The following is a 533,854-nucleotide window of genomic DNA, read 5'->3' on the forward strand; positions in this document are numbered from 1 at the left end:
TAGTAGTAAAGATTTTATGGGGAAGTTATAATGCATCTCCTCTAGAGCCCTTACTGGACACTAGCCAGTTACCTTCTTTGAAAGTTTTTACTCCCCTTTTAGCCTTATTCTCGAGGTGCGTTATTAAAGTTTACTTACTTTTACTATTTGCTGATAAGGACAATAAATATCGTGAACGCCCCGACATTGAATAATGTAAAAAATATATAACTGATTGCAGTTAACTTTTAAAAGTACGAACTTTATTTCATACTACTAAATTCAAATCATATTCGAACCCTATGGATTCAAATGTCCATTTTCAAAATATCCGAAAATATTAAAATCTGTTTAAAAAATACTTCCCAGTATTTTGCCAACACAGATAAATTTCAAATTTAGAAAATGCTTTGATTTAGATGAAACTTGCTATCTTTCGCGTAGACTGGCTTGAAGAGTTTTACCACCACCTATTTCTTACTGCAGGGTGGAAAGAGGTAGCATCAGTTGCTATTGAAACAATTTTAAGACGCCATCACAAAGGGGGACAATCGAAGGAAATATAAAATTTTCATAAATCACCTAGCCAATCTGCCGGAAAATCAATAGTTTCGCAAAGGACAACCAATCTTTCATCCGCACATGAGTAACTTTGAACAAAATATCAAGCCATACTTGCAATCAAATATTCTTCATTTAATCAGTCATTCAATAATGAAAGTACTTTTTCTAAATTGATTGCCAACTCTTGGTGTAATGCACAATAAAATCTTAAAGGACTAAATATAATTATTGCCATCAGAGTGGAAACCTACTAGGTTGCGAATTATTTGGGAGCGGCAATATTCTTAATCTAGTTCTTCTAGCTCTTGTTTTCGACTCACATATTGATGAATATGATGGTAAGCTGGGGCCAAGTAGGGAAGGAGAAAGTTTCGGAAACTTCAAAGTCTTTGCCCATTGCTCTCTTTTTCGTTTTCTGCTAAGTGTAATGTTATCTGCTTTTTCCATTTCGTTGTTATTATCATCATCATCATCCACCTCTTCGACTTCGATTGCATCAGTTGAAAAAAGCTCAAGAGCTTCAAAATCTACAGGCGTTTCAGGCCGTTGTTCAGTTTTGTCTGCTTCAGCTTCTGATATGTCGTCCACAGGAACTTCCTTTGAGGGTAAGTCACCCGGAGGAACTACTTCTGAGGATATGACGCCTGCAGGAACTTCCTTTGAGGATATGACGTCCGCAGGAACTTCCTTTGAGGATATGACGTCCGCCGGAACTTCCTTTGAGGATATGTCGCCTGCAGGAACTTCCTTTGAGGATATGTCGTCCGCAGGAACCTCCTTTGAAGATATGTCAACCGCAGGAACTTCCTGTGACGATATGTCGCCCGCAGGAACTTTTGTAGACTCATCATTCTTCTCTGCTGTCGTTTCTTTTGACAAGTTTTCCTCAATCGGAAGCTCATTAGTTCCATCACGAGCAACTGGCTCAACTTCTGCTAGTTGATTTATTCCGGAGCTGTATCCCAAAGCTTGTGCTAATTTCCATCGCACCCGCTCATACTTCATTCTTGGTACCAAAGTGTCCACCTGCGGCCTATAGTAAATTTGGTAAGTTTTCGAATCTCCCGAATTTTCTGGACAATTTTCGCTTAGAACGGTCGGGTTTTCACCTTCACAACCACTAGAATCGTCGAACAGCCTATGATGTTCCACTGGAAATCCTCCCATGTTCAGATGTGACTTCTCCGCGATATGACTTTCGAGCTCAGTCTCTTTCAGAAAAGATCGGGGACAGAAAGGGCACTTATGTGACCTTATGGCATGAAGCTCCAAATGATATTTCAGCTCGTGAATATATTCAAATGTGTTGTTACATAAATGGCACGGATGATGCTTGGCGGGGTGGTCCATTTTGTGACACTGAAGGTAGTTTCTGGACGAAAAAAAATTATTAGCTTAAAACACATTAGATAATATTGATTATACTGACGGTCGTGTAAATCGAAGCGAGCATTCTGTACAGCGATACAAAGGAAGCTGCAAATGCACCTCTATATCATGGTCCATAATACCTAATAGCGACTCATGGAAGAAATAGCATTTTGAATATTGACAGTAGTATATCGGCCTTGATTCTCCTTCTTTGTTTGCTTTTGCTAGAAAACAAAAAAGAAAAGAAAACGAGATTAGTTTTGTAAAGAAAACCGAATTTTCACTAAGCAGTGATAATACTTGCTTCTTAATTATGTAAGTATGTTAAGGAAAATGTAAGTTTTGATTCAAATGCGTGAGTCGCGCTGCACAAATACTCGATCGTCGAATTTTTATCCCTTCTTTCTATCCGTAGGGTATGTCATGACATACTTTGCATATTATAATTCTTTAGACAGTAGATGTAAGAAGGCATTAAATTTTTAATACAAAATTTATTCATGCATATGAAGATTTTGTGGAAAACTTTGCATTTGTAGTCATCCAAAAAATTGTGTTTGACATATTTTGTAGTAGATAGAATTTTTTTTCAAAGTATATGATTAGATAATAATATAAAGAAAGGAACAAATCTCTCAAACATGCCACAAAAATCAGTGGATAAAATTGGAAAACTTTTCTCTCTATCGAAAAGGAAATAGAGGGATATTACTCTTTACAACGATTGGACTAGTAGGCTTTGTAACTTATACACTGTATCACGCCACGACTTGGTCATGTTTCACTAGTGCGGCACCAACTGAAATTGAGCGTAGTCTAGTAAATGCACAGAGTTGTCTTGGATTTCTACTGACCGCCCAGCGTACGAGCAATCAAATTGACCATATTGCGATTAGCAGTAGATTTAGGTGTTGTCACCTGGATATGCGTAAAAAGGTAGACACTAATATCGCCCCCGAAAGGCATCGTCATCTAATGGTCGCATGTTTTCACTTGTGTGTTGTATAAGGCACTTCTCGCAGGGTTGGAGAGTTGCGACGAGCCCAAGTTCAAGATCAGCCGCTTATATGATTCAGTTGCTAATCGACAGTGGAAGAGCTATCTTTCTGATCAGACGACAGATACTATGAATAATCCGCCTGAGAATATTGATGAGCATTGAGCACACTCTTTTTCGGGCGCTAACCAGGTCGCCGGATACGTATCGAAGGGGCGTCAGAAGATCTGACTGACTGCCAAATCATGGAAGCGGATCGATCAATAGGGATTGAAGAGTCTACTGTTTGCTGCGAGTGTTGGCGTAAAGTGGTCGTGCTCCGATACTATGTAAAAACTCTCACGTGTGCTGTGCCTGTGCGGATACGCCACGCTCACTGCTTGTAAACGTGAATACTCATTTAGTCAATATGTGAGCGAATACTTTTGTGTCTTATATGCTACATGCTATTAAATACGAATACTTTTGTCTGTGCTGTTTCTAACACATTACGTGTAGGATACGCTACGCTTACTGCTTCTAAATATGAACACTCGCATAGTAAATATATATATCTGGCACGATACGTGCTGGAGTAAGTATGAGTAGAATTTGACTCGAAAACTTCAGATCTTCGCCAACCCTTGATTGCGACGTTTCATTGAGATACACTGGCCTGATACAATTTCGAAAGAAAAACTTCTTCGGGGCGCAGATCGTTACCTATGAACGACTTGATCAGGAGGCGGAAGTGGCAGTGGATAGGTTACACATCAAAGAACGGCGACAACTCCACTGCTGGTTACCCCATACACTGAAACTTCTATCCCAAAGATTATTACCGCCGAGTGGGTAACCCCAGGGACACAGGGCACATACCATCTCGCGTCTCAGGAAGTTCTGGATTGAGCTGAAGTTCATTTTATGAACAGTACACGGCAGCACCGATAATGAAACGATGAAAATTGCTAGAGTCTGAAACCCTTTCGCCTTTGTTGTTACGGTCACTAAGGCAACACCCCCTCATCAGTGCACGAACAAGGTGCTGTCAGGACCCACCTTGAATCTTTTATCTAACATGGTGCTGAACAATTGTCATTGATAGGGAGGATCCATAAACGAAAATGCTTTCAAAAACATCCTGGATATCCATCCATCAATAAAAGGATACAATCCTCAAGCAATGACCTGTTTTTTTAAGATGATTCTGGGTCCTGTCATCTCCGCAAACTAGTTCGAGTTTTCAATTTAAAGCTATTTAAATAATTTCAACTGATTCTTATGTAATTTGATACGATGAAAACCAATATGATATCAGAATATCAAGTTTTGGCCATTTTCTCTTGCCTAAGCCAAGAGATTTTGGCAGATATTGTAGTAGTTTCGTCATATGAAACGCATTTTTTGAATGAACTCTAACCATAAATAAATAAGAACGGGGAAATACTAAGAGGAGAAATGTTAGTCAATTTTTCTAATTTGATATTATGATATAGACGCAAGAAATCGAATCCAGCAACAGGTAAAGACATGAGTTTTCATGTACAGCTCAGCTATTCGTCCTCTTTTTCATGATGCAGAAGTACCGGTGACAAAGCATCCCACTACGTTAGAAGAGGTATCAAACTTAGATGAAAATGAACTACAACCTCAAGACCATCAGGACTGAAGTTCTGATTTTGAAAATGACAGCAGACCAAAAATTATCCTCCCTAGAAGAGATAAACCATTTGTGAAGAGATCTGGATCTTCCCAAAATTGCCTACGTAACGACTTAAGAGTAAATATTGTGGTCTCTTTATCAAATCATCGATGTTCAAATTAGAATCCAGTTTTACTGGTTTCTATGCTTCCTTTTGGACATTCTCTGTTTTTGAAAGAGACCTATGAGAACTTTGAAGAGATTTTTCAAAAATTCAAACATGAAGATCGCAGTTGACAAAACTACGGCGATTTAAAGATCATGTATATGTTGCTTGTGCAACAAAATGGTTATACCAAATTTTCTTGTTTTTTATGTCTATAGGACAGTCGACTCCGAAAAAAATTACTGGTCGATCGAGAGTTGGGACCCAAGGGCGCTTATGGTTGGACAATACTCTGCGAAAAACTTGGTACCTCTAGAAAAAAATCCTCTTTCCTCCTCTTCATATTAAGCTAGGCTATATAAAACAGTTTGTCAAAACTCTCCCAAAAAATGGAGAATGTTTCAAATACGCAACTTCCAAGTTTCCAAGCCTCTCGGAGGCGAAATCGAAGGAAGGTATATTTGTTGGGTCAGATATCAGAAGACTTCCATATAATATAGTTGAAGAACGGTAAGGTCTTTTCAAGTCTGGTAAATTTTCTCCAATCTTTGAATTATTTTTCTGAGTGAAGGTTATCAAGAAGATGGAAAAAATATGAAGGAAATTGGAGCATAACAATGATAGCAGATTTCTGCTGGATGGCCATTCCAGACGTTATTCACAATATGTACCAAGAGGAGTTTTACAGTGAAGAAACGCGAATCAGCGTCCAGGCAGATTCAAATAATATATAGAAGGCGTTGCATAATTTCTAACATGTTTTTTTTTAATTTTCACATGAAAATATACATAATAATTAACACTTTCTCATTAATTTTCGAATTTTGCATGTCAGGAAATACTTCTTAAAATTAATTCAAATCCAATTTCACGAAAGCGATTTCATTGGCACCGGCAACATTCTCATTGGGCAGCATGGAACAATCGATTTTGAAGGGATTTTTATCGCAAAAAAGTAAGGTCAGTTGAGCATAAAATGATGAAAGTTGAAAGACAGTATTTAGACATTTGAAAAAAGTGAATGTGAATATGATGTATAACTTATTGTTGGCCGACGAGAAGTAGACACAACACACAGGCAATCCAAACCTTCGAAGTAAAAATTTCCAATCAGCATAATATTAGAAATGTATAAAATTACCGATCGTCGAGAGGTAGCTACAGAGACTACAATAGTATCCGCTATCAGGTCATTGCACTGATCGTACTTATTTAATGATTTATTTTATTTACCCAAAAAATTAAATAAATCACTGACCATAAGGAAAAATTTATTTTTTATTTTCAAATACATAATTGAATTCTACAATGGGTTTGCGTCCCTCAAAAGTAACATTGGGAACTTTGGATGCACAATCAGAGAAAAAAAAATTGCCCTGAACATCGAAAACACCGAACCGAAGTTTTCGCCTTTTTTCTTTAAATGATACATAAATAACATTCCCTGAGATAATTTTCCGTATCGTTTTGCAATTTGGCGCATAACACGAATGTGATTTGCTTACTTCTACCACTTGCACTCAATTTCTATATTGAGAAATTTGTTTCACTCAGCTTTGTCATACCAATGTGTCCAATGTGATTTTTGACCATCACACAGCTTGTCGAATCTTTCCCTTCAAACCAGGCTGTCCTTAATTTATTGTTCTTGGAAACCTCTAATTAGAAATACACCCGAAGAAAAGCACATGAGTTGACAGAATTTGAGAAGAGCGAATCTATCGGAAATAATAACTTCTGCTGGTGAGGCGGTCAAGAAAGATCGGTTAATTTTTTACTGGTACATATTTTTGTTTCTTGAAAAAAAAACACCATTTTAATTATATGAAATACTTGTTGGTAAGACGTTAAAAAATAATCGAGATTTTGAAGATTATAGATTCGACATCATAGGAAGAACGACCGGAGACGTAAAAACTGCTTTCATTCAGATCGAGCAGGCGGTGCGAGATCTTGGGCTGCATAGAGCGGCAACAGCAGCACCCATAACCAACCAACCAACAACATCAAACCGTACTGGTAAAATGGGAAGAATAAAGATAGGAGACTACAACTTTGAGATCGTTGATAATTTCTCGTATTTAGGGTCGAAAATCACAACCGATAACCGCTATTACGATGAAATCCGCAAACGGTTGTTGCCTATTTCATCTTGCAAAAACTGTTCCGTTCGGAATGTCTCACCATAGGATCAAAGCTCTTACTGTACAAGACAATGATCCTGCCAGTCTTTATGTATTCCTCGGAGATTTTAGGAATATCGAACCTCGGACCTCGATGCAAAACCGGGATGTCTGGAGTTCCTTATTAACGCAGGCCTAGACCGGATACCGGTTGTTGCGCCCTTGATGATGATGGTAGACTAGCACTACGTGAATGTCATTCTTTAAAGTTTTTTTCATGTTTCAATTGCATAGACAAATTTCTGACTGATTCTCTCACTTTGTCAATATCCTCAGGGACACTGGTGCCTTTTAGAATTGTACGTCATTCAACGACTAATAGGGCCAGCTAGAAACATGGAATCATACACGGGCAAAGTAAAATCTTACCGAGAAGCACGTCGGACACCTACGAAATAATCTCTAATTTTGTATTACATTTTTTTATACGAACTAATACAGGGATAAAAGTCCAGAATTACGCTGATGGTATAGAATCAGCCTGGCGATAAAATTCAACTAGGACTGAAAGTTACTAGTAACTAGTGCAGGAAGGAGGAGCGTCAATCCAAACAAGATCTACGTAGCACCATTTACTACTACACCACCTGGAAGTTAAACAGGAAACAGAGGTAAAATATTTGGAATTACACTAATCCAAAAGCTACTCTGATAAGACGCACGTCAAAGAAAATCATAGGAAAGTTACAAGAGCTTTGATAGTTTTCAGGCTAATATCTGGAAAGAAATGGAGAATGTGAGGAGGCTCCCCATAAATGTGAAAGTACATTTTTTTTCTCAGAATATGGTCATGTGCGGTATTAATTAGTACTTTTCGAAACTGATCTTATTTTTTATATCGGGTGCATCCAAGTTGCTGGTTGCAGCAAATTTCGGTTACTCGCTCAGGTTGCGGCAACGATTGCCAAAATATCAGAGCCTCTGATTGTGAACAGTTTGCGAACGGGTTCGATGTGTGCGTATTTGATGTCGAAGCCAGTGTAAATAAGAAATAATAAGGCAGGATAACTTGAAATATTGTAATTAGTTTGGGTTTTTTATGGAACCAGATAAGATGGGATACCTTTTCCGATATATATGTGGGGGTATAGCTCCTTAGTTCATCGTTCTTCATATATTTTATATTATTGTACATAAATATTTGACATGCATAGTGTTACCTTTATTTTCCCGTTTTGCACGGTTCCGTATCCGTTGCCAGTTGGGTGTACTATACTCATTATCACTTTGACTATTCAAAAAATTATCTAAAAGTTCCAATTGCTCAGCACGATTCACTTCGTTTCGCGTCCTTTTTGCACCACCATAAACACTTGACTTTGTCGAGAGCAATTTTTTATTGAACTTTGGCTTTTCATATGTTACACGTTCTTCAACACGAGCACTTATCATTGATGATCGTTCCGTATCAGTATAACTAGTTCCAGTCGCGGCGGTAGATGCTCGCGAAAATGCACTTACAAACGAAAAAGCACGTGAAGATACGGACATGTTATCATCATCGTGTCTAGTGTTAATCGTTATATTATCGGGATCGTAATTAACATCGACATTTTCAACCCAATCGTCGACATTGCGCATTCGTTCCTTGTATAACGTGTCACAGTCCGAGCTTTCATTTTCAGATTCAACTAGTGAAGTTCGCGGCTTCGTCCGTGACCGAGTGTAATATGTTCGAACGCTAACCGCGTCATCCTTAGCACTTATTTCTCCGTAGCATTTCGCTTCATGAAGATCCAAATCATGGCGAAGATAAAATTCAGCTGTACAATATGAGCATTTGATGCGGTGTCGATGAGATAATTGATGATTTTTCAAAAGGACTTTCGACTCGAAAACATCATGGCAACGTTCACATCTGAAAGTATGGCTTAATGCCACTGACCGAGTCGAATCTTTACGTAACAATTGAGCCCGATGCTTACGCTCATGTTTCTTTAAGTAATACACCCTCTTATAAGTTTTTGTACAAAATTGGCACTTATAATTATATTTGCTATCATTTAAGTTATTATAATTCTTGTACTTGCTGTCGCCCCGACGCATCCCACCATTATTTGCGTCTGCGAATTCCGTTTCAAACATTGGTTCAAGAAGCCGCGATTGCGTGTTCAGTGCATTCTCATCGCGATCCTGCGTATAGTGCAGTGAATACATGTCAGGATCATTGAAGCAGTCGAAAAGAAAATCAGCAGTTCTTTCTGGCTCGCGTTCAGATCGTACATCAGTTATAAGCAGATTCAAACAGTCGCTGGAGGCGCTGTTCACTGTGTTTGAAATATTTGCGTCATTGGACACAAGAAACTTTCGACACATGTCCTTATTGCCTAGGGCATAGTAATAATTTGCACGGGTTTTATTAATGTTACGTTCCAGCAACCGGCGGAAATCGATGATAACGTTTATCCTGTAGACGCATTTATAGCAAGCGTAGTCCATGACGCCAGGTATGGATTCGTACTGAAATCAAAACAGAAAATACGGTAAAGTATGGATCTACAATATAAGAATATATAATTATTGAATAAGATAAATGCTCTGCTGAAAATAAGTTTTTCATTATTCAGTTTCGTATCAGTAATGATGGTTTTTTGTGTATCGAAAGAAATACGACTTCCACACTTTCTAAATTAGAAATTTTCTGAGGAGTTCCAAGCATCTCGCTTTCACGAATAACCCAATTTCAAAATAAAGGAGCAAAAAAGAAAATGATTAATAATATTCCATGCAGCAAGTAACCAGAAAAACAAATTTGGTCGACCCGACTAAATTTAATGCATACCACAGACGACTCAGCAACTCAGCAACACATATCCGCTTAAATCATTTCAATTTGACAGTTATGCAGTTAATATGCTTATGAAGTTAACGATCAATTGCGGTATTGTACTGCCGAATGTCATAACAAATTAGTCAACAATGCTAAAGAATACACGTTTGGCAAGTCTTATGTAAAGGGCAACCGACTTAATTGAGCACAAAAAAAAAATATTTGATCATAAAACAGCATTACTCGCGACCCAATCTTTCATCCAATCTACGTCGTCTAAGATAGCCTCCACCCCATCTCCATAAATTGAGTTAAATAAGGTACAGTATCCATGGCCGAATGATAATGATAGATACATGTTCAGTATTGCAGAAATTAATTTGCAACCTATAGAATTATTTCATCTATTTGATTGTATAATCATCATCATCAACGGCGCAACACCGACGTCTGGTTTAGACTTGCCTTGAATTTTAAATACACCTCAAAGGCTTGATCGACAGAAAGCACGTTCGTTTCCGATCTAGATTCTCCTGCACTGACTGCAAAACTTAAGAGGAATTTGAAATTCAAAAGGATTCCGTGTTTTCACCGCTGTTATTTGTTCCCTTGACATTTTTCCCAAACACCTCGACTGCTCTGATGACATCTCCTTACCCTCTCACCTTGGGCAAATGGCTCTGGATATCTATAATGGGCAGAAAATCGAAAGCGTTGACTAATTTCTATATCTAAGAAGTACTGTTTCTGTTAAGGGTGGTACCGTATGCCTTCGCTGCTTAGCCTACAGCAGATAGCGTATCCAGCACGGCAAAAATATTCTTTGGGACAATTGTGACGTGTGCTGCGCAGTGTCTGTGTGGATATGTCACGCTTATTGCTTGTAAATGTAAATATTCGCATAGTAAATATGTGAAACGAGCCGGCAAGTATGAATAAAGTTTGACTCAAAAGCTCCAAGCCTTCGTCAACACTTGTGTGGGAGGTGCCATTGAAGTACACTGTCTTGATATAAAGTCGAACAAAAAACTTCGCTGGCACACGGATCGCTATCCGTGGACTCGACGATCAGAAAGTGAAAGTACCAGTGAATAGATCACACAATAAGGGAGCGCGGCATTGCTAATCATTCTATTTAATGCAATCCACTATCTCAAGATGACCGACGGGTGGGTTGCCTCAAAATGACATGGGGCAGAACTGTTGGGGAATACAAGCATCTCGACAAATCCTAAAGAGCTGAAACACAGTTCACCATACCGCCAGAAATAGCACATTAGCGTAGTTTGGCAGCCATGTAAAACGACTTAACGTCGACTTTCTTTTAATGGATATACAATTGGTCACAAAACATGGCAAGCAAAAAGCAACCCTTTCTGCACAAAATAATGACATATGACGAAAGGTGGCTATTGTACAGTTACCGTCACAAGTCAGCACAACGGCTAGATGTCGATAATGCAAAAAACTGAACCTTCACCTGACGAAGGTAATACTGACTGTTTCATGATCTCCAAGCTGCAGCTATCCACTATTCGTTTTTGCAACGCCAAGAAACCATTAATACAGAAAAGTACTGTGGCCAGCTCGATGAAATGCATGGGAAATTGTGTAATCGCATTGCATTTATGACAATGCCCGCCCTAAAAATAATTTTCCCAAAATTTAACGAATTGGAGGATGCGACTCCTAGCACGATCGAAAGAGACCCGGAAGAAGGTTGACGAGGTAGCAAAGAAGTTAGCCCAAAAATAAATGAAAAGACCAAAACCAGAAGAAACACGTCAATCAGGGAACAAGTCGGGAAACCGGATGCTGGACGCTTCAGGTAAGAAAGGTCTTGTGTGTTTCTTTTATAAAGATATTTTAGTGTGCATTTGTCCCATTAGTATGTCGCCTGTAATATATGCATATACGAATATTATGTGAATTTGCAAAGAATCGACAACTTTGACCTATTATAACTATGTTGATAATAGTGGCCTTTCCATCAAACTTGGTAGGATCGTGCTATATGTTATACTTTATATTGTTGGAATTACGTAGTGCTAAAATTTAATAATAATAATAATCGTTGGCGCAACATTCCATGTTGGATCTGGGCCTTGAAGTGTGTTAGAGCACTTCATTCAAGACCTTAACGGTACACTGGGAGGGAATATGGTCAGCACTGCGCTCGCCCGAGATTATTACCCTGATTTGACTCAGGTACTCATTCACAGCTGAGTCGACTGGTGTCCGATGTCAAATCTACTATAGGCAGTACCCTTACAAAAATGACCCCAATTGCAAATGTGCTTGCAGAAGCTTATCTGTACACATCAGAGACGCTAAACAAGGAAAAGGCATAATCTTCGTCAAATCGTATTGGTAAGAGAGAGATCGGTGAGCTTTTGCTATTCTGGTACTACGGCGTGCTCACCCATATAGCAAAAAGTTGTTTCACGTATTCACTTATACATAAGCAAAAACTTGCCAATCTCACCAATACATTGGCAAGTCCGGGCGGTATGTCAAACACAGCTGATCGGGTTTTCGGTACATCTCACTCATGCTCAAGGGCAAAACAATTTGAAATCGTGTGTACTCGCACTAATTTCCCCCCTTGAGGGGCAAGGGGGAGTGAGGTAGCTGTCTAGTATCTAACTGTGGTCCAGCCGTTAACTTATGTCTTCAAAGACGATGACTGCACATTAAATTGTTTAGCTCATCAAGAAACCTACTCCGTACAGATGGTTTGCTGGTATACAATATGGTACAGTCGCCCCGGTCAAAGAAATTGATCCCTGTGTAGCATAGAAGTGATATAATGCTTCCTATTTCAGCGTTTCCAAGTCAGTTTTTACCAACATTGTCATGCAGCAGAATCACTTTGTTCTGCCTTTCTTTGAGGACGATTTTTCTTCAGTGCCCGTCTCACACGCATCAAATGAATTCGATTCTCTCGGCTGGTCCCACCAAATACAAAGCATAACCTTGAAGCTGGATCTGGCTGTCGATGTGGCAGCATGGCCGGACAAACCTCACGATTTTCTGCGTTTGAGATTATCGTAGTAAATCCATTTTTCATCCCCAGTCACGACACGGTGCAGAAATCCCTTCCGTTGTTGCCTCTGAAGCAGCTGTTTACAAGCAAACAAACGCCATTCATCGTCCCTCGGCTTTAACCCGTACGGCACCTAATTTCCTTGCTTCTGAACCAGTCCCCAGGCTTTGAACCGCTTGGAGTTTGACACGAGTCTTCGTCGAGTTAAGTCCTCAACTCGTCATCTGCAAACATTTTTTCCCTTCCACCGCCATGCCGGTTTCGTCGAAATCACGGTTCTTGAACCGTTGAGACCATTCACAAATCGTTCTTTCACTAATAGCTGCCTTGCCAAATGGATCCAAAAGCATTCAATTGGCTTCAGCCACAGATTTCTTTGGATTGAACGCCTAAACTAAAACTTCCCGCAAATGACGAGAATTCTGGTAGTAAACTGACGTTTTAAAGCGATTAAAAATATATGAAGCGAGTACAAAATCACTTATGTTTGCAAGCGATGCTTTGGACAGATATATAGAGCTGCCAAATGGCTGCCATATGTTGAAAAATAGCCGAAGGAAAGGTATACACCCAATATTATGTACTATCTTTCTGTCGAAACTAAAAATCGTAAAATGCGGCCTAAAAGATCTATTTTTGGGGAAGACCTAATTAGAATGCAAATGCGTATTTTAGTCTACTTGGACACTTTGTAGAACATTTAACTGACCTGCATCCAGTAGTTTGGGAAATAATGAGAAATTTTCAGATGTGCTATCTTTTTGTGGCGCACTGAACAATGCAAAAGCGATACACTTCGATCTCTTCTGGTGGAATCCTCTGAAAATCAGGAAATCGTTATTTCAAACATTTTCATTTCGACTGCGGAGTAAACGAAAAATTTCTTCGAGTGATTAACCACCACTCAACTATATCCTCATCAAATATCGCAACTTCCACCCATGACTTTCAAGCCTATCGTACCTCAAAATCAACCATTGATCAATGTTTTGCGCATAGAACCAAAGTTAAAGAACATCATAAAAAGTGGCTATTCCATGAGAAAACAGACCAAGTATCTTACGCGGTCGCCGACTATTATAACATAGAATCGACCATAAAACCCAAACCACAAACCGACTTGACCAGCTCTCAGGATCGCCAAGCCTGACGTGCTGATACGACCATGAATGAAAAAAAGTATCTCATCCTGCAGTTCCTCTACGGCTAAAATCTGGCCGTGGTACATGCAAAAATACCAAATGTAGGGCGAAGATTACTATTTGCCTGAATAGCCCACTGCAAAACAGAAACTAATCAACGATGATTCTGGAGCATCATACATTATCGTGACTATCCTTGTGGCCGGCCCCCCACAATATCATGGTTGATATATCAGCGCTAAAACACTGAATCCAATCATTACACATTGTAGAGATAAAGTTCACGCAATGTTTATGTTTCAAGCGATATCAGATTCAAAATAAACCAGTAAAGCTTTTCCATCCGGGACTTTACACTCTCCGTAATATAATCAAACTTGAAACTATTGTTTATGGCATTCTCTCGAATCAATTATGACTCAATATTTCCATGAAACCGACCACTGCAAGTAGAATAAAATTCAAATTATTGTTGCCAAAATAGCAGCAAAATCGCCTCAGGGGATACTCATCAGCCCATTTTTAAGGCAAGACCAGGAAGGGAGTGATCTGAATTTCAACACTTCTCAGATATATGGGAATCACATTATACATCTAGAAATGACCATGCGAGCACAATCACTAACCGACCGAAGCGAAATTTGTTTTTTTTTTAACGATTTACGAGTTGTTCATATCAATTCGTCCCAATCCCATCACAAAATCAGGAGTAAATTCTTTGCGGAATTTTCGTCAATTTCACACTGGGACCCATAAGCGTCTTGTGCAAGTATCAAATTACTTGGCTGGTCACTGAAAAACTAGCACCGGACGCACCGCCTGCATGTTCTTGACACTTCACTCCATAAACGAGATTTTTTTCACTTCCAAAACAGCACTCAGACTGGAAAAAACATGAACCTGGACGCCTGCCACTGAGAGAATATTGCACCGAGTAACTGCGTAAACAAATGATGGGTCGACTACGTGAGCAAGCACACCACATAGCTGCATGTTCGACACGTGAGCCCCGCTCCAATTTGAAATTAGTCCTGAGCTGCCTGGCGCTTCTAGGAACCCCGGGGTTTGAGATGATTCCTTTCCGAAACTTTTGGAGTAAAGCAATCACTGCACTTGAAGCATTCAATCACTGTGCCAACTAGACACCGGCATTCAAACACAAGCCGCTTGGGAGGTTCACTTTTAGCACCGTCAGCCATTCGAAGCCTCCGCCTTGCTGAGGCCTACAAACTCCATAATTCACACCAGGAAACACAAACTACTGCTTCGCCAGAACCGACGTCCTTACCTTGACACCAAGCGCGTCTAGCGCTCCCAAAATATCTTTCTTATCGTTGATAATCGTCAGCCGACTTTCCCACAATTTCTTGCAGAAAATGCACGGTATCTCCTTGCTAGACAGCCTAGACGCCGCCTCAGCCAGACGAGGCTTGACATCATGTGCACTTTCCATTTTAGTTGCATTAGCAGTTAGTTGTCCCGCGAAACGAATTTTATCAACATAGAAATAACAAATCACAGAATACCGAAAACACTTCGAAGTACAGGCAGCGGGAAAATACAAATATGGCCGCTTGACAAGTAACAAACCAGTCAGCTGTTATGGGAAATTTTCCTGATGAATGTTGCACCGCTGCAAAGAAAATGTAGCTGAAAATCTTGTTAGAAAACAGAAAATGCTCGTTAGAAAAGGAATAGTTAATTTGAAAATGGAAACGAGTAGAGTAGGTACTGACTAGTTGTTGTCGAAAGTTGTATATCGGCTGCTGAGGTAATGAATGAGATATGAATCACCGAATTAAGGTGCTTACAAGTCTACTTTTCCTTGCTTATAGTGTTACATTCTAGAATTTTCTTCTCCATTAAAAATTGCTGATACTTTCATATTGTGACACGGGGATTTCATCAAGCATTTATTCTTCGTTACTCTCAGGAGCATTATAGACAGGAACTATGGAAATCAGCAGATAGGTGACTTGAATAAAAGGCTAACCCGTCTCTCACTACATATATTGCCCTTATCGACATTCCGGGCAGAGTGTTATTAATTCATTCGGATCAAGTTAGCGCCCACTTTCTGCCCTGTTTATCAATAACTGTACAATCACGACATCGCTTATAGATTTCGGCTGTACACGGACATTGTAATTTTCATCCATATATCAAGGACCAGGTGTTCTCCATATGATTTTTCTCTTTGCTGACTGACCTTTCCTCTTTTTCACAGTTCTACAGTCCGTTTCGGAACTTAGCATCCTTCGACGTTTGGTTCCAACTGCCTCACTTCAGTGACTACACTCTCCAACCTCTAACATCTAATAGTATTTCACTGTCAACGTCTACTGCGTCTTCATCTTTTCCTCGGTTTTTCAATTCCCGTCAAATTTCAACTTGTATACTCTTTTGGGTATTCTTGACTCAAGAATCCGTGACCGGTTAGAGCACGAGGCTGTCATATGGAACATCGTTTTGCAAATCTCATTGGTACCTGTGGGATTTTGTATCGTGATTTGATATCGGGTCGACTGGTGTCGATTCAGCTGTGAATGAGTCAAATCAGCGTAATAATCTCGGGCGAGCGCAATGCTGACCACATTGCCTATCCTATAGGGTACTGTAATCCTGTAGTGTGCCGTTTCGGTCTTGAATGAAGTGCTCTAACACACTTCAAGGCCCTGATCCAATTGGATTGTTGTGCCAACGATTATTCTTATTATTGAGTCATCTCCATACGCTATAGATGACCTCCCCAATAGAGACCTTGCAATCGTAGCATGGTCGGAACTTTTGGCTCGCTATAAACTTCATACAACTCGTCATTGTATTTGATGTGCTACTCATCTCCCAAGCAAACTGCTCCCAATATTTTGCATGGAATCTTCCTTTGGTGTCCGGATAGCTGAGTGATTAGAGCGCAAGGCTGTCGTACGGAAGGTCGCGGTTCAAATCTCACTGGTGGCAGTGGAATTTGTATCGTGATTTGACGTCGGATACCAGTCGACTCAGCTGTGAATGAGTACCTGAGTCAAATCAGGGTAATAATCTCGGGCGAGCGCAATGCTGACCACATTGCCTCCTAGTGTACCGTTACGGTCTTGAATGAAGTGCTCTAACACACTTCAAGGCCCTGATCCAACATGGTTTGTTGCGCCAACGATTATTATTATTATTATTAATCTTCCTTTGAAAGACATTCAAGGTTTTATTGTTGCCTGAGTTAACGTCCATGCTGCAATAAAGTAGTTTTATTTCCCAGATGCAATCTTGTCTTTATTCCTCATTAGCCTTTTTGATAGCTTCATAGCTACATGGAGGATGGACGATTCCATCGCTTATATAACGACGAAATTTATGAGCTAGATCACGACCGTCTGGTTGTGGATAAAATCAGGCTCAATAGGTTGCGACGGACGTGTCATTTAATCCGTATGAATGAGAATAATCCACTATGATTGAGCAGTCGACCCTTAATGTCCCTCACAGGACCATCGAAAGATTTCCGACCTCTTGCAAGTTCTTTCGTAATGCGGTATGCAATAGCGAAATTATATGCTGCAACTTCTGCCCCTGACCTCTCTTTCGTCACTGCATAAGTTACATTGTACTTCTCGGGATTCGCAGTAACGAAGCTCAAATGCATCACGTTGGCCTTCACTTGTAGCGACAGTAAGAGCTGTTCATTCATTCCGTTGGTGCGCAGCACTGCGCTATTGAGATATTCTTCATTCTGAACCGGAATCTTGCGTTAATATCCTATTTCACACCACTTCCCAGAACATAAGGCCGGACCTAGCAGATGCGATAAGCATTAACCCGATACCAGTTTCCCTCCTACCTTCAGCAGGTTTACCAGAGTATAACACAGTGCCGATGGATGGAGAGGAGTGCTCCCCATAGTCCCACCATCGCTGAAATTGTTGCGTAGAAGCAAGCCAGCATTCTGGGGAGTCTCAGTAACACTGTCCAGAAGCGTTCGCAAATTCCAGAATCCAATCATAAACTACTGCCGAAAGTGAAAGGTCAGTTAGCGAGGCATGGTAGCTGTATAATGAAATTCCAAAAGTGTACGTAGCTAGTCACACAAATCTTCTCCTTTTAGTCACTGTTATGGCAATCAGGGAATACTTTGAGTGAGTTCTTAACCTCCCACAACGGAGTCACTACCTTAGCGGGCACATTCAAGAAGATATGAATTTAGTTTGGAAAGTATGGGTTTGACTGAAATAAGCGGAAGATAGTGAGATGAAATGCCGAAGAGACATGCATTAATGCCATTTTTTTTTCAGAAAATAGTTCAATGGTTCGTTGGTAACAACCTTATTCTTAAGGAATATACTTTTAGTAGGCAAGGTAGTGAGTTTTTATATCGCATTTTAGAATGGAACATTAAGCTTATTGTGAACAGATTTTCATTGGAGGTTCACTATCCTCTTTCGGGAACCCCCTACTGCTGAATTCCTTGATCAAAACCAAATACTGTTTGTGGTTATTCAATGCCGATTTAAATCAGTATGGTTTCAAAAGTAAGTTCTTATTAAGCATGATTGTAAACTTTACCCGCTTCTTGGTAGAGGAAACCTACACCACACTTTTAATTATGTATTTGATACTATCAAATTGATTCTAGGCAGCGGCGAACATATCTTTTCTGATATTTCAAGTGAATATTGAAGTCACCTTTTCGCTTCGCCGCCACATTTTGTCGTCTGATCTATGTGCCTAGTTGACTCGCCCAATTACTTAATCGGCATTTAAGGGACAAGAAATTTTAATTGTGACATCTGATTCCGAAACCTGCGATCTGTTAAAATTCTGTGAAATAACAGAGCAGCTGGCAAGTACGAATGCCATATTGTGTTTACAACCTACATTTCACACGTTGCCTGAAGACTGCCAAGCGCGGAAGTGCCTTGCAATATTCAGAATATTCCCTCGATAAAAGTATAAATTAAAACTTCACATCGCTGAACATTTCCAAGAAGGTATGGCCAAGTCTAAGCAAATTACTTTACATTTTCTATTTTTAATCATTTGTTTCGAACATTTGCAGCTAATTATCTCTGGCGCCGCAACAAAGGAGATTCTCAAAACATGACTAAATCCTATAGAAATGTGACACTGGCCGACGTTAGGGCGATGACGCGAGCGCGCTGTGAAATCAAAAACGGGGATCTTGTGGTTAAAATGATCAATGACATGATTTGTGCCGGTGCCAGCAAGCTTCAAGTCCTTTCAGACTTCGATTACACCATAACAAAGCAATGCTTGGAAGACGGATCTTCGCCGCCGACCAGCTTCAAAATGTTCAACAAATGCAAATCTGTGCCTCCGACTTTTCTTGAAGAGGATGGAAAGCTTCGGGAGGTGTACCGTCCCTTGGAAATAGATCCCAATATTTCCACAGAAGAGAAAGCTGAAAAAATGCAAGAATGGTGGGAAAAGTCAGCAGACATTTTCAAGTAAGCAATTTTCCTTTGTGTTGCAAATGGGAATGAGTTTCCCGTTTAGTATTTGTTTATTTTTATTTCCTAATGATTAGCAGTTTTACAAACCGGGTCATGTTGACCGAGCAATTTTACTTGATGTGTTGCATGCTATCCAAAGTTCGAAGCATATTAGGGCATCGGATCAGTTGATAAATTATTAACATTTCATGATAATTTGGATTGAATATTTTTCGCAACGACTGATTTCGTTGACCTCTAAGAGTTGAAAGACATCTTTTAATTGCGGCTGAGGTCATTGTTCGCAAGAAACGGTCTTAACTCATGACCACAATAAAGTGTTGATTCCAAAGTAGTTTTGCTCTTGTGCTAGTTCCACTGTTCCGCCTGCATGTATACTTTGTTAAAATTTTCCATTGCTTCGTCTATTGCAGTGCACGTAGGAGGATTTTTTTGCAACTTTTCATAAGCTCGAGTTTATAGCATGCTTGCCTACATAATTACGTGAACTTTAATTTCTGATCGCGTAAACAACGGCGATAGAATTCTTTTGCAAACATCTTCCATTTCATATTCCTGTTTCGCATTATTTCTATTGTGTATGGTATGCTCCATTTAATATTCGATAGAATTTATTTGATAATACAGATACATAAAAAGCTATTTATGAGCTACATCGACAGTCTAGATGGGGTTTTTCCTTTGCTTTATCACTAGAGTGTACCAAATACTGAAAATTTGTCGCAAAAGACCGTGAAGATGCAGAAAAGGCAGATTTTCCGATTACTAAACTTGTCCCCCTTATGCGGATTAATATCGATTTTTCAAACTTTTTTTTGCTCAGGCACCGGTTTGGGATCTTCGAAAGACATCAGCGCAAGCCGCTAACATGAACGATTCATGGACCAAAAATCCGCACCTTCGTGCTAAATTACACCCTGCACTATTCCCGCCGCTTGTATGTGTGAGTGTATTTGAAGTGGGGGAGAGGCAAAGCCTCTGAGCACTCAGACCTTAGTGGTCCATTGTAATCGATTCCCCCGTCTAACGGAATATCCCGGATTCATTTATGTATCGCAGGATTTCCGTTAGTGGATGTGATGCTATCCGCTGCAGTTGAAGCACATCAGCACCAAAAACCTGATGTCGGATGCCTCCGTAAGCGGGGCATTCACATAGAAAACGTTCCGCTTCCTCATTGCAGGATGGACACGTATTATCTTGGATAATTCCTATTCTGAACATATGCCCAGCTAGTAAATTATGGCCAGTCAGAATGCCCACAATACTTCTGCAAGTCTTCCTGCTTTTCGACGGGATAAACTTTTCAGTATGTTTGTTTCGTTTTGACAGGAAGAGTTTGGTCTGTCTAGCAGCATTTAAGGCTTCGTCACCTGTCACTATGGGAAGCTTGCTCCCAGTTTTTGATATCAGCATGAACCAATGCTACCAGCACCCTAATTGCTGCTTCCGGTCCGGGCATGGTGAAAGTTGAAGCCTCTTTTGCTAAGGCATCCGAGATTTCATTTCCCGCTATACCACAATGACCAGGTACCCAGAGTAAATCGACCGTACTGAATCTAGAAACAGAATTCAATCGGTTTCTACATTCCTGACCGATTTTTGAAGTGATCAAAATACTACTCAACGCCCTCAATGCAGCTTGACTATCGCTACAGATTGTGATGCGCCTGCCCTTCAACCACTCGTCAATCATCCAGTCGCCGCCCTTAGGATCGTATACACTTTAGACCGTTGTGTATTGTCCCAAAGGAAAAGCCAACTTCTCCTTTTTATTCGAGAGGTAGACTCCTGCTCCGGAAACATTTTCTATCTTTGAGCCATCGGTGTAGAAGATGTCAGTATATCCTGGCAAGCATTCTTCTGGTTCGTCCCAGTTTTCTCTTCGTTTCAAGATAATATAATATCTTCTTTCTGGGGCATCAAATGAAAAGAATGATGCTTTTCGAAATGGGTATAAGTTTTGAACTGAATTGTAAGGGGGACCAGCACGAGGGCTGAAGACTAATCAGTTATTTGACGGGGTCATTCACAGAAAAAATCAAGAACCCTGTACGATGCCTAAGGTCCAAATGATCCCCCCATATATGTAAATAAGGTCAATAATAATATACTACTATATTCCTGAGAAATCTAGCGGAAATATCCCTTAAGTTCATCCTAGAATCATCAAATTTTGCAGTAATATTGGCTATGATGTATAGCATTTGAAAATCCCACTGTTATATTAGGTCAAGGCGGTGGAAAAATGGAAAAGTTCTAAAGTGAAATCTTCTTACATAAAGATTACACTTAACCTTTCATACCTGAAGCGCCGAACCTCTGATTTTCCACTTAATTGTGATCCACCAGGAAAAGTACGTTCGGAATGTTGCTCCTACACGTCATGTTGCGTCTCCGAAGAATATTGTCCGCTCTGCGTCTTCTTCTTGGTCAGGACAAGTTAGACACACTGGAAATTCGTTATGGCCTAACCTGTATAGGCACTTACGGTAGCTACCGTGACCAGATTGTAATTACGTTAACTAGTAACCACAGTCTCCATGGCGACGACTATCCCACCTATCGATGGTGAGAATCAACTTATATATCCATCGGCCTTTCATTGAGGTATTCCATCGGATCTGCCATTTGATCATTGATATTGCCCTTCATGTTTTCCTAGTGTTTTATAGCGGAACTGATCTCAAGCAACTTGTTCAAAAATGGAATGATCGCCTCAATCCGAATAAAACAGAATTTTTGACGACCGCCCCAATGCAAACGGCACTATCACTGTCAGTGGAAGTAAGCTACCCAGAACGGAAAGAAATACTTGGAGTCAATGGTAAACCCCGTTACGAAATTGCTTCACACATTAGCGCAATTTGAATAAAACAGCGCTCCAGAACTGGTGTTCTTTATGGTCGACGTATCACGTCCCAAATGGAAAATTTACCGCAGTGTTGTCCACCCTGTCGCCATCTATGGTGCTGAGTGTTGAACAATGCCCCGCGATAATGTAGGCGAAGAGGTTACGTTAGACGTTAGACCAGTCTTGTAATACGCCATGATCATATTCGAAATGACATCCACGATCGCTATTGGATGGCATCGGCTTGCAATGCTGGATGGTGGTTTGAGAGCCTCGCTGCTTCATTTAGATCTGGCGTTTGACCAAGTAAAAAGACTGAAGAAGAAAGAGGTATGATCTAAGAAGATGTGACACAGAATATTCATGATAAATCTTTCGGTCATACTTTTTTCCCTAGCCGTTTCCCCGTTCAGTCGAGAGTCTTTTAAATCACCGTCCATCGTATCAAGCCGTAGTTAGTTCGGTCAGCTTTTCGGTGGTTTGCCACTTTATCCAAGTTGTGCGTATGCCTGAAGCAATCTCATTGCTCAATTTATCGTTGGTTGATACCATTGATCCGAGATACTGAAATTGCCGTTTTTGGCAGGTAACTGTTTTATTAGGGTCACCGTATTTTATTCAGGTTTGGTCGGAGAGCTCATGCGTGAGGTGGGTAGCCCATTTTTCGACAAATTACTTGAGATCAGCTTGGACGTAAAGCGTTGAGAAAACTTTATCTGCATGCAGCAGTGGTTGGAGCACTGGATATTGTGCATGACAAGACTAAAGAGAAATACCAAGAGGGTGCTTCTTTGATGAACACCGATGGAGATACGGCACCTACCACACTTCCAACTTTACTGTTCGGATCACAGTAGAGCAATTTAACCCAATGCACGAGTTCCTCTAGCAATAGGCGTTGCCGCATACTGGATGGGTTCTTCATAGATAATGGTCTGAGAACATGTAGTGCATTAAAAGCATTAAATAGACACTTTTCAATACTTTTTAACAGAAATCCAATCCAAGTTAATGTTTGCCAATATTACATTATGCTGAATGACAAAATGACCGAAAAGTTGAACTAGTAGCGTTACGGGAAAAGAAAGCGGTCCTTTCGGCAAATGTAGTCCATGACATCATAAAGGGCTTATGCCTTATAATACACTAAGTTTGATGTGAAGTGGGACGACCCTCTGTACATGCTGGCAGTTCGAAAACAATGCCATATGCGATATGTAACAGAGAGCATACGCAGAATACTGTGGATAGCAACGCTTCATAGTCGCCCGGGAAGAAAGGCGTTTACATGCGAATAATCGAGAAATATTTAGTTTTATGGTCTCGTAAAAGTAAATATAACGTATTTGGGCTTTGTAGGTAAGCTAATGCCGAGCTTAAAACTTGTGACATACATGCAACTTTGAAGAATGGTTCCAGGAGTCAATTAAATTGGGCCTTCAAAGCGACTAGAGTGAATAGATTGGTGTTATTGACTAGAACACGAAAAGGAAATAGACTTTAATGTGCTGTGTTTTAATTTGATACATAATTCTACCTTAGGAATGTAACCACGCTTTGCCTACCCGCAGGATAACAACATCAAGTACACTTCCTCCGGCAACAGAATGGTTATTGTACAATGCCACACGCCGCTGCTATATGCCTCTCCGATCGGTAAATCTTAACCTGGTTGAAAATCTGTAGCATTTGCTTAAATTCCATCCACAACACATCTCAAAACATGATTTCCGAAAGGCATTTTCAAGCTAGGAATGAAATTCCCCCGATGTGATTCAATGCCTTTCCAGTCTGTTTCATCGTTGCTTTATAGCTGCAATTGCATACATAATTTTAAAAAATTCAAATGAAAGTTCAAATTTCGTTGATTTTCCTCCAGTCATTTCATTTCTCTTGCTGTACCAATACTTTTGTTGCACTCGATTATGTTTATTTTCTTTGCCTTCCCTTGATCTTTTCATTGTACCGTCTCATAAGTATTTAGATGTGCGCTCATCAACCTCCTATCTCTTAAAACTATTTTTCACGACAATGTTGGTAAACACATTACACGATATAGATCAGTATGCCACAAAATACAACAGAAGAGATGACAATCTTTTCTTTTTGTTTGAACCTAAGTACACCATCTTAAAACCTGTAGAGACTTTTTAGTACCATAACTTTCCCGCTTCCAGAAATACTGTAATGGACAACAACGGGGTCGTACGGTAATCCAAGCATTCAAGCATTCTTGCTGGACTGCTTTCCTGTTCCTATATTCGAACAGCCGTGCTTTGTTGCCAGCCAGAGCGTGGTCTATTCTCCTCAATAATTCGATTGAAGCACTCGCTGAGCCCCAGATCCGTGCTTTTCACAGCTCAACTACGATGTCGTCCTAATTTTTTTCATTCATTTGATTCTCATCAACTTTTGGAAAGAACTTAAGACAAATCAGGTTAATATAATTCTCGCTGAAAGTTCTGGAGATACAGGTTGAGCATCACATTCGTGAGAAGGTGCTAGCACCTTGTTCTAATTGTATCTAATCGATGCTATGCTAACGTAGAAATCACTGTGTGCTAAAGTAAGAGTTTATGGCTACCTGAGACTGATTGGGCTAATGTTCCTCTATGCCTCCGTAGTGTGCTGGGTTAAGGTCTGACAAAAGAGTTTTCGTTGGAATCTAGCCTCATCATAAAGAATTGTATGATGAGTACTACTGGAAAAAGTACACCCCCTTGGAAAGAAATATAAAGTTGGCTTCAAGTGCAAAGAAATCTAGGATAGACTAGAAAAACGTATGGCAGAGTGTACTTAGGGCTTCTAGACCGATGCCTCAAAAAATGAAAAGATTCTGGGACAGGAGTCTTATTTCTCAGATAAAAACGGGAGGAGAGCTTTTCCTCTAAGATAGTATTCAGCGAATGGAGTATACAAAACCGATCCTAAGAGCGACAACTTGGATAATAGTCGAGCGATTAAAAGACAAGCACATCGTAATCTGCAGCGATAACTAAGTAGCCTTGAGCAGCCTCTTAATCGATATACTTTCTGAATGCGAAGAGGAATATGAGCAAAGCTTCATAATAAGTTGGATTAGCATTATCAGCTTCTAAGTTTCTTCTAACTACTGGGTTGCTGGGGCGCTTTACTTTGGCTCAGCCCTACTGAAAAATGACTCTGTACCGAGCTATGGTAGCATTCCATGAAAAACTTCGATTGGGGTATAATCTTCGTACCTCTGGGATTCCAATAAAAGTATTTACTTGAACCCCCTCAAATTTTTCTCACGAGTAACGGAGAATTTGCCAGTCCTACAACACCAACCTATTTTCCAGTGCTGGTTGCTCCCAAAAGTACAGAAAATATCAGGAGGGGACTCGCTGAACTGTGAATGCCACTGCAATTCGTTTCATGTGCGCGTGATTTTTCCATTTCAAATTACGGACGTTTACTCACTTGTTAGGTAATATCATTATTTATTTATTTGAACTGTGCAATAAACAGAAACGACGAGTGAAGATCGTCTCATGAGCGACTGTTGAGCAACCGGAACTTACCCATAGTCGTATAGTTTCGCTGCAATTTCGTTGCTCATCTTTGCTTGGTCCCACAGTGTTGCGAGCACTGTGAAGCCAATTGTAGACTCACTGCAGCGCCGTTCACCAACGGCTTTAGAGAGAAAATGCGTTATATCTAAGCACATGTGGAAAGGGAGATCCTTGGAAAAAATGTAACTTGGATTGGATGGAAAACGAAGGGTAATCCAAAAATCAGCCGATACTTTAAACATTATCAGAATAAATTTATTGACAAAATACACATTTAAAGTCTTACATTATTTGAGATCCTTAAATTAAGAAATGTTGTTCAATACTCACTAAAATTCGACCTTTCCTAAGAACCTCCTCTTAAAGAATTGATGTCTTTCCCGTTTTATTTGTCCTTTGATAGTCTTCCCCTTAAAGAATTTGGTAATCTGCTCACCCTCATATTCCTGCTTCGTGTCATCAATATCATCGAATTCAACATCGTAGGCATGTCCATTGAGGGCCGTCTCAGCCGTTGACCAACTGAATCGCACTAAGTTTGGATATCCAAACACCAGATCAGCATTTTCAGAGAGAAATCGTTTCGTGTCTGGATCACCAGGATAGCCGCTACCGTATGTCTCGTGAGATAATTTCAATCCTTCGGGGAAGCGCCAGAGTTTGAGTGCATGATCTCTAGTCACTTTCGCGCAAATACTTGCAGCCGACACAATGGGGTACGTGGAATCAGCTTTTTTGGCAACGGTTATTTTGTAATATGGGAAGATGTTACTCAATTTCGCCTGGTACTTTTCCGGCGGACCAACTGTGTCCACGTAGACTTCGGCGATGTTTACTCCTTCGTCAGCTGCACGCTTTATCAGTCCTATTGCCGAATCCATGGAGATCTCGTTCAATGAATATTTCGTCCTTCTAAGCATATTGGCACTTATCACACTTGGGGAAATCACCTCAACTGACCAACCAATGCAAGAATTCGAACTTTCTTTTGTGTTCATGTTTGCAAATATAATATCTCGTTTTTCTTCTGTTAACTCTTTCGAATCGGCACATCCCAAATCGACGAGTTCTTTGTTGCTTTCAATTGGGCAAAATGCAATGCCGTACACCATTGGACCTAGGACCGGACCGCGACCAGCTTCATCTACCCCGAGCACGCAAGGCTCGTCTTTACACACTTGCGGGATGCTCGATGATATAAATGCATTTTTGAAATTTTCATGTGCAGATAGAAATTTACTCACTTCACCGAGTGGAGAAACTTTTAATTGACTTTGATCTAGTTCCGGCATTTTGCTTTGTTTAGAATGTTGGGTGAAGTCTGATCACTTTTTTAGTCCCGAAATGATATTTTATCGAATGTACCGAGAACTCATGAATAACAAGACAGCCACCGGCAACAATCCTAAACTTGTTTGGCTTGCCGACCAGCTTGACAATGACTTTTCAAATGGCGGGAAATTCACTAAATTGCTTTGGCAGTGTAGTCTTCTAATTGGAAATTTTGCTTGTCTCATGTGACAGCCGGGACTGTAATATCAGCTGTTAGGCAGCAGTTGTTTAGCAGCAGCTTGATGTGGTGTTGTTTTTCGCGGTGTTTCTTCCAACTCATATCGCGATAAAAGTTGTTTGAGGCCTCTTGGCGTATACCGAACCGAATTATTGAATATTAAACATTGAAAACTGTTTCGCGCATTAAAAATGACAAAACCATTCAAGATTATCACAATAGCGCAAGTGAAGGCCATGTCGAAGGCAAGATGTGAGATCAAAGACGGTGATCGAGTTGTCAACGTAATAAATGAGTTGATTTGCGGAGGCTTAAAGAAGCTGCAGGTGCTATCTGACTTCGATTTCACTATAACGAAGCAACATATGCCCGATGAGAGGATTCCGCCAACTAGTTTTGGACTTTTCAATAGTTGCAAGTCAATACCGCGACATGTTCTTGAGGAGACTGACCGGTTATATCGGATTTATCGCCCCATAGAAATCGATCCTCACATTACCATTCAAGAAAAGACTGAGAAAATGGTGGAATGGTGGGAAAAGTCCGCAGAAGTTTTTAAGTGAGTATCCAAATGTGTCTTTTATTTGATCACATCAGACGAAAATAGAAAGAAAGCACATTTAGGCATGCAGTGAATCTAGTCCGTATATCAAAAAATGTTGTTTTTGTGATATTTTCGCTTTTGCTCATTCAAGGTGCCTGTTTCCACTTTTACCAGTCTTTCAGGGGCGGGCTGTTCATGGAGCTAACATACTATCAGGTACCATTCCAGAGGCGGAGGACTTTCGGGCTCCTTCAGAGCTACAGGAGCAATTTATCGCCAATGATTAGGCGGAGGAAATTGAAGCAACTCACAAACCTCTCAGCATTATCTTTGTGGTCATCAAGACAATGCTTCCCCATCACCTACGTGAGCAGGCTATTGTCAGACCTCACTTAGGCTTAGTGTTCATCAACATTCTCCGGCGAGCTGTTCAAGATATCTGCCCTCCGGCCAGCAAGATATTCTGGGTGCCGTAAGACAACCATGTTGAGCATAGGACTCTCCTGAAGTGGCTCTTGCCACGAAGTCTCACCGAAGGTTAGCTGGTACCATAAGAACAGTGATGAGCTTCTAAAAGTATATACGTTTTCTTTTAAAAATTTTAGTCGGCTTTTTATTTACAACGTTGTTTTCTCCCGAGATAATTCTATTGTTTGATTTCGTTGCTTTAGGCTTTCTCAAAGTAAAACAAAACAATTCAGCCAAAAAAACTGTGATTCAAAACATTGTTGCTTATAATCTGTTACCTTTAGCTGCAGGCAAATGCACCGTTGAATCTCGAATGTCGAAAATGTGCCTCCGGAGCTCCAAGACTCCACTTGAATTTGTCCCTGCCGTGGGAAAATCTGCGTTTTCTTCGCTTGTGGGCGTCGTTACAATTTCACTGCCGCTAGACTCTATATATATTTGGTTGACATTTACTCTTTGGTGGGGGTTAGCGTGTCAACCAAACCTACGCCCTACCGTTTGCGATGACTTGCACTCCTTCTCTCCTATTCTGAGCCAAGACGCACTCGTTGGCGTAGTCAGCAATGTAATTGTCATCCCTCCTTAATGCGCGATTCATCCGCTGCCATTTCTACCTGCCGATCAAAGTGCGTACGATTGCCAGGCCTTTGCACCGGGCAATTTCTTCATTTGTGGTAGTATCAGACAGCGTACTTCGATGATATAGACAGGTGTTTGCGAAGGCTTGGTGTTTTTGAATAACAGTGGCGTTCACTTTCCATGTACAATACAGAACGCACACTACCACAGAACAGTACTCTGGTGTTGAGATAATGGCATTTCCAGATTTTAGACAAGGTAGCGAAAGCGGTGCCATCTTCGGCAGAAACGGCGCTTCTTAGATATGCAAATTGGACCATGCTGAGCAATTGATCGACGCCTTCGATGCTCTGCCCATTAATGCAGATAGGGAGAGTGAGATGACCCGTCAGATTGAGAACTTTTTTGTTGGTGTATATTTTTGGTCCAACTCTACTTTCCTCTCTTTTCAAATCCATTTGGCTCCATAGCCCGGTGAGAGAGTGAACAGATGTCATCAGCATAGTCGAAGTATTTGTCATAGTCCATTGAACTCGTCCGATAACAAGAAGAAAAAATATCGGCGACAAGGTGCATTTCTGGCGGACTCCGTTTTGGACCTCGACATCCTCCGAGGTTTTACCCCGGTGCAGCATGTGACATTTTGTGCTATTATATGTCGCTCTGATAATAGCTATTAGTTTGCCCGGAATAAGCATTTTAGAGAAACAATTTCAATACACTCACTTTGATTAAATAAATTGTGAGTTTCTGGTCAAAAGTTCAGGTAGGCGTGTTGCATACCAAGAATGAATTTATAACCTCAAAAGGGTGATGGAATATCTTTTTGAAATCTTTTATTTTTAAGCACATTGGGCCTGCAAACCCCTCCACATCACTCCTGTTGCCTTTGACCTTAAAAAACAGGACAAAAGAATGGGAGAAGAAAATCCGCGTGACCAACGCCCTCCAAAGAAATTGCAAAAATTGCGAGAATATGGTGCTCTCTGCGATGCCTTGTTTGCTATCAAGCAAAATCCCCCAAGAATCTCAAAAAAGATTCTTTTTGAATGATTATGGGTTTCGCATTTCTTCAAAATATCGACGTAAAGTTGTACCAATCTGATAAACCAGAAATTCGGAATCCACATCCAGGTTGTTGAATGTTGTTGAATCTGGTGAATTGGAGGATTAACAATTGTGGAATCCAACGTTCTCAGTTTTTTATACATCATTATAAACAAGCATTTATTAACCCGCTGTTTTTTTAAGGTTTTGTGTGAAACCAAACCTTATTAAAATCGATTCGATGTCTGTTTGTCACATCCGATTTATTCGAAAAAGGCTTAAACGATTACCACGAAATTTGTTGAGAACGTGTTGTCTGTAAATCCCTTTACATATAGCAAGAGGCGCCATTTTCTGTTGAGTATAAGCGGGGTTTCTTCCCTCAAAAACAGGTCTCGTAATCAGAATCTATCCAACCGCTATGCTGCCTCACCAACCGGGACACTATTAATCGGCTTTTTGCTGCCGATGCTTAACCGACCGGTAGCCATATTAATCGGCTTTTTATCACTAATGCTTACGCATAGCCTATTATTAATCGGTTGCCATGGCGATACATGATTTACTATTATATGAGGAATAATTTGTTTTTTAGTATTGTCTCTCTCGATCTCACATTCTCATATGGTTTCAAAAAATTACCCCTCGCAAGCGAAACAGAGCCAGCGCCACAAAGAATCTGCTAATGAGCGGCCGGTCGACAAAGTGTTAAGAAATTTTTTAATATATCGTCATCTCTGGGCTGTGTCTCCCTTCAATCAAACCCAGACACTCTGGTTCGCTGGTGCTCTGCTAATGGGTTAGCGTCACTTCCTCTTGTTAAAAAAACTTTCCTCGTGTGGACTACTCCCGCCTCCGCTCTCTTAACCTCTCCTTCCTACAACAACGTAGAACCTATATTGACTTATGTATACTTTTCAAACTTTCCACGGGTCTGATGGATTGTATCGCATCTAATGACATCATTTGTCACGTCGCCTTCTATAATACGATATATAATCGTGGTCGTTTGAAGATTGTTCTTTACAACTCCGCTATTTTCTTGCTTAGTAAAGTAAAATTATCTTGGTTCGGGCGATAGAGGCAAGTATACAAAATATGAAAACTTTTGAATTTTTGGTTTCGAATAATTACAAACCACCACCACAACAACTCACCCTTTTTAGAGACAGATAGAAATAGAAACAATTATCAAATTTGTTAATTGAAAATTTCGTATTATAATTTAAGGTCCCAATAATAACATCAAAAAATTGAAAAGATTACATTTATTTTTATTGCTAAAAAAATCGAAAAAAAAGGTTGAAATATCGAGCGTTGTATGTATAGGAAAACCACTTGAATGTTTCTTCTTTCAGTAGTTCTAAGCATAGGTTAATTATTTTTAAATAATTAGAGTTCATTTTGTTAACTCTTAACGGACAAGTAAATTATATAGTCTACTCGTTTATGAGAATACATATTTTAAAAGCTGACTGCAAAGTTCTTATTTTGAATTTTAAAAGGATAGACTTTCGTAGACATAGGTATATTAAAATTTAGGTAAAATTTACTTGAGTAGCAGCAATTGAAAATTCTTTTAACATTTTCTTTTTCAGAGGCTTTCCATTCAATCCTGACGAAATTGACGAAGTGGCAGCTGAATCTTCTGACTACTTACGCGATGGAGTGCATGAACTTTTCAATGATCTCAACAATAATAATGTGCCTCTTTTGGTATTCTCCGCTGGATTGGGAGACTGCGTCGTATCCATATTAAAGCAATTCAACGTACTACTGCCAAACGTTAAGGTTGTATCGAACTTTTTAAAGTATAAGGATGGACATTTGGATGGTTTTATCCCACCAATAATTCATATTTTTAACAAGAACGAACAAGTTCTAAAAGGTACCGAGTATTATGACTCGGTACATAATCGTGATCATATTATTTTAATGGGCGATTCTTTGGGTGATGCTGAGATGGCAACAGGAGTACCATCGTCGTCGCATGTCTTAAAAATCGGCTTTTTATATGACCATGTAAGTGTTTCATGACAAAAATATGTTTTTTTTTTTTTAACTCGTGGAGCTTGATTTTCTAATGAATTATTTTTGAATTGACAGGTCGAGCTTAATCTCCAAAGATACATGGATGCATTTGACATTGTACTCATAAATGATCAGACTATGGACTTACCAAAAGCCTTGGTATCTTTAATCCAAAGCAATGAATCCTGATTAGCACAAATTGTTTAAGATTAAAAGACTTTTGCACAGTTCTCCCTGACATTGCGCAACCATGATTAAGTTTTTGATATTATTTTTCCTATGACTTGGATTATTATTTAAAGTATTTGCTGGTATATAACGAAAGTGGAAATCATTATTTATGGATATGTTTTACATTGAATGAATGCAATAAATGATTGGACAGGAAGCATAGTAATTTTTCTATTATCCTATTTTTCTGTGAATTTAGCTTAACGCGGATTTTTACTGAATTTGATTTTGGGGTTGAACTTTCGACTTTTCCCGGGTATATGAAAAAAGAGAAAATCATTTTTTAAATAGAGACAACGCTAATATATTTATTGTATTATAGACATCGTTATTTCAGGAGCCAGTTGCCCCTCAGTGCCTAAAATCTAAATTGAAAAAGTGTTAACCTATGTTTTTATTTGACAATTATCCGGATACCTAACTTGCCGAGTAATTAGCTGGCCACTCAAGTATCTGTAATTCTTGACTGGATTGTTTTTAGACTGAAGAGAATGGAGCGTCCTCAAGGTCGCTATTCGTACTTTTCCCTTCTGTCTGGAGGTTTCTAAACTTTCCAGGATGGCAAATGTCCATGTTCCCTGATGTTACCGAAGAGGAACTTTGGGAAATTTGCAGACGTATTGGGGACAGCAAGGCTCCGGGATTGGACGGAATTCCGAACAGGGCTCTGAAGGTGGCAGTCAAGGCCAGACCAAGGTGGTTCGCAAGCACATTCGAATCGTGCATGGCGGAAGGAGTGTTTCCCGCCCAGTGGAAGAGGCAGAAACTGGTCTTGCTACCGAAGCCTCGAAAACCACCCGGCGTGCCCTCTTCATATCGCCCTATTTGTCTCTTAGACACCATGGGGAAGATGTTGGAGAGGGTGATATACAACAGGCTGCTCCCGTTCATCGAGCTTGCGGGTGGTCTTTCAGAGCGGCAATATGGGTTTCGGCAAGCCCGTTCTACGGTCGATGCAGTAGCAAAGGTCGTGGAATTGGCTCGAAATGCGATGGCCATGGGCAAATGCTGTGCTCTGGTGACGCTGGACGTTAAAAATGCTTTTAACTCAGCCAACTGGGGCTGGATTAAGGGCGTTTTGGCCAAACTGGGTGTTCCTAGCTACTTGGCTCGGCTCATCGAGAGTTACTTTTCGGATAGACTTCTCTGGTACGAGACGGACGACGGGCCGAAGGAGTACATTGTGACAGCAGGTGTGCCTCAAGGTTCTGTATTGGGACCGCTGCTGTGGAACATAATGTACGACGGAGTGCTTGGCCTTCGCGTGCCGGAGGAGACAACGCTGATTGGTTTTGCGGACGACTTGGCGGTAATTGCAATTGCAAAGCATCCCGAGGAGGTGGAGCTTTATGCAAATGAAGCCATTCATATCATCAAGTCATGGTTACGAATGGCCAAGCTGGACCTGGCGGACGAAAAGATGGAGGCGGTCCTCATTACCAACCGTAGGAAGAACAACACGGTTACCATCCGGGTTGGTAATCGTGAGGTCGTCTCAAAATCGGTTGTCAAATACCTGGGGGTGATGATCGATGCCAAGCTGAGTTTCAAGGGACACTTGGATTATGCGCGAGAAAAGGCAGCAAATGCCAGCTCATCCCTTGCAAGGATGATGCCTAACGTGGGAGGGCCTAAGTATAGTCGCAGGCTACTCATCGCGGGAGTGGTGAGGTCGATCCTGCTATACGCGGCCCCTGTCTGGGCGGGAGCGTTGAACCACGCGGTCAACCGGAGGAAGATATGTTCGGCATGCCGGCCAATTGCGCTAAGGGTGTGCAGCGCATTTAGGACGGCGTCGACGGAGGCAGTGTGTGTTATCGCAGGAATGATCCCTATAGATCTTCTAGCGAGCGAGGCACACTGGCTCTACGAAAAACGGAAGGCAAATCCAGCCGAGGTGAATGCGGATTTCCGAAAAGCCATCAGGAGAGAGTTGTGTGGCAAGTGGCAACACCGATGGGATAACTCCGACAAGGGCAGGTGGACCCATACATTGATCCCGTGCATCGAGAAATGGGTCAACCGAAAGCACGGAGAATTGAATTACCACCTGACACAGTTCCTTACGGGACACGGTGGCTATAGGAAGTACTTGCATCGCTTCGAGTTGGACGAGTCTCCCGACTGTCCTGAATGCGGTGCTACACTCGAGGACCCGGAGCACGTTATGTTCTATTGTCCCAGATTTCTACAACAGAAAAGGAGGTTGAACAGCATCTTAGGGGCGGACATCGAGCCCTCCAACCTGGTGGAAGAGATGTTGAAGTCGGAGGAAAATTGGATGGCGGTAAATGAGGCAGTAGCCGTGGTGCAGACAAAACTCCTGGAGTTGGATCAAGCTCGGAAGGCGGCGCGACGGAGACGTGACATGGATGAGCTGGTATAGCGAACCAGAGCCTCCCCCGCGAAGTAATACTTCACGGTGGTCCCGCGGGGAGGGGCGGAAGAGTGGGAGTGGTTTTAGTGGGTGTGAATCCCACACACTGCTGCAACCTGGCGCAGCAGCGTCTTTCTAAGATTTCCACCTCCATCCATAAAAAAAAAAAAATGTCCATGTTCCTCGTAGGGTGTATAGCATCTCGTGGGTCTCAATGATGATGTTGTGGATGTTTTTTACCATGTGCTTGGCTAGTGATGATTTTATTTCACTTGTTGATTCCCCTCTTTTCCGTTTGCTTTACCTCGTCATTTGGGGAAACCAGTTTTTCTTTCAGTAGCTGTTTCCTGCTTGTCGGCATCGGATTCGGAGTATGGGATTTGTCTTCACCATTGATTCTTCGATGCTGCGTGTTGTCCTTGGGTAAATACAGGGCAATCTGTTTTTGTTCTCAGGTTTTTCCTGCTGCACGCTTAGTTGCGTTAGTTTCCTCCTTTCTCCTCTCCTTCTCTCCAAACATTTTGTCGAGCTGTTTGAGGAAAGATGAGCCCCTCCATGTCCTCCGGACAAAGGAGCGTGACAACGATAGCAAGAAAAAATATCGGAAACCAGCCTGCTCTCGGTCGATTAAGCTTTCAAAATATTCTTTAATGGTTTCTAGGATTATTTTAGCTTTTGTCTTTGCAACGGCAATGAGGACGCAGATACCCCTTCAATTTTCACACTCAAAACAGGTACTCTTCTTTGGAATCTTAAATATAAATAAATCTGCGGGAAACTGACAAGCCCAGCGCCTTTACTCCGTTTGAATGCATTGATGGCCAAAATGATTTCTCTTCTGCTTGGAGGAGCAGTCGGTATCTGCATATTAGGGTGTCTAGCCATTCAACTAACAAGAGGAGGAACGTCACCGGTTGTGATATAGTTAAGAACCATGGTGAAGTGGCCTTTTCACCTCTTCACTTGCTCGTCATTGTGAATGAAGAGTCGACCGTTAACGTCCTTCACCGAAAGATTTGCGACAACATGGAAACTCTTTTGTGATGTGGTATACACTTCAGAAATCATTGTCTTCTGCGGCATCTACCGGCTTCTTGATCAACGCAATAGCAAATTCCCCCTTGTCACGGCGCACACTATGCTGCATTTCTCGGTATTGGAGTTCGAGCGCGTCACGTCGGTCATTACTCGCAGCGGTCAATAGAGTTTTCAACCCCTTCCGTTCATCGATCCGTTTCTACGATTTCGCAGGTCTTAGCACCCGAAAAAAGAAAATTTTTATGGTGGCCCAATTCTCATCGATATTCTTAGCAAGTTAGCTCCCACTGTCGACTGACAGCTGGATCATACTAGCGGTCGATGTTGAACCTGGGTGGTCGCAGCTCTCAAACTATACGGGAAGTGGTGATCTTTTTTGAGGCCGATGTCTGCCCCTCTCTTGTTATGTACATCGAGAAGAGAATTTCTAAATGCTCGTGCGGAGAGTTTCAACTGACCTTATGGCGGTGAGTTTCAACTGGAAGGTGCAGAAATTCACAAACGTTCCACTATTATCGTTATAATCGCCAAAACCGGGCTTCCTCACCACATGTCACAGTTGAGATTTTATTGTTAATAATCACATTTAAATTTTTAAATGCGTTTTTCTCGAAACTGTATGTTGAAAAGCGTGTACCATCATAGCTCAAAATCTATGCAACGAAATTCTTTGAAATTTATGGCTCGCAAACTAAAAAAATTGCGCAAAAAAACAATATTTCTCGTTTGGAATCCGTGAACTGAATGAGGATGAACCATTGCAGATAAAATAGACACAGTCCATGTCGACTGCTTCCATATTTCCGTCAATATTTTATATTCATTTTATTTTAATGAAGAAGAAAGAATATAAAAAATTTCAAATGGTTAAACGAAAAGATTGTCATTACATACACAAGTATGGAACGGCACTCCTCAGAAGCTCGGGAGGGAACACTTTTCAGCATATAGCCACAAAAGCCCATATTTTCATGCTTTTGAATCGAAATGATAAGCCCCAATGCGAATATAAAAATTCAATTTTTCATGCTATTTTATCGAAGGAAAGGTGAGATTGCAATGGGAACAGCTGGAAACAAAGTTGAGAGTAGTTGAAGTTACCAGATTATCGTTAATCTCAAGTTAAATGAAATAATAAACAAAATGAGGAGAGTATTTCCTTTTATTGGCTAAAAGTGTATTGTGGAAAGTCACATATTTTCTCAAGGATGCACATTATTTCCGTTTGAATCCTATCCTTGTTCAGCGGTCATCTTGTGATGATAATCGTGATTAGAGATGTATGGTATGGTTCGCGTGTTTCGTTTGATTTCCTGCAAATATCGAATCAAAATATCCTTTCCGGATTTCTTTGAAATTTAGGAAAGACCTATTCCATTGAGACTTAGAGGAATGCAGAAAAAAGGGCCACAATCGATCACATCTTCTAGAGGAGTCGTCCTCTTCGGTTAAATTACACAGAAGTTTTCGCCCTGGGACTGACCGTCTTATGCTGTGAAGATCAAAAAAACTAACAATCGCCGCTTGATAAACTCCATTTCTTGTTATATTCATATTTTCGTCAATAAGATATGGTAAAAAATATAAGTGTATGGTTCTTCTTCTTAATGCAATATATAGCGAAAACTTATCTGATAATTCCCCTCATCATCAACGGTTTAACAGCCGGTATCCGGTTTAGCCCTGCGCCGATTATATCTATGATCAAATGACCATGGTATCGTTTATGCATTTTATCGTTATGGAGGCTACGGAATCTTTGGAGAATTCCTCTCTCGAACGTAGTTAAGGATTCACAATTCTTCTTGCTAAGAATCCAACTCTCCGAGCAATTCGTCCGGACTGGCAAGATCATTATCATGTACAATAATAGTTTTAAGCCTATCTTATGGTGAGACGTTTCGAGCTGTTGACTGCCAACAATCATGTACGGATTTCATCGTCATCGCTTGTTATTTCGAGAGAAGAAATATTCAACGGTTTCATAGCAGTTCATGTATTTCTTATCTTATCTGTCTTATCTTCATAAATGTGCAGCCCATTATGTCTATGTTAATCTCAGAGGAACAATCGTTTACAAATCCACGGAACTTCTGCTCTATACTGGCGATTCACCTGCAACGGTGCGTATGATAGCAGCAGTGCGACTGAAGAGTCATATTCCAACAATTTTCCATCGTTGAGCAAGGAAATCTGACCTGTTGCTGATTTGTCTGGAGTGAAACTTCTTCAGAATGGGTCGATGATGTTCTGGGAGCATGGGACTGTCCCTATAATAGTACTCAGTAACAGAATACCTTTATAATTATTGCATTGAGTGATAGTTCCTTCTTTATGTATGGATAGGTAATGCACCGTGGCAAGCATTTATATTATTTTCTGCATATAATTTTTTTATTTATTTTACCATAAGAGTTCGTAAGATATGTCTGCCATAATTTTAAACATAATTTAGTAGTTTGAATTGGATTATGATTCGAGTATAGAGAACCGAAAAAATAATAAAGATCACAAGTAGAAATATCAAGGGAGGCGGTGATCTGGTGCTTATTTAGATATCGTACGGTGCGGGGGTTCACTTTCCGAGCCCTTGTTATTAACAACAGACGACTCCAAACATAAAAAACAAACAAACTTTGAATACGATAAGATGTTATTCATCGTTTGGAAAAGTTTATTACAATAGTTAGAAATTAAAGTAATCAGTGAACTAATAAACTAGGTGAGTTTATGCATAACAATGTTCTAAATCACAGACTGTCTTTATAAATTAATTTCGTTTTCGCTCGTCTAGTCATCAATCAATATGACCTCAGATGACAAATTCTGTAGACGCTGCGTACTGGTAGTTACACGTGCCAATTGCGTTGGATTTACTTTCGTTATCACTGGTCTAGCTTGCACCGTTTGAGATTTTATATCTCTCGCACGATTTGAACTTGAACTTATCTTCGTTTGGACCTGGAAAATTACTATTTAATTTTTTTGGCTCTCGTAAACAACAAGTTTTTATACCGATTTTATTTCTGCTGCTCCATTTAAAACGGTAACCGGTATAATATCCGATGCGGAACTGAAGAATTTATCTTTTTGAAATGCTTTAATGATGTCTGCTCTTTCCAAACTAAATAAATCATATTTCCTCTCCTCTTCACTATTTGATCGAATAAAACGCCATTTGAGCATGAAAGTACGTGAAATAAGGTAGTTGCCTTCGATGACCTGCAATATTAGACTAAGAAAACAGCAATTGTTATATTTTATTCTTTGTGAGGATGTGAATTGGGTTGTTCCAATTCTTTTAAATGATTGATAGACCACTAGCTTACTCCAAACTACAATTTTATTTTATAGTATATATATATATTTCGGGAGCAACTTACCCCCTTCATCAGTACAAAGCTACTCAAAACAATTGCGATTATACGGTTCTATTTATACTAAAACACTAATTACCTAAAGTACTTTTTTAACAAAAAAAAAAAAAAAACAACATTAAATTATTAACCTAATTACCTGTTAATTACCGCAGCGAGTCTTACTAATTATCAGGGGCAATTACCGGAATTTGTGTTTAATAACCGCGTCTTCTCTCAAAATTTTTAGACTTTCCCAAGAGTACAAGGTTGTCGTTCGGTTTGTATGACGCAAGAGTTCAAGATTTTCGCGTTAAATGGTATGGGCTTCCTCGACTATGTGCGCTGCCATTGATGATTTTATGCACGACTGTTGTTTTCGAACATTACTTACCGCTTCCTTGATGTGTTCAGCGCATCGAGAGGATGGGTGATGACGAGGGGATGGTGTCGTTCGATATGAAGGCATTGTTTCCCAACACGCCCGTGAAAGAGTCAATTTTCGAACTCGAGAGATGGCTGAGCCAGTTTGGATCTTTCCCAGAATGGAGAAGAAAAGTTCGTATCTACGCAAACCTTGCCAGGCTCTGCATGAACGAAAACTATTTTACATTTCGGGAGTAGCGATGGGGAACCCCCTCTCTCCGTTACTCCCTGAAAGGTTCATATCATCAATCGAAGAAGAAATTGAATCGACGGGAATGCCTAAAGTATGGTTTAGATATGTATACGACGTGTTTACGATTGTTAGAAGAGACAGTCATCTCCTCTATAAACAAGATTCATCATAAAATCGAGTTTACACTAGAGGAAGAAAAGGATGGGGCTCTACCCTTCCTGGATCTCAATATCATCAACTCTAGCGGTAAGCTTAAGTTCAAGATATACCGTAAGCTTACAGCAACGATACCAGCAACTTCATACCACACATTTTTCCAAAAAATGGCAGCCTATAATTGCATGATTCACCGACTGATCACATACCCTCTTTCAGAATACGGTTTCAATAAGGAGCGACAGTATATTATTGGCACCGCTATTAAAAATGGGTATAATCCTCAGACTATTGAGAAATTGATTAGAAGGAAAATCAAGCAACACATTAAGAATGCCTATACAACACTATTTTCGCAGCAGAAGGAGGTAACCACCACAAGAATAAGTATCCCGTATTCCTACCTATTTAACAACATCAGGAATTGGGTAAACAAGTACCAACCGTCGTAGGTTCGAGTCGATCTTTACTGGGCAGCGTTAAGGATCCTTTAGCAATTATACAGGTCTACGACAAGGGGATGCCCTATCATGCGTCCTCTTTAACCTGGCCCTCGAGAAAGTGATCCGGGATGCTGAGGTAAATGCAAGAGGACCGATCCTCTTTACGTCCACCCAACTACTGGCCTATGCTGACGATATCGACATCATGGGAAGAACCACCCGAGACGTACCAACTGCCTTCAACCAGATCGAGCAGGCGGTGCGAGATCTTGGGCTGCATATCAATGAAGGCAAGACAAAGTATATGGTGGCAACGTCAGCATCGAAAACCAACCAACCAACAATATCAAACCGCACTGGTCAAACAGGAAGAATAAGGATAGGAGAATACAACTTTGAGACCGTTGATAATTTCTCCTATCTAGGGTCGAAAATCACAACCGATAACAGCTACAATGAGGAAATCCGCGCACGGTTGTTGTCAGCCAACAGAGCCTATTTCAGCTTACAAAAACTGTTCCGCTCGAAACGTCTCACCATAGGGTTAAAGCTTTTACTGTACAAGACTATGATCTTGCCAGTCCTCATGTATTCCTCGGATACTTGGGTTCTTAGCAAGAAGAATTGCGAACTCTTGGCCGCGTTCGAGAGAAGAATCTTCCGAAGAATTTTTGGCCCCCTACATGAGCATGGACGATTCCGTAGCCTACATAACGACGAAATCTATGAGCGATACCATGACCGTCCGGTTGTGGATAAAATCCGGCTCAATAGGTTACGGTGGGCGGATCACTTAATCCGTATGAACGAGGATGATCCCACCCGGAAAGTCTATAAGGGCAATATCTGTGGTAGAAAAAGAAGACGAAGCAGACTCTGCCTAAGATGGAGCGATGGTGTAGGTCAGGACGCCAGAGAACTTTTAGGGATATCGAATTGGTGGACCTCGGCGCAAAACCGGGAGTCTGGAGTTCCTTATTAAGGCAGGCCTAGACGGAATACCGGTTGTTGCGCCGTTGATGATGATGATGATGGTTTAAGAGTTTTTTTGGCAGCGGAGGAAAAAAGCGGGATCTACCGAAGAACGTCCAGCAACTGCAATAAAATATACATAGGACAGACTAAACGCCTGATAACGACTAGATTTAATGAACACTTCAAGGAAGCGGTAAGTATTGTTCGAAAACAAAAGTTGTGCATAAGATCATCAGTGGCAGCGCATATAATAATAAATACATATATACTAATAAATAAAATTGTAGTTTGGAGTAAGCTACTGGTCTATCAATTTGAGACTTAACTACAAATAGAAGACAATATATAACCTCTTTCAAATGATGTTTTGATATCTATTAATAGATCTGTGCAAATTTATTCGCAACTTTTCACCAAACTTTGGCCTTTTTTTAAAATAATCGATTTCAATTAAGGAGATTTTCTAATGTGACAATTCCCATAAATCGATTTTTTCGTTTATATATATTTTGAATTTAGAATATTTAGAATGTTTTGGCAGTATACTGCAAAACTTTCAGAATGAAATTAAAAAACAATTCGAGAAACCGGAAGCTGGACGCTTCAGGTACGAAAGGTTTTGTGTATTTCTTAGTACGTAGCACGTAATATATTCATATATTATGTGAGAGTATCCACTTTCGGGTGATATTGACATTCATAGTCTTCAATTTTCGATAAAGCAGCAAATTTGAGGTATTATAACTTTGTTAGTAATAGTGCGATTTCCACCAAACTTAGTAAGATCATGCTCTATATTATAGCCTATATCACTGCAGAATTTCATGATACTAGGATGAACTTAAGGGGGGTTTCTAACCAATTACAAAAAATTGTAGTAATATATTATTATTAACTTTATTTAAACAGATATCGGCATGGAAGGTATTTCGGAGCTCAGGCACCATACAGTGGCAGCCTCCTGATTTTTTTCAGATTTTTCGGTTTGGTAGTTTCTGAGAATGGCCCCTTTAAAGAAGTGATCACTTTCAACCCCCCACGCTCCCCACCCTTCCAACGAATGTCAAAACTAAGATCGGCTTTGAAAAGTACTAATCGAGACCTTTAATTTGATACCCCATATGACTATATTTGATGAAAAAAAATTTTACACCCCCCTTTTGCATGTATGGGGGCCCCCCTTAAATTCGACGTAAAAGGATGTAATTCACTGTATGCGTGAGCGTTCACAGTTCCCACCTTTCTACCAATAATAAAGCATCGAATTACTACATTCCATAGGATTGAACACACAGGGAAATAAAATTGGTGAAATTTTGTTAAAACTTTGGATACGATCAAAATACGTTATGCAGAATGTTATGTATAAAGTCACAGCCAAAAGCATCCTATAGGATGCTAATGTGATTAATGCAAGAAGAGAGTGAATTCACCTTTTGGCACTAGCACCTTCATATATACGGCGATCAATCTTCATGAGCTCATAAACACTGGCGAAACTATGCTGGGAAAAATTAGCACCAAAGTGTCATTTGCTTTAATGATAAGAAAAGTTGCAAACTGTGCTGCATAACTATGAAGGGATAGACTGACGCGAAATATAACTCCCGGAGGCCAACCTATCTCTCTTCAAGGGTGATATGTGGCTTCCCAGGAGCCAAGCCTCTCGTCTACCAAAACCTTCAGTGAGTGATGACAGCCAAAGTCTGTATGAGTTGGCCCTACTATTAACAAAACGCTACTGATCTAGACTGGAAATCGCAAAACACGTCCTCCAATCCAGGGTGTCATGCGAACCGTACACATTGGATAGGTTGCAGTCGGGGATAACTGACTTTATTCGAACGGAGCCTCACTGATACCTGGTTGCCTCAGTGAGTAAGTTTGACGTGACGGAGACATCTCCGAAACACTGAAAGCCAAGTGATTACACACAAAAAGGGAGAAGTTGGGACGTCAACCAGTGGATCCAAAGTCAACATTGGCACACGGCGAGGATTACAAAAAACCACTGCTCAAAAAGAAAGGACAAGAAAAAGCACGTCTGAGATCAGTATATTAGACGTCTGGAAGGTACCTGCGGTACCTGCGGGATAGACGGCATTTTCTCAGCACTACTCCAGAGAGGCCTAGAAATCATCTTAGAGTCTCTTTCAAGGGTGATAAGGGGCAGCATAGCCTTGGTATATATCCCGAGGGCATGGAGACGGGTAAAATTTGTTTTTATTCCGAAAGCGGGTAAAAAGGATTTTCGCCTTAAATCTTTCAGACCAATTTGCATAACTTCGTTCGTACTTCAAACGATGGAGAAGATCGCAGACAACTATATTAGAACTAACGTTCTAATGCATAATACGTTACAACAGTGTCAACACGTTCACCGGATAGGACGGTCCATCGAAACTGCTCTGTATCAATTGACCGATGCATTACGAGTTTCCATAGACACAAGAGAAATAGCTTTATGCGCGCTTTCGATAACACCTCGCACACATGATGCCCTGATCCGCAAGGGAGTAGGAAATACCCTGGCTTTCGGGATGGGCAGAATGTTAGGAAGTAGACAAATAATAGTACTGATAGGTACAAATTCTATTGTCATGAATACCACTCATGGTTTCACACAGGGCAAGGTATTATCACCGCTTATGTGGAGTATGGTAATGGATGAGGGATCATTGGTGCAAAGGAAATGTACGTGGAACCAATGGGTAAGCACATTAGCATATTCCATGCCGAAATAGACAGATGCGCCTCCTGTAATCTCCAAAGAAACTACAGATAATAGAACATTGCTATTCGGACTGACAGCCAAGCCGCGATCAAGGCACTTAGGTCCAACCAGGTGAACTCTAAATTCATATGGGAATGCTTTGAAGACTAAATACGATCAGCTCGCAAAATAAGACCTGGATACTCTGGTCTCCAGGCCATGAGGCAGCAGAAGCCAAGAAGGGAGCAGGGACGCCTCTTTACGGACCAGAACCCTTCTGTGGAATCGGAAACGGATTCATGGCTATAAAATTAAAAAAAAAAAAAAACGATTGAGGAAACAATACTGGGCGGGTCTATCAGGAATGGAATAGTCCAGGGTGTTTATGGAAGCAACCCAAGTGAAGGACTGTTTAAACCTCACGAAGAACCTCCGAATTATAGTGGCTACTGTCGACCAAACTTTAACCTAGGGAGCTAGGGATATCTAGAGAATACTTAATACCAAATGCAAAGTTCAAATACTTGGAAGTAGGGAATATGTTGAAATTCGTAACGGTTATAGGCTTGCTTGACATACTATAGTTAATAGTTACTAATCGAAAATACCTTCTAAAAAGTCGACAGTTTTGTGTACTTTGGCACAATTCTTACAAAGGTGACATGGTGGCAACATCAGCGCCAAAACCAAAACTGAAAGAACGAACAACATTGAATCGCACAGACGAAAACAATGAAGATAGGAAACTACTCCTATCTAGGGTCGAAAATCACAACCGATAACAGCTAGGACGATGAAATCCGCGGATGATTGTTGGCTGCCGAGCTTACAAAAACTGTTTCGCTCGAAACGTCTCGCCATAGGTTCAAAGCTCTTACGGTACAAGACTGTGATCTTGCCAGTCCTTATCTATTTCTCCTAACTCTTGGCCGCGTTCGAGACAAGAATTTTTGGCCGCCTACATGAAGATGGACGATTCCGTAGCCTACATAACGACGAAATCTATTAGCGATACCGCGACCGTCTGATTGTGGATAAAATCCGGCTCAACAGGTTGCGATAGGCGGGTCACTTAATCCGTATGGATGAGGATGATCCAGCCCGGAAAGTCTAAAAGGGCAATATCTATGGTAGAAAAAGAAGACGAGGCAGACCCTGGCTGAGATAGAGCGATGGCGTAGGTCAGGACGCCACACAGCTTTTAGGGATATCGAATTGGTGGACCTCGGCGCAAAACCGGGGTGTCTGGAGTTCCTTATTAAGGCAGGCCTAGACCGGATACCCGTTGTTGCGCCGTTGATGATGATTGTATTTATCCTAAACAAACATTGCCTGCATCGCACACTGATGCATACATATGCATCGCAATTGATCAAGAGCATCTCAATATTTCCTCTTTACTAACCTAAATACATATTCATCTTAATTGGATACTATCTGCAAACTTCATTACAATATAGAAATATATATGTCTGTTTGGAGTAGCTGAACCTGATAAATAAATAACTAAAAAATGTTAGAAAAGGAAAACTAAGATGTTTCCCTGTGACTTGCCGCTCACATGAGTTCACTTTACTTGATGATGGCATCATACACGTTTTAGAATACAATAAATGCACGTGAAATATCAAACTTTGACCATCTATAACTTTGTTAATAATAGTTGGATTTAATGCACACTTTTCAGAATGATGTCACATCTTATCACGTATACTGATGCCACATTTTCTAGGATGAACTTAAGGGGGTTTTAGGCTAAATCCCTAAAATATGGTGATATGCTACTATTAACTTTATTTGAGCAGGTATCGGAATGGGATGTATTGAGGCCTAGATTTTGCATAAATGCACCATTGTGATTTTTTCAAATTTTTCGGTTGTTCTGAGAACGAGACCTGTTACACATTTCGGGCATACATATTGGACCCTCATTCCCCTATATTTTACCCGATTTTATAAATGAAATAAGTTTAAAAAAAATACTAACCGAACCCTTTCATTTGATACCCCCCATGACCATATTCCCACGTTTTAAAAAAGTTCAGTCTAGATTTCCAACTCACCAAAATGCATTTACTGGCCTGTCACAAGAATATTACCTTTCTCCGTGAAAATTGTATTATTCTTCCGAATCTGATGAAGAACGAGAGCATAAGGACTGATATGAACAGAGCCGTATACTCAGTAGCACAGATAGCAGAGTCGACGAATTTAGAAACTCATTCATAATATTTGACTCGATGGTTCAAGTGGTTAGAGCGCTGGGCTGTCATAGCAGAAGGTCTCACTGGTGGCAGAAGGATTTGTTATCGTAACTGGATGTCGGATACCAGTCGCCTCAGCTCTGAATGAGTACCTGAGTCAAATCAGGGTAATAATCTCGAACGAGCGCAGTGCTCATCACAGTGTACTGCATGTACCGTTATGGAATGCTCTAACACACTTCAAGACCCCCGGGGGATTCAGAGTCCTAACTGGATACAGAAACATTCGTACACATTATCTGCATCTCTTGGGAATAGGTAATTTCTAGAATTGCATTAGATGTTGTAGCACATAAACAGATTCAGGACACGGAGAAGAGGATATTGAATCGAGCACTGAATGTGAACGTATATAATTTGGGAGCTGCTCAAGTCAGAGATAGTAGAGCTGGTGAAGAAATTAAAACAAGGAAAATTCAATGAGATCAAATCATAAAAGCTTAACTACAAATCAACCGCATGAACTAGTGTGTAAGTGGCGATCCTTTGGAGGCCCGGACGGAGAGACCAAGAATGATTTTAGTCGGTGTAAATTCCAACCAGTCTTGCCTTAACTCAAGCGCTTCTCTTAAACCACCGAGTTGAAGTGGACGATTTCTTAAAGATTTTTTCATCTCCCCAAATAGAGAAACTCCTGTTCCTGCAATACGATTCCACCTAATGATTAATTAGCAAAAGGCCCCTGACTGAAAGGTCTACTGAACCGACTGTTGAATTTTTAAGCTAGTTTTTAGCCAAAAATAGTTTTTTTATCCGAAACAAATAGTTGCTACCCCTTGGCATCGTCATTTTTTTACCTTCTAGCTTCTTATCATGCAATTGCCTAATCCATTATAAACTGTTTTGTATAATTGTTTTACAGTCGCTTCCATAACTGTATTTATTACCTTCTAGACAGGGGAAACATACACATTGTTCTACCCTTGTAGGAGCTTGCAGATTCAACGTCTAGGCGCCAGCTACAACTGCTTTACCAGGATCTATGAGCCCACTTCCAACCGGTTCACTTAGGTATCGGATGAAATGGACTGATGTCTTGAACTTCTTTTTCATTCGCTCCTACTTCGAAATCACAAAGATAGGGGCAGATATCAAATATCGAAAGAATTTTTGTTGCAGCAAGGATTCGTCAAGTAATGATAGCAATTTATCCCCGTGATTATGCAACTTGTTTACCGTTTTATTATTAAGGAACAAGCATGAAGCAGCAACACAACAAACAGACAACACATTACGGGCAATAACCTCAATATACACCGAAGCATTCTTCTCCACAGTTAGGCTGAAGTCTTTGCTGAGATTTAGGGACGAGTTCTAAAAAGCATGAACGGAATTTCCGGAAATGGATCCATTTTATAATATAAGCTAGGCATTCCTAGAATCTATGAATTTGTAGTTACTTCAAAAATTGTGTCTCAAATCAATGAATGAGATTTCTTCTCGATTGTACCCTAGCTATTGCCACTACAAATATATTTGTATAGTGATGTAATCACGATTGCTAAGTCGCACGACCAACAGGTATGGTTTCACTTTGTTTGACTGATTGAAAATATCAACCAAGGAAAATTGGTTCGCAATGTTGACGCGACTCATTAGAGCAGGATATTGTTTTGCTAGAGTCAACAGTATTGAGAATACCAGCAGACGAATGAAAATTAGAGTAGCGGGGGTTTCCTGAAACTACTCCCAAGCATTTAAAGAATCTCAACAAACCGTCCAAACAATACAGTTTTCTCTAGCAGAAGTAAAAAAATATTGGGATGGACTTTGGGAGACACGTGCCCGGTACGCTGTTGAATAGATTGCCGCCAGAAGCATTCGCCACACCGCAAGTTATCGAAGAAAAGTTTCGAGGAGCCGTAAATTACCCATAAATTAAGCCCTGGCTTAGCTCGGATGTAAAGCTTTTGGTACAAAAACTTTCCACAGACACCCCGAGATAAAAAGATAAAAACTGCAGAGCAAACTATTATCGACGTTGTAGTTACAGAGCACACAATTAGAAGCAAAGAAGTTTGTTTAATTGCAAAATCGATCACGACAAGGCTTTTGGCAGTGGCCTGGATATATATTTAATAAATATCCAATTTCTGTCCCGTATAGATCCGACTTTAATAAAGTTTTTGACAATAACGGGACCACTCGGTCACCATTTTCACCTGAGGATAAAAAGATCTTCCACCGTGGGAAATTTGGTAATGGGATCTATTGAGTCCCCTTTAGCATTGCGCTCAATCTCCTTCCTTGACCATTGAATGTCATTAGAATGAAATATCGCGTGCGTACTAAGTATTTCATACATTGTCTAGAAGTATATTAGGCGTATATTAAACCAGTTTTCGACAAATTGACCTACGAAACGTCGTTTGGGAAAGAACACTCAAAATAACAAAGAGTTTTGTAACAAAACGCTTTGGGCGATTATTCGCAAAAAACATTTGCCAGGCCAGGTTCAATCAAGAACGGATAACTCTGTTAAAAATTCTGAACATAATTGGTTGACCAATTGACTTTAAATCCGATCGTAATGGCCGGAATTATGACGAAGGAAATGCGTCCGTTCAAAAAAGTAGCGCAGCAAGGAGGAGTGTTTGTATGGTATAAGAATAACAAATGGATCAATTGTAGATGTCAATACTTAATTTCTTTTACCTAAATAAATAGGGAAAAAAATATTAAATGCGTTTTTCTCGATTTCAAATTTTTTCAAACTACGTACAGTTATTTTCAGGATTCACTGACCGATTTTATTGCGATAATTTACCAAAATATCACCAACAAATAAAAAACTAAAAATTTAACTTAATTTAATTTAAAATGCCGATTTTTTCGAGTTTTTTTCAAGGTTATGTATAAAACAAAACCTTATTAAAATCGATTCGGTGTCTGTCTGTCTGTCACTCACACACACTTTTCTCCGAAATAGCTAAACCGATCCGAACGAAATTTGGAGTTGATATGGGAATTATGAAATCCAACGCATACAGTAAGTAACATAAATTTACGCGGAGTTTGAAGCGGGTTCCCCATATATGCGAAGGGCGGATGCAAAAATTTTTTTCACCGAATATAGTCATGTGGGGAAAATATTAATTAAACCCTGTTAGTTGAGGTCTTGATTAGTACTTTTCGAAACTGTTATTAGTTGCGACGTGGTTTATAAAGTACGAGAGTAAGAAGTCAAAATGTGCACACTTAAAGTGAGACAGGACTCATTTTCAGAAACTACCAAACCCAAAAATCTGAAAAAAACATGAAGCTGCACTTAAATGAAATATAGGGTTCAACATATGCCCCTTTGCGAAATTTGCTCAAATAAACTTACTAATACTATTACCAACTTATAGAAATGGACTCAACTCCCCGCCTTTTAAGATCATTCTAGGAGGGCTAAAGTTTGCACCAGCATAGAGGACAATATCGCGCATACGCAAGTTTCATGCAAATCTGGCTATTAGTGTCAAAATTATAGTAGTTCAAATTTATCAATTTCGCGAGGATTTACTGCATCTTAAGCCATGCAAATAGAATGCTGACGTCACAATTAACGAGAATAATTGACATTCGGATGAAATATTACACATTTGCTAATAGCATTGAACTCCTAGTGTGAAGCGTATGAGGTTGAATATTATCAATACAGTACTTTCCAGATCAAATTATTTGTGTAAATGGCTTTTTAAAAAATAAATTTTTAACTATTTACAAATGGAACTATTATGAAGTCATCGTTCCTCACAAAGAGAAACACCAAACCTCTTATGCCTGAAGCGTCTAGCTTCTGGTTTCTCAACTTGTTTATATTTTATTGATTTTTTTAGAAAAAGTGGTAAATTTTCATGTAAGAACCCGTGATTTTTAACATTCTCATTGATTTTTTTGCAGCACATGTGCCATTTCTGATATGAACTGTCCACAAAGGGACGACGCCTTTCTGGAGTGTCTAACTTCCAGCGGACTCTATGTTTTGAAAAACAATAAAATTAGTTATAATTTATTGTTTTTCAAAACATAGAGATAGATAGATTTAAGTTTCATTGTCATATGTAATAAAATAGCTGAGAAACGGTAGGCACTTCACTAGACTTTTCATAACGTTTGAATCGTGGGTCCCGTCTTACGTTAGGTAATTTATATTAAATGAGTAAAATGGATGAATTTGTAATTATACTCACTTTGTCAAGTATTTATTTACAACTTTTTCGTTGGCAAGCTTAAGCTGTTCCTCAATGTTTGGCAGTTTGATGAGATAACAATTATGAAATCGCTCAGCACGAATTTTCCCTAATGATATTGCATCTGTAACAAAATAGCCAGATATTTTGTTTACAGGCTCAGGCGAAGAGGGAAGACTTCCTTTTTGAGATATAAATTTCTTCAAGTTAATATTTTTAACATATTTCTCTGAAACCCGTTGATTTGAAAGGGTCCCATGGTGCTTAACTCCTGGCGACGACTTCCGGGGTAGATAGTTTCTTTTAAGGAGTGAGATTTGCGTAGGTTTTGATTGACTCCCCTTACTTGAAGATGCAGAAGGCAATTCACATCGTATATTTTTCGTTCGGTTAGTTATATTCTCCGATTCTTTCGATTCTTCTTGACAAATCAATGTAGAATTTTTTATCTGAAGCCAATAACCAACAGTTCGTCTTGAGCGATTAATATTTTGACTTTTTTCAAAATCTTCTCGTAATAGAATTTTTTCATCTACATTTTGACACAGAACTAAATTAACATTAGCCTTTTCGAAATATGGACCAATATAAAGTCGATTATAACAATCAGGCGTAGCATAAATATCTGCTTTCCCGGCGAGTTTAGCCAATTTCACAGTTTTCTTGCTTTTCGCAGCAATTTCAAACGATCTTTTAATACGCGAATACGTTAAGAAATCCTTCCATTCAGGAACATAAATATGCGAGAAATCATCTACAAGATCGACCATAAGCCATAAATGATCTTGTTTATTCGGCAACGGGATAACTAGCGATTTAGCAGCCATTTCAGATATTGGCATAATCTCCAGATTGCTTTTAACTTTTATGGAATGTGGTTGCGATTTTTTTAATGTTAAATTTGATATGGACACGGAACCAGCACTTTTAGGCTTGTCTGAAGCATTCTTGGTGGTTGTTTGCTTTGGTTCCATTACCTGCGTTTCAAGACGTCTAGGTTCAGGTGGATGTGATGCGTTCTTAGCTATTGCTTGTTTCTGTTTCATTACTTGAATTTCACGCAGGAATAACATCTTGTAAAGTTCATTTACCTTCATTGTTACCTGCGGGTGGCTTTCAGGCGTGGGCCTAACAAGTGACACATTATTAGGTGCAGCTAAATAATTTGTCTGACTATTTATGAAACCAATTATATGCCAACAGCTTTCTTCGCCAGACATTAAAACCGACAGCTTTTGCGTATGCTCCCCGGATAGACGATCCAGAAGCATCTTCCCAATCATAGGCAATTTTTCACGTGGAACAACTTTGATATTTGCTGCACTTGTTGCTCCGTGAATTTGAGGCATGATGTTCATTTTCGTTGCTATCAGGATATTTCTGTTTCTAACGCAAACCTCCCAAACGAAAACCAACTCTTCGACGAAAGCCTCTAAGAAATACCGCCATTGCAGACTACTTAATGTTCGCGGCGCCGGCAGTGGAATGTGCTTAGAGTTTTGTTTTTGTATATGACAAATGCTCTGCATTGTTCTTGTAACGGCTACATTCAGCTTTCCTATCGCACTTTTGTGAAATTCCGAAAGGGATATTTCCCCGTGTCGACATTTCACTGACGGAAGCTCTATGGGAATATTGCGCATATAATGAATCGGGTTCCGTTCATTATTTACGTTGAGTGACATTACGGACGTTATAATAGGCATGGTAGTATCAGAATCGATTATTGGACAACTTCTGTCAATCTGCTTTGATTTTGATTCTTGTTGTAAATTATGTTTGTCAACGATGGACTTCTTATCTGGAGCTGACCCTAAGTCAGTTGCAGTCAATTGTGAAAGAAGCGTTTTCGGAATATCAGTTTTGGGGTATTCATGATCCTTTGTTATGCTTTTCGAATTGTTTCTTTTAACGGACGTTGATTCGAAATTCTTAAAATCACGCGATTGGGCTAGTCGCTGTTTTAATAACATTCGTTTCTCAACATTATCATCAGCCATTACTTTCAACTTGATACTTTTCGCTTTTTCACGGTTTAAACTTTTATAAATTGACGCAGGTACGGCAGAAACGCGACTTCCGGAAACATACCCTGCTGAATAGTATTTGCGCTTTATAGCAACATAAGGTGGTTCCTTCTCTTCTTTATCAAAAGAGTATCGACGCTTTCTTGGGTATATAATTTCTTCTTCCTCGACAGAATCTCCTTCAGCAAATTTGAATGGTTCACCTTCAGTCGATTTGCCCTCGCAGAAACATTTGTATAGACAATGAATCATGCACCACGGTTCGATATTCTGCAAGCCTTCTAAACGACTTAAACTCACATTGCAATGCTTCAAGGTTGTCAGTAAGAAATTCATATTGCTAGCAAGATTTGACTTCTGTGGTGACTCACAGTTAACGATATTATTGCGATTATTGGTAGGCAGTATATCATCCTGGACAAAGTCAATAAAACGTTTTGGTACCCGTTTTATACGTCTTTTCTCTGATTGTGATTCATTCAATAAATATGTCTTATGATCCGTTAAAACGACAGTCGCACAAAAGTCTTTCTCAATTTTAGCCAGGCGAGCTGTGGCTTTTTCGCGAATAAGTAATGCATCCTCCTCTGACAGAACTCGATTCTAAAGAAATAAGATGAATTAAAACCCTATAAGCCAATGAGCTAAATCCTTTTACATTGCGATCGGTGCGACAACTTGTTTGTATCTATTTAACTAATACGATATGATACATCCCGACACGACAGATTATTTTGTATTTATATTGTCGCCAACACGAGCGGTCACTGACAGAATATTATCTTCACAATACACATTAAACGCTTAGATCTGCTGGATATGTATCCAGGTTAGGTCTCATGTGAGACCTAACAAACTAGAAATACGTGTAAAATGTCGATCGGCTAAGGTTGGTCCGTTTCGGAACCAGATCTACAACCTCCTTTTCTTATTTGAAACAGCAAGCGTAAAGGTTTAATGTTATTTTCTTACAATGAAGATAATAATTGTCTCTTCAACACATCTTGTATTTTGCATAAATGCGGAATTTTGTCGTTGCTGGTGATATTGGTGCAAAATAAATACAAAATAATTTTTTTATGTTGTATCGATGATATAAATAAGAAAACGGATACCGCAATGTAAAACCGCTTTTATTCTTACACTTACCGTACAATTAAATTGTTCAATCGTGCTATTTTTGCAGGTGCATTTAAACATACAGGCACTTTGTTTGCAATGGGTTTTCGGTGAAGTTATCCCCATGAAACTCTGACAAACACAACCCAGCCTGCAAAACTCTTTGTTGCATTTGACGACAGCCGCTGGAAAAATACAGGGATTGCGTTAACAAATGTTAGACGGTACTTTCATTGAATATACAAGCAAAACAATTATACGAAAGCGAGAATATAGTCTAATATACACAATTATGAATTCCGAGTAAGAGGCATATTGCACCTTCCTTAAACTAGAATTGTTGGTTATTCATATTGAAAGAATATGCATACAGTGCCGGTAGGTTGGTAAAAGGGTGAGACTCTTTATATTTTTACCTTGTTAACATAGAATTTAGCAATGAAATGTTTATATTTTAATATGTTATTGACCATCCTTCCCCTTTTCTTTCTTTCTAGAGACCTTGCTGGGAAATCGAGAGCTTCAATTTGTTGTTGCTGAAAGTACTGCTTAACAATATTTTCAAATTAAAAACCGAATTTCCGATTGTTCGTTACATTCTACGACAAACCATTAAACCTCCACCTTCACCTAAACCATGTCTTCTGCTCGAAATTTGTGTTTTATTCTTTAGATTATGGAAATAATAACTGAACGTCGAAATCGGATTGGTCTATCTTCATACAAATTACACGACACCATTTTTTCCGATAAGGCCATTTTTGAAATTTAGCGCTCTTCTGTAAAGGGCAGCTTCCTCTGCAATTTACGGAGCTTGAGATGCTTTACTTGTGCGATAAAGTTTTGAGTATTTCTAATCTTAGAACCAATTCCTGTTTTGACAGCAATTTTTCATGCAATTAGTTTACATTTGATTCTAGAGAAATAATTCTGTCTCTCCTTTCCTTGACCTTGGAAATTATGCCAAGGGTTAAATTCTTGGCGTAATTTCCAAGGTCCCGTTACAGTTGCAGATCCCTCCTCTTCCCTTTATAGACTTTCGTCCGTCATGTACTTTTTTTTTATAATTTGCAATTCCTTGGCAGGTAATAGCTTTAGTCCTACCCATTATTATCATGAATTCATTAATACCCTTCAAATATTGAAAAACAATTGTAAACTTTTCATCTTCTTATAGGACAATAACTAGAGAATTTTTTTCTTTGTTGTCTCTTATTATTTTTCAAATTTTTCAAATCGACTTTGACTACTTGATATGTTGTATCGAAAAACCTACATTAATTACTCAGGAGAATGGAACATTATGCGATCATCTCAAATATATATGCAGCTTCTGGGGTCGTTTCGTTGATTTGCATTTTCTCAATCATCAATCATCAAATCCTACATCGTTCACTCAATCGGCATGAAAATTGGTGTATATATATATATTTTTCCATGGAAAATATTTTGGCCCCATCTACGTTGTAGCTCGTCACTAGGCGCTACAGATAAACTTCTACACCATTCAACCGATCATCATGAAAATTGAGGTAAAGATTGACTTTTTAACCGATTCTCGTAAGGGGTGAGGACGTTATGCATTTTCATGTCAATCACGCCAGGCGCAAAGGAGAGTATGAATGACCAAGCGGAAGATCTTTTCTCTCAAAGCCTGTTGAAAAATCGCAGCCGTCAGATGGCTTGTAGTGTGATATCATCATAGTGAACTTTAGTTTGCCAACGCCAGTCCCGAGAGGGAAATAATAAAGAGGCTACGCACCCATTGGAAAGTTATGGCGTTATTTCCGTAACAGTAGTAAGCTTATTGATGAGGAATCATCGTCGCGATCGATAAGGGATGTTACAGAGGGGAGCCGCCCTGTGCTCCTCCACCTTTTTCTCATTTGCGTGGGTGCGGAATGGGGTCTCTGCAATCCCCCCGCGACGATAATTTCCCTACCCACAAGCTTATTAATGTTACGAAAATAGCCGTTTTTTCAGAGCACCGTAACTTTTTAAGAAGCGACCATTATGATATTTTACCAGGGGTAGAAAGGGGGTGCTTTCTTATTCCTTCTCCCCTTCCGATGGCACTTTGAAGTTTCAATAAGAAATGCTTGCTATGTATCATTTCACTGGCAAGGTCAATTGAGCAAAACTAACTGAGGGGTCAGCCGGGTTCAGCTAACATATAGGTTAAACGCCCTCTCTAGATCCAGAAATGCAAAGTATAGAAGGCAATTCCCCTCACGGTGTTTCTGCATAAGTAATCACGGAGCGTGTGTTACGTTCAAATATGTTCTGCTGAATCGTCTTTCTTTTTCCATATTTTAACGGTTTTGCTTTCTTGCCGAGCAGATCGTATTCTACTCTCCTCAATTACGGAATTAAAGAACTCATTAAGCTAGATAATGAACAAATTCTACCGTTGTTGAAATCTACCCCTAACTTTGGCAAAGACGGCTCCAAGCTTATTTGAGATATGAGAATTTATGAATCAATATAATCTATCGCGAAACACCCAGGGAATAGGTAGATTTTTAATAGTATCTACTACGGGGGTAGTGAGTCCCCTTTGAGTTGGAGGAATTTACTCAAAGATTCCCTGCTTGCCGTGAAAGCCAACTAAAGTGAAGTTTGTGGGCTAACAACTTGCAAATTTCGATTTTTCTTCTTGTTAACGAAACATTATGTATGCCTTGGATAAGAACGGACCTATTGGGTACGATCTTTGGCTATCATACAATGATACAAATTGCTTTTTGGGATATACGTACGCTCCCAGAATACTAGCTTTCTTCAATTCCAACGAGAGCTTCACAGCTACATGCTGAAAATTCTTTAATGAAATGTGATTAAATTATGGGACTATAGAAAATGAATGAGTACCTGAGTCAAATCAGGGTAATAATCTCGGGCGAGCGCAATGCTGACCACATTGCCTCCTAGTGTACCGTTAGGGTCTTGAATGAAGTGCTCTAACACACTTCAAGGCCCTGATCCAACATGGATTGTTGCGCCAACGATTATTATTATAGAAATAATAAGGAGGGTGCTTGTGTACTGCGCATTTGTACTCCAGAAAGCCTGACGAAAGTAAGCGTGAACCCATTGCTAGATTAATGCTAACGGCAACTGCTAGCGTGTTGCTTAGGTTGCTTCTCACAGGATTGGAGAGCTTTGATCTCCTAAACTCTAGCTATCATTCGACAACGAGAGAATTACTTTAATAATAATAATAATAATAATCGTTGGCACAACAATCCATATTGGATCAGGGCCTTGAAGTGTGTTAGAGCACTTCATTCAAGACCGTAACGGTACACTACAGTAGACTGTAGGAATTACTTTGCGGTCGGAAAACAGATGTTTTAACGTAACGTTCACGAGCCTCGTAAAGCCCACGACGACGAGCGACAATTACCGTTTCGTTTGTTTAAGAGCGTTTAACTGTCGAAACGGAATCTCAAGGAGGTAACTTTTTAGGAAATGCTCTATGTAATTGAATGTAATGTGAGTTAGTGAAAAATTTTGTTTCTCAGCTGATTTTACATTTCGTCTCAATGTTTTGAAGTAACGACAGGATCGTTGCGGGCGAAGTGCGATCGAAAACTGACGTAACGAATAACAATCGAGGATAGACCCAAACGTCTAATGGAACACTTCGCGAGACTCGCCAGTGCTAAACGGAACGCAGGTAATATGGACAAAAAATGGAGCGTCATTGAAAATGTTCTTTCCTCGAACATTATTCATACATTCAGGGCCGCCACAAGACCTGGCTAACTGCGGGATTGTAGATACGGATCAATTAGCGTCTAAAACTGAAGTTATTGATTGCTGCCTGTGATGGCGCTCAAGCTCTTATACAGTGAGAAGTCTCGGGAAGTGCTGTGACAAATAGAAATTTACCATTGCACTAATCGCGGAGAAGCAAATAATAACGATATCAGAAAAGTATACCACATCACAAAAAGTCGTATAGGTGGTCGAACATCTTTCGATGACCTGGTCAAGGATGTTAATGGCCTGTTCCACATTCACGACGAAGGAAGGTCTTAGTAAAATTATCAGCTTAATTAATCTTGGAGCGTACCAGAGAACACCTCAAAAGTATAATCGACAGAGAGCAGACTGGTTTCCATTACGAATCCTTGCTGCTGCTTTGGATTTGAAGGAGACAATCAAACACCAGAAAAATCAAGGTTCTCAGTCTCACTGATTATTGCACTCTTCATATTTGCATTAATGAGCAGACATTAATCAATTTGCATATCCAGAAAACTTGGTTTTTGCCGATCGTGCTACCGAATTTTACGTTAAAAGTCCTGAATCCCCCATGCCAGTTTTGCGCAAATTAAAATGCAGCCATTTCAACACTAACATCAAATTGAGACTGATCTGCGCCAATGTTCTCTCGGTGCTGCTATATAGAACATACGAAATTTCGACGAGGATTCCACTTCACAAAGTGATAATATTGTCATAAAATGGGAGTATTCACCCCACTAGGAGTTTGAGCGTTCCGTTTTATTCGCACTTTAAATGAGAAGCAGCCCGTAAACTGCTGCTTCGACTGTTTGAGTCTATGCGCTTAGACTAAGACAATGTTTTCTGATATTATCGAATGTGTAATTTTTTATTTTCGATATTTCGAGCGCCAGTTGTCCTCTTCATCAATAAATTTTAGTCCATGTTCCAAGTCCTCTTCATCAATGAATCTTAGTCTAAATTTGGGACGACAAATGGTCCTCGGAATATCAATATTTGAAAAAATAAAATGTTCTTTCCAGCAATATATGCAGTTTCTAATTTCAACTATTTTACCTACCTGAAATGCAATCATTTTGCGCTTCAACTATCGTCGCATTTAGCCTCTTTAACTCCAATCTGCAGAGAGACACAGACGCTTTTAATATTATTTGATTTTCCTAAGTTTTGCAAACAAACTTACAACAATCTCTTTTTTGGTTTGCTTTTATTCGTATCTGCTTTAGGAAATACCTCAGTTAACTGCTCATTCGCTACTCTTGACCGCCCAGAATCATCTTTTATCTCATTTCGAAGGTAGTCAATGTCAGGATCATTTTTAACCATTGAATCCTCACTTAAACTTAGAGCAACACTATCAATCATTTCACTCAGTATCTTGCCACATGTCACTTCCACCTCGTTTGCAGGATCTATATTTTGCCGGAAAGTTAAATCAGAACTATCATTCTCAATATTATGGTATTTCTCATTGCGTTTGTAGACTTTCCGCACAAGCACAGTTTTCTGATTATTTAAGTACGGAATATCGAATGTAAACGATTTCTTGTAATTTGCTTCTTTTTCTTCGCAGTTTTTATTATTTCTTGTGACTAGCGTCGAAACGGCGAACTCAGCCCACTCACGACTTATTTTTTCTGAAGGTAAGACAAGCTTTAAATAAGGCTTTATCCGTTCATCAAGGGGTTGATTCACTTTTGGGAACACTTCTATTTGTATTGTTGGCATTTTGTACACTTCCACTTCGCCAGCATCAATTTCTTTCTTACAACTTCTAAGTGCCTTCCTTGATAGTGGACCAGGCTTGTGTTTTATGGTGTTTTCTAATGATTCTAGGAGTTTTGGAATCTGTCGTTTGTGTTCTGAACCTTCTTCTTTTCTACAGCTTGCATGTATATCATTTACTTCTAAATTAGGTTGGCACAATTTTATACCTTTCATTTCTAATGGCTGTGTACAACTTTTCGGACAACCAGATCTAATTTTTTTACAAATTGGAGAATCATTGTAATTGCCCAACACTTTATGACGATGGTTCCCCCGTGTACCAATTAACTTATAGCTCTTGCCATTTACATTCAGAGTTTGAAAACAAAATTTTCCATTCGAAGTACGTAGCCACGAAGCCGCTTTCCAACAGTCTCGCCTGAATGGAATACCCGCCGCTTGCAATCTGGTAATCAGAACATCATTGCACTGATTATATTTAGATCGCCTTTTCAACTCTCGGTACACAGTGTTTTCATTTTCAATAATGAAATACTTCAAGCTCCTTTTCCTTTCTAGAAGCATACGTTTTTCCGCTACAGTTCTTGCTTTTGCCAACTCGTCAGGAACTTTCTGCATTTGAATTTTAGGTGGTTGAGCTCCTTCACACACCATCCCTTCTTCGATTTGTTTTATTTTTGGTAACTCGATTCGCGTTCGATTCTCTAATGAATTTTCCCGGAGAAATGTATCTAATTTTTCACTAATAAATGGGGATTTATCTGACTGCATCTGAGTTGGTACTTTTGGCGTAGGGAGTAAACCGTAAGGATCATCTTCACTGAAGCCAAGAAAATCAGAGGAAGCATCACTGTCATCATGAATTGCGGGCTCATTAGTTTGCTTTGATATAAATTTACACAACACATTATTTTGCTCTTCTTGTTGCGGTTTTCTGATAAACGAATTCGTTACATCATTTTTCTTCAATTTATCGATCAAAGAATCTAAGAAATTGGTTCCTTTAAGCTCTGCTTTCTGCTCGAAGTTTGAAATATTCGGTTGCAAATGAAAGTTGTGCGTTTCAGTAAGATCAATTTGTATAGGTTCTGAAGCAGTGTTAGCTTCTCCGGCTTCATCCTGGAAGATATTGTTAGCTGCTTTGTTGGTACTGTTCTTATAATGCTCTATACGCTCATTTAATTTTTTTAAGTCATCAGGTTGCAAAAGTATCTCTTCCTTACTTTCCCTATTTGTGAGTTTTAACAATGCTCTTCGCTGCTTTAAATGTAGGACAACACGTCTTGACCAACTCAATGCTAATTCAATGTTTCTCTTTTTCAATTTCTTAGTTTTACTCCCCAATTCTGATTTGTACTTTAGGCAATTATGCCGCAAAATAACCGCGTTTCTTCTCTTCAACAATCGTCTTCTAATTACAGCGTGATGACGATTCATGAAAAGAAGACATCTAATATTCTTTCTAAAATATTGACATAAATCTCGATCGGTTATTTCTTGCTTTTCAGCAAGCCTTCGGAGGTGCAAAATGAGCTCCTTTGCTAACCGCGTTATATTATTGGTAATCATTGGAGCTCCTTTCTCAACACTGAAATGAAAAAAAAATTGTTGTTATTGATATATTTGTTTCACTTCTTAGAAATGATATGAACTGGAACAAAAAAGCTATGTTGACTTGAATATGCGTTTTTTAAATCGATTTTCTTCATCAATAAAATCAGCGGGCATCAGCGTATAATACACGGAAGTAGAGGAAAAAAACTGAATATCGTCAAGATACTTCGTTATATTTCATGTCTTTTGAATTCATTAGCTTATGCAGGTCGCGAGTACAAGTTAGCGGAAAAGGAAGGACAATTTATTGGCATTAACGAATGCAAATGTTGCAAAATTGCAGTTGCTTTGTTTATGTTATCATGCAAATCTGTTTTGATTGATTTCGCTGTAAAATGACTTTCCAGTTTGATGATGGATTTTTGATATTATTATTTGATCGTGATTATCTCGTAGTTACATATTTCCTAAAAGAGCGTATTCGACATGGTCACAATTGTTTTTTTGACATATTTTAGAATGTTGGAGATGTCAGCATAGTTTACGATTGATGGAGCGTCAATAAACCGTGCTTTGCAAAAGACATCATTGTTGGTTTGTTGAGGAAAAGTGTAGAAAACAAAATAATTCTTGCATACACAAGCATTCTCAAAAGCTAACCAACCCTAAAATCTGAAAAAATCACACAAATCTCTCCATACCGATAACTACTTATATAAAGTTAACAATAGTAGATTACGTTTATTCTTTACTGTAGAGCATGATACTACCAAGTTTGGTAGAAATTGCACTATTACTAATAAAATTACAATAGGTCCAAATTGTCTCTTTTGTGAAAATTTATTGCTTTCTAAGACTTTGAATGCCAGTATCATTCTGAAGTGAATAGTCTGATAAGCTAAATGCATAAACATTTTGAGTTATCTGAGTGAAACTATGCGGTGTTTCCAACGATTAATTATTTGAAATAATAAACACTTGTTGTTTCATTTTCGTTGGTGTGAATATTTATTCTTGCAAATACCGATATTTCGGGAACCACTTGTTCCCTTCATCAGGGCTAACAATATTCACACCAACGAAAAAGAAACAACAAGTTTTTTATATTTCAAATTATGAGTTAGGTACAAGAAATACACAAAACCTTCCATAAATGAAGCGTCCAGCTCTGGTGTCCCAGTTCATTTGAAGACGAGGAATTTAGTGCAACATTTTGCCAGTGGAGTTTCAAGAGAATGAACGTTTGGACAGGAATTTAATCCGAACATCTGATTTAAGATACTCAGTTATAAAACAAGGGAAAATCGTTTGAATGTCCGACGAATTTAGAAACAAACTGCTTCTTAAAACGAAAACGATTTTCTTACGCAGATCTGTTGTTTCAATTTTTTCAAGCAAATTACCCCAATTAACTTTCTTCTGTTAGGTCAAGTAATATGAAGAAATTTTAGGGAGTTAGCCCCTATCATAGCTTCCAAACGGTTTAGAAGTCAGTCTTAACACGCCGTTACAGGCATTATTAAGCATTACAATTGAAAGAAATCATTTACTTGACTTGATGCAATATACTTCCGTCAGAACTAATTCTATGAAAGCATGCATTCTCGACTATAAAGCGTTCTGAAGGCAAATGACAGTTACATCCGTTATTAAACAAAGTAAGAATCTCTGTAATAGGAACTGAAGTCAACTTGAAACAAAAAATAAATTTCGAAAAAAAAAAAACAATTTCCACATTGTGTAAAACAAAACCTTATTAAAATCGGTTTACTGTCTGTCCGTCGCAAGCATTTTTCTCGAAAATGGTTATAGCGACTGACACAAAATTTGGTGGAAAGGTGGGAACTGTGAACACTCACGCATGCAATGAGTCACATCGTTCTACATCGAGGGGGTCCCCTATACGTGCAAAAGGAGAGTGCAATTTTTTTTCACTAAATATAGTCATGTGGGGTATCAAATGAAAGGTCTCTGTTAGTACTTTCCGAAGCCGGTCAACTTTTGTTGGAAAGGTGGAGAGTGCGGAGGGTCGAAAGTGATCATTTCTTCAACGGACCCATTCTCAGAAACTACCCATCCGAAAAATCTGAAAAAAATCAGGAGGCTGCCACCATATGGTGCCTAGTCTCCGAAATACCCTCCATACCGATATCTGTTCAAATAAAGTTAATAATAGTATATTACTATAATTTTTAGTAATTGGCTGCAGAATCCCCCATAAAGTTATCCGAGAACCACGAAATTTTTCAGCGATGTAGGCTATAATATAGAGCATGATCTTACCAATTTTGGTGGAAATCGTACTATTACTAACAAAATTATATTGGTAAAAGTTGTCACTTCTTTGCAAATTCAAGACTTTAAATATAAATATCACGCGAAAGTGGATATTCTCACATAATATATACATATGTTACGTACTAGTTGCTAAAGGTACAAATGCACACTCAAATGTCTTTATAAAAGAAATACACAAAACCCTTCATACCTGAAGCGTCCAGCTTCTGGTTTCCCGACTTGTTTAACGTTACCTACTTCCTTGTTTACTTCAGTTTTTATTCATTACAAAAATTCTTATTTTGTTTAATATCGGCTGTGGCCGCCACATGCAGAACGTTTTGTAATCGAGAAAACATGCTTTCAAATAAGTTTTAAATTTAATTTATAACGCCGTATTTCTCGCTATATAATAACCCAAACCTTCTTAAAACACCATTGATGAGTTTTTTTTGTGTTAGCATTCGCTGTCTTCTCTTTTACGTTATTTTTTTAATTTAAATCTAATCAGAGAAGAATCAGAAGAAACTAGTTCGTGGTCATTGTAAATTTAGAAAGGCAGTTATTAATTTCTTTTTTATCGAGACTTCTTTCAGGTCAACTCTTTTCTTGTGATTAAATTGATAAAAATACCAATGTCGGAAAGTTCTGCATCATGAATGGATAACGAAAATAATAATCTGAGTGGGGTGAAGTCGGACCAAGAGCGGATCGAGGAATGGAAGTCGAAGGCAATGCACGGTAAGCACGTGAATTGTCTTTGGCAGCCATTTGTCGATTTGCACCTGTCGAACAGATGGCTGTGTGCTGGGGAGCTCTTTGCTGAGACGGAGGGGTTCATGTGTGCCATTCAGGATGGCGTGGTCGCCACCCGAGCTTATAAAAAGCTCATCATGAAAGAACGGGTGGAGAACGACCAGTGCAGAATGTGTGGTTCGGCGTTAGAGACGTTGGACCATCTCATTTCTGGCTGTACTGTTATGGCACCGGTGCAGTACATCACCAGGCATAATGCTGTATGTAAGGTTATCCATCAAAACCTTGCATACAAGCATGGGCTGATCACGGGGACATGTCCGGTTTACCGATACGAGCCGCAAGCAGTACTTGATAGTTCTGCTTACAGCATGTATTGGGACCGGCAAGTTCTGACTGATCGCCATACCGCACACAACAAGCCTGACGTACTGTTAGTTGACAAGACAGGTCGCTCCGCGTATATTATTGATGTTGCTATCCCCCATAATAGCAACATTGAACGGAAATACGTGGAGAAGAAGGTGAACTATGAGCCATTGGCTCGTGAAATCAAAGAAATTTGGCGTCTCGAGCGGGTGGTTGTAGTTCCCATAATATTGTCAGCTACAGGTATTGTACCTAAATCCCTCACGGCTTCCCTTGATGTCCTGGGACTTTCGCACAGTCTGGTTCAAACCATGCAGAAGTACACCATTCTGCATACGTGCTCGATGTTGCGGGGAGTACTCGACGGATTCTCCCACTGACCTACCACCGGCCACCACCACCAGTGCCCCTTTAGTTTTTAAGTAGGTAGGATCGTCCGAGCCTAAATGCTTGGCACTTAGTGCTAGTATTAGGTAAAATCCGGCATCTGCCGAGATTGTGATAACTCGGAAATAATAATTTTGGACTGAAATCGCTGTATCAGATTAATGTTGAATGATTTGGCAGTTCCATAGTTGAATTTCATATGCCAAAACTTATAGACGACAGACAGTAAAGCCTATGAACTTAAGGGGGGAAACCATATTAGGAGATTTTCAGACTTTCTTTTTATTGCATAGATCGTTAGACTAGCTATCCTAGAATATGCTGCACAAAATTCAAAGCGAATTTCGTGGTCCTTCAAATTTTATAGGAGTAGAAACCAGCGATTATTGGATACAGGTTTAGGGTCCGTCGTGAAAAAAGGCCTTCTAATCTGGTTTCTCCCCTTAAGTTTGAGTTGCTAATCGTGCTTCATTTTTTGCTCCTTTGGCACTCTAATTAAAAGTATATATATGCACCTGAATTGAACACTATAAATACATACATGTATATATGCCGCTCACTTCATAAGTATTCTTCTTCCAACTATATTTGCGAGATTGATTTACAAATAGTTAAAGCTAAAAAGGAAATATGCTCACAAGCGCTTTCCCGTATATATAAGCTTTTAGTTTCTCAGATTGTTCTCTTTATTGGGATATTGATATTCTATGAAGTCTAAGCTGTAATAAATTCCCTCGTACAGGAAAGTTTTGATCTACTTTAAATATGTTGATAATGATAGAATTTTCACCAAACTTTCCAATATTGTTGTTTAAACTTCACCCTTCACCCCTTCGCCCTTCATGCCCTTGGATACAAATTTAAGTCTGGTCTTCTGATAAATTTCTAAAACATGGTACTTATCACTATTAACTTTATTTAGGCAAACATCGAAATGAGTTATATTTTAGGGCCCAGGATTTGTACGTGTACACTACTCCCATTCTACGGGTAACTTCAAATTGAACGATATAGACCTGAGAGATAAAAAAAACGACAGAGAAATAAACAAATATACAAAATGTTAAAAACATGGGACCATAAATGGAAAACTTTATTATTAAAAAAATGAATCATTTTCTTAATTTGAATGGATATTTTATAATTCAATAGGCGAATAATATAGACTGTAGTAAATCTGTACACTAGCAAAAATCGAACTGATCGATTCGACAAATCTAAGGAACACCCCATTTACAGGGTGCCACAAACGTTTCTAGACCTTTTCTTTTTCATGTAAAATACATTCTAATGTTATAAGGACACATATTGGGTTACATAATGTAGAATTAGTAAGCCGTGCTCTGAAACTTTCGCACAATTTCAGGAAATTATCATTATTCTGAAAAGCTATAGCCCAAGCCTTACATCGGATTCCGGACACTGGATTGTGTGAGAATCTGCAGTATAGCTCGTTCTCACTGTTGTGTTAATTGAGCATTGTATACAGTTGTCTGCAAACCGGACGTTCGAACGGTGCACCCGACCATTCATCAGACAAGAAGAGGTTTTGGAGCTTCTGGCGATCGCGAATGTTTGCACAAAGTTAGGGCTTCACGCGTTGTTTATAAGAATGTCTCACCCCATTTGATTGATCGAATGAACCGTTATGTAATTTTTCTCCGCACTACTCTCACTTGGTCTCACGAATGGATTCAACTATTTTGTCCTTGTTCCCGTGCTCACTTATACCAATATTTGCATCTTTCTTTTTGTTTCAGCGGACAGCGCTGATAGTCAACTACTTCTCTTCTTATCGTTCACAATTCCTCCCTCTGAGAAAGTCCATTTTTCACGTTTTTGTTGGCATGTTACCAACTATAAACAAAATTACAGAGAGTCACGAGATTCGCTAAGTTATTTTTTTCCTGGTATATCCTTGCAAGATATTCTGTATATTACAGGATTTTTTGGAGCAAAACATGATAATAATACCGGAAAACATCGACATGTCTAAACTTTAAGGTCTGTCAGTCATTTTCTGAGCCATCACATGTGTTCTCGGGCAATTCGTAAACGAGCGTCTTTATATATCGCCTTCTCATCAACTCGTCCACGAATAACTGGCCTGCGCGCCGACAAATTGTTAGTATCATTGCCAGTGTACCTTATGACACGTTGCAGATAAATGTTAACAAAGGCTTGGAGTTATTGAGTGACAGTGGTGGTCACTACTTTCTATAGCAACATAAAAACAATATAAATACAGAACAGCCTCAACTTGATCTTATTATTGAGATATCTGCATTGTCAAATTTCAGCAGCATCCAAATGTGTTGCCACCGTCGATGTACAAACTGATCAACGCCTTCGACGCTCTGCCCATTAATACAGATAGGAAGAGTAAGATGATCTGTTAGACTGATAACCTTCATTTTGTTGGTGTTTGTCTTCAGTTCGAGTCTACTTACCGTTCTTTTCAAATCCAGAGTCAATTGGTCAAGAACAATAACCCTGTGAGAGGAGCGAAGTCGAGATGTTTGAGGAAAGATATCATGGTCGATTAAAGTCCTCTACGTCGTCTGGACAAGACGGCATGAAGAATGTCAGCGATAACAAAATTTTCCCCGAACATAGTGGTGTAGGATATCAAATGAAAGGTTTCGACTATGATACATCGATACTAAACTTGACATCGGTAGCAAAGTAGGGGAGTGAAGGGCGAAAAAGTACAAATTTGGAATGAAAGAGGGTTCATTCTCATACCCAACCGAAAAATCTGAAAAAATTATAAAGATGCTTCTATGTCAAATCTAGGCCTTCAAATACATCTCATACAGACCCTATTCAAAGAAAGCTAGCAATAATAAACATATTAATATATTATCGGATTTTACTGGAAAATTCTTCCCAGGATTATATTGCAGAATCGTTAAAAAATAATAAAATACTAATAAAATTATAGTCAATCAAAAATTTAGAATAGAAAACCAGTATCTCATTAAACTGAATACTCTGACAAATTGAATTCGTATACATTAAGTCATACTAATTAAGTACAAATGGAATCCTATTCTTACAGATGCCAGACAAAGCTTGTCACACCTGAAGCGGCGAGTTTCCGGTTCCCGACTTGTTTAATTGTGAATCTATAACTTATATAGTATATAAATACGACCAAATACACATGACAAAAATCGTATTTCGTCCCAATATCAACAAGGTTTCAACATTAATTAATTTTGAAGTTTTACTACATAGAGACCCCATTTAACGCATTCGACACTTTCCCATCAACAATTTATTTGAAATGAATTGATGTTTGTCGGCCATGGGAAGCTTCAATTTATGCAATTTATGGGAACCAGTTGCTCTATTTCGCAGTTTACCTTTCATATTAAGAAGCAATCATTTCCGACAATTTCCTACTTTGCTGTTGATAGAGGCAGCGTCTCGTTCCTCGTAACTTCCAATGGCAACTTGCCCGGCAAATACTAACTTTATACTTTGTTGTTTGGACACTTTACTTTTTTTGTTTTATTTTTTATTTATGTGGTACTGAATTATTAGCTATATCAAGCGACACATGAACCCAGCATGTACACGACCATGTGCTAAATCCTCTAACGCATTTGCCGGTCAAACGAATTTCAATAAATGTAACACAATCGAGCCCATGTCTTTACATTGGTGCCACGTTATTATAGATGAACTCTACATACGCCCTAGTGAATCGGCATATTATTTTATAGTTTTAACATAAAAATTACTGCGGTAACTTTTAGCAATTACATTTAATCTAGAACTAGAAAGTAACAAATTATTTCCTTACAAAACTAACATTAACAAACGGTATCCAGATGAATTTTTCATTTAAAACATGAATATCTTGAAACATATACTTATCTTCCATCTTTGAAAAATAATTAAGGAGGCTATGTGGCACGAAACTAAATGAAAAGGACCCACCGCTTTAATGACCGATAATAACTCCGTAATACCAAATTATTGAATACTATTTTTGCGTAGCTACCGTGAGCTCTGACTATTTTTTACTTGTTTATTTCTATGTATTTGGCTTAACAAAATAACGGTCTTTGCTGAATAAAAAAATTCGAACTTAATTTTCCCCGCCTAGATTGATTATTCGACCCACTGTGAGAAGGTGTGATCTAGTTCACTATTCTGTTGAAAAAATATAAGTTTTATTCACAATTTTTGCAGTGTAGCGTGCTAGCTTATCGGGAGTTATATAATGTAAGGACAATCTATTCAATTCCTGCTCAGATCAATCCACCGTCGTCAATTTATAGTTTGCTTAAAATTGGGGGTTGTTTACGGAAATCGTGATAATGCCGAAAATCATCGAAGTAGTCTAAATTGGTTTGTTACCGGTGTTTTTTTGTTCTCATCATGCAATAGAACTCTAAAAAATCTCGGCTTCCACACGTCTCTTGTGCAAATCAGCGCCGTAGCCTAATAAGGCACATTGGTAGCGACTTTTGCATTTTTGATAGGTTCCTAAAGCGCTCCTTCACTGTGAATTTCCGGAACTTACAACGGCAACTACCGTAGGTCAACCGTATTTTACATTGACCTCAGCTCTTTTGAGCTAATGAATTTGAATTTTTTCCAGTTTTCATGTCACAGATTACGTTATTTTCGTGGGTCGTATAATTTCAGCGAAATCTGGACACTGTCGTACGAAATACATTAATGTTTAGAAAGGGGGTAAAAGGTGTTGCATTTGTTTTAATTTTTTAACAAGAACGTAACGCGTAGTCTGTTATATACAATGCAAAGAAAATTAATGAAAAAAAAACAAAATAAAATAAAACTCTCGTTGAGAGCGAATAACAAAAGAAACTATTTTCTTAGGCAAAATTGAAATCCGGACAGAGCTAAAAAATCATGATATTAAAAACTCAAAGAAATAACTAGGAAATAATCCGTATGGAGACTTTTAGCTCTTATACATCCTTCACTGGCTAGTGACATGGATTCAACCAAACGTTGTACATATTCGGCTACAATTTTTCTTCATTATTCGAGAAAACGTTTCATCAAATATTTGTCGCTCGAAATGGGATCCCCGCGAATCCAATCGTCAACATAATCCCGCAGTTTCTCACCAATATTACATTCTGAGTATTGTGGAGAGGGTTTGAGTGGCTCCGGACAATTTAACACAACCACATGGGATTTTTTATCGTTTTATGTTTCGGATCACTCTTTGGGTATATCTTGAGTTTTTAATGTCATTATTATGATTTTTTAACTCTCTCCAGATTTCAACTTGGTCTACGAAAATAGAATTTCTATTGTTATTCGCTATCAGCAAGGGTTTTTTTTTAATTAGTTTTCGTTAATTTTCTTTTCATCAAATCCAACGATACGATACGTTTTTGTAAGACAAATGCAACTCCTTTCACTCCCTTTTTGAAAACTTATGTACAGTAGCCGACATAATTCATCGTACCATACAATAATCGAAAACTTTTTACCTCATTTTTTTATTTTGTTTATATATTATTTATTCCATTATATATTATTACTTCTATTGCAAGTGTTATGACCATGCCTGTCTGCAATGTTTTGCCTGGTATCCTTTCTGAGTAATAGCAAAAATATAAATATGCATCTTATTTCAAACGACGGAAGTTATTGTACAATTACTTCAGTTGTTCCGCATTTCCTTTATTTTGATAAACTGCACAGAAATGCGATCAGTTATAGCACAGTGATCGTGGAGGAATATCCACAAGGAGTTTGTAATGTAAATGTGCAATGCCGCCTACAAAGAGGAAAAGAAAACAAACATCGACCGATTTTGGACAAGTTGTGGTTAATTTGTGGGCTTGTAAAAGGAGAGCAATATCCGAAATAACTAAAATCACAAAAAACTGAAGTCAACAATGTAACATATCGTAGAAAGAAACGGCAACAGTGAAATATAAACAAAAGACAGGGCGTGCTTGTAAGTTATCTGAAAAGGAAGAGAAAGGGTGATAGTGAGTGCAACTCGTCTGGTACGGGAGTGGCTACTGTATAATGTAATGTAAATCCAATCGAGCATTTATGAAAAACAATTACACAAACACCACGTTCCTTCAAAGAGTTCTCTAAAGAAAGCTCCACCGGGATGAATGGAATATTATACCTCAAAGTATTACGTAAAAACTACACCATCACGGATGCAAGCAGCCCTGAAAGCCAAAGGAGACCCAAACAAGTACAAATATTTAACCAATAGACAAACTGTAAGGAACTGTAAATGAATACAAAGTTTATTTGAGTTGTCTAATTGTTATGTTTCTCTTTTCGTACTGTTTATTCTGAGTTATCCAAATAAATGCAGTTTTTAATGTTTTAAAATGCCGTACGATGAATTATGTCGCCTAGTGTATTTCGGACGTCGGTGTCCAGATTTGAATTTTGCTCACTGTATATACCGCCACTAATCAACAAATGAAATTCCTCGAGCAGTATACAAGTAAGAAAAATGCTTACACACAGTGTATTGCTTATCATACATCACTGAAATGCAACGAAAAACTTTCCATCGCCAAGTTTAACAATTCTTACTTGCAAATAACCATCAATTCTCATACAACCCCAACCACGTGACTAACGAAGAAATGCCCACGCCCGATAAAAAATTTCCCTATGGCAACACCTATATATCCGCTAGCGGAAGCAGCAAAAATTCATTTGAACATTTCAAATATATTATCCGAGAATGACTTAACCTATTAGAACTTTATACAAATTTCTTCTTTACAACAAACGCTCAATACTGACCACACATTTGATCTAAATTCACCCTTAAATCTCCAGAAAAAAGTACGTTTATATCGGTAACAAAATGGCGCCCTCGCTACAATCAAAATGGCCGAAATACCTTTGCATTGACTACCAATAAGAAGCACAAAGAAATTCCAGTGGCGTTCACAGTACCCCAGTCCTCGAAGATCAGAGAAATCACAGCGGCATCGATTTAGGCGGAACCCGGATCATATTCATTACTTCACCGTTAGGCTGAACCGGCACGTTTTCTAGTAAGCACTTACGCAAAACTCGATATGCAATTGAACGACTTTTAACAGTAAAAACAAACTTGAACGAATTGGATTGCGATATCGGATGTCTAGCTCGCCATCGCTATTTCCCAGCTGTCACAAGATGGCCGCTTTATTTACATCCAATTTTTGACAATGCTCACAATATGGCGACGGAAGTGCGCGCAAAAGGAATCGCGTAAATTTCCCATAGAACTGTTGAGGGAAATTTTCAATTTGAAAGCCGGTATACAGGTGGACCGAGCTTTTCGCGGTAATGATCGGATTTTGAGACATTTCTACAACTTTAACCGAATGTAGGTAGTCTTATTTGCGTCGAGGGAATAACTTTCTACTTGCTAAATGACTGGGAGCAAGAAGCGTCGCGCCATGTTGACATGGCAGTTGGGAGAGTTTTTCAAAAATGTCCCGTTACAATGTGGGTCAACTGTATAACATGCAACGGTGGAACAAGGCTACGCGGTCTGCGGCTGGGAGATTTCGCTATTTTTACTCAGTGTACGCATCGTGCAGGAAGAATGTGTATAAATTTTCGGATTGGCATTTGACGCAAGGCAGCCGGGAGTACACGTTATTTGTATGCAGACGGTACTTCCCCACTATCCCCTCACCCGCGCAACGTTCTACACGTACATCATGTTGCGTCTGGTGGCTGACTCGGCGGCAGCGTCTGATCGCCAGCAACGCAGGCACCACCTGGGTGCGATTACTCATACGTGAGGCATGAGGAATGTTTCGCGGAGCAAATTGCAATTGTGCTTGTGTCATTCGCAGAACGTCATGTCGGCACAGATTAATTCACATTTCATGAGCACCGCACGGGGGGCCGACGGGGCAGCCAACTTGTGGCCATTTGCCGTTCACGGTGTCTGGCTAGGCGCTCTCGCGGCTAAGCTAGCTGAGCTTCTCCGTTTAATCCACTACAGCGCTAAAAATAAAGATGTAAATAGTGCCCGCCGGGAATAGTGAATTGGCTGGAAACGGCAGAGTTACATCTGCGATGGAGAATTTTGGCGATACTCGGCAGTCTTCTGAGCGAGCAGCGTTGGGCAACAGTCTAGAAAGCAGATTAGCGTGTCCGTAGTTGTAGGGTGCGACTCGACTTCCTCCTGTGTCTGAAATGCGTCCGGATGCGCCCTTTCGCCCGTGTCCTGTTGCGTAGTTCCAACCGTCTGTCGTGTGGGTCCGTTCCTGTGTTCGTTGCCGCCGCGGAGTGTTTATTTACACGCCCGAGTCGCAGCCCGCTAACTCCCATCACTCATCCATTGTCGGCGGCCACGGCACTGATTTGCTTATCAACCGATAAAGCGCTTTGTGTGTCAACGTGAGTAGCTTTTACAATAGTCGCCTCAAAGGTGGAAAAGAAGAAGAAGCAAAACAGCGATTTTCTGTGTTCGTGCGGAAGATAAGAAAATGGCTTTTTATCAAATTTCACTTACGTTCACTGATTACGTTCTGCTGACTCCGCAGCCGCAGCTCGGACTCGTCGCGGAGTTTGTTTCGTGAACTTCAGTTGGCGGCTCGTTACTTGGCCTCTTGGCACGTCCACTCATCAAAGTGGTCAATATTTGTTTCCTTTCGCGTGCATTGTCCGACAATAGTAACCAGTTAGATAGTTTTTGATATCTAGGGAAAATGGAACTGAGTGAGGTGAATGTCAGTAGGCATAATCGCAGTATTTCGCAGCTGATTGGTGGCAGTACGGGTAAAGTTTCGAGATTTCGCCTTATTTTGTGCTTTTTCCTCCGCGAGTGGTCTATTGTCTGTTTCTGTTTCGAAACAGCGCAACCGTGTCCGCATTCAATTCCAATTGGAAGCATAAAGAAAAAGTGGTTGCGTGAGTGCTGAAACGGCTGAAACATTGCCAAAAGTTGCCATGGAGCATAAATAACATGACGTCATCAAGTCTGAAGAAATGGTAAAATAGTGGGAGTTCGGAGGTTCTGTGAGTTTCTAGCGCCGGTTTGGATTGCGATGGGTTTGGTGCTCAGCCACGGGCCGCTGCAAGTGCAATTGAGATGTGATTGTTTTAGCGAGGCGGAGTGTGGCGCCTGAGTTTAGCGCGAGACCTTGACTGTTTTATGTGTGTGTAACGTCATCAATAAAGCCAGGGCTTTCCCACTGAGCCACATAATTAATTTTAAATTTCAATGGAAAACTAGTGCATGCGAGAGCAGTTGCAATATCTTCTAGCCAGAAAAGTGTGGAAACTAACTAACGGCACTTTAACCCACGGTCGCCGTTGACTTCAAACTGCCAGAGATATTTTTAACTATTGTTATCTGCGAATGGTGTTCTATTTGTCATCAAAACTTACCGCAAGCGATAAAAATTTCATTACTTTATTTGATTTCTTAATTAAAGCACATAATTTTTTCGTGCTTTTTGAAATGGATTTATGGATTACAGCCAATTGCTTTCTGTGGAATGGATCATGTTAAGGATAGTAGGTGACAAAGTAAATTGGCAATGAGTAGTAGAACTTGTTGGGTAAAGTGGTGTTTTAGTGGCTTTGCAAAAAAGGGGGAACTTTTTTTTTCCATATTAAAAATATACAGTGGTCCAAACGCATGATCGGATAAACAGTGGTTCATGTTTTGGACATGGTTTTTTGTTCTCAAACTCCATTTTTTTTATTAAATTTATATGCATCTTTTAGATAATGAACAGAGAAGTATATAATATAATATACTTTTATTAAATATCCCTATAAAAAACGTAACAAGGCATAAGCAAAAAGTAAATTTAAACAAAAAATCGGACGAACTCTTCAAAAGCGGAGTTTCAATATTTTGGAACATTTCCTTTTACTTTTATCACTTCTTCTAAACGTCAGGGTAACGAGATTTACATCAAATTTTGGAGAAATATGCCACTCCTGTTTAATAACCCCCTTACACTTTTCTACATTTTCAAGTCTTAATTTCTTTAATTTTCGTAACAATTCTTTCTAACCGTGTCCAATAATGTTCAGATATGGTGACTGCGAAGGTGTTTTCAGAAATTTCGGGCAGTTATAGATGAACCACATTTCAGCAACATAGGAAACATGCTTGGAGTCATTGTCCTGATAGAAGGCGAATTCATCCAATATATTCAGCTCCTCGGCATTTCGCCTTACATTTTGCTTCAAGATGTGTAAATATTGGAATCTATCCATTTTACCCTCTATAAAATAAGTGTTCATATCCCTGCGTTGGAAAAATGCCTCCATTTTATCACTGACTGAAATTATACTTGATACTAATATAAATTAAACTCTGTATAAGATGTATGCATATTTTACCATCAGAGCTATGTAGATTAACTTGTATGAATAATATCTGCTTTTTCTCAGAAAAGGTTAAAAATGATTTGAATGATAAGTTTTGAGTATTTGCCTTTTTCCAAAAATGAACATCCTTTTTCAAATATTTCTTACAGAGCGAAAGCCGTGAAACTTATTTTTTACTTACGGTGTATTGTTTTTGTCTAGCTATTTTGCCGTATCATATTTCTAACGAAAATTTCCAACCGTTCGGCACAAACATCCTTTTTCAAATCCTTTTGGACTATCTTCTTCAATTCATGTGCTGTCAAACAATATTTTCTTTTAGAATACGCCGCAGATCATGATCGACGAGTCTTTTCCCCTGACCAATCCTGCTCAATTCCATCTAGGCCTGCCTTAATAAGGAGTTTCGCATCTGTTTTACGCAGAGGCCCACCAATTTGATATTCCTAGAAGTTGTTGTTGTTGTCCTGACCTACGCTATCGCTCCATCTCAGGCAGGATCTGCCTCGTCTTGTTTTTCTACCTTAGATATTGTCCTTATAGACTTTCCGGTCTGGATCATCCACATCCATACGGATTAAGTAACCCGCCCACCGCAACCTGTTGAGCCAGATTTTATCCATAAGACGGTCGTGGTGTCGCTCATTGAGTTCGTTATGTAGGGTACGGAATCGTCCATCCTCATGTAGGGGGCCAAAAATTCTTCGGAGGTTTCTTCCCTCGAACGCGGTCAAGAGTTCCCAATTTTTCTTGCTAAGAACCCAGGGCTCCGAAGAATACATAAGGACTGGTAAGATCATTGTCCTGTACAGTATGTGCGTTGACCCTATGGTGAGACGTTTCGCACGAAACAGTTTTCATAAGCTGAAATAGGCTTTGTTGGCAATCAACAACCGTGCGCGAATTTCATTATGATAGCTGGTATCGGCTTTGATTTTCGATCTTAGATAGGAGAAATTTTCAACCGTCTCAAAGTTGTAGTCTCCTATCTTTATTGTTTTCGCTTGAACTGCGCGATTCGATGTTGTTGGTTCTTTGGCTTTTGGTACTGACGTTGCCACTTCGTCTCCTCTTAAGGTGCAGCCCGAGGCCTGGTGCCGCCTGCTCGATCGGATAAAGGCTGCATAGGCCAGTAGTTAAGTGGACTTTAAGAGGATGGTTCCAGGGCCACGTTAAAGAGGACACATGATAGGGCATCTCCTTGTCTTAGACCGTTGTTCATGTTGAATGGTTTCGAGAGTGATCCTGCTGCTTTTATCTGGCCTCACACATTTGTCAGGGTCAGACTATCAATTTCGTCGGGATACCGAACTCTCTAGCGGCCGCATACAGTTTTACCCTGGTTATGCGTTCACAGGCGGTTTCAAAGTCGATGAAAAGATAGTGCAATTGCTGGCCATATTCCAGCAGTTTTTCCATCGCTTGCCGTAGAGAGAAAATCTGATCTGTTGCTGATTTGCCTGGAGTGGAGCCCCTTTCGTATAGGCCGATGATGTTCTGGGCGTATGGAACTATCCGATCTAGCAAGATAGCAGAGAATATCTTACAGATGGTACTCAGCAACGTGATACCCCTATCAACTGTTGCACTGTGTGATATCCCCCTTTTTATGTATGGCACATATAATGCCTCCTTGCCAGTCGTCAGACATTGAATCGCTATCCCATACCTTGAGAATCACTTGGTGTAAATCAAAATTTGACTGACGGTTTCGTCCAGGGCAGAGGCAGCGTCTGATGATGATGAGTGGAAAGACGCTCCACCTGTTGGCACTTTCGGTCATGCTGCTCCCAGGGCAGAGGTGAGGCAGCGTCTGATGAGTTGCCTCTGCCCTGGACGAAACCGTCAGTCTAATTTTGATTTTTTCGATTTTTAAATGCTTGGGGTGCTACGCTCCAAACTAGGGATCCATGGACTAAAAAAACGTGGGAGTAAGTTGCTCCTCATTTAGTCCGGTCCACCATCACATGGATGTGGACTTAGGATCCCGCAGATCCTAAACAACAACCTACACTTGGTGTAATTGGTCGCCTCCATATTTAACCAATTCGGCTATAATTCCATTGGCTCCTGGCGACTTCTTGCATGGTGGTGGCAGCATTTGTCCGTCGTGTTCAGTCGGCGGGACCTCCAACTTGCCGATATTTTGGTTGTTGAACAGTTCATCAAAATACTCAACCCTTCGCAACAATATGCCCATTCGGATTTCCCTCTTTGTCTCGGCAGGATGGACATCGAGGTGTATAAAACTTTACCCTACTGACTTGTTGCTAAAACTTGCGCGCCTGGTGCGATTGCTTCCTATACTGCGTATGCCCGCGTTCGTTGATAATGCAGCATTACTTGATATGCGCCATTCAACCATTCCGTCGCTAGTTACATTCATCGTCGAGCCAGCCGTTCCGACTTTTCATGCAATAGTATGTTTGTGGCCGTATTAATGATAACGTTCTTCAGGTGGTTGTGAAGATCATTTGTTGATGCTTCATCTCCAGGACACTGTTACCCGCTGTTATTGCAGCATCCATTTCACCCTTATAGGTGTTGCGGAGGGCTGTGTTGTGAATGGCTTCAGTATTCACTCTCACCTGATTGTCAGGGAGGATTTTAGGTGGTGTCGTAATTCAAGCTCGGAGCACTATGCCAACAAGATAGATTGGCTTATGTAAGTTTGTGGACCGCTTTCCGCGCAAACCAAATACTTTCAACAACCATTTCCTGCCATACTGCTAACTGAATAATCCGCAATCCGTTATCATTGGTATTCTTATGTAAGCTATGTGAGCCGCCTGAATACGGGCTCCGTCCCTACTTGACTCTTAAAAACTTCTAGTATGATTTTGATATCAAACTTGGGACAGACTTCGAGGGTCCGCTCACCTGCCTCGTAAAAGGTATCCTTCTTCGACTCTGCAGAGTGCATAGCCTTTCGGTTACATTTTCAAAGCCGATAACAGCAAGCTTGGCGTGAATTTTTGCCTATTCCTTGTTGTTTTGATTTTTCATAATAATGTTAAATAAAAATGTATTATGTGATATACATCTATGGAAAGGTAAGTTTATTAAGCTAAAAGCTCCATAAAAATTGTGAGAAAAAAGCTTATAATTTGATACAAATAAACATGTTCAAAAACATGGAGCACACGCTATCCGATTATGTGTTTGACCCACTGTATGTGTTTATGGTGCATAAATTGACAAGTGACAGTATCGCAAAAGGGAAAACTTAATACGGTAAAATTAGTTTTTTGCGGTAATCATTAATAAAATCGATTCAACGTCTGTCTGCCTATTTGTTTATACAGGATGCCCCGTTTATATTGGTAGAAATTCTAATGGTGGATAGTACCACTTGTTTGAGGAAAATGGGATGGGACATTCCATCTTTTACCATTACAGAGTTATAGCATTTTTCGTAAATAATCAAAAAGTGGACATCCCAAAAAAATCACCATTTCCCATTCCTTCAATCATTTAATCACAGATACCCTTTTCAGAAACTAGACTAAAATTTCTTATAAATGGATATTTTTCAATTGCAAAGGTCATCGTCAATTCGAAGATATAACTTTAAATTATACAGAAATTTCAAATTGGTTTCTTATCTAAATTTCAATATGCGTTATTGTAACAGTATTTTAGACTTAGAAACCTGCAAACTTGATGAAAGTTGCCCCATTATCTTAGTTTTCAATTAACATGTAAAAATGGTAGGCTTAATTAAGGAAAATCTAGGAATGTTACACATTAACACATTAAATGGGAAATGGACAAATTCACTTGAATATGATAGTTTTAGTGTTCTGGCGCATTTAAGTGAATTTGGTCCATATCGAGTGCAAGCAAAAAACTCATGATTTTCCCAAAAATTCTCTTTTTTAAGGTTTTGCTTGCATAACAAAACCTCATTAAAAACAGTTGGATGTTTGTCTGTCTGTTTGTCACACGCACTTTTCTCAGAAACGGCTATACCGATTGATACGAAATTTAGTGAAAATGTGGGGACTATGAACGTTCAGACATAAACTGAGTTACATCTTTCTACTTTAGCGAAAGAGGGGTCAATCTCTCCTATGCCGGGACCGAAACCAGCAATTGGAGTATCAGTAGCATTGGCTATGTCTATTTTCAAAAACTGGGAACAAGCTTCCGACAATGACAGGTGGCAGAGCCTAAATGCTGCTCGATACACCAAACTTTTCCTGCCAGAATCGAACAAGCGTACCGCGAAGTTTATGCTGTTGAAAAGCAGGAGGACTTGCAGGTGTGTTGCGGGCATTCTGACAGGCCATAATTCACTAGCTGGGCATATGTTCAGAATAGGAATTACTCAAGATGATACGTGTCCCTCCTGTAATGAGGAAGCGGAATCCACGGAGCATTTCCTATGTGAATGCCCCGCCTATGGACGTATCAGGCATCAGAACTTTGGTGCCGATGTTCTCCAATTGCGACGGGTAGCATCACATCCACTAACGGAAATCCTGCGATGCGTTAACGAATCCGGAATATTCCGTTAGACGGGAGTGGCGAGTACAATGGGCCAACACGTCCTGAGTGCTCAGAAGCTGTAGCTTCTCCCCCACCATACACACACACACATATCCATCTTTCTACGTTGAGATTAAAGGGGGTCCTGCAAAAGAGGTGTGTAATTTTTTTTCAAAGAATATAGTCATGTTGGGTATCAAATGAAAGGTCTCCATTAGTATTTTTCGATGCCAGTCTTAGTTTTGACATTCCTTGGAAAGGCGGGGAATGCGGGGGTAGAAATTGAAGAATTCTTTAACGGATCTATTCGCGGAAACTACCCAACCAAAAAGTTTGAAAAAAAATCGTGAAGCGGCCTCTGTACGGTGCCCAGGCCTCAAAATACTCTCCATATCCATATATGCTCGCATTAAGTTAATCATATTATATTACTATTTTTTGGGGAAATTGACTAGAAGCCCTCTTAACTTTATTCTAGAGTTATAAAAATGCAGTAATGTATATTATAGTATGAATCATGTTATCCCCAAGTTTGATTAACGTACCATTACTAACAAAGTTACATTAGGTCAAAGTTGCCTTGTCTGCAACCCAAAGTACTAAATATAAATATCACACTAAAGTGAGTAGCCTGACATGCTAAATGCATGTACATTACGGGCTACGTACAAATGGGGTAGTTCTGCACTCAAATATGTTTACATAAGAAGCAAACAAAATCATACTTGAAGCGCGAGCTTTCGGTTTCCCGACTTGTTTAAATAAAAAAAATAAGTTGTAATTGAGAAAAAATAAATCCTTCGCTTAGAATCAAGTATTTTGTATGTAAAATAAGCGTGCAAAGTTTAAACGAAATCGGCTACGCGCTTAAACAAGTCGGAATATCGGAAGCTGGCGCTGGAGGTATAAAGGTTTTGTGTTCATCTTATGTGAAAAACTATACGCACATTTTTCCATTCGTGTATGGCTGTGATCGTCGGGCCCAGCGGCTTTACTTCGTTTCATTACATTGATGGCGGAAATGATTTCTCTTCTGCTTGCAGGAACAGGTCATATCCGCATGTTACGGTAACCAGCCATTTCCCCCAGAAGAAAAGAAATTTCACTGGATTTGATAGGGTTAAGAGCCATGGTGAAGTGTTTTTTCACTTACTCAGTTACTGGTCATCGTGGATCGAATCGAAAGATTTGCGACCACATGCAAGCTCTTTTGTGTTGCGGTATTCACTGCTGAAATTATAGTGTTCTATGACGTTTTCCGCTTCCCTGACCAAATTCTCTATTGTCACGGTACAGATTACGTTGAACTTCACACAACATAGTAGTTTGAGCGCGTCACACCCGCTATCACTCGCGTAGTCAACAGAGCCGTGCCTGATGATCTGCGTAGCACCCGAGAAAAGAGTATTTTTGATGGCGGCTTAATGCTTATTGATATTATTAGGTGGCGCGACAACTGAATCATATAAGTGATCAATGTTGAACTTGGTGGGGTCGCAGCTCTCCAACCGTGTGAGAAGTGGTGGACGCAGCACTCAAGGGAACGTAACCGACCATCAGACGGTGATCCCTTTAGGCGATGTCGAGGCGAGCTTTAGGAAGCATCTGCTGAACTGTGAATTATTGGTCGTAGAAAGCATACTTCTCCCATATATCGGAAGTCTCCATTGGTCTATAGAACTGTATAATTGTGATGCACCTTAACCTGGATCGGAATCTTGCAATTATAAGCCCGTCAGAAACCAGCTTGCAGTTCAAGAGAGCGCGCATTGCGGTAGCCATCAGAAAAAACCCGATACCGGGTATGCGTCTGTTACCACTTGGCTTTCCTCAGTACAAAAGCACATTGCTGCAAGAGGGAGTCGAGTACTCCCCAGAGCCTCATCATCTTACTTCGCTTAGGCTCAGCTTATATCGTTGGAATTCCCGCTCAAATTAGAGAATGCAAGCATTCTGAACACCCCCGCTTCCGTTATTGAGGAGCGTGTACACATTCCAGAAACCAATCAACGTCCTTTTTCAATATCCAAAGGTCTTCGACGGTCAGTCCCTATCCGAGGGGTTGTTGGCGTTTCGGTAGTAGTAAAGTTTCAAAATTTGTAGGTTGCTAGCCGACAGATTTAGATCCCTTCACCTTTTACGATAAGCAAGGAATACTTTGAGTGTATTGTTAAGCCCTAACTCACAGGAATAGCGTCTATTTGGTTGCAACACCCTATTTAATCGAAAACGAGCCGATCTATCGTCACAAAAGTTGCCGAGAATAGAGTCTTTTAAAACTAAGACAAACTGTATGCCAGGTATGCAATTCTAAGCAAAAAATACTAAATGATTTTTTTTCGATTTCTTAACTTTTTCGCCTGTATTGTTATTTGTAAGTAAGTTGAAAAAGGAGAACCAGGTTTTTTTCCTTATCCTGTAAATATTTTTATTTTTTCCCCGCATCAAGATTAATTAGGTACTAGCACTAAAGAAGGAGGCACGTGGTCTCCGAAACGATCGTAAAAAATACAAATATTTGCAGGATAAGGAAAAAAACCTAGTTCTGATTTTTCAACTTATATACCAACTGTAAAAAAAAACATGGACACTAATTTCAACCTATTTGTAAGTGTAAAGTCGCCGCCTTTACACTACTCAAATCATAATAACTCAAAGCGATTGCTAGAGCATTGGAATAAACATTGAGTCGAAGCTAAGACATCACTTATAATAGAAAAGTTTATGTGTAAAAAAGAGGCTAACTCTCTAGTTTGACTCTCCCAATTCTCTATTTTTTTTACAATTTTAACATACATTGCAAATTTTCTATAAAAAACTAATCTTTCTTTCACTTTTGATAAAATTTTGCTAACATCATTTTATCCTAGAATCGTGAGTATATTATTAAAACCAATGAAGTTTGTAGGCTTTAATAGGAATTTTTGGACTAACTTAGAGGGCTTTATATTCTCCTAAATTGATTGGCAGGTGAAAGATATAAATCTTTTTTGCAGAAAGCTGTGCTCGATTTATTAGAAAATGAGCCACTTAACATATGGATGAGAATGTGGTTTTACCAGGATGGGTCACCTGGACATATTTTAAGGACGTTACATCTTTTCTTAAGGAAAATGATCGTGAATGGTGGATGCTCGTATACCGTTATGAGTCAGTATGATGTCCTGCAAGATGGCCCAATTTAAATCCAGTAAAGAATTTCCTGTGAGGGTATTTGAAAGAAATGGTTTATAAGGACATCCTAAGGTCTTTAGAAAGTCTTTTTTCTGAGTTATCACGATTTTACTGGTGTAAAGGTGGTAATTTCCTCAGAATACACCCCATTTGTTCGAAAACGCCCGGCAAGTTCTTTCTAGGAGGGCAGGCGGCATAAATGTAAATAATGGTATAGGGGACAATGCTGGAAATGATTATTAACAAAGTTATAGTAGGCCAAAGTTCTCTTTTTCATGTAAATGACTAACTTTTCTCTTTGAAGTATGTTGTAAATTTAATCATAAAATGATTATTTTGATAGTAAGGTGGTACTTATGACACGCGCCTTATGTATGATATTTTGATTCAAGAAATACATATAAAGAAATACTTGGGTAAATTTATCTTTTATAACGTGGGGAAAAATGTTCTGATCAGAAGGGAGGTGTCCATTCCTTTCACCGAGTATAGTGATATTAGCTATCAAATGAAAGGTCTTGATTGATCAGTTGTAAAGAGGGGAAGTGCCGGAGCAAAAAGGTGATCAGTTATTTCATGGACTCATTCTCAGAAACTAACCAATCTAAAACTTTGCAAGAAATCATGGAGCTGCCCCTATATGAAATCTAGGCCTGAAAATAATATCCACGCCGATTTTTGCTCAAATAAAGTTAATAAAGCCTCCATCGACCTCGATATTCAGACCAATTTCAGTGAATTCTCGTTAGTGCAGATTACATGCCCATACTATCGAAGGTGCCTTTCTTACAACTTTTTCTTCACTGGTTCAACTTTGTCTCCATTGCCGTAAAGAGCTGTTTATTGTCTGTAATAGTCGGCCATCACCATATATAGTAGATAAAAACAGTAGAAGAAGATAATTCGTATGGTCAAAGGACTGACGATTTGGTACGAAATATTGGGATTACGAATTATTGGGAGTGTAAAATAAAAAATATTATCTCTGGGGACCGACAATTTTTTGCAGATTATCCGATAATACTAATAATTGATGTACGTATTATCGGGAATCCACTGTAATAAATAAATTTTTGGATTTGAGACGTTGGTTGATGCAACCATCACAGATAGGGCCAGTTATGGAACACCACTTGACTCAAGTTGCGTTGATACTTGAAGCAATTTCATAACCTTACTCACCATTGACTGAGAGTATTGATCCTAGATCCGAGCATTTAAATCGATCAATTCACGGCAGGTGGCTCTTGCTGATAGTGATAGTGCCTGTTGTACCTGGGTAAGCGTGACCGAAAGCGACGATCGATGGAAAATGCTCCACTTAAATATAATCGCAAACACGTAATGAGTACGAATTATATTTAAGTGAAATCCGTCACAGTGTGAGTCACACTGTGGGCACAGGGCAGAGGTGAGGCAGCGTCTGATGAGTTGCCTCTGCCCTGGACGAAACCGTCTGTCAACTTTTTTTTTTGTAAACTTGGGTTTTACTCAAAAAAAAGGAGTCCGAGAACTGCAAAAGAGGGAGTAAGTTGCTCCCCAAGTGGTTCGGTCCGTCACTACGTGGGTGCGGACCTAGGACTCCCAGCATCTTCAACAAAAAATATTATTTAAACAGTTATATCTTCGAAGTTATGATAACCTTTGCAAGTGAAAAAATATCCTTCTATAAGAGATTTTATGTAGTTTCCGAAAATGGTATCAAATCTGGGATTTAATGATTGAGAGCGTGGGAAATCGTGATTTTTTTTAGGAAAATTTTGACAGTATTCTCGAAAATCTCCTTGGACCAATTTTCCTCAAACAAGTAGTACTACCCACTATTTGTACCATCATAAACGAGACCCCCTTTATATATTATATACATAGAAAATACAAAATCCGACCAAGTTTGAACGGATAAACTCGATCAATATTTCACTTTATCATGTCCATTTTAGAACTGATCAGAATAATGAACGAAATCGGCGGTTGGCGTTGATTCATTTTGAAGTTTAATCTATACTCCATAGTTCACATTGATAGCAGATATTTTCAGTATTTAACCAAGCTTAATGTAATCTCGGACTACTTATCATTTTTTTATCGGGGCATTATTGTGTTAATAAGTCAGGAGATTGTTGCAGTGTTTTCGAAACTTACTATTACTAAAATGTTTTATCAGAATAATAGGAGCCGATTCAAGAGATTAAAGAAAATATTTTTTCACTATGATCGTAGGTCCAGGGGATCGATATTCAAAGCATTTGATATGCTCAGCTAATTTTGTTTTGAAAAGGTATCCCATCAATCCGAAGTAATCCTTTTGAAAGGGTTTTTCTAATGAAAGGTTCCAAGCCAAACCACTAGTTATTATATGTCTGTCTTTCAAAACGAAAAATAAGGTATATATATGAAACCAGCATTTTCGCCTTAAGGTACTAGTATTGTGAAAAGTAGTAAAAAATACCGGAAATTCTTTTTTTTTCTCAGCTATGTCATGTCCGGATAGCTGAGTGGTTAGTGCACAAGGAGTTATGGAACCGTCCACACCGTCGGCATCTTTTAACGACCAGCATAAATCCTGGTCTTAAATAATAATAAACGAAGATGCATCTGCGCGTCTTCTTTCTTATGTATGATCCTTATAAATATTTCGGTCTTTATAATTTTCCATATCTCGTCATACTCGACTAAGGTCAAATGTTTTCTTTCACAACATGTCCTGTTGATGAATAATAAACGAAGATGCATTTGCGCATCTTCGCTGCTCAGAATGACCCTAATAAAAGGATAGGATTTTACGTAGATAAGAAGGATTTTACGTAGATAAGAACCATATGTGTTATGTATTAGATAGTTTCATAGAAGATAAGGAACATATGTATATTATGTAAATAATTTTAAGGAAATATATATACGAGGTGACCGAGAAGGAACCTCAGTCTTGTTTCGATATTACAATAGTCTTGTTCCTATATCGCAGTACGGAAGTACTAAAAGAAACAAATGTGTAACAAATACACACTAAGTGTTGTTACTTAACTCAAGGCTCTCGTACGGAAGGTCGCAGTTTAAACCTCACTGGTGGCAGTGGAATTTGCATCGTGATTTGACGTCGGATACCGGTGGACTCAGCTGTGAATGAGTACCTGAGTCAAATTAGGGTAATAATCTCGGTCGAGCGCAGTGCTGACCACATTGCCTCCTACAGTATACTGTAGTATACCGTTACGGTCTTGAATGAAGTACTCTAACACACTTTAAGGCCCTGATTCAATATGGATTGTTGTGCCAACCATTATTACTATTATTATGTCATTATATACGACAATGAAACTTTTTGCCAAACATTATTTAAACTTTCCTGAGTGCCAAAAAGATTGCTTTCTCGTTTTATCATTGTTCAAAAAAATGGCAGAGGGCATTAAGTACTCCAAAAAGTCCTCGTTTCATTGGGGACAGTTAATCTCAGAAATGGACTGTCTAAGCATATAAAAGGAAGGTTTCTTATATGACAATTTACTAATTTTTGTTAAAAATCAATGAAATAATGTGCCTTCGAAAGACGAGCCTAGATGTTGTTTTGAAAAAAATATGTAAAAATTTAGATTCTTATAGGTTTCCTATTTTTATACAAAATACGGCTCTTAACAATTATATCTGAAAAGTGACAACATTTAAATGTTCACCATGAGTACGCCTAGAGACTGTCATACGAGAATTAAGATTTTCAAGGACTCGCTCACCCATTATCGCATTAGGAAGTTAGATCGCATGATCTACATGATCAGTTTATGTCGCCATTACGTGAAATCGTGAGTACAAACACCACACCAAACAGTACATTTTTGTGGATGTAATGATTTTTCGGAAATTACTCGACAGTTTTCTTCTCCCCAGATCCGGCAATTTTGTTTGTTGACAAATCGATCCATTACGAAATGAACTTCATCATTAACATTGATTTTGCTTGCAAAACCAGCTTCATGTTCACAGAACCAATTCAGCAAATTTCTGTGTTGATAATTTTGGTATTAACTCTTGTGTAAATTGAATTTTATAAGGATGAAAGTTGCACTTTGCCTTATGTAAAATCCGCCAAGCGGTTGATTCATGAATGCCTAATTGTTGAGGGGGATATATTGACATTGATTGAAGGTTGTTCAGCAACACTTTCCGCTACAGCAGCAATATTCTCAACAGAATGTCCAGTTTTTGGTTTGCCAGTCCTTTCTAAGGTTTTGTATAAAACAAAACCATATTAAAATCGGTTTGCTGTCTGTCTATCTGTCCGTCACATGCATTTTTCACGGAGACGGTTATAGCAATTGACACTGAATTTGGTGGGAACTGTGAACGCTCACGCACACAGTGAATTACATCGTTTTACGTTGAATTTAAGGAGGGTCCTCATAGATTTGGTGTCAATCGCTAAACCCTCTTCGCGGTTCAAGGTGTTTCACACAAAACCATATTTTTGAAATCGGCGAGCAGTAGAACTCGGAGAGTTTTCATCCGATTTACTTGACAATTTAACTGGAACTTCCTCATTTCATTATCTAGTGAATACATAAGATTTTGATAATTGATGAAAAGAGTTTTTTAAATAAGTAATTCGAATTTATTTTCTTACTTTCGTCATTCTGGAAAAAAATTCTAAAATTATAATCTTGGATACTTTTTTAGCGAAACCCATGTGGTTCATGAAAAAAAACAATCCTTACCGTTTACTAAGCGAAATGTTTCATTGTTTCTAACTTTGAAAAGCTTTGGTGGGCGGAACATGTAAGAAAATGCGATAACTTAAGGCCTTTTCAAAGATGAGATAAAAGATGAACTACTTTGCAGGTCTTACGGGTAACTGTAAAATAGATAGAAGAATTAAAAGCTAACTTTACTACTTTGCAGGTCTTACGGGTAACTGTAAAATAGATAGAAGGATTAAAAGCTAGCTCTACTCAATTCGGGTTCACCAATGGGAGGCAAAGTACTTCTGAAATCAAGTCTTAATATGGGAGTGTAGGGCTAATCGGTAGCTGGTTGAACATTAAAAAAAATACACTTTTAAATGAAGTACATTCTCTTTTGTAAGAAACATAATCGTAATAATGGGAGAAAAAAATATTCATTGCTGAAAATAAAAACATTGAAAAATAAGAATTTCGTCTGGAAAATATCGATGACCCAATGCAAAAACTTTTGCGATGTCATATTTTGTCATTCTCTCCTTTAAATTTTTTGTGACTGCTACTTTTGTCACCGCTATTCGTACTCTGCCATTATATCTTTTAAATTTCAATACAGACGACCATATCCTAATAATACAATTTAATATTAATTTGGCGATTGGATTTTTCTTGCAAAATAATCTTGTGTCGTTCGATTGTTGAATTGCCTACCTTCAATTAACACTTAAGCCATAGACGAGCAGCGATGACTTGATGGATTAGATGGTAATTTTCTAAAAAGCCCCCTCCCCTGTGGTCGATAAAAGTGCCCACAACTGCCGAAGAAGGAAAAGAATTAACATTTAAGCTGTATTGAAAATCTTTAAAAGTAATTTCTTTTTAAATTTTACTAACAACGGGTAAAAGTAAATTAATGTTGTCCCACATTAATGAAGGTATTTAATTACTTGGAATAAAAGTGCCGAATTGGTGAGGAAAATATGAAATATAATTGTTTGGAAAAAAAAACTAAGTTGGTTAGAAAAAGTGTAAATTTGCTTGAAAAAGTACTTAATTGGTTGAGTCAAATACTAATTTGACTGAAATAAAGTAAATCAGCTTTATAAGTTGAAGGTTAATTACCCTCATGTTTTCCAACAGGGCTTTTAGGAAGAGCGGCTATTTTTTAAAGAGAGAGAGAGAGTCAACGATTTCGTCTACTTAAGGTTCTTTTTACTTTAATTCTTTGTAAATTCATATTTCTGCTTTCATAATTACTGATATGTAAGTTAAGCTTATTGCTAGGGAAAAGCTATGAAATTTTGTAACATTGATTCGAATAACTCGACAACCTTTTTTAACCTTATCTTCATTTGAACCTTATAATGAACTAAATGAACTATCTTTTTGATAAGTTTTGGCCATCTTAGAAGATTCTGTGACTGAACCGAAGCGTTATCATTCCGGGGCGAAAAATAAAAAAATATTTTACAATAGGTTTATCACTTGCACAGCTTTAACTATAATGATAATTCCACACGAAAAATTATAATGATAAGACTCTGTAAATGTAATATCCTACAAAGTAGTGTTATATAAAAACACATCTATGGTACAGATTCAAATGCAGAAGACGTCGGCATAGAAATCAGTGCCAATAGACGTTTTGTTAAGGGACAGAATACGTTAGATCACATCTTTAAAAACAGAAAAAAGTATATTATATACATAATCATATATGACGCAAAATACAATTGTGGCTGCAATTATTTACATAAAGCAAATCACACTGATAAATTGGGATAAAATCCAAGTAACTCCTTTAACTTTTACTATACTTAATTAAATTTCAAACAGATGTTCTTTGAATTGTGAACTATTTTTCAACAATAATTTACATAACTAATTTACCCTGGAAACTACTCTATCGAGAATAGTCCTCTTTCGCTAGTATCTGACTAGACAGCGAGACTTTATGTATGGGTCATTAGTACTAAATGCCAACTATTTCCATTAATTAATTATGACGTTCACATCCCGGTTTAAGATGCAGTAATTTTGTACAAACTTGATAGCTTTGAACTTTGGCAGTAATGGCAGGATTTACGCTACAGTATTTGTTGAATAGATTACTTCCTTCATTAAGGGGGGCACCCCATTATAAGGCTTATTTTCACGTACTTCTTTGGGATTATTTTAGTGGGAAGAATTAATTAGAATTCAATCAAATTTGAACATGCCAAAACTAACAAAATTACGCGGCATTAATCAGTTTAAGATCACAACTAGCGTTCTCTAAATGCGGGGCGTGTAGCAACTCCAGGGGTATTAATTTTAGTTTATTAGCCTTTCTTTTCTAAGAATATGAACACCCAATGCAAAGAAAAATTAATGTCACCATTTTTTTCACAGTACAGAAAAAAACACTCTTAGTATCTCAAATGTTGGTTCATATGCTTGGTAATTTCATAATGATCGATTCATTACCTTTTGAGCTGGAATTCCAGCAAATGTGAAAACCGTCATTTTAAGAAAAACGCGTTTAAAAAAATGTTTGAAAATTAGCCGTTACAACAAATACAATCGCACTCGTAGAAAACACTGATGCCAAGTAATCATAAATATGCTATTTACATAGTGTTGCATGATTACGTAAGGAAATGACGCGACCACCTTCTGGGAGTCCGGGTTTGAGCCTGTACCTGATAATCGCTCGGTTCGACGCTCATAAATTCTAAAGCAACACGAATGTTGCTTTGAAATTTCCACAGCGTATTCTGGAATAGCTAAGCTAACGATCTATGCAATGGAAGAAAGGTCGATTTTATAAACCTTCTAATGTGGTTTTCTCCCTTGATATCATTGCCGGATACTGACTACCAAACCAATCCAAAAAGGCAAATATGACTAAAATTAATATTGTTTAAATACTTTTTTGAGGTTTTGTGCAAATCAAAATTCACTGCTTGTCTTTGGTCTCGATGGAAGGTGAAAACATTCAAAAGCTACCGTTTGCTCCTGCCAGACGGACTCTTACTCACTAAAATCACCTCCATCTTCTTCCACTCTCCCCGTCGGATCCCCATATGATATAACGTCGCGAGGCTGGGTCAGAATTTATTCTGTACTCGCATTCGTGTTCGTCGCTTTTTACTAAGCTCTTTATGGATGCCTGCCATCACCTCTTCGACTGCAGTCCATATCCTCCTGGATTTAAGCATGTGCTACATGAGGTTATCGGGTGTAATGTTTTCCCCAGTTGTAGGTTACAAAGCAGTTCTTTGAACTGCGAATCTCTCTTTGAAATAAGGCGTATTTTGCGTCCTCTGCAATTTTGGGCAATACCGCGAATCGTCATGCCTTAGTCAATAAAGGTATGTTCGATAACCTCCATGTCCGCTCAGAAGTTGTGTTTCTTCCCCGTGGAGTCGGTCGAACCATCTCTGAATATCTCTTAAGATTCTATAGGTCCAGTGGCTTTTTTTCCCTGTCCTGCCTCTCCTGCCATTCTGCGACAGTTTTACATGGTGCAAACGGCCGCCGATGGGGAGGAAATTCTTCGGTGAGATATCATAATCATCAACGGCGCAACAACCGGTATCCGGTCCAGGACTGCCTTAATGAGGAACTTCAGACATCCCGGTTTTGTGCCGAGGTCCACCAATTCGATATCCCAAAAAGCTGTCTGGCGTAGTCGCCTACGCTATCGCTACATCTCAGGCTTTGTCTTCTTTTTCTAATAATTGTTTATATTGAATTATAAGAGATTATTTTTTTCGGCTTTTATGTATAAAAATGACAAACAGCTGATTACGTTTTCTTTTTATGTTGTTATGAGCTTGAAATACCTAGAACAGTATGTACAGAATGTTAAAAATATTATTAACTAGTAATTTTTTAGAAAATTTCATAAAAAATTTTCTAGGAAACAAAAAATTTCCAATTAATCGGGAATACCGTATGTAATTCTCTGCGAAATGCTATAAGAAAGATGATATTAAAATTTCTGGCAACCGAATAAAAACTGTTCAAGTTATTTGTCATGCCAGTTTAGAAAAACTGTTTTGAGATCTTCCAAGCTAAGATTACACATATAGCGAGCAATTATGTACATACATTTGAGTATATAAGACAATTAAGTTGTTCACCAGTGCGAAGTTGGTTACATGAAAAAAATCCTATACCAGCCCTGCGGACTTTGCAGCAAATTTCTCGCGATTGAGTGCGACCAAGAAGAGTCGTCTTCAGTTAATATAGCTATTTCAGCGTCCCGCGCCATCTTCCAACCACCCATTTGGCTGGGGCAGTATGCGGTTTTCTGATGGCGTTTGAAGCCGAGGAGCTTACCTAACTCCGATAAAACGGAGGACTCCGTTGTCCAGATGTCTGGGTGTATTAAATCGTGAACGGCGCGAAATACTTACGTGAAATCAGTCGGAATATATAGCCTTGATCCTTTTTCTGAGCTCGTAGCATGTCTTCAATCTGCGGTTGAAGGTTTCCCGGCAGTGTGGATGAATCTCTCAAACTTCTGCGCCGCATTGCACAGTCTAAAGGGCATCCTAGTGCACTCCAAAAGTCCGATAGGTATAATATTGGTGAATATTGTCTATGTCTATAGCTATATGAATTTGGTTATATGCTTTCACTAAGTCTGCGAGTTTCTGCAGCCTTTCCCGTGAACTTCCGGCAAAGCAAATCTAGAACGTGATGTAGTCCTACTTCCCGAACACAAAGGACAAAATGCCTCCGGTAACTTAGAAACTGGGGCAGTTGACGCTGCCACCGTCTGGTGCAACGAGTCCACCTAGTTTGTTGTATCACGTGAAACTTCGCTAACCACGGGTCGCCTGTAGATCTTATCGGCGGTGGCCACCAACGTGTCCGGAGACTCCGAATCCGCACAGACCTGTGTGCTCTCCAGCAGTCTCTGCAGCCACAAAGAGTCTAGCAGCTCGGTGCCCACTCTGTTTGCAAGAGCTTAGCCGTTTCATTTGCTGACAGGCATTTAACGAGCTGCTCCTGTAGCCGTATGTAAATCGTGCGTAGTTAAACTGCATCCGTCATGACGCCCACCAATGAAAATTTGTTCTTAAGCTAGTAGAACCATGTTGGGTTCCTTCATCAAAATACTTCGGAGTAGAAGTCGTCAAGAAATAAAACATTCCGTCTCTTGAATATTGACATGGTGCCATCGAAGAGATTGCACCAAATCAAAACCAAGATCTTCTAAAAGCAAATTAAAACATGACAGAATGTACAAAGTAACGTGCCCAGATTGTGAAAAAAACTATATGGTACAAAGCAAAAAACTGTTTTTCGTACGTTGGGGAGAGCACGGAAATGGTCAGGAAAAATAACAGCAAAAAACTAGTTGAAGCAGAGAGCTTACGGGAACCAGAGGGTAACAAAGTAAACCAGAACACGGACAGCACATAATAGAAGCTGGCAAGACAGGTGCCAAATGAAACACCAGGCAATATCCTTTATTATCTTCCAATCCCCGACTTCCTGAGTTAACCTAATTTAAGTGTCACATAATGATTAGAATATCACTTTGAAAAATGTAATATTTAAATAGCATACCAGTAAAAATGACATATAACCCGTTTTTAAAAGACTAGAGTATTTTTTGAACATAAATGAACGAACTGCTTGGTTTATTTTCCTTCTTTATACATATTTAACCTACCATTTAAGTGTTTCTACCACGCCTACGCGCCATCAGTCGCGATTAATCAAAATGCATTTCAGTTTCTCTCAGGACTTCCTGAGACGCTTGCATTTCTTCTCTACTGTTCTGCGCTAATTACTCTTGAGGTGACCCACTTGTCGGCTATCTTGGGAGATTGAATTCTAGCGCATGGCATAGCCAACAATGTAATTGTCGTTCCATCTTAATGTGTAGCCTACCCACTGTCACTTCCACATCCCGATCGCATCGCGTACGGGTGACAGGTCTGTTTGGCCGACCAAGTTGTTCGTTCGAAATAGTATCAGGCCAACATACTCCTATGATAGGTTGCAGACATTTGTTGAGAAAGGCTTGGAGCCTTCCGTTGTGCTACTCCTATCTAGCAACACAAAAAAAACTGGCACAGAAGAACTTGATCTTGGTGTTGACATAACTGCATTTCCAGATCTTAGAGAAGGCAGCGAAGCAGCGGAGAGGAAACCAGCCTGCTCTCGGCCAATCAGGGTTTTCAGATGTTCTTGAATGCATTCCAGAATTATTTTGGCTATTATCTTTGCGACGGCAGGGAGCACGTAGATACCCTTCCAATTGTCACACTCAAAATATGTGCCCTTCTTGGAAATCTTAACAATCATCCTTTCACCCTCTGGGAAAGGTCTCGAATTCCCAAGATTTCCGTACTAGTGGAAGTAGCAGCAGTAACTGCAGGTGCAGCGATAAATAATTCTGCGGGAAATCGTCGAGCCCAGTGGCTCTACTCCGTTTGAGTGCATCGGCGGCCGAAATGGTTTATCTTCTACTTGGAGGAACCGTCCGTATCCGCATGTTTCGGTGACTGGCCATTTCATACACAAAAGGAGGAAATTCATAGGATGTAATACTGTTGGGAACCGTGGTGGGTGCCCTTTCCACTTCTTCAGCTGTTCGTCAGAGTGGACCGTCCAAAAATTTGTGACCACATATAAGTTCTTTTCCTTCGGAACCTGTACAGTACCTGAGAAAAGAGAATTTTTTATGGTGCCTCAATACTCATTGACATTCTCAGGCATATTACCCAGTGTATTTACCGTCCGATCAGCAAGATAGCTCTTCCAATATCGAGCGACAACTGAACTAGACGAGCGGTCGATATTGAACTTGAAGGGATGGCAGCTTTCCTCTGCGGGAAGTGGCGTCCGCAACCCGCATGGTGATCCCTTGCGAAGTCTAACAGCTCTTAAATCTACTGCTGATCGCAAAGTGAAATCCAACTGATCTTATGGCAGACTCTGTGCTACCAATGACGAAGAGGTGGTAGTTGCAAAAAACCATAAACCTCCCAACATTAAGGTCGCCAAGACCGTGCTTCCCCATCACATATCTGGGCAAGGTATTGTATATAATGTGGTATATATTCTTATAGATAGGTCAGTAACACACAGTATGATCTTTACTATACAACTACATTTAGCTAAAGAAACTAGTATAATGGCTAACAACAAAAGAGAAAAATTGAATGTCTGCTTGTTCACTGATGATCTGCCTGGTACAATTTTCCCTTTCCTCGTTAATGAAAAAAGGTTTGAAATCGTTTTATAGTTCACAATTCAAACACTATTTGTTTATATGACTTAGGATGATATTTCACTTATCTCACACAGCAGTAAATCCAGCACTTTGCCACAAAACAACACAACCAACAAAATGCCTTCAAATACTTTAGAACGTATCTTTCTTTTGATTGTGCTGTGGATATCGTCAAGAAGAGAAAGTCTAATTTGTTAGCAGAATTGTGTCCGGAAATGCTTCAACTACTTAGAGAAATACATATATAGTATTCGTAAGAAAAGTGTGTTACTTGAATTCGTATCACTTTCAATAGAATTGACGTCAAAATATTCCAGCTTTATATTCGGGGGAAATCGATACTTACTCGAATTAATGCAGAAAGCTACCAAAAACAGAATCTTTTAGCTAATCTAGAAATCATGGATTTCAGAAACAATCTATCTTTGCGATTATCTTGGATCTAGTACTAGTAGTCCATTTAGTTTCATACCTATAGTTCTTATCGTGCAATGACTCACTATAGCCAGTTGTGTAATTGAGCAGTTGGTTAATATAGATATCAAGTCGGAAGATTATAAAGAGAAAAATCATCATGATTAATTAATTTCGAATGGAAAAGTAAGTTGATCCAGAAATATCAGAAAATGGCCACATGCTGGATGAGTAGATATGTGTGCGGAAACATTAAACAGTTGTTCAGTATGAAATTACTTAATGGGTCGTAATTGGGCCAAGGGCATTGAATTGGCCCACAATCTTCTATCCCGAGAATTCGAAGCGTTACGAAGACATGTCATTTGAAAAAGATAAATTAGATTCTGCCCGTCGAATCCCAATCTTCTAGCGCATGATTTTTTCTCCTCCATCGTAAAAAGTTTTACAGCAACAGGCATTATACAAGTTATGTAAATAGAATGGCGTTCTTCCACTCCATATTAACTTTTAAACTAACACCGTTGTATAGAACATGTGCAACCTATTCTCGCTCTTTCATTACTTAGGCCCTGACGAATTATGTTGCACATATGTACACGATACAGCCACAGCAAATTTTCCATTCACTTAACCATAAATTTCTTTAAATTAATTTTGTTATATGTTATTGGTCAGTTCCAGTTCCAATGCAGCATGGAGCGCAGCATTCCAGTCCATATATTTTTTGGAATTGCATGTCATTGCCGCTAAGCGCTTCCTTTATGCTTCTTTCGAAGCGTCTATGGAATGCTTGTCGGGTGACAAGCTTTTAGTGGTTTTGGCACTTAGTTCAAATTCAGGACCAAGAATGCAACGCAGCTTGAATTTTAAACCGCCGAGTTTTTTTTGTCTGTTCCTCTAGTTTTCCTGAAAAAAACAAGTCGGGAAACCGGAAGCTGGACGCTTCAGGTCTGAAAGGTTTTGTGTACTTGTGGCGCGGCAAGATTCGCAGCATTCGAAATTTATTTCGAATGTTGCGAGTGCGCGCGAATAGATGGCGCGGATCTATCCACTTTGCGTAGCACGCCACGAGAGTGGAAGATCGCAGAAAAGTGTGCCATGAGTTGTTGTCTAAAACGAGTAGACACAAAAAATTAATCTAATGCAGTAATTATGTTTTTCGTAAATGTCTCTGATTTGTAATATTAAGTTCGAATATATGAATAAATACTGAAGTTCTTTGAATTAAAAATAGGAAAACGGAAGTTGAGTCCGCCGACTAAGATTAGGTCAAATAACATGTATAACTAATTTAATAATAAATGTTAACTTAAATATTATAATAAATATAAGTAATGTTAAATACTTAATTGGTGACCCCGTTATTTAAAAAACGACAAATTATCCGACATCGCCGCCATTGGTGAAGCTCTATTGACGACAAAATTCGTCCGAGCAACACGGCAGAAATAGAACTTCCAAACACCGAGAAATCTATCAAAAACATCAGTAGACCGTACGGCAAGTGATTTTCACGCGTTCGCATCTACAGTTGAGTGTGGAGTGCCGTTGTAAACATCACGAAAACGTGTCGCATCTCCACATCCCGAGTCGGAGCAGAGGCAAGAAAAAACGCGAGAAAACCTTCTCTACACAGTGTACTGCGCGACACACGTCGGACCCTCTCCAGAAGTAGATTTTCACGCGACTTCCCGTACGCACGCCCTCCTGCACAACACCTTTCACGCACCGGACTAGTCATCATTGTCACAACGATCAACAACAGCAGCAAACGGCTGTCCCCGTCGCCGCCACCGCTGCCGTCCACAGTCGCCGCAACCACCACCGCTGCCATCACAGACGCAGCAGCTGTCACCGGTGCTGCCACAGACGCCATCAACGCAGCCACAGCCACCATCATTGCCGCAGCCACTTCCGCCGCCGGAATCGTCTCCACCATCGCCGCAGAGGTCGAAGCCGCCGCCGTCACTGCAGCCCTCGCCGTCAAGATCAGCGCAGCTGACCGACACCAGCATCACCGCTATCAGGCAGACACCGAAGACCCCGCCACCATCGCTTCAGCAGAAGCCGCCACCACCGCCGCCGCCTTCACATCAACGCCGTCTTCACCAAAGAGGCCGCAGCAGCGAAGCATTATTGTAATTTATTATTGTTCAATACATTAGAAGTTTTAAAAAAAATAGTAATAAAAGATTGAAATCGCTGCAAGAGACGGCGAAGAGGTGTTTAGCATCGCGAGTTCACCATTTTCATTGGTGGTGTTTTCGGTCTGCGCTGGAGAGCGTCCGCTTCCCTCATCATTTTTTTTTCTCGTTTCGTGCGTGCATTTGTGGGTGCGGCCTGCCGTGTCGGTGTAAAGTTCAACGCGTTTCAGTATAAACTCACCGCGTTTACATCTTAATCTCGTACTTCTCTGTAAGAAAAATGTCTTTTGACAATAAAGACGCGGCAGGCCCATCGGACCCGCAAGTGACCGCCCTCGCCGTACGCGTTCCTCCGTTTTGGCGGCGGAACCCCGAGCTGTGGTTCGTGCATTTGGAAGCACAATTCCAAATGTCCGGCATCACATCGGACGCGACCCGCTTCAACTACGCGGTAGTCGGCCTGGACGAAGAGTCCATACTTCTGGTGTCCGACGTGGTGAAGTCGACATCGTACGTGCAGCTCAAGAGCGAGTTGATCAGGCGCCTGTCGGCAAGCGAGTCGGCAAAATTAGACCACTTGCTGGCGGGTTTAACGTTGGGTGATCGAACTCCCAGCCAATTGCTTCGTGAAATGAGGCAATTGGGTGGGAGCAAGATCGGCGACGACCTCATCAAGTCGCTCTGGCTGCGTCGGCTCCCGGAGGGCACCCAGGCGATCCTCGCTTGCGTCTCCGGTTTCTTGGAGGAACTGGCAGCGACGGCCGACCAGGTCCAGGAGGTGTACGTACGCCCAACCTTGGCGGCCGTTCAACCACCGTCGGATGAGGTGGGTGAATTGAGGCGCGAGATTGCTGCTTTAACAGCCAGTATGGCCGAGATGCGGGCGACGTTGGACGCTCAGCGTTCGGGCGCCAGATCGCGAGCACGCTCACGGTCTGCCACCCGAAAAGGGCGATCAGGTAGCAGGTCGTCAAGACAGTCCACGGACCAAGGGATTTGCTGGTACCACCGCAGATTCGGGGATAAAGCGACAAGATGTACGCTACCGTGTAGATTCTCTCCTACCGCAAAAAACTAGGTCCGCGGGGGGTCTTGGCGGCGGCCACCCAGAACGCAGCGCCACGTCGCCTAACTATTTTCGACCCCCTCAGCGGGCGCAGCTACCTCATCGATACTGGTGCGGAGGTTTCGGTTCTTCCCGTACCTCGGCAACATCAACTTTTCCCTCAACCGCTCAAACTTGCGGCAGCAAATTCCTCCCGCATAAACACGTACGGGTATAGGCAAGTGGACGTGAGTCTTGGCTTGCGTAGGACGTTTTCGTGGCGTTTCATCCTGGCGGATGTCAGCTTCCCCATACTAGGCGCAGACTTCCTGTGTCACTATGGATTGCTGGTGGACTTGCAAAACAAGTCTCTTATAGATTCCACGACCAACCTTAATTCGTCGGGACATATGGTATCTCACCCAGGCAATAATCTTTCCGTTCTTTTAGAAGACATTACCGACTCTCGTGTTCGGGCACTTCTCCAAAAGTTCAGCCAGATTACTACCAACTGTGGTCTCTCCAAACCAGTGAAGCACAATGTGCAGCACCACATTATCACTACTGGTTCCCCGATCTTCTCGAAGGTGCGTCCTCTACCATCTCAGAAACTGGCAATTGCACGGAAAGAGTTTGAACAACTCGTTCAACAGGGTATCTGCAGGCCCTCAAACAGCTGTTGGTCTTCCCCACTGCATATGGTCCCTAAGCCAAACGGCGAATGGCGCCCATGTGGGGATTACAGAAGGCTAAATGCACAGACTGTTCCTGACCGATATCCAATTCCACTCATCCACGACTTTGCGCATCACCTCGCGAATTGCCGCATCTTTTCGACCTTGGACTTAACCAAGGCTTATCACCAAATCCCAGTAGCTCCTGAAGACATTCCAAAGACGGCAATATGCACACCCTTTGGACTCTTCGAGTTCACCCGGATGACTTTCGGATTGTGCAATGCGGCGCAAACCTTTCAAAGGTTCATTCACTCAGTCCTGCGAAACCTCGAATTCTGTTTCGTATATTTGGATGATGTTTTGGTCGCTTCTTCCACTGAGTCTGAGCACTTAGCCCATCTCGAGTGCATTTTTCAACGTCTCCTTGAGGCCGGTTTAGTCCTAAACGTTGAGAAATGCAAATTCCTTCAACAACAGGTGAGATTCCTCGGCCATTTCATTTCCCCTGAAGGAATACAGCCCGACCCAGACAAGGTGCAAGCGATAACAAGCTTCCCGCGTCCAAAGACAGTGAGGGAGTTGAGGAGGTTCTTGGGCATGCTAAACTTCTACCGTCGTTTCCTGCCCAAGGCCGCCCATCTCCAGTCCATTTTGAACGCGTACTTGTCTGGCCCCAAAACTAAGGACACACGAGAGATCGTGTGGTCTGAAGAGGCTATCTGCGCGTTTGACAAATCCCGTCAACAACTAGCCGACGCTACACTCTTGGCATTTCCTCTGCAAGATGCACCCCTAGCCGTTTTTGTTGATGCCTCTGACATCGCAGTAGGTGCTGCCCTTCACCAAAAGGTGGACCAAGTTTGGCAGCCGTTGAGCTTCTTCTCGAAGCAGTTGAATCCCGCTCAACGGAACTACAGCACCTACGATCGCGAACTGCTCGCCGCATACCTGTCCATCAAATACTTCCGTTTCTCCCTAGAAGGCCGGCCGTTCACAGTGTTCACGGACCATAAGCCTCTCACGTTCGCTTTGAAACAGAAGCCCGACAAAGCGTCCCCTCGTCAGCTTCGACACCTGAGCTTCATAAGCCAGTTCACGTCAGACATCCAGCACGTGTCCGGGAAGGACAACATTGTTGCTGACGCTTTGTCTCGTGTCTCCGAAGTTAACATCCCCGCCTCACTCGATTTCTCGGCTATTGCCAAGGCGCAAGTGGAGCAGCACTTCAGAGCCTCAAGTCCAACCCCAAATACAAATTTCGGGAGTTGCCCATCTTCGGCTCAAACCTCTCGCTCTGCTGCGAAGACTCGGAAAAGGGACCTCGGCCATACATTCCGGCCACATTTCGCAAGGAAGTGTTCCACGCAGTTCACGACTTGGCGCACCCCGGCATCAGGACAACAAACCGGTTAGTCACCGGAAAATACTTCTGGCCCTCCATGAACAAGGATATCAATTCCTGGGCCAGAGAGTGCATCGCATGCCAAAAGTGTAAAGTCTCCAGACATGTAAGGAAAGAAGTGGGCTCATTCCCCCGCACTACCAAGCGTTTCCACACCATACACCTCGACATAATAGGGCCTTTGCGAGACTCGCACGGTTATAAGTATTGCCTCACAATCATCGACAGGTTCACGCGGTGGCCTGAGGCAATACCTCTGAAAGACATTACGGCGCAATCATGTGCTGAAGCCCTCTGTCGAGAGTGGATACCTCGCTTTGGCGTCCCTGCAGTGGTCATCACTGACCAGGGAATGCAATTTGAGTCCACCCTTTTCTCCGAGTTAGGCAAACTCCTTGGTTTTAAACGCCAGCGGACTACGGCATACCACCCACAATCCAATGGGATGCTGGAACGTTGGCACCGGACGCTGAAAGCCGCCATTATGGCACGCGACGACCCGTCCTGGACGCAAGTCTTGCCTCTCGTCCTACTCGGCTTTCGTACAACCCGCCGAGAGGAATTTGCTGCCAGCCCCGCGGAGCTGGTTTACGGGGAGAACCCAAGACTCCCAAGCGATCCGGTCTTCGACAAGAGATCGGGTCTCACGGAGTCGGGGTTGGTGCGTCTGCTGAGGGACAATCTCCGACGCATCAAGGCGCCACCACCCACTCGACACTCGTCCATACCTGCCAGTTCGCCCAAGGAGCTGGACACTTGCACGCACGTGCTGATCAGGACGGATGCCGTCCGGAAACCGCTGCAGCCTCCATATGAGGGCCCGTACCGCGTTCTCGAGCGGGGAGAACATTTCTTCCAGCTCGAGATCGGTGGTCACAAAAAGGCGGTCTCTTTGTCCAGGCTGAAACCCGCGTGCGCCCCGAAGCAACGTCGTGTCCGCTTTGTGGATTAACGGCGAACGAAGTTCGGGGATCAGTCGCCGAAACCCCTAGGTTTCATCTGGGGGCGGAGTGATGTGGCGCGGCAGGATTCGCAGCATTCGAAATTTATTTCGAATGTTGCGAGTGCGAGCGAATAGATGGCGCGGATCTATCCACTTTGCGTAGCACGCCACGAGAGTGGAAGATCGCAGAAAAGTGTGCCATGAGTTGTTGTCTAAAACGAGTAGACACAAAAAATTAATCTAATGCAGTAATTATGTTTTTCGTAAATGTCTCTGATTTGTAATATTAAGTTCGAATATATGAATAAATACTGAAGTTCTTTGAATTAAAAATAGGAAAACGGAAGTTGAGTCCGCCGACTAAGATTAGGTCAAATAACATGTATAACTAATTTAATAATAAATGTTAACTTAAATATTATAATAAATATAAGTAATGTTAAATACTTAATACTTCTTATATAAAGATATTTGAGTGTGCATTCGCCCCATTAGTATATAGCACGTAATATATGCATATATAATATTATATGAGAGTATCCACTTTCGGGTGATATTGACATTCAAAGTCTTGAATTTGCAAAGAAGCGACAAATTTGACCTATTATAACTTTGTTAGTAATAGTGCGATTTCTACCAAACTTGGTAGGGTCATGCTCTATATTGGAGCCTCCATTATTGCATTTGGTGGTGCTAGGATGAACTTAAGGGGTTAGATATTGTCTTCAATTTGTAGTTAAGTCTAAAATTGATAGACCAGTAGCTTACTCCAAACTACAATTTTATTTTATAGTGTATATATGTATATTTCGGGAGCAACCCCCCTTCATCAGTACAAAGTTGTGGGTGTTTTACAGCCAATTATTAAAAATTATAGAAATATACTACTATTGACTTTATTTAACCAAATATCGGTATGGAAGATATTTCGGAGTCTAGGCACCATACAGTTGCAGTCTCTTGATTTTTTTCAGATTTTTCGATTTGGTAGTTTCTGAGAATGGGTCCGTTAAAGAAATGTTCACTTTCGACCCTCCCACTCCCCACCTTTCCAACAAATGTCAAAACTAAGACCGAGATCAAAAAGTACTAATCAAAACCTTTCATTTGATACGCCAAATGACTGTATTTGGTGAAAAAAAAAATGTACACCCCCCTTTTGCATGTACCGAAATTTATTTCGAATGTTGTTAATTCGATTGACAGTTGCCACCACCGGTGTTCTCCGTGGCCTGGATTAGGTCGCAAAAATAATGGAAGTTGGGAAATTAGATTTGACATAAGATTTTTCAATGAACAAATTTTAATTTTGATGCAATGTTAAAAATAAAAGTGTATTTCTAGTGCGATGCATTTTTGGTTTCTTCTAACATTCTCGCTGTACTTCAGCATTCGAAAGTACTTTCATTAATTACCGCGTAAAGAGTATCTAGAATAATCAGGTCGTATCTGACCAAAATAATATTCTGTGCGATATCATAGATTCTACTATGATTTTACTTTTTAAGTAAGAAAAATCATAGACTTCACTTTAAATTCAAGGTCAAGACTTACCATTATTTTATATATTCAGAAACAATTTTGATCATTTGAATATTTTATTTTCCACTAGATAGCAGCTGAGAAATACTAAATGAGCAGAAAACGAGACCATTCGCGTGACATCAATATTAAAACAGCGCTACTATTACTCATCTTCTTTGGAAAACATGTCACAAAATGCCCATTAGAATCATTAGATTAGATCAGAATTCTTGAAAAACCTACCTCACGAATAATTACATAATCGTCTACTTGCTAATTTTGTGACAGATGGCGGAGATGGAAAGATATTAATATTTATTTTCAGATCTTATTTTAGTAAACTATAAATGAAGGAAATAAATTTAGAAATATATAGTTTTATGAGGAAACTATACTCTGCAAAGGTTTTTGTCCTGCTTTCCCTTTAAATCATTCCTTATGGCCGCGGCTCACGAAATCAGTGAAGGTAATCATACATATTACTTAACTTGTACTCCATCACAAATGTTTCGTGTGTAGTTACGGAATTGCAAATTTATGCTACTATACATCCGCATGTTGTAAAAAGGCCAAAATTCACTTTGTTTTGGGGTTTTGTGGGTTATATTTTTCTTTTGATTTCGTAGCTTTGATGTTCACTTTGAAAATTCTGAATAATTTCTTATAGTAAATTTTTAAGCTTGAAATTCTTCAACGATTACCTTGGGTAGTACTAAATTATAATTTACTGGTTAAAATAATAAAAAAATCTGAGCAAAATCTACTTGATTTTATAATAATCCAAGAATTGTTATACAAGGTGGCTCAAAATAAATGATTATGACTAAACTGCAACGAAAATCACATTTTTTTCCAAATGTGATTAGTGTTGTTCTAGTTACCATTTTGAGCCGTTTTTTGGCAAATTCCATTTGCAATACTTCTGACGAAGTTTTGGATTTCTTAACGGATAAGTATTTCCAGAGTCTGGGGTTTTTCATTTAAATGCTTGATTGCAAAAAAAACCACAGAAAGAAGCCACGGACGGTCAAATCTCGTTTTCTTGACGGCCAGTAAATACGGGAAAACGTGATGTCAAACGGCTTGGAAACGCCGGCCTCAGGATGCGCATTGGGAGTCGTCTTGTGTGTTCTCAGGCTCTAATTTATCCAATAATGGTATCAAGGAGCTCATTAAAGAGCGTTTCAATTGGGAATGCGACATAATACGATAGTTCTTCTCACGCGCCCTGGGAACGGGACAACAGATCTGACTAGCGCACGCTAGCAAAGACAGAATATTTAAAATAGTATTTTCACGTTATGTCTGGTTTAAGTAAATGTCTATGACTGTTTCGAACATCAGGCAGGCAAATAGCAGACACAGCGTGTCTGTATCAGATGAAGATTCGTCTCGGATAAATATTTGTTTGTGGCAAACGTCTGTCATAGAAACATATGTGTTTGTGTCAGACATCAGACTGCCAAATGCCTGTGTTTGCTTCAGCCTATGCCAGACAAAAGTCTGTGTCGGAGCATCTAATCCTTTGATGTGTGATCATGTCAGATCAATGCTGTGATTGGCGTAAACAACAAACAGGCAAATACCTACGTTTCAGATAAATTCTGTGTCTGTGTTCGCCTCAGACATCAATCAGACAAATTTCTGCGTCGGTCTCAGACAACGAGCAGACAAATGTCTGTTTTTGGGTCAGGCAAATGTCTGTCTCAGGTAAAGTTTCATCATCATCAACGGCGGAACAACCGGTATCCGGTCTAGGCCCGTCTTAATAAGGAACTCCAGACATCCCGGTTTTGCGCCGAGGTCCACCAATTCGATATCCCTAAAAGCTGTCTGGCAAAGTTTGAATCTGTTTAAGATAATTGTCTGTGTCTGACTCAGATAACATCATCAATTGGGCCAATTATAGTATAGTATAAGTCACATGCCAGATTTATGTCGATCGCCGTAATAAAGCTCGTATTTATCGGTCTGAATGACGTTCGAATGACTTCGCTAAAAGGACAAGAATTGGAGCCAAGGCTGTACATGTGCTTCTTCCAGAAATCTAAGGTTTATGGACTAGGTATAACAGATTAATGGCCAGTTAAGTTGTTATGGCTAAAAATCGCATTCTACTTTTGCGCGTTTTTCTCGAAACCGCATGTTGAAAATCGGCTGCCAGCATAGTCCAAAATCTATCTTAACGAAATTCTTTGAAATTTTCACGACTTATTCAGAGCATATTTCTACAGTCCGCAAGCTAGATTGATTGCGATTCATTCAGTAGTTTTTTTTTTTCATTGAAAAAGCCGTGAAAAAACACCAAAATTCACAAAAAAAATTTAACATGGTACCAAAAATGTAGCTTTTAATATTTTTTAATAATCCTAGTTTACGGACTGCAGTTAAGTCTTTACGTTAAAATGGTGTTTACTTTTTTACTTTAAGATGATCACAGCGCTTTCTAGTAGGAAAACACATTTTTTAGAGATGGGTGTATAAATTACTCTGTATTTCAATAACGAACTATGCGACCGTGCTAGAAATTACTATGCACGCTCAAGATGTTAATAAATCTATGGCGAAAAATTCGTATTTGTATCTTTATCCAGGTCTTCACAAAGAATTTCTCTTCACGCGGGATGACCCCCTTAAGAAAATATCCATTTATATGAAAATTTATGTAGTTTTCGAAAACGGTGTCAAATCTGGGATTAGATGATGGGGGAGTGAACAATTACGATTTTTTGGGCAGGTCAAGCTTTTTGACACTATTTACGAAAAACGCGACAGTGATTTTTCCGAAACTACTAAACCAATCTTTCTGGAATTTTTACCACCTATCGTATGGTTATCATATATAACTATAACTATGTATAGTAATAAATTCTCAAAAGGATCTCTTTTATGGATGTATAAAGCTGATGAATTCCGTATCAATATTTTTGGCTTGGACAGTATTTCTTCAGTCATCTACTTTTTTCCGCAGTAAATTTTTCGTGACGCTAATTCATTTCCTTATTTCCTTGACGTTTATTTTTCCTCTGCCTATGTTTCTTGAATTTCAGTTGATCTTCTACGCGTTCTCTAATATGTGATGGAACTTCTAGAAGAGGAATTATGCCCAAGTTGCCATGTACACGTACGTCCTGATACCGCACGTTCTATTTTGCATCTTACGATGCGCTTCATAAAACTGACGGGCATCTGCCTGGGATGTGGTAAATTTTATGGAAGGTCCCTTTCAAAAGAGGTCCACGACTTAATCTCAACACCACCTAGGGAAATCAAAGCATTATACCATTTACTTGTGTTGCTTGTGACAAGCTGCGGTAGACCCTTTTCTTCCCTCTAGACTTTCCCAGTATACCTCTCCGTTACTTGTTCGATAGCAGGCATTTTAGTCCAACGAGGCGGCCACCTCGTCGACTCCAAAAGTGTCTCCATCATTGGTAAAGTTCAACTTTTCCGCAAGCGATGAGAAATACCTTCGCAACTTATGAGAAATACGCTCGTAACTTTCTACTACAGAAATGCTAGCCTTTTCCGAACTGAAAGCGCGTCTGGAAAATGCACTATTGGCGGGTCGGCATGTCATTCAGGCCTAGAATGTAAAGTTGTCTGGGTCTTCATATACTATTTCTGTCGCGGGAACATTCTTCAGGTGGGAATGCTTGCTCAATTCGCTTTGAAAGGTGATTTTTACCTATTATGTGTCGGTGCAGAAAGCTCTGGATTGATATTGGATATATTGTCGGTTCGTCGGTAGCTTTTACTGGGAGGACCTCAAAGCAGCTTTCAACATTTCCGCGACCCAGTGTTGATCTTACACATTTGGAAAACTATCTGACGGAGAAAACATGTACCTGTACTTTGAGGAGTTTTATGAAGGGGTGCAAAAAATTGCGGTGGGTTCTTGAGGAGACAACTAAAGTGACGTTGCGGCGGTTACCAGACCGGAGAGCCGTGCTCCAAGCAATCCATAAATACTTTATCTCCTAAACTGCTCTTTGCATTGAGGCTGTTTGAAAATTCGGTTATGACTAACATAAACTTCACCACCTAATATTGCCAGGAAATCGATGTTCACAACACCATTCACATTTATTACTGACGCAATTCATTTCTCGAGGGAGTTGTTTCAATTAATGCAACACCAGAAATTCCAATGTATTGATTCATATTTTACGGTTACTAGCTAAGTTGATGTAATAACCTACGAGAAAATAATTATCTAAAGCTGATTAATAAGAATAGTTAGCTGATTAAATAAGAAAGCCAAAAATTAGGGGAGGAATTCTAATGTGATTGTTATTTTCTTGATACTTCTGGAGAAATAAGATAAATTATTTGTCATGGATAATAATAATAATGCGTTGGCGCAAAAATCCATATTAAATCAGGGCCTTGAAGTGTGTTAGACTATTTCATTCAATGCTGTAACAGTACACTACTGTACACTGTAGGAGACAATGCGGTCAGCATTGCGCTCCCACGAGATTATTACCATGATTTGATTCAGGTATTTATTCACAGCTGAGTCGACATCTAGTCACGATCACAAATCCCCCTGCCACCAGTGAGATTTGAACAGCCTAGCGCACTATACACTTGAGTCATTCGGAGACATTTGTAACATAACACAATCTGAGTGTTAGTTTTCGATTGTTTCCAAAATGTATACATTATCCGTTTTGTTTAGGGATCAAACCAAAAGTAGAGGTGGAAACTAGTGGTTGACAGCTACTAGGCAAAAATGAAGATACACCACATTAATAATAAAGAAGAAAGAAACTGTATCTAGGGTGGAGCTCCCACAAGGAGTAAAGAGTGATGATAGTCACTCTTAAACGTGTAGCCCTCTTTTGTTATGGTTTATCAGGTAAGATTGACCGTTCTTTGTGGAACGTAATAGATTAGGCCTTCACTAGTTAATCATCTTTTATGCCCGACTATTTTGTGTATTTTTTAGCATTATACATGATAGTATAATATATTAAGTGTGTATACAGTAAGTATAGTCAAAGACCTCTTCCAAGTTTGAATACGCTTACCCGTTCCAAGCTTTCCATTTATGATAGTAGCTACGCTCAACAGCGAACTCAACACTTTTACCATTTTTAAGGGCTTGTGTGAAACAAAATCTTATTAAAATCGGTCGGTCACACGCACTTTTCTCAATAACGTACTTATTGACACGGAAGTTGATGAGAATTGTGAACATCCACATATGCAAGAGGATCATCCTTGTACCTTGAGGTTAAGGGAAGGGAGGTCCTCATTATGTTCAAAAGGGGGGTATACATTTTTTTCACCCAATATAGTTGTGTGTCCGGATAGCTGAGTGGTTTGAGCACAAGGCCGTCGTACGCTTAACTTCGAGCAAACACTCGCCAATTCTTTAACAAGTCGGAATATCGGAAACTCGCGCTTCGGGTGTAAAGGTTTTGTGTTCATCTTAAAATATGTGAGAAACTTCTATGCACATTCTTCCATCCGTATATAGCTACAAATCCAACATATTCCTTCATATTTTTCCAAACTACAAGATATGCGTACATATTACAGACATAGATTTTATTTTCACCCTAAACAAGGAAACTGCCTATTACCGAATACTTCACATAACCATGCACGTATATAAATTGATCGTATTTATATTTCCGGTTTACTTCATGCACAAAAGTATATATATGTACATATGTAGTACGTATATTGAATATATCTGTCTGGATTAACTACCTGATATATTGATATTGATATACAAATGACGAAAAAGCTTAAAATAAAATGTCTCTTTGTGACTCCCTATTCATATCAGCTGATTTTGTTGTGGTATTGACGAATTGATATGGAATGATGACGTCATACAGGTTATAAAATGCACGAAATTCACAAAAATGGCAAAGTTTGGCCCCCTATAACTTTGTTAATAATAGTTGGATTTCTTCTGGATCTTGAAACTTGACCAAATTCTGCTTTATGTCGTCCTTTACACAAAAACCAAAATTTTGTAGTTCTGGCTAAACTTCTAAAATATGCTAATATACTATTATTAACTTTATTTATGCAGATATCAGAACCGAAAGCCTAGATTTCGTAGAGATGCACTATTGTGATTTTTTTTCAGAATTTTCGATTGGATAGGTTCTGAGAACGAGACCTGTTACACTTTTTGATGGTCATATTTTGAGTCCTGACTCCCCTATGTTCCACCCGATATCTAATATGGAACCAGTTTTGAAAAGTACTAATTGAGCCATTTTATTTGATAAATAAAAAAATGTTGTGCCCTCCATTCACATGTATGGGGAGCCCCCCTTAAACTTAACACAAATTGCGCGACTTGCTGCATGTAAAGGAAAAACAGATCACAGGCTCTCACCAATTTTCGTGACAATCGGTTTAGCCGTTTCCGAATAAATCTCTAGCTACGCTGATGTTGCTTAAAACAATTTTTCTAGCTCTAAATTGGGACTAATTATACTGCGTGCCGCAGAGCATCTCAAATTCGATAGACTTCGGGAAAATCGCTGCGTTTTCGTCAATTTTGTACAAATCTTTTCAAAAATTAACTGAAATATACTTAAGTATATGCGAAATAATTACCCCACGTGTATTCCCCTGCGGTCTTTTCTTCTCCCGCAAAAAAAAAATTGTCAAAACACCGCTTTTTTAGTCCTTTACAGTGGGCTTACCTTAACTTAACTTTAAAACTACAGAACCCATTAAGGCCAAAATAAGTTTCTTACTACTTACACATGTACTTTCCCTTACCGACATTTTGCAAGTCTTTCTTGTTAATTAATTAATTTTTCCACTAGGATCACGCGATTGTTTTCCGTACAGTCTTTCCTAGTTTTGCTGTAAAATAGTTCAATTCCATAATTTTATGTGACATGAGTGCGAAGTCATCTCATTATCGTGGAGTTCAATTAACACGTTTTGGAAGTAGCAATCAAACTTTGTGCATTTATCCATGATAATAATTTTAGTCAGTTGGTTTAAGTAAATTGTGTGCTATTATAATGTGTATACAGTTTGTAATAGTTGGACCCGATAATTAAATCAGATTGTGTTGTGGAAAAACAATAAATGCACGTTGAACGGCTCCAAACACCAACAACTACGTCTCTCATTAAATGTCGTAACTATCATTGACGACTATAATTTAACTTAAATGGTTTTGTTAAAACACATATTAACAAACTAAGTGTTCAAATAAAGAAAACATGATCGCGCGGAAAAAAAAATCACGACTGTTTACATATTAGTAATGAATTGATGCGACTCAGTAAAGTAAACCTTGAGAAATGTAATTGCTAATGAGCGTACTAATGTTGAAAAATAAAAGAAATCTTTTCTCTCTCATCTATCAAGATGTTTAGCCAATAAGGATATGCGTACATACATATGTATGTATATGGTTCATTTAGCATTTTATTTCTACCCATAGTTAGTACCGTGGTCCTTTATATGTAGACTGCCTGAATGGAGATTAAAATTGAATGAATATGTTATATATGTACAAAATGCTTCATATAAAAATGCTTTCCTATCAAAATGCTTTCCTATTAAAATTTATCCTTTTGCTTTGTTGTTGTTTCTACGTTGAGAATTTTAATAATATATGTACATATATATGAACATATTCGAGCATATATATGTCTGAAGTGTAATAGGATCGTACGGGAAGCACGACTTCTATTTACTATAACTCTGTTAATTATCAAAAGGTTTGCACGGAACAGTGACAGTGTCGTGACTTATAAAATGACTAATATTTCTGCGTTAGTACTCCTAGGTTTAACTTCAATAGTGCTTTCCAGTACCAAGAGTAGTACTATTGCAGCAATTATTATTTTTATTTGATGTATTTTAGGGTCTAAAGCTGCATCACATTTTTCAATTAGGTATTATACTGTTACGTAGTTGCTACTTATTATATACATATATCCACTTGGATACCGGGACTTTCGCACTTGGGCTGGTTTACGTAAGAAGGTGGGACTTCTAAAGTCCCCTTTACTTGAAAACTCGATACTTCCGTAAATGTAACCCTGACACATAGCGTAGCGGACTGGATGTTTCGCGGAGCATTAACATCCGCTTTCGCTGCCTTCTCTAAAATTTGGAAATGCAGTTATCTCAACACCAAGATTAAATTGAGACTGTTATGTGTTAGTGTTCTTTTTGTGTTGCTATATGGGAGTCATACATCGAAAGTGAACTCCACTGTTACTGAGAAGCGTCAAGCCTTTGTGAACACCTGTTTGCGTCGTATTATCGGAGTACGCTGGTCTGAAACTATCTTAAACGAAGAAATTGATCGGCGCACAGGCCTGCTACTCATACACACGGAAGACTGAAGTGGCAGTGGATAGATCACACCTTGGTGGAATGAAATTCACTCTCCCAAGATGTCCGACGAGTGGGTTGCCCCAAGAGCACTGAACAGCAGAGAAGGAAGGAGTGCGGGCATCTCAGGAAGTTCTGGGGGGAGTTGAAGGGCGTCTCAGATAACCTTGGTGTGTAGATCTGGTTGATGCGTTATACCCCGCTAATGGGTAAATGATAACCATATGTACATGTACACTTTTACTATGGCTATGCTATTATATTATTGACGACAAGATGATGCAATTGATGGCCACGTTTGTTTCTGGACCTCTTTTCATGCAAATTAGGTGCTCCCAGCGACCATTTGCACACTGCTGGTTGAATAGTCCGGTCATTCTTAATTTTATGCAAGCTGTGTCAAATAATGCAGGCTACTATCGCCTGAATAATCTGCAGTTTACTTTGTTGTCCACAAACTACTAACATGAAGCTTATATTTTTCAATTTTCTTCGCAAGTATATGTTTCATTTTTTGGCTGACTAGAAACCTTACTCGGGGTTCACCGTTATAAAATCAATCTAATTTAAAGCTACCTTTGTAATTCCACATCATGTAGTTATTCCGGGTGGAGTTGTAAGCCCTACCCAACCCCCGCCCTAGGGGACCAGTTGGTTCAATTTATCCCGTTTTGAGGCGCAAGTAAAAACCATCATTCGTCAAGTAAAAACCGTCAACCGTCATCCTTCTCGGCCTGCAGTTTTTCACTAAGGAAGAACTCCCAGCGATCGTCACGTGTAGACGGAGATAGCGTTTGGTAATAGATCTGTTGGTATTGGTTTAGCAGGCGTCGCTGTTGGTATGCGCTTCGTACATGACGTGAGGGGAACTGCAGTGTCCAAAAATACCCTCTAACATTTCCGAGCCTGACTAGCACAGAGGCATGCAAGCGTGTGTACTCGGTAACTGTTGGCGGAGTTGCGCGGTCAACTTTCGTTACTTTTCTTTTTTTTCTTTAGTGAATTTCTGAAGCATACGTGATAGTGTTAAGGCTTAGGAATTATATTCGGCCTTGAACGATGCAGGAGTCCAAGAAAATTTATTGCAGGAACAATGTATACATTTCGGCACATGTAAGCTTATATTGAAGTGAATAACGAGCTGGCCGCGTTCGCATATTCTGAGAACTTCACCGAATGTTATACGATTGAGTATCAAGCAAAAAGCTCCGTCAACCTTTTAGCATATCATTGTTATTATTGTGGATGAGAAACTTTTATTTGTGGCAATTGCTGCTTTCCCGAGCATTGTAAAGGTAAATTCCTTTTTGCTGGGTTGTACACCGCGATGCACTTCTGCTCCGGTATCGTAACTCTGGTGTATTGCGCTTGCATTCCTTATAGCGATCATCAGAGCTATCAGGTCTTTATGCTCGTCAATTCGCTTCCAGATTTGTGGTAATGGCTAGGTTTTAAGGCTTTTTTGCGATCGGGATGACAACTCGAGTTTCTCTAGAGATGAAAGTGCTTTTAGTAGTAGTCCAGTTCTCACCAACATTCCCTGATGTTTTCTTTAACGATTGAGGGGTCCTAAGTTCGCATCCACTTGATGTTGGACTTTAAACAAAATATTTTCAGCTCTGGCCAAGCTTTGGCTCAAAGTATGGGCGAATTTGCGCTCAATATAATTCGCAGCCATATGGTCTTCCGCGAAGCTTGTAACATCTGCGAGCCGTTTCGGTCACGCTGCTCCCAGAGCAGAGGTGAGGCCTGCCCTGTTAAGAAATCCTAAAGCCGTCTTCGTTTACTATTTTTTTTTTATTCTGTGACGAGTTTTTCGAGATGCCATTTGCCCAGCAAGAAGGGTTCCCTACTCCTGAACAACAACCGGACTGTGAAAGTGGGGTACTTGATTTTAGGGGGCACTCTAACTTTTGCAAACCGAAGTAAATAAACACCAAATTATGATCTCTTTTAGGAAACATATCTTTAATGTATTGCCGACCGGTCAATTTTTAATTCAATGTTCGTTGCTGGTCCTACGCTCAAACAGTGTACTGCCGATGACAAGGCGGTGGAAATAGTAGATGCCCACTAACCTTTCACCCTTGTTGTAACGCTCACCAACAACCTGTTTGCCCACAAATTTCTATCCTTTTTAGTTCCAGGGAATATTTTAAGTGAAGTTTTAATCCTCAGCTTAAAAAATTCCCAAGAAGTCTGGATATTGTAGGGTTGTTCAGTCTATAATGACTCTTCCCCCTTGTTTTTCAACGTGGGTTTAGGGCCATTTTTGCGGAGACGCCTTTCACCTAATTTTAATGTGTAAATAGTGACAATAAAAATATTTCAAAGAGAAAGTTACATTCTTTCTAGAAATTGTTTTTGGCGCACGTTGCAAATAGATGAAATAGGGGTAGTGCTATAGTTAAAATTTTGGAGATGCGGTTATGGAGGGCGTTATTCGTAAAGGGCGGTGGATGACCATGGATATATTTGTTCAGATTATAGAATAAATCCATGATTCAAGATAGTTGCGGAGGGAATCCGTAGCCTGTTTCTGATAAGATTTTGACTATGAATCCCGGTTCAGGATAAGAAGCACCACAATTATATCGTTCTACGCACCAGTGGAAAACTCTGACGTAAAGGAAAAAAAACTTTCTAGGAGCAACTGTATGCGGTTTATTTGAAGCTTCTTAAAACAGATATTTTGACGATGCTGGGTGATTTACATTTCGTGGTGGGATCTAATAACACCTTGCTCGGGTTCGTGATAGGGAGGCATGGTTTTGGTGCCCGTGAAAACAGCGGTGAAAGGTTTTTAGATTTCTGCAAATTTTATCGTCTCGTCACCGTAAATAATTGTTACTAAAATAGAAAACTGATATCATATCAAATCGCATCCTTCGATTTAAAATGAATACTGATACTTACATTCTAGTTGTTTGCGTGACACCTTCATCGTAAAAAAATCGTTTTCAATCATTTCTAATCAATACAATTATAGTGATATAGATAACGCAAACACTTGATATCTCATGACTCAGGTGTTTTTTTCAGTCTTGAATTTTATTATTGTTGTTTAACCCTTTTATTTGTTGTGTGTAACCTATTACACTCGAAAGGTAAATGTTTATGAGCCGAGCCCACCATATTTTTTTTTGCCGAATGTGTACAAAAATGAATAATAAAATTAAATTCAAATATTCACATAAGAATATCTTATCTCAGATTTAATTTGCTAAAAGGAAATGCAGGGTCTAGGGTTAAACAATAACCATTTGTTATTAATTGTACGCTCATTATCTATCGCATTATATTCCATCTTTTGTCAGAATGACTTGATAAAGAGTGAAAATTACTTATTGTGCTGACAGCTAGTGATTCTGAAAACTTGGCGGTGATTTCTAGATGTTTTTAGTTAGTAGAATCTTTTCCATTCAAGCGAATTTAAATCTGCATCTGTAAACATCTCCAAAGAAAGTGTAGTGATCGTCATGTCCACAGTTTCTTATTTTATTATTCGCAATATTTATAAATGAAAAACCGCAATTTTTCAATTGTTTAATCAAGTTCATTTGAAGATTGAATTGAGTTGAAAAGTGCTGTATTGTGACGATCTCTTACTATAAATATTATTACCCTAAACGTTTACTGTATATGTGCTGTTTGTGGTTACTTTGTAAATTCTGAACTATTTTCTTTTCTATTTTTTCGGTTCCCTTTAGATCAAATGTCCATAGAAATGGGTATTTCTAATCCAGCATTGCACCAGAATAATGAAATTGAAGATGACGACGAAGAAGAAAATAAAGATGGATCTGATCGTAAGAACTCATTAAGCTGTTTACCAGATGGGCCTTTCTCTGCCGATTCAGAATACGATGAAACACTTGCATTTCCTGATTCTGTAACCATACTATCGATGGGCGGTGATAATCCTGTGTTAGTTGAACGAACGGAAGGCGATGACGAACACGACACAAATGTACCTGAAATCGAAATTAAATTTACAAGCGTTTATAATACGCCTGTGAAGTTTAAGTCTTTCCAACGGAAAATATTCATTCCTGGAATGGAAGTGAATGTTCGGATAATACACAATGATCGAAGCATAACTACGCATTTGTTGAATCCAAATTTGTGAGTATTGTTTAAATCGTCAATTTATATTTATTTATATTTTATATTTAATAATGTAGTTGGAAGAAAAATCTGGTTAAAATTGAAGAATTTCAAATCCCGGTCACGCGAACATTTTAGGCAGCGACGTGGAAGGTCGAGCCAAGTTTTGAAATTGAATACAGTTCAAATTGAAAATAGAGCCCGTTATGCTGGACTGTCACCGAAGAGGACTATTCACACTATTGCACAAGTCGCATAGAAAATCTACTATCTTCAGTACTTTATGTATGCCTCTCGGATTTTACCCCGTCACTAAAATGACAAGTTTGCTTCTTGTCGTCCACTAAAGAACCATAATTCTGGATCTTTATATACGTAGTATAGCCGTGAGTTGTGTCAGTCTCTGCATATCGAAAGAAATTGTAGACCACACAAAATGGTAACACTGCGGAACAAGAGTACCTACACATCCCTCACTGTCAGCAGCACAGTTAGATACTAGACAGCTACCACACTCCCCCTTGCCCCTCAAGGGGGGAAATCAGTGCGAGACGCACGATTTCAAATTGTTTTGCCCTTGAGCATGAGCGAGATGTAACGAAAATCCGATCGGCTGTGTTTGACATACCGCCCGGACTTGCCAATGTATTGGTGAGATCGTCAAGTTTTTGCTTATGATAAGTGAATACGTGAAAAAACTTTTTGCTATATGGGTGAACACGGGAGTAGTACCAGAATAGCAAAAGCTTACCGATCTCTCTCTTAACAATACGATTTGACGAAGATTATGCCTTTTCCTTGTTTAGCGTCTCTGATGTGTACAGATAAGCTTCTGCAGCACATGCCTATAGTAGATCTACTGTGGTCAGCAGCAATATCACGCAAAAGTGGATATTCTCACATAATATTTTCATATATTACGTGCTAGATACTAATGGGACAAATGTCCACTCAAATGTTTTTATAAAAGCCATACACAAATCTTTTCATACCTGATGCGTTCAGCTTCCGGCTTCCCGACTTGTTTGTTGATTGATATTTCTTATGGCTACACTAGTATACAGGGGTGGCACGTAATTAGCACACCCTGGTACGTACGCCTAAGGACATACAAAACAGAATAAATACATATTGCAAATAATTATTGATTTTGTTGAAAATTTGCACATCTTTTTATTGAAATATTCTTTATAAAAATAAAGGTGGAAAAAGCTGCATCAAGCTGAAAGAAAAAGGGAAAAATATATAATAAATTTTAAAAAATCGTGGAAATAGATGAAAGTGTAAATTGTTTACTTACTTGACATTTGGTTGGATATCCTTTTTGTGAAATTACCACAAAACGTCGTTGTTATATAGAGACCACAAATTTTTCACATACGATGACGGCCCAAAATTGTTGCACAGTAGTTGATTTCAGTGTCATAAGTCCCTACTGCTCATAAACTTCCTGGCTTTATGCAAGCCAATACCTGGTTGAAATGGCCTCATCCTTGAACCCTTGCTGTACAAATCGCAGCTTGTGATATGGCGCGTTGTTTTGGCGGAAAGTTGCCTTTGAATAAACTGACAACGGGAGGTTTTCCAGGAATGGTAGAAGGTGCTCTGATAGCAAATTTGAGTAGGCTAAAGCTTTAAGTTTCCCCTTGACCTTGACAATAAGCTCGGCTCCATGTTCGCTGAAACAACTCCACATCATAAAACTAGCGTCACCGAATTTCACCGACTTCCTAGTGTACCTAGGATCCAACTTCTTATTGGTAGAACGTCGCACCCAAATTCTGCTATCAGGACCGCATAAGTTGAACTTTAATTCATCACTGTAAATCATTGAATCCCAAAAGGAAGGAAGAAGTCTAGCCGTTTTTCCCGGTTACTATGTGTAACTTCTGGTTTTTTCAGTCTTTGTCATCCTCTGAGGTTGTTCTTCAAAATGTATTGTCGGATGGTTCTGGCAGATATATTTACACCATAACTTCTTGCATTGCGACTCTTATTTGCCTGGAAATAGCGAAAGGGTCATACAATGGTTATCAAACCATTAGAGAGTATTCGCTTTCAGTGGTGTTTCTTGGCAACGAGTCCATGTCGCTATTATTTTTTATCAAACAAACGAAAACCGAAAATGAGAAATTTTTGAGTGGTTTACATTGTTTAAATATGTGACTTCTATACTACATAACCAACAAAATGTGTTACATTTGCAAAAAATGCAGCATATTAAATAGTAACGAAGATGGGCTAATTAGTGAGCCAGCGCTATATAGTATATATCGCTTATGATGTTTTTTAGAAAATAGGTCCATTGTGGGTAGTTTTGCGGTCGGTGATAATGATGTGATCACACAGCAGTTTGACTCATTCTTCAAGAATCCCTGCGGAGTATAGTTATTGTAGGAATGGTAGTTTCCCAATTAGTTATACTTCAGTACACGATTTTGATGGAAAATCTCACAGTTAGTGTTGTGACGGCTGGTGTACTCGGTGCTGTTCGGTATCCTGCGCGCATAGCATGTGTTATATGTTGGATGGTTTTAGTCTACAACTGGGGTTGGTAATTAAGAAATCCCATATAAATTGCAGTTTGTGATTTGGTGCGCAAAAAAATAGAAAACTGCGCAGCTATTTGTTGGCTTCAATGTCAATGCCTATCATCAATAAGTTCGTATGAACTTTCCGTGAATGGGTTTCTTTTTCCACTTGCCGATCTTTCGACCTAAAATTTCGATTGGCATGAGATGGAAGTTTAGCAGAAACAATTTAATATCTCGTAGAAAGAGCAATTATTTGTAGTACAATGTTTTGGCATGAAGCACACCTCTATCAATACCGATAACTCCGTGCTCCAACTCGACGTCACTGTTTCTAGCATAAGTATCACGTTAGATTAATTTTGTACAAACATGTTAACACAATAACTAATTATAAACATGATATGATGATTTGACGGCGGGATGATTAAGGGGTAGAGCGCCCTCCAATCTCGCCGCTCTGGGTTTGAATCCCAGTGGTCATGAGTGTCCGTGTTCGTCTTGTGTTTGTCTTGCTGCTGTGAGCTTATCACTTGCACAGCGTTAAGTGTGATCATAGTGAAGCTGAAGCACAATCTGACTGTGTGGATGCCCTATACTCCCCCAAGGAGTGAATAGGAAACACTAACTATAAATATGATATGGAGTTAAAGACTCATTTCCGTCCATTTCTTTCCAACCTGCTTTTAAATTTTTGTGTCAGAGTATTTGAGCAGTCCGAATTCTAGAATTACTCCGACAGATTGGACGACGATTGGTAAAGGGTATTGAGTATCTTTCCGCCACAGCACTCCGTCTCCAGCTGAAACCAAGTTTTTTCGTCGAGAAAACCCGGGAAGTGATTACTCGGCCGCAAACTGACGTGGCGCTCATTTTTCAATTTGGAAATGCCCGAGCGCCGAGAAGACAGTAGAATTGAACGGAAAGCGGCCTCAATATCTCACAGGAGAGATAGAAGTAGATGGGCTGAAAATAGAGAACTCCTTGATCGTTTATTGAAACAATTGCTTCAAGAAAAACTCAAACTACTGCGATATCTGAGCCACCGACAAACACGACTAGTATTACTTCTTGTTGGCGGAATGCCAAAAGTGTAGCATCTGCCACTTGTTGCTTAGTAATTTTAATTACCTGGATGACTTTTGGAGATAACCGAACCTCTCGTCATTCCTTGGCTTTACGCCTAGATAGGAAGGCGTCAAGGAAAACCATTGGTGAGCGGCTTCGGCTAGGAAGTAACGGTAATAGTTTACTATGCCCAATAACTTTCCGAGGACTTTTACCGTTTTAGGCAATGCAAAGCTCGCGATCCCTTGTACCTAGTTTGGGTTTATGGAGTTAGGGATGTTGAAATGGTCTAGAAATTTCACCTGTGGTTGGAGGCAAGGAAGCGTTTAAAAATGCACTCAAGATTTGCCAAATGCTCGGGCTCTGTAAAGTAGGCGAATAGAAATCAAAGTTCCGTAATGACGCTTACTAAGGCAAACTGTGCCTCCATTTGGAGGAACCAAGCTCCAGAATGGTGGGACTCTTACTGCCATTGTAGTTACGGGTGCAGAAGGTCCATCCTTCCTATCGCGCGATATTTTTATTTTTTAAACCAAACCAAAAAAACCCTAGCTCTGAGTGGAGCGCCGTGGCAGAACGAAACCACCCCCAGTTGTAATTGCAACTACATTGCCGTATCTTTGTAATTATCATGTGGGTGTAATTTTTAACTATGCGCAAAACAATAAATCTTACATGTGTACTTAGAATAATACAACATGATGAAGAATTTTGGCTTGATTACGAATCTCGATGTTCTTAACCATGTATGTTCCTCTTCTGTATAAATTCTCAACCACAACGTGGGTACGAATTATATTTAGAGCGCTGATTGCGTTCTGCTCAACAATGTAATTCAGTTTCGGCAAACGAATGATTAATGCATAATGGAGTCTATTTCTACATTCTGCAGGGTCCCGCTTTAAATCTATGATACCATAATCAACTGTGACGATGAATTCATCCAGTTAATTTCTCTAAAGTTTGTGGTGACGCATAGGTCTTCCATTTTTTAGATTAACGTCATCACAACCAAAGCAGGCAAGGGTTTTTTTGCCTTCGGGGCTATAGGACTAGTAGGTCAATGGGTGCAGTAGTCAGCATGCATATAAAAAAGCGACCGTATTCGTAAAAATGCAAATATCTATCGCTTCAGACATATATGTAATATTCGTCTTATAGCAACACATTTTTTCGTATTTCCTTTCTTATTGATTTTCTTTCGTGGATGTTGAGTTTGTTAATGTTGTTATTTGTCAAAACATATTTTTGTTCTCAGTTTCATTTTCAATGCCTTCGTCTCAATGTGTTTTCTTAACGTTAATCATCTCTTCAGGTGTAAATCCAGGTACTTTACCTCATTCTATCGAGGGATCATTACACCATTGATAGATGTCTTTACCGAAGTTTCATCGATTCCAGGTGAAAGTGACGTGACACCTCACGCACTTTTCCATTTTGTAAGCCTCTTTGCAACCTGAGGATTGTTTGGATACTCAAAATGGCATATCATCTGCGAATGTTGAGCCTTTTAGATTAGGATCAGTTGGTAGATCCGAGGCATAAATGCGGTAGAGTGTCGGTTGAAGAACCCTGTCTTGAGAGACTCCAACTTAGATTTTGTAATCGCGACATGTGAAAATTTTGTATTTAATTTGCGTTCCAAAAGAAAAGATTCCAAAATTCCATGAAATTGCATTGGAAGGAACTTTTTCATTTTAAAAATCAGACCTTCTTACCAGACTTTGTCGAAGGCTTGCACCACTAAAGACCGCTGAATAATACTTTCTATTTTCCAGAGCAGACGATCCTATGAACTGTGCACTTGTACTATCCTTCTCTAGAAAACTAAACTTTGCTCTCCACTAGGTGCGGTGAAATTTTTGAAAGTAGTAGTTTTTCGAAAATCTTCGAGAGCATGGGTAATAGTCTTATGGGCCTGTATGATGCAACTTTCGTTAGGGCCTTGCCACATTTAGGAATGATTTCTGAAATATTTCAATCCCTTCGGAAATAGGTGAGACGTAAAATTCCGTTGAATATGTGAGTCACGTAAGTGATTACGATCCCTGGAAATTCTTTCAGTGTTTTTCCCTTGATTTGATCATGTCCTGCAGCTTTCCTTGGATTCACTTGTTCTTTAAAGGGTTGTGTAACTTGTTTGACTTTGAATGAGAAGTTTCCCTTCGGCCTAGCCATGGATATTTTTGTAAGTCTTGACTCCATTTGCGGTAAATGCTCAGTTGCCATCAGCTGATCTCAGTGGCGATTCGCATTGAGGTCTCTGCTTCCCGCAAGCTGTACTAGTAAATAACTAAAAAAAGGCAAAAAATGAAAACTGAATCGTCCCCATATAAATCCACTTTATATGATTATGACGTGGTGCAATAAATTTACCTGAAATGCGGAACTTTGATCTTTAATAACTTTGTTAAAAATAGTTAGATCGAGTTTAAACTTTCCAGAATTGTGTCCTATATTATCTCTTATGCTGATATCAATTTTTATACTTCTGGGATGAACTTATTGGGGTTTTCTGGTAAATTTCTAAAATATGGTAATATACTATTATTAACTTTATTTTAGCAGATAATCGAACGGGTTGTGTTTTGAGGCCTAGATTTCATATAGATGTTTGTGGTAAGGGAGAAGCTGCAGCTTCTGAGCACTCAGGCGGTGTTGGGCCATTGGGGTCGCCAGATAGATATAGTTGCAATACTGTGATTTTTTCAAATTTTTCGGTTAGGGAGGTTCTGAAAATGAAACCTGTTTCATTTTTTGGGACGCACATTTTGAGCCCTACCTCCCCTATAGTTCATCTAATATTAGAAATAAGATCAGTTTCGAAAAGTACTAATTGAACCCTTTCATTTGATACCATTGATTATCATATTCTGTGAAAAAATGTATAGTCCACTTTCGCATATATAGCTCCTCTTCAAACTCAACACAACATATGCGCCACTCGCTGCATGTAAAGGAAGACACACCACATGCTCTCAACAAATTTCGTGATAATCCGTTTAGCTGTTTCTAAGTAAATCGGGTGTGACAGACAGACAGACATTGAATCGATTTTAATAACATTTTGTTTCATACAAAACCTTAAAAAGAAACTTATTATGGAAACCACTGATATTAGTACCTCATAAATATACTTAACATTAGGTCTTTAAGGGAAGAATTTTTAAAATTTTAAGGTTCTATTTCTCTCTCATATGCATAGAACGAGTTTCGATTATCCCCTTAAAAAATGAAGTTAGAGTCTGTGTTTGGCAGTTTGCTGGCTAAAGAGGCAGTGAAAGTTGTGTCAATTCGGCGATCCAATATTAAGGGAAGAAACACAACGATATATGGAACTCTAAGTTCAGGTATAATTTATATTGAGCTGTTATGCCGGAGCATTGATTTCGATACCTTTTCAAAATATTCGGATCGACGACAAGTATACACGCAATGCAAGAGAAAAAAAACAACCCTAAAATACCAGTAATTTTTACAAAAACAACTGCTGCTGGCAGATATAGAACACTCTACGCCGATGGACTAAAGTTGGCTGTTTTCAATTTTTCAGCGACAAAGGCGGCCAAGTAAACAAGAAAATTGGGAGGCCAGAATTACAGTGCTACAAAACGGGGAAGGATACGTTTGACGTTTACTGTAATAATTATATAATAAACTGAATTACCAAGAGATGGCTCATGCACCTCTTTTTTGGAATTGAAAGAAGCCATGCCGGCCTTGAATCGTCGTGCACTTTAAAGAAATCAATTCACAGTGTGAAAAGCTGCATTTAGAAAAGAGTCAGCGAAAGGCCGCCTTACGGAGAAACAGGAGAACCCACATTGCCGGAATTCTCTGGTTTCAGATTTTACATCGTTTACAAAGTAAGGGATTAACGGGATAAAAAGCATAAATTTAAAGTCAGAGAAGACTCATTCTCAGAAACTACCCAACCGAAAAATCTCAAAAAAAAAATAATGAAGAGTCGACTCTACGTAAAATTTAGGCCTCAAAATACATCCCAGGTCAATTCCTTAAAATGAAGTCAGTAGTGTTTCTTATACAGTCCTTATTTTCGAATTTTACTGGAAAAATCCACTTGAATTCCTCTTATGATAGTTTGAAGGGAATCATACTATTATGAGCCAAGTTATGGTTGGTTTTGTCTATTGGATATGAATTTACTGCATCCTAAGGGAGCATACACTCGGGGAGTAGGATTAATACCGGGTAGCCTGAAATGCATTCCTGAATGTTGTTCTAAAAGTGAAGTCAGTTTGTAGGAATATAGCACCAATGCATGTATGTTTACCACATTGGGATCATTTCTCCAAATATATACCCACAATGGGAGAGAATGTAGAAGGAACTGTGAAATCTTTATTTAAACGGTATTTCAGCAAGTAGATAGCAATTTTAAAGTTGCCAATATGTGTGGCTGTCGTTTAGATAATGGTCTTTGTCTTGGGTTCGTTCTATTTTTGACGGGTGACCCTCAGGAATTTAAAATCAAACTTCAAGATTTCACTTAGTTGGGCTTTTGTCATTACTCTTTCAAAGATACTGTCGAGACAGATTAACCGCGTTATCCGCTACCCGCGATGGATTTTAAAATGAACCAGCAAACTTGCAGCTAGTACATCTGGAGGATTTATCAGCCTTATTTTATACCTACCTATTGTATTAAATTAGCAATGTTATCTTGGTCAGTTGCAATTAGCAGACCCTCGTGGATTTTCGGATTCTCCCCATACCATGGAGGGGTTATTATTAAGTTACACTAGGTGGATCATTCTTTGAAGACTTCAGGAATCGAACAAGTCAGTCAGCAATCTTCAAACTATCTTCTTTTAAGTAATTAAATTCCGCACTAATTGACTCCTAGTATATTACACTGTGGGGCTATCTTATTTAACTTACTTTAAATGTCAAATAAATCACACACAAATCTCACAACTAATCACGATTTCTTTCTTTTCTTGTTCTTATTCCCTGCAGAAGATTCTTCAAAAATTCAAATTCCCTAAAGCCGTCCTATGCCGGCGACAGCTCTTCAACAAACTCTCCCGAGTCCAGCTGTTCACTGGTCCACTTTCCTCTGCTGGTCCGAGTCATGCTAATTTTTGCTATCGGTGACCCCGACTTCGATCTTCAAAGTTGGCGGCAGCAAAAGCAAAAATTTCTCCCAATTACGACAAATCCCCATTCGCCCCAGCCAGAAGTAAACATAGCATGTACCCAATAATATATAGGATAGGCAAGTCTGTGTGGAAGTAAAAGATCGACAATTCTTTCGCAATGTTAGAAAATTGCGGGGAAAAATTTTAAAGATTTAAATGGAAATGAGTTTTAGAGATTTGGGGAAATGAACATTAAATTGATGATTTAAAAATTAAATGTTTCATGTAAATGAATGTCGTGAAGCGAATTAGGAAATTGGAAGGAGTATATTGAAGAAATTAAAGGGTGCTGAAACATAAGAAACAAGTCGGGAAACTGGAAGGTAGACACTTCAGGCATGAAAAGTTTTGTATATTTCTTTTGTAAAGAGATTTGAGTGTGCATTTGTCCCATTAGTATGTAGCACGTAATATATGCATATATTATGTGAAAATATTCACTTGATATTGATATTCATTCATTCATTTCGCGATTCTAGGATGAACTTAACTTGCTATCTATTACTAAAAATTATAATAATATACCATTATTAACTTTATTTGAACAGATATCGGTATGGAAGATATTTCGGAGCCCAGGCACCATATAGTGGCAGCCTTCTGATTTCAGATTTTTCGGTTTGGTAGTTTCTGAGAATGGCCCCCTTAAAGAAATGGTCACTTTCAACCCCTCTCACTCCCCACCCTTCCAACGAATGTAAAAACTAAGACCGGCTTCGAAAAGTAATAATCGAGACCTTTAATTTGATACCCCACATGACTATATTTGATGAAAAAAAATGTTACACCCCCCTTTTGCATGTATGGGGACCCCCCCCCCCCCCTTAAATTCAATGTAAAAGGATGTAACTCACTATATGTGTGAGCGTTCACAGTTCCCACATTTGTACCAAATTTGATGTCAATCGCTATAACCGTCTCCGAGAAAAATGCGTGTGACGGACAGACAGACAGACAAACAGTAAACCGATTTTAATAAGGTTTTGTGTTTACACAAAACCTTCAAAATGAAGAAATGCTGCATATTAGCAAGTGCACGCCGTCGTCAGATTGTCATTGGCCAAGGTGAATGAAATGCCGCACATGTCGCAAAGCAGCGGGAACTACAAGGCCTGCCGTGTCATATTTTTCTGATGGATATTACTCTGTTTGAGCAAATTTCTGACAAAACGCCAGTGTGCACATTCTAAGAGATCATTTGACTTTGTGTCTTAATCGCAGTTTTATTATTGCATAACAAACTATTGGAACTTGCGCTGGTGTGAGAATAGCAAATTGAGAATATATTTTTCTGCCTTTTCAACGATTCTTCTGCAATTGATAAGAAATCAGATGAAGCTTTAGTCATAAACGCCAACTACAGCTAGAAAAAAATAATTCTTAAACTTCTCGATTGAAACTAATTATTCACTGTTTGATTTCTACTTTACAGATACACAATAGAACTGACCCATGGCCAATTTACTTGGACAATAAAAAAACGTTATAAACATTTTAATGCGCTGCATCAGCAACTTAGAGTTTTTAAAGCATCGTTGAATTTCCCGTTCCCGTCCCGTAGTCATAAGGAAAAACGCGCAAGCTTCAGGGATTGCTACCAAGTACAACCTACTTCAAACACTCCAGCTACTAATGATAAGAAAAAGAGGAAGGCCCTCCCACGTTTCCCAAACCGTCCTGAATCCTTAGTGACAGTGGAATCACTGCCAAATCGTATTCAACAACTAGAACAGTATTTGTATAATCTGTTGAACATCAGTCTTTATCGGAACCACTACGAAACGGTTAGTTTGTTAATTGCACAAAGGATTTGCTTTTTTTATCTATTCTATTTTTTATTTTCTTACTTGTAAAACAATTAACGTGATAGTCCTGGCTTAATTTTGTTCACAATATTAATCGCAAAACCATTCAGTAAAATCTCTGTCGGAATTTTATGTGGAACTAATTGTATTTATGTCATCTTTTAAATAAATAGACAAATTTTCTAGAAGTCTCAAACATATCCTTCATTCCGGCACTGGGGGAGAAGGGTACTGAAGGACCTGTTATGAAAAGAACAGGATCAACTCGACCTGGCCAAGCTGGATGTAATTGTTTCGGTATTCTGCAGCACAACTGTTGTGTGCGTTGTAATTATTTTTGTTCCGATGTTTTATGCGGAAAATGGAGGAATCGATGGTTCTTCGTAAAAGAAACATTTTTTGGCTACATGCGACCATCAGATGGCGCTGTAAGGTACATGATGTTAAACTTACCTTTAGTCACTCTTCTTTTATAATTACCTTATTCCTCGTTTCCAGGGCGGTTGTGCTATTTGACCAAGGATTCGATGTGTCAACTGGGATGTATAGTACTGGTATGCGTAATGGTATGCAAATTATAACAAATAATCGTCATATGATTTTAAAATGCTGGACAAGAAGAAAATCGAAAGAATGGATGAACCACTTGAAGGACGCTGCAAACGGTTCAGGTAAATATTGATTCTTGAAACTGTTTGGGAGGACACAATTACAACAATTATTTTTGGATTTTGACCAGCTCGAGACTTCACCCATCGAAATTTACATATGTCATTTGCACCTGTAAGATCTTCAATGCAAGCAGGTTGGTTTGTAGATGGATCAAGCTATATGAGTGCGGTGGCTGATGCGTTAGAGGCTGCAACAGAGGAAATCTATATTGCTGACTGGTGGCTGAGTCCGGAGATTTATATGAAGCGACCCGCAATTGACGGAGACTATTGGAGGTTGGATAAAATATTACAACGAAAAGCGGTAATTGCATATTTTGCTTGATTCTAATTAGTTATATTAAATTCAAATTATTTTTCTTACAGTCGCAGGGAGTTCGAGTTTTTGTGCTACTCTACAAAGAAGTCGAAATGGCCTTAGGTATTAACAGTTATTATAGTAAGCAACGGCTTGTAGATGCTCATGAGAATATTAAGGTAAGCCTAAAAATGTTTATGGAAGTAATTGTTTGCTAAGTTTTTCTTTTTTGAAATCTTATTTGGGCTCTCCCCATAATCGGTTGAGAAGGGGAGATGGAATATTTCTAATGACCGAGAAACATTCTCATGTTTCGGAGGATAGGAGTGGTTTGCCTAGCTAGCGGTAGCATCTTACAAAAAAGAAAACAAAAATTCCTAATAAAACTACAAAAAATGTTTATCATAATGTTATCAAGCGAAGTAAAACCCTCGTCAGATGAAGGAGTACAGCTGTGTTGTTTAAATTCTGAAAAAAATTCAATCGCGACAATTAGAAGGATAAATTATAGCCGCAAAGATAATAATATTGGAATGTTCGAACAAACATTTTGATAGTTTGGTCTGCAATGAATGTGTTGATCTTGGCTCTAGAGTTTCATACTTCAATGGTATTTTAGTCACTTCAAGATCTTGTTCTGTGCATTAAGGAATTTCCAAACAAAGACGTAGCCATTATTAGAGCGTAATATAAAATTGGAAAATATCACATGACATATCGAGGAGAAATATCAGACGGGTCCCATAATCAAGTTAGCTATTAATGATTTTTCTTCTCGTGCTGGACTGTTTTCAAGGTTTTGTGTAAAAGAAAACAAAACGATTGTTCTCTTGCTGGTTAGCGCTATTTTTGTTTTATTTTAGCAAGTAGTAGGCCGAGTTTTTTTAGCCAGGAATTTTATTTTAATAAAATATAGTCGTGTGGATATCAAATGACAGGTCTCGCTTAGTGTTTTTCGAAACTGACGAGCAACTAAAGAGGTGGAAAGAACACTTCACCACGGTTCTTAACAGTATCATATCCGGTAAAGTTATTTCTCTTGTGGACGAAATGGTTAGTCATGCGGATACGAATTGTTCCTCTAAGCAGAAGAGAATCATTTTGGCCGTTAATCCACTCAAAGGGAGTAAAGCCGGTGGGTTTGACAGTCTCGCCGCAGCACCGCCAGTTACTGCAAATTTGCTACTTCTATTCGTACGGAAATCTTGGGAATCCGAAACATTTCCCCGAGAGTGGAAGAAGGGGATGATCGTTGAAACTCCAAAGAAGGACACCCGTTTTGGGTGTGAAAAATTGGAGGGGTATCTTCGTGCTCCCTGTCGTTGCGAAAATAATAGTTAAAATAATCCCGGAGGCATTAAAGATCTTGAAAGTTTAATCGATGGAGAGCAGGCTAATTTCCGCTTTAGATCCGCTTGAATTGACCACATCATCACACTACGGATAATTTTGGAACCGTGGGCGAAGTTTAGGTCTTCGTTTCACCTGCTCTTCATCGATTTCGAGAAAGCTTTAGTGTGAACAGGCAGAGTATCTCTGCTTACTTAGGAGGGGCATTCTGGAAAAACTAATAACTCATATCAGAGCGACATATAATGGCACAAAATGTCACTTGTTGCACCGAGCTAAAATCTCGGAGGATTTTAAGGTACGAAGCGGAGTCCGCCAGGATTGCATCTTGCCACCGATATTATTTCTTCTTGTTATCGATGGCGTTCTCCATGCTGCCTTGTCCGAAGGACGTAGAAGAGTTCAATGGACTATGACATTTTTCCTCAAACACTTTAACTACGGTAATGACATCTGTTTACTCTCTCACCAGGTCATGAACCTTGGCCAAATGACTCTGACTTTAGAAAGAGAGGTAAGTAGAGTTGAACTGAAGATAAACACGAACAAAACCAAGGTTTTTAGTCTGGCGGGCCATCGCGCTCTCCTTATCTGCACTAATGGGAAGAACATCGGCGTCAATCAATTCATATATTTAGGAAACGTGGTTGCTGCCGTCGATGGGACTGAACTGGATGTTGCCAGACATAATAACAGCGCTAGATCCGCTTTCGCTGTCTTGTTTAACAGCTGGAAATGTAGTTATCTCAACACCAAGATCAAGTTGAAACTGTTCTGTGTTTGTGTTCTTCCCATGTTCCTATGTGGAAAGTGACCCCAACTATCGCTCAAAGGCTGAAAGCCTTCGCGAACACCTGTCTGCGACGTAGTATAGGAGTACGCTGACCTGACATTATTGCAAACGTAGACCTTAGTCGGCGTGCCATCAGTGCAACAATCCTGATATGGATACCAGGCCAATCGTGCCCATACGCTGTTTTTTATTTAAAAGTGATATACTTATTACGAAGAGAAGCGAAAATATCAAAATATTTTCCATCTGCAGGCCTCGCATTTTTCCTATTTTTTATTTAGGTTATGCATCATCATCATCAACGGCGCAACAACCGGTATCCGGTCTAGGCCTGCCTTAATAAGGAACTTCAGATATCCCGGTTTTGAGCCGAGGTCCACCAATTCGATATCCCTAAAAGCTGTCTGGCGTCCTGACCTACGCCACCGCTCCATCTTAGGCATGGTCTGCCTCATCTTCTTTTTCTACCATAGATATTGTCCTTATAAACTTTCCGGGCTGAATCATCCTCATCTATACGGATTAAGTGACCCGCCCACAGTAACATATTGAGCCGGATTTTATCCATAACCTGACGGTCATGGTAGCGCTCATAGATTTCATCGTTATGTAGGCTACAGAATCTTTCATCCTCATGTTGGGGGTCAAAGATTCTTCGGAGGATTCTTCTCTCGAACGCGGCCAAGAGTTCGCAATTATTCTTGCTAAGAACCCAAGTCTCCGAGGAATACATGAAGACTGGCAAGATCATTGTCTTGTAAAGTAAGAGCTTTGACCCTATGGTGAGATGTTTCGGGCGAAACAGTTTTTGTAACTTGAAATAGGCTCTGTTGGCTGCCAATAACTGTACGCGGATTTTATCATCGTAGCTGTTATCGGTTACCATTTTCGACCCTAGATAGGAGAAATTATCAACGGTCTCAAAGTTATAGTCTCCTATTTTTATTCTTTCCGTTTGACCAGTGCGGTTTGATGTTGTTGGTTGGTTGGTTTTTGGTGCTGACGTTGCCACCATATATTTTGTCTTGCCTCCATTAATGTGCAGCCCAATATCTCGCACCAATCGCCGCCTGCTCGATTTGGATGAAGACAGTTTATACTTCTCGGGTCGTTCTTCCCATGATGTCGATATCGTCAGCATAGGGCCCTCGCATTTACCTCAGCATCACGGATCACTTTCTCGGGGGCCCGGTTAAAGAGGACGCATGATAGGGCATCCCCTTGTCGTAGACCGTAGATGTCGAATGGTCTTGAGAGTGATCCTGCTGCTTTTATCTGGCCTCGCACATTGGCCAGAGTCAGCCTAGTCAGTCTTATTAATTTCGTCGGGATACCAAATTCTCTCATGGCCGTATATAGTTTTACCCTGGCTATGCTATCACAGGCGGCTTTAAAGTTTATGAAAAGATGGTGCAGCTGATGTCCATATTCCAACAGTTTTTCCATCGCTTGCCACTACAAAAAACGTTTCGTTCTTTTAGATCAAACCATTCAGCAAGTCAATTTTCAACTTCCTCGTAATTTTCGATGTGATTGATTGTCAGACTGATAGAGAGGGGTGTGGGGTAATACTTCCCAATCGTGTGTGGTGGTGCCAGAATTAGTTTTCCACCTCTTATTATCCATTCTGGCCAAAGTTTGGTTCAAGTTGAACATTTGTTGTTGGTCATACATAATTAGCATTTACTGTTTCGTCAGGCTTTAGTGGTTTACGCAAAACTACTTCTGTTGGGTCCCAGCACATGGCATAACTTTGCTCCAGATGTTGCTGACTGTCCACGATCGACCCATCACAATTGTCTCACTTCCGAGCGACAGCGTGTCGTGCTCACCGAAAGCGAACTTTGTTGAGTTTCGGAGGTCGAAGCTCCCCACCCTAGGATAATATGCGAACGCAATACGCAAGCAACCATCAAGTGATGATTTCGCTCAAACCCAATTCTAAATCTCGATCTGATTTAGATATACGTTGGCGGTTAGCTGAAACCCAACTGATTTTATGGAATGATGAGTCTGATTATAATGCGTCTAGCCGTTTCCGAAGCATAAGGAGTCCTAAAATTTTAGTTTGCTAGCCCACAAGTCCTTATCCCTTTTAGTCGCCTTTTACGACAATCAGTAGTAGTACCTTCTAAACACTCCAGCTCCCAGGAGGGTTACTAGCTCAGCGTGGGACCGACTTCCTATCGTACTAGTAAGTATAATTAGTCCGAGCGGAGTTTTTATCGAAGTCGTCCAGGTTCTGTGCCTTTTTTTGTGGGTTTACTTTATTGGCTACGATTATTTTTCTAATTTTAGCTAGATTTATAGCCCTATCGGTGTGTGATGCATGATGGAATCGTACCCTTTCTTTGAAATATCCTATACTTCACCATATCTGTCTCAAATCAATTGATTATTTTTCGAATCTTTCTCATACAGGTTATGAGACATCCAGATCATGCACGTGTGGGTGTTTTTTTCTGGGCTCATCATGAAAAAATTGTAGTTGTGGATCAGACCTACGCCTTTCTTGGTGGAATTGATTTGTGCTATGGACGTTGGGATGATTTCAGACATCGCCTTACAGATTTAGGTAGCATTTCTACATCTAGTGCATCTGGAAGCATTCAACGACGGTAACATTAATCCAAAGCACATCTAAGAAACGCTACACATCCCTTTTCTAATTTGCAGCTCAAACCTTTTCTTCAACGATACAGACTCCGCAATTGGATCTCAAAAATCTTCTTCACACCATGTAACAATTCAAGAGGATCAGACGGACAAGCCTGTGCTGGAACCTGGAGATCATTTACTGATGCCTAGTTATGGCCAAGACCAGTCGTCTATAGAGGAACACATGAAGCAGAATACACCCGAGATGGAGCGAAGGAGAGTTCTAGAAAAATTCAAAGATAATGTTCGAAGGGGGAAGGACCTTATGCATCGTTTAACTTCAATAGATGGATCAAATGAACACAAGAGTTTGGAGCAAACGAAAGACAAAAATTTGTTCTTCTCAGGAAGTGAAATTGAAGAAGGTCGTAAAGCAGGGTATGAAGATCCAACGCCATTTCAAACTCAGGTCCTCAACACATACAGTGGACAAGCCAAGTTCTGGTTCGGCAAAGACTATACAAATTTCATTATTAAGGATTTCGTTAACTTGGATGCACCTTATGCTGGTAAGTACAAGTTTCATTTATTTCTTTGAATAGGCGTTTCTATGGGTCGAACTGAATCTATGAAATAATGAAACTTCCAGATTTAGTGGATAGGACAACCACACCAAGAATGCCTTGGCATGATGTTGGTGTTGTAGTTTGCGGGAGTGCAGCTAGAGACGTAGCCCGCCACTTCATTCAACGATGGAATGCTACAAAACTGGAGAAGACTCGAGAAAATATGGTAAATTACATCAATTGCTTCTTACGCTAAAGATAAGAATATCTCTATTTTCAGTCCTTCCCATATTTAATGCCAAAATCCTACAATAACATACAAACGGCCGATAAATTACCAAAAGTAATTCTGCACCGTGTAACATGTCAGGTAATTATTTCTTAAAAATAAATTTATGTGTATACATAAACCTGGGATAATACTCACATCTTTCAGGTGCTGCGAAGCGTTTCAAGTTGGAGCTGTGGATTTATAGAAAGTGATCTCGTTGAGCAAAGTATCCATGACGCATACATTCAAACAATTACAACAGCTCAACATTATATTTATATCGAAAATCAGTTTTTCATAACATTACAAATGGGCAATGGGTTTGTGAAAAACCAAGTGGGCGAAACGTTATTCAAACGAATTATTCGAGCGCATAAGTAAGTTGTCTCAATTAGAATGAAGTGCAGTGATGAACAATTTCCATTTCAGAGAAGGCAAGGTATTCCGCGTGTATGTGGTTATGCCACTTTTGCCTGGATTCGAAGGTGATGTTGGCGGCACATCAGGAAATGCTTTGAGAGCCATTACGCATTGGAACTATGCTTCAATCTCTCGGTAAGTCTCACAGGAGTTTTTCACAATGAATAGTAAATTCAGCAAATTTATGCAATCGTTTCTTGACGAAATTTATAAAACCCTACTTGATTATGGAGTCATTGTTCTTGTTTTGCAGAGGAAAAGGTTCTATTTTGCATCGCTTAAAGGAGGCAGGCATAGAAGATCCCAGTGAATATATTTCATTCCACAGTTTACGCACAAATTCTGTTCTCAATAATTACCCCGTAACGGAGTTAATTTACGTTCATTCGAAACTTTTGATCGCTGACGATAAAGTGGTAATATGCGGTTCAGCAAACATCAATGACAGATCATTGATAGGCAAACGTGATTCTGAAATAGCAGTTATCATCGAGGTAACTGTCAATTATTATTTATATTTTCGCTGATATTTGAATGAACCTTTTTTGATAGGATGAGGAATTTGAACAAGGTCGTATGAACGGGGCTACGCATCCTTGTGGAGTATATGCCGGTCGATTACGGAAATATTTGTTCCGAGAACATTTAGGTTTATTAGAGCCTGATGCTGAGCGAATGCCCATTGATGTTACGGACCCAGTTATAGATACCTTTTGGAATGGAATTTGGAAACGTACTTCGCAACGAAATACAGAAATCTACGATGAAGTATTTAAATGCATTCCAACGGATAATGTAAAAAGTTTTCTGGCTCTGAAAAAGTACCAGGAAGAGCCAGCATTATGTAAAACTGATCCAGAAAGGGCGATGCGTCGAATCAATAATATTCAGGTAATTTATACGGTGGATACACTACTGTAGTTTCCACAAACAAAAGAGTTTGTCACTTTGAAATTGATGGTAACTGTTTTGAGCACTCAGACCCTAGTGGTCCATTGTACTCGATTCCCCCTCCTAACGATGGATTTTCGCTAGTGTATGTGATGTTACCCTCGGCTCAGCTGGAGCACATCAGCATCAATAGTCTGATGCAGCCGTAGGTAGGCACTCACGTAGAAAATGCTCTGTGGACCCCACTTTTTCATTACAGAATGAGCACGTATCATCTTGAAGAAACCCTTGAACAGATGTCCAGTTAGTGAATTATGACCAGTCAGAATGTCCACAATACTTTTGCGAGTCTTCTGCTTTTCGATAGGATAAACTTTGCAGTATATTTGTTTCATTCGGACAAGTTTGGAGTGTCCAGCAGTGTTAAGGCTCTGACACCTGCCATCATAGGAAGTTTGTTCCCCGTTTTTGATAGTAGCATTAGGCACTGCTTTTGACACTCCAATTGCTGATTCCGGTTCAGACATGGGGGAAATTGAACTTCCTTTTGCCAAGACTTTCGACATTTCATTTCCCTCTACACCACAGTGACCAGCTACCCAGAGCAGTTTCACCGCATTGAATCTAGAAATAGAGTTCAATCAAAGAATTGCACAACACCCTCAACACAGCTTGACCATCACTGGCGGTTGCGATGTGTCTGACCTTCAACTCGTCAATCACATAGGCTGCTGCTCTTGCGATCGCATACACTTCAGCTTGAAAAATTGCTGCATATTGTCCCAAGGGAAAAGCCCACTTGTCGCTTTTATTCGAAAGCAAATGAGTATATCCTGCGTTAACTTATCGTAGATCCACTTAATTAAAGTTTCATCGACACCATGCTCTGGTGGCATCATAAAGTTGTTGGATAGATTGACTGTGCAAACGCTCCTTCAATGTCTACGCAATGTCTAATCGCGTACTCCCCTTTCACCAAAGTGTAAAGAACACTCACTTGGACTTTCCTCGCTGGCAAGCATGTTGGTTTTCATTTAGTGGGAGCGATCTTGGCGCCTTCTCACGAATGTGATGATCAACCAGGCTCTCCAGATGATATTATGCTGATTTGCCTGAAATTATTTGGATTTGAATAGTCATATTTCCCAGGTCTAGTGATAAAGACCACCTTAACCTTCTGCGAAGAGGTAGGTACGTCGCCCAGAGCAAGACATCCTCGAAAAAAAATTTCCTAGAAGTCGTTCTAAGTGTTCTATACCCTCCTTTAGTGAAGTATTCAAAGGACAGTACACCAACGTTCACTTCTTTATTGGTAATCAACGCTCTCGCAGTGTCGCAATTTCGCTTGTCACACTTCCGGCTTGAATGGTTTGAAGAAACCGCCGATCTGAGAGACTCGTCTAGAATCAATTCTAAACTCTCGTCTCTAATCAACTCTAAAAACTTTGAAGTACAGTCCTGCAACTTTGGCAACCTTGCTGCTTGTAGATAGGAACCAACTTTGGCATGCTGCAGGTTAATTTGATTAACCATTATGTTTGTAGACATAAGCGTAATCTAAAGTGAAAAGTGCCGCTAACAGAAGAGTCTTTTGCGTCCAGTGAGGGTCTTCCTAGGATTAAGTCTGTGACTCTTTACCACTTGTCGAATCATATCTAACATATAGTGCGATGGTCAGATCAGTGTAGTCAGATCATGTACGGCAAATTTTTCCAACTAAATCGCACAGGGCTTGTGTTTCGACACTCTGAATTTGATGATCCTTTAGCTTCTCTAGAGCATTTGTTTTTGGTTACTCAAATTTGGCGATATATATGTATAGCGATTTGGCATGCAAAATATAAAAATGGCCAAGTCGATCAGGTACCGAAATTCGGCAAAATTACCCTTAGTTTTTATGTGGCTTATTATGAACATTCTGTAGTATCGCGCTTGTAGTTTTGCAAAGTTGTCGAAGTTCTCATTGGATTAATGGAATAGCGTGATTGGAACTTCATCATTATCTTTAACGACGGTGCAGTACCTCCACGCACTCCGGTTTTGCGCTGAGGTTCATTAATTCGATATCTATAACAACTGCCTGGTGGTCTGGCATACACCTTCGCTTCAACTGAGGCAGGATCTGCATTTTCCTTCTGCCGTAGCGATTGCCTTTATAGATTTTCTGGCTTGGGTTGTCGTCACCTAAATGGATTTTACCCACAACCAAACTGCTGTGGTATCGCTCACATATTTCATGGTTGTAGAGGAATTTCAATTGTCAGACTAGGGCGAGCAGAATCTTCACTGACGGGCCATGCAAGCAGGGTGGATCGAGTTTTTCGAAAAACCTGATTATGGAATGTCCTAGGCATCTCTCAAAAATTAGATTCAGATTCCAGCCCAAAATATCCGATATTTGGGAGTAGAAGAATGTCTGCAAAAGAAAAGGCCTGATTCCACCCTTCAAATTCGTTTGTTGCTTAATTATTTGAGTCCAAGACCTCAACACCACTTTGAGCAGATTGGTGTGGATGGTGTGGGACGAAAAGTTCCTGATGTGGGTTCTACTCTAAAATAAAAAAATTCAAGGAATCGCGGAGCGAAATGAATCAAATTAACTTCTGCTGATCAGCGAAAATGTTTAACAGAATGCCTCTAGAACGGCATTTTTGTTGTCCCTTAAAAAGGTGGGCATGGAAATCCTAGTAGAGACTCTTCAGAGTACCCAATGGAAAAAATCGGGCTGCAATTAAGACCTAAATTGATATGATATTGAATGGACTAATCAATAAAAGAAAAAACAACAAATTATTAGTTTCACCATTTGTTTAACAATTGGAGTTGCTGAGTTCACCTTGCAAACTAAAGTTGAATTACGTCCCCCGCTACTACACATCATTTGGATTTGAGAGTTCTCCCATCCTAGGGTGACCTAGGAAGGGGTTTTGGTGTACGGGAACATTTTCTCTAGAATTTAGGCCCGTCTAAGTAATGCATGCTTACTTTCTGATAAGGCTTGGGCATTGACAAAGAGATTAGAGAGCCAGAAGGTCAGATCTGTCTTAAAAGAGGCTTAAATGCAGGGATCCTCAAATGGTAGATGTATCAGTCTCACTTCGACGGTATACGATTGCTGCTGGAGATGTAACCATGGCAGTGGCGAAGGGTCACAGAAACCAGCATGTTGTCTTCTTTGCTGCGGAAGCTTGCTAAGTTTAACAAAGTGGGCATCTCATGTGGTGACTTAGTTCCAATTAGTATTCTCTGACGGGTTGTTGAAAATTTCTGTCGTCTGCGCATCAAGGCAAGTTGTTGTTGTTAAATGATAAACAGCTCACGTACTGAATTTTGAGAAGCCGAATTTTGCCGTTCTTGCGAGCAGATCATCAAATGTGAGCATATGGTTTGTTAAACGCATCCAGCAACAATATAATGCTGATTGTGGGACTACGGACAGACTCTTCTCTCTTTTGTGACAATGTACTATAAAGCGGAATCCGATGTGGGACTGACGACTGCCGATTTGCTGACAGGACTCGGTTCCTGACAAGATCTTCACTAAAAGATTTTAGTCCAGGTTAAGAACATCAGAATTGTGTAGTGCTACTCGCGGACGGGAATGAGCGCGGCGCGCTAGAATTCCGTCAACGGAAAAAAGTACGGGAAATGCGGTGGTGATGAAATTAAAGGCTGCCGCAAATAACAACGATTTCATTACCGTATACCGTATTTGGCCCTGTGAGTTAGGGCTTAAGAATATACTCGCTTATCGTAAAAAGCGACTAAAAGGATTACAATTTTGCAGACTAGTAACCAACAAACTTCGAAACTTTACTGCTAGGCGCGCTCTTTTGACTTGGACTTTGGTTTCTGACAGGAATTTGACTGCACGATTGCGATCCAGGCTAAGGAGCATCACAATTGTACAGTGGTATGCATCAACGCAAATTTCCGATATAGTGGAGAAGGATGCTTTCGACGAGCAATTACACGCAATTTTGGAGAGGCTTCCTAAAGATGACATTTCGATCATAGTGGGTGATCTTTATGCCATAGTGGGCTCTGGCAACACCTTGCTCGGACATGTGATGAAGAAATACAGTCTTGCTGACCGTAATGATAATGGTGATAGGATTATGGAGCTCTGCAGCTTCTACCGTCTAATTAGTGGACATTGACAACAGATACATTGAGTAATCCGCCTGAGTATATTGATAAGCATTGGGTCGTCAAATACGACCCGGGGGGCCGTTATAAGATCTGTATCACTGCGGAATTGTGAAGATGTCGCATAACGCAATAATCTCAAGGGTGTACATCATATCACGAAAAAACTTACATATGGTAACACAACTTTCGATGGGCCTGTGAAAAAAGTTAACGGTCAACTCCTATTCATAAGGACGAGTAGCTGAATAGGTGGAAGGAACACCTTACCACGGTTCTTAATCATATCACATCCGGTGAAGTTCCGCTTCTTGTGGATGAAATGGCTAGTCAACATAACATACGGACATGGATTGTTCCTCCAACCAGAAGAGAAAGCGTTTCGGCAATGAATGCATTCAAACAAAGTAAGACCGCTAGACTCGACGGTCTCCCCGCAGAGTTATTTGTCGTTGCATCTGCAGTTTCTGCAGATCTATTACTTCCGCTCGTGCAGAAATGCCATGAATCTGAAACCATTCCCAGAGAGTGAAAAAGGGAAATGAAAGTCATCAATGTCACCCACATTATCTGTTCTTGTTATCGGTGAAGTTGAGGACGTGGAGGAGTTCAATGAACTATAACATCTTCCGCTAAACACCTCGACTACGTCGATAACATCTGTTTGCTCTCTCACTGGGTTATGGATCTTGGTCAAATGGCTCTGGGTTTGGAAAGAGAGGCAACTAGAGTTGGACTGAATATAACCACCAACAAAACAAAGTCTGAGCGTATTTGCATTAATAAGCAGCACATCGAAGGCATCGACCAATTTGGATATTTAGGAAGCATGGTTTCTGCCGACGGTGACACCGAATTGGATATTACCCGACGCATTAACAGCGCTAGATCCTCTTTCGTTGCCTTGTCTAAAATCTGTAACTACAGTTATCTGAAGAACAAGTATTCTTTCGGTGCTCCTATATGTAAAGTGACCCACATTGTCACTTGAAAGCTCCAAGCCTTTGTCAACAACTGTCTGGGCCGTATAATCAAAGTACGCTCTCCTAATATTATTTTAAACGAAGAACTTTGTCGGCGAACAGACCCACTCTCCGAAGATAGCCGACGAGTGGATCGTCCTAAAAGCACTTTGGCGCAGAATAGTAGAGGAGGAGTGTGAGCAACTCGGGAAATCATAGTGGGAGCTGAAGCGCATTCAGGTAACCGCGAATCATATATTAACGCACTCAAATGGAGTAAACCCGCCTTGACAGCCGTGTTGCGGAAATTTTCCGTGCAGCTCCTGCAGTTTCTGCGGAGTTCATATTTCCACTCATTCGAAAATGCTGGCAAGCTGAGATCTTTTGCAATGAGAGGAAAATTCAAATTTTGAGGAATGACACACGTCTTAGGTGCGATGAGGGGAATTTCGGAGTTGCTAATGCTATCGGAAAATTTAACTCAAAAAAAGTATGGATGATGACTTGGTTCAAATGCAATCTCTGATGTCCGCTCTCAACAAAGTCGGTGGCGTTTTGGCGGTTTTCTTCCAATTGGGCAGTTCATATTCTTCGGCTTCAGGTGTTTCTCAAGAGTCGTAATGTCTTGGCCTTCGGTCAAACCGAGGGGAAAAAATTTCTGCTTAGATTGAATCCAAAAGAAATTTACCTATGCGTCATCACAAATGCACTTAACATTTTCAAAAATCCTTGTCAACGATTTCACGAATTTCGTCAAGTGGAGAAGTGACTTCGCAGACAGGAAAAGGAAGCCTGGGAGAACCATCAGGTATTAGTCATCAGGATGAAGCCTTATATAACTCGATGTTCATCCTGCTGAGACAAAGAGGAAAATCTGATTTCCGACCGTATGGGCATCAACAACTAAAATATCGGCGAGTTGGAGGTCCCACCAAATGAACATGTATAGAAGAAACAGTTCGTCCAATTCATCGGCTTAAAAGCCATAAGTTGCCTTGAGTCGATGGAATTACAGCCGAATTGGTTAGATATGGTGGTGACCAACTATATCGAGCGGTTCATCAATTGATGCTTATGGTGTGGTACGGCGAATCGATGCCTGATGACTGTCAACGGAGCATAATCTTTCCCATACATAAAAAGGAGAATATCACGCAGTGCAGCAATTATAGAGGTATCGCGTTGCTCAGTATCATCTATAAGATTTTTCTGACTATTTTGCTAGGCGGGATAGCCCCATACCCTCAGAACATCATCGGCTCATACCAGAGATACTTCACTCCAGCAAATCAGCAACTGATAACATTTTCTGCATACGATATCCATCGCTTACCGTAGACTAGAATATGGCTTCCAGTTGTAGTTCAAGGCCACCTATCATAGTATAGCCAAGATAAAACTAGACGGCCATGGAAGCATTTAGTATCCCAGCTAAATTGGCTAGACTGACTAACCTGATCCTGATTAATGTGCGACACCAGATAAAAACGGCAGGATCACTCTCGAGACCATTCACCATCATCAATGGCCTAAGGCAAAAGAATGCCATATCGTGCATCCTTTTTAACCTGATCTTGGAAAAAGTGATCCTTAATGTTTATTTATTTATTTATTTGGCCTATGCTGACGATATCGACATCATGGGAAGAACAACCAGAGATGCCCAAACTGCCTTCTTCCAGATCGACGAGGCGCAGGTGGCGGGAAATCTTGGATTTGCACATTAATGAAGGCAAATATAGGGTCAAAGCTCTTACTGTACACGACAATGATCTTGCCAGTCTTCATGTATTGGGTTCTTAGCAAGGAAAATTAGGAAGTCTTGGTCGCGTTCGAGAGAAGTATCTTCCGAAGAATTTTTGCCCCGTACAAGAGAATAGACGATTCCGTAGCCTATGTAATAAGGCAATCTATGAACGACACCATGAACGTCTGCTTGTGAATAGAATGCGGCTCAATAGGTCGCGGCAGGCAGGTCCCATAATCCATATGAATGAGGATGGTCCAGCAGCAAGAAAGCCTATAAGGGTAATATCTATGGTAGAAAAAGAAGACGTGGCAGACTCTGTTGGACTTCGGATTTAAGTATTACTATTGAGAGCTGAGAGCTTCTGACAGGTTAATCCGAAAACAGTGTTAATAATGCAGTTTATTATTAAAAACGGTGATGACTCTACAATTTAGATTCATTTAGGAATCTTTTGATCCCAAAGTTGTGTGCACAATGTTTCTTTAAATATTTTAATGGAAACTACTGTATATATATATTGCTAATCTAATAATCATAATAATAATCATTTGATAATTTATTTTCAATCCTTTCCAGGGTCATTTAGTACACTTACCTCTAGAATTTTTAAATACAGAGACTCTAACACCCCCGGGGACAAGTAAGGAGGGACTAATTCCAACTTCTGTATGGACATAGTATTTTTTTACAATTTTAGTATTTCCAATTGTTTGCTTTTATTGTTATGTGCATCTCGCAGAAATGTTTCTTTTTAAAGTGTGAATGAATCGTTTAACCGTTGACCGGATACTTGTTATTAATATCCGGAAGTAACCACATACCAACCAGTACTTTATCGTTTATAGCATTTTTACCAGAAAAATTGTTTTACAGAATAGTGATACATATGCATATATGGCTTTTTTGTTTCAGTATTTATGAGGAGAAAGATTAGAAATAACCAAGATATGTTTTTAGCAGTACTGTGCAAAATATTAATAAATTATATTTTTGAAATAAAACAGAGTGTGTTTGTTTTATTTCCATATGATGATAACGACAATGGCTACTGTTTTCTAGAGACACTTGATTTTATTAATGGTAGTATTTCAATAATGAGGGTCATTTGGAATGAGTGTCGAAATTATTAAATCATAATGGAAGCTCAAGTGAAAAGTTTTCGTTTATATTTTTGAAAAGAGGAGTCTTCAAAATAAAAGTATTTCTTTTTCTTCTTTAGCGCTACAGTTTGCTGTCTCTTCTTCTTTTTTTGAAGCCTTCGTCTCGGTTGAGAAACCGCTTCCTTCAATTAGTGTGTAGAGGTTTGTCCCATCTATTTAAATTGCAATATCTAATCAATCGTTGACTCTGTACGTTGGAATCCCCCCTGATATTCTCCAACCATTATTCTTGAGAAGGATCCGAGTCTTCTTTTAATTATTTTTCACACATGAACAATACGATGATATCCCACTATAATTCTCGAAGCAGGGTTTACCACCATTTTTATAAACAGGGCAAATAATACGTCGGTCAAAGGGTAGTATAGGTCCCAGGGCGAAACGTGGATTGGTACCCACGATAGAGCATAAAACCTGGGAAACGCCTGCTGAACCAACACCAGCAGCTCTACTACCAAACCCTATCTCCACCTCCACGTGGTGATCGCTGGGAGTTCTGTCTTTATGAAAAACTGCAGACGGAGAAGGATGAAGGCGAGTCTCCCGCGCCTAAAAACGGGACAAAATGTACCAACTGGTCCTCCAGGTTGGGGGTTGGGTAGGACTGACAACCCTACACGGAAAACCGATGTTACAGGATGGATTTTACAACGACGAACCCGGTAACGACAACGGATTAACGATTTGCGCATTTTCACATGGAACGTGCGCTCCCTGTACAGACCGAATGCTGCTGAGCAGCTAGCCGATACCCTGTCCTAATATTAGGCTGATGTAACAGCGTTACAAGAGATGCGATGGGCAAGGACCGGTTTCCTGGAGAAGAGCCGCTACACCATATATTATAGCGGCCATCCAGTAAACCGTGTGTTGGGAGTAGGTTTTTTAGTCAGTCAAAAGATGAAACTTGCTGTTATCGGCTTTGAAAACGTAAGCGAAAGGCTATGCACTCTGCGTTTGCGAGGCAAGTTTAGAAATATAAGCCTCATAAACGTTCACGCCCCTACAGAGGAGACTGCAGAGTCGGAGAAGGATACCTTCTACGAGGCAGTTGAGCAGACCCTCGAAGCCTGTCCCAAGTATGATATCAAAATCATACTTGGAGATTTCAATAGTCAAGTAGGGACGGAGCTCGTATTCAGGCGATACGTTGGCTCCCATAGCTTACATAGGGATACCAATGATAACGGATTACGCATTATCCAGTTAGCAGTATCACACGAAATGGTTGTTGGAAGTATCTGGTTTGGGCGGAAAGCGGTTCACAAGCATACGTGGGCCTCTCCTGAGAGGACCACTTTCAACCAAATTGACCACGTGCTGATTGAACGCCGCCACCTCTCAGCCTTGATGAATGTCAGAACATATAGAGGGGCCAATATAGACTTGGACCACTATCTCGTTGGCATAGTGCTGCGAGCTCGAATTACGACATCACCTACAATCCCCTCTGACAATTAGGTGAGAGTGAATACTGAAGCCATCCACCACACAGCCCTCCGCGACACCTATAAGAGGGGTACATGAGGATGGACGATTCCGTAGCCTACATAACGATGAAATCTATGAGCTATGACCGTCCGGTTGTGGATAAAATCCGGCTCAATAGGTTACGGTGGGCGAGTCACTTAATCACACGACGCTGATGACATCTGCTTGCTTTCTCACCGGGTTATGGACATTGGCCAAATGGCTCCGGGATTGGAATGCCTCTCTTGAAATTGAAGTGAAGATAGACACTAGGAAAAACAAGGTTCTCAGTCTGGCGAGTCATCGTATTTTCCCTAACTCTACTAATGGGCAGAGCATCGATGGCGTCGATCAATTTTGCCGACGGCACCGAACTTGATGTCGCCCGACAGATCAACAGTGCTAGATCCGTATTCGCTGTCTCGTCTATAATTTGGAAATGCATTGTCTCAACATCAAGGTCAATTTAGAACTGTTCTGTGCTAATGTTTTTTCTATGCCGCTGTATAGGAGTAACATATGGAAAGTTACCACAACTACCACTTGAAAGCTCCATCGGTCTGCGACGTATCATCGGAAGATTCGGCCTGATAATATTTTGAACAGAGAACTTGGTCGGTTACCCGTGCATAATGTAATGCGGAGGTGGGAAAAGACAAATTAAGGGGGTGGGTTACAAATTAAGGAGAGGCAACAATGCCATTGCTCGGTATGCCATTCAGTGGAATCCATTATTCCTAGATGGCCGATGAGTGGGTCAAGGGAACTTAACGCATAACCGCAGAGAAGAAGTTTGGGCGTCTCGTAGAGACGTGAAGAGTGTGAGGAATTGAAGCCCATTCTAGGGGACCGGATACGATGGCGTGTAGCTATGGCTGACGCGCTACATTGCACCAAGGGGTGAATAGCAACCATAGATGTAAATTAAGGATTTTATCAGATAAGTAGAAACTTGAATTGAAATAAATTGTTAATGTTGTTCAAGTAACAGAAGACTAACTTTATTTTTAAAACTTGGGCGTTTTGATTTTGTGAACCATATAACACAATTAAACACCAAAGCTTAAGGCTTTAGAGTATTCGAGGCCTTTCGTTAATTGTGCGTGTAATAGTTCCTTGCTGTGTCTTGTCTGTTAAGTAAAACCTTTATATTGGTTTCGAATTGGATCTGGGGAAAACCTGAATATACAAACTTGGTCGAATAACGGTCTTATGTCTCTCCCAGGATTAGTGCTGATACTTCAATTGCTGATTCCGATCCGGCATGGGGGAAATTGGAACCCTTTTTGGTAAGTCATACGGGATTCCATTTGCCTCTACATTACAGTGACTAGGTATCCAGAGTATTCAACGCCTTCTGGCTATCACTGCAGATTGCGATGTTCTTCAATCGCTCATCAATTGCCCAGGTTGTCGCCCTTAGGAGCGTATATACTTCAGCTTGAAAAACCGCTGCATATTGCTTCAAGGGTAGTATAGGTCCCAGGGCGAAATGTGGATTGGTTGGTTGGTGATGATGATGATATTGCTCCAAAGGAAAGGCTTACTTCTCGCCCAATTCTCCCAAGGTGGGCCTCTCCATGCCAAGACATTATCTTCCAGAGTATCGATCTACCTGTGGGCTGCAAGATGCGGACTCAGCATAAACCCAACCAAAACGCAACTAATGCTATTTACCACCAAGACAAGGATGCCTGAGTTCCATTTACCACGGCTGAATGAATAAAGATTGGTTCTTTCCTCTAATGTAAAGTATCTAGGTGTAATCCTGGATCCAAAACTAAATTGGTGATTGAACGTAGAACTGAGGGTTAAAAAGGCCTGTATGGCCTTCTATGCCTGCAAGAGAACCTTTGCAAAGAAATGGGGTCTCCGGCCGAGGATGGTTCTCTGGATGCACACCGCCGCAGTGCGTCCAATCCTAACGTACGGCTCTATTGTATGGTGGCAAGCTTTGAAGAAAAACTACAATAGGACGAAGCTTAATAGGATTCAAAGAACCGCGTGTGCAGGCGCTACTGGGGCTCTGCAGTCCTGCCTGGCAGATGCTCTCAATGTACTCCTGCATTTCTCCCCCTAGACCTCCACATTAAATATGTTGCAGCGTGCAGTGCCGTCAGACTACGTGAGTCCGGATGCTGGGCAGCGAAGTCCGACGGCCACAGAAACATCCTAGATGGGGCATTCATTACGGACTATGCCACACGCAAACTGAACTTCACGAGAAACTTTGCTGTAGACTTTCCAACCAGGGCGAAGTGGAAGATCGGCGGCGTGTTGCAAGATTATGATACAGTATTTTTACGGACGGATCAAAGATGACCTGTGGAGTCGGCGCGGGGGGTTTCTGGAATACACACAATGTATCCAAGTCGTATGGTCTCCCAGGTTTCGCCAGTGTATTCCAGGCGGAAGTACTGGCGATATTGGAAGTCTGTCGATGGCTGGGGCGAGATTTAAGCCCCAAGCGTAACATAGCCATTCTGACCGACAGCCAAACGGCCATCAAGGCCTTGTACTCAGCGACGACATCTTCCAGGCTGGTGGCAGTGCAGAGACGCACTGAACCGTCTGGGCGGCACGCTCAAGGTCGCTCTCCTCTGGCTTCCCGGGCATAGGAACATAGAGGGGAATGAGCGAGCTGACGAATTTGCCAGGCAAGGCTTTCCTCTTGGCAGTCCTTCGGCGAATGCAGTCGGTGTTCCGCTGGTGGCTGTCGGGGGCCGAGTCTACCCGCACTTGTCTCGTTCCTAATTCCGAGTCAAACAAAGTGTATCGTTTTATTCCAAACCCTATTTATTAAACAATTGATGAATCGTGAACGACACTCTGAATTGTATCTTTTCACAAGTCGTCGCAGGTACAGCACTCTGTCCGCAGGCAAGGTTGGAGGCATAAGAGACCGGTTGTCCTCCATGCGGTCTCTCTGCCTCCAACCAACGGCATTTTTTCACCGCTGGCTCCCTACTCCTGCGGCGAGTTCTAAAACGCGTGGAGAGCGCCGGTGGCGTCATCTAACCGCTCGCATTCGCAACATTCGAAATAAATTTCGAATGCTGCCAATCCTGCTGCGCCACCCACTACCTAGCAACCGCGGGCCTAAGATGGCGAAGGCTTACGAGCTGTGCCAAGTCAAGAAGAATTTGGCCCGCTTATAATATAGCCCGATCACGAGAGCTCCGGTGCCAGACACGTGCAAATGCATTCACCATGCTGCTAGACTCGGCATGCCGAAGCTGCGGAGAAGGAAGGGAAACCCTCATGCACTTTCTTTGCGAGTGCCCAGCTCTAGCTAGGGTCAGGCTGCGGACACTGGGTAAACCATTCTTTGGGGACCCCAGAGAGTTGCAAGGTGGGAGAGCTGCTTTCTTTCGTGAATGCTACGGGCTGACTCTGAAGATCCGAGCCGGCTGGACTCTACCTCCCTGCTCTCACAACAAAAGTTACGGTCTTAGGAGTTTGTGGTATCAAAACGGCGCACCAAAGTGCTAATTGGGCTCCTCGGAGCGGCCGCGGATACCTACCTACCCCATCGATCTTGCAGTGAGAGTACAGAATCCTCTAACTCAGTATTAAACAGACATTGAAAAACATCATCATCATCAACGGCGCAATAACCGGTATCCGGTCTAGGCCTGCCTTAAGAAGGAACTCCAGACATCCCGGTTTTGCGCCGAGGTCCACCAATTAGATATCGCTAAAAGCTGTCTGGCGTCCTGACCTAATCCATCGCTCCATCTTAGGCAGGGCCTGCCTCGTCTCTTCTTTTTCTACCATAGATATTGCCCTTATAGACTTTCCCGGTGGGATCATCCTCATCCATACGGATTAAGTGACACGCCCATCGTAACATATTGAGCCGGATTTTATCCACAACCTGGATGAAGGCAGTTTGTACGTCTCGGGTGGTTCTTCCCATGATGTCGATATCGTCAGCATAGGCCAGTAGTTGGGTGGACTTAAAAAGGATCGTACCTCTTGCATTTACCTCAGCATCACGGATCACTTTCTCGAGGCTCAGGTTAAAGAGGACGCATGGTAGGGCATCCCCTTGTCGTAGACCGTTGTTGATGTCGAAAGGTCTTGAGAGTGATCCTGCTGCTTTTATCTGGCCTCGCACATTGGTCAGGGTCAGCCTAATAAGTCTTATCAATTTCGTCGGGATACCGAATTCTCTCATGGCCGTGTACAGTTTTACCATGGCTTTGCTATCATAGGCGGCTTTAAAGTCGATGAATAGATGGTGCAACTGTTGTCCAAATTCCAACAGTTTTTCCATCGCTTGCCGCAGAGGGAAAATCTGATCTGTTGCTGATTTGTATGGAGTGAAGCCTCTTTGGTATGGGCCAATGATGTTCTGGGCGTATGGGGCTATCCGGCCTAGCAAGATAGAGGAGAATATCTTATAGATGGTACTCAGCAAGGTGTTACCTCTATAATTGGTGCACTGTGTGATATCTCCCTTTTTATGTATGAGACAGATAATGCTTCGTTGCCAATCGTCAGGCATTGATTCGCTGTCCCATACCTTGAGCATCAGTTGATGAACCACTTGGTGTAATTGGTCGCCTCCATATTTAACCAATTCGGCTGTAATTCCATCGGCTCCTGGCGACTTATGATTTTTTAGCCGATGAATTGCACGGACTGTTTCTTCTATACTTGGGGGTGGTAGTATTTGTCCGTCGGCTTCAGTTGGCGGGACCTCCAACTCACCGATGTTCTGGTTGTTCAGTAGCTCATCAAAGTACTCAACCCATCGCTCCAATATGCCCATTCTGTCGGAAATCAGATTCCCCTGTTTGTTTCGGCAGAATGAGCATCGAGGTGTATGAGGCTCCATCTGGCTGACTTGTTGGTACTCGTAAAACTTCCGCGCGTGGTGCGGTTACTTCCTGTACTTTTCGAGTTCACAGACCTGTTGGTTCTCCCAGGCTTCCTTTTTCCATCTGTGAAGTTTGATGCTCCATCTTCAGGTCCTTTGTTGACTGCGGTTATTGCGGCATCCATTTCCCTCTTATAGTTATTGCGGAAGGCTGTGTTGTGGATGGCTTTAGTGTTAACTCTCACCTGATTGTCAGAGGGGATTCTAGCTGGTGTCGTTATTGGCCCTCCTATATGTTCTGACATTTATCAAGGCTGAGAGGTGGCGGCGTTCGGTCAACACGTGGTGAATTTGGTTGAAAGTGGTCCCGTCTGGAGAGGCCCATGTATGTTTGTGGACTGCTTTCCGCGCAAATCAGGTATTTCCAACAACCATTTCGTGTGACCCTGCTAATTAAATAATCCGCAGTCCGTTATCATTATTCCTATATTAGCTATGGGAGCCAACGTATCGCCTGAATACGGACTCCTTCCCTACTTGGCTGTTAAATTCCCCAAGTATGATTTTGATATCATATCTGGGACAGGCTTCGAGGGTTCGTTCTACTGCCTCGTAGAAGGTATCCTTCCCCGACTCTGCAGTCTCCTCTGTAGGGGCGTGAAGGTTAATGAGGCTTATATTTCTAAATTTGCCTCGCAAGCGCAGATTGTATAGCCGTTCGCTTACGTTTTCAAAGCCGATAACAGCAGGTTTAATTTTTTGGCTAACTAAGAAACCTACTCCGAGCACATGGTTTAATGGATGACCACTATAATATATGGTGTAGCGGCTCTTCTCCAGGAAACCGGTCCCTGTCCAACGCATCTCCTGTAACGCTGTTACATCAGCCCTATATTGGGGCAGGGTATCGGCTAGCTGCTCACCAGCTTCATCTCTGTACAGCGAGCGCACGTTCTATGGGAAAATGCGGAAATCGTTCTTCTTTTGTCGTTGCCGGGTTCGTCGTTGTGTAATCCGTCTAGTCCGAGGCTCCTGTTGTGGCTTCGTAACAAGTTGTTTTCTGTGTAGGGTTGTCAGTCCTACCCAACCCCCAACCTGGAGGACCAGTTGGTACAATTTGTCCCCTTCATTCTTCTTCGTCTGCAGCTTTTCGTTAAGAAAAAGCTCCTAGCGGTCACCACGTGGAGGTGGAGATAGGATTTGATAGTAGAGCTGTTGGTGTTGGTTCAGCAGGCATTTCCCAGGTTTTATGCTCCATCGTGGGTACCAATCCACGTTTCGCCCTGGGACCTACACTACCCTTTGACCACGTTGAAAAACGTTATCCCTAAAAACCGAATTCAGACAAAGCCATCTTCTTGGCCCTGAACCCGAGTCCGAACTTGGGTAAGATTCCGAATCCAGCTGGCAGCGATACCTGACAAATCGACATGCCATGAGGTTAGGTATTTTGTTCAGGCGCTAGGTCATTTGTTGTGTCCGCAGCGAACTGCACTAGAAAGTCGTCCCCGTAGAGACCGTAGCTCTCCTTTCCATTGGAAGTCTTCTCTTCATGACCTACCTGCCCGAATCTACGGCATGCCCTTCCATCAGATCCCTGGTTTTGGATTTAGGCAAATGGTATTCTATCGATTCGGCGGGTTGTTTGCGTTTGTTCTTTTTTTGTGGCCTGAGATTTACCTGGATGAAGCCTCGTTCAGACTTGTCTTTCCTAATAAGCCTTTTCTCTTCAAATGTGATAAGGGCCATAGACTGCGACGAGTGAGGCATTTTCGTACGGCGTCCAAAAGCAACTAGTTCTTCCTCCTTCCCTACCACGTCCTCGGTTTTGTTTTTTTTTTTTGATGTAATCTGCACCAGCGCATCGTGTGCTAGGCAACGAGTCACAATAGTTACGAACGGGTGTTCGGGAGCAAATTTGTTCAAGGCCTGACCTACGTTTAGTTAATCCCAGAGCTTCCAAACCGAATCAGCGCTCACTCGGAGCGACGCGGTTTACCAATTCCCGTTCAATTCACATTACCCGACCCCGAAAATGTTGGTTCATGATATACTCCATGCCAACAACTTTGGTTGACTGCTTGCTTTCAAAGTTTCTTGAAATCCATTGAATGAAGTGCTTGTCCATTAAAATTGTAGTTTACTGTTGGTAGGCTTTGTTTCCCTACTCTGCATACCGCCTTCAATTCATAAATGTCGCACTAACGCCCCTACGTTCTGATAGATGACACTGGGAGCGCTGAGGAGTATTCACCATTTATCGAAAGTGGTTCGAACATTGGCTGCGTGGTTGGCAGTGTATGCTTAGAAGATTTGTAAGTTGTTTTGCATAAATTCGTTGTCATAATCATTAGAACTTGATCAAGTGACATTTAAATGTTTACATTCTTTCCGTTCGTTCGATGGGTAAAAGGTGGGCCCATCTCGGCGTGACTTGCTCTGCCGCCAGAGGCGAAACGGGCAAAAGTGAAAATAAAAGAACGTTCGCTCTCGACGAGAATTCCCACCTTGGGTTCCCCCTTTTGCCAGTGCAAGTGTTGTCGGTTTCATTCTTGTAACGGCCAACGACTGTCTTGCAGTAAATGCGCTCAGTCGGAGCCGAATTCGCCGTCACTTTGGAAGTGGACTTGAATGAGGACAGACGATTTGTGCGGGTGGACTCGTCGCTGCGGTAAACAAAAATGCTCAGAACGGAATGAATGGATGAGTGCAGTGCGACGCAAAGTGCCTGGACTTTCGTTTTCCACCATTGCCTGGCCGTCCCAATTGGACCAGAGTTTCGCGCGGACCGCCTGCATTCGGACCCGCCGCAAGTTTGGCGGACGAAAACGTGATTTTGTTTAGACCGTGAGCTGGCCAGCCCGCGCCAGTGAGCATCGTGTTCCCGGAATCCGACTAAAGGTGCGTCCAGAGTCGGCGACGGGGCGAGGAAAAAACAATCAAAACAGAGCCGCGGAAGAGTTCATTAGCCACGGGAGCCGCGCGCCGCCCGCCCCGCAAGTGCATTCGCGTCGCGGAGAACGGCTGCCACCGTCTCCATCGCTACAGCCGCCGACGGCCGTCGCTCTTAATTGTTTTATGTACTTTTTTGTTGGCGCTGCCCGTCGCGCCGCCCGCCCCGGGCCTACTCACACGTGCGCACAGCTTTGTTTATACAACGAGCGCGGCGGTTCTTATTGGAATACATAATCGTAGTGTGCTTACATACTGGAAGCTGGAAAGCGTGTAATGGGAATGGCAATGTGCGGCTGTGACAGCCGTCGTGGTGGCTGTCGTCAGTGTTCGTGCCCTTCCGCAGCCGTCGCAACGTGTGTGCAGTGATCCGCGCGCCCGGGATTCTCGGTCCTCCGTCGAAGTCAGTGCAGAGACGAAAGTGTGGCGAGTGTGGCGTAAACAAACAGAATTTGGGCCGCTCCTGCTCGTGTGAGCTTTTCCTGCTTCCTTGCGACGACTGTGCGCTACGTGCGGTTTCGTGGCTTGGTCCGTGCGAGCCGTCGTGGACGGTCGTGAGCAGTGAGCGCCGCGCGAGCCGCGCCGCCGCCGTCCGTGATCAAATGCTTGTGTTTCCCCCCTTGCAGCGCAGCCGAGGACGAGGAAAACGGACAACGACGACCGCGACGACTAGCCGAACCCGCGCGACAGCCGCCGATTGCTCGGCCCGAGTGGCAACGACAAGATGGCAGACGGTTTGTGTTCGGAATCGGATCGAAAACAATTTGTCGCGACTTTAATCAATGAAAATGTCCTAAGTGGAAGTGAAAAATCGGGAAAATGTGTGAATTCGTTGCTGCAGAGTCGAGTGCAAAGTGCGTCGGGCGAATCGGATCGTGCTGAGACTGTGAAAACGCGCGTGAGTCGAGAACAGCAAAACATGACGGCTACGGGCCAGCAGCAGCAACAATCCAAGAAACTTTTGGACGCGAAATCGTTGAAGAACAAAAGTGCATTGACGATGTCGAGCGTAGGGTCCCAGGGGATGACAGAGCCCCAGGGCGGAGCGGGCACGGCCGCGTCGAGTGCTGGGCCCGCGGCCGCGGCCGTGACGGCTGCTGCTGGCGGTAGTGAAGGTGTCGGAGTCGCGGTCGCGGGCAAACCGAACAATGCACCTCGCGCTCTTGAAAGTGAGAAGATTGTTCCGCAGAAAGTGAAGAGCGTTGCGCTGCAAACAACAATTGGTGCGGGTGCAGCCAACGGGCCGAAACTGCAACAGAAGAAGGATTCGAAAAGTGCATCCGCCGCCAATGTGGATATGGCAGTGGCGAACTGTGCCTCGGAGCCTGGACAGCAGAAACAGCAACAGCAGCAGGGCCAGGACACGGATGACGGCCCCAGCGCCAAGAAGAAAAGATGCTCGGATCGATATGACTCCTCGGAGTCGTCTGACAGGTAGGTGACAACCGAAGTCAACATATTGCAGGCCCGCGGGATCATCCCAAATGGGATAGTTCGCGTTCCATTAGCGCGTCCAGTTACGCCAATTTTGGGCTAGTATTCAGGGAAAAGGGGGCAAGACAAGGAGCGCAAAGCTCCCGTTCTGTAAGCTTATTCTGGAGTAAGCCAGCATGGATCCTTGCAAACAGCTTGGAATATTCCAACGTTACGTGGGAAAGAAGGAAGAGGGACTGGTCTGCGAATTAAGTGTGTCCCCTGAGCTGCACGGGAAAATTGAAGTATATCCTCAGGAGACTTGGCTTTGTTTGCATTCACGTTTAGAACAAAATCATTTTTCTTCCGAGTTGCACAGGGACACGCTGGAAGGATGCGAAAACGAAAGACGAAGCGATTAGAGCTATCATTGGTGGGGCCCCAAGACCACAGCCACCTACTAGGGAGGGGTTTCCTCCCATTGTTTATCTCCAGAAGCCCATTTTCAGAAATCTTACTTAATTAGTTTTGGCGAGCACTTCCAGGGTAGCCTAATAAGTTCTGTTCTGTCTCCTCGTTAGAAAAAGGACGCGTTCTGTGATCAATATTGTAATCGAAAATTCTCTGATGTGAGAGACTCAACAGTGCAGGAAATAAACTAAGAACTAGAAAGATTCAAATTTCATCTAATTTCGATTTTCAACTTGGTGGGATAACATTTAACCTTTCTGATTCAAGAGGGAAGGTTCTAAGAAGCTCATTTTGGTCGAGTTTATGAGGCCCAAGCCTTATTTCTCGCCAGCAGTGAATGGGGTTTAGCTTCAAAGTGGCTCTGCCTTGCTACACACCTCTTTACAGATGCTATTGAAGCCTTTCAAGAGGAAATCGTGGATGGAGTTGACTAAAAGTGGGAGTGCATCAAAGGCAAGCTGAAAGAAATAGCTTGAAATATAATCGGACAGAAAGCGGAAAGCCACTCGTAAAAAGTCGTTTCCGTGGCACGATTTCAATATCCTTTTATGACAGATTCTGTTAAATGGCAATGGAAATAAGACGTAAACATTTTTTCGATACATTGCTTAGTTTTCTACAGCGTTAATAAAAATCATGATTTTTCTGTTTCTGACTGATTTTTTTTATTTAAAATTTTTGACTTTTTTCATTAGAAAAAAAAAAATTATATTTAAAAAAAGAAATTAATTTTAAAAAAAACCAAACAAATCGGGGTTTTGTTTATTTATTTGCATATAACTAATTAAGGTAAATGACAGATTGTAACTGTTAACTCTCAGAAAACTAATATCGTTTACACTCGGAACACTAAAGTTGACGTTGTACGAGGGGGGACCCAAAAAAAAACGGGAATTTCGTCATAACTTCTTTATTTCTCAATATTTTTACACCAAATTTTGATCGCCTTCAAAGTATTCGCCTTTGACTACAACGCACTTTTCCAAACGGTTCTTCCATTGTTTAAAACATTTTTTAAATTCACTCATCGGGATGTCCTTTAAGCCTTCCAGCGATTTTTGTTTCACCTCCTCTACAGTGGCAAAACGCTTTCCTTTCATATTCCTTTTGAGTTTGGTAAACAAAAAGAAGTCACAAGAGGCTAGATCCGGTGAGTATGAGGGGTGGACAATCGGTGTCATGACGTTTTTGGTCAAAAATTGCTTCACAGAAACTATGGACTATGTGGGCCGGCCGGCGCGTTGTCACGATGGAAGAACCAGTCGCCTGTGCGCCAAAGATCTGCACTTTTCTTCCAGATACTCTCCCTCAATCTTTTCAAAACCTCCAAGTAGAACTTCTGGTTCTGGAACAACACCTCTGCAATCGAAGAAACAAATGAGCATTGTCTTGATGTTTGACTTCACTTGGTGAGCTTTTTTGGGACGAGCAGAGCCAGTTGTCTTAGACTGGCTTGATTGCTGCTTTGTTTCGGGGTCGTATCCTTAGCACCACGATTCATCACCAGTAGTCACCTTGGAAAAAAATTCAGGGTCCTCTTCGAGCTGATTTTTAAGCTCGAAACATGCCTGAAGTCGACGCTCCCTTTGCTCGTCTGTGAGAAGGCGCTGGACGAATCTGGCTGCAACCCTTCTCATGTGCAAATCTTCGGATAAAATTCTCTGAATTGAACTTCATTACATTCCTGACATCTCACAGAGTTGATCAACGGTTCGGCGACGGTCTTCACGAACGAGGGCATTGTTTTTGTCGACGTTTTCATCAGTTCTTGACGTTAAGGGGCGTCCTGAACGAAGTTGTTCTTCAATAGATATTTCTCCTTTTTTAAAACGTGAAAACCAATCGTAAACTCTGGTTTTACTTAAAGCAGCATCCCCATAAGCAGTCTTAAGCGTCACAGTAGTCTCCGCGGCGGATTTCCCCAACAGGAAACAAAGTTTCACAGCCGCGCGTTGTTTTCGACAATCTGCCATTACGTTTTCGCCAAAATGTAAAAAACTATTTTACTAAAAAAAATCTCACAGGCGAATCGATGCACTCACAGGGACACAACTTCGCACACTGACGCAGGTGGCGTAACACTAACGGCGATGTGGTCAAACAATAGGTTCCCCCACTCTCCCTCACCACCACAGCGTAATTCCCGGAATTTATGGGTCTCCCCTCGTACGCAATGCTGTCGCAGCGGGGTGGGAAAGTTGTTGTATGGAATGATGTATAAAATCACACGGACCCACTCTCGCGGATTACCAATAAGAGTCTGGTTTTGATCATGATTCTGCGTGGCAACTTTTCTGTTCCGCCCCGAACGCATTGGGGATTCCTCTAAAATCGTTTGACAAATCTCCAAGGAAAATTCTTGTATTTCCGAAATTATCTTAAATTGTCGTTTAAGATCGTTTGTCGGACGAATATTGCGTCGTACATATGATCTTGTGCAATTAATTATAGTCAGGTCTTGGTTTGCACTTGGAAAAAGGATTTTTTTCTAATTTCGTCTGGTCCAGGATAATGAAAGGCGGTTAAATTGGTATTTGTTTTTAAATAATACGACCTTAATTTTAAACGATTGTCTGAAAAAAATGTAACAGGGTTTCTTTAATCGCTTTCGTAACATGTAGCCTAGGGTTGTCATGCAGCAAAAGTACTTTTCGCCGATTGAATGCAATTGCTGGATGTTTTTACATCAGATTCTGGTTCAAATGCTCTAATTGTTGTTTGTAATGATGATGTTTTATTCGGTTTCAGAAGCTCATAGTTCACGACCCCTACCTGATCCCACCAAATACGGAAAAGAACCTTGTCTCCATGCACGTTACGTTTTGATATCAATGTTGATGGCTGACCGAGATTTACTCACAATTTTTTACGCTTAGGATTGTTGTAATAAATCGACTTTTCGCCACAAGAGATGTTTTTCTGCCTTGGAAACAAAGAAGTGTTTTTGAGAAGTTCAAAAACCATTTTAGTATCTGAAGGTCGTAACAATAAAGTCAGTTTCTGGCCGAGGCGTGGTTCGAAATTTGCAGATTGCTAGCCCCCAAATTTCCATCCTGACAAGCAGGAAATGATTTGAATTTATTCGATAAAAAGTGAATGGACTACGTACGATATTCCTAAACATAGAAGATCAACATGCTTTATAAACTGCTTACGGGACCCATTTAGTGTCCAGATAGCTCAAGTGGTTAGAGCGCTCGGCTGTCGTAGCATAAGGTCGCGGGTCAAATCTCACTGGTGGCAGAGGGATTTGTTATCGTAACTGGATGTCGGACACCAGTCGACTTAGCTGTGAATGAGTACCTGAGTCAAATCAGGGTAATAATCTCGGGCGAGCGTAATACTGACCACATTGACGAGGTCTGAAAATTAACTTTCAAATTTCATTATTTTTTTCGTTAATTTTGTTTCGGAAAAAAGAACTGAATGGTTTTGCTTCATTCTACAAGTGCACATGTGCTGAATCTACGATCAAAATTTCAGAGCAATCGGTCGAACCCTATATCGTGGAGAAAAGTTATAAAACACAGTTTTGAGGAAACGCTCCACCGCTTAACTAAGCGCTCTAAAAATCTGTTCCCCTAACAGCTATAACTAGGTGAACTAGGCAAAAATGTCCACCTAATCATCAATGGCATAAAGTAACCCGCTAAGTTCGACATAAATTGAAACGGAAGCGGAAGCTGGCAATTCGAAAGGTGTAACGTAATTCGCAACCAGACAAAAAAGTTCGTTTGAAAACGCAACGACATTTGGGGCAAGATGTCGCGACATCCACGGGCGGACAGATTCACTTCAGCATTATGTGGATAAGTAAGCCAACAAGCAGTTTAAAACTAGTGACATATGCAACTGTCAAGCATGGTGAGGGGAATAAGTTAACTTGGTGCTTCAAAGCGCCAGAGTGAGTGCATTGGTTTTTATTGGCTAGAAAATGAAAATAGTGTATTGTGACATTTTTCAGTGGGAAGTCTTTCCCCATTCGCCGTATTTACTGTGGATCAATGATACATGTCTTCCCAGGCCTGGAGTGACTCTTACATTTCCTTAAATGAGGCGTTGTTTGTCCAATTGCATTGTTGGAATTGTAACGTTGTCAGAAAGTTGGGAGAAAGTATCGGCTAGCGATAGACCACTTGAAAGATAATACGGTTGTACCTGTAGCAGATGACTTGTCATCAAAAGCAACGGTTAGCCGCTTTACTGGCCCGAGATTGTGGCCGTGTGTTAAAGGGGAAAATCAACAGGTGTATCGTAGTGTTATTCTAGGCAGAAGGAAATTTGAACATGGGATTCATAACTGACTGCTCGCTTCGAGTTTTCTCAAAGGAAAAATTAAAGCTAAACCGGGTCGAAGTATAATTATCAAAGACTCATTTGAGCAATTCTAGGTGACCAGATTTCGATGCAGTTAGAATGCAGCATGGGATGGAACTCTACAGTCCGCAAACTAGGATTATTAAAAAATATTAAAAATTAAATTTTTGCCAAACTTCATTATTCTTGCAACAATGTATATAGAAATTCGTATGTGTCACAGTGTTATCAATCACCTAGAAAGAAAAAAATAAAATGAAGTAGTTCTTTGGCAAGCAGGTCGATTTGGGTTTTGTAGTCCAATAGAGTTTCGTCATCCTTAGTTATATATCACCTGCCAGCATCGTCATCTTCAAAGTTTCTATTAACCAATGGTTGACCAGAGTCAGATGACGGGCCTTCCTTCTCGATATCCTCAGCTTCATAGTCAATGTTGGTTTCATCCGATTCCTGGTGAATTCATCTTCTTCAGGAACATCCAAAGGAAGAAGCGTGGAGACACGTTTAGATCTGGAAAAAGGGGAAATATATTACAGAATCTATCCTCAAATTTTCCAGATAATATTAAGACAAATGAAAATACGAAGAGGATTATTTGGCCGTCAATTCATGAGGCTGGATTCCAAATACTGATTTCTAGGAGCATTTTCCAATCTCGATTTTTTTCTCACTGCGTGGCTAATAATCAACAATACCCGGTGTCTGTCAGCGTTGCTTGTCATGTACGAAAAGTGCACGTGTTTTTTTAACCATCCCCGTCCGCGCGTGTCCTTTAAGGTTAAGTGACCAAAAAATGAGCCGTTCCTTTTAAAAAGGGATTTTTAGGTGCCTTATGTTAATCTGAATCATTGGCTTGAGTGTTCAGGGGAATGCATTTGTGAGTAAAATGCATGAAAAGTCATATCAAAAGTGCAACCCCAAAAGCTAGGAATTGACGAAACTGCATCCCAAGGTTGATCAGCCTCTAATGTTTAATAAAGGCATCACGATCCGCCGATTTCTTTGATACGTGATTGCTATGCAGCTTTCGTTGCCTATACTCCCTATTATTTGAATTTTGATTGCTGCCAACTTGTTTTCTTATTCCGAAAGAACCCATCAGTGCTCATTAACTTTTTGTACCGAAGATTTCCTCAACTTGAACTATTCCCTCGTGAACAGGACTGACTACGTGCTTGTGCGTAGAGTAAATTTATTCAACATTGGAGCTGGCTTCGGTTCTGCACTGCACACGTACTGTTCCACCGTCTCCTCTTCGCATATTTCACGTACACCATCTTGGGTTTCCAGGCTACTCGAGGCGTTCTTACTCGCGCATTCTGAAACTCCACTTTACAGCTCCGTTTCATTTCATTTTCAATCTAGGTTCTTTTTCTTTACAAAAGACAGAAAAAACCAAACGAGAATGACTCGGCACTCATCCCATAAATTCTTCTAGCGACGCATGCATACACACATGAAAAACGCTCAAGAGTTTCGTGAACCTGGCGCTGTCGATAGAACATCTGATGGTGTGCGAGGCACTTGGGGCTGGGGCTAGAACTGGTGGAGTTGGTGCCATTTGATTCTCCTTTGAAGCTCCACGGTACCCATCCGTCGAGCCATGCACACACTTGCACCACTCCTGGGTTGCTTCGGAACTTCCATGGACCCGCTCCACTGGGGAGAATACCTGCCGTGAAGTGAATTAGTTAGAGTTTAATAGTGCGTTGCCGTTCAAGGAACAAGTTTCAATCTGAACTTCTTGGGATGCTGGCCGGGTGATGCTGCGGATGAAAGGAATTTGGAAAGTTATGCCGTGAGATTGGTGGAGCCGTCGGATTAGTTTTTAGTCGGGCCCATCATCTCAGATAATGCTTAATGTATTCTACCACATTATCCCATCAGATTTATGGCGGGCGATGCATGGTTGATTGGCCGGCCTTCAAAAACCTGGGGGAAGAGTGCTTGGCCGAAGGAATTTTCGGTTGAAAGGTGTTGGAATTAGTTTTTGAGGTGGCGGTGGAGTTTGTAAAAGATGCTTCGCTAGAGGTGTTGGGATCGATTTGGGTGGAAATTGAAATTCACATAGCTGATTCGTCTCCATCAACTATTTTGTTCCGCATTCTCCGGAACCCGAATCTAGCAACCGAGGACTGTCATAGACATAATCATTATTGAAGCGAAATTTGTGTCCAAATCTTCAGATAATTTTCAGCAAGAAAAGTGTTTTGAGTCTCGAATAAAACATTTCTATAAATATTAGCAAATGATGAATCTGTTTTCCCATCGACGTGAACAAAAGCGCACCCAAAAAATACCTGAATCAGACAAAGTGCAACCTAAAAGTGAACGAATGCCCGAACACTGCTTGGCCAAATGGAATCTGCGCCTCACTCGCAGACCCACTCTGCACAAAGAGACCACTGACTAAGGAAAAAGACGCACACCCGACCCGATATAATTTGCTGGCATTACATCCAAATATAAACTTTTACAATGACTCGAATGAATTATACAAACGTTCTCATGATGAATGAAAATTTATTCCTTCAATAACTTTCATGTTTTTGTTTGCTTTGCGCAAAGCGAGTAATAAAAAAGCTGACGGGGAAAATGTAGAAACAGTCTCAGCCCACACGGTCGATATGCTTGATTTGTGCACTGAGAGGTGATATCACGTTGATGCGGTTCTAAATAAGGAAAATAAAAATATATTTATTTTATTTTTATTCAGTTGATAAGGTCATTGTGCAAGTTTTGCTGAAATAACTTAGTGATTCACATTGGTGTGACGAACTGATAGGAATTAGTAATACGCACTATACAACTTTGGGGAACTTAGTCTGCGTTATTCACTTCCTTGAAGTGGTTTCATTCGCGAGCTATTATAGTAACCATGACATAACGAAGTTTCCCGGCATTTTAATAATTGAATGCAACGTACGAGAAAACAAGTTATACAAGAGGTGGAAACAGAACAGAATCTCCCAGACATTTAGGTCTCGCAATTAATTCGAATAAATAGTGGATTTTATTCTAATTGGTCAGTTGAGTAATAATTGATCTCTTGTGGCAGACATAAAACAAATACCTGGGAATTTTTTCCTATGTAAAGTGGGAATCGATGATTTAATGACGTCCAAAGTGGGCTCGAACTATCAAAAATATAGAAACAGGTCGGAAACTGGAAGCCCGACAGTTCCATTTGTACGCAGTTATTAATATATACGCATATAGTACGTCACACCATTCACTTCGTATCTAGAGTTATAGTAAATTTGTCGAAACAGACAACTTTGCCAACAATAGTAGGATTTCAATGAAGCTTCTTGTATCATTCCCCATATTATGATCTATTACTGCAAAATGTTACGATTCTAGGATGAACTCAAGGGGGTTCCCAGTCAAATTTCAAAAAGTATAAACATGCTTTGTGAGAACAGGCTCTGCATTTAACAGGGTCATATATATCTCTCCCATTTCCCTCGTTCAAAATTAATGTCAAAACTTGTTCTACAGTCTTTGTTCCGGCCAGAAGTGAGGTCCGTTCGTCTTGATCGGTTGCGCCATTTTATTCGGTCATGTGCCTGATCTGGTTGAGTCGAGAGGCTCCCAAATCACCATCTAGTGTCTAGCCAATGTCGTTTCGGCCGACTTTTCTCAGCGACTTCGATGCTCAGACCAACCTTGGCAAGTGCGTTTACATTAGCGCGAATTACATGTCCATACAATTAAAGACACCTCTGTCGCAAATTCTCTACAATAAGTGCAAACCCATATCGACCGCGGATGTCCTCATTTCTCGTGTCAAAACTAAATCTTGAAAAGGTACTTGTTGAGAACTTTCGTTGGATACTCCACTAGGATATATTCGATAGAATAAATTTTTGAATCCGCTCTTTTAAATTTCAAAATGTGTTTGTCAGACAGACGAACAGACAGACAACGAGTTTAACACTTTGGTTGGAAACTATTTCTGGTAGTGACGACCGGATATACTCTTGCTGCGTATCAAATGAAAGATCTCGAACAGTACTTTCCGAATTGCAAAGTGCGCGAGTAAGGGGTCAAAATGTACCCACTTAAAGTGAGACAGGATTAATTTTTGGAAACTACCCAACCCAAAAATCCGAAAAAAAATCAGAAAAGTGCGTTTAGGCCTCAAAATATGTCCCATTCCGATATCTGCTCAAATAAACTTACTAATGGTATATTACCAACTTTCGAGTCAATGCTCTCAGCCAATGGAGAACTGCGTTATGCTCCTCACATAGGGAAACACAAAACCCTTTATACCTGAAGCGTCAAGCTTCCGGTTTCCCGACTTGTTTGTTGGAACACCCAAAAAAGCTTTCTGCGGGGTTTTTGTGGAGTTATTTGTGAAGCAAAGCACGAAACAACATTTTACCGTCCTTCTTGGTATTTCACGCGGGAAATTAATTTTGACAGTCCTATATTTTTATGGATAACTGTCAGTTATCTACTGAAGTTTCTTGGCGCGACTTATGACATCACACAACATGGCACTGGTTTTCCAATGCGTTTGAATTTGGTTGAAATTAAAATTGCTGATAATTTCAAACAAACGTTTTTTTAAAAAAAAGGTCTTTGAGAGCTTTGTTAGAATGCACTATAGAAGTAATTTCCGCCATTAGTGAAAATAAAGCAAAAATTCTGCCTCGAGCAAAGTAAATATGATCCACAAAGCAGAAAGCGAAACTGAAGCGGGAGATAGTAGAACGACCAGACACTAACACGGTGATATATCCAAACAGGTGGTAATTCGATGAAAATGGAGATGTTTATCAAGTTGGGCGCACTAATTATACAGATGATGGAATACGTCAAGTTGAACAGTAATTTGCATCATGCTGTCAAAAATCAGATGGAGCTTTTCCTAAAACTGATCCTACGAAGAATTTGGTAAGGGTGGTGAAATACCATCAAAGGGGACACCGATGGAGAGAGCAACACACACATTCACATTATGCGCTGAAAGAGCTTAGCGTTATACGCAAACATAGAGGAGAGCTTCTCTTCGAGCCATTCAGAAAAAATAGTGAGCAGGATGACCTGCCAAAGAACATCCAGTCATTACTCGGTGAACAAGATACCGCCAGCGTAAGTCGACCACTAGCACAGTAGAATGTAAAGATCTTAACGAGATCACCAGTAGGGAGTAAATTTGCACAGTTCTAAAGGATCAACTGAAGTGAGAGGACGTACAAGCTACCGATATGAAAAGCCTAAAAATAGCATACTGCGGAATGCAGGTAGTGACCATTGCTAAGTTCATCGCGACATCTAGAAAAGCATTCTGCAGGTAAAGTTTGCATCGGTCGCATGGGTCGTCTGCAGGCCACCTGAGCAAATATTACTGTGATGTGGAAAAGAGAATCATTGGAAAAAAAACTAAACTACTAGATAAGGAAGTCGGGTGAGAAATCCGAATAAACCAGAAATACTTCCGAACTTCGTGGTTAATAAATCGAAACAAGCCTTCACTAACGACCAGGAAGAACTATTGATCATGGTTTTAAACTTTGCACTCTAACAACCGCGTCTGCCGAAGGAACATGAAGGAAATGTAGCGAACATCCTCTTCCCGTCTAATAAACCGGCCCTCAAGGAACTACGGATAGCACGAAAGCAAGGAAGAAGAATTATAAAGGAACGGAAGGAAAAACCGATGTTGTATTTAAAAACGGGCAAACGGAATGCGGTAGTGGAAAAACTGGATTACAACGCGGCAATTGTGGAAAAACTTCGGACGGGAGGTTATTTTGAATTGAGGAAAGACCCTTTGTCGGATTCAATCAAACAGTTTTGCTGTTCTCTGTGAACAATATAAGCATCTCCATCAAGAATGTGGGGAAGCTATGAAACAAATGAAAGAGGAAGGATATTATTCGAAGTTTGTTTTTCTGTCTAAATATTGTTCCGTCGAAAATGTAAATACGTTTAGACGTGCAGAACTAGATTCGATCATTAATCTTATTTTCGCAAGTGACTCGCTGGTGCAGCATCTACAATGGCATGCCAACGAAGAGTATATATTGTATAATGATCATGAGTTGATATATATCAACTCAGCGACTCAGAAGTCCTAATTTGAAGAGACTGAAAACAGGTTTGTCGTTAAAATCATTTGATGAGGACACTTTTCTGGAGGTATTTTTTTGGAATAGCGAATTTGCTGTAACAGCTACAGAGAAGGCGTTGCAGGTGGATAAATAAAAATATATCAAGCGCGTTCCATGTGTACATAGCACATACTGTTTATACGTTATATGTTTCCGAGATCCAATTCGATGTGGTACTGACACTTTATTTCCTAGAGAGTAGTGATGTAACGTGAAAGTGGCAACTTCGACCTACTATAGCTTTGTTAATAATGGTAGGATTTCCACCGCCCAGTATGATCTTCATATTGAAATCTATATTATTAAATTTTCAAAATATAAAAATATATCATTATTGATTTTATTTGAAGAGATATCGCAATGGAGATAATTTTGAGGCCTAGATAAGATGTACATGGACTACCATAATTTTTGAGTTGGGTAGCTTCTGAGAATGTGTCCGTAAAGTAATTGACCCCCTTCGGACCTCCTCACTCCTTCCCTTTGCATTCAATATTAAAACTAATATTTACATCGAAAAGAACACCTTTCATTGTATGGGAGCCCTTAGTTTAACCTGCAACAATATAATTACCACATGTGGGGTGCTCACAGTTCTAACCTTTCTACCAAATTTCGTGACTATTTGTACTGAATGTAATTATGCGGCGTTTCCAACGATTAATTATTGGAAATAATAAATAACTTGTTTCTTTTTCGTTGGTGTAGATATTTATTCTTGCAAATACCGATATTTCGGAAACCACCTGTTCTCTTCATCAGTGCTAACAATTGTAGATATTTATTTGTGCAACAATTGTTAGCACTGATGAAAGGAACAAGTGGTTCCCGAAATATCGGTATTTGCAAGAATAAATATCCAAGTTTTTTATTATTTCAAATATTTGTACTGTTTCTAAGATGGACAGACAGTGAATCGTGTGCCAGACGGAGGTTTTGTTTCCAACAAAATCTTAAAAATGTTTTCTTTAGTAAATGTAATGGACAACGCACAATTAACTACAACGGAGGCTCAGTCTGTGCTCAAAAGAAGCAAAAGTCGCATTCACAACGACTTCTACGCGCCGAGGCAAATATAGTAGTACTTCTGCAATTGCGAACATAATCCAGCAAGTCGTGAGTTTATACTTGCGTTTTTCATGTCGCACCTCAAAGCTAAGCAAATATAAGTCTATTTGCATTAATTCAAACAATAAACTATGGTCCTGATGCAAGAAATAATGGGTAATCAAACCCCAGATCTTACAGGTGTGCTACTGGAATACAAACGTATGTAACATCTTTTTTGACAAAGAAATCGGCATAGTGCTCGTATCCCAAACTCATCTTATCCATAAAAGTAATTGCTTCTACAACACTAAGTATCCGGAACGGAGAGCCCATGGTGGTACTGAAATATTTAGTACATCCTGCATTAAATATTATCCTTTAGAAGAGTACTACAAAGGCTATCTCCAAGCAACGTCAATTCAATTAACGGAGTGGATCAGCGAGATAACCATCGCGGCGATGTATTGTCCTCCAAAGTTTAAGCGGATTGGACTTTCGAAGAATTGTTAAAGATACAAGGGAGCCAATTTCCTGTTGCGGGGGGCTTTACAGACAGTTGTGGGATACGCTAGACACCTGACTAGGCATAGCCTTTTCTGAACACCCACATATTGGCCAACAGAACGACGGAAAATTCTGGACCTGGCCGATTTTGGTGTTACTGAACTAATAACGAGTGGGCAACGCTAAGTTATTTCCAGACCACTCATCCATCATTATGAAGTCTGGAAGCGTATTTATAACAAGAAGAAATAGGAAAATCAGAGCTAAATTAATCAATTGACTGAATCTCCGGAGTTGCATAAGCGCTCATCCTCAAATTAATAATTCCTGGAAAAGCTAAAGTGAAGTAGACAACGTCAGCAGGAGTTACGAAACTACTTAGGAACCTCATCACCTACCGCATTGACTTTCGGCAGGAAGAGAAGGAGTGCCGAAAAAAGGGGCGGAATTTGCAAAACATCTGGACAAGATGGGGCCAAAATCCTATTGTTATGCTAAAGTACCTTCTCATTTAGAGTCAAAAGTTGCTCGAGTCATTAAAGAGCAAGTGGACGCAAGCAAAGCTCTAGGGCTGTTGTTGTTCAGGGGATCGCAATCATCCTCTCGTGACATATATATTCAACGCAATTGTTTCGCCTATTACCCCAAGGCTTCGAAGATTTCAGAGATTACATGATCATGATGTGGAAAGGATCAGGCCAGGTAATATTCTCCAGGTTTGCTCTTCATTGTCTGTCTTGTTTGAAAAACTACTAATTTCAAAAATGACACGTCGCACACTGGGGCCTTTACAAGGCGCTCGTGCTCAAAACTTCAAAACCATTTTTTTCGTGTTAGAATCTTATTATAAGTAATGAATAACGGGGTAAGGGCATGGATAAACTATAAAAAGACGTAATTTGCCATAATATATGCGTGTTTAATATAATACGCAAAAATTAGAACAATAAAAGTGGAAACAAAAACATTTAACATATTTTCAAAACTTGGTTCAGTTGTTATGTACAGTAAGTAGAGTAAAATATTCAATACTGAATAAAATATGATTATAATTGAAAAAAAATGGAACGTATATTTATTTGCGCTTAATTCAGTTTAGAGCCAGTAATAAATTTTGAATGTGATTAGGTGGAATCATCAGAATCCGTAATTTGAAGGTCTTGTAATGACGTTGAAGCTGAATTATCCAAGTCCACCGTTAACATATCACAAACCTCTCTATCGAATGATTTTCTCTTTAGAGTTGGTAGTTTTCGTAGGTTAGTAATCAAGGGATCAGAAGAAATCAAAAGTCTATTGAAAATGTCTGTAATATTGTGAAGTCTTGAAGTCTTTCGGCTAAAATGTTCCCTGTAGGCCTTAAAATCTTTGTTTCGGGCTTCTTGCGCTTCCTCGCTAAGTTGTCCGATTGGTAACAATGAGTGCGAAATAATTTCTGGGCCATGAATTAAAATCTTATGTACGGTCGGACTCATATAGTTCCATGGATATAATTGTATGTGTAATTTGGCCGTCTCCAAACAATAAATTTTGAATTTTTCTTTATTTATATCGAAACCACTTGAAATTGTTTGTAGAATCATGTAAAATCATCTAATAAGTTCTTTATCAACTCCAGAAATAGTTGCGGATTTATGGTTAGTTAGTTCTTTTCATTCCCCTCTTTGATAAATTTGTATAAAGTGCGTTGAACAACTAATTGAACGTTTCAATGATATCTATTAGAAATTTAAAGCTCTTTACTAATTTAGATAGGAAGTTAATTTTTGAGTAAATAAATTACAGAATCAAAATATTTTCTGCTATAAATTGCAGATAAAGATCAAGAATGCTCAACATTCCTTGAATATTTCCCCTAATTGTCCCTGTGAGTACACAAATGCACGACATATAGTTCAGGTGAAATCGATACAGACGTGACTTTCTGTAGAGTCATATTAGATAAGATTTCGTTATCTTTCAATGGGCAATTTTATCAAAACGAGAATTATGTTCTCAGAATTGGTTGTGTGGTATGAATTAAAGATTTTTTATGAAATCGAGGGGATAATTTCTGTGGAATCCTTAAACAAATCCTGTCTTGACGGTCAGCAGTTTGTTTTGTCAGAAAACAGGCTGAATCTACGGAATCCAAACCGTGGTCATCAATATCGTTGCCAGTCATATGATTGAGTAAGAGACCCTTTTGCATTCGTCGAAATTATCTTTTTGGAAGGTAACGGCTGAATAATTTCTATCAATCGCAATCAATTTATCGAAATGATTGCCTCATAAATGAGTGCCTTTTCATCCATTTCCAACTGTCAATCGAATTTGAATCAAGTCCCCGTTTGATGTTTGAAAGAAGAAAGGCATCATGAGGCTTCCTTACCTCCCATTCTAGAATAGCACGAAGGGCGAACGTCTATCAATCCTCAAGTCGGTCGATCTATACATACATACGCACACAATCGTACAAAAAAACGTCCGTAATCTAGTTTCATTTTGTTGGAAAAGGAAAAACGTAAAGAATTTTCGTATTATCACGAACGACGGCAAAAAGGGGCTCGAATTCCGGTTACTTGGAAAGAATTCATTTTATAAGTTTGTGTAGGGATTCTCGGCTGGCATAAGCGATGGTGGCGGCGGTTAAGCCTGACGTCGTCCAAGTATATATGCCCACATATTTAACGACATTCATGTAGCATACAAACAACAATGCATCCAAGAATCACCACTATCCATCAAATGTTGTCGTCTGGGCATCTGCCTGGCTGCGTGGAGAATGGATGCCCGCAATAAACAATACAAAAGAGGGCGGTAGGTGTGTAGGATGCGGAAGAGAAGACGAAATAGAACTTGTCGGGAGTAGTACTCGTGAACGTACGTTGAGTCGAGCACAAGCAAACCCAAGAGGAACTGACTGAACCGAAGTCTAATGGCACCATGAACGAAAGGTATTCCCTTTTGGTCTCGATGTTTCTGTTGCTTTTTTGGGATCTTCCTGAAAGGGAACCTGAATTTTTCTAAACGATAGCGGTTAGGTTGTTTCCATTCCTCCTTGTCGTACTGCTCGTTTTGTCTATTCATGAACAGGTTTTCAACATAGTTTTTATTACCAACTGAAAAAAGTATTCAGGATTGCCGATTGGGTTGAATGTGAAACTTAAAAGGTTTGTAATTGATGATTCCTTGAATTGTTCTTAAACATAGATCAAAACGTCATTCATGCATTAAAAAAATGAATTGATGACACCATGAATTTTGAGGACATGTACAGAGTATGGTATATGCTCAGCGATGAAAACTTCTTCAAAGTATTTTCTAATGTCTTATTGTGGGTTCCTAATTCTCTATTATGATTGCACTGTCCCCTTGTATAGCAAGCATGTTTCTTCCTATTTGCTGAAGTATTTTGGGGGCGATACCTTCTGAGGCTTCCGCTGTCGATGGTCACCGCAGAATACTTAATTTCGTCATGTAACTATCCGTTACGGTACCGGATTGACTCTTTTGATTGTCGAAAAGGGAAAGTGATTTCTATGTGCCGAATTATATTGATTTGAATCAAATTCTTGGGAAAATGAAGTTTGTATTAAATTTTCTCTGTTTTGATTGCTGGTTTCTAGATTAATTCTTATTTGGGAACAAAAGCTGTCACACCCCCCGGTTCACTTTGCAATAAATTCAGGATAGTTCCCGAGCAATCAGGCGAGCGACTCTTGGTACTGCTTTTAGAGATGGAGGTCTTAAAAAACGCTGCTGCGATATGTCTACTATACGCTTGCTATATGCGGTCCCTGTCTGGGCAGAAGCATTGGAAAATGCTGTGAACCGAATATGGCCAATCGCAGCCTTGAGAACAGTATCGTTACGAGAATGATTCCTTTAGTTGAGGATGAAACGCACTATCTTTGCCAGAATAAAGGGTCTAATTTGATTGCGGACTTCCAAAAAGCTCCTAGGAATAAATTGCACCGAAGATGAGACGATTCCGTGTATTGATAAATGGATCGACCGAAGGCCCCACGGGGCATGGTAGGGGTTCTAGTGTCCGAAGTTCATGGGAGAGAGTGAGAAGTTGAGCGGCACCTTCAACGTTGAAATCAGAACCTACAATTTTGTAAAGGAGATGCTGAGGTCAGAGCCAAATTGGGTCGTTTTCTCGCGCGTAATCCAAGTGCCCTAGAAGCTCAGTTTGACATCATCAACCCTAAATAATTATTCATTGATTTTGAGTCGAAATCTTGATCGCCAACTCGGGTGTTGGCAATATTGTTTTGCTTGTGAGTGGTAATGAGGACTTTTTTTCGTTGGGTCCAGTTTGATCATTTGTAACCAACCAAGATTTCACTATAGTTCCACGTCATCGGGTTGTTTTCAAATACAATCACGGCACAGTGGTGTCCGCCATAGGTCGAAAACGAAAAATGTTAGCTATGTTCTACATAGTCCAAATAAAGTGAATCCAAAACAGAGGATAGATTTTAAAAGTTTTCCATGCAAGCATGTAGTTCCGCACGTTTGTTCACCGTTTCAATGCCGTACATTTGATGGTTTAAACTAAAGCTAAATGATTCTGTACAGTTTTTTGCTTATTGTGGAGATTAATCGACAAGATAAGCACTCCGCCCCTTTGCATCAAATGTCAGAATTGAGGCAGCTTTGGAAAGTACTAATCGAAATTTTCACTTGATAGACAAATAAATTCAATGGAGAAAATGCACACTCCCCTTCCGTATGTATGGGGATTCTCCCTTGAACTTAACGCAAAACGATATTAGTCACTACATGCAATGGGACTCATAGTTTCCAGGTGGAATTATTTCTCTCTAATTTAAGAAAATTGCCCAAACATATACGATATCTCTGAATGAACGAAAGCAGACTGTTTTATGTCACCCTTTCTAACATCTTCCCCGTAATGTCTAAATTACAGGTTTATACCAAATTGAATTCGAGGTGTCGGAAAAATAAACAATTACAAGAAAACCGAGTATATGGAAAAAGGAAAGAGGAAGAGGGGATGATTTCTTCCGGGCCCGGATACAAAATGATTTTTACTGCAATTGCAGAAAGGGCTCGCATGATTTTCATCCTGGATTCAAATTTTGTCCCTACGACTCTGGTTAATGCCATTTGGTCGATAAATCTGGAGACCCCTGTTATGGACGTTATACCTTGTGACCGACATGGCGCCGACCCAAAATGTCTTTAAACGATATCATGTTGGCTTCTTTTCTTAATCTTACCACGTGTTAGTTTACCAATTCGATCACTACAGTATTACTGTGATTTGCATAAGAATTTTTTGTACATTATTGTCAGCCAATTCACCCCTGAAGCTATTTTTGGGCGCATTTGTCGATTCGTAAGAATCCATGCTTAAAAGTATTTCTGTTGTAAGTGGATTTTGCCATGGATTATAAGCAACAAAGAACAGTTCGTGGACTTCTTTTATTGAAAAAAGGGAAGCATTTCCCGAAATACCAACAGCTGACCTCAGCCGGTCAAATGAAAAACTACCTGCAGTTTTACATCATCTAAAACTCCCGGTCGAGCAAAATATATTTTCCAATTGATCGGATCGCGCATCTAATGTCGGCCGTTCTGCCGCTCAGAGTGTTGGCTGACTATAAACGACAATGAACGGCATCTTGCAGTAATGGAAGCGAAGATGTTGCGTCGGACTAGTAATGTGACGCGTTTTGATCATATCCGCGATCGATATGGAGTTGCACCGATCGTGTTAAAATTTCGAAAGAGGCATCTTCGGTGGTATGGTCACGTAATTCGCGCTGACGAGAATTCACTTGCCAAGATTGGTCTGAACATCAAAGTCGATGGTAAGCGGCCAAAAGGCCGGCCGGTGGTTTGATATGCTAGATTCCGGATTTGAACATCTTGCCCAAGTGGCGAAACCGATCACGACGTTTCGACCCCGCTTGTGAACAGGAGAAAGGTTGAAGAAAAAGAAGAGACTCATTCCGACACTAATTTTGATAATCCGCAGATAAGACTCGTTATGATGTGTAGGGGCATGAAGAGTCAATGATCCTGACGTCTTTCCCGAACTAATTAGCAAAGCAGTTCACAAACTTGTCACGACAAACATTTGAGTGGTGAACTTAAACAGCCATGAGTCGGGGTATAGTTTTGTCCTTGTGGTTGATAATAGCCATTTCGGTTGATCAATTGATTACTTCCGCAACATTTACGTCCATTACAAGTGTTAACGTCGCAAATACCTGCAGATCACATCGAGTAGACTTCCTTCGTAACCAGTTTTTCTGATAGCTTACTGGGGGACGGTGCAATGGCCGAGTCGGTTGAGGTGCAAACGTGGCGGTCCCGGTATCATGTCCAAGATGCAAACCTCGGTAGCGATCATGGATATTTGTAATTGGCTAAAGATAGTAGTACAGTGGGCCTACTAAAGGTGTGCGCAATCTCTCCTGAATATAACGGGTTTGGTGAGGCAGAGTCTCAATTGTATGTTTAGTAGAAAAAGCAACAGACGAGAGTGGTACCCAATAATAATCGGAATAACATTGCCGTGGGCGCAACATGTGTAGTACGCATTTCTGCCGCTCATTACCATCTCAGTGCCACCTATATTGTCGACCTGGGTTGTTCTATTTTGTTCTTATTTCGTTTTCCATAACTGCAGGTTTAAATGAGCAATGTGGCGCTGTGAAATTTTGTTTTCTATTCGATAAAAATGCTGCTGAAACGGATTTACTGTTGAAAATAACTTACAAAGATGACGCTATGGGAAAACTCAAGTGGTTTGCTCGGTTTAAAACTGACGACATGTCGAGTGATGACAAACCTCGTTCCGAAAGTGCTGAAGAAATTCAAAAGTTTGGTCTCACAGACCATCGACTTACAATTAATACATTGTCAGTCTTGCAACTCGATTCAGAGAAATTTAACGGAAAGTTTGCGAATAAAAAGCGTTGCCGCCAAGTGTATTCTTTGGGTTCTGACTGATAATCAAAAAGTTTGCACCTTATCGCCTGATCTCGCTCCCTTTTCTTAGTGGAATTGTCAGATGATTAAGTACGATTCTGAGTGAGAAAAGAATGGGGAAAATTGATCCTGAAGGTCCGAAGTTTAGTATTTGTGGATGGACCTTCAGAATGAATTTCGCCAAACTTGTTTAAGTTTTTGGGATAGCTCTCCCCTCTTGATCGTCTCCGGCGACTCATTAATTTTCTGACCATTGGCAAATTCGTCTATTCATTACAAATGACCCCCAACATGGGTCCTCAGCGAAGTGCTCCGTCAAACTCCGCTTGTTTGCCTCTCTGCTAGCTAGGCTCAGGAATATAGAGGGAGTCCTTCAAACACCTCGATCCCTCACGTGTCATTTAACAAAATTTTATATGTCGTTATACCGATGCGCGGGTCCGCACCAAAACCTGAAAAACGAACCAACATCGGGATATTGCGCATACCTAATGGAAGTAAACACGTGAGCTAAAGTTGGAAGTGAAAGACAAAAAATGGCTCTTCCGCACGCGTGGAGCAGTAAAACGTTGGGCCCGAGTTGTGCGATCGGGAGGGAACGTCCACGACGACTCCAATTCTCAATCGATACTTCTTCGGCCCCAGATGTTTATTAGGCGCTCCTTTTTGCGGTTCCCGCCCCACTTGACATAATTGCATCTGGTCCTTGAAGTGTTTAACTATAGGATTCTAGTACACAGCAGGAGGCATTGTGGTTAGCATTGCACTCGCCCATGATTATTACCCTGGTCTGACTCAGGTTGGCGATCACGACTAGTAGTTATCCAGGGACGATTCAAATCCCCACCTTTCATACCACTGAGCCATCCGGACACACGCTTTCTATTAACAATGGGAAATGATGAACTGCCCGATTACTTTTCTTCAAATTCAACAGTTTTGAACAACCGGGCACATAACCCACCTCACCTCCGTCAGCGCCAAATCCTCGGAGTAACTCCCCCAATGTAAAAGGATTCCTTAAAACCTTAGTAATGCATTTTATAATGTGCAACATGATTGAATCTATGTGCAAATAACAAATAAATAAAAAGGTTAATGATCGGTTTCGAAAGCTGCAAAATTTCTATATTAACCTTGAATTATTTAAATGAATTTTATGATTTTAAAATAAGCGGATCTCGAATGGAATGGGAAATAGGAAGTCGAAAGTAGAGTAATTGAGGTTTCGGAGGGAGTTAAGTAGGAGAAAAGGAAATATACTAAATGCCAGGAAATGAATCTCCCATCTCCTCGTCAGAAGTCACGAACACTAGACAATTACGCGAAAGTGAACGATCTAAGATACTAAAAGCTTTTATACAATGTCACAATTACTGCTGGTATTTTAAAACCTGTACAATATGAAGTTTACATAAGAAAATCACAAACCCCTAATAAATGATACTGCCAGGTTCAAAAGTAGATTCATTTCTCTACAAAAATTGTTAAGCCAAGTATGGTGCATAAATCATGCGTTCAATTCAGCAGTTCTTTTTGAGAAAGAAAGTTTGCTCAAATTTGAACGAATCCAGTATCATCAAAAGATACGAACGAGGGAAGATACTTTCAAGTATTTCGAAGGCTATTCAAGTAGCAAACATCATGATTTTTAAAGATAATTGCTTTCGCGACCAGAAAGCATAATATGAGCATATGTGCGGCAGATATCTAAGGTGAATAATCGAGATGGAGACGATCAGCTGCTCTATACGTAGAGGGTTGTACTGGACACAACTAGAAGCGTTAAAATCAATGATTCATGAATAAATGCGTACCGCATACAAATTTTGCAAAACTATCAAATATAATGTAGACGGGCTGGATTTTCCATCAATTCAACACGTAAAAGTCAAGCTTTGGATTAGGTACAATTTTTCGCAGTCCCACGCTGCTCGCTATCGTATTGAGGTTGTAAAAAACAAGGATGTAGTGAGGATTCTATATTTGGCTCATGGATGTGGAGAAGCTCTGTGAATAAAGATGATTTCAAATCAGAGATCAGTAGCCCAAAAATATTTGAGTATTTTAGGCTGAATTTTAAAATTTCCGCAAAAACTTCCATTTATTCTGAAGAATGTAGTAGGTGTCGACCTCCTTACAAAATGGCAACTCCATTGTCGTCTGCTTCCTATGTTTGTATCAACATTAAAGCGAAAATTTTGTACAGCACAAAAAACGATACAATGAAAGCCACCCAAACAACTCGGAGAAGCGATAAAGAGATGAAAAGCAAGGGGTTATGAGAACATCGACCCACCTTATCCCTGAAGGGATCGTTTTGTCTACGTCATGTACTTGGCTGAATGCAAAGGAGTGGCATCCTGATATCTGCAGATTTTGTCATGTAATGTTCTTTCCGGCTGTCCTCCGTGCTTACGAAACCTTATCATTTCTTAGAGCTAACTTTCTGCGAGTGCTTTGGGTTCGTATTTATTCTGAATCTTACCAAAATCTATCTTACACGACATTCCTACGTAAACTCATCTCGCAAAACATCCCAAGCTTCTGTGGACTTATTTTGTCATGTCTACGGTATCTCTTTAATTTTTTTCTGTGGAAGTCAAAGTGTGTGAAAATTATTTTTCTTATCAGCAAATATGTGTCGTTCATGACTGAATTGGAGGGCGGTTTGCGGGAAGCGGTGCCCGGTTTACACACGTTTACAATTTCATAGCGCGTAACTCTGTATTCTGATGAATGTGCACTTGAAACAGCTCACGACATGGAGTTAGCTGCCAAGAAAATGGGTGTGGGAAAAAAGCTGGGACCTCCAATTCCGCTCGAATGGGAGAATTCGCATTGCTGTGGTCAGTCCGGTCAAACATTTCGCAACAGAAATAGAACACGCCGCCTTGTGCACTACGCGGACGAATGGCAGCGATAGAGTTAAGTGTGATAATGGTAATTTTCCCAACGCTCACTCATGTGCACACGCTAAAGCGGATAATAGAGTGTCATATGCTTGGCGCGAGTTATTATCGCATCGCTGAACTAATCCATATGTTGGCGTATCTCACGTCACATGCACTAGTATTACTTCATACTTTCCTATCGTGCCGTAGATTACAGGTAGCGGCGAGACCTGTCGCCACCTGCACGTAGTAGTGACTAGATGCTGACTGTTGTTTGTGCTATTGGAAGCGGCAAACCTAGATACTTACTTGACGCTTTGTAACTTTATACGTTTTTCCCCATAATTTGTTCTGCATTTATTTCCTGGGCATGATTATTATATTAGTAAATAGCATAATGATTAGATTAGCGGTACTTACATATATAATAGCATTTTATAACTCAATTTCAAAATTTGACGTGATGATCACGAATCTAATTAAAGATACTTTTCTTTTTCGTTGCAGGTAATGGATACGAACTTAAAGTTATTTCGAAAAAGGATCTGGGCTAGTATTATCAAATTTAACGCAGAACTATAATCTAATTGATGGCATCAGGTCTACCAATGTCATCCATCCATTTAAATCATTTAAAAGATATAGAAATTAAACCATTAAATACTCTAATGCGGAAAGCTTTATGCTACATCAGAGATACACCTTACCAAATACCGCCACATCTGTTACATATGTTGCACTTTAAGTTTTAAATCTTACTTCAGTCATAGTCGTTGAGGCTCTTCACCCCATTTCGGATCTTGGTCTTCAGGATGTCCTCCCTCCAATCATTTCGATCCATGGATCGCGTCCTCCAATTTCGAAATCCGGCCAGTGATTAATGGTCAGTTAAGGTTTTATGGCTCAAAATCGCATTCTACCTTTTAAATGCGTTTTTCTCGAAACCGCATGTTGAAAATCGGCTGCCAGCATAGCCCAAAATCTATCTAACGAAATTCTTTGAAATTTGCACGGCTTATTCAGAACATATTTGTACGGTCCGCAAACTAGGATAATTGCGATTCATTAAGTAGTTTTTTTTATTCATTGAAGAAGCCGTAAAAAAACACCAAAATTAAAAAAAAAAAGTTTAACACCGCACCAAAAATTTAGTTTTTAATATTGTGTAATAATCCTAGTTTGCGGTTAGTTCCTAGTTTTCCTAGTTTCCTAGTTTGTAGTTAAGTCTGTACATTAAAATGTCGTTTACTTTTATTCTCTAAGATGATCGGAACGCCCTCTAACGTGGCGGCAGAAAAAACACCTTTTTTTGGAGATGGGTGTAGAAATTGCTCTGTATTTCAATAATGAACTATGTGATCGCTCTGGAAAACTATGCACGCTCAAGATATTAATAAATCTATGGTGAAAAATTCGTATTTACATCTTCATCCGGCTCTTCACAAAAAATTTCTAAAAAAAGGCAAAAAAAACGGCTTTCACACGGGGTGACCCCCTTAACAGAATATGTCCAGCGCTTTCGGGAGTTTTCCACCAGTCTTCGTTTTTTTATTGTTCATTCATACCCTTTTAGGTATCCGAGTGTGTCCATATGTTGAACGGCGTCATAGCAGCCTTCAAGGTTGTCAAACATTTGATACAACTCATGGTCGTATCTGATTCGTCAATGTTCAGTGCGTATTCACTCGTTCTTTTGCGTGGTCGTTTTCGTGTTATCAATCCTGTCCGAGGTTGTTCGTTCTGCCTCTGTAGCTGATGTTTAGTTTTTTTGGTGGATGACAGGTTGTCAGCCCATTGCCCCGAATCTCCAACCTGGGAGACCAGGTCAATTGCTTTACGCCTCCCTGGCGAAGGGTGGAGTTATCCCAACTAAACAAAACCTTATTAGAATTGTTTCAATGTTTGTCTGTCTGTCACACTCGATTTATTTGGAAACGCTAAGACTATTGCCTCGGAATTTGGTGAGAACATGTGGCCTTTAAATTCCTTTACTTCAAACAAGTGACCCCACTTTGTGTTGAGTTTGAGGGGAGGAGGCTCCCCATACATGCGGAAGGCGGGTGCACAATTTTTTTCACATTTAGTTCTGACAATGGGTAAAACATAGGGGAGTGAGGGCTATGCCACGAAAAGTGTGACAGGTCTCGTTCTCACAACCTATTCAACCGAAAAATCTGAAAAAAATCACAATGGTGCCTGTACTAAATCTAGGCCTCAAAATACATCCCATTCCGATACCTCCTCAAATAAAGTTAAAAATAGCATTATACATTATTTTAGAAATTCACGCAATTCATTGCGTCGTGAAAAATTATTTGGAAGGATACCGAATTGAGAGAAGGGAGATAGGTTAAATGTTTGAATCGTGAAGGATAAGTTAAAATGTCTTTCTTATCACCTAGTTTCATCTCAGAAACAAGACACGTTATTAATGCACTATTGGGCTAAACATGTACACAAGTGTTCATAGTGCTCATCATTAAATAGTTCTAATTGGTCATCTATTTTTTTGGTTGCCACGATGTTGGATAAGTGATCTAGTGCAATATCGTAATAAAATAATACGCTTTCTATTGTTGAATGATAGTTGGTATTCATTTTTCTAGAAGGTCCACAAGTTTTATATCCTTCACAAAACACACCCGTGATATTTGGAACAGGTTGGCTTCGGACCAGGTGCTTTAATGTTCACTTGATCTCAGTCATAATAATAACTCTACAGGAAATTTGCCTTTATCACAGATCATGAATAACCCCGGTAGACAGTCTCGGAAAATTTTATTCTTGCTCTATGCAAATGGCAAAATCAAAATTTATCAATCAATTTGAATTTGCGCAAGGCGTTGTTTGAAGGATGGTTGTATGTCATGACAATGCCAACATTCTCGAGTAACATCACCTGTTTTATTGATTGATTATTGTTTGAGTCACTATTATGTATGCAGTTCTCAGGGCATTTAGATTGGTTGGACTGGGTTGATGAATTAAGTAGGGCTGTAATTCCAAATACTCGGGTTTCATATGTTTCGACTGCTGTTATCCAATGAAAAGTTTATTCAAATTTCTACATTCGGGTGCGTCAAAATTTTGGAATGCCCGCTTATCGGTATACGAAGCTATTAGGTTCTGGTAAATAAGCTCTCCACCCTCTAAGATATCCTTGTGAAACGTGACCAGTAAAATAATTGCAATAGGCTCGCATTTGTTTTATAAGGTCCTGTTAGGGTGTTATGCATCGTTGGCTTCCAGAAGGAAGGAGGATGCGTTTGAGAGGATATTATCCACTAGGCGGAAGATATCAAATTGACTCCACTTGCCTGATTTTACAGATGTTTGATGATATGCGCGGAAAAGTCGCAATTGGCCATTCTATATTAATTAAATAAATAGTTTTCTCAAATTAAATAGTTGTTTCTAAGATAACAATTCCGAAAAAATGTTTTCATTGCAACCTAATATTTACAGGTGATCGTTCATTTTTTAGGAGTGTTTGAGAGTTTTCTTGCATGTCTTAAGAAAATCCCCGGAAAAATCCTCTCATCAATCGCTCGAAGTGCCAAAAGTTGAAACTTTATTTCGAGCTACTACAAAGAGTTTGGTAGCATTGTTGGCTTCAGTGATCTTGCATCATTCAATTATTCTTTTTGTCTCTATTGGGACCTTTGCTTGATTTTTTTTGTGTTCGCAATATCTCATATATTTCTCTGTCAGGAAACATTTAAATATAAACAGGTTTAATCCCGCGATTGTCAATATTGTATTTTTTGTTGTGGATAATAGGAGCGCTGAGCCCACAATCATTTGACATTTTCTGACTTTCGCGGATCTGCTATTTAGGACATCTCTGGGATGATAGTAAATATCTTATGTGCTACTAGGATATGGCGTATATTCTCCCGAGCAGCTAAATGCTCTCTATCTGTAATCGATCCGTTGCATGCGAGTTTTATAAATATATTAGTTTAGTTTTAATTATTTTTATTCAAAAAATTTCCAGATAGACCTTAGATTCCTGATACGATGTTCCTCACTGCATGTGTGGGAGTTCACAGTTCCCACCTCCCCACCAAACTTCGTGTCAATATGTTTCTGAGAAAATGACAGTAAACCGATTTCTATGAGGTTTGGTTTTACACAAAACCTTGAAGAGGAGCGCGGTCGCGTATGTGAAGCCGAATCTTTCACAAACCCGGGAACATCTTTAAACTCAAAATGTGAAGATCGAAAGTGCGAAAATTCTCGACGGGCAGAGAAGCACGGCCTTTAGGGATGTCTTTCTTTCCTTGAGATCGCCTGACCTAGTTATGTATGTGGAGATGTCCCTTTTCAAGGAGACTTTTTACACTTAGCTTTTTTTGTTTTCAATTTTGTATCGTTTACTGATTTGGTTGAATGTAGTACCAAATCAGGAAATTTCATACAAATGACATCACATTTTGCATATGAATTGTATTAACCTTTTTTTGTGATACAACGTTTTTCTGGATACTTTTTGAGATTGCTCGGTCATTTGTTATACGATTGGCTTGATCCTTTTTTTTATTCTCTAGTCTGAATTGTATTTAAACTTCTAAAACTTTGAAATTAGAATTTCGAGATTCATTAACATTAAGTCCCTTTTTCGATTTTGAAACTTAATTTTTCAAAAGTAGTCAACATTTTATTTTTTACCCATCCTGTTAGTTCTTGTTCGGGCCATAACTACATGTGGTCTAAACAAAACTGTATTTACACTTTCTTTTTTGTGTTCATAGTTTGATAAAAAAAACGCAGGCGATGTTGGGATCAAGTTTCAAAAAATTGACGGTTTCAACACAATACAACATCCGATACATTTTTACTTTGATTTCATTCTCTATCATTTAAATAAAAAAAACCAAATTATTAAGCTACTTCGTTTCCAAAAAAATCACAGTTTTCAAAACGCTACTAATTGCGCTCTGAGTGTGAAAAGTATACTTAAGGAGGATTTACACTCTCTAAATCCAATCCTACTTGCTGTCCGTTTCCACATTCCTGAGGCCACCGTTAGGAGGTACCTGACTCAGACCAACCATTCCATGTTTACCGTCCTTATCGCTATCCGAGCGTATTTTATTTACAGCTTATTTTGTATAGTAACAACCGTTGTCCAATTCAACTTGATTTCAGCGTTTCATCAAGCAGATTGCGGGGTCATAATTTAGCACTCCTCAACTTTTTCCCTTCTGTTATAAACTTCGCACAATAGATCATTATGTGCTTCGGATCCTTGAGGGTAGTGATGCATTCAGGGCAGTCGAGAGACTTATCGAAAGCAATGCAACTGTTACTTATCACTACCGTGCGCCATAAGAAATTCTTTCACGATACATTTTTCAGTACAGGGGATGAGCATATGAATTTGACGATCCTTTTCAGAGTTGTTCTACCCTTTCTGCCATCTTCTGCACAATTCCTTCTCGGAGGCACCTAGTCATATCAGATGGATTTGTTCTTTCCAAAAGAAGGTGGACTTTATCCATTGGAACATCTATAAGGATTATCTTCGTGATGTGGTGTGCCCCATGTTGTCCTAAATATACTGCACGGTCTCATCACAATTAGACGCTACGTCTAACTTTCTTCTTTGGATTACTTCGCAAAGCAATTTCCCTGCTTAGACAGCAGTTGCATATAGCATGAATCGTGTCTGGCCACGAATATCCCTTGCATTTCGCTTCTCGGATGTTAGGCATCATCCTTGTTAAGCAGACATAATCACCCTGGCATCGATTATCCCATTTTATGTAGATACTTAATCTCTGATTTCGAGATGACTTTGAGGTCACCAATGCAGATATTGGTGGAAGTCCTGCATGACCATATCGTGGCTTTATTTCTCACTCAAGTATCATCTCCATATTGCAAATTATGACCATGCCAGTATTCATCTCTCGAATGTACGGCAAAAGTAGGTCGCACTTCATCTCGCCTAGTTAAGGTTGACATTTATAGCCTTTTGTCAGCATCTATTTTTCCAAGCAATTTCATAATGCAATGCTGACCACATTGCCTCCTAGTGTACCGTTACGGTCTTGAATGAAGTGCTCTAACACACTGCAAGGCCCTGATCCAATATGGATTGTTGCGCCAACGATTATTATTATTATTATTAATTTCATAATTTTCCGATTGAATTTTTTAATTTCTTCAATGTGGGACGCAGCGTCAAAATAACGCTTTGAGGAAAACCACTCAGCTAAATTTTTATTTAAAGTTATGGTTAGGAGACGTAAATTTAGTCGTTTACGTTTACGTTTAAGTTTAAATTAGATACAAATAGTATTCATCTTTTTAATAAAAGATGTCAAATAACACAAATCTGGCGAAAATTCTGTTAATTAATTTGTTGTCAGAAAGATTCTTGTCTATGTGCTTTATCGACAATTTTTTTTTAATGTTGAGACGAAACCAAACATCCATGACGAACTAGAATTTGAACCCGGGGCATCGGGACGCTGACACTTCACTATCTCGACTACCGCAACAGCAACAGTACATGAGTGCTTGGCCGAAATAAATTTTGGTTAAAATTTGAGGGAACTCTGAGTCTGCATTCAGTTGATGACTGACAGAATAAATCGAACATATAGTATTTTCCCGCGATATGACTCCGTATAGGTCATTGCATTTCATTGTTATATTCTGCCATCAATCTTGGGTTGCTGGCTCAACACCTCTACTTCACCACGAAAACCTTCTATTCTTTTGTTGGCCTTATTCAATCCTAACATCATGTTCCTTTCTTATGACTGACACTACATATCTTATAAGTCCTTTCATCAACGTAGACCATACCCTTATTCGGATATAATTTTTTCTTTTTCTCGTATGGTCCAGTGTTTGGGATTTCGATTGCCTACCTTGGCAAGGACCTTTCCAGCTTTCATTGTCAATTTCATTTGTGTTCTTCCTAAGCATGTAGACACCTCTCTGTTGCCCATTTTTTATTGAATGGTTTCCCCACAAGTTTTTATTATCATTATCTTGACGAATTTGTGGCGAAAGCTTCCACGACCCTGGTGGCAGTAGCTCCACTTCTAAACATTCTTTCGCCCCTGTGTTTACTCTCAGAAGCAGTCATATAATAGCTAACCTGCCACGAAGCCTTTGCTCCGTCTGATGCCGCATACTATGACTATCTCTACAGTGCGAGGAAAATTCTAGTAGACGGTCCAATTCTGCTCATCATCATTACACATTTGTTTTCACCAAGTCTCCGTGGACTGTCTTATACGCCACCCGCAAAATATCTAAGGGTCAAGTTCGTTATAATTAAAGTTATTTAAAACACACGCACAGTTATCACTTGACCACGATTTGATTAAATACGAATAATTACCAAATCCGGTCGCTGATAATGTTTGCGCTACTAAAAAATTAGCAACAATGCCAGGGTCGTGCATAGGTTGATAGGCAACCGGTGATAACCATGCTGAGATAACGACGCTACCCGTCAAAATCATCTGACAATAGAATTTTTATTTGTGCAAAATCAAAACAATAACAAGAGCATTTGGCAAATCTATGTACGTATGCTTTCACGTAATGCTAATGTAAATTTACGAACGTTTGACGATTAGTGTGCGCGCGATTCACGCAGTGATTACGTAATCATTTTCGCGTTTTGCCGCCGTCGGCTTGATTCAAGGTAAGGGGATGCTGGGGGCCTAAAATGATTTCAGCCGGCATTCACGTCAATTGGCGTCACTATGATAACGTGGAGCGATGCTACGTAGCGTGATGGGAGCATCATCTGGGGAAGAGAGGAATGCGGTCGGATGATTCCGCGAATGTTGGCAGTTGGAGATGCTTTAGGATACTCGCGTGATGTGAAGAACAATTGGATATGCCCACCGTGTACGACAGTCGAGGGATTATATCTTTTTGTTCAGAGAGAAAACTTAACAGATTTTTTCACAAAGCCCTGAGCCGATAAAACTCGATTCTTATCATCCCTTGTAATATTCCCGAATCCGGCGTAGCCTCCCACTGGATGGAACTCATTCGGTCGTAGTTCTCATACAGACTTAGTTCTTGCAATCCACATCCTAAACGGTCAGACACTTCACATTACGCCATTGATGGTGGTCAACCGTAATTCTGCAAACAATGACCTTTGGCACAGACAAATCGGCCCCCCAAATTGGTCCTCGTCATCGCTGTTAGCATCACACGCAAACTAGATTTTTTCACATTCCATCCGTCGAACGTTCACAGAAAGCGCAGCCCCCACAAAGTGCTGCTAACTTTTCGCAACTGAGACCGGGTCCGGGACGATTAGATGGCGGCAACGAAACTTAGAACTATGTAAGTGCCGCTGGTAGACCGCGAAAAAAACTGCAAACTTGACTAGTTTTCGTTGAATAACTAACTTCCACTCATTGAGCCGAGCATATTCACTTGGACCGCATGGTATGGCAGGCGGACTGGTGGCTCTGCCCATTTTCCCCTTTCGTTGGAAAGAAAGCGGCAACGGAAAAAACGAACGAGTCAACCGTCAGGCATGTGCGATGACAGGCTTTTCACTTTCGCTGAAATGCTTTGATTTGAGCGAATTGAATAGAAACGAGCGAATGACGGGCAGTTGTGTGATTTTCGCGAATTTTTGCAATTATTATGCAATAATTATTCGTGATGTAAAGCATGTGGGGTATGCATTTACAGTGGCGGAATGAAGTATTTTGATGGGATTTTCTGGAATTTCAGTCATTCTTAATTATATTTGGAATGTGAAATGTATTCAGAATTTAGAATCTGGGAATTCACTTTGTGAAAAGTGGCGCGTTCAGAGCGATTTAATATTTACATCTAATAAACGAGGATGACATTAACTCTGGTTCATATTGGTAAGAGTTGAATCCCCATCACCTGAGGGGGTTGCAAAGAGTGTGAAGCCGGAGGTCCTCACTCATCAGTCGATGAAAACAGGTTGGTTACAGAAAAGGCCTTAACGGGCTAAAATTCAGATCGTACCATGATGATATGAAAAAATCTCACTTGAGGAGCCATAACTTTTTAAAGGGGAGTGACCACCACGAGTTTTCATCGGGGTTGATGAGTGAGAACTATCTCTCGCCCTCCAGAGATGGTGCTGAGAATGCAACCCTTACCTCCATGTTTTCATAGATCACACATGCTAAGAAGCATCATTGCCCCGACAGTAAAATAAATTGCTGCTTTTATTTCGGTTAAAAAATGAAAGATACCGTAGCAAAATTAGTTTGAATTCATAGGTCGTGTAATTTGGGGTGATAGTTCTTATCCTCAAATGGCTTGGCCAAAAAGTTTGCTTGGTTAAGTATCGGAACTTGTCTTGACGCCAATCAAGCCTTCTGATAACGTAAAATGATAGATCATGGAATGCAAACTCCAACAACTTATTCATGCGCTTCGGATGACTTGCAGCTGTATTAATGAGCGAGCAAGCCATGTTCAACTTTCGGATGGTCGTAGTAAAACACTTCAATTTTGTCAACTGGACCAATCTTCAGAGGTAAGTCTCGTCCGCTTGTAGTCATTATCCTGTTGGGAATCCAAAACGTCATAGATCCGAAGCATCATACTATTCTAATCAAAAACAGTGGTACCAGCCTCTAATAAGCAAACACTCGCCTCCATGTATTTTAAGGGGGTCATCCCGTGTGTCGGGTTGGAGAAATCGATTTTTTTTTTTGCATGAATTGTATCTATATATAGTGGAGAATATGTGGGCAAAGGGATTTTCCGATATTCCGAGTCCTTGAGAAATTACAGGGTTAAACAGGTAAGGAGTTTGCAGCCGCGGCTAGAATACTCGATGAGAAAGAGCATCGAATCTTTTTTTACCTGTTAGTTTTTTACCTGAGCCTTATAAATTTGAACACAGGTATAAATATAAAAAGATAAAAAACCAATCAATTGTCTAAACTTATTTGCTGTTTGGAATAAAAAGGATAATCCAGTCTAGAGTGACCACTAAAAGGCGTTCAAGTTATACTCAGTTATATTTTGTTGTAAGTATTGTGCTGTTTGTGTGTTCAGTGATTTTTTTAAATGGATCATGCGAAGGGAGATCGCTTTAACGTTCAACGTCATGCTCGCACTAAAAAAAATTTCATGGGAATCGATACTTATCAGAGAAGAAAAAGGACTTCGCATCAACATCAGCAAAGAAACTTTTAGCAAGCATGAACATGGATGTTCCAATTGCGACAAGTTTTGTATATTGTATATTGGATTTTGCTGAAGTTTCCTTCGGTATTTCTGCGAATTTCTGCAAATAATAAAATATACGTAGTAGTAAAAAAGGAATGCGTAGGACATGTCGAGAAAAGAATGGGAACGCGGCTTAGAAATGCAAGGAAGAATCACAAAGGCATTGGTGGAAAGGGGACTGGACAACTTACTGATACGGTTATTAACGACCTCACTACATTTTTTGGGCTAGCTATTCGCCGACACGCAAATTCGATAGAAGGAGTGAAGCAAGAAATTTGGGCAACTTTCTTTCATAAATGTTCTACAGACGAAAATCCTCAGCATCAAAATTGTCCAGCAGGCGAGGACAGTTGGTGCAAATGGCGCAAAGCGGAAGCTAAAGGAGAACTGGATAGTTTCCACCACGAGAAGGCACCTTTGACAGAAGAAGTTCAAACAGTCATCAAATCAATCTACAAAGATTTGTTACGAGATGATCTCTTGAACAGATGTTTAGGAGCAGAGACCCAGGATAACAATGAGTCACTAAATGCATTGATCTGGACTTTCGCTCTTAAACACCTTCATTCTGGGACCAAGGTCGTAGAAATAGCCACTTTTCTGACTGTAATTATATTCAATGAAGGATTCAATGGTATTCTCAAAATCCTAGTGACAATGGGATGTCAAGTTGGTCACATATGTCAGGTTTATGTTGACCGCCGTAATGAAGCGCGAATTTGACGGTCCGAACGACGGTCGACTGACCTCGCTAAAAGAGCCATAATTGAAACCAGGGAGCAACAATCGGCCTTACAAGACTTTTTTAAAGAAACGGAGGGTGCTCTCTATGGACCAGGTACAGCAGATTAATAGTGAGTTAAAATTTTACTGTTGATAGTCACATTTAAATTTTCAAATGCGTTTTTCTTGAAACTGCATCTTGAAAATCGGCTGCCACCATAGCTCAAAATCTATCCAACCAAATTCTTTGAAATTTTCACGACTTCTTTAATACATGTTTCTACGGTCCGCAAACTAGGATAATTGCAATCGGACAGGTCGTTTTTTTTTATTCATAAAAAAAGCCGTAAAAAAACACCAAAATTCAAAAAATTAAGTTTAAAAACCCACCAAAAATTTACCTTTTAATATTTTCTATTTATCCTAGTTTGCGGACCGTGGAATATTGTCCACATTAAAATGCCACTTAGTTTTTTTTCCTCAGATGAACACAGCGCCCTCCAGCGTGGCAGCATAAAAACACCTTTTTTTGGAGATGGGTGCATAAATTGACACGTATTCCAAAAACTAGCTAAGATATCAAGCTGAAAAATTTATCACGTATACTACAGATATCAATAAACATATGGTGGTTTCTATCTTTATCCAGTTCTTCACAATAATTTTTCAAAAAAAGGCAAAAAAAACGGCCTTCACACGGGATGACCGCCTTAAGGTAGGAATCCCATTCTTTGGGGTTTGTCTAACGCATTGATGCCGTCCATCGTAGTGACTCCCATTCAACCGGAACCAACTAGACTCATCGCCAAAAGAGATACTACTCCACAGATGACCACATTACCTGTTCGCAGGACCAAGTAATTCAAAAACGTTTGTCCTTTTCAATCTCTGTAGACCACAAAATGCACCTTATTGTGACTGCTATTGGATCGTCTAAATCGATAAACTTGTATAAGAATTTCGACGCAAATTGGTTGGAATGTCGTTCGAATTAAGACTCGGGTTATACTTTGGCATTCTAAAAATGGCTTAGACATCTTATTTCTTGCTGTAACACTAGTAATCATCTTGTATCATTAAAATGGCTTCTCCGCTTCAATTCGATGCAAATTTATAGTGGTTGTTACCTTCTGACCTGGTCGATTTTAATTTGTTAAAAATTGCTTTCTAAAAAATGGCAGTGTAAGCTTTGTTTTGCGTTGGGCACATTCAGGGCTATAGAAAAACCATTATCACTTAATATCCAAATACAATTTCCTTGAATTAAATCTACTGAGCTTAAAATGCGGAATCCTAATCCTGCTTGCTGTTTTCGACAAACCAGCTTGTGTTCACCAATATTCATTGATCGTAGTGCCTCAGGGCGAACATTGGCTATTTTGACATATGAAGTCGCAAAAGCTCATGTGATAGTGGAAATTAAATTCCATCCATTCAATTAGAGTTCGGTGTTCATGATGTTAGTAGACTATGAGAACGGTGCCTGTATGTTAGTAATCACGATTCATGGAAAGAGTTAAAGTCGATAGTTCCCAGGTTAACATCGGGCACACAACACTTGGGGTGGTAGCATAACAAGGTAACCACATCTATGCGCCATCGTTGATGGTTTGTGGCGATGTACTTGTACTCCCCCATGACTTTCCAAGAAGCCTGCAGTCTAACTCTCCTGTTCTACGTTATGTAGCTCTTAAGCGATCTACTCATTGGACCGTCCAAAAAGTTGAGGGTTTTTCTAAATAAAAAATTTAGTATATCTAAAACAAGATGCCTTCAAGTTCCAGAATAGAACTCGTTCGATCCTACATTTTGAAGGAAGGATTTGTAAGTCGGCTGATTCTGAGTGGATACCATTCATTTTCTTGAGAAGCGAAAAACTCGCGGCTTCTGATTATAGTTTTCTTTTTGAAAAATCACCGCGAAATATTTTCGGGATGCCTTCAAATACATCTTATCCAACTGGTCGTACTAGATTTTCCGTCAGGGCTTCAATCATTAACAACGAGCTCCAAAGCTTCAAATTTCACCAGGTGGACTGGAACATCTTTTTCGGAAATCAGCAACATCGAGTTCCTGTCATTGTCGTTAATATTTCGAGTCTATCTATTATTTTTGCTGAAATAAATCCACACCTCATCTCAATTTCGAATTAAATAAATGCAATATTCATCACGTGAATTTTACAGTATCTTTTGTCATATATAATCAATAAAAATAGGGAGTTTCCACGTCCAATTATATTTGTAATTAATGATTTATATACTGGGGTCCTCTGGGATCGACTCATCATATCCAAAGTCTACCGTAACTTCGCTCGCTCTCTTTGGATTCGAATTCTGGGCAACCACCAAGAACAATGAGTGCTGCTTCGCGGTTATGAAGGCAAGAAAGGGCATGAAGATTGCCATTAATAATAAACAAAAGAAATTAACAATAACAGATCGAATTGGACTGTTGCGCCAACGAATAAATGGTGCCGATCTCGTCTTTGAACAGAACAAAGGCTGCAGAAGTAATGCTGGATTAAATCTGAATAGCCAAGGTAGTCATGCCGATGCTGGCTCTTTAATTCCCTGGGATTTTCAGTGAGGCCTTTGGTTTTTCGTCGCCGTTTCCTTTTTCAAGATTTACACATCGGTGGATGTCACGTTATTACTTTCTTCCGTCATATATTTGGCCACTGTTGATTTGGGAACTTCCTCATCACGGTTTTTGTTTAGCAGAGTTTAGGTTTTTGGGTAGTGTGTTTGGAGTGGCCTGACTATTAATTTCTTTTGGCTTTCTGGTAAAATAACTATAGATTTCACGTTTATCCGTGTGCTTTTTTTGTCTTTAACCGCTCCGAACAACTTTTTAGTTAGAAGAAGCGTTTGTTCTGTGAAATATCCCTGATCCTCCCGAAATACCCTTTTTTTTGGCGTCTCCAAGAGTAAGAGGCTTTAACCAGTCGGTGAAGCAATTTGTTTCAAGAAGTTATTTCAGGTGTTTGTGGGGGACAAGTTATTAATATTGTGATGCCCAGTGATCCCCTTTATTGTTGATCCATTCGGCTTAGTTTGATAGTTTCCCTTTACCGCTATACCGAAACGAGAACCTTTACGTTGTTTCTGTGTTCGGCACCTCCGTTTTATGATCAGTTTTCCGCACGGACAACGTTTTTATAAAAATTGATAGTTAACCAAATCACTTGGCATCAAAAAGTCTCACTTATTTAGACAGTTTCAAGCCTTTGGCTGACGGTGCTTTGGCCGCAACAGTTACTAATTTAAATCATTTTTGTAGCTATTTTATGCCTTCTTACGAAGAGAATAATTGACGGATCACCATTGACAGAAATAGGAAATCGTCTTAGTATACTTCAGGTCACATTTACTTTTGAGATTCATCCTCCTCATGGTGCTATTGTGCTGTGTCTCAAACCACCGCAACAAACAAGAGCAGGTATACATCCTGGTTGAGCTTTATAGCATTGACAGCCTTTTTTCAGCTAATCACTATTTCCAAGATATATTTAAGGAGCTTTCAACTCAATTTTCAAAATATAGTGCGGTAAACATATATTAGTCTCCTGGTAGTATGATAGGTTTGAGACAATTCTAAAAACAAGGAGGGAACTGGTGTCTCGACACCAGCCAGGGCAGCCTTTACCGTTGTTGTGATGTCAGCATCAAGGGTAATGTTGCATTGATACCGGTCCCTTTGTCAGAGGCGTACGCTACACGAGTGGAAAGGTCCCACTTTTTATAAAAGAACAAGGCGAGTATGAAAACTACTATCGTCAAATTTCTATCAATAATTATCAGCCAGAGCATGTCGCGATAACACTCGAAACGCCAAAGAGCAATGACTACATGGGGTTGATGAGAAGGTGCGTCAAAAAGCCAAGGCCGCGTCTATGTATTCTTGTCAGTGCGATCCGTTCAACGGTTGACGATGCGCAATTAGAACCTTTTAAGTTTATCTTAGATTCTCTCGGAGCTTATCTTCCAGTCATCGTTCAGGCCAGCTTGGCCTGGTATTTACTATGTCAGAATATATATCCGAACCGTAAATGTATCTTCTAAATGGAACTTTTTTATTAACTGAAACGGATCAAATATAATAATGTCATGCACCACTCTTTGCTGGCATCATATCACAATTCCCATTATCGAATTCCCCCTGCGTTGATTCTTGCTTCGCATAGTCACAATTATTCCTAATATAGCGGGGGCTGTCCAAATAAAGACGCTCGCTATGTTCTTTGTTTGTCGCGTGTGCCCGTATCGATTTTTAGCGCGTAATTTTCGAGATGGAAATGAGAACCACCTTCACCTTGAACCCCATCGGATTTATGAAAGCTCCATTCTGTCCGATTGCAGGTGATATTTTCACATTTGCACTTGACTGTGCTGTGTGTACCCAATTGAGGTTGCCGACCGACAACAACCGGGACGGCCGAATTATTGAATTCCGCGACACAGTTGCCGATTTACAGTGGCGGCCGGAAAATTCGGCTTTGTGCGAATCGGAGCCCCCGGGAGTTGCCTGAGACTGGGGCCGTTGGTTGGGGCCGTTTCAGTTCTCACCTGGCCTTTGTGCGATATTTTTGGCAATGGCATTGGAATGGGACTGAAGCGGTGCCGGGCAGCATTCGAGACGCGCTAAGTGCTGCGAACGACTAGCTGTATGGCGTGGTGTGTACCAGCGAATGGGGAGTGGAGCGCCGCCAGATAGGTGGGAGCAATGAGGAAAAATGCGGGGAGATAGCAGGTTGTTGGCGATGCCAGTTGATTCTCGGGCAAGGTTACGGTTACGACCGTATTACGTCAAACCGTTTTTGATTTGGCTTTTCACTTTTTTTGGCTTATTTTGGCGAATTTCTTTTCGATGAACTTGACCATAAACTGATTTATTCATTTGGCTGGTGCAAGTTGTAGATGAAGATAGCAGTGAGGGATTTGGCTACCAACTTAATTACTTTTTAAATATTTTGTCTGTCGCTGATGATCGGATGTGTACATAGAACTCAGCGGGATATTGGCATGAAATTATCTTTGTGTTAACTATTTTTATATTCTGTTTGCTTTGTTGCAGATTGTTGATATTTCGAGGTGACTGCTTGGTTCCGGTCTTTCCATACGAGCAGTAATTATCTTGAATGTGTTTTCAACCTTACCAACAAATGCTTTATTAAAATCGTATAAAAGTCTATCAACTCTTTTGTCACTTGTTATTTGTAATTGCTAATTTTTTGTTCATTTGTCATTGGGCATTCCATGTAATATTTAGGATTATAATCATTGTATTATGGGTAGAGAGTTAATATCTTTGAACCTTTGAAGGGTTGTTCTAGTATTATATTATTTTTTTCGATTTCTTTCTTTTTCTATATTTTGATAGATAATTAGTTCAAGAATAACTGCAAAACATTATCATCATCATCAACGGCGCAACAACCGGTATCCGGTCTAGGCCTGTCTTAATAAGGAACTCCAGACATCCCGGCTTCGTGCCGAGGTCCACTAATTTGATATCCCTAAAAGTTGTCTGGCGTCCTGGCCTACGCCATCGCTCCATCTTAGGCAGGGTCTGCCTCGTCTTCATCATCATCCTCATCCATACGCATTAAGTGACCCGCCCACCGTAACCTATTGAGCCGAATTTTATCCAGAATCGGAGGGTCATGGATTCGCCCATAGATTTAATCGTTATATAGGCTACGGAATCGTCCATCCTCATGCAGGGGACCAAACATTCTTCGGAGGATTCTTCTCTTGAACGCGGCCAAGAGTTCGCAATTCTTCTTGCTAAGAACCCAAATCTCCGAGGAATACATGAGGACTGGCAAGATCATTGTCTTGTACAGTAAGAGTTTTGACCCTATGGTGAGACGTTTCGAGCGGAAGAGTTTTTGTAAGCTGAAATAGGCCTGTTGGCTGACAACAACCGTGTGTGGATTTCAACATTATGTTAACGTTTACTTTCATTTGAATTTTATTAGCATATTTAAAACACTCGACGAACGATCCCATACAGGAGAAATCAGTAATCTTTTTCTTAAAACATGCACAGCCAAAATCTAATGAGCCGGTCTAATTCAATTTTTTTACGAACTTATGGCATACTTGACGACTGCACGCCCTAAACGAAAAACAAGTCGGGAAACCGGAAGCTGGGCGCTTCAGGTATGAAAGGTTTTGTGCATTTCTTTAATAAAGACATTTTATGCATATGTTCTGTGAAAATATCCACTTTCAAGTGATATTGACATTGAACTGACAACTTTGACCTATTATAACTTTGTTAGTAACTGTGCGATTTCTACCAAACTTGGTAGGATCAAGCTCTATAGTGTAGCCTACATTGCTGCAATTTCGTGGTGCTAGGATGAATTTAAGGGTGCTGTAGCCAATTATTGAAAATTATAGTAATATATTATTATTAACTTTATTTGAAAGGATAGCAGTATGGGAGATATTTCGGAGCTTAGCCACCATATAGTGGCAGCCTCTTGATTTTTTTCAGATTTCTCGGTTGGGAAATTTCTGCGAATGGCGTTAAGTAAATGATCACTTTCGACCCCACGAACTCCCCGCCTTGCCAACAAATGTCAAAAATAAAATCAGCTTGCGAAATTCGACGTAAAAGGATGGAACTCACTGTCTGCGTGAGCGTTTACAATTCGGGTATGTTGAAAATCTTGCCAAATTGCCAAAATTTATGGCCAAAGTTAGATGTATGTAGCAGATTTTCATCAATTCTAAAGAAATATTTTTGTTGACTTCGCCGCAAATCACTTGGGAAATATGGGTACTACCTCTCGCGATTCGCGCGAATAATCCTTAAGGGGCGTTTATAGTTGACTGGGATAAAATTGTGAGGAAGAAAATATCTGTTAACAAAATTATATATACATATGTATGTGTGAGATACGGGTTTTTTAATTTTTTGTAAAAATATTTTTTCGTTAATTTAGGGGAAAATTTTAATTCAAATTTTCATTTCCAATGCTATTTTATGCAAAAAATAAAAGAGGTTCTCCTAAATATTTTGTCGCTGAAGATTTTTACCAATTATTTGGACAACAATTTCACTTCGAGGAAATAGAAACTCGCTTGTTTTTTTTCTATTTACTGATTTTTTTAATGCAAACTTTTAAATATTTGCCAGAAACCGTATTGGCCGAGTTAAATTCATAGCTTCTGAAGAATTCTATCGCGTTCACCTCACTCGATGTGGCAGGATGGGCCTCGGTTCTGTCGAAAAATGGCAAGAGTTCTTGACGCATGGACAGGCGAATCAAATACGTGTCTGCGCGTTAAATATTGTTACCCTTCCTGGAAAGACATTAACCTGCAAGAGCGGTTCGGAAAAGGCGCATTGATATTTGCGCTCTATAAGAAACTCCATGGTACGACGTTAAAAGCTGCGACATAGAATGGGAATACGGTAAAAATGGCTATAAACTTCTCTACTTTAGTACCCTATTGGCATTGTCACCTGTTGATGATCTGTTTGAAGACCAGTCGATGGAACTCCTCCTCGCCTGATCATACGATTTTTCACCGCAGACACGCCAACCTGATGCCGGGAAAGATGCCTTCTGGTAACTTCTCGTTACAAAGACCTGCAACGTGCTGATAATTATGTCGTCATTGTAGGTGTAGGTGAAAAGGCAGATGGCAACAGGTGCCATGGGAGAAAAGGGTTCAGGACGCGCAATGAGGGTGGCGAGCATATAGTCGATTTGGAGGACACTAAAGACTTTGTACTTGTGTATATATGGCTTATCGAACGATTGTCTTATCTTTCCACATTTTATAGTGGGACCAGTAAAACACAAATTGATTGTACCCTCGTAAGACGCTGACATTTGATCATCGTCACTACTTCAAAGCCGTTTCCTATCAGACCACTACACTTGGACATCGGTCGTTGATTGCTATCTTGCGTATCAAGCCACCGATAAAATAATGTAAGGAACGCATTGGGTCGCCCCGTGCGATTTCGTGAAAAAAAAGAAAATACGATCTCCCTTATGCGACTGTCAATGTCGAAAAATCGTAGAACCAAGTTAAAAGTGCAAGCCACAATTGGCAAATTTATAAAAGCAAAGAAAGCGATCGCTGTCATCCGACCAAAACGATAAACTGGACATTTGGGATGGAGAGAGAGATCTGTATCGACTTGTCAAAAGCTGACAGCGCGCTGTGAGCTTGTGGAGCTGGAGAGCTGTGGAGAGCGAAGAGCTATGACCAAACACTGTGGCTTAGTGTGTTCTTCTTCTTTTTCTATTGAGGAAGAATACCATGTGATTAGCAAGAAAGCTCGCCAGATCCAACATCAAATTACCGTCCGATCCGGTTACTGTTCCATACCATGAAGATTCTTGAACGCATTCGCGACATCGTTCAAATAACCGTGAATTAAGCCGGGTTTGTCAAAAACTACGGAACTACTGACGGAATACATGCTGGACGATGCATGGAGAAATACCGTGAGGAGCATCGCTCTCTTTACATTGCATTTCTGGATCCACAGAAGGCATTTGACTGTATACTACGCGAACTCTATCTGGTATGCTCTGCGCCATCACCTCGCTATAGACTAAATTGCTCTACCACCATTTAAAAGAGTCACGTGTATAGCAAAATTGCTTCCTATCTATGTCGGTGTGCATCAAGGAAGCGCTCTTACACCACTCCTCTTTGTTCTTGTTATGGACACTATCATGCGAGACAAACATCAAGCGATATTTTCCTAGCAATTTGGTGTAGCGCCTATCCTGGAATGTTATAGGTCCTGTTTGCTGCATAAGTAATAAAATGATTGAAACAGATTATAAGGCCATCATGAAAAAAATAATACTTCAATATTCCGAGTGAATATGCCATTGTGAACCCCCAGTTTGATAATGACGCAAAACTCACTCCAAAGCTGTTCGAAAAATTTTTGAAGATAAAGAAGTCAACCCGGTAAAGTGGATAAGTCAAAGCTAAGTTTCCAGATCTAAATCCGATTGAGAATCTATGGGCTGACTCACGGGAGGGTAACATTAACTCGTGCAAAACAAGGCACAATTTGAATCTTCGATGCTAGGTCCATAAAGGCTGTTGCTATCATCCATGATATCTAAAGTACAATTTTGCTCCTGTCTACGATGTATCCGGCCTTCTTTAGACTGTTTTTCAGCTACCGCTTGGTCTGCTACTGATTCTTACGCAATTCATCAAGGTTAGTAAAGCAATGAACCTTTATTGAAGACAAAAGCTGGCACATAAGCTGCAATCTCAACGATGAGAGAGCACGGACAGGATATATGATATAACGGCGATATATGACGGCAGCTAGGGAAGTTATGATTATTTTAGGTTTTTATAGTTTTATGCGTTCTTCTATCGAATATATTGAGCTTATCAATTCTGGTCCTTTTCAGCAGATAATCTACTAGGTTTTCGGGGTGAGTTGCAGCTCCAGATATGCATTGATCCTGCATAAACCTATTCTAATGGATGTTTTCTGGAAACTGATTGTTGTCAAAATTTTCAATTCTGCACATTTCAATAGTTCTATATTGGATATTCTGGCCAACGCGGACGATTGTACGCACTTGTTCCTTCGTACCATATTCTTTGAAGAAGAAGAAAGAAGGACATCAAGGAGCAGATAAAAGAATCGCTTCTCGCCCAATTTCCATTACGAAGTCTTAATAATTTAAAACTGGACGTAGAGTTGTTCGAGGTTACTATGTAATCACATGAAAACTTTGTCATTCATTGATGAGTTTGAAGCTTTACCGCAGTATTGGATCTGATCCTGAGTGACGTACTTTTGATAATATACAAATTTCAGGTAATAATTCTGTTTTTTTTTATTGTTTTCATTATTTCTGCATAAGTACAATTTCACAAGTGATGCCTTCGGTATTGACTCCCGGCCAATGTTATGTTGATTATATTTATTCCCTTCACTAAGAACGCTGAACGCAACCGATGTACGACACCTACTTCATCGGGGGCACAGTACATCTAATAAGTAGTACCCACACTCAATGGACCAGACTTGCGAATGTATTGGGGAAGCTTATTCATACACATCATAGGCACAAAACCACATGCTGATACTGCCTGGTGTTGAGGGCCTATGATGTGTATGGAGAAGCTCCTCCAATACATTCGCAACTCCGCCCCATTGAGTGTGGATACTGCCTATTAAATATATTGTGATGGGGCGCAGATAGTCAAATATTTTGAGCTGAGTGCATCTTCGTTTCAAACTTACAAGAAAGCACTATGTTCAGCAGTAATTTCAAGGATCTTCAGATTGTTTTAGTTATGCAGCGCTAGGATAAGCAAGAGGAGGGACAAGCTTTCAATAAGGATCAATAAAAGTAAATAATGTTCCTAAGTTGCAAGTTACTCTGGTGACTTAACGGGCTCGCTCGCTAGATGCTAGATATTAATTATAGAGCTTACTTTGATGCATGTATGCTTTTTTGGTGGCCGACGGTAAAATACGCTAACAGCAAGAAGTCTGTCGGTTGTCTAAGAAGACTGTGGACACTCGAAGCTATACCAGTTCTTGATTTTCGAAAAGGCAAGGAATCATACAGCGTTGATCTGTTTGAAAATCTTTTGACTAATATCGAATGGGATGCGGATCATATATTAAGAAGATGACCCTATCTTAATGGCCGATAAAGAAAAATGGTCACCAAATAGTCACAAGTCGTTTACCATTATGGACATAATAATCTTCAGTGATGGGGTAGATTCCCTTTTATGGTTGTTTTGGGAAAAAGCAATTGTGGAATTGATACAGCATCTGGAAAAATTAAATTTACAGGCAGATATATAAATCGTTCTATTGACATTAGAAAATTGGAATTGTCGCACCAGTTAAGAATGTTCCGACAGCCAATCATCGTTGTTAGAATGAATGGCAATGTCATATCAAGCTCCTTGAGATTAGTCACTTTGTTCCTTCGTTTATGTGATATTTCCAGAATATCAATCCAGTCCTGGGTTTTTCTCTATTGCTGTCTATATATATTGAGTTGAGCTTTTGTGGATGACGGGTAGACCTCTCGCTCTGAGATTTCCAACAGTCAATCATTGTTTCCGTTTTGAGGCGCAGAACTCTCGGCTTTCATTCTTATACATTGGCAGCTCGTAACGGTAAACGGTTACAGAACTATAAATATTTGTTGACAGACGGTCTTTCTCGGGATTTACAATGCTCTATCGGGAATCGGCCACCGATCTGAACCCAAGGCATATAGTACTTTGATGACACTTCATAAGGAGGCCTGAAGAACAATGCAAAACTGTTGTTGAGCGGCGTTGATGTCCCCTTCCATTTTAAGGAAGCACTGAAGTCACCTATTACAATCCAGATGTCTCCCTTCTTCTAGGCTGAGATATGATGTCAGAGTTTGACTTTGGTTATTGAATCTCCGCCTCTTTGACGGTGTATCTTGTCTGTTTATACCGGCATCAATATGTAGTATTGTTATTGCCGATAGCATTGTTCAAAAAGAATTGTTGCATGTTGATGATCTCATTAAGAAATTGCGCAATTTCCTTCCAACTGACCGGGGTAGTAGGCTAGCTAGTTTGCTAAGTGTGCAGCCCAGAGTTAATTTTTGATTTTCGATTGGTTTAAAAAAAATCAATTCAATGGCTAATTTGAAAGGTCTATGCAAACCCGCTTTCATTTTTAAATTTGTTCTGATTAAATGAACAATCTTTCAGGTGCGAATGAGGTGCTGAGAGACTAAGAAGTTGCATCGAAACATCGTCCTAACATACATTTTTTGGAAAGTTATCCGAAGCACATTTAACAGCGATCGATAAACCTCTTGCTTCCTCCCAGATCAACCTTATGACGGAGAGAAGTAAATAAAGAATAATGTTCTAACCACAATATATAGAATATGCAGTTGATGTTCTTTGTTCTGACTCTGTTGTGTGATGGCAAAAAGAGGTTTTGTTTTATTGTACATTTCTGAGCTCATTCCGACACAAGTTTATTGTTTGTAATAGACGGCTGATGTCATTTGGACAGGTCTATTTAATTTCCTTCGCAGAACTATCCTCTCCCTCATAACCCACTTTCTCGTGGTCATAATACCCAAAAAAGACACATGCAACAATTGTTGTGCATTGACATCTCAGAGTGACAACTTCATACCTTTTCCTCCTCCCATTTCGTAATGCAATTGGCATTGGCTTCTCACTTTTTAATAAATTGTATGTTTTTCGTCTTTACACCAAGGAATCCATTAAAGTGCCAGTGTCGATTTCATGTTTGTCTGGTAGCTGCTGTTAAGTCGTGTGAATGGAGACGTGTCGGGAGGACAGGCAAAGTAAAATTCGTTTTGGTGACCGCAAAAGACATAAAACTTTAAAAAGTGATGCGATATTGGCCGCGGCTAATATGTGGCGGTGAAAAAAGAACTCCGTCTTACACATTTCGTATCTGAATCTGAATGTAGAGTACATATTGCCCATTGTGTTATGAGTACGCGTATCTTTAACCGCGCTACCAATTGTGATGCAAGTATGCATGCAGTGTAAAATAATGGGAAGCAATTTCGTACATCCAAATGACGTATACATATTTTATTTACTTTATTTACTGCCAAAACCTGAGGATTGGATTTAGTCCACTTAAACACTTAACTTCTACTAGCGTCAGATACAAATGCATTTCGTATTTTAAATGAGATTTTAAGATGCTTTCAACCCATCGTCGACCTCTACTTCGTCTTCTGGCGTTATTATTGTAGGACATTAAACCTTTGGGCGACAAAACAATCTAAATGCATCGTAACTTTTTATCGTATCTATTTGCCGGGAAAAAACTTGAAATTTCCTTTCTGAAAACTGAAAACGCAGAAGACAAAAGCCAGACAATGACGCTTTCAGCTATCATGATCTCAAATTCAAATATTTTGTCTGCTGGAAGCGTGTCGCATGTATTGATTTCTATTAAATTGGTTTTCGACTAGCATTTGTATATCATTGGATGGTCTAATGAACTTTAGTTGTTTTTCGATACCGGTATTATAGTGTCCACGTGATAAAATGAATGGGAAAAGAAAGAACAGGTCAGGAGCTGTAGCAACAATCTTGTGAGGTTTGGGAAGATTATAGAAAATTAATATTATGCTGGAGGCAGTTTTTCTTGACTCCGTAATCAACGATGATTTTTGAGGATATTTGAGCCTTCTGTCAAATGACTAGTCACGACTGATAACAGAAAAGAGTCCCACTTAACAATGACGAATATCCTTAACGCTGAGTAATAAGTACTATAGTTTCTTTTTTTTTACTTTTATTGAGTTTTTTTTCTGAAACGAAATTGTATCTTATAATAAATTTTTGAATTATTATGTACGACACAATATACGATATACGTCGACATGGGGCGACTATGGCAAATATTTTTTCCGAGCTTCGATACACGAACAATGCAGAAAATAATTAAGGGGTTAGTCCCTCGGAATCTGATGCATATCTACTGAGAATTTGATACTCGAACCCGGCCGGGTTTATAACTCGAAAAGATCTTGACCATTTTCCATTTTCTGTCACACGCACTTTTCTCAGAAACGGCTGTACTGATTCACACGAAATTTGGTGAGAAGATGGGAATTGTGAACGCCCAGACATGCAATGAGTGATATCCTTCTAGGTTGAGATTAAGGGGGGGGGGATCCCCATCCATTCAAAAGGGGACTGTAAATTTTTTTATCACCGAATATAGTCATGTTTGGTGTCAAATGAAAGGTCTCTATTAGTACTTTTCGAAGTTGTGCCATTTGTTAGAAAGGCGAAGAGCGGGAGGGCTGGAAAGTGATGATTTTTTTAACGGACCCATTCTCAGAAACTACCCAACCGAAAAATCTGAAAAAAATCATGAAGCTGCCTCTATATGGTGTCCAGGCCTCAAAATACTCTCCATATCGATATCGGTTCAGATTAAGTTAATAATAGTATGTTACTATATTTTGGGGGAAATTGAGTAAAAAAATCTCCTTAAGTTTATCCTAGAGTTATAAAAGTTGGTAAGTTTGATCAAAATCATACTATTACTAACAAATTTACAGTAGTTTAAAATTGACTTTACCGTGTAAATTTACTGCAACTAAATATCATGGTTCGGATGGCTCAAGTGGTTAGAGCGTTGGGCTGCCGTATCGGAAGGTTAAGTCTCACTGGCGATAGAGGGATTTGTTATCGTGACTGGATGTCGGACACCAGTCGACTCAACTGTGAATCAGTACCTGAATCAAATCAGGGTAATAATCTCGGTCGAGCGCAATGATCACCACATTGCGTCCTACAATGTACTGTAGTGTATCGTTACGATTTTGAATGAAGTGCTCTAACACACTTCAAGGTCCTGATCCAATATGGATTGTTGCACTAACGATTATTAGTATTATATAAATATCAATATCACACTAAAATGAGTAGTATGACATGCTAAATGCGTATACATAACGGGCTACGTGCAAATGGGATAGTTCTGCTCCCAAATATACTCACAGAAGAGCAAACAAAATCTTTGATACCTGAAGCGCCGAGCTTTCGGTTTCCCGACTTGCTTAGTTTTTTGATAGTTTATTCCGGACGATGTAAATAATCATAATAGGATTAGAGACTACATACACTCATATGTATGAACAGTAATAATGTGAGGAATTTTTCGCAAATTTTTTTGTGTTTGTGAAATGAGGGATCCTAAGTCCCCATCTACTTGATGTTGGACCAGGCCATATCGTGAGCAACTTATTCTCATCTTTCGGCTCCACGAACTCCTCGTTCTGGGCATGGCATCCAAGTATTCAAAAAATAAAAAGAGTGGCTTGCAGTTTCGTTCAATGCAGAGGAAAATCATTAGACATTGCCTCACAAAAAATTTAGCTTTAGCCTGACTGGCTTAAAGTTCGCGCCCTTGTCGTGTTTGTGATTATATAAAAAGGAGAGATTTTCATTTGTTACCACTTTCGGTTACGTTGCTTCCAGGGCAGAGGTGAGGCAGCGTCTGATGAGTTGTCTCTCCTCTGGGCGAAGCCGTTCTTCTATTTTTTCTCATATTGTTTATATTATATTTGTCGACCATGAAATCGCGTTTTTCTCAAAATGGCATTTTTCGTATTTCATGTAGTTCTAATTCGATAACAAGTTGTAGAAAACAAAACCTTATTAAAATGGGTGCACTGTCTGTCGGTTCGTCTGTCAAACGCACTTTTTCAGAAACGACTAACAATTGACACGACATTTGGTCGGAACTGTAAACTCCCATACTCTCATCATTGAACATAAGGCCCTTCTAAAAGAGAGGGGCACACTTTTTTCATCGAATATAGTCATGTGGGGTATCAAATGAAAGGTTTTGATTAGTACTTTTCGAAGCAGATACTAGTTTCGACATTATTTGCAAATGAGAGGAGTGCGAGGGTCCGAAAAGGACAACTACTTGCATCCCCCGTTTTCAGAGACTCCCTAAGCGAAAAATCTGAAAAAAAGTGATGGTGATCCGCGCACTTGGTATCTGGGCCCCAAAATACCCTTCATTATATTTTTATTTTTCGAAAATTTATTGCATAAGTTCATCCTGGATCCGTAGTAAGGTAGGCTTGAATAGGAAGCGTCATACTGGAAAGTTTGGTTGAAACCCTACTATTATTAGCAAAGTTAGGTCGAAGTTGTTTCTTTCGCATCAAATAACTACTCGCGTATCAAAAAGAATGAAATTTTATGGCAAAGCTTTAATTTTTTTTAAACTCTGTTACTTTGTTAAATTTTTTTTTCAAAATTGTGGGTCATTGTACAGCAATACTTTCCAGTTTAACGAACTTTTTTATTTTTTTGATTTCATACACTGTAAAAGTTACAACCACTGCAGCAGTGGGGGAACTTTTCTTTGAGCCTCGGGAGATCACGGATAGTTTGCTGGGGGTCGAATATTTTCTTTCCAAAATTTCAATATGTAAACATTAATTATTTATACCATTAGTTGTTTTTTTTAAAACTTTATTTTTTTAGGCAAACACACTAGTTGAGCCCCTTAAACATTTTCCCATTTTCTCTTTACTATTTTCGACTCTTTCGATCGGCACAGAGTTAGGCTCTTTGAATAGGAATTTCAATAAAACAGATGAATGGGTTCATATTATTAATTGGAATGTCATCTATCGAATAACATTTTGTTTAAAAGTGCGAAATTTTATGTTGAAATTCAAATAGATGTGACTAACAGCTTCCGAATTGACTCCAGGTTTAACAAAAGACTGATAAAAATGAAGTATTAGGTCGACAGCATGTCATCAGGGAAATACGCTTGGGGATGCGCTGGTATTGTAAAGGAAATATTTTCACGTCCGAAGTCAAAGTGGAAAAATATAGATTTAAGGGAGAAATCAACTAAAGTAAGTTGAAATTCACGAACTAAACAAGAAAGTATAGCACAATCTTTTTTTAATGAGGGAATCCTGATTCTGCGTCCCATTGATAAAAGTTTGTAGCCAATGGGAGGAAAGTGCTCCCCCGCGTTTGAGGTGCTAGGATTATTCTTGCTGGGCAAAATTCACGTAACTATGATTTCATCCGGGGTATAGACAACACATCAGACGAAACCTAGTCAAATTTTGACACCAAACGTACACAAAAGCCGAAGAGATACTACTATTCCAATTGTTTGAGTCCTTCGTCAACTTATCTACGAAAACCAAAAGACTCTGTTTGAATCAGCTTAGCCCAAAACATAGGTCTTTGTTCTGATATCTTGACAATCATCAAGACGCAACCGTAGTAAATATGGAGCAGAAGTTGACTTTTGGAAATTATGATTTCGATAATACTGGTAGTATCATGTACCTGAGAGCTTGATAAGAGCGAGAACAAAGAGGATGAACTACTATAAGGGAACACCATTTAGTCTCTTTTACGATCAATATAAGGTTCGAGAATCGTATGAAATTCAGGGGTATCTCCTCCTCTTCCTCACTTTGCTACATATCGCCGAAACGCCGAAAAAGTGAATATCTCGGTATTTACGCAAGTGAATATGAATACGGCTGTATTCTTACAGCTACGACAATGAAATCCGCGCACGGTTGTTGTCAGCCAACAGAGCCTATTTCAGCTTACAAAAACTGTTCCGCTCGAAACGTCTCACCATAGGGTCAAAGCTCAAGACAATGATCTTGCCAGTCCTCATGTATTCCTCAGAAACTTGGGTTCTTAGCAAGAAAAATTGCGAACTCTTAGCCGCGTTCGAGAGAAGAATCCTCCCAAGAATTTTTGGCCCCCCTACATGAGGATGGCCGATTCCGTAGTCTATACAATGACGAAATCTATGAGCGATACCATGACTGTCCGGTTGTGGATAAAATCCGGCTCAATAGGTTACGTTGGGCGGGTCACTTAATCCGTATGTATGAGGATGATCCCACCCGGAAAGTCTATAAGGGCAATATCTACGGTAAAAAAAGAACACGAGGCAGACCCTGCCTAAGATGGAGCGATGGCGTAGGCCAGGATGCCGGACAGCTTTTAGGGATATCGAATTGGTGGTCCTCGGCGCAAAACCGGGATGTCTGGAGTTCCTTATTAAGGCAGGCCTAGACCGGATACCACTTGTTGCGCCGTTGATGATGATGATGATGATGTATTCGTACGTCCGAAAGAGAATACAAACGTATTCGTATTTACGAGTATGAATACGATCTCTGTTGGATTAATACGAAAATTTCCAAGTGCGAATAGGAGTTTTTCGTATTGGAATGTAAGCATTCACCTGGGTGGCGAATATTAGAGCCTTAGTCATCCGATTAGGTTGTACGTATGCACGGTGGAGTCGGACTTAATCTCCAAAAAGAAAATTAAAAGGCGTTGCAGGTGTAGACGCAGCTGTAAACCATATAAACACATACATATATGTATAAACTCGAAAGATATTTTCAAACTTTGGGAAGAGAAAGCACTTGAAAGCAAAGGCATAACATATTCTTCTTTTTCTGTGCTTTTGTCAGGTAAATGTCTGTGCCTGTATCAGACATCATACAGACAAATGTATGTGTCAGAGAAATGTCTGTTTCAGATAAATGTATGTTTCAGACAAATGTCTGTTTCTGATAAATGTTTGCTTCTGTTTCAGACAAATGTCTAAGGCTGCCTCAGACAAAGGCCTGAGTCTGCCTCCAGTGTATGCCATTCCACCTTGGCTTGGGACTCTGTTAGATTATGGTGCAAGACAGGCCGTCCTCGAGTTGTTACGTCAGTTAATCCATCTAAAGGTTCCTCGTGTCATAAATCCTGACCAACAACCGAGTGGATCCGCTTCAGTCAAATGAACTTAGTCCTAGCGCACTCTTATCCAGCGGCCATCACGGGAAGATTGTATAAGGAATTGTGCGTTTTTATAACCAAAGTCTAAAACGAGACCTGATGGGATGATCATCGATAATAACTTTATAAAAATTATTTCCGCAGATGAGTTTTCTTCTTGGCTATCTACCTAACTGGTTTGAAATATCTTTAGAAGTCCCATGTTTATGGGTGCCCATTGGCATAAGATTTTAGCTTTGCTTAACCAACATTTTGAACGCTAAATTCTACTGGAAAATTTTTTAGGCAAAAACAATCGAGATTAGATTCGTGAGGAAGACAATGATTTCAATCATCAAATCTGACTCTACGTGCAATAGAGAGAATGGGATCAGTACAGTGACCTAGTCATCTTAGTTATCAGATACAAACCGAAAATCTTTGGTTTTTTTAAGAGAAAATGAAAAGGATTCATTTTGGAAGTGATTGCTTTATTCATTTGATGGTTTCACAAACTGCAAGTTGCGAGCATACTCTCCACGTAATCACCGCGGGGTTGTTTTACGCTTGATCAAAATTTATCTATTTTTCTATCCATCTTATGAAGTAATAAAAAACTCATCTGTGTATATAAATTTCTGAGATTATAGTCCCTGTAGAATCGTAAAATGTACTGAACGCTCTTTATCTCTATTTGGGGCAATGGTTATCGGGATCAATTGAGAATATTTCCATTCGGTTATCGCTTCCCTCTGAAACTCCCTAGTCTGGCTTAGATTTGTTTTGAATATTGGAATCATTCCAATGGCAAACGAATCAAGGCATAAACACGACAACCCATTCTTATGCGTTGCAAGTCTTTCTCTCTTACTTGATCACGGACTTCATCGAGTGCGCAACGTGTGAAAAAATCTCACACATCATTTGTCCAGGTGATCTGAGAATTCGATGGAACATGTCAGCTGCAATTATCGATGACAAATTTCATGAATGCGTAGTACGTCTGTAATTCGACTCCGCAACTCGGTTATGCAGTATTCGCGGCGGCGGCGTTGATGCATGCAATTTCTTCAAGGTGTGACAATTTTTAAGACATATTCCGCAAGAAAAATACACGAATATTTCCTCGCCAATCTTGTGCTAAACAAGAAAATTTCCTGAATATTATGGGTGGGACGAGTATGGGTTGCAGCAGCTCGAGTGGCTGTAATTGGAATTTGTAAGGTTTTGGTCATTGACCCTAGATGATTGCGTGTTGAAATGCAATGGGATGACTCGCCGGAGAAGTTAAGGTATCTGTAATTACAGCGGGGAGAGGAGGGACGTGTGGAAGGCGGTGAGGAAATCTAGCTTTCTGCAGCCATGAGGGAATAGCGCAGCGTTTCATGCATGGAAGCATTCGTGCTCATTCGCCTTACACGAGAAAGCGACTGCACATTTCAGCTTGTTCTTACGGTCACATTAGCTGGTTGTTGGTCAATGCAATTTGCCTCGTTCTTTCCGCTTCCAAGGGGGCAATGTTTTACTATCTTGTTATTGTGTGACGGTTCTTAATCGGAAAATGTCTCGCAGTATGTGGAAATGTGGAAACTTCTATTACGATTATCTTGAATTATAGTTTTTTCTCCCTTTAATTTTATACGAAATGAGCCATATTTACAGAGCCTTTCAGAATTATTACTGACGAACGCAGAAAACTAATCCATGTTCTGTGTCGACATTGAAAACTTTTCAGCAACTAGGTCTCTGAACATCGAACTAATTGCTCCGTTGTGCAGGGCCTTTCATTTTGGGACTTGATTTCTGTATGCGATACCTATCAGTAGTCCAGAACTGAATACCCAACAAATGTTTAGATGCCGCCATCCACAAAAATATGTTGTATCTTCCACGTCGGAAATTATATTTACGGCCCAAGAGTCGTCCGAAGATTCCGAGACAGACAAAATGGGCAGATAGAGGTGAACGTGCAGAGCGACGATAACAAGCCATAAAGGGCCACTTCAAATTTCATTTTTTCGATGAGGCTTGGGACGTAAATAGATGATGCTTAGCCTTTTTCTGGGTAAATTTCTAAGAATTTCTAGGGAGTAGAGACTGTAATGGTGCGGAAAAATGAAATTTGGATGAAATGTAAACCCGTCTCGGATATTTAATCAAGAGATGTAGGGAGACGAGGAGAACAATTTGTGTTGGATTGAGATGCAGCTTCTAAGAAGTTTGGATCAATAATGACTGCACATTATAAACTCATTTTTTTCATAATTGAAAAAGCATTTGCTTCTTTACGAAATTCAAATGGAATTTTTACATGAAAGTGCTTAAGAAATCATTAATATTTCGAAGCACTGGGGATCCATTAACCTGAAACACTGGCCACTGTCTACCCGCCCTGCTACAGTAAATAAAATTTAATCCTGTAACTAATATTTATAATCCATCACGAGAAGAGCATCTAGACACCGATGAAATTCGCCTGAATTTCACTGTTCTGTGTTCAGACAAAAGCTCGGAAACTGGTTCTAAGTCTTCTACAATCATTCTCTCTCCTCTGATTCGCTCGCAAATTTTTTCCTCAGCTGGTCGGTCGTCTGGACGCTGGATATAATCATCTTTGTGTGAATTTCAAGAGTTAACAGCAAATAATCAACAAAAGCAAAAGAACAACCACAACAAAACGAAGAAAAATGTTTAATATTAAAACCTGGAAAAATAAATGGAGATTGGGGAAAGAAGTGGATTTGCTGCTTACCCGCTGGCTGGTTGGCCAAAGAGTTGGAAAAAAAATACCGGCAAGAATAAAACAAATCACGGCAAGGAAGAAAAAATACCAACTGACCACTTGCTTTTCATCTGGCCCAGGGTTGGTGTCCGGACCAATGGGTCCAATGGATCAGAGGTAATAGTGTGAGCGCCTTTATTCGGGTTGTTTTGCTTTGTTTTCATGTGAATTTGCAATTTTGATTATTTTCGGAATTAGGGATGCTCAGTTCAACAATTTTGATTAATTTTCAGAACAAATTATACCTTCAATTATTCACTGGGGAATAATATTCTTGCCAAATACATTTGGCGGTCTCAATAATTTAGCACAATTGACACAATAGTCCAATTATAATTAATACCAATATTTCGTTTTATTATTATTAAACAGTACCCAATTAGCGCCCTTGACTAGTCATTTATTCATTGACGAACTTATAAGTTGGTAAATACGATTCCGTGTGCCCGTGATGATTTCGGAAAGAACGGTGGAGAGTTTTATAATTTGTAAATTTTGCCTCAATGTTATTTGAAATAAATAGGGCCTTAACCTAGCACGAAGTTACTAACAAGGAGAGTTGCTGCCTTAAAAACTCCCAGAAATCCAAGACTATTTCAAAGACCAGTGGTACATCTTTCGAAGTGAGTGATTGCATGGATGCATCCATTATTGATATATAGACATTTTTCCTCTTTTTTTTACATGCCATCTGAAAGCAGAGTGCCACCAGCTATTCCCATGCTTATCCGTTGCTTGGTAGGGTTTCTCATTGACAAACTTGACATCAATTCTGGATCTGGGAAGGATGGGCTTCCTAGCCTCTTTATACAAACGTCAAAGAGCAAATTTTATTCCCTCCAAGAGTAAGTTTTAACAAGTGCCTCGAGGAGTGTTACTTTACAATCTTGCGGAGGGAGGGCCTTTTTATTCCTCTTCACAAAGGAAGAGATTGTACTTGCGTAATTGTCATCCTATTTCAATCCTCTCTTTTTGTTCTGAAATCCTCGAAAAATATGCTAACGGCTGGTTGACTGCGCTCTTAGGTATACTTCATAACAAAAGGGCAACGTGACTTCGTAAGAACCGATCTTTTGTTTCACTTACTTTCTTGTTAATGTCGTTATTCACGGTATAAGGAGCACATAATTTACATTGGCTTACCAAAACCTTTTCAGAGTATTTTGTAATGGTTTCACATTCTGGTCCTTCTTTTTGGAGTTCCTCAGGGCTCCTATTTTTAAGGTTTTGTGTGAAACAAAACCTTATTAGAATCGATTCGATGTCTGTCTGTCCGTCTGTCTGTCTGTCTGTCTGTCTGTCTGTCTGTCTGTCTGTCTGTCTGTCTGTCTGTCCGTCTGTCTGTCTGTCTGTCTGTCTGTCACGGCCGATTTATTCGGAAACGGCTGAACCGATTGTCACGAAAATTGGTAGGAGTATGTGATCTGCCGTTCCCTTTACATGCAGCAACTGACGCCAGTTTGTGTTAAGTTTAAGGGGGGCTCCCCATACATGTGAAAGGAGGGTGCAAAATTTTTTTTCATAAAATGTGGCCATGTGGGGTATCAAATGAAAGGTCTCAATTAGTACTTTTCGAAACTGGTTCAATATTTGATATTGGGTGAAACATAGGGGAGTGAGGGCTCAAAATATGACCCCCAAAAAGTGTAACAGGTCTCGTTCTCAGAACCTATCCAACCGAAAAATCAGAAAAAAATCTCAATAGTGCATCTCTACGAAATCTAGGCCTCAAAATATATCCGGTTCCGATATCTGCACAAATAAAGTTAATAATAGTATATTTCCACATTTTAGAAATTTACCCGGCACCGCCCTTATGTTCGTCCAAGAAGTACAGAATTTGGCATGGGTATAATGAAGAATATAATGCACAATTTGGTCAAGTTTGAAGAAAATCCAACTATTATTAACAAAGTTATAGGGGGTAAAACTTTACAAATTTTTGTAAATTTCGTGCACTCTAAAACCTGATGACGTCATCATCAGATATCAATTCGTTAATACCACACGAAGTAAGTTCTTATGAATTGGTTGGAAAAGAATTATTTTGTTTTAGTTCTTTAATCATTTGTATATGAATATCAATTTTTCCAACGAAACATGTGTGTATGTAGGTATATAGTATATGCGTGCTAATGAACTTTGCGGGTAGAGCCTAATTCAGATAGATATAAGAAGTAAATCGGAAATATAGGTACGATCAAATATAAATATACGTGCATATATGTGTACAGTATTCGAAAATAGGCAGTTTGTTTGTTTAGGGTGAGCGTAACATCTACGGCTGTAATATGTACGTATGTCTCGTAGTTTTGTAGCTGTATACGGATAGAAAAATGTGCGTTGAAATTTCTTAGATAAGATGAACACAAAACCTTTATACCCGAAGCACGAGCTTCCGGTATTCCGACTTGTTTGTTAATGGCCCTACTTTCCTCATCTGCCTGCTTTTACTTGACGCATGCTAATGGGCTTGAGGAATGAATCTCTTCTCAATTAATTTACCTTTTGAAAGCACAAAACAAATTTTTTTTTTAATTACTCATCATTTAGCTACTTTATAGAGGGCCGCAGACAGCTTTTAGGGATATAGAATTGGTGGACCTCGGTCGATCATTTCTTTCACGGACACAGAAACTACCCAACCTAAAAATCTAAAAAAAAAATCAAGATACTTTCACTATATAGTGCCTAGGCTCCGAAATACCTTCTATACTGATATCTGTTCAAATAAAATTAATATAATAATAATAATCGTTGGCGCAACAATCCATATTGGATCAGGGCCTTGAAGTGTGTTAGAGCACTTCATTCAAGACCGAAACGGTACACCACAGTACACTGTGGGAGGCAATGTGGTCAGCATTGCGCTCGCCCGAGATTATTACCCTGATTTGACTCAGGTACTCATTCACAGCTGAGTCGACTGGTGTCCGACATCCAGTCACGATAACAAATTCCTCTGCCCCCAGCGAGATTTGAACCGCGACCTTCCGCTACGACAGCCCAGCGCTCTAACCACTTGAGCCATCCGGACACAAATAAAATTAATAATATATACTAAATTACTATTAGGTTGTTGCAAATGAAATGGCCGCTTTGGTACCAAAATTTGAAACGACTGTAAAGCTTACAAAAATTTATTTATTTAATCAAAATAGGTGCCAGTCGATTCAAAACACTTCTCCCAGCGAGATTCAAGAGCATGTATGCCAGTTTCGTAGAAGTCAAACTGTCGGGTGTTGATAAATTCGTCGAAGGCAATTTCGACAGCCTCTTCGTTACTAAATTGTTTTTACGTCAAAAAATGATCCAAATGCTTAAAAAAGTGGTAGTCGGTTGGCGAAAGGTCCGGTGAATATGGTGTATGAGGCAGAGTCTCATACTGCAATTCGTTCAACTTTTGAACTGTTGTTCTGGATACATGATGCATTGTCGTGGAGGAGTATCACACCATCTCTGTTGACCAATCTCGGCCATTGAATACTCTCCACTACTGGTGCATTTACTCGAGTTGGGCACAATATTTCTGTGCATTTATCGTTTCTCCAGGTGCCAAAAAAGAATAGTAGATAACTCCAACTGTAGACCACCAAACAGTCACCATTACCTTCTTCGGATGGAGGCTCGGTTTCGGCATACGCTTCGGTGGCTCATCAGCATCTAGCCATTGTGCTGATCGGCGACGAGTGTCGAAAAATATCCACTTTTCGTGACATGTCACTATTCTGTGCAAAAAGAGATCGCTTCTGCTGCGGGTGAGTAAAAAACTGCAAATTTCCATTCGAAGCGCCGTGTTTTGCTCCGTAAGGGCATGCGGAATCTATTTGTCGAGCTTTTTCACTTTTCCAAGTGTTGCAAGTGCCGGGAAACTGTCGAATAGTGTACGCCCAGTTTCTCTGCAATATCTCTCACAGACTGACGTGTGTCGGATCCGACTAGCAAACGCAGCTCGTCGTTGTCAATCGATGGTCCTGAATGTCCACGTGGCTAACTTTGAAGGTTTACGTCGCCTGGCAGGGATTTTTAACCACCACCGTGTGGTTCGTTCGCTTACCGTATCAGCTCCAAATCCGCCGTTAATGTTCTTGGTCGCCTCCGCTGCTTTATGACCGAGTCTGAACTCATACAGAAAAAGTTCTTGGCTATTTTCCATCCTTTTTTCCTTTCTATTCACTGTTTTCAGAACGATGGTCAAAACTGAAATGGCTCCTTGATTAAATATAGGAGTGTTTATACTTCATGATCCGACACCAATAGCGCCAACTGGTAATGGTTTGATACAGCCGGCCATTTCATGTGCAACAACCTAATATAATTTTTAGTAATTGACTGTAAAACCCCCCTTAAGTTTATCCAAGAATCATGAAATTTTGCAGCATGTAGGCTCTAAAATGGAACATGATTCTACCAAGTTTGGTATGCCACTATAATTAACAAAGTTATAATAGGTCAAAGTTGTCGTTTCTGTGCAAATTTAGGACTTTGAATGTCAGTATCGCGTGTTTCCGCATAGTCCAGTGGTTATATTTTAGCTTAGCTGTTACCAAAGATTGGGAAATGCCACTCAATTCCTACTTTCCCGTTCGACAACTTCTATCATCTCATTGCATATTTGAATATCTGGGTGTAAATTTCGATGATAAACTTAATTTCATTTATTGCTCTTTCTATGTCTTCAATCCTGTTTCCAAAATTGTTGGTTTCAGCCTCTGTTCCTCTTGTTACTTTACTTGGATTACTTTTCTATCCTTTCATTGGAAACATCCCTGAATATTGTTCTGTGATTTGGTCTATTCCAAAATTGTAGCTGTCCTGCGCTAATAAAGGATTAGTAATTTATTTTCTCCTTCTATGGAGAAAATGTAATGCGATTTGTCTCTACTCTTTATTGTTTCCCACAAATAAGGAACATTTTTGGGAGAAACTGTTTCATATAATTCACAGCCAAATCTGGTTTTTTTTTGGGTAATCCAACAAAAATCAGAAATCAACTGCTTACGATCGTGTTCCTCGCAGAAGTATGAGGTGATAGGACAATAAACTCTAGAGGAAAGTGGCGAATGGTGGTAGTGAATCTTCACGGCATATAAATGCAGCCTTCGAAGAACTGCCTCTTGGCAGTTGTTTGCATGTCGCTATACGAACTATGTAGTGAAGCCCATAGTGTTTTACGTAGGCACCTGTCGTGAGACTTAATCCTACGGTCCTCTTCAGACACGGATTGATTTTGTGACCACAATCAGAGCCCCGCTGAGACAAGTCACAACGGTACCAGTCTATACCAAGTGCATGGCTTAGCATTCATACTGGTGGATGCAAGAATTACCTAAATCTCTACCGAACTATGGAGTACGGCACCCGTGTTGATACGCAACACCACGTCGAGGCCCGAAGGTCTCTTCTCGCTTGAGCACAACCACAACCACCATGAAACTCCCACTAGGGGGGCCAACCGCAAATAACCGAGCTGTCCCCACATACAACAGGAGTTCACCCGAAGTATGTGGGTCCAGGGGCTTTCCCGGTTCCCATGGTACCAGTATACCTCTGGTAAGGTTTCGTGACCAATTTATCACTTCAGATGAGTCCCCGTGCAGACTCGGGTCTGATCGCCCTAATTAGGTCTTTGGAGCATTCGCCTACTGAATCACGGCCGGCAAGCCAAAGTAATTACAGCGTATCCCGGTGCCACCACATGGAGGTTCTCCTCGACCACTTGGTTTTGGTTTGGCCGATAGGGTTGCCGCCCCATCTTCCTCGCCGCCACCTCTGAGCACCACGAACTATGTAGTGTCAGATCTCGGCATAATTGTTGACTTTTGCCCCTTAACGTCGTTTTAATAGAAATATACGTGTCTACTCTTTGTAATTATGTAGGCCTTCTTACTAGAAATGAGTAGGTGATGTAAGAGTGGTATTACCTCAAAGTGTAATATATTACCATCACTGAGCGCAATTCAAACATTACAACATTATCTAACATCACCGTATTGCCAAAGTAATGGCGATACAGTGGAATTCCGATACTTTGTATATCGATTATTTGTATTTCAGGCTAATTCGTACAAATTTGCTGGTGCCCGGAGTTAATTTTCTTTATTTTGCACTCCTGATATTTGGTAATCTCAATATTTCGTATCGAATCGTTCCGTGATGACTTTGGGCTGGCTTTGTATTTGTAATGTTACCGCTTAGTAATGCCTGTTGGCTCCTGACTAATGAATGCATGGCGTTGGTCTACGTAATACTTCCTATCAAAGAGAGGCGTCTTCGATGCCATGGGTATGTAATGCGCGCTAAGAACAATTCACTTGCCAAGATCGAACATAGAAGTCGATGGTAAGCGACCAAAAGGCGGCCCAAAACAACGGTGGCTTGATATTTTGGATGCGGATTTTAGAGCCTTGCCATTGCATCCAGATCAGACTTCTATACAATAATAACCGTTGGCGCAACAACCCAATTGGATCACGGCCTTGAAGTGTGTTAGAGATGAGGCTTTTGATAATGACGAGCCGACCCCGCCTGTGAACTCGACAAAGGCTGAAGTAAAAGAAGAAGATATATTAGTGAACAGACACACCACACACGGCGCTTCTTGACTTGCACTATCACGAGAAGGCAGCAGAGCTTAACATACCGTCTCCTTGACCGCTTCTTTGTTGTAGAAAAAGGAGCGAGAGAGAAAGAATACGACAAAGCAAGAGGTTGCACATAAGAATCTTAATGTTAACTCACGAATTTTCGTCCCAAAAAAGGAACACATCATGGCAGAAACAAATACTTGATTTCCAAGGATCTTGCCGCGTGCTATATTATGGATCACTTCTTTGGGTGTTTTGTCTCTGTTGTAATACTTCATATCAGTTGACTAGTGGGTTTCTCTGGTGATTCAATTTCCATGTTCGAGTTATCAACTGGCTCTACCCTAAAATTGTTTTTGGACGATTATAATTGATTACAAGCTGCTCTAAAGGTTTAGTTAGCGGTTTTATATAATCATTACAGGAGAAACACTCATTGAAATGAATCGCCAATGCCTTAAAAACAGGGAAATTTGAGCGTCGACACTGTAGACTAGGTTGCCAGCTTTTGTAGAACGTTGTACGTGCCTTAGCGAATAAAGAAAAGATCAAACTGGTTTTGGGTATTCTTGTTTTGATTGTTTTCTATCCATGCTCACATGAAGTTAGCGCCAAAAATAAAATATTCCGGGGTGCACCAGCAAACATGAAACTGGTTGTCCGGCTTAGGGTTCCTTTTAAATACTTAATGCAGTTGGGTAGAAGCGAAAACCACAGCTAACTTGATTACTAGTGGATAAGAGATAAGGCTGAATAGACAGGCCAATTTGTTATCAGATTATTAGAGACGTCAGCTTTGCTCTATAAAACTAAGCCCCCATAAGATTCTTCTAAATTTTGATGGTACGCTGTGTTCCAGCAAAATGAAAACATCCTTGCCTGCGTCCATAAATGCTAAATCATTCATATTTATTCATTGATAAAAATTCATGGAATCACCTTCCGTGTGAATATTTGCAAATTACAACATGCATAACTTCCCACTATCTTTCATAATCGAGCAATGTGTGAGCCGTCATAATTTTTGCGGTCACCACACTTTCTTTATCATCGTCATATCAGAAAAATCCAAATCCGATAAATGCTAGCGTTTTATCTGGGAACTCAGAGGCAAGCGCGAATGTGTGATTAAAATGGGAGGGAGAAGAGTAGGAATGAAGGGAGCCAGTTTTAATTTCGTGGTAATCTGGCAGGTATTATAATCTCCGGGTCTATGGTGTATATTTGTCATATACACTTCCACACAATAGCTTGATGGTGCGTCTTATTGCGTTACCTGACGGAGAGCATGTTTTTTTCGGTAGTTTTTTATACGTGTAGATGCCAAATGTGCGAGCATTATGTTGATGAGCAATATCACCGCGAATAGATCTGAGATTTGAGATAATTTTCAAGTTGTCAAGTTCAATGTCCAATTTTACAGCTTTTTTTTGGAATTCTGTATCAAAATTATCACCGCGCAATGTCAAGTTGAGAAAATTTACGGTTTATAGTGAATTTCGAAATTACACACCTCTTTTAGAGGAATAGGAAGAAAATAACTGTTATTTCTATTTTTAAATTCTTTTATTTAATTAGGGAAGGTGGCAAAATGAGTTTGTAAGGATTTTTGTGCTAGGATTAAACAAGTCTGGGAACCAAAAATTAACGCGCCAAGTATTCGAAGAGAACACCAAAAATTTAAAAAAAGACAGGAACGAAAACATCCTTCGGATTTTTTTTCTTTTTGTTGAATCACTGGCTTGGTTAAGTTTTAACTATGATAATCCGTATAGTTTTGGTTTTAAGTTTCAAACATGCCATTTCTACCTTCGAAATTTGGTTGGACGTTAATATACCCCCGAGCTCTCCGAAGGGTACTTCACTTTCCGCTCCGACAGGGACCGGGATGCATCACGTAAGAAAAGATTCACTCCGCGCCGAACTCATCTTCTGATCCTTTGATTGATGATTCTGTTGTCCCACGTGTCTCCGCGACCAACTCTTCCACTCATCATATCTTGTGTCCCCGGTGCTTGCTTCTTTCAACTGAACGAATAATTGTTTAACAGTTTGTTGGAACTCCTTACTGTCAAATTTCCTTCCTTACAATAAGATGTACAACTCTTCCTTTCTCTCTTCTGAGTTTCAAAACCACCAAAAGCTCCTTGGGCCGTACTCTCGATCTCTTCCTTTCCAACCTCTCGTCTTTGCAGGCGGTGACTTTAAACCGTTTTGGTGCCACAATCTCTTTTCCGTAACCCCACCCAATCCTTCCCTTCTTCCATTCATTTTGGTGGCTCTACTGTCAATTGTCTACAACAATCCTGCGTATCCTGGTAATCTTGGCACCAGTGTCGGACCTGGCCCTGACGGGCTTCCTTGTTAATTGTAAACAATATATTTATCTCTCTCTGTGTATAATCTTAAACAAAAGCCTCGAGGATTACTTTCTTGATCTTTGGAAAGAAGCGCTTATCATCCCTATCCTCAAGAACGAACACCCTTCCCTGCTGTGGACTATCGTCCCATCTCTTTTATCTCATCTTCCTCCAAAATCCTCGAGAGATACGTCAAAGAGTGGCTTACCACGCACTTCGGTCACCCCATTTTGAAAGAACAGTATGGTTTCGAGAAACATCGATTTACTGCTTCTAACCTTTTTGGTGCAAAAGTCTGGCTTTCGCCGACGTTGGTGCCCTGACTTCACTTCAGAGAATAATCCTTGAATATTGCGTCTCTTCCGCAACCGTGACTGTCGCGCTCTTGAAGCTATACAACTACATATATCAGCCTCGAGCGAATCCTCTTTTTAAAAAAGAAGCTCCCCCGTGTGGACTATTCTTCATGGCTCCGCGCCCTTAATCTCTCTTCCCTGCAATAACCCCGCATCTTTCTTAATTATATACCCTTTTCAAACGGTGTAATTGCCTAATGGACGGCTCTACCAACTACGATATTATTTCCGTATCTTCTCTCGTAGTCCTTTTCACAGAGCTCGACATATATTTCTACTCCCTGATCCTGAGACTACTTCGATCCTACAACGCTCTTCAACTTGGGCTCTTTGGCTCTGCCTGCTTTCTTAGTATTGTTCATTAAAATAAAATAAATTAAATGTGAACTAGATATTATCGCATACTTCGTATATGCATATATGTATGTACTATAACCTTATTAATAATAATAAGATTTCCATTAAGCTTTCCAGTATTGCGTCCGATAATATCGCCTACATTCATTGTATACTTCTAGAATGAACGCAAAATGGGTTCCCTGGTGAATTTCTAAATTATAGTAATAAACCACCACCACCAAATCGGATTTGTTTTAAAGTCTAAATTTTTTGGGAATTATGATTTTTTTTAAGAACTCTTGGTTGGATAAGTTCTTTCTTCTTTACGGGACACTTATTTTCCAAACAATGTTGAAAATAACACGTTTCGAAAAGTACAAAATAAATCCTTTCATTTGATACCCCACAGGGATATAATCTGATAAAAAAAAATGGTACAACCCTCTTTCTCATGTATAGGAAGTAAATAGAATGTAAGACACAGTACAACAGTATTGAAAAATTTGGCGCGGAACCTAAGATTGTTAACAAAGTTACGGTAGGACCCTGCGATATTTCATGAAAGGATATATAACTCTAATAAATTGACAAAATCACTCTAGGGTATTTGGCTGTGAAATAGTGTTTCTTATGACATGATTACCAAAAAGAGGTTTCAACTCGTCTTACAAAGTTTCAAAAACTGGCGATTTTATCAAATCTAATCGTAACTATTTGTTATCCTTCAGAACCATTTCACACAGGTCACAAATCAATATTTATTGCTTATGACGCGAAAAACACGTCTTCCCATCATTAATACTTTCATTTTATTGGATCTGTTGAAATTACGATGCCATAAATTTATTTTGTAATATGAAAGACTGTGCGTAAATATTGTCAAGTGTTATCGTAAATGAAGGGAACGTTTTTCCTTAAGTAAATATAAGATAACTTTTCTATCAAAAGAAAAAAATTTATATTTAGAAACAATTCTTGGCGTATTAAGTCTTTATCAGTGAACATAAAATATAAATGTATACGCATCCACGTATGTAGTTAAATTCAATTATTTATAGGATAGCAAAAAGTATCGATTTTACTTCAATTTATAAAATTTTACGTGGGACTGATTCACTCCCCTTTAAAGGCTGATGACGGTGCGGAATTTTTGGGGGTATTATTTGTAATAAATTTCACAATACCCTTTAAACATTATTGATGGTAAAAAGACTGTATTAATGTGTATTTTCGGTGTTTATAACGAAGCGTAAAGAAATTCCATTAGAGATGACTGGGTCCCTTGCACTGAGGGAAGGGAATAAGTTGTTCTCGAAATACTAGATAAGAACATGTAATAATAAAAAAACATTACTAGCGACGGAAATGGGTTCTATAATCGTAGACTGAATTGTCTTGTCTGGATTATTTTAAAAAGAAAGTAAATCAAGCATTTCTGCTTAACCAAGACTCAAATAAATATAAATATGATAAATTTTGGAGTTTAATTGTCGCCAATGGCGCAACAACGGGCGAGATCTGCCTCAGTAAAGAACTCCAAAAATCCCGGTTTTGCGCGGAGGTCCGCCAATTCAATATCAATAAAAGTTGTCTGGCTTCCTGGTCTGGATTTTATTATTTTTGGCTTCCAACAACCGTGCCCGGATTTCATTGTTGTAGCTGTTATCGGTTGTTATAGGAAAAATTATCAACGGTCTCAAACTTCTAGTCTCCAATCTTTATTGTTCTCATTTGACGAGTGTCATTGATGTTGTTGGTTCTTTGGTTTTTGGAGCTGACTTTGTCACGCCTGTTCGAATTGGATATAGACAGTAATCTCAGATTATTCTTCCCAAAACGTCAATATCGTGAACATAGGCCAGTAATATAGTGCACTTGCTGAGAATGCTGCCGCTCGCGTTATCATTTGCATTACGGACCGCTTTTTCCAGGACTAGGTTGAAAAGGATGCATGATGGGGTCTCCCTTTATCCTAAACCGTTGTTGATGGTGAAAGATCTCGCCAGTTATCCTTCTGCTTTTATCTAGCCTCGCACATTGGTTACGGTCAGTCTAATCAATTTCGTCAGGATACTGAATTCTCTTATGATCGTGCACAGTTTTACCCATGCTATCATAGGCAACCTTGAAGTTGATGGAAAGACCGTGAATCTGATGGCCATATTTTAGCAGTTTTTCCCTCGCTTGTCGTAGAGTGAAAATCTGATTTACCTGGGATAAAGCCTCTTCGGTATGGACCGATGACTTTCTGGGCGTAGGGGGTTATCCGGTTTAGTAAGAAAGCAGAGAATATCCTATAGATAGTTATCAGCAGGCTCTATTTATAAGTTTGCTACATAAAAAAGTGCTCCTCCTCTTTCAGTTATACTTTTTCCCGACTGAGAACTACGGACTTTTAATTGTAATTTTTGTGAACTTTTTAGTTACTTTATTTTAAGGGGGAAATATGCTTTATTTTATTGTCCATACATATCTAAATTTCGAAAGCCAGATGTTTTCCATCTTCAGTGGGTTTGACAATATAGTATACTGGGGGAATTATATTTTCAGAGATAAAAACGTGAATAAATAAATTGAAAAAGTCAACACCATTTTGACATATTTCTTTTTCTTTCAGGTAAGCTTACTTTTATGTATAAAACAAAAGTATCAGTGGAAATTTTGCTGTAAGTAGATTTTCTCAAATATATAAATTATTATTTTCAAATATTTGGGTGGTTATATTAATTTGCTATGTAAAAGGAATCAAGAAGCGGTAAATCTGACAGGTACTGAGGACGACTGCAATAGAAAAAAAGTGATCTATCCTCGAATCTGCCGTTAGCCAATAAATTCTAAATTCAAGAGATATTGGAAGAATACAGTGATGGAAGGCAACAATGTTGATTCAGGGATTCGACTCAATTCCCTGTTTTGATATAATGTAACCATTTGGTGTTGGCTATAAAGACAAAGACGATAAACCGGAAAAGATTGAAAGAAATTTCATTGTTGTTTAGAATCAGGACATATATGGTTCTAGATATGTTACTGCTGTCATCAACAGAATAAAAATCAGGGAGCTACCGTCATAGTACGTCTATAAATAGTATGCACACGAGAGAAATGTGGTGCTCAAGGGCATTGTTGAAGATGTCAGTTCAAAGATTTCATCAATATATTCCCAAATCTTTCAGTTTATGGGACACAAGTGAAGAATGTGGAAGGAATGAAGTTCAGATTTGGTCATCATTCAGTGTTGTTTCAAAGAATCTACTAAAAACGATCATAAAAGCTTGCACTTGTTTCTTTCCTTAGAATAGAAATTTATCTTGCAATCATCGCCGTTTGAAATTGATAGCGTACGGGCAATAAAGAAAAAAGAACTTTAAATCTAAATACATCTCAGTCATGTTATTAATGTTACTTTGCAGATTGTCTTCGCTTCAAGTGATGAAAAAATAATAATCCGAGAATGTGGGAAAGGATAGCCCTAAAGCCGTCCAGATCGATAAATGGGTTTCACCTCCGAGATGTTAGAAAATTGTTGTCAGTTGCTCAGTAGATATGACAAAATAGCAGACCATCGGCCTAGTGGAGAAAGTTTACCAAAATACAAAATGTTGGCTTAGATTTTCCGATTAAGAGGAGAACTGTTCCCCGAAAAATCAGTCACCTTTTCAGTTGTCTCTAGAAACTTGATATCATATTAAGCTTGGTGAAAGATGCCTGGGAGAACAGAAGGATTTCACCACTGAAGTAGATTTTGTTGCCTTTTTTTGCGCAAAGTCCACGTGCGTTGAAGTTCAAGTTGCTAGGTATCTGATGATCGATTTTGAAACTACTAATGATCAATTTTGAATCTATCTCGTGATTAATAACTCGGATTTTGACACCATTGTTTTTCCTGCGATTGATAATAAGGGCCGGCTCCGCCTTTTCGTCCGCCACGTCCAGTTTTCCCATTCATACCCATGCTTTGATGGTATGAATGGTTTCACCTTCATAAAGTTACACGTCCTCCGAGTGCTTAGCAACTACCATCAACGCCAGGTCATCTGCAAAGTCAATCAACCTTAACTTGTTTGACACCTGAAGGCCGAGTGTTCCAATATACATTGCGTTCCACAACCGGGGTCTAAATACGGAACCTTGAAGAACACCTGCTGTTACCACATATTCCATCTCCTATCAAAGAAGTCTAAGAACTAACTAACTAGGGACATTCAATTTAATCAGGGTACCTTTAATCTAATCCCAGTTGGCCGAATTAAAGGCATTTCCAGCATCCATCGTCACCACTGCGCAGCACTTGCCAACGACCGGCTCCTTCCGAGACAAATCCACGACCGTCGCTATCGCATCGACCGTTGAACGAGCACTAAGAAACGCATACTACTGCTCCGATAGACCATCCGCTAGTTGGACGAACGGAAACAGTTTTCTGCATATCACCCTCCCAACATTTTCGCCATAATATCTAAAAGACAGATAGAGTTATATGAAAAGGGTGCGCTAGGTGGTGTTTGAAGTTTCAGTAGCACCACCAATTATGCCTCTTTCGCTGGACGGGAAACACTCCTGCGCAATTCAAGTTTGCTTATGAGTCATGTGTGCTTCCTTTTGGCAGGAAACTTCAGAGCTTTGTTCGGAATCTCTTCCACTCACGGAGTCTTGTTGTAGCCGTTGATGATCTCTCAAGTGGATCGTGAAGACGTCCTATTGAACCTTTGGCTGAGGTCCACTTTTTTTTCCTGTGGTGGGAAAAGAATTGCGATTACTTTGAATAAGAATCGTGGGCACATCAAATGGCGGAGTTTTTACCAACGGCTCTTGTTCATTACAACCCAGGGATTCGTGTTTGTCTCAAAACACATTTGCCTGCAGCAATTCCGCTTACTTTCCCGCATGGCCTTTTTAACGTTACGTCGTATTGTTCTGGCTTCCCTCTTGTCCTTCGGCAAAGTGTGCTCGCTTCAAAAAATGATGATCTTAATTGCAAGATTTCCTAATTGCACGAATAGTAGTGACAACTTCGTCGGAGCACTGAAGTCGCATGTCTCAGTTACACATTGACATAGCTGACTCATCTTTTCCAACGTTTCATGCGAATCGTAATCTTCTTCTAAGGCTGCTAGGAATGTCTCCCCCTCGAAAGTCCCAGTGGACCAACCAGCTAAATTAGTTTTCACACTTCTGTTGCGCATTCGTTGCTTCCTCTGTTTCTAATGTCGAGAAAGGCCACCAGGCCCGTCACTGTGGGCGTAGTGTTCACTCACTTGCCAGATCATCCCTACTGGGCTAAGTGAGATCGACGATCGAGCCTAACCGCTTGCCTCAGCAGGTGAGCACACATCCAACGTGGGCTAGTACGGTGTCCAGCTCCGCGAAGTTTTCAAGCAAAATTTAGCGCCTGATATTCACCGCTCAGTTTCTCCAGTTCAATCCCAACGCGTTGAAATCGCCAGCCACAATTTTAATGCTTTGATTTTTTGTTTCCAACACCAAGCTGTCACGCTAATTACGATGGGGCGTAACAGCTGCTATTATGAAGCAGCCTCCAGGGAATGCCACTGTTTCCTGTATATTAACTTTCATAGTCTTGTATTGTCGCATTTCCAGATGTGTCTTTCATCCACATAGGACAACCGTAATTTCAATAAGGTTCGCACATTATCACTACGTTCACATTCGACTCTCGAATGGTTTACAAGATTGATTTGTTTCAACCTCATTTAGTGTGCTGGTCACGCATGGTGGCATATTTTTGATATTGTGTATTTCTAAAGGTACTCAGCTCTTCTTATTTCCACAAAGCTCGGTATCCGCGTTGATATCCGGAAAAAATGGTAGCACCGTCCCTTTGTAATACTTCATTACTTCATCGACTTGTCCGATGATATCCAGGTGTCGCAGGTGGGTTCCCAGTGGAATTTTGGTAGCAACGATGATAAAAATGTGACAATCACTTGATGTTAACTCTGGACTGGTGGTTGGGGCAAAGCTTCCCATTCAAGTTCTCGCAGCTACTGGTGTGCCGGAGATTTGTACGGCGGGTTTATTGATGCAACACAGCATCCTTTTTACTCTGGTCGCTTGTGGTCGATCGCCTGCTTTAGTCTAGTCAGTCGTTAACAGTAAAGGTCACAACTGAGTAATTGGCCAAATGGGAGAAACTGAACTCCATAGAAGGTTTATATTTTTACATTTTATATTTTATTTTAAATCGGATATTTTACTGTAAATCTGCTTCATTTTCAGGAAGTTTTTTAAATTTTAATATATTTCGCATTTACTAAATTAAAACACGGGAGAGTTAAAATCACTTTGCACCTCGCCTTAACCTAGCCTTAATCACAGATTCCAACCGCTCTGACATCGATTCGTAAAGAAAATCTAGCGTATCAGTCGATAAGTTTTCATGCCAGATTTTTTCGATTTATTGCTTTAATTCTGGAAAAATTGTTGGCTTTTTCTTCTGTGGTTTTGGGGAGATTATCCCCAGACGTTCTCAATCAAGTGAAGGCCTGCGCTGTTCGCTTGCCAGGTTAAGGATTCTACGCTGAAATGGTCTTTAAAAGTCACCATCTGTGAAAAGAAAACCATTGGACTATCCTTAATTGGTGATCTATCGCTGCAACGTTTGGTCCAATCAAATTGAATTTGGCTGGTCCGCGGTTCAGTTTTGTTTCAATTTCGCCCGCTCGGTTCTTCTTTTCTTCAAGATTTTTATCAGAGGACAAAATCCAAGCTCATTCAGGCGAGGCTCAATAGTTTGCACGCTCACCTTGCATGAATGCAGTGCCTCTAGTTCTATTTTAACTCATGGACCCGTCTTAAATCTGTTTCGGAGGCAGCTCTGCCTAATTTCCTTGTAATCGCGATCTGTTTCAATTTTTTTTTTCTCGCATTCCTGTCTAAACATCCTGAATATTCATAAAGTCTACGGAAATGTTGCATAGTCGACCCATTTCTCTTTAGTCTGTGAGCTATCTCTCCCACAGGTAAAAATTCTTCTTTCCAAACTTGAGTCCATGACATTTAAGAAAGGAAATATCAGATATTTAAAAAAAAATAGTTTCGATAGTTCCGGTAAAGCTAGAAGCTGGAAAACGATTTGAAAGAAACCGAAAACAAGTTTATAACAGGTTTTTTTACTAATTCCTTTTATTAATGAATCTTTCATTTACAGAAAATGAAACTCACATTAAGTAATCAAATCTTAAAACTAGGATACTTGACATGGCTCTTTTCAAAGATCGAGGTGTTTATGATTTTAGAAGCTAGTAGAACGTTATGTTTTCATCAAATGTTATTATCATTGGATTCTTCTTTCAAATATTTGAAGCCTCTTGAGGAATTTGCTTGTTTAAAAGCCAGCGTAGACTCCTTGCTTCTTGACTTCAATATGCCTTTTCCGCGTAAGCCGTCTGTCCAAGTGCAATCCGAAGTATTTGACATCACACGAATGGAAAACTTGGGTTCCATTTAAGTTGATTGGAGGACAGGTTTCCCGACGGAGTCTAAATGTTATATGAATGCATCTCTGGTCATTGACATTATCTTCCAGGTTTAAATTTAAAAATTTAAATTTAATCGAGATTCGACATTTATGGCCAAAAGCGAAGTATCATCCGCAAATGTAGATGTGACAACATTACTGCTAGTTGGCATGTCTGATGTGTAAATTAGGTACAGCACCGGTCCTAGTACGCTTCCTCACGGTACGCCAGCATTGACGCCGTGTTCACGCGCGGTAAAACTTGTACTTTGTACCGAGTTCTAAACTTCCGTTCAATTAAATAGGATTTAAGAACCTTGTGAACATTAGCAGAAAGCAGTTTCTTAATTTTTTGCATCGGACCTTCATGCCATACTCTATCTGGCATCTCTATCTCTATTCTATCTATAGAAGCCTGTGCAAAACAACGCAGAACAATACTTCCTTTCTTCTGATGCTCGGCTAATTTCCACCACAATTCTATGAACTTACTCCATAGTGTTACGCTTTTTGCGGAAGCCAAATTGATGTTGAGGAATTATTTTTTCTTCGGCAAGAAAAGGTGAGATTTTTACTAGGAGCAAGCTCTCGAAAAGCTTTCACACTGGAGATAGCAAACTGATTGGCTGATGTGAGTCTGACTTTCTGCAGTACGCAATTGAGGACTTCGCCAGCAGGGGGTAATTTGGGTAGAAGTGGATCACTGCCCGAGGAATTTGGTTGAAAAACACCCTGCAGATAAGTTGCAAACACTGCTCCTTTATCGGTATCGCTCCTCATTCAGTTTCCATTAGCAAGCCTTAATGGGAGCTCATTCTGTACCGGTCGCTTCAGCTTTTTCGTTGCCCTACATAGAGAGGCTGCCCGTGAAGTGCACTTTCCGTTTCTGGTTTTAAAGCATTTCTTAGCTTCTTGGTGGTTTTTCCGAGCTCCTGCTTCAGTGTGTTCGATGTTCCTCCATTCCCGCCTCAAATTTTGTTTACTCCTTATCAGCTGTTGGAGTTCTGTTGACGTTGTGCTAAATTTTTGCCCGTTTCGTCCTGGCAGTTCTTTAGTCAGCACCATTCAAATGTCATTTTTGGAAAATACCTATACAATTTTTCAAGATGAAATTTTTGCATGGCATAGCTGCTTAATTCTATTCATTCACTCCATTAGTGTTTTGAGCTCCTCTCCAATGCCAGGGTTTTATATCTCTCCTCTGACATGGCAGCCGTCTCTGATTCGTTGTCCGTTCTGAGCTTTGGGGGATACGTGTCGTAACCGCTTGGCCTTACATCTTCAACAGGCATCCGATCTACCCTTTTGTACTTCTTGCCTTTCGACTTCTATAATCTGCAGAATTTTGTCGAAGATCTTGGTAGATTTTCGATCGTACGTATTCTCCAAAGTATTCATCGATTTCCCCACTCTCCGCAGCCATATATGGAGACACCCATTTTGGACCATCATGATGATTAGAACTTCCACTGTCTCTTTCGTTGCAACTTGGGGAAATTACTTTCATTATGATTGTCTCCGGCATATCGACTCCACGATTCGCCTCCCTTCCAGCTTTTTAATGAGGTACAATTCATTTTACTGTGTCTTCCATTGGGCAGTTTGAGACCTGGTCAAAGGCAGATGCTGCCACATAAAAGCTTCGTACCCCATTCTTAGTGTATTTTCTCGACGACAATGTCCTGAATTTTTTCCTTCTTTTGATGAGTCACATTACCTCCGGACTTGGGTAGTATAGTCAGTCTAATACCGTTGATCACGCCAAGATAGCTAACGCTAGGTCTCGAGGCTCTTAATTTCACACTGAACCCACTCGAGGCTTCCTCCTCCTACTTGGAATCGGACTAACGTTAGTCGAGAATATTCTCCTCTTGTGGGCTCATCTCCCCTCCTCGATTTTCCTTCCGTTCTACTTTTGAACGATGAGATCTACTCTGAGTTTTTTTCAAGCTCTTTTCCTGTTCTAAGCCTTCCTTCCTTGCGCTGCTGAGACTTGTTCTTTTTCCAATCGTCTGATATATCAACCTTATATGTACGTACTTTTATTGGTCCTTACTTTCTGATCACTAATCCTTACCAGTAGTGATCTTCGAGGCAGTACAATGTTGAGCTTGACTACTCTACCTGCCCTTCTTGGATGTTGTCATCTTACTATCAGTGTTTCGAAGATGGGCTTCCCCCTAATGCACCAGTTTGCAGGCGACAAAGAATTCTGATTGTTTTTTGCTTTTATTGTTATTATTTTTTGTATTTTTGCATGCACTTGATTCTTCTAAGTGTATGGGTCATGTGGTTCGCGGAGTGGTAGCTTTCAGTAGCACGATAAGGTCAGGCTTACTCACGTTCGAATACAATCATTTACTTTCGATTACAAACTATATACTGGGCACGGTGGATTGGGAGACAGACATTTTCCAATTCCCCAGTCTAGATCCGTTGTGTGTTTTATTACTAGTAGAGTCATTTGATAATGGATCTGGGGGATCGCCTCGTATTAACAGCCTTCTTTAGCTTGAAATTATTCGTAAATTCCTCAGGTTCATTCAGCACCAGACTGCACCGATAGAATTAAACTGATATTTTTTTTTTAATGAGGAGCGTGACGAATAGGAGTAGTTAGAGTCAAATATGTAAGTAAGTACTATACTCCGATCTAAGCTATACATTCATTTTTGACTAGCTTTTTGCCGTCGTACATAAGTTCTACATTTCTTGATGTCCGATGATGATCTTTAGGTAGATATCTCTTTAACAAGACTGCTTTGGCCAATGATTCAAATGATTAAAAGCACAGAGAAAGCCACCCAATCTGCTTTTTAAATTTTGTACATGATATGAAGCCCGACTTTCATGTGTCCTAAAATATCAAATGAATATTCAGATGAGTCAGTTCTTGGTTTTGTGAGGTTCTATACTATCCTCTTTCCAAATTCCCCTAATCCAAGATTTATGGTGGACCAACCTCGTTGAGCTTGGTTACTTCTCCCTGCTAACCTCAACCGACTCCTACACAAGCTTACACATCTACATAACAACCATCGAGGAGAAACTGCCTACGCATCTTTATTTTGATTCCACAACATTTTCCGGAGAGTCTCCCACGCAGTTTTACAAATAAATACTTGTAGATACTGGAATGCATTTAGGTTAATCTTGTTATCGCTTACTAGTTCTTTTAACATAAAATTCACAGTGCTTTGTGCGAAAGCGTGGCGAGGTCTCATATTTCGCTGTTTTGGCCATAGAACAATGTTAGAGCATCGATTCAAGATTCCGCTTAATATTGTGCTTTCCCATTATTTTTGGATTCGATTGGCGAATGTTTGAATTAGTTCGATAGGAGGCCCAGCGCGATTGTTAAATGTTCCAAGATAAACTTCGATAATTGCTTACTATACAGGTAGATACGAATATGTAGAACTTTGGCAACTTCAGATTTTCTTGATTTCTACAATCCGAGAAACTATCCTCTACTCAGGACTGATATTTACTAGATAAAGTTCTATTATCAGTGGGTTTGTAATTATTTTGGGAAGTATCAGGACTCAATGGTTATTAAAGAAATTTCACTTATAATTGACTATTGCTGGGGGCTAACATTCGATGGCGTACTAGTACTGGAAAATTTTTATCGAAAATTGATTTTTCAGTTTAGGTTGATTGCGTTATCTATATATTATATCCCCATGTCTGCTGAATTTTACCTTGTAATTGCAGCATTGTTGCAAAAAATGACTTAAAAGCAAAATACTGTTCGCCATCTCATCCGCATCAACACCAATGCTCGACTAAAATGCATAGAATGCACCACTACTCACAGCAGCATACTAACACAGATATTGCATTCTAAATATAGTGGCTTGCATTGCCTCTAATCGAAGTCATATTGCTTCCTAAAAGCCGCAAGTCTAGAGGCCAGCCTGCCTTACCGCATTCACTATTTCAGCCACTACAGCTAACTAACTGCTGAGCTGTGGAAATTTCAAGGAGACATATCTATCGCATTTGGCCAAGTTACCTTGCGTTTACGCCATGTTTACATGAGACGAAACTCGAAAACTACGAGACTTTGAACAGCGATTGGATGTTTATGGAATGGAATAATGTTTGTCTATCTATGAGTGTTCGCTAGCACCGGACGAATATTGCTCCTTGAAGCTGAGAAACCGAGAAATGTTGCACAGTTTTCACATGTACCATATTTTATCGCTTTATTTGTCAGCACTTGGAAAATGTCTGTAACCTGTAATGGATAATTACATTAAATGTGACTTTGAGACGTTGAATGCGAAATGGATTGAATGTTTGTTTGGAATGAATTTATTAGATAGGAAAAACATTAATGACTCCCATATGATGTGAATTGTGCTTGATCGTAATTAATTATTTGAACATTGTCTGTTAAGTATCTTAGAATATTTCAATGAAACATCAATCAGGGGAGGTCGGCATAGTGGATTATTTAATTTGATTGATCTTGCATTCAAAACACAGTCTTCCTTTTAGTAGTGTTAATAAATAATACGCCGAGAACCTGAGGGGATCATCCCTTTGAATTAAGTGAACTAAACTCATTCGCCTATTGGTTATTATTCTTGGATATAAAAAGGCAGGCTGTGCCAGAAAAGGATTATTGAATCCTCAAGGCTTGTCATTATTATCATGAAGTTGATAGAGTCGCGATGCTTGACAGGAAGGAAAGGAAGGTCCCAATACTGTTAAGTCGGTGAGCTATCCGCGCCGGTTTATCTTCATGTACTAGAGAAATGTGCTCCGATGTTCAGCTGGGGTACAAGGGTAGGAATCAGTGATCGCTCCTAAGAGCACAATTAGAACTTTATGCCAAAAAACCTTAGAACCATATCTGCTGTGGTAAGAGCAAGGAAGGCAGAGTCTAGTCGACTCATATCTTCATAGCCACCCCGTAGCATTCACGATGGAAAACAGCCCCCTCACGCTGCAACTAGAGCAGTTCCTAAGTTCGACAAAGAATGGTTTTTCTAGTGTCTACAGCCTGTCTCTAGCTAGAGCTGAGCAATGACAAACGGATGCGGTGCATGAGGATTTCTCCCTTCTTTCCGCAGCTTCGGCAATGCCAATTGTTGGATATGCTGGGTCTGGCGGAATGGTCCCCTATAGGTCAGTGTTTCGTGTATGCCACCGTAATCCTGTATGCATTTTCACGAATTTGGCAAAGAGATCTTTCGATCGTTTCTTGTTATATGCAGGACAAATCCTCCTTGATTTGCGACAGGTGGTGAGCCGTCACCATCTGAAGTCAACATTTGCTAAGTAGTACGAGTACCAAGGAACTGCCCACGAGCTCGGTCAGCCCGCACTTTCTCCTACATGTTCCTCTGATCGGGGACCCAGAGGAGGGTGACTTAGAGCGTGCAGCCCAGACTGTTCAGAGCGTCCCCAGTCAGCCCAGAAGATGTGGCCACTGAGTTCAAAGCCTTAATGGTCGCTTGGCTGTCAGTCACAATGGGCTATGGTTCTCTTCGGGATTGGATCATGCCTCAGTCATCGACAGGTTTCCAGTATCGCTGGTATTTCCGTTTGAAACACACTAGCGAATTCTGGGAGGTTACACTTTGTTTGTCCGAAAAACTGCCGCATGGACCCCACAGACCATCTTTGATTCGTCGGCGAACAATGATGTGTCATACCTTTGCAACATATCGCTGGTACTCCATTCTGCCTTGGTTGGAAGTACAGCAAAGTTCCTCGTGAAGCTCCCCATGTATTTCGTTTAGAATGTAGCTAGGGCCCTAGGGCGTCGCTGTCCAACATCCGGACTCAGGTGTCTGACAGAACTGCACGCTACAACGTATATAATGTGGAGTTCCAAGGAAGAAGATGTAGGAGTACATTAAGGTCATCGGTCAGGTAGGATTGCGACACTTTAACAGCAGCGGCGCACGCAGTTTTTTGAATACTATTAAGATATGGAGCGGTTGCGAAAGTTCCCCCAGATCTTTGGATTCTTTAAATACGCTAATAAAAACACAATGAGCGTTGGATAATTGGTATTTGTAAGAATAAATATCTACACCAGCGAAAAAGAAAAAACCAGTTTTTTATTATTTCAAATAATTAATCGCTGGAAACACGGCATCATTACACTAAGGCAGTGATACGCCTGTATCCTCGTGGTCGCGCAACGCTTGCATCCCTCAACCATGTGTCTTTTTGCCTGGGAAAGACATCATTTACTTTGAATCCTAGAAGCTCCGTATCTCCTAGTCTCCAGAGGATTGAAGTAAATTACCCACTTTAACATTAGAAGCTAAATGCATTTGAGCTTACATGCCTCTATGTTAGCCAGGCTTGGGAACGTGGTATTGTCTTTGGGATACTTCAATCCTTTTTACATAACTGTAAACAAAAATCGTACGTCTACGTCACTGGTGTAGTTGAAGAGGAGGAAGACCACGCAACGTTGTCTGCATGGCAGAACGTTAAATGGGAAACACAAAAAAAAAACTGATTGACTGCACACGGAGCGGAAGACCTGGACTCAGCGGCGAACGAAGGATTGAAGATCCACAACAAATCTCTTCCTCATGGAAGTCATTCTCTTACCTTAATATTCCGAGGCCTAAATTATATCGAAAAGAGTTGGAAGAAAAGTACTCCTAACCAGCGACGAAAGCAGTGCAAAAACTACCATCGACCAACTATATGAAACTAGTAAAACATTTGGCACGACGTTCGCAGGAATGAATTCTATATGAATTCTATTGTTATAATTTCTTGACCCCTCTGGACAGAAATGACGTGAGGCTGTCGCTTACTTCCTCCTTAATAACTTATGCGCCGCACACCGAAATCTCTAACTAGATCTTTACAAAACGGTTATTTTCTGGGAGCACATCAACAAAAATTTTCAGTTGAAACAGCTGTCTTAAGAGCACTCTTACCACATGCAAAATATCATACAAAACCTCTGCCGGATGGGAAGGGAATGTAATGTGACGTTGTTGTGAGACGCCTGTCACAGTATTTCGATACTCAAATCAAAAGGTTTGGGAAGGGATTTCACGGAAAGAATAGAATCCGAAAAATAGTGCCTAAGGCGAAATTATGGAAAATGCTGCTGGAAAAACTGGAAAACGAGAAACTACTGTGCAAAATCAAAGCAAAACTTCGCTGTCTACGATCGTGCTGAAAAATCAAAAGCTCCTGACCAACTTTTTTCAATGATATTTCATTATATTGTATTTGACTCGAACGCTTTGAACGAAATGCTTCCTAAAAGAGCTGCAAAAATTTTGAGCCTACGAGAGTTGCAATTTTCGAACCATTGGTCGATTGACGCGTTGCTATGTACCAAATCAAGGTTATTGGGCTAGAATCCTTTGTGCCTGAATTCGCACCTCGTTCTGTTCTTTGTTTCTGTTCTTCCACAGTTACCGTTTTCGCAGGCGGAACACAAAAGGTGAGAGTCGCTTTCTGCGATGTTTTGAAATTACTATAACCACGAGGTTGTCGCGAATTGCACTAGGGTCTCCAAAACTGTTACACGGGCACAGGAAATAAATTCCAGAAAGTCAATTTGACCAGAAACTCTGAGTTCATTATCAGAATGCTTTAATTACAAAATCGACTCCTCATCTGCTTTCATTCTCTAACTATCAGAATGTGGACGCTTTATGACAGGGTAACAGTAGACACTTTTTTGGGGATGTGCAGCCTATGCTGATCTCTAATGGAGAGCAAAGAGAATCAGTGCAATGCTTTTCCGAGAGGACCTTCATGGTCTCTTCAGGTAAAACCTGAACGCGAAATAGCCCGCTTTGATCCTAAACGCGTGAAATATTTTCTTAATATCCCTTATCCTATTCAAATACAGAATTCTTGAGTTTTTTCCTAATGTCCAAACAGTGGCGATGGTACCCAAGAATCAACAATGAAATTCCAATCTAGCGAAAGTCACGAACTGGTCTATGCATTTTTTCAAACCAGTTAGCACCTTGCCTCAAATTTATTAAACAAAGTTCAAAAGATTTAGTAAACATGTTTCTAGAAATTAAAATTTCACACTTTAAATATATAATTCAAGCTCCATATGGAAAGGCTTGTCACATGAAATTAATTATCTCATTTTGTTTTCTGTACTCAAAACAGACGCCGGCCGGTAGGGCTACAGTTAGGCTCTTCCAAAGATTGCTTGAATACAGGTTCGATTCCACAATAATTCCACTGATTTAGGGGAATTTGCACTAGAAAATTTTGCAAATTATGTAGTGAAAATACTTTTTTGAGAATGATGGGGTCCTAAGTCCGCATCAACTTAATGCTGAACCGGACCAAATGGGGAGCACCTTACTTCCTCTTTTTTTTGGTCCACGGAGCCCTCGTTTAGGGCTTAGCATCCAAATATTTTCAGCTCTGGCCAAGCTCTGGGATTTGCGCTCAATGTAATTCGTAGTCGTGTCGTCTTCTGCGAATTATATAAAGGAGCACTCAACATCTGCGAGCCGCTTCAGTCACGCTGCTCCCAGGACAGAGGTGAGGTAGCATCTGACGATCCGCCTCTGCCTTGTAAGAAACCTTAAAGCCGTCATCGCCTGACATTTTAGGTAGTGAAATTTTCAGGATTTGAATTTATTTAAGTATAAATTAAATACAAAAAAAAACCGCTAGAGGGTGGATAATTGAATAAATGTTGAGGGATAATATAGGACTGACATCACAAAAGAAAATTTTTTTAGTACTTTACTAAAAGAAATCGTTCTACAGTGATGAGTTACCAAGCATCTGCGCCTTATTATTCAGTATATTTAAACCCATAATGTCAGGTCTATCATTTGCTTCTGGGCTATTAGAGTAAGTTTTGGGATAACATTTTTCCTGTTGGCCAATTCTGCTCTGTTTAAGGTTTTTTTGTAACGTAAAACTCCATGAAAATAAGTTTATTGTCATGTGTTTTTTAACTTTGTTTCATACTGCACGCGCTGCTTAAAATGATTCCTAGTTTTGTTTTTGTTCGCTACATGTGTCAGTTCAGCGGTCTCTAAACAAACTTTAGCAATAGCCTGAGTATAACTCGGTATTCTCAAGATATTTTGCAGTCACAACCAGCGGTATGTTGTTACCATAACTATGGAAACTCCGGAAGCCGGAAATTGAATACAGTGGGAACACTAAGAAGCCCTGGGGGTCACTCGCGGTCGCAGTGTACACCTTGAGTTCATCGTCATCTTCGTTTAAGAGCTTTCGTTCTTGCACATAGCTGTTGAAGATGACAGCAAGGCAGCCAGGGACTTTCGGATTGGGCACCGATTGGTAGAATCAAATGCTTTTCTCCCGTCCAGAGTGAGCACCACGCAATATTTGTCCATACTAACCTTCTCGTGAATTGCATTTTCAACATCCAACATCCCACCCTCGCAGCATCTAAAAGAAATATGGTTTGCTTCCGTTGTCTCTAGTTACTGTGGGAATTGTCGCTTCATCCAGAGGTTCCCGGAACTTTAGTGCATTCTTTTGCTGGATAAATAACCCCTATTTAATTTTCAGGAAGAAAGTAGAGCGCGTACTCTGGGGAGATGAATAGTTTTTGAGTCGGCCCATCACATATTTGTAGGCGCTCCCCCATGGAGTTGCCACTCAAAGAAGAGCAGATTTTGAAAACATTCTTCCTTCGCTGGATAACGAGCTTGCGCTTGCTGCTACCTCCATTATAAATTTTCTCTCCCTCTGGTTGATCGCTACCTTCTTCCCATTAGGGCATCCGTTTGGCTAAGTGGCAAATCGATCGAAGACTAACCATTTTGCTATTCCACCAGTAGTTGGATCTTCTCTTGGGGATTGTGCATTTCCTTGATAGGAACGTGTCATATGCTTTTGTGTTATATTTAATTACATGTTTTCTTTTTATATATCGGGTTACATCGCGAGGTCTCTTTGTAGTGGTACTTACCTCCTTAAAATGGAAAAACCTCCCCTCAATGAATGTTTGTTCATCCATTGTCTTTACAGGCTAACCTGACGATCTCCTCGGTCTCAGCTTTGGCTAAGTGGGTTCGGGATCCTTACGGATTTCCCTCCAACTTATTTGAGTGTCTAAGTTACAGGCAATGATTGATTTGATATTGATTGATATGATTTGTCGGAAACTTTGTCCATGGACGCAAAAAAACTACGAAACTTTGTCTGCAAGGCGATGCTTTATAATGTCGGCTCGGCCAGAGGCAAAGCCCGAAACTCGAACCTACCAGCAAACATGGGGTAGAGAATCCCTGCATCCTCACTGAATTTATGATGTGGATGGTACGCCTAGGTCTGCGCATGATTTTTTCAGCTTGGGATTCACGAGAAAAATCAATTCTTCATTACTAGTAACTCATGTGAGACCTAGCTGCGATCTTCTGAATGTATCCCATCCTTCATATGTGCTTGGAAACAGCTTGTTGACTCACGCTCCATTGCTCTGTGAGTTTTTTTTTGTTTGTTCATCATCTTCGTCAAATAATACTTGCAATTTAACTTTTTTGTTTTTTCGCCGGTTTTCGACTTTCCTTGTCTGCAATACCGAATTCACTACTTTTGAAATGCCGACAACATCCTTAACATTATCTTGCAATGGGGTATGTTTACCATAGCCTGATTTAGCCTTCGTGCGATGACTGGAAATTGAATTCACCAGAGGAAGTGCATAATTGCCTTCACAGTGATGCTATTCAAGGCAAAACGCATTTTACTAGGCTTCACCAAAAGGGCGACCGGTGAAGACCAAACTCTATGCGACTCCTCGATAACTCCCAATAGAATTCGTCGTCAGGAGCCCTGGGATCAATTTTCATTTGCTTCTTTGAAGATTTTATTCGGGAAGCCGGAAACCAAGTAACCAATAGAGGTTCCAACGTCGATCAAATCCTAGATTCCTTTACCCAAAAATATGACATATGGGTAAATGTTGTGGCTGGGTTTAGTATAGAAAATGTTAGGACAATAAAATCGACAGATACATTTTATTCATTGTCAAAATTGACGAAGCGCGAAGTGCATAGGTTTTCATCTTGTCAACTCATAGACTCTGAATGTTCGTTCTCTACCAGTTCAGTATTTGTTAAAGCCTTACATGCAACGATCTTAGGACCGATAATCTTGGCTTTCTCAACAATAGTGGTGGTAGTGTGATTTCCGCGCTATCGGTTGGTTATTCGACAATGATGGTACGACCCCATAGCTGAATTTGCTGGGTCGATATTTCTGTTCTTTGCAGGGTTGGGGACTTAGCTAATTCCTGGCGTTCTTCATAGTATCGGCAATAAACTTTTGTATATATTTAATTGATCCATTATTATTTCTTGAGCAACGTCCTGATTTTTTTAAAAAGGAAATAGAGAAGTAGTTCCTGTTTAAAGCTCACATATAAAATAGTACCAAAACATTGTTCATTATAATATTAGGTTGGGGGAAAAGTAATGTCGTATTTTGTCAATAGATGGCGATCCTTAAACATATCTTGTGTTGTACTTATCGCATCGGGTCATACTATACGGCAATTTGAAGACGACAATCTGGCCTACATGTGTCTCTTTGACAGTTTTATTATCCTACGTTTCAGTCTCCAGTTATAGCGCGTCAAAGATGAAGTTCACCAAGGAAGAAATTCGTCATATTTTACATTTTTACTACCTGAGAGGTAAAAATGCAACGAAGGTGGCCAAACAAATTTGTGAACTTTATGGCTCCGATACTGTAACGATTCACACAGCACATCGTTGGTTCGATCAATATCGTTCTGGTGTAGTGGATGTCGAAGATACACCCCGTACTGGTAGGCCAATCGTCGTAGAAACCGATAAAATCGTCGAAATCATCCAAGTAGACCGGTATGTGAGCATTCGCTCGATTGGTCAGGAACTGGGTAAGAACCATAAAATCGTTTGGAACCATTTGCAGAAGATTGGATTCCAAAAAAAGCTGGATGTTTGGGTGCCACACGAGATGACGCAAAAAAATCTCTTGGACCGAATCAACTCCTGCGTTGCACTGCTGAAACGGAACGAATTCGACCCATTTTTAAAGCGGATAGTGACTGGTGACGAAAAGTGGATCACGTACGGCAACCTCAAGCAAAAAAGATCGTGGTCGAAGCGCGGCGGGCCGGTCAAAACCATCGCCAAGCCCGGATTGACGGCTAGGAAGGTTTTGCTGTGTGTTTGGTGGGATTGGAAGGGAGTCATCCACTATGAGCTGCTCAACTATGGCCAGACCCTCAATTCGGTCCTCTACTGTGAGCAACTCGACCGTTTGAAGCAGGCGATTGACCAGAAGCGACCAGAATTGGTCAATAGGAATGTTATTAGTTTCAACAAGACAACGCTCGGCCTCACACATCTTTGATGACCCGCCAGAAGCTGCGGGAGCTCGGATGGGATGTCCTATCGCACCGACCGTATAGTCCGGACCTGGCACCAAGTGATTACCATCACTCTTGGTGCTACTAAGTTCACCTCAAAAGAGGCTTGCGAAAACTGGCTGCCTGAGTTTTTTGCAAATAAGGAGGGGGGGTTTTATAAGAGGGGGATAATGGAGTTGCCTTCTCAATGGCAACAAGTTTGACTTGGTGCATATTTGACTTAAATCGGATAATTCGAAGTATGTTAAATAAAGCGTTAAAATTCGATCACAAATACGATATTACTTTTTCCCCAACTCAATATAAAAAACTTCATTATCTGTATTCTGAGTGTGGGCTGACTTTATGTTCTCTTTATTCTATACACATTTTCACCAAATAATAGACGTCTTTCAGTTTGTGCATCTGCTAAATGTTCACACCTAACCGATTGCTTTTACCACCCATTTCTAAGAAGCGTTCACTGCTGCGCTTTTCGGATCAAAGCCGGAAGACATTTTACGGGTTTAAATTCTCAAAGAACTACATTAAGGGGTGCCCACCATTTACCACTCGATATTTATATCATTACATTGCGTAGGCGATTCCGACTTCAAAAGAAAACATACTAATAGCATCAATCCATCCAACAATAGTTAGACCCAAATTCCAGTCAACCGAAGACCGCAGCGACGTTAGCTTTAAATAGTTTACGAGCACAAAGCAGAGATAAATTAATGGAGACATTTATCCCATGTCTATAAAACACAATGAGGCCTCGTACGCACCACCATCACCACCTAGTGCATGGGGCCCCATAACCATGCAGTCGTGAGGCGATTGTGAGCCTATAAATAGAAATTTGTGTTTCCTGTGTGGCAACACTTAACAAAAATCGGCCCCATCGAAGTTGATGGCAGCAACGTGAAAGCACAAAAAGCTTGCAGCGAACGCGATGCATCAATGCACATACATCACACGGAAACATGCCTATCTCCACATCTCCCCATTGGGTTGGCGGTTGTCGGCGCTCCCCCGCCGATACGTCTCTGCCAGAACGTTTCGTATTGTCATTGACCTCGCGTGCATCCTCCCTTTGTAAGCAAACGCTTGTGCTTTGACTCCAATTGCACCGGCTCGCCCGCCACCACCCCCTCTTGTACCTTCGATGCACCCCGCCCCACGTATCTATTCCTAAAAGGCACCGCAATTTCGCACCGAGAGCAATAAAAGAACTGAAATATTATGTTGTATGTGCATGAATGCAGGCAAATAGGAAAAGTGGTTCGAAAATGGGGGCTGGTTGCAAAACAACAAAGAGTCGTTGTTACTGGCGGTTCTAGTGAGCGACAACTCATTGACCACGATTTGGATCGCGGGTCTACAGCTGATAAGGGGCAGCATTGGACAAACAACCTCCGCCCTTAGACAATGCTGCGGTGCTGAATGAATGATGGACCACGTTTTTGCAATTGTAAACCACACTTGATTAGGTTGTTTTTTGGATACCTGACCAAAGTGTGGTTGCAGCAATAGCAAATACTAAGAATCGGAACTAGTTTCCATTGGGGAGTCAGGTGACAAAGGTAAACGTTGTTAAAGCTTAAATCGACAGGAACAGCTTAATTGGGGACGCTACATCAAATACGCGTTAATTGATCAGTTTTTCGTTTTGATGCGAGAAATGGATAAAGCTGTCTTTTGAGAGCCGTAATTGGTGACGGCGTATAGTGTGACTATCGTAAAAGTAGGCAGCAATCGTAAACTTTGTGATTTATCCAGCAATAAACGTAGAATAGCTCAACCTTAAGCAATTATAACAGAGTCAAGCTACGAAGATCAGCACTAATCTTCAAGGGTACCGGTAGCAGTATGTCACTGAAACCTCTTGTACTTATTACCCGCAGTCGAACTGAACTAACCAGGAGTCGCCGAAGCCATAAGGAAAAAGGTATAAATAAAAACAGAAGTTATTACTCTGTAAGCCAAATAATATGAAAGAAACTTGCTTCGAGTCTAGAAATGGTCAAGATGACCATAAGACCCGACTTCTCAGGAGACCGTTTCTTGGCGGTCGTGGCACTCAACGGGTAAATAATCAAATAAACGCTTATTGGCGGCCAGCGGAGCATTTCTTTCAATGCAGTTACCTCAACTGATTCCCTCTTTCACTGTCGCCTTACCTTTTAAGCAAAGTGTGCATTATTAATTTCCATCACGTCTGGGACTCGTGCAATTATTATTGTTGCCATTGCACCGCTGCACTCGCTAAGGTGAGTGCGCTTTGTTTGAATTCAATAACAGGAGTTTCCAAGGAAATGTCGTCAAATAACAAAGGAAATCGACACGTTTTGAGCTGATCTGTCTGTAGCGTACAAGTCTAAAGTATGGTGACATTGATAGTGTGGAAGGAAACAGTAAATTTATGTAGAATATTTCATAAGAATGTCTACTTCAGATTCTGGTCCAGGAATTTATAACTTTATCTTCTATATTTGGTGAAAAGATAGAATTAACCATAATAAAATGCCTGGGGGGAAAATTAGAACTGATAGCCTCTAAGCGCTGGTGATAATTATCTTATGATAGTTTATCTGTAGCAAATACGCACTGCGTGGTACTTTGGATACATTGGCGATCTGTTCTATTCATCTTACCTCAACTGAAAAATTTTACTCGAATCACCAGCAGAGTAGGGCAAACTTTGTAGACATAAGATCCAAACAGATCGGCCCTTTATAGATATTCGGAATGATTATATGCCTAATCCAATTGGACTTTTAATCTCCTAGAAATACCACGATCGTCAATTAATTTTTCGAATTTTGTATTGACATATTGGGTTTCTTTGTTGGATTGTATGCACTTGGCAATCGAAATGATGGCAATGTCTACAGTTCCATCAACAGTATGCCTTTGCCTTACCAATTCCAAGGTGCTTGCTAGGCAAACATCCTTTTTCTGTGCCCGAAGGCAAGCTATTATGTATTATGCATTATAATAATTTACCAAAAGTATTCAGTAAATCAAAGACCAGTATGGTCTCTTTGAAGACAAGTGCTATGGGTCTTACCCTCAGCTAGTTTCTTCGCGATATCCAGAACTTCCTCATGTACTACTGCAGGGAATTCTTTGAGTTTTACATGGACCTAAAAGTAGGCTTCTAGAGCACACTTCCGGGAATCTGCAGTATAGTAGCTATGTTCTCCAATAATTAAAACGGAAACTATAATGGGCATACCTAAATGTGAAATTTTAATTTTTCTATTTTTCACCGAATTAATCCAACCCCCTTGAATTAATTATTAATTTATGGCAACTTAACAATTCTGTACCCTAATTAATCTTTTATTTGTAGGAATCCTAACTTGTTCCCAACTTTTACCTTTAATTTCCAGACGTTTCAAACATTTCAAAAAAACAAATTTCGAATGACGTTGCCTATGACATCTGTTGATATTTCCCATGCTGAATTCGGTTGTTACCCAATTTTTTGTCCTTATCGGAAGTTTAACTATCACATTGGTTGACGATGATATCACAGCCTGATTATCGCTGTGCATGATTCCTCCCTAATATGGCATTGGCCAGCGTATCGATAACATTTGCAACTGAAATATTCAGGCGTGAGGATGTTCCCAGCAATATCTATTCCCTCATGTTGTTTTTTCTCTGTTCTTTAGTCAATGTGTTGAAATCCCGCGTGAACTTATCCTTTGGGTTCCTTTTCGTGTCCTCTTTAGCACTATTTCAACAGTTCGGTTTTTGTCTTTTAGTATTATCTGCTTCTCGTAAAAGGCGACTAAAAGGAATAGAAATTCGTTGGCTAGTAACCTACGAATTTCAAAACTTCAACGCTTCTTGATAATGGCATCAAGGGTTAACTTAACTTAAGTTAGTACTCCGACAAAATGGGTTGAACATTGTAGGTCTAAGCAAAGTGACAAGATGGGACCCTGGAGAGTACTCTTCTCCCCCTTGCGTACTACATTTTTGTACTTTCTGAAGTTAAGTCATAGCTGATGTGATTTCGATGTCGGACTGCTGCTGAGGGCTACTACAAAGTACGCTTTTATGACCGGTTTCTGACAGGATATTAACTGTGAGGTTCCGGCCGAGGTTGAGGAGCATCACAATTGTGGAGTGTTACGCACAAACGAAAATTTCCGGTATAGAAGAGAAGGTTGCTAATCAAGCACACATAGTTCAGGAGAGGCTCTCTGAAGATGTAGCTTTCATCATGATAGCCTGCTTATCATGCCAAGATAGGCTATGACAACACTGCTCGGATGATGGGGAGACACGAATTAGGTGGCTGTAACAAGGTTTGTAGATTTCCGTAACTAAACACCTCGTCATCCATCATTACAAGGTCAATTGGATTTCGAATGACTGGCGAAGAAAATCCAACCAGAATGACCTCGTCGTGATCAGCGGTAAATTTAGAAGTTGTCCCCCCTGCATAACAAACAAAGTCTAATACTGACCATTAGGATAGTTACTTGAGGAACCGCGTATCATGGCATCCTGTTGATGTTTTTGGAAAGAATTCACGGAGCTTGAAAAACAGCGTGTCATCAAACTAAGCATCATATAGTCATAACGCTAGGACCATCAGGACTCAAAAATCAGAATAGGTTTGGAGAAGCTGTGAACAGAAATTCAATTCCGTAGTCCAGTTAGCATTAGTGCGTTTATTAAACAGTCTATATTTTTTTTAGTTGAGGATGCTGGGAATCTTGAGTTCGCATCCACTTGATGACGGATCGGACTCCCAGTATCCTCAACAAAAAAAAGGAAAAAATCATTTTGGTCTAGTGTAAGTTTGCACTTAGCACGGATTTGCCTTTAATATAATTCGCACTAATGTCATGTTTGCGATTATATATAAATGGAGCGATTACCACCTGTCGCCAACCGTCAGCCAAGAAAAGCAGCCTATTCCTACGAAATTGTATGGAGATTTATCCTACATTCTATAGCCAGAGCCCCGTTGACAAGTACGATACATCCAAGATTTCGACAAGACGCTTTACAAGAAAGCTGTTTTTTCAGCAATCGATCGCGCCACTAGATCCGACGACGTGTATCTGGATCTTATTATCATGCTTTATTGCAAGTGGCAACGCTAGTTCCTGATTATATTAGACCGCTTTTCATGTTGGTCACAGTTTCCAGAGCATTCCTTCACGATACTTTTCCTTCTTTGTATGAAACTATTCAAAAATATCTACAACAAATGCTGACTGTCCAATAATTGTCAAATACTTCTGAAAAAATACATATCTTAATACTTCTACGGATGCCTTACAGGAAGGGACATTTAAGAGAGTACTTCTCGGAAGAAAAGGGATATTCTGTTCGAACTTTTTCAGATATAAAATTAGCAGGCTTTAGGTGAGTTAAAAAATACATTTTTAAGGTATACTTGTAGTAGTTTCTGATGGCTGATTGCAATGTTTGTTATCAGGATTTACATTAGAACAACGATTTGCCAGTGCGATTCGCTGACATTTGTGTTTTGGTTTCTTCTATGTAGCGCGGATAATGCGCTTACGCCTCAGGTGTTCCACTTCCTCGACTATAAATCGCTAGAATACGAACAAAACAACTTCCGACCATCTGAGAATTAGACTGGAACCATTTAACACATTTCTGCTGCCTGGGGAAGCCGTCAAGCCAGGGAGTTCCATTGACTAGCAGGAGGGGAGAGAAGGAAGATAAGTTGCTAGTTCTACTATTCGGTCCCTTCGCCGTTCGAGCTTAATCTTCTTAGTGATAAAAGGAATCCGAACATAGCGCCAAACAGGGCTCCATTTGTCAGCACTTTTGAGATATTGATAATGCTATCCGGGGAAAACATCCGAACCGACTTTCCACAAAAAAAATTTAATCGGCTTCATCCCCCAACCCATTAAAGAACGTGCAGTCAGGGATCACGTCTTACTGGTCTTGTGTAGATCAAACTGAACACCTGCATGCCCGCTTAGAAACTGGGTAAGGAAATAAATAATCTCACTATGTGTTCAGTCCAGTTACGGACCTAAGTTTCTGATGAGTTGCGCACTACATCTCTCTTGCAGTACGGTTCCCAAGATATCTATCTATCACTCGCCTGTGTGTTGCCGTTCCTCACGAGGACGAAACTGTTAATGCAGTTTTATCCACTATCGATTTGTTTGAGAAAATTGATTTTCGTGTCGAATGCCAATTAAAGGTACTTAAACGTTGGCTCACTGAATCGTCTCGCCGATTACCATGGGTCCGAATTTTTTGCTTTTAGTCAAAATGACTACTTCGGTTTTTTCCAACACACGGCTGAAACCATGCTTGGCCGTCACATCAATGTGCCAGGACCGAGTTTTCTGGCATGTTAAGTTTTAGCAGGCTTTCGTAGGATGGGGATCTGTGCTACTCCTGACATGATCTCAATCCTTCTTTAGCTCTTCATAGACGGCTTATTTTCATGTATGTTTTTGGGATTTATTTTGGTGGGAAGAAGAAGAATTAATTGCAATTCAACTAAATTTGAATATCATAGTAGTCATATTTCGAACAATTTTTGAGATTTTTTGGAAAAATCGACGGTGCGATGGTTGAAGAGTTGTCAATCTCTCAATCTCGCTACTCTGGGTTCGAATCTCAGTCGTCATGGATGGCTGTGTTCGTTTTGCGTTTGCCTCGGTGATGTGAACTTATCACCTGCACAGCGTTAAGTGTGATGATAGTGAAACTGAAGAAGTCTGCCTGTGTGGATGCCCTATACTCCACTAAGTAGTGAACAAGGAAACACTAACCCAGAGGCTTGACTTTACCATAAAAAATTGTGTCACTTGAACGTGTAAAGTAGGCATTTAATTTATTTCGTAGATATAAATGTGGGGCTCCGATTATTATTCCTACCCTAGTTGTAGAGAGAATGTATGCACTGGGTCTGCATTTTCGAAATGTGTACCGCGCATGATTGGCTTATGATTATATTCCAATTATCTAGTGAAATATTATATTTAGCTTCCGGCCGATCATTCTAACGCTAGGAAGAATGGTTTACCTACACGTTTGGTGAGGCAGCCACCCGCTACAAACTTTATAAAGGGTTGAAAATCTGCAGGCTTAAACAATCAAATATTTAAAAGTGCTTCTCAAAGCGAACGTGAGGCACCATATGCCGTAACCGTACCAGAAATCCTGCTCTGGGAATGCCGAGATACGGTAGGTAAGAATTAGGAACTTTCACAACAGACTCACTGGATGAATGTATGTTTGCAGTTTGAGGACGGATGTAAAAGCAGGAAGCTAGCAGCAGAGCCAAATACTAGGGAGCCTAGTTATTACTCGAGCAATAAGAATCACATTAGTTGACTATCGAAGGTATCCTAAAAGTTCCTCCCATGCATTTGGAGGTGAAGCAAGTAACGACGTAGTTGTCGGAGAGCGGTAGCCGAAGTATCCATATATGCGCATTAAAAATCCATCCGTCCAAACACTTCAGTCAATTTAATCGCTAGAAACACTTTGAAAACAAATTTAGATAAAAATAAATTTTGTTTCGGGATGAGCTTGTCCTTAGCCCACCATCTACTTGATGGCGGGCTGCACATTTTTGAGAAGCAACTTACTTCTTCTATTCAGTACGCGGACTGCTCTTTCGTGGGTGAGCGCCCAGTACTTATAAAAATTTTGAATATTTGCTATACGATTTCGATCGCAGGGCAGAGGCGATCTCATCAGACGCTGCCTCAGCGCCTCTACCCTGCGGAGCAGCGTGACCGAAAGCGGCAACAGGTGGCAAGGACAAGCTCATCCCGAAACAAAATTTATTTTTATTAGCTCTAACCAGTTGTAGGTTCAAACAAATGCGACTTCGGTCGTTGTAATTCATACCCTTGGCGGGTTTTGAATTGCATATGAACGAGCCAATTGCCACCTGTTGCCGCTTTCGGTCACGCTGAGGCAGCGTCTGATGAGATCGCCTCTGCCCTGCGATCGAAACCGGACAGCAAATATTTAAAATTTAGATAGACATACCCTGTCATAATCACCAAAGAAATAAAATGGTCGACAAATGGTCAGGACCTTTTTGAGGTCACATGCATGATAATCTTTAAAGACGAGTCAGGCATGGAAAAGATCTGGCCCAGAGGTGTTTTTGGAAAACTGAACTGTGGAATCGGGCCGATCTCTCAAAATGTCTTCAACGAAAATGATGGGGTTAGAATCCATTCGGACAACCAAAAGGTGTTATCAACACTAAATAGCAACATCATAACAAGTCAATTGGTGTCGATCTGCCTTTATGCTGAAACTTGGCTGAATTAACCACTTGGGTGCCAGCACTCCAAGATCGCTGACAAACTGGCTTGCTTCATAATTGCGGGGTGGGCCCCGTATTTGACATTAGTTCACCCACTGTCAAGTCTACTCTGAAGGGAGATGTTACAAATATTCACGCAGCCGTGACTTTAGAACAGTATTTTTAATGTACCTAAAGAACAACTAGTACCTAATTTTAGGTAGTAGCACTGAGGAAGGAGGCACATGGTCTCCGAAACGATTGTATGCGGAAAAAAATAAAAATATTTACAGGATAAGGAAAAAAACCTAGTTCTTTTTTCAACTTATATACCAACTAAAAAAAAAACATTAATTTCAACTTCCAACTCTAGTTTGTTCATCTTCCTTCTACAGACATATTTCTCGCCTTGGACTGTATGTCGACATTTGCTGTTAAGGCATCGCCTATGAGGAAATGAGTAGGGGTCAGAGCGCTCAAGTCATTTAGATTTGTTGAAATTGGGACTAGTGGTTTGCAGTTTTAAAACTGCCTCAATCTTCACTAGTACCGATTTCAGCCATAAGTTAATGATGCAGCTCCGATGATGCGTAAAAGGCCTTTCGCGCTCTTGGTTGCAGCCTTCAATAGTCCAAAATGTGGCGCTCGAAGAGGAATGAACCTAAACTGAACTCATCGTTTGCTACAAGTTTGCTGTATCACTTCCGCCGCTTTTTCGCTATATAACGTGTTCATCAATTCTTCCAGTTAAAATAAATAAAAATTTTCGGCTGCCAACTAATTCGATATGTATTTCTTTCGTTGCGAAGCATACGAATATAGCTATAATGCTTTGGTAGGATCTTTACCTCGCCCTTCGTAATGGAGCGTACCCGGGTCGCAGAAATCAACTCCGGTGTTGACGAATGGTCTGCAGATTCGACTCGATCTGTTGGTTGATTCCCCCTAATTTGGCAGAAAAATTTAGCTGTGGTTCGAGTACAGGTTATGCATTGGGCCGGCCAAATCGTTGATTGGCGAGCCTTTTTTAAAATGCCTGAACTTCAAAACGTACGGGATGATATGTTGGAGCTGCCGAAATGAATTGCCATCGTTAATAGACTTTAGAATGCTAGGCTCTCTTGTGGTTTTAAGTTCGTTTTTGCTCGACCTCACATTCTTTATTAGGCAGAATCGTTTGTGGCCACTGTCATTCCAATCCATATAAAAATAAAGGATCGTTCGCCCACATATAATTTCTCATGAGTGCTCTTGAAGAATAATAACAATCGTTAGCGCAACAATCCAATCGGATCTGGGCTTTGAAGTGTGTTAGAGTACTTCATCCAAAACCGTAACAGGGCTCTACAGGATTACAGTACCCTACAGGCAATATGGTCAACATTGCGTTCGCTCGAGATTATTACCCTGATTTTACTTAGGTACTCATTCACAGCTGAGTCGACTGGTATCCGACGTCAAATCATGATACAAATTCCACTGCCACCAGTGAGATTTGAACCCCGAGTTTCCGTACGACAGTCTTGTGCTCTAACCACTCAGCTATCCGGACACATCTGACATCTTGAAGAAGTTCCACTAGAAAGAACGTTAGCCGGAACTTCAGCTGAAGGCACATGTCTCCATTGTTCTTTTAGCGATTTTTTCTGTATTGATGAGATCCGTTTCGCTACGCATATGGTATATACGAAGAGTGCTCGTTGATCCAGCCTATTATGAATTTTAAGGCGGTCCAGAAGCTCGTCTTAGCTTCATTGTAGCCTAGATCATTTTAGACTTTATAAGTTAGATCAGCAGCTACGGCTTCAGCGCTTGCCCTTTGAGAGCTGCCAACCTAATCCCAGTATCTTAATTGATTTATCGTTGTTTTCGAATAGATTTAATTTTTTTCTCTGATTTCGAGCGGAACTAATTCGATAAATTTTGAGTAGTTGCTTCTCCATTTATGTATCTTAAATCCACCTTCAGCCGGCAATTCTATTATTTGCTTCTGCCTTTCGGTAATTATTATTATTCTGTTAAGGGAAAGTCGCACCGCGTCCATGAAGAACTATTGTGCCCCTTTTACAGATGCCTCGACCTACTTTGCATAAGTGCCTGACACTGTCCCAGGACGTGTATGGAGGTTTCGTCATCCTCTTCACAAAACCTGCAGGCAGTGTCCATAGATATCCCTAGCTTCCCTAGGTGATAGACCAGACAATGACCAATGAGAATTCCCACTATGGTTCGGAGGTTCTTTTTGGTGAGGTTTAAGCAATTCTTTGTGCGTATGGGTTCGTATCCCCCAATAAGCACCCTGGACTGCTCCATCTCTGGTAGGCCCGCCCAGTATAATTCCCTCAACCTTTCCTCTTAATTTCTTAGATTCATTGCCATGAAACCGTTTCCGATTCCACAGAAGGGTTCTGGCCCGTGTAAAGGTGTCTCTGCTCCCTTCTTGGCTAGTTCGTCCGCTGCCTCGTTGCCTTCCAACCCAGCATGGCCTGGAACCCAAAGTATCCAGATCTTGTTGGACGAGCCGAGTGTATTCAGTCTCTCAAGGCACTCCCGTACCAGTTTAGAGTTCACCTGGTTGGACCTAGTGCCTTGATCGTTGCTTGGCTATCGGTGAGAATAGCTATGTTCTGCCCCCTATAGTTCCTTTGCAGAGGCACATTTGTCTATGGCCTGGAATATGCTAGTGCACTTGCCAATTAGCTGAAAGTTCATTTTCCTTGGACCACTCGCTCCCTCTGCTGTGAGGGATCCGTCAGTGTACCAAGTAATCAGTTGCTGGTTTAAGCCGTATGTCGCAGCCACGCTCTCCCAGTTTGTCTTATTACTCCAACGTGCTTCAAACTTCTTATCGAAGTGAAATCTCGTTGTCATGTTATCCCTAGGCTTGTGTGCTGAGTTCGGTTCTTTCTCCTCAGATTACCGCTCCATAGGTAATCATTGGCCTTTCTATTGCAGTATATATCCAAAGTAGTATCTTCGGGCTGCAACCCCATTTTTTTCCTGCTATGGATCTGCAAGTCATCAGAGCCCTCGTGGCTTTCCGACAAGTGTTTCCAACATGTGTCTTCCAGAGTAATTTTTGGTGTAGCGTAATTCCCAAATATTTGACCTCTGTTTCTCGTTTCACCTCCATATCATGTAATGTTATGGCTCTCAGGTGATCAAGCTTACGCCTCCTAGTGAATGGTACTATGGTGGTTTTGGCTGGGTTGATCCACAGTTCCACCTTCCTGCACCAGGCACTAGCAACCCTTAGTCCAGTTTGGATTCTATCACATAGGGTATCTTCATATTTGCCTCTACAGATTAAAACAATGTCGTCCGCGTAACCCTGGACTTGTATTCCAGTATTTGTTAACACGTTCAGGAGTTCATCCACTACCATACTCCACATCAGCGGCGATAATACCCGACCCTGTGGACAGCCCTGCGTTCATGACAATAGAATTTGTGCCTGTCGGTACTTCTATTTGCCTGCTTTCTAACATTTTGCCCATCCAGAATGCCAGGGTGTTTCTCACTCCTTTGCGCATCCTCAGGGTATCTTGTATCTCTGTGTGCGATGTGTTGTCGAATGCTCCTTCGATATCCAAAAACGCGTACAGTGCAATTTCTTTTGTTTCTATGGCATCCCGTAGTACCTATGTCAGCTGATACAGAGCAGTATGACAGTGATGTAGGGGATTACGCTTTAGAACGTTAGTTCTAATATAGTTGTTTCCACCGTTTTGAGTACGAACGATGTTAGGCAAGTTAGTCTGAAAGATTTAGGCTTAAAAGGATCCTTTTTACCCGCTTTCGGAATAATGACCACTTTTGCCCGTTTCCATGCCCTTGGTATGTATCCCAGTGCTATGCTCCCCCTTACCACCCTCAGAAGAGACTCTAAGATAATTCCTAGGCTTCTCTGGATAAGTGCTGGGAAAATGCCATCTACTCCGGGAGATTTCAGTGGTTTAAAAGTTCCCACTGCCCATCTTAACCTAGCTTCTGAGCATACCCCTTTTGCTAGTTTCCAGCTCTCCTTCCTTCCCCTTTTATTCGTTGTTGGCCTGTCAGGCAGAATGTTGTCGCCTTTCGGTTGCTGTCTGCTCCTGCTCTGCTTTGTGAGTTGCTGAACACATCTGATAGCCAAACACGGCGATGTGGTACTTCCGACAATGATTGGGTTCAGTTGGAAGATACGTAGTAGCTGCAATTGATGTGCTCGCGAAGATGCTCAGGATGCAACAGTATCTGGGTACAAATATGATAATGTCCGAAGAAAAAACCTTTTTTAGTAAAGCAAAATCGAAATAGCATAATCCACGTCTCGTCTTAAAACGTTGACCTAATGTAAAGAATATCATTGAGTGATAATCGACTCGCAATTTTGGCTGATGTATTTAATATCACTCGTAATTACGTTGCAGAGCCAAGGTTTCATGACACAGTGGTGGGAAAAGGAATAGTGGTCTTTTTGTAAAACTTTCTGGTCTCCTCCATGTAACCTTGATTGATGTAATCCTACATTAAATCGATATACAGTTATTACATCTGTGGATTTTGCTGTACGCGGCGTTCAAGAGCGTAGAACCCAATCAAACCTCCTTCAGCGCAATATTCACAACATATCTATTTATTATTGCTCGCGAGATTTAATCATATCTAAATCCAGTAATGTATAATATAATACTTCCTAACAATTGCTGCTTTCATTTATTTAAATTCGCAAAGATTCTGCTGTGTGCAAACTGCATGAAGACCAGGCCAACTATTCTGATATGCACTTTCCGAAACCGCTCAATATACATACACACGCCCTTTCCATCCTTCCACTGAACCTGTTGTGTTTCAACAGCACAGATTTCAATTGAGTTCACGAGAACTAGTACTTTGCACACAAACTTTTTCAATTGCGAAACAATTTTGCAAATTTTTCCTTTTTTCCAGCCGAGCTGGGAATATGTCGGCGCAAAAAAAGCGAAAGAAAAGTCAGCTCTTGGAAGCATGTTGCACTGTGGGCTTATTATATTTCGCGGATACTGACATAAAATAAATGAAGAACAAAACAAACTGAAGAAACTGCACTAAGACTTGGTACTATATTCGTGTGTATTAGATTTCCACGGATGGCGGGGAGGCAAGGGCGGGAAAATTGCAAATGAACTGCAACGCGCTGAAAGGAAAGCACGGCATGGATTTTTCTTGAATTGCATTCATGCCGGCAGCGACAACGAGTGAGCAATGAGTCTTGTATGGCGAGTGCAAGTTATGCAATGGCATTGTGAATTGCAGTTGCAATTACGTTCACTCCGCCGGAGTAAGCCTATCTATCGTTACACTTTGCTGCGTTCTAATGCTTCCACACGAATTGCAAACGAGCCCGCTGAGTGTATGCACTTTACAATTCTTGTACATCTAAAATGCAACAAGGAAAGTATCTTTGCATGCTTACGGGAGATGCTAACGCTTCAACGTGCATGTTTCGAGCTCACGGTCTTTAGCGTTATTCCATTGCTACATGTTTTGTACTTAGATATGTTATGTAGACGTGAAAATTAGGTATCGTTCAGAAACGGGTTAAGTTTATCTTCAAGAGGATTCGGGTTGAAATTATGAATAATTGGGGAGTATGATTCCGTTGCGTGAAAGGACAAACTACGTACAAAATAAGGTCAGATTACGACGATTTAAAAGGTTCATCCAAAAACACTGACCTGGAATTATGTAGTGCAGAGATTTGCAGTGAATAGGAAACCGTCTGACATTGCTTACGTAATTGGGTTCAATAGATGACGCCATGCCAGTATTTTGCGGATATAGTCTTCACAAAGTCTAACAAAAATGCAGTAACAATCATCTCAACATATTTTTCTTGTTGGATTACGGGTAATGTTTTGTATTTTGTATGCAACAATAGTAGATGGTCGATGAATGGTGGAAGAACTCGTCAATTTAGGGATCACCGCAAGTATCTCAAGCTTCCTTTTCAATAACCCTCATTTTACTCATCATCTACCATGAACTGTGAACAATGTATTTATCTCCTTTCAATATTTCTTGCTGGGTGGATATATTGTACAAACTTGCCCTCCGACTACTCATACTCGTGCAAGCTTCTGAGTTTGGCATCAGCTCAACCTTATAGAAAATTATGCACTTTGATTACCACATAGTCAGTGCCAGATTACATGTCGTGCATGGGAAATTTCAGCTGGAATTCGTAATGGATCTGAAATCAGTAGAGGAAGGCTGGCGCAACGGAGGAAATGGTAAAGGGAAGGGGGGAAGGAATGTTGATGTATGCAGTCACCTCTAAGCGTATACACACATGTGATGAGTACATGGCTCAGACGGAAATGAATTTCAAATTGTCTGACTAACGCAGGGCCGCGGCTAATGAGATATTAATGCATTTTAATTGTTGGAAAGGATTTAAAGCTGACGGTAATGAAAGGAGACGATTTCCAATGCACACAGAATGCAATTGAGTTTATTGAACTTGTCATAGGCAGTTGCATGCGTGTAATGGCAGCTATGATTATCATTTTGTAACGTTGAATAACTTATACAAAGTACATACACTGTTATTGTAGCCCGTGGTAAGTTGAACTTTTGTTGGGGGTAGATTATGAAGTAAGTTTGGGGTGGTTTGTAAACCAGGCGAAGCTCTTGATAAGTGCAATTTCATGGATGATTGCCTTCAAACTTTCCATATGGATGAATATTGGCTAAGTGGGTTTAGATTTTGAAGGAGTGAAGCAATTTGAACTGAAAATTATCTGCTGTTGTATAAAATCACTATAATGAAAATGTAGAATGTCATTTTCTGTTCTATTTCAATATATATCTCAGAAACTTTCCAACGACCTTTTGTGTCATTTGATAGACATCTCCCCAATGATATGCCAATCGAATAAATCCTCGAGGTGCTGAAGCAGAACCTGGCGGTGTGCTCCAATCGCATCCGTAGATAATAAAAGAGCTTTCAGCGAAGGACCAGAACCAACGGGGTTTTATAAAAATTTCACGAACTCAAGTCGGGAAAGTAACCTCTATCTGGATCAGGCAGAAGACTTCTGGAGAAGTGTTTAGAGCGAATCTAGCCGTTGTAATGTAGAAGCAGCGTGGCTCCCCCACCTTATGCGTTCATCCGAGGCTCTCCCCGAAATGACCATGCCTGACATTACTGAAGCTGACGTAGAAGCAGCCCTTGAAAAGGCAGGTAATTAGAAGGCGCCAGAAGTTGATAAGATTCGCAACTTCTGGCTGAAGCGGTTCAAGGACACTCACAGGGCAAATCATTTTAATCACATGATTGTCAATCCGAAATTAGTTCCAGAATTTTTCACCAAGGGGATAACTTTTCTCATCCCCAAGGAACAGGGTGCCTCTTGACCTTTAAAATGTTGACCAATTACTTGTCTTCCTACCATCTACAAGGTCTTCACTTCAGTTCTGTGCGCGAACATCTCAAAACATCTTGATGTTCATAAATTGATAGCTGAGGAGCAAAAAGGATGCGCAAAAGGCTTCTGAGGCTGTAAAGAATAGCTTGTAATCGATACGGTCGCTGAAAAGGAGGCTGTCCACCAGAAATGAAATATCTCGACAGCCTACATCGATTATAAATCAGCCTTTGACTCCATATCACATTCGTGGTTACTGCAAGTGTTATGCTTGTAGAAAATCAACCCGAATGTCGTTCTTCTCCTGAGAACAGTGATGAAGAATTGGAGCACGAAGCTATTGGTATCCTCACAAACATCAGGAGAGATACTCATCAGGCGTGGCGTTTTCCAAGGCGGCCCTCTAAGCCCACTGTGCTTTTGTTTGGCTTTGGATCCGCTATCCCATCTTTTGCATGAAAGCGAATACGGGTTCCGAGTCAAACATGGCATATTGTCGAAATGCACATAGAGTCATTTAATGTATATCAAATTGTATGCCAAAGACGAGAGGCAACTTCGCTTCTTGCTTGACATCACCATTCAGATCAGTAGGGATATCCACATGCAGTTGGGTTTTTAGAAATGTCGCATAAAAACAATTGTTCGGGAAAAACATACCGACAACGAAGGATACAGCCACAATTACATCGAAATTGAGGGTATGGATTCGGACGACGTCTACAAATACCTCGGCATATTGCAAGCAACAACACCTGCTGTACCAAAAATGAAATCTAAGTTGCTGAGGGAATTTGAACGGCGTCTGGATCTTGTCCTTAAAACTGAGCTGTTCTGGAAAAATAAAATCATGGCAATCAACACCTTCGCCATTCCGTCCCTCTTTATACTTTCTGTGTGATATAGTGGAGTAATACGAATTTAGAACCTGTAAAAGACGGATAAGGGTAGTTCTTGCACAACATGCACAATAGAGCTGCCGAAAAATTGAGGATCACTATCCCACGTCATCAGGAAGAAAGGGGTTACTTGATGTAAAAACATTGCACTGTAATCAAGTGCATTCTCTCCGTGAGTTTTTCTTCGAGAAACAATCCTCTATCCGATTCCATCAGGCTACCGTGATGGCAGATAATAAATTGTCTCCTTTGAATTGGAAAAGCCGAGAATGGGATCCAATCTCGAATGTTACTTCAATCCAATAGAAGATCGACATGTGAAAAGAGAAACCCATTCACGGAGGTCATATCAAAAATTCGTTGTTGGCATGCATTGACATCGAAGCCTCCAACAAATGGTTGACTAATGATGTATTTTTCTATGAGACCGAAGCATTCCTAACTCAGGATGCTTCGCTCCTCACAAGAAAATAAAAACGGTACATACTTCACAACTCCTCAATCAACAACTCCAGTTGTAGGTTATGCAACTGTGAGGAGGAGACCATCCAACACATAACATCTGCGTGCCGGATGTTGACCAGTACCGAGTACACCAGTCGTCATAGCCCCGTCTGCAAGATTCTCCATCAAAACCTTGCGTTGAAGTATAACTTAATGGTAACCTACGATCCTTACTATAAGTATACTCCGCAGAGAATGTTGGAAAATGATCGGATCAAACTACTGTGGGACCACATTATTACCACCGACCACAGTGTTAATCACAACAGACCGGATCTAGTTCTGCTTCTGAAGAAAGAACGAGCGTGCTTCATAATCGATGTAGGCGTACTGATTACCGGAACACTGTTGAAAAGCAGCAAGGAAAAATCCGGAACTACGGCCTTTTGGCGGACGATATGAAGCAGGCTTGGGGACTACAAAAGATCGAAGTAGTCTCAGTGGTAATTTCAGCGACGGAATTAGTCCCACAGAATTTACAGAAAGCGCTGAAAACGCTCGATCTTAGGGTTGGACTATACATGGAGATGCAAAAAGCAGTTATCCTTGCAACCTGTGCTATAGTCCGAAGAGTCCTGTCCGATAACAATCTGACCTTGTGGGCTTCAGTCTTAATTCGTACTGTCTTCGATTTAAGATTCATGTCTCTGTAGTATAGAACCACCGCGTCATTGCTTGAAGTGTTTGCGACAATCGGGGCAATACATTTTCGCATGGTCGCACATACTTTGCGTTAAAACGCATCATTGTTGTGATGCGGGCCCTTGGATGTTGCCTTCAGACCAGCCTTAGGTTGGTCGCCCCTCGGTCCGGTTGGGCGGGAAGATGATGCGTGGGCTTTTTTAACTATATATATATACATTATATTCCAAAGAAAAGAGATGCTTGTCGTCCAGGTCGACACGATTCGTGGAAGTGGATCCTTGGCGCTCCTTCCTCTCAATGTAGTTTAACAATATATCATGTATCGGTAAGGGCTGAATTTTCAACCTCATCTTCGGAGGGGGTAGTGAGTTTATCGGGGGAACGATCCCTCTCAAAATTACGGCCACTGAAGGTGGAGTTGGTTTGATATCATCCTGATAACCTTTGAATTTTCGCCCCTTCGACCCCATCCCTCACAAGAGGGAGAGAAGATATAGAAAGAAGATAAAGCTCCCGCCTCTAATTCCTTTAAAGAATTACCCCCTCCTTAAAAAATTATAGCAGCTCAAAGTGGGGCCATTTTCATTTCATAATGGCTTTATATTCCATCCTCTTAGGAGGGAGGTCTTTTTTCTCGAACTCCGTTGAAAATTATCGGCGGTCATCCTCCTTAAATCTAGCTGGCACTTTAAGGGGTCAATATTGCAATGAAGTTTGGGAGAGAGAGCGTCCTGTTTCTATCTTCATGCACTGATTTTCCCCTGTGAAGCTGAAGGTTTAAAGTTAAACGCCATCGTTTTGACATGAAAGTAGCACGACTTTGAGGTGAACTTTGGCGTCGCGTGGTGTAAGATCCATTTTTGCCCGTAGCCGCTCCAGGACGTCAACATAAAACTTTCCAGTCACTGTTTGACCAGGACGAATATATTTAAGATAACTGATGTTGCGAATACTCGGAATACCATCAACATTACTTTTGAGTTTTGGCTTCTCCATCCTCGCTGTGATTGACCGCTCACTACCCTTTTTCACCCGGCGTCGCACTCAAATAGGTCTTATCTCCTGTGGCTATACGACTCACTCAATTCGTGCCATCACTCGAAATGCGAAATAAAGTTTTGGCACCATCTTTTCGCATACAAATTCCCGTGCGCAACTTCGCCAGCGGTTTCCGTCCCCTTCGGAGGCTCGTGTCAATTGATTGTGCAATTTTTAAGTCTGATCTCGGTGGAATTGAAAAATCTTAAATCAAAGCTAGATATCAAGCGTCATTTCTCATCGACTTCGATGCCCTAACCAATCTTAGCAAGTGTCCATACCATCGAAGACGCCTCTCTCGCAATTTCTCCACTATCGGAAATGATTATGGCGTGTTACGCGATTAATCCGACGCTAGGGCCCATTCATTGCCTTTGCCATTCGGAGTTCTCGCTGTTCGTCTTACTGGATGGCATAGTTAAGTCCTCCACCGTGTCATCCTCTGGAACTTTTTTGGGGTTCGGCATTTCTCCCTCGTTAGGGTGACCGGTTTCAGTGCGCTTAGAGCCTCAAAACGATTCGCTCATTCCCCAAAATAACACTAATTATATATAAAACAAGTCGGTAACTGAAAGCTCGGCGGTCCAGGTATGGAAGGTTTGATTGATTTTTTATGTGTCGTGTATATACGTTAAGTATACTGAGGAACTGGAACACTGCAAAAGCGGTTGTTACCCATGTTCTTTGAACATTTCACAGCACCTGGCATGGATGGATTTATCCAGCAATGCTAAAGGAGGGTATGGAATACTTAGAACGATTGCTAAAAAATATTTTCTAGCAAGTCTTATTTTGGGCTATGTGCCTATGGCAGAAGGTTAAGGTAGTTTTCATACCGAAGCCTGGGAAAGGTGACTATTCTAATCCAAAGGACTTTAGACATATCAGCTTACTTCATTCTTGTTGAAAGGTTTGGACAGACTGGGTGAATGTCACATTGGTGGGAACGCACTTAGATTGCACCCAGTTAATGAAAACCAACATGCTTACCAGCGAACTGTGGAAAGGACTGTGAGTCTGCTGTTCATTCTTTGAATACAAAGATAGAGGATGCAATTCTGATGTGTGAGTACGTGATGGGGATGTCCGTGGATATTGAAGGTGCGTTTGACTGTGCGATTTTTCAAAAACTTTGTGATGCCTCCAGAACGCATGGTATTGATGATGCTTCAATTAAGTGGATCCATGCTATGCGAACGCAGAGATTGTTGTGTACTGAAGTGGGTGTCGATTGGTACCAAACAGCAGAAACAACGAAAGGCTGCCTCCAAGGGGCTGTGCTGTCGTCACTTCTGTGGAGTATGATGATCGACTCACTGCTATGCGAAATGCAAAATTTGTCAATAGACGTTCAAGCTTATGCTGATGACGTGGCTATGCTTGCTGTTGATCGGGATCTTGGAACATGCCGTTGATTTGATAGAGAGTTGGTGCTTCAGGCATGATGTTTCAGTTAATCCAAAAAAAACACAATGGTGTTATTCACAAAAACGAAAAGAACTGGATGGACTTTGCCTCACTCTCCACCTTTCCGAAAAAGTGAAATATATGGGAGTCATTTTAGATAAAAAGCTTCTTTGGAACAAACATGTAGTGGTAAAGTTCAAACGAGCCCATATAGCTTATGGGCTGTGCAGACGGACCTTTGCTTCGATATGGGGACTTAGGTCTTATGTGGTAATATACGTTGCTATTATCAGGACGATGTTCGCTTATGCATCCGCAAAGGGCTATGTGTCTAGGTATCACGGGTCCCATGAGTACCACATCCGGCGCAGATCTAAATGCATTACTCAATTTGCAGGCCCTGAATATATTTTTTCAAAGCACTGAAATGAGAGCAGCTCATAGACCAATTTGATTAGATCAATAGGGAAACAACGGATGTGGGGAGCACAGAGCATTGGAAGTATTACTAGGAGTACTGACTTCAGTTCCTACAATGCCTTTCGATTCTCGTGTCCCCATACACCTGTTTGGTAGAAGTTACCCTGAAGCGTAAAGAGAACTGGGAAGTCCCAGAGGAATGCGTGGCGGGATATACGGAAGCCTTCTACACCAATGGCTCAAAAACAGAACAGGATTCTGGAACCGGAGTCTACCTCTCGAATAAAAACGAGAAGTGGGCTTTTCTTTTGGGGCAATATGCTACGGTCTTTCTAGCTGAAGTTTGTCCGATCCTAATGGCGGTAAACTGGGTGATTGAAGGGCAGGCGCATCGTATGCTATGATAACCAGCCTGCATTGAAATTTTTTAGGAATGCAGAAATCGTTTGAACTCTATCTCTCGATTCAATACGATGGAACTACCCTGGGTACCTGGTCACTGTGGCGTAGAGAAAAATGAAATCTCGGATGCTTTAGCGAAAGAAGGGTCAATCTCCTCCATGTCGGGACGGGAACCAGCAATTGAAGTACCAGCAGCATTGGCTAAGGCTGTTTTCAAAAATTGGGAACAAGCTTCCCATAAGGGCAGATGGCAGAGTCTAAATGCTGCTCGACACACCAAACTTTTCTTGCTGTAACTGGACATGCGTACCACAGTTTATCTTGTCGAAAAGCAGGAGAACTTGCAGGAGTATTTTAGGCATTCTGACAGGCCATTATTCACTAGCTGGACATATGATATAGAATAGGAATTGTTCGAGATGATACGTGTCTCTCCTGTAATGAGGAAGCCGAATCCATGGAGCATTTCTCCAGTTGCGATGAATAGCATCACATCCACTAACGGAAGTCCTGCGATACGTTAACGAATCTGGAAGATTCCGTTAGATGTCATGTCCTGAAAATCCAACCTTCCTATCAAATTTCATGTCAATAGATATAAACTTTTCTGAGGAAAAAAACCCGTGACAGACAGGCAGTGAACCGATTTTAATTAGGTTTTGTTTTGAACAAAACCTTGAAAAGGATGTCACAAATCACAATAGCATTTAGCTTGGGTCAGGCATAAGCGAACGCATGCCTAATAATTATTGGTGGCGTCGCCGTGTCGGGCGACTGAATGTCGTAACAGGTTCCTAAAAGTAACAAGCCTTTTAGAAAGCCAAACGGGTGTTTTTGGTGTAAATTCCAAGGAACTCCTAATCAAATTTGTTTTTCTGCTGCGGTCAGGAATGACCCTCCTGATCGATTGCTTTGAGCTGACTCAATGAAATGCTACGTCATCCAAGTTTCGCTGATGCGTGAAGCAACTTCGTAGTCCAGTTCACTGTTGGCTAGAAGCATCGATCCGAGATACTTAAATTGGTAGCTCCTTTGCACTGGCAGTGATAGTGCCTGTGTCAGTGAGGTTGGTTGTCAAAAATGCGGTCATTCCATTTTTGAACTGCTCGACATCAATTTTGTTGTATGACCTTAGAAATACATCATTTGCATAGAACGCTATATGGAGGGATCGAGAGACGATGGATGTTCTGAGTGACAGTGTCAGCGTCCATGATACGAACAAAGAAGAGTGGCGAATGGGCGCCTCCTTGATGAACCGTGAAAAAGATTATGGAATTAAACTGCTATAGACGTACACAATAAGTAAACTACTGAATGGAATTGGCCCAAATATTTAGTGTGATCCTATAAAGGACTACACGTATCAAAAATAAAACCCACTTTTCGTTTGTAGCTCTGTCTATCGAAAGGCTCTTCATTTAATGCCAGGTCGGCCGAATTGTCCATCTGATATGTGTCTATTTTCTACTTAACTCTGAATTATCCAAGTATTACTTGCAATATTAATTGGTTTCTCTTTTTTCCAGGTAAATTTGGAGGCGTTTCATCACCGTCGGGTCGTAATTATTCCACCTGATTCTACGTGGCAATTGCATTCATCAGGATTTCGTCACATATTGAGTTATATATAATTCAAGACCAATCCAACCATATCCAAGTTTGCCAGTTCGGAAAAGTTGGTAAAAGCAATTTTAAGTATGCCCAGAGCAACAACACGAGAGCTACGAAAGAACAATCAATTTGAACGAGTCGGAGCTAAATGTAAAACAGATAACTAACCAACAATTACGTCCTTTAACGAAACACTCCTTTTCATTACAAAATTTACGGCGTTTCAACCAGTCAAAGATTAATTTGCAGATATTGTAATACGCCAACAAATACAAAAGGTCCTGTCCCTTTGTGAAGGGAAGTGGGATGTATGTTGAGGAAAAATCGATATCATCTTATGGGTGGTGGTTGTACAAGGGTTGGTATTCACACAGAGGATTTCAAGTGAGAATGAGAAATGCCTTTGGAAAGAAATTCATGCTGAAGAGGATCTCCATTGTGAGGAGAAAGTGGATGTTGAAGTGGTTCATGTATGTATATGAGTGCATGCTCTATATTATTCGCTCTCGTTTTTCTTTGTATTTGGAGCGTATTATGAATGAAGGATCTGGATTGCACTTGGTTTCACTAACGTTAGCAGAATCTCGATGGGGGTATGCGCGACTATTGTTAGCGAGTGAAATTAAAATTTTTCAAACTTTATGCGAAACTATTTTTCGACGAAGTATATTTCGCCAGAAAAGGGAGAATGTTTTAAATTATAATTGGATGAGAGCCTTTAATACACCATTATGAGGACCGCCTGAGATCGTTGTCAAATATAAATGTAAGGGAGAAAGCAGAAATCCGGCGGATACCTATAAGTCCTCTAGGTTATCATGGATTATGTCATGTCACTCATTAAGACGATAATTGTTACCCACTTTTATCGACGAAATGATACTCATCTGACTTTATTATAATTTAAAAACAAGCAGCCCGACAAACGCTCCGAAGGCTCTATAAATTAAAATTTTTACGACCATTTCATAAAATGAGAAGCAACATCTTTGGAACTCGTCAAGTACCAGCAGGCGTTATGGAGGGAATCTCTTAATGCAACACGGCCTGTCGACAAGTTACATCAAACCCTTAGTCGTCTTATTTACTGTATACATGGATAGCTCTTGTTCCTCCACGATTTCGTCTAAATAATATATTTTTATGACTATTTAGCTGTGTTGCACACTTGGTCGCGCTGAACCTTCTGCATTAGAATACATCCATATAAATTCTGGCGTTATATCAGTAACAATCAAATGGGGGATAGCTGAATTTATATTGAAGCGGCTGAACTTCACTGGCAGTGCCTTCTTCCACAGCATGTCGTCATATAGTGGTCATAATTGCCTTTTGAGAGGACGGCCCGCATTTCATAGCGTATGGTCAAAGAATGTACTTCGAGTACTTAATTCAATGCGAGTGTAGATTTAAATATTATTGAAGGAAATGCAATTATGCTTAGTGAATATTGAATTGGTTGAAGTAGAATCAGATAATGGATTGAGGTCTGTAAAATAACCACATACCTAAATATCTGCGTTCAATAATAACTCCATTGGTAGCTATGATGTATTTTGTTTTAAAGTCTATAACACCTTACAAATATTGCATTGTTGTATGGTTATATTTCCGATTGATGCAAACACAGTCGATGACGCCAAAGGCAACAAATGGAAGTTTATGGCAATTTTCTCTGCAATACACAAATGATTCGATGAAATTCAAATGATGATATTTGCTTTAAAATCAATAACAATTAAATGAAACAGCAAATGGTCAGATTTGTTTGGTTGATTGTAATAAATTTTCCCAATCACTTCGAAAAATTGCTATAAATAACAGCAACATCAAAATCTTATACCAAAGTTTTCTGGAAAATAAACTTTTATTCTCTCTGCGGCAAGTGATCGAAAAACTGTTGGAATATGGACAACATCGTTGCACCATCTATTCATCGACTTTAAAACCGCCTATGATAGCATAGCCAGGGTAAAACTGTACACGGCCATGAGAGAATTCGGTATCCCGACGAAATTTATAAGACAGACTAAGGTGACCCTGACCAATGTGCGAGGCCATATAAAAGCAGAAGGATCATTCTCAAGACCATTCGACATCAACAACGGTCTACGACAAGGAGATATTCTGTCATGCGTCCTCTTTAACCTGGCCCTCGAGAAAGTGATCCGTGATGCTGAGGTAAATGCAACAGGTACAATCCTCTTCAAGTCCACCCAACTACTGGCCTATGCTGACGATATCGACATCATGGGAAGAACCACCCGAGACGTACAAATTGCCTTCATCCAAATCGAGCAGGCGGCGGGAGATCTTGGGCTACACATCAATGAAGGCAGGACAAAGTATGATATATGGTGGCAACGTCAGCACCCAAAACCAACCAATTAACAACATCAAACCGTCTGATGTCTGAAGTTCCTTATTAAGGCAGGCCTAAACCGGATACCGGTTGTTGCGCCGTTGATGATGATGAAACTTTTATTCGCTGTCTTTCTGTATGTCTGCCCGTCATCTCTGGAACTGTTATATCTATTGACACGAAATTTGGATTTGAACAAAGGGCCTATTCTCAGAGGGCGAAAAAAAAGAAAAAAAAAATGGTAATGCCTATATATGATATCTAGATAAAGTAAATTAATGATAACATATTACTATTTTTGTGACGCTGCCACAAATTTCGTTAAGTTGATCCTAGGATCACCAAATTGCTAATTTCAATACCATAATATAGGCCACGACATGGAACACGATATTAGAAAGTCTGGTGGAAATTCAATTAAAGTTAATATAGACCAAAGCTATTACTAGATCCCTCTTAGAATCACGAAAGTTTCAAATAGCATAATATAAAACACAATGGCGAAAAGAGCCCTCAAAATTTTATCATTATTATCGAAGATATAGTAGGTTAAGGTTCCTCTGTAAACTCTTTCTAATCAACTTTCCTGCCTCAATCCTCATCATTCCTGCAGATTTTTTTTTCATGATTCCTCATCTCATTCCTCTGGTGTTCCCCAAGGCTCTATACTTGGCCTCAACCCTCATCCTTTTCCTATTCTGTTAGTGGACAACCCCTTTCACTACTTATCTCCCTCCAAGACTTGGGTGTAATATTCTATGATAAACTTCATTTTAATTTCCACTTCGTTGACACCGTCAATGGAGCTTCCAAAATGTCTGGGTTTATCCTACGTTCCCCCTCTGACTTTACTCCAATTCAGCCTTCCTTAACACTCTTCAACTCGCTTGAATCCTTGAATTTTGCAGTGTAGTCTGGTCCACTTGTGAAGTTGTACAACGTAAATTCACCCGGTCCCTCTTTTTGAAAAAGAAATTTCTAAGGGTGGACTATCCGTCACGGCTCCACACCTCCAATTTCCATTCCTTGCAGCAACGCCGCATCTTCCTTGATATGTGTACCCTTTTCGAACTTTGTAATTGCCTGATCGACTGCTCTGCCAATTCTGATATTATTTTCCACATCATCTCTCAGAATACACGTATGCGGACACTTTTGAAGCATCCTTCGCGGAGGTCGACACCTAATTTCACTCCCCGATCCCGAAGCTATGCTGGTCCTACAACGGCCTACAGCTTGAGTCCTTTGATTCTGTCTCCTTCTAAATTCTAAGTACTCCCGCTGGCTTCGCGATTTTGATTAAACGTGAACTGAAACACTAATCAGTGGAAGTTACTAGTCACTTCCATCAATGAATTTCACTTTGTCGGCAACGGTGATTATCGGCTTATTGCCTTAAAGACATAAGATAATACGGGAATAGTTCACTCAGTCCTTTAAAACCTTAGAGAACAAATTCATCGCTGCGGAGATTTGCAATGCGAAGCATACACGGAGTTGCGCAGGGTTAGTCCTGTGTCGAGAACTGGATGCGGTAATTATAGGCGACAAACTTGTTCACCTGCCTACTTACTGGACAATTGACATTAAAAAACACCAGGTGCTTGGGAGTTTCAAAAGGAATACAACGCCAATGTACATTAACACAAATAGGCTAGAAGCTATCGTCAGACCATTCTCCTGTAATATAATAATATATGGTTGCCATTTACTGCAGACCACGATTTACCGAATAGCTTGTACTGTTACTTCATTGTTCTACCCCGCGTAGCCCTAGGGCAACCTACTCGTCGGCCATTTTTGGATAGTGGGCTCTATTGCATGGTACAACTGGCAATGGAGTTGTCCTTTCTCAGTGTATGATTCATATTCTGCTTTTTTGCGTGCATTCTGTTGCGTGCCTTTGCCCAAACAGTGTCTCGTCGATGACGAAGCCAAAAATGTAGAAGTCTGCAAGTCTTCAAATTTTTTACTCTTGTTGTTGCGGTTACGAAAACCGTACTTCCCTATCACATCACCGAGTAGGGTGTGTTAGATTACCCAAAATCGTCACAATGCTTCCTTTAGTAACCCTTCCTTAAACTTCCAGGTCAATATTACCACCTCTCTCGTTACGCACATTCAGAGTGCCACTGGTGACGATGTGGTGAAAGTTGCAGAAGTTTACCAAACTTTTACCGCTGTTGTTACGGCTACCAAGGCAATGTCTCACTTTCACTTGTCCGATCCTATTATAGCCACAACCAACTTTGGTATTCAGATTATCCATCACGATTACGATGTCACCTTTAAGAACTCATGAAATGCTTCTTGTTTTTCATGAAAAGCATCCATTTCCACTGTATTACCTGAGATGAGCTACTAAGGGAACCGGGATGGCCCTCTGAGATCGTATGCTCCAGGAGTATTCTAGAGATTCGTTGTAAGAGTTTCATGGATTTTATGGAGGTCCTCGTGAGCTCAAGTGTAGAGTTGCCCTGGATAACTCCATCCATTCATCCACTGGTATGAATGCTGGGCCTGCACTCAATCACGACGGGACTCTGATTGTGGTCTCCAAATCATTCCGTATTCAAAGTGGACCATGTAGGCATACATGTCAGGTACTCACGTTAAACACCCCCGGACCTTACACATCGAATTTCTCGCTGAGGGAGAAATTGAGTATTTGGGCGCCCTTGATTCCATTTTCGGGAAACGTGAGCATATTGCGGGGTGGTATTCACGGAATTGAATTTTTCCTGGACACGGAACACGATGATGTTTATTGTTAGAAATGGCTGTTATATTGCTCACAGAACTTACCATTGGGTTCGTAAAGGATTGGGACTTGGATAATTAATTCACTATTTCGAAGTCGATTTTGTTATACAGAAATCTATCTATTGCTTGAAAGATAGAAGAAACTGAATGAAAACTTGTGATTTAATGCATAATGAGGATTATTTCATTTTATTAAATTATGTTCCTTCTGCAATGATGCACTAGCCCCTCACGAGCCTTGGCTTCCCGGATGCACAGTTTCTAGTTCTCGCCATCCTATGATAGCGTCCTCCAATTCAACAAGTGTAGCAGTGTCTCGCTATCCATGGTCCATAAGACCACCCCTTTGGTGGCTTCTCTTGTTCGTCCTTTTATTTTAAAATTTTGTCGTCCGGTATTCCCTCGAGCCCAATTTGTGGAACTCAACATGGTGCAATGCTCGTACATCTTATGGTTGTTCTCAGGATCCCTTTGTCAGGATTGACGATGCGCAACCATATAATAGTAACGTCTTTAGATATACAGTTTATTGTTCCTGCTGACCAGCTTTGATTTCAATATAGGCTTGACCATTATTCCTCGTTGGGGCACTTCTTCGTGTTTCGATCATAAACTTTCTTTTCGATTCGTTAGCTTTCAGCCTGGCCTCTTGGAGCACCTTCTTCAGACAAAGTAGCAACCTAGCCATGATGTCAACATGGTCAGCGAGACCATCTTCTTCTTTTAGTCCTGATTCAGTGTGGAAACTAGATTTAATTTAGGTAGTATTGCTCATAATATTCCCATTTTGACCTCTACTGATGGTTGTCTCTGGCTAAATGCTGCTCGAATCTTCTTTAATAAAATTAAAAAAAAACCTTAACTTGAACGAATACCATATTTTAATAGGTACACAAAGTCCTTCGTGCCTTGCAACCATTGGATCCGCTCCTCCAGTCTATTATATTTTTATTTCATTAAAACGATACTCTTCGAATTCAATTATATTTTGTAATTTTTAAGGATGTCCTTTCAAATCAAACTTTGTTTGGGCCAAATTTTCTTTTTTGATGTGTTAACTTAGAGTTTACCTTGGCAGAATTTATTCAGAAGTAATTTTAGTTGCTCGCTTTACCTAGTGGTTTTTCCATTTATTGCATCAGCCTGCAAAGTTCATCCACTCTCCATAGTCTCTTAATGGTAATTAGCGGACGGTGCATAAAATGATGCAGCCAGAAAATACAAGAGAAAAAAATGCAATATTTCAATTTGCAGGCATGTGTTAATTTGTCCGAATGAATGCATTTCTTTGTCGGTGCAGGGCAATGTATCATGAACGTCTTAGTAAACGCAAGATGTTTCCTAACCGTATTATCTCAAATAACGTTGACCTTAAATGCAAATGGTATTAACTCGATTGCCAATATTTATGAGCTTTTTAATGATTTGCTGAACTGCGTAGTAGCCAAATAAAAGTGACGGAATTTCAGTGGGATACTAAAGAAGTGATCGTCCTTTGGATCAAGTCATAGATTATCACCAGCAAAAGGAAATTATCCCTTGAGAAATTGCATACTATTCAGAAACTAAAGAAGAGTTTATTAAACCCGATGATCGGTCCTATCCGTGATCCTTGGAGGTTTTCGTAAATCTGTTCCTTATTAAACGACACCTCTTCGAAACATCTTCGTCTGGTATTTGAGGAAGCTGGCCCGGTGAATGTGAAATACGCGGCCGTCTCCACCTATTTCTCGAATTAACTATATTAAATTAAGACTACTATCCCCATTTTCTTCGTGTGATATACAAATGTACCGCTTCAGAAGCCTGGGGCTCCTTGACAAAGATTTTCACCTGAAAGCAAAGTTCCAATTATTCTGTTCTGTTGTCTAGCAATCTGCAGGACTTCTGACATTATTCTTAGATATGGCGATTCCTCATTAACGCTTTATTTGTTGTATTAGTTACATTTTCACATCCAATAAAGTAGGTAGCTTGAAGCTATTCCATTAAACGTTTTTAATGAAAATACCTAGCCATGTCACACTCATGCTGGGTCCGCAAACTTGTGACAGATATTCCGCCTAGATCATAGGGAGAAAAAATCTCCTACGGATAAGTGGATTAATTTAATGCTATCGGGATCTTCTTTCGTTTTGGCATATCCTCTACTGAATTTTTATTATCAGTCCGTGGAAAGCTGTTTTCGTCGATTGACCACTTAGGAATATTTGTATTCCCTATAAACCGGTCTATCAGTCTTTCCAATTCATGTTAACATATTTTGTATTAGTTTAGGCGGCTTTCCCTAGTTTTGATAATAAATATCATCTTCATATATTGCCGGGTTAAAAGTGCGAAATATAAGTAGATTCCGAATCTACAGGCCCAGAATATCCACTTTATTACTAGGCCAGGAATGACATCCACGCCCATTACGAAATCAGTGGGTCCATAGTCCGAGAGTGAAGCGAAAGGGTCGACTTAGATCTTCCGATCAGCATAGCGTTGTTTTTTCGCTCAGCTTCGGATGGTGGCAATTAAAGCCTGGTTTTTGACAAGTTAATCTCGGGGAGCGCTTCGTACCCGTTCGTGATGAAAACTTGCTAAGGGTTTAATTTCCACTTACCGTGAGGTTTCCAACTTAGTGCTCTAGGGGAACTTATTGAATTTTTTCCTGACACTAAAAGGTCTCAAATCTTAAATATGGGACGACCTTTATTTAATTTTTAACTTTATTTACTTTTGCTAGAAAAAAAATGCATAACGTTCGGCGTAATTTTTAGCTGCTTAAATATGCTTTTCCCATCAAAATTAAAAATGCTTAATCCCTTCTTGGTAAAAACTCCTCGCTTACATAATCATACCTTCACTCTCTGGGATTTCGTCCAAAATTATAGAAGCCAAGTTATAACCTCTTGGCCGGAACTGTAAAGAGAATGTTGTAGCACTTTCTATCCTCGTCTATTTAATTGTTTTTTGCTTACCGTTCGCTGAATGAGGTCTGAAGTCGCTCTACAAAACAATGCCATTCCTTACAGGTTACGTTTTTTATATCGACATCATGGGAAGAACGACCCGAGACGTACAAACTGCTTTCATCCAGATCGAGCAGGCGGCGCGAGATCTTGGGCTGCACATCAATGAAGGCAAGACAACGTCAGCACCGAAGACGAACCAACCAACAACATCAAACCGCACTGGTCAAACAGGAAGAATAAGGATAGGAGAATACAACTTTGAGACCGTTAACAATTTCTCCTATCTAGGGTCGAAAGTCACAACCGATAACAGCTACGATGATAAAATCCGTGTACGGTTGTTGTCAGTCAACAGAGCCTATATCAGCTTACAAAAACGGTTCCGCTCGAAACGTCTCACCATAGGGTCAAAGCTCTTACTGTACAAGAGAATGATCTTGTCAGTTCTCATGTATTCCTCGGAGGCTTGGGCTCTTAGCAAGAAGAATTGCGGACTCTTGGCCGGGTTCGAGAGAAGAATAATCCGAAGAATTTTTGGCCCCCTACATGAGAATGAACGATTCTGTAGCCTACATAACGACGAAATCTATGAGCGATATCATGACCGTCCGGTTGTGGATAAAATCCGGCTCAATAGGTTACGGTGGGCGGGTCACTTAATCCGTATGGATGAGGATGATCTAGCCCAAAAAATCTAGAACAGCAATATCTATGGTAGAAAAAGAAGACGAGGCAGACCCTGCCTGAGATGAAGCGATGGCGTAGGTCAGGACGCCAGACAGCTTTTAGGGATATCGAATTGGTGGACCTCGGCGCAAAAGCGCGATGTCTGAATTCCTTATTAAGGCAGGCCTAGACCGGATACCGGTTGTTGCGCCGTTGATGATATGATATGCATATGCATTACAGTTTACGTACAAATGCAATAGTTCTGCACTCAAATACAAGTCGAACTTTCGGTTTTCGACTTGTCTTACAATTTTATGTAGAACAAAGCTTTATTAAAATCGGTTTACAATCTGCCTCTCTGTTTCTGTCACAAAACTTTGCTAGGAGATGTTTGCACCTATTGCCATAAAATTTGATGGAAATATTGGACCTCCACGCACTCTGTGAATGGCATCATTGTGTGCTGAGCTAACATTATTGTAGGAAGGAGCGGGGTGTCCCTATACATGTAAAAGAGAATATTAAAACTGTTTTCGACAATATATCGAATGAAATCTCTTGATTAATCCTTTCCGAAGCAGTCTTTGTTTGATGTTGGTGGAAAACGAACATGGGACGGGGTCCCAAAAAGTGCATTCTTGGTCTAAGGATTCATTCTCAGATGCTAACCAACCGACAAAATCTGACAAAAAAACATTATGATGCGCTAGGAGCTGTGCATCTTACATGAGAAATACAGGCGGCTTAGAACCACGTGTGGATGGCAGACTCAGGGTTCCCTCGATTCCCAACAAAAATTACATCATCTTCGGCCAGTTTAGGCCAGAACTTGCATGTGGTTTCCATGTTGAATATGATCCGCGCCTACAACGTGTTTACGAATTAATATAAGTCAGTAAACAACTACTTTGAACCTTTTCGTTCACACTGTTTCCAGGGCAGAGGTGAGGCAGCGTTGATAAGTGGCCTCTGCCCTGGATGAAACCGTAGTTTTCCGTGTTTTTGGAACCACTTCCTTGCCTTCTTTAGTGCATTTCCATTACGATTTCTACATTTTATATCTCCTCCTTCTAATTTAGGCTTTAGATAATGCTCTTAAGATTCAGCACGATTTCAAAGCAACTCTTCCTCTCGGTGGAAAGCTGGAGAACCTCTCATCGATTTAACCTCTAGTCAACAATGTAGAATTTAATTGCGGGAACACCCCCGTGCCTACTTTCCTCCATGAGATCTAAATTATCTCAATCAAAGCGATCATAACTTAGGTTCTCCACGGTTTTGGATCCCTCAGAAATTGCTTTTTATTTGGTAAAGGTGCGATAGTCCTATTGTCTTAAAGCGTGTGACAGCACTTCATTGAAGACGGTGGTCATACACTACGGGACTACGGTACACTGTAGGAGGCATTTATGCTGATCCTTAATTATTATCCTGATTTAACTTAGGAACTGATTTATAAAGGAGTCGATTGGTATCTGATACAAATTCGTCTGCTGTTAGGAATATTTAAACCGCGGCCTTCTGCGCGGCAGCTTAGTGCTCTAACCGCTAAGCAATCCTGCCACGTTAACTATGTTTATAAGCTCGCAGGATTTTCGCTCGACCAGGGAAAGTTTTTTGAAGTTATCAAGATCAAACTCTCTGGGGTTCCCAATATTAGTGAGAGTCGTATGTGATTTTCAAATCGACAATCAGCGCGAATGGGGTATAAACAGCTTCTCGGAATATAAGTCTTCATGTCAAAGCGGCATAATGTCAGTCATGCTCCAGAAACAGCAAGAAAGGATTGCGCTGGGGTTTTTAGAAATTTATCGGAGTTGTATTTCGTTTGAATATGTCCTCCTGGAGATGTGCCCGCGTGATTTTGATACCGGAAGCGGACACCATTTTCATGTTGAAAATCCTAGAGGGCGTCCTGTGAACACTCATTTCAGGACGATCATGGAATGGTCGCCCCTCTCTAAATCTTAGCACGCCTACCGCAAAGGGGGGAGCCATCTTTCCGGTGTTCTAGCTGATAGTGATGTATGAAATGTTGGCGGGAGCCAGGTGAAGGTGGTGGGTAGGGCTTAGTGATATTGGTATCAAGAATGTTTTCCTCTGTTATTAGAGAAATCATGGAGGGCGTACACTTCCGCAACGAAAGTGTGCGTGTGGGTTACAACATCCTATAAATCCAGTCAAGAGCTGATGCTATTTATCAGCGTCGCAAGGGTCCCTGAACCTCCCAATCGCGGCGGATTGGATAAAGATTGGTACTTTCCTCCAATGTAAAGTATCTGGGTGTGATCCTGGATCCTACATAAGTTAAATTGGGGATAAAGCATAGAACTGAGAGTGAAAAAGATCGGTATAGCCTTTTACGCCTGGACGAGAATCTTCATGAGGAAAAGAGGTCTCCGGCCGATTATGGTTTTCCTGGGCTATTTTATTAAGAGGACGTGACGGGTTCACATTTTTTTAATAAGACGCCAATAATGGACGGGGTAGATAATTTCGGGTGACTGAAACGTCTAAAAAAAAACAAAAAAACCGGGTTTTATTAATAAGCATGAAATTCCCTATAGAATGAATCAAAATCAAAAGAATTTGCCAAAAAATAACCAGCTGGTGGCAATATTTTTAAATTTTTGACATATAGAACAGACGGTTTGAAGGGGAAGGGACGATACAACCAGTAAGAGAAATAGGCCCAAAATGCGGCTTTGACGCGCGCCGCGCTATATATACTGACTACTCATTTTTAAAATCGAATATGACTTTCATATTCTAACCACAATTTTCAGATGTATTTTTAATCAAAATAAAAAATTGAACTATAGTATTACAAATTGAAATACACAGTGCTGTTAGACTACATAAGTCAGGATGTTGGATAGCGAAGTCCTATTGACGAAAAATCTTTCCTTGGGCTTTCCGATTAAGCAGAGTGGAAGACCGGCGATATGTTGCAAGATTATGATAGAGTTTACTTCATCACAAGATCAAAGATGCTCTACGGAGTCGATGCGGGGGTTGTCTTAGATACACATCCCGGCCATCCAGAATTCGCCAGTCTGGCAATGGTTGGCGGATGACCTGAACGTCAAGCGTAACATAGTCATTCTGATGTTTGCGACATCCTCCAGGCTGGTGGGGGGTGTAGGGATGCGCTGAATAGTCTGGGTGGCAGGTTCAGAGTTACCCTATTCTGAGTTCTTGGTCATAGGAACATTGAAGGAAATTAACGCCCCGGCGGACTAGCTAGACGCGGTCTCGCGCTTGACAGTCCCTTGGTAGGCGTAGCGGGCGTCTTGCTGGCGACTGTGAAGGGTAAAATTTACTCGCAGTCGCTGACGCTACGCTAAGTCAAGTAGAGGAAGAGACAGACCTCTTAGGAAGTTCAGATAGGCGTTCACGAACATCCTTTTTGTTAATCTATTCATTGATTATGGGTAATTTCCAATCAGATGGAAGTTCTATGAAATGTGTTCTTATTTCAACTTCTTTAAAAGAGTTCTATCCGCCGTTATAGATGTACCGAAAATAAATTATGGAAATCCATCATTAAACGAATTCATTCCATATAACATTGTGCTTACAACATTAAAATATGCCGGGACTTTTGTAAGAATTGAATAAGCTTTTAAAGATTGATTTCGCATGATTGTTTTTTTGTTGGCTTAGCACGAACATTTTGTGTCAGAAAAATTGACTCCGAAACAATAGAGAATTTCAGGAAAGCTGATAAGCAGAAATTATCAATTTGTCTAGGCGAAGGTAGACATTCTTCCAAATGAATGGTCCCGTCTAATTTTTTCAAATTTTACAACGTCCACAATGTTTACACTTAATTAAAAAGACAATCTATCTTTTGACCTGATTATACTCAAGTCATTTCACTCAGCTCAAATAATGCTTCAAAGGAAGGGACTACGGAAGCGTGTGTAAATTATTCCGAAATTTAGGTTAATAGCTTTCCAAATGACGACATCGATCCTTCTTCCTGTTCACTGGAAAATGAATTGTTTCAGTATTGTTTCACGCATATTTTGGCATACACTTCACATCAAACGCTCGGCGTTTGTTCCTGACAGAGACGATAATGTAGTGAAAAAGTTACGCTTTGCTCACAAAGGTGCGCGTAAGGTCGAGCCACACCCGCATTTGGATGCCCTGTTTGTTGCCCTGTTCAAAGGATGCGTTGTAATTTGGGTTGATAGGAAAACGATGGCTTTGTCGGCATCTAGTCAGGGCATGAATTGTAATTTAACAGCTTTAATGTTAATAAATGGAGGGAATTGAAAATGTTACTCAAGGGGAATGCTGTCCTGGATGGATAAGTTTGTCACTCTCGTTGAACTGAGGAAGAATCTCATGATTAATGGGATGTTTTGGATTGGTTGTTTTCGGGATATTTATATTTCAAGATGAATTTGAATATACGTATTTCTATGATATTTTGTAAGGAGCTCGGAAGTCTGCATCTCGATTCAGAGTTGTCAAACGCGTATCTTACACCGTGATATCTAATTTATTCAATACTAATTTGCTCAAAATGTCAAACAAATTTCAAGAACATGTAACCAAAATTAGACCCTGCTTCCTACCTCCTCTCTCCTTTCACACTTCCATTTTATCACTTTATATTGGCATAACTGACGATGCAGAAAGAGCCCAATGTGCTGCTTCTAATAATATGAAAATATCGCTACCATGTTCCGCTTCATAGCACATTCAAAAGGACTTGATACTTTCCAATTCAGAAATGTGTTTTCTGATGAAGTCCTCTCACATCTTTATCTCCCATATTTCACGGCGTGTTTGTGTTCTCTTCTCACGTTCCCAATAGGGAAGACAACGAAGACCATTTCTATGGGTTCGGGAGGGATGCTATAAAAGTCGCCGACAACGACGAGCAGAAAACAGATAGGATTGGCTTCAATGCTTGTGAGGGATTCTGATTTTTACAGCATTTGATAAGAAATAGCTGAAGTACGAAATATTGCTGAAGCTGCAGAGGAATGTGAACATACGGTCGGTCTTTGTGTTACTTTTCATAGAAAAAGTTGGAGACTAATCTCTTTTCAAAATGATTTGTATTTATTTACTTTTTCTCGCTCCCCGTCTTGTTAATAAATAACCAAAACATTTATTGGAAAGAAATTGTAAGTCGACACAAAATGATTTGAATTCCCATAAATCCCATCCACCCAGTCTTACTAGAAATGAATCTAATTCAATTACCCGAACACCGTGGGAATATACCTTTCACATACCTTCGTCAAGTAGGCAAAAACTTTTCGATTGCTACTGTTACTGTGTCTAGCCTGCCAAGTTTCATACTAATGATTATCGCTTCAACAAAGTCATGTACTCCTCGAGTAAACATGCACATCACCTTATCATTCACCTATAGACCTTTGACTCGTCAGCCAAACACGTTCACATGTGGTAATGAAAGATGTCCATTCAAATGTCAGTTAAAACGTTAAAGAAAAAAGAATTAACTTTTGGTTTCCCCTTCATCTGCTCGTTTTTGTTCGAATTAAAGACAGAGTGATCCTGATTCCGGCACAAGGCAAGAGTTTTGGAGAGTTGATTTGATTAGAAGGGTTGAGCTTCCCCATTTCGGTTTTATGGTCAAGAGGGAAACTACCACTTGAACTCAAAGAAATAAACCCAATGAATTCGTAATCAAAACTGGAAAGCCCTCAATGTTTGATGGCTCTATGATGGGCCCTCCACAAAACCCTCGTTTCACGATTGCCGTTAGTATTGTAAACTTTTTATAAATTGGGTTCGACTCAGATGAGGGAGCCCGAAGGCAATTTATCATCATTTCGGTCTTGAATGAAGTGCTCTAACACACTTCAAGGCCCTGATCCAATATGGTTTGTTGCGCCAACGATTATTATATTATTGTAAACTTTAAAAATTCTCGCTTAGTTAAGCGGACGTTCAGAGCAGTTTTTCTTCTCTGGTATTCTCTGCAGATACACTCTGTTTGCTACTTGAAGAAGTCTATGGAAACCCTCAAAAATTAAATATATTTCGTTTATGCGTTTGTCCCGCACGAACTCGAAGGGAATACATAAGTTTTCGAAATGCACCCCAACGTAGAAGGTTATTTGACTAGAATTTGCTACTCCTTTCATAATATAGTATTACAAATTCGATTTACACGATTGAGTAAGAAACTTATACTTTATTTTGAAAATTGAAAAATTATTCTGGGGTAGTATAATGGTAGGGGCAAATGGCTCAGCTTATTTGTTGATACTCTCCGCTCTCAGACCCACCATTGAATTTTGATCCAGTCAGTATGCTATTGCCCTACAAATATATGAAGAAGAACTACTAGCTGGGGTGAAGTTGTCCCAAAGTAACCAATGAAATAATAAAATACGAAAGTACTGAAGTGGAAAGATGCTATCGGATCCTTTTACTTTTCCAAATGGATATGATTGAATTCCGAAGTGTGTTTGTGGGACATTTCATATAATGCAAATCATACGCTCGAAACAGGAATGTAGTCTTGGAGTATAATTCTTTATCCCGGGTAAAATAATCCGATGGACACACCAGAAGATAGGGTAGATTTTTATCGAGTTTTGTCGATATGATGGGATTCTTTTTTAGAGTTTCATCAGGGTGTTCTTTCCAAAAACTCTCACATTGTTGTTTTTACTGTCGCTCTCTATGGTTCGGAGTGTTGGCCGACTATACGAGGCAATGAACGGGACTTCGCGGTAATGGAGGCGAAAATGTTATGTTTGACCAGTGGCGTAGTACGCCATGATTCTTCGATGACATTGGCATGTAAAACTCACTTGCCAAGATTGATCTGTACATCCAGGTCGGTCGAATACGACCAAAATACTATTGGCTTGAAGCGCAGATGATAATTGGTTAACCTCTCGACCCCACCCAGGCCAAGCAATTACCGAAGAAAATGACGCCATCGATCAGGACGACTCGACCCCACTTTTGAACGGGACAGTGCCTGATGAAGAAGAAGAGGAAGATTAGGGTTTGGTTTAGTTTAAGAAGCCGGGAATGCAGCACATGGGACCGTCCCTGTAACTCAAAAGTCCCTAACTTTCGTCAACGTTTGTCTCTGTGGCGTCTTCGTACTGTCGCCCGATGCAAGTATAAATGACAGACAAGGCAGAAATATTCAAACCTGGTGTTGATTAGATGCTGAAAGTGGAAGATAATAAGTCGCACATTAAAAAAGAGGAACGGTTCCATTACCAGCTATACCATGTAATGGCATTCGTTCTTTCAAGATGACAGATGACTGGATAAGCGGCGCAAAACAATAGGAGACGAATGTAACCTTGCTGAAAAGTCCTGGAGCGAATTTATTTATGCATTCAGTAGATTATAATTTTTAGGTTTAGTATAAGGAATTCAAGGGGGAGCTCCTTTGAAGACCTTATACCGTCTTATACCAGGTCCGCACCGGAACTCGAAAAGCAGACAAACATAGGAGATCACGCGTACCTATCAAAATATAACCCGAGAGTTAAGAGTTAAGAGTTAAGAGAGAGTCCTCAAATTAAAGGAAACCTAATTCATTTTCATCATGTCTCTATTATCTTACAATTCATGCACAGGCAAATTAACAACAGAAAGAAGGAAATAATGAATTTATTTAAAAAATATATAAAATACTTGGTACCTTAAAAATAAACAAGTCCGAAAATCGGAAACTGGACACTTTAGGTATGAAAGGCTTTGTGTATTTCCTTTATAAAGCCTTTTGAGTGTGCTTTTGTCCTATTAGTATCTAACACGTAATATATGCATAGACTATACGAGAATATCCGCATGATATTGACATTCAAAGTTTTGAATTTGCAAACAAACGACAAGTTTGATCTATTAGGACTTTGTTAGTAACAGTTCGATTTCCACCAAACTTGGTAGAATCATGCTCTACATGCCTACATCGCTGCAAAATTTCGTGGCTCTAGGACGAACTTAAGGGGGTTTTGCAGCCAATTACTACTATTATTAACTTTATTTAAACAGATATCGGTATGGAGGGTATTTCGGAGCCTAGGCATAATGCCTAGACTAGTATCAGCCTTGTGATTTTTTTCAGATTTTTCGGTTGGGAAGTTTTTGCGACTGAGTCCGTTAAAGAAATGATTACTTTCGACCTCCCGCGCTCCCCTCGTTTCCAACAAATGTCAAAACTAAGACCGTTATCGGAAAGAACTAATCGAGACTTTTCATTCGATACCCCACATCACCATATTTGGTGAAAAAAATGTACTCTCCTTTTCATGCATGGGATTGGATAGAATCATCTACATCAGACTACTACCGAATGTATGTCCAGATGTCTCTAGCAGTAGATATACCGCCATTTCCAAGCCGGCTTTCAGACACATTGGGATGGTGATTAATGACAAACTATGGGATCATTTAAAGAGCACTCAATAGAATGCTGGTGGGGTTGTTCGGGCTGCCGTTTGATAGCTTTAAGGATGATTAGACAGGGTGGTAGCAGCATCCCAGTCGTGCAAGAAATAAGTCTGTGGTACCAGACAACCTTCGCGCTCGTGTATTGAGAGCAGCACTTCTCCTAGATTCAGTCCGTCCTTTGTGTCAAAGGCATTAGTTAGCATGTTAATTATTCTGACTTTTAAACTGTTGATGCCGTTGTATTTTTTGTTAAAAAGGGCCAATTTAGCTGGGTTGCCAAAGCATTATTGAATTGCCAATATTTCTGAAGAACCTATTTGATCGTCCGCAGTTGATCATACACGGGCATTCCTGACGCCAATATTACAAGATATTGGCATATCCGCCTGTTTTTCGAATGGGTGGGTGCGTATCCTCCAAACAAGGTTTTATCTGGGTTTTGTACTATATTCTCCAAAGTCTCGATACAAGATTCTGGTCTGGAAATGACAAGAAGACAAAAAGAAAAAGTTGAATTTAATAGCGGGAAAAAAATATTTATGGTAATAGCAAAGTGGATGCACTTGCAGGAAAGGAGGGCAGTTGCTTTGGTAGAATTATAACCATAATCCATCGATGAAAAACAGTAAATTCATGCTGCAGCGCGTAATGCAATGAAAACTGCGAAATCTTGGAACTGAATGTGATGTTCTTCTGTCCTTAATCCGGCATGACATATGGGCCTTCTGCTTCTATGATTTCAGTTTACCCAGTGTTAAATCATTGGAATCTAAATCAGGATAAAAAACATCCTTTTCTCGGCTAGGTTACATTTCTGGGTTTATTGTAATCGTTAAAGAAGACAGTTTTTTCCTATGGGCATCTTTTCCCTTAGCACACTTCCAGACCGCAGGGTTGTAAAAGCATAAACATTGGATGAAGTTTGCCCTATCGATGCCCGTCTCCAGTACCAAAGTAAGTGCAACAGGCACCTATGAACTTCATCACCCAAAACTTGTTTGAACTTTACGCTAGTTTCCACTAGCGTACACTATTTCCCACTAATGTATGTGACTCCTGCCTACTCCTTTGAAGGGCTTCGACAAACATGGTTTTGTTGAATAATCGCTCTAGTTCTTTTACTTGCGCGATGGACATCTTTCTCAGATTCATTAAGCTTTGCTGTAGTGAGATGTTTCTGTGGTGCTCTGGGTGTTCTTTGTTGCATTCTTAGCTACGCCCTTTTCGGCTCGCATATCTGCAGAACTGGTAGGAATATGAATGACCTACTGGTGTTGATGTTCCAGAAGAACACCAGCGGACTTGCGATTTATCCATGGTTTTCGATCGCTGCGACTGTCTTCCTTTTCTACATGTGTCCGTGGAGTAAAGAATTATCATTAAGTTTTTAGACAGAAAGAGAGTGAGTCCGATCGAAATTTTGGAGCGATTGCGCACACACTCGAGTATCTGTGTGGCATAAGGAACTCTCTGGAGGGCATGAAGAAGTCCACGATCGCCGCCCAGAAAACATCGAGGCGGTCTGCAGGCTCATAGAGGAAAATCGACAAATATCCTTATTAGAAACTTCAACGAAGTCAACATTAGGTACGGGAGTATCCAAAATGCCATGACAAATGACATGGAATTTCGAAAAATCTTCGCTGGATAGATGCCACGTCTTCTATCGGAAGACCACAAGCGGCCATCGATTGAAAGTTTCTCATCGGCTGTTTGGTCGATTCCAGGAAGAGAGAGAGACGTGTTTTTGGATAGAATCGTCAACTATGAAGAAAGTTGGTTGGTCCACCAGAAGCGGGATCCTTCTTGATGACAACACAAGGCTTCACGTAGCCAACGCAACGAACCAAAAATTGGGACTTTGGCTGCTAAACTTTAATACATCCTTCTTCAAGTCTGAATATATTTTGTTTCGGTTTCCATCCTTCTGGGCCACTTGGAGAAACGTTTTGAGGAAACCGGTTTGACGACGATGCGGCAGTAAAGGCTATCTTGCGCCACTGGCTTCAAGAACATCCAAAAAAATTTTACGACGACTAAATTCAAAAACTCCTAATTCAATGGCAACAATGCATTTCCTTGGCAGGAGAGTATGTAGAAAAATAAAACACTTTTGTAAATGAAATGATCAACGGAATATTTTTTTTAAAAAATCAGTCCCATTTAGATTTTATACGCCCTCGTATAATGTGTTATCGAGGAGTGGAAATAAAGTTTGAGCTCCATGAAAATCACCTGGAAAGTTCCTGCGGTATGCATGCTATGATATATGAAGCCGTAAGGTAGGTGTTGTCAGTAAAGGCGAAGCAGTCAATTCAGTAGTTTAAGGAAACACATATCGAGGAGGATTCTGCGTAGGTTTAAGTGAATGATATTAAAAGAGCGGAGATGAATAGGATATTCCACACGGAGAAAGTTCTTTTTAAAAACAAAGCATCAAGTAAAATTGCGCTGAATTTATTCTAGGGTGAGACAATCACAATTGTCGGAAGGGGACCAGGTTACGGGGGAATATTTGAGAATTTTCTTCAAAGAAGTTGTTGTAAACTGTGAAGGAGTGTTGGTCCGAGTCAAACTCACAAGAGACACGCAATGTGAAGGCAAACATTTTGGAAGCACGATAGAATAAATCGAAAACCGGGAGCTCGGCGCTTCAGGAAAAAAGGTTTTGTTAATTTTTCATGTAAAAATATTTGGGTACACGACGATTCAATTTATACATAGCTCGTAATGCTCGTACGTTGAATATATCCTTATATTCAATTCGATGTGATATTAACATCTATCTTACGCGAAAGAAGCAACTTTGACAACCATCACTTTGTTAATAATGGTAGGATTCCCGCCAAAGTTTTAAGTTTCAAACCTATATTATTGCAGTTTTACGGATCTAAAATAAACTTAAGGGGATCTAGGATCTGGACGAACTTAAGGGAGTTTGTAGTAAATTTTCAAAATAAAATCATATACTATTATTAAGGGTACTTTGAGGCCCAGATACCGTGTGCAGAGATCGCAATAATTTTTTAAGTTTTTATGTAAAATCAAACCTTATTAAAATCGCTTTACTGTCTGTCTGTACGGATTGGCATTAAATTTGGTGGAAAGGTGGGAACTGTGAACGCCCCACACTACATGCAAAAGGGGGTGTACAATTTTTTTTCATCCAATATGGTCATGTGGTCTCAGTTCTGATATTTAATGCACAATGGGGAGGGCGTGAGTATAATGGATTGTCTCGCAGAAATATGCACCTCTTGCTCTCTTTCATTTTCCCTCTTCCATCTCATTTCAATTGTGAAATTCTTCTTATGTGTTGAAGAAAGTCAATGCTTTTTATATCCAAAATACCCTCTTCAAATGCATAGCATAAACTTAAATCATCTCCAAATATTTCATATAAGGCAGTGTAATTTAAGCCGCATCATAATTGCTTGGAGACCTCTGCGGCGAGATCTAGACTGAAGAGTATCCAAATGTGGTCAGAGAAGGATCTTTGGTCAGACACTCTCCAGTCCTCCACACTAAGAATCCCATTGTCGGTTATTAGGGTGATATCAAGGACCTTCTCCCAACCGTCACAGTTCTCCGTGCAGGGGAAATGGAAGGTTGGTGTACTGCCCCTGTTACACACCGATAGATTTGAAGTAATAATAAAATCAAAGAATGACTCACCTCTTTCATTGATTTCGGAGCTGCCCCAAAGCATATGCCTTGCATTCGCGTCGCAGCCTATCAGCAGGTTGGCTTTCTTTGTTGTTATGGTGTTCGTCAGATGTTGTAGCTCTTCTGGCGGAGCTGATCGGTCATGAGCCATGTAAGCCGAGGAAATATACATGCTCTAGGTCTATCCAAATCAGCGTCTCCTGTGCTGTGGAATAAATTAAAATATTTGCTTTGGACCCAGGGCTCCTGTATTAATGCGATGTCGATGTCTTCCTGTAAGAGGAAGACGAGCAGATTAGCCGAGGCGCACTTCGAGTGCTGCAGATTTATCTGCGTTGCCTTCAGCATGATCTGCTTGCGTGGGGGGTTCGTCTGCCCCCGTCGGACCGTCGATCGTCATCTCCTCCCAACAGCTCGTTGGCGGCGTCGATTGGGTCTAGGTCGTCGTCCGGTTTTGCAGAGCACAACACTTTTACCTTGGCATTCCTGACTCCGAACCACACTTTATAATCGGTCGCTTTCAGTGCCTCCAGGCACTCCTCGTTTATACGGAGTAGTACAGGCTGGCTGTTTGTCTGAGGTTCCTCCTCCTTGAAAACAACCCAGTCGTGCATGGGAATCCCGAGGTTGTGAAGGCGCAGGAATTGGACGAGCTTGTCCTTATCCATGCGGATCTTCGGCAACCAGATGCGAGCGACCGGTCTTCTGGGAATCTCATCGTAATGGATGATCTTGAGCTTAACGACAGCCTAGCCTCAACACTAGTCCACACCTCCAGCGTTAGTTTGCCGCTAGCAGAATTGCCATCCGCCAGCGCCACACGTAAGTGACTCCTGGCCACGTCGCTGAAGGGTTTCGCAGTACGTGCCCCGCGGGCTGACGGTTGCTATACAATTTCCTTCGGATGTTACTTAGCGTCTGCGCTCTTGTCCACTCTGCTCCGTTTCTTATCTTGCTCGACCTCGTCTTGAGATCGATTGCGATTTACAACGATGGGCTTCGCCTTCTGCTCGTTAGCCAGGCGTTTGCTATTGTAGTCATCAACAATCGCCTGGTATTTAGCGAGGTCTTTTTCATCCCGCTCGTCGACAGTATCGGCAGCATGGTCTTCTGGTACTGACTCTTGAGCAGGACACCCGTGGATCTTCGCTTCTTAGCCGGTTTCCGGCGACCGACATTCTTGTCGGTTTTCGCTTTCGGGGGATCCCCCGACGCTGAGGGCTTCGGGTCAGGAGTACTATGTCTGGTACTCGCTACACTGTCTGACGCCTCGCTTCAGGAGGTCCCTGCAGTTGGTTTCAGCACAACGGTGCTACAGCTGGCACCGAGTGTACTACTTTCAAAGGCTACTGTCTCTTGGCTGGAGGCCAGCAGCTCGTCCTCCGATGATGCGCCTGGCATCACCCCCTCTTCTTCTATCGTCGTTTTTGTTTTTTTGATAATTGAGTCCATGTCTTGGTCCCACGAGTAGTCCGGGAAGAATGTCCACCTTGGCTGCCCCGGCCACTACGGTAAGGGTCTTATTTGAAACTGATCCCCAAGGTATTCAGAGTTCGCATACTAAAGACCAAGCTCCCCATTGGCCACGCAGCCCTCGGCGTATGCTGTTCCACTTTGGCTTGGGGTCCTATTAGCACCTTCTCCGATGCAGGGAGGACGATCCCCGGGCCGTTGCTTCAGTTCATTCCCCCGCCAGATCTACTTGCCCCTAACACATGACCAGCAGACAAGCAGATCCTCGTCAGTCGGATGAGCCTACTCTCAGCCCGGCCCTACACACTCTTGGCCCGCCCCAAGACGGTTTCCAGCGGCCACCACGCGGAGGTCGTGTGAGGACTTGCCGAATTATGCAACTTTAACCTGAAGCATAATCAGACCGGGCCGCCATTGTGGGTTTGCAAAAAAAAAATCGTTTGTTTGCTAAAGGCCAAACTAATGGTTGTGTAAAAGTGGTACATTCTCTTCCAATAAAAATGCTAATTCTATGATTTTCACGGAACAAACTTCAGTTATGCAATGAAGATCAAATTTATCCTTAGCATCATTTCCTAACCTTTAACATATTCATGTCCTCATGATTAAGATCATGTAATTTGAATGTGAAAGTATGTCATTTAAAGTTCATTTGTGTCACCAATTACCGTAACACAAAACGCATCGTATGTTCACTTATACTTTTTCGTAGCCTGTCCGCCAAACTTGTCCCCCCACCGAACATTCTGAACAATCTAATGAATAATCGAAAATGCAAGCTCGTTAGCCTACCTGGGCCTCCTTTTCCCGTGAGCTCCGAAAACAACCTCAGACTAAGATGAACGATGATGTTAGAACTGGAAATGAATGCAATTACCAAAAGGCTGCACACTGCAGGCCACTGCATACAGAAGTTTTTGCGCAACCTTCGCAGTTGGGATTGACTTTGTGGGCTGAATTTTTAACACACAGTTGCAATCCCCTTCTAAGATGTTTGAAACCTTTAACCGGTCCTACGTAAGACCGTGGTGGATGATTACACTCGGTGCCGAAAGTAAGAGCTCGTTGATAGTTGCAATGGGTAGAAGGTGCTTTGGACCAGGATGAATTGGTAGGAAAACACAAATTGATAGAATGGCATGCCATGCGATTGCTTCCTCTAATTCGGTAGATATTCAACTTTAAGGACGACCTGGAGTTTATTTCGAATTCAGAAATATGGAGATACAGAGTCCAGTGCCATCTTTTTCGTTTGGAGCACTGTGCTCGTAACTTGCAAACTGTGGAAAATCTCGTGGAAAACGTTTAGCACCATTAGCGCAACTACCGCGAAACGAAGGTCAAATTCGAAAGTGCAATTCTGCCGTTTTCCATAGTTGGTTTTTAACGGCGATACCTCGTCATGTTATCGCTGCTATTCAACGAGGCTTAGAAGTGAGTGAAACGTGGTCAAACGAGGACTGCTAAGCAATGCAATTGCAATTGCAACTCCAATTGCACACTCCCATTGCATACATTCGATTATGTTGCAGCGGCACGGCGCGGCAATTACGAAATTTTTCAAGATTGCATCATAAAAGCCGTGGCCGGTCTGCTGCAAGCTGTGCTACCAGTATCCAAGCCGTATAGCGACCGCCTGGCCGTAACCAATTTATCGTTGACGTAGATATGGAAAATTAATGACAAATTGAAAAATTTATTTGAGTCATTATTGTGGAGCCCAGTCGGAATTAGAAAGGATCGTATTCGTTTCCACGACGCCGTGATGGTGATGTGGACACCTGAAACGGTGATACGTGCCCACTTGGTGACCAATTACTCGTTCGTACAATCACAGCGTTGCATTCTTAGTAAGAGGTACAAGGTTCTCGTGTACGGGAAACCCGTTAGTTCATTTGGAATGCAATACCCAAGATCAGCGTGCAATTAATAAACGTTGCTGCAGACCTTTTGCAATTACAGTTAGTTTAGCTAGCTAGAAGCCTGGTTATGTATAGGCAAGTAGCTGCAGCTTCTACTAGTCCTCTCTAGTGATAAATTCTATGCAAGTGTTGTGGGAACGGGAAGAAGGTTTTCGTCTTCTATTCTTCACGCTATTCACTTTTCACCGGAATCATCCACCTAAACTCCTCCAGGGAAATCCCCGTGCAAGTCTGTTAAAAAACTACATGCCAGAAGAAAACTATCAAAGAGCACTCATCTGTTAAATAGTCGTTGATTAACACCACTTCCCTTCGATTTCTCACTATTTACGCCACTTTACTATCATTTCCTGTAGCCTTGCACAACACTTTTCAACACGATGGCGTGGCGGCGAAACGAAATAGGATTTTAATCAAATTATCTAGACGCTTAATGCCTGAAATGTTTTCCAATCACATTTCACATCCTATGAACACAGAGTCCTAGCGCCGCGCCAGGCAAAGTTCATCTCCAGCTTCCTATCCATCAGCGTCAGCAACGAGCGATTCATGTCCTATACGCTTGCATATTAACATCCAGTTTAGTGTCAGCAAATATTGCTGTCCTGGAGCACACAGAGGGCAAGAGACTCCTCCGCAGAACTTTATGTCTGCCAGAACCAGACGCCATAAATATGAAATTACATTTTTGAGAATCCTTTTCTGCCTTTTTTATCTTTTTCTCGCCGCTAGTAGCTTTTATTAGTACAGCGACAGATACTTTCTGTTGCTTCCGAGCCGCCAAGGAATATTGTTCATATGATAGAAATGTTTGTGTTAGTTAAATGGCGACGTCCGCGGTCGCCCAGCTAATTCAATTGGAGGCAGTTTGCTCTTGTGGTTTTTTGATAGGTTCAATGAAAAAGGTTTTGTGCTCTGGTTGGCTGCAGTGATCGAAATTGGTGCGGCGGAGACAAAAGCCTTCGTGAAAATTGGTAATTTAATTTAGAGACACTTAATTTGAAGTAGAACGGAAGGATGTGGTGAAGGAAATGATAGAGATGACTACCGCAATGGTGTCAAGAAGAGCATATGGTATCGTCGCAATTAATTTAGTGCGGTATTGTAAAAAAGTTCTTTCAGCACAGAACGGTGAACACTGCATTTTGCTGGAGGTTTCTGTATATATTAACTTTGTTCGCCAGGCTGAAAGCTCTCTGCTTAAGGGTGAGTTCCAATCGAGACACACTACAGGAAAGTGTTGCTTTATTCTGACTCCTGAAAACTAGCGTCGTTGAAAACAGTGGGAAATTTGCCGCCTTTGTATCGCCGCGGCTCAAATTCTTACTGTTATAGCTTATTGTCAGTAGAAGTCGCCAACATTTCATATCACTATTGACATCCCTATTTAAGGAACACTGAAGAGATTTTCTGAATCCTGTTTTAGCAATCTGACACTATTTATTCGGTTATTGAAACATTGGTTTATCTCATTCTCATAACCTTTGGAATTCACACGGTACAAATCAGGAGTATCATAATGACCAGAAGCCCATCATTGGGGTGAGCTTTGACAGTTGGTTGGGTAGAGCACAAACAAGCTAATGCACAGCTTCAAGCAAATGTCTGTCGACCGTGCTTAGATGCCGCTGTGATAACCAGTTTTGTGTTAGGCCTTACTACACGCGCGTGGAGTTGAACAACAAATTGCACTATCACTTGAATAACGCTTAACTTTTAATACAATGACCAGCGATCTTGTGTTGCCCTCTCATCCTGGTATCTGCCAGGATGCACCTTTTAGTAAGTTCCCCCTACTCCTTCACACACCTCCTCGCCGTAGTGGAAGGAATGGAAGTTACAGATGTTGATTCTCTCTGCACTGCAGAAGAAGACATCAGGAACAAAAGGACTGCAATCTTAATTTAGCCTGTGGGAACTTCCCCTTATTCCTACTCCACCAGGAAAAGCGAAGGAAAGGATAGCTGGTAATGTGAACAGAACTACTCTAATAGCGGTATGTGGAAACGGGCGAACCGGATACCGTAGACCTGGCAATCCATTAGACGGCAGCGGGAAGTACTACAAAAGAAGGCAAAGCTCCTTGGGAATGAAGACATAGTCGCTGTTCCATGCGGTGTGGTGTTATCTAATAAAATCGAACGGAGAGAAGCGGAAATCTCGGTCGAAGATTGGGGCAAGCTGGCAACAACGGTGAGACCAACACTGAAGCTAATTAGAGGCACACATCAGTACACATAACACTACACTTATATCTAAAAGCGCAAAGGTTAGTCTAATTAATTTGAAGCATGCCAAAACCGTTTCCTTTCTGCTGGCGGTAAAGTTCCAAAGCTGCAAGGCGGCTCTTATATTTATTTAGTATAAAAGCTATGGGTTTGATTTAACAAAACCTGTGACAGTAGATGAATAAAAAGAGCTAGAATCCTCTATGATGGGATACCCACAAGGTAGAGTCTGCATCCTGATATCAAATTTGTAGGAGGCAACCATGCTGTGACAATTCTGTCCACTGGACCTAGCTGGGGTCATGTTCAATACTAGGTCAATGGTGAGAGCAAAGTGCCATAGTTGCGTCTGTGTGCCTTCCACCGTGTTTTGAGCTCTTAATAGGTTGTGATGCGAACGTTCAACAGATTTGTTAGGGAAGTAGCAAATGCAATTCTAGTGGAGAGAAGCTATTTGTTTTCATCACTTCAGTTGGTCTCATGGCTGCGAATATTCGTCGAGCCAAGGAAGAGTGAAGTGAATAAGCTAATAATTTGTACTTCAAATATGCGAGAGACTGGTGAGTGCTAGATGAAGTAGATGAAGTTTGACTGTCAGGCCACCGTTAATTGGAATTTAGTCCTTTTATAGCCGAATAGATTGTATTACAAAAATGGAATCCTAGAAAAATGAATTGGACAAAATTCAATGAACTTCTTGGCAACAAAATTTTCCTTTGCGGTAGAAGACCAATTGGAAACTCTGAACCGTACAGTTTGCTTTGAATAGGTTTGCCCAATTTCCCGGAAGGAAAGATAGACCTCAAGGCTACACAGAGTACTAAAAGCGAATGCGTCAACTAAGTAGGACTCTTAAAAAATCGATAATTGAGTTGGTACAGACTCTCTTGGAAGTAAAGGATGCGGAAGTACAGCTGACAGAAATGGGAGGGCGATAATTTGTGCGAAAACGATGGTTATTAGTAAAAATTGCTATACTATCTATGCTTCTTCTTCTTTAGCCTTTGTTCCGTTCAGAATGATCATGGATGGACCGTTATTTTGGTCGACTTTTCCGCAATCTTTGCAAGTGGGTTCTCGCCAAGACGAATTACATGATCCACGCCATCGAAGAAGCCCCTGTCGCAATTTTTTCACAGTAGATGCAACCCCATATCGATCGCGAGAATCCTCATTTCAGATGTGATTATGGCGTATAATGCAACTGGTCTAACGCAACATTTTTGTTTACATTACCGCGAGGCATTGTTCACTGGGGGCATTTGGAGATGTCCATTGATACTTTGATCACAAAGAACGCCGGTTGCGGAAAACTACTTCATTCAAGATGTACTAATGCCGCAAGCAATTTCATAGGGCAATTCACTATTCTTCTTTTTCTGCAGCCTTCGTCCCATTCACAAGCGTGGTCGACTCGTGGTGATCGATTTCGCTATTTTGTTTTATCACCATTGGACCTCCGGTTTACCCGTTGGGGAGTTCCGTCCCCACGTACTCGAGGAGGGCGATCAGACCCGAGTCTGCAAAGGGACTCATCTGAAGTGGCTCTGCCACGAAGCCTCACCGGAGGTTATCTGGTACCATGGGAACCGGGATGGCCCGCTGAGAGCATATGCTCCAGAAGAATTCCTGGAGGATGTGTTCTCGGCCCGGTTATTTGGGTTGGCCCCCTAGTGAGAGTATCATGGTGGTTGTGGTTATGCCTACATCGCGGGCAGAGCTCCTCGGAGCTCAAGCGTGGAGTTGCGCTGTACAACTCGGGTGCCGTACCCCTTAGTTGCGGCAGAGGTGTTAGATAGGCCTCGCTACCAGTGGATGCGAGCTGAGCCTGCACTCAGTATAAACCAAGACCGCTGTGTTTGCATGGCGGGGCTCTGATTGTGGTCCCAAAATCAATCCGTGTCCGAAGGGGATTATGCCTTCACGGCAGGTACTCAGGTAATTCTTATTTATTCAGATTCAATTCCATACCGTGGTTCATAAAGATCATTCGACTTTTGAATAAATTGCTTTATTGTAAGTCGTTTTCATCATCCACATAGAGCATTATGTAGGACGCTGAACGTTGGATATCCCATACGATTGTGTCCATGACAAGAACGAGGAGAGGTGGCATGAAGGCCTTGATAAATGCCTGCAGGGAAACAAAGCGGTTTTGATATACCTGCTACAATTCGAATTCTGTTAGCTGGATCGCAGAAGAGCAATTTAACCCAGCATGGTTTCTTTGAAACTTAGGGTTGCCGCAAAGTATACCAGATGAGTTTATGTGACACTCCAATCTAGAGACGTTGATGCTGTTCACGGTGTTTTTTAAATAACCGCGTATCGTGTATTGCGTGAATAGTTCCGTAGTTGTTGACTATGACGTGTCTTGGTTCAAGGTTATTTGAACGATTTCACGAATACGGTTGCTAAGAATACGTTCAAAAATCTTCATGGTATAGGATAACAACCAATTTGGACATTCTGCTCGGCCGCCTTTCTTTTTCTATATAGGAATGGTCGTGTCTTTTTACCATTCAGATTCTACCTTCCTTAATAATCTGATTGAAGAACTCACTGAGCTATAGTGTTGGGAACCAACTCTTCGTTTTTCAGAGCCCAGCTGCGTTGTCATAGGGTCCTGTTGTATTTGCCAATTTCATTATGGTGATTGATTTCTCGACTTCTGTGGGATTGATAGGTGCGTATTGTGAATATCGGTAGTGCTAGTGAAAATGGAGATTGAGCAAATTGTACGAATGAAATCTATTTGAGATGTTCCACCTGTTGCGGCTCGTCATTCGATAAGCACAAGTACGTACATTTGGTCCGGTCCGACGTCAAGTGGATGCGGACTTACGACCCCGCAATCCTTAAAAAAACAAGTATAATTACTTTTGTCGGTAACACAACAAAAATCTTCGATATCCTGTATGGGTGTCGGGTTTTGACAAGTCGATACAGATATCTCAGGCCGTGCTGGATGTCCAGTTTATCGTAAAAATCTTGGTAATGGTTCGTTTGGGAAATAGCGACCGCTTTCTCTGGGTCCTGACTGGTAGTCTTGTAAATTTTCCAATTAATCATAGAGCTTCATTTAGGCAACCTAATTCCAAAACCTCTGTTGGTCAACCGCTTAGTATGCTTGGCGACCAAGAGGATTGCGTAAATTAAGTTTTTTCGAGATTCGTAATGGTCGATAATCGCGTAATTAACATGATTTTTCGTCTTTTCTCGCGAAATCGCCCCAAAATAATAATTCCTCTCTTTCTGACATCCGATTTGATCTATAGTTCTGTGCACTGTTTACACTTAGTTGAACTTAAGCATGGTTTAATGGATCCAATTCGCATCCCCGCTTCCTCTTCGTGCGATCACTGTCTACATGCTCATTCAATTTGGTTCTTGAGACACGTATCAAGCTTTAACTGAAGTGTCCCGGTAAATGGCTCCTCACTTTCCACTGCTCTTCTCCTCTGTGTTTCTTATTTACGTAGCCTTTGTGAACCTACCCTCGTTATTGTCATACATAAAAAGAGAAACTACTATTGTAAAGAATGTCTGTCCTATCTAATTTCTCCCAATGTGTGTATGTAAAGTATTTCCGAGCCTAGATACCATGTTAATGGACCTCCATAATTTGTTTCAAATGTTTGGGTTAGGTAGTTAGGTATTTTGAGAACGGGTTATCAAAGCAATTGACAACACCAAAACTAATGCTTGCTTCAAATAGACTCCTTCTTTAAAAGAAAGCAGTGAGAAAAAATGTTGCACCTTTCTTTTAGGTTTAGGGAACTCCCCTTAAGCTCAACGTACAGCAATGTAATTCACCGCATGCGTGGTGGTTTACAATTCCAACATTTCCACCGAATTCCGTTTCGATAGGCATAACCGTTATTGAGAAGGCTTTGTTTTCAATAAAATCATGATGACACCCCTCTACGCTTCAAAATAGCCTCCATATCAATAAGTGCCAAAATAAAATTATTAATAGTCTATTATTATTGCTGGAACCCACCCTCTTAAGTTCCTTCAGAGGTACAATAATATAGATCACAACTTTGTCCATCATACTGGAAAGTTCAGTGGAAATCCGACTAAAATAGGTCAAACCTGTCTGTCTTACTCACCCTAAGACATCGTAAGTACATATGTAGTATTACATTTAAGTGCATAGCCGGATCTGCTTAATACATAAACACTACCTGTTCCTACATAAATAATCCACAAGACCTTCCATTCCTTGAGCGCCGAGCTTCCGAGTGAGACTTATCTGGGTTCTTTATATACAAAGTCAGAATTTGAAATTAAATTCAAGGATTCCCTGCTTGTTCAGATTCTTTTAAGAAGGGACGCTGAATATTTAATTCAATTTCTATCTGCCTAAAAAGAAAGTCATTAAAGATTGGGGAAGTGGTTGCTAATTTTTCAAATAGCAAATCCTCTCTGATGCAAATTTCATCAGGATACAACAGCGCAATTTAACCATCACTTCTGCCCCACCGAGAAATTCATCAAAATGCCATGTATCCAACTTACTCCCTGTCAATTAGATGCTAATCCTATTTTATTGACAATTCAATTGAATATTCATCAATCATTTTGCCACTTTATCCTAACAAAGAATAAATTAACATTTATCCTCAGGCTGTAATCTCTCAGCACGATATTTCACTTAATTAATTTTCTAAACCGACTGTTACACCTTACGAAAGTTCGAGATTGAATCTGTAATTAAGTCAATAAATTTTTCGTGAAAACCGCTGGAAGAAATTTTCATTAATTTTAGACTTCCGGTGCTGGGATCAAATCGAAAATGTATTGTTTTCTCAGGTTGTAGGCGCCAGCTGCTGACATGCATGTAAGATCTCAAACATAAATCGAATAGATTGTAATCGTATATCTCGTCAATGTCGCACCACCCAACCAGAATGGTGCTGACACTTCACATGCCATATCCCTACTAAACCTTTTCGGTAATAATCGACCGATTCATAATGAAGTAGTCGCCCCAACTGTGAAGCTCGGAAACGAAGCGCAAGTTCATGGAATGTCCTTGCGCACAGAGTTGTACATGCTAACTCCATACTTCCCTAATCCTAAGCTATGAATAGATCCGCCAAAATATCTTCCCTCTTAATATAAAATCTATTTCGGTTCGTTTTCCTAAATTGTCCTTGTTCGTCCTTCCTGCAACAGCAACAAATAAACGGGGTTGAAAATTCCTGCGCCCTTGGCACTGATACACAGAAAGTATTACTGGCGCAATGTTTTCGTCCGTTTTCCTCGTCCTTTTGGTTCCGTTTATTTTTTGTTTTGTCTACGTTTACCCTTAGACTTTCTACTTGGAAACGAACTGGAAATACCTAGAATAAAGACTCTGAAAGTTTGACTGTCGGAACTGTCTCACCGTACTACGCCTCACCTTCCCGTGTTTACCGGGGGTAGTAGTCTTGTAACATGGCATGTCTGCTGTCTGTTTCTGTTTTCCCATATTGTGGGAAAGCTAGTCAAAAGCAGCTTCCTATCTGTTAGACGGTTCTCTATTTTTCCGGAAGGGGTGTGGCGGGGAAAGGAAGATAGTGGTATGTTTGCAAATATCGCCCCATCTCCAAAATCACCTTCGACCTCTAGCCGTAAGATACAAAGTCGTCGCGTCGAATTTATTGGGGAGAGTGAAAATTATTTTTCGATATTTTGTAAGGCTCCCCCATACACCACACCCATCCTCATGTGCTTCTATAGGAGACATTTTATTGCATTGAGTGAATTTTAAAGATACTGTTTACATTGGGATTTTTTCATGACTTTTCGGGACGTAGGAAAAAATGGTGATGGTTTTTTAATGAACATTTAAACAATTTCACTTTCGAGTGTGGTGAAGTGCTGGACCAATTAAATTGGCTATGAGGCTATTCGTTGGAATATTTCAGTTTGTTTTTCTTTTTTGTAGGTAAAAGCTTTTAGGACAATGATAATGGAAGATGTTATCTGAATAATTTAAGGGTTGTCAGCCTGGCGGCTACCTTGAAAATGATGAGTTCAACAACTCGATGATGATTATTTGGACTGTCTGCTCTGTCACTACGGCAATACATAAATTTACAGGATGCTCTCGAGGGGGATTGAGCTTGATTTGTGTATGGATTTTGGAATTAATAAGTTAAAAAAGTTGTGATTATCTGTTCACCGATTGGTTTTAATGTTGTCGTCAGCATGAAAACCAAAGAGTTATTTGAAGAGATATATAGGAATAAGCCCATCGTTTTTCTCGCGTACTGATTGATTTCGTGATCACTGCCCAAACACTACTGTGGACATCTACAAAAGAATTGGTTTATACCGGGTGCTTCCACAAGATCTTTAAACTTGCACAAGGGACACTTACAATGTATCGCGTCCGAGGTCCACCAATTCGATATCCCTAAAAGCTGTCTGGCGTCCTGGCCTACGCCATCGCTCCATCTTAGGCAGGGCCTGCCTCGTCCGGGTGGGATCATCCTCATCCATACGGATTAAGTGACCCGCCCACCGTAACCTATTGAGCCGGATTTTATCCACAACCGGACGGTCATGATGTCGCTCATAGATTTCGTCATTGTATAGGCTACGGAATCGTCCATCCTCATGTAGGGGCCCAAAAATACTTACTTACTTATACTCAAAGTTGTATTCTCGTATCCTTATTCTTCCTGTTTGACCAGTGCGGTTTGATGTTGTTGGTTGGTTAGTTTTCGGTGCTGACGTTGCCATCATATATTTTGTCTTGTCTTCATTGATGTGCAGCCCAAGATCTTGCTCCAATCACCGCCTGCTCGACCTGGATGAAGGCAGTTTGTACGTCTCGGGTGGTTCTTCCCATGATGTCGATATCGTCAGCATAAGCCAGTAGTTGGCTGGACTTAAAGAGGATCGTACCTCTTGCATTTATCTCAGCATCACGGATCACTTTCCCCTTGTCGTAGACCGTTGTTGATGTCGAATGGTCTTGAGAGTGATCCTGCTCGGCACCCTTGTTAAACTCTAACATGCCATCGCAATTTTAAACCTCTGGATAGAGTGTATTTTTGCAAGCGCTTGTATCCGATCCAATTGAATGTTGGGTTTTTGGCTCAAATCAAAAGGGAATTTGCCGTAAGCGCTTGCGGCGTATCCTTAGTAAAGCCTATCCGCTCAGAGCACACTAAAGCAGTCGCAAGCGTGTGGATGGCGATGCTTGGTCCGCAAAATCAAGCCAAACGTTTATCGAGGTTTGGAGTTTTCGGCAAATACCAAGCGTGTGGACCTCGTTAAGTTTAGCTTGTCTTTGAGATAAAAGTTTGCTGCCCGCAAAAGTGAATATGGGAGGTGCACATTTTGATATGAAATAAACGCCATTATAATTCTCGGTATGAAGAGATAAAATCTTTGTCGGGAATGTCTCTCACAACTTTTCATAATTCCAAGTATTTTTTTCACAATACGGTGCGTTGCCCAAGTTGGTTGAGCGTCAGCCTCTCGAGTTCCTTGCCCCGGGTTCGAATACCGCTTCGTCATAGCTGTTTGTGTTTGCATTTGTGCTGTCCCGTTCTTACAGGCTTATCATTTGAGTAGCATTAAGTATGATGATAACGAAACTGAATTACAGTCTCATCGAAAATCAACAATCCAATCAACAGGAACGAAAAAGCTAATTCTTTATTTTTAAAGTAACTGTTTTTGTTTGACTTCGTGGATGATATCTTTAACGGAATTAGTTTGAGGTAACAGATTTCATTCTTCTGTTATTTCCTATAAATAATATTAATATAGAAAAGCGTTCGTTTTCCTTAATACATTCATCAGGGAAAAAATTTCTTCTCTTCATTTTTTCCCTCAAGCAATGATATGAGCAGAGGGCTACAGAAAGTTGTCCTTTATAGGGTGTAGGCCTGTTTGCCTGTTTATCGTTCATATGAACCATATAAATTATTTGTAAATTAATGTTGATTTTCATTCACCACCAATCGTGCCACTTTAAAAATACAAATTTTAGCCCGTCTTCTGCAAGCTGCTTACATTGCACCTCCATAGCTTTTAGCGCCTCTTTATTTGTCTTGAATTTGCGCTTTTTTAGGGGGAATTAAACTGAGCGGAACAGCCAAACTGGAGCTAGGTCCGACTCTGTCACTTATTTTGTAATACTTCATTTTGAATTTCTTACCTATTTGTCAGAATCCTGCACGATACAGTTTGCGAGATGTTAAGTTTTCCTGTTGCCTCATGACCTATTTGCAATGGTGGCACTATTCTGAAGTGTCCAATTTGTAACTCAAGTGCGCGTATTATTCAATCCAATCTTCCTGAATTTCAATACACCTATTCCAGTGATCTTCAAATTTATAAATAACCTAGGACTCCTGAAGTGACAATACAGAAGACTGACGCTTACTCAGTTGCTGCCTCTTCGTTAGATGAAAATCATTTCCCACCCGAAAGCCTTTTGGGATAAGAGTTCAGCCAGAAATCAAAAGAAATTAAACACTAGAAATAGAGTGGTTGTTTCCACGAGTCGTACTCCATTTTACCGATCTTTGCGATGATTTTTGAACCGTATGAGAATGCTCGATGAAACATGACTTGTTTCTTCTCTAAACTAGGTTTTTTTTTCAGGAAATGTTGCGTTCATGTGCTTCAGAAGTTCTTCTTTTTGCACATAAAAAAATATGATAACACTTCTAATGTCTGGCTCCTAATTCACTCCGGAGCCGAAACTCCGAAATATTCAGTGAAACAATCAGAGGGAATACCAGAGCCCGGCCTGAACCGGATACCGATTGTTATTTCGTTGATGGGAGTGACAGTCATTGTAGGGATATTTGTCTAATATAATTTTATAGAAATAGATAGATAGTATAGATACCCCGCTGGGGTCCAATCCGTGGTGAAGTTAATTATTAGCAAGCTGGGTCATTTTGAAACGGCCGTAACTGTTCTATTCAGGGACTGATTCGCCAGAGGGAGCCACCAATGAAGAATGAGAATAGCCACCAATGAGCGCGGTAAGTGTTATCGTTTTTTAGTGAAAAAGTCTAACATCTCAGACGACCATTGGCTTGTTTTAAGACATTTGACAGTATCTATACAACATTGCTAGCAGTTACTATTTCGTATTTTTGCCATACAAGCCACTAATAATGTGGATTAATGCAACAACAATTCGTCAAGGTGGAAGTTGTAAGAAAAACAATGAAAAGAGGAAATAATAAGGGCATGCAAATGGTGAATGAAAGGCATTTATAACATTGTTCGTAGCCGATCGAGCGCAGCAAGTTGAAAGTGTGAAGTTGTTTGCCAGAGACAAGAAACGCAAACACTGCAGCTAGTTATGGAAATTTGAAAGCAAGAAGTCTTGAAAAGATACGGGGTGAGTGAGCACACTCAATTACAAGTTTTATTGTAATCAAACTCAAAAGTTTCATGTCCTTTTTGTTCTTTTTACTAGAAATTTCCGTAAACGAATTCGTTATCGAAACACCTCATGAAATCAAATTCAAGTTGCAATAATCTCAATGATTACCTAATTTACTTTTGGTACATCTCAGTGTAAATGTCATTCTATGCATTGTATAAACTAAGTAAGGACTATATTTTCTTCATCTCATAGGATTTTGGATCGTCCAAGCCCGCTGGCAGCAAAGGGTATGCCAGCCAATTTAGGAAGGTGAACTTGAATATTTAACCTTTCAGCTCCTCGAATGTCATTAACAAAAATTACTTGACAGTTAGGTTGTGCTTAATAACTCAGTTCGGAGTAAAAAAGTCGCAACATCTGTCTAATCCGAATAAAGAGAAAATCCACAATGGACAGCATTATCGAACGAGATCTTTTCGTAATCAGCTTTTATTGGGACGCGAAGTATGAGGTTGCCGTCCTGCCCTGGGGATCACGCCTCAAGAAAAAAATATGTAGCTTTTGGTAAATTCAAATTCCTTGCAGATTTAATTGAAGAAAACTCTTGCTATTACTTACTTATACTTTACTTACTAACAATCGAATTTTCTCTAATTTTCGACAGAAAGGATAACCGTTGATTGTGATGTTCAACATTTGTGTTGAAATCTTAATGCACCTGTGGAGAAGGATGTGTACAATTGGTCGCTTATATCTAATAGACGCAAATGGAGAACATTGCTTCATAATTTTCTATTGAATCTTATCCGCAAGCGTTGTAGGAGGTATGGCTTGTCGGACGATACGGTAACCAAAAGAAATTCCTTCCCCGGAAACGATCCTACAGAGCTTCGTTGAGTGACCGGTGATCGGGTATCCGGACCACTAACTGTTGACCTTACGCTAGAGCAATTAATAATTATTATTGGCGCAACAATCCAATTGAATCAGGGCCTTGATATGTGTTAGTGCACTTCATTCAAGACCGTAACGGTACACTACAGGACTACAGTACCCTATAGGAGGCAATGTGATCAACATTGACTCAGGTACTCATTCACAGCTGAGTCGGCTGGTATCCGACGTCAAATCACAATACGAATTCCACTGCCACCAGTGAGATTTGAACCCCGACCTTCCGTATGACAGCCTGGTAGTCTAGAGCAATTGCTCGTTCAATTTCTCATTCAACTTATCCCCAAATGATCACCTCTGTCTCCAATGGGCCCACGGTCTGCACATTTGACGATAATGCAAGCAATAACAAAAAAAAATATAAACTATAATATGGGATTCTGAAGATTTGTAACTTAATGGAGAAACTGGAAAAATTTCTGGAAATTAACTTCTAAAGGGAATGTGGAAAAAGTAAGCTTTACTGTTATGAAAACCTGGGAATTAGAAGCAAAAAAAATGAAAAAATACTCCACTGTATGAAGAGGACGACAAAGGCTACAAATGAGTAAGCTGACGTTATGTCGGAATTCCAGTTCGGGCAGGAAATAAATAGAAAATATTGTAGGGTCTGCGGCTTCAGAGCATGTGCAACATTTCGATCGCTCGATCCGGTAACAAGCTGAAGAAAAAATGCAAAACACTACTTCTAATTTCCTAATTCCTGTTTTTTGTATTTCTTGTTGGTTAGCGTTTTCACGTTTCTTGACAATATTGAATTCCTTGTGTGAAGCCTATGTGGTTGAATGCTTTCCAGATCAGATAACTTTTTCAAATAGTAGATGGCAATTGAACTTTTAACTATGTACACACGGAACTGTAATGCACTCATCATTCCTCACATAGGGAAGCACAAAATCTTTTAAACCTTACCTTATTTTTTTAGTATTTACAAAACAAAAAAAAAAGGTAACAACCTTTTTGCTCCCCCAAAACCCTAAAATCTATTTAGATATTCCAAAGACAATTATTTTTTTTTTTTTTTTAAATAAAGCTCCATATGGAAAAATCGTCCCAGTTGACGAGGAGTTTTAACTTCACGGTCTGGGCCGAAAAATTAGCGGGACATTTGGCAGCCGAGCAAGAGTGAACCGGCAGGTTGTTGATTGGAATCTGGCTTCTTGTTCGCTGTAAGCGGGATGTTTTGGAAATCGAAATCAAAAGGCTTATTCAGGTACCTTATATACTTCGTTGTAAGTTTCTTTAGTGGGAAGGCGGGAGAAAATTTTTTATCCACCATTTGTCAAAATTCGTTTACGAAATACATTCGAAAAGAAACATTTTCCGTCGTTCAACTCTGTTTTTAAGGTTTTGTGTAAAATCAAACGTTATTAAAATTAGTTTACTGCTTGTCCGTCTGTCTGTCTGTTTGTCACACGCACACGCATTTTTCTCCGAGATGGTTATAGCGTTTGACACCAAATATAGTCATGTGGTATATCAAATAAAAGGTCTCGGTTAGTATGTTCCGAAGCCTTTCTTAGTTTTGACATTTATTGGAAATGTTGGGAGTACGGGGGGCTGAAAGTGATCATTTCTTTAATGGACCCATTCTCAGAAACTAATCAACAGAAAAATCTGAAAAAAATCAGGAAGCTGCCACTATATGGTGTCTATGCTACCCTATATGCCAATATCTGTTCAAATGAAATGAAATTGTTAATAGTATATTACTGTAATTTTAGTAATTGACTTCAAAACCCCCCTTAAGTTCATCCTTTCGCCAGCAGCTATAATATGGAGCATGATCCTACCAAGTTTCGTGGAATTCGCACTATTACTATTAATAAGAAAGTTATAATAGGTCAAAGTTGTCGCATCTTTGCAAATTCAAGACTTTCAATGTCAATATCACTTGAAAGTGGATATTTTAACATAATATATGCATATATTAGGTTGGGGAAAAAGTAATGTCGTATTTTGTCAATAGATGGCGTCAGTTAAACATATCTTGTATTATACTTATCGCATCGGGTCATACTATACGGCGATTTGAAGATGATAATTTGGTCTACAGGTGTCTTTTAGACAGTTTTATGATCGTACGTTTCAGTGTCAAGTTATAGCGCGTCAAAGATGGAGTCGATCAAGGAAGAAATTCGTCATATTTTACATTTTTACTACCTTAGAGGTAAAAATGCAACGAAGGCGGCCAAACAAATTTGTGAAGTTTATGGGTCCGATACTGTAACAATTCGCACAGCACATCGTTGGTTCGATCGATTTCGGTCTGGTGTAGTGAATGTCGAAGATAGCATGTGAGCATTCGCTCGATTGGCCAAGAACTGGGTAAGGACCGTAAAACCGTTTGGAACCATTTGCAGAAGATTGGATTCCAAAAAAAACTGGATGTTTGGGTGCCACACGAGTTGACGCAAAAAAATCTCTTGGACCGAATCAACGCCTGCGATGCACTGCTGAAACGAAACGAATTCGACCCATTTTTAAAGCGGATGGTGACTGGTGATGAAAAGTGGATCACGTACGAAAACCTCAAGTGAAAAAGATCATGGTCGAAGCATGGCAAGCCGGCGCAAATCATCGCCAAGCCAGGATTGACGGCCAGGAAGGTTTGGCAGGATTGGTCAATTGGAATGGTGTTCTGTTCCACCAAGACAACGCTCGGCCTCACACATTTTTGATGACCCGCCAGAAGCTACGGGAGCTCGGATGGGATGTCCTTTCGCACTCACCGTATAGTCCGGACCTGGTACCACCATCTCTTCCGTTCCATGCAAAACGCTCTTGGTACTACTAAGTTCACCTCAAAAGAAGCTTGCGGAAACTGGCTGCCTGATTCTGCAAATAAGGAGGGGGGATTTTATAAGAATGTTTGCGAACAAAACGGCGCATATTTGACTTAAATCGGATAATTATAAGTATGTTAAATAAAGCGTTAAAATTCGATCACAAATACGACATGACTCTTTCCCCAACCCAATATTACGTACTACGTGGGACGAATGCACACTCAAAAGTCTTTATAAAAGAAATGCACAAAACCCTTCGTACCTGAGGCGGCCAGCTTCCGGTTATCCAACTTGTTTTTTTATTACACTATTTGATCGTAAGATCTTGCGAGTGAAGACGCTTCGCAACAATCAGTGATCGATTTACTGGCGTCTCGGGGCTGGAAGTTGAATCGCGTTGCTTGTGAGGAAGTGAACTCGAGCATTACACAAGTGGACCTAGGATCGTCAAGACGAGTCGCTTCTTGAATATCTATGGTGGGATAAGTATCGCTCTCGATTGCAGCACTTGGACCTCCTCCTTGTAATCCAGCCGTTTTTTTCGTTTTAATTGGCAGCACGTGAGCTAAAATGTTTATCTTCCATTAGGTTCGCAAGATATCTCGATGTTTGTTTGATTTTCCAGGTTCCAGTACCGATCCAAGTATCGGTATAAGGTTTAGCTAAATGACATGTGAGGATTGAAGTGTTCAAAGGACTAGTATGTCATATTATCGTATAATTCCGCAGTCGTCAAACATTTCTCAACCTATCACCTCCAATGAAGTAATAAAAAAAAACAAATTTATGTTTTTTTTTCGCGTTTTGCCATTGGCCTGAGTTTAAGAAATCCTCAAAATTGTCCCATCATTTGTTATGCCTAACGCTTTTTTAGTCTACGTGCACTGAAGTTCTGCCTTGATTTTAATCTATATTCCTTCTTCTCTTGCAGGTAAACACGCAACAATATTTATTTGAAGTAATAAAACAGCAATTCTGGAAAACTGGTAAACCATAAATAATGTCGGAAACTTCTCTTAAAGGTAATTGATGGAAAAATTGCAAAAGTCTTGTTTCTCAAGTGAGTGGCATAAACCGCACGAATTTACTGCACTTTAGAAGTATATAAGTATAAGCGCCGCCTGTGAATTCTATAGCCGCGCCGCCGCATTGTGCTTCAAATCCTAAACCTGTCATGCAAGTCACCAATTGTCAAGAGGATTCAATTAAGGAAAATGTGGAAAAACCACAAAGTTGTTAAATTTTGGCTCCTCACTTTTCATTTTTCTCATTTATAGATTTCTACCTTTATCACTGAAATCTACGAAAAATAGGTTCATGATATTTTTCATTTTTTCATGATAGCATTGACCATAAGCTGCGTGTTCAGATTTTTATACATCGACTAAATTTAAAATTATAAAAGTATATATTGAAAACGGCTTCCTCTTTAAAGACATATATGAACTTTCCCTGTTGTCAGCAAAGAATAGAATTTTCTACAATCAATGTGAAACTACAAAGTATTTTGATGCCCAAAGGTGTGATTTATTGAAATTGTTCAAGGAAGGAAACATCATTATCTGATTGAATAAATTATTGTAATTAAATGAGAATCGAGGAACAAGAGCGTCAATCTGATGTTCAGAAAAAAAATTTTCATGAATTTTTAGATATTTTTTTAAGAAGAACTTTCCCTAATGCCACTCTTCAGTTTTCACACAAACAAATAAATGACAAAAAGTTTGTCAGTCGCGTCCTTCGATTTTGATAATCCCCCCTTCAAGTCCTTCAGTTTATCTGAAGACCATAAATATAAATCCTCAAATTAAAATAAATAACTCCACTTATCCCTTGAATTTAAAAAAAAACAGCGAAAGTACATAAGTAAATCAAGAAAAATCGAGATTAAGTTTCCTTTTGAGTCATGATTGAATAAGGATAATGATCTGCAAGAATTTTTTGATTTCAGTATTCAAATCCTAACTACAAATTCAATCAGCCGTCGGAGAAAACTCGCAATCACTTAGGTGTTAACCCTACACTTCCAAAACCACCATCATGTGCAAAGCGTAGTCAAATTTAATGCCCATGATTTCAGCGGAATAAAGCCTTCAGAATTATACTAGTAGTGCGCTCTATTCTAAATTTTACCACTTTCCTCTTAAATCCAACCTTCTTCTTTTCAAAAAACTGATTCATTTCCCAGAAATCTTTCAGCGCAAATTACTTTTATTGGAAGCTTTCCGTCAAAAATAATTTTTGCATTCATTGAACTCTAGGAAATAGGGGCAGTATATGTGCTGCAAATCCTATTTCAATGCACCAAGCCTGAATAACAGCAGGGTGCAATGAAATAACAATCGCTTCAAATATTTACTACATAATTAGCTCTCATACATGTAAGTGCAAGAGGGTGGAGGAAATTACTATTATTATAGTATTAATGCCGACATCTACAGACAGACAGAGGAGAGAAAGGAACCCTTCAATTTGGTCCTCTGAACGCTCCAGAGAATTCGTATGGAGTAGGAGTAGCGTTTAGGAAGTGTGGGCCTATCACACATCTTTACCTACAGTTGAATGGAGTGGGATGAAGTTAGTGCACACAAACGTTTAGGATATGGTTCGATGAATTGTGTTGAGGGTTCATACATGTTCATATATGATAAGGGATAATGAATATGAAGCCGAAGCCAGCATAGAAAGCATATATGAAAGAAATCAATGGGGGAGCTAAAGGATGTATTATTTATTGAGAACCGTTGCCGACGTGATTAAGCTTTCGACTGAAGTCTTTGTAACTAACATCACGTTTCCAGGATGTAGAAATTGCTTCTGATGGAAAGTTTAGAAGGCCTTTGAAAGGGTCTTTTAGCCATCTTTCATTTTTTTGGTCAAATATGGATACACTTCAAAAAAAATTGCATTGTTGTATATTTTCAGTCCTGGTTATTATATTCAGATTTCCAAACTACTCAAAACTAACTGTTCAATATTCCGGTCTTATTATTATTATTATTAAGTTAACCGTTAAGCCCGTGGTTTCACTGGTACAGTCAGCTCATTTTTTTCTCTTTCTCTCTTCTTCCTCGGCCTTTTGTCAGTGCCAGGCTCCGTGTTACCGGAGACTATTTCTTTGGCCACACAGTGAATGTCTTATCTAAATTCTCCGTATTTTATGCTGGAACCATTACTGAATTCGTTATGAACGCCCTATTTCGTTTCCTAAGTAGCGCTACATATCTACATTCGACTCTCAAATGTTTTGTGAGAGTATATCCTAGGTTACCTCACAGTGATTTGATTGATTTGATGATCCCCACCAATATGCCGGGCACTTTCCGTCATCTGCTAAGCTCCGCACCCTCTTTCCCCTTCTACAAAAAGCCTCTTTGGTGTCCTATCTTTGATGGCCTATCATCCCAACTATTTAATGTATCATGTAAGATACTTGAAACATCTCTTTAAAGATACTTGTTCTCTGAGTCTCTACATGACCCAACCTATTAGTACCTTGCCCGTGGCAATCACTTTAAAGCTGTTTCGGTTGCCAAATGAATAATCCATTTAAATGTTACTTCACTATCCTTTTTATAGTACTCTGTTCTATAATGCTAAGGTTGATTTGTTCAACACAAACATATTCCCCGTTTAGACCCTTGCTTTCAAGCCTATCTCCTGCTCTCGAGCTGTAATCTTAGTTTGTTCTCCCGAAGCATTCTTCACTTTGTCGCGGAAACCATCGACTGATTTCAATTTAGCAAACTAAAGCCCAATTTTGCCCGCGGAAAATACGTAGGTGTCCGGATGGTTCAAGTAGTTAGAGCGTAGCGGAAGGTCGCGGTTCAAATCTCGCTGAGGGCAGAGGAATTTGTTATCGTGACTGGATATCGGATACCAGTCGACTCAGGTGTGAATGAGTACCTGAGTGAAATCAGAGTAATAATTTCGGGCTAGCGCAATGCTGACCACATTGCCTCCCATAGTGTACTGTGGTGTACCGTTACGGTCTTGAATGAAGTGCTCTAACACACTTCAAGGCCCTGATCCAATATAAATTGTTGCGCCAACGATTATTATTATTATTAAGATACGTAGATCTCCATTCATGAAATTCAACATCTTTCTTTTTTTATCCTTTTTCCGCTTTTTGCTGGGCTTTATCCATTGTTCGGACTTCCGAGTGTTTTATTCTTCCACTTTTAATAATAATAATAATCGTTGGCGGAACAATCCATATTGAATCAGGGTCTTGAAGTGTGTGTGTTCATTCAAGACAGTGACGGTGCACTACAGGATTACAGTATCCTGTAGGAGGCAATGTGGTCAGGATTGCGCTCGTCCACTTTTACTGGTGCTAAAGATCCAATCGTGGAATTAACGTCCATTGCTGGTATTCTCATCCATTTAAGTTTCTTCAGTGAAGAGGTTAAGGCTCACTGATATCATGATCTTTTTTATCTTATATAGGAACCATCTACATTTCTTGCATGACTTCCAGTGCTTGGATAAAGACAAGTAAATATGTTTTGATGAATATTCTGCTTCTCCTTGATGAATTCACACAGTTCTCTTATACTTGAAATGAAAGAAATACTGTTCCGATTCATACGTGTATGTCGTAGTTTTACAATAGCTGATGAGTAGTTAAACCCCCAGGATCACGGTTCCCAGGGCATCAGATAAACTCCACTGAGGCTTCATAGCAAAAGCCAAATCAGATGTGTCGCAACACATAAAACGTCACAAGACAACATTAACACAAAGAACCGGTGGGTGTTCGCTAATCATACCGCAGATGAAGTAGCGTCGCGGAACACCCTCCGTCGTCGGAAGACAGCATGCTTGTATACATTAGCTTTCTGAAGCATATTACTGCTAGTGAAATAATGGATAAAATCAAAGATACAGTTTACTACGTGCCCATGTCGCTGGGCAGACCTTGTCTTTAGAATCTGCTTCACCCAGAACACAACCCTGATCGGAGACAAGCTTCCGCGAGAAGAGAAGCCATTCAAGCTACTATGCCCCGTGATTAGGAAGCTAATCTCGAGCTCGAAGTCCACGACAGAGCTTCCACTGACAGACACAGCTAAGCTACCACTTAGATGTTATAATTTCATCTAACAACCTTTTCATCGCGAGCGGTTCTAACTCCTCCACTTGATCAGCACTATTCGCTTATAGTAAAGCAAAGGTACACCCTTCTTGATCCATTCGGCAGTGGTCCACCAGACTACCTCTAGATCAAGAAGAGAAACACCCAACAATACCTGCATGGCGTTGGTCGAAACCATGTGAGATAGACGAAATCACTTTAACAATGCCACTCGCAGGCGTAGAGCAGTTTCATGCCATGCACCGTGGATCTAGCAAATCGCCTGCTTAGACCCCATTTACAACTCAAGACATTCGACAACATACATACTACTTTGGTTAAACGTGTCTTAAGCTCGATCAGGTACGAGTATAACCGCATGTGTTCCGCGATTGTGACTTCTAAATATGACATTTGAAATATCCTTTTTAAATACTCTGCTGCTGGAGCTCAAGTCAGCTAGTCCCCTCAGCAAGAGTAAGGAGATCATCCCACGTAAGCAACGCATTCAACCACGAAACAAAACTCACTCAACAGTTCGTCCATCATCAGGGTCCCTACAAATGTACCTGCGATGTGGAAAACCACACTTGACATTAAACCACAACCTTAGCCGAATGTTTTCCTACCCTAAAAGTAGCTCTTCAACAGAGACAATTTCTGTCAGCCACACTAGCAAAGTTTTGATAACATAGCAATAAGTTGCTCTGCCTAAGGGCAGTCAAATACGCTTTTGAAATCTACAAAGATTCCATCGTTGTATTTATTTGCAACAAATTTGTTGATATGCATCCAGGCGCTGTCATTAGAACTGCCAGTTCGAAAACCATACTGATTGCTCGACACAAGAGGGGATGTTTTCACCCCGATCACTCAATCATAATCCTCTCTAGGACCTTGCCAAGAGCCGGGAGAAAAAAGATATGTCTCTATACGACCGAGGATTACTCATACCTTTCTCTGGTGATCAGGCGCACAACAACCCTGTCAGTTTCGTAGAATACAAGGCAGTATCCCTCCTGTAAACATCAATCACATAGACACTGGACGTGAGATAGGGCGGCCCAACAAATGGCTTTGCACATCTCGCATTCATCCCAGGCAAGTGAGTTCCGTGACCTAAGTCTAGCCATGCTCTCCTCGATCGTGCAACACTACAGAGGAGGAATTTCTTTCTCCGTTTAGCACGATCAACATCAGACCAAGACGGCTCGGATCTCAGAAATGGTTCACCCAGTAAGGCACAAACACTATCACGTCATGTCAGCCTAGGATCTCCGTTAACCTTAATGCAATGTCGCGACTTAGTTTCCTGCATACTTGGTAGATCCTATTCTACTGCCTCAACACATCTATACTACGAAATAAATTGGACAATATCAACATGGGGATTGACAACACTCTGATGACTCACCCTTTGAACTCTCTTCCTCAGAGGATGACTTCTCTTCATCCGCCACGGAACATGTTTTGGAGCCCTCCGGTCAGGATTTCTCAGAATGTCATCACTGACCGCACATACCCACTCATCCAACAACTCAACTTTCTCATCCACTGACAAAAGCGCATACTCAGAGAGAAGAAAACGCTATCCGTCTAAAATTTCTATGACTGTGCGAAGGCACACCTCATCCGAGTAGGCGGTGTATTGCTCCAGGTCGTCTGTGATCCCAAAAGTCTCGTGATTGAGACACATACACCCTACTCATTAGTGAGACTCTAAACACAAATGCATTCTAGACGCGTATCATTTACAACAACGCATTTCTACAGGCAAGATCCTGATTCAGGCATCGACTGCCCAATATCGCGACCATATATCATGGCAGTCGCTCTAGCGTAATTCAACTGCAGCTCACATTGTTGCAGCCGCTCAGTGGCGGACATTGATCCTAGACCCTTGCGACATAAACATCAACCACAACATATGCTCGGGCGGAAGTCCCAAAACACGCACCTCATTGCTGCACACCTGGTCTTTTCTCTTGAAACTAGCAAGTACGCTGAGAGCATATTGTGTGATCTTGCCCGATAGTTAAACCACTTAACATCCATCTGCTCAGCAGGTCAACTCAGCCTGTCCAACTACGGCATTATATGATCTATAGTTATGTCCTGGTGGTTCTACAAGAGTACTCGTCGTTTCTACCTAACTTCATGGCCTACAGATTGATTTTGTGACCACAATCAGAGTCCCGCTGTGGCAAGCAGAAACGGTACCAGTTTATATTGAGTGTAGGCTCAGCATTCATACTTGTAGGTGTAAAACCTACCTGAATATCTACCAAGCTAAGGAATGCGGCATCCGAGTTGAAACGCAACTCCACATTTGAGGACCGAAGGTCTCTTTGTTCGCTTGGATGTAACCACAACCCCCATGAAACTCCTACTAAGGGCCAACCGGGAATAGGCTGGCTGAAAGTACATGAACCAGGAATTCTTCTGAAGCATGTAAATTCAGAGGGCTTTTTCGAATCTCATGATATCAAATAGCCTCTAGTGAGATTTTGTAGCCGAACCCCCTTCAGATGAGCCTTGGAGTATTCGCCTACTGGATCATGACTGGTAAGTTAATGAGAATATAACGTTTTCCGGTGTCACGACATGGAGGTTCTCCTTGGCCACTTGGTAGTGATTCAGTCCACAGGGATGCTGCTCCTCGTCGCTTTCGGGCACCGCTATATGATCTACAGGAAGATCCTAACGGAAGCATTAAAAGTCTTATATAAACCCTCTTTCTTTTTCTTCACAATGTCAAACAGATACTTGTAATCTGAGCCCTATTCTCCTCATTTTTCAGGATATGAATGAAACGGTTGTTCTCAAATGAAGGTTGGTCGTCCTTTTGCTATCTCCCTTAATCTAAAATACTACAACATGCAATACCATATTTCGTCAATCGCATTGTTATTGCAAGCAGGTCCTGCAGGTATGTGTGCAGCTTACTGCAAAAATATAGTAAATAATCCTTGTGAACTATAACTCAAAGAAACCCGTGTATTAATTCATTGGGTTCATTCAAGTGATCAACATCAACTATTAAATTGGACAACGATTCGCAAATCCTACTTCTATTTCGATAGACTCTATAGTCCTTTCCAATTCGATTCAGAAACCTGTTTCCTTGTAGAATTGAATTTAAATTAGAACTGACACATATTCGTCAATAATTCTTTCTTTTCGTGGTTTTGGGATTACAGACCTAGTAATCTTCACCGACAGGTCAGTCATGGAGGATGAATCGGGCGCAAGGGTATTCTCGGAGAATCCGATTATAAAATTAGCCCAACCACTCGGAAAAATGACGACCATATTCCAGGCGGAGATATATGCCATTTCATTGGCAGCAGAAGAATTTTTTTTTTTTTTCTGAGTAGGGTAGGTGAATGCGTTTACGCACAGAGTGTTGGACTCCCGCAACAGTACGCTGGCGGACTACCAACTAAACATCTCCCTGTCATCAGAGAACTAGCCTGGAACCGTTTGACACATTGCTTCGGGCTAGCCCTCCCGCTCTCCCGGCTTTCGGAGCCTTCAAGTCAGGGAATTCCTTTCACCAACGGGAGGGGAGGAAGTGTGCTGTAGTTAGTTCAAGAAACCCTTTACCGTCCGATCCCTCCGCCGGTCGAGTTCAATCTTCTTCGTAGTAAGAAGATCCCGAACATAATGCGCAATACGATTCCAGCTGCCAGCGCTCTTCAGCATCTCTCTGACAATGTTGTCTGGAGAGAGCTCCCCTGTGTCTGCATAAAGCTGCTGGCGGAGGCCGTCCCACCTCTCGCAAGAGAAAAAGGTGTGTTCAGCGTCATCCGCCACTCCATTGCAGAACACACAATCAGGAGATCGCGCCTTCCCAATCCTGTGCAGGTAAGACTGAAAACCTCCATGCCCACTTAGAAGTTGAGTAAGGAAGTAATCAATCTCACCGTGCGTTCTGTTCAACCATGGGTCTAATTTGTGGATGAGCCGTGTAGTCCACTTGCCCCTTGGCTCATTTTGCCAAGAAAGTTGCCCCTCGCTAAGGGTGCGTTGACGTTCTTCACGGGCAACCACTTCTCTTGAGTTTTCGCCCTTACGGCGATAGATAGCTTTGCGCTTCTTGGCAAGGAGGACAACGGGGATCACTCCCGCAATCACCATCACAGCCGGTTCGGAGACGGTGCGATAAGCAGACGCCACTCGCAAAGCTCCCCGCCTCTGCACTTGAGCGAGGCGTTTACGATGCACCTCTACATACACTGTCGTAATCTCGAAAGAGAAGAATGGTCGACAAGTGGCCATGAGTCTTTTCAGATTACAGACCTAATAATCTTCACCGACAGGTCAGTCATTGAGGATGGATCGGGCGTAGGGGTGTTCTCGGAGAATCCGATTATAGAACTGGCCCGGCCCCTCGGAAAAATGACGACCATATTTCAGGCGGAGATATATGCCATTTCATTGGCAGCAGAAGAACGTCTGCGACAAAAGTGGAGGGATCGCACCATTCGAATCTATTCCGACAGTCGGGCGACATTATCAGCGCTAAATGGCATCGACATATCAAGCCAGTTGGTGTGGAGTTGTCATCAGGTGCTGCTGAAACTTGGCGACTGAACGAAACATTCCTGATGTGGGCACTCTAACATCACCGGTAAAGAGAAGGCTGACAGACTGGCTCGCCGAGCGTCTGGATCCACAATGGTGGGGCCAGAACCAGCTCCTGGAATTCGAGCATCTGTCAAGTCTACTCTGATTATTATTATTAAGAAGTGGGACATGAAAACCCTAGTAGGGCTTTTAACGGGACACTGCTCCTTAAACTACCATATGGAAAAGATTGGGGTACTGGTTTCGGCTATATGCAGCCAATGTGAGGAGGAAGAGGAGACGGCCCTGCACTTTTTATGCAGCTGCCCGGCATCCTCAGATCTCAGACGAAGACACCTTGGCAAGGTTTTCTTCAATTAAGAATCTGCACACTCTCTGCCTCTGGAGAATGTTGTCAGATTCGCTAAAGCTTGCAAACACCGTAAACGGGAAGCCATTCAATAGGCAATTTACGGGGATAGTACAATGGGCCTAAAAATGGCTGGAGCGCTCGAAGCTGCGATTCCCCTAGTAAACTAAACTGAAAAACTTTGGAATAAAATACTTGTTTTTCAGTTCAAAGGTTTCAATATCTTAAGAAGTTTCAAAAGATCTGAATTGCTTAGAAGTTCAATTATTATTGGTATTTGCACACATTTGCATATACGTACTCAGTTGGAAACTTCGTAAGATTTGAATAGTTTTAAGGACTCAAATCAACCAAAGAATATTTTCGCAATATATACGCGGATAGCTACCCATTGAAGTACTACGTACTTTTCTTCTAGCTGAACGTAGTATATACGTCGTGCTTAGTAGGATGTATCTAAAATTTTCACATTGCTTTTGGTATATTACGGTAAATGGAGAAGGAATACATGAGAGTAATTTACTCGTATATCAAAACATATCACTCGGTCATTTGGAGTCTTGTCGCGCACGTTTGCAAAAAACATTCATAACACAAACAACCAATGAACCAAATCAAACTCAGGAATAAAATTAAATTGTGATTATTTTCTTCTTTGTTCTCCGACCTTGGATGTGTAATAGAATGAAAACGCTGCAAAAGGAAACAAAGAATTCAATGTTGAAAATGCAACCTGATACAATCAGCAGCCACAGCACGGTAGTCCCCATTGCACTATGTTTTGTATACAAGACAGCGTGCATGCATGCATAACATGTATTCCATCATATACATATGTACATAATAATTCTAGAGTACAATCGTGTATATCAATATGTACGAGCATATGCACGGATATAAATGCATACGTAGATACCGCGGAGTACGGAGGCATAGAATTTCCAAGACTTCAGTCCAAGATCACTCCGCAGACTTTATTTTTCTTATTTTTCTGTTCTTGTTTTTAAGGTTTTGTGTGAAACAAAACCTTATTAGAATCGATTCGATGTCTGTCTGTCCGTCTGTCTGTCTGTCTGTCTGTCTGTCTGTCTGTCTGTCTGTCTGTCTGTCTGTCTGTCTGTCTGTCTGTCTGTCTGTCTGTCTGTCTGTCTGTCTGTCCGTCTGTCTGTCTGTCTGTCTGTCTGTCTGTCACAGCCGATTTATTCGGAAACGGCTGGACCAATCGTCACGAAAATTGGTAGGAGTATGTAATCTGCCGTTCCCTTTACATGCAGCAACTGACGCCATTTTGTGTTAAGTTTAAGGGGGGGCTTCTCATACATGTGAAAGGAGGGTGCAAAATTTTTTTTCACAGAATGTAGCCATGTGGGGTATCAAATGAAAGGTCTCAATTAGTACTTTTCGAAACTGGTTCAATATTTGATGTTGGCTGAAACATAGGGGAGTGAGGGCCCAAAATATGACCCCCAAAAAGTGTAACAGGTCTCGTTCTCAGAACCTATCCAACCGAAAAATCTGAAAAAAATCACAGTAGTGCATCTCTACGAAATCTAGGCCTCAAAATATATCCGGTTCCGATATCTGCACAAATAAAGTTAATAATAGTATATTTCCACATTTTAGAAATTTACCCGGCACCCCCCTTATCTTCATCCCAGAAGTACAAAATTTGGCATGCGTATAAAGAAGAACATAATGCACAATTTGGTGAAGTTTGAAGAAAATCAAACTATTATTAACAAAGTTATAGGGGGTAAAACTTTACAATTTTTTGTGAATTTCGTGCACTCTACAACCTGCATGACGTCATCATCATATATCAATTCGTCAATACCACAACGAAGTTAGTTCGTATGAATTGGGTGGAAAAGGATTATTTTGTTTTAGATTTTAAGTCATTTGTATGTGAATATCAATTATTCCAACGGGACGTGTGTGTATGTAGGTATATAATATATGCGTGCTAATGGACTTCGCGGGTAGTGCCTAATTCAGATAGATATAAGAAGTAAATCGGAAATATGGGTACGATCAATCTATATACGTGCCTATATGTGTACAGTATTCGAAAATAGACAGTTTGTTTGTTTAGGGTGAACGTAACATCTACGGCTGTAATATGTACGTATGTCTCGTAGTTTTGTAGCTCTATACGGATAGAAAAATGTTAGTTGAAATTTCTTAGATAAGATGAACACAAAACCTTTATATCCGAAGCGCGAGCTTCCGGTATTCCGACTTGTTTTTAATTTTTTCAACATCATCCAATGCATCTTACATCATCTCATCTCCACCTGATTGGACACAAACCGAAACAATTTAAAAGGAAAACCAGCTGGCACTCCGTAGAGGTCCGCTAGGGATAAACATGAATATGACGAAGAGGCTATGGCTCGAATTCGTATCATACAGGTTGCATTCAGCTGGTTATAATGAATACAACATGAAGAGGGATTAGGGTAGTTTGGGGTGAAAATCATCTTCAATTTCAATACGAACGGAAACAAACGCAATATTTTCGGAAGTGTTCCCATTGGTAATGAATTACCTCACAAGATTATCTACTAAGGTGTCTGCTTTTATCCTTTCCTCTGTATCTGAAATAATGTTCAAATTTGCGCTCTACACTTTCAGTTCTATTATATATATTTTCAGTTCGCTTCCATATCCTTGCATTGCTATCGAAATTCACTTTTCAGAATCGATGGTCAAAATGGAGAGGCAATACCCAAACCCTTAGCTCGGTATTCCTGGTATCATCTGGTTGGTTGGCATGTTCTGTACGCACTGAAGGGCATTCTTGTATATAGTACATGTATGTATGAACCTCTGTATAATCCAAACCTGAATTGAAAAGTGAAGCAGAAGAAAAACGGAAAAATAATATAGGAAAGATCACCTCAAGCTCAGGTGAAAAGAAACTGAGATAAAGCAACAACACGAAGCATCCTCGAATCGGAGCGTAGGTCGCCGCTCGAAGAAAAGGTGAATTGAACACGCTTCATTACAACTATAAAACAGCTGTCTTGAACCTGACATGTGCATCTGCAGCTCTCAATTTTCACTCGTTGAGATACAGATGATGGTGATTTTTCTTAACATTGCAGAGATCCGAGTCTGAACTATCTTTGTCATCTGTTTCGGAGCTATGAATAGGCGAACTGCTGTGGATTCGAATGTTGTACCGGAGCGAATAGGATGAAAGAAATGCTTTGTGTTGATAGCGATGTTACAAATAGAGCGAACATTCTGACAAGGGACATGTTTTCCTGCAATGTTTATGTTGGGTCGGAATGAATATTCTGACTCGTTTATTTTGATTGATTAAAATTTTAACAATGAAATGGTCAATTTAAATTGAAGAAAGTATTTTTCAAGAAGCTTTGGAACTTGCTTCGCGTAGACGGCCGTTGGACCACGGAAGTCCGGATTAAAAATTCGTGTTTGGTTTGGTTATTATCAAAGTACATATTTGCTAGATGCAAGCATGGTGCAAGCCGGAAAATATCTATTAATATTGTTTGCCCAGAACTGAGCGATTTAAATACCGCGTTTCAACGCTATCAGCCAATGGAAAACTACGTTATACTCGTAAAATTGCTTCACGCCTTAACGCAACTTGCATGAAGTGGCGTTCCACAACTGGTGTTCTTTGTGATCGACGTATCAACGAACGTCTCAAATCTAAAATTTACTTCAATGTTGTCCGTCCTGTCGCTCTCTATCGTTCTGAGTGTTGGCCAACTATAAAAGACAACGAACGGCGTCTTGCGGTAATGGAGACGAAGATGTTACGTTGGACTGGTGCCGTGACACGTTTTGATCATATGCGAAGTGAGGATATCCGCGATCGTTATGGGGTTGCACCGATCGTGGATTCGTGCTAACGAGAATTCACTTGCCAAGATTGGTCTGAACATCGAAATCGATGGGAAACGACCAAAAGGCAGGCCGAAACAACGGTGGTTTGATACGTTGGATGAGGATTTAAAAGCCTCGAGATTGCACCCAGATCAGGCATTCGATAGAGCCAAATGGCGAAACCGATCACCACGAGCCGACCCCGCTTGTGAACGGGACAAAGGCTGAAGAAAAAGAAAATTGTTTGCCTGTTTTTCCAGTTAGCGTAACCTAGTGTAAGGAAAATCGTAGTTTCATTCAGCAATGAAATTCTTTTATCACTCTCATATTGCCACGTAGCGACACAGCGCGTAATGGTGCCTATGGGGAAGCTCGCAAGAACCTCAAGTTCGCCATCCAGTGGAATAAGAAGGAATTGTTTAAGGAACTCTGTTTGGAAACGAACATGAATCCGTTGTTTAGCGCCTATAAAATCGTGACAGGACGATTCAGAGGCCGATCATCTCCGCAGATCACGAGCCCTATGCTCTTGTTCAAAATAATCCAGGGGTTGTTTCCTCAGCAAGAGGGGGGTACTGACACTTTCCAGCGCCCCCTGAATGTGACGCCGATTCCACCAGTCACCAGGGACGAGCTTCCGGAGATCTGCAGTCGAATAGGCGACAGCAAAGCCACGATTCTTGACGGCATACCGAATAAGGCCCTCAAACTTGCCGTCAAATGTAGAACGGATATGTTCGCCGAGCTGTTCAAAACGCGCAAGTCCGGGGGTATCTTTCCTGTACCATGGAAGCGGCAGAAGCTGGTGCTGTTCCCTAAGGCTGGCAAACCTCCAGGGGAACCGTCCTCCTAAAGACCCATATGTCTTCTAGACACTGTGGGGAATATGTTGGAGCGGATTATTTATAATATATTTATATATACCAGTCGTCGAGAGCCAAGGGGGCCTTTCAGATAGGCAGTATGGGTTCCGTGAAGCCAGATCAATAATTGACGCCATCAAAATGTTAACTGGCTTGACCGAAAATGCAATTCATGGAAGAGGAGCATACTTGTAAAAGAGCAGCCACCACGAGTATGGCTCTCGCAAGGATGATGCCGCACGTAATTGCAGTTTGGGGAAAAGCGCTGCAGGTTTTAGGCAATACACATAAACTGAGTACGGTTTACAGAAGAACATCTTTAAGGGTGTGTTCTGCCTTGAGGACTCAGACGATGCAGCGTTCGTCATCTCGGGAATGATGCCGATTGACATCCTGGCAACCGAAATGATGAACATTTATAACACCAGGTCCATCTCTCCTTTATCGCAGGTGAAAAAAGCAAAAAGGGAGAGATCTATAAGCAGATGCGATCAGTCTGAAAAGCGTCGTTGGACTTACAGGTTGATTCCTTCCAGCGGGGAGTGGCTGTAGAGAAAGCATGGGGAGATCAATTATAATCTCACCCCCCATTGTTGCCAATGATTCCTCCCTTTCGAGTTTTTTTTACGTACTGATCAGAGGAAAAGCGGAGCCCATCATAAATGCGTGCCAAACTATTGCGTATTACGTACCATCCGGGCCGGCTCTGAAGTCATTGCATACTGCCGAGACCATTCTAATGTAAATTGTACTCATATCTTGAGCAGTTCCCCAAACAACATCACATCATAATTTCCAAATCAATGCTGACCTATGCCTATGGATTCGTTAAGGTTAACATGCTGCAAATGCTGCTTAAATTTCAGTCTAGCATCTATTATCACTCCGTCGGTCTATCCATCACACATATTATAAGAAATTATACGTATCAACTTGGAATTTGGTGCGAAGGTTGAAACTGCGAACCCCAACGCATGCACTAAAAGAATTGAGTTTAAAGGGATCCCCATGAATGCACACGGCGAAAATAATATTTTTTTTTCATCTTATATGCAGGAGTATTGATTGAAAAGTCTCAATTAGTACTTATCAAAGGTGATCTTAGTTGCAAAGTAGAGAGCGGGGGAATGCGAAGCCTAGAAAATGATCATTTATTTCAAGGGCTCATTCTCAGAAACTGTCCAGTTGAAAAAATCTAAAAAAGTCATGATGGTGTCTGTATATTACATGTAGGCCTCAAAATACTCTTCATGACAATATTTGTCCAAAAAAAGTGAATAATAGTATACTTCTGGATTATGAGAATTTACTGGCGAAAGTTCAAGCATTAAAGTCATTCTAGAACCATTTTGAAAAGTTTGGTGGAGATTGACCTATTATCAACTAAGTTTTAATAGGTTAACGATGTCTCCTTCTGTAATAACTTACTCACTGTAAGCTTAACATAATCTTCCTTGGATGGAATTCTTTTTTGCCACGAAGCGCGGCCTGCTTACCTGAAAACAAACATTTTTGATTTTCACGAAAGCCATAACCCGCGTTTTTTTTTTGTAAACAGTTCGTCACCAGAAATGGCCTAGATGCTACATAGGAGCACGACTAAAGTAAGATGAGTGACATAATAATCTCTCTCAATCAATGAAAATCTTCAAAAATCTAAAAAAGTTCTACCGTCAAACTGAGTGGGACTTCATCTGTTGAAACAAATACGAGTATCTAAAGATTTCTTTGGCGCCCAAAAATTTGAAGGCATTTCTGTTGCATATTTTAGCTGTATCAGAACGAGCCACTCGTCAGCTGCTGATTCATTACGTATCGTTAAAGACAATACACCTTCACTACTGCTTTAAATTAGATTCCCAGCCCCCATAAAAAAAATCATTATTTTGCATTTATTCTAAATCTAACCGAGCTCAACTATTTGAACTCACTTCCCCTTTAATTCCTTCAACTTTCTTAAATGTGAAAACATATTAGCTCATCGAATTTTTTCATTAACCCTTACTACTTGGGAATTAGGGACTTCAACCGTGTAAAAGTAAAAATATGAAAATCTCTTTTGACACACCATAATAAATCTATTAATATAAAAAACATTCCATTTAATGTTCACATATTGTGAGACCGTATCAAAATTATCGCATATGCCACATCAGTTTCGGAATTAAATAAAAGGAGGAAACCATATCCTTGGATACTCTATGAAGGGCTTTGTTACTTTCAATATTAAAAATAAAAAACGGTGGCAGGAGTGGAAATAAAGTTTGGTATAATAGATTCAGATGTATAGCATGTTTTAGATACATATTGGTAGCGCCATTGTGTGCTTGCGCTTGTAAATATACTTTAAGCATTGTATTTCATTACTCGCACTTTCTTATTACTTTTTTCTTTTGTTTCTTTAATCTAAATCAATCCAGTGACAGAGGGACGTCATTAGCAAATATGAGCAGAGCTGACTACAGAACCCTTAAACGTGTTTATCCGTCTGGTTATGCTCTGAATTGGATAACTTCCCTTCTGCTTGGTTTTCACGTCTATCCCTTGGTATCATTATAAGGGAACATTGGGGTGCATTATAATTGTGAATGAAAAAAGTTCTTCATGTTCGCCACTTGCATATAAGATTTTGCTTTTCAATTAGGGTACGAATAGTCCATTGGGAGTACGCAGGGAAAGCAGGTTCATAGGGTGGTTTTTGGCTATAATAAAACATTTGTCACATTTTGACACAAGTGTACGACTGTACAACAAACAAATCCTGTCCATAGGTTATGGGAAATGACGGTCATAGCAACAGGATGCACCCTTTTACTCGTTAGTAGGTTTTTGAATGGGTTCGTGAAACTGTTCTCGTAGAAAGAAACACACCGTAGAGCACTTGATCCCTATCGCGTTCAACATTATCTATTTGGTTGGAATTACCGGCGGATCTTTTGGTTATTCATAAGATTCATGTGAATCTTTTTAGAAAATATAAAGAAAAATCACGCCAAGTTTATTCACTTTTATAGTAAACCTTCAATTGTTCCCAAATTTCTTGGCGAAAGTTTGTCGTTCAAGAATCTTTTACATGCGCTTGCTGGTGTACCCTTTAGTTCCTTTCATGAATTCTGTTTTAAAACTTCAATTGAACCAAAACCAGATGGAAGTTGGAACTTCTGTGCTTTATCGACAGATTTTGTTATTTCCTGACTTTTAAAGTTGCTACGGATTGTCACTTTTTGCTTCTCCTGCCCCAGATGTATAATGAAGCGTAGCCGCCGGGGACGCCTTCCTACCTTGGCATCCTCAGGCTATTAAATGGAGGCTCTATTTTTAGTGCGAGATTGAGAAAAGGAAGTCTTCCCATTAGATTCAAAAAAAGATTAAAAAGAAAGCAAAAATTAAATCGAACCAAAAAACCATTCAGGAAAAATAAAATCGAAGAGAAATTATCACGAGGGCAACCAAACAAAAAGAAGATAATAAAATCAAGAAAGAAAGAAAAAAATATAGAAAAAAAAAACAAAATTTAAGAAATTAATAAAAATAATACGGCGCGGAATTACATAAAGTAAAATAAAAAAAGAAAAAAAAAGTTTGAACATCCCCACTTAGAGCTCTAGGGTTGGTCCACATCACCATTTACTTTCGTCGAGATTAAATTAATAGACCTAAAGATTACGCTATTATTTCTTTTAAGGATTTAGGAATTGTTCATAAGTTATTGTATTATCTGTGGCAATCATCATCATCATCATCAACGGCGCAACAACCGGTATCCGGGGTAGGCCTGCCTTAATAAGGAACTTCAGACATCCCGGTTTTGCGCCGAGGTCCACCAATTCGATATCCTTAAAAACTGCCTGGCGTCCTGGCCTACGCCATCGCTCCATCTTGGGCAGGGTCTGCCTCGTCTTCTTTTCCTACCATAGATTTTGCCCTTACAGACTTTTCGGGCTGGATCATCTTCATCCATACGGATTAAGTGACCCGCTCACCGTAACCTATTGAGCCGGATTTTATCCACAACCTGACGGCCATGGTATCGCTCATAGATTTCGTCGTTATGTAGACTACGGAATCGCCCATCCTCATGTAGGTGGCCAAAAATTCTTTGGAGCATTCTTCTCACGAACGCGGCCAAGAGTTCGCAATTCTTCTTGCTAAGAATCCAAGTCTTCGAGGAATACATGTGGACTGGCAAGATCATTGTCTTGTACAGTAAGAGCCTTGACCCTATGGTGAGACGTTTCGAGCGGAACAGTTTTTGTAAGCTGACAATGTCATTGTTAAATATTCCACGCTATTGAATTTTATCGACTCGCCAATAGTTTCATCCAATTTTCACCTATTTCTATTCGTATTTCTATCAAAGCATAAATGACGACGTCAGTAGAGATGGATATATCCTGATCCAACGTACGGGCATTTCTTCGCGTTGCTCTCCAACTACAGCCCTTATCTTGAAGCAACACACTTCTTTCATACAGACTTGCCTGGACACTCTCTACCCTCTTTTCAAATGTTCTTTACACTCAATGCTTGAGGTTAACTCCTAAGATCCTCGACTTAGTGATGATCAGAGCCGCGATTCCATTTGAATTGCTTTAAGAACCGGTTGAACGATTGACTTCAACTTTGTCATCTTGAATTTCTAGTGATTCCGGTAATGTGGCAGCCTTAAGTTTATAAGTTTCAATCTTTCTTTTATGGACCAAAATACAAATCCTCGATCCAGTTCACACAATCTCACAAGCCTCCAAAACCCCCTTAATAATAATAATAATAATCGTTGGCGCAACAATCCATATTGGATCAGGGCCTTGAAGTGTGTTAGAGCACTTCATTCAAGACCGAAACGGTACACCACAGTACACTGTGGGAGGCAATGTGGTCAGCATTGCGCTCGCCCGAGATTATTACCCTGATTTGACTCAGGTACTCATTCACAGCTGAGTCGACTGGTGTCCGACATCCAGTCACGATAACAAATTCCTCTGCCCCCAGCGAGATTTGAACCGCGACCTTCCGCTACGACAGCCCAGCGCTCTAGCCACTTGAGCCATCCGGACACGTAAACCCCCTTCCTTATCCAAAATTCGACTTTAAAAATTTAAGCTACCCAATCCGTCCTATGCCAGCAACAGTTTCTCACAAATGTCTCGAGTCCAAATTATGAAAATTGATCACTTGAAAAATTAAATTTTTGATAGAAGTGAATGACGAGATGGGAATTGGGAAATTAGAAGGGGTGTATTGGAGAAGCTAAAAGGTGCTAAAGCGTGAGATAACCGAAGAAAAGCACTCTCTCATCAGATTGTCGTAGTTACTACAATTGATGAACATTGTTGCTGTTGTGCAGCCTTTGACTCTGATTGCCGCGTGCTCGATTTGGATGAAGGTAGTTTGTACAACTCGAGTTATTCCTTCCATTATGTCAAAATTGTCAGTATAGGTCAGTAGTTGGGTGAGCTCGAAGTGTCGAAATTCATCCTACTGCCTATTTCAATAGTTTTCCCATCGTCTGCTGCAGAAAGAGCAAACATTTTGTTGTTCGTTTCCGTGAAGTAAAGTCTCTTTGGTATTGCCCATGATGTTCTAGGCGCAAGGAGCTATCCGACCTAGTAAGAGAGTGGAGAGAGATAGTACTCAAGAACGTAATACACTTATAATTCCTGCCCTCAGTGATCCTCCTTTTTCCTGCATGTGGTAGATAATGCTTTCTTGTCAAAACGTTGTTTCAGTGCCGTAAACCTTGAGTATAAGCTGATGAACTGACTGGTGTATGAAGTTGAATCCAACCAACTTAGTTGTAATTCCATCATCACCTCCCAACTTATGCTTGTTAAGCTGATGAATTACACAAACTATTTCTTCCCTGCTTGTAGGTGGTGATATTCGGCCGTCGTCTTCAATTGGCGGGACTTCTCCTCGCTGACTTCACTTTAGTTTTAGGTTATACGCCTTTGTCAAGGCTCATTCCCATCCCACACTCTAGAGTTTTCCTTCCCATTGTTTTGCTAGCATACACCAACATTTTGCAATTCTTGTGTTCGTTTTGGGGCTTATTGTCTCGCGGTAATAGCCTTCAGGAAGTCTCTTGGTTTTTGATTCTTTAAGGTTTTATGCTAAGCATTTTTGGCATCTTAACTTCACTTCACTATCTATGTGTTAAGCGACAATATCTTTGTTCAATAAATTTGAAGACTTTGAGAGTCTTTCTTCTTCGTCGGGATGAAGCGACGAATACTATGAAACTTTGAAGGAAAACGGAAGCAGTTGGTCTAAGCTGTGCCTATTTCGTCTTAATTTTTAATTCTCATTTTAATATCTGGATGTAAACGGGGAAGATGGATTTTTACAATTTCCTTTTATTTAATTTAGATGTCATATTTAATTTAGTACTCATACACTGGAGTTACTTCCCGTAACTCTTTGTTTTTCTTCTAATAATATTCTGTATACAATGATTTTCCTAGCCACAAATTTTGCCATCAGTGAATTCTACGATTGATGGATTTTTTTGTCTCCTCCTCCTTAATTTTCATTCAATTAAATACTTGTAAGTATTTTCTTTTACATATCTTGATAACTCCTTTTTAAGGTTTTGTTTGTAAAACAAAACCTTATTAAAATCGGTTTACTGTCTGTCTGTCTGTCCGTCTGTCTGTCTGTCTGTCTGTCTGTCTGTCTGTCTGTCCGTCACACGCATTTTTCTCGGAGACGGTTGTAGCAATTGACACCAAATTTGGTAAAAAGGTGGGAACTGTGAACGCTCACGCATATAGTGAGTTACATCCTCTTACGACGAATTTAAGGGGGGGTCCCCATACATGCAAAAGGGGGTCATTTTTTTAACGAACCCATTCTCAGGAACTACTGAAGCGAAAAATCTAGAAAAAATCAGAGGGCTGCCACTATCTGGTGCCTAGGCTCCGAAATACCCTCCATATCGATACCTGTTCAAATAAAGTTAATAATAGTATATTACTATAATTTTCACTAATTGACAGGAAAACCCCCCTTAAGTTCACTCCAGAATCACAAAATATTGCAGCAATGTAGGCTATAGTATAGATCATGATCCTGCCAAATTTGGTGAAAATCGCACTATTACTAACAAAGTTATACTAGGTCAAATCTGCGCTCCTCTGCAAATTCAAGACTATGAATGTCAATATCACTTGAAAGTGGCTATTTTCACATAATATATGCATATTTTACGTGCTACATGCTAATGGGACAAATGCACACCCAAATCTCTTTATAAAAGAAATACACAAAACCTTTCATACCTGAAGCGTCCAGCTTCCGGTTTCCCGACTTGTTTCCTTTCTGCGCGCTTTGTGCATTACTTTTATTGGTTTTTTATTAGTGACGTTTAATTGCTATTGATGTTGGACGTCATAAATATGCCGTATCACAGAGGTCATTATCACGAGACCCTCTTGGCCTTCTTCCTACCTTTCCACCAGGTCATTCGGGCTGGATCTGACTCTGCCGCACCACAATCATTGGCGGTCGTACGATGTTAATAGGGGAGCTCCTGTTGGTTGGGTTGTTTCTTTTGCGCGGGACGTAAAGATGGCGGACGAATTTAAACAAGTGGAGCGAGATTGCATGCTTCCCATTCATCGAATTTCATTACGATCCCCGGGTGTCAAGTGACACAACATCAGTCTGCCTCAAATCGTTAGGTACATGTTAGAGACTGACACGATAATATTCATAACTATTACGGATTTGCAAATAGGGCATGATCTGGTAACTTTTACGGGCTTAGAGACCGATTCAGATTCGACAACTTTCTCGGAAATAATCAACTGGTCGATGATAATTCGTCTTTAACACGCTTGAGACGAAAGCTTAACCCTATCTTCACTGATACTATACGACCTTCGCCTCCTAGGAGCTGGTTTTCGATGGCTTCTCAAAATCTCAGTTCCTCTTCCTCATGTTTCATTGGTTATCTCAACTCTACAGTCTATCGGACAAATCAAGTGAACGTCTTTTCGTAAGGCCCTTCGTCAACATCTCAGGGACCCATTAGATAACTGAAATATCCTTAAACTGACACGAGGCTACACCTATATAGTTACTTTAAAGCCGTGCGTTTGCTAGCCATTCGGCCGGAAATTTCTGAATGGACAGGTTGGTAGAATTGCTATCTCGTTGAATGAGACCCGAAGTGCAGAGGCAACATCTACTTTCCTGCCACTGGCAGTTCTAAATTGTCACGAGAGCTCAGCCTCAGTCATTTCGAATGCACGTCATTCCTGAAGACATTGCGATAATCTCTTTCACGTTAACGCCGAAAGTTAACGTACTGTAGTGGTTTAATTACTCAACTTTCAAAAAACGGATTTGATCCCATCATCCTTACTTCAACGAGTTCCATCATCCTTACTTCAACGAGTTAATGTACACCAACTATTCGTTGTTTTGCTCCAAGCGTGTAATGGCATCAAATAAAAAGCATTGAATAGCATCACACCCAAATCCGGCTTTCCCGAAAAACTTTGCGAAAATACAGTGGATCTGTCATATGGAACGAATATCCAATAGACAAAATTCTAAAGGGTTTTCGAAGGCAATCCCAAAGGAAGCTGATTAATGGAAAAGTCAAAAGAAGAGAAGAATCGGTGGACGAGGCCAGTAAACTAGACCAGCCCAACTAGAGAACATAGTCCGAGGATTGTGATGCTTGGAGAAGGTGTACCCAGGGCTTTTTTGATCATTAAGGAGGAAGAAGAGTCACAAATGCCTCTAAAACTCTACACAATTCTACACAGTTATAGCCTATCGGAAGATTTTTTCAGTAATGATCACTTGTTTTCATAAACTTTATTGCATTTATTCCGAACTGAATTTTTCTGTTTACAGCAGTCATAATTTCTTTCTTTTTTTTCAAAGCGCATTTTCTTCACATCTGCATGTTACAAATTGTTATTCCTATGATTTTCTAAGGACATTTTACAGCAACCAAAAGAACATTTTTTGTTATGGCACTATAGTTCAATCAGTCTTTGTCACATTCACCTTCCTGTCGAACGGGCGACCACATCCTCCAGTTAGTGAAGCTCAACGATATTTGTTCCATATTGTGCACCAAATTCTCCCATCTTCCATGACATCAGTCCTTCAAGTTAATGGGAGTCAACTCATAATCTTCTGCCGATTACAAAGGACTCACCTGCTCCTTGCTGTAAAAATAAGGCACCGCAACGTTAGCCACGCTCCTGCCTCCGATGTCACGAGACAGGTTCATCCACTCCACGGAGAGATTTGAGTGATACATTCGGAGTTTGGATATAGTAGTGCGTATTTGCAGCTGGACGTTTTCCAGATCGGTCTTCGTACACGGCCGTATTTCGAATGCCCGTGAAGATATAGCGAATACATTCGGTACGCTTATTTTATTCTTTCCCGAGAAATACGATTTCAATACGTCGCAGGAATTTGGATAGTAGAGCATCCTGCAAATCAGCAACTCGCGCTTGTGAGCTCCTTGCATATTTCCTAGGTACTTGTAGAAGTCTTTTTGGCCATAACTTGGATGTGTAGGTCAGCAATGCTACGTGCGGCATGTGGCTCGGGATGGTCTTTCCATATGGCTTGGATTCGACACTTGCCTACATCAAATTCCATCCGAATATCACGGCTAAACATGTCTACTTTTTGCAACCAATTTCTAAAATGATCAGTACCAGCATACGACTTGATGTTATCTGAGTACATCAGCTGTGTCTACTTGCATTTAGCATTTGACGCCATACAAAACCAAAGGGGACTCAATGAATCCTCCTAGATGATGTCTCTCCGTATTAAGATGGGTTCTGACGACAATTGAGCACGAGGTAGGGCACCCTTCCATCGTTGCTGCCAAAAGACTTGACTAGCTTCGGAGCAATGCCATTCAGAGGCGGGACTTGGATTAGCCAGGTGTGCGGGACTCTCTCAAAAGTCTTGACGTAATTCTTTGGCCTTTAGTTGCCTGTATTACAACTGCTGAGTTTATAATGAGTTAATCTTTGCAACCAATTAAACCAACTCGGCAGCCTTCTGCTCCTTGCACAGAATCTTGTTGGTCTCAAGGTTGCCCATTGGTTCTTCCATTCGTAATGGAAGTTATTTTAGTATTATTAAAGTCCAGGTTTTTAGTTACCGTTTCAAAACTTTAGGGCTGTGTCCTCAGCATGAAGGATACGATTGAGGAAGTTGAACATTTTTACTGATGTTATTTAAGGCGCACAGAATTAAGATGGAGAAATAAGTCATAATGCATACATTACATACAATGGAAACGTTCATTCAACCTAGAGTGTAAATTTAACCCTATCTTTCTCTCAAACTAAATGCAGCATATGGAAAGATTAATTAGTCAATGTCCCGCAGAATTATTATTGGCCGACGACGCGGCGATCTATTCGTATGGGTTTGCAGAGATCGAAACCCTGGGTGCATCTATAATGCAATGGTTCCTATGCGTGCACCCGCTCGCCCTTTTGATTGAACTCTTTCATGTTCACATGCGCCCGAGACAAAAGTCGCGTATGTTAAAATATATTTCCGGTGGATGTTCTTCGGGGTCGTATAGATAAAAGTCTTCCTGGAGGCGGAAATGACCGCGTGAAGTGTTACCTATTTGCGTTAGTTCAACAATTCAAAGTCACGCAATACGAAAGAATAGTCCAACTCATATTGGACGGATATCGAACGACAAAGTCAGGAAATTTGACTTTCATTTAACGGAACTGGAAACCTTTGCTATTTTTATTTCGTTATCGATTCACAGGGAAATCTGAAGTAAGTTGCGACTTAACTAAATAGATAGTGCTCATTTTTCCGAAGTTACGATGGTAGCAGTTCTGTCTGAAATAATTGCCCCATCCTTCAAAGAAAAGCTGGTGCACATTTAACCATTGCATCTTAGGTTTCGTTAATACAATGTTGGTATTTCTATAGAATCTTAGTACTTCTTTATAAGGTTCTTGCCAAGTGAAGTTAACGATCCAACACTACGTTTATGGTTACATAAGAAGTAGCCTGTTGATATCAGTCAGCCACATAATTGATATTTTCGTAGAGCCTTATCTATCCCATGGTTAAGGCATGCCGGCATTTCCGTATCTAATCATTGGAATGGTGTCGTTTAAACATTGTACGTATGTACATATTTTATTTGAATGGAACGGAATGAAATATCTCCAACCTGAATGGACAGGTGATGGCATCGTTGCACTCGACATGAGAAGATAATGGAACAGGTAGCCTGCTGAATGGTGGCTGATGGCTGGCCAATGCGAGATATAAAACCAGAAGTTCAACCTGTGCTGCACGCTCCATCAAACTGAAAAGTGTTCCAGCGGTCTTGCGTCTTTCATACGTTACAAGATCATACATATGTACGAGCCCATATATTGGCAGACACGCGATAAAATTCATTTCATGTCATATCTTTTAAAACTGTGCATATGTCAGAGTCTTGAGATACTCCGTGTAAAGGAGTCCACGAAAGAAAAGCTAAGCCAACAAGAACCACAATGAATTACATGTTCGTATAATGGTGCATGCGAGGGAAATAACGCTCCATTCACTGAGTTTTCTTGTTTTTCATTTTGCAATAACAAACTTTTGCTGTGACTCCTTGCTTGGCCGCGACCGCTGGTAGGAAGAAGCCTTCACTTTTTGTACTGCACTTTAAGGATAATGGATAAAAATGGATACTTTGCCTTATTAGGGTGAGGTTTAATCAATATTTTGAACTCTACATTACTCAAACGTGGAATAATATCAGGGGAGGATAATTAGTGGAGGAAAATTATTTTGTATCCTTCTTGAACATTTGGCCCCAGAGACGGAACAGGCATTAAAAAGTTAAGTGATGTTTTATGAGGGTAATAATTGCTTTTTGGATGTGAGAATTTTCGGAAGGGCAAAGTTTTAGTGTAAGCCCTTAACACCTGAGTTATTGATATGTAATTGAATGCTTGGTTTTTATTGAACATTATTTTGTCTTAAGGGCAATTATGGCACATGCTATTGTCTGTTGTGCTTATTAATAATTCACTGCCACATATACTAATGGGCTTTGATAGACAGTAAAATGGGGCGGGGAAGCACATAATCAAGTTGAAATTAGTAAGTAGTAATTAGTTGAAATTGAATAGTGCAGATTTAACAACTTGCTACGTGTTTTATGGTTGGTCATTGGGCACGCCACCAATTTTTCCTGAAATACTGATGTGTATTGAATTGTACGACCACATCATCTCCAAAATCAAATATTAGTCCCCATCTTTTCCCCATAATAAAAAATATTTCAACAATGTTTGATATCATTTTTTAATTTAGTTTAATTTCCATTCTGATTAGCAGCGCGTAAGTTTTTAAACAAAAACTTAGTTAAATGATAACTACTTGCTACTAGTAACCAGGAAATTTCTCCAGACGGCACGATGGTTGAAGGGGTAGAGCGCTAGCTTCTCAATTTTGCAGCTCTGCTTCTTTGCAAATTCAAGACTATGAATGCCAATATCATCCGAAAGTGGATACTCTCACATAATATATGCATATATTACATGCGACGTACTCAGAAATACACAAAACCTTTCGTACCTGGCTTCCGGTTTCCCGACTTATTTTAAGATTATCTCAAAATAAAAAAAACATCTTTAAAACAATTGACCTATGGAGCATCCCAGAGTTGGATGTTGTCAACGATAAGGACAATATTATTCATCTCGCATAGGAAAGAGCCAAATAGTGTTCACCAACACGAGTTTCCATACCATTTTCCCTTTCATTTCGCGAAGTTGGGTCGAATTTTTGTTGCATCTGAACGTTTCAGTTCGCTGCCTTTGAGATAGTCTGGTTTTAATCCATCATCATCATCAACGGCGAAACAACCAGTATCCGGTTTAGGCCTGCCTTAATAAGGAACTTCAGACATCCCGGTTTTGCGCCGAGGTCCACCAATTCGATATCCCTAAAAGCTGTCTGGCGTCCTGACCTATGCCATTGCTCCATCTCAGGCAAGGTCTGCGTCGTCTTCTTTTTCTACCATAGATATTGCCCTTATAGACTTTCCAGGCTGGATAATCATCCTCCATACGGATTAAGTGGCCCGCCCACCGTAATCTATTGAGCCGGATTTTATCCACAACCTGATTTCGTCGTTATGTAGACTACGGAATCGCCCATCCTCATGTAGGGGGCCAAACATTCTTCGTGGGATTCTTCTCTCGAACGCGGCCAACAGTTCGCAATTCTTCTTGCTAAGAACCCAAGTCTCCGAGGAGTACATGAGGACTGGCAAGATCATTGTCTTGTACAGTAAGAGCTTTGACCCTATGGTGAGATGTTTCGAGCGGAACAGTTTTTGTAAGTTGAAATAGGCTCTGTTGGCTGCCAACAACCGTGCGCGGATTTGATTATCGTAGCTGTTATTGGTTGTGATTTTCGACCATAGGTAGGAGAAATTATCAAAGGTCTCAAAGTTGTATTCTCCTATCCTTATTCTTCCTGTTTGACCAGTGCGGTTTGATGTGGTTGGTTGGTTGGTTTTCGATGCTGACGTTGCCACCATATACTTTGTCTTGTCTTCATTAATATGCAGCCTAAAATCTCGGTTTTAATCCATAAGCTACGAAAGCCGGGATTTTATCTAAAGCCGAACTACTTAGCAATCTATTCGAGGTAACCAACCAACTATTAAAGGTTAGATAATCAATTGAAATCTCTAATTGATCGAGCATGCAGTGGGTGGGGCCAACCTAATTTTTGTCCTTCCAGTATTTATAGATCGCCGCGATTCCGCGTGTTTCGTTTGCGGTACAGGAAAGGTATGTTAGTAGTTGAAAATCCCTGCCCCTTTCCTCCGCAGATGTCAGTCTAAAACTATCTAAGTCGATTGCTTCGCATGAATATAACTTAGCACCCTTGAGATGTCTTGCAATCAGAAACGCTTAGTGTGTTTGAGAGCGTGGAGTAGAATTCCACTCTTGGCAGTGCCCAAAGAAGAATCTCGCCCGGCCATTTTGTCGGTCCGAAAGGATTTGAACATCTCCCTTAGACCGTTCAGTCCACTTTCGCCCTAACTGACCAGTTTATTATGTAATCGGCGATTTTAGGTTGAACTATCAGTCAAAATAGTTATATTTCGCGAGAAATTGAGGTCAACTTCAACCACTAAAAAGTATTTTCTATAAGGCTGTGTGCTTCGAAAATGTTGCATATTCCTGAAATGAAATACCTACCCAAATTTGACCTGATTGTAACAACGTCGCTGCATACCGCTGGTCTTTCACCGTTTTTCTTGAAGCCCAGCTTTTTTGAAGTATAACTCACTGGAAATGCCTAAAGCTTTCCTTAGAAGCAGGTCAAATATATAAGTTTAACTGCCTAGCATCCTGAGCATGATAGCAGAACACAATACAACGTGCTTGAAATGCTTGAAGATCAAAGTTTCAAAATACGTGAAGGGGTATGGTCTTCAATTCTGTTAAGCTTTGTTCTATTATGTTCCCAGCTTAGCATACGCCCCATCGCAATGAAGCCGTAAGTTTATAATCGTCCTGTCCTCACTACGACTTTATTGTTTACATCCGTAGAGCCATTCCGGCATACAAACCCCATTTTTCCCGAGTGCCTTTTCTGTAAGTGCAGAAAGCTATGCAGGCCTCTATAACTCGCAATTCTATATTTTCTTTCTTACATCCGAATTAGGAAAGTCTTCCAAAATGATCAGGTGGGCTCCCACGCAAAAAGGGAAAAATATATTGAAAGAAGTACCCCAGGCATAAATGAGTAGGAGAATCAATTTTTGCCTAGAGTACTATTGGCTAGGCTTCCTGCAGATGTTCGAAATATTTGCGGCAAACTACAAAATTAGCCAGGTCCTCCTAAAATACAGGGGCTATGATATTGAGACTACACTTGGTATTAATTGCAGTGGCGAAAAAGGAGGAGGATCTTTCGAAAGATTTCTTGTGGCTTTTTCTCTCGAGATTGGGGAAATCGGAAGCCTTGTCAAGGGCATCAGCCCATACCTACGCACCCTAGAGAAGAACCGACTCCCGTAAGGAGATATAGGGCGCCCGACATTCTCCATTAGCCGACTTCAGCTGCAGCCCTGTCCGCTGCTGCTTTGATTTGCTCGAAGAAGCTCATCTTCGAGTCGAGCATTAAACCAAGGGTATTTAACCGCTGGTTTTGACTGTATAGTCAACTCGTCGATCGATATGGGACGCAGGATCGGGATTCTCTTTCTGGTCAGGATGACTACTTCGGTTTTTTCCAGCGCAAGGTTGAAACCGTAAGCAGTCATCCATTCGCTTACCCGTCGCATCAGTATGCCAAGTCTGCTTTGCGCCTGTTCAACAGTGCGCCCGACAACAAGTGCCGCAACGTCGTCTGCATAACCGACCAAGGGCGACTCTTCGGGCATATCGAGTCTGAGCAGACTATCGTAGGAAGCGTTCCAGAGGTCCGGCCCTAGGATGGATCCCTGTGTTACTGCCGACGTGATTTCCATCCTCCTTTGGCCCTCTAGCGTCTGATAGAGCAGGCAGCGGTCTTTCAGATAACCCCTCAATATGGCACGTGAAAGGTTTATGTTGAGAAGAACTGAAAAGTACCTATTCAACTAAAAAAGTACTAAAAAATGAGAAAAAATTTGTTACCTTTGGTATCAAAAATTCAACACTGGACCTACTACCATTAGTATGTCGGCTTCCTGTTCTAAAGACATTTCAAGAATTTTTCTGCGGTTACGTCCTAAAATTTCTTGAGCTTGGGACCGATTAATGAAGCTTACATTGATAAGTTCAGAGTCTACCTTCACTTTCCTGACAATGATAGCGTATGGCCTTTAAACACGTTTTAAGGTGATGATAACCTCCGGTCTTATCTTTCTCGGATTTCACTGTTTCCAAGGTGGCATTTTTCTCCAGGCTTTCTTATCCTGTTCTGTGTCCGGATGACTCAAGTGGTTAGAGCGCTAATAATCTCGGCCGAGCGCAATGCTGACCACATTTCCTCCTACAGTATACTGTAGTGTACCATTACGGTCTTGAATGAAGTATTCTAACACACTTCTAGGCCCTGACCCAATATGGATTATTGCGCCAACGATTGTTATTATTATTATTTTTTATCCTCCAAGTGAGATTCACTCCCACTCCCCGGAATTGCGACTACGTGGGTTTCGCCGGCAGCATCATTCGTCCTCTTCACTTGCTTCACTTTTTTGGGATTTGAGCCCGTTTTCTCATAGGGGTTTGCTGCCTTGTCAATTTGTCTAACCTTTCGCACAACTTCTTCCTCGGTTTCTCCCCTCTGGTATTTTTAACGAACGTCATTTAGGTCGCCTGTTTCACCTTTTCACTTGACGCCTTCATCCTTCTTTTATCTTCGGCCTTGTCGTACAATAATCGAATGCCTTTTATTATCGCCCGCTTCATGAATGTCCATGTTCTTGTTACCCAGTGTGATAAAGGCAGCTCCCGATTGGTTGCTACATCTTACATCGCTCCGGTGGTTTGACGTGAAGGTTTCTTCCTTTTGTATTCGCCGTTATACACTCTACACTGGAGCGCTTTTGATCGCCGGGGTTTGTGCCCGTATGAGATCTCCGAAGTATCGAGCTTCGTATCCCTCCCGTGCGCTTGTAACATTAGATGCCACAGACGTCAAGATTCCCACACACTCGGATTGTTCGACATATGCATGACCATTCAATTATCCGCACGAAAAGATGCGATTTGACGGCTCTACACTACTATAAATGCATATACACTGCGACCTGCATAAATAAATGGATGCGTTGTACGCCCAAATGGCCTTGCGTACCAAATTCACAGAACCTTTCATACCAGAAACGCCGAGTTAGCTTTCGACTGGCATATTTTCTACCAGAATTGTGTTGTTTGATTCGTACTTAGAATCTAATAGTTGATGTTTTGAAGATTTCGTCATTTAGGATAAAATTAACTATCTGGTCTATTTTTTTTTTTTTTCAGGTAAGCTCTTTCGAAAATCTGAAAAAATATCTTGCATATGTACGTGAAGTATTCAAAGTAAGTTTGCTAAACTCTCTCTTAGTGGAAATATGATTTCTGTCGTATACTAGAATACGGAGCTCGAGATGAGATAATAATTACAATAGGGTTGCAACGTAGTTATTATTGCACAAATTTACACTTTGAATTTAGGACCAAGACAAAAAATAACTCAATCTCAAACCTCTGGCGCTCAAGGCCTGTTTGGGGAAACTTTGCATTTTTCTTTGGAATATAATAATCCCATCCCTGCTGGCTACCAATTAAAAACTATTTAGCAAAGCACAAAAGATTGGATAGGGGCTCTCAGGACCATGTGTTCTATCTTGTGGACTAATCGCCAACTGAGCCTCCGTGATGCATACATACAAATGCACATATGTACGTCAATTGAACACACATACCTTCCAAACACAATCCTTCAAAATGATGCGGTTACTTTTTCATATCTTTTCATATTACCTATAATTTCCAAAAATTACCAAAGATTTCCAGATGATTATTATTTTGGCTTACTGAGTGGGTATTTTTTTGTATGGCTGGACTTGGACAGAGCAAATTTTATGGTTGATTTTGTTTTAAACGGAGGCGTTCAGCGGAGATGGTATGTGGTAGCATGCGTTCGAGAACCAAACCACCAATCAACCGCTCAAGCCATGTAAGTTGCAAATTTAAATAATGCATCACGAACTGCAGCCCAGCTAAATTCTTAGTTTGGGTCTTTTTGATTGATGGCTTAAATATGAGCGGCACGCATGCACACCGCAAGTGAAGATTGTTCCGGGCATCGAATTGTGGTTTTTGTATGAAAAATGGTGTGCGCAAGCTGTTGTAATCGACGGAATTGAAAATTGGGTCGTCTTAAATATAGATTATGGACAAAGGAAGCGGGAAATATAAATTTTTATTGGTTTTGCAGGTACTTACCATAGTTTCATTTAAAATTCTGGTCACATTGGACCAGTCTTTTGAACGAAACCATTGAATGGGAAAACTTTTTCTTTCTCTCTTCACTGTTTGAAAAAGATTTCATCTGTTGGTACTGAGTCGCTTAGCAGGGAACATAATTACATTTGCACCCTTCTTCCAACTGGTCATTATAATCCCCTTCTGAACGGAGCCCTGTCCAGTTCGGTTTTGACCCTTCCTTGACAAAAACCCGTTTCCGCTACCAACACTCGCCGATGCACAAGATGCAAATATGATATTATTGTCTGGCAAGCAGCCCCTTTTTGATGGTATTATCTGCCGCACGCAGCATCAAAACAATCTCTCGAGGGATGATTGAAACGAGGGGTGTTGAACCAGTTTTTTCCCTTCACTGGACGCGAATGCTGAGCTCGTGGGCTGCAGTACTCCACTACAGTTGATGCGCTTGCGTACGCTCATTAAGTGCATGTCATCTCAATTTCGGATTAATAACCGCACAGACGTGCACGTGCCAATTTCCATCATCGCATTCCCTGTTTTCATGAGCATAGTACTCGCATGGCGGAGTGGTCCAGAAAGGCGAAGAAAAACACTGGACGGATTGAATAATATCCACGGTGTGTCGCGAAGACATGCAGCAGGAAGCGGATTATTGAAGACATCACACCATTTATATGTGTTTACGGATCCGTCTGCGGCACGGAATATGTACAAAGTAGCTTCCACTGGTATATAGCGTTGTTTCACGCTGGCGACATATCGAGAACTTCAAAGGTTTTTGTGGCAACTAAAAGCCCTTCCTTATGTTGATATCGGAAACGATAAAAGAAGAACAAATAGAAGCCAAATGAACCCGTTGATAGTCGGTCGCTGCTGAAAGAAGGGTTCCCATCGGAGATAGTAAATATCTGATTGTTTTTACTTGAGGAATTCTAGACGTACATTTACGTATCGTCTTATTTGATCTGACAGCCTAAAAGGATGATATTGACTTCAAGATAGATTTAGAAATTCAATCAATGTGTTTCTTGAATGTTTTAATTGAATCCCAATCAGTAAATCAATATGGACTGTAATATTCAAGAAATCTTTATAGATGCTTTTGGACCTCCATCTTCACTGCAGATGAGTTCCTAGTCATCTTCTTTATTGGCCAAGTATTTCTCCTTCCTCTTCAGGGTTTGTCTCGTTCTGAAGCGAGATCAGTTGACCTTAATCGGTTGCGCATTTTTTCCCGATCGTAGGCCTGACCAGACGGCCAAGGTCCGTCCAGCCACGTCGACTGAGGCGAACGCCTGGCATTTCACCGAGGTTTTTGGTTTAACGTCAACCTATCGCGGGATTTGTTATGATTTTCCATAGTGAAGTAATTCCTTCTATATTTTATTCATCTTTATCCCTGATCTCAACATTTTATTTTATGTGCTAAGAATAATATAAAGTACTTTGCCTGAAACCCTCTTCCTTTATCCTTTGTGAATATCATGGCGCAGTTTGCTAAGGCCACAGAAAGAAAATCCGGGGTCTACAGGGTGCTGCAGCAACTTAGCTGTGTATCTCATACAAGGACCGTGGGTTGTTGGTGCGGTAGTCAGGGGCCTAAACTTCCAACATACTGACCTATTGTATGCCAATGGAAGCGATCGACCCGCACCTGCATGTTAGCCTCAAAAGACTTCCAGGCTAATTTGGTTAACGGCCTATGTGATGGCGACACCACATCGGCTAAGCTAACCACAAAAAGTCAACAGGGAGATAAAGAGGTACTATGGTGCTCTGCATATTTTCCCTACGACGCAGAAGACTTTCCCAGTGGAACATTCATCAGAGCTATCCAATATACCAAAAGTAGAGGCATGGGGGTAATAGCATCTAGTAGGAACCGATTTGCAGATCCTAAATGTGGCTAATGAACCCACTTTCTTCAACGTGCTCAGGCGAGAGGTTAGCGACACCACCGTGGCATCTCCTGACATCGCGGCTCTGATCGGAGAGTGGAGAGTATCAAACGATATTACACTCTCGAATCACAGACGCATTGATTGCATAACAGGCATAGATCCACCTCCACCCACTCCATTTCGGAATCCGCGGAAGACAGATTGGGTGATGTACCAAATAGAATTGAGCGCCCGAGTCACGATCCCTGGGAAGCGCATCAAATCCATTGCTGGAATTGAGAAGACAACCCAGATGATCACAACTAGCATGAGAGAAGCTTTCGAAGAAAGCTGTCCACTCAAGATGCCAAAGAAGGGTAAAACACCATGGTAGAACTCGGATTTGGCAAAACAGAGGAGAACGACAAGGATGCTCCTTAATCGTGCTCTGAAGGGTGAATCAAGCACTAGCTGGAATCGCTATAAAGAGGCACAGAAGGCTCTAAAGAAGAGCATAAGATCGGCTAAACGATCATCTTGGAGACGCTTTTACGAAGAGACTAACTCTCTTGAAGCAACCTCAAAGCTGAAGCGGATTCTGGTCAAAGAACGTAGCCAGAAACTGGGTTATTTAGGTTTACAGAATGGGAAGTACACAGAAAGCGATGACGAAACGGCAAACCATTTGCTTCCAGTACACTTCCCAGGCAGAATCCAAAATCTAATCTCGGGGTCAACAGGTGCATACAGCCCTCAACCGAGAGACTGCAATCTGGGATGCAAAGTAGTATCACTGGAGCGAGTGAAATGGGCATTTAACTCGTTCCATAGATACAAGTCTGCAGGTCCGGATGGCACCATCCCTGCGCTAGTAATAGAAGGAATGGAATGCCCTGGGTCTACACGTTCGGAATATATATCGTGCATGCCTAGCATTTCGGAATCCGCGGAAGAAAGATTGGGTGATGTATACAATAGAATTAAGCGCCCGATCACGGACGACCTAGCCGTAATAATTACCGGCAAGTTTGCGGAAACAGTATGTGCCCGCTTGAATGCAACTCTGCATGAAATCCACAATTGGCGCTTCCGCAATGGACTCACGGTGAACGCTAGGAAGACAGGACTAGGAATGTTAGGTGGGGCAGCTATACGCTACCCACATTAGCAGGGGCGGAAATTCAGCTGGCGCAAACAGTCAAGTACTTAGGAGTACATTTCGACTCCAAGTTAAGGTGGAAGCATCATATTCAGGAACGACATCGGAAATCCTGCAGATTGCTCTGGTGCTGTAGGAATGCGATAGGTAAGACCTGGGGACTTTCACTCAAACGGATATACTGGTTGTATACATCCGTAATAAAACCCATTTTGATGTATGCATGCATCATCTGGTGGCCAAGACTGAACTTTGCTAACAACAGGAAGCTGCTAACGCAGATTCAGAGATTTGGTTGCCTAAGTATTACTGGAGCAATGAGTACTACCCGAATAGCTCAGTGGTTAGAGCACTGGGTTATAATACGGAAGGCCGCGGTTCAAATCTGGCTGGTGGCAGTGGGATTTGTATCGTGACTTGACGTCGGATACCAATCGACTCAGCTGTGAATGAGTACCTGAGTCAAATCAGGGTAATAATCTCGGGCGAGCACAATGCTGACCACATTGCCTCCTACAGTGTACTGTAGTGTACCGTTACGGTCTTGAATGAAGTGCTCTAACACACTTCAAGGCCCTGATCCAATATGGATTGTTGCGCCAACGATTATTATTATTATTAATGAGTACTACGCCGACTGCGGCACTTGACGCTATCCTAAATTTACCCCTAATTCATTTGGAGGTGAAACGGAAAGTAGCCAACGACGTATATAGGCTCGATACCATTGGGGCGTGGAAAGGCGGCCAATCAAACGGTCATGCGTCTATCTGGAAATTCCTTTAAAAACATCCGGTAGCCCTGATGCCGGCCGATCATACGGTTTCCAGATTCGTCTTTGAAAAGACATAGACTGTCGTAATCTCGAAAGAGAAGAATGGTCGACAAATGGCCATGAGTCTTTTCAGATTACAGACCTAATAATCTTCACCGACAGGTCAGTCATGTAGGATGGATCGGGCGCAGGGATGTTCTCGGAGAATCCAATTATAGAACTAGCCCGACCCCTCGGAAAAATGACGATCATATTCCAGACGGAGATATATGCCATTTCATTGGCAGCAGAAGAATGCCTGCGACAAAAGTGGAGGGGTCACACCATTCGAATCTGTTCCGAAGGTCGGGCGGCATTATGAGCACTAAATGGCAACGACATATCAAGCTAGTTGGTGTGGAGTTGTTATCAAGTGTTGTTGAAACCTGGCAGACTGAACGAAACATTCCTGATGTGGGCATTCTAACATCACCGGTAATGAGGAGGCTGACTGACTGGCTCGCCGAGGGTCTGGATCCACAATGGTGGGGCCAGAACCAGCTCTTGGAATCCGAACATCTGTCAAGTCTACTCTGAAGGGTGAAATTGCAAGGATTCACGCAACCGAGTGGAGAAATTTGGACTCTTGTCGGCAAGCGAAAATCCTTGTGAAAGAGCCTAGGGCAACTAGAGCGGCATTTCTGTTGTCCCTTAAGAAGCGGGACATGAAAACTCTAGTAGGGATTTTAACGGGACACTGCTCCTTAAACTACCATATGGAAAAGATTGGGGTAGTGGTTTCGGCTATGTGCAATCAATATGAGGAGGAGGAGGATACGGCCCTGCACTTTTTATGCAGCTGCACAGCATCCTCAGATCTCAGACGAAAACACCTTAGCAAGATTTTCTTCAATGAAGAATCTGCACACTCTCTGCCTCTGGAGAATGTTCTCTGATTCGCTAAAGCTTGCGAACACCGTAGGCGGGAAGCCATTGAATAGGCAATTTACGGGGATAGTACAATGGGCCTAACAATGGCCTGAGTGCTCGGAACTGTGGCTCCCCCCAATAAACTAAACTAACTAACTAGCTGTGTGTTTCTATTCCTTGCCTGGTCATTGATAAAAAATGTATGAATACCTTTTGAACACGAACCATATCATGAAGGTTGTACCAAATGAAAATTATATGCGCGCGGATCTGTATTTCATTTGCGTCATCAAGTTTTAATTGACCAGAAGTTTTGCTAGACATATCCGTGGCCGCCCGGAAAATCATAATTTGCGCTAGGGTGCCCCGTTTTGATGCCCTAATCTCCACCATTATTGCTGCGATGAGAGCAAGGGGGCAGACTCCAGTCAGCTTAGATCTTCAGAGCCAGCCCGTAATATTCCTGCAGAAAAGCAGCTCTCTCACCCTGCAACTAGGGATCCTCTTGAGGTCCTCCAAGAATGGTTTTCCTAGCCTCCCTAGCGTGGCTCTAGCTAGAGTTGGTCAATCGCAAAGAAAGTGAATGAGAATTTTTCCCTCTTCTAAGCAACTTCGGCAATGCTAATTGTAGGGTATGCCGATTTTGGCATTCTGGTGCACCTATAGGCCAGTACCCCTTGTAATCTGTCGTAATATTGTATGCATTTGAGTTCTGCGAGTACTATACTACTCTAAGTTTCTATGACCGCAAACTCAGACGAGAGTGACATTGTTTTGTGCTGTTCAGTGCATTCCTGCAAAAAGGCTAGTTTCGCCATCAAGCTCCATTGTCCTTTTTCCGGGCCCGCATAGTCTTACAGCACTGCATGCTACATCATATTTAGTGTGGAGGCCTATCTACACCTTAGGAATACATTGGCAGCATCTGCCAGGCAGGACTGCAAGGTGCTGGTAGCACCTCCGCACGCGGTTCTTTGAATCCTATTAAGCTACGTTCCATCCTCCTTTTTCTCTGCCCATGTCGCCACACAATAGAACTGCACGTTAGGATGAGACGAACCATGGCTCTGTACGTCCAGAGAGCTATCATTGGCTGGAGGCCTCATTTCCTTGCGAAGGTCCTCTTGCAGGTGTACCATAGAAGGCTTTACCGTCCTTCTTAGTTCAATCTTTATTTTGTCTTGGTAGTAAATAGCATCAACTCTGATTTGGTTGGATTTATGCCCGCAGGCACACGTTTCCTAACGCTCCGTCCATGATTGCATTCATAACGAGGGGAAACATCAATGATATCAATATCACCAAGTCATCGGCATACGCCAGCACCTGCGCTCCGCTTCTGTCCAATATACGTAGAATTTCCTCCACCACTATTAACCAGAGCACCAGAGAGATGGCGCCACTCTGGGGTGTACCTTTGCTCACAGATCTTGTCAAGTGGCTACCTCCCGGATCAGACAGGATTATATTATGTGTATGATACCCCTTCAATCCTATACTGATTAAGGCTTCCTCGGCTGTATTTTTACTAACTTTGTTGAATGCTTTCTCTATATCCATGAAGGCAGGTAGAATATAGTGCTTGTACTGCAGCAACCGCTTAACCGTGGTAATTACTTCGTGAAAAGCGATTTCTGTGAATTTACCTTTTATGTAGGCATATTGAAACTTGAAGAAATTTTTTTTCTCCCTAGTCGCCCGTAAATCGATGTCCAGGGCTCGGCGTATAGTCTTCAATACGAAAAAGGTGAAAATTATTGGCTCTTCGCGGATTCATAGCCACGCCTGCTCGCATTCCGTGCATCTCTTTCTTGCTTCTTTTGTAGTGTGACTAGCATTATACCATCTGCGCCCGGAGGTTTATATTCGGAAAAGCTGTTAGCCCGACCGAGTTTATTATTGGTAATTGGCGACTTGATAGTCTTATGCGACCGGGGCTGCATATCCGCCAAGTGACACTTTAACTCACACTCTTCCTCGCTGGAGGAGAAGAGCATTTGAACCAGGAGCTCAAGAATTCACCAAAAGATTCCATTCAGGATCCTTCCGACTTTTTTAAAAAAGATGTACAGAATCGTACTGAGTCTGGCAGATTGGCTGATGCTTTTTAATAGTTCAACCAGGATCGCCTCTTGGCAATTTGTAGACTTTGAAGGCGTTTCGAATGCCTTTCTCAGAGCGCCGGTCTTTTACTCCAGTTCGTTTGTCGTGCCAATATTGCCAATTTGCACATTGTAGGGTTTGTTCTTGATAACTTGACCAAACTTCCTAAAGTCCATCATTCTGGAGTCTCTGAAAGGTTCTGCGATGAGATGTAGAGCGAAAAGTATCCAAATGTAATCTGAGAAGGATCTCTGGTCAAACCCTTTCCATTTCTCAACCTTAAAGATACCATTGTGAGTTAGTGAGGCGATATCAAGGACCTCTCCCCGCCACAGTTCTAGAGAAATGGATGGTAGGTTTGTTACCCTTGCTACACACCGATAGATTTGTGTTAACAAAATCAAAGAGAGACTCACCTCTTTCGCTGATTTCTGAGCTGTCCCAAAGCGTATTCTTTGCATTGAGGTCACAGCAAATCAAAACGTTGGTTTTTGTTGCTTCGATAATGAATATCAAATGCTATAATTATTCTGATGTAGGTGATCGGTTGTGAGTCGTTTTTGCCAAAGAGATATACGCCTCCTGCAGTTTGATTGCGGTTAGATCGCTGGAACTTCAGCCCAGACACAGAAAAGCGTGCGGGTTATTCCTGACGAGAATATATGCTTTAGATGTGTCCCGATTAGTATCTCTTGTGCTATGGAATAAATTGTAATATTTGCCTTTTTATGGTTCGGCCACCTCCAATCCAAGGCCCTTGTATTAGTGCGACGTCAATGTCTTCCTTTAGAAAGAAGACCGGCAGATTATCTGAGGCGCACTTCGAGTGCTACAGACTTATCTGCACTACTATCAATATGATCTATTGGAGTAGGGGTTCGTCAGTTCTCGTCGGACCGTCAATCTTCATCTCTTCCAAAAGCTCGTCGACGTCGGCTGCATCCAAGTCCGGGGAGCTAATCACTTTCATCTTTTCGTGTCTGACTCGGAACGGCACTGTATAAGCCGCCTTTTGCAATGCCTCCAAGTACACTTCATTTATGCGGGGCAGTAAAGGTTGGCGGTTCACCTGGAGTTCCAGTCGTTCATGGGAATCCTGGGGTTTTGGAGGCGAAAGCATTGGGTGAGGTTATCCTTATCCATGAAGATCTTCAGCAAACACATGCAATGGCCGGTTTCCTGAGGATCTCATCGTACGTATGTTGAGTATCTGACGACGTTCAGTAACTCTCCTTGAAACGAAGAAACCTCGTATGTATACAATGTTAACATACAACGTAATGCTAGATTAAAACAATAATCTATCTTTTAATCCTGGCCTTCTCCAGTTAGTAGATGCTTCTATCTGTTCCGTTATTGGAGCTACCAAGAATACTGAGTTACCTAAACTCTATATTTATTTTACCTCGCATAATAGTGTTTCTTCAGGAAAGGGAAGCCCCAACTCAAGACTGTAAAACCTTTTATTAGTCCGCATGCACTGTTCCCTAAAACCCAACGTTTTCCTACCTGCGGCGTTCGTATGCTTTTGCGAATTTGAAAACAGTTTCTGGACCCAGAAGTATCTTTATCTAAGGTTTGATGGTGCCGGGCAAATTTTTTGCTTTGACGGCACCCTTGCATACAGTGGCATAAGGTTTGTCTTGTCATCATCTAGCGATGATTCCGTTTTCTTCTGTAGATTTTGTAAATTGCTTTCACTTTCAGTGTAGGGCATGTGAAGTTTACACTTTAAATGAAGTCTGATTGACTTTGTGCAGGTCAAATCGACTTTTACAGTTAGTATCAGCGCTTCGCAACTAACTCTCTTCTGCAGCCTTCCCTTACTAAGGAGGTTTCATCTTTTTTTCATTTTTTCGTTAGCTGAGTAGCTGAGAAGATTCAACTTTCCCATGTTATTCTCTTGATATTTTATGGAGTTCCTTTGAGCTCAAGATGCTTGGCGTTACAGCAGCTATATTCCTGCAAGAGTTTGCATTACCCTTTTCTATGTGTTCTCCTTTCCTACTGTATTTGGAAGTAACTCTGGTAGCAGGCAGAGGATGACATTATATCGATCATTGCTATTCTCGATAAGGTTGCTGATAAACGGATGCTCTTCGCCGTAAAATACAATTAGCGATTCCTGTTAGCCTTCTTGCTAGAGAAAAGCATTCGTTGCGATTAAGTATTTTTTTACACTTGTTGTACATACGGATTGGAGCGCTTATGCAGAAATGGAGACATGCATTTTTCTTGTCTGCCTAACGGGAGAGCGAATCTTTGAGGTAGTGGGGATCGAATTTGATAGCTTAGTTGTATATATTATTTTTGTGACCAATGCTATCCTTTAGTTACTTCGAAAAATTAAGTTGGTATCTAGTATAAATGCGAGAGATTCTTTGGTGATGATACAGTGTCCGAGAATCTTGTCAAAAATTTCTGAGGACTCAGCCTTGAGCATTAGGTTAATGTCAGGCCGTATGAGGAACGTATAGGGTCTTTGACGTCGTTGTGGCGACTGTGATCTACTATCCTCACTTATAAATCCTCATAGGAACTAACCAGTGATTTTTATCGCGAGCGCATATTGGCTCAAAAATTGGACAATGTGTGTTGACAATGCCACAGTTGGGGCAAAACTATACTGGATCCTCATCCAAATGGAAAATTGTATATTACACGTCTTCACTATTGCGTTTTTTTGACATTTGTCTTTTTTTGGACATTTGACGCATTTATGAGATTGGTAAAAGAAGGTGTGGTACCAGTGAAGTGGGCTGCAATGGTTGTAGACAGATTATGAAAGTTTGGGTTTTTCATCTGAGAACGTCACTGTTACATCTGATCTTTTGGAGTAGGCCTCTTAAATGAAGTTCGGAGTCGTCTCCGATATAGATGAAGAAGAGGAGTTTAAAAAACGCGTCATCTGAATGATGCACTTGGAAAACGGCTCGGTTGATGGGTGTTACATTCCTTCAAACCCGACGAGAATTTAAAGGCAGATAGATAGCATTGAATCCATCATGTCGTTGAATTCATCAAACCTTTGCGTTGTGAAGTTGATATAGTTTTGTGTATGATCCTTTGCTCAGTTGTTGGCACAAAGGGAGCTCTTCTTATTAAAGGTGAATTGGGAGTCGAGGTGCCCAGTTGGCCTGGAAGGCATTGCCAACGATACTCAAAGAATGCGTTGTCGATCCCAGCAACAGTTACTTCAATTAGATACTCAAAGTACTGAATCCAGCCTTTGTACCCCCAACATTTCTAGCAACTTTTGTTATTCTCCAACATTCTTTCAACAGTTTGGAAGTAATCATGTTTATGCCATTTTTGCAAGATTCTTTATTTGGTGAATTTTTAATAAGGATGGCATAAACTTTGCCAAAATAAAATCATGGTTACTTCTCAACTATACAAAAGGAATTTATTTTAAATAAGGATCTGAAAATGTTGTGAAGTCGTAAACCATCGTCCATTATGTGCTCGTTATCAAGTCGAATGGACTGATAATTTTGCCAATGAAGAATGTGGAAGAAAGTACTTTACTTATTAACCAGCTACTGCAGCCGGAATTTACCCTAACTGCCCGTAAATGGATGCACGAAGCGGTAACTCCTGCTTCCCACATTTAGTCGGAAACTATTCAGGTTTCTTTCACCCCAATAGAAAACTTTTGATAGTCTACCATTGCAGTCGTCGTCAAGAAACAGGTTTCCGTCGTTGGTAAAGTCGTTATCGTCTTCCAGGCTTCACGTTCTCTCTCTTAAAAGAACACATAGAAAACACCCTCTTAAGCACGAAATGGGATCAACTTTATAAAGATGGTAAAGACGGAGACTTGAAGTATAGGAAAAGGAATCAAATAAGCCGTGAAATGAATCCAAAGAAAGAAAAATTGCCTTGGGTTCCTGGAGTTGTTATAGCAAAGTGGCCCGGCAGCGATAGCACATATCCACTCTTTGTTTGGAATCCGCGCCTGTTTGCCGACTGTATGTGTATTACGAGTCGTCTCTCGGTGAAAAACAAATAAGAAAAAAATTTGAGTTCCTTCTAATTTCATGTGCAGGATCACGTTTACAATAAATGGAAAAATATATCATAGAGAGAGGGAAAATAATTATTTCTCTTTGAGGGAAACTTTCAAGTTAGTAATCATAGTAAATGCTGACTTTGCGATTTCGCTTGTATTAACACAAATGTACGTAGGAACAAGTATACAAACATACGAAAGCTTCTATACGTATCTGAGCGCACATAGAACAAAGTCCTTAAGGTAGTGTCAAAAAAGAAGAAGGATTTGAAACGGGGCTTTGGGTAAGTATTGCAATTTGTTTGGTTTTGAAAGCCTTTGGGGAAATCAGATATTGCAAAGCAAGGAAAACTTTTTATTTGCAATGGGAGCCGGGCTCATTCTTTTCGAGTATAAATAAAGGTGAACGTTTCAAATAATATTTGGGGATGTATGTTTAATATTGCTTACAAAAGCATATCAAATTTAAGGTTTCTCATGATCTTAAAATGTTTACAAACGACCTCCATTTTCAATCAGTGTCCAGTTTTGCTTCTTTCTTTTCTTTCGCCTTTGGCCAAATTTTTAATCGGTTTCAATCCGGAAGTTTTTTCAAACCATCCTTCTTGCGACGTTATTTTCTAGGAACTTTAAAATCGATATGAATTTCAGGATATTTTGAATCGATTGCTGTTCACGGCCAACCTGAGCTTCTTTGCGGCGAAATTTGTTCAAGCTAAAGTTAAACAACATGTCAGTGTCATCTAGAAAACATTCACTTGAAATACATGTGGAATATGTTATGTACGAAGATAGGAAATTCTAGGTCACTTCAAGAATTATTGATATCTGGAAATTCACTTCACTAAAATTGAATTGAAGCGAAATTTGGAATATGGAGAACCTGCAGTTTTTCTTTATAACTTTTAATATTGCCATATTTCTTTTAGGCGGAGAAGCTAAAGGTTTTTTTTATGAAAGTGAATATATGTTCCAAGGCAAGTAGCTATGTAGCGACATTTTTGGGTTCCAGATCTGAGAAAAATATTTTCAAAACCCACCAGAGCGCTTATAGTGCTGTGATTCGCCAGATCGTCTGTTTTGACTTTGTGAGAGGATTTCTTTTCCGATTCAATTCGTGGGTAGCACCTCTTCTGACATTTGTTGCTCGGCAGTCCTGACCAAGAGCGCACCTGGTAAATTCAGCTGCTATAATTTTCGCTCCACGTTGTGTCATGTTCAACACAAAAGTATAATAATAATAATAATAATCGTTGGCGCAACAATCCATGTTGGATCAGGGCCTTGAAGTGTGTTAGAGCACTTCATTCAAGACCGTAACACAAAAGTATAGCAACTATAAATGTGGATTGCTCTCACCATCATTATGAAATTCATTTCCTGGTGTTGGTATACTTCCTGAAAGGCCAGGCCTCCGGAAGCTCATTCCACAACTCCGTTTCGTCTTTTCCTTCGCTAGAAATGAATACATCTACATCTATCTTGAGAATGGGCTGCGCTTCGCAATGGTTGATGCTAACTTGTATTAAACTTATTTGGGATTTGCGTTGACAGTCTTATATACTCCACTTACCTGCAATATGCCAATATGCCCACACTGTTCCTTCCCTTAGACCGTGTACAGTTTGAGTCAGCTCTGCAATTCTTGTTGATATGATCCGCTATTTCGCATTTTCTGCGTCACTTGAACCTATTATTCGAAGTGGTATATGCCTTTTAGGGTTTTTGAGACAGCTCCCCCCTCTTGTTCATGCCCGACCTCTTAGGATGGTGATTGGACCACCACCAAACTCATTCAGACATTACAAATGTGCATGCGAAAGTAAAAGAACCGAAACCTTCTGATTGCGGCTGGGGCCAAGTATGTTTGTGGTCGTATTTATGATAACGTTCTTCAGGTGATTGTGAAAATCATTTGTTGATGCTTCATCTCCAGAATCTCTGTTGACTGCGGTTATTACGGCATCCATTTCCCTCTTATAGGTGTTGCGGAGCACTACGTTGTTCAGTGTTAACTCTCACCTTATTGTCAGAGAAGATTCTGGTTGGTGATGTTATTCGAGCTCGGAGTACCATGCCAACGAGATAGTGATCCGAGTCTATATTGGCTCTCCTATATGTTCTGACATCCATCAAGGCTGAGAGGTGGCGGCGTTCAATCAGAATGTGGTCAATTTGGTTGAAAGTGGTCCCATCTGGAGAGGCCTACGTTTGTTTGTGGACCGCTTTCCGCGCAAACCAGGTACTTCCAACAACCATTTCGTGTGACTCTGCTAATTGAATAATCCGCAATCCGTTATCATTTGTATTTTGATGTAAGCTATGGGAGCCAACGTATCGCCTGAACACGGGCTCCATTCCTACTTGGATGTTAAAATCCCCAAGTATTATTTTGATATCATATCTGGGACAGACTTCGAGGGTTCGTTCTACTGCCTCGTAGAAGGTATCCTTCTCCGACTCTGGAGTCTCCTCTGTAGGGGCGTGAACGTTAATGTTCTAAATTTGCCTCGCAAGTGCAGAGTGCATAACCGTTCGCTTATGTTTTCAAAGCCAATAACAGCAGGTTTCATTTTTTGACCGGGCACGCTGGTCAAGTTAGACGAGATCTTCTCTGCATTATGGGAATGACAGAAGCTTGTGTTGACACTTGAGTTAACTTTACGCGAGTCATTCTCTCATTGCCTAAGCACTACGGGGAAAGTGCTGAAACGAGTATTGACTTGTCAGATAGTAGATTATCTGGAAACTTTTCGGTTTTGCAGCCTGATTGAAGCGATCTCATCAATGAATCCGTAAAATTTGTTGCTGGCTACGGCGAACTAAAACGAATTGAGAGGTTTCTAGTGACGAACGATATTCCCAGCTATCTTGTTGTTTTCTTCGTCAATTATTCAGAGGAAGTGTGACTTTGATAACATACTGATGATAGACTCAATGAGTGTATTGTCTCCGCAGATTCGCCAAGAGACAAATCCCCTGTTTGTAGTCTTCTTGCTCCGCAGCCATTCCTAGATGCAATGATATATCCGACCTTTAAAAAGCCACAATAGAATAAAATGGCAAAGATAACATTGATTCTTTTTATAAAACATCAGGCTGTACTAAACGTGAGGAGTTTCTTCTTTTTTTTAGTCTTTGTCCCGTTGAGAGAGGGGTAGGCACATGATCGGTTGCGCCACTTTACTCTGTCAAATGCCTGATCTGGATGTAGTCGAGAGGCTTTCAAATTACCATTCAGCGCATCAAAGCTATTGACATTTCGACCGGTTTTGTTGGTTGTTTTCCATCGATTTCGATGTTTAGACCAATCTTGGCAATCCATACCATCGAAGATGCCTCTCTTGCAATTTTTCTACGTTCGGTGCACCCCCATGTCGATTGTGGATATCTTCATTTAGCATGTGATCATGGGATCTGTCCAAAGCAACATTTTCGTCTGCATTACCGCAAAGTGTTGTTCATTGTCTTTTATAGTCGGCCAACACTCAGAACTATAGGGGGCGGGTGGACGGACGACATTGCGGTAAATTTTGGATTTGGGGTGTTCGTTGATACTCCGATCATAAAAACCCCAGTTGTGGAACGCCATTTCACCCCCGCTAATGCGTGAAGCAATTTCATAACGTAGTTTTCCATCGGCTGATAGCATTGTCCCGGGATATTTAATTCGCTCAGTTCTGGGCAGGTCGCTGCCACTGTTGGGATCAGTCGTCAAAAATTCAGTTTTATTCAGACTCAATCTGAGGTTGTGTGCTTGAGGCGATCATTCTATTTATGGACAAGTTGCTCGATACCAGCAAATTAAATTTGCATTACTATTGACAATCACAATGCCCTCTTTTAAGTTGACCATTATTTGAAAGCGATGATATGTATAACACTTCATTTTAAGCAAGTCTTGTTGTATTCTCGTTACAAAACATCTATCATCAGTATAATTTAGGCGAAGATGATTTGTGATGGTATGTGGTATCCTTTTAGGTTACTTAAGCTTGAGAAAAGGAGGGAAATAGGAAGTAATTTGGAATTTCTCTCTACGGATTAGCTTCTGTTCACTTACGAAGTTTAGGGCATCCACATAGTAGTTACCAGAAACCATCAACGATTACTCGGAGGCCCAAGAGATTCGCTTATACTCCAAATAATAATAATAGTTGGTGCAACAATCCATATTGGATTAGGGCCTTGAAGTGTGTTAGAGCACTTCATTCAAGACCATAATGGTACACTGTAGGAGGCAATGTGGTCAGCTTTGCGCTCGACTGTGATTATTACCCTGATTTAACTTAGATTCTCATTCAGAGCTGAGCCGACTGGTATCCGACGTCAAATCACGATACAAATCCCACGGCCACCAGTGAGGTTTGAACCGCGACCTTCCGTGTGATAGCCTTGTGTTCTAATCACTTAGCTATCCAGACACACTCCATACTCCAAATGGGAACCCTAAATAGCTACATATTTAGTTTATCTGTAATATATTATATTTGTGTATCAACTTATTTTTCCTGGAAACTTATTAAAAGTCCTTCAAATCTTATCTTATTTTTATGCCGGTAAATAAAGTAGTTCCAAGAGGTCCACTGGTTTTAAGAGAAAGAAAAAATACCCTTATTTATTGTGAATATATATAATCGAGCTCCTTTCAGTTCAGTTATGTATAGAATAAACCAAGAATATCCTGGAATAATGCAACATCAGCCCTCTTTCACCGGATTTAGTAATTTTCATCTTCTCTCAACTAAATCTTTCGTAACTCAATTATTTAAATATTCTGATGATTCCTCCGATTAGGAGCAAATTCAAAAATTTGAAGCTCTAGAACCGCGCTAACCCCTACTTCATACCCTTCACTCATGCATATAAAAGTGTGTTGCATATATTTACATAATAATTGAGATTCCGTCTAAAAGAATTGCTAATTCATCTGTCTTTGAAGGAAACCCTTACTCACTGAAGGGTGCTCATTCCATGAATTTGATTTGAGGATAATGATTATGAGAGAGTGGAAGGGTGTCGCGTTCGAACAACAATATTCACGTGCCACGAATTAAAGCTTACGCGAAATTTGTGATGCGTGAATATATTTATTTGTGCAATCTGGCGTTCTGGATGAGATTTAATTAAAAAAAAAATTGATGTCAATTATATTTTGAAGAGGATATTCATATTTTTGCTTTACATTTATGTTCACATTTGAATCAAGTACGCCCCTATCACGTTTATTTCGAAGAAAATACATTGATCTCAATTGAAAATCATAAAGTGCCCTTTAATTTGTCAAATTTCTTTGCTGAATGAAGGTTACAGATAATTTACGATAATATGTAGATAAAATCGCGAGAATCTGTTACTAAGGACGTTGTTTGTTGAATATGTAATTCACCTTTACAAAACATTATTTGGAAAAGCTTGCCTTGTCTGCCCCTTTCTGTTTTTCTGCTTTTCATCCAAAGGAGCTTACATAACAATTGGACTGAAAAGTACACCCAATTTATTCGGAAACGGCTAGACCGATTGTCACGACAATTGGTGAGAGTATGTAATCTGGTGTTCCCTTTACATGCAGTACGTGGCGCCATCTTGTGTTAAGTTTAAGGGGGGGCTCCCCATACATGTGAATGGAGGGTGCAAATTTCTTTTTCACAGAATGTAGCCATGTGGGATATCAAATGAAAGGTCTCACTTAATACTTTTCGAAACTGGTTGGGTGAAACATAGGGGAGTAAGGACTCAAAATATGACCATCAAAAAGTGTAACAAGTCTCGTTCTCAGAATCTATCCAACCGAAAAATCTGAAAAAAATCATAGTGGTGCATCTAGGCCTCAAAATATATCCAGTTCCGATATCTGCAGAAATAAAATTAATAATAGTATATTTCCACATTTTAGAAATTTACCCGGCACCCCCCTTGTGTTCATCCCAGAAGTACAAAATTTGGCATGCGTGTAGTGAAGAACATAATGCACAGTTCAGTCAAGTTTCAAGAAAATCCAACTAGTATTAACAAAGTTATAGGGGGTGGAACTTCACAATTTCATGCACTCTACAACCTGCATGACGTCATCATCACATATCAATTCGTCAATACCACAACGAAATGAGTTCTTATGGATTGGGTCGCAGAGAATTATTTTGTTTTAGTTTTTTAGTTATCTGTCAACCAGACATGCGTGTATGAAGGTATATAATATATGCGTGCTAATGAACTTTGCGGGTAGTGCCTAATTCAGATAAATATAAGAAGTAAATCGGAAATATGGGTACTATCAATTTATATACGCGCATATGTGTGTACAGTATTCGGCAACAGGCATTTTGTTTGTTTAGGGTGAGCTTAATATCTATGGCTGTAATATGTACGTATGTCTCGTAGTTTGGAAAAATATGAAGGATTATGTTGGATTTGTACCTATATACGGATAAAAAAATGTGCGTTGAAATTTCTTACATAAGATGAACACAAAACCTTTATACCCGAAACTGATACCATAGATGACAGTCGTTTTGATTTTAATTGGTGGGAAATAATAGAGCCATGTTTCGTCCATTTTCATATATCGCCAAATAAATTCGGGTTTTTTATGAGGGAAAAACACTGCTCAGAATCGTCAACTCGTTGTTATTTTTAATCGATTGTAAGCTCGTTCGGCATATATCGGTTGCATAGAGCTTTCGCATACCGCAACATGCACGATATGTCCAGCACGCTCCTTTGATATCTTTAGATTCTCAGCTATCTCGATCAACTTCACTTTTCGGCATCCATTATTTTGCGGACTTTTTTGATATTTTCGTCGGAAATGGCCTCCTCAGTGCTCATTTCGCCTCATTTAAACAAACTATTTCTCAACGGTTGATATTTCTGGTGCAAGGTCCGAATAATGTTTAGCAAGTGAAGCATTGGCCTTAGCAGTTTTTTTTGTCCCCGAAAAACAATGCTTTATTATAATTTTCTTCAAACTAACGAAAGTTGCTTCAATCAAAATGCTCTATCTCACAAACTAATAGTCCGACAGCTGTCAAATTTGTACACGTGTCTTTTGTAGGTTAGGGTTATTTAAAAATCATATGGATTTAATACTAGTTGCGCCATCTGTGCGTTAGCCTACAAACCGAATCGTACTATAAAAATGGTATCTAAAAATTGTATGACCGCTATAATCGTTGTACTGCCCTCGAGAGCAACTATATTAAATATTAAAAATCAAATTTTATAAAAAAAAAAGTTTCTATGTTAGCCTGCGGACTTTTCAGCTCAGCGCAGAGGCAAAGATAAAAGACTGAACACGATAAAAGGATCCGGTCTTTTCTCGGGCAATGCTCGTCCAAATATTCCACGATTCGTAAACTCCCAGTCTAAGATATTTCCTTGAGGCGTTGAGTATAATCACTAGGGTCTAAATGCTTAGAAAATGAGTCTACTCCCCAACCCATACACAATGCGCACATATTTGATTGAATAAGCTATCTAGGTCCTTATTAGGCCAGTCAGGAAAAAAAATGTTGAGTTTGTATTGCTGAACCAATTCACGTACCTAACCCCATGTCAAAATTCGGTAATAGAGATAGATACGTTTAAAATTGTCTTCTTCTTCTTCTTTTTCTTCAGCCTTTGTCCCATTCACAAGCGGGGTCGGCTTGTCGTGATCGGCTTCGCCATTTGGCTGTATCGAATGCCTGATCTGGGTGCAATCCCGAGGCTTTTAAATTCCCATCCAGCGTATCAAGCCACAGCTGTTTCGGCCTGCCTTTTGGTCCTTTAAAATTGTCATGCCCATGCAAAATTCCTTTTTTCGAACAAGAACAGGAAATCTGAATTCACATCATTGTATGTTTAGTCTATAGTGGCCCGTTAGTATTCCTACTATGATTCTAAGGCTCTTCTGGGTGAAGTTTAAACAAATCTACAACGGCTTGGTTCATATTTTCTCATGGTTATTCTGGAATATTTCACTTCTGATGATTTAGCCCATTACTCTCCCCTGAGCATTCCTCTTCTTTATTGCCATGACCATGAGCCTCTTCCCGATTCCTGAGAACCATTCTGCAATGTCTGCTCCTTTCTTATCCAGTTAATCTGCTACCTCATTACCTTCTAATCCAATGTGGCGTAGAATCTAGAGTATCCAGATATTATTAAGCGAGCCAAATGCATTTAATTTATAAAGAGATTGCCACATCAATTTCGAGTCCAGTTGGTTAGACCGTAGTACTTTGTCTATCAAACCTAGCCTTGAGTCGTAATGTTGCGCTCCTATGATTTCTTTGAATGTTAAAGTATGCACAGATATCTGTGGCATATATTTTCTATGAAATACATATAAATTGGTTCAAAATATGTTTTTTCTTGGACCAATGAGCCTGCGTCCGCTTCATCTGCAGTGAAGGATCCGTCAGTGTACCAGGTAATTAGTCACTGGTTTAAGCAATAAGTCATTGCCTCGTTCATTCAGTCCACCCTGTTGCTCTATCATTGTTCAAATTTCGTATCGAAATGAGACTTCATTGTCACGCTATCCCTCTGTATCAGCAGCTTGATGCCACCTAAAAAGAATGTCAATCTTCCTTCGATTTATGTAGCTCTCTACCATGCTGGTACCCCCGGACATTATGAAGATTTTCTTCTTTGCTTGCAGATGCGCGAATCCCCAATGATACACAACTGGTCTTTGATTTTCTTGTGACTTCCTGACCGTTGTGCACAGTTTCATTCTGTCTGCCTCGATTACCGCTCGATAGGTAATCATTGACCTTACTATTGCAGGATATATCTAGCATAATTGTAATTTTTGTAGATATGTTTCTGGAGTAGATCGTCCAGAGTAGCGTTTAGGGTAGTTTAATTCTTGTGTTTCTTATTCAACGTATAGACCATGCAGTATGATGGTTCTCAAACGGTCATTAGCGATCTAATTATCCCATCCTGTGAACAACTTGGGTTATATTCATGACTATGTTACATGTTGGTACTTCTTTTGTCCATCCCGAAGGTCAGACTGTTTCTGCCTCCTCTGCCTCTCCTGCCGATTAAAGTTTCTCTGTATTACTACATGCGAAGTTTTGTCGAAAGCAACTTCAATATCCAAAAACGCACACAAAAATATTTCTTTGGTGTTTATTGCATCACCTAATACATCCATCAACAGATGGCGATAAGCGTTTTGGCATACATGGAAAGGATTACGCCTTAACACGTTGGTTCTAATGTAGTTGTAGTCCAGGACCTTCTGCACTGTATTCCATTGAAAAACCACTTTTCCCTCTTTCATGCCCTTAGTATGTGTGTCAAGGCTACCACCCCCTTACCACCTTCAGGAAAGTGTCCAGAATGATTTCTATACCCCTTTCGCATATTGTCGGGAAGATAGCGTCCATTCTGGGTGGTTTCAGCGTTCTAAAAATTCGTACCGCCCATCTTACTACTAGCTTCGTCTGTTGTAAGTGTGTCAGGAAGAATGTTCCAGTCTTTCGTCGTGGGATAGGAGCCCAGGAAATGGGTTTTGAACTAGGTGTAGTCTATCCTCTTTACTCTCGGTAAATGTCCCTTCTTTTTTAACCAAACAAAGAAGAGTATTTTGTATAGTCAGAAGCAGAAGCATCCACTGCCAACCAGTCGAACTTTTTTTAATCTCTTCAGAAAATTTCCTGAATTTATTTTAATTAACTTCTTTGATACTTTGGCCAGTTACCAGTTTATTTCGCCCGGTTCAAGAACTCTTCGATCTTCTTTCTCATTCTGGCTAGGTTCGTTTTCCATCATGTTACGTCCCTTGATGAAGTGGTTTTCTTAACCGGATAGCGGATCTCCAACGTGTCAATGATGACTATTGAGGTCTACCTCCACTGTTTTCCCCAACTTCCAGATGGTATTGTTCTGGTTCAGAAGTTTTACATAGAAATCCCATATTCTCATCACTCTAGGCATAGAGACATAACGGGTTCCTTCGCAGCCCGTGTTTCCTAGCTTGTGCATTTCTAATCAATTACCAGAGATAAATTCGAGAAGGTACTCACTTCTTCGATTGGTGTCGCTGCTTCCCCAGATCTCTTTATGCATCTAAGAACAAGCGCTTACGAAATCTCTGAAATTTAGTAGATACACTGCTCAATAATATAAGACACGGAGAATCCGTCGGATGCTCTGAACCCGTAGTACTTTCTGTGTCTTAGAGCTTCAGATGCTAATTTTGGCTATCAAGTCGGTTGAGCTGGTGCCTCCCGGAGGGGGGTCACGGGAGAAACGAATTCATCGAAGGGCACTGTTCCAGAGTTTGGAAAAATAGCATCATTCCTTTTCATGTAATTACAATTAAGCTTCATCACGAAGAAATTTGAACCGAGCTGCGAAGCTCCAACTTATCACAACTTCTTCAGAATTGGAGAAAAATGATCTTCTTTTCTAGAGGCAATTCGGTTTAGTCCTAAATGGGGATGGAGCGGATAATAAGAAACACTTTGTGTGAATGTAATCTTATAGCCTCAGCTGAAACAAAACTAATCTTTTTTTTGTTGAGTCTGGGGTATGTTTGAAGGCCAAGCTTGCTTGGTGAAACAATTGGAAGATTTTTCACTGAAGAGCGGATCAAGTGATTCCCGGAATCAGTGTATGCATCCAAATAAAATACTGGGGCCTAAAAGGAACACTTTTTCAATTGTTTTCTTTCAAAAATTTTATTGGGAAAACCATCAAAGCAAACGAAATGGTAACAAAAGTAGAAACACTTGAGACGAATTCAGAATAATTTGGGGGTGAACTAAAAGAAATCTAACACCAGCTGCGTCTACAAACAGGTGCAACAGTTCAATAAACCGGACGACAATGGATTTCCCGGTCTCTGGGCCTATTTAATATTAATTTTGTGTATTTGAATTATGCGTCGACGGAAATTAGTAAATTAATCATCATTAGCAAATCATGTTAACATTCCCCGAACATAATGTAAATGCAGCGATGTTGCCTTGAATACTAAATTCCAAAAGAGTTCCAAAGGCAACATCTCGCGCTCACTCCTGAATTGTTCATTTGAATTGCTGATATGACTTGTCTTCATGATTTCGATTTCGGAACTGTTTGAATGGCCGGAATGCACATATGAGTCGTGCATGGCATATTTGACAATGTTTCGCACAATTAACTTCGATTTTATGTTTCCTGTGGGTGTGCAAAAGCATGTGAGGGATGTCATGTGCGTGCGTTCCGTTTCGAAAAGTAAAATCGCTATAGATAGTATGACTCGCAAACTAGAATTTTGAGGGAAAGATACGCATTGAAATTGAAATCTGAAATGCAATCTGAAATTCAAATCTTGACGTGCGTGCAGCTATTGAATTTCCAGTTTTGAATTTTGTAAATCTTCTGAAGTTCTTTCATTGCAATCATCTAAGTTTTTTATTAGAAATGACAATCAGAACAATGAAAATCATTTCGTAAATTCACTGCTATTGAAGGAACCTACGTTTCAGGTTGGCGCCTAATTTCGTTACAGTTCTGTTGTTATCTTTCTGCCTTGAATCATGAATATTTCATAGTATGAAGTTACAATTCTTGTATCGATATCGATATCGATTAGATAAATAGTTATATCTAAAGAAACACGATTCTATTGAATTTTCAGGTGATTAGATAATCTCTATGCTGTGCACAATTACACATTTCGACGATGGAATTGCTCATTTATCAGTTCAACGAATTCATTTTGCCAAGTTTCGCACACCCCATCGTTATGACTAACGACTATTCGGAATTCTTATTACTTACGGTAAAGATGAAACGTTTCCAATATCGACTCGTCAGTAGATAAGTTCCGAATTAAAGCTATATCTTAATTGGAAAGAATTTAATCGCGTTGATTGCAATAGTTAGTATCGGGGATAATTTATGTTGTCTGGGAAGGATCCATGCATTGTTGCACTGATAAGCAAGGTTCGATTTATGATAATCAAATTATTTACCTTGGCTACACTATGCGATTATTCCAGAATGTATCCAAACTGATATATACTTTTCGCTCTAATTTGAATATAATTCTTAACTTGATTAAAGTTTTTGGAATCGATATTTTCCCCATTTTATTTTTCAATTTGAAATTCCTCCCTGGATGAGTGTAAGAATTTACTCACCCCAACATTTAAACCCTAAATTTCTTACCCATTTTCCAATTCAAATCTATAGCATTTAAGGCCGGAAAAAACGTGGGCCTTATTCAATCACTAAATGTAGAATTTCAGCTTTTAACCCCACTCTCGGAGCGGGAGGGATAATGGAGAATATATGGAAAACGGAGAAAGACAGTCGTCTTCAACTATGTTGAAAATTGTGCCAATCATCCCCTGAAAAATTTGGCTATTTTGTTATGGAACTGCCATTTTAAAATTAAGGAGGATGAGAAAGATCACTCTCTTCTCAGATCCTGTTCAAAAACAGAGCCGTTCAACTCACCTTAAAATGTTATTGACTTTAAAGTGGGTTGTGTTAATATGACCTGGTAAAGTTTGAACTTTCGACCCCTTCCCCACAAGGGGAGTGGTTTTAGGAGGTATGCAGGAAGAAGGAAAAAATCCAAACCCTCTAGCTCTGTCGTGGACTTCAGTAGGTTTGGGAGAAGATGGAGAATGTTCTTCTTCAACCTTTTCTAAGGTCGTGGTGATTGCCTTACCAGTCTGTTTATTAATAATATTTAAGTAGCCCCATTTCTAGACACCGTAACCGTAAGTTAGAGGGGTGGGGATTTCCATTTTGTTCTTGTTCAGCGTTCCAAACTCTTCTACCTCCAGGAGAGATTGGGAGATAGGGAGGTAAGGCTCTTCATTCAGTTTCCGAATGATCTCTTTGATTATGTTGTATGCGTTGCCAATATGCAGACGCGGGTTGAAATCTAGGTTTCTATGCAAAAGTTGCTAATGGTTTCAACCGTCAGATACTGTTCCACCTTTGCCCTGTGGAGCACCGAGACCAAAAACTGGTTCTGAGGATGTTAGTTCAAATTATAATGATTCACTGGCACTTCTGACCCAGACTAAAGGAGGGATGAAAAGGTGGTGCGTGCATTAGAATGTGGAGTCAGTTTCTCCTCGAAATTAGTCCAGTCCACAATGAAGAAGATCTGGGAACCACTCAAATCCTCAAGCAAAAAGGTTTCTTCCCTGCAAACTCATTTAGGTAGAAAAGGAGCATGCTAGAAGCAAATATAACTGACTACTAGTTACTCCCCAGTTGCTCACTGGGCAGCGATGAGGCATCGTTTGATGAGCCACCTTTAATCCACACGAAACCGTAGGAAAACTTTTTGAAAAATATCAGGTTGATAAATTCATTGATCATCTAGAATTATATTACCTTGCCTTATTCCCTGCATTGGTTTTGTTACCATGTTGGTGGAAAATTATTTTGAAGTTTCTTCACCAGATTAGTCTGCTTTTGAATGAGACTGCAGAGGGAGGGAATTGTTTTCAGATTTCTTTCTTCACCTAGTTCCCCGTGGGAATCTCGTTTCATGGATCGGGCAGCTCAGTTTGATCATGAGGGGCCGGGGTGAAGAGAGGGGGGCATAGGCTGAATATCCATGACATGATTACATGAGTATGCAATCTAATTTTTCCTGCCTCGATCGCGACATTCTTCTTCTTTATTATTCAGCCTTTGTGCCGTTCACAAGCGAGGTTGGCTCGTCGTGATCGGTTTCGGCGTTTGGCTCTATCAAATGATTAATCTAGATGCAATATCGAGGCTTTTGAATCCCCATCCAGTGTATCAAGCCATCGTTGTTTCAGCCTACCTTTTGGTCGTTTACCATCGACTTCGACGTTCAGACCAATCTTGGCAATTGAATTCTCGTTAGCGCGAATTGCGTGACCATACCATTTAGATAGAGATTCGATTTAGCTATATGCTCCATCGGTATCCACTTCCATTTTTTTTTACTTTTGCACCTTTTTTTTGAGATTATCTAATTTGATCATCGGAGCGTATGGGATCGGTTCCCCAATAAAGTCCTCTGATAATAATTGGCTGGCTACCGAACGTAACTCAGGTGCTAGTTGTGGTATGTAGCCTTTTTCCGTAAGAATTGATGCTGCGATCTTCTAAAAATTGGAAAAATGGGGCGCGGGAGGACCTCATGTTCTGAATGCAATATACCGCGTGATAGACATAACTCTAATTACCTCCCACATAAGGCCAACTGCTGAATATTGGGACAATGCGCCGGGTACTTCGAGATTTGTGGTCGCTGGTATAATTAGATGAACTGTTCAGATTAAATCTATACGAACATTTGCGGTATCCGTTCTTCCTCGTGGGAACTTGCGGAAGATTGTTCTTTATCTCTCCGTGCCTTTCTACATTCGGAACTTTATGATAATGATAATAACAATCGCTGACGCAACAATCTCTATTGGATCAGGGTCTCGAAATGTACTAGAGCATTTCATTCCACCAGTGAAATTCGAAAGTCGATCTTCGCTATCGTTTCCCAATATGATGTCTAACCATGCGAAGGGCTCCATAAGGTACTGAACTCTTGGATTCGTTACTGAACTTCCTTATCTTGTGACCGACAATGGCTTTTCGTCTCCGTCCTTTTGTTTCCGAGGCTCGTACTCGTCCAATTTGAGGTTTTGAGTGCTATGCTGGAGGAAAGGTCAAATCTATCAACAGCACCTGAACCTGCCCTCGTCAGATATCCGTACAAGGCATCTCTTCCAAGAGATCCGCTCTCTAAGGCAACATATCGCCCATTCAATATGGACCTCCCCCACGTTCAGCAGCGTATCTATGGTTTAAGCAGGTAGTCGGACGGTTACTCTCATGTTGCCGTCTTACACCTTTCTGAGGTTGACAATGAATGTCTCCTGTAAGGTTCCTCGCATAAGATACTGCAAATGCCTACCTAAAAGTAACTCGTTTAGGTTCTTAAACTAAATAAAGATTTCATGCTCTTGAGCCCACATCGGACCATCTCTCTACAAGCAATTTTTGTTATTCTCACCGGATCTTTTTAGTTTTAGTAGGAGATCTTCCTGGTTTTCGCTGGATCTTGTTGATATTTATCTCTAGGCTTTTAAGATGGGAGTATGTCCCATAAAACATACTGCCCGTGCTGGTGTTGAATGTATACCATCTAAAGACTTCTTCCCCTTCCTCACGCATCTCATTGTATAGTACCCTGATGGCTATCGCCATGTTCTTCATTGCTGGGTATATGTCGTATTTGGATAGCTAAACAATTTCAGCTGCAACCAAAATGGGAGGTAACTTTTCTATGTCACATTTCTATTTAGCAACTCTTTTTTTTTAGCCAGAGCAACTTCCATTCCTGCTTCTGTTCATTTCCAGATATTTAAGGAGCTTTGTTGACATCTCTTATCGCCTTTGGTGGAGATTGCAATTGTCGAGCTCTTACTGAATGGCTCCAGGTCTCGATCCCGAGGAGCACCTGTGATTCCCAGGGCTGAGGAGAGCTTACCTATTTCATTGTATCTCTTTTTCGAAGCTCTGAGAAAATGCCAGGGCAGCCAGGTTTCGCCATTCAGCATAGTATGGCTCCATCAGACTAATTTCTGGCAAAAATTCTTGTAGGTTTTATCTCAGAAGTGGTCGGGAAACTTTAATTTTGAACGAAAATTATTTTTTCTTTCCAATTAACACTAATCTTTTCAGTTTTGTGTATTAAATACAACATGTATTTGAGGCCTTGTCGCATTTCTTGGCAATGTGTCCCTTATCTACAACCCTTTTGCATCGAACCCTTTTCCATGTTTTCGAGGGTAAATAGGTGTTCCACTATTTTTATCTACTCTATTCCGAGCTCCTAACAAAACCCAGACCTCCTTTCCTCGCCCCTCCCCTCTCGTCAGGCCTGATGATTCCCTACGCTAGAGTGCTGTATTGCGACTTGTGACACTCGCCTTTCTTTTTTGACGCAACGACGTGCTGCATTTAGACATATTTTTTCCTAAGCCGCTTGTAGTATGAGATGTCACGGTAACCAAAGTGTTTTCACTTCATTTAGTCCCTAAGTCTGTTCAAATCCAGTGATACGAGCCCCCAAAAATAGCGTATGTAGTTCGTATGAGTGTTGAGAGTTACAATTACGGAAGTCTCCAGGTTTTGTACAAAAAAAAACGCTTGGGGAAGTTTTGGGTTTTTATCAAACGATAATCAATCCGAGTGACCAGAGGAGAATGTAAAAGTGAAGCAGTTGGAAGAGCATGCGCCGACTCTGCAACTCTCAAAGATCGGGACGAAGCAAAAGACTTCACGGTGCTTTGAAATTTCGACGCTGTTGACGCTGAAGTACATGACTTTGAATATGGTCCGACATCGGCTACAAGGACTCGCGGGGAAGGAGTTGGAATATCAGCCAGAATAACTGAAGAGAGATTACTAGCTGTAATGAATGAATTAATGAAGGCTAATATGGATGACATCACAAATTGACAAGAAGAAACCGCGAACAATCTAAAGCAAATGATAACACGGCAAGATGAGCAAATTTATGAATGAAATGACGGAAAAAGTATTGGAATTGATTCCTAGTGAGGAACGGAATAATTAGACAAGGCGGTCCCAAAGGCTGAGAGAACACTACATGATTTTGTAGTAGAGGTTGAAAAGCTGGCACATGTGACATGTGTAAATTGCTCAGCAAAGTATATTCAGTGATGTGAAATCGAGTGGGAGATCTCACGTACAAAGCATAAAAAATAGAATGGAGAAATGACGAATTAGAAACAAAACATTGCCTTTTAGTGAGGCGCCATCGTAAAGCATGAAAAAATGCTTCAACTGCAGTGTGATGGGACATTTGATTTGAGGTTGTCGGAAGGCTCAGAAAAGATTCAGATTGCTAGATCTCGAGCCACATGAGGGAGTTACCAAAAAGAAAATTCCTAGACAAATATTCAGCTGAACTTACTAGAGAAATGGCGCAGAATTACTGGAGGTTATTGATCTATGACTGAGCGGTTGGAGTATCCTCCAACAGATCTTGGTAAGGAGCAAAAGGCAGTCATATGAAACTAAATTGTAACCAAGAGCGAAGATACATAATATTTACTGAAAAATTTACCGTGCAAACATCCTTGATGTATTGCCACTACAAGATACTGGCACGTTCGCCTTTATAGTAAAACGAGTTTCAGAAGTTGTTAGTTATTTTAGATACATATTTCCAAATTATGAGGAAAAACAGGAACTAACATGTGACTAACTTACAAACAAATAACCAACGTGGCGAATACGGAATGCGGTTACTTAATTTCTTTGTGTCTTAATCTAACCGCAACATCAACGACGTACAATAATTCGTGGGAACTTTATTGCAGGCCCATCTGCTTCTCATCTTATGCCGAACAGTGAAATTACTTTCAAGATGCTTACCTCGAATTGCTCGTTCTAATGCCGGATCTTCTCAAATCCCATTGACTCATATTACACTCTAATTAAAAGCGTTTTAGCAATCGTGAGCGTTACTCCGAAAGAAATGCGGTGATAAATTACAAAAGGAAGTTGACTCAGCCTCCAAGTGAGTTCGATAGATATGCATAACCGGTAAACTAACTATGGCTAGCGTGCGGAACTTCCGCTTCTCCTGCGGCTAGATGCCGAGATATTGTCTATCATGCCCACACATGTCCACCTTCTTCCATCCTAACAAATATTTCACTTTGCCAAAACTAGTTTACAACATTTCTACGTGACGCGACAAGATGAGAAGCACAGCATCCGATAAAAAGCATAAATTCCTTTCGATATGAATCAGTAGATCGTTCCCAGTAGGAAAAAAGTGAAAAAAGTACAGGACCAACGACGGAGCTTTTTGGCGGGATCATTAATTTATTTTTATATACATAAATAAATGTATGTATGTCGGCGTAACAATCGTGCTATATATTATTATTCCTACACAGGTTTCTTCTGGGCAGACGTAAAAAATTGAATCTGTGTGATGAGCGCTGAGATAGACGCAGGAGGAAGGTTCAACAGGCTTATAAACTCTAAGGTCCATAAATTATGTCTTTGACCTCGACGAAGGTCGACTTTGTTGCATTTTTTGCTGCTGCCATTCAACCCGTCTACCCATACCAGAGAATTATAAGGAAATTAATGTTTTGAGATGATTTGCAATCCAAAGTCAATGAATCTTTTGCAGTTAACATGCAGTTGATAATGAGATTGTGAGAGCGCTTTTGATGCTTTTCGAGGTAATTTTCAAGACGGATTAGTCAGAATTGTGGAGACCAGACGTTGATTCTTTATGCACAAGCAGTAAAAACAGCATCAGTTTGAGCAGTTACTTTAATTTCAATAACAAATTCAACTTCCTTCCATAAGTATCTTCTTTGTGTATAATTTAGAACGGAAAAAAAACTGCCATTGGTAGTCATTAGCAAATCAACTTCTCTTTATGGGTATTTTCTAGGGAAGCAACTTTTGATCATTGTCTGGAAATACTTTGGAAATATTTTCAAATCCCGCAATCTCAAAACATTCTCATGATTCAGTTTTATATGGGCGAAAGCAACCACCATTTCATCAGATACATATGTGTATATGTATTTTATCAAAATTTATGTGAAGAATATTCAATTGCTTACGTACGCATGTATAAACAACGACATCGATTCCATACCTGTGAAATCCTAACCGTGTCAATCCCGCCGAAGGGATGACTAACTCCCTGATTAAGTATTCAAGTATCGTAGTTAAATTTTCATTGATTATGAACATGTATTTCCTGTTGTATAGTACGCGCAATACATATTCTGTAATTTGCTCGTAAGAGCGTTGAGGAGTTGACTATTCAGAAGTTTGTTGACCTTATATGAACACATAGATATCGTATAGTATCGTATATGTTCGCATGGAATATTTGAACTCAAGCCAATATAGGCAGTTTGAGGGGATGAAGAGATACTTATCTTATCCCAGATTTCGATGTGTACACCTTCCGTAATCAGATCAAGCTTTTCGAATAATTTTACCATTATTTTACCTAACTACCTACCAGCCACTTATTACAAAGCAAATGCATGTTCCAATCTTGTCCATTAGATTTTATATATATTACTAGCTGACCCTTCGAAGTTTGTTCCGCCTTAAAGGCAAAAAATAAGTAGATTCTTGATATTACGTTATTTTTTTTATTAATGAAGTATTTCAATGACTCTTTAATAGGCTGCACTCTTCAGTTAAGCACCTTGTGATACACGACATTTTTGGTTTTATTATCAGGCGCAAGAACAGACAACGCAGATGGTCCCGTGAACATGCCACATTCCATGTGACGAACATTGATTTTTCAGATTCAGGCCACAAATTTTCAAGGATTGGCCTTGTGATTTGTTAATGGAGACGGATCGGAAATTGAATTCTTTTAAACTCAAACGGCATATCGGTTGGGATCATCGGGATCCTCGGAATGGGAACTACCTCATCTTTGAATTTTCCTTTGAGTATCGTCGCTTAAATCACATTGTTCATCAATTTACTTACCACCAAACGCGTACCGTTGGAAAGTTTTGGTGGGTTTATGTTTCGAAGCATGATTACTACGGAGCCAACCTTTAGGCGTAAGCCAGGCAAGGAGTTTAAATTCAACAGATACTTGACTATTACCGATAGTCAGCAATTGCTCAGAGAAATCTTCAGGAGATGTATCATTAAGCAATGCAACTGTCATGTTTGTTGTCAGTTGAAGTTTCTTCACATAGCGCCATAGATTCGATGATTTGAGGCAAGCGTTTATTTCGTCGGCAGCCGGTGATCTTGGAGTTACTGGCAGTGTTTGGCGGAAATCGCCAGATAGTAAAATCATTGCGCCGTCAAAACATCTCGAGTCATTGCGTAGACCTTTTAATGTTCGGTTAAGTGCTTCTAATGCAGGTTTTTGCGCCATCGTGCATTCGTCCCAGATGATGATTTTCGATGCTGATAAAACGTTGGCCATTGCGGAGCTTTTTTTTCAATATTACATGTTGGTTCTTCAATAGTTTGAAGATTTAACGGCAATTTTAATGCTGAATGAGCCGTACATCATCGTTCTAACAATGTGGCTGCTATTCCAGAAGAAGGAACTGCAAGCGCAATATTGGATCTCGCACGAACAGTGGCTAAAACTACTGATATGAGGAATGTCTTACCAGTTCCACTAGGCGCATCCAGGAAACACGAATTTGATGTAAAATGCATATTATCCTTGTATTTATGCCACAGGTTACATGAGTCCGATGGAAAGAATGTCGAAATGATGATAGCAAATAATGTGCATATCTGACTTTGAGATGCAGAGATAATGGCTTCAACGATTGTGTGTGTGTCCCAATGGGTATCTAGTAAATTGAGTTCTTCACTTGCCGCACGATATGTTGGGAATATTGTACCATTAACAGTCCGTAGTGACTCAAATGACGTTAGCCCAAGTACATTTACTAGCAACAACCGCAAATAGAAGCATTCATCATTCTTTGGATGAACTGTATACATACGGCCAAGAGCATCAGTAGAACTCACATCGGGATAACCAGGAACCCTATCGCCTTGCTTCCATCTATTATATATTCTGCAATGAAGCATTCCAAGTGTCGGGAAAAATTCGATTGTCTTGGTCGCAGCATTGTTAATGATGATTCAAATAGAATAAAAATTACTGATGATTCTATATTTCTGACAAAATTTATATTATCAAATTTTCTACTTAACCATAGACAAAATTATGCTTAGCTGTCATTTGCGTTTTCTTATTCCATGTCAGATGCGTTTTTGTTATACCACGCTTTATAGTGACTTCATGGAAACGCGGTCGAACGGGATAAAAAGTATCCTATGTCCGTCTCCTGGTTCTAAGCTACCTCTCCATTAATTTTCAGCCAAATCGGTTCAGCCGTTCTTGAGTTATAAATAGCGTAACTAACACGACTTTCTTTTATATATATATAGATATTCCTCGCTAAGTTTACTAATGTTATCCTTTGTTTCTTTTACTTTCAGGTGTGTACTCTTAGCAACAAACCCTTCAACGTTTGATGTTTGCAACAATTGCTGTTACAAGGAAATCCTTTGAATAAAGAAGTATCTTATTCGTTATATTTAAACAGATTTTATTCTTCGATTCCCAAAGATTTTGTTTCCATTTATTTTGGACCATATAACCAACATATTTAACCTAATGATGGTAAAATAAATTATCTACTCAGATTCTTCTGAAGCTTTTCCTGTCATAGATAATACTCCATATATACTCCGAAATTATTGAACTTAAATGCATCCGAAGTATGGAACATCCTGCATGCAGTAAATAAAATGACTTCATGTTGTCTCCTCGGTTGGATTCTCATATGCACCAAATGGAAAAGAGATGTGCGTCTTTTTCACTCTTCTATGGATTATGTGGCATCAACACATTTTTTGGGGTTTCTTTCTTCTCTGATTTTTTGATTTTTAATGAGGTCATGCTTGAGTTTCACTATCATCATATTTAATGTTGTGCAAGTGATAAGTCTACAACAACCCGATATTACAAAGATGAACACGAACATCCATGACCAACCTGGATTCCAATCCAAGGCAATAAATCTGAGAAGCTGCTAACCAATTTGGTCATCGCACTCTCAAAAGAAAGGTGTTATTTATTTCATTTCGCTTAAAGTGTAATGATAACAATGGGAAGTGAAGCACAACTTTATCAAAAAAGGAAAATTTTAAAAAACAAATATTATGTTAAAAGAGATGGCCGTCTACGTTGAAGTAAACAGGGTATGTAACTAAAAACAGAAAAACTTATGTGTAAAAGCAAAACCTCATTAAAATCAGTGTACTGTCTGTTTGTCCGCTTGTCACACGTATATTTCTCGAAAACGGTTGCGCCTACTGCGATGAAATTTTTTAAAGACATGTCCACTATGAAATCTTAAGCAAACATTTTAAAGGAGGAGCGAAGAGTGAGTAAACATTTTTCTCCGTTGTGCACTTTACAACGTGAGATTCGACATCAGAACAAACTTAAATTGATGCTCCTGTGTAAAATGTAGGCCTAAAAATACATCTTACACTGATCTCTGTTCAAAATAAGTTAATAATAATATATTATTAGTGGGAACGTTATCTTAGGATCATAAAGACATAAAGGTAAAGCACAATATAGGGCATAATATTGGAAAGTTTGAAAGGAATCCTGCTATTATTAACAAAGTTATAATATGTCAAAATTGTCTATTTCACTTCAAGATTCTGATCCAATATGGATTGTTGCGCCAACGACTATTATTATTATTATAAATGAGATTCTTCTGAACTCGCATACACAAATAAACAAAACCTTTTATATGTACCTGAAACGCCAGGCTTTCGGTTTCCGACTTGTTTCTAAACTAATTAAGGACTCTATTTACAAATGCTATATTCAAGAAACACCAAGCAACTAGGCATCCTTTTTATTGTGGGAATTTTCCGATACTCCACCTGGAAACGTGAAATTTTTGGCCACTAGTGTTCAGTATGGCCTGCAAGCTACATACAAATGAAGCGATGAAGCCATGAAGCGTCGCGATTCCGATTTCCAACTTGTTTTATAAATATGCAGTCTAACCCTCCCAATGCTGGCGACGATCGATTCTTGTATCACTTCTCAATGACTGACACCTTGGCAACGGATTACCCTGGGTTGAACAAAAACACTGATAATTGAAGATCGAATAGAAAATAGTAACTATTCAAAAAAAAGATTGTGTGGATGCCCTATACTGCACAGAAAAGTGAACAGGGATATATAAGTGAGTTCAGAAAGGTTTCGTATGATAGTTCTTTCAATTTCGGTTGAGCGTAGTGGTTTGACCTTGCTATGGATACAATATACAGTTCTTGCTGTTGATCGATGACGGGCATCTGTGTCGACAATTTTCAACATATTTTATTAAATTTTTGGTATCTTTTTTCCAATGTAATGGTTTCACATATCTGTTCTAAAAATAATCCATGCTTGTTGCGTAGAAAGAGCACAGACAAAGTATAATTGTGTGGGATAACAAATACTTTCTTGACATAAATTTGTACCTTCAGTGGTAGGGTGGTAAGGTGGTAGGGCTAGGATATTTTTTACAAAATTAAATTGAAAATGTTGGTATAAATGCTTTTATTATTTACAAAATCTCTATATAAGATTGCTCCACTATGAAACACCTTAAAAGAATCGGTAACACCTTAATTTTAGTCTTGTTCGGTCGTCTACTAATTTTCTGCAGACCCCCGCATTTTTCCACAAACTCCAAAATTGCTGACCTAAGACTTTTAAAATTAAAACGTTTTTGTGAAAGTTTTCTAGAACGCTTCCCTTTTCAGGATATGAAGATAAGCCAATGACATGGTCAATATATGTATGTTTGTAAAACAAGTCCCCTTGCCGTAACTGGACATTCCGCAACTGATGTTGGAGGTCTACTGCGTACTGGAGGTTTGTAATGTTATAGAATCGGCTCACATTGAATCGAAAACGTGTTCGCAATGGTTGATTCATAAGTTCGTTTGCGTGATAGCGATGAATCGATTGATCGTTCAATTCACAGAATAGAGGATGTCCCTTAACTTCTGGAATATCCGTCCAGACTGCCATTGCTGAGTGCGACAGCTTCAAGCGTAGACAATGTCATTCTGATTGGATTGTCGGCTTTCTGTCCTGCTTTTGGCAACGGATTATTTCTCCATGGCATCAAAAAATCGAACGTTATACTAATTTCACTTTTGGAGAAGATTTCGACTGGAGATGACAGTTTGAGCTTTGATTTTGTTTGTAGATACGAAGGACGATCTGGGGAACACATTTAAGGTTCTTCTTTTAATTTGGGCATTCAGGGGATTCCTTGTAGATACGCTTTACTTGTACATTTTGATTGAAGATATCATAGTACGTTAAAACTATACTCTTCTTTCTCATATTGACAGAACTCATACCAATTGAATTGATTGCTGTTATCACGGACTACAGTATCTTTTATTCGATAGTATGCAACCAGTTTGGGTAGAACTTCAATGTTCGCTTTTAATTTAGAACAAACATTGAGGATAACGAGAAACCATTTTTCTTGGTACGATCAACTTCATTCGTTGTTTTTCTGTTTGAACGGCGGCAATCATTTTTTCTTCTCTGTCGTCAAATGATTTGCTATTGAGAAAAAATAGTAGATCGGGTTGACCAAATCCTATAATTTTCCAATATTTTTCAATTGTATGCAATGAAAGTAGTCGTGCAGCGCTGCAAACGATTTTCTGTGTCCATCGGAGTTCCTTTCTTGATTTCGAAAATGGAGGGTCGATAGCCTGTTAAGAATCATCAAAATCAACGGCGCTACGGTCTATGTCTACCCTTTTCGACATCCCTAAAAGTTTTCTGGTATCCTGACTTATGCCATCATTGTATCTGAAGCAGGGTCTATCAAGTCCTTTTTTTTCTACCATAGATATTGCCCTTATTGAGTTTCCGGGTTGGATCAACCATAAGGATTAAGCGACTCGTCCATGGCAACTTATTTAACCGAATTTTATCCAAAACGAAACGGTCGTGATACCGCTCAAAACGTTCGTCGTTATATAGATTATGGAAATTATGAATTTATGTACGGCTTAAATGAGTGTTTTCATCAATCCAGCGAACAGATGATGTCGAGTAAACCCATCAATACCATACATAATTAGATACGTCAGTTGGTATAGTGTTGAATCGTAGTGAATGTGGACGAGCTCCTTAATACGCCGAAATGCCTGCTGACTTTGTGCTGGCCGCTTCCATTTTCAGTCCATTATTGACTGGTAAATGAAACGCATGTTGTTAGTGAACGCTCGACTATAGTTTACCTTGATCAAAGTGTCATAAAGCTTGTCATCCGTTAGAATGTATTTCCGCTTGGTTTGGACGTTGTCCGTCCTTATCGATGATGTAGTTAAGGTATTTGATTTCAATCCTGGGGGGATGGGAATTCTTCCATGCGAAGCTCGAGCATGCGGCTTCATTAGATGTAGATGTTTTTTGTGATTTTCCACGAATTTGGTGGCAATATCGTTCAGGTAGCGCTAGCGCAAACCCCAATACAGCAACCATCGTGTCCAGGATTAATTGAAAGAAACTTGGTGCCAACGTAGCTTTGACCGGAAGACATTGAAACTCGTTGTAGCCGCAATGCCTTGTAACGCTACAAAGCCGATCTATCAAGCTCCATTTGTAGATTTGATTCGGAAGAATCCTTCTTCCGATTTGAACGACTGAATGATTTGGCATACCCTTTTCCCGAGAACAACATTTCATTGATTATTTTGTCGTCGGCTGTGGCGTGTTTCTTCATGGGTTGGATTGACGGTCGATCAAAGCATCATTGGTTATTTCGGTTTGTGATCTGAAAGAAGTTTACTAACGTTTCATTAACGGGAATAATAACTTGAAGAAGTTGGCAACATTTATTTATTTATGAGTTTGGTAATTTCGCCATATCATCCATACTATTAGAACTTGAAAACCGTGAGTGCCATAGTATCCAGTGATTCCAGTGATGCTAAACTCTCTACATGAATTCTATTTTGATTCGGCAACTGCTAACATAGCAGTAGTGATCCATTTCTTTAATGGCAGTGTTTTAGGCTGAAACTTCCCCGGTATTTATGGTTATTTCGCAAAAAAGTTTCAGTAAGCTGATAATACCTTTCGACCTTCATGGCGAAAATTACTCGCCATGAAGGTTGGAATAGAGTTACTACATATTGACTGCGGACCTCATATTAAGGATCTTGCAGAAATCACAAGTCTGGGAAATGGAAATAAATATATTGGCGACGCTAAAATTGAGACTCATGTAAAAATGACCGGTATTAAGCAAAATAAAATAAATATTACTAATTCGCTAACTGTATCTTCTACATTTAAAATTCACAGACATTAGCCGCTTAGAGATTTTCGTCCAATCTTTTGTGGAAGAACAACGAAAAGGTGATGTTCGCAACAAATAATATTTGAAAATGCCTTACGGGTGTTCCAACAAACATTAAATCTGGATCTTGTGAATCTGAAATATTTTTGCTTAATTAATTTATCTGGTCATTTTCAATTTCGGTCCCTATTCTCATGCTGGAGTGAACTATCATTTACACTTTCATCTAGACATCATTGCATAGTTCCCTTAGTAACTAACTTGCCGAAATGTTTCTTCTTCTAATTCAATTCGAAGCTGTAAATTTCGAGCTTCTTTATTACACTTCGCGAAATATCTCAACTTTTCACTCCTCAAACTGCTTCAAGGTTTTTCTCTATTGTTATTACAACACGCTACCGTTTTGTAGATATAAATATTATACATATGTAAACTACGTTAGGAAAACAACACGTATCACTTCTGCTAATATACGCTACAATTAAATCTGTTTGTACATATTATGTTAGAGTTCATTCGTAGTTGGCCCACGACTATTTAGTCAAGTATACCATATCAGATAATTAGATGAGTAGCGATTCCCAGAATTAAGAACATTCCCAGGAACGGAGGTTTTACCACACGGGGCTAACTTATGAGACTCGATTTTTTCAGAAAGGTTTTTCGATTGTGATCCATTTCCGTCAAATTTATGAACCTCAAAAACTGCTCATATTATTATTACCTGTGTCAGACTAGATTTTATATCAGTTGTACGATCTATAACTTTTGTGACCCGCCTTAACGGAAATTTCCGCCATATATGAAAAGTACGCTTCTTAATTTAATTGGAAGACTATCACCATTTAATGGCGCAATTAAATTTTATTTGCTTTCTGTAGCTGATTTGATCAAAAATACATTGATCTGACTAAGTATAATGACTTATAGCTTCTTGAGATTTTGCTTAATTACGATAACTTATCTGAATCTGCAAAACGGATCATCTGCATGAAGGTTAACGTGCCACCTTGATCAGATGTTATTTCTGATGTTAAGACATTAAACAATATGGGGACAACGTCACGTTCGCCCATTGCTCGGTAATTCATGACAAACATACAGATTCAACAGTTTAATTTGGGAATTTGATTTGATGAAAGAATTCACAGGTCTGCAAATGGAAACCATCGGTTGACTCGCCCATTAGAATTTTTACTTATTAACAAGATAAGTTCAACGTTTTCCACGTTTTACTATCAAATAGTGGGAAAGTAGAATAGTTCTCATATCCGGGTGTATTAACCGAACATCTAGTATGGACTACGTTTGTTAGTCAACTTTTTTTATGAAAACGATTTGACAAATTTTCATTTTTGGCTAAAGAATTTAGATATATGTACATACAATATTTCCATAAGTTGATCCTTCCTCAGTGTAGGATCTTACACTGAAACAGCAAGGTTCTCGAAATGCGATATCAGTTACACATATCTATAACGTCAGAACTTACACTGAAAACTGGTTCCTGAAATGTAAAGTACTGTAGAATTTTCGGAAGGATGTGACCAAGTAAAAGGTACAAAACCGTTGCTACCTTATAGGGTTTCCCATTTACTTTACGCATACGAGTTTAAAAACCATACAAAAGGGCTGGATTGTTCCTCTTGCCAAAGCTTTTCTGTCGAAATATTTGGCTCCCCCTCTGATGCGTTGAAAATATCAATAAATGCTTCATATCGTGTGCTGTTCCTTCCCCAAACCTCCATTCTGGGAGACATGTACTTAAGACCCTCAGAATCTAGGGCAATTTGAAACATTACTGTTACAACAATTCGGTTATGGCATAGTTAACGCCTACTTTTTTCTCATTTGGAAGTACATGGAACAATCGAAGGGTGCCCCCTTAAAGTTGTATGAAAGGTGCAGCCACGCTGGAATCTTGTTCCTGGTCAAAACCTCGCGAGCGATCAGCGAGGTATAACTGGACGCGTTGTCATAATGATCCTTCACTCCCATATAACAATCTCTTCAGCAATTTTTCGGCTTGACGCTTTGTTTCCAAGTCTTACTCATACCACCACGTCTCGTCATTAATGATCACTCTGTCTGAAAAATTGGTTCTTGTTCCCAACTTTCACACATTTGGCTGCACACTGCCACATACTGTGCCTTCTGATCATCCATCAGAGATTTGGACACCAGTTTCGGGCACACTTTCCTCATGTTCAACTTTCGTGTTATGATGCGATAAACTGACGTTTCACTTAAATTCAGTTTATCGACCATTATTAACACAGAAAATTCGGTCAGTTAGTCAGTTCAAAATATCGCAGACCTTTGACATATTATCATCACTTCGCGTCTATCTTTGCATTGCATGTGCCGCTCAAAAACCCTCACACGGAACATAGTATACTCTTAAAAGCTTATTGAATCACGGCGTGAGTCTCCGTGGCAATGGAGTTTTTGACGCAACCTCAAGAGACACACTTATTTAGACCCTGTTGGCGTCATCGAAATTCCATTAAATCCTTTTAAGTTCCTTTTTTGGAAATAGGCAAATTTCACACGGACGATTAGAGTTGGTCAGCAATTTGGAAAAAAATATTCAAAACTTCCGAAAAGAATCAGAGCATCTGCAGTGCACATAGCTATTTCTCTGATTATGATTAGGCTTTTTAAGGTTTGTGGGAAACACGCTGCCTTTCCGTTCGTCCTTCTACGTGTTACGCACATTTCGTTCGCAAACGAAATTGCGAAACATACCGCAAGTGACATCATTCTGTGTATATTGAGTCTAAAGGAAGGGCAGGTTCATCATATGGGCGAAGATACCAATATGGGGTGGTTTCAAGCCTCAATTGGTATTTTCAAAAAAAGCTCTTAGTTTAGACATCACTTATAAAAATGGAATGGGAATCTTTAAAAAGGCGCATTCAAATCAAAGTTGAATACTCATAAACTACCCACCTGGAAAATTTGAAACAAATTATGATGATGTTATAGATAGTAGATAGTAATCTAATAACATCTGGGCCTCAACATACTCTCCATTCAGATGTCTTGCATGTGTTTCTTCGGCAGACGATGTTGGTATAATTGTGGCTCCACTGGGTCCTTCGTATATGTCCTTTGTCGTTTCGACAGATGACGGTGTAAGCTTCATTCTTTAAAAAACTGAACTTTTTATTTGAGTGTTTGAAATTTCAAGTGGAAAGTACAAGATCAGACTACATTTTCGCCCTATTTTACTCTTTTGCCTCCTTAAAGGGAAGAATGTGAGTGAACTCCGTGAAAAATTGTGTAGAGTTTATTGTGATGATGCTCCAAAAAATTGGTTTAAGAAATTTCGGTCAGAACGGTCCACGGTGATTGAAAGGGATGATAATTGATGATGAAAAGTGGGTGACGCTAGTTGAACATTATTGGCAATTGGACAAGTTAGTCGTAAAAGACAAGTAAATCGTAAAGGATTTATATTTCATGCCTGTAAAACATTATTGGAGCTTAGGTGGTGATAGGATGTGCTGCCCAACCCACTACACTCATCTAATCGTGCTCGTCACACTTCCACCTGTTTCGCTCTCTCGTGAGCTACTACTAGGTTTCATGGCACGGAGGTGAAAAGAGAAAGAGAAGTCAAATATTTGGGAATTACACTAGATCAAAAATTACTCTGGAAGACGCATGCTGGAAACGTATGTCAGAAAGCTACGAGGACCTGATGACTTGTATGTCCATAGCAAGAAAACAAGTTGAGAACCGGAAGCTGGACGTTTCAGGTACGAAAGGTTTTGTGTATTTCTTAGTACGTAGCACGTACATATATGTATATATTATATGAGAGTATCCACTTTCGGGCGATATAGACTTGTATTGTCTTGAATTTTTAAAGAAGCAACAACTTTGACGTATTATAACTTTGTTAGTAATAGTACGATTTCCACCAAACTTGGTAAGATCGTGCTCTATATTATAGCCTACATCACTGCAGCCAATTAGTAAAAATTATTGTAATATGCTATTATTAACTTTTTTTGAACATATATCGGTATGGAAGGTATTGCGGAGCCCAGGCATCATATAGTGGCAGCATTCTGAAGAAATTGAACTCAACACAACAGCCAGGGAGTTACACGAAGTTCAAAGACTGGCTTGGCAGTGGGGCAATGAAGAGATCTTATTGGGACTAATTCCTCTCCATCTTCACATGCAGATGCACGCAAAGAGGGCGACCTTCAGTATTTCCGCGAGTATCACTGAGGCGGAAAGATAAATAAATCGAAGGAAAATTGATATTCTTTTTAGCAGGTATTCCGAATTATTGATACCAATGATACCATTACAATGAGGTTTCATTTCGATAAGAAGTTTGAAACAAGTTGGAATAACAGGGCAAACTAGGAGAGGGTGGCAGTGACCTATAGCTTAAACCAGCAACTGATTACTTGATACAATGATATATTCCTTAATTAAGAGGAGCAGGCGTCGAGGTCATTGGTCCAAGGCAAACGTACTTTGACTCAATACGTAAGCACACTAGTATATTCCTACGTTCTACATAGATGTATCTCCTTCAAGCTCGAAAGAAACTGTAAGATGCAGAGCATTGCTATTCTGACCGACAGTCAAGCGGCGATCAAAGCACTAAGGCTCAACTAGGGGAACAAACTGGTATGGGAGTTCCTTGACAGATTGGATATGGTCGGCTCGCACAATAAGACCTGGATACACTGGGTTCTAGGTCATGTTGGGTTAGAAGGTAATGAGGCAGCGAACGAATAGGCCAGGCAGAGAATAGAAGCGCCTTTAAACAGACCAGAACAACATTACAGCACAGAACATTACATTAGGTTATTAAAAGAGGACCAAAACAGATTACAGTTTCGTACTAGGACAGAGGCCACTCATCAGACGCTGCCTCACCTCTGAATTATATCGAATCCGCGCTCCCTTCAGACCAAACCTTAGCCAGAGCTGGAAATTTTTTGCTTAGGGATTGAGGAGTCTTTAGTCCGCAACTACTTGATGTCGGACTGGACTAAATGGAGCCCAACTACCACTCTTTTCGATCCACGGATCCCTGGTTTTGGACTTAAAATCCAAGGTTTAAAAAATTAGAACAGAACGAAGACTGCTTACGATTTCGTACCCTAAACAAAGAAGCGTATAACACCTGCGAACCGCTTCGATGACGCTGCTCTCAGGGCAGAAATGAGGCAGCGTTTGGTAACCTTCCTCTGCTCTGGTCGAAATCTTAAGCCGTCTTCGTCGCCTTTTAATTGTGTGAACCAGAGGAAAATTTAAAATGTAAGTTCCACTTATCAACATAGAAACAGATGGACAGAAATAAAATTAAATAGAGAATTGTCGAGTTGATTGAACGTTAACCTCCCGTTTTCGTTACCCTGCGGTGACGAATCCGGCTTTGTGTTGTCCCGTTGCTGTAGGCTTGCGATCACTTGCAAGGCGCTAAGTGTGATAATAAGGAAATCGAAACACAGCCTCATTGAAATTTCTTAAAAAATAGTTGGTTATATTTTTTGCCTCTGCGGAAGGTAGGCCCTACAGACAGCAAAGTTAGTCATGGTAGCGTTGTTTAATCCTTTTCTAAACACTGAATGCAGTCAACACTAGGAATGTATAGGGTGGATAATTTTTTTCCGGCACGTACATTTCAAAATGTCAACAATCAATTCTAGGCAATCAAATAACCGAGTAAACAAAAATAACAGAAATATGAATATTCCAACTATTAGAAGGGAAGACAACACACAGCGAACATTATCAACACATAAAGGTTTTAAATCTCACATTACACCGCCATATGTTCACGAACTTTCTTGTTGTAAACTACTCAATGTGTATCTCAAGTCGTCCACGTTCTTTGGGTTCGAGTAAAACTAAATTTGTCTTTCGATTGCTTTTTTAGAAAAAAAGAGAACCCGAAATTCCCTAGTCCCTTGGGAACTATTTGGAACGTTTGTTTTCGGTCAAGACTTAGTTAACATACATATGTACAATATATATATGACGAAAAGTTGCCATAGTTTGCTGAAATTTTCCTTTGATTATGTACATATTTAACTCAATCGTTTATTTCTTCAGTTACAAGCGCATAGATAATTTTTAGAACCTTCAACGGGTGTAATTTCTTGGGCCGAAATGATTGAACTATTGCACAATTCTTTTATTCAACTGAAAGCAAAAGTTCTTCATTGGTCACAGCGGAAACTCAAGAATTATTTAAATCATCTTGTTGACGATGTTATCCCAAATTTAGGAGAATCTAAAAACATTCCCAGCAGCACCCTCATCTACCCTATCCCATATCTTTTCCGGGCGTGTTGTTTGTGCATCTTACAATAATCACACACTATCATCAAATAATGGAATTGGTCCCCTGGAGCCCGTTTTCTTGAAGCCTTCTCAAGACGCAGGCGAGCAGGCAGGCCTTAGGCCCGGGAGACATTCTATACTTAAACAGTTTCGATTCCATTCGCCCGTATGAATAGAAGGTCCCGCCGTCTCCGTTCGCCTGAATCCTCTATTCAAAATGTGCGGCCGTGTTTTTTTCGCTCGTACAGGTAATTTCATGTGAATTTACCTCTAACGTGATTTGTAATTGATTAACCCCCAAAGTGCATGAAAATCAAAGAAAACCCAACGTTTGCCGTTTGGCTCCAAGAGGAAAGTTCAAGTTGAATCGTTGACGGAGCGGATCCGTGTTGGCCGTAGCCATCGTGGTCGCCTCTTTGAAATCGTTCGTGCGATCATTACACCAGTTGGCGAGAAAAAAACTCCATTTCGTGCCGTGTAATATTTTATTTCATTTTACGGTCTCGAGAACATCAGTTTTTTCCTTAGAATCTAGTATGTGGGAATCCGATATGATAAGATTGTAAGAAAGCTCTCGTATGTATGTCCAGTACGTGTGTGTACGCAACTATAGTGGGTTCTATGCTCTATGGTTCGAGGCAACCGGTTGAAATGGACGTTGGCACTGCGATCCAGGTACTACAGGTAAGGTTTTCGGACTGTGTCTTGTTTTTTCCTAAGAACTCCACTTTTTCATCATGCGTTGAATCTTATATTCACATTAAGTAGGATAGTCACACACTGCATAGGCTCAATTTGTATACGTTGCCTTCTGCAGAGACATATCCTGGTGTTTTCAAATGAGATCGATTCAGCTTACGCACTTTTACTTTAAAAACGCAAAGAAAACCCTTCCTGTAACAAACAAAAGGCAAGGGGACTAACGAGATTATTGCTCAATCCTTATATCCTTATATTTAGAAGAAAATACGATAGTAAAGATTTTTGTGTTTTAAGTTGAACTGAATTTATTAAAAAATAAAATAAAATCCATTCCATTGGATTTCCGTGTAGTGAATTCTTACGTTACATTGCATTTTTGTAACCGGGATAAATCCATTTGAAGTCGAATGGATATCTCCTTTTTCAAGAAAAATTTAAAAAAGCTCGAAGATCTTGGTTGTCAATTTGAATATTCAAAGCGAACGGGATGACATTCTGGTAGTGCTATCTGCCCTAATGTCATTGTTTCCATTGTGGTATGCCAAATCATGCAAACTTATTAGAACCTACATTATATCGAAGAAATCTATGCCATCCGTCACTTATCACTCATTTATTGGGCCATTTGATTACGTACGGATGACCGTTTGAAATCATTTGAAAATGCTGCAGTTTGCTTTCAGTTCCTGTAGCGTCGGTGTGATTGAATGATTATCTACTAGTAACATCTAAATCTCCAACGAGAACTTTATTTTAAATCTTGCAAGAAGAGAGAGAAGGAGGCGGAAAAGTTATAATCAGTGAACCGATTGTATATCCTAAACTTGAAACTTCAATTTGTTGCTGGGTCCAGGACAGTGACACCGCTTTAGATGCTACCCTCACCTCTGCTTTGGGAGTAGCATGACTGAAAGTGGTTTCAGTGTGTGGCTGTAAATATACGGGAACAAACAACTCTTTAAATCCCAGCGTATTTCTAATTCAACCAATGTTCCTCCATGTTACCCTTACCATCATTCACCCAGGTCAGCAACCGTTGCTTTCATATCGACTGTAGAATGAGCTTACGAAAATCCACGATATCTTTCCGATAAGTCACCCTCGATTCGTGTGCGAGTTTAGCGATTTAGTCTATGACGGGAAAAATCTTTAAACTGTTTTCATTTAAAAGATTATTCACAAGGAGATAAGGTGATATGATGTAGGTTTTCAATGCAAATTTAATTAAAAGGATTTAAAACGACCAGCTGAAGATTTTTTTAGGAATTTTATCTAACCGTTGCCTTGCTGCCTCCAATAAGTTCACAGCCCAGATATCGGAAAAACCTACCATTAGATCGGTAATTGAGCTGCATTTGCGTCTGATTTTTCTCTAGATCATTGGCAAAGACTTCTCCCCCAAAGTCACGACACTAGCATATGTCCGGTCGAAAGGTGGATTTTCCTTTTTTTTCTTTCTCTCCCCCTCCTTTTTCTCTCAATTTGTACCTCTATCATTCTTTTCTGTGTCTGGATGGCAAGTGGTTAGAGCGCTGGGCTGCCGTAACGCAAGGTTGTGATTCAAATCTTACTGGTGACAGCGGGATTTTCCGACTGGATGCCGGATACCAGCTGTGAATGAGAACCTGAGTCAAATCAAGATAATAAGCTCCGACGATCTTACCTACCTAGACAAAGGGACACTGGTGGTGGTGGCCGACTGTAGGTTGGTGGGAGAATCCTTCGAGAACTCCCCGCAGCATCGAGCACGTATGCAGAATAGTGTGCTTCTGCATGGTTTGAATCAGACTGTGTGAGAGTCCCAAGATATCAAGGGAACCCGTGAGGGATTTAGGTGTAATACCTGTAGCTGACAATATTATGGGATCTACAACCACCCGCTCGAGACGCCAAATTTGTTTGATTTCCCGAGCCAGTGGCTCATAGTCCACCTTCTTCTTCACGTATTTCCGTTCCGTTGTTGCTATTATGGAGGATAGCAACATCAATAATATACGCGGAGCAATCCCTCTTGTCAACTAACAGAACGTCAGGCTTGTTATGTGATATGTGGCGATCAGTTAGAACTTACCGGTCCCAATACATTCTGTAAGCAGAATTATTGAGTGCTGCTTGCGACTCATATCGGTAAACGGGACATGATCCCGTGATCAGCCCATGCCTGTATGCAAGTTTTGGTGAATCATCTTGTCTTCAGCATTATGCCTATGACTGTTCGTGTATTGCATCGGTGCCATTACAATGCAGCCAGAAATAAGATGGTACAACGTCTCTAGCGCCGAACCACACATTCTGCTCAAGTCGTTCTTCACCCGTTTTGTTTATAAGCTGTAAAAATAAGCGAGTAGCGAGTCAACTTAGCGATGATGTGGTGACGTCACGCCAACCACGCCCCTACTTCCGATGTCACGAGGCCGGTTTATCCGCTCCACCGGAGAGCAGAGTTTGGATGATGAATTCGGAATTTGGACATAGTTGTCCGTACCCGCCGCTGGACGTTTTCTAAATTCCGAATGCATATTATTATTATCATTCCCTTCCCTCTCCTTTTTTAAGGTTTTATTAAAAACAAAACCTTATTAACATCGTTTCACTGTCTGTCCGCCCTACCATCTGTCTGTATGTCACACGCACTTTTCTCAGAAACGGTTTCAACTATTGATGGGAGTTAAGAACTGTGAACCCGCATACATACGATAAGTTACACTTATTTCCATTGAACTTAAATACAGGTAAAAGAGGTTTGCAAAATTTTCTTTCACCGAAATTAGCCATGTGGGGTATCAGATGAAAGGCCTCGATCTTTACTATTCAAAGCAGGTATTAGCATTGACTGCAAAGCGAAGGAATGATTGGGGCCGAAAAGTTCCAGTTTCTTTACGGACTCTTTCCTAGAAAATACTCAACCCAAAAATCTGAAAAAAATTCTGGCGGTCTATGCCTATGGTATGTAGGCCTCAAAGTACGCGCCACTATGAGATTTGTTCAAATAAAGTTCATAATATTATATTATTATATTTTGAAAATTTGCTGCAAACGTCCCTTAATTTCATCTTAGGTGCACAAAATTTTACAGGGAGCACCATATTGGAAAATATTATCATTAACAAAGTTGTAGTAGGTCAAATTTGCCTCTTTAGCGCGAAATTTCCATTACCACCAGAGCTAAGATATCAATACAACATTGAACTGAGTATCAGGTATATTTAACGTATATACATTATGAGCTATCTAAAAATGGAACCATCGTATACCCAAAATCAATGAAACCTTTCATACCTGTAGCGCCGAGCTTCCGGTTTTCGATTTGTTTCTCTTTCCTCTTCTCTATTCCTCCTGTTTTCATTGTTAGCTCCTACCATGTAAGGCTCTTATACACTAAAACTGCCTTCTCCTCGTGCCATCCTCCGTTTACAACTGCTTTAAAGCATAGCCCCGCAGGGCTAGATCCATCTTTTATTATGGCTCGATTTGGTTCTCCCTTCATTGACTCCAGGGTTAAGTCCGAAATGTTTTCAGTTGTCAGTCGTCTTTCGGGGACAGCCTTCAATCTTGTTTGTTGGGCAGTCAGATTCGGGAAATAAAATACACTTCACACTCTTAGCCATGTTACCGCATCTCAGGCATTATGGTGCATAGTTTTGACGAAATCAATATAGTTTGACACGATAATCCCCATGGCCACTCAAGAATTGTGTCCCCGTGGCTTCTTCCAATTCATATGCGAATCTGCGGAATTATATAGTATACTGTGATTCGTCCAATCTCTTTTGCTATTCCGCAATGGATTCCCACTGTTCCAGTTACTGTCAAAATGCGCTAGATTGACCTTTAATCGGTCACATCGGTCTATATGAGGAAGAAACATCTAATGATTTGCCTGACTTGGGAATGAGGATCAATTTTTGTGGCTTTCATCGTTCGAGGAATTTTCCTTTTTTAAAGCATCTGAGGTTTCCTTAACTAAACCTTTCAGACCGATATTCGAGATTGTATCCAATTTTGGTGTCTTATTCTAACCAAGTTTCTTTTCCGTATCTGTATCTGTCTTTTAGTGGTGGCATCACGAAACTGCATGCGTCACTGCATTGATAAAAATCGACTTCCTGATAGGCACATATTTTTGTGTTGCAAATATAACCTCTCGAAGGCAACTCAGTTTCCTCTATGCTGAAAATGCATCTTAACTTTCAGGCAGCTTTTCCGGTATTCCTCATTTTCTGAATTCCATCAGAAATTGGGACATTGATTTCGGAAATAATTCTCTCTTCTTTCTTTTTGCTTTCCCTCCTCCTCTTTCTCTCTCCTTCCCTTCCTCTTTGTCCCTCCTCTCTCCTTCTCTTCTTCTTTATCTTTCCTTCTACGTTCCTCCTCTGTCTTCTCTCTCTTTTCTCGCTCGATCTCTGACTCTCTCTATCCTTCCCTTTCCCTGTGTTATTCGTCTCTTTCTACCTCTCTTCCCGCGCTCTCTCCCTCTGATTCGTAAAGCTAACGCATGTTTAACGTTGAGACAATAACGAAGACATTCCTGGAAGCTTTTCTAATTCAGGTTTTGTATAACCTCTATCTTCTAAACACCCCAGTCCATGAATCACGTGTTGAAATCACTTGCAAATATGTTAGCACTGAACTTGCGTACATAACGCCGAACTGTCTAATATTTCTTCGTATTGTGGTATTGCCAAATTAAGAAAGACGTAAAAGCTGTAGATATGGATGCTGTTCATACTCTCGTTCGTCCTTACAAAGCAGACTTCGAAGAACATCGTTTCCTGTAATATATGTTTCCTATATATCTCTGCTCTAGCTATATAAGATGTGTTCTTGGCCCAAGTAAAGGCTACCTCCTAAATGCTCTGCTAGAGCGAATTCGAGCATTTCTTCTCTTCAATTCCTACATACCTGAGAAATGTGATATGTTACTAGCAGGATATTAGTTAAAAACAAGTCGGAATACCGGAAGCTCGCGCTTCGGGTATAAAGGTTTTGTGTTCATTTTATGTAAGAAATTTCAACGCACATTTCTCTATCCGTATATAGCTACAAATCCAACATAATTCTTTATATTTTTCCAAACTACGAGACATACATACATTACATATTATAGCTATAGATATTACGCTCACCCTAAACAAACAAACTGCCTATTTCCGAATACTGTACACATATATGCACGTATATAAATTGATCGTACCCATATTTCCGATTTACTTCTTATATCTATCTGAATTGGGTACTACCCGCAAAGTTCATTAGCACGCATATACTATATACCTACATACACACATGTCTGGTTGGAGTAATTGATATTCACATACAAATGATTAAAAAACTAAAACAAAATAATTCTTTGCGTCCCCATCCATAACAACTCATTTCGTTGTGATATTGACGAAATGATATGTGATAATGACGTCATGCGGGTTGTAGAGTGCACGAAATTCACAAAAAATGGTAAAGTTTTACCCCCTATAACTTTGTTAGTAATAATTGGATTTTCTTTAAACTTGACCAAACTGTGCACTATGTTCTTCGTTATATGCATGCCAAATTTTGTACTTCTGGGATGAACATAAGGGGGTGCCGGGTAAATTTCTAAAATGTGGAAATATACTATTATTAACTTTATTTGTGCAGATATCGAAACCGGATATATTTTGAGGCCTAGATTTCGTAGAAATGCACCACTGTGATTTTTTTCAGATTTTTCGGTTGGATAGGTTCTGAGAACGAGACCTGTTACATTTTTTGGGGGTCATATTTTGAGCCCTCACTCCCCTATTTTTCACCCAATATCAAATATTGAACCAGTTTCGAAAAGTACTAATTGAGACCTTTCATTTGATACCCCGCATGGCTACATTCTGTGAACAAAAATTTGCACCCTCCATTCATATGTATGGGGAGCCCCCCCCTTAGGCTTAACACAAGATGGCGCCACTTACTGCATGTAAAGGGAACACCAGATTACACACTCTCACGAATTTTCGTGATAATCGGTCTAGTCGTTTCCAAATAATTCGGGTGTGACAGACAGACATCGTCTCGATTCTAATAAGGTTTTGTTTCATATAAAACCATAAAAAGGGTGGAAACATCGCCAGCAGTGTACCAAGCAGGTATTTGGACGCCATTGCTAAATTTCTTAACCATCTCCTTTTCAAAAATCAGCATTGGGCGTTTCAACAAGGTTCTGCCCCGGCGCACAAGGTTTGCTCAACTCAAATCTGGCTCGAAAGCAACGTCTCTGGTTTTATTTTTGCAGACAATAGGTCTTCTGCTAGTTCAGATCTTAATTCATTGGATTCAAATTATGATCAATTTGAGGGCACAGTGTGCTGAAAGGACACCCATATATCGACTTTCTTTAGTTTAAAATTCCCTGTGGATAAAGTGTGTACCGCGGTAGATGACAATTATCTCAAAGCTTGTATCGAAGCTAAAGTTGGTAGACCAGTAGCTTACTCCAAACTACAATTTTTATTTTACAGTGTAGATATATATTTCGGGTGCAACTTACCCCCTTCATCAGTACAAAGCTACCTAAAGGTCGATATTTCGAGTAATGTTCTTAATTTTCTTATTCCTTAGTATGTTGACAGTAAATTCCATTATTATAGCTTGAAAACATTATGTCGTTTCGTTTCAATAATAATAATGTCAATAAACAGTGGACCTGCTAAAGGTCTGACTCGTGGAATTACGGTTCTGTCTTTACAAAAAAAGAATTACAGAATAGTGTCATTGCATAAACAAGAAATTATATAATATTTTTTGTAATTCCGGAATTTCGGGTGTCTCCCTCGACAGTTTAACTCATAAATACGCCTCCGTGAAAAGGACTAATGTCATTGGCTTTATTGGAAAGGAGAACAAAGCTAGAGCTTCATATCATGATTCGCCTCTTACTGGATTCAGTTTCACCTTTTCTTTGAAATCTTACTCTATCAAGACGATTTCATACTCCCTTACTTTCATAACCATAAACAATTGCAATTCTGTTTGTTCCAAGAAAGTTCCAGCAAATTGAAGAAAGTTAGCTTGAGAAAATATTTTCGTGAACGCTATCTGCACGTCCTGATCCATTAACCTTTATACAGCATATTGTATTTTAAACCGTGCAGGCTAAAATGTATCCTAAATCTTATTCGTAAGAACTTCAAAGGTCACGGAAGTAGTCATTAAAAAGACCAAACAATATTTCCCTTGTAGATCGAAATCAGCAAGAGGACGTAGCTTTCCGCCCATTTTTAGTACAAAATAAAGTTTTCACTTACCATACTTGCTTGCTTACTTGTACTCGACAGTGTCTCTTCCTTCTCAGATTTTTTTTTCGTGGATGAGTGCAGCTGGAGCCATCGAAGTTCTCAATCAAATTTATCAATTCTGTTCAGAAGTAAATATATTTGATGTTTCTTTATCTGCCTGCAACTCATGGTTTCGATTTTAAAAGCTTTTATCCAACACTGCTATTGCTATAATTGGTTGATATGATTTTCTGGCTTTTAAGGTGTTGACTAGATTATTTGACGATTGCATTCATTTTTATGCACTAAATATATGTACAGTTTGCTATTGGTACGGACCTTACCCTCAGATGGTCGATATGATGACACTAGAGCGGTTGATAGTTTTGGGCAAACTATTTTCGGTAATACAGTACTTCCCGACTTACTGCTGCTGGTACCTATCATCATGCATTCTCAATTCCAAGTCTATTCCCCCCATTCCCCTTGAGCGACATGAGGGATATGAAAGCTTAGGTTTTTGTGTGTGCGTGTTTGAGCTGGGGGAGAAGCAAAGCCTCTGAGCACTCAGACCTTAGTGGTCCATTGTACTCGATTCCCCCGTCTAACGGAATATCCTGGATTTGTTTATGTATCGCAGGATTTCCGTTAGTGGATGTGCTGCTATCCGCTGCAGTTGGAGCACATCAGCATCGAGAACCTGATGTCTAATGCGTCCGTAAGCGGGGCACTTACATAGAAAATGTTCCGTGGATTCCGCTTCCTCATTACAGGATGGGCACGTATCATCTTGGATAATTCCTATTCTGAACATATTATGGCCACTGAGAATGCTCACAATACTTCTGCAAGTCTTCCTGCTCGTCGACATGATAAACCTAGCAGTATGTTTGTTTGGTTCTGACAGGAAGAATGTCGTCTGTCTAGCAGCATTAAGGCGTCACCATCTGTCATTATGAGAAGCTTGTTCCCAGTTTTTGATAGCAGCATCAGCCAATGCTACCGACACCCCAATTGCTGGTTCCGGTCCGGGCATGGGGAAAGTTGAAGCCTCTTTTGCTAACTCATCCGAAATTTCATTTCCCTTTACACCACAATATCCAGGTACCCAGAGTAAATTCACCATATTGAATCTGGAAACAGAATTCAATCGGTTTCTACATTCCTGAACGATTTTTGAAGTGATCAAAGTACTACTCAACACCCTCAAAGCAGCTTGACTATCGCTACAGATTGCGATGCGCCTGCTCTTCAACCGCTCGTCAATCATCCAGGTTGCAGCCTTTAGGATCCCATACACTTCAACCTGTTGTGTGTTGTCCCAAACGAAAAGTCCACTTCCCATTTTTATTTGAGAGGTAGACTCCTGCTCCAAAACCATTTTCTGTCTTTGAGCCGTCGGTGTAGAAGGCGTCAGTATATCCTGACAGCGAAAACGCTTCTGTTTCATCTTAACCCACCACACTACGGATGCATAACCGAACATCAGCCTAATGATAACAACATATATCCACATTACTACCTGAGGCCTAAGTCCCCATATCGAGGCAAAGGTCCGCCTACACAGCGCATAAGCTGTGAGAGCTCGTTCCATCTTTATCTCTAAATGTTTGTTCCACAGAAGCTTCTTGTCTAGAATAACTCCCAGATATTTCACTTCTTCGGAGAGTTGAAGGGTTCTGCCCCTCATCTCTGGAAGGCAAAGATCATTCAGTTTCCTTCTTTTTGTAAATAATACCATTGTAGTTTTATTTGGATTTACTGAAAGTCCATACCTGAGACACCAACTGTCAATAAAATCAACGGCGCATTGTGTATTTCTATACACCATTCCGAGATCTCGACCAATAGTCAGTACAGCCACGTCATCCACATAAGCTTGAACGTGTATTGGCAGATTTTGCAGTGCGCATAGTAGTGAGTTGATCAGCATACTCCACAGAAGTGGCGATAGCACACCTCCTTGAGGGCAACCTTTCGTCGCTTCCGTTGTTAAGTAGCGATCATAACCCACTTTAGCACGCAACAATATTTGCGTGAGCATAGCGTAGATCTATTTTATTAGAGTTTCGTCAACACCATGCTCTCTGGCAGCATCACAGAGCTTTTGGAAGGGCGCACAATCAAAAGCCCCTTCAATGTCCACGAACACCCCCCATTGCGTACTCATCCTTCAGAGTTGCATCCTCTATCTTTGAAACCAAAGAATGAAGAGCAGACTTTCCACATTGGTAAACATGTTGGTTTTCATTTAGGGGGTGCGACTTTAGCGCCTTCTCACAAATGTGACGCTCAACCAGTCTTTCCCAACATTCCAGCGAAAATGATGTTAGGCTGATTTGCCTGAAGTTCTTTGGATTAGAATAGTCATCTTTTCCAGGCTTTGGTATGAAGACTACCTTCACATTCTGCCAAGAGGAAGGTACGTACCCCAGAGCAAGACATCCTCGAAAAATATTTCTTAGAAGTTGCTCTAAGTGTTCTATACCCTCCTTTAGCATCACTGGATAGATGTCATCCATACCAGATGCTTTGAAGTGTTCAAATGATAGTATAGCAGCTCTCGCGTTTTCATTGGTAACTACCGCTCTGGCAGTGTCTCAATTCCCCTTGCAACACCTTCGTGTTGAAGGGTTTGCAGAAACCGCCAATTCTCTTCTTCCTATTTCTGAGACCTGTTCTCTCGGGTGGTGTGTGTGTGTGTGTGTATGGTGGGGGAAAAGCTACAGCTTCTGAGCACTCAGGCCGTATTGGCCCATTGAACTCGCCTCCCCCGTCTAACGGAATATTCCGGATTCGTTAACGTATCGCAGGATTTCCGTTAGTGGATGTGATGCTACCCGTCGCAATTGGAGAACATCGGCACCAAAGATCTGATGCCTGATGCGTCCATAGGCGGGGCATTCACATAGGAAATGCTCCGTGGATTCCGCTTCCTCATTACAGGAGGGACACGTATCATCTTCGGTAATTCCTATTCTGAACATATGCCCAGCTAGTGAATTACGGCCTGTCAGAATGCCCACAATACACCTGCAAGTCCTCCTGCTTTTCGACAGGATAAACTTTACGGTACGTATGTTGGGTTCTGGCAGGAAAAGTTTGGTGTGTCGAGCAGCATTTAGGCTCTGCCACCTGTCATTATGGGAAACTTGTTCCTAGTTTTTGAAAACATAGCATTTTGAAAGCACAGCATAGGGGAGATTGACCCCTCTTTCGCTAAAGCGTCCGAGATTTCATTTCCTCTATGCCACAGTGACCAGGTACCCAGAGTAGTTCCACTGTATTGAATCTAGACATAGAGTTCAAACGGTTTCTGCATTCCTGAACGATTTTCGAGGTGATCAAAGGACTGCTCAATGCGCTCAGTGCAGCTTCACTGTCACTGCAGATTGCGATGCGCCTGCCCTTCAATCGCTCGTCAATCACCCAGTTTGCCACCCTTAGGATCGCATAAACTTCGGCTTGAAAACCGTTGCATATTGTCCCAAAGGAAAAGCCCACTTCTCGTTTTTATTCGAGAGGTAGACTCCGGCTCCAGAACCCTCTTCTGTTTTTGAGCCATCGGTGTAGAAGACTTCCGTATATCCCGCCACGCATTCCTCTGGGTCTTCCCAGTCCTCTCTACGCTTCAGGGTAATTAAATATCTTCTACCAAACAGATGTATGGGGACGCGAGAATCGGAAGGCATTGTAAGAACTGGATAGAGTCCTCCCAGTAACCCCGGGTGGTGTACTTCCAAGAGAGTCTGTATAGACTCAACTCTGGAGTTCGTGAAAGTACCATCCGGTTTTCTAAGAGAGTCCGACATGGCTGACTCAATTTTAGCCAGTCTTCATCTTTATTGCTTTTTCAAGCACGATTTAAAAGTCGTTTGGTTGATTCCCTGAGTCTCTGCAGTACCATGGAACCGTTTTACCACTTGAGCCTCGGGAAATAGGACAAGCCTCTTCAAAGCACTCTAAAAGTGTGCGATTCAGAGTTTTCAATTGATCTTTTATCGCCAAAGGAGTCCTTAGTCACCTAGGGAGCTCAACTTTGTCGCCAAGAAGTTCATTGAACTTTGTCCAATCTGTTTTCCTAGGATTCCGTCCTTGTATTACAGGCTGTTTCTAAGTAACGATCTGAGAGTGAGACTTCATCTAGTACTCACCAGTTTCTAATCAACTCTAACAGCTTTGAAGTGCAGTTTGTTTGGTCAATTACTTCACTTCTTCTTGGCGCCGCGAACGCAGTCTTATATGAAAACCGCCGCTAAGTGAAAAGTGTGCTGCATACAATGTGGATCTCACCGGGGTTATCAGCTTGTCCTCACCTTCCACCGAAAGTTCCGCTTTCTTGCGTCCGATTTCTCTGGATATCGCCACACTTGGTGGTGTAGCAACGTCCATGTCCTCATTCGCAAGAAACTTCGCCTTCGCAGTGCCTTCCGTTGTCGTCGGCTAAAAGCCCTACCAGGTTCACGGAGTCCGGGCTGCATGGATCTATTTTCACATACCGGCGTTAGACCAGTTGCGTCCACATTACCAGCTTCCGGGTATAGGCGGTGGAGAAGGTTCTGACAAGCAAGCCTGTAGTCCCTTCTCCTTTGCGGCTTAAGTTTCCTTCTGCCTTTTGGACACTCTTAGTGTAGTAGTAAACTACACAAGCTCCCCCACCACGACAAGGTGGTGTGCGAGGGGGAGAAAAGCTGAGGTTTATTATTTTCTATAATTTGGAAATTAGGAAGAATCAACCTCAATGTTTGCATTTTTTTCTAGTGTTCCTTTCCTTTATATGTATGTATTTACAATAATCATTTAAGATCACAATGTTCAATAATGAGATTTTTTTCCTGCAAATCTTAACAGTCCGTTTTTGTATCTTTCCTCTATATACCGCCTTTAGGGATTATTTTAAATCCTTTGTACCTCGCTTATCATGTACATTGATACCATGATTTGCATGTTGCAATAATCGAAAAAAGGTCCTGCCAATTATATGTATTTTAATAGGAAACTCGAAGCCTCCCTAAATTCACTCTGCGTATAAAGACTCTTACAAGCATAAGCAACTGCTCACATCCGCTTGCAGTACTCAACTGATGCGATGTAAAGAGCATTTTATCTTTGGAAGCTAATTATGCGTGATAATGCCCCGAAGGAAGCTGACTTACCTTACTATGTACAACCTCAACGTAAGCAGGTTAGAACATGGTGATCAATGAGCAAAAAATCTCACGCAACACTAAACTGGTTCTTCTGCCCACACGGTGGGAGCATATTCCACTCGAGGTGGAGGAGCAGCATTCAAGAGCAGGTTTGTCAGATGCAAAATCAATTTCCATTCTTCATTGGCTAGCAAAGACAACGGTACACACCAACCGCCCAAACACTGTACGATCAATTAAGCGATCATTGCATGTTAATGGGATCATTAGCATTATTGCGTAACTCAGTCCAGCCTCCCCGCACTTACAGCATACACAGCAATTCAACTGAACATACATGCAGACGTGCTGGGATCTCAGGGCAACGAATCTATTTTTTGATACCATCATCTTGGAAGATATCACCACTCTCTTGTGTAGTTTTATAGACATAAGCTGTCGTCGTTGGCGCGTTCCTTTGTGACTGATTCTTAATTCATGCTCGAAATGACCCCACTATGGATATTCCAGTGGAAAACAGGTTCTAGTGGAACCATCGAACTTTCATTTTCAAACCATTCTAGCGAAAATAACAATGTGCCATTGAGCGCTCACTTCCATTTTTATTTCGGGGCAAAAGTATATGGGAAGCGGAATTAATATCTGAACGAAATGCAGACGGCGGAACACGTCTAGATGAAATGCCAGAACTGAGAACTCCCAAATCAGTTTCGCTAGAAGATGTGTAGGAAAATGCTTTCGTTCTTTTTTAGTTTGAGTTGCCATTCGGATTTATATTTGGCTGCATTCCAAAATGACTATTCCGGATGTCGGAAAAAGCTTGCTCATTGGTGAAACTTTAATTTGCCAAAACATGGAGCTGAGTTTGAGGAGCTTTAAATTGGTACAATTTTAGTGAAACTGTTTTTCCTTGGCACTCCAGTTGCAGTTACATCATATCACGGAGGATGTTATGATTCAAAATATCTACGCTTTTGCGGAAATTTAAAATATTTATAGGTATGCCCATATTCATGAAATAAAAATAATTTAAAATACATATGTACATACATGAAATTGCAAAATTTATAAATCACTTTTCTTCTACTACACCGCATCATGGTCTTGAAAATAAAGCCCTCTAACACGCTATTAGCTTGCGAAATATTTGCACTGATTTTCGTCTTCCGTAAATTGAGCTGAAGTTTTGGGCACTTTTCCACGGAACCAATATCATTCCAAATAATTGGCTTGTCTACCACCTTTTTCTAGAATGGTTCATATTTTCCAAGAAGTTGCAGAGAATTTCTACCAGATTACAAAAAGAAAACGCAAACAGGAGTAAAGGTCTTAAAATTCAATATTCTCCCAGTGCGTTGAATAATTGCATCTAGAATTTTGATTATAACTTGAGGTCGAAATACTATGTATTTATAAAATTTCACTTTTACTCGTTGAATCTTGACATTCTCTTGAAAAATTTAAATAAGTTATAAGCAGGAAACTCAACACAAAACAACTTTCATATGATATAATCTCATTAACAATGGTGGGATTTCCACTAAACTTTCCAGTATCGTGTTTCATCTTAAGTATTACTGTAAAGTTTTACGATTCCAGTATTAATTAAGGAGGGTTTCTAAATTTACACAATATACTAATGTAGTATCTCTAATCAGGTATCGAGATAAAGAGGTTTTTGAAGACTAAAAGTCATATAATGACATCATCGTAATTTAGTTCTGACTTTTTTTCGGCTCGATTAGGACCCCGTCCTTACTTAAACTATGCAGATTTTGACTCCAAAACTGTAATCAACGTGAAAACTAATATCTGCTTCCGAGAGTGCTAATCGATGACTTTCCTTCGATTATATGGCTAGATTAAGGAAACAAAATTTATACACTCATGTGGAAATCTCCCTTCTTGAAAACGGCTTCTCCAAACATTTTGCGGAATTTGCGCTGCAAATAATTGCATTGAAATCTATTGAGGGTGAAAATGACTCTACTATACTTTTCCCCAAAAAGTATTCACTTCGCAAAAAAGTAGAAAAAATACATTTTAGATTTTTCGAAAAGATAGAAGCTGGGCTCGTTTCTATCTTTACTGCCGTGGCATGTATTCTGTGGTAGGATTCTTTGTGAAACTGAGTGGGATTGAAATCCTCTTAAATTATGTTTCGGTTCACCTTCTGGTGGTTTCCCATCAATTTCAATTGCTCCCACCAATCTTAATAATTGAATTTTCGTCATCACAAACTAAATAATCATCCCAATTTTTCCACGATGGTTACAGTCCCATACAGATCGCGGCTGTCCTCATCTCGGATATGATCATATCATGTTACACCACTGGTTCAACGCGACATCTTTGTCTCCATTACCGGGGAGCGCTATTCATTGGCGTTGATAGGCGGCTAGCATTCAGTACTATGAACGACGACAGTGCTTAGGTCAATATTCTTGAATTTAAGACATGAAGCAATCATTCTACATTTGAATAAGTTGCTCAATATAGGTTTTGTTGTGACACGTTAGGAGAACATAATCTACATAGAGCAGTATTCTATCTGAAAGTCTTCATAACAAGAACAAAGAAGAGTGCCGATAAAGCGCTTCTTTGATAAACACGGACAAAAGCACGAAGAGAATTTGATATACCTGCTACATTATTCTCCGGATGGCGTTAGAAAAATTTAACCCAGCGCATAAGTTTCCCTGACACTACGTAGGTGTTGCCGTAGAGCATATCAGATAACTTTGTGTGGCCCACGGTCAAATGCCTTCTTAAAGTATTTCTCCATGAGTCATCGTGCAGCGTGCATTCCCGTCAGTAAATTCACAGTTCTTGATAAAGCCGGCCTAGTTCAATGTCATGAATTATGCCCCGAAGCCGTCCAAAAATCTTCATGGTGTGGGCAATAGAAACGGAAATTTGAATGGTTGTACTTTTTGTCAGATATTGTCCTACCCTCCTCAATAACTCTAGTGAAGGACTCACCGTGCCAGAGTTATGGGTCCCACTTCCGACCTTCTCATAATTCAGCTGCGATCATGTTGCTCTTCCGGATTTTCTTGCTTTCTGTGCAGCTGATAGGTGAAATGCTTTAAACGTCGTCAGTGCTTCCGCCATCTGTCCTCCGCGGTCGGTATGCGTTTTTGTCATTAACGTGACATAAGGGTTCAATATTGACAAGTTTATCTAGATTTCTTTCGCTGCCCTAGGTATCCAGTTCATCGTAAAGATCTTTGTAGTGGGCCACTTGGGTAATAGCTATCTCTTTCTTTGCTTCCCGGTTGGCATTCTTGTAAACTTGCCAATTGACCAGCGTTTTGTTGACGAGAAACTTATGATAGAGACGTTTTTTTTAACAATTTTCATTTGAATACGGTTAATGCGGCCATGCTTCTAATTTAATTCTACATCCATAATGGTCCATTTTTCCTCACAAACTCGCCACCATTTAATTGGTAGCAGGCCAATGTGCCCCTCATGTTGTTTCAACGATGGTTTCATTCATACGGCAACAATTAACTGCGGATTTTGAAGTGAAATGGTTTTATAGGGAACGGATTTGCAGTCAATGATGCCGAGAAAATGGTGGTGTATGTGGTGGGCATCAACCGCTTATTAAACTGCTCGACTTCTTTAATGACATCACGAAAATTCTCAGAGATGACGAAGTAAGTTTTCGTGGTACCAAAATAGAAAAATTTCATTTTTATCATCAAATTTAGAATATAAATTTAAAAATTCCTCGATAGCAATAATTTTATTAAAGGAGATTGCACGGCATCCTGATGAATAAAGATGGGTAGGTAATGTATGTAATATCACGAGTGTCCAAATGTGTAAGTCTAAATGTTATACAATATTGCTATCATCGAGTACAAGCCAGACATCATCACAATACCACCCAGTAGGGAAGTCATATCATCATATTACTCTTGTGATGAGTAACGTCCGCGATTCCATAGGAGCTGATGGCCTTTACCGTATTTGTGACATTTTAAGCTTTGTAATGGTGTGTACGGTTTCTCAAGGGATATGTTATCAAGGGATGCAATAAACAATTAAGGATTACAAAATTTTCAACATCTAAATATGTAATGGAATTTAGGAGTGCAATCCAATAATTGGCAGTAGATTATACTTTTCCAGAAGAATCCTTACATATTCATAGCCTAAAACAACATGTTAACTTATTGCAAGGAAAAAGTTTCCTTTTTTGACTCACACAAAAAAAGAGAAAGGGAAGAATAGGATCTCAAAACACTGTATATGGTGCAATTCTATTTAAAGAGGTAAACCACTCTAAAGGCCGAAAAATAGGACAATTTTTTTCATTTAAAAAAAAGCTAAACTAGATGTCGATATTCGATAAAAAGGCCATCTTTATAGAAGTAATGTCACACCCGATCTATTCGGGAACGGCTAGATCGATTGTCACGAAAGTTGGTTGGGGCGTGTGGTCTGTTAATGTAAAGGGATTAACAACAAGCGGTACCATTTTGTATTGTGTTGCAAATACATGAGAAAGAAGGGTGCAACATTTGTTTCACAGAATGTGACCATGTGGTTTATCATATTAAAGGGCTCAATTAATACTTTTCGAAACTGGTCCCATATTTGATATCGGGTGAGACGTTGGGGAGTGAGGGCTCAAAATATGACCCTCAAAAAGTGTAACAAGTTTCGTTCTCAGAACCTATCCAACCGAAAAATGTGAAAAAATCACAGTGGAGTATTTAAACCAAGTTCATGCTAGAAGTAGAAGAAGTTCAAGTAGAAGAAGTACACTGGTATGAGAGATAATATAAGGCATAGCTTTGGGAAGTTCGATAGAAATCCAACTATTATTAGTTATAAAATGTGAAAATTTTACATTTTGTGTCAATTTCATGCATTCTAACACGTGTATGAGGTCATCATAACATATCAATTCGTCGATACCACAACAAAGTGAGTTCACATGAATGGGAGGTCGGAGGAAAAAAAATCGTTTTATTTTGTTAATCATTTAAATATCAATATCAATTACTGGAACTCGATTGGCTTCGAGGCTACTTAGGGTTTTTTCCAAACTAACTTTTGCAAAAAGGACTTTTTTTTAATTAAATAAATAAAATAAAAAATAAAAAAACGCTAAAAAGTCGCCCCAAAGTTATTAATAAAAAGTCAATCGAATGAAAATTGTTCAAGATATCGGTCCAGCCAACTGAAAATTTGTTATTGGGAAAATGCATTTTAAGTTCAAACACTGAACAAAATATGAATAAGTTTATCTTATATTTATGCTGCAATCCCTCTGCTATATAACTGTCCTTCTAGGTTATTGTCCTCCTCCTGTCCTTTTTTAACAGTTTTCCGTCGGTTCTCGCCGAACAGAATGGATGCTCCAATCCAGCATATTAACTGGGGCACCTAAGTTGCGGAATCGTGCAATTCGAGCTCGTACATTTTTACATTTTTCTGAAACTTTGCTAAATGGGAAAAACATTTTCAATTTCGCAAATTCCGCCTTAAAGGATAATATAGAACGGATATAGAACGGTTACGAATTAATTAAAAGTCGAAAGTTGCATTTTCTGTGGGTATTCATTTATCTGTGAACCGTCAGAAATTTTCTTATCACTCAAAGACATAACTTACTAGAAATGGTATGCAATATACCTTCCTGTTACGTGCATATCCAAAGATTTTTCCGCATAAAATTTCTTAGGTAGAGAACCACAAAATTAACAGCTTCAGTCAAAAAGTTCCCGATTTGATGTTCGAATGCAAGCGTATTCATTAAAATCAATAAAGTACTGCTCATCGACTGCAACGCACTTATGCCAGAGTATGGTCCAATCCCAGTAACGTTTTTAAGGTTTTGTGTGAAACAAAACCTTATTAGAATCGAGACGGTGTCTGTCTGTCCGTCTGTCCGTCTGTCTGTCTGTCTGTCACACCCGATTTATTCGGAAACGGCTAGACCGATTGTCACGAAAATTGGTGAGAGTATGTAATCTGGTGTTCCCTTTACATGCAGTAAGTGGCGCCATCTTGTGTTAAGTTTAAGGGGGGGCTTCCCATACATGTGAATGGAGGGTGCAATTTTTTTTTCACAGAATGTAGCCATGTGGGGTATCAAATGAAAGGCCTCAATTAGTACTTTTCGAAACTGGTTCAATATTTGATATTGGGTGAAACATAGGGGAGTGAGGGCTCAAAATATGACCCCCAAAAAGTGTAACAGGTCTCGTTTTCAGAACCTAGCCAACCGAAAAATCTGAAAAAAATCACAGTGGTGCATCTCTACGAAATCTAGGCCTCAAAATATATCCGGTTGCGATATTTGTACAAATAAAGTTAATAATAGTATATTTCCACATTTCAGAAATTTACCCGGCACCCCCCTTATGTTCATTCCCAGAGTACAAAATTTGGCATGCGTTTAATGAAGAACATAACGCACAGTTTGGTCAAGTTTGAAGAAAATCCAACTATTATTAACAAAGTTATAGGGGGTGAAACTTCACAATTTTTCGTGAATTTCGTGCACTCTATAGCCTGCATGACGTCATCATTACATATCAATTCGTCAATACCACAACGAAATGAGTTCTTATGAATTGGGTGGAAAAGGATTATTTTGTTTCAGTTTTTTAGTTATTTGTCAACCAGACATGTGTGTATGTAGGTATATAATATATGCGTGCTAATGAACTTTGCGGGTAGTGCCTAATTCAGATAAATATAAGAAGTAAATCGGAAATATGGATACGGTCAATTTATATACGTGCTTATATGTGTACAGTATTCGGAAATAGGCAGTTTGTTTGTTTAGGGTGAGCGTAATATCTATGGCTGTAATATGTACGTATGGCTCGTAGTTTGAAAAAATATGAAGGATTATGTTGGATTTGTAGCTATAACGGACAGAAAAATGTGCGATGAAGTTTCTAACATAAAATGAACACAAAACCTTTATACCCGAAGCGCGAGCTTCCGGTATTCCGACTTGTTATATTCAAGATTTGGTATATCCATGAAATCTTCTAGCACCATCAAAAATTTGTCGTCTGATGCGTCTATGGGCGGGGCGCTCACAGAAGAAGTGTTCCGTGGATTCTGGTTCCTCGTTGCAGAATGGTCACTTATCATCTCGTAATAATCCTGTTCTGAACGTATGTATATCCAGCTAGTGAGTTCTCACCTGTGAGAATGACCACAATATATTTTCCGGGGTTTAACCTGTGCCACTTGTCCTTATCGGAAACCTATTTCCAGTTTTTGATAGCAGCATTAGTCAATGCTGCCGACAGTTCAATTGATGATTCTGGTCCCGACATGGGAGGAATTGAACCCTCTTTTGCTAAAGTGTCCAATATTTCATTTTCCGGTCAAGGTGCCCAACTGTATTAAAACCAGACACCCCCCAATTGCAATGGTAGAAAACGGTCTAACGACAGTAGTTCAAATATACAGTTGGTGAAAAAGGTGATTGATATGGGAAATAGCGTTTAGGAAGTATCATTTTCCATTGATTTGAACATTTGAAAAGATATGTGAAGTTTAACTTCAACAGTCTTTCATGCGGCAGATAGAAGGAACCACACTTTTGAGATACGCCGATTGAGAGTCAACCTTTCGATCAGCATGAATGACCATGCTCCGGGTTCTAATCTTTTGGTCATTTGAATTCCAAATTGCTTTCTAGATATCGCTGAGTCACAACCTGATCAAGAGTAACTGCTGGATAAGAACAAGCATTACTTGTGAATGCCAAGCACGTGCTGTTTGCTTTCCATAGAGTAGTTGTAACATTTGGAAATAATTTGGGCTGTATGTACTTCAAATACACAAAGATTTTGATGAATGCTGGGTTAAAATACTAGAATACCAAGGACAAAGTGGTAACACTTTCCCGAGATACTACCTGTATTTAGCTTGTTTGCTACTTAGGGAGAGTCTTCTATAACCAACCGTCTTCCGCAAAATCCACTTCAACCCAGACTTCCAAGTTTTGTTCCATTCCTCCATGTGCAGCACCTAAAACAGACCATCATACTAACTTCCAGTCCGCGTCCATCCCATCTCGTGGGCCAGATTAAAAATACACATTTTCTCAAGAAGTAGCTGAACTCTGTCGTATTCCCGCGCTCTACACAATTATCGTTTTCCTCTCTTTTCGCGGATGCATATCTACAAAAATGGTTGTGGTAGGTCAGTTGCCTCTTCTAATTGCGATTTGCACGAGCAATAAAGTATGAATTTATATGGCGGCGTACGTACAGTTCGTCTGTTTCGCTGTAAATTAAGTAGGTGGATGGCATTCGCGGGAAGTGATGCAATTCAGACTAACTGACTGATTATTGAACGTAGTTTATGGCGGTATCACGACTAACCGTTGTACTACATGACTTGTTGACTAAGTATCGCAATGGGTTTTATGTAATTCATTATCAACGATTAGTGGGAAGAAAATCGAATGCAAGTATTTAGAACTAATAATAGTGGGATTGATTTTATGGGCAATTCATGTCGCTTTCATTATACTTTGATGGCCACTTTTGTAATAGAAATTTTATTAGATGGAATAAGATCGTAAGTCCGATAGATTATTTGTAGCTTCCGGTTCTACTGTAGATATGAACAAAGATTTAGAGTAATGCTATAATATATACGTTTTTGTGATCAGAGGTTTCTTCCGCCAGAATGGAACTATATGCAACAAGCACCAATTAAATAGACCCTAACCCTATGTCTTCAGCGAAGAAGTGCGGTCCATTCTGAACGACAAAGATTAGAAACATATTGGTAATGCTACGTATTATAGGATGTCACCTACATACACAGGATATTCAGTATGCAAGCAATTAGTTCCTACATATGGGTTGGTATATGCTATGATAATGTGAATTTCAAGCAAATCATGCGGCTGACAGATTCCTACAAGGCACTCCATTGAAAGGGACATAATTGATCGATTAATTCGTACATCTAGAATGTTTGCTAGTGGCAAAAGAGAAATTAATTTATAGTCCATGTCAATCACCATTTCTGAACCATATATCTAGGTAAAACGTTTTTAGGATCTAACAGAAATTTCCAGGTTATATTGCAATATTCATTCCACAATGTTTGTTTGGTAGACTAAAAAATATGTGGTGATGCTCGCAAAAAAGACCCATATGCAGTTCAAAGTGGAAGATGCAAGCAGTATAGAATTGGACACACTTTGCAAAGGCCAGCGAACAATATAACAAAGCAGCCAGAGGGCAAAAGAAATCCAGGTAGACCGCAAGCCACATGGAGGAGAATGGTGTCGAAAAAATTGCAATAAGTGGCGTTAGATAGAATTTGGCGTGATATCATAGGACACAGTCCTCAATGATTAGGGTTTGTGAAGAAATATCACACACCTAACCAAATAGACTAATTTCAGGGCGAGAATACTATATTTTACCAGCAACATAACTGAGTGTTTCCAAAATTAGGATTAGATTTTTATAAGCAATTGATTTAAATCTTTTACGTACTTATGTTTGCAGTTATCCTGGGAAAACTTAGGAGAATTTCCGCGTGAGAAAAATCGAATCAATTATTTGAAAAAAAATAATCCTTCAAAAATTATGAGATTGAGATGTTTGAAAAATTCATTATAGTTTCATTCTCATAGAATTTTTTTTTCTAATTTTAGAATAATTTTTAAATTAAGTAAAATAATTTAATTTTTATATTTTTCTCATTCCAGGTAATACATATTACTATTCGTTGAAGCTCAGTGTGGTAGGGATAAAAATGTGTATGTTGAGGAAAAGTTCCACTCATATCTTATCATGTAAGTACAGAAGCGTTACAGTTCTTTATCAATAAATGAAGAAATAAACAAAAACCACAAGCTGTAAAGGGCAACCGCAGTTGGCGATACACCTCCCCGCCAAGAACGCAAACCTCTGTCACATAGAGCAGAATGGACTGCGTTGCACTCATAGGAAGACCTTTCGTGCTAGAGATGGGCCCGACGTTTTCCATAAGCCGACTTAAAGCTTACCTTCGAGTCGAGCCGCAATTCAAGGTACCTAACCGGTGGTTTTAACTCTATAATCAACTCGCCAATCAACATGGGACGCAGGGTCAGAATTTTCTTCTTATCCAGGTTTCTTTGTACCTAAAGCTGAAACCCATCAGTTCGTCCGGCAACAAGTGCTGCGACATCATCTGCATGATCGACCAGGCGCGTCTCTTCTGGCACGTCAAGTCTTAGCAGACTATCAAAAGACACATTTCAGGCATCCGGCCCAAACGTGGATTCCTGTGACGACGTCATCTTACTCTTCCTCTGGACTTCCATATATCTGCAACCTTACGGAATCGAAATCATTTCTGACATAAAGCGTTACGAACCAAGATCAATGCTCAATACGTCAGTTCGATGAACAGCATCGACAGCCTCCACGACAGCATCCACTTTGCATTTCCTTGCTTTACAGCCGGCAGGACGTATCGTTTCGGCGAGTCTACCTCATGAGCCTTTCGAGCATTTTTACTCATTTGCACCAGCGTTGCCACCTTCCAGCGACAGTTAAAAATGCCTCCTTTCAGATAAGCATAGAATGCGAAGAGCAATATGTCCACCCGATGGTGAAACACCAGTTTGTATACCTCTGTCGACAAACCTCGGTGCCACCTTATTTTTCATAGAGAAGATTGCTTCTTCCAGTTCTTTTTCAGTGGGAAGTGGGAAATACTCGGCGTCTTCCATGAAGAGGATCCGTCGAGAATAATGTCCGCACAATTCGCCCCATCTGTTTGGCATATAACCGAGTCCTCACCGATCCTAATCTACCTCTAGCTAGCTAGCTCCTGCCAGCGGTAAGCTTTGCTTTTTGTGGTGTGAATTCGGATGGGATTAGTTAGCCAAGCTTTAAAGAAAATGATTGATTTGGAAGATAGTTGGCTTTATTGGCTAATAGCAATTTAAAATATCTACAAATACGTATTTCCTATTTATTGTTTTATCTAAAACACTGATGAAGTCCCCTTGGTCCCTGAAATATGTATTTGTATATATTTTAAATTAAAACGGTACACTACAGGATTACAGTACCCTGTAGGAGACAATGTGGTCAGCATTGCGCTCGTCCGAGAGTATTACCCTGATGTGACTCAGGTACTCATTCACAGCTGAGTCGACTGGTATCCGACGTCAAATCACGATACAAATTCCACTGCCACCAATGAGATTTGAACCGCGTCCTTTCATAAGACAGCCTTGTGCTCTAACCACTCAGCTATTCGGACATAATCTTTATGTTTGCCTTTTGTATATTGCGCAGGAGAGTCTCCTTTTAATTGAGTTGTACCCTGCTCTTTATACCAAACGTAGGGAGAGTGCCGGGCTGGTGCACGCCACGAGATAGCGTCAATCACTTTGAATGCGATGTATTGGTAAAAACTCGCCACGAAGTCTTCCAGAATTCGTAGCCCATTACATGCATCACCGACAACATCACTGACTCCGCGAAATTTCTATCAAGAATCCTTCTAAGTTAAATTCATCTACTAGCTGCGATTTCGAGGGGCAATTAATTTGGCTAATGATTTACTTAGCTGGACTGAGTAAAACTACTAATCAGCATCCAAAATTATTGCCTCACAAAATGTTAAGAGTCAAAGCCGTGAGCTTGCCTGCAAAAGGTGGCGAAAGGTAATGTAAAATAAATGATTTATTCACTTCCTAATCTCTCTGATTTACTTTCCTCATTATTTTATATATCATAAACTCTTGAATAAATGTAATTAATAATTAATCTTGTGTGAAATTCCTTTGAAATGTGTTAACAGACCTTACTTTTGGCATTATTAAAGACTCTTAGTGTTTCTTGTTCACTCCTTTGTGGAGTATAGGAAATCCACGAAGTCATATGGTGCTTCAGTTTCGCTATTAAGTGATAAACATACATCGATGACGACTGAGATTCTAAACTAAAGAAGCAAGATTGAGAGGTTGACACTCTACCTACTCAACCATCGCCGCTGCCCGCTTGGAAATTAGAAATTATAAGAAATTAGAATTCGCTATTTTTCCAAGATTGGTCTAACCCCATATCGATCTTGGATATCCTCATTTCGGGTATAATCATGACATGTTACGCCACTGGTCCGAAGCAACATCTTTGTTTTCATTACCACGAGCCACCGTTCATTGTCTTTTAGAGTCGGTCAACCCTCAGAACCAGCCATAGACGGCGACAGAGCGGACGACAATGCGGTAAATTTTGAAATTGGGGCCTCAGTTGATGCGTCGATCACAAAGAACGATAGTTGTGGAATGCCACTTCATCCAAGTTACGTTTATGCGTGAAACCTAGCAGCAACTTCATAACGCAGCTCACCATTGGCTGATAGCATTGATTATATATATTCCAATAGCTCAGTTGTTGATAGGTCATTGCCACAGAAAGTTATAGTGACTCTTTCACTGGGGACGATCGTCAAAAATTCTGTTTCATTCGAATTCATTCTCAGATCGTGATAGTTGAGGCGATCATTCCATTTCTAAAAAAGTTGCTCGATGTCAGCTTTGCTATGAGACGCTAGAAGAACATAATCCGCGCAGATCAGTGTATAGGGCGCTGGTCATCAACTGGCTCGTATGACAGTGCTCATAACAAGAACAAAGAGGACTGTTGAGTCCATGATAAACACCGACAGGGGCACGAAGCGGTTTTGATATATATTCTCGGGTCAAGAAAGAGGCTTTTTGCCCAAAATTTCTTTACAATTTTGATTTTAAGGAATAGGAAATAAAAATATTTCAGTTAAGAAACCTAAAATTAGATTTGTCAAAAGTTCTTTCAACCCTGGGTTAATGGCGCCAAAACCTCATCTGCTGTAGACATCAGACCTTCATTAATGATGTCAATGCATTTCATGGCATTCACGGATGACCTCAAGAAAATTATTGATCCAATTCCCGTCGATTTGATGCATCCCCTTATCATCGTATATGGCGAATGTTCAATAGCGCCGAGAATCTAGCTAGCACTGCATCGCCCACCGTGTTCCTTTCTAATATGGTCTTTAGAGACATAATATATGTTAGAGGAGATACATATCCTTGGGCTTTTGGGCTTAAGAGTAAAAGAAAACAACTAATAAACCTTTGCACAGAAGGGAGACATCTTCCTGACATTGGATGTTGCGAGAAAGCATTTATACAGATAAACATATATACATGGTGTTCAATACTTCTCGCATTAAGCCTTCAATAAATATATCTTCATTACAACGTAGATTCATTCAACGTGTTGAACCAGACAAAGGGGACAATATAAAACCTGCAAATTTAGCGAAACCGTCACATCTGTTTACTCATTCTCCAGACTATACATTATAGATATATGTAAAACTCAATATTAGTTTCCATAGTTTACAAACATCAGCAAAAATAATCAGTCAATGCCCCCGATTCAAACCTAAATGAACATTATTTGTATTTTGTTCTTTGACCAACTTTGGTATGCTTTTTTCTTTCCCGACCAAACTAGAACACGAGGCACACTTTTGTAGGTATTCTACCTTCTTCCGACAGATCGAAATACGATAATTTATCACCTTGTTAGAAAAAACTGATGAAAAAAATAAAAATAAATTGTTGGCATGTTGAGCGGAAATCTAGGTAATAACATTTCGACCACATGTCAACAGCAAAGATATGCCTGCTTTTTACGATGTGGGTTTTTGTTTTTGTGGGTTGGTTTTTTCCTCTTGAGAAGAGGACAAATTACTTAAAGTCGCATATTTATGGAAATTTGTGGTGTGGAGGTGTAACCCCTTTCGATTTTTATGAGCATTTTTTCTTGGTGGCTTTAAACTAGTGTTTCTGGTGAGGAAGTATCCTCTTGAGAGACTTTTTGTGTTAATTCTGTTGAGTTGATAAGACAATACTATAGAAAATGAAAAAAGCTCCAGGTTAACATAAGAAAGTGTGTAATTTTTAAATACACCTAAAACCACCTCTCTGTGCTACGATTGAGGTTATCCTTGTGCAGCTTCCATTGCTTATCTCGGGTTCTCCCGACAGCATTTTGGTTGGCTTTACTGTGGAATTGGTATCTTCTTATAAGCTATAAGAGACAGACAGACGGATTGTCCTTTATGAGATACATGTCTACTGTACTTCTTAATATCATACTTTGTTTTAGAAAGTTTTACCAACTTTCGAACTATTTTTCTGGTTTAGATTATAACAGCTTCAATATCCACTTTGAATTTTTTTCAAAAATGCCAAAGGTGAGATATTGTGTCAACCATTCAAAAAAAGCGATTTTTTTGAGGCGGTCATATTACCGACATATCAAGATTAAATAAATTAGGTTTTTTTTCGTATGTTTCGATATGTATATTTTCTTATGTGAAAAGGATTAAATGTTCTTAAAAATTTGTTACAAGGTATCAAACGGTCCCCATTTTGATTTTACTCGCCCCAGTACGCTCTAAATACCGTGATTGACGCGAACAACAGTTTCATCCACAAATGCAACAATTTGGGGCTCTACACTGAAAGGTATATCATTGGTGTACAAAAAACAGGACCCTAAACACTGCTCTGCGATATCCCCGCTGCATTTGTTTTTCAATTAAGAGTGATGTTCTAAAATCTCGAAAAATTCTTCACGGAGATGCTCTGATGCTACGCCCACATGCTTGATTTCTATTATATTTTCGATAAGATTCGCAATCATGTACACCTATTGACTTGTGGAATGATTTTTCGATCCAATATGATTTGTTGCCCTTCAGTACACTTGGCCGTAATTCGAACAAGCGATATTAGCCACTAAAATTCGTGAAAGCGTTCACGGTTTAGAGTCCCAGCCTGCCCCCACTTCCCATTTTCGAGCTACATATTTCCCTCTGAACGACGCTTTAGCCACCTGGTTAGTCCTTTTTCTGGTAATGTTCTCTTAATCAGTTCGTAAACACCGAGTTTATGAGAAATCATATTCTCTCTCTCACTTCATCATATTCTCTTCTCTCACTTTCTGCCTGCTTCAGCAGAACAAGGTCAGAAATGCGTTTAACCTAAATATTGGATTGGAAGAAATGTCGTATTTTGTCAATAGATGGCGATACTTAAACATATCTTGTATTGTACTTATCGCATCGGGTCATACTATACGGCGATTTGAAGACACCGATCTGTGCTACAAGTGTCTCTTTGACAGTGTTGTGATCGTACGTTTCAGTTTCAAATTATAGCGCGTCAAAAATGGAGTCCACCAAGCAAGACATTCGTCATATTTTACTTTTTTACTACCTGAGAGATAAAAACGCAACGAAGGCGGCCGAAAAAAATTTGTGAAGTTTATGGGCCCGATACTGTAACGAATCGCACATCACAGCGTTGGTTCGATCGATATCGTTCTGATGTAGTGGATGTCGAAGATACACCCCGTACAGGTAGGCCAATCGTCGTAGAAACCGATTAAATCGTCGAAATCATCCAAGTAGACCGGCATGTAAGCATTCGCTCGATTGTCCAGGAACTAGGTATAGACCATTAAATCGTTTGGAATCATTTTCAGAAGATTGGAAAAAGCTGTTTGGGTGCCACACGAATCGACGGAAAAAATCTCTTGGACCGAATCAACGCCTGCGACGCACTGCTGAAACGGAACGAATTCGACCCATTTTTGAAGCGGATGGTAACTGGTGGTGAAAAGTGGATCCCGTAGGACAACCTCAAGCGAAAAAGATCGTGGTCGAAGCGCGGCGAGCCGGCCCAAACCATCGCCAAGCCCGGATTGACGGCCAGGAAGATTTTGCTGTGTGTTTGTTGGGAGTGGAAGGGAATCAGCCACTATGAACTGCTCAACTATGGGCAGACCCTCATTTCGGTCCTCTACTGTGAGCAACTCGACCGTTTGAAAAAGGCGATTTACCAGAAGCGGCCAGAATTGGTCAATAGGAATGCTGTTGTCTTCCACCAAGACAACGCTCGGCCTCACACATCTTTGATGACCCGCCAGAAGCTACGGGAGCTCCGATGGGATGTCCTATCGCACCCACCATATAGTCTGGACCTGGCACCTGGCAGTGATTACCATCTCTTCTGGTCTATGCAAAACGCTCTTGGTACTACTAGCTGGCCTCAAAAGAGGGTTGTGAAAGCTGGCTGTCTGAGTTTTTTGCAAATAAGGAGGGGGGGAGGTTGCCTTCTAAAGGGCAACAAGTTTGCGAACAAAACGGCATATATTTGACCTAAATCGGATAATTCTAAGTATGTTAAATAAAACGTCCAATTTCGATCACAAATACGACATTTCTTTTTCCCCAACCCAATATATAGGTTTTGCAAGTGAAATTCAGAGTTTTCCAAACTAAGTTCAGAAATTTCCAAAGTTAAGACTTTTCCAAGTCATTTTCAGAATTTCCCATTTTAAATTCAGACTTTTCCAATTCAGAGTTTTTCTGAATATTTTACTATAAAGTTTTATAATAACTTTTTACCACTGGATAAGGATGGAGCTGGGATTCTTTGGGGAAAAATCTGGGCAGCCCATCAATATTTCATCCTTATTTGCTTTACTGATCCAGTCTGTGAATATAATGGTTCAATGGCCTAGGACGGGTAAATGCCTAAAAGTAAAAAATTTCGCTTGATGTTGATTTTATATCATAGTCATTAAAAAATTAGCTTATTAAGAAGATTATATTTTTTTCCCAGACCCAATACCATGGTGTACTAAAATAAATAATAATGGAAATTGATGAGCAGCTCAGATTTTTTTTCAAAGAATCCCAGCTCCATCCTAATCCAATGGTAAAAATTTGATACAAAACTTGATAGAATATTGAAAAAAAATTCTGAATTGGAAATGGACAAGTCTGAATTTGAAATGGGAAATTCTGAAATTAATTTGGAAAAGTCTGAAGTTACTTTAGAAATTTCTGAAATCAATTTGGAAAATTCTACTCATATTTGTATCCAAGCCGTGCTCCTGGTGCTCTTTTCCGATGTAGAAGGTCGCGTAATTTGTTGCGTTTAACCTCTTTGGGCACTGTTACCTTCTCGCTTTTATGGCCATGTTCCAAAATGCGCCATGCAACTACAGAATTCATGTATATTTTGCTACCCCGTTTTACTAGTTCAATGTTCCGAGTGCTGACTAGACTCAATGTTCCGAGTGCTGACTAGGCATTTGGTTTGCCCTACGTACAAGGCATCCTGTAGACGCCACTTTTTTCTTCCTGCTTCTTAGGGTCTTTTTAATCGCCTAATAGCCTTTTAAGCGTGTGAATGTTGCTCGATCCTACCACCTTAATAACTTCTTGGGCCAAGAGCCGTGGCAAATCTTCGGGTATGTTATGCTGGTTCGTTGTGTGCCCTTCTTCTTTCTTATCTTGGTCGAATAGAGTTGTCAAGGGATTCCGCGTCCTTCGTATCCTGCATCTTCCTTATTGTGCTATGTATTTAAGCTGGCTTAAATCCAGTTTTAATAGCTGTACCCCCAATACATGGTTCTTCTTTATCAAACCTTTCTTTAGAAAGAGGTATTGACAAAAGTTTATGTTATATGAGTTGGTAAACGGCCGATGGTGCTTTGTGTACTCGTTGGTTTCCTGTATATGCTCAATTCGAAGCTATTAGTTTTCTTTCGTGTTTTGACATCGAGAAAGGGAATTTCATCGTTCGATTCTTCTTCCATCGTGAATTTTATTTTGGGGCCCCACTTGTTGATTTGGTCAAGTATATCTTCTTTATACCCCTCTTTTATAATAGCCAAAACTTCATCCAAGCGTAACCCAACTCTAGGTTTGGTCATATGTCCTTCCAGTTTCCTTTTTAAGTCTGCCATAAAAATTTTGCTTAGCAGTGGAGATGATGTGTTATCCATCGCTGTTTCTCAGATGAAGCTTTTAGATTGTTTTACAGTTTCCGACGTGCGACTTCTCTGCTAGAGTTTGTGTGGTCTACGTTTCTTTCTTTTCTCTCCCGTAACTTTTTCAGAGTCATGTCTTTATTTTCTTCATTTTGAGCAGCTTTGACTTTTTCCTTTAATTGATAATCCGCTTTCAAATGTTGTTTTCAACAAAACCTTATTAAAACCGGTTTACTGTCTGTCTGTCCGTCTATCACACGTACTTTTCTCACCTAACTGTGAATCCCACGCATGTGGGGAATTACATTGCTGCATCTTAGATTTTAAGGAAGTCACCATACACCTAAAAGAGAGGTGCGCAATTTTTTTTTCACAGAATAGTCATGCTATATAGGCCTCAAAATAATCTCCGTTACGGTATTTGCGCAAATAAAGTTAATAATAGTTTATTATTATATTTTGAAAATTTACTGCAATCCACTCTTAAATTCATACCGGGTCTGTAAAATTGTAGTAATATAGGCTTAATACGAATCAGTATTTTGGAAAATTTTATGGGAATCCTACTATTATTAACAAAATTATAACATGCCAAAGTTGCCTATTTCGCATCAAATTGGTCCTCCTTAAGAGGTAAAATGACAGTACCACATCGAATTGAATATCGGATATATTCAACGTACATATATACGCATACTAACTATTCTAACATAGTTATAATAGGCCAAAGTTGTCGCTTCTGTGCACATTCAAGACCTTGAATATCAGTATCACGCGAAAATGGATATTCTCACATAATATATGCACACATTACGTACTAGGTTCTAATGGAGCAAGTTTCCACTTAATTGTTTTTATAAAAGAAATACACAAAACCTTTCATACTTGAAGCATCCAGCTTTTCATACTTGAAGCATCCAGGTTTCGCGATTTGTTTATATATGTTGGAGTTTAAGTTCTTCACATTTACTAATAATATTGAACTCCTAGTGTGAAGCCTATGAGGTGGACTGTTATCAATTCAGCGCTTTCCAGATCAAATTATTTGTGCAAAATAGCGTTTTGAAAAATATAGGGCCATCATTCCTCATATAGGAAAATAAAAAACCTTGTATATCTCAAGCGTTTAGCTTCCGGTATCCCGACTTGTTATAATTTTCGTCAGGGCCGTGAGTTGTATTAAACTCAGAAAGTTTCACGGATCTGTGGGTTTGGTTGAGGAAAAATGAGATGCGTTGAAAGTTGTTGCAAGTGAATTCTTTAATTGTTGATTGGACAGCCACAATAAATGCTGAATATTTTCGCGGAAGTGGTGCGTCTACCTATCACTCAAAGGATTCCGCTCGCTTTTCTAGAGTCTAAATTCCTTTTTCGGAACCGTCAGTTACTTTTTCGAATTGTGGACCACAAATGTGGAAGAAAGTTCCTTCCCAATTGATCCGGTCCGACAACTGGATGCGAACTTAGGACTCTCTCCATCCTCAAACAATAAAAAGTATTGAAATAATTGATCCGGGAGAGCAATATTAACATTAACTTCATCCCCATGTTTATGGAAAATACACTTGGAATTTCTGGGTCAAAACCGCCTGACCATCAGGTATAGCATTATGTCATGGAGAAGTGAATTGTATTGGAGCTCATCCACTTAAGAGGGTCATCCCGTGTCTCGGATTCGCGGAATCGAATTTTCTTTTTTGCATCAATTGAATCTAGATATAGTGTAGAATATATGGACAAAGTGATTTTTTGATATTCGGAGTCATTCGGAAATTATATTGTTAAACACGTGATAAGTCACATGCTAGATTTATGTCGATCGCCGTAATAATGCTCGTATTTATCGGTCCGAATGACGTTCGAATGACTTCGCTAAAAAGATAAGAATTGAAGCCAAGGCTGTACATGAGTTTCTTCGAGAAACCTAAGGTTTATGGACTAGGTATAGCAGATTAATGGTCAGTTAAGGTTTTATGGCTAAAATTCGCATTCTACTTTTTATATGCGTTTTTCTCGAAACTACATGTTGAAAATCGGCTGCTACTATAACCCAAAATCTATCCAACGAAATTCTTTGAAATTTTCACGACTTATTCAGAACATTTCTACGGTCCGCAAACTAGGATAATTGCGATTTATTCAGTATTTCTTTAATTCATTGAGAAAGCCGTAAAAACCAAAATTCAAAAAAAAAAAGTTTAACACGGCCCTAAAAATTTAGTTTTTAATATAGTTATCGTTATTGTTCGTATATTGTAGTAGGAGAAAGCTATCTAGTTTTATTTTTAGTTTTTAATATTTTTTAATAATCCTAGTTTGCGGACTGTAGTTAAGTCTGTACGTTAAAATGCCGTTTACTTTTTTTCTCTAAAATGATCGCGGCCCTCTCTAGCGGGGCAGCAGAAAAACACCTTTTTTTGGAGATGGGTGTATAACTTGCTCTGTATTTCAATAAGGAACTATGTGATCGGGCTGTACGCTATGTACGCTCAAGGTATTAATAAATCTATGGTGAAAAATTCGTATTTGCATCTTTCTCCAGTTCTTCTCAAAAAATTTCTAAAAAAAAGCCAAAAAAAACGGCCTTCACACGGGATGACCCCCTTAAGGGGGCCTTTGCCTTTTGCCTTTTTTGAAAAATAATTTTGAAGGACTGGATAAAGATAAAAATGTGATTTTTTCACCATATGTTTATTGATATCTCTAGTATATGTGATAAATCTTTCAGTTTGATTTCGTAGCTAATTTTCGGAATTGGTGTTAATTTATGCACCCATCTCCAAAAAAAGGTGTTTTTCTGCTGCCACGCTGGAGGGCGCTGTGTTCATCAGAGGAAAAAAAACTAAACGCCATTTTAATGTGGACAATATTCCACGGTCCGCAAACTAGGATAATTAGAAAATATTAAAAGGTAAATTTTTGGTGGGCTTTTAAACTTAATTTTTTGGATCTTGGTGTTTTTTTACGGCTTTTTTTATGAATAAAAAAAAGACTACCTGTCCGATTGCAATTATCCTAGTTTGCGGACCGTAGAAATATGTACTAAAGAACCCATGAAAATTTCAAAGAATTTGGTTGGATAGATTTTGAGCTATGGTGGCAGCCGATTTTCAAGATGTAGTTTGGAGAAAAACGCATTTGCAAATTTAAATGTGATTATCAACAGTAAAATTTTAGCCCACCATTAATCTGCTATACTTGGTCCATAGAGAGCGCTCTCCGTTTCTTCAAAAAAGTCTTGTAAGGCCGATTGTTGCTCTCTGGTGTCAATTGTGGCTCTTTTAGCGAGGTCAGTCGATCGTCGTTCGCACCGCCAAATTCGCGCTTCATTACAGCGGTCGGCATAAACCTGACATATGTGACCAACTTGACATCCCATTGTCACTACGATTTTGAGAATGCCATTGAATCCTTCACTGAAAATAATTACAGCTAGAAAAGTGGCTATTTCTACGACCTTGGCCCCCAGGAGCGAAAGTTCAGATCAATGCATTTAACGACTCATTGTTATTCTGGGTCTCTGCTCCTAAACATCTGTTCAAGAGATCATCTCGTGACAAATCTTCGTAGATTGGTTTGATGACTGTTTGAACTTCTTCAGTCAAAGGTGCCTTCTCGTGGTGAAAACTATCCAGTTCTCCTTTAGCTTCCGCTTTGCGCCATTTGCACCAACTGTCCTCGCCTGCTAGACAATTTTGATGCTGAGGATTTTCGTCTGTAGAACATGTATGGAAGAAAGTTTCGCCAATTTCTTGCTTCATTCTTTCTATGGATTTTGCGTGTCGACGAATAGCTAGCCCAGAAAATGTAGTGAGGTCCTTATCAGTAAGTTTTCCAGCCCCTTTTCCACCAATGCCTTTGTGATTCTTCTTTGTATTTCTAAGCCGCGTTCCCATTCTTTTCTTGACATGTCCTTCGCATTCCTTTTTTACTACTACGTATATTTTATTAGTTGCAGAAATTTCCAGAAATACCGGAGAAAACTCCAGCAAAATCCAATATATTATACAATATACAAAACTTGTCGCAATTGGAACATCCATGTTCATGCTTGCTAAAAGTTTCTTTGCTGATGTTGATACTCGTTTTTTTGTGCGAGCATGACGTTGAACGTTAAAGCGATCTCCCTTCGTACGATCCATTTAAAAAAATCACTGAACACACAAGCAGCACAATATTTACAACAAAATATAACTGAGTATAGCTTGAACGCCTTTCAGTGCTCACTCTAGACTGGATTATCCTTTTTATTCCAAACAGCAAATAAATTTAGACAATTGATTGGTTTTCCATCTTTTTATATTAATACCTGTGTTCGAATTTATAAGGTTCAGGTAGAAAACTAACAGGTAAAAAAAGATTCGATGCTCTTTCTCATCGAGTACTCTAGCGGCGGCTGCAAACTCCTTACCTGTTTAACCCTGTAATTTCTGAAGGACTCGGAATATCGGAAAATCCCTTTGCCCACATATTCTCCACTATATATAGATACAATTCATGAAAAAAAAAAAAAAATCGATTTCTCCAACCCGACACACGGGATGACCCCCTTAATAAGCTTCTGTCGCCAATGTGATTGCTTCGTCGATTTCATTATTACGTTACGTTACGGGTAGGTGCGAAATTTTTTATTAATTTGTTTTCTGAGACAGCAATTTGATTTTACTACAAGGCTTGTGGGGGAGTCCGGTAAGACCATCTCAACATCAGTTGGGGTCGTACATCCATTTCGGGTTTTGTAGAAGTGGACTTCGAGTTGAAGCTGCCACCGAAAAGGACTGAGGCTGCAAGTGGAAATTGCTCAACTCTTTCAAATCTTACCCAAACTATAATACTCAGGATAAGAATACATTTGATATAGACTGCTGTAGTGAAATATGCCGCAAATTATTGATAACGACCTTTTCAATTTAGTAGTCTTTTTCAACTAGAAGGGCTGCATCATGTCTTCTTTTAAATTGTACCTTTGAAAGGCTTGTGACGTCTGCTTTCAGAGAATCAGTTGTGCAGTTGCGGGTTGGGTGTATGAGATCAGAGAGGCTAAGTATATTACTTTTGGATTGAGGGCATCTTTCCCTTGAGAAACTTCACAGATCTGTGCACAATAGTTTTACGCAATGTTTCCGAAATTCTAGAAAAACTGCGATTGTCCCGTTGATTTGACTTCCTCTATGCTCGCTTTCATGACTTCATCAGCAAGCTATTGAGAGGGTAGCTATTCAATGATAGTCGCAAACAGCTCCGTCTTTTATATATAATTATTTATTTAGGTTGGAGAGTTATTACCTAAGTTTGCGTTGGCTTTTTTTATCGAAGGATTTCTACATTTTCTCATTTTGACTAATGATCTAGTTCTACCATGTACTTAGTTGCTGCAGACCTTATATAGTAGCTATTAGTGCTTTTTCGTACAATTATTCTGTAAATTCCGCTTTTTTCCTTTATAATTTAGTTTTGAGTAAAAATCGTCTGCTGGCGGTTGTTACTTGGAACTCCCAACATGAAGGCATCTATCTGTAATTATGAGAGATCTGTGAAGTAGCCTGAGATGTTCTCTGGAGGATATCGTTTTCCAGCCGAAGCTCCTCAATGTGGGAACTAACGAACTAACGAAAGTTCCTTCAGTCTGTTGAACTTTTCTCGGAGTTTTCCACTTTTCCTGACATATTTCCACTACATCACTATTTGGGCTTATAACTTAAGGTTTCCCTTCCTTTGCTGTTTATGGGATGTTTTCTTTAACCCTCGAACTTGTACCAAACCCTTTAATCAAGTGCAGTAAAAGACGCTCTCCAGAATCCGTAGCAGCGATCTTCCATTTCATTCCAGGTTACTTAGTCGATACCCAGGATTAGTATTGGGAGAGATTAGTCGACTTATTCAGGAATACGCAAGAGTCTTTACTGGCCTCTGCCGAGTTAGAGGCAAACAGAAACTTCATCTCATCGAACTGAACCAGTTCACCCTCCATCAGTTCAGTCTCTATCTGACTTATGTGCGGGACTCCAAAATGAACGTAATTCAATTCTTTTATTTATATAGATCATCCATCATTTCTGTCAGATTGTTTGAAAAGTAAATAAGGCATATTGTAAGCTATAATTTGAACTTTAATCAGAAGTTTCCAAAAATACACACATACAGAAATTGTAGGTTATACGACTCTTACTGCTGAATCGATAGAATAAAGTAAGAGACCTATTTGATGGCAGTCTCACACATGCAGTTCGAATGCAATGAATCATTGATAAGACTTTATCGTTGACATAATGTAACCCTTGACTTCGTTAATTTCAATATTCGTTCATTAATATTACACAATTTATTTTTCAGTTTCTTGTCTCTCTGAGAAAATTACATAAGATCATGTTTATACATGTTCTATATGCAATATGCAGGCAAAATGATTGAAAATTGCAAATTCAGCCGTAGACACTTTCATAGAGCAGCCTTGATCCACAACGCCCTTGGTTATCACTGTTACTATCTACTTTTCACGTTATTATGTATGTTTTGAGGATTAAGCTAAACCTAAGGTCATGCATTTGAGGGGTACATGTACATAATATCAACTTAAAGATGTGATATGTGGCAGTGTTATCTAAAAGGCAGTGTCTTAAAAGTAAAGATTTTCGTCTTAACTGAATTTTACTGGTTCTGGAGTCCTTCATTAAAATTTATTTAGGGCATTCTGCTGCCATTTAGTGTGTGTTAACTGGAGCTTGGCTGTGTGGCACTGTGCAAGAAATCCAGACGCTAAACTGTAAACTTGAAAGGATATCATGCAGAGATTGAATTCCATTTCGGCAGATATTTCAGGCTGAGAGCAGATAAGGGTAAGTGAGTGAACACATTGGGAAGGAATTCTATGGAGCTTATCGATCCCAAATGTAATATTCCAATATCAATCGCCTTTCGAAAGTACGTGCTGCAAAATTCATGGGCTGCCAAAGAAGGTTGTGGATTTTCTTTTTTCGGCAGAATTCTTTTCTTGAAAGGAAAAGTTCTAACATACACAAATATATGTGGTTTGAAAGATAAAGGGTTTGGTATAATCTCATCTTGATACTGGTGAGACTACACTGTAATGCAAGGCAACCAAACTCGTTTCATTCTTCTTTTGCCGACGTTACTCCAGAACCCCATGTGCTCCATTGAAATTAAATTTCCCGTAGAATCCATTTTCGTGGTGCCGTCTCAAGTTTGGTTGAGTATCCGTTGATATTTCCATTATTTTAAGGAGTTCCTGCGCGTATGTTTTCCTTAGGTAGCCATATGGAAGCAACTCATTAAAAGTCGATACTAATAAAATCCAAAAGCTGAACACATCTTCAGTTTATTTTGTGGCTTTTCCTACCATCAACTGACAATCAATGACAATTTCAGCATCCTTTACTAAAAAGGCATTAGTTGCCTGCCGTGCAATTCAAATTGTACAATGGTCTGAACCCGAATGTTAAATTAATCAATATGATATTCACATGCACTCAAGGTCAAGCCTTGGCTTAAGATCCACTCATTTCATTTCTTTATTATCAGCCTCGATGCCGCGCTATGCCTACAGGATTAAGGGTCAACTGCATCTGGTCGGGCTGAATGCATGATAAGAAAATCTATTTCTTAAACAAAACAACGAATCTAATATTATCTTGCAATACATAACCTGATAAGCCTCGACAAAATGGATGAAAACTAAAACTTAGTTCATTCAATCCAGTGGCTTCCAACATGATGGCACTGATTGATTCTTGGCCACTCTTCTTGTAACAAAGCCGCTTCTTATAAGCAAATGGAGGAAATCGACTTTTGGGGAAATATAATCTGCTCAGAGTATGTTGTTTTGTTTAGGTTAAAAAAAGAGCAAATTAGGGTCACTAAAGTTCATGGTTAGAAGTACCAATTTATAACGACTATGGGGAAACTCCTTAGGCTGCGCATCCTTTTTACCTGAGGCAGTAGAAGTGGCGAATGAACAACCGATTCATCGTCGATCTTCTATCATTCGGTACGACATCCGGTTTTGCGACTTTTCTGGTCCACATGTGATCGTGTCATCATTTTTTCGTTTTTTCTTCCAATTTCGCATCTCTTTAACATAACTTTCACGTTTTCCCCGAACCGTATGGGTCATGGGTCTATTCTGGTGCAATCCCAAATGTACCTAGAAATTTAGGAACGCGAGTTTTGGTGTATAACGTGCGAAGGGCTGAAATACCCCGAGAACCGAGTGAGTTGGGCGTGAGTCTCTTAAATTCCTTGCGTGGGTTTAAATTCCGGTTCGTCATGGATGTTTGTGCCCCTCCTTTTGGTAACCCGCTGCTGCAGGTTGTACATACAAAGCCTAATGTATAGTAATGGAATTTAGGCATAGACTCATTGAAAATCAAATAGGGCAGAAATACAATACCAAATAGGTTATGTGTATGCCGGAGTCGTGAACAGAGGACATACATTTGCCCTCGAGACTGACAATATTCAACTATAATGGTCTTCCCTAGCCATCATAATGATTAGAAATTGCAATTAATAATAAACACTATACTAGATATAGATATAACCTTGATTTAACAGGGCGGGCCCCGAATGTTAAGAAAATGGAATTTTGATTTTAAATTGTAGAAAAAAAAATCAAAGTGGATGTCGGCGGACATATAATCGCCGTTAAGTGGACTAATTACAATTTTGGAGTAATCGTTAATTTTGAACTAAGCTTTAGGGTACGTCTAGAGTATGTTCAAAAAATTGCCAGCGCTATCGAGGAATTTGTAAAAATATTATCGAAGTTCGGTAGGCCAAAACGAAGTGGATAGTTACTCATTGTTAAAGAGACACATCGCTTGTATGGACGGAATCGCTTCCAAACTCGCAGAGACGAAAACAGACGAATTAGGTTTATCCTTTGGTGGTTCTGAGAATACGCAGCGAAACTAGGAAATGGCTCGAGTGAAGACACAGTGGGAACAACTGACACATTAATCGATTCCTGACAGGACATGGTGGTTGCTATAGACAACATCTGCGCCGTTTTGGATCCGATGATTTCCCGAATTGCATTGGATACGGTAACGTACCAGAAGATTTACAAGATGTTTCATCATCCGAAATTCGCAGGTCAAAAAAAGACTTCAATGAAGCGCTCAAAACGAATGTGAGCCTCAAATCGAAGGAGAATTGGCTTGCAGTTTCCTGCCCAGTTGCAAGGATATCAAATGAACTAATGACAGTGGTAAAATGAAGAAAAACCAAAGGAACTATATGCAAACCTAGTAAATCGTAGTTATGTGAATTTAGGACTAGAGAGACTGGCCGTGGTTTTTAGTGGAACGTTGACAACGGCTGCGATGAAATAAACATACCTTTGTAGAATGCTTCTCCCTCTTCTTACCTCAAATATTTTAGTCAGGGACTTACAGTATCAACTGCTCTTTAGAAAAACAATTAAAAAAAAACATGAAGAAGTTTGGAAACATCATACGCGAACCTAAACAACGCGTTGGAGAAACAAGGACCTTAAGATTATGGCCCTCCGCCATAGATTGTAGCTAATGATTAGTTTTTGGTGATTAAACCCACTACACATTCTTCAATAGTGATACTGAATTTCCTCCGAATACATTTGAAGCATCACAATAGTACAACACTACACAGTTCTCTCGGAAAGCTTCCTAGTGGCAAAATTCGACACCCGGATGGAAAGTATGCGGGTCCTCCCCAAAGTTGCAAAATCACTCTAATTTTGTTAAAGATCTTACTCCCGGGACAGCGAGAATGTTTCGCGCCTGGGGGTGTTCCCCGACCGAAACAGAACTATTTAGCTTTTTGAATTGAGAAAGTCTCTAAGCCTGAGTATATGGACAGTGTGGATTAATTGGGCGGAATTGTCTCACTCTTTGCTTGCTCCACGCATTCCCTTATTTTGGACGAAGTACCTAATTTTTCAAATGCCTGCTACTCTGCACAGTAATCTCTTACTGTTGCAGAGTAATAACAAAGTCTCCAGTACTAACAACGGCACAGCCCGACAAGACACACAAATTCAAATCTCCTGCCCTACAATTTGGAGAGGCTTCTCCTCACACTGACTCAAATAATAAACAAGTTCATGACATTGATGTGGAACATGATTCATATAGACCTAACTTGCTCTTGCATATGATTATTTCAAAAAGGACTCACTCAAATATCCGCCAATTATAGTACCCGTAGAAGTTTTTCTTGTTTAAGATCTTAATGACGACTCCCTTTTAAGGTTTTGTATAAAACAGTGTCCGGATAGCTGAGTGGTTAGAGTACAATGCTGCGGTACGGAAGGTCGCGGTTCAAATCTCACTGGAGGCAGTGGAATTTGTATCGTGATTTCCTACAGTTCCTACAGTTTTACTGTAGTGTACCGTTACGGTCTTGAATGAAATGCTCTAACATACAAGGCCCTGATCCAATATCCTATATCCAATATATTGTTGCGCCGACGATTATTATTATTATCTAAAACAAAACCTTATTAAAATCGGTTTACTGTTTACCGGTCTGTCTGTCTGTCCATTACACGCATTTTTCTCGGAGATGGTTGTAGGGCTTCAGGTGAAATTTGGTGGAAAGGTGGGAAGTGTGAACGCTCACGCATACAGTGAGTTACATAATTCTACATTGACTCCACATACCTGCAAAGGGGGTGTACATTTTTGTTCATCAAATATGATCATGTGGGGTATCAAATGAAAGGTCTCCTTAGTACTTTCTCACGCCGGTATTAGTTTTGACATTTGTTGGAAAGTTGGGGAGTGCGGTGAGTCGAAAGTGATCAGCCGAAAAATCTGAAAAAAAAAATCAACAGGCTGCCAATATATGGTACCTAGCCTCCGAAATACCCTACATACCGTTCATACTGTTCAAATAAAGTTAATAATAGTATATTACTACAATTTTTAGTAATTGACTGCAAAACCCCCCTTAAGTTCCTCCTAGGTAGGGTATAACATAAAGTATAATACTATTACTAACAAAATTATAATAAGTCAAACTTGTCGCTTCTTTACAAATTCAAGACGTTGACTGTCAATATCACCTGAATGTGGATATTATCAAGTGATATTTGCATAAATTATTATATGTGCTAGATACATTTGGAGCAAATGCACACTCAGATGTCAGCGCACCATTTGTTACGCACTCTCCCCCAAATCTGCTATTGACCACGATGTGGTCAGTGTCTGATTAGATATATATTACCAGTCAATCGAAACCCAACGAGCCTAATTTAAAGTGTTATTCTCGAAAAATGTGCCACCAGTGACTAAACAGTGAAAACAACAGATGTCTAGAAATCTATAAAAATTGCGGTTATTAATCCCAAATCTCTGAATCACATGCAAGCACATGAGCAAAGTGTTGCAGAGCCTATCTTAATTGCTCCTCAAGATTATGTTGTGCCGTTTCGGAAACATCTCTTGGATTGAAAAAATTGTGATGCTCCTTAACCTGGACCGGAACCTTATAGTGAAACTCCTGTCTGAAGTAATTTCAGCCTAAATGCCTCAAGTTCAAACATATTCGAGTTTTTCTATCCGGATTTTACGAGTTTCAGGCAAATTCTATACCATAATCGACTTTTTAAGACAAAACATATGTCTATAGGGAAGTCGCACATTCCAAGGTCATTTTTCGTTGCCGATTTCGTTGTCCTTGCATCAGTCTTATCCAAGACGATCTGAATTCACAATTTAACTGATGAACTTGCCAGACGAGGTCACCAACTGAAGAAATTTATAATAGTATCAGTTGTTAAGATTTTGTGTAAACCCACAACCTTATTAACATCGGTTTACTGTCTGTCTGTCTGTCCGTCACATGCATTTTTCTGGGAGATGGTTATAGTGATTGACGCCAAATTTGGTAGAAAGGTGGGAACTGTGAACGCTCACGCATATACTGAGTTACATCCCTACATGCAAAAGCGGTGTGAACATTTTTTTTTCATCAAATATAGTCATGTCTTGGTTAGTACTTTTCGAAGCCGGTCTTAGTTTTGACATTTGTTGAAAAGGTGGGGAGTGCGCGAGGTTTAAAGTGATCTTTTTTTAACGGACCTATTCTCAGAAACTATCCAACCGAAAAATCTGAAAAAAATCACTGTATGGTGCCTAGGCTCCGAAATATCCTCCATACAGATACCTGTTCAAGTAAAGTTAATAATAGTACATTAATATAATTTTTATTAATTGGCAGGAAAACCCCCCTTCAGTTCATCTTCGAATCACGAAATTTTGTAGCAATGCAGGCTACAGCATAGAGCATGAGCCTACCAAATTTGGTGAAAATCGCACTACAATTATTTTCACATGTTAAGTGCGGCACAGTTTCCGATTCAACCCTTTGTGCTGCGAACCTCGGGCAAAATAATATCGTGAATTGTCATGATTAAATCGATAAAGTTTGCTTCGCAACCTTCGTTTCTATTTAACAGCTTGCATTAGATCATCAGCTCCTTCGCCGCGTGTTGCTCTTTCCTCATGAAATATGCCATATGATTTGGGTTATGAGTTCAATTCAGCGATAGCTTCCGTAAGTGCGAACTGTTACCGAGAGCAGAAAATTCTCCGGTTACATACTAGTCATCATAAAGAAGTTGTCCTTCCCCACCAAAATATCAATTCGCATCATCACTACTATCACGGCCTCCGCTTCGTCAGATATTGTTCGATAAGCACAATATGTTAGGAGTACACTTAGTTGATATGTAGCTCCCATTCTTCTTCTGTTTGTTTTCATCTCCACTGTATTTGCTAATACTGGTCCTAACGAGCCTTGGGATAGGGAGGCAACGTCTCGTCATCGTTACATTATATTGACTTTAAAGGAGGGTCGCCGTATTTGCAAGAGGAGTATGTAATTTTTTTTCCACCGAATGTAGTCATGTGGGCCATCAGAGGAAAGGTTTCGATTATTAGTTTTGAGTGCAACTGTTGGTTTTAACGTTGGTTATAAAGAAGGGCAGTGAGGAGTTTATTTTCTGAAACAACCCAACCGAAAAATTTGATGAAAACCAGCACGATGCCCCACTATAGCAACTAGGCTACAAAATACCCCGCATTCTAACATCTATTCAAATAAAGTTAATAATAGTGCGTTACTGCTGTGAATTTTCTAGTAGTGGAAAAAATGAATGAAAATAAACAATCGCATTGGAGACAATACTGGAATGGAAATCCTACTATTATCAACAGAGTTCGAGCGCCTTCTTACATATTGTCTTGTATGAAGTACTCTAGCAAGCTTGAAACCCTTGACTCAAATGGGATTATTGTGCTACCAGTTATTATTATTAACGGAGCTAAAGTAAGTCCAAATAAGCTCGTCCACGGATATTTGGTCTACCAGTTATAGTAAAATATCAGTTTCACATAAAGTGAACCGAGCTGAATGCATTCAGAACTGCCTTACACTTGTATATTTTTACAAAAATCCACCAAACCCTTTAAATCTGTAAACTTCAGGTTTATAACTGTTGTTTATTGGCACGAGGGTGTTACTAATTCATTATTTTTATTTAACAATAGAAATATACGAAACATCACCTTAGTAGGGAAAGTAATAGCAAATCACTTTTTGAAAAAAGTTATATTACAAATTAAATCCAAAGTAATATCACAATCATCGCCTTCAATCACCCTAACCGTACATTTGATGTTATATATCATCACATATGAACATGCGACAGTCGGTATTATCAAATATTACTTATCATTAAAGTAATTTGCCCGGCTATATGTACATCAATCAGCAGACGACATTCATTACCAAGCGATTAAAAATCAACTAAGTCAATATTGGGGATGAACCCCAGTGCTTGTGAATAGCACTCGACATCATTTTTTAACCCAAAGCCAGAACAATGCCAGCCTAAAGCCAGGCAGTCATAACAACAATAGATTCGCAAGCGATGCTCAACGTCAGCATCGGCACAGCACTCAACAACTGCCACCACCACTTGTATTACGAATAGTGATGATGTTAGGTGATGTTTTGTAATGTAATATCACAATATTACTTATCACAGAAGTAATATCATCAGTTTTGTAACGTAATGATGTTAGATAATGTGGTGATGTTGTAATCTTTGTTGTAATCACGCTCGGTAAAGGTACAAGGCCATTCATCTCTATCTAACAATAAGAACAGGTTCAAAAACCCATGGAGTGAGGAAAAACATTGCCAAGAAGCGATTCTAGTACAACATAGACGTGAATGGAACATTGTACCCAAGCATCTTAGTATTCACACTTCCGCATCATACGCAAGTAACATTTCTAGTTTTCTTTGAAGAATATCCTAGTTTAACTGTTTCTTAGAAAAGATACGCCAAGTCGTATTATTGATCATTCCGACCCAATTCCAAAGCATTATGGACTGGCGATTTCATTCAACAAGACGACAAACTCATGCATATAGAGATGTACTACATATATTACGTCTTACTAGTTTGCAATTCATTCCCTCTAGAATACTGTTCCAGACTATGCTGACCCCTCATGATGATAGAAGAAATGTTGACCTTTACTCAAACGGAAATGTAGCCCTCAATATTATAACTTATTGCAAGGAACCACACAACGTACACATTGAATTTCTTTTGTCAAGTTTATATGATGGCTTTTCCCATACGATAACATATTGGTAAACAAGTCATCTATACTTTTTCAGCGTCTGAATTGTATGACGGTCCGTTCTCCAGCTGTTTCCAAATCAGCTGGTGGACGTATCCCCCACTAGTGCAGAGAATGATGATAAAGGAGAGTCTCGTCTCAGTTGGGGCATTCAATGAAGACCGAGTCGTGCAAAAAACAAATTCATAAATAAAACTATCTTTCTTGTTGGTATTTAGTATCTTCCAGTCGTGAGGTTTCCACATGAGCGCACATCGAATAATGTCCAGTCAGTCCCCAATGAGCTTTGGGTAGTGGAGCGAGCTCCAATGCAATCGTGGTCATTGGACGTCTGACATTCGTGAGACTTTCGTGCATTGTCCGGTAGGTCCAATGTGGGATAGTGGCACCGACAGGGGCCTCATTATTGAATGCACTGCGCAGAACTTCTTCTACATATGGATGGGCCCATATAGGAAGCTTTGTCGATTTTATCGTGTGTGTGTTCATTTTGCATTCTGTTTGATAGAGTGGACACGGGGATGTTTTTTATTGTATATGCAATTATACAGTTTGTATCATGGAAATAATTTATAGAGGACAAAAAAGATCGGCATAAGCAACAGGAGTTTTATCAGGGAAAGAAATCTCTCTCGCCATTATTTGTTCATGCTGAAGTGTATTTCTGCCGGCGTGACTATAAAGATTAAGGGAGAGTAAACATTGACTTGGGAATTTATTGAACTTCTTTCCGCTTAGGATTTGGTGTCTTCAAATACTGCAGCTGATTTTGAGTAAATACTTTGAAAATCTGCTGGTATCAGCTTTTCTATCTGAATGCTCGAAACTAAGCAGCCTTGAACGTATCTAAACGGATTGTAATGAGTCAACATATTTTTTGTACATGACCATAATATTCGTGTAGTCATCGACTCCTACATAGTCGATTCATGCACATCTAGAACCTACAATGAGCCTTTTAAGTTTGCGCAATTTTGTTTATTTACCGCCCCAGTCGCCAGAGAACCGGTGCATCGACGAGGAGGAGCTGCTTCTTGCTCCTCGGCGTCGTTGTCTTGGGAGTCATCAGCGTGTGGAGTTCGATGCACTTGTGTCCATGCAATCAACTTTGCCAAGTCTATCGTAATTTCTAGTTTTCCGGCATTAAAAATAAGAATGCACAACGAAAATGGGCTGGGATGGGACTGGCACTGGGCCGGAATGTCGTTGAACTGCTGCCCAGTTGCACAGCTTTGCTTAGCCAGGCCAGCTCACTCATCGTGAAATCATGTGTGAGCTGCGCGCGTTCACCAACTGCCGAGGAGGTGATAAGATTCTTCTCATTGCGGATTGCGTGTGCAATCAGTCAGATTGTAAATTCCTCTTGCAAGGGGGAAGACTGATGCCACGTTGCACTTGCAGCCTGCATGCCTGTCTTACTGCCCGGTTGCCCGCCTGCCACAGTACTCTGGCTCTTCCTTGGGGTGATTTTGATATTAGGTTTCGCGTAGTGTTGTTTAGTGCATTCGCGTTCTTTTTGCAATTGGTTCTGTCTGTTTTGTTATGCAAAAATATTGCTCTCTTGGCTTTCCATGCGCAATGATAAATTGGGTTCATTGACGCGGGAGGAAGGCATTAAATAAACATGGAATGCAGTTTATTGACTTTTGTTAAAATTATCTCTGCGTAGCTCAATGGTGTTTACGATAGATTTGAATATTTACATATTGGGATGAGCGTGGAAATCTTCAAATTGGTAGCATTAATACCTATGCACTTTGCGGAGCAGGGCATTTTTCAAATGCTTCCAAGAATATTTTGGGCACAAGACAAGCGCTAATTACTTTCCCCTAAGTATAAACATTAAATGTAATCTCACACGGCGAAGACTGCACATTTTTTCACCTAATAAAGTCATGTCGGGTATCAGTTTTGACATTGGGTGCAAATGGAAGAGTGCGTGGGTTCGAAAGGGGTCAATTACTTGACAGATTTATTCTAAGAAACCACCCCAGCGAAAAATCTGAAGAAAAAATGCATACAGTGAGTTACATTATTCTATGTCGAATTTAAGAGGGGTCTTTTTTTCACCAAATATAGTAATGTGGGGTATCAAATGAAAGGTCTCGTTTAATACTTTCCGAAGCCGGTCTTAGTTTTGAAATCTGTTAGAAAGGTGGGGGGTGCGGTGGGTTGAAAGTGATTATTTCTTCCACGGGCCCATTCTCGGAAACTATCCAACCGAAAAATCTGAAAAATATCAAGAAGTTTCCACTAGGTGGGGCCTAGGCTCTGAAATACCGATATATGTTCAAATGAAGTTAATAATAGTATATTACTGTAATTTTTAGTAATTTATTGGAAACCCCCCCTTAAGTTCATCCTAGAGTCACGGAATTTTGCAGCAATGGAGGGTAATAATTGTGTGGAACAAAATCTTATTTGAATCGAGTCGGTGTCTGTCTGTCACACTCGATTTATTTGAAAGCGGCTTGACTGATTGTCACGAAAATTGGTAAGAATGTGTGATCTGCTTTTCCCTTTATATGTAGCAAGTGACGCCATTTTGTAGTAAGTTTGAGGGGGCTCCCCATACATGTTAATGGAGGGTTTTTTTTCATAAAATGTGGCCATGTGGGGTATCAAATGAGAGATTTCAATTAGTACTTTTCAAAACTGGTTCCATATTTGATATTGGGTGAAAAATTGTGGATTGAGGGCTCAAAATATGACATTCAAAAAGTGTAACAGGGCTCGTTCTCAGAACCTATCCAACCGAAAAATCTGAAAAAAAAATCACAGTAGTGATCTCCACGAAATCCAGCCCTCAAAATACATCCGGTTCCGATATCTGCACAAATAAAGTCAATGATAGTATATTTCCACATTTTGGAAATTTACCTGGCAACCCCTTTTATAATCATCCCAGAGGTACCCAGCATGGGGATGCTGTATAATAAACAACATAGTGCACAATTTGGTCAACTTTGAAAAAAATCCAACTATTATTAACAAAGTTATAGGGGGTGAAACTTTGCCATTTTTTGTGAATTTCGTGCATTCTACAACCTATATGACGTCATCATCACTTTTTAATTCATCAATACCACAACGAAATTAGTTCTTATGAATGGGGTCGCAAAGAATTATTTTGTTTTAGTTTTTTAGTCATTTGCATATGAATATCAATTACTCCAACCAGGCATGTGTGTATATAGGTATATAGTATATGCGTGCTATTGAAGTTTGCGGGTAGTGTCTGATTCAGATAGATATATTGGTCCATTAAGCCAGCCGTATTCAAAATACGTACTATATATGTACATATGTATGCTTTTGTGCACGAATTAAATCAGAAATATGGGTACGAGTTTATATAAGTGCATATAAATGTGGTGAGTATAATATGTATAGCTGTAATATGTAGTATGTTTCGTAGTTTGGAAAAATATGAAGGAATATGTTGGATTTGTAGCTATATACGGATAGAAAAATTTGCGTTGAAGTTTTTTACATAAGATGAAAACAAAACCTTTATACCCGCAGCACAAGCTTCCGGTATTCCGAATTGTTATTTATGTGTGAATGAATGAAGGAATGTGGCTAAATCCGGAGAACACTTTGATGCCTCACATCCTTTTTACCCAAATGTGGTTCTGGCGGAGCGATACCAAACACGAATACACTGCTCTTGGTGGGATTGCAACATTTATTATGCTGTTTAGCCCTTCGTATAGGGAAGATTAACCGCTGTTCGAATGCCTACATTCGCCTGATTTGCTGGATCAAGTCCAGACCAGTGTTTAGACCATTGACTGAATGGAGATGAGCCGCTTTGGCAATTGTTTTTGTCACCTGCAAGTATGTCGTTTAGCGATTCCATTTTCAGAATATCATCAAAGTTTAAAATTATGTGCTTGCTGTCCCAATCTTCTGAACGCTTTTTTCGTTCCACGACGCTCTCCTATCTCTACTTGGTTCAGGTTCAGGCCTACTGCCAATCCACCACTTTCACAGTGATTTTTGTTGGTCACGACCTGGATATTGATTAAAGGGGAGGTATTGACTTTTGCTGTGGAGAAAGGATAATGTCTTGTTGGAACATCTGTTGGTGCTGTGAGTCTTTGCGATATCTCTGTGAAATCGATGAATCCGTGGCGTAACGGTAGCGTTTCTGACCCTCGATCCCGTTACTTTGGGGAAATACTATCACTTTTCTTTGGTATTCCACTTTCAAATGTATTTATTATTATTATGCTTAAATTTATATTATATGGATTATAATGAAATTAACTGAATTTGAGGTAATGGAGATAAATTTCATAATACTTTCTTTCCGGAAAGTCACTTAGTTGCTAGCGCCTCCGGCGATGGCACGGAAATGGGTGTCGCTCCGCCACATGGTCGCGTTTTTAAATCTTTATTGTTTGGACATTGGCATGACATTCACCATCGGTTATTATTCGTTTTTTAAAGAGAGTCGATGTAGTATGTAAAATTGTCGCTTGGACTTTTTCATTTGACAGATATTTCTTTGTTCTTCTGTATTGATTCGTCCAGAGAAACCCGCTGTTTCGGTTACTTGGCACTTTTCAGTTTGCCGGTCATTCAAGGTCTAAAATCGCAAAATCTCATTCGTGTTTTGGTTGCACAAAGCATAATACTTCTCCGAAGTTTCTACAAACATTCATCTTGTAGAAACCTTTCTCATATATCAAATAGTCATTCAAAAGAGAAAAGACTTAGCCATGTGATAGCCGTCGTTAGAAAGTACTTTTAACATAGTAATGTAATTCAAGGCAAAAATCAGGCAAAGGAGTTTCCGTGTCATACAGCATGTAATGTCGCAATGTTTCTCACTTTTGGAAACATCATTGAAAGTGGCTTGATTTTGAATTCTATAAAACCTTTATCACCTCCTTCTGGAAGATATCGATCAAGTCAATTTGTTACCCTCTTATAGAACTCTTCATTATTGGAAATGGTCAGAATTCCAGACTAGTCAGATCCGGATTAAACGGAGATTGTGAAGTGTTGGAATATTTTTTTCAAAGAAAACTAGCGAACGATAAGCGATAAATTTATGGAGGATTTATCCAGACTTCATCGGTTGAGCCGGACTTGCACAATTCTGGCACATAGCCAATTTGATCGTGAAGTGCTGCTTTCACATTCTTTTGCGACCGCTTTCTGAGAATGCTCTTTACCGACTTCAACCCACTATTTATCTTCCAGACGTCTCTCAGAGTCATATTGGAAAACCAAACCTTCTTGTAGAAATACATAAATTACTCTTATCTTCGAGGTTTTGAAATTACTCGGAATATTGCGATAGGTAGAATGTCAAGTAGATTAAATTCAAAAACAAGGGCGAAGCGTTTCATTCGCACCTATCTGCGATGGATATTATCCTATAATCACGTTACCGGAAATCGAACCTCGGGAAGTATTCAATGAAAAGGACCGATTCAACGATTTATAAATTATTTAATAAGTTCCTAGAATGAGCTATTCTTGCACAAACCTCGAGCAACAGAAAGGTGAAATATACCTCGACCAAAATTATAGATATGTAAAGAAATATTGATAAGGACCCTGAGGCAAGCGAGCATATTCATAAACGTGATAGAAGTGTCAGTGAATAAGAAAAATTTACTAGTGGTGAGCGCTCTATTTCGCCAAACACTTCAACTCTTTACTATTTTCTACTCTCGTAAACTGAAGACACTTAGGATTCAATTGAACCTCAGTTCCTAGAGGAAGTTATTAGTACGATACAAAACATAAAGTGAATATAACAGTGAAAGGAGAAACAAAGGCCTGGAGACTAAAGGAAAAATGACATCAGCCTCATCTATAAAAGGTAGCTTCGCATACAGTGCTCCCCAAGATCATAGAAAGTAGGATCGAACCCTACCGAGCGAACATCATCGGAGAGTGCTCATGTGGCTTCCAAGCGCGGCACTCAACGATATTCGTACATCAACTCTCCACTGTGAAGCAGATGTTTGAAAAGAATTTATCCGTGCCCATTAAACATTCGTTTATTTTGAATAATCATACGAAAATATTCACTACAACATGCTTTGCAAATTTCGCTTTAAGATCTCGGCTAAACTAGTTTATCTGACAAAAACAACTATGATGGATTGAACATCATTGACTCGCAACATCAGTTTGACTGATCCATTCTTACCTCAGATTGGTATCATGCAGAAGATAGGGAGGCCGTTAACTTTTTCAATCACAAAATTTCCTGGGAATATCAGGAGTACTGAAGGAAAGTAAACTTTGAGAAAGGCAACAACTGATTCCCAAAATATGGCATTTGTTAAAATAAATAAAACTGTAACAAAAAGGAGGATCCTTCTGTTTTTCTTATCACCTGGAGTACGAGACACATCCAAAAAGTAAGTGTACTGACGCTCTCACGGTCGTAGGTGATAGTTTTCCGCCATGTTAGCAACATTGTTTTGTGGTCTAATTCATTCCCTTCAAAATGGAACCAATTCGAGGTTAGTATGTTAAAACACGGTGTAAATCCAGTTTCCCGCCAAGTACGAAATCTGCGCCCTTACCCACTACCTCGTTGTGAAGGGAAATCTTTAGTTGAAACTTTTAGTGATCCGCCTGAAACGTCTGAAACCAAAAAATAGTCTCAACAGTAGCATCGCACTTTCTCACCCTTACGGCATAATTTTGAAAGCATCATCGATGCGGAGAAATACTGTGTTGAAAAGGGAGATTCAGAACAAAAAGAGGGACGTGCTAACAGAGGGATTCTTCCTTATGCACGAAAATTCGAGATCTAACACGGCCAACGGCGCAAGGCAACCCCTGGACCCTTTTGGGTGGGACGTTTTTAAACGCCCCCTCGTATTCTGTCTTCCCTTTACCATTTGTTCACTACCTTTAAAATGGTAAAAACTTTCCAACGAAAGAAGTTGTAAAGGGAAGGTGGGCAAGTGGGTGATGGAACTAGCGGGAAACTTTTTCAAGGAGACATAGAAAAATTGTTGTTGAGGATATGCGGGATGCTAAGTCCACATCCACATGATGGTGGACCGAACCAAATGGGGAGCAGCTTAGTTTGGGGCGTAGCACCCATTAAAAAATCAAAAAACCAAAAAAAGACTAACGTTCTCGTCCAGGGCAGAGGCAACTCTTCTGACGCTGCCTCACCTCTGCCCTGGCCGCAGCGTGATTGAAAGTGGCAACAGGTTGATCAGGTTTATATCATCGCAAAAATGCGACAAAGTTGCGAATTATATTGAACTAAACCGCCAGTTGTTTTAGCCTAAGCTAGACTAAAGCTGGATAGTTGTTTAGGATATGCGGGATACTAAGTCCACATCCAAAAAGCTATCTGGCCTCCTGACCTACACCATCGCTCCATCTCAGGCAGGGTCTGCCTCGTCTTCTTTTTCTACCATAGATATCGCCATTACAGACTTTTCGGGCCAGATCGCTGATGTTTATTTCATGACTATATTCTAATATAATTTTGCTGTCAGATTTAGTAGCTTCTCTCGCTTTTACGTTGCCACTTCCGCTTCTTTGATTGCTTCCTAAATCTGGTGGTTACTAGTCTTTTGGTTTGTAATATATACACTTTTGTACAAGCAATACTATATAGTAGATTCCACTCATCTCTGATATGTTCTTCTGATACCTTTTAAAAATTGCGACTTCAACATTCTGCTGCGCCATTTTGGAGTGGGTAACGCTCTTTCCTTTCGTCGGGTGTACAGTAGATTGCTGATGGCTGTATAGTAGAGATAGGTAGGAGATGTTTATGATATCACCTTAATGTGTGATATCACATTATCATTACTTCCAAAAGCACTGCCGACATTTGTAGCATTTCAACCTGTCAGTACCACTGAAGTCAAAGCAATCAAACAAATCAAGTCGGATAAAGCAACAGGGCCAGACGACATCGCAGTTAAGTACGGAAGAGCTTGGTTGAATCCCATTCCCATCCCATTCCCATTCCCCCCCCCCCCCCCCCATTCCGTAAACTTATTAATCGAGTTATTGAGGAGGGTAGAACACCATCTGACTGGCCAGAAAGCATGGCCGTTCCAATACGGGAGACGAAAGGCAGTCCAGCAGAATGATCAAATTACCATCCGATCCGATTGCTGTCCCATAAAAGTTTAAATGCATTTTTGACAAACATATTCAGGAGATCGTCGAAATAACAACCAAACCGGGTTTGTCAAGAACTGCGAAACTTCTGACGCAATACACTCTGCATGGTTACTCATGGATTCCGTGAGAAGAATCATCATCTCTAAATAGCATTACTAGATCTAGAGCAAGCGTTTGATTATTTGCCGCATAAACTTATTTGGTATGGTTTGCCTTATGCCAAAGCAACTTGTGCGCTGGGTAAAATTGTTCTACCACGATCCGAAAAGTAAAGTACGAAGTGTGACGGGTATGTCAAGACTTGGCAGAAATGGCATGATCGCCTTATGCAACACGGGCTTAAACTGAATCTGAATAACAAACAATTTTTAACGATTAATCCTAATGAAACAAGCGATATCACTTTCAGTAGCAGTGGCCTGTTCACTGATAAACTGTGTTATGAAATTGCTTCATACACTTGATACGTTGGAAGGTGATTTAAAAGTTTCGCGGCTTCATCCAGATCAGTCATTTGACCCAGCGAAATTGTAAAATCAACCAAGACGAGCCAATCCCGCTTCTGAATGAAACAAGGACTGAAGAAGAAGAAAAAGAGCGCAATCCATCGCAACATCACATTACCGTATCATCGCCATCCAGTAGAGAAGTGTTGATATTGCCGTTGTAATAAATAATGTTTTGTAATGCCCGCTCTGATGTGATATCACATTATAAAACATCACCAATGTTTCTAGTACAAATGGCGATGGCGTTTGAGGTCCGAGCCGATGCCGAATGTTGTGATTTCGTGTACTCTGCTAGTCTAAAAAAGTGATTTAGGGTGCATGTGGATCCAAATTATTTGCTTTAAGTAAATTATTGCAATATTATTGTTTGAGACGTAAACTATTGATTAATGTATCGTTCAATATATCACACGATTCTTCCTAACTATGTGTGTTGTGGTGTTGACTGTTGTTAACTGTCGATGCCGATTCTGGTTTGCAAATCTGTTAGTGTTACGATTGGCTTTTCCCTGGAAAAATTATTTATCCTTTGGTTGTGATAACTTTTGACGATGGGGTCTTTATTTAACACAATGACAGGCAAAGCAATAGAAAATGCGGATTTACGTAAATGTGCCATAAAGATATTTTTATCTACTTGACAAACACGTTGAATTTTTTTCATTTAACTTTGCTTGAGGGTCCATCTTGCACCAAATTTCAGTACTTAGCCCATTTCTCCACTTCGTTCTGTGAAGGTCATAAACTAAGCTACATTTCATTCTAAAAATATTCTCCTATTAGCCCATGTTTCTTAATTAAAATTTCTTTCATAATTAAGACTAAAACCAACATACATGATTTTACGACACCCATCTTGGGTCTGGGAATTTTATGTTTCCTTGGAACCAGAGTGCTATAAAAATTAATTGTTCTTACAATTCAGCTACTCAAGCGCACAGCCTATGACCCGAATGGCGAAGGCGGTCAAACGTACAAACACACAAGATCAAGAAACCTCGCACCTATATAAATGCAAAGAAATGCGGCCTTTATCTGAAAAGTATATATTTGAACGGCGATATGCCCGCCAGAAAAAAATTATATGAATAGGACGGGACGAGCCGGTTGTTTTCTACCTGTCAAAGGACGAATGATCGGCGTATAGACAGCTGGTCCAGGACAGTGTTCTCGGTTCGAAAGGATCATACTGTGCTAGTGATAATACTTGCCTATAAAATTAAACTTTTCTGCTAATGATTTTGGTTCCTCTATTTAAATTAATTTGGGAGTTATTACTTTACCTTATTTCAATTGAAACGGATATTTCATACGCTTTAAATGCACTCTTCAAATGCTACTTTCATCTCAATGCTACCTGATATGAATGAAAATTACTTAAACTGTAAGACGCCTTCCTAAAAGTTGGAGAGAAATTGCTCGTCTTGTCACCCCGATTGCAATATGAGAGCACTGAACTGGAGGGTTGATTATCAACACTACGACCGTACCCTCTTCTCGGCAAGGATTTTCCCTCTACGTGAGTGCTGGGCGACAACTCAGTCGCCATTTTACTCTTAGATAAAGGAGATGAGTGTTTGATAATATTTGTTGGTTATGTTTTGATACAGCGTTTTCATTCTAAATTTTCTAAATTAAAATTGTAGTTTTCGACTAGTTGCTTTAACTGAAGTACGACTAAATCAAAAGTGGATTTAACCTTTGTGCTTTAATAGTGGTTTTTCTTTCTCGTTTTTAGTGGAGTTGCTACGTTAAGTTGCACTGACTCGAGCACAGCGTCAAGTGATGCTTCGGATCCCGGTTCTCCGTATAGCCCGGTCTCATTAGGAGAAGATGCCAATCAATCATCAACGAAAGCAAATATGCCACCGCAAATCTTATCTATCACTCAACAAAACCATCGTGTTCATCATTCTCATCAGCCCCATCATCAGATGACGGCGACGCCTCATCAAACCACGACCCATCGCCAACAGCCCCAAATGCAACATCAGACAACCACGACAGTTCAACATCAGTGGCCTTGGAACGTCTCCTCGAATTGTAGTACGATAAGCAACCATAATAATAATAGCAGCACCAATAATAACAATATTATTGCCAATGCAAGCAACAAATGCAGCAACAATAGTAGTGTAAATAGTGTTTTAAGTGGCAACAGTAACGCCAATGCAAAAAGTAAGCGGATTTCGACGGTAAATCCCAGTGATATCAACGGCACTGCCAAAAAGGTCCGGACGTCTGCCGCATCAGCGGATCGGATACAGCCTCAGTCCGGATTAACTGCCGCAGCTTCGAAAAGACTGAAAGCTCAACAAGAGGATTCACCATCTCAAACAAAAATAACAGGCTATTTTAAGTCGCAGATGAAACCTCTTAAGACGCCCCTGAAATCAGACTTAGGTACATTGGTAGCGAGAGTCGCGACCATAGACGCACAAGCAGTTGTAACTGCCGGAAATCAAGGCGCTTTGGACAAATATTTAAATGCCCCTGCAAACAAAACTTTATCGCCGACACCTCAAGTTGGCTTAAAAGACGAAAAGGATCATCCAATTAGCCAACGCAAATCAGTTGCCATCAAGAAAGACTTCATAGATCTGCCACCGTTAACACAAACAATGCCACCTTCCCTGAAAAAGCTCGAACGGAAACCTGCCAAGGTTGCACAAGTAGCACCGATTTCTCGCAAAACTGTCATAGCGCAGCAGCTCAAATCACCAAAGAAACATATTGCAATAGCCCCACGAACCACGGAAATGAATCAATCTCAGTCCCAAAAACCACCGACAACCAATGCCTTCCAAATCGACCAAACAAAGATTTCACAGCCGACGGTCTTGCTGACTGCAATTCGGATACCACCGCAGACTCCAACGCAAACTCAGCAACAACTTAACACATCGGGAGCGGTGTCTCAACAAGTGTCAACAAAAGCTCCTCCCCTAACTCCCACGAAGATGGGCTCAATGCTTCAGATTCCCGTTGTGCCAAACCTTGTTCAAATTCCAAACCTCCTCACAACCACTAATGGGGCAAACTTAGTAGTCAACAACGGACAACTTGCTAGAATGGGGAATGGTGGTCAATATTTCCTAAATGGAACAGTGCTAAAACTTCAACAAATCCCTAACGGCCACTCAACGAACTTGAGTACCACCAACGGTGTTTTGACAATGGATTCGTCCGCGCTGCAAGGAAATATTTTGCTTAAATCACCCGCTGCGATCTCTCAAACAATTCCTACGGTCACCTCTTCAAGTCCACAAAAGACCTCAACATTGGCTATCCCGCAGCCGATCGTGACGCAACCTTCGGTGAATGGTAATGGATGTCATCAGGCATTCATTACAACAACGAACCAGAGGATACCAACTCAATCTGTTCTAATGGCCACCTCTTCTGGATGGTACGTGCTAAATCAACCAACCGCCGATCCGATTTCAAACAACATTCCGCACCAACCTACAATAACTACTGCGATGGTGTGTAAATCGACAAGGGCAGCAGTTACCTCATTAACAAACACAATTTGTCCTCCTGTGCCCCCACTGGTGACTTTGGCCAGCAAACTTGAAACAACGCCGACGCCAGGACCCAAAATTTTAACTTCGGCTACACCTACAACCACACCTCCTTCTGCCGACCTGAAAAGCAAAACACCGAGCCACATAGATGTCATTGAACCGGATAAACCTCTGACAGTAGAATGTCCTCCACTCGATCCTCCTCTGGATGACTGTGGCCCCACCGTGATTCTAAACCACGCAAAACTTGAATCACCGAAAATCGTGCCGAGTTTAACAAAATCCCTGTCATCGCCTGCAATCATTGCTGCTGATAAAATTGGGGATGTGGACATCCCCACTCCATCGACAACCCCAAAATGTGCTATAAGCCCAATTCTTTCACAGCCAAAGACAATACGCTTCCCGGTTCCTTCCGGTTGTGAGGCAGGGTACCGTTTTGGTCCGAAAGGCATAAGACGTCCTGATGGAGTTTGCTATTGGGATAAGTGTAGTGAAAAATACGATACAAACTCAAAACTACTTGACCACCTCCAAACTCAACACGTAAACACACAGTCGGGACCGTTTTCATGCCTGTGGTCTGGATGTAAGGTGCGGGGACGAGAATCATGCTCGAGACGTTGGCTGGAAAGGCATGTGCTGTCGCATGGTGGCACAAAACCATTCAAATGTATAGTAGATGGATGTGGGCTTCGACTTGGTTCGCAAGTAGGTATTTTTTTGTTTTGTTGGTATTGTTTTTGTTTAACGAAAATCCTTTCTCTTTGTTTTCATTCCGTTCGTGCGTTTATTCACCATGGAAGCTTGCACTGCAAAAACATGTCAATGGACACTTTAATGCCACCGAAAATAAAGACAATCCAAGCAAGAGAGCATCAGATCCGCCTGTTCCTAAACAGTTGAGGAAGAATGGTAAAAAGTTGAGGTATAGGCGTCAGCCCTTTTCAGGTAAGAGTAATAATTATTAATTTGTCATTATCGTACTCCGTTTGATATATATATTTTTTGGGATATATGGATACATTTTGTGGGTGTAAAACAGTGTTGTCAAGAAGTTTTCGGTTGCTTAATTCACAAAATACATTACACTCTAAAGTAGTTGAGATGGTTCTTTTCAAGGCAAGAGTGGCTTTAAGAGTTAGATAAAAATATATCTCATTTATAAAATTAATAAAACTCTCGACCTTCTTTTTTGCCATAGCCTTTTCGAATGATCTTCGATGTTGTAAGAATATTGTCCTTAAGACTACCCATTCAAATAGTTTTCGTCACGATGCCTGGTTTAAATAGAATGTAGCGTTTTTTCTCTAACTAATATTGCTTACTCTTGTTGTCCAAAGAAACTCTCAGAATTTACTGGCTAAGTTATTTTTTTTTGCCGTTTACCCTCTGTCTTTTCATGTTTGTATTTCACAAAACGAAACTTACTCTCTCTACCCAAAATACATTGTCCCTGCTGGCAAACTCCGAGAGTCAGCCATGAGAACATTGATTTGATGTCAGTTTCAAATCACGAAGGACGTTTGGTGTGGGCAAAAAAAAGATTTTAATCACTTAGCGCTAGGTTCGCACTCTGAAGTGGACCCATATGCACGTCTCCAACCAAAATCGTTGAGCTTACATCGGGATTTTCTGGGCATATGAAGCCTGGCGTTGCTCCGATGAAACACATGTCTTTTCTATTAGCTAATTTTGGTCGCTTTTGGTCCAATGCTGCATAGTAGATAATGGCTTTACAATTCCACCTTACACACAGCGAAGACTTAGTGACCAGTATGACTCGTTTGATCATTCTATCTGGATCACTTCCCCTTGACATTCTCGTGTACAACTCTTTCTTCATCGCCAGTCACCATCCGTTTCAAAAATGGTCTCATTTCGTTTCTTTTGGCCCTGGATTCGCAGATGAAAATAAGTTCCCTATGGGTTTTTGGGGCAGCTTATGCCACGCTGAAACCTGAAATTTCTTTATGAAGCCAAACTTACGTAAATGTTCAGATCTTGGACACGACAGCTCACATGCTGGTCTATCATACGCAAACATCATTTCCACGATTTTACTAGCATTCTGTGATATCGAATTATTGAAACTGAATCAAGGAAACCTAAATTGCGGGTAAATGATTGCTACAGTAGCGGGACCATATACTACATTTAAAGTTTTTCAGTTCAGCTTCCTGACTCTCATTTTCGCCTTTTTTGAAACAAAGTTTTCTCTTGACTCACCTTACGACTGCATCCAATGAACACAACAGTAATAAAAGATTCACGTTGTTTATGACTTCCCCTCTACAAGAAGTATAAGTATATCGTGGAATATATGTCTCTGGTGTGATATTTTGACAAAATAAAGGATTTTTGCCCCAACTTTATAATAAGATTTACTGCAACCGTAGAGGCTTCTACACGCAGTAAGTAAAACTATATAACTACAGAGCTACTGGCGTATTCCTTGCGACTTGCAAAACGGGTACCACTATGCGTTCATATAACTCTCCGCCCAGCATAGAGAAATCTCAAATGTAAGAGAAGCATGCGTGCGAGTTTTATCATCTCCCACAAACTTGGTGATATCTATCAATGCGTTAAATGCGTAAGTCAATGACTCATCAAAAATATTACAACATGCGCCTTATTTTCCTTTTATCGTCACTGATTGGTATATTATAAGCCTTGCTATTATACAAGCTAAACAATCATTCATTCAATTTGATCCTTGACTTGAAACGTATTAATGTCACAATATTTGTATCTATTGAAATGTGAATACGCTAAAATGATATACTTCTGGTAATTATCAGGTAGGCAGGCCCCTTCAAATTAATTGATTCTATGTATGTAGAAAATCTTCTTTTGTTAGCTATAATCATCTCCAGCCGGCGCTCTTAACACTTAGTCCTGCGATAATTTTCCTGGCTTGCATTTTCCCTAGAGATCCTAAAACTTAAAAGCGTTGATTGTCTCGAAAAAATGGTTGTTTCCCTGAAGGTGGAGTGTATTTGCAGGAGTTGAGTACACAACCAACCAATTTTATTCTACCAGACTGTTGATGTTAGTGACGTTATTTCCAGGCATGGTGGTAGACAACTCTTTGTAAAGAGCAACGCGCCAGCCAATTCTACATGATACATTTGTAGTTTCAGTTTTCTGCCAATATTCCGTCCATTGTTGTTCGCCATGTAGTTTTACAACACTCACTAGCCAGCCTTCAGACTGGAACTCACTATTCGTTGCATACTGACAACTTGTACACAGCACTACAATCCTGTAACATCGAATCAATTGGAGTATATTGGAAGCAACTTTAGCATGTGGATATGAACTGCTCCTCCAAGTAGAAGCAAAATTATCTTTGCAAAAGATGGGGGGAAAGTGGGGTCTCTAAAAAGCTGCTGTTTCCATTTATTCGTAAACCCTAGGAGTGGGAGATCTGTCGCAGTTAGTGAAAGAAAGGCGTGATCGTTAAGATTTCGAAAAAGCCCGATAATGGTGTTTGCGAGGAGATTATTTCGCAGTCGTAAAGATGATAGCTAAATTGCCCGGGAACACATTGAAGAACACTTCGGCAGCTTAATCAACGAGAGAATAGCCCATCTTTACCAACCACATTAATACCCTTCAGATCATTGTGGAACAGTGTGCGGAGTTTAGATGTCCGTTTTACCTGATCTACATCGATTCCTAGAAAGCTTTCGATGCCAACGGGGAGTGGATCTGGAATAAAGAGTGGCTATGCACGTACTACATCGAGATAAAATCTCCTTGAACTTTGAAATGCCTATCGAAGTCCGCCAGTGTTTCCTTTTGCCACCGACACTATTGCTCCTTGGCATCGGTAACATTTTTACTGTTGGCTGGAGGACGTGGAGGGATTGAATAGATCATATCATCTTTCTTCAAACCCTCGGCAATGTTGATGAGATCGGCCTGCTCCTTCACCGAGTCATGGCCCTTGGCCAAGTGGTTATAAATTTGGAAAAGAAAGCAAGCTGGTTCGGCCTGAAGATAAATACTGCCAAAACCATATCTGACTCGATATCGCACTCTTCCTATCTGAATTAATGGGCAAAACATCGAAAGCGGCGGCGAAGCGTTGTAGCACATGAAAAATGACCGTCAATCTTACACTGAACCTCCAAGTTGCGGACATGTTGATCAAAAGGCGGAAGTTGCTGTTGATGAACAACTTTATTACCGTTTACACTCTGCAGTGGAACCTACACAACATAACAAGTCTGTTGAACAGTTCCAGTTGTTCCTAATTTTTCACCATTTCTAAGGCAAGTTCTGCAGATAGTTTGTTCTTCTTCCAAATAGAATACCCACTAATCGTTATTGTAAATCCAGTTTATGTCTGTACTTGAGAAATAAAATAAGGATCAGATTCCAGTTTATTTTCTCTGATTCAAAAGATATTAAACGACAATATGAAAGTAAAAACATCGCCTTCGTAACGCAATTGACCAGAATCACATACAATTTTAAAGTCATGCGCAAACGGACACATCCGATGGTAAAGGATGCTTTCCACAAGTACCCAATGTCAACTAAAGGAGGATGGCCATTAGCACAACCTTGCACAAATATTGTAATGAAAAACTCCCTACACTGTACTCAATGCACAGCTATTAAATTTCATCCGAGAATAACATACTTTGATAAGATGTTAGGACTGAGGTTTTTACTAAAAGGTCCACATTTGCATTTTATTTTCATCTGATCGTGGATGCTATATGCGAGCTTCGTTTATAGTTTGTGTCGATACTATTTGTGACCTACATTTTATGCATCTTGATAATCGCGCTTTTCAAGGAACTACCGCGAACTAAAATAGTTTGGACGGCCCGGTAACTGCAAGGTAAAGGGCGCAGTTTTGATTCTAAATCTTATTAATTCATTCGATATTGTGGAAAAAAAGCCAGACAATTTCGATAAAATCTCAGACGCTCAAATTCTTTTGTCTTTGTCTTTTAGAGTTCGTTGTTTTTTGCTTCAAAAGATAGATAATAAAATGATTAATTAATTCATTGGGAATAAAGAAATGATGAATTATAGATTCCGTTTTCGTCGCTAGTGAAGTTTCTGGTTTGGCTAGTATATCCATAGCGGGAATAGGAGAAAGGAAACAAGTTGTTCCCGAAATACTAGCATTATGTATGGAAAATAAAAAACTCACTAGCGACGGAAACGAAGCCTTTCATTGCAGTACTTTGCTGTCTTCGCTAGAAGCATCGAAGATACAGATCATTGGGACTATTTTGCAAAAAGACAAATTCCAGTTTTCCATGTATGACAATTTCTAGTTTCTAGCATATATCGCTCCCGTTGAAGCTTTCTTGCAGTATGTACCTCTTTTCTTGCAACTTACAAGCTAGGATCGCATGAGTACTGAATTACGTTCAGAAGGCTAAGCATCCTTCTTTCTCTTCATTTTTGCCTTATGATTCACCTTACCTCGTTTGATCTCTCTTTTTGTTCCTTAGCATACATTCGTCTCCGTTGGAGCTATTATTGATGCAGTCAATCTCTGGTTTTCGTTTTCCTGGTTGATTGCCGTTATTAACCCTAAATTATCCACTGATAGATACTACGTGAATTCTTAGTGCTGCTACCCATTTGAGGAATCATAATATCAAACTTGTTTTAAAATTGGCTTAGATTTTTGGAATGCGAATTGGCATTTGCAACGCTCGCCATGGACAGCCATGATAACCCCGAAAAGTACTTCTCTAGAAGGAAATGATTCTATTCTATAAAGGTTTTCTCTGTTCTTATTAATACTTTAATTTCATTAAGTATACCGCTTAGTTTACAATTATTAATAACAAAAGTATTCCAAATATTTTCTTAAAAACCAATGTCTCGAGTTACATGGCTTCATTGGGAATGAATTAGGAATCATATCTCGTTTCTTAACTCTTTCCGTTGCGATAGTTCTTCCAACTCGATTAAGGTTTATTTTTCGAATCGGCATGAATATTTTAATTTAGAATAGAGTGAACTAATAACAAAGCAGGAAAGTATTTTTGAAGTAAATTTATTGGCGTATAAAGCATTTTCTCGGGGATAAAATTATGAATTATCCTTCCTTATTGGAATGATTTGAAACAAAGCTCTAATTGATCCATAATATTACTTGTATCGTACTAGTGCTCTAGATCTGCACAACCTTTGACCAAAGTAGTTGAACAAAGCTTGATGTTCATAAATCATAAATATATTCGCTTTGTAAAATACGAGCAATATTCCAATTGATGTCAGAGAATGCAGGATTTTATGTTTCTCGGTGCCCCAGTTTTCTAAGGCGAAAGTAAAATTTTCTGGGATCAATTATTAGTTGATCTTCTACATTGATTATCATTTTCTGATACTAATAATTTCATGTGTGTCAACCTGTATGTTTAATAAAAAAATCCAGTAGCAAACTACCGCTCGGAAAACAGCGAATATCTATTCTTATTCTAAGCCACATATCAGGCAACTATTTTAAATTTATTAAGAATCATGATCATTTTCAATATTTTAATTTTCATGTAATATGTAATAGTTTTGTTTTCGCTGCACAGAGGCCAAAAGTCTTACACATATGCCTACAGAGAACGTCCAAATTAGGGATGAATTCTCACCCATTGAAATATCTCCTTATTTCTGTCCCACGAGATCACCATTTGGGTATTACTTCGTAAGAGAATCCACTCAGCTCTTTGGATTTCTGCAACTTTTTCCATATTTTTAGAATTACTCATATAGCTGCAAACCAGTTTTTTTCTAACATTTCTTTCCAACTATATTCTGTTCTGCTTCGACATTTCATCGAGATTCTTCTTTTCTTCTCTCTTCTCCTTGAAGTCATATCTAGGAAAATCATCCAGTTTTCAACAGTAAAATATTTCCTAAAGCACGCATTCAGTAGCAAAAATAAAGCCTGCAACGCTTCCTGCCTGGTCCACAATAATACTTAATGACCGTGCCATCTCTCTCATAAGCTAATACCCTTGACAACATTCAGAACGAATTTGCTTCAAATGGTATTCTATCATGCTCCATATTATGCCTGGCTTGCATATCGAGCGAAGTTATGGTGTTTCCCCGATATTTAATTAAACACGGAATATTTTTCTTTTTGATATGCTTAGGAGCTGATAGTGAATAGGTCGGGAGTAATCCCCACCAGCCCCATGGGCCCTCGTTATCTTCGATTTGCTGACATGTTTCCCATAGTTCGTTTACCGTGACTGGATCTACCATGGACTCCATCATATGCCCTTTGCTCATATTGTGGTGAAGAAAAAGAAACAAGAAAGAAGAAAATCGTCAACGCAATGCTTAAGTACAAATGTGAATTCCATTGTAGATTTTACATGTTTTCTCGACATCCCCGATTAACGCATCTAATTCTACCAGGGCACATCAACTAGCAATTAATGCTGTTTCAAAGACCCATACGGCATCCATCCATGATCTTTAAGCTATGTTTTCTCGTTCAGTATCCCCATCTGTAGATATGTATTTCGGTCACCGTTGTCCTTACGAAACCCGGTTAAACGTGCCCAAGGACTTTTTAGGAGCTCTATTTTGGATACTTATTTACTGCTGTTAAGCCCGTTGAGTCTCTGATCTAGATATTACTTTCGTAATCGGGACATGGCTCATTGATTGTGATTTTTATATTTTCAAAGTTGAAGCTCTGCAAGACTAAACCATTGCGTTGTTTAAAATTGTGAAGATTAATTCGTATCAACCTCAGCTACGTTTTAAGATAAAGGTCAATTCGCTGATGATCTCGCCTTTCCTTTGTGTAGAATGCTATTTAGGCCGGCCTTACAAATTTGTTTTGTATTTTCGTACTATTTAAATTTCTTTTACCTCTAGATGTGATCATTTTATCAACAGAATCGAAACATCTTTAGTATCGCTTTAAGAGCACTTTCTTCCTGAGTAGGCAGGTAACTCACTCTTCCTATGCCAATAATCTGAACGCTACTAATAGACTGGCAATTTTAAGCTATGTCCCGCCTTACGCCTTACGCAGAGTTTTTATTGCTCGATACCCTTTTTTGAAGCCTCGCAAATCCCCCCGTCTCGTGATAGTCTGGTGGCTATTCTTGTATTCGATAATGATCTCCTCGTCATCTGATATCTGCCTGGTCTCAAAACAATAAATGGTTTAAAATCCTAGTGGCATGCGCTATGTCAGGACGGGTCGCGACTGATAAATACATGAGCTCTCTGTACGGCCACCTTTCTTCATCTTCCACGGTCCAAGCATCTGGGTCAAGTGGCATGATGATATTCTGAATCAATTCAACATGTCTAAGATTTATCCTCGCTGCCTCATGGTGATTGTTTTACGCATCACGAGAAAGAGTCATTGATGTGAAATGATTTTCTCAAGAATTTGTAGAATTCATCGATTCTACGACGTTTTCCTGAGAGCGCAACAAGGTCATCAACGTAGTCGATGATTATAAGCAAATCGTCGCCTTCACCGTTCACATAAACGCTCGCAAGGCTAAAACTAGATTCTACCAAAAAATTTGTGACAATTCGTTCGGACGCTGATATCAATAACTCCCAGCTTGTATTAATCCATGCAACGACATTCTGTTCGCTGAAATTAGCTCCGACATATTCCCAGCCTTATCGATAATGTCCTCCTCCAAAAAGGATCTTTAATAATTTTTTCAATGTATTCTGAGACTTCTCTATGAGCTTCCTCTTCGCTAAAACCGTTCATAAAAGCGATGGAGACCTCAAACTATCATATGTGCAACCCAAGTTGTGCCGCGAGAGACATGGCAAGAAGAATAGTGCTAAAACGCCCCACAGGGGTGTAGGTCCTGCCATAATCCATTCCAAGTTTGGAAAAATTTCATTGCGACTGAAATTTGTTTATTTATAAAGCCAACAGCGGCATATTTATCGCCGTTTTTTAATACCTAACAAAATTCGTCAGCCATCGCCTACATCCATTGGTTTCTTTCCGGGTCTGAGATTGCGGAATTGTTTAACTGGAATCTCCGCCGTGGATGTATTATCTGGGTCATCCTCGAATTCCTTTTTGGTAGCAGGCTGCTTCTTTAGTCTACCTGGTTTTCCTGTCAGAATTTTTTCGGTCTTTCCCGTTTTACGTTTCATCAAAGTCACAACTTGTTACAAGTTGGAACCGCATCTGAAATTATAGCTGAACCCCCATCAAGGGGCCACTCTGAGTATCGTCAAAGATGGCCCATCATCCGTGTGGACTTTTGTCAAATCCAATGTCAAATCAAATACTCCGTTTTAGTACTTTCCTTGTGTAAATTTGTGTTCTTGTGCCCATGTCATTCGAGCGAATAGAAAGCAATCTTATTAATTGGAGCAGATTTCGCTTTGGAGGGTCGAATTCGTCTTCTTTTTTTTCAGTCTTTATCCCGTTCGCAAGTGGGGTCGGCATGTCGTGATCAGTTGCGCCAATTTGTTCTATCAAAGGTTTGATTTGGATGCAGTCGCGAGGCTTTCAACTCCCCACTCAGCGTATTAAGCCACCGTCGTTTTGGCCAGCCATTCGGTCGCTTACCATTAATTTCGATGTTCAGACCAATCTTGGCAAGTGAAGTCTCGTTAGCCCAATGACACGATGATACCATCGAAAACGCCTCTCTCACAATTTTTCCACGATCGATGCAACTCTATAACGATCGCGGATATTCTCATTTCGGATGTAATCAGAACGCGTCACGCCACTAGTCCAACGCAACATCTTCATTTCCATTACCGTGAGCGTCGTTCGCTGTGTTATAGCCTGCCAATGCTAAGGAACATAGAGGGCGACATTGCGGTGACTTTTAAATGTTAGACGTTCATTGATATGTCGAACACACAGAACACCAGCAATTTCATAACACAGTTATCCATTGGCTGATAGCATATACTCGAGATATTTAAATCATTTAATTTTGGGCAGATCGCTGCCACTGACAATGATAGTGGCTGTGTCTTGGGGATCGGTCGTCAAATTTCTGTTTTATTCAGAGTCAATATGAGACCATAGTACACGGTCAGCTGCTTTCTCCAGATTCAGAAATGCAATAGAAAAAGGGCGATGCTTCTCACGCAGCGTGTACTGTGCCAGTAGTTCCACAGTTCCTGACAAACTCCGCTTGATTCAGAAGAGAACGATTCGCGAATACAGTTGTCAAGAATGCGTTCAAAAATCTTCATGGTATAGGACAGCAACCTGATCGGACGATAATTTGAACATTCTCTGAACTATCTTTCCTTTTCCATATAGGAACTACCTTTCTTGCCCCCTCTTGCTTACTTTCGGCCAGATGGCATTCTATCTTCCTTTGTTTGCTAGTAGAGTAATATTGTCGAAAGTAGGTCTTTTATTGACACTTCCATACCTGTAAGTCTATCAACGCTCATACGTTGAAGCACTATTTGTTTCAGGAGGTCAGCTTTCCTTGCAGCGGTTTTTGATTGTTACACGTTTTCCAACTTTTGAGAAAGTTCTTTCGACGTCGTGCATTCTTTTAACGGCTAAAATTCGGCTGAAGATATTCCGAGAGACATGTCCGATGTAGCTTTTGCTAACTCCAAGTTCCCATTTCCTTATGGCGTCGCGTTTGCATTATTCTCGGCTAGTTCAGGTTTCACACCACTTGCATGGTTCCACGCATCATTTTTGGACCATGATTTTATTCATTTTGTTCGAAAGCATTAGCAACCTCACTTAACTTGAACAGTAGCGTCCCTCACATGTCATTCTACAAAACTTCTCGTGTTCAAAGCGTAGGTCCGCACCAGCGTGGTAGATAAACACGCGACTTAAATTTGGACATTAAAACAGAAACGACATAATGGCTCGACTGGGCGCGTGGAGCAACTACCAACCTGTCAAAATTTCCGTTTCCCCGAAAAGTGCTTGCAAACCCCGCGAGGGAACCTCAAAACCGCGTACATAACGATTATGAAGATTGCCATCAAACAGATTACCAATCCCAAGAGCTCCATGACTTCCGTCAATGCCACTGCCACCGCCGCGGGCGAATTCGATGAAGACGGAGAATTTGGATTCTTCCACAGATCATCAGAAAAATAAATGATGGCATGTCGAAATCCCATAGACACTAGTTGATAGAAGCTTTAAGTCTTTTGAGTAGAACGTGCTGCTTCCATATAGCAGCAGGGAGAGAGCATTGGCGCGGAGCAGTCATTCCCTCAACGCTGTCTTAGCCTTCATAAATTTTCAAAAAAAGGGCTGTGAAGACTCCTGTTTAAAATTCCTTCATTAAATCTGGCTGCTTTGTTCTGCTTTGTATAGCTGAGTAAAATTAACTAAACAACTTTTTACCAATGTCGAGAAGACCCAATTAATGATCAATAATGCCGAATCCCCAGCGGCCCAATTGGTACCCGAATAAAGATTCGATTTGCTCGCACGGATTCCAGGAAAGTCTCTAAGACCAGCCCTTCACGAGCAGTTTTTCAGAATGACGAAATTATGACAAACTCATCATTTATGGCAATGGTTGATGGACATTTTTAGAAGTTGTATTTTGGCCCAGTTATTTACGGTTACTTAACTTTTCGTTTTTGCTAATATTTGACCCTTTCATAGAAAGTGGAGTATTATTAAATCGAGAAAAAAAATAATTTTCAGTGCTCATTGTTTTTAGTTCACCCAATTGATAGCCTCAGTCAAATTTGAAAAATGAATTTCCCTTTTCACCGCATTATTTTTTGCACTTGTTAGTAAAATTTTGGTTTCGGAAAGAGTTAAGAAGATACGATATCAGCAGCATTAGTACCGTGATCTAGTCATGAAGGAGATAAATTACGATCAGTAGGAGGTTATAATCAACCAATTTAAAAGTGTTTTTAGACTTAAACCAAAAATGATGAAATTAGAATTTATTTGACATGCATTATTTCATATAATTTTTTCAAAAAACAATGTTTTGCCGAATTGTTCCAGCATCATTAGAAATGAACTTAAAATCATTTCCTTGATTTTGTTTAAAAAACGCATCTTGGATTTAAGATTCTAAGGAAGGGCTCTAATGAACTTGATATTCAATTATTTAATCTGATTATGTCGGGGAAATTAGGGGAAACATTGAATTTTTGAAAAGTTATATGGAATGCGTGAGGATTTCACAAATTTTGTTCTAGGCCTGAGAAAACTTTTAAATTCTTTGGAATTGATTTTGAAGGCAGATAATTATGCTGTTTACTCTATTCCATACTTTTTAATAATTAAACATATTCAATACGTGCTAGGATTGATTGATCTCGAAAAGAAGGATAGCACTTGTAAAAGAACTTCTTATGCATCTGGGCCGTGAGTATAAGAAGGAGAGTCGTTGTGCCCAAAACGATGTAGATATCGGCGTTTGCTCATCATGCCCTGTAATATTCAAGTCATTAATGAATTTTATATTTTTACAGCTCGAATGTTCGACTTCTTTGATACGGGTATCATGGAGGGTCTTCAGCATCGCTTACTAGTGACGGGTTCCTTGGCCACTGGTTCAAAAGGTTCAATAACATTCCAAGGACGAACGATGGCGCGCAGAACGAACTCTTCAGGAATAACTGAGCTTTACGTTAAATGGAGTCCGAGTGAAATGTAAGTTTTCACTTTTGTTGCAGGAAATAACTTTTTACACACACCGTATTTTTTACCCTTAATAACAACTGTTTCATATTTCATTATTTCTATCCGGAACAGTATGCCAGACGAATGGGTTCCCGAATCAAAAGGAGCCTTAAGCAAAACAATCACAATACAGTCGATGCAGTACCAGGAACGCTTGGCTCTCCAAAAATATCTGCACATCACAAGTCACAAGAGTGATACAAGCATAAAGACGGTTTCGCGAATATTCCCAAGCGCAGCGTCAAATTTATCGTCATTATTAGGTAGCAGTGAGGGCAACAACGTGACAACAACAACAACAGCGTCGTGCGGAAGAAAACAATCACGTAAACCGCCTAAGAGGAATCAACTTCAGCCATCGTGACATTAAGCGAACTATTGTTAGTATTTTTTAGATTTTTTATCATAACTTAAACGTAAAACATTTTTATTATAATTCGAATAGGGAGAAATTATTAAAGTAAGAGAAAAAGCGACTAAAATAGTTGTAAAGTAAAAAAACTGAACAAATCTTCGAAATCGTGTTGAAGTTTGAACGCAATGTATCCAATATTGCAAGAGTTCAGTTGATTACTTCTTTACTTAGTCTTCATTTGATTCTGAATATTTTCTGTGCGTCGTATGCATTGTGAATAGTAAATTTTATTTAAATATTAATTGTACGTAAACGAATTCTTTCGTTTTATAATGGAAAACGACAAAAATAAACTAAACAGAAGACAAAACTCTTGGTCGTATAGTTTTTTCTCTTCCAGGAGATTTAAATTTATTATTGTAGGAAAATATAAAAAAATATTGCCATCTTTGTAAAAATTGCAAACAAGAGAAAAGAAAGGAAAAATCCCACTGAATCGGGAAAATATCGTAGGCGAATAAATGTTAGTTTAATATGAGAATAATTTTAGAAATAAAATAACAAAAAAGAATCAGAAAAAAAAAATATTTTTGGAAATGAATAAGAGAAAAAGTTAACGGATCGGAAATTCTGCACCAAAAATGCAATATGAATTGTGTAATTCTTAATTTTACTCTCTGAAAAGCGAATGACTGCTTTGATATATCTCCTGAGATTAGCGTCACGAAGTCAAGTTTGCTTTTTCTTTTCTGCTTTTCCATACTTCCACAAGTTCTTTCTTGGTTAGCTAATGTCCTGTATGCTTTTGGAAATGATGCATTTAAGCCATGCATAAATTATATTATGTATAAGTCATAATTGTAAAAACATTGAACGAAAAATTGGAAAAGACTAGCAACGTTACTACGCTACTGCATTCTATCTTGGGCTTCTTCGATTTAGGTAAATGTAATAGGTCATTTTCGGATTTTAAGAAATATATGAAACTTAAGTGAGAAAATATTAAGTAGCTTGAGATAAAGTTAGTTATGGAAATTTGGAAAGATTAATTCTTTATTTGGAATAAGTATTTGATTCAATCACATGTGTTCAAAGTGTGCTAATCAGAAATGAAAACTGAGTGGTAGGAGATTTTGTTTGGAGCGGGAAAAGTCGAAGGTTTGTTGAGGAACTCAAACTACTTAATGCTAATTTACGTGTTGGAACAGCTAAACAGAAATAACTTTCAATTACGGCGAAGACTCCTTCAATTGTATGATTTCTTCGTGGTTAATACTGCCAACTAACCATTTGATTATATTGACGTCTACCTTGAATTTCTGTTGTCAAAGGATATCAGGTTCAATATATCTGATGACCATATGGATATCTGATGACCATTAAATGTTCGAAAACTCAACAAACTTTCTCTTTAAATGGAAATCTGTCTACTGCAAATATACATAAATTTAATATTATTAAAACGTACTCTTTCTGTCACTGCCAAAAAATAGTTGAAGGTGCTTTTTATTTTATTACGACTTATCTTCATTTGTTTGATTTTGTACGACCCGCAAAACAAACAATGTTTGCACTAATTATGAAAGTTCTTGAATGATTGAGTTTTAATTTAAGCGAAACTGAAGTGATCTCCAAAAATGTCGATTCATATTTGCTACAAAGGAAAGATCGGTGTCAAGAATAACTGACCATACGATATGCTCAACAATTATACAAAAAAATGGAAACGTCGAAGAACCGAAAAATACAACTTTCCATCAAATATAAAAATTATGAATGTAGCGAAATTTTTTAGAGCGTAAGAAATACGAGACGGATTTTTCTTCTTTCTAAAATAAAAACTAAAGAGAAAGCAACAAGTTTTTGGATAGAAACGAATTTAGTACAAATATATGCTTGGAATAAATGTAAACAAAATGTACAAACATTTAATTGGATTTAAAAACGTTCGAGTAGTAGTTGGTTTCTTTTTCTCAAAAATATATATATTTAATAAACGGGCCATTTTCTATTGACAGTTTATACCAATTAGGTCTAATGTAAAATTTCAGAAAGAAGTCTAATGTATATGGGCATGTATTTTTCATGCCAAAGTATCGAATGGGTCAAAAGGAGGAAATAACTGTTCCCGAATTAATAATAAATTCAAGATTGAGACAAGTAATTTATTTGCAATAAATACAATGTGAATAAACAAATTGATTTTGTTTCATGGCTTTCAATAAGAACACGTTTCAGGGTGTAAACTAAACAAACCGAGTCAAATCGAAAATATTTTTTACCACTCGGAATAGAATTGTGAATTTCAATTGAAGCATTGACTTATCCGCGTCGAATGTTCAGTGGGTTTCCATGCTTTGCTAAAATCGCGAGGTTAGTATGAAAAGAGAAATTTTCCAGATGAAACTACAAACTAGTTAAAGCTAGTGAAATAACACCCCAAATACGTGCGAATAAGTGAGCGTTTGCCTATCATTCTACCGTAATTCATACATTTGCATAGAAAACCGTTGCGGGTTTGTTAAACGGTTTCAGTGAAAAATCATTTATGAAAAATACAATGTCATATACGTTAGATGAAATATTTTGTTAAATTTTACTAGGCTTTAAAATTGTTAACGATAAAAAGGCTGTGAAATAAAAGGCTAAGAAATTAACAAGGTAATAGGAAAATAATCAGTGATAATAACAGTAATAGAGATAAATCACCTCATATTGCAATTAAAAGGCTACTCCGTGAAACTTAATTTCGAATCTGAACAAAATACTACTTTGAAAGTTTGAAAATTCCTAAAGTACGTTTTGTGTGCCTTTATCTAAAACAATTCCATCGTGCAAATGCATTCAGAGTATATGTTAACATTGTTCAAAGTTACGGATCAAAAATCGTTTTGTTTATAGAAAGCACAATGTGATTCTCTTTAGTATTTTTATTTAGGTTGAGCATAGTTTTGAAAACAAAGAATGTAAATTTTCCATGAGTTTGTTTTTCATTGATTCATTGACCAGGGATACTTTGAAGAAGAGTTACACCATCCAGCGATATAACTACAAAAAAACATACGATATAGCTACAAAAAAACATTTATAAAAGTCGTAGGACGGACCAATTACTTCTAGCTTCGCAACTTATTGTCCACTTATCTCTGCAATTTTAAGCCAAATAAGCTTCGCACACGAAGTTTTTAAACTTACGGGAAATAAAAGTCTACATTATGAAAGAACAGGGATGATCCAAACATGTGGTTTAAAATAGTGCGGCGTCTAGTCAGTCTAAAAACCGATCCTATATTTTAATGGGAGTTGCGAACTACTGAAGACTAATTTAAGAAATTTGTCCTCCAATCTTAATGAACTTCATATGGATATGCTGTTCAAGCCATCATCCTAATCATTTGTATATACATATATACTGGTTGCATCTGCATGATTTAATAGATGGAAGCTATTTAAGATTTGAGCATTTTACAATCATTTAGATTAATAGCTCCACCCCGCTTTAACCCCGTCGTGATATCGCTTATAGATTGCATAGTTATGTAAGCTATTTAATGGTCCAGCCTTCTCTCGAACGCGACTAAGGATTCACGATTTTTCATGCTAAGAACCCAACTTTCCAACCTTTATTAATGTGCAGTCTAAGATCTGACGAAAATTGACCCCTGCTGGATTTGCATTCAGGTGATTTTTACATCGTGGGCTTATTACCATTATGTCGATATATATACGCTATTAAAGAAGCATTAATTCCTAGCTTTTTTACATGTAATGTCGATAGAATGCTTGATGTATGATACTATCAACACATCACCTGCCCGGATTCCTACCACAAGATTACCTACTAAAAGTACCTCCTTCTCTAAGTGGAGTCTGCACTTCGGAATTGCTTTCGCATTACTCCATGATGGGCCGACATTTGTCATCAAGACTTTGAACCTATACTGAAGTCTTCGAATTCAATTTTTTTCCACAAACTTTGGTTTAGTTGGCTAAGTTGATTCTTCTTCTTCATTTCTTCTATTGTTAAGAGAACAGATCAATTCGGAATACGCCGCGGAAATAACTAACTAAGCATGGATCTGCGTTACACAAATAGTACAATTTTCTGTCGATTCTGCGGCTGAAGTGAATCGCTCCATATTTTGCTTGCATAGAGGAGTACTGAACTCGTATTTGCCGTTAGAAGTTTCCGCTTGTTCTGCCTAAGACCTCCGATATTTGCTATCAGCTTGCCGCACTTTTCACTTGAGTTCAGAAATTTAACCTAAGGTCACATATGCCCAAAAGTTTAATGTCACCCAGTACTTCAATCTTAACTTTGTGGTGAAGGTCAAACCGTGTGATTTTTGGTTTAGCTTTCGCTTAGCTTCTTTCGTTTCATGCGCAAATATTATGGCTGCAATATCATCATCACATCCTACTAGATAAGTGCTACCCGACACTTCTATGCGTCGAATTTCATTGCACGTTATATTCCAGAGAGATGGACCTACGTACCTGGGCTACTCCTGAAGTTATTTACGTTCTTCGCATTTTTCACTTATCTTAAATATTAGCTCACAATCTTTCAAATAGCCATGCAGTATCTTCAGCATTTATCCCGGGACTTCAAACTTAAGCCTTAGCGCTTTAGAGACTGTTAACTCTAGCGACTTCCGCGTTGAGCTTGTTCCACGCTAACCACTACATCTTTGATTGCTCACAGAATCGTTTTTCCAGACTCAGCACTTCCTCACAAAGCTTCCCAACAACATGCAGTATATAGAGGGCTCTGTATGCGGATGGCTGATAGGATCTTCTTGCTTTTATTGAACAGAACCAACTGTTGCGTCTTCTATATTTTTGGATAAACTCATTCGAATGAGTAAGGGTTATACATATCTAGCATACGTGCACGTTCGGCTGCTAGTATCTCTAAAGCTTTAAGAGGTATCCCTTCAAGCCAAGATACTTTAATGTTCTTCAGTGTATTAATTGTTGAGGTCAATTCATCTTCTACAAACAGACGGGGCACATCAGATACAATTTCAGGTTCTTTCCTTAGGGGTTCGTGAGAAGGGAGCAAAATTGCTGTCCATCAAGATTCTCAATGAAGGAGTTCTTCGAATTTTGTGTTTTTATCTTTGTAATATAGTCAACTACAAGTTCTTATTGAATTGTCTAGAACCCTTCCGCCTTTATAGCTGCCAATCCAAGCCTCCTGACTCTGGACAGTGTTCTTATTTTACCATAGACGCCTTGTTGCATTGTCGTGATGATAAGCGTGCTAGGGATGACAGTTGCTTCAAAGGTTTCTGGTTTTTATCTATTTGAGCTAACATTGTGTTCCGCCGTCTTATTTGTGGATTGCGACGATTGCCTGAGTCTGCTTTGTTTGCGATAATATCAAGTTTTCGTTAGAACATTTCAGTGCTATTAATGGGTATCAGATATTAGCCCATCAAAGTGATATGCTTGCTTTTGATATATACATAACCATTTCCAGCCCCGTTCTTAGTTTGACCCTAAGAGTTCCGGTACCCTTTGTTCATATTGTTTACTAATTATTACAATATCTACTTTTTTTTCTTGCAACGTGCTGCAATATTTGCAGTCCTGCTTTTGTGCGGATTCGCTTGGAGAACTCCAATTTGCTTCTTCTTCGTTCGTAGCTCAAGCGTCCTGTTTGTAGGATCCAACCACGAGGTCAGTGGGCTTGCAGTCAGCATCCTTATATAATTAACATTTATATAAAGATGCTGGCCACACTGATTACCTTGTGCTCTTGCTTGCTGAAACGCTAGCATAGCTTGCTTCTGTCTGGCTTCCTTGAAGTGACCACCATTATTTTTAATTTCTTATTTAAAAATTTCGAGGATTTAAAAATTTTTTAAGATATTGTTTCGTTTTATTTTTTGCCATCCACTGATGGAGATGGAGATCGATTCTTTACTTCTTCTAGTTCGTGTCCAACAATCTTGGTTGGGGGAGATCCGGTAATTGTGCTATTCATTTCATAATTGGTATTGTGTTTTCAGCTTTTTTATTAAAGAAATTTTAGGGGAATTCTTTGGCTCATTACCTTGTTAGAAATAATATCTAGTCCATATTCTTGCAAAATTCCGAAATACCTTTTATGAAGTTTTCCTAATTTAGTTAATGTACACCAAAACTCTCCTAAGCCATTAAACTATCCCTTCGGTGTTTTCAGCACAGTATACATTTCTAAACCTCTTTTTTCTTTTGGACGATGCACAAACACTCGTCTATTGCTGCCGCACATTTGAAATTGACAGTTTTCGTCAACAAGTATTCAGGTTGTAAGATCCTCTTTTACATGAAAAGTGAGCATTTATTTATTTAGTCATAAATCATGAATGCCTGCTGGATAACCTCCTCCAAGAACAACTATTTCTCAATCTTTTCCAGTCAATTTTTTCTAAATCACAACCTTGTTATCAATATTTACAAATTCGCACAACAGAATAACTTGCATTGAAAGCTACAATGGCTTTTTTTCCAGATCGGTGAAAATAACAACTTCATGGAATGCGAGTATACTCAGTACCACATTAGCAGAGGTGTTAGGCCGACGTGAAGGAAACATCTTAATGTTCTAGTTTTAGAAGGAATATGTTAAGAGGCAGAAACACCTTGCACTGAGGAAGGACACAAGTTATTTTCAAAATATCCTTCAATGTTAATGAAAATTTTACTGGCGACGGAAATTATGTTTTTCTTTACTATCTTCAAGCTCTGACAACATCATAATTATTTCAGAAACATCAAATTGTACTTGATCTTTGATCTTTAATGATCGTATACGTCACGCCAGCTTCGCGGAGGGTCATTATAAAGCGTACGATCTGTTGTCCCATTGACAAGTTTTAGGCCAAAAAAGCCCCTTTGTGGAACCTTTGAAAGAGAGCTCAATAACAAATTAGACACTTTAAAAAAGATTCACTTTTTCTTTTCCAGAATGACGATTATTCCAAAAGTTGTTAAACTGCCACTTTCCAAACTTTTTATTTTGAATGAAAACAGTTTAAAGACGTTTCCCTTCTAAACTCAAATTTTTACTGTGAATACCTATGGTCAGGACTGTAGAAAGAAAATCCGGACCCGTGGTGAAAAGTGTATAGGTATGAGGTGAAAATTATGCGGAAGCCCTCGAGAAAACTCCGGGTCCGGTGCAAATTCCCCCTTTCTACCCCCTCTTGTCAGGTCTGCGTATGGCATTTCGTATTTCGGGAACCATTTGCCCCTTCTTCAGTAATAACATCGTTTAGCTTTTTGTGATATTTTATATCCAAATTCTCCATATTGTTGAAATATCCAGTCTTTTTCGATTTTCCTATGACGAACAATTTCTTTCTTTCTATTTCAAATCCGTTTTGTCTGCCTCGAAAATGTCATCATCGGAATATCGTTCTCTGATTACAGAGGAAACAGTTAACATTTAACGCCATGTTAACGCCCTGTGACAGCACTATCAACAATAACTGACTAGCCTGAGGTTTTGTCATATTGTCTACAATTTTCCCGTTTTGAGAGAAATGGGAAGCTGATTAGCTTTTATTTTTAAAGCAACGGACTGCTAACCGATAAATTTGTCAATCGCTGTTGCGTAAATGATATGAGTAAAGCACTGTCTAAGTGAGGGTAACAATTCCTCCCAATTCTTTTCACTTTTCCGCATACCACAAATGATGTTGTTTATTTTGCCCCCTAATTTCAGTCGGCAATGGAGCAAAAAACGAGGGAAAACTTTTCATCAACCGAGAGTTATATTTGCGACATTTTGCATTCAAATGAATGAAATTAGAACAGCTTGATTTTCATGAGCAAATATACCCCTGAGAGATCACGGAATGAATCTAAAGCACATCTACTGTAATGGCGTCTGTAAATTATTTCATTATTCATTCATTCATCGGAGGTGGTGTCAATAATAAGCAGAAGTCTTAAAATAACTTGCTTTTTCTTCTTCTTTGCAAGAACAATAAATTAACACTAGCAAATAGAAAAAGCAAGTCTTTATTATTTCAAATATTTTAATCGCTAGAAATACCGCGTAATTACACTCAGATAATCAGAAGTCTATTTTCACTATAATCGATTTTCATTATTTTCTAGGCGAGCCATGTTCACAAACTAATTTACACGAAACTGTTTTGTCCTACAAATACTGAAGTGTCAATTCATACCATTCATTCTCTATTAAATCTATCGCTTTTGATCATGTTTGCATTGCAAATCCTGCTTCTCGACTATCTTCCCTTAGGCTTTCACTTTTCAGAGAAACCATCACATAAATTCCAGTCTTAAAGTCAATTATAATTCTTACATCTTAATTTCAAGATAAGCTTATTCTAAACATCGATGAGGTTTTTTTCTCAAACATTTTTAAAATCAGATGTGATCAATGCTACTAAATTACTGTAGAAAATTCCATACTGCTTTCAAATGTGGTTAGCTACATTTCCTTGCCAGTATCTATAACAACTATGATCTAAATTTACACAACCCTCTAACAGCTAAATGTCGTTCATTCTACCTCCATTTCAGGCATTCCGCATACCTTCCATTAAAATCATACATCATATCAATTCTGATTAGTTGTATTTCATTCAAAGATCCTAAAACGAAACTGGCCTGCTTTTTTTTTAATATCGCCAAAGTTACTGCAAATCGTAGTCGATGCCAATTCATTTTATTGGCCTTCCTGTGAATCTTTGAACCACTTCTTGGCTGTGACAATTTTATTAGCCCTTATTCATGCATCTCGCTAAAATTTGTCTCTAAATCTAACATTCGCCGCGCTCAGACTCTAGCAGAAGAAAATACAGCCCTCAGTGCCGAATGTTCATTTGGTATCTGATCAGAGTTTGATCCGAAGTAGCTCTTTGAAACTCCCTTACCAGGCCAGTCACTCTCTGTCTCACAAAAAAGGAGAAAGCTCTACAAGTTCGAAATTTAATGGCGTGTTGCCCCAATCGGGTTCCTAAATCCAACTTGATACCGATATCCAAAGGCAGCAGTGATAATAGCTAGGCCTGGCATCTATTGGTATAACGTTAAGCGCGCGCTTCACGTAAACTGATATCTCCACTTTAAGTAAGTAATGTGATCGCCTTCTCTTTACTATTTTTTTTGGCTTTTTCATGGACTGTGAAATAAGGTCTTATGGGTTGAAATCCAATAAAAATCCATTCTCTGTTTCTCTCTACTCCAATCGAGTGCAATTGCATATTTCAGGTACACTCCACCTCCAACACCGATGGACGTGTCTCCCTAGGTGAAAAACCATAACTGCTTCACAACTGAGAATCTCTATTCAATTGCTATCTGACTGAGTAGAGCAATGTAAATAATTTAGCTGATGATTTAGTCGTCAGGAAAAAGGCGACCATCAGACGTTGCTTCACCTCCGCCCTACGGAGACGCCGTACTTGTCCCTAGCGTTATCGGCAGAAAACAAACACTGTCAGTTTAAACCTTTGGCTGGCCTGAGCCTAGACGACCTCAAACAGAAAGAGAGCATTGTACGAGGGAACTAACAAAAGTTCAGTAAATTTTTTTTGAAAATATGAACAAACCGTAACCTTTTTTTTTCTTTATTAATCCTTATGAGTCTGCGTTTTTTTCTAAGTGATTTCCGTTGATTTCAATGCATTTCTTCAATCTGTGGAACCACCTTTCGAAACATTCCTTGAAATCGTCTTTTTAGAGCTTCTAAATTTGACATTTGACCCCATTTATAATCTCCTCATTAAAACTAAAGACTCTTCCTGTTAATACTTTTTTTTTTTAAATAATTAGGAATTACACGGGGAGTATGGAACTGGGAGAATTTTTCCGATGCCTGAGGTCGCAATAAAATTCTTGATTGTTTCTGCCGTGTGAGTTCGCATATTATCATGGTGTAGAAGGTAGTTTTTTCTTTCCTTTTTTAACTTTCTTGTAAGCAAACTTTTGAAAACTGCTGGTAAGCACGTCCCTATGTAGCACTTCGCTTCGCTGTTACTGTTTGACCAGTTTCCAAAAATTAACAACATCACTTGTTGCCTTGCCATGACAGGCAGATTGGCTCGTTCTGGGCTCCATACCATGAACTGATATTTGTTTCCGGATGGTGCTTCTAGAACCAAGCTTCGTTACCTGTAACGATTTTTTTGAAGATGCTAAATTGGCCGTTTTTAGAGTACGCAAGGAAATATTTAAAGTAATCAGCGCATGTCTCCTTTTGAGCGTCGAACCCACAGAGAAGCTTTTTCGTATATCCCAGATGATGATTAAACATTCGTGACGTAGCGAAACCCAGTTCATTACAACTATTTATTGGGTCAATCTACAATCTTCGTTTATTCAGCTTTCACTAGGGTCACATTGCTATCATCACACGGTTCGCCCTCCGAGGACAAATATTCTGTCTGGAATCTTCCAAACTACTTTGACCCAGTGGCGTCACCAAATGTGCGTTGTCTCATCTTCATTTTCACTGATCTTTCTAAATTATGAAAAACAACCTACCATTTATGAAATTGCCCTAGTTAAAAATAGTGTTAATTTACGGAACATTTGTTAGACGCCATTAGAATTATCGGCAACGATTAATGCAGTAATGTTCTCTTTATTACTTTTTGGGAGTAATCCTGTCAACGATATGGCAGCAAATTTGAATCGAATGGCACGTTCTGAAGTAAATAATAAATGCTTATGATCTTCTACATAAATATATGCTAACTCAAGCTACCTGATAAGACTATTAAATTACTTTTCATACAATATTTTGTAGCTGTGCTAGTTCCCTCATGCCGGTTACTATTATCGACAATCAATATTCGCGGAAAAGATTTATGAGATAACTTTTTGCCCAGACTAATCTTTTAACTTCGAATAGTAAACTTCTTCAGGTGATTCGTTCTAAACAGATCAACTTTCAACGATATGTTCCGCTTGATTTCAAGGTGATTTTCGCCTAAACAATGCTTCATTATGATTTATATTCTAAAGTGTGTTGTTCGCAATTAAATACTCTATATCTATTGGATTGCTTCCGCTGAAATGAATAAATATCTCAATATAAATCGTAATGCAACTGATTTACCCTCTGCTGGAGAAGTCTGGCTCAATGAACTGTTGAAAGACTGTTTTAACACCCTCTGGCGAATTGAACTTTTTGCCTGGCGAAAAGTAGTCCAAATTTCGAAAGAAGTGGTAATCGGAATTTTGCCATAGTCGAGGGTTATCTTGCTAAATTATAGAAGCCAATCGATTGGTTAATTTCGACTATTCAACTGCAAAATTCATCATCTTTTCATCCAGTTGCTTTCAGTGGGCATCCGCCGTGATGTGGAACTATAATTGATAAAACCTAAGTCAGACCACCAAATAGACACCATCAGCTTTACTTAACTGTGAAAGTCCCATTTCAGGGAATATTATGGTGGTTCATTTTCGTAGTAGTAGCTTTGTACTGATGAAGGGGGTAAGTTGCTCCCGAAATATATATCTACATTGAAAAATAAATATTGTAGTTTGGAGGAAGCTACTGGTATATCAATTTCATTTTCGTCTTGTGCGATGGGCGCCTATCATCATTGTACATGGTTCATTTTTAGTCACATTTAAAAATTTAATTCGAAAATGGTTCATTTTTGATGCGATTCGGGTGAGAAAGGCATGTTTGCTGCTCAGCTTTTCATCTCGCTGGTTTCCGTTAGTTGCCACAAGTTGGTAATTTTTCAAAAAAACGCCGAACATCAGTGATAACTTATACGCATTTTTCACGCGGAATCCCCTTCTACGGTGGTCTCCGGCATATTGTTATCCACTAGATTCTCAGTTCTGCCACTTGACTCATATAAAAGACTAAAATCGCCAACAGCGCCGTTTAAACCCACAGTTTACCATGGGCTGAAAAGTGGCTTCAGCAACAAGCACACCAAAACTTTGAATGTTGTGTCGGACACTATCGTTTCTCGGTGGAGCTAGTATTTCGTTAACACCCGATTATCCGACGTTTCCATACCACGAACCCTTTCGAACAAAATATAATTTACAATTAAAGGTCATTTCAATATGAAGTTAGATTTCCTTTCGAATCGTTATTCATTTCATAGGACAGGATTCAATCTTTTGATAGAATTAAATCGTTTTTAATCATATTGAGTAATTTCTTTTTCGGAAAAATGGTAGCAAATGCATATCTCCTTTTTTTTTAAAAAAAAATCAACTTCTTTTGATATTGATATGTTTTATGATGTGAAAATGCAGTAAACTACATGAAATATTGCAAAAGGTTCGATATGATCATCACTTACCTTCGATAGTGGATATTATATTAGATGATAGGAATAATTCCCAATGTAGTACCTTCATATCATCTGAATAAGGCACATTCGATATTTGAGAACTTTTACCAGGTCGCAAGGAGTAAGTTTGGAATGTAATAGTGTGAATTGAAGTTTCCAAGTTTTCATTAGGGCGATGTTCGCTTCCCTATTACTTGTGCTGAGTCACTATTGTACATTTGATATCATGGAGCATATCGCAAACGCTATCTGCGAATCTTTTTAATCTGTGTGTCATGTCATGGATAGGAGAATATTTCCTTCCGTAAATATCAACTAGTTGACAAGATCAACCTTCTCTTTTGTGTCAAAAAATTAAGATCTTATTTGTTATTTTTTTTTGTCGAAACCCCTCATGGTCTTTAATTGAAAAAACTTAGCAGGTATTCAAATGGAAAGGCTTGTGATAATCTGCCCTATTACGATCATCTTTAAATTCACTCTACCATTCGTGATATTCACTTTCAGAGTTAGACCAGATTCATCAGATCTGCACAGAGACAGGAAATCGCTTTCTATATATCTCTTCAAGGGTGATAATTCTCAAGTAGGCCGTGTCAATGATGAAACTGAAATGAACTCTACATAGAAAAGAAACTCTTACATCATCGTTTATACTGTCTAACTTTTATTTGTAAATATGTATTGACCAATCTTATCAATATTTTAAAGAAGACTAGCACATATGAAAGAACTGATTAGAAAGTGCACTCACATCAGCATAATCGATTGTTGATTATGCCCATTGTACTTTTCAACCAACTAGCAAAAATCAGTGGCTTAAGGGTTAATCAAATTCTTAATAAACTTATCGTTAAGGAAAATAGAATGTGTTTAATATTGAAAAATGAAAAATCAGTAATGATCTCATTTTAATCACTCGGCGCGTGAACATGTAGATTCTGAAAGTGTCACGCCCTGTACGGAACAAAATCAGGATAAAAAAGTCTTAAGAGTAATATTAACAAAAAATCATAAGTTTTGGTTGCTTCGACTTTCTTATATACTGTAAATGCAAATACAATGTAGGGTTAACGTAAACTTTTAGAAGGTTAAGATGAAGATATAACTTTTTATAAACAAACAATAAGATAAAATGAACAGTTGCTTGGTCATTTTGTTGTGTTTTCGCATGACAGAATGATGACACACACTTATCAGGATCAACCAGTTATAAACAATGTAATGAAAGTAATCAGCACAAAAATCATAGAGATCTAATTGTATGTAGTAGAAACTTTGAAAAAAGCAATTGTAGCTATAAAAATATCTATAATTTAGGCAACTGCGCAAACAGGAAGTAAATTTAAATATCCCAAAAATAGATAATATCGAAAAGAAAGATAAGAAATGGAATGAAAATTTATTAGATCAACTTGTATGTTTGGAAGAATTTATTCTAGGACCGATATGAAACAGGCATCATTAAGAAGAATGTTTATATTTTTACAACCACAAAAAATCTAAAAACTTTAAAGTGCAAACAAAAATTGAGTGCGAACCTAAAATTCGAACAAGCAAAAATATTCTTACAGTAATGAATAGGAACCAAATATATCCTCAAATTTGAAATCATCTAATTACAATACTTTCCTAAGGATGCAACAAACAGAACGAGAAAAAAAAAATTGTAAAAATTAATAATAAACGCGTGTGAAATCGTCAAATTTAATAGAAATTATTGCATACACAGCCGCAGAAAAAATAATCATTTCAAGTGCTTCGAAATCGAGAGCAATTTTTTATAGAATCGTGTATAGAAATCATTCATCATATTATCATCCCCACAACTGAGTAGTATAGACAAAGAACCTATTCATTTCGATACTTAAACAGTAGCATCAAGAGATCATGATCATTTGAATAGCAATAGAATGAAAACAAAATCAAATAAAATATTTTTAACGAATAAATAATAATGTACTTGTAGTAGATATTATGTGGATTCGAGTCAAGAATGTGAGGAAAATATTAGATTTAATTCAATTTTCATATTGCAATGTTAGAAGTGTTATGCCATGTTCAAAGTATTCCAGCTATTGCTTAAGACATTGTGAAGGTTCCCTGAATTCATCTTCTAATCAATTGAAAACTTGGGGTGTAGCGTGGATAACAAAGGCCACGAATCTTTTCCCCATAATGAAATTTATGGAAACAGCCAACAAAGGTATGCGATTGCACAAGATCCTATTTCGTTCTTATTTTCCCCGATTTTTGCAAGAAAGGTTTATGCAAAACATTTTATTATATTTGATAGAAAAATTGGACAACGCATTGGACGCGCTTCAGCTATTTTGTGACAGCCGCACTCAAATTTGCCAGTCCCTAGAGTTAATTTTCTGAAGGACCCATAATAAGGTGTCTATAAACCTCTGTGGGGCATTGGGCCTCAACCGCAGCTGTACACCGTCGCTGTTGGTTTCCTCGTAATGTGTTTCACCTTACCTTACTATTTTCCGAAAAGTTTGCACTCTTCCTCCACCGTTCCCTGCCGCGTGGTTCTAGGCAATAACTAGAGTAATTTGGAATATCAGTTAAATTTCTAATTTCATCTGATTTATTAATTCGTGGGTTTAATTTATTGCAAAAACAGCAAATGGTTTAGATGACTACCATTCACCACTTAGTTGCCCGTAGCACTTCAACTCCATCCAGGACTTCCCGAGAACCGTACACACTTCGTCTATTGCTCTGCACAAATCAACCTCAACTTGATCTTGGTATGGAAATAACTGCATTTCCAAATTTTACACAATGCCACCAAGTCGAATCTGACGCTGTTAATGCGTCGAGCGACATCAAGTTCGATTTTCCGCCTCGCAGAAACGACGCTTCCTAAATATATAAATTGATCAATGCCTTCGATGTTCCTGTCAGTAATGCAGATACGAAGAGTATAGTGACCAATAGGATTGAAAACCATAGTTTTGTTGGTTTTGGTTTGTTTTTTTTTCAGTCCAACTCTACTTGCCTCTCTTTCGAATTTCATAGCCATTTGGGCAAGGTTCATGACTTGGTGAAAGAGCAAACAGATGTTATCAGCGTATTCGGAATGTTTGAGGAAAGATGTTACGGTTCATTGAAACCCTCCACGTTCTTCAGCCAAAGCAGTATGAAGAACGTAACTAATAACAAAAAAGAAATAATGTTAGTGGCACGGTTTGGAATTCAAATTCCACTGAGATGCAGTACATGACATTTTGCGCCATCATGTGTCGCTTTCATAACGATAATGCCCCTTCCTGTTGATTCTGGTGAAGAAATCCTCGCCAGCCTACTGTCTGCCGATCAACACCTCGAGGTGTCCCTTGATAGGATTATTCTTATTATTATCTTTGCAATAGTTGGGAGCATGCACCTACTCCAACTGTTGCACCCAAAGTAGGTGGGTGCCTTTTTTCGGAATCTCAGGTGAGTTACTTAGGGTATCTGCATTCCAATCAGCAAGATAACTCTACCATTGTCGAGCTGGTTCATTTAAGTGGTTGAGAGAGGGAGAGGAGAACTCTCCAGAGCCTCCTCATCTTACTTCCTCTTAGCTAATATCTTTGGAATTCTTGCTCAAGTTGGAGAAAGTGAGAATTCTGTAGACCCTCGATACCGTTGACGAGGAGTGTTTCTAGTTCGTTTTCGATAGGCGAAGGTCTTTGTCGTGAAGTCAGTCTCTATCCGAGGGGTTATTGATATTTCGGTAGCAATTAAGTGTCGAAATTTGTATGGTATCCACATATTTTTATCCCTTTTATGACAAGCAGGGAATACTTTGAATCTATTCTTAAATCCCAATTTGCAGGGCGACGAATCTCCCGAATTTTGTTCCGTTTTTGAGCCGACGGTGTGGGAGGTCACAGTATACCTTGCTACGTAGTCCTCTAGTCTGTCACCGTTTTCTCTGCGCTTGAGGCCAATTTTATATCTTTTGCCAAACAGATGACCTGATGTCGCAGCAACGCTCAGGCTGGTAGCTTTCCAGGTCCGTATAGATTCGTATTCATATACCGAGATGAAGCATCGATAGTTTCCCTTTCTTCCTCTTCCCAGGAAGTGAACATTTAACCTGTACTTCCTCTCACCAGTGGCCGAAGTGTCCTTTCCACTGTAGGCACTAAGTGTAAACGTTCCATCGAAGTGTAGAACATATTTTCTATAGATTTCGTAACGGAACAGGGATTAGGTGATCACTTTCCACTTGGAGAGTACTTATGCATAGTTTCCGTATTCATAGTTTAGACACATCAAAGGAATGTCAGAGAGAATACTTGAGCGACTTTATACCTCACATGGTTTTTAAGTGAAGGAATCAGATCCATCTAAAGATCTACCCTAAGTTTATACTCGCATCTCTCTCTCTCACATCTCTACACAACTACCATGAAGCTTTTTAAGGCTTCTTTATAGGCTTGTTCCTTCCTTTGAAAATCCTACTTACCATTGTCTGGACAATTGTTCAGGTCGTCGAAGAACGCATTGAAAACCATCCCAGGGAGTGGTTTGTTCATTTTTCCCCATTTCTTCGTTAGGTAATAAGTTCTGCAACCCATTTCGGGCTCCCATGAAATTGGTGGCGGTGTGCGAAAATGACCTTGAGGGATATTCTTTCCTTCCAATGAACTTCTTCAGGCTTCCTAGGACAGCATCTGAAGTTAGTCGGATGATATCCTCAGATGTACTGCCCTTGTAGTGAACCAACGTTTTGTAATAAATACATACAAGACCCAAATAGTCGACATCCGTGTTGAGGAACGGACCACCTTGTTGCAATTTTCCTCCTCAAAAATTGCTTATCATTTGTGAAATAGATCTTGGATTGGCCCTGAAACACTTCATAGAATGGTATACAATGAGCTTGTTAAACGTCTATGGAATATTGGCCAAAATTTCATCCTAGCAATGACTAATAAGCCGTGGGGTGAGTGAAGTTGAGTCATTAATAGTCTTGTGAACGCGTAGGCAGAAGGCAGAACGATGGGGCATTTTGCATATCGTATATCGTATGAGAGTACTGCCGAACTGATCCTTTTGGCAAACTCATTAATTTTACTGCGTTCAGAAACGAGACCAGATATTGGATATTCTTCCTTCGAAATATTAATATATTATTTTCGTGAAATTTTAATATGTAGGCATACTATACTAATAAGCCCAAAGTAATCCCCTTTGGACATAACACATTTACACCAACGTAATTTCCAATGTTTCGAACAAGAAGCGCCTTCCGGGATGGCTTTCAGAGCACCTGGCACTTCACGTTGTACCTCTTCTATCGTCTTAAAACAATTTCCCTGCAATGGTTTTTTCAGTTTCGGGAATAGCCAAAAGCCATACGGTGCTAAATCAGGTGAATACGGTGGTTGTGAAACAATATACATCGAATTTTTGGCCAAAAAGTCATGAAGAATGAGTGCAGTGTGAGAAGGTGGTGATGCAAACACTCAGAACTGTCTACACAGAATTCAGACCTTTTCTTGCGAACAGCGTCACACAAATGATAAATAACGCTCAAATAATAATGTTTGTTGACGGCTTGGCCAGATGAAAGGATTTGTGGACAGAAAAGTAGAAGAAAAGCTGTCAACATGACTTTCATTTTCGATCGAATTTGGCGCGATCTTTTCGGTTTGCCATCATCTTTTGCCCAATATTCATCGGATTGGACGGTGATTTTCAGGTCGTAAGCATAAACCTAAGTCTTCTTTTGTCTGAAAGCATGATTTTATAGATCTTCATTCGACCCTGTTTTTCGAAGAAATTGAGTTGTTTGGAGCTTGCAGAGACTTTCCACATTTCGGGCCCAAAATATCTTTCAAAATGATACCAACAGCACTAGCAAAGTTTCTAGCAGTCATTTAATGATTGAAAAGCACAACTTCTTCGATTTTTATGACGTGGTGTTCATCGGTAGGGGTTGATGGTCATCCGGGATGCTCTTCGTCTCCAACACTTTCACGATCTTCTTTGAACTATTTATGCCACTTCCTTTGCGACAAAGCATGATCCCCGAAGGCTTTCTTTATCATCCTGAACATTTCTGCACCCGAAATTTCATTCCGCAGACAAAATTTAATGCAACTTCTTTTCTCAATATAATAAGACATTGCAAAAATCATCGCGGAATGCACTTTAAGATTGGTACACAGCCAAGTGTAAAACAAAAGTAATGAATGCCTTCACATGAAATTTGTCACAAATGTCTGTCCCAATGAAATTGATGGCACTGCTTTACTAAATGTGCCACACAACCTGTGTCATCAGCGGTGTGAAGCACGCAATTCCAATCCCAGGTATTTCCATCTCCGCCTTGTGATTTTATATAAAGAACTATCCCACAGGCCTTTTCTGAAATATCTGAGAAAACATGAAGTTTATCATTAACATGATCATTTAATAAATACCTATCGATGTATTTTAATGTCGTTAGGTCTAGTAAAATCCTAGTAATGTTAGTCAATGCTCTTTCAGATTTCAAAGAATCCTTGCGTTCTAATCTAATTTAAGTTCCACAACTGTTGCTACGCCAATTTCGTACGGTGGGTCGAACAAATGTGCTATATCGGCCAAAGTCGTTCTCATCGTCACACCTTTGTGTTGCCTATGAGATAAGTCTTGATTTCTGCTGTAGACCTACTATTTAGGTCCAAATTTTGCTCTTAATGTTCCTTTGGTATTCTTCTTAATAACCCTGGATGGTTTGAACACCATTCGCGAAGACTAAAATCGCTTTCGTTGAGCAATTTAAACACTATCGACTCAATCAAAATTAAAGTAAACATATTCCTCATTAGTACTTGAATCCACATAAATTAACGAAAATGTAGAAATCTAAATGAAATTTTTTATAGTAACGATCACTGCCATAACTACGACTGATGAATTGATAATTTTCTGTTATCAATGAAACGAGATATCGGTTAATTGGAAAAAAACTTATAAATATGAACAAATATTAGACTAAAAACTAAAACCTATCCAAATTTAATTTGAAAGTGTTGCGAATATTGAAAGAATTTCAATTCCTTGTAGTGCTTGTGGTTTACAAAAAAAACTATTCCTTTGCAACTATCGCTTTCCTTTCTCGTTTTTTAGTCACGTCTGTGCAATGGAGTTTATTGTGAATCAATGTGGCAGCCTCTACTGCCTTTTAAGACAAGCGCGTCTAGAGTTTATTATACTTAACATGGTCACTATGTGCAAAATAAGATAGACTGCTTTCTCGCAAACTGTCGTGTTTTCTACTTCTGATCACTCCGAAATATGCAATAATTACCACAGGCCCCGACTAGCCTCCATTACCTTCAGTTGATGTGTTTTGCTAACTTCGGGATATGTGTAAAGGACAGCGATTGCTAGGAGCACTAGCCACATTCTTAATTCGTTGGAGCTGTATCAGCCACTGCCAGCCCCTAGTAACAGAGCTCCGTATCTATAATCAATTTTTGTCATTCCTTGGTTTGCTTATCTCTGAGTTTCACAGCACAAAGACCTAATGAATATAGATCAATCATCTGAGCGATCACTTAGCTGCAATGTCTGAATAAAACAATACTTAACGCAATCTTTACTTCAACCAAGTCCCGTGTACATAGCCCCACCTACTACTTTACCGAAACGCATTGTAACATAAGTATGAGCAATTTAGAAAACGACGTGCTTTATGTGTGTTTTTGCGTTGGAATACCATGTTTTCGCTTTTACAATTAAATATTGGAAAGGAAGTATGTACGATTAGTAAAAAGTGCGTACGAGTACACCGGCTCTGGCCGCTTCAGCGCAGAGCATCAACCAGACAACCGAATTGCGTTAGTTATTAGATTAAGTTTCCACTTCGAATATGTCTATTTATCTGCATAGTTTGCCACAAGGATAACGGAAACGGTTTAAATTAAGTGGAATATCGTTCTCAAACGTGTATACTGTGTATATGATGATGCAACTTTTTATCATTTGTATGCCATATTCTCTTATACACCGAAAGCGTTCATAGAAATAATGGGAGAAATGATGTGAATCAATAAATTTAGTAAATATAAATTATACTTATTAACGAAACTTAAATACAAGTTATTAAAAAGATTAAATCGCATATCTGCTTTGTGTTTTCCTGTTTTGATAAAGCGTGCCGCTTCGGTGCGTGCTATCTTGTGTCTTATCTGTATACTGTAAACTATTGAACTTTTCTGTCTTACTTTCCTCCTGTGGAGCACAACCTAACCAGGGAACTCATCTAAGATTGCCCAAGGCGGCAACTACGTTTGAAACAATGAGACAGGTTTTCTGTTAGACGTCTATGAATATTATCAATTTAACTGTAATGATACTGTGAAGTCACGCGACATAATGCTGCATTTGGTTTGAAATATTTGTCAATGGTGAAAGGAGGACGCGAACGAAAATGTTAATAATATTATACCAATGATTCCATTATTTGATTGTGTAGAGACCCCTTAAATAATATTATCATTATGACAACTTCATTTTATATATTATATTTTTTATTAAATTAATAAATTCTATAATGGATATTTTATTCATAGTGTCATCATAAGTAAGAAAATTATTGTATTTGATCTCACGTGACCACTATGACATTATGTTGGAGAGAAGAAAATTTAAATTAAATAATGAAATAAATAAATATATATAAAGTAAATATTGTATGGCCTTTTACTGCCACATTTGTATAAATGTTTTTGATTTAATTGGATCAGAATTGGTAGCCCGCTACAAATAAAAACAAAAAGAAATATTTTAAGTTTAGTATTTAGTTTTGAGTACTCCGATATGGTTTGCAATGATTTAATAAATATTTCTTCATTGATTTCATTTGTCTTCGTTTGATTTTAATTAAGATCTGATTACAGTTTGAGAATTTCATTGGTTTTTCTTCCTTTTATTCCTTGGTTGAATATTAGAGATATCCACTTGGAAGAGGGAAATCCCAACTGCTTTAATCACAGCAGCGTACCATCATCGGAAGTATCTTCATGCTTCCCTTACTAAATTCAATAAAATATTGCGACATAAAAATAACAGAGAAAATCAGAACACAGCTCAAAATGTTGCTTCTTAATAACAGAAAATGACCTTTTTTGATACATTTTAAAATCTACCTATTATGGACATAGCATGCTAGTCCCAACCCCAGGTAAAGGAGGAATGTGTAAGTCAATGTGCTTTGTACTATCCTCAGCAAAACAAAAATAAAATGCTGCGGTCAAGGAAAGAGATAAATAAAGTATAGTTGGAGTTATTCCACTATGCTAAATCCTACCTGATCCCTCTTAGTGTCAGGTCCCGCGACAGGCCGACCAAGAAAATGCATCTAATGTCGTTAAAAACAACATGATCGGATCGAGTAACAAGCCTCGGAAAATGTTAGGGCGTTCACCTCAGCCGACGCGGCAGGACGGGCCCTGGTCCTGTCGAGAAATGGGCAAGGGTTCTTGACTCATGAATGGCGTCAGGACGTAAGTAAGTTAGTCCGGCCAAAACAAACACGCTAAATATTGGCACCCTAACTAAAAAAACACCGAGTAACTCGCAAGAGTCCTTCGGAAAAGGTGCATTGATATCTACGCACTGCAAGAAACCCGATGGTCTGGTGCCAAAGGACGACGATACTATCAAACCCTATCTCCACCTCCACGCGGTGACCGCTGGGAGCTCTTTCTTAACGAAAAGCTACAGACGAAGAAGGATGAAGGCGAGTCTCCCGCGTCTAAAAACGAGACAAATTGTACCAACTGGTCCTCCAGGTTGAGGGTTGGGTAGGACTGACAACCCTACACGGAAAACAACTTGGTACGAAACCACAACAGGAGCGTCGGACTGGACGGATTACACAACGATGAACCCGGCAATGACAAAGGAATAACGATTTACGCATTTTCTCATGGAACATGCGCTCCCTGTACAGAGATGAAGCTGCTGAGCAGCTAGCCGATACCCTGTCCCAATATAGGGCCGATGTAACAGCCTCTCCAGATGGGACCACTTTCAACCAAATTGACCATGTGTTGATCGAACGCCGCCACCTCTCAGCCTTGATGAATGTCAGAACAAATAAAGGGGGCCAATGTAGACTCGAATCACTATCTCGTTGGCATGATGCTCGGAGCTCGAATAACAACACCACCCAGAATCCCCTCTGACAATCAGGTGAGAGTTAACACTGAAGCCATCCACAACACAGCCCTCCGCAACACCTATAAGAGGGAAATGGATGCCCCAACAACCGCAGTCAACAGAGGTCCTGGAGATGAAGCATCAACAAATGATCTTCACAATCACCTGAAGAACGTTATCATAAATACAGCCACAAATATACTTTTTCCCAGCGGCAAAAAGAGTCGGGACGGCTGGTTTGACGATGAATGTAAGCTAGCAACGGAACGGAAAAATGCTACATACCGAGTAATGCTGCATTCTCAAAGAACGCGGGCACGCGCGGAGACTTATCACGAACTCCGGCAAGCGGAGAAGCGATTTCACAGACGGAAAAAGGAAGCCTGGGAGAACCAACAGGTCTGCGAACTCGAAAAGTACAGGGAGCAACCGCACCAGGCGCGGAAGTTTTACCAACAAGTCAGCAGGATGAAGCCTTACAGACCTCGATGTTCATCCTGCCGAGACGAAGAGGGAAATCTGACTTCCGACAGAATAGGCATATTGGAGCGATGGGTTGAGTACTTTGATGAACTCTGAACAACCAGAACATCGGCGAGTTGGAGGTCCCACCAACTGAAGACAACGGACAAATACTGCCACCACCAAGTATAGAAGGAACAATTCATACAATTCATCGGCTAAAAAATCATAAGTCGCCAAGAGCCGATGGAATTACAGCCGAATTCATCAACTCGTGCTCAAGGTGTGGGACCGCGAATGAATGCCTGACGAGTGGCAGCGGGGCATTATCTGTCTCATACATAAAAAGGGAGATATTACACAGTGCAGCAATTGTAGAGGTATCACCTTGCTGAGTACCATCTATAAGATATTCTCCGCTATCTTGCTAGGCCGGATAGCCCCATACGCCCAAAACATCATTGGCCCATACCAAAGAGGCTTCACTCCAGGCAAATCAGCAACAGATCAGATTTTCTCTGTACGGCAAGCGATGGAAAACCTGTTGGAATATGGACATCAGTTGCATCATCTATTCATCGACTTTAAAGTCGCCTATGATAGCATAACCAGGGTAAAACTGTACACGGCCATGAAAGAATTCGGTATTCCGATGAAATTGATAAGACTGACTAGGCTGACCCTGACCAAAATGCGAGGCTAGATAAAAGCAGCAGGATTACTCTCAAGACCATTCGCCACCAACAACGGCCTATGACAAGGGGATGCCCTATCATGCGTTCTCTTTAACCTGGCCCTCGAGAAAGTGACCCGTAATGCTGAGATAAATGCAAGAGATACGATCCTCTTTAAATCCACCCAATTACTGGCCTATGCTGACGATATCGACATCATAAGAAGAACCATCCGAGACGTACAAACTGCCTTCATCCAAATCGAGCAGGCGGTGATTGGAGCGAGATCTTGGGCTGCACATCAATGAAGGCAAGACAAAGTATATGGTGGCAACGTCAGCACCGAAAACTAACAAACCAACAACATCAAACCGCACTGGTCAAACGGGAAGAATAAAGATAGGAGAATACAACTTTGAGACCGTTGATAATTTCTCCTATCTAGGGTCGAAAATCACAACCGATAACCGCTACGATGATGAAATCCGCGCACGGTTGTTGGCAGTTAACAGAGCCTATTTCAGCTTACAAAAACTGTTCCGCTCGAAACGTCTCATCATAGGGTCAAAGCTTTTACTGTACAAGCCCGCATAGCGATAGCGATGTAACTGCAATCGTGGTAAATTACAAATCGAAATTTTCAGACTTTAGTCCCCACGATCTGAAATTTGGTTTAAAATAGTGAAAGCAAACTTTGTGAGCTGAGATTCGAAGTCCATGGGTAAGACGCCTACCATCTGTTCTTCAGCTAATTATGGCAACCATAATTAGGCTTTGTTGGCCAGCCACTACAAACTGCAACCAATTTAGCTGACAAGGTCTATGGCGCACTTCCGCCAAACGTCGCGGAAGCAATGTCAGACAGAACAGCCTACTTGTAGAGCTGCAAACTCAGTTATACGTAGTAAACAGAAGTTCAACTGCAAAAATTCTTCCAGACGTGAAGATTAACCATTTTGCTCGCGATCATGTTCACAATCCAGCCTCGAAAGTCTCCGACCCCAAGATATAGGTATGTTAGTATCACTGGAAATTTAATACCGAAGCCACCACTGCACGCATCCGTATAATTGCACCTCTTTAAACGCTATCGGGAGTCGTTTAAAAGGGTGAACGATTCGTCCCTCTTCATTAGCATCATGACCTACAGCGCAACAACCAGTATCAGACCTAGACCTAACTTAGTAAAGAACTATAAACTCCCCGGTCTTGGAACGAGATCCAAGATTTCGATATCCTTAAAGCTTGTTTGTGTCCTGGCCTGCGCCATCGCTCAATCTGAGGCTGGGCTTCTATCTTCCACAGATATTGTGCTTGTAGACTGAATCATTTTCATACATACGCAACTTATTAGGCCGGATTTTATCCACAACCAGACGTAGTATCGTTCATTAATTTCGTAGTTATGTAGGCGCCGGAATCGTCAATTCCCTTGTAGGGGGCCAAAAATTCAGAGGAATCTTCTCTCGAATGGGACTAAGGATTCACTATTTTTCTAACTAAAAACCCAACACTCCGAGCAATGCCTGAGGACTAGCAAGATCATTGTCTTATGCAGTAAGAGCTTTGGCCTTATGGTCAAATGTTTCGAGCGGAACAGCTTCTGTAAAATGAAATATGCTTTGTTGGCTGCCATCAACCATGCGCTCATTTCGTCATCATAACTGTTTCGGTTGTGATTTTCGACCCTTCAAAATTATATCCCCTTATCTTTATTGTTCTCATTTGACCTGGGCAATTTGATGCTCTTGTTTCTTTGGTTTTTGGTGCTGACTTTGCCACCGTGTTTTTGGTCTTACATTCATTAATGTGCTGCCCAAGATGGATGAAGGTAGATTGCACATCTCGAATTGTTCTTCTCATAATACCTATACTGGTAATTAGGCCAATAGTTGAGTGGACTTGAAGAGGGTGGTGCCTCTCCGATTAACATCAGAATCGCGGATCAGTTTTCCCAGAGCCAGGATAACAAGTCGGGAAACGGGAACCTGGACGCTTCAGGTACGAAAGGTTTTGTGTATTTCTTAGTCCTTAGCACGTAATATATGCATATATTATATGGGAATATCCACTTTCGGATGATATTGACATTTATAGTCGTGAATTTGCAAAGAAGCAACAACTTTGACGTATTACAACTTTGTTAGTAATAGTGCGATTTCCATCAAACTTGGTGAGCTTATGCTCTATGTTATACCCTATATTGTGCGTTTGTGGTGCTAGCATGAACTTAAGGGGGGTTTTGCAGCCAATTACTAAAAATTATAGTAATATACTATTATTAACTTTATTTGTACAGATATCAGTATAGAAGGTATTTCGGAGCCCAGGCACCATATAGTGGAAGCCTGCTGATTTTTTTGCAGATTTTTCGGTTTAGTAGTTTCTGAGAATGGTCCTCTTGAAGGAATGATCACTTTCAATCCCTTCGACTCCCCACCTTTCCAACAACTGTCAAAATTATTCGGAAAGTACTAACCAAGACCTTTCATTTGATATCCCACATGACTATATTTTGTGAAAAAAAATTTACACCACCCTTTTGCATGTATGGGGACCTCCCCTTAAATTCGTCGTAAAAGGATGTAACTCACTGTATGCGTGAGCGTTCACAGTTCCCAGACAGACAACAAACCGATTTTAATAAGGTTTTGTGTTTACACAAATGTTATCTGACTTTGCACGTTGGTCAGGGTCAGGTTAGTGAGTTTTATCAATTTGGTTGTGATATCGAATTCTCTCATAGCCCTGTATTATTTTACCCTAGCGGTGCTATCATAGGCGGCCTTAAAGTCGATGAAACGATGGTGATAGTCATGGCCATATTCCTGCAGTTTGCTTTGGCACAATAAAATTGAACAAAAAGGAAAACAAATTATAGCATTTTGCAAAAGTTGCAGTACAATATTAAGAACTCAGAAACTTGAGGGGCTTGAGGACCAATATTCGCTATTCGCCAAATTGATATTATCTCGGTCGAATGATGCAGAAAGGTTGTGTCCATCCATTCACTTTCAGAAGGCTTCCCGTGCAAAAAAAAACAATTCCACGATGTAATATTGCGTAGTTAATAATTTATTTACAGAAAGAAAACAAACTTGGGGCGAGCTTAATGAAAAGAAAAGTTGATTTGTCTCCGATCGCTGGCACTTAAACTACAAAACTGGGCATAAATTGCAGATTCCCGAATCCAATGGAAAAGTTACAACTTGGTTACTTGATTGTTTTCGGTAATTCAATTCGTTTTGGGGCTTGTTTTCAGCTTAATTAGCAAAAGAATGACACCACGGGAATGCTACATTTTAGATTCACCATTAGCTTATCAGATTATCTAACCAGCATCGCGAACAGTTGCTACCTCCTCAACTAACTTCCGTCGTTTTATCTAGTGTCACGGGTTCCACGCTGGTTGCGACCCCGGAGTCTAACCAAATGCGTGAGTGGCACACATTCGACTTATGTATAAAGTTGCAGAAACACGATAAATATGTGAATTATAGAGTAAACACAATTAGCAATCGTGTAGCGAAATGAAAAAATGTACTTTATAGAAAAATGGTTACTAGTTGTGAATAAGCAATAAAATCCGCAAACTATAGTGAATGGTGATGGAAGAGCTTCAAAATAAGAATGCGGCTTACTATTTTTGCCTATAAAATCCTTGTGTTCTTTAAGATACTACAATTTTACGGGAACGTCATCCTCTTACCACTGGCACTCCAGCGTATACTTTACTGAAGAGACCACATAACTGCCAGGTGATAGGAAATGCAACACAAGCATGAAATGGAATAAAACAAAGAAATTAATACCTCAGCCTGTAGACCAGATATGTAGGGGGATATCTGCTCCATCAGAAGGTCGATCCCATTGGGAACCAACTGTTATATTTAGCTGGTCGATTTAGTAGGGAATACTGGCGAAAAATAACCGGAAACCGGAAAGTAGGCCAAATTTTAAAATCGAAAATAATGACCAGCAAGTCGGGAAACCGGAAGCTGGACGATTCAGGTACGAAAGGTTTTGTGTATTTCTTAGTGCGTAACACGTAATATATCCATATATTATGTGAGAGTATCCACTTTCGGGTGATATTGACATTCATAGTCTTCAATGTCCAAAGAAGCAACAACTTTACGTATTATTACTTTGTTAGTAATAGTGCGATTTCCACCAAACTTGGTAAGATCATGCTCTACATTATAGCCTACATCATTGCGGTGCTAGGATGAACTTAAATTATTATTAACTTTATTTGGAAGGTATTTCGGAGTCCAGGCACCATATAGTGGCAGCCTCCCGATTTTTTTCAGATTTTCGGTTGGGTAGTTTCTGAGAATGGCCCTCTTAAAGAAAAGATCACTTTTAACCCCCCGCACTCCCCACTGTCCAAAAAATGTCAAAACTAAGACCGGAATTGAAAAGTACTAACCGAGACCCTTAATTTGATACCCAACATGACTATATTTGATGAAAAAAAATTTTACAATCCTCTTTCGAAAGGGAAGGTCTACAACGGATGCACTTGTCCTAGTAGCTAACACAGCTAAGACCAATTCCGCTAGATGGAGCAAGATACTTGAGTCCCTAATCAACTTAGGCGTGGCGAGGTACCTGGTGCGTATCGTTGCCAACTTCTTAATCGATAGGAATCTGTGCTGCAAATCAGATGAAGAAATGGAATCATACCAAACGACATGCGGAGTTCTACAAGGGTCTGTCCTAGGGTCACTCCTGTGGATTATTATGTATAACGGAGTACTGACCCTAGACCTTCCTACTGGTGTGCCCTCCATTGGTTTCGTGGACGATATTGGTATGACGGTTGTTGCACGCCTTCTCGAAGAAGTCGAGCTTTATGCAAATGAAGCAGTCTATGAGATTAAATCCTGGTTAGAGAATGCTGGTCTACAGCTCGCAGAGCATAAGACGGAAGTAGTACTTATTACCAAGCGGAGAAAGTACACTTCCATGAAGATCAAAGTTGGAACGCAAACAATTCATTCCAAGCCAGCACTTAAGTACTTAGGTGTAATGATTGACCAGAGGTTAAATTTCAGATTGCATGTGGAGGGTGCAGCAACCAAAGCATATAACATCGGAGCGCTGGTTGCGAGAATGCTACCAAGTATAGGTGGCCCAAGGCGAGCCGTCGACTTCTTATTTTGAGGATGGTCAGTTCGGTCCTACTGTATGCAGCCCCAGTATGGGCAGATGCACTGGAAAATATAGCAAATAAGAGAAAGATTGGTGCCGCGTATCGCATAAGGGTACTCCGAACATATTGCGCTTACAGAACAATATCCAATGAAGCAGCTTGCGTGATAGCAGGAATGGTCCCGATTGAGATTCTGGCGAAAGAAATACGACGACTTTACGACCGAACGTATCTTACCGGAGAATCTCCTGTCCGTCGGCGACAGTTCGCACGAACTGAAACTGTCGCGGAATGGCAACAGAAGTGGGACGAGTCAGAAAAAGGCCGCTGGACTCACAAAATCATATGGATATCCGGAAATGGATCGAACAACCCCACGGCGAAGTAGGTTTCAACCTAACTCAATTTTTGAGCGGACACGGAGTCTATCGACCATATCTGTATCGATTTGGGAGTGATGATTCGCCATATTGCCCAAAGTGCCCATATTGCAGAGGACGCAGAACACGTCTTTTTTCACTGCCCCAGATTCGAAGCCCAAAGGGCTACATTAGAAGCTACAACCGGGGAGCACTTTACTGGTGAAAGTAAGGGGGATAAGACCGAAGTCGAAAAAGTGATTGCAGCCATCAGAAAGAAGCTTAGGCAGGAAGAAGTCATCCAAAAGGATCAAGGCGAGAGGAACATGAACATGAGCGCAGAATAAATTCTGATCCAGCCCCGCGACGTAATACCAAATGGGAGTCCCGCGCGGAGAGTGGATGGAGAAGGAGGTGGTTTTAGTGGGTAAGAGTCCCACATAACCGTGTGGCAGGAGCCTGAGGTAGCTTTTGAAGCTTTCCACCTTCCATTGGACAAAAAAGAAAAGGCTTTTCATAACACACAAAACCTTAAAAAGAAGAAGCTGGGTCACTTCCCAAATTGATGAGAAGCAGCCTCCGAAGTCAATTGTATCCAGTCCAGTTAAAAAAATATGACGTGTTGAGAATGGTCAGAACTTTTCTTATTTACCAAAAAAAAATATGGAACAGGCCAAACCAACTTTTTCCATTCTTCTCATGACAGAGATCATAGTGTCCGTAAAACTTGAGTCTTTTATTAACGATCTTATCTGAAGCGCATCAAAAATGCCCGCTTTTATCTTTGGGTTGGGTTGGGTTGGATTGGGTTTATCACGTTTTGTTTTCCTGAAACTAGCGATTTCCGAGTAGACCAATCTTTTTTAATCCAATGTTGGATTTTAGCTCTACTGTCCCAAAAGCAAAGAAAACAGGGACACTTTGTGTAACAAATTCGTTGGCCCAAAAGAAAGTTTACCATTTTTAAATCAACACATATGAGGCAGTTGCGTGCGGCATATTTAATTTTGTCCAAAACTAGAGCAATAGCTGTATATTCTTCTTTTACTAAAATCTTGGCTGATGGTTCCATCTAGGGCAGGTGCAACTCATCACAAGCTGCCTCACCTCTGCCCTGCGAGCAGCATGACCGAAAGTAGCGACAGGTGGTAATCGCTCCATTTGTATATAATCACAAACAAGACATGCGTGCGAATTATGTTGAAGTGAAATCCGTCCTAAGTTCAAACCTAGACCAGGTCGAAGTGATTTTTTTGTTGAGGATGCTGGGAGTACTGATGACGGACCTAACCAAAAACATCCACTTCTTTTACTTTTGTTGAACTCTATTTTTTTAGATTCCATTTTATTAAGTCTATGAAGAATCGCCACTCACTAGAAACGTATTTGTGTAATCCCATACAAATTAAGAAGTCATCTTTTTCAGCAAAACATTTGAGGAGATTTTGTTTTCTTATGCCGTAATAAGTAATTTGAGTTTCTTTTGTTGCTAAGTTTCGCTATTCGCTAGTGTTAATTTTTATTTTGCGAATACCGATAGTTTGGGAACACTTGTTCCCTTCATCACTGCTAACAAATCTGCTCATTAGTGGGTTTATTAGCTATATCTATACTAATCTTTTTTAAATAAAGGTGAATAGCAATTACCCAGATCTGAATTCAATCTAGTGTCTACCGGCTGTTTCAGATTTAGGCAATTGCTATTCACCATTATTTAAAAAACTTTGAAAAAACGAATTAAAACTCTCTTCTTCTTCTTTCAGGACAGACAAATAAGTCTTTAAAATGTTATTAAATATTTCCTCCCTTTCAGGATTTAGTTATAAGTCTTTAAAAACTAATTTAGCCATAAATAGAATAGTATTATAGATTTACGGAATCGCTCATTCTCCTGTATGGGGCAAGAATTCTTAGTGTGCTTCGAACACAGCTAAGGGCTCGCAATTTTGTTTGCTGATAAACCAAACCTCTAAGGAATACATGGGGACTGGAAAGATAAAGATGATACGTTATAACGTTATAAATATTTCTTATAAACTGAAAATACCTTGACTTGTCTGTATTCGTGCATAAATTTCGCCATTCTAACTGTTATCGGTTGCAATACTCTAGGTAGAAAACATTTCCAACGGTTTCAAATAAATAGTTCTTCTGAAATTTTACCTCCATGAAGCACGTGGGATTTTGTGCCTTCACATGTCACTCTGATAATAGCTATTAGTTTCTGCTTAATGTCCGACCTATATAGAGCATACTAGATACACTCCTTGTTGACACTGTAAAAAGCTTTTTCGAATTCGATGAAGAAGTAATGAAACGGAATATACTCCAATATGATCCACAGGGGTTTGATGTGATCAGTGTAGGAGGATCAAGAGCGGAAGGCAGCCTACCGATCAAGCTTTCAAGATGTTCTTTAATGCCTTCCAGCAAAATTTTAGCTACTGTCCTGGGGAGACGGGGAGTACGCAAATACTTCCCTGCTTCTAAGTTTCATCAGGCAGTAAGATATTATGGCGCCTTTTTGGAACGTGGCCAACAACTTTGCTTGAGGTAGAAAAAAGAGTACTTTTTAAAGTCTGCGCTAAATCGTGTCGGGGTGTTCGGGGTTCGAAGCTACCCACCCGTGCGAGAGGATGCGAATGAACCACACAAGCGGTGGCAAACAGCTTTTGAAAGGGTGCAAATGCTCGATCGAGGGCGAGGTCAGCGGCTCTTTTGTTTCGCTCCTCCAGAAGATATCTCTCAAATCTACTGCTAATCCCGATGTGGTTGCCGTTCAGTTAAAATCCAATTGATCTTATGGCAGGTAGGTTAATAAGCATAAGTGGCCGCTCCAAGGAACCCAATTAGCACTGTGTTGTGCTGTTTTGATTCCACAAACAACAACGAACAAGAACTTACCTTGGCTTGATCACTTATTCAGAACGTAAAGTCCCGTAGGAAGCCTCTAGCTTCTCTCCATTGGAAGTCTCAGTTGGTGCGTAACTCTACACTATTGAGATGTTTTTCATGCTGAATCCAAATCTAAGGCTGCTACGGCTCATGGTAATGGATACTTATCTATGGGTCCCGAAGGGCACAAATGTCTTTGCTTTCGGAATGGATTCATGATGAAAGTTAAGAAAACTGAACTAGTCGTATTTACTGTAAATGTAAGATGGGCAGACTTCAGACATTACCTACCTTATTAGAGGTGGAAATCCAGCAGGTGCAAACAGTCAAGTATTAAGAAGTGTATGTCGACTTCTCTCCATGGAAATACTATATCGAGGAGTAATTTCAGAAATCTTCTAGATAACTCTAGTGCTCGTGAGCTGCGTCAGGTAAAACCTGGGGACTTTCACACTTTCAGACATCCATAATAATGACCAATTCGGTATATGCGTACATTGTCTATTGATGTCGATTGGAATTTACTAACGGCAGGAAGTTGCTGGTACAGATCCAAGGGCTTGGCAGCAGACTCAAATTTCTCCTTAATTTACTACCCATTCATTTGGAGTTGAAACATAATGCAGCCAAATATGCAAGCAGGCTTGATATCGATGGCACGTGAAAAGGCGTAATCACCAAAAAACAGAATGGTCGGCAAATGGCCACGAAGCTGACCTGGCCGCACATTACCGCCACGCGCTTATTTTCACAGCAAAGATAAGGCAAGTCCCTTGTATGCGGCTGTTTGTAAAATGGACTGTAGACTGACTCCACTTAACTTGAAGGATCCATCTTTTAATCCTCTGATTGAGGTGGAGTCAGGCCAGGTCCGGATCGATGAATGGAATTCAAACGTGAATTGTCTTTGGCAGCCATTTGTCGATTTGTATCCCTCGAATCTGTGTGTTGGGAAACTCTTTGCTGAGACGGAGGGATTTATCCATTCAGATGACGTGGTTACCACCCGAGCTTATGAAAAGCTCATGATGAAAGAGCGGGTGGATAACGACCAGTACAGAATGTGTGGCTCGGCGTTAGAGACGTTGGACCATCTCATTTCTGGTTGCAATGTCACCAAAGAGGCAAAATGCTGTATGTAAGGTGATTCACTAAAACCTTGCATACAAGCAAAGACTGGTCACAGGTACATGTCCGGTTTACCGGAATGAGCTGCAAGCAGTACTTGATAGTTCTGCTTACAGCATATATTGAGACCGTTCAGTTCTAACTGATCACCATATCCCACGAAACAAATCGGACATGCTGTTAGTTAACAAAACGGGTCGCTCCACGTATAACACATTATTGATGTTTCTATCCCCCATCATAGCAATATTGAATGGAAATACGCGAAGAAAAAGGTGAACTATGAGCCACTGGCTAGGGAAAACAAATAAATTTGGCGGCTCGAGCGGGTGGTTGCAGTTCCCAGAATATTGTCAGCTACAGGTATTGTATCTAAATCCCTCACGGCTTCCCTTGATGTCCTGCAACTCTCACACTATCCGGTTCAAACCATGTAGAAATACACCATTCTACATACGTGTTCGATGTTGCGGGGAGTTCTCGACGGATTCTCCCATTAACGTACACCGACCACCACCACCAGCGCCCCTTTAACTTTTAAGTAAGTAGGATCGTCCGAGTCCAAATGGTTGGCACTTAGTGCTAGTTTTAGGTAAAATCCTGCATCTGCCGAGATGCGGAAATAAAATTCGTTCCTTAATGTCACTGATTTAGTTTATTTAACCAGGTGCCTACTTCGGTAGCTCCATGCTTCAGTGGACTTTGAATATTCAGTCAATATACCATCACTTTTTTGAAGGTTGCGGTTCAAATCCCGCTCGTGGCAGTTGAATTTGTATCGTCGTTTGACGTCGGATACCAGTCGACTCAGCTGTGAATGAGTACCGTATTCAAATCAGGATAATAATCTCGGGCGAGTGTAATGCTAACCACATTGCCTCCTATGGGGTACTGTAATCCCGTAGTGTACCGTCACGGTCTTGAATGAAGTGCTCTAACACACTTCAAGGCCCTGATCCAATATGGATTGTTGTGCCAACGATTATTTCCGAGTTATCACAATCTCGGCAGATGCCGGATTTTACCTAATACTAGCACTAAGTGCCAAGCATTTAGGCTCGGACGATCCTTCCTACTTAAAAACTAAAGGGGCACTGGTGGTGGTGGCCGGTGGTCGGTCAGTGGGAGAATCCGTCGAGTACCCCCCGCAACATCGAGCACGTATGCAGAATGGTGTACTTCTGCATGGTTTGAACCGGATAGTGTGAGAGTTGCAGGACATCAATGGAAGCCGTCAGGGATTTAGGTACAATACCTGTAGCTGACAATATTATGGGAACTACAACCACCCGCTCGAGACGCCAAATTTCTTTGATTTCACGAGCCAATGGCTCATAGTTCACCTTCTTCTCCACGTATTTCCGTTCAATGTTGCTATTATGGGGGATAGCAACATCAATAATATACGCGGAGCGACCCGTCTTGTTGTGTGCGGTATGGCGATCAGTCAAAACTTGCCGGTCCCAATACATGCTGTAAGCAGAACTATCAAGTACTGCTTGCGGCTCATATCGGTAAACCGGACATGTTCCCGTCATCAGCCCATGCTTATATGCAAGGTTTTGATGGATAACCTTACATACAGCATTATGCCTGGTGATGTATTGCACCGGTGCCATAACAGTACAGCCAGAAATGAGATGGTCCAACGTCTCTAACGCCGAACCACACATTCTGCACTGGTCGTTCTCCACCCGTTCTTTCATGATGAGCTTTTTATAAGCTCGGGTGGCGACCGCGCCATCCTGAATGGCACACATGAACCCTTCCGTCTCAGCAAAGAGCTCCCCAGCATACAGCCACCTGTTCGACAGATGCAAATCGACAAATGGCTGCCAAAGACAATTCACGTGTTTACCGTGCATTGCCTTCGACTTCCATTCCTCGATCCGCTCTTGGTCCGACTTCACCCCACTCAGAGGATTGAAAGATCGATCCTTCAAGTTAAGTGGAGTCAGTCCACAGTCTGCTTTACAGACAGCCGCATGCAAGGGGCTCGCCTGCTCTTTACTGTAAAAATAAGCGCGCAGCGAGTCGACTTGGCGATGATGTTGTGCCGCCACGTCGACCACGCCCCTACCTCCGATGTCACGAGGCAGGTTCATCCGCTCCACGGCAGACTTTGGGTGATGCATTCGGAATTTGGACATAGTTATCCGTATCCGCCGCTGGACGTTTTCCAGGTCGGTCTTCGTCCACGGCAATATTCCGAATGCATAAGCCAGTGAAGGGATAGCGAATACATTCAACGCGCTTATTTTATTCTTCCCCGAGAGATGCGATTTCAGCACCAGCTTTGCACGTCGCAGGAATTCGGGCAACAGAGCTTCCTTCGGATCACCAACTCGAGCATGGGTTCCTTGCAGAATTCCTAGGTACTTGTAGAAGTCTGTCTCGGTCATAGCTTCGATGTGGAGGTCACCAATGCTATGTCCGACATGCGGCTCGTGATGACCTTTGCGAATGGCTTGGATTCGACATTTGTCTAATCCAAACTCCATCCGAATATCACGGCTGAACATGTCTATTATTCGCAACAGACTTCTAAGATGGTTGTCAGTACCAGCATACAGCTTGATGTCATCTAGGTACATCAAGTGTGTCAGTTCGCACTTAGCACGTAGGCCATATTTTATTGCAAAACCATGCCCTCTAGCATCATTCAGTAGCCATGGAAGGGGGTTCAGTGCCATACAAAACCAAAGAGGACTCAATGAATCCCCCTGGAAGATGCCCCTCCGAATACGGATGGGCTCTGAGGTATTAGCACCCTCAGATGTACGGACTGACAAGGTGGTATGCCACCCTTCCATGACTGTCGCCAAAAACTTTATTAGTTTCGGATCAATGCGATACAGATGTAGGATGTCGATTAGCCAGGTATGCGGAACGCTATCAAAAGCCTTGGCATAATAGATATAGCAACTGAAGAGGTTTCTTTGGCCTTTAGTTGCTTGTCCTACAACTACCGAGTCGATAATGAGTTGCTCTTTGCAACCCCTTGACCCAACTCGGCAGCCCTTCTGCTCCTCGGACAGAATGTTGTTGGTCTCGAGGTGCGCATTGATCCTTCCACTAATAATGGACGTGATGAATTTGTAGAGGGTTGGTAAGCAAGTGATCGGTCTTGTGTCTGCGGGGTCCTGCACCGTGTCCTTCTTAGGGATAAGGTAGGTAATTCCCGCAGTGAGGAAAGGTGGAAATTCCTCCGGCCGACTCATGACCTCATTTGTACTGCGTGCCAACCGACTGTGTACGCTGGTAAATTTCTTATACCAGAAATTCTGCACCCGATCCAGACCTGGGCCCCTCCAGTTCTTCGAGATATTTATGGCTCGTCGAACTTCCTCTTCGGTAACATCCGCGAAATTCATGCCAGGTGTATTGGCATGGCGGGTGCCTTCGGCGGTGATCCACTCAGCATGCTGGGCAGGTAACCCCCAAAGTCCACCCCAATACTCTTTCGCTTCCGTCACCGAGAACTGTATTGTCTGGGCGCTCTGTTGGGATTCGTTGAGAGATCTGAAAAAGCTCCGCTGGTTCCTCGCGTATGTTGCATTCTGGACACGTCTGGAATAACTTTCGCCATACCGTCGTAACCGATTGCATATGACAGAAAGTTTCTGTTTTAGTGTGTCCAGAATTTCAACTACGGGTGTCTCACAGGGGATGGCATAGTTCCGGTAAACCCTCTGCACTTTATTTCTCACCCGTCGGCTGGCATTGCCAGTGCTGATCTGAATCAGTCTAGCAATGTCCTGCTTTAGTGAGTCCCGCCGACGTTCCAGACGAATTTTCCATGGTGGATCTCTTTTGTCACTCAAACCAATAACGCGAAAGTGAATCTTCTGACCGTGCAATCTGATAGCCGCAACTGCACCACAATACACAAGTGATTGTAGTTGCAGCAGCGACATATCAGCACACAGTCGAGACGCAATCTCATCATTGATTTGAGATAGAATTCCCGGAGTTGCTGGAGATGCATAGAGCCTGGGAATACCTGGTCTATGCAAAGGATCCATATCCGAGAATTCTATACACGCTCTTTGGAATTCGTCCCGAACTTCAGCGGAAACCTCAGCTGGACGGTGGAGAAGAGTGCTTCGGCGAATACTGAATTGCGGGAAACGCTCGACGAATCTCTGGTGCAACAAGGGGCGGTAAGATGCTGTACCCGCCCCCGCCGTTATTTCGTAGTAGGAGCGGATGATGAAGAGGTTCATTTCTTCAGTCCATTTCATCCGCTTCCTACGCGAACCTGCTGAAGTGGTCGCCACAGATTGTGGCGAAACAGCTGCAGCAGGCGGAGCTGTGCTCCTGGTCGTCGTGGCGCCTAGACGTCGAACCGCCCCATGACTAGCGGTTTCGACGCCGTGCTGTCCATTACGAGAGCCCGACCCAGTCACCAAGTCAGACGACTCCCGCCGGTTATCCGTACCGGACCTTAAATTTCTCCTTCTTCTCATTTTTTGATGGTGCATTTTATCCCTAGCTGCCAGGTGTGTAGATAGCTTCCTTAGTGAGTAATCTGCAAGACTGCAAAGTTCCTGCACTTTCCTCACCTACCCCCTGAGACGCTGCGGTGGCGTACAGCCATTCAGACTGAAGCTATCCATCCCTCCTCCTTTCACAACCGGGCTTGGGACCGGCTTCGGCGGAGTTATTATTATTATTATACCATCACTTTTACTTCTCAATCCTTTTTTTAAAAGCCTACTTAGAAATTATTTCTAAGAGTCAGAAATGGGCGTTTCCTAAATCGTATTAGCACAAACGAGGCCGAATTACTTATTAAAATAGATGGGATTATTGATGTTTAGTATTATTTGCGAGTGCTTGTTGAAAATTCTTCCGTTTTAGTTGTGAAACTGGGGGAGTATCGTTGCGGTGTCTAATTTCAACATAATAGTGACTCCTAGCATACGCCCAAAAACCGTGAAGGGATGGCTCAACAACCAAAAATTTAGTCATGTAACGATTCGCACAATGCCCGGATTTTGACAGATTATATTTCCAAATCATATACTCCAATACCAAAAAGTATGGAGTTATTAAAAAAAAAGCTAAAAAAACATAGACAAAATGCTAGGTTGTACAAAATGTTTACTTGGCGCAAACTTAGTCGATAATATTTGGTTTCTAAATGCGTGCATTTTTTTATTAGCTTGTAAAATCATTAATTTTGATTTCGTTTTTCAATACTAATGAATTGTAATTTAATAAAATAAAATTCTTGTTTTGGTTAATGAAATAAACAGTTTTTAATGGGGATTTTTTTATGGTGTCCGGATAGCTGAGTGGTTAGAGCACGTACGGAAGGTCGCGGTTCAAATCTCGCTGGTGGCAGAGGGATTTGTATCGTGATTTGACGTCGGATACCAGTCGACTCAGCTGTGAATGAGTACCTGAGTCAAATCAGGGTAATAATCTCGGGCGAGCGCAATGCTGACCACTTTGCCTCCTACAGTCTACTGTAGTGTACCGTTACGGTCTTGAATGAAGTGCTCTAACACACTTCAAGGCCCTGATCCAATATGGATTAAAACGTTAGATACTGTCTTCTATTTTGTAGTTAAGGCTAAAATTAATGGACCAGTAGCTTACTCCAAACTACAATTTTATTTTATTATGTATATATATTTCGGGAGCAAAAACAGAAATTTAACACGAGGAGGTAGCTTTGTACTGAAGAAGGGAGTAAGTTGCTCCCGAACAATATATACATAATAAAATAAAATTGTAGTTTAGAGTAAGCTACTAACTAGTCTATCAATTTCCAATATGGATTGTTGTGCCAACGATTATTATTATTATTTTTTTATGGTCTCATGGACTCATTTTTGCACCATACTGCATATAAATAAACAATTCAAAGCCCTTAAAGATAGAATATGGTCAACACTTTGTACATTATATATTTTTATAACAAGTTTGTTGAGCCTATCCAGACGTTGTTATATTGGAGGTCAATTAGCAGCATTTTTCCCGTGGATAGCAACCTGGCATTCTTAGTCTTGTTCTGCACCATTACTTAGCTTTGTCAGTCGCCATTACTCAGTCTTGCTCACTATCATTAGTGCTGCTTCCTAAATGACGTTTGTATCAAGTGCAAAAACCTATTTTTCTTTGAAATTATCATTCTTATATGACAACCGGCGACGTCACTTTGACAGTTCTGATAAGAATTGGGCTCACGTTGGTGGGATTGCGTGAATTGCTCGTAGGAATAAAACTCAATAATGTCTGCAGTCAGTAGAATTTTCCAAATTATTAACAAAACGCCGTGTCTTCGAATCGGTGCTCTTCGTTATAGTACTAATGTCCGTCGATTTTATCTAACCAGTCAAGCAGCCAGATATACTCCAGGTGAACTGCGAAATTGCAGGTTAAACCGGCTTGAAACTGATCTAGTATTTTCTATTTCGCAGCTGCTTCTTTAGTAAGAAATTACAGCAGTGCAAAGCCTGAGGAGGAAGTTCACTCAATAATTCGGGATTCAGAAAAACCTGTTGGATCCGCTGACAAATATGAATTCCAAGCGGAGACGAGAATGCTCCTGGACATTGTTGCACGATCTTTGTATTCCGAAAATGAAGTTTTCGTGCGTGAGCTGATTTCGAACGCAAGCGATGCTTTGGAAAAGTTCCGGTACTCAATTCACACAGCTGGGGAAAACGAAAAAGACTTTGAAAATGCAGATAGGCCCTTGGAAATCCATATAGGCACCGATAAACAGGGAATGATACTAACCATTCAGGTGAGTTTTTAGGGGACTGGGGTGATTCGGGGTGCTTGTTCGTAGTATCATATCATCTTGTGCAATACTGTGGGTTTGCTTCCTACACAGTGTTCTTATTCAGTAGTTTAACAACTCTAAAACTAACAAAAACGAAATCATAAAATATCGGAGGAAGTGTGTGCAAACCTCTCGGAGCTCTACGGTCAGTCCCCAGAACGATGAAACCATCATGTAGCATCTACAGAATAAGCAATAGCACTATAAACTCAACCCACACTATAAGTTCAACCCACATGAATGGATGAAACAGAAATCGGTAGAGCATCCTGAATGTCACTGAAAATTCTTGATGCCGCGTGGTTGCGAACTGTGCGGGAAGCTTTTGTATTCTCTGCCGAAAAGGTGACACTATATTCAACGCCTGGAGGCCTCAAGACGTTGCCCAATTGTTTCTGGTTGTCATTGAATCCTAACGACCATTCGGAATACGTCATCGAAAAATGGTCCCCCTTCGGTGCCCCTCGAAGTACAAGGAAAAACACATTAAACACACTAAAAACCGCAAATTTTCCGCTTTCGCCACCCGAGTGGAGGACAGTTGCCCGCTTTCTCCAATACCGGGTTTAGTTTATCAGAGAAATATGAAATTCTAAGGAGCGTAATGAAGACGCTAAGGGGGTAAACGAATTTTCTCGTTCGCTTGTTATTGGATAAACGAACAAAGTGAAGCGACTTGCGAAGCCGCGGACACTACACGGTGTCTAATAGTTAATAACAGAAATTGTATAAGCAATTTCTATCATCATCAGAGTTTGACAGAAATGTCATTTATATTTTTTCAAATTCAACCCAACGCAAAGGTAGGCGCTTCTGGGGTGGGAATGGACGCACCTTCAAGAAAATATGACATCTAGTAGTACGGATATGGTGTCATACATCGTGTTTCGCTGGCTGGAGAGACTACTTTTGGTAGTTATGTTGCTGTATTTTGGAAGAAGCGCACGAATACAAGGGTCGGCTACCTCTTCAAACAAGTCGGAATACCGGAAGCTCGCGCTTCGAGTATAAAGGTTTTGTGTTCATCTTATGTAAGAGACGCACATTTCTCTGTCCGTATATAGCTACAAATCCAACATAATCCTTCATATTTTTCCAAACTACGAGACATACGTACATATTAGAGCCATAGATATCACGCTCACCCTAAACAAACAAACTGCCTATTACCTGCTGTACACATATATGCACGTATCTAAATTTATCCTACCCATATTTCCGATTTACGTCTTATATCTATCTGAATTAGGCACTACCCGCAAAGTTCATTAGCACGCATATATTATATACCTACATACACACATGTCTGGTTGACAAATAACTAAAAAACTAAAACAAAATAATTGTCTGCGACCCAATTCATAAGAATTCATTTCGTTGTGGTATTGACGAATTGATATGTGATGATGACGTCATGCGGGTTGTAGAGTGCACGAAATTCACAAAAAATTGTAAAGTTTCACCCCCAACAACTTTGTTAATAATAGTTGGATTTTCTTCAAACTTGACCAAACTGTGCATTATATTCTTCATTACATTCATGCCAAATTTTGTATTTCTGGGATGAACATAAGGGGGGGGTGCCGGGTAAATTTCTAAAATGTGGAAATATACTATTATTAACTTTATTTGTGCAGATATCGGAACCGGATATATTTTGAGGCCTAGATTTCGTAGAGATGCACCACTGTGATTTTTTCCAGATTTTTCGGTTGGATAGGTTCTGAGAACGAGACCTGTTACACTTTTTGTGGGTCATATTTTCAACCCTTACTCCCCTATGTTTCATCTAATATCAAATATTGAACCAGATTCGAAAAGTACTAATTGAGACCTTTCATTTGATACCCTACTTGGCTACATTCTGTGAAAAAAAAATTTGCACCCTCCATTCACATGTACGGAGAGCCCCCCCTTAAACTTAACGCAAGATGGCGCCACTTACTGCATGTAAAGGGATCACCAGATTACATACTCTCACCAATTTTCGTGACAATCGGTCTAGCCGTTTCCGAATAAATCGGGTGTGACAGACAGACAGACAGACAGACAGACAGACAGACGGACAGACAGACACCGTCACCATTCTAATAAGGTTTTGTTTCACACAAAACCTTAAAAACAAGTCGGAATACCGGAAGCTCGCGCTTCGGGTATAAAGGTTTTGTGTTCATCTTATGTAAGAGACGCACATTTTTCTGTCCGTATATAGCTACAAATCCAACATAATCCTTCATATTTTTCCAAACTACGAGACATACGTACATATTAGAGCCATAGATATCACGCTCACCCTAAACAAACAAACTGCCTATTACCTACTGTACACATATATGCACGTATCTAAATTTATCGTACCCATATTTCCGATTTACGTCTTATATCTAACTGAATTAGGCATAGTTCATTAGCACGCATATATTATATACCTACATACACACATGTCTGGTTGACAAATAACTAAAAAACTAAAACAAAATAATTGTCTGCGACCCAATTCGTAAGAACTCATTTCGTTGTGATATTGACGAATTGATATGTGACGTCATGCGGCTTGTAGAGTGCACGAAATTCACAAAAAATTGTAAAGTTTCACCCCCAATAACTTTTTTAATATTAGTTGGATTTTCTTCAAACTTGACCAAACTGTGCATTATATTCTTTGTTATACGCGTGCCAAATTTTGTACTTCTGGGATGAACATAAGGGGGGTGCCGGGTAAATTTCTAAAATGTGGAAATATACTATTATTAACTTTATTTGTGCAGATATCGGAACCGAATATATTTTGAGGCCTAGATTTCGTAGAGATGCACTACTGTGATTTTTTTCAGATTTTTCGGTTGGATAGGTTCTGAGAACGAGACCTGTTACACTGTTTGTGGGTCATATTTTGAACCCTCACTCCCCTATGTTTCATCTAACATCAAACATTGAACTAGATTCGAAAAGTACTAATTGAGACCTTTCATTTGATACCCTACATGGCTACATTCTGTGAAAAAAAAATTTGCACCCTCCATTCACATGTACGGGGAGCCCCCCCTTAAACTTAACATAAGATGGCGCCACTTACTGCATGTAAAGGGATCATCAGATTACATACTCTCACCAATTTTCGTGACAATCGGTCCAGCCGTTTCCGAATAAATCGGGTGTGACAGACAGACAGACAGACAGACAGACAGACGGACAGACAGACACCGTCTCGATTCTAATAAGGTTTTGTTTCACACAAAACCTTAAAAAGATCGAAAGACTGACAGTAGAGCAGGTGGCAAGTTTTCCTGAAGACCTGAGCAAAATTAAGGGATCTATAAGAGAACTATTCTGCAGAACCACTAGCAACCCATAGTGGCAGTGGTAGCAAGTTTGCGCCTAATATGGGACCACTGATATCCGCTGCAGCGAAATGCCATGAGAACGTCCGTCGAAGTCCCAGACTTACGTTCACTTGCCTGTAGCCCTAAGTATATATGTTGGAAGAATTTGCCACCGCTACTTTGAGTTGATGTGAAATCAGTTTGTGATTCCGCGATACCGGGAGGACTGAGACGTCTGCGCCTGTGTCGATCAGGTAATAGCGCTCCCTCAAAGGATCGAATATTGTTAACCTACGTTCTGGGTAGCCGCCGCCGGAGCTCCCAACGAGTTTAGTTTTTTGAAGGCGTGAACGTGCTCGGGCTGACACATTTCTTTGTTTTGTCGGCAAAGATACAGTGGAACCAGCAAATTGCAGGACTCATTTAGGACCCTGACGTACGAATACCTGAACGCAAAGCTCCAACCGTTGCCGCTAGTTTGGAGACGATAGCCGCGAGAGTTGCCACCGTCTGCTGAAGCTCAGCGATCTGACCCGTGGCTTCCCGCCACAATTCACTGATCACGAAGCGCGCGTGCGTGGATTTTGTCAACAGTGTTTGCTAACACCTCCAACAATCCGGAATCCGCACAGGCCAAGATGGGCTGAGTGCTTTCCGGAAGTCGCTGCAACCACAGCGACTTCAGAAGTTGAATCCCAAACTTATCCCTGCGCAACTGCTTCATCACATGCAGCAGTTGGCTGGAGGGACGATGGCCTAAGGTAAGCTTCGACAGCAACTGATTCAGCTAGGCTGGCTCACTTACCGACAGTCGCTTGACGAGGATGTCCTTTAACTTCGAGTAGGAAAACTCCTCTAGAACATCGGCGATGAGTCCAAGCGCCTCCTCGTCCAGAAGCGCGTGATTAAATCTTGTGGCATCCACAGTGATGCCAGCGAGCGCGAACTGTGCCTCCAAATGCCGGAGCCAAGCCTCCAGGTTACGTCGCCAAAACGGTGGCACTCGTACCGCCACTGCGGATGCGTTTGTCGCACCGTGATTAATTGACATTCGCGCAAACGAATTACCTAGAGACAATGAAGATTCGTCCGATCCCCACAACGAAAAACTCAATAACCATAGCGAAACTCACACCCGGAGCGGAATTACTCGATCCCCACTGCCGACAGCGATGTGAAAACCAGGAGAACCAACGAAGCAACAGAGGCACAGAGTGCCCAACTTTGTTGGTTCCAAAATTCAAATTTGAAGAATCAAATATTTAAATTATACGGGGTCACCAATTGTAGCTTGCACACATAAATTGCGACTAACACATCAAGGAAATTTGAATCTTTTATTAATTACGAAAACTCAATTACAAAACCATATCATTTATATTTTCTTAAATTCAATCCAGAAAAAATTTCATTAAACTCGTTTTCATCGATCACCCGCTACATTTTTTTCCACGATTGTTCCGCCAGCTTCGTGCAAAGAGTGCAAATAGTGAGGGTATAATTTTAAATAAAACGGTTAAAATGTCCTTTTCCTATTTTATTTAGGACATGCCTTATTAACGTGGCTAGCTGTACTTGCTGCTAGGTTCTTTTAGTATCACAATGCAGTAGTATTATTTCGCTTTGAGATATGATAAATAATTTTGCTTTATTTTACACTCACTTAAATTTACTTTAATAGCACTAAGTGCCAAGCATTTAGGTCCGGATGATCCTACCTACTTAAAAGATAAAGGGCCGCTTGGTGATTGTGGCCGGTGGTAGGTGAATAAGACATTCCGTCGAGAACTCCTCGCAACATCAAACACGTATGCAGAATGGTGTATTTTATATAGTTTGAACCAAACTGTCTAAGAGTCCCAGGACTTCATGTCCTGGGACCTACCTACCTACTTAAAAACTAAATGGGCGCTGATGGTGGTGGCCGGTGGTAGGTCAGTGGGACAATCTGTCGAGTACTCCCCGCAAAATCGAACACGTATGTATGATAGAATAGTGTATTTCTGCATGATTTGAACCAGACTGTGCGAAAGTCCCAGGACATCAAGGGAAACCGTAAGGGATTTAGGTACAATACCTTTAGCTGATAATATTATGGGAAGTACAATCACCCGCTCGGGACGCCAAATTTAGTTGATTTCCCGAACCAGTGGCTCATATTTCACCTTCTTCTCCACGTATTTCTGTTCAATGTTGCTATTATGGAGGATATTAACATCAATAATATCCGTCTTGTCAATTAACAGCACGTCAGGCTTGTTGTACGGTATATGGCGATCAGTTAAAATTTGCTGGTTCTAAAACATTCTATAAGCAGAACTGTCAAGTACTTCTTGCTGCTCATACCGGTCAACCGGACATGTCCCCATGGTCAACTCATGCTTGTATGCAAAGTTTTGGCGAATCATCTTAAATTCAGCATCGTTCCTGTTTTTGTATCGCATCGGTGCCATTACATTGCAGCCAGGAATGAAATGGTCCAACGTATCTAACACCGAGCTACACATTATGTACGGGTTCACGATTCACGAACAATTCTAGTTAGTCTAAATTTGTGATCTCTCCAGTAAAAACTCCTTTAAAGTGAGAAAAATCCGTGAAATTAGTACTGAAACACAAACCGCTATTATTGTTTTATATAGTGAAGGAAAGAGCCAAACGTAAGGATGCGTCCCAATTTAAATATTAATCGCTACGAAACAAGGAAACCAGTAGTAATCAAAATTATTTGCGCTTTCGGTGGCTGAAAGCGATAGTAAATTTATTTTTGTGCCCAGCTCGCGGAATAGGTGATGCACAGCTCAAAAAATTCGGTCTAAATTCAATAAATCTCGGTCGAAACTTGTTTCAGTGGCTACAAAAGGCGATTGCGGTACGATAATTCGCTTAGCCGCGCTGATATCCGAAAATGTCTGTTAAAACCACAAAATAAGCAGAAACTGATGCAATAAGCCCTTACCCGGACGAGAATGGACAGAAAAAAATTTTTAAAAAGTTCTTTGGAGGAACGAACCGAAATTTGTATTATTTGCTTCAAGGAGGAGAGGTTCTGTTTATCGTAGTACCGAAGAAAAGATCATAGCCAATTGTGTGGTTCCAACCGTGAAACATGGGGTGGTGGGAGTGCCATTTTGGTCTGAATGTGGACGTCAATGGTATGCTACCAAAAACCGACAGAAACAATGGTGACTTGATAGGCTGAATGGGGATTTGAAAGATTTGCGAACGAGACAAAGGCTAAAGAAAAAGAGGATTGATTATCTGCTCATGGAACTGGAAATAGTAGTTCAGTGTAAAGGCGGTATACTTATTGATAATGATGTATATTTTTAGTTTTTAAAAAATTATAATTAAATCGTCTTTACATATACTTTAAATGTATTGAATTTTATTTGATTTTCCTATATTTTTTATGGTGGTCTCAAACTTTGGTTTGAGCATTTGGACGTCGTGATTCCAAAGCCAAGTATCTCCGGTGAATCGCTTACCAGGCTTGGTTATCCTGGGAGTTGCATAAGCCGTTTGTGGATCATATTTTTAGCTTGATTTCACGTTTCTTCGACGTTCGTAATGATCTGATTTTTTCTCTTTTCTGGCGAAATCGCCATATTGTTTCAGCGGTGGCTTAATTCACAGAGCAGCAATCAATGGCTGATGTTAAAGTCCTTCATTAGGACCGGCTTCGCTGTCAATGGAACTGACAAAATGGCGGCACCGTGTGAGAATGTCGTCAATTTGTGTTTTCCTGGTCCCACTATAGAACGTTAGAAGAAACAACCGATTAAGTGTCCGTAACAAGGACAAAATCGACAATACGAATGCCATCCCCCTCATTTTGTGTTTACCCCGTGGCATCTCTTGCCGTCTGCCTTTCGCCCACATGCTTTGTCTTTGCGTTGAGAAGCTGCTAGAAGGCGTTTTTCTCGATATCAGGTCGACCTGTCTGTGGTGCATATGCGGTGAAGAAATATATCGTGCGATCAGCTTATATAATAGTGAGCTTCATCAACCGGTCATCAAATCGCTCGACTTCTTTATTGGTATCACGGAAACCTTGACGCCACATTGCCTGCGGGAACTACCAAAATAGAGGAATTTATAGCAATTTTTATCGACTTCACGTTCTATGTCGTAGCTTTTGCCACCTACCGAATTCCTTGTAGATGGCAAATATCAATGTGCCTCTTCGGAAAGGTTCTTGCGAATTCCTTCATTTTTCCAGTAAAAGTAAAACATATTGAGAGTTTTTTTTGAACAGAATTGAAATGGCAAGGCTTCGTTTGCTATTTAAAAGGTTGTCAAATATTATACACTCCACAGGAATTCACTTATCATCAATACATCCTTACTCAATTAAGGGGGTCATCCCGTGTGCCGGATCCGCGGAATCGAATTTTTTTTGCATCAATTGTATCTAGATATAGTGTAGAATATATGGGCAAAATGATTTTGGGATATTCGGAGTCATTCGGAAATTATAGTGGTAAACACATGATAAGTCACATGCTAGATTTATGTCCATCGCGTAATAAAACTCGTATTTATCGATCTGAATGACCTTCGAATGACTTCACTAAAAGGACAAGAATCGAAGCCAAGGCCGTACATGTGTTTCTTGAAGAAACCTAAAGTTTATGGACTAGGTATAGCAGATTAATGGTCAGTTAAGGTTTTATGGCTAAAAATCGTATTCTACTTTTTAAATGCGTTTTTCTCGAAACCGCATGTTGAAAATTGGCTGCCACCATAGCCCAAAATCTATCCAACCAAATTCTTTGAAATTTTCACTACTTATTCCGAACATATTTCTACGGTCCGCAAACTAGGATAATTACGATTCATTCAGTAGTTTTTTTATTCATTGAAGCAGCCGTAAAAAAACGCCGAAATTCAAAAAAAAAGTTTAACATGCCACTAAACATTTAATTTTTAATATTTTTTAATAACCCTAGTTTGCGGACTGTAGTTAAGTCTGTACGTTAAAATGCCGTTTACTTTTTTTCTCTAGAGGGTGTGGCAGCAGAAAAATACCTTTTTTTGGAGATGAGTATATAAATTGCTCTGTATTTCAATAACGAAGTATGTTATCGGGCAGGAAAAATTACTATACACGCTCAAGATATTAATAAATCTATGGCGAAAAATTCGTATTTGCATCTTCCTCCAGTTCTTCACAAAAAATTTCTAAAAAAAGCGGCCTTCACACGGGATGACCCCCTTAAATTGATCAGACCCCAATATTCCTCACCTTACTAATTAATTAGTTATAAACATACTAACTTACTGTAATTATTCTAGGACACAGGTATTGGTATGACCAAAGAAGAGTTAATCAGCAACTTAGGCACAATAGCCCGATCTGGATCGAAAAAATTTCTTGAAGAAATCAAAGAAAAAGGAGCAACTGCAGAAAATTCTTCGAACATTATTGGGCAATTTGGAGTCGGCTTTTATTCAGCTTTTATGGTCGCAAATAAACTTGAAGTATTTACGCGTTCATCAAAAAAAGGCTCTCCTGGATTAAGATGGGTTAGTGATGGGTCGGGAAACTTTGAGATCCAGGAGGCAGATGGAGTAGCTCTTGGAACAAAAATCGTTATCCACCTTAAGCCAGAGTGCCGTGAATATGCTGATGAAGATAGGATTCGAAGTAAGTGACACTTAACTTTACTTACAATTAAATTGACAGACAATGGCTAGCACATATTAGTTATTAAGTGTAAATGTATGATGGTTATCCTATTTTAAGTATAATCTTTTCTAGGTGTGATAAAAAAATATAGCAACTTTGTCGGTAGCCCTATATTTTTGAATGGGAATCGAGCGAATGAGATTCAACCCATTTGGCTTATGGAACCCAAAGGTGTCACATCTGATCAACACAACGAATTCTACAGATTTATCGGAAACACATTTGACACACCACGGTTCACTTTACATTACAAAGTAAGCGACTTTGGAAATTATGCAACTTGAATGGCTTATTGGAATACTTCATTTACTATTTTCCAGACTGACGTACCGTTAAGTATAAGAGCCTTACTTTATTTCCCTGAAGGAAAACCGGGATTGTTTGAACTCTCTAGAGACACAGATATCGGGGTTGCACTGTATACAAGAAAAATTCTGATACAATCCAAAACCGAAAATTTGCTACCAAAATGGTTGCGTTTCATCAAAGGTAAGCCTGTCTGGATATGTTACAAACCGAGCATGTGACAATTTTTTCTAACAATTAGGTGTGGTTGATTCCGAGGACATACCATTGAATTTGAGCAGGGAATTGCTTCAAAATAGTGCCCTTATTGCGTGAGTTCGAACACTTATCTCTTATATACAATTTGACAATGTATTTTTTCTATTTAGTAAACTAAGAAACGTTCTCACCAATCGCGTCCTTCGTTTCCTCCAAGAACGTGCCACGAAAGAATCCGGAGAATTTGAGAAATTTTACAAAGATTACGGAATCTTTCTTAAAGAAGGTATAATCACTAGTCATGAGCACCGGGAAAAGGAAGAGATCGCCAAATTATTGCTTTTCGACTCATCCAGCTGCACTGGAAATCAGAAAATATCATTACCAGAATATTGCAATAAAGTTGGCGAGAGCCAAAAAGAAATCTACTACTTGGCAGCACCAAATCGGACATTAGCCGAATCGTCACCATACTACGAGGCGTTGAAAAAGAAAAATGCTGAGGTGCTCTTCTGCTATGAAAACTACGATGAGTTGGTATTGATGCAGTTGGGTATGTTTTTGGGAAAGAATTTAATTTCGGTGGAAAAGGAAATGCGACGTGATACTAACGACAGTGATGCCAACGATCTGGGCCCAGACAGTTTACTTAAAAGCCAGGTGGATGAAATTATTCCGTGGATGAAAGAAAAATTATCAGGAAAAGTAGCAAATGTTAAGGTATATAAATTCATAATATTTTTTGCCATAGTTATTCTGGAAAATTCGGAAAATTTTATGGAAGCAAGTTTAAGTGGGTGTTTCTAAGAAAAGCATGATACTGTTATCCTCAACTGAATTTGCAACTTAGATTCTGTTGATCATTTTTAGGGAGCAAGAGTAATTTTGCATGCAAAACAGCAGTGTACACGAAGTAATCCTCGTAATAATTTGTTTCTTCGAGGATGAAAGGCATGTTGCTAAGATTCATCATCATCATCAACGGTGCAACAACCGGTATCCGGTCTATGCCTGCCTTAATAAGGAACTGCAGACATTCCGGTTTTGCGCCAAGATCCACCAATTCGATATCCCTAAAAGCTGTCTGGCGTCCTGAACTACGCCATGCTCCATCTCAGGCAGGGTCTGCCTCGTCTCCTTTTTCTACCATAGATATTGCCCTTATAGACTTTCCGGGCTGGATCATCCTCATCCATACGGATTAAGTGACCCGTCCACCGTAACCTATTGAGCCGGATTTTATCCACAACCTGACGGTCATGGTATCGCTCATAGATTTCGTCGTTATGTAGGCTACGAAATCGTCCATCCTCATGTAGGGGGCCAAAAATTCTTTGGAGGATTCTTCTCTCGAACGCGGCCAAGGGTTCGCAATTTTTCTTGCTAAGAACCCAAGTTTCCGAGGAATACATGAGGACTGGCAAGGTAATTTTCTTGCACAGTCAGAGCTTTGACCCCATGGTGAGACATTTCGAGCGGAACAGTTTTTGCTGAAATAGGCTCTATTGACTGCCAACAACCGTGCGCAGATTTCATCATCGTAACTGTTATCGGTTGTGATTTTCGACTCTAGATAGGAGAAATTATCAACGGTCTCAAAGTAGTAGCCTCCTATCTTGATGGTGCAACTGATGTCCATATTCCAACAGTTTTTCCATCATTTGCCGCAGAGAGAAAATCTGATCTGTTGCTGGTTTGCCTGGAGTGAAGCCTCTTTGGTATGGGCGAATGATGTTCTGGGCGTATGGGGCTATTCGGCTTAGCAAGATAACGGAGAATATCTTATATATGGTACTCAGCAACGTGATACCTTTATAATTGCTGCACTGCGTGATATCTTCCTTTTTATGTATGAGACAGATAATGCCTCTTTGCCAATCGTCAGGCATTGATTCGCTGTCCCACACCTTGAGCACAAGTTGATGAACAACTTGGTGTAATTGGTCGCCTCCATATTTAACCAATTCGGTCGTAATCCCATGTTGCTAGGATTGGTGTCTTAAATTTGGTTCGAGGCCATTCATTTCGTTACCAATATATTTATCATTCCTTTGTTTTGATGAAAGCGCTGCACTTCTCAAATGTAAATTTAAGAACTGCCGCAGTTTTATTCACTATGTTGTTCTTTATGGTTCTAAGTGCTGGTATTAAAGCCAATGAATGCCGCTTCGCAGTGATGGAGACGAAAATGTTAGGTCGGATCAGTGGCGTTAACTTCCAAACTTCCGAGACAGAATGAGAGAACATTCGCGATCGATATGAAGCTGCACAAATCAAGGAAAAATTGCGAAAGAGGCGTCTTCGATGGAACCGTGTTATTCTCGCTGACGTGAACTCACTAGCTAAGATTGGTCTGAACATTGAGAGGAAATGACCAAACGGCGTCTCGACTTCACTCGGACCCATTAAAGCAAGATTGAAAATCAAATATTAGAAAAAATTAACGATATGAAAAAGAGATTGTATAGAAGTCCTATACTCCGCAAGGGAGTGGATTGGAGCGAAGGTTGAATTGAAGTTCAATTTAGTTGATACTGGAAATAGGCTTCATTTTGCTAATTACATTTGAACCGAACCAAGTCTAACCACCTTTTGCGGCCATTCAATAAGCTCTATGATAAGATGCACACTTCCGCGATAGGTAATTTTAGTGGTTTCAAGATTTCTTCTGTATTTAAGTGTCTAACTACTTTATAGTGCTGCTGGGAAATCGATCAATTGAAATACAGATGGCTTGCGGTTTTGTCAGACGCTGCTTTGCAAATTAGGGGCTAACTGCTCCGGTCCGCCATCAACTGGATGGCAACACCCTCAATTTCCTAAACAAAATTTACATTAAAATACAAAAACATTTCACAATTGCCAATTATAGTTCACTGCTCTACTGATAAATTTTCTTCATGATATTGATCCGTAGAAAACTAAAGATAAGTACTAACCATGATTACTCTAAAGTTTAACCACCTCTTAGAATTGTAAAGCATTAAAGAAAAATAATATCCGATGTGGGTCCATATGTCGAATAAATCTTCAAAGTGATCTTCCCATTTTTCTTCGCATTTTTTGAGAGTTGAGATTATTTCGCGCGAACATTCTCTTTGTCCTTCTATATGGGATCAGCACATGGAAAGTCACCGCCACTGTTACTCGAAATACCTGTCTCCGCCATGTCACCGACCTCGAACAAAGAACTACGGGCGAGATGCCGATAGATGTGTTAGAAGGAGAGTGGCCGAAGAGTGGCTTGTCCTAGAAGCATGTGACGCAGATCAATGTAGGAGGAGGGTAAGCTTCTTCGGGAAACCTGAAGAGAGCTGTGGCACATTGGACGATGGTATATGTAGAACTATCTAAGTTTTACAAATTCAAATAAATGTGCAATTCGATATAAGGAGTACCCGATTTCTTACTCTTGACTTTATTATCATAAACCGGCACCACACGACAAAAAAATCATATGTAACCAATTCTGCTGATCTGATAAATCCAACGACATCCAATTTCGTTTGAATTCGACCTAATAGCGTTGAGTTCATTGTAATTTTTGTCATAGATTCACAATAGAATATCAATAAAATGTTTTTTTTTAGTTTTCAATTTTTCACAGCCCTGTAACTATTCCATATTCCTTTTATAAGATTATTTGGCAGTCATCATTCAATCCGTCATTTTTTGCAAGGAGTTCAAATTGCTAATATGATAATTCTGTAATATCCCTTACTCAATGCAAACAACATCAAAACGCTCTCACGTGACTTTGGCAGGTATTTCCTTACGCTCATTTAGTAGAGCAAAGCACAGCTCAGGCTCAATTTGATGGATTTTCAAAATTTTAACGAGATAGTTACCGCGAATTTAACATTGAGTAATTTTAAGCTAAATGACACCGCTTGAATACCCAACGCTGCATATATATTGCTCGACGTCCTCAAAATTCTGTCCATAAATTAAAAACAATTGTAAGGATCGCAATTTGTCTGTGTAGAACCGCGACAAGGTGCAACGATTTAGAATTGCAAAACTTCTTTTGCGAGTGCAATGGCGCCGAGTCTATTATGGGTCTATACAAGTATATTGTTTTATATACCACTAACTTTCAGTTTTCGAAGCAAGTTTCTCATCAGTAGATAGATCATTCTTATAAGCGTAGTGTTTCTGTGCTGATATACCTTGTGTTTCAGATAAGACTAAAAATGCTCTATTGACTTTAAGTCCAGAAAACTGACGGGCCAAGGCAGTTGATCCAGATCCAGTGAATTTAGATAATTCATGCTAGCCCTGGATGTATGCGCCATTCTGCATGAATTATTAATATTCTGTATGCAGAAGTTGCAGACTGTCAATATATGGCACAAATTCGCTTTGTATTACGTTAATGTACTGCCCACATGCATTGTATCTTCAATAAATTGCAATGGATCAGGTCCTTCTTCAGGAATGCAGCTTCAAATCATTACTGCTGATGAATATTGAATCTTTTTAATCATACTGGCATCAGAAAAGTGTTCAGCCTTTCTTATCGGGACGTTGCCACCTCAGCCACCATCTCTAGATGACATTCGCCATTAAATATGACCAAGAAAAATTTTCATCAAATCGCAATTCGCTATAATCTGAGAATTTTAATTTTTCTACTTTTGGATTTAAAGTAATTTCACTTACTGTATAAACACGTGGTTTTGAATCAGTTATCTTTCTTGCAACTAAATTTGTTTATTTATAAATATATGGTTGTCATTTACCCCTTGGTGGGGTATAACTCATCAACCACATTTCTATTTACCATACAAAGTTATAAGTTTACTAATAGATTCGAAATTTCTAGGTAACGACAAGATTGGATTCTCATCCCTGTGTGATAACCGTAGAAGAAATGGCTGCTGCTCGTCATTTTATTCGAACGCAAAGTCATCAAATACCAGAGGAAAATCGCTTTGCCTTGCTTCAACCGCAACTGGAAATAAATCCTAAGTAAGTATTCACGATAGACTTCACTGAAATCTGTTGAATTTTGCTGAATAAAGAGTAAAGAATACTCACATTCCGCCAGCATGTAGCAACTGGGTTGATAAAAGAGATGTACTCTACCTTGTGGGATCTATGAACGTTTGAACGTATTTAAACTTTAATGCTACTGTGATTGTTCTCTTTTTACTCCTTTATTAATTCGAGATGAATATCAACTTGGGTATAATAAGGAGATTTTTTTAAGTAAATAATAAACTCAAAATACGCTATGTGAGTAATTTGAACGCGTTCACATCAAGTTATAGGCTGGATGTTCCTTAGCAACTTCAATTTTTGTTTAACTACAGATTTCAATCCTAGGTTTGTGGTTACATTCTATATTGAAAATTAACGATTCAGAAGAACTATGGCTTTCATAGAGTCTTTAGCCCTCTTCAAGAAAAGGGAAAATTTCGTAACCTATATAATGATGGAATTTATGAACGATATGGCGACCGCTTCGCTACGCTGCCAAAGGTATTGATTTTAAGCGTTTTAAGCACATAACAAGACTCTGGGACTAAATCTGAATAAAACAAGATTTTTGACAACCGACATTTACGAAACAGGCCCTATCAGTGTCAATTGAAGTGGCCTAAAATACCGACCCCGCTTTGAACGAGACAAAAGCTGAAGAATCCCCTAAAAAATTAACGCATATTTTATAATACAAAGATAATGTTGACTTGAAAAAAAATGCAGAGATATTTCATGTTTAAGGCGTTGTGTACAAAACCTTTTTAAAATCGGTTTACTGTCAGCCCGTCCGTCTGTCTATCTGTCTATCATAATCATTTCCTCAGACACGATTACACCTATTATGAAATTTTTAGTATTTGCAGTAAGTAACATCGTTCTCCGTTGATTTTCACCGAATATAGTCAGGAGGAGTATCAAATGAAAGGTAGTAGTAATGGAACTTTTTGAAACAAATATTAGTTTGGACATTCGTTGTAAATGGGAGGATTGTGGGGGCTCGAAAGGAGTCAATTACTTCAAGGACCTGGTGTCAGAAACTACTCAATCAAAAAATCTACAAAAAATGCTGGTTTACGCATATGGTGTCTAGGCCTCAAAATACCCCATGCTACAATATCTACTCAAATAAAGTTAATAATAGTATATTCCTGTATATTCCTATATTTGTGTCCAGATGGCTCAAGTGGTTAGAGTGCTGTGCTGTAGTAGCGGAAGGTCACGATTTAAATCTCACTGGTGGCAGAGGGATTTGTACAACATGATCGGATCGAGAAACAAGCCTCGAAAAATGCTAGGGCGTTCACCTCAGCCGACGTGGCAGGCCCCGGTCATGTCGAGAAAAGGGCAAGGGGCTTATAAATGGCGTCAGGACGTAAGTAAGTTAGTCCAAGCAAAACGTGTCTGCACGCTAAATATTGGCACGCTAACTGGAAAGATCCGGTAATTCACCCTTCGGAAAAAGCGCATTGATATGTAAGCACTGCAAGAAACCCGAACGCGAACACGGTAAAAATGGCTATAAACTTCTCTATTTTGGCAGCACGCGAACTCAATACGGTGTTGTCGTTGCCATCTCAGAGGGTTTTCGTGATGCCATTAAAGAAGTGGAACGATTTGATGACCGGCTGATGAAGCTCACCATTATATTAGCTAATCGCACTATTCACTCCTTCACCGTACGCACCACAGAGAGGTGGACCTGATTCCGAGAACGATGCCTTTTGGCAACTTTTCGATCCAAAGATCTGTAACGTGCTTGCTGATGACTATATCATCATTGGCGGCGACCTTAATGGCCATATGAGTGAAAAGGCAGACGGTAACAGGTGCCATGGGTGAAAGGGGTTTGCAGCGCAATGAGAGTGGCGAGCGTGTAGGTGATTTTGCGGACACCATGACCTTTTGAATTCATAGTTCATCCGATGATTGTCTCATCTTCCTACATTTTATAGTGGGAACAGTAAAACGCAAATCGCACCTCAACATCGGTTGATTGCCGTCCTGCGAATCAAGGCACCGATAAAACAGCGTGAGGATCGTACTGGCCCACCGCGCATTAAATGGTGGTAGTTTGGTGAAAAGAAAGAAGAAATGATCTCACTTACGCGATTACAAACCATTACGAATGTGGAAGAATCGTCGAACCAAATTACAGACACGATCCACAAAGCAGGATCTGCAACCCCCAAGCCAGGTAAGTGGTACATCAACCGAGATCCTCAGCTTTGGAAAAATGATGTTGAAATTAAGGTCCGTGAAAAAAAACGCCTCTACCGAAGTTTCTTGCGCTAAGGAGAATTCACTTGTCAAGATTGGTCTGAACATCGAAGTCGATGGTAAGCGACCACAAGACCGGTGGAAACACCGGTGGCTTAATACGCTGGATGGGGATTTGAAAGCCTCGCGATTGCATCTAGATGAGATCAGCCCACCTCGCTTGTGAACGGGACAAACACTGAAGGAAAAGAAAGAAGATTACGCAGTCGAGCATTCATCGTGATTTTATACATTGTATTTATTACGGTGATCGACGATCTTTTCCCACAGCGATCTGTCAACGTAGTTGCATGATGTAATATTGCACAAGCCACACACGGCATTCGCAGGAATCCAATTTTGATCGCGGCGCTCAACAATCTGTTGTATAAATTTACAGAATTGGTGCGCGATCTATTCAGTGCAATGACCGGAGGTACGGAAGTGCTAATAGAAGGAACCTGCTAGACATATCGTGCGTGAATGTTTGGATGTGCGAAAGCTCTGTTCAAAGTGGGGGTCGCGTGAACTCACAATCGGCAAAAAACAACAAGGAGTTGTCGATTCTGAGCAATGTTTGAAGGTCTTTCTAAAAAATCGAATTTATGCGTCAATATGTGACAATGGGCGAAAAATGGCAATCAAAACCGGTGGTGGACCAACTCCAAAGCGTGGCTTCGGCTGGCAAGGCTTATGGCATAGTATTTTGAGTTCACATTGTATAATATTCATCGACTATCTTGAGAAGTGTGCGGATAGCTGAGTGGTTAGAGCATAAGGCTGTCGTACGGAAGGGCACGGTTCAAATCTCACTTGTAGCAGTGGAATTTGTATTGTGATTTGACGTCGGATACCAGTCGACTCAGCTGTGAATGTGTACCTGAGTCAAATCAGGGACGGTCTTCAATAAAGTCCCCTAACACACTTCAAGGCCCTGATCCAATATGGATTGTTGCGCCAACGATTATTATTATTATTATCTTGAGAAGGGAGAAACCATGAACAGCGATTATTACACATCGTTAGTGGAATGTTTGAAGGAGGATATCGCGGAAAAACGGCCCCATTTGAAGAAAGAGAAAGTGTTGTTTCATCAAGACAATGCACTGTGTCACAAATCAATGAAAACGATGATAAAATTACCTGAATTTGAAGCTTCGAATTGCTTCCACAGCCACCGTATTCTCCAGATCTGGCCCCCAGCGATTTTTTTCTGCTCTCAGACCTACTCGCTTGAAAAAAATTTAGCTCCGATGAAGAGGTAATCGCCGAAAAGGATCCCTATCTTGAGGCTAAAGGCAAATCGTACTATAAAAGTGGTATGATCACTATAATGGTTGTATCTCCCTCGAAGGCAACTATATTAAATTTATATATTAGCCTACGAAATTTTCAGCCTAATTGTTGTCAATACTTACTATTTTTCGCAAAAATTTAAAAGCTTATATTGAAAAAGATCACCAAATAGATAGAAACAACAGTGCCGATTATTTCTGCCAAGAAAAATTACCGTGCTTTGCTAAAAATGTTCAGAGATTAAACTTTTAGAGAAATCCCTTGTTTTATTTTGCAAAAAAAATAGCACTGTCGTATAAGAAAATGAATTTGAAACGAAATTTCTCCTCAGAATGTCAGTTAAAATGATTTCGCTAAAAAACAGTGTGGTGCATCTATTATTTCTGTCATGTGTGATATGCTAATGAGCACATGTGCGAACTAGTTAGTTTTAAATTGTTATACAAACTTGCATATAGATTAGATGAACTTTCTTTTACTATTTTAAACCTTTTTTTTTTTTTAATTACAGACACCCAATTATCAAAAAACTTTACAAGCTGAAAACGAACAATCCTGAACTAGGAGATTTGCTTATTAAACAACTTTTCTCGAATGCAATGGTTGGCGCTGGATTAGCAGATGACCCCAGAACACTATTGACAACAATGAATGATTTGTTGGTTAAAGCACTAGAGAAACATTAAATTTAGAATAAGGATTTCAATGAATGTTGAATATTTTGAATGTACAAAATATTTAGTTGTGCGTACACTTTCGAGAATGTGATAGAATAAGAAATGGAAAATTCAAGTAATCTGAAAGCATTTTGAAATTTTAAAGAAGGGGAGCTGTTAGTAGGTAACATAACTTCTTGAAGGAGGGTGACATCAGCAGAGAATTAAAATTAGAGATTACAATTACAAAAGTTGGAGAAATATAAAAAATCTCTCGCCAGGGCCTTTCAACTTATTTTTTTTTTCCAATAATTACGAAGACAGTTCTAAACACAAATAATAATCATCCGAATAAATATTATCATCAGAATTCGGCTAGTTTGGAAGAAATAAGTGAACTGCCTCATTGTCTGTGCAAATTACAATGACTTAATCCCATGAATTGCGCAAAATATGCTGCAACTCTAATATATAGCAATCATCAAACATAGGTTAGAGTTTTAATAAAAATGAATCACTTTTTAATAGATTTTTCACTTTTCTTAACTGTTTGTTGTATTGCACTTGACAAAATTATGGAAAGAAAGATGCAGGGGCAGGAACCCCGTGTTCCCCAGTTAAGTTTCCGCAGCCCGGAACGAACGTAACTGGGGCCTTCGGATCAGAGCGCAGGGTCTAGTGCGCGAGTTTAGCCAATGCCAAAGCAAAATAACCCCTGAACGAGGCCGGTGCAGAATCAGCCTGAAAAATCGATTCATTTATTTGAAAATAGACCCCTTCTATTGATGAAATTAGATGTTTCTGCAGAATGTCTTTATAAGCATTTAAGCATTTTTTTCAGCCACCTTTCTATTAGTGCCAATTTTTCATCGTCATGATAGGAAAGGCATCCTCAAATCATTCAGTTTGGGGTTGGATTCATAGTAGAAAGTCGTAAGCCGTCGAATTTGCATACTTTCTATCTATTCAAAACGCTTTTTGTAAATTGTTTTGGACTAATAAAGATAAACAAATGAGAAGACGAAAGATGACCAGAAAACTAAAAAGAAAAGTGTAATACTCGGATAAATGTTATCACTATCATTGGAGATGTTGGAACTATACCTGATGCAATTTTTAGTTTCGATGGCTTAGTAAGGTCGAAATGCTGACGAAAACGGAAAAACAAAATTACAGAGCATATTCCAAATATTATACATCTTTAATTACTGCAATGCCTAAGCGTATAGCGCATAGCGTACCTAAATCAAAAACGCACCCTTTTTCTTTCCCGGTTTCTATGCAAATGTTTAAACGCTTTTTAAAAATTCATTACAACCCCATCCCACTTGTTTTACAATATACAATTTTAGGAGGACCCATGCACTTACTTTGCTTGGAATGTACAATGCGTGGATTTTGTTTATGTTTCGAGTCAGCAACCCAAATTTTCTCACCTGTTATAAGTAATCTATCACCACTTTAGTGTTTTATACTATGCCCACTGACGAAGTTTCATTGTCTGGTATAGATATAAAAATGGCGATTTGGTGTTCATAAAGGAAAACTTGATGTCGAAACTGGTATTCGTTGCAAAGTTCAGTGCCTAAATTCACAAGGACTTGAAACTTTGCTTTGCTGTCTTTACCTGTTTTATCAGCAATTCTAGCGGCTACTTCACCAAGTTTTTTTTCTTTGGGTTGGGGGAGGTTGCTTTATCCTAACCCAGTATCCTGCCAATCCATTGTTTGGCAATGTGAGCAAAGAGATATTGGTATGAATTGTCGGCATGCTGATTTGGCCTTCATGAACTAGATGGAAATTACCATAGAGTACAATTGAAAAGTTATAAACAGTTCGAACAATTAAAGAGACCATCACCTGAGTCAAATTTAGAATTTCTAACTTCAAAAAGAATGACTGAATAAATGAGTAGATAAAAAGAGAGATACTTTTACACAGATTTAATGTTAGGGCTTGTTCTTTTTTCCTAAATAGGCTAGGATGAAAATCCTGCAAGCATAACACATGTAATATTAACCAATCCTCGTAATGTCCATTACATGCTTTGTTGGCAGATGGAAATGGATCAACATGCATCATGTACAATTTTATCTTAGAAGCAAAGAGGCAGCAAAAAAATCGACGGCTTGCACCGACTAACTTATATAGACTTGACGATTGTAAAACAAAAAATATCTCAACTTTCAAATCGATTACACTAAGGCTTTAGACAGTCGCTCAAATATCTGGTAAAAGGCGTATATGGAGGAATAATTTCAAAACGTAATGATTTAGTTTATTTTGGGGTTGTAGGGTGAAGTTAAAACTTACAACTTTGCAAACAAAAATGGCTACTACATACTCAAATGGCTGCGTTAGTGATCATCTTTTTCTTGCGTACATCAAAAGCAAAGTCAACTTATCTCTATCACCTCTCTCAAGTGTGAAGCTGACGAAGGATAGCTTCCTTCGAAGTGATCTATTCCAATGACTGCGATGTTATCGCCTAATCTGACTTTTGGCCACAGTCTTCTGATAAGGCTTGACGAAGACCCCTTCAAGCCTTATCAAAGGACTATGCTGCGAGAAATTTCCCAGCCTACCTGCCTGCCTCATCGAACTTCAATGATTTTGCCAACATGTAAGAGACCTAAGGTCCAAGCTTTCAGGTTTCATCTGGTTGGATGACAGTATTTTAGATTCCAAGCTCCTTGAAGATTACTCTGCCTTTTGTTATGACAGAGACAGGGCTTTGCTTAGCAAGATAACCGGCGGAGGTGTCCTAATAGCTTTTAAGTCCCCTTTTCGTCCCGAAAGTATCTTTTTCTCCTCCTCCACCTACGATCCTCTCGTCGTACGAGTCATTTCGCCAAACGTATGCCCATTTATCATCATTCTGTGTATCTTCCCCTGCCTCAGCCCTCCTTCTACGTCCGAGGATTTTTTCGAAGTCCTAATCGTTTTGTTCCCCTCTCTTTCTTTCATCCGCTGTGGCGACTTTAACCTTCATATGCTCTCTTGCATTTAATACTTTCTATACCATTTCATCAGATCTTCTTCCCCGTTGTGTCCCCCTCTCTCCTAAGCCCCTATCCTCTTTCTCTGTCTGCTAGGATCAAGTTCCTGTCCTCTAGAACGTATGCTGACTTCGGTTTTTTCAAAACTCTACGTTCCTTGATCAAATCCTTAATACTTAAGTCAGGAAAGGAATATCTCGTGAGAATTGAAGACTCACTGGAGCCCGAAAGCCTTAAACCTTTCTGGTTCCACATTCGCAAGTCCCGCAGTCCCGACTAGCTATCTCCTCCTTTCATTACATTTTCTGGCTTCTCTGCTAACTCCCCCAATTATCTTGTGATTTACTCTGTGGCTACTTTTCCTCGGTCCAGTGTTTCCTCTCCTCCCTCCTTTTCCCTTCCGCTAGTTGTCGTAGCCTGCCCCGCGTCGCCTACCATTCCTTTCCTTACCCCTCTCCTTGTTGATTACCTCATTAAGAAACTTGACGTCAATGTTAGCCCTGATTACAGTGATCTTCCAAACCTGTTTTTGATTAAAATTGGTCAGTCCATCTCCCTTCCCCTATCCATTATTTTCAACAAAATCCTCGAAGAGAATCATTTTCCTGGCTTGTGAAAAGAGGTTCTCATTATCCTCATTCACAAAAATGGTAATCGCACTCTCATCGAGAATTACCGTCCCACATCCCTCCTCTTCTCCAGATCAAAAATCTTGAAAACGTATGTCAAGGACTCGTTGTGCGCCCACTTTGGCCACCTCATAATGAAAGAACAACATGGCTTTATTAAACGAAAGTCCACCGCCTCCAACCTACTCGATTTTATCAACTTTGTCGCCAAATGTCTAAATTCACGGCAGGAAGTGCATACTATTTATCCTGACTTCACTAAAACCTTGATTGGACTGTGCTCTGGTTCGTTGGTGCTCTGCTAATGGTTTAGCGCTGAACAAATCAGTTGCATGCTGATCCAAAAACGATGAGAGACTTGCATACCTGTCGTCCACACCCTTCGAGGCACTGAACGTAACTTGGATCTTTTATTTAATGAGAACCACCCATCGTATATATACAGCTCATCTGAATATTTCCACTTTACTGCATGCATCAAAGCGTACATATGTACATATACAATATAAGTACAACAGTTGAATATTGCTGGTACTAACGTGGATATATATCCATCTAGACGGAATCGGTTGAAACCGACTACAGGTGGTATTTTGAGCTATTTTTGTTTAATTCAAACCCCGGCAAGGGTATGAATTATTGTTCGGAAGCGCCAGGGTTGCACCTAGACTAGTTTTAGCTAATACAACTGAGCCCGCTATCTACCGAAGAGGGGGGCGGGTTACTACTGAAATTAGTGCAACCCGTCAGTAGATGACGCGTGATGGGAGTTATATGACGATGACGTCACACATGTCTTCGAGTACAATGAATTCACGTGGAGTACAGAACTTTGAGCTTCTATAACTTTGTTAGTAATAGTTGGATTGCATTCAAACTTTCCAGAATTGTGCCTTATATTATACTGATGCCAAGAAAGAAGAATGAACTTAAGGGGGGTTTCTCCTAAAGAGCTTTTGCACATAGTCGCCATTCCCTTGCATTTCACCCAATGTCAGAAAAAAGATCATTTTCGAAAAAAACTAATCGAACTCTTTCACTTTATACCCCCATGACTATCTTTCATTGAAAAATGTTCTCCCCTTTCGCACATATGGGGAGCAACAACGCATAATTATTTAAGTTCGACCAGATAGTGACATACCCTGGCCTTAATATGGCAGCGAAAGAAGTCGAACTTCGAACGGATAAATGACAAAAAAACGACCGTTATACTGCATATCAGAAGAAGGATGCTACTTAGACAGAACACTACGTTTGGCCAATATTTTTTAGAAAATGTTGACTACTGTTGTTGACTACGAAGCAAGCTAACAAAGAATGCAAATTTATTACATAAAATACAAACAAGAATGTAGGTGGCACATAAAAGTTAATACCAGATTCTCTCCGTTCTAAAATCAAAGTTACAACACAGAAGATGAATCTGCGTACAAAATGATCATCAGATCTATGCTCTCCGCGTACTCGAGGAGGGTTATCACACCCGAGTCTGCAAAGGACTGATCTGAAGTGGTTCAATGGGAATTGGGATTGCCCTCTGAAAGCATATGTTTCAGGAGAATTCCTGCAGCATGTGTTCTCGGTCCAATTGTGGGAGTTTCGCGCATAGTCGCGCTGTACTCCTCGGGCACCGTACACCTTAGTAGAGGCAGAGGTGTTTGATAGGCTTTGCATCCACTGCAATAAATGTTGAGCCTAAGCTCATTACAAACCACTACCGCTCTGCCAGTCACTCTTATTGTCGTCTCCAAATCAACCTGTGTCCGAAAAGGACCGCGGGATTATGCCTACATGGTAAGTACTCACGTTAAACCCCAAGGACCTTCATAAGATCTATGCGGATTTTAACTAAAACAGCGATAAAAACAGTAAATGCCTTTTAAAGGAAGAATTGCAGAATATTAGGAACAATACACATCGGAGATGAGAGGCACATCAGATCAATAACAAGCTGTATAGAAATATATGGTGAGCCAGAAGTCTGGACCATGACTATGACTACAAAGACTACTTCGGACTGGTCATGTACAGCGTCTGGACGACGTAATGCTACCTAAAAGGATATTGAAGGGAAAAATTGACAGACAGGCCAACCTGAAATCCATCGCTAACGATAAAATGCTATTGGATGTAAGAAATTTGTTGGACGCAGTCGGTGGAAGGAAATAGTTGAAGAAAGCCAAGGCTGACCCGAATTGTAATACTACGGAAAAAAAGAAGAGCATGTTTTTTCTCTAAATTTATTGCAGATTAGACAGATAGTGTAGATTCTGAGAATGACTCCTTGGACTCAGCGACCACCTTCTAACTCTTATACTCCCTTCCCTTTGCAACCTCCCTTAAAACTAAGATAAATGGACAGAGGACAAATTGATTTTAATGAGGTTTTAGTTTCTACAAAATCTTAAAAAAATATGAGCTAAACTCGGAAAGAGACTGATAAATTTTAAAATGCTGTATGCCCTGACATGCTATTAATTACCAAGATGAGACGCTTCATACCTGACCTTATGAATTATTTACTAAAGAAACTAAAGACGTTTATTGGTATTATTGGGTGCTATGAGCAGAGGCTATGGTCCCAATTGCTTCATAGGATACAGAAGTATTAAATATCACCCTGTAAAGGTATTCGATGTTGCGGGCACTGCTTGATACATCAATAAAAATCCTGCATCGAAAGTAAGGTGGTTCGAGCTTATAGAAAACTATGTATTTGGCATCCGTAATTGGAGGAATCCGGCGATATGCATCACGAAATGGTAGTAACTGGTAAATTTTACAGAAATACACTAATTATGGAATCAACTATAAAATCTAGAGGTTTTCCAAAGATTGAGTGCAATTTTCTTGAATCCTTTTTAAATGTATAGTTAATAGATTTTTTTTAAATAAAACCTGTCTTACTCATGCGATTGTATTTTGGCAGTTCTGCCTTCTATAGTGCCAATGGTGAGTCATTAAGTCTTAAATAAGGGCCCAATTGGTATAACCAGATTGATCGTTTAAAAAATTTTCCGCCCATATTGGCAGAGTTTGGTTTGTGTACATTACCAAATGCACGCTTTTTGCATTTGACCCGGGCGGTACATTCCCAATAAAATCATCGTGAACTGGTACCCACTCGCATAAACGTCATTCTCATCGAATAAAAGCGAGTCGCTGATTGGTACAATTTGGCAGATTACAGAACGGCCTGGCCAATTGGAAAATAGCTTTTACGAGCAATCGCTTAGTAGCATGTCATATGACCCAGTCTATGAAGTGAAGGAGTCGAGTTAGGCCATTTTTGACAGTGGGAACGTTCAGTTTAGTGCAGTGAGTGTGTGGATAAAGTTGAAAGTCCAACAGAAAACCTGAAAATTTGCAGATAACCTGTAAATACCACCCGCAGTCAAGGAAAAACCACATCTTTCTTTTCGCAACCAGCTAAACACATCAAATAACTATCAAAATGACAGATGCCAACCCAATCTACTCTCCATTCTTCGGCGTTATGGGAGCCGCATCCGCCATTATTTTCAGTGGTAAGCGAAAATCTCGACATGACATTTTTTTCGTGGCGTATGTAATTTGTTTTAGGAGGAAACATGGCAGCTTGGACACGTCCGTGAAAAGCCTTTGCGTGATGAAGTTTCGAGGAAACATTTGGTCATGGGCCGAGAATTGGATGGGAAAAAATTGGCCGCGGACGGGAGTAGTGTGCGTAGTGTAATTTGTGTCAAAACGCTTGAAGGGGGAAGTGGGAAGCGCAGGAGCACGGGTTTTCTGGGCACAGTATGCGAGAAAGTGAGAATGTGTGGCTCTATGACTGGCACTCGCCCGGAGAGCCCCCGTCTCCGTGGTCGCTGCCTTCGTCGAAATTATCGATTTTGAGGCCAAGGACTTTAGGGAATTCAATGGAGAATTGGAACAAGTCCAGCGACTCGTCGTCCTTCTGAAAACATCTTGGAAACATGGCAGCGGAGCGTGAGCCATGAGATCGACTGGCCGCTGAGCACGTCCGAGCCGCGGATCTCGTCGTGATGTGTCACTTGCCTAGAGATTTGCTGTCAGAGCCGTAGTCTTAGGGGGAAAAACAGAGAAAATGGTGTTGCGCGCTCGGTCGCGCAGTTACAAGGCCTCGGCTCGCGTGAAAAACAATTCCGTCAGAAGTTTCGGGCAGGTGATGCCCCAAGCCCGCGGACTCGAGCGAAATGGTTGGGCCAGAACTAGCCGCGACATGGACTGATCTGGCTGATGGTCGCCTCAGACGGACGTCGCCCGACGCTTGCAAAAGCACAAATCAATTGTATCAACAGTCTAAATATAAATTTCCACAGCGATATGTCAATCCCCCATTGTAGCGACTCAATCACAATTTTCTGCTTTCACTGGCAGACGATTGTCGTCACCCATTTGACTGTGACGCTAGAATACGCCCAATTAGGTCAATTTCTTCTCGCCTCGTCAAAGTCATTGTCATCGCAATGCAATGTGCAGCGTAAGGCATTGGACGGCGATGCGGACGAGGATTTAGCTGGCTCAATGTGCACCGGTTTCGAAGTAGAATTGCGAATCGGCTGGAACTGGAATCACGTGACGGCCAAGCGTTAATTGTGCAAGATCGGGGGGTCCGGGGCCCTGCGTGTTTTGCATGTTTTTCTCTCTAAGCAGACCTTGTGTTTCCCACTGTGATGACTCGTCGAATACGTCAAGTGCCATTGGATTCGTTATTAGCGTTCCAGCGGAACAAGTGTACTTGGACGAAAATTTTGGGTGTTATAAGCGGCCCAATGGTCACATGGCTCCTCTTGGGCTTATCAGGTGACAGGTGTCACGAGGAGCTGTGGGGAGGCAGGCGTCCGCTTATCAGAGATAAGATAACTCGCTTCTCTCGTCACTTTTTTGGATTCATGAGTGGAACCGTTCTTTCCACTCAACAAATTCCACGGAAGATTTAATTATTGCCCTACTCTTTCATAAACTATCGAAACAATTGAAAGCACTGGGCAGCGGAAGCCAGGGCGGATAATCATAAGACCCGCGGTCGATCATATGACTGTTGCATGAGTGCGAAAGCCTTGAGACCGCTGGCGGTAATTGTCACGACTTCATCGTAATGATGATCGAAGACTTCAAATATTGGATTTGGAGAGTGCTACGCATTTATTATTAGCGCCGAGGTCCACTCCTATTGTCGCTTTCAATTTAACAAATTGTTTGCATGTCTAATCAGAAATACGTTCATTAAAGGAACGACAAGGGCTGATTCCGCCTTGAGAATTTCCATTTCTTAAAGCGGCCAAGCAACGTGTGCAGATTTTGGATATTTTGATGAATGCATTGATTTATTAAAAAAATCAATTGACTGCACAATGGCTCTCGGATCATTATCAATTTTTATATAATCATTCGTCGCACACATTTCAAGCAACGGTAGATATGTGTACATATATATCTAAACTGCGGATTTTTCATACAATCGTAAAAAAGTGAGAGCATTACTCTAGTCGTTTCAGTGATCATATGATTCATGTGACCGAGAAACCGGTTATGGTTGTAGAATTGCCTCTGCGCTAGTGGAAATTTTACTCACTGATTTTCGGGTAGTAACTGTCGTTAAAGGTTCAGCACAATTGGAGACACTTGTTCTTGAATAGTGCATTTGCTTGTAGATGTTCGATTGGTTTTTCGGGGACATTTGTTAAGATATTCTCCCAAGTAGAGGATCGCTCATAACATAATTCAGCTTAATCGGATATGACGGCACATTCTTTAAAAGTAGAAAAACACATTACGATCCTCTCTCAGAAAATGAGTTTTTACTTGAAGATAAACAGAGTGAGGGACGTTAAGGGGACAGAAATCTGTTATGTAACATGCCATTTATATGGGTAGAATAAATATTCGCTTTAACATGGTAGTCTATCTCGAAGTAATGTTTTATCAGAAGCGATAAATTTATATTTTTTATGAGTACATGAATGCCTTGGCAGTTGCTTGTGTTAGTTGAAAGTCAGATGCAATTTTTATATGAAAAATAAGGCCTGAACATGTTTCATTTCGTACTGAGATCCGTTATTGTCTATTCACTCTAGATTTCTCATAATTCCCTTACTTACGTTCCTGACTCAGTCGAATGGATTGTTATGTATTCGGTTATTATCTCCGCAATTCTTCTAATGTTTTCTATTTTGATTCTTTTTAATGCTCTTCTGCATATTGTCCTACTGTATTCTAATTGCATTATTTTAATTTTTTCCCTTGACACTTGAGGGGTAAGGGAGGGTAGTCAAAACATTAGAACCCCAATGTATAACAGGCGACGCTTTTAGGAGGAGGACGCTTTTCTAGTAAAACAGCTCCCATTATAAAAATAAGTTCATCTGTTCAAATGAAGATTTTTGAAACTGCATTTCTGAAGGGATATCATAAGCTTCCAAGTGATCAGGACTATCTTTAATACCCTAACTGCTTAAGCACAATTTCTTAAGTAAACGAATCGCGACATGTTTGGCTCTTCTGGTCTTATCAAATTGTGCATTGATTTCCGATAAGACCAGATAGTTTAACTTTACAAAATGCTCAATAAACTGGCCACAATATCATTTATTAAGCAAATATTAGGCACCTTGTCAGATTTCACGTGTTTTTATATTTAGTGGTGCGCATTTGCTGAATTTATGGCTCTAGTAATTGATGTTCTTGTCGTCACACAGATAGATCATGTGATTACGGTGGAATCCATTACTGCAAGCAAATTTTTGGATTTAGGAAGGGATTTACCTTTTCCATAGTTCGCTTTCAAACATTTCAAGTGTCTACAATCGGTTACCGTTACATTTAAGGACAAACCTCAAACTCATGCAAGAGTTAACATTTGCTGCAAATGATCTTAGAACTTATTTCCCAGAAATCGTTGCGTTTAATTAATTAACTTCAAACTTCGGCCTAACAAAAATAACTGCTGGTTTTCATAGATTTTTTGTTACATTCACACTTATTTCCTGTTTGGGAGGGTATTTCACAGCGCCCACAAATAAGACCTACCTACGTACCTGTTGCGCAGATTTTATAGGCAAATTTCTATTTCCCTGCTTCTAGAGCAAAATAAATTAAATCCTTCCATCATTCTATCAATTGAATACAGTGTTATGGGCATCACTGGAAACATTTTGTAAAATATAATAATAATAATTGTTGGCGCAACAAACCATATTGGATCAGGGCCTTGAAGTGTGTTAAAGCACTTCGTTCAAGACCGTAACGGATGGTACACTACAGGATTACACTACCCTGTAGGAGGCAATGTGGTCAGGATTGCGTTCGCCCGAAATTACTACCGCACAGCCGCGTCGACTGGTATCCGACGTCAAATCACGATACAAATCCTACTGCCTCCAGTGAGATTTGAACCGCGACCTTCCTTGTGCTCTAACGACTCAGCTATCCGGACAAATTATATTGAGAAATATATTAGCTTTAATTTGAACTTTGGTCTGGCTGTAAGTGAGGCCTATGATAATAAATAGGAAACTTGGATATACATTTTTCAGTTTTTATAAATTCATTTGTTTTGTGAAGAATGGATGTAGGTGCTTTATGTATGATTGGGTTACGTTGCCCCATAGTGCTACCTGCTCACTTATTGTATGTCTTACCAAAGTTCATTTACGTGATAAATCCCATCCTAATCACCAGGTTAACGAGGTAATGTATTAGGTGCGCCTGATTGAGTCCTTTTTCTGTTGTAAGTTATGGGAGGGGAATCAAGATCAACGCATAGCTATCTTCTAGTGTAAAGTTAGCTTTTTGAATGAAATGCTCTAACACGCTTTACGACCTAGACCTAGGTCATATGACCCGCCGATGTCTTTCATCGATAGGCGAATTACTTAGGTTTCTAGTCTCGCTTTTCTTCTGCTTTAGATCTATTTGGGTACCACAGTTGCTCAGAAGGTTATCAGGACAATTATTCCAGTCCTCACTAATTATCGTGGTGTCGATTTTGAAATTGAACTATTGTTTGATTGACAAAATCACTACGTCCTCAGGGTTAGGTTTGCGATGAAGTTGGTGATTCTGCTAAGTCGCGTTTCCAAGGCAAAGAAGAGTGTGCTCTTCACAGCACCCGTAATTCAGAGGTGGCCGAGTTTTTGGAGAGAAGAAGCTTTACAGAAAATGTGTAAAATGATCTTATTTTATTTCCATTTATTGTGCCAATTTCTTTTTCAAACTTTTCACCCTATTGTTCGGAAAAAAATTCGCCCATTTCATTTCGCTGAATCAACACAACCCTTGAAGGAATAACTAATGTCGTATGTTCATTTCCGTATTTTCGTATATAGCCACTTTACGACCACTTCCGACTGAACATCGCAATATTCCGCAGCAAATATTAGTCTTTTTGGAACATAAGGAATTCACGCAAGGCTGGTTTTCAATTTCAATTTCAACTGAGGTTAAACTATCAACACACTTTGGCACAATATTCATAAGCTCACACCCTAATACATAATTGCTATACCTACTTCATGGATTGAAGAAGAATTAAAGCCGTATTGCTAGTAATTCCTAATGACATTTTTTTGTGGGAATTTTCAAACAAGTAAGAGGAAGGTATCAATTGAGGAGAGTTTGAAATGTACTCACGGTGGCCTCATTCATAAGGAAGCCCTTATTCCTTTTAAGGATGATTAATTTAATTTGAAAAGATCTCGTTCACTAGATTCTTACGGGCGATTGATTGAAAAGTGTCTCTTTATAGTCGCAATTAAAACCTTTTTGAACTTCAGTTTCAAGTATCAGTAATTATATTGGTTTCTTGTTTACATATAAACATATTGGTCATTGTAAAGCAAAATTGCATGCAATTATAAAGTTCATCTTTCGATTGATAAAAGGAAACAATTGATTTTTTTTACTAGAAATGTAAAGTTTAGCTCCGTTACTAAGTACATTTAATTGACAATGAAAAAGTAGTAGTATTGAACATTTCATTTAATATTCCGCAAGACTAAATTTCCATGTTATACATATGAAAAGTTATCTCTTAGCTCAACATAAAATTGTTTCCTAGTTTCCAAATGCCAATCAAATTTCATGCTGTTAAGTCCGGAACTTACTGAATAAAATATACATACACAGTAAATCTACTTAAAACGGTTTTCTTTTCCATGAAGTCGTAAAAAAAGTGTGAATACTGCTTACTTAGTGTCAGACCATGGTGAAATTGTCAAAATTTTGGAAAGTATTCTAAAAAATGTTAGCAAACACACTGATGTCCAGCTTGCAATTCGAATTAGGGTAGGTCAAGTGGACAAAATAAATAGGTAGCTCTGGTGTCTGGCACACTGTCTAACTGTCTCTTGAATTTCAAATATATTATTATATATTATACTGCAATCTAGAAAACGAAGCGAAATCAAAAAACCTTCAGAGGAATGAAAACCCACCTATAAAGTTTTTTGTATGTAAAATAATCAATTACCTTTATGAAAACCAGCGTTCAATTGACAGTTGAAATTTAGCAAGTCATTTACTATGATTATTTGCGGAATTGTCTAGTATTGGCAGAATTCCAGGTGATTTCCACTGAGATGTGGTAAAGTTCTTGCCTTTGTCCGACACTGAAGATTTATCATTAACCAGATGTGAACTTGTGATGCTTATATGTTAGAAGCGCACATGTGCACATCGCTACACTTAACAGGAGGATTCTTCTACCAGTTGTGAACCTTATTTCCAAATTTCTAGTTTCATAATTTTACCTGTCTTTTTCAAGACTCCCGTACCATATAAAATCAAAGCCCAAACAAATGTGCAACAAATCAAATGATTGCAGTGCTTCTGTAGTGAATAAACACAGTATTGAATCGTGTGTTCACTTTCATAAAATAAACACAATATTGATTCGTTGTGTTCACTTTCATTTATTTTCAATTTAACAAAATCGCACATGGTTAGGTTCTGCGCAAGATCATTTTATGAATTTGTGTGTCGCAAAGCTAGCGATTTTGCTTGTGACGCATAATTTTCTTACTTCTGTTCCCTCTGCTTTTTCCTTCCTCAGGAAAATATTCAAATTTTTATAATAAATAAAGTTAAGTGTGTCGGTTTTACCATTCTATCAATAGAAGTAAATATAATTGAAACAAATTTGGTTTCCTGCCGCAATTTTATTTATTAGTTTCATTTTGTGCTGAACATTTTTGGAATATAAGCTTGTGAAATCGGTGAATGCAATGAGAAATGGCACTTTTGGGAGAAACGGCTTACAACTTTGCCCATCCAATGAAATTGATATGAACTATTTTGGATTGTTAACTTCTCGCCTTTGCTATGCGGAAGTGTTGAGTGTTGTACCTAAGGCAGTAAAATGTCAATTCGCTTACATATGTATGTGGTAATGCCAGCACTGTCAGACCCTTCCATAAAACCACAATTGATACAATTGTTCGATTAAATTAAACTGTAATTCAAAACTCAAAACTCATGAATTTTAAAGTAGTAGATCACTCGAACAGGTTGCACTGTAATCTGATTTTAATCACGTATAACCGACCTTATTTAAAAATTTTATGATGCGGCAGAAAGGAAATTACTGATTGAAATGAGTGAATGGTAAATCGTTTAGCAGTAAAATTAAAGTTTTCAGTTCATCATTATGATAGCAGTTTTGCTAGAAGATTGTTATATTCGGGGAATCCTCTTGTAGATACAATAAAATGAACAAATGATGCATCAGAAATTCCTGGCACAGTTATTTAACTTCCCTTTTATTATTAGTAGGGCGTTTGGGTAAAGGTCTAAAATGAGAAGATAATGAAGCTCTCAAAATTGAAAATCGGAAAATGCAATTCCCAGACCAAGATGCATAATTTATTCAAGTATGAATAACGTTTTAGATATTCACTTGAGATCACATGCTTCTACTTTTTTCCGTTGTATGTGTTTGAGATTACATGAACATTGGTAAGCACTTTACCTTGATTCTCACTCACTCGCTTTCCACTTTTTATCTATACTGCCACTGCATCATGTGATCAAAATTGAATAAGTCGTACGTCGTTCAATGCCTATATAGAGACGGTTCTTATGGGAATGGGAAAATTTCAATTGTCTTGCAAATAATTTTACAAATACAAGAGTAGTACGTCAATTTCCTCTGGAAATACCAGACGAAAAAAAGTGAAAATAGGCGAACCATTATTGTACTTGTATGACTCTTCATCGAACAAACATATATCGTAAGCGTCACCGAACCAGTACAGCACAATTTGTTGGCTAATCTAATCTAAGTGACGGAACAGTAGGCGATACAAGCATCTCGTACATGCCGATAACAAAAGAGCTACTTCGGTAATAAGATCAAACTTGAGAATGTATGAATATGTATGTCATACATGAATTGGAATATGGATATGAGAATGATGCTTTATTTAATTGTGTAACTATTTCAATTTAGATCACAACTTGAAGAAACGATAAACGAAATGTGATCAAATGCGACCGAAAAATATCTGTCCAAATTCAAACTTGATAAGATTAATTGTGCGATCATGATACTAAATGCAAGCCGTTGTGACTGAAATAAAAGTGGGAGAGGCTGTTATTTGCTTTGTATGGAGTTTTAATTTTTTATAGTCTATAATTCTGTCTTGCTATATCTCATTTTATGAGAGGCTCACGTATGTTTGATTTTTGGCCACTTTGACTTTGAAATGATAGCACGGTCGGTCAGGAGTTGAAAAGGATTTACTTGTGTCTGACTGCCATTAGCCGAGTAGAGGGGTTTTAAAGAGGATTTCATTAATAGACTGGTAGCAGAACCTGCAAATGATGTACAGTCGTGGAATATTGTTATGAAGAGCCTGCCGGAACTATTTCAATCTCTATTAGCTTAGGAAAAAAATACATTTATTTTGAATGCTCTTATCACTTCGCAGCATTAAGTATGATAATAATGACACCGAAGCACAGCCTCACTGAAAATCGAGTTGTAAAAAAATAGCAGTGTGAAATGAGAGCTTGTATGAGTACCCCATGATCTACAAATGTGTGAACAGGAGACATAATTGTATTAAATTCCGCAAAAATTATGAAAAAAGCTTTGAAGAATTGAGCTAACCAAAAATAACAATAAAATCAAAGTGTCCAATCTGATGGTTTATGGCATTCTATTAACAATAATGAGAAAAGGAGGCGTGAAATAATTTATCTATTTGAGTGGCATTGTTTGTTTGTGCTGATGGCGTTATTGAGCTCGATATCGATCAGAACATAAATGAGTGAATAATATCAGATCCTCTGCCATACTTTTGAGACTGACAGTCTATTCGTTGTGACACACATCAATTTGTGTGGTTACTTCGTATTGATTCGTACTGATATTTTCTGTGTATTAAATATAAAATTATAGCAAAATCAACTTTAAAGATTAAATATCAGTAGTGAATAAAAATGGAAATTGAACAATACAGAGGTGCACAGTTCCAGAATTCGGCTAACACTAACCCCAATCACCTGAGCTATCATATGCCCCATCTGCAACTGCAATTTAGGCTTATTGATTCTATAGTCAGAGGTCCAGACCACTAGCCAAATTTCAATACTTCCATAAAAGCGAAGAGTTCTGCAATGAAAGGATGATTGCATAGATTGAAACATGTTGAAAGATTAACTTGTTATGCCTATTCAATCGTTTTTGCTTATTTACCCTTAATATTATAGTTCGTTTCAAATGGATTAGTTGTCGTACGTAAGATTGTCAGATATAGTTTCAGACGGTCGCACTTGATTATAATTTATCATACGCCAATAAAGCACGAATAGCTAAATCGCTGAAGTAGTAAATAGCTCCCAAAATACGTATCAGCAGCAGTAAAAATGTTTTATCAGGAAAAGCTACGTCAAGAAAGCTACAAGCATCAGGAACGATAACTATCTAATAACTTTTTGATCCCGCCATATGCATACATAATCTCGACATAATAAACACTTTCCTGCTTTATGCCATCTTTTAGAACAATTGCGAGAAGTTTTCGTATACTCAATATTAAATATTTGCTGATTACTTTCACTTAAATCTAGGCTGTTTTAGTAGTAACGAGATTGAAATTTGAAAACGTTGGTAAATATCATCGAGTATACCTATCAAGCTAACATTGTATGGAGGGAGATCATTGTCTTAGAAATCTTTACCAATTGTTGGCTGCGTTCGAGAGAAGAATCCTCCGAAGAATTTTTGGCCCCCTACATGAGGATGGACGTTCCTACATAACGACGAAATCTATGAGCGATACCATGACCGTCCGGTTGTGGATAAAATCCGGCTCAATAGGTTACGGTGGGTGGGTCACTTAATCCGTATGGTCGAGGATGATCCAGCCCGGAAAGTCTATAAGGGCAATATCTATGGCAGGAAAAGAAGACGAGGCAGACCCTGCCTGAGATGAAGCGATAGCGTAGGTCAAGACGCCAGACAGCTTTTAGGAATATCAAATTGGTGGACCTCGGCGCAAAACCGGGATGTTTGAAGTTCCTTATTAAGGCAGGCCTAGACCGGATACCGGTTGTTGCGCCGTTGATGATGAATTGTTGGATTTGCTGAGGATGTGAATATGGCACAATCGATTCCTGGTGCGTTATTTTTTGAACTTAAAATTTAGGCCGCTAACAGACGAAAACCCTTGGCAAATTTGATATATGCTGTATAATTTTTATTGGCCATCTAGCGGTATTATTAGTTGTTAAATCGCGAAAATGGATGGGCCGGATTCAAACATTCTGGGGACGGCGCTAGTAAAAAGCTGGCAAAAGTTTCCAATTGAAGGACATGGTCAAAGATTTAATTTACCTGGAATAGCTACATCTGGGAGACAAAAAATCATATTAAACCACCGCACAATTGAACTCGGAGGGGAAAAGTATAGAAAATAAAATAAACTCTGCAAAAGGTATGGGAGAGATGTGTGCAAAATGTGATTGTAATTATAAGCCCACGAAGAAGATTTCAGTCTATTTTTTTTTTAAACAAGACATTTGTTTCATTCACAACATTTCTTTAAAATAGAAAGGTTTTGCATGTTATGGACGAAAAATACGTCTGAGTAATTTCTCATCTGACCTAGTGGATGAGCATACAAAAAAACTATTCTCCAATATTCCCCAATTTTTCTTCTCAGATATATAATCAAGAATTCAATTTTGCAGTTTATTAGCTGCAATGTGCCTTAAGGATATTTGTATGCTTCTTGCATTTCAGTTTCTGTTTTAGCGAATGACAACGTTGTATTGTGTGCTCGCTAGTAAGAAATTCCTTAGTCACATACTCCCTCTGCTTGGAAAGGGCGACAATCAAATTCTCATTAATAGGTTTTTGGGAAGTTATAGAATTTATTGGATCAAGAACTGCGTGCAGGGTCAGTTCCATTTCACATCGAAGAACTTGTGAATTAGTCGGGGAAATAAATGCATAAAAAACTGGTAGATTTGGACTGACTTAATTAATGACTTGAATTCCATGAATATCTAAGTGTGGAGAAATTAACCCTTGCAGAGTATTGAGTTACAATACAGACGAAATGCGGGATGAAAAACAAAATGGTGGACTGCATAGTAGCAGGCCTTAATTGTACGTATAATGTACAAATTACCGAGTCAGGGTTCATTATTCGTGGCAGCAGTAGAAGGAGACATCCAAAAATGTTTAAATGGATTTGGGTACTATTTGAGAATGATGGTATAACTTGAAAACAATAAATAAATGAGATATCTAGCAACAGGACTTTTTTTTTCGGAAGTATGAGTAGGAACTAGTAGTTCACATGTCGATAACCTGCTTAATTGCACTTACGACATTCATCGATCTCCAACGGTCGTACTTAATGTAAAGTGTAAGGGTAGCCCGATAAGAAGAGCGTCATCCACATTATGCATTGAGTTATCTAAATCAGGAAATGGTTGGGCGTAGGAGAGAAAAAGAGGATTTTTAAAATGTATACTTGCATACAAAGTGTGATTTGGTAGGGTAGGGAGCTTTTACCCAAGATAAATATCTTATAGATTTATCCTTTTTCGTACCCAATGTATGTATGTAACTTTACTTGACTCTTTACTTTTCAATTACATCAAAGTCTGGCCTTTGTTAATTCACACCAAAATGTTTTTATTTTTCAGCACTCGGAGCTGCCTATGGAACAGCTAAATCAGGCACAGGTATCGCTGCTATGTCAGTGATGCGACCTGAATTGATCATGAAATCCATCATTCCCGTAGTCATGGCGGGTATTATTGCTATTTACGGTCTGGTCATTGCTGTCCTTATTGCTGGTGCTGTAGACGAACCATCTAAATATCCACTATACAAGTAAGTGTTGTAATGCTATAAAGATGTCCAATTTCCTATCGATGACACGGACGTATCTCTCTTTCAGGGGCTTCATCCATTTAGGAGCCGGTTTAGCTGTCGGTTTTTCGGGGTTAGCGGCAGGTTTCGCAATTGGTATTGTTGGTGATGCTGGTGTCCGAGGTACGGCACAACAGCCGCGACTTTTCGTCGGCATGATTTTGATTCTCATTTTCGCTGAAGTATTGGGTCTGTACGGTCTTATCGTCGCCATCTACCTGTACACAAAATAAACAGCCAAATTGTAAGAGAGTCATTATTAGCGCATTGCAAACAAAATTCAAAAATCATGAAAGAAAAGTAAAAAATGTAAAACAGAGCTCATAAGAAAAATCAATCATCGTTATCATCTCTAAGAATACACCATAAAAAGAAAAAATATATTTAAAACAAGCAAAAAAGTAATCCACCACACTCTACCACCACCACCAACAGATGCCGATAAGAAAAGAAAAATATAGACTGCATTATTTTCGGGAAAAACTATTTTTTGTTTATTCTTTTTCTAAAAACATCTATCTCTCTTAACAGCAGCAATCTGCAAATGAAACCGGATATTAGCTATGACTTTAGTAGATTTCTGGTTCAATTCTACCGAAAATCTTTAGATTTTTTCCTTAATTGATCACATTTTTACTGAGTTTTTTATTTCAATATTATGTAATTAAACATATTGTTAGTCGACATATTGTCGCATGAAATTTATTTTAGTTTCGTTTGTATGTAAAATTGTGATTAATTGAATAAGTGAAAGAACTTGAAAAATGTTAGGCGATAGTAGAAAAAGAGTATGAACACGATTTATTGGAAAAGATCAATAATCAACTTGAATATCCAATGTTAAACAGAACGAACTGGATTTGTTCGACGAAAACTTTCTGCCTACTCCAAAAATAATGCACAAACACATGATTTCATGTCTAGTAGTTGGTCATATTACGTACTTTACATCCACCCGACGGGGCTGGTAGCGACAGCGATAATGTGTCCCAATTGGTATAGTAACGCTTTTCGAACTGAAAAGAACAATTATCCAGCAACCACGATCCTGACCTTTATCACTGTCATTTGCGAAAACGGGACAGCTGCATTATTTAAGTTCTCCCATAGTTTTGTAACATGGAAATGTCCAAGTATTTTCTTTCCTGTTTTGTTTATTTGTTATATTTGTGATAAGTTAAAAATTTCTTCATGTACACATAAAATAGACTTGTATACTATTCTAACTGTTCATCTTTTGCTTGGTACTGCAATGACCGACGAGCGCTGGAGAGAGTCTAAGTCAATGGAAAGACCAAAACGTCCCCGAAGCGTTGAGATGCTGCAATGCGGAGGGGGTGTTTTCCGCTCAGTATTCATGACGCGCTTACTCCAGACTTGACCCGGCCATTGTAAAAGTTTTCGGAATAAAATTGTGTTTTCCTTTGGAGTGTCGAAATCCGGTAGTCCTCAGTTCAAATTGTTACTTAGTTCTGTTCCTGGTGTCTGCTTACATTTGAACAATTTGAAGCTTCACAAGTAACTACGATGCAATCAATGAGAATGTGCTAGACTTTAGTGTGATGTGATCCGCCTGTTGCGAGGCGAGGAATAGATAAAACCGTAGCGTGTATACGTAGGCGTTTTCGTGACGTATATAGAATGCAAATATCAATTAGGAAAATTACTAATAAAGATAGCACAATAATATTATGTTTGGTCATTTTAATGATATGATTGATTGGAGCTTTCTAGTCTTCTCTTTGGTTTCTGCGCTGTTCTTTGTAAAGATCGTTACGAGTTTTCCTTCCCGAATTCAATTCGCTTTGCATCTTTAATGAATCCTAATCTGCAGAAATGCGCGCGACCAAAATCGATGTAGATGTAGAACTCCAAAGAATTCTCCGTTCTCAAGTATTATTGTTGACATCTGTAATGCGTATCGTTTTAACAGATTTAAATTCGACTTGTATGATTAAACGTAATTCACCTGTCTTCATCGTTTCGTTTTCGCCGTGACTGCATCTTTCCTTTGTTAATTTTATCATATTATATATGTAATTAAATTTAATGAAATAAAACATAGAATATTTTAGGCGATAAGGAAAAGAACTATATATATAATTAAATATAACTTAATTCAATATTGTATGTACAGAACTTTTAGAAATTACAGAAACTAAGCAGTAACATTGTTTCACCAAACGAAGAAACTCCCAAGTTTTCGAATTGGTTTGTTCATGATAGAACCGTATTTTCCGGCTGCTCTCTCAGCAGTTTCCGATCCACACTTCTCGGCCGTCCTTTCGGGCTGATTTTTGTTCCGATTTTTCTTCGAAAGTCAATAATCTTGATTTTACCCAACGCTATTTCCGTTCGACGTTCAATCACGCCTTGTTTTTGCTATTCTCCTGCATTGAATTCCAAATTGCGTTTTGTTCATATCACAACATGTATAGCTCTTGAACGCTTGGAATAACAATGAAATACTTGTAATTGTATAACAACTATTGTAATCACTATTCAAATTCAACTAATTATCGAATTATAATAGCATTGAAAGCAAAGAAATCAGAGGCATTTAAATTGTTGGTGTAAATATATATTTTAGCAAAAATAAATGTTTAAATAATCGAATGAATGTTGAAGCCAAATTGTTTTGCAGTCAGCGCCTAGTTTGCAACGATCAATTCAAACCTCCTATTAAATCATTTCAAGCGCATAAAGTCTAAAACCAGTGCCCCGTTGTTGGCTAAAGCCGAGCTTAATTCAAAGCAACATCTTCAGCATAAGATCTTTTCGCTTGCAAATAACACTATCAATTCGAGAAATGTTTTCAATTTTGAAACGAAAGAGCTAAGTCAAGAAGAAATCTAAATCTGACTCACGAAACATCGCAGACTTTCGAAAGAAGGCGTGACATATTTGACAAACAAAAACCAACGTCTAGGGAAAACACAATACCACTTTCATATTATATAAATTAATCTTATATAATTGTAGTTCATTATTATGATTATTGAACAAAATGAAGAACAGAAAAATAGTTAAAAATTGAAAACAAAAGTGAAATATATTTAAAAAGTAAACATTATTTAAAACAACAACAACAAATCGTGTAAGATTGTCAGGGGTTGATTAAACATGAAATAAAAAAACAATTTGTACATTCCAAATGTAAATTTATTTACTCTTTTTCCTGTTGCCTTTTTAGTTGAATTGTCATGTGAAGCGGAAGGTTGGAGTTGTTCTGTTGAAATCAGTTTATTGTGCCGGCTTTACGTGGAATACATATGCTAAGTTTTGTATGCTTGAGAGGAGAGCGTTAACTGCTTTGATGTAGGGTGTCTTTTTAAGAATGCTTGGAGAACATTTTGCTCTTCGGTGCAGTCTGGAAACGGACCTGCTGTATGTGCGGGGATTAATTCGTACGGTCCATCGTTGGAATTAGCATTTTATATTTTCCTGATATTTGGTCTATAAGGGCAATATCTATGGTAGAAAAAGAAGACGAGGCAGACCTTGCCTAAGATGGAGCGATGGCGATAGGCTTTTAGGGATATCGAATTGGTGGACCTCGGCGCAAAACCGGGATGTCTGGAGTTCCTTACTAAGGCAGGCCTAGACTGGATACCGGTTGTTGCGCCGTTGATGATGATGATGATATTTGGTACATGTTTCCTTTCGTTTTCAGGTAATTAGGTAAGACAGTTGTCAGTATCCAAGATGGAGAAATTCAGTGGCCTCGCGAAATAGTGAACAAAATAGTAAATATCGAATTTTTCCCTGCCTCGAACCATTATTTTGAAGGAGATATAGTAAACCTCAGAGGGACTTTACCCCTTGAAAACAAGTTTTGTTCAAAGGAACCTTTTGGTAAGAGGTCTATGTTGCACTTTTTCAGGAGCCCATACGTTTTCTCCTATTAGTGCTTGGTCGCCTCATATTTTTGGTTGGTTTTGGTTGAACTTGGGGAAAGAAAAGAAACAGAAACAGTGTAAAGAACAAGCTGTAGGGCGAACATGTTCTCGGTTGCAATTTTTTTACACATTATTTAGGGGAAAGGCCTTGATAGAGAAATGTAAATAAAATTAGATCAATTGTGCATTTTATGAGACTAAATAGTAAGTAATGGGAATAATCCGCGAAACAAAATTTATTGGTGGTGTCGATACAGAACTTTAGAAGTCTTCAAATTAGTCTCCCTGAGCAACAACACACTTCCGCAGGTGAAGAACACGGTATATACGCTCTCTGGAAGTCAGTAACCGAAATATCCTTGCGTGGACGCCATTTTAATAGTGTCCAGGGTTCCATGGTGGTGTTCTTTGAGGTTGGTTTTCGCTTTTGGGAAGAGGAAAGTCGCGGCTGCAAGGGAACTGGGTAGTTGTTGCGATGCTATTTCCTGGGTTGACCTGTCACATAGTGCTTCGAATGTGTCTTTGTAATAAAAATGGGTCAAAAATCGAAGTGATCGAGTTTGTGGTTTATTTGCATTGCTTTGGTTTTTCCGCCTGGGCCGTAAAAATCAATGTTTCGCATAATGCAAATAAATTAAAAGTATTTTGAATTAGCAGAGGTTTCCTCTTCTCCTCAAAGAATTCTAATTCATTGGATTGTTGCCAGAGGTTGAATTTATGCTTATTAAAAAAAGTATAAGTCACCAGGAGCCCATGGAATTACAGCCAAATTGGTTAAATATGGAGGCGACCAGTTACACCAAGTGGTTCATCAACTTATGCTCAAGGTATGGGACAGCGAATCAATACTTGACGATTGCCAACGAGGCATTATCTGTCTCATAAATAAAAAAGAAGATATCGCACAGTGCAGCAATTATAGAGGTAGCACGTTGCTGAGTACCATCTATAAGATATTCTCCTCTATCTTGCTAGACCGGATAAACCCATACGCCCAGAACATCATTGGCCCATACCAAAGAGGCTTCACTCCGGGCAAATCAGCAACAAATCAGATTTCCTCTCTGCGGCAACCGATGAAACAATTATTGGAATATGGACAACAGTTGCACCATCTGTTCATCGATTTTAAAGCCGCATATGATAGCATAGCCAGGGTAAAACTGTACACGGCCATGAGAGAATTCGGTATCCCGACGAAATTGATAAGACTGACTAGGCTGACCCTGACCAATGTGCGAAGCCAGATAAAAGCAGCAGGATCACTTTCAAGAGCATTCGACATCAGCAACGGTCTACGACAAGGGGATGCCCTATCATGGGTCCTCTTTAACCTGGCCCTCGAGAAAGTGATCCGTGATGCTGATGTAAATGCAAGAGGTACGATCCTCTTTAAGTCCACCCAACTACTGGCCTATGCTGACGATATCAAAATCATTGGAAAGACCACCCGAGACGTACAAACTGCCTTCATCCAGATCGAGCAGGCGGTAATCGGCGCGAGATCTTGGGCTGCACATCAATGAAGGCAAGACAAAGTATATTGTGGCAACGTCAGCACCGAAAACCAACCAACCAACAACATCAAACCGCACCGGTCAAACAGGAAGAATAAGGATAGGAGAATACAATTTTGAGACCGTTGATAATTTCTTCTATTTAGGGTCGAAAATCACAACCGATAACAGTTACGATGATGAAATCCGCGCACGGTTGTTAGCCAACAGAGCCTATTTTAGCTTACAAAAACTGTTCCGCTCGAAACGTCTCACCATAGGGTCAAAGCTCTTACTGTATAAGACAATGATCTTGCCAGTCCTCATGTATTCCTCGGAGGCTTGGGTTCTTAGCGAGAATAATTGCGAACTCTTGGCCGCGTTCAAGAGAAGAATCCTCCGAAGAATTTTTGGCCCCCTACATGAGGATGGACGATTCCGTAGCCTACATAACGATGAAATCTATGAGCGATATAACTGTCCGGTTGTGTATAAAATCCGACTCAATAGGTTACGGTGGGCGGTCACTTAATCCGTATGGATGAGGATGATTACACCCGGAACGTTTAGGAAGGGCAATATCTATGGTAGAAAAAGAAGACGAGGCAGACCCTGCCTAAGATGGAGCGATGGCGTAGGTCAGGACGCCAGACAGCTTTTAGGGATATCGAACTGATGGACCTCGGCGCAAAACCGGGATGTCTGGAGTTCCTTATTAAGGCAGGCCTAGACCGGATATCGGTTGGTGCGCCATTGATGATGATGTTGATATTGGCTATGGTGGGTACTGTTATCGAATCTCCATTTGCATGTTACTTTTAACTTCTCTCTCTCATCTAAATTGAAAATTTCCACTATACATTGCACTTATTTAGCTGCAACCTGAGACATTGTTGCATGAAGCGATCATTCCATTTTTGAATAAGTTGCTCAAGATCAGCTTTGCCATGAGAGGCTAGGAAAACATTCTTTGCGTAAAGCGACAGAGACACGAAGCTGCCTTTCAACTTTACGTTCCAGATTGTGATAAAACATGATACTAGGTATTGCCGCAGGACATACTAGATGAATTCGTGTTGCAACATGACTAAATGCCTTCTCTAGATCTCAGAAATGCAATGTAAAGGGGCAACGCTTCTCGCGGCGTTTCTCTATGAGTTGCCGCGCAGCGTGCGTTGTGTCAGTAGTTCTCCAGTTCTTGATAATCCCGGCTTGATTCACGATTATTTCAATGATGTTGCGAATATAGCTGTCAAGAATGCCTTCAAAACCCTTCATGGTATGGGACAGCTACCTGATCGGACGGTAATTTGAACACTGCTGGACTGGCTTCCCTTTTCCATATTGGAACGGTGATGCTTTCTTTTCAGCCAGATGGTCTTGTACCTTACTCAATAACCCGATTAAGGAACTCAATACATACGTAACCATCGGTTCGGGAACTGTGTGTAGATAGTTTTTTTATTATGCCTCTAGGGGGTGATTGTCAAGAAGATTAGCCATTTCCTTAGTGGGAATGTAGGAATGTATATTGCCGGGAGGTGTTGGTGGACATGAGCGAGTTTCGCGTAGTTTTTGGTAGATATTCAGGTTAAGAGATATTTTAGAATATTTAGTGACATAGTGATCAGCGTATTAGTGGTGAATTTGGTGATCATCTGTAATATGAGTTTAATTCGGACTCAGAATGAGTCGTTGTGTGGAGTGTATCTGTTGTGCGGTGCAATCGCCCACTCAGGTCGTTTTATGAGGATAAGGATGTATTGAGGTAGGATAATGAGGCCATTATAATAGAGAATTCGATTTGGGAGTATGGCTTGGGTGAGTTTATTGGCAGAGTGATCAATGGATACCAGATTAGGTTCAGGTGATAAATCAATGTTTGATATTTTCTTAGTTAAGCTATAGTATATATGGTTATATGTTAGTACCTCGTCGCTAGTAATGGGGGAGTTAATGTGAAGAAAGAGTTATTACCTTCTTGAAGGATTTTTTTCGCCGAGTCTTTTTTGGACTCTTCTGGTTAGAATTTGAGTTGAAGCCCAGCTTTCTTGGCGAGTGTTTCTAAAATTTTACCTTCATTGTTAAATAACGAAAGGAAATACCTGTATGATGGTAAAGACAAATCCTAGTACAAGATCTCAAACCAAATTACTCAACTTCTGAACGTCTGGGTTTTATGCAACGGACGGCGTAGGGTAATGTGAAATTCGTGGAGGGGAATATGGATGCGAATGTGTGCATCGGTGTCTTTAAAAAATATGCAAAGTGCAGCGCAGAGAAATTGGGTGTTTGTCAAACATTCAAGATATGCCGAGACAGTGACACGAAACAAAGCGTGAAAAACATGTTTATGATAGTATTCAATCGTCTGAAGCTACTCAAAATCTCTCCACTCTCCGGACGGTAATACTAGTCAGATTCTGCGAGATTATATCGATAGGCTTCGCGAAAGTGCCATTTCGAAAAAATACTTGATAGAGCATCTTCTCGAATGATAGAGAAAAAATCCAGCCGAATATGTGCAACGTGTGGCCGAATTCAAGCCACTGGCCAGCGCAGGCTATTAATGATGCTAAAAGTCTCCATACGGAGTATTAACTAGTTTTTTTTGAGTTTTTAATGTCAATATTATTATTAATTAATTTTCTCTGCATTGTATCCAACAGACGTACGTTACGTTTTTCTAAAAAAAAATTGACAAGTTTGACAGGCCACGCCCTTGTTTTACAGCGGACTTTCTGACTGTCGGGCTGCTGTTTTATCAACAACAATCCAACCATTTCCAGGAAAACTTTTCCGGGCAATGAGTCATGTTGATTTCTTTTTGTAGCTAGGAACCCGTCTATAATCTTCTCTTGAGTCGCTATCCAGTCAAAGGGTTCTTAAGGCATATAAACTTTCAGGTGGCAATTTCTGTTGTCCAATACATCTTTAAGGGACTATACATGTAGGAAAGTGATGAAATGGAAGGTAACTGCTCTGGTTTGTTGATGACCTGGAAGCCGTTTAGATTGGCAGCCTGATTTCCCTGAAACGATCTCGCTATGGAAATTATCAAATTGGTTCCACAATTTCCAGTGATACCTTTTCTTTCGAATGGTAGCGAAGAGAAAACGAGTCTGGTACAACACTGATGATGAACTTTCCTCTTTAAGTTCACCATCAGTGTTGTACCAGAGTGTTGATCGTGGTTGTCAAAGGTTTTGAGCATATTGAGGTTTATTCATGCTAAGATAGAACTTCGTGGAGCAGAATAGGTTTAGAAACAATACTCGCTATTGTAATTCGTTGCAATAGAAATTAGCATTGGGAATCACATCGTCACTTTTGAGTCGACCAATATGTGAAGTCGAGTGCGGTGATGGTTGAGTGCCAACGTTCGTGTGTTCGAATCCTGGTTGGCTTGAATGTTCGTGTTCATTTTTATGCTTATTACACGCAGAGCATTAAGTGCCGTGATAATGAAACGTAAGCACAATCTCATTGAAACTTAAGGGGGTCATCCCGTGTGTCGGGTTGGAGAAATCGATTTTTTTTGCATGAATTGTATCTATATATAGTGGAGAATATGTGGGCAAAGGGATTTTCCGATATTCCGAGTTGTTCAGAAATTACAGGGTTAAACAGGTAAGGAGTTTGCAGCCGCGGCTAGAGTACTCGTTGAGAAAGAGCATCGAATCTTTTTTTACCTCTTAGTTTTTTACCTGAGCCTTATAAATTCGAACACAGGTGTAAATATAAAAGGATGGAAAACCAATCATTTGTCTAAACTTATTTGCTGTTTGGAATAAAAAGGATAATCCAGTCTAGAGTGAGTACTTCAAGCTATACTCAGTGAGGCTTTCAAGCTATACTCAGTTATATTTTGTTGTAAGTATTGTGCTGTTTGTGTGTTCAGTGATTTTTCTAAATGGATCGTATGCAGGGAGATCGCTTTAACGTTCAATGTCATGCTCGCACTAAAAAACGAGTATTTCATGGGAATCGATACTTATCAGAGAAGAAAAAGGACTTCGCATCAACACCAGCAAAGAAACTTTTAGCAAGCATGAACATGGATGTTCCAATTGCAACAAGTTTTATATATTGTATATTGGATTTTGCTGGAGTTTTCTTGGGTATTTCTGCAAATAATAAAATATACGTAGTAGTAAAAAAGGAATGCGTAGGACATGTCAAGAAAAGAATGGGAACGCGGCTTAGAAATGCAAAGAAGAATCACAAAGGCATTGGTGGAAAAGGGGCTGGAAAACTTACTGATAAGGTTATTAACGACCTCACTACATTTTTTGGGCTAGCTATTTGTCGACACGCAAATTCGATAGAAGGAATGAAGCAAGAAATTTGGGCAACTTTCTTCCATAAATGTTCTACAGACGAAAATCCTCAGCATCAAAATTGTCCAGCAGGCGAGGTCAGTTGGTGCAAATGGCGCAAAGCGGAAACTAAAGGAGAACTGGATAGTTTCCACCACGAGAAGGCACCTTTGACTGAAGAAGTTCAAACAGTCATCAAACCAATCTACGAAGATTTGTCACGAGATGATCTGTTGAAAAGATGTTTAGGAGCAGAGACCCGGAGTAACAATGAGTCGTTAAATGCATTGATCTGGACTTTCGCTCCTAAACACCTGCATTCTGAGGCCAAGGTCGTAGAAATAGCCACTTTTCTGGCTGTAATTATTTTCAATGAAGGATTCAATGGCATTCTCAAAATCTTAGTGACAATGGGATGTCAAGTTGGTCACATATGTCAGGTTTATGCCGACCGCCTAAATGAAGCGCGAATTTGGTGGTCCGAACGATGATCGACTGACCTCGCTAAAAAAACCAGAATTGAAACCAGAGAGCAAAAATCGGCCTTACAAGACTTTTTTGAAGAAGCGGAGGGTGCTCTCTATATACCAGGTATAGCAGATTAATGATGAGTTAAAATTTTACTGTTGATAATCACATTTATATTTTCAAATGCGTTTTTCTCGAAACTGCATCTTGAAAATCGGCTGTCACCATAGCTCAAAATCTATCCAACCAAATTCTTTGAAATTTTCACAACTTCTTTAATACATATTTCTACGGTCCGCAAACTAGGATAATTGCAATCGGACGGGTCGTTTTTTTTATTCATAAAAAAGCGGTAAAAAAATCACCAAAATACAAAAAATTAATTTTAAAAGCCTACCAAAAATTTACCTTTTAATATTTTCTAATTATCCTAGTTTGCGGACCGTGGAATATTGTCCACATTAAAATGCCGGTTAGTTTTTTTCCTCAGATGAACACAGCGCCCTCCAGCGTGGCAGCAGAAAAACACCTTTTTTTGGAGATGGGTGCATAAATTGACACGTATTCCGAAAACTAGCTACGATATCAAGCTGAAAAGATTACCACATATACTAGAGATAATAATAAATATATGGTGAAAAAATCACGTTTCTATCTTTATCCAGTCCTTCATAATTTTTCAAAAAAAGCAAAAAAAACGGCCTTCACACGGGCGCTTAAGACTATGTAAATGCTCTATACTCCAAAAAGGAGTAAACAGGAGAAATACAATATGTGCGAGTCATAAGTTAAATTTTATGTATTTCGTGCAGTATAATCGTTACAAAACATACAGGGCACTACTACGGCAACTTGCGTGATATACTTGTGGGTTGCCGAGACCCAGGGAGAGAAATTGAAAAAGAGGTGATTCATTTCGGACGCAAAATAGTTTGAAGGTCGGATTAGAGATATACAAAACAAGTCGGGAAATCGGAAGACGTTTCAGGTATGAAAGGTTTTTTTATAAAGACATTTGAGTGTGTATTTATCTCATTAGTGCGTAGCACGGAATATATGCATATATTATGTGAGAATATCCACATTCAGTTGATATTGACATTCAAAGTCTTGAATTTGCAAAGAAGTGATAACTTTGACCCTTGATTGACTTTGTTAGTAATAGTGCGACTTCTCCCAAACTTGGTAGGATCATGCTCAATGTTATTGCCTATATTAGTGCAAAATTTCGTGGTGTTAGGAGGTGGAACTTAAAGGGGTTTTGCAGCCAATTACTAAAGATTATAGTAATATACTATTATTAACTTTATTTGAACAGATATCGGTATGGAGGGTATTCCGGAGCCTAGGCCTAGTGGCAGTCTCTTGGGTAGTTTCTGAGAATGGTCCACTAAAGAAATGATCAGTTTCGACCCCCCATATGACTATATTTGGTTAAAAAAAAATTACACCTTCCCTTTGCATGTATGGGCACCCCCTTAAATTCTACGCAGAATGATTCGTTCACAGTTCCCACCATCCCACTAGAAAAAGCTGGAATTTATGTTCTCAAGTTTAATTGAATCAAAATGGTTAATTGAATGAAAATTTTAAAATGTTGAT

At 40.0% G+C, this 533,854-nt stretch overlaps 8 protein-coding genes and 1 long non-coding RNA gene across 18 annotated transcripts; 5 read left to right on the forward strand and 4 right to left on the reverse strand.

Annotated features, from left to right (window-relative positions):
• Positions 1–654: 654 nt before the first annotated feature.
• On the reverse strand, positions 655–15,395 carry LOC119653652. The gene is made up of 4 exons (XM_038058472.1): positions 15,128–15,395; positions 8,042–9,341; positions 1,973–2,138; positions 655–1,915 (listed from the first exon to the last, which is right to left on the reverse strand). Exons 1-4 carry the CDS (start codon positions 15,290–15,292, stop codon positions 778–780), a joined length of 2,769 nt encoding a protein of 922 aa, XP_037914400.1. The 5' UTR covers positions 15,293–15,395; the 3' UTR covers positions 655–777.
• Positions 15,396–18,667: 3,272 nt separating this feature from the next.
• On the forward strand, positions 18,668–32,258 carry LOC119654662 (7-methylguanosine phosphate-specific 5'-nucleotidase). Of its 2 annotated transcripts, XM_038060153.1 has the most exons (4): positions 18,668–18,821; positions 18,890–19,298; positions 31,438–31,861; positions 31,946–32,258. In XM_038060153.1, exons 2-4 carry the CDS (start codon positions 18,931–18,933, stop codon positions 32,057–32,059), a joined length of 906 nt encoding a protein of 301 aa, XP_037916081.1. In that variant the 5' UTR covers positions 18,668–18,821; positions 18,890–18,930; the 3' UTR covers positions 32,060–32,258. The 2 variants fall into 2 exon arrangements, with proteins under 2 accessions (XP_037916081.1, XP_037916082.1); XM_038060154.1 differs by lacking the exons at positions 18,668–18,821; positions 18,890–19,298 and adding an exon at positions 27,232–27,760.
• LOC119654661 (ribonuclease H2 subunit A) lies at positions 25,921–27,075 on the reverse strand. Its single transcript, XM_038060152.1, has one exon. The coding sequence runs from the start codon at positions 26,981–26,983 to the stop codon at positions 26,021–26,023; it is 963 nt and encodes a 320-aa protein (XP_037916080.1). The 5' UTR covers positions 26,984–27,075; the 3' UTR covers positions 25,921–26,020.
• A 5,899-nt stretch (positions 32,259–38,157) lies between the features above and the next one.
• On the reverse strand, positions 38,158–71,989 carry LOC119656006. The gene is made up of 7 exons (XM_038062248.1): positions 71,071–71,989; positions 58,303–60,435; positions 58,180–58,238; positions 53,397–53,551; positions 50,221–52,850; positions 38,532–38,751; positions 38,158–38,477 (listed from the first exon to the last, which is right to left on the reverse strand). The coding sequence occupies exons 1-7, from the start codon at positions 71,076–71,078 to the stop codon at positions 38,307–38,309; spliced, it is 5,376 nt and encodes a 1,791-aa protein (XP_037918176.1). The 5' UTR covers positions 71,079–71,989; the 3' UTR covers positions 38,158–38,306.
• A 312-nt stretch (positions 71,990–72,301) lies between these two features.
• On the forward strand, positions 72,302–140,986 carry LOC119656008 (phospholipase D2). Of its 8 annotated transcripts, none has more exons than XM_038062251.1 (16): positions 72,302–72,572; positions 114,300–114,714; positions 124,890–125,241; positions 125,436–125,695; positions 125,761–125,933; positions 126,002–126,237; positions 126,300–126,410; positions 130,796–130,992; positions 131,051–131,541; positions 131,622–131,764; positions 131,819–131,908; positions 131,975–132,186; positions 132,239–132,364; positions 132,483–132,723; positions 132,782–133,120; positions 140,558–140,986. In XM_038062251.1, exons 2-16 carry the CDS (start codon positions 114,305–114,307, stop codon positions 140,657–140,659), a joined length of 3,483 nt encoding a protein of 1,160 aa, XP_037918179.1. In that variant the 5' UTR covers positions 72,302–72,572; positions 114,300–114,304; the 3' UTR covers positions 140,660–140,986. The 8 variants fall into 8 exon arrangements, with proteins under 8 accessions (XP_037918179.1, XP_037918177.1, XP_037918185.1 ...); XM_038062249.1 differs by lacking the exon at positions 72,302–72,572 and adding an exon at positions 72,674–72,953; XM_038062257.1 differs by lacking the exon at positions 72,302–72,572 and adding an exon at positions 73,024–73,166.
• On the reverse strand, positions 113,364–113,739 carry LOC119656009. The gene is made up of 2 exons (XR_005249979.1): positions 113,506–113,739; positions 113,364–113,439 (listed from the first exon to the last, which is right to left on the reverse strand). It is a non-coding gene; the product is annotated as an uncharacterized LOC119656009 (long non-coding RNA).
• A 9,055-nt stretch (positions 140,987–150,041) lies between the features above and the next one.
• LOC119654351 (zinc finger protein jing) lies at positions 150,042–446,610 on the forward strand. 2 transcript variants are annotated; one of them, XM_038059695.1, is made up of 6 exons: positions 150,042–151,822; positions 429,611–432,110; positions 432,206–432,350; positions 443,838–444,018; positions 444,121–444,428; positions 444,494–446,610. In XM_038059695.1, the coding sequence occupies exons 1-5, from the start codon at positions 151,113–151,115 to the stop codon at positions 444,410–444,412; spliced, it is 3,828 nt and encodes a 1,275-aa protein (XP_037915623.1). In that variant the 5' UTR covers positions 150,042–151,112; the 3' UTR covers positions 444,413–444,428; positions 444,494–446,610. The 2 variants fall into 2 exon arrangements, with proteins under 2 accessions (XP_037915623.1, XP_037915622.1); XM_038059694.1 differs by having other exon boundaries at positions 444,121–446,610.
• A 37,107-nt stretch (positions 446,611–483,717) lies between these two features.
• On the forward strand, positions 483,718–503,332 carry LOC119655297 (heat shock protein 75 kDa, mitochondrial). Its single transcript, XM_038061122.1, has 9 exons — positions 483,718–483,905; positions 483,968–484,296; positions 492,957–493,308; positions 493,423–493,604; positions 493,671–493,839; positions 493,898–493,967; positions 494,025–494,574; positions 498,680–498,825; positions 502,904–503,332. The coding sequence occupies exons 1-9, from the start codon at positions 483,779–483,781 to the stop codon at positions 503,076–503,078; spliced, it is 2,100 nt and encodes a 699-aa protein (XP_037917050.1). The 5' UTR covers positions 483,718–483,778; the 3' UTR covers positions 503,079–503,332.
• A 6,605-nt stretch (positions 503,333–509,937) lies between these two features.
• Positions 509,938–525,225, forward strand: LOC119655282 (V-type proton ATPase 16 kDa proteolipid subunit). Its single transcript, XM_038061098.1, has 3 exons — positions 509,938–510,206; positions 521,842–522,031; positions 522,099–525,225. Exons 1-3 carry the CDS (start codon positions 510,134–510,136, stop codon positions 522,301–522,303), a joined length of 468 nt encoding a protein of 155 aa, XP_037917026.1. The 5' UTR covers positions 509,938–510,133; the 3' UTR covers positions 522,304–525,225.
• The last annotated feature ends 8,629 nt before the right edge of the window (positions 525,226–533,854 follow it).

The sequence above is a fragment of the Hermetia illucens genome, chromosome 4 (assembly GCF_905115235.1).
Source record: "Hermetia illucens chromosome 4, iHerIll2.2.curated.20191125, whole genome shotgun sequence".
Lineage (NCBI taxonomy): Eukaryota > Metazoa > Arthropoda > Insecta > Diptera > Stratiomyidae > Hermetia > Hermetia illucens.

What these genes read in the sequence shown, in the direction of transcription:
- LOC119653652 (XM_038058472.1), bottom strand. Translation starts at nt 15,292, where the DNA reads ATGGAAAGTGCACATGATGTCAAGCCTCGTCTGGCTGAGGCGGCGTCT. An exon ending in TAGACGCGCTTGGTGTCAAG is followed by an intron (nt 9,342 to 15,127) that starts GTAAGGACGTCG and finishes TTTTGATTTCAG; the next exon opens with TACGAATCCATACCTGGCGT. An exon ending in TGCAAAACGGGAAAATAAAG is followed by an intron (nt 2,139 to 8,041) that starts GTAACACTATGC and finishes TTTGTTTTCTAG; the next exon opens with CAAAAGCAAACAAAGAAGGA.
- LOC119654662 (XM_038060153.1), top strand. Translation starts at nt 18,931, where the DNA reads ATGACTAAATCCTATAGAAATGTGACACTGGCCGACGTTAGGGCGATG. An exon ending in AAGTCAGCAGACATTTTCAA is followed by an intron (nt 19,299 to 31,437) that starts GTAAGCAATTTT and finishes TTTCTTTTTCAG; the next exon opens with AGGCTTTCCATTCAATCCTG. An exon ending in TCGGCTTTTTATATGACCAT is followed by an intron (nt 31,862 to 31,945) that starts GTAAGTGTTTCA and finishes TTGAATTGACAG; the next exon opens with GTCGAGCTTAATCTCCAAAG.
- LOC119654661 (XM_038060152.1), bottom strand. Translation starts at nt 26,983, where the DNA reads ATGCCGGAACTAGATCAAAGTCAATTAAAAGTTTCTCCACTCGGTGAA.
- LOC119656006 (XM_038062248.1), bottom strand. An exon ending in TTGAACAATTTAATTGTACG is followed by an intron (nt 52,851 to 53,396) that starts GTAAGTGTAAGA and finishes TTATTTCTTTAG; the next exon opens with AATCGAGTTCTGTCAGAGGA. An exon ending in GTAAATAAATACTTGACAAA is followed by an intron (nt 38,752 to 50,220) that starts GTGAGTATAATT and finishes CTGTTTTCTTAG; the next exon opens with TCTAATATTGCAGGTCATCG.
- LOC119656008 (XM_038062249.1), top strand. Translation starts at nt 72,884, where the DNA reads ATGGAACTGAGTGAGGTGAATGTCAGTAGGCATAATCGCAGTATTTCG. An exon ending in GCTGATTGGTGGCAGTACGG is followed by an intron (nt 72,954 to 114,299) that starts GTAAAGTTTCGA and finishes GGTTCCCTTTAG; the next exon opens with ATCAAATGTCCATAGAAATG. An exon ending in CGAATTATTCGAGCGCATAA is followed by an intron (nt 132,187 to 132,238) that starts GTAAGTTGTCTC and finishes TTTCCATTTCAG; the next exon opens with AGAAGGCAAGGTATTCCGCG.
- LOC119654351 (XM_038059694.1), top strand. Translation starts at nt 151,113, where the DNA reads ATGGCAGACGGTTTGTGTTCGGAATCGGATCGAAAACAATTTGTCGCG. An exon ending in GGCTTCGACTTGGTTCGCAA is followed by an intron (nt 432,111 to 432,205) that starts GTAGGTATTTTT and finishes TCACCATGGAAG; the next exon opens with CTTGCACTGCAAAAACATGT. An exon ending in AAATGGAGTCCGAGTGAAAT is followed by an intron (nt 444,019 to 444,120) that starts GTAAGTTTTCAC and finishes TATCCGGAACAG; the next exon opens with TATGCCAGACGAATGGGTTC.
- LOC119655297 (XM_038061122.1), top strand. Translation starts at nt 483,779, where the DNA reads ATGTCTGCAGTCAGTAGAATTTTCCAAATTATTAACAAAACGCCGTGT. An exon ending in AGCAGCCAGATATACTCCAG is followed by an intron (nt 483,906 to 483,967) that starts GTGAACTGCGAA and finishes TCTATTTCGCAG; the next exon opens with CTGCTTCTTTAGTAAGAAAT. An exon ending in ATGGTTGCGTTTCATCAAAG is followed by an intron (nt 493,840 to 493,897) that starts GTAAGCCTGTCT and finishes TCTAACAATTAG; the next exon opens with GTGTGGTTGATTCCGAGGAC.
- LOC119655282 (XM_038061098.1), top strand. Translation starts at nt 510,134, where the DNA reads ATGACAGATGCCAACCCAATCTACTCTCCATTCTTCGGCGTTATGGGA. An exon ending in ATCCGCCATTATTTTCAGTG is followed by an intron (nt 510,207 to 521,841) that starts GTAAGCGAAAAT and finishes TTTATTTTTCAG; the next exon opens with CACTCGGAGCTGCCTATGGA. An exon ending in TCTAAATATCCACTATACAA is followed by an intron (nt 522,032 to 522,098) that starts GTAAGTGTTGTA and finishes TCTCTCTTTCAG; the next exon opens with GGGCTTCATCCATTTAGGAG.